The 448,372-nt window shown below is 37.9% G+C and overlaps 1 protein-coding gene across 1 annotated transcript; it reads right to left on the reverse strand.

Moving 5' to 3' along the window:
* Positions 1 to 40,065: 40,065 nt before the first annotated feature.
* brinp2 (bone morphogenetic protein/retinoic acid inducible neural-specific 2) lies at positions 40,066 to 368,853 on the reverse strand. Its single transcript, XM_039735489.1, has 8 exons — positions 367,803 to 368,853; positions 243,417 to 243,732; positions 215,249 to 215,439; positions 206,838 to 207,019; positions 191,441 to 191,546; positions 156,231 to 156,467; positions 75,838 to 76,060; positions 40,066 to 43,260 (listed from the first exon to the last, which is right to left on the reverse strand). Exons 2-8 carry the CDS (start codon positions 243,680 to 243,682, stop codon positions 42,144 to 42,146), a joined length of 2,322 nt encoding a protein of 773 aa, XP_039591423.1. The 5' UTR covers positions 243,683 to 243,732; positions 367,803 to 368,853; the 3' UTR covers positions 40,066 to 42,143.
* Between the last annotated feature and the right edge of the window lie 79,519 nt (positions 368,854 to 448,372).

Below are 448,372 nucleotides of genomic sequence, written 5' to 3' on the forward strand. Positions count from 1 at the left end.
ACCTCTCCCCATTCTCACCACATGTTATTATAGGGACGTCACTTAGAGTATTTTTACCCAGCTCCATCAATATCTGTCTTGGGAACTGCAGTGTCTCTGGGCCCTGCAATGAATAGTGCACACAGCAGAAAAGATCTTTGGTACCTCTCTGCACTCCATTATAGACATCTTTATTAAGTGCTGCACCTGCAAAGCGAACAGCATTGTGAAAGACCACATCAACCCCTCTCATGGGCCCAACTTCCAACTGTCAGAAGGTTCTGTAGTATCCAAAACTGCTGTGCCAGATTCTGCAACAACGTCTTCCACTTGACTTTGAACTCTGTGCTGCCATTCTACCATCAAGTACGTTTCTAATAGCTGATTTACAGTACATGCTGTACATTTGTTACACTTGTTATTACTGTTGTTATTTTATTATTGGTTGTTGTTATTATTTATTACTATTAATCTCAATTTTTTACTATCTTCTTATTTACCATTTATTTATGTATTAATTTATAGTAGTTTTCCTTGCTTGTCTTGTGTTTATGTATATGTTGCATTGCAGTCCTGGGGAATGTTATGTCATGCCACTTTATGCTATAATACTGACATACATTATGGTTTGTATAACAGTAAAGCCACTTGACTTGACTTGACTAATGTCACTTAATTCACAAAGTTTCTTTCACCATAACTCTTTGCTTTATTACTAGAAGGATTTATTGACTTATTCACATATGAAATCTTAAACAATATAATGAAGCCATCTGCTATTTCCTTTTCTGCATATTTTATCTTTCCTAACATACTTAACCATCTCCACAACCATTCTTACACTACTAAAACGTTGAAAGAACATCCTCAAGTCATTTAGCATTTTCCATGATATTGTGACGTGTCTTGCCATTGCATGGGCTATAGGAAAGGGAAGCAGTGTTGGGGTGGAGTCTTGGGGTAATCATGTTTGTAAGGGCTTGGGGCACCTCCCTAGAGAGAGATGAGTGACAGGGATCTGGGTTAATTAACGGGGCGTAATAAAAAGGGGAGGGGGTGGCCGGAAGTGGGAGTTGGAGGGGCTGGAGAGAAGGAGGAGCACACAGTATCAGGTGAAAAGAAGGGAAGTAAATGTTTTTAAGAGAGGTAGGTAGGACGAAGGTGATCAGTCTTTATTATTTTGGAGGTGTCTCTGTGACCCAGACAACGGGCGGCTGTAGGGCACCGTTTATATCGAGGCACATTGAATAAAAAGCCATTCGGCATTTGGAAGACTTCCCCGGACAAGCGGCTCCTGAGTGAGTTTATTCGATGGGACGTCACATTGGTGATCAGAAGTGGGATTTGGTTATTAGACAAACGGAGTCGCGACAGTGTGGAAATGAAACGAAGCAGCAGTCAAAGTCCGGGTGAGAGTGTATTTAAAGAAGCGTTCACGCCGCATATACGTTCGCCTAGGCAGTTAGCACTCATGGAGGAGGGGAGGTTTTCAGCCCGCGTGAGGCAAGAGGGCAACTTAGAGCCTCCTTCGGAGCAGTTTGCATTTATGAGGCTGAATGCTGTTGAGTCTGCAGCGCAACCCCATTTTATGGAAGACGCTCAATTTAATGCGAGGCCGGACGGAGCGATAGAAACGAAAGAATTGCAGCGCTTCCCGAGTGTGTTGGCGTGGACCAAATTTAAACAGCGCAGCATATTGAATAAAAAGCCAGTCGGCATTTGGAAGACTTCCCCGGACAAGCGGCTCCTGAGTGTGTTTATTCGACGGGACGTAACAATATTTAACCATTGTTGTCAAGCTTAAAATTTCTATGATTATTTTTAGTTATTTGTCACATACGCATTATACTTCCACTTTTTTGTTTGTTATTTCCTATTCAACCTCTTATTAATGCACTTTATAGTTCTTCTAAATTTCCCAGTTTTCAGAAAAGTTCTGATCTGATGAAGCCTGCATATAAACATCTCAGGTCAGTTTGACAAGAATGAAGAAATACAGGAAAGGTTTAGCTTATGAAGACTAGGATAGATAGATGGATAGATAGATAGATAGTTAGTGTAAGTGCCATGGAGGACAGACAGGCATCCCAGCTGGGTGAGAGAATGACTTCTTGCTTGGCCAGATGAATATAAGGAATGTACCACCAGAAGCCAGAGGCAAGGAACAGTTCTATCCTCCACATGACAGGCAGCAGTGGTCCTCTCATAGTATCACAGTTTGGAAACCTGCATGGGTGCTTGGGAGTTGGAGTCTGGAAGTACAGCCCTGTTGGGGTCTCAGGGTGTCATTAAAAGACACTGTCGGGAGTGTACCTTCCTGGTTTCCATGCGACCTGAAAGTGCCTCCAACCAGACATACCATGATACCAGTAGCATTCCTGAGTCCTGCTTAAAAAGAAGCCTGCCATTTCACCTTAGGACGTCAGAATTGGGAGTCCGTGGGCAGCCCTGTGTAAGATATAGTATATAATAAGATGAAAGATGCCTCCACAAACTTGTTAAGAAGGCAGGGTCAAAGTCTCAACAACATGATGTGCAAATAGTAAATTAAAAATAGAATAAAAATTTTAAAATTTATAATTAAAACACAAACAAACAAGACAAGACATGTCATTCAGTATGAGATTTTCAGTTCTTTGCAATAGTGGTTTTCATGTAGTTCTGTTTTGTAGAGGAGGTTGAGGCCGTGTGGAAGGTCCCACACTAACAGCTTGGGGTAAAACTCTCCTGCAGCCTCGCAGATTTGGCTTTGATGCTGCAATATCTTCTCTTGGATGGCAGAAGTGTGAAAAGTCCATGTGAGGGGTGTAAGGGTCCTGCACAATGTCGGGAGTGTCACCTTCCTGTATGTTTTGATGATGTGATTGGTGTTGTGCCATGCGACCTGAAAGTCAGTTTTACAACCAGCTTTGGAGGGATGATTGTGTTGAAGGCAGAGCTAAAGCCTCCAACCAGACATACCATGATACCAGTAGCATTCCTGAGTCCTGCTTCAAAAGAAGCCTGCCATTTCACCTTAGGACGTCAGAATTGGGAGTCCGTGGGCAACACTTGCCAGGAGGGCAGAGAGAAAAAAAATCCAACTTGTTTTGGGATTGTGTAATAATTGACTGTAAGATATGGTATATAATATGATGAAAGACGCCTCACGCCTGGACAAACTTGTTAAGAAGGCAGGCTCTATTGTAGGATTAAAGTTGGACAGTTTAACATCTGTGGCAGAGTTGCAAAGTTCACATTCTGGGAGAATTTTGGGAGAAATGACTTCAAGTTGGCATGATTGAAGTCTCCAGCAATAATGAAAATGCCTCGGGTGCGTCAGTTTGCTGATGATCTCGTAGAGTTCGGCAACTGTATTCCCTCGCAGGTAGAAAGGCCGACACCTTACTGATAAAACCTCTGTCAATCATGAATAATCCACTGCATCCACTTAACAGTGTCATTTCCAGGCAGAGGAGTAGCTTCAGTGACAGACTTTTGTCACTGTCCTGCTCCACTGACAGACTGAGGAGATCGTTCCTCCCCCACACTATGCGACTCTTCAATTCCACCCGGGGGAGTAAATGCTAACATTAATTTTATTTAATTTTTTTCATTTTTATTACTATTTAATTTAATATTGTTTCTTTGTATCAGTATACTGCTGCTGGATTATATGAATTTCCCCTTGGGATTAATAAAGTATCTATCTATCTATCTATCTATCTATCTATCTATCTATCTAATAAAAATTCATTTACTTGAACCAGGCACTGTGTCTGGGGTGTGGGTCTCAGTGGTGCCCTTTGCTGGTTATATTAAATAGATAGATACTTTATTTACTTGTCCCCAACAGGAAATTAAAACTTCACACTTTATACCAGTCAACACAAAGAGGATAGTATAGCCCTTCTTAGACACTACCAACAAGGTTTTTCAAAGAAGTATCAGGCGTGCTAATTGACAATATTCTTGACATAGTAAATTAGATACGGGGGTCTTCCCAGACTGTCATAAGACTGCTGTAGTTAAACCCCTGCTCTAGAAAAATAATCTTGACCCCTCTGCTTTTGAAAATTTTAGACCCATCTCTAACCTGCCCTTCTTAAGTAAAATTCTAGAGAAGGCAGTCATTATGCAGTTAAATGACCATCTCAATAAACATGCTATTCTTGATGAGTTTCAGTCAGGTTTCAGAACAAATCACAGCACAGAAACTGCACTCGTTAAAGTAGTAAATGACTTGCGGGTAAATGCAGACAGAGGCCATTTATCTGTTCTCATCCTCCTCGATCTGAGTGCCGCATTTGACACCATTGATCACAATATTCTTAGAAATCGCCTTAGTCAATGGGTGGGCCTCTCTGGCAGTGTCTTAAATTGGTTTGAATCCTACCTGGCAGGGAGAAAATTCTTTGTGAGTTGTGGTAATTACATCTCAAAGACACATGATATCCGATATGGTGTTCCACAAGGCTCTATCCTGGGTCCGCTGCTTTTCTCAATCTACATGCTTCCGTTAGGTCAGATTATCTCCGGCTACAACGTGAGCTACCACAGCTATGCTGATGACACACAGCTGTACTTATCAATAGCACCTGATGACTCCGACTCTCTCGATTCACTAACACAATGTCTTACTGGTATTTCTGAATGGATGAATAGTAATTTTCTCAAACTAAATAAAGAGAAAACTGAAATTTTAGCAATTGGCAATAATGGATTCAATGAGGTTATCAGAAATAAACTTGATGCATTAGAATTAAAAGTTAAGACGGAAGTAAAAAACTTAAAGGTAACTGTTAACTGTAATCTGAATTTTAAATGACATATTCATCAGACCACTAGGACATCATTTTTTCACTTAAGGAGCATAGCAAAAGTTAGACCTCTTATATCATTGAAATCATTGAAAGATGCTGAGAAATTAATTCACGCTTTTGTTTTCAGTTGACTAGATTACTGTAACGCACTCCTCTCAGGACTGCCCAAAAAAGACATAAATCGTTTGCAACTAGTGCAGAATGCAGCTGCTAGAATCCTAACTGGGAAAAGAAAATCCGAGCACATTTCTCCAGTTTTCATGTCACTACACTGGTTACCTGTGTTATTCAGAATTGACTTTAAAATTCTGCTTATGGTTTATAAAGTCTTAAATAATCTCGCCCCATTGTATATATCGGAATGTCTGACACCTTATATTCCAAATTGTAACCTTAGATCCTCAAATGAGTGTCTCTTTAGAATTCCAAGAACAAAACTTCTGATAGCTTTCACCCCAAGCATATAAGTCGCTCCATTATTTTTAGCCAAGCAATACGGTACAATCGCATTTGCTCAGACCCGACAGACCGGGATCAACAACTGCAGGAGCTCAGACAAGAGTTCATCAAACAAGGTTATACCCCCAAAACAACAGACACTCAAATACGAAGAGCTACTGCCATACCCAGAGAGAACCTTCTGGAATATAAAAACAAAGACAACAAGAACCGCATCCCCCTTGTTGTCACTTACAACCCACATCTTGAAACACTTCGAAAAACTATAAAAGAACTTCAGCCAATACTAAACAACGACCAAACCCTAAAAAATGTATTTCCTGAACCTCCCCTCCTGGCATACAGACAACCACCAAACCTTCAGCAACTAATTGTCCGAAGCTCCCTAAATGAACTAACAGAAAATGGCACATCTCCCTGCCTACAGAAAAGATGTAAAACGTGTGCCCACATCTACAATACAGACCGTATAATTATACCAAACTCCCGACTTGAACATCACATAAATGGATCATTTTCCTGCAGATCATCGAATGTTGTCTACCTAATTCTCTGCATGAAATGTCCTGACACTACACTCTATGTGGGAGAAACTGGACAAACACTCCGCCAGAGAATGAATTTACACAGATTCCACATTAAACATGGCAACACAGATATTCCTGTAGCGGCCCACTTTAACAGCCATGGACACTGTGAGAGGGACTTTAAAGTCACAGTGCTTATGGGCAACTTCAAAACGCAGCAAGAGAGAAAAGAATGGGAAGTTAAGCTCATGTTAAAATTTAATACATTACATTACAGTCCAAATTTAACATTCCAGCTACAAATTTCTTTCACTATCTTCAAATCAGGAACTTTGTTAAACAGAACCTTCTAGATTTTCCTCATCTTGCACCCTCATCCACGCTGGAAAAATTATTGCTCAATTTCAAGGAGTTAGACTCCATCTCTACAATATATAAAATCCTTTTACAATCCCTTCCTTTCAAAGATCCAAGAGGACACTGGGAAAATGACCTCTCAATTAATATATCAGAAAAGGAGTGGAAAGTAGCAATGCAGAGAATTCACTCAAGCTCCATATGCGCAAAGCATACAATTATACAACTCAAAATTATATATCGAGCACATCTGTCTCGACTAAAGCTCTCCAAAATGTTTCCAGGGCATGATCCAACCTGTGAACGTTGCAACCAAGCCCCAGCCTCACTGGGTCACATGTTCTGGGCCTGCAACAAATTAACATTATTCTGGACAAAAATTTTTAATTACCTCTCAGACAGCCTTGGACTCACAATCCCTCCTAACCCATTAACAGCTGTGTTTGGTGTTCTTCCAGAGGGGCTTAAAGTGGAGAAAGACAAACAAATTGTGATTGCATTTACTACACTGTTGGCACGCAGACTTATTCTGATAAACTGGAAGAACCCAAACTCTCCTCTTTTAAGTCAGTGGGAAACCGATGTGTTATACTATTTGAAATTGGAAAAAATCAAATACTCAGTTAGAGGATCTGTGCAGACTTTTTTCAAAACATGGCAGGATCTAATCAGTAATATTTTGAAATGAGTTTATAAAGCACAGAGAATTTGTTGATTTAGGTATTTTTTACAAGCCTTAAATTTTACACCGTTTGGCTTGCTCTCTCTCAAGGGTGGGGATCGATCTGTTCTTAGCATAATTCTTTTTTTTTGTAAAAACTTGATTGCTATGTATTGATTGTAATAAAATTAATAAATAAAAAAAAATAAAAAAAAAATAAATTTAATACATTACAGCATGGCTTGAACAGAGACAAGAGTTTTATAGCCAGATATGAAGACTGTTTGCTTCTCTCAGACTAACACAGACAACATGATTACAGATCTGCATTGTTTTGAAAAACTCATCACAAACTTCAAAAGACTTTGGTGGACAGTTATCTTATCTAAAGATCTTGACCATACATTGTTCTTCTATCTCCTGTTAAATTAATCTTAGCCTGAATGAACCTATTAAATTTTTACATTTAAGAGTTTTCATTTAAAAATTTACCATTGTTGTTTCTTGTCCTAGTGTGTGGATATAAAAACAGGAAACTTCAGTTTCTGTATTACATCTTGCCTGAAGAAGGGGCCTGAGTTGCCTCGAAAACTTGCATATTGTAATCTTTTTAGTTAGCCAATAAAAAGGTGTCATTTTGCTTGGCTTTTCTCTACATTCATAATGGCTAAGAACAAAACTTAAAAGAAGTGGTGAGGCGGCCTTCTTCTGCTATGCACCTAAAATCTGGAATAGCCTGCCAATAGGAATTCGCCAGGCTGATACAGTGGAGCACTTTAAAACACTGCCGAAAACGCATTACTTTAACATGGCCTTTTTATAACTTCAATTTAACTTAATCCTGATACTCTGTATGTTCAATTCATCATAATATCTATTCATAGTGGCTCTAAAATCCGTACTGACCCCAATTCTCTCTTCTGTTTATTTTTCCAGTTTCTTTGTGGTGGCGGCCTGCGCCACCACCACCTACTCAAAGCTTCATGATGCTCCAACAATGATGGATGGATTAAAAGCCAGAAGTCTATGTGACCATCATCATCAAGTCCTTCCATGAGAACCCTAGATACAAAGAGGACTGTTTCACTTATGTTAGGTAGATTGCCCAGAGGGGACTGGGTGGTCTCATGGTCTGGAATCCCTACAGATTTTATTTTTTTTCTCCAGCCTCTGGAGTTTTTTTTTTCTGTTCACCCTGGCCATCGGACCTTACTTATTCTATGTTAATTAATGTTGACTTATTTTTATTTTTTACTGTGTCTTCTATTTTTCTATTCTCCATTTTGTAAAGCACTTTGAGCTACATTTTTTTGTATGAAAATGTGCTATATAAATAAATGTTGTTGCAGTTGTTATTTGTTTAGCTAGAAGATACTAAGATATCTAGATAGATTAAAAGTCTGAGCCAAACATCTCATCATAAATACAAACGTTTTTGTATAAATACTACTGTTAATGATAGAGTTATGTGTTCTCATCATCTCTTTGGTAAATATACTGGCAAATGCAGGCTATGTTACATAGAAAAAAGAGCAGAGAAAATTTCTCTTACACTAATGCTTCTAAAGTTTAGGAAAAACTTGTCCAACATTGTATTTCATGCACATTTAAATCCACTGCACTGATACTCAACTATTTCAAAATGATTGCAGCCTCTTTACCTGTTTGACAAACTGTCCCTGAATCTACTAGTGGAAGTGTTAATTGCCCTGTTCTGTTCACCACAAAGTAACATAGACAGAAAAGTAACCATTCAGGATCCCTAAGCTATTTAATATTACTGTATGTTGTTCAAAGACAGTAAGTGTCCTGGACAGAAGCCAGTCGTGTGTTTTTCGCCACCCTCTTTAGTGCTTTGACGCCCTGAGCTTAGCAGGTGTACTGTATTACCTGGATGTTGTGCAGACGGTGAGTATGGCTCCATAGTGTCAAGATGTTTTGTTTACTTCCTGTGAGTTAAAAGTGACATTATTAGCAGCTATGAACAGATTTCTGAAGGATACTTCATATATTAAAAAATTTGTTTAAGAATAAAAATGGTAGCCAAGAAAGAATGCTATTATAATTAATACCTTATTAAAATAATTACAAGAATTGGCCTTGAGATGTATTGACAAAGCAAAGGGGACAGTTCTTTCTTCTACTCATGGGCATTGTTAGTGTTTTCTTAAGGTTTTTTATAAAGCTTTTGAGAAATAATTACAATTCGTTACAGCAAACTGTCAAATACATCTTGGCCCCCGTTGTCCTTTAGCTGTGCCAGTTCTTGTCATTCTGTCAGACTGCAGTTCTCCTATCGATTCAAAGATCTTTACAAGAGCTTTGAGTTCTTGCATGCCAATTTCTATATTTTTCTACATTGACCTTTGTTTTCTAAAGGTTTCTGCTGGAACAAACAGGCACGTCCACACTTTCAATAGCTCAGGCCTATTTTCTGTATTTTTAATGAATACTTTGAACCTTCTTTAAGCTCTTCACAGATAAAGATTAGGGGAAAAACTTAATTTGGTACACTTTTTACTTGATTGCAGAATATCACCCCTTCACACACAAATTTTGCACAACCTTATATAGATAATGAAAATCTGAAATGATTTAAGTCAAACTCACAGGGTTCATAAAATGGAGTCATGCATCTCATTCACACCTTTTGATGAAATATCTCATAGTACTTTATCATTTTCACTGCAGCAGCGATCAGAGTGTGCAATTAAAGTATGTCATTTCAGATCCTCAGCTTTAGGTTGGTATTCAGTGTAGTTTATTTTGAAACGTGGGCTGCTATTTTCTGTCAGTTGTGAGGAAAAATTTTCACTTTTGCCTCAAGTATAAGAATCAAAATTCTAACTTCTTTTGAAAGTTATTATGCATGAAATAGTTCCTGGATGAGCTTGAATTGACAACAGCTTAAGGATGACCTTTATAAAACTGAAAGATAATGGTAGCTAAAGAGAAGAAATGTTTAATTACTCTTAAATTTACAATGTCCAATGCAAAGTCGACACAATCCAACCCTGGAGAAGTCCATCACAAGAAAAACTTTCACTGGGTAGAGCTATAAGGCTATAAGCATAGATGGGAACCTTTATTACTTTATTTTCATTTCCATTTCCATGTATAGTACATACCCTTGGTTCTGTAGACAGCATTACTTTTGTGTATTTTGTTCTGCTAGGTGATCAGATGGAAACAAAGCATTTTATATCATGTATTACATAATCCAGAAGTGTCATTTACTATGTACTATATTATCCTTTAAATGTCCTTTGACATTGGATGTATCAGATTATATATTATTTCTTAGACTCTGCTGTCTCTGCAGTGATGAGGTTGATTTCTGTAATGAATCACCCAGAACGAGGAGTTTCTTCTCATATTGTGGACAGGACCCCTCAATTAAGCTAGGACCCTGTAACATCCAATTGAAGAGGATCCCCAGTAATGAAATTGTCCACTGGTCCTGCCATTCCACCCTAACACTATGTCCCTCACACAGATCATCAGACAAGATTTCCCCATTTTGCAGACTGATCCAACCACAAGAGCATTTGTTTCTAACACAAACCTCTTGCCGACAGCTCACTTCACACTTGAGTGCCATGATCCTTGCCAGCTACGTTCAGAGTTGCTATGTTAGTTTCATATATATTCCAAAAATACTTTTGTACCTGATCCCTCTGGTAAATTCAGTAATAAACTCAATCTAAAAAATTTTTTTTTACTGCATTTCATGAAGTACAGTGTCCAGCCATCCACATAGGTGAAACAGGGGGACAGCCAGTAGACCATATCAGGGAGCACGTTGAAACCATTAAAATCAAAAAAATTTGCAGGGCTTCAAAAACAAAAAAGAAGATACGCCCATTCTCACCCATTTTTCTAAGTCTTAATAACCTTTTAGCTATTTAATCTCTCCCTTCATCTTCACCAATGGCAGCTTTGTTCTCACATTTTTTTCTTTCATCTGCTTTGTTCACTCCATCCCTTCCTATATGTGTTACCTGCTTTTTTCCTCTTCAGTTACACAGCTGATACAGGCTATACATCCAAAATTTCATTTCTCTTACGTTTCTTTTGAAGTGTTGAAATATCCTTTAACTTTTTTCCTATATAAATTGGAAATATATATATTGTAGAAGTGGAAACCAATAGCAATAAAGGTACCCCCCTGGTGACCCCATATAACTGAAATTTTGGAAAAAAAAATTTAAAAAGTCACACTACAACTGCATAGGTGTCTTCTCCAGACATGAGTTCAAGATTGAACTGAACAAAGATGGCAGATCTTCTGTTAATTACAGTAATCCCTCCTCGATAGCAGGGATTGCATTCCAGACCCACGCGATAGGTGAAAATCCGCGAAATAGAAACCATATGTTTTTATGGTTATTTTTATATATTTTAAGCCCTTATAAACTCTCCCACACTCTTATAAACATTTATTGCACAATTATACAGCATAAACCCTTTGTATTCTCTTAGATATTAGGTAAGATTCATTGTAATTATGTATGTAAACACACTGTTTATATGCAGTAAAACCTAAATATTATTTTAAAGATATTGAGTGTCTCCGATATCACATATGTTACAGCCATTATGATGGACAGGCAACCAGCAATAAATACGTACAATGCAAGAAAAATTGTATACTGTAAATGTGTGTACAGTGACACTAAACATACATACATGTACTAAGTACTGTAAGTAGAAAATTAATTATGGTTACTCACCAACAATGACACAATGACTTGTCCAATAATGATGAGTTTAGTTTTACTGCACAACAAAGGAGAGCGTTACAGCTCTTCTAAAGGAGCCTCTTCAGGCAACTGTGTAGCACCGCCGTTGTTCTTCTTCCAGCAGTCTTCAATCCAAATCCCTAAAGCAGATTCCATCCAGTCTACTGCCTTATTACATCCACTTACAACTCGTTTTGCACCCTGGTTAAAAGGACACTGCGGCTGTAGATCTTATATTTTCCTTTCCTACTTTTTAAATAAAAAGATTTGTAGCCTCATTGATGCCGTAATGGCGTCCTACAGCGGTGTAGCTTTTCCCTTCCTTCAACATTTTCAAAATGTTTACCTTTTTGGCAATCATTAACATCTTCCTTTGGCGCTTGGGCATGGCCTCTGAAGCAGTAGCAGGAGCAGATCGTTTTGGAGCCATAATGAAGGGCTTGACTATGCACAAAGATAAACACAAAAGAGCACAAAAGTTAACTCTTTACACAGCGGAACACGTTGATGCTGAATGAGCGAGACTAGGCTTCCTGTTTAACGCCGCGGAATTGAATTCGGCGCTGCGTCACTGAGCCATTTAGCACACAGGAACTTAACTGCATGCTCTGATTGGTTAGCTTCTCAGCCATCCGCCAATAGCGTCCCTTGTATGAAATCAACTGGGCAAACCAACTAAAGAAGCATGTACAGGAAGTAAAAAGACCCATTGTCCACAGAACCCGCGAAGCATCGAAAAATCTGCGTTATATATTTTGATATGCTTACATATAAAATCCGCGATAGAGTGAAGCCGCAAAAGTTGAAGCACGATATAGCGAGGGATTGCTGTAGTTCTTTTCAGCAGGAAGAGGCGGGTCTAGGTAGGCGGACACTGGAAGTGACATCAGTGGTCTGCAGAGGGAGGAAGAGAAACGACAATAGCACAAAGCACCAACCCCTGGAGTGGTGAGAAATTAAAATCATCAGAGTCCTTAAGGTGTCCCCTATACACCCACGTGACTATATATAATGCAAAGAATACACAACATGTGTTTCGGCTCATCAGGTGTAATCACTTTTGCATCCCCTTATGGGGACTGAATCTTGGATGTCAGCGCCTAAGGCAAAGTCTCTTCACTACTGTGGCTGGTTCACTTATTTGGCAAGGTGAAGATTATTAGGTGGTTACCTACCAGATAACAGTTGTAATTGGTCGGCCTGTTGACAAACATCTGCCACATCCTCTCATTTGTGACAAGCAGCTCAGAGATATGTGATACAGTCTCTGCCAAATAATACAAAGACTACATGACACATGTTTATCCTATCTTCACCCTGCCAAATAAGCGAACCAGCTGACGAGACTGTGAATTTCCCCTTGTGTGAATTTCCCCTTGGGATTAATAAAGTATCTATATCTATCTATCTATCTATCTATCTATCTATCTATCTATCTATCTATCTATCTATCTATCTATCTATCTATCTATCAAGGGTTTCGCATCAGGCTCTGATGTCCGAGGTTCGATCCTTGTAACGGGATGCAAAAGTGTGTAGATGCGACGAGCCCCAGTAAGAGCAAGGCCAATCGTCAGGCCTGTGATAATCACAGAAGCGTCTCTCTACTATCTATTGCAGGCATGATACATACAAGGATTATCTTGAACCACCTCTCCTCAATAAAAGGAATCCTACCTGAAAGTCTATGTGGATTCTGCAAGGAGCAAGGAATGATTGATTTGGTATTTGCTGCCAGGCAGTTACAAGAGAAGTGTCAGGAACAGAAATCTGACCTGATCTGAACCTTCGTAGACTTGACTAAAAGCTTTTGACATAGTCAGTAGAGAGAGACTATGGCGGATCATGGCAAAGTGTGGCTGTCCAAATCAGTTTATCACTATGGTGTGCCAGTTCCATGATGGAATGCTAGGTAGTGTCCAGGACAATGGCTAGATATCTGTGCCTTTCCCTGGCACAAATGAAGTCAAACATGGATGTGTCCTGGGGCCTCATATATGAACTGTGCATATGCACAAAAATGTTGCGTACTCCCATTACCATGCTGAAATTGCGATGTATAAAACCTAAAATTAGCGTAAAGCCACACACATTTTCACTGCAGCTCAAACCCTGGTGTACGCAAGTTCTCCGCTCAGTTTTGAAAACTGGTGGCACCCAGCATCAAAGCAGTTCTTTTGTTCCAGTGTGGTTTCCCTTTATTTTTTAGATCCACATCCCTGAAGCGGCTTTATCATATACAATTAAATTAACCACATATTGTTTATTAGTTTATGGTATCTGATTGCAATTAACCTGTAACAATATAATGATGCACGGAACAGCCAAACTATTCCAAATACCAGAGCTGCTTTAGCATTGTTACTCTCACTGCACCTTCTTCTTCTACTTTCAGCTGCTCCCGTTAGGGGTTGCCACAGCGGATCATCTTTTTCCATATTACTCTCACTGCACCACTCGGAGTATTTATATCACTGTATCTGAGTGTGGAATCACAGCTCTACTGCAGCTGATCGGAAAGAGAATTATCGGTATACAGCATCAAGCACACACTGCCTCAGCCATGCTGCCTATTTGAACTGCTCTCATGCGACAAACGCTTCAGAGCCTTTCCAGTACTGACCTTGCGGTTCAGAAACAGTTTCATCCCAAGAACTATAAATGCACTCAATCAGTCCATCAAGTGCTCCTTGTAGAACTGCTTGTACTTATAAGTACAATTACCTCACTGTAAACTTGCGACACAGTTATAATATTGCACAACCTGAGCCACTTTATAAAGCGCGTATTTACATATGATGACAATATCATTTTTAAGATGAAATGCAGCAAAATATGTTTATTATATTATACAAATAAAACTTTAACTTCATTTAAATAATCTATATTGTTAATAATTAAACATATGATGACACGGTGCCGCAGCGATAGCAAGGAGCTGGCACTCCATTCACAGATTGTTCCTGCCTCGCGCTGTATTCTTGCTGGGGATGGCTCAACACTGGAAGGATACATGGATAGAATAGTTAAACAAAGATATTTCAATGTTTCTTAAAAGTTTTGAAGAATCGGCATTCTGAACTTACAGATGGCTTAACGCCTATTACAGAGCTGACTGTGTGGCGATTGTGTATTTGGAAAAAGAAAAGGAGGGACAGGAATTGGGGGTTAGTATGTTTGAAAGAGACAGTACTGCTGCAATAAATTAGTTCATCGAAGGTTGCGCACGGCGCAGCAAGCATCATGCCAGCTCATCACTATCACTGCGCCACCGTGTTCCCATGTTTAATACATGCTTTAATTCCTATCATCATGAAAATTATATCAAGTATACATCTCAGTATTTAAATTATTCAGAGAGCTGTAATATCATGAATGTAATGGATTCTGTGTCCTGTCGGAGGAAAAGAAAGCCCGTATAAGAAGCACATAGTGATTCATACACATTGAAGAACACATAAAAAACAAAGCATTTAACGTGCTACTTTAGTTATGATGGATTTGAGAAACTAGTAAATTAAACGATTTTAAGATGAAGTTTATGATGTTCTACTTTAATGACAAAATAAACTACGTGATTAAAGTGAAAATTTCAAGATTAAAGTTGATATTTTGAGCTTTTTTACCACTGTGTTCCAATTTTTTTTTCTTTTCTCTGTACCCTAATAAGCTTTCATATGACACTCAGACAGTGGGCTACGACTTGCCTTTTCACAGCGAATTTGATATCTGACAATTTCTTTTTTATTTCGGGCACTGTGTGACTTTATGAACTTGAATTTTCGAGTTTCTCCAACACTGTATGTCACTCGATTAACTTCCTTTTGTTGTTTATATCACTGTTTAAACCAACAAATAGTACGTTTTTTCTTGCCTCCACTTGGTATTTGCTGAAATTCTATTTCCCCCTGTGCTTTTGCCATTGCCTTTTTACAGAACACTGATCTTAAGGGGTATTTATATTGATTTGCATTTTCAAAGCGGCGTAATTCTGGGAGGAGTTTGGGGAGTGGCAGCAGGTGCATGCACGTGCATTACTTTTCACACTGACTGGGATTTATGGAGCGGAAGAACGTGGAAATTGGCAAACGCACAGATTTATACATCTAGATTGTTTTGTGCATACAAACATTTCTGCCCCTTTCCATACGCCATGTTTTAGTGTGAATTCTATGCACAGTGTTATGCATGAGGCCCCTGGTCCCTACATTATTTGCGATGGCCTACTCAAACTTTGGTCTCTTGATCAATATTATGAAGACAGTGGCCATGTTTCAGTCAGCCCCAGGAAAGCCATACACTGAGCCTGAACATCACAGTGTATGAGCAGAAACTAAACACAACTAAAAAGTTTACCTATCTTGGCAGCACTCTGTCCCGAAATATAGCCATTGATGATGAAAAAATAACATGAGCCTTGCAATGGCCAGTTACACCTTCGGCAGACAAAGTTGAATGAGTACAAGGCAATCATGCTTCTTATGCTTCTCTATGCCTGCAAAATGTGGACAATCTATGAGAGCCACTCTAGGAAAATGAACCACTTCCACACCACTTGCCTTAGGAAACTCCTGGCCATTAAGTGGCCAGATAGAATCCCTGACACCAAAGTCCTCCTTCTTGCAGGAGTGCCCAGAATTCATACCATCTTGATGAAGTCATAACTGCAATGGGCAGGTCATTTGGTTTACATGCCAGACAACTGGCTGCTCAAGAAACTATTCTGTGGTGAGCTCCAGCATAGAAATTGCTCCCAAGGAGGTCAAAAGAAACATTTCAAATACACTTTGAAGTATATTGTGTGGACGTTCAACATAGACCTAGTATCATGGGAACATCACACCGAGAACAATTTTTGATGGTGTGCCTCCTTTCTACAAAGGCGTTGCCACTTGTGAGGTCAGGAGAACACCAGCTGCCGAACAACGAAGACAGGCAAGGAAGGATCATACATAAGATTCCTGTTATGTTCCTAAAATTCCTTGCCCATATTGCCAGAGGGTGTAAATTGGCCTCACCAGCCACCTACATACCCACCCACATGTTCCAGCCCCCTAAGTCCAGTATATATATATTAATACATACACACACAGAACTGTGTAAAAGTTTTAGGTCAGCTAAGAATTCAGTTTTAACAATTTAGCATTAAGTGTTTATTTGCTTGTAAAATAATATATATATATATATATATATATATATATATATATATATATATATATATATATATATGTATATATAGTGACAAGTGTGGAGGGCATAGCAGCCACACAACCTGACATAGTCAGATGCAGGAGGCACATATAAAAACAGAAATGCTTTTCATTTTTCTTCACCTCTTGGGAAACACTTCCCCGTTTCCCACAGGCACAACACAGTCCCACTAAGCACAAGCACCACACAATATTTTTTCTTTTCTTTTTCTTCTCTCTCTTTTCTTTCTCCTCCACTCCTTGGCAAGATTTGTCTCCCTCCTCCCAGCTCCAGCTCCCCAAGTAGTGTCATCTGGCCCCTTTTGAATACCCCGGAAGTGCTCCAGATGCTTCATGATGTATTTCCGGCAGCACTTCTGAGTATGGTGGAAGAACCGCCCATAAGGGCTCAGTGGTTGCTGCAGCACCCCTTGGCAACATCCACGAATCCCAACAGGGCTGCACGAAACTCCAACTCTCATGGAGCCCTGCGGGAGTCCTAGGTACTGCTGCAACCAGAGGTGGCTGTCATCTAGCACTCTGTGGGAGGTAACGCTCTGGCCACGCTTGCTCCCCCAGACATCCTAGCGTGGAGGCATCCAAGCTGGGCAAAGACCCCAGCCGCCCACGACAATATATAATATATATATATATATATATATATATATATATATATATATATATATATATATATATATATGCAGGAGAAGTAGTGTGTTAAAGAAGTTATGAAAAAGAAAAGGAAATATTTTTAAAATAACGTAAGATGATTGTTAATGTAATTGTTTTGTCATTGATATGAGTGTTGTTGTCATATTTGTCTATATATATGTATCTATATATATATATATATATATATATATAGCAAAATACCCACGCTTGGCAACAGAGAAGTAAAAAGAAAAGGAAACATTTTAATAACAACGTAACATGATTGACAATGTAATTGTTTTGTCATTGTCATGAGTGTTGCTGGCATATATATATATACAGAGGGCGGCATGGTGGCGCAGTGGTAGCGCTGCTGCCTCGCAGTTAGGAGACCCGGGTTCGCTTCCCGGGTCCTCCCTGCGTGGAGTTTGCATGTTCTCCCCGTGTCTGCGTGGGTTTCCTCCCACAATCCAAAGACATGCAGGTAAGGTGGATTGCCGATTCTAAATTGGCCCTAGTGTGTGCTTGGTGTTTTTGTGTGTGTCCTGCGGTGGGTTGGCACCCTGCCCAGGATTGGTTCCTGCCTTGTGCCCTGTGTTGGCTGGGATTGGCTCCAGCAGACCCCCGTGACCCTTTATTCGGATTCAGCGGGTTGGAAAATGGATGGATGGATATATATACAGTTATATATATATACATATATATATTGTAAAAGGCGCTATGTAGTTTGGCACGTATGCCCGACCCGGCACGTGTACAAAACACACAGGCTTTATTGTTTTTCTTCACCCGTGGGCGCACGTCTTCCCTGTGACCCACAGGCAATACACAGTCCCAAAGCACAACACACAAACTATAATCAACCCTTTCTGGCACCACCACTCCTCCCAGGCAACCTCGTCCTCTACCTCCCGATTCTGGCCAAGAATGAAGGGCAGTTGGCCCGCTTTATAGCCCACCCGGCAGTGCTCCCGGTGCCTGACCAGCTGGTCTTAATTGCACCTCCGGGTGGGGCTGGCAAGTCGTCCAATGTGGCGGCTGGCTCTCCGCAGAACCCCCTAGCGGCCACCCCATCTCCCAACCAGGCTGTGGTGGACTCCATGTCCCATGGAGCCACGTGGGAGACTGAGGAAGGACCCATGGCCAGGGAGGCTGCCCCCAGGCGCCCCGGGGGAGGCATTGCACTGTCCATGGTGGCTCCCCCGGGACGTATGCAGCAGAGGCGTCCCGGCCGGGCATGGGACCCGGCTGTCCGTCACACTTCCCCTCCCTCAGATGAGGCTTGTGGGGTTCATCGGCCTGCCCCACGAGGGCCGGTCTTCTCCAGAATGGGGAGTTGGTATCCCTGGTTCCGCGGCTGCGCCCTGTGAATACACAATGAAAAGGTCTGGGGGTGTTGCCTTGACGTCCTTCTGGACAAGACCGCCAGACATGGCCACCGTGGCCACAGTTAAAACATAGCTGACCCCCTCCCGTACGGCCCCGGTGTGAGCGGAAGTAGGCAGGGAACCCGTGCCCCTTCGCCCCCTCCGAGGAGGGCCCGTGACGGTTCGGCTCCTCTGCAGTGCAGCCCTCCTGCGGCCCCAAGCCGTCAGGCATACACTGCGTCTTGTAAGGAGGTTCTGGTTTCCTCTTCCGGTTCCTCCTTTTTCTTTGGGACGCACTGGCGGTCTGAGTCCCCCTATGGGAAAAGGAGGGACCCCGCACTGCCTGCGTCCCTTTGGACTGCCGCAAGACCGGTGCTGGCGGTCGGGGCGGGGTTTTTTGGCAGCCGGTTTCCACCCGGTTTCCGTCCGCCCTGCTATCGGTCATCGCAGCAGCCTCTCATGTGGTGGGCGGGTCCGCCTGACAGGCAGTACTGATCAGCACAGCTGCCGATGTGTCCCGCCACCTTTTCTCTGCGGTACCGGCTTCACTTACCTGCACCGCTCTGTCCTGCCGGTGGGAGGCTGGCCACCCTCTGTCACGAAGCCATTCGGCCAGGGCTCCGCACGGGCTGCCGAGCTTCTTCTCCAACCCCTCCTTCGCTTCCTGCAGGACCTGAAACACCTTCAACAAGGACTGTAGGGCCAGGACAACGGATTGCACCTCCCCTACAGCCCAGGAAATGTTAATAGTGGCAGCCGGTGGTGGATTTGGGCTCTCCTTGTCGCCCCCCGCATGCCAACAAGACCCTGTGGATCCCCCATGGGCCCCTTCGGGTAGTCCGGAGGAGAAGGAAGGGAGTCCGTCATCCCCGCCTGCCGACCCTCCTCGTCGGGTGATTGACACACGCCCTCCCCTTACCTGTCTCTTGAAGCTGCTGGGAAGCTCGTCCGGGCTCTCCTCCCCCAGCCGCTGGATCAGGCCGAAAGGGAGACACTGCTCTGCCTCGCTCTCTTCCGAGCTGGAGCCGCCGTCACACCAAGGACACATGTCCCCCTGCCCGCATCGGGTGCTTCGCCCCTTGGCGTTTAGGAGGTAGAATGACCCACAAGCGAACACACATATCCGCGGCCCATCCAGTTTGGGCCCTTCACCTACCTGTGGCGGTGCCCGCCAGTTGGCCTCTGTTTCCGGCCGGATTTTTTCTTCCCCATTCGCGGGGCCTGCAGCAGCTCCTCGATGGCCTCGCTGAGCAGCGCGTTGCTCTCTTGTGCGCGCTGCGCGCTGAGCAGCGCGTGCCGGCTTGCGGTCCCTGCTGCATGTGCGCGCTTTGCCTTTTTTGTGCTGAGTCGAGCACGTGCCTCACGCTGTTGCGCTTTGCTATGCCGGGTCTTGCAAAAAATTTTAATGCAGGTTCCGGCCCAAATGGATGGACCGGGATCCTGCCGGCTACGCCAGTTGTAAAAGACGCTATATAGCACCCGACCCGGCACAGATCACGCAGAGGCACATGTACAAAATACACAGGCTTTATTGTTTTTCTTCACCCGTGGGCGCACGTCTTCCCTGTGACCCACAGGCCATACACAGTCCCAAAGCACAACACACAAACTATAATCAACCCTTTCTGGCACCACCACTCCTCCCAGGCAACCTCGTCCTCTACCTCCTGATTCTGGCGAAGAATGAAGGGAGGTTGGCCCACTTTATAGCCCACCTGGAAGTGCTCCCGGTGCCTGACCAGCTGGTCTTAATTGCACCTCCGGGTGGGGCTGGCAAGTTGTCCAATGTGGCGGCTGGCTCTCCACAGCACCCCCGAGCGGCCACCCCATCTCCCAACCGGGCTGTGGTGGACTCCATGTCCCATGGAGCCACGGGGGAGACTAAGGAAGGACCCATGGCCAAGGAGGCTGCCCCAGGTGCCCCGGGGGAGGCATTGTACTGTCCATGGTGGCTCCCCCGTTAAGCGTTGCAGCAGAGGCATCCTGGCTGGGCATGGGACCCGGCTGTCCATCACAATATATATATATATATATTGTCAGGGATGCCAGGGGCAACGACCAGGCCGGGACGCCGTGAAGGACCGGAAGAAGGTCAGAGCCCACCCTGGATCATGTGGGGGCCGCCTTCCTGGTTGCTCTGGGGGCCACGGGTACAGGGCTGGGAAGCTCCACCCTGTAGGGGCCAGTGGTCACTGCCAGGAGGCGCCCCAATGCCTTGGGGACCTGTTACCCCAGCACTTCCGCCACACCAGGAAGTGCTGGGGGGAAGATTTAGGACGGCACCCGGAGAGCTGCCAGGAGGACAGCCGGCACTTCCTCCACGCTCGGGCGTAAGCCGTAAGGAATGAGCCTTCCAAATTTCAGCCTTCTACCTACATGGGAAGTTGGAAAGTTCAATATGGCGGCTGACAGTGGCGTCATACCACCGAAATAAATATGTACATTGGTTTCGGTTAACGCAGGGAAGCCGCCTACCAAATTTCGTGAAGATGGGGCCATGAATAAGAAAGTTCAACATGGCGGACTTTGTTGACCGTTATGCGTAGAATTTTGAAATGAAACCTGCTTAACTTTTGTAAGTAAGCTGTAAGGAATGAGCCTGCGAAATTTCAGCCTTCTACCTACACGGGAATTTGGAGAATTAGTGACGTTTGGAAAATTTAATATGGCAGCCGACAGTGGCGTCATACCACCAAAATAAGTACATACATTGGTTTTGGTTAGCGCAGGGAAGCCACCTACCAAATTTCATGAAGATAGGGTCAGCCTTCTACCTACACGGGAAGCTGGAAAATTAGTGACGTTGGAAAGTTCAATATGGCGGCCGACAGTTGCGTCATACCATCGAAATAAGTACGTACATCGGTTTTGATTAGCACGGGGAAGCCGCCTACCAAATTTCGTGAAGATGGGGCCATAAATAAGAAAGTTCAACATGGCGGACGTTGTCGACCGTTATGACCGTTACGCATAGAATTTCGAAATAAAACGTGCTTAGGTAAGCACGTAAGTAAGTAAGTAAGTAAGTAAGCTGTAAGGAATAAGCCTGCCAAATTTCAGCCTTCTACCTACACGGGAAGTTGGAGAATTAGTGATGAGTCAGTCAGTCAGTCAGTCAGTGAGGGCTTTGCCTTTTATTAGTGTATATATATATATAGTGATTCCCGGGGAGAGCGAGGTCGACCTGAGTACCTTCTTCAGCCTCAGGGACCCTGTGAAGGACGGAAGCCTGGACAATCTCCCCAGCACAGTGGCTCCAGCGGAGGAGCAGAAAAGCCTTCCCTTGGTTGGTAAGGGGGTGGGAGACGCGCGCCGATTCCCTGTCGAGACAAGTGCCGAGACGGGGCCGGCGATTCTCCACTCCAAACCCAAGAGACACCCGGAGGAGCCCATGGGCGGGAGAAACTGACCAGTGTCAGGCTGCACGGGGTGTGGAGGCTATCGTCCTACCCCTGCAGTCCCTTTTTCAGGTGTTCCAGGCCCTGCAAGAGGCGAAGGAAGGGCTGGAGAAGAAGCTCGGCGCGCCGATTGGAGACATCCTGCAGTGGGTGAAGCGGCGCGGGGCTGATTCTTTCAGTCCGACCAACGCAGCAGCACAGGTAAGCGAGGCCTGTTCTGTGGAAGGTGGGGGGCGGAGGGCTGCGGGCGCTGTGACTTATACAGCTTGCCAGGCAACTCCGCCTCCTACAAGAGACGCGGCCACGGAGACTGATACGGAGGAGGTGAGTGAGGGGAGGCAGCTGAATGACAGCAGTTGTCAAACAACCCTCCCACAGCCACCTACGTCAGTCTCGCGGGTGGCCAAAGGGGTGCAGACGGCACGGGGTCCCCGTTTCTCCCATAAGGGGTCTCAGACCATCAGCGCACCCCAGAGGAAGAGGAGAACTCGTGAAAAGGCAGGGACTCCTAACAGTGCGCAGCGTGAGCCCGTTTGCTCAAAGGCAGTAAAGGGCTGCGCTGCGAAGGGGCGGAGACACAGAGAGCGCTCTGCTGAGCTGCCATCAAGGCAGGGATTCCCAGCCTGCTTCCACACCCACAGGGTTTGGAGTAAGGGGGAGCGGCGCTGTTACGAATGTGGCCGCTGTGGACATGGTTGGAAGGCCTGTTCCTGGTTGACGTCCAAAGGGCACGGATGTCGGGACAGCCCCTCCCGGTTTTCCAATTTCGTCTCCACAGGTCAGGTCCGAAAACCGGATGACGCCGTCTCCCCATCTTGGAGAAAACCAGCCCTCGCAGGATGTGTCGATAATCCCAATGGCTGTCATCAAAGAGGGGGGCACTGTGACAGGCGCCTGGCGTCCATGCCCAGTCGGGACGCCCCTGCACACTGTATTCAGGGGGAGCAGCCCTGGACAGTGCAATACCTCCCCCTGGACGCTAGATGGCCGCCCCCCTGGCCTGGTGAAGTGCCTCAGTTTCCCACAGGGCTCCCTGGGAATTGGAGTTGGGGCAGCCCTGTTGGGTCCCGCACGTACTGCCAGGGGGTGCAGCAGCTTCATCACACCTGGAAGTGCCACCAGATCTTGGTGATCAAACACCTGGAGCACTTCCAGGTGACCTATAAAAGGAGCCAGTGACCACCACTCATCGGCCAGAGTCGGGTGGAGGAAGACAAGGTTGCGAGGAAGGAGTGGTGGTGCCAGAGAAAAGAGTTTGTGTTTGTGATTTACTGGTGTTTGGGACTGTGTTGTGGCTGGGGTGTACGGGGAAGACGTGCCCTCCAGCTGAAGAAGAATAAAAAGCCTTTTATTTTACACGTGCCTCCCGTGTCCAATCTGTGTCGGGTCAGGCGCTATATAGTGCCGTTTACAATATATATATATACTGTTTTCAAAAGAAGTCACTGTTTACTATAGTATGGCCTTTCCGTTTTCAAATTAGTATGCCAAATGAAAGCAATTTTAGTTATGTAGACTGCTGTATAGTATTTTCAAGTAATCCTGTCAAGGTTAAATCAAGTCTATTACAAGATTTGACATTGGCTGCATTTTGTTCTTTTCCCTGTTCAACTAATGAGTGTTGTTGAGGTGGCCAATCGAGATTTGATTCAGATCCTCTATAATATAGAGTCTACAGTATATAGAGTCTACACCATTTCCTGAGATCTGACCAATCAAACAGAGGCTGCAAATGGCATGAATGTAGTTCTTGCCAAGTCTTCTTCTGCTACTATCCGTTTTTTGAACCAAAATTTTCAAAGTTGGACTTATCAGTCCATGTAATTTTTTTGCCAGTGGATTTTATAGTTTTTCAAAGTAATTTCTTCTGCTTGTTGAGTTAATTACACTGGAATTGTTTTTTTAGCTGCAACACATCCTACGAGTCTTCTTTATATGGATGAATTCTGCACTTTGGTGCCAAATGACTCTGCCAGAATGCTGTGTAAGCATTTTACCTTATTGTCTTCAGTTCCTTTAGGAAGTGACCTTTACATACTTATCTGCAGCAGCTTTTTGCTCTTCTGCTGGGTTTTCTGTTGTGCCCAGTTTCTTTATATTTCTTTAAGACTGCTTCAGCATAACACTTTGGGGTGCTTGTTGATTATGGCCTTGCCTTGTTGAGGCAAAACTACGATTTTATGTTGGTCAAACTATGTGTTAGCTTAGCCATTTGAAAACCTCGCCTTATGTAAAATTACCCTGCAATACAATCGTTTTTTGTTAAAATGCACCCTTAACTCACATGGTTTGGCTAATCACTTCATTAATATGAAATACTGTAAGTATGTTGATGAAATGTAAAGAAATACTGTATAGGAATAGCTTAGGTTTCTCGAAAAAACAACAATACTGTAAAATGTAAACAAAAACCAATGTAAAGAGCTCATGACACTTCTTTTGTTTTCTAAGTAAGTACAGTTCCTCTAGAAATGATAATGTATTTTATTACTTCTGGAGGCTCATCAACAGCAAAAAGAACTTTTCTATTTTTGTTTTTTAACATGAAAAAAGTTTACCAATGTAACTTTACTAAGTAGTGGACTTCAAAGGAAATTCAAAGTAAGAATATAAGAGCAGTGCATTCATGTGGATTTAAGTTTTGAGTACCTTAATTATTATTTTTGAATGAATTACTGTATTTTTTGCTTGTCAGTGTGGATCGGCATCTTGTGTTCTTATAGAAGTGGTTGTGTGACTAGGGTTGCCAGACTTCCCTTATGTATGGGACACGTCCCATATTTGATAATTTTGTCCCCTGTCCTGTACTGACCTTTCAGGGACACCCAAATGTCCCGTATTTAGTTAATTTTCAAATTCTGTAATAAAAATATATTTTTACTACCTTCTTACGGTACTTAATTGTAACTTTATAAGTACTTATACTTTCTTTGCTCAGATTCTCTTGATGAAAATAAGCCAAATGTAACAAGGAAATAAGTGTTTGCTGCCTGTTTGCAACTTGTTCAGTTACTATGGTTGGCTGGGGACGGTGACATGTACTTTTACCGTTTTGCTGTCCAGCCGCGCTGCTGTGCATTTCTGTATCAGCATTGCAACATACAGTGACTGTCAACAAAGTGTGTTGTTACTAATTGCCACGGTCCACTTTGTTTCTAACTGTCTGTATTAAATAATAATAATGTTTCTCTGTTGTCTGTATTAAATACATATTTTCCATTTTTTCACTTATATCTCTACTTTTATATAATATTTTGGTCTGGGTGTGTAGGGGGCATGCATAAATTTATATATATAATAATATAGAGAGAGATTTTAAGAGTGTCCCGTATTTCTAATTTTCTAATCTGGCAACCCTATGTGTGACCCAACAAAAAGCTAGATATAAACACTAAACTCTCCGTGTGATTGTTGGGCTTACATTCTGTAGCCTGCACTTCATGCTCAGCTGATGGCACTTCTTTAAATTTTTTTTCTTATTATTATTATGGTGCTCTTTGTCACATAATCGGTCTCTGTAATGACTTGACAGTAGATGCCTCTGCTCTTTTTTTCTTTCTACCATATTACTTTGTTTTGTGAACATTTTTATCAGAACATACTAGGTCATAAGCTTTGATTGGGACCAAGATCAAGGTTCTAGTGCCAGTAGTTGGTGAGTAATTGTGTGACAGACTGGCAGACCCTAACATTTTATGTATATTTCCTTGTATGGAAATTACCTTTAACTATTTTTGCTTTGCAGATGACACAGCCCTTCACTAACTCCCATATTGCATCATACTGCTGTCTCTTCACCAGGTAAATGACACACATACACCTGGCCATTTACATGATCCAAAAAAAAAATACATGATTCATCAGACCAGGCCACCTTCTTCCATTGCTCTTTGGCCCAGTTCACATTCCCATTGTAGGCGCTTTTGGCAGTGGACAGGAGTCAGCATTGGCACTCTGACCAGTCTGTGGCCACACAACCCCATACATACCAAGCTGCGATGCACTGTGTATTCTGATACTTTTCTCTCATGGCCAGCATTAAGTTTTTCAGCAGTTTGTGCTACAGCAGCTGCTTTATGGGATCAGACCTGGAGGGCCAGCCTTCACAACCATGCAAATTAATGAGCTTGGGTGCCAATGACTGCTTGTCCTTCCTTGGACCACTTTTGGTAGGTACTGACCACTGCATACCAGGAAAACCCCAAAAGACATGTGACCCGACATTTGCGCGATAGACATATGCGCGCCGACAAAATAGCGTTGATTAAAACACATCGTCAAAATCGCGGCGACAAAATCGCGAAAGTTTCATTAAATAAGAATTACTAGTTTAAAGCATATATAATAATGTTTATTTTAGAAGTCAATATTATGAGACGCGGCCATCAGCACAGCACGCAGATAGTCCTTAAGATCACGCCCTGCATATGTAGGAAGAATGGCAGCAAGGGCATCCCACTCTCTTGGCCTCTCTCGCAATTTTGTCGTGGCGATTTTGTCATGGCACATTTGTCGAAAACCAGTTAGCGGGTTTGTTGGCGCTCATTTGTCCGTCGTGGTTTTGTCGGGGCGCATATGTCTATCGCGCTTTTGTCGGTGAACCCAAAAGACATGCCATTTTGGAGATGTTCTGACCCAGTCATTTAGTCATCACAGTTTGGCTCCTCCTAACTCAGATCCTTAACCTTGACCATTTTTCTTGCTTCCAACACATCACCTTCAAGAACCGTCTGTTCACTTGCTGCCTAATATATGCCAACCCTTGATTAGTGCCATTGTAATGAGATCAGTAATGTTATTTTCTCTATCTTTGAATGGTTTTAATTTTGTGGCTGATCAGTATATACTGTATATGTCAGATAGTATGTGCCAAAATATCTGCCGAATAATGCAAAGAGTACAAGATACGTGTTTCGTCCTTATTGGGACTTATCAGGTGTATGCATTTTTGCATCCACGGTGCAATGTATATATATATATATATATATATATATACTCACACACACACACTTAATGGTCATAACCACTTTATTAGGTACACCTGTTCAACTGTTTGTTATCACAAATATTTAATCAGCCAATCACTTGCCAGCAAAATAATGCATTTAGGCATGTGGACATTGTCAAGACAACCTGCTGAAGTTCAAACCGAGTATCAGAATGGGGAAAAAAGGTGATTTAAGTGACTATGAACATATCATGGTTGTTGGTGCTAGAGGGGCTGGTGGGAAAATTTCAGAAACTGCTGATCTACTGGTATTTTCATGCACAACTATCTCTAGGGTTTACAAAGAATGGTCCAAAAAAGGGAAAATACCCAGTGAGTGGCAGTTCTCTGGGCAAAAGTGCCTTGTTGATGCCAGAGGTCAGAGGAGAATGGCCAGACATGTTCAAGCTGATAGAAAGACAACAGCAAGTCACATAACCACTCATTACAACCGAGGTATACAGAAGAGCATCTGAGAATGCACAAGTTGAACCTTGAAGCAGATGGACTACAGCAGCTGGAGACCACACAGGGGGCCAAACCTGTCAGCTAAGAACAGACAACTGAGGCTACAATTCACATGAGTTCACCAAAATTGGAAAAAGATTGAAAAAATGCCTAATCTGATGCTGAATTTGATGAGTCTCAATTTCTCAACTTCCAGCAGGACAACACGCAAGTGTCACAAAACTCAAGCCACCTCAAACTGGTTTCTTGACCATGACAATGAGTTCACTGTATTCAAATGGCCTCCACAGTCACCAGATCTCAATACAACATAGCTGTTTTGGGATGTGAAAGAATGCAAGATTTGCATCATGGATTTGCAGCCGACAACCCTGCAACAGCTGCGTGATGCTATCATGTCAATATGGACCAACAACCCTGAGGAATGTTTCTAGCACCTTGCTTAATCTATGCCACAAGAATTAGGGCAGTTGTGAAGGCCAAGGTGATACAACCTGGCATTAGCAAGGTGTACCTAATAAAGTGACTGGTAGTGTGTGTGTGTGTGTGTGTGTATATAAAAACATATAGTGTACTGTATATAAATAAAATATTCTGTATATATCGATAAGACACACTACTGGATATTTATATTAAAACGCTTCAACAAAAAAGCAGAAGAGCTTGATTTAAGCAACATGATACATTAAAGATAGCATTCTGACTACATAAATTTAAAAGCGCTATAGTTCAAAGTATTTTCTTTTTACATTTTTATGATTTAGGTTAAGCATTTACATTTTACTAAAGAAAACTTTTTTGTCCAAAATCAGCCTTGCAAAGATCGGTAAATATTATCTGTTATCTTGTGTTTAGTTTGACTACTGCTTTGATCTCCAGTCCTGAAACTTGAAGTCATTATAAATCTGTAACATTCAATGGATGGGATCCATCTAATGTATTTTTCTATTTACATCAACCTCTTTAAATAGAAGAATAATTTACACAAGATGTTTCATTTCATAAATGAAATGATTTAACTAGGCATTTTTCAGACTGATGTTCAAAAATGTGTTCTTATCATGTATGTTAAAGTCCCTAAAGGGAATTCTCTTGAGATTTACGTGAATAAATTAGAAAAGCTAATGCCAAGTTGTACTTCAGGCTCATCTTTAGATTGGAAAAATCTATGACTTCCACATAGATCAGATAATATACAATTACAGGTATCTTCTGCATTAAGAGAAAGTAAAAATTCATAGATTAGATTAGGTTGAGGTAATGCATTTCTGGCATTGATTCCGTTTACACTTCTACACACTATCACTTTATTAATTACCACATTTCCTTCCTTTGGAAACTTTATTCACTACAAAGTTAAAATAAATACAGGAAGAAATACAGGATGGCAGTGTTTACCTCATGAATTCAGGTCTTTGGTATTCAGTGTATACTGCTTTTGATCTAAACCCTCCAAAACTTTGTAATGGTAGCAGATTACAGATAAAAGCATTACATTAAAATCTGGCTGTAGCCACCATTTTTACAGGATGAGCTAAAGGGTGAACTTATTTTTAAACAAACAATTTTCATTATTCCTACAAATCATGCTTGAATTAAGAAGAAAATACAGTTTCCTCTAAAACTGTATTTTCAATGACCATCAACAAAAGCTAAGTCATCTGGAAAAGCAAGAATTGATCTACAGCAGGAATATTTTACTCATAAGCATATAGTATACAGTATGTAGCATATTCCAAAGTGAGGAGCTCCAGTGAATTAATATTAGCCCCTGGTAAATCAAAAACACAAACATATGGAAGAAAAAAAGAAAACATCAAATACATATACAGAAAAATACTCACATCTGATTAACCTGAGGCCCATTGTCTTAGGAAATTTCCTGGGTAACACAGCTAGTATCTTATAATTTTAAACACATGCAAGCCCTCTCTGCAGAGAGCTATATAAAATGTCTTGAAACAAGTTATATAACAACAGGCTTGCTATCAGGCTTGCTATATTCTTAAAATATGCTGTTCAACGTGTCAAAGGGGTTTAATCCAAGTATATTGACAGCCCTTGAGTATATTAACTGATTTTCTTTTGTACATTATACATAAAAACAAAATAAAAAAAATAAAAAGAGATTGTAAGTACAGTCAATTGTGAGTACTGGATCAATGTCTTCATTACCTTGAGGATGTTAATGGTGCAGAAATATCCTGAAGTGGAACCATTGCCTCTGGACTGAGAGGTGATTGCTGAATAATAAAAATGAAGCCAGACAAAGTACAGCCACTGAGAGATGACCTAAAACCTGCTGCATGACATTTTGTCTCTCGAGTGAGGTGTGAGAGCCTGGAAATTCAATGTACTGGAAGATGCAGGCAGTGGCCTGGTTTGCCCAACTTAGTGTGTTGACACTGATGCTCTCCAATGAATAAACAGACAGAGACCGAACATTATATATCATGGTTACTGTGTGGTTTATCAACACAAACCTACCTACTAAATGTTATTTTTATATAAATGTGCTACAGACCTAATAAGATCATACAGTTAGGTCCATAAATATTTGGACAGAGACAACTTTTTTCTAATTTTGGTTCTGTACATGACCACAATGAATTTTAAATGAAACAACTCAGATGTAGTTGAAATGCAGACTTTCAGCTTTAATTCAGTGGGTTGAGCAAAAAGATTGCATAAAAAATGTGAGAGAACTAAAGTATTTTTTTAACACAATCCCTTTATTTCAGGGGCTCAAAAGTAATTGGACAAATTAAATAACTGGAAATAAAATGTTCATTTCTAATACTTGGTTGAAAACTCTTTGCTGGCAATGACAGCCTGAAGTCTTGAACTCATGGACATCACCAGATGCTGGGTTTCCTCCTTTTTAATGCTCTGCCAGGCCTTTTACTGCAGTGGCTTTCAGTTGCTGTTTGTTTGTGGGCCTTTCTGTCAGAGGTTTAGTCTTCAACAAGTGAAAAGCATGCTCAGTTGGGTTAAGATCAGGTGACTGACTTGGCCATTCAAGAATTTTCCACTTCTTTGCTTTAATAAAATCCTTGGTTGCATGTTTTGGGTCATTGTCCATCTGTATCATGAAACGCCACCCAATCAATTTGACTGCATTTAGCTGGATTTGAGCAGACAGTATGTCTCTGAACACCTCAGAATTCATTCGGCTGCTTCTGTCCTGTGTCACATCATCAATAAACACTAATGTCCCAGTGGCACTGGCAGCCATGCACGCCCAAGCATTCACACTGCCTCCACCGTGTTTTACAGATGATGTTGTATGCTTTGGATAATGAGCTGTTCAACGCCTTCTCCATACTTTTTTCTTGCCATCATTCTGGTAAAGGTTGATCTTGGTTTCATCTGTCCAAAGAATGTTTTTCCAGAACTGTGCTGGCTTTTTTAGATGTTCTTTAGCAAAGTCCAATCTAGCCTTTCTATTCTTGAGGCTTATGAGTGGCTTGCACCTTGCAGTGCACCCTCTGTATTTACTTTCATGCAGTCTTCTCTTTATGGTAGACTTGGATATTGATATGCCTACCCCTGGAGAGTGTTGTTCACTTGGTTGGTTGTTGTGAAGGGCTTTCTCTTCACCAAGGAAATGATTCTGCGATCATCCACCACTGTTGTCTTCCGTGGACATCCAGGTCTTTTTGCTCACCAGTGCTTGTTTTCTTTCTCAGGATGTACCAAACTGTAGATTTTGCCACTCGTAATATTGTAGCAATTTCTCAGATGGGTTTTTTCTGTTTTCGCAGATTAAGGATGGCTTCTTTCACCTGCATGGAGAGCTCTTTTGACCGCATGTTGTCTGTTCACAGCAAAATCTTCCACATGCAAGCACCACACCTCAAATCAACTCCAGGCCTTTTATCTGCTTAACTGATAATGACATAACGACGGACTTGCCCACACCTGCCCATGAAATAGCCTTTGAGTCAATTGTCCAATTACTTTTGAGCCCCTGAAATGAAGGGATTGTGTTAAAAAAATGCTTTAGTTGCCTCACATTTTTATGCAATCGTTTTGTTCACCCCACTGAATTAAAGCTGAAAATCTGCACTTCAACTGCATCTGAGTTGTTCATTTAAAATTAATTGTGGTAATGTACAGAACCAAAATTAGAAAAAAGTTGTCTCTGTCCAAATATTTATGGACCTAACTGTATAGTGTTAAGTGGAAAAATTATGCCAATGTGAACTAGCAGAATAATTCTACAATGAAATGTTGCATATTGATTAGGAATGGCACTTTATTACTTTAATTAGTTGATGCTGCCTTGACAACAGAGTTAAAACCAGTCATTCTTCTATAATTCTGAAAATGTTTTTGACACAGTAACAACAAACTGACTATAGCAGTAGAGAATATTTTTTTTTTGCCTAATTTTAAACTTAGCTGTTGACTCAGTATGAATCTGTAATAACTGCCCAAAGACAGACAATCCAAAAAATTTAAAGTGAGGATCAGGAGAAAGAATGGAGTGAAAGGGCAAAGAAAAAGACCAGAAGAGAAAGAAGTCAAAGTCAAAAAGCAGAGCTTGCTTCTCCAATCAGTAATCAAAAACGAAAAGTATGTCAAGTAGCTATACTTTATTTCTAGATACAATATGGCCATTGAGATGACCTTTTAATTTTTTACCAATTGACCCCATTATGTTGGGACTCTAGATGACATGCCTCTAGCAACGAGGACTCACATTGTGACAATAGAATCCACAAAATGGCTTACAAAAAGATGTTAGATGAAAGTCAACTTCTTAATAATAATAATAATGATACATTTTATTTATATGAATGCTCTAATTAAGAAAAGATTGTTGCAGAAATTCCCTTAAATAGAAGCTAGGATCACCAAAGTACTCAGTCAGGAAATAGACATCCTTTATTTAACATTGTGCTCAATGGAGTCCACCTATTAAATTCACTTTGTAGACTGATTAAAATGTGAGAGCAATGATCTTCTGAGCATATGAAAGGTGATATATAAACTAAATGTATTTTTATTATATATATTAAATAAACTAGGACTACTTGCATAAGTATCTGTAATGGTTAGCATATTGCACCAATCAGCATTTAATAATTTGTACATTTTTATACAGTGTCATGCATATGAGCTTAGGGGACATACAATACCACTCCAAGCAGACAGAGGGCGTTGTCTCTGATCACATCTCCCATTTTACCTGTAGGTCTGAAGCTCGACCAGTGGAGGACATGTGACCCAGTTCTGTTTCTGACAACCAACCAACAGATAAACACTGAAGCCATAGGACGTCAGGGCTCAGACTGGAACCTATCGTTGAGGATGGCAGAGTACTCTCAAGTAATGACTGTGTTTATTTTAGGGTTAAAGCCATTTTTGCACATGTGCCATTTTCCTTCCCTCTTATTTTCATCAACTAATAAATGGGGTGACCGGCTGGTATCCCAATCCTTTTGTAGACTAATATTTTTTTTTCTTTTTGCACCTCAAAACCACTATACTTGCAGAAATGTAAAGATCCCTAAAATATTTATAAATATTTGGTCTTTGGCAAGCTGAGGGGACTGGGCTGTCTAATGGTCTGGAATCCCTACAGATTTTATTTTTTTCTCCAGCCGTCTGGAGTTTTTTTTGTTTTTTCTGTCCACCCTGGCCATTGGACCTTACTCTTATTCTATGTTAATTAATGTTGACTTATTTTATTTTCTTACTGTGTCTTTTATTTTTCTATTCTTCATTATGTAAAGCACTTTGAGCTACTTTTTGTATGAAAATGTGCTATATAAATAAATGTTGCTGTTGTTGTTCTTATTAATATGTAGCATTGCCACATAAAGTATATATTTTTCTTTTCTTCTTTTCTCTATGGAAAATCCCGTTGTCAAAAAAAAAAAAAAATACCGAAGATAGGCGGGTTAAATAGAGAAAACCGTTTGGGAGGTACGGGGTTGTTCTTTACAATTTCCAGGGGTTGCCATGGAAACTGATGCTCTATTTAAATAGAGGCGGGAAAAAAAATGCAAAAACAAAAAACTATAATTAATACACTTTTAAAATACCCCCACTTCCAATATACACTATGAACACAAAGCATGAAACTATAATTCCCAGGCTTTCCCCTCCGTCCTTTTGATTTAGTGTTTTTCTCTTTTTACTATTTCTCCATAGTCTAGTTCATCAGGCATGCCAATCCCAGAATAAAAAGATTTAACACTCACACTGTATTCGATCCTTTTCCTGGTATCCTCAGTGTATCCGGAAACTTCGAGGTGGCCACCCCAGACTGCAGTTGACTTGTGGTGCTCCCCGAAAACAAATCTTCGTCCTGGACTTAGAATGGTCATGTCCTTTCCCTCCTTCGCCATAAAACTTGGGCTGTCTTTTCTTTTTTTTTTGTTTTTTTTTCCTGCCTCTATTTAAATAGTGCATCAGTTTCCATGGCAACCCCCGGAAATTGTAAAGAACAACCCTGTAACAACCCTGTACCTCCCAAACGGTCTTCTCTATTTAACCTGCCCATCTTCCGTATATTTTTTTTTTTTTGACAACGGGATTTTCCATAGAGAAAAGAACAAAAGAAAAATATATTCTTTTTGTGGAAATGCTACATAATTCCCCACCCCCAGTCTCTCTCAGAGGGGGTCCAAAGTAGGGCTTGAGGTTGACCACATTTACTTTCTCTATTTTCTTTTCTGATTCTCTACCCTTTTGTATGTGGTAATTGTTGGGCCAGAGTTGTTTTATGATCAAAGCTGGTCCTGTCCACTTAGGCGCAAGCTTGGAGGAATATTTTTTACTGGCATCAGAGAGATAGTGAGCCCTAACCCAGACCAGATCACCTACCAAGTAGTGCACTTTACTACAGCGGGCATTGTAATACCTGGCATGTCTGGCTGTCGCCCTAACCAATCTCATCTAAACGTCCCTCCTAAATTGATCTAGAGTGGTAACTGTAGTATATTGAGGAGTTTCAGGTAAGGGAGCTGTTATTAAACGATCAAGTGGGCCCTTTACCTGTCGTCCTAAGGCTACCAAGGCAGACGTAGCACCAGTAGCCTCATGGCTCGCCGTATTAATGGCAAATCGCAATTCCGGGATCCATTTGTCCCAGTCTTGATGGCGGTCTACTACATAGGATGCCAACATGGTCTTTAATGTCCGATTTACTCTCTCTGTCAAATTAGTTTGAGGATGATAGGCCGTAGCCAGTTTCTACTTTACACCCCATGCCATACACAGTTTTTCCATTAACTCACTGGTGAACTGGGGACCTCTATCAGACACAATATATTTTGGCACACCCCAGCGGGTAAATATTTCAGGGTGCTGCAGACCTTCTGAGCTTTAGCATCTGTTAGAGCAAACAGCTCCACCCACTTTGAAAAAATAATCAACAACGACCATCAAGACTGTCTTCCAGGTGGAAGTAGAAGGTAAAGGTCCCATCAGGTCAACTCCCAACATCTCTCCAGGTTCAGACACCACGGTTGACTGTAACTCTCCAGGTGGTTTACCAGGTGGAGTTTTTATCATCTGACATGTCTGACATCTTTTCACATGGTCCCATACGTCCTTCCGCAAAGAAGGCCACCATGCCATTTCCAACACTCTTAACAGGGTTTTCAATCTACCCAGGTGTCCGCCAAAAGGGCTGTTATGATAGTATTGGAGGAACACAGGGGCATATTCTTGAGGGACCACAAGTTGTAGTTTATTCCCCCCAAATCTCATGGGCACTGCTCGATATAATAAACCTTGTAATTCCTCAAAATAAATGCGACCCAACCCTTGTTTGCTAGAGTCCTTCCGAAATTGCTGGCACATCTGACACATCTGTTGTGCTTTAGCCAAGTCTGGTAAGCTCAGGGGTAAATGCGTCCATTGACTTTGGGTCATGGCAAGACATATACTCGTAGATTCTGGAATCCGTGACAACACATTGGGAACCACGTTGCCACATCCTTTCCTGTAAAACACCTTGAAGGTGAAACCCTGGAGACGTAGAACCCATCTTGTCAACCGGGTGCATGTTTTGGGCTGATTGAATATCCAGGTCAGGGCATTGTGATTGGTATAGACCTCAAACTCAACTCCCTCCAAAAAATTTCTCCATTGCTCATACCACCGCCAAATACTAAAGAGCCGCCTTTAGTTGATCAACCACCTATTGGCATTCAGTGGTCCATTTCCAGGGCACATCTTTTTTCTTTAGATGGTTAAGGGGGGCCACTAGGTCAGCAAGGTGTGGAATGAACTTATGGTACCACCCTACCAATCCTAGGAACCGTTGCAAATTCTTGAGGTACACAGGCGTAGGGTAGTTCTGTATAGAAATGGTCTTTTCTGGGTCTACTTCAACTGCTTTTGCTGACACTATGTGGCCCAAAAAATGGAGATGAGGTTGAGCAAGGTGACATTTATTTACATTTAGAGTAAGCTGTGCCTGCTGGAGCCTCTAGAAGACAGTGTTCAAGTCCCTCAGGTGCTGTTCTAAAGTGGGGGAGTAGACAATAATATCATCAATGTAAACAAAACAGAGTTCACCTATTAGTGGGTGAACAATCCAACGCTTGGTGAATTCTGCTTCACAATGACAGGAAGAGCCGACATCGAAGGATCAAAAAGCGGCGTCGCTACACCACCACAAGCCAGTTATCCCTGTGGTAACTTTTCTGACACCTCCTGCTTGAAACCCAAAAAGCCAGAAGGATCGTGAGGCCCCGCTTTCACGGTCTGTACTCATACTGAAAATCAAGATCAAGCGAGCTTTTGCCCTTCTGCTCCACGGGAGGTTTCTGGCCTCCCTGAGCTCGCCTTAGGACACCTGCGTTACGGTGTGACAGGTGTACCGCCCCAGTCAAACTCCCCACCTGCCACTGTCCCCGGAGCGGGTCGCCGAGGTGGCTCAGACACTTGACGAAGCGAGAGCCCGTGGGCTCCCTCCCGCCTCACTGGGTGAGTGAAAAAGCGTGTGGGTTTTTTAATATCATTTTATTATTATAAATCACCTTTCGGCGCTGTAGGAAGGGGTTAAAGGCAGGGTAAGGTTGTCCTGCAATCTTCAATTAAACTTATTAAAGTGTAGCGGAAAAAATCGTTACAAATATGTTGGCTATATTACAGAAACGTTTTTTATATTCTAGTAGTAAATGACAAAATGTAGGCATAAACTATATAATGTATGAAGCCTGAAGTCCAAATATCAAAGAAATAGTTTCTGTTTTAACAATGTGTTTACACAGATTACTGTAGAAACGGAACAGACATGAAATGCGTGTGTTCCAAACAACGATCTATTATTTCCACTCTAAAACTCCACTTCACTCCCAGAAAATCAATCAAGGCATGAGCTGGGAGAAGTTTGTGCACGTTCTAAGTCGGTGGGGGGATGGAATAGCTGGCTACTTGCAGCTTTTCCTTTATCAGCACATTTAGATGAACAAAAGACGCTGGCGGAGAGGTGAGAACGGTTTTAAGAAACGATTTAAGGTGGGACGGATTTACGAGTTTTTTCGTAGGCTCTGGTAATTCTAGTGTTAAGCACAGGAAAAAAAATTAACATTTGCAAAAATCTGTAATTTAATAAACAACCAAGAAAAGTAAAATTGCAACAATGCACGTGCGTGCCTGTGTGTGTGTCTGTCTCTCTCGCGCCTGTGTGTGTGTGTGTCTCTCTCGTGCGCCTGTGTGTGCGTGTGTGTGTCTCTCTCGCGCATGCACCTGTGTGTGTCTCTCTCTCTGCACACATATGGAATGCACAGGAAGAGACTAAACACGTGCTGTGTGGCCCCGCGCATGCGCACTTCACCAGAAGACACACACACGGACACCAGGATGCACACAGGGTTTTATTAAAGAGAATATATATTCTACAGAAGACAGTAAAGAGTTAAATATCATATTTTCTCATCATCTAAATGGTGAATGTGTTGGCAAATGGAGCCTTTGTTGCACAAAAAAAAGAACAGAGAGAAAAATTCATGTATAAGCTAGTAAAAGAAAAGCATTTATACATAAAACAGTTCTCTTTTCTTTAATTAGTTCCTTTACTATGTGTATGGAATACATAAAACACTTGTTAGTTTTTTATAGGAGTTATAAATTAAAGAAGTGAGAATCTTTCACTTGTTATTCGATACTGTAACGGTGCTGACAAGCTGCATCAGAAGTATGAGCTTGCATTTTGTCACCAGCAGCAGTGGCGCCTTTAAAAACGGCAAGCCTGAAAGTCATAAACAAAATGCAGCACCTGCACCGAGTCTTTGTCCTGTACACGACTCTTTGAAATGGCTCACTATACCAAAAAGGACCATTTACCTTTTTCGTACAAGTTGGAATGCTGTTTGAGAAATTACAGGCTTGCCACTTTTATAGGTGCCCCTACCACTAGTGATGGAATGCCAGCTTATACTATTGGTAACTAATCCCTTGCTGATGTAAATTGTTAGTGTCATTAGAAGCATTCCATCTAGTGCGGCATCGGCTAGCTGTCCTTTTAAGGATGGTGAGACAACTAAAAGAGCCATGTAAAGAGCAAAACATCCATTCTGGTTCACTGATGCTACATTGGTATCTTAAATGGGATCCTTTTGCTCTTTATATACTGTAGCTCTTTTAGGTATCTTGCTACCCTTCAAAAGACAGCTTGCCATTGCTGCTCTAGAAAGAATGCCGTCTGTGACTTTGCAGGTTTGCCATTTTTATAGGCACCCCGCCAATGTTGATGGAATGTCTGCTCGTACAGTACTTCTGGAGACTTATCCTTGGATAATGCAATTCGTCAACATCGTTACATAGCCCCGCCCCCTGTACCACATGACAACACAGCACTTAACATCCCTAATGCACTACCTAAAAGGAAAGTGCTCAAGACTCCTGCCAATGTGCTTTTGTCACCGACTGCGCAAAGACCTTTCTACCATTTTGAATTGTTGTGTGCCACTTTCAGCACATGGAAGTGGTTGCTGCGAACAGTCACTTCGAAGGAAGGGCTATGTAATGGTGCTGACAAGTTGTATCAGCCAGGGATGAGTCACCAGAAGTAAGAGTGGAAGCCTGCAAAGTTGCAAATAGCACTCCATCTAGTGCAGCAATGGTGAGCAGACCTATTAAGAATAGCAGACCACCTAAAAGAGCCATGTAAAGGGCAATAGGATCTATTCTGGAACTCTGTGCCAGAATAAAATTAGCACATTTACATGCACCACAATCACCCAGTTATTCACAGAAACCTGGTTTCTAAAATGCCATGTAATCCCTTATTCAGGCTAGAGAAAGCAGGTTATTGGCCATTGAGAAACCTGGTTAACAAAGGTAGAGTTCCCTGCAAATAACCTATTTATGTGGCCATGTAAATCCTTAACTGGGTTATTGTTGAGGATTTTGAAGTCTGCGCATGTCCTGCAGATGTATTTGCTTTGCACACACTTTCAGAAGGCACGGGTAGAACTGCCTACAAAATACATTTCCAGAGGCAAATGTTCAGGCGATTGCATTATTCCTTCTCCTGGCTGAAATAATCTTTCTCAATATTTCAGAAATGGCTAAATTTATGTTGATGAGCTGAATGTACAGTGCTAAACTCCACAACACAATCTTGAAAGCAGTAGGGAAACTTGTTAAAAGTAACATACGTTACATAGTCCAATTAGGAGTCCCGGGTTCGCTTCCCGGGTCCCCCCTGCGTGGAGTTTGCATGTTCTCCCTGTGTCTACGTGGGTTTCCTCCGGGTGCTCCGGTTTCCTCCCACAGTCCAAAGACATGCAGGTTAGGTACACTGGCGACTCTAAATTGTCCCTAGTGTGTTTGGTATGCTTTGTGTGTATATCTGTGTGTGTGTGGGCACGCGCGCGTGCCCTGCGGTGGGCTGGCGCCTTGCCCGAGGTTTGTTTCCTGCGTTGGCTGGGATTGGCTCCAGCAGACCCCCATGACCCTGTAGTTAGGATATAGCTGGTTGGATAATGGATAGATGGATCTTCTTGAAGTAAAAATACCTGCCTTATTATTATTCCATCAGAACTGAGTGTGAGGCAAGAAACATATGTACCAAGTCCTTGCAGGTCTCAGTCAGCCAGGCAGAAAAGTGTGTGCTGTGTGCAGTTTGGTAACAGAAACCTATAAAAAAAAGCATCGGTTTGACAAAACATATTAATAAAGCAAAAGAAAATGACCACAGGCACTATGCTTATTTTCAAATCCATCGGGGCTGATGATGATGTTTAACTCTCTTCCATGCAGTTTTATGACTGCGGAGCGTTTTGACAAAACGGCAAAGGATTACTTGACGATATAAACACGAATTTTTAAGCAACCAGGGTTCCACCTTACTTACCTTAATATGGTTACGTGTGTGCATGTGTACCCACCTAAATGCCAGCCATTGTTGAACCCCAGATATTGGATTACCAAAATGCATGTGAAAATGTACCCAGGTTTGTGATTGCAAAATTAAGAAAGCATAATAAAAATACATTGAACTAATGAATTAGTTGATCTTTAAAACAAAAACGATTTATTGAATATGGGCAATAATTGAAAAAATTCCCCAGAGGTCAACAAAGTGTTGTAGTGCACTTGCAGACTCTGGTGCAAAGACCCACCAATTTTACTATTCAAATGACAGGATTTCAAAAACAAATTTTATAATCCAAGAATGTCTTTAATTACTTAATTGTCTAAGAAACATTGTAGATCTTTCATATTAATCACCTTTGAATGTTCATTATTTTATAGCATTGAGCACACTGTTTTAGTTCAATGAAAGTAACATTACATTGTACAAATGCAATGTAAAATGCTGCAAGGATGTCAAATGTAAGCAATGGTGAAGAAATATGGAATTTGCATTCTTTTCAGTTATTTAACAGTAAGTGATGCTATTTATAGATGATAAAATTTCTAAATAAAACATGACACTTCATGTATAAAAACCAAGGGATAATATTTCAAAATCTCTGATTATCATCTTTCTTTCTTACATTTTTTGTAACAGTATGTACAATATAAGGCAAAGTTTTACAAGCATAATTTTCATTTCAATTAGTTCAAAAAGCTGTTTTATGTGTCTGCTGTAAAAGCAGTCATCATGGTTACCTTGGTGGATGTCTTCCTCATGAAACAGGATTAATACAATACAGCCAATGCACACTGCTGAGCTTCAAAGAAACAGAGCTAAAAGTACTGCAGCAATATATGAGATGTTTAGATATTAGGAAGCCATTTAAATGGAATACATGCTCTACCTGCAAAAATCTGTACTGTACCCAGACCACTGATTTCCCAGATAATGCACATTAAGTTTAATAGTTGCGTATTGTACTATGTGGTTTAAGGTTATTAATCCATTTCTTTACAGTATACACATTAAAATAATTCTGCCAAGACACCCACACCTTAATTTAACCTTTCTGTATTTGTGTTTCTCATTTGCAAAAGCACTATGGTTCACACTATAGCAACAAACATTTCCCATAGGTTTATATACAGCAGGGCAGTGAATGGTGATGCATGTAATTTTATTTCATGTTGTATTATTTCAGAAAACAAAACCTGTGTGATTAATGTGTACCTAACATGAGACATCTTCTATTCATTTGGAGGGTATGCTGAACCACTAAGAGAAACAAACAGCCTTCTTCCTTCTTGCATTCCTCCAAGTGTATATACTATAGTGCTAGTTTCTTCATAATAATAGCATGGTGTAAATGTACTTTATATATAGTTATGACAAATTGACCTAATGGAGCTTTGCAGCACATTTAAGGTCAAAAATTTCATGTTAGACTTTGCATAATAACCTAATCATATGTCACTTATAAGATGAGCAGATATAAAATTGTTTAATATTACAAAATTTTAGTGACCAAAACGATTGCTATAGATAACCTGCAGAAAATTCCGTAACTTTAAAAAAAAAACAATAAAGGCAAACAGATGTCACACCAAAGATGACATTATCCTTGATAACCACGACAACTGCTAAATGCTCCATCATTACATTCTCACTACCAGAAATTAGACAGCATGGACATGAATGGTATTGACAGGCCAGTTTAACAGGATGCAGTGCTGGGCAAAAATTACAACAGGATTGAATGTTGCTTTTCAATATGGCCAAATGACTGCATAGTCCACCTAAAATAAAATCACATTTTTTACCAAAAAAAAAAACAAATTATACAAGGAAATATTTTTATTTATCATATTTGTCCTCAACTGCACAAACATTTGAAGTGAGCAAATATTGCCTTATATGTTTGAAATGGCATGTCCAACCCGATGCTTTAAAGCAACTCCAATGAATGCTTGTTGCCCAAAAAGCTGTGCTTCATAGACAACATCAAAACAAATTGTCATCTGCTCTGCAGATATTCAAGAGCTGTGTCAATGATGAGGAACTCAAACTCTCTCCCTATATAAAGTCTTATGAAAAGGCTTGTCAACACTCAGTTATCTACTTTGTGCAAATTGTTACTGCACATAGAAACTGCAAAACCACAAGGCCATTAATATACAGTACACGAGTCCTTCTCTTTTTTCAGACCACAAAGAAAGTGGCCAAAGCTAGCTACATAGCTGGTTCAGTTCTTGGTCGGGTGTATTTGGCAGCTTTGAGCTAAAGGCCTGGAGAGAGTCTCGTATTCTAACCACCTCACTAGTGGAGAGTTTCAGTCTGTGACGTAGTAAGCAGGAAAAGAGATCCAGGCGTTGGGAGCCGTAAGGCGACAGCCTGTTGACTCGTTCTCGCATCTCCAGCAACATGAGAAGAGCTGAGTCTTGAGAACCCTGAGTGTATGGGTAATCCAGTTGCATGATCAGGTCCCGGATTCCTTCTGGGTCAAAATGCATACTGTACCCAAACACTTTGAGACTGTTAATTTTCATGTATCCCAGATTAGCAGATCGGTCATCAAGATCTAAAGGCTCATAGAAAATGGTTTCATTGTTGTTAGGGTCATCTGATTTGATTCGGCTCCTTAGGTACATGTGAACAGTTTCAAAGAATGACTTCCATTTGGTCCCTAACATTAGAGTCCAGTTAGAGCACTGGAGTGAAGCATCCAGTTTAGTTCTTTCCCAGTCTGGGAAGCCCGGTTGGTTGACAGGCATGAACCAACTTTCTGAATGACTTCCTCCAAAAGGGTTCACATAAATTGCAGGCACTGGCTCCAAGGTGCTGTTTTTTGTAAAACACACCTGAAAGGAAATGCCTAGGAGCATATGGATCAAGTTGGATTTGTTTTTGTTGCTCTTCAGCGTAAGAAGCATACGTTTACGCCAGGATGGATCAAACCAGCTACCGAGACGGACATCATTGCTGATGTAAATGGCATGCACTTCCATTTTGCTGTCCAGGCGTTGCAAAAGATAACTCATTTCACCATCAGCCATGTCTGAATCAAAGCTGATATACTGATCTAAAGAATCAGCAATTTTTGGCTTGCAGGCTCCCTGAAATAACAGGTATCCTGGATTGCAGGCACCACAACGTGTGAGATTCTCTGGAGCACAAGAGGAACACGCTACTCCATCTGCCACCATGCATGGCACAAACCCTTGGCAGAGAGCTTGATCAAAAGGACATGTACAGCTGTGGGCCTCCTCAGAGAAGATTCCTGAAGTGCTGTGCTCACTGCAGTACAAGTAGGACTGGGCCTGATTCAGCCAAAAGTGTACAGGCCTAGGAAAAACAAGAACATAAAGAAATAAACACATATTGTAATTATTACCTCATAAAAATAATACTAGGCAATATCACATAATGGTGAATAAAAATTCATATGCTGAATAACACTTAACCAATCTGGCATGGAAACAGTTTTTTTTTTTTTATTGACTCAAGAGCAGGTAACAGCAACCTGTGGTTGAGAAACACTGTTTTATAACATCTACTCTTTTTCTTTCTTACATCACATTATGACATTAAAACAATTTTGGTGGGAACACACTATTCCACCCTATAAAGCTCGCCAGTTCTATCCATCTGATTTTTCCAAAATAATCAAGTTCAGTTTTGAAATTCCCCAAAGCTATTTAATATGCACTGAAATGTTAGTCTTCCAGCATGACAATACTGTGACAGTTGTCCAAAAGAAGATGTATAATGAATTAGCTCTGCCCTTCTCAACTTATAATACAGTATGATATTAGATAAAATTTCATTATTGTTCAGACTCATCAACCATTTATTGAATCTATTTAATCCAATTTTAGGACTGTGGGTATCTGAAATCTATTCCTGAATTATTTGGTGGATGGCAGAAACCAAACTCAAAACTGAGGCACAAGACACACTCACATCTAATTCTCCATACTCAGACTAGGAAATGTCAGACCTGCCAATGAACCTAAATGTGACAGAGTGATCTGTCACACTCTAGCTGCAGGACTCAGTTTAAACATGCTTAACTTCTCAATTAGTTTTCTTTTTTGTCCATATTATTTATTTTTGCTAGCACATCTTTCTGGTGTAACAGAGTCAGTAATAGGTCAGGAACAAATAGAAAAAAAAGCAATTCAATAATCTTATTATGTTATATTCAGTAATGTCTTAAAGTCTATTCTAAGATCAACTTGAAGCATTGTAATCAATCCTCCATGATTTTATTCATTTATTTCTGTTTGTGTTTGTCGCTTACTGTAGTAAGACGTTTGACAGTTCCTATTTTCAGGAAGGTTATCGGTCAGGGGATCTAACCAGAGCAAAACAAACCTTAATTGGCTTTATGATGCCTGTTTAAAATGTGAAAACATTCCTGAGCTCATGTGGGAATATGTTTTACCATTTTTCATTGGCAAAAGCAGTTAAAGTGTGTAACAAAGTGTATGTATTGTGATGGGATATTCAGGGTGCAGAGGGTTTGCCAGGCAGGGAAAAACAGCATGACACAGAACAAATTATATTTATATGTTTTTATGCTTATTTGATTTATTTTTCTTACTATCAATATAACAGTGATATTTTTCTGCCATTATTTTCACTTTTTTTAAGCCTAGGTACAGCCACGTAATTTGTGATAACAATGCTTGTTGCCAAGCACAAGTTTATTATATTGATATTTTAACAACACGGCAAGCATGTTTAAAAATGGCAGTGTTTCATGTCCAAACTATGAATTGTCATCATCAAAAAGTCTTTTCATTAGTGATAGTGAAAGCTGAAGGATTCTAATTTGATCTTCAGTATTATAACTTTTATTGTAACATTTTGTTTCCATCAACTATGAGTTCTGAATTTTGCATTACTGGGTAAGTTTATCACTTTTCTGATTGATTTCCCAGTATTAAGCCCTGTTTGATGGTCCAATCACTATTTTTATCTCCTGGTCCATTATTTTAACTTCTGATCCATGATACCTCATGATCATAACAAGGTCCCAGCAAGGCCTTTGATAAAGTGGAAAAGAGCACATGGTGGCACTGGTGACATCATCTACAAACCAAAGCAAAAAAAGGAGGCATGGCCAAGGGATAATACAAGATAGTCATTTAGAGAATGCTCCAGAAGTAATTACTCTGTGGACACCGAAGCAAGAAAGACATCACTGGGGACTGGCAGAAAGCCGGAAGAATTTTCCCAAACGCATAGAGGGTAACAACAGATTCCTACATGTAACGGTCATAGCCCTACTGAATATCAGGAGAGACGGTAATGTTGATCCACCAAATATGTCTATTAACTTATAGTAAACTGAAGCTCAAGAATGCAGAAGCACCTGGGGACGCCCAGAATACACTCAAGTAGGCCAGGCATCTCACCTGGTAGACTTGGAAAAAGATCATTATGTTAGGGTTAGAGTTGCCTATTTCCATATGGCTTACTTTATACTTTTCTGTTTTTCAGATGTTTTTATGTCTCCTATAAGTGTATTTGGATAATACATATTTTATCTCTCTGGCATTATCCAAAGAAGTTTTCAAAACCTTTATACCCTTTCTTTTCCTGAAACGTATTTATATTAGAAAAGTTTCAAATTCATTATTTCCCAAAATCATTTCCCTGCTTCTCAGTGCCAGTGGCCTACAAGCTTCTGAATGCCTGATGGAAATATTATTTTTTTTTGTTTTTCGTTATGTGTAAAGCCAGTTATGACCCATTTTACCTTATTAATTTATTGGTTGTAATGCAATTTTCTCAATTATTACACTTCTATCAGTGATGTTGTGACTAATGCCACACATGGAGAGAGAAAAATGTTAAAAGCTCTAGCCATAAAAAAAGCTAATAATATTTTCATTTTAACAATAAAAATAAAAGCAAAAGGTTCAAAAATATACTTAAATGAAACATACAAATATTTCAAAAACTCATTAAAACAAAAATAAAAGAATATTATTAAAAAATATCTGGATGGAGCAAGACAAAATTCAGAATCCAAAAAGCCAACACGGCAAAAATACAAAACACTGTATCAAAAACAAAAAGCTACCAATACAAAATTGTCAAAAGACTGCAAAACATTTCAAAAAAGCAATAAGAAACCTACACAAATGGAACTAATGCCATTATTCTGAAGGATTAGTTATCATCAAACACAATTAGGCAATTAACACAATTAACAAAACACCAATAAATCACAGAAAAACACCTGACTGAATAAGATTAATAATGATGGAATTCTTAACATAATCTAAAATAAACAAGAAAGAAAAAATAATTACAAAAACAAAATACAAAAAAAAAAACCAAAAACATAAAAATCAAGACTGCTATAATTCAGACAAAAATATTTTTTCTTCTGGTTTGTTTTAATTTGGTTTAAGGGTCATTTGACCTTTTCCAATGTTTCTGTCATCAAGAAATCTCCCAGTATGGGTATTTGTATAAGTTACTATTTCTGGACAAATGTTAATAATTATTATCGTCAAGTGTTTCTTTTACCATGACTATTTGTTATGCACGGGCACTGCCATTTGAGTGGTTGTTGCTAGAATATGGGCCTTGGTTTCTAAGCCACACCCTTCAAAGTGACCTCATGTGACATCATTGTCATGATGCATTAAAGCAGTAATTTCACAAATTCAGTCCTGGGGCACCAGTGGCTGATGGTTTTTGTCCCAAACTGTTTCTCAATCAGTCAGTCACTCTTACCTTTAACTGATCCCATTGTTTAATTAGCTGACCCATTTTTTCCTTTTATTTTGCATTTGGAAAAGAGGAGTAGTGTCAGATTTAAACTTACAAGAAATGATATTTGTGTCTTTAAATGCTTGCTTTGTTATTTTTTATTTACTTTTTCAGTGGAGTTTGCTTTCTTAATTGTATCTGAATAACAACAATTAATGATGAACAGAGCAGACACCAGCACAAAAGCAACTATTTCAGAGTTACCCACTTGTGTGCTTATTAGTCAAAAAATGTCTAAATAACCAGAACATTAAAACAAAATGTAAAAGGAAAAGAAAAAAGAATGGATTTCCTACCCAGCTAATAAATACTTTCCTGCTTCAGTCAGTAACAAATTAGCATAACCGGTTTGTAATATCTGGATGGATGCAAAACACAGAAAAATCAGGAAGGAATGGCTTGCTTAATTAAGGTAGGAGATTAAATGGGATAGGACAAAAACCTGCAGCCACAGGGAGTCATCGGGACTGAACCTGAGAAGCACGGCTACAAATGCTGGTGCTTACTGGCATTCAAGGTTGGTGTTAGTTAATGTCAATGCATTTGGTTCTTCTTAGTGAATTATGGCTTAAGAATTGCAAGAACCATTTAGATTACAAGTGTTTATTGTGTTTTAGTTTTGGCACCTGATTTTCTTAATCTCCTAGTTTTGACTTTGATCTCTTTGAGATTTATCCATATCTCAATCATTTTTTTCCTGATTATTTTTTGTAGCAGGGACGTTTGAGTTTTAAAAAAGCAGGTGGAACTTTGCCTATACTTTTCAGTCTGGTGATTAAAGGATTTTTTTTTTTATTTCTGCCTTTTTCCTCTGTGGCGGAACAAAAACCCACAGCAAAACAAGAACAGCTGAGAACGAAAGCTTCCTCAAGCTTTTCATCAATGGCTTCTCAACTACTTCGCATCCATCTCAACGTTCTAACCGTTTTTGAATATTACTACTCACTCATACATGCATGGTGAGGAAACACAATCTCCATTCCATGTGCATAATGCTTGTAAATTTCATGTACTTTAATAACTTTTACCCACAAACAAAAATGACAGAAACATCTTGAAAACCCTCATGTACAGTATCCATCCACTTTCTAATCCACATATCTGGCCCAGAGCTACTGGAAGCCTGTGTCTATATGGCAAAAACATATCAAAAACAGAGGTAGGACTTTTAAGGCAAAAAAGAAGAAATAAACAATATGTCCCCATATCATTCATAGTTTTATTCTTATTATTATTATCACTTGGGATAGGTGAGCTGCTTTGGTTTGCTTAGCTGTCAATTGAGAGTTTTTTGTGAGATTTTTCCTTTTTATAGATAACTAAGGGGTTCAACTCCTGCTCGCTACGCTCGCCCACCCCCCTTGCGTGCACTACACTGCAGCCACTTTGCGTCTCCACCGCTCGCGTTGTGAAGAGGGGGGCTACTCCGAAACACCCTCTTAAACAGTGATACAATTGGAAACAAATACAATTTTTTTTTACCTCATCTTTGCTCAATCAGCTGCTGCTGCCGTGCCATGTGATCTGCATCTTGTGCGGCACTTCAAACATTTAAAAGCCTGTACAGCAGCTGTCCTACTCTTTGTCTTTTATTTCTGGCCCCGGGCATGGTTAAATCTCTTGGCACAAAGTCTCGTCTCATGGGACGTGAGTTCCTCATATTTTTTAGTTTATAATTTAAAAACGGAATAAGAATCTGAAAATCTAACCACATCACATTAAAGTTGATACATTCTGAAAAGAATGATAACAAGCATACATATATAGGTTTTAAAATAAACCAATAAAAAACATGACATAAAAACGTTACATAAAATCGTTGCACTTTTAGGCTTAGGATTTTATATATATATAGAGTAGATTAATCAACTTTGTATTAAATTACCGTGCATTGAAGGAACTAAGCTATATTTTCCTATTTTAACAGCATGTCCACAATATTGATATTCATAACATACATATTGCACACACAGCACCAGTCTATTGAGTCAGCTACTATGCATAAGTTGAAAAACGTATAGTGATTTGTTTGTTAATATTTACTATTCTTCAAGGTGCTACATCTTAACCATATTAGACTCTTGGCTTCACTGCTACATAGATCTAAGTGCATGTGTTGACCAAATGATATGGCCATCTGTTTAATGTTTTGTGAATTTAACTGTTATTGTTTTTATAGGCATTATGCCTAGAATAAAAAGTGACAATAAAAAGTAGTTGCAGAGATAATGAACTTCATAAAGCTAGTTCTTTAAATTATGCTTTGTTTTATATTTATGTTGCTAATAAAATGGATGTCTTCCTATCATTTCCTGGAGGTGTTAACGGTATTAAGAGATATGAACTTAGTAGAAGTAAGAGATATGAATCTTTAGTAAGCTAAGGGCTTATGATTGGTTACAGCTTATGGTATTTAATTTGTGTATTAAATTAACGCTATGCTTATACAAAATGATAAAAAGACTGCTACAGCGAGAACTGGTTTTGTCAATATGTTGCTCTCCTTTGCTAAAAAACAAAGCCCTGCTCCTCTTGCTAAACAAAGAATGAATCTTGTTTGTTCTAAACTATAAGATATCAGTTTTGTTTTATGCACAATATTTCATATAATGCATGCATTATGATTTCACTCTTGTATACTGTAGGTATACAGAACATTACAAGGTAAATTATTTTTGAGGGAAATGTTTTCTACAAAGATGGAAAGACCTTGAAGAGAAAAACAAAGGAAAAGAAACGTAAGTTGACAGGTAGCTGGGTTTGAAATCAAAATGTCAGAAAAATGGAATATCCACACTCAATATATTAACAAAAAGTTGACAAGAAAAATTCATTGTTGCTAGAAAGGTCGTAACAGCCACTAGCACAAACAAGGATGACGGCCATAGTGAGCTGCAATCTTATATACCGGGGCATAGCTAGCATCACTTGTTGCAATATCTGGCTGCAATGTGGAATTGTTGTCAACAACAATAAGACATTCTAAATAGCTGCATCAGAGCAATAAGCTAAAAACAAAAACGGTGGCATAAAAACATTAAAAACATATTGATAAAAATTAATCAAAAAGCTCACAATAAAAGGTAAAAAAATAGGTGTAAATATTAAAGTTGTCCTTACCAGAAACCACAGAATAATAACAGAAATGATTGAATCCCGAAGGTTATCTGTTGCATAAACACGATCAGATAATGAATTAATACAAGAAGGCAAGTGAACATATTTTCGAAACAGAAAAAAATGCATTTTCTACAGTGATATTATACTTCCATTTCCAAAAACTAAATTAGTGTTGTTTGGAAAATCTCTTACATTTAATTGCTGTTTTTTTCCAGTTGGTGTATTGGCATACATTCTTTCTTGAGTGTATGTGATTGACTGTCGAATGAATTTACCTAACCCTTACTTTTGTTAACAGGCAGTTAGAATCACAGGATTCAACCCTGGAGAATATTGGGCATAAGTAATAATTGACTGAAGACAAAAAAAAAAGTGATTTATTTTTTGACAGCTTTTTCTCAAATCAAGTAAAATTTTAATATTACAGCCCTGTACTGCAACATTCTTCAGGAATGAAAGGCGGAGGATAAACTGAGAAGTGTGTAGCCGCTCAAATAAAAAAAAAACTGTGAAGCAGTTTTAGCAAATGCATTTGTACAAAGAAGTGACAGTCAGAAAATGTGAATTTATAATGACTATAAATTTCACTCCTTTATCCAATAATACCCTTTGCATTAATGTGGGGATTTTTAATAAGAAGCAGCAAATGAAAGTCTCTGTAGCTCTTGAAGGTGCTAGAAATACAAGACTGTATAATGTTATGGCCAAACAGAAAATGCAAGTTTAATACGCAGCATAAAAATGTGGTCATGTTCTCTAAAGTGGGATTTTAAAAGTGCCAAGATTATTTCATGATAAAGAAAATGAGACAAGAATAGACAGATGAAAGACATAATAACTCTGGCAATTTAAATCTAAAATGATTCAGGTAATAGCAACACACATGCTCCTTTCTATTAGCTACAATAGCAGCTTTTCACAGATCTGTCTGAGGGATCTTGCACAGCCAACGCTTTTTATTATTACCATTACCTCTGTGTCTTTTCAAATGTACAGGAGGTCTGGAAGTGGATGTAGATGAGAAAATATGTCTTCACAACAAACTAATTTGTCTCATTTGAAGAGAATTATATCCTTTCTGAGATTTACTGGTCCACAATATGTTTATGTTATATGACTGAGAAAATAAGTCACAGAAATGAAACACTACCATAGTACATTATCTTGTACACAGAATTTGCTGTGCTATTTAATACTAGAACTGCTATGCTTCTTTCCACACTATAACTGCTGTGGCTACACCAAGTGGCATCTGAATGTTTTTTTTTCTAACTAATGGTCCATCAGTACAGCACCTGGATAACACACTTCTTCTTGTGTACCCCAAAAATATACTAAGCCTAATACAGCTTGAGTAAATGTAATATATACATATATACATATATACATATATATATATATATATATATATATATATATATATATATATATATATATATATATATATTTCTTGTATAGTCCCAAAATCATACAAGGAAACTCTCAATGAGAGTTTAACAGTCTCTGTTTTTGACATAAAACATTGACGCTCTAAGAAAACAAGAAAAAAAAAGTAAAAAAAATGTGTAGGGAAAAAAATGGAAGACATCTTGGCTCTTGGGAAGGACAATTCGGAGAGATTTTCTTTTCCAGGTAGGATGGGTGTGCAATTGATATCAAAAAACACAACACACAAAACAGAATAGACAGTGAGGAAGCAGGACTTGTCATTTAGGTCTATAGCTTATTTGCCATGGAAAGTAATATACAAAATTGGCAACAATAACATTTTAACCCACTTACCATAACAAGTTTTTTCTCCCATTTTGTGACTTCTTTGTTTACCTGAATTTATTATTATTTACCTGTTTTGTGATCATGTATTTTCAAGTAATTTTGCGTTGTTTATTTACTGTTTGGTTTGCATGTATTTTGTATGGTTCTCTCATCTTCCTTGTGCTCTGTGGGTGGAGCCCCAAGAGGCAGGGCTCCCCTGAAGTTACTGCTCAAGGACCACCCTCAGTCTTTATATTCTGAGGTTGTTAGTGAATCTTTCAGTGGTTACCTGAAGTTCACAGAGTGTGTATCAAACTAAGTATTGATTTTTGCTTCTTTCTTATGGATTCTGTTTATTGGATTGAAATTTTTGACTGGTTTGCTTTGGATTGTCTTTTAGGGAAACCTCTTTTGCCTTATTTTGCATGTTTTGCATCCTTGAAAATATACATATGTTTATTTTTAAAGATTTTGTTTTTTCTTGTCCTTAGCCAGAGGTTTTTAAGGTTCCTCTCCCTATGAGGACATTTACAGTATGTGTATTCTGGATATGTTTTTGGGACATTAGTTATTTTAAGCTTTTGAAGCTCAAATCCCTTTGAGGCCTGCGTAGACCTAAAGCTGGTCAGCAGAGTATTGGTTGTCAGACCGCCTTAGCCAAGGTGTTTTCTGGGAAGGTTAGAGAGGGATCTGGCCTATTTTATTGGTCTTTTAGAAGACTCACACCATTTCCTCTATTAGAGGGTACTTGATTCATGACACACAGTCACAGATCATCTTTCTGTGGTAATCAAATGAGATCTTTCTCCAAATATATAGAGCTTTTAGTAAATATGTGTTATTTAAATAAGCAGCTGAGCAAAATGTGATGCCAAACTTGATGGGTTTGCTTAAAGTGTAAATGAGTGAAATTACATCAGCATCTTACTGGGTATAACTGGTCATCAACCATTATGTTCTGCCAATACTTACTGTAAATGTTATTGAACAATATTTAATGGAAAGTTCATGTTATAGATAATGGATTTTATAGTGTGTTACATAACCTTATAAATAGTTTTAAATATCTAAATTTAAAAATATGATGTATATAGTAAATTTACATGTTCCAATTTGTTTGTTATTAAGTGAATTTAATATGTACTGTATGTAAAGTAATGTCTCAGAGAACACACTTAATGGTTATTAGGAGAACATGAGAAGGACCTGCCCCAAAGAATCATAGGTGGGCGGATGTCTCGCGAGGCTTTGCCATGTTGCAAAAGGATTTCAAACTGAACCGTCTGAAGCTAAAACAAAGTGATTTAAAGACCTCTTTTCATGACAAGCGGCCAACGAGGTATTTTATTTGTAAAATGTCTTTTGTTTCATGTTTGCACTAAATGTTTTGTATTTCATCGTATGTGTATGAAAGTTACTGTGTATTCACTAAAGTATTTTGTACTGATTACTCACTATATAGTTCTCACGGCGTGCTGGCGTGACGGAGTGAATAACAAGAGCCCAAGCAATAAACGCCGCTTAAAAGGACCGACCTGTGTCTGTTTTGTTGTGAAGAGAGCTACAGTGAGAACTCGACTGCTCAATACGGGTAGGAGAAACGACGCGACGAGGATCCGATGCAGCAGATAAGCCGAGCCCATAACGCATTGTCCGCATAGTTATTATAAACAACGGTGATTAGACTGTGTTAAAGTGCAGATTTTTCAAGCCAAAACCAGTAGGAGCTCTACCACAATAGTAAAGTTAACTTGGTGTGAGAAGTGGTTTAGCTTGGAAACTGCAACTAAGGACTCAGATCTGTTAACCTTGCATTCTGTGGTTAATGTGGAGATAAATCCAATGTTTGCATTCATAGTCGCTATGTGTTATAAGGCTTAAAGAGCAAATAGTAGTAAAGTTAATGATTTTTTGTAAATATTGAAAAAAGGTACCCCATTACAAGTGAAAACTAAAGATTTCTAAGTAATTTTGAGTTTTATGAGAATTAATGTAGTTTAAAGAGCACCTTTAGTGAATTTAAAGGGTATAATACTGACGTGAAAACCTATTGTTATATAAAGGATAAGTTATTTAATGCATTTCTAACCATATTCCTGCTGGGATTAAGGTTTTACTTATATTTGTGCCAAGCAAATATAATTTTTCTTATTTTGTTTTGAAACTGAAGTTAATGTGAAGTTTAGAGAAGTTTAAATTCTGACAGTTATTTTGATGTAAATTTGATGTCTATACAGTGTATTTGGAAGATTCCTACACACATATGTGAACTTTCATGGCTGTTTAAACTAAGTCTACTGTAGCTTTCACTTACAATATTTGAGTTTAATATCTACATAGTTGTACTACCCTTATCTCAAGATGTCTAACATAAGTACTGAGACCTGCCGTAAGAATGTTAAACCATCTGCTGAAGCTACAGACACCGAATCTACAGAAGTAGAACAGCTACGAAGAAGTGAAAGAATGCGCACCCTAACAGAAAAAGGAAGAGAATTTCAAGGAGAAAGACTGAAGGGCATACAACGCCGATATAAAATCAACTATGAAAAGTGGAGGTGTCATGCAAGAATAGGCAAGGAATTATTAACTGATGATGCTTCTGAGGATGAATTAAACGAGCTTATTGAGAACATGAAACGGACCTGTTCTGATGTGAAGGTCATTTATGAAGAGTTGCGTCAAGTACAAACCCCTGAACCAAACCTGCGGCGCAGGGTTGATACATGCATATCACTCTCAGGATTCATTATTCAAAGGGCAGAGAGACAGCTTAAAGGGCATAAAGCAGATAAAGACGAAGAACCTTGGCCCGATGTTGGATCAATCTTAGACTCAACAGGTTCTGTATCTAGGCCACTGTCTCATCGATCAAGATGTAGTTCCAACCACTCAAGCATCCATTCAGTCAAAAGAATAGAGGCTGTGGCTGAAGCTGCTGCATCTCAGGAGGTCTTGGCTGTACTGGAAGAACAAGACAGGGAGGAAACAGAACTTCAAATGCTAGAGGCTGAAAATAAACAACGGCTAGCACAATTTGAATCAGAGAACTTAGCTAGACAACAAGCAATCAAAGATAAACACAGAAAGCTTGCACGCCTAGAAGAAGTAAAGAAGCTGAACGCTGCTAGAGCCCGAGTAAAGGTTTATAATGAAGTTGAAGAGAATGTTGATATGACTGACATGTTGTATGATGTGGAAGTAGTAGGAGAACTTCAAGTCCCTAACCCCACAATCCCTCCAGTCACAACCCAGGCTCTCAATGCATCAAGTCCCTCATTCATTCCTCAATCCCTTGGAGTTGCAAGTCAAGCCCCTTGTCTACCACTGTTACTTCAACCTCCTCCAGCCACAGTGTTCAGGCCCCAAGAGCAGAATAGCTTAGATCTGGTTAATGTGCTAGCAGAAGCTATAAGTGCTAATCGTCTTCCAACACCAGAGCCTGCAGTATTTACTGGAGACCCTTTGAAATTCAAAGACTGGCAACTATCTTTTGAAACATTAATAGAACGGAAAAACATTCCAAAGAATGAAAAACTTTATTACATAAGAAAGTATTTAGGTGGCACAGCAAAGAAAGCCGTAGAAGGATTTCTTCTATTGGGCACAGAAGAAGCATATGACTCGGCTTGGAAACTCTTAGAGAAACGTTTTGGAGACCCATTCATAATCGGGAAGTCCCTCAGAGACAAGCTGCATGCATGGCCAAAGATAAGCTCTAAAGATGCTTGTGAACTAAGAGAATTTGCAGACTTCCTCAAGAGCTGTGAGGCTGCAATGTCCCACATTAAGACACTGGAAGTCCTTAATGATTGCATTGAGAGTCAAAGGATTCTGCTGAAATTGCCAGATTGGTTGGTTTCCAGATGGAACCGTAAAGTGATGGAAGTCAGGCAAGTAAGGACTGTGTACCCACAATTCAAAGAGTTTGTTGACTTTTTATCAAAGGAAGCCGATCTAGCTTGTGATCCCATATCCTCAATACAAGCACTCAAGAGTGTGGAAAGTGAAAAACAAAGGCATCCACGAAATCAAATAATTCAAGCAAAGACTCTGACAACAAACACAACACAGAGCAGCATTCCATCATGTGTCTTCTGCAAAAGGGCAGGACATGTCCTAGGCAAGTGCAGGAGGTTTACTGAAAAAACAGTTCAAGATCGTGTCAAGTTTGTGCACACAGAGAAGCTTTGCTTTGGATGTTTGAAAACTGGTCATCACTCAAGAAGGTGTGATGACAAAAGCACATGTGAAAAATGTCAAAAGAGACATCCGACATGTTTGCATGACGACAAGTTTAAAGAACGTCAGAAGCCAATGCACCTAAATGGAAATGACATTTCAAAAGACGAGACAGACGCCACAGAAAAGACTGCAACAGCAACTACCAATAGAGTCATACAAGAGGGCCTATGCACACAAACGTCCTCTATCTTGCCAGTCTGGGTATCCTCTACCAAGCATCCAGATCAAGAAGTCCTTGTCTATGCACTCTTAGACACACAGAGTGATACAACTTTCATACTAGACGAAGTTGCCAAAGGCCTCAACACAAACAAAGAAAATGTCAGTTTGCGGCTATCCACAATGTCTGCCAAGTCAACAGTCATACCATGTCAGAAACTGACAGGTCTACAAGTGAGAGGATACAGCTTAAAGAAAAGAATTCTGCTACCACCTGTTTTCACACGAGAGTTCATTCCAGCAAACAGGTTACATATTCCAACTTCTCAAACAGCTCTAAAATGGCCTCATCTGGAGCAATTATCAGAAAGGATTCCACCACAGTTAGACTGCAAGTAGGCCTTTTCATTGGCTATAACTGTCAAAGAGCCCTTCTTCCAAGGGAGATCCTGTCTGGTGACGAGGATTATCCATATGCACAGCGAACTGATCTCGGCTGGAGCATTGTTGGTTGCTCAAATCCAGCAAGTGATGACAGCGATGCAATAGGAACAAGTCACAGAATCATGGTGCGACAAGTGACACCAGCTGTGCATTCATCAGTCCAGCTAAAGGAAGAAGTACACTTTGTGTGTAGAACTCAAGTCAAAGAGATAATTCCACTTGACATAATTAAAATCCTTGAGTCAGATTTCATAGATCACACTGCAGACGATAATCCAGTTTCTCAAGAAGACCTCCTCTTCTTGTCTAAAGTGAAAGCAGGAATAAGGCACAAGGAAGACGGCCACTATGAACTCCGCTACCTTTTAAGACAGACAAACCTAATCTTCCAAACAATAAACAGTGTGCAGTTCATAGGCTTCGCTCATTAGAGCGACGACTGAGGAAAAATGAACAATATTACAAGGACTATGTCAACTTCATGCATGACATCATAAACAGAGGAGACGCTGAGAAGGTGCCACAGCTTGAACTTGATAACCAACCAGCATGGTATATTCCACACCACGGTGTCTACCATCCCCACAAACCTGGGAAGATCCGTGTGTTTTCGACTGTTCGCACGCCCAAGAAACCTCTCTAAATGACCATCTCTTGACTGGTCCAGACCTGACTAACACATTAATTGGAGTCTTGTGTCGATTTAGAAAGGGTCCAATAGGCATAATGTGTGACATTGAAAAAATGTTTCACCAGTTCCATGTTGCAAAGGAACACCAAGACTATCTCAGGTTTCTCTGGTGGGACAAAGGTGATTTGGACTCCAAACCCTCGGTATACAGAATGAGGGTACATCTGTTTGGGGCAGCTTCATCCCCCGGCTGCTCTAACTTTGGACTTAAGCACCTGGCATCGAGGGTCATGGGAAGTTCAGTGAAGAAGCCATCAAGTTTATCCTAGGCTGCTTCTATGTGGATGATGGCCTAACTAGTGTAAAGACACCTGCTGAAGCTATACATCTGGTGGCAGAGTCCAGAGCTCTGTGCGAAACAGGAAATCTGCATCTGCACAAGTTTGTATCCAATGATAAAAGTGTGATTGCAGCAATACCAGTACAAGAACGTGCCCAAACCAAAGATTTAGACATGGCCCTAGCAGAACTCCGATCGAGCGAGCACTTGGAGTGCAGTGGTGCATCGAAACAGATGAATTCCAATTCAGGGTTGTAGTAAAAGAAAACCCACTGACAAGGAGAGGGGTTCTCTCAACTGTCGCCTCAGTCTATGATCCATTAGGGTTTGTGGCTCCAGTCATACTGATCGGCAAACAGATCCTTCAAACACTGTGCAGAGACAAGGTAGGCTGGGACGAACTTCTCCCGAACACATCTTGCCACAATGGGAGTCATGGCTCAAAGATCTGCCTCATTTGGCAGCTCTGAAGATTTCAAGGAGCTACCTTCCATCAAGCTTTGGTGAAGTCGTACTGTATGAGCTTCACAACTTTTCCGATGCAAGTTTCAAGGGGTATGGTGCATGCTCATATCTTAGAGCAATGAGTGAAACGGGACAGATCAGTTGTTCACTTGTCTTGGGGAAAGCAAGAGTGGCCCCTACCAAACTAACAACTATCCCAAGACTTGAGTTATCATCAGCTTTGACTTCAGTTCGCATTGGTGATGTCATCAAACGTGAGCTTGATATTAAAACCCTGCAAGAGTATTACTGGACTGACTCAAAGGTGGTCCTTGGCTATGTGAACAACGATGCTAAAAGGTTTCACACATTCGTAGCCAACCGGATCCAGCGAATAAGATCTAGCACAAAACCTGAACAATGGCGACACGTCCGCTCTGAAGACAACCCAGCTGATTACGCCTCAAGGGGAATGAGTGCAATTCAACTGAAAGAGTCCAACTGGCTGAAAGGACCCAACTTTCTCTGGCAGCAGAATCTCCCACATGAAGAGAGAATGGTGGGAGAAATAGAAGCAACTGATCCCGAGCTTCGCAGGGCATATGTTCAGGCAGTTAAGGCAAGAGAACTGAATTCAGTGGTGAACCGCTTTATTAAATTCTCTGACTGGTCTAGAGTAGTTAGAGCTGTTGCCAGGCTTAAAAGATTTGTCAGGGAGTTCAAGGGATTTCAGTCAAGAACGAATGAGTCAACTAACCTTGAAGAACGAAGAGAAGCAGAAATCTTCATCATCAAGATGGCACAAGAAGAAGCATTTGCTGAAGAAATAAAGAAGATTAAAGACCAGAAGGAAGACACATTGAACAAGCACAACAGGCTACGCCAGTTGAATGCCTTTTTGGACAAGAACAGTGTCCTCAGAGTGGGAGGACGGCTATCTCAATCAGCCTTACATCATGATGTAAAACATCCTGTGATACTTCCGAAGAAATCTCATATTACAGCCCTTCTCATCAAACATCATCATGAGCGCATACACCACCAAGGAAGAGGCATGACCATGAATGAGTTGCGTGCAAACGGAATATGGATCTTAGGATGTGGAAATGTGGTCTCCTCACACATTTACAAGTGTGTAAAATGTAGGAGATACAGAAGAACAACAGAGGTTCAACACATGGCTAATCTGCCTGAAGAGAGAACTGAAACATCCCCCCCTTTCACTTATTGTGGCCTTGATTGTTTTGGACCTTTCATTGTGAGGGAAGGAAGAAAAGAAGTAAAACGATACGGACTGTTATTCACTTGCTTATGTTCCAGAGCAGTGCACATTGAAATGCTTGACGACTTGACGACAGACGCATTCATAAATGCACTTCGAGCATTCATAGCTATCAGAGGACCTGTCGCCAATTGAGATGCGATAGGGGAACAAATTTTATTGGTGCTAGAATGGAGCTTTCTAAGTTGCTTGGAGGAATGAATCAAGATCGTCAAAGGGCACTTGGTTGTGAATTTGTGTTGAATGTTCCATCAGCTAGCCACATGGGTGGAGTCTGGGAGCCAGATTCGAACAATTCAAGCGTCCTGACTGCTATGCTTGACAAGTCAGCCAGCAGACTTGACACCACAACTTTGAGAACATTGCTCTACGAAACAATGGCAATAATCAACAGCAGACCACTCAGTGTTGAGCATCTTCATGATCCTACTGGCCCAGAACCCCTCACTCCCAACCATATTTTAACCATGAAATCATCAGTTATTCTTCCACCTCCTGGAGAGTTCTGCAAAGAAGATCTTTATCTGCACAAAAGGTGGAAAAGAGTGCAGTTTCTGGCCAATGAATTTTGGCAACGATGGAAACGAGAATACCTGCTAAATCTTCAACAACGACAGAAATGGCAGAAGACATCACGAAACTCACAAGTAGATGACATTGTAATTTTACAAGATGACAGTGCACCAAGAAATGAGTGGAAGCTCGCCAGGATTGTGGAAGCTCAACTCAGCACAGATGGCAAAGTACGAAAGGTGAAACTTCTACTTAGTGACACCACATTTAATAAAGGAGAACCACTCACTAGACCAGTTTATCTTGAAAGACCTATTCATAAAGTAGTTACCTTACTTGAGGCCAACTAAGTCACACATAAAAGTACACAGACTCACACACTTCTCTTATAGTTTTATTTTGAAGAAAATCTCTCAATTCAGGTCAATGAGTGATTTTGGTGGGAGTGTAAATGTTATTGAACAATATTTAATGGAAAGTTCATGTTATAGATAATGGATTTTATAGTGTGTTACATAACCTTATAAATAGTTTTAAATATCTAAATTTAAAAATATGATGTATATAGTAAATTTACATGTTCCAATTTGTTTGTTATTAAGTGAATTTAATATGTACTGTATGTAAAGTAATGTCTCGCGAGAACACACTTAATGGTTATTAGGAGAACATGAGAAGGACCTGCCCCAAAGAATCATAGGTGGGCGGATGTCTCTCGCGAGGCTTTGCCATGTTGCAAAAAGGATTTCAAACTGAACCATCTGAAGCTAAAACAAAGTGATTTAAAGACCTCTTTTCATGACAAGCGGCCAACGAGGTATTTTATTTGTAAAATGTCTTTTGTTTCATGTTTGCACTAAATGTTTTGTATTTCATCGTATGTGTATGAAAGTTACTGTGTATTCACTAAAGTATTTTGTACTGATTACTCACTATATAGTTCTCACGGCGTGCTGGCGTGACGGAGTGAGTAACAAGAGCCCAAGCAATAAACGCCCGTTTAAAAGGACCGACCTGTGTCTGTTTTGTTGTGAAGAGAGCTACACTTACAATTAATGTAGTTTTGCACAAAGTGTGCAAGGTGTCTGATATAGCAGCAAAGCTGTGAATATATGGAGTACATGGCAGTCATCAATTAGACATGGGGAAAGGAGAATTTGTGACATGCATCACTTGGTGGACAGAGCAAGCTGTGAGTGAAGAACACAGCACTGAAAGGCGGCTTACTCACATATTCACAGGCATTGTTAGCACACATCTGAGATTGTAGAGTGCTGAAGCAGAAAGAACCAATAGAAGGTGGAACTTGGTTTGTGAATGAGGCAATGCTTAGGAAAAAAGAAATCATATAATTTGAGTATGCATCTGTCGTCAAACCACTATGTGCGTATGTGATTCAATACGTGCAATGTAATTTAAACATGTGCCAGCACTTCAATATAGTCTTACTCAAATAATATGTCATATTTTTAACTAAAAGGGTCTTTCATGGCCAAGTCTTGTGTGCCATTGATCTTTCCAGCTTCGGCCATTGTGCATTCTTGGATGTATGTCAGGATCTTTATGTGCCATAAGTAAAGAAAGCCCACTGTTCATTCTGCATTTGCATACATTGTCTGGTCTGTTGTGATTTCAAAAATGTTGTAAGTGAGCTGCCTTACAATACTGTGCACTTCTCTCATGACTTGCTCCATCCATAATTTCCTGTCTCACATGTTCTCCTTTCACCATGTTAAATTGATGCCTGGCTATGTACTTCATATTCCAAGATGTGTGAACAACATTGTGATGCCATTTCAAGTGAGTTTATATAAATATCCAACCTAACTGAAACAATGTAAGCACTGACAGTTTTTCAGATTTGTTTATTTCACAAATTACTGAAACAATATGAGTAATTAAATGTAACATTTTTTTCTGTGATTATTTTCTAGTTGTCTACAGAAAAAAGGCAACAATTTGGGCAGCAATTTCAGTAAAGTTGATAACAGTGACATCCATTTCTAAGCTATATTGCTCTCTTTTATTTTCTTTGATATTTACATCTCCAGGCAGATTCCAGTTAGCCCAGTAATTCCCAATATGGGGCGCACGCCCCACTCATGGGCAATTAGATTTTTTAGGGGGCAATTCGAGAATTTAGGTACGTTAAACAATTTATAAAATGTAAAAACAGAAATTCACTGTTAAAAATGATAGAAAAAAATAAACAAATCATTTTTATTTTTTACAGAGACAATTATCTATACTAATAAAGGGCAAAGCCCTCACTGACTCACTCACTCACTCACTGACTCATCACTAATTCTCCAACTTCCCGTGTAGGTAGAAGGCTGAAATTTGGCAGGCTCATTCCTTACAGCTTCCTTACAAAAGCTGGGCAGGTTTCATTTTTGAAATTCTACACATAATGGTCATAACTAGAAGCTATTTTTCCCCATTTACTGTAATGGAGTTGAGCTCGAAAGCTCGAGTTTCATGTGACATCATCACGCCTCTCACATAATCACACATTACATAGAAAACCAGGAAGAGCTACAAAAAGCGTTGAAGAAAACATGCATTATATATTTAAGAAGGCAGCGAAACAATTAGAATCGAGCGAGTGACATATAAAACCATATTCAGTGGCTCACGTGAACTGACGCAGTGCGCAGACAAAAGCAGCAGTTCCAAAGAGTGCTGAACAAAAACCGAATTACACTGCTACGTTCAAATAGACAAACCACACGCCGTGGCGCAATAGTAGAACCTTTGCCTCTAGCGTCGACGTCCGAGGTTCGATTCCCGAGAGGGGATGCACTAAGTATGTACGCGCGCTTCTCGATTCCATTTACCATCGCATCCCCTTGGTTTGAGACGTATGAAAAAATATGCGGTTAACGCAGAAAGACAGATCACCAATTGAAGCTTCATGAATAATGGATACTTTATTTGCGATCAATGATTGTTTTGGTAAAGCCATACTCAGTGTATTCATTAGATGAACGGTAAAAAAGTAAGAGCGAGGGGAGGGTAACGTATTGAGGCATACAGGCAAAACCACAATAGCACGTGGGCTCGATGTACTGTAGTGCGCGGCAACTCGATCTGAATTGCGCGATCACATTCGAAAAAATATTTCTTTTCAAGTTCTATTTAGTCCATATGTGTCAAACTCAAGGCCCACGGGCCACATCCGGCCCGGCGTAATTATATTACGCCCGAGATCATTTTATATACTGTATTATTGTTATTAATGGCCCGGATATATGAAGCGCTGGTAACACAATAAACTACAGATCCCATAATGCAGCGCTTCAGCTGCCTTGCCGAACACTTACCGCATTAATCAAGTCTAGCTTATGATGCTGCAAGTTATTGCGAAGCTAGCCCACACGATGCCAAAGAGAAAAGGTGATTCTCAACATAGAGCCTTTAAAAACCGATGGGAGGCTGAGTATATGTTTACTGAACCCGTGTGTCTCATTTGTGGAGCTAATGTGGCTGTAATTACAGAATTTAATCTAAGATGGCACTATGAGACAAAACATCAAGATAACCTGAAAGACCTGAATGCAATGCACAAGATACAGAAAGCAGAAGAGTTAAAGAAGAATCTGACACTTCAGCAGACATTTTTACCCGTACAAAATCACAAAGTGATTTCAAGTGAAGCTACTTTTATGGGAGACAAAAATGCACCAGTGCAACTTGCCCCACTTTCCCTGTTGCCAAGTAATGTTGAACCAAGTCGGCACAACGGTGTTCCCAAATACGCACTTTGCTGATAAACTGAGGGCACTGAGTTCGCACAGCGCTTTGGTGACTTTGAAGAACAAAAAAAGAATTTTGAGTTGTTTCGCAACCCATTTGCCGTCGATGTGGAAACTGCACCTGTGCAGATTCAGATGGAGGTGATTGAGCTGCAGTGTAATGGCACACTGAAGGCAAAGTACGATACTGCACGGCCCGCACAGTTTATTCACTCCATTCCCGCACAACTGCCCCAGCTCCGTCTACATGCGGCTCGAACTTTGTGTATGTTTGGTACCACATATCTGTGTGAGAAGCTCTTCTCAGTGATAGACTAACAAAACAGCACACAGGAGTCGCCTCACTGATGAGCACCTGCAGTCCATCCTGAGAATCTCCACAACACAGAACCTCACACCAAACAGAAACGAACTTGTGGCCAAAAAAAGATGCCACGTGTCCAGCTCTGATAAAATGACATAAGAGCAAAGACAACTGAATGATTTTATTTGTTATTGCTGAAAAGAACAAATTTTATTTATATTTCCAGGTTTTCCACTTTCATATTTGAATTTGTATAATTTTGACAGGATATATTTTTATGGAGAGCAAAATCTTTTGGGATATTTAAAATTTAAGTTTATTTTTTACATAAAATTACATAAGAGTAAAGAAATTTGAATGTTTGTTCTTTTAACGTTTACTTTATTTCTAACTTGTATAATTTAGACAGGATATATTTTTATGGAGAGCAAAATATTATAAGTTATTTAAGGTTTGAGTTGATTTATTCCGAATAATATTCTGTCGACTAAATAAAAATTCCTTCTATTTAAAATTTAAATAGAACTTGAACAGAAATGATAGATTCATAATATCCACGCAGACTTGCACGTAAGAGCGGGAGTCATCCGTTTTAACAAGCAGCGAATTGCACTGATACGAAATAGCCTGCCCATTTAATTATTTAGGAATGGATAAATAAATTAAGGTTTTGTACAAATAATGTTTTCAATTTTTCTTCCTTCATGGATTCTGGCACCCCCAGCAACAGTTGCTCGCACCCCAAAGACTGTATATATGTATATATATATATATATATATATATATGTGTGTGTGTGTGTGTGTGTATGTATATATGTAGATATGTATGTATATATGTGTGTGTATATATATGTGTATATGTTTATATGTATATATGTATGGATATATATATATATGTTTATATACCATATATCATGTTATACAACTGAAGGATTAGTCCTCTTGTCATATAACCTAAGAATTAGTAAAAAAGAATTCTAAGTAGAAGAATTAGTAGTACTGGTATACTGTATAAACTAACAATTGGTTCTACTTATCACTGCTGCACACTGTGTTGATGTAGATAGTGAGAAATTAATAAAAGAAGAATTCTAAGTAATTCTAAGTAAAAAATTAGGAAGTAATTAGTATTGATAACATAACCTAAGAAGTAATCCTTTTGATGTAGATAGTGACAAGTCCACTATAACGTCTAGGTCCTTCTTATCTGATCTACTTTGAAGTTTCAAACCTTGTACTGTATATTCACATCCAACATTTTATCTTCCTCTGTGACTTCTTTTTTTTCAGCTGTTCCCGTTAGGGGTTGCCACAGCAGATCACCTTTTTCATTTTTACCTTCCTCTGTGTAATACTTTAAATTTACTTATGCTGATTTTATTTCTGTGACATTAGTAAATTCTAAATTCTGCCTTTGTCCATGTTGTAACAATTCCTCTGATTTTGGATTGTCTGCCCTGTCACCTAGGTTGACATCATAAGATCACATGTTTATTAAAAAGAACACTGATCGCTGAGTGACACCACTTTTAACATTGCGTAATTCTGAAAAAGTTCCTTTCATCAAAATACTAAGCGTCCTGTGTTTAAGATAATTTTGTACCTTGAACACTCACTTCTTTATATTTCATCAAAAGTATTTCATATGAGAACTTATCAAATTTTTTCTGAAAAACAACACAAACAGAGTAATATCATATTCACCTCTATGACTGTATGCTTCTGTGACATTCTTAAGTAAAACTAAGCATAGTTGTGTCTCTAAGACTAGTCTGAAATCTTCAAAGCCACCTCACATTGTGAAGTAAACCTGCTCCAAGGTGTCTTTGGTAAATGGGAATCCACATATGAAATTTTAAGAACAATGCCATAGGCTTAACTTTTAATGTTGTTAGGGCTCATGCTATATGAATATTTATTTTTTTCCCAGAACTTAGGGAAATTGTATAGAGCAACAACTATGTGAGAACACGGACAAAATAAGCAAGGACATACAAAACCAAATACAATAAAGGTGAGTGGTAAAAAAAAAAAAAAAAAAAGAAGAAAAGAAGAAGTAACACCTAGCCATAATCATAACAACTGTTTTGAAAATCCCTGGCTAATGGTCACAATTGTAAACCACAATGTCTGAGCACTAGGAGACTGATAGGCTCCTTTTTGATTACCTGAACACCTCCACTCATGTGACTGCTGCATATTTAATAGTAATTAACTAGCAATAAAGCAGTGTGGGAGGAGTCACTGCATATAAAATAAAGGACCATGAGCCAATGTTACAGTCTTTTGCTACCCTGCCGCTTACAGTTTCATTTAAACAACTGTTGTCTGTTTGTAGCAAGAACACCATTTTTGTTCTTTCTAATCCTCCTTTTTCCTATGTTCTTTTCCAAATATGACTTATTTGACAAACAGTGGGAATACATCCTATTGGAGAAACCTCTCCTTTTGAGGAGGACTAGGCTAAACACAATATAAAAACAAGACACAGGAATTAGGAATACAAGAGAGAGAACGAGGTGGAGACTGAAAAACAAAAAACATAAATAAGGGGTGGAAAAACATGCAAATATCCTTACAAAAATTTCATATTTTTTCAAAGCAGACTAGGCAAAAACAATGAAGGTTGATGAACAAGACTTGTTTTTTGTAACCTTATTTTCATATTACATTTTCTTTTCTTTACGTAGCATTCTGTAGCAGAAATAAACTGCAAAAAAGATTAAGGATACACATGAAGGAGGGATATCAGTCTTTGCACACAGCAGCTCCTAGGAAGAAGCAGTGTAATGGATAGGCATATATCTTGAGAACACAGGCTACCAGAAAGAAAGGGATAGTCAGACAAAACTAATTGTATAAATGCAAGGGCCTTTGAAAGATGCTCCTGAGACCTTTCCCTGCTCTTTGGTTAACACCAACCTGTCAGCTGAGGCAAGCTCTTGATTACTATATGCCAGCAACAATTGCTCTTTACTAAGCTGCTTTCAAACTGACAAGAAATTCAAAGCTACTCTTATCTGTGTCCAAATTCCAGACTTAAAAAGCATATATGTCTCTTGTTAAAGTGTATCTAATGGATAAAACGTGACATTCCTGATTTCACAATAAAGTAGGACCAAGATTTACTAGGTTGTTTTCAGTCCTGCGTCAACTTAGATGGGCATTTTTGAACTTAAAATGGAATCTAAACTATGTGTGAGAAGCTGTAAGCCCTAACAGTACAGAGAAAACAGACTGGAATTTTTCAGCAATACTGGTAAATGGTGCATGTTGATCAGTACTACAGTTAAATTGCTATTATAATTGATACAATTAGAGTGTAAAATGAGAGAACTGAGACAGTATTCTCAACTCTTGTACGTATTTGCAATATCTTGATGGCCTGACCTCGATAATAGAGTTTAAACGTTCAGGCCTTTAGGCTTTAACTTAATGGTCTCCAATAACACTCATTCTGTTTAACTTAATCCTTAATGCACCAGTCTAAATCCCAATACCTTCAAATGGTATTAATCTTTTACACTGTATGCATATGACAATTCTATCTAGAGATTTACACTGGCATATTATTTTATTCACCATATTTGCATTATAACATTATAGAAAGAAAGAGACTTAAATATTTTAGAAGACGTCACTGAGGCATTTCAATGAAAAAGAATACTTTGCATCAGCTCACAACAGAAATTCTAATAAGGTGTTTTGAATTAATGAATAATCTGTGTCAACACATTCCACCAACTAAATTTTCAAATTCTCTTCAGTTTCAAACAGCTTTGAATTTTCATCCCTGTTCCATATTCGGCTACAGCAATTCCTATAGCACTTGAATAAAATGTTAATAAGATAAAATATAAAATGATAAATGTGTACCTATTATAGAGATAAATAAACTCTGAACATTAAATATTATAGGGAAAAATAAACTCTGAAAATGATTTAAATAGAAATTTAAGAGAACTGTTGTGATGATAATTAGCTTAATGTGTTCAGTTACTTTTTTAACAAAAAATAAAAGTACCTAAAATGCTTACCTATTAACAAATCTCCACAGGCAGGCAAGACTTCAGTGCGTTCCATTGTACTACTACACTAATGGTACCAACATATTTTTTAAAAGAACCAGCACTGAAAATCATTATAATTTTAATGTCATTTTACTCAGTTCCTGTGTTTTGAGACATCTGGTGCACTGGTTTTCATCCTATTTAATAGGGGTGTGCGATATTGGAAAAAAAAAAATCTCGATATTTTCTGGGACTTTGACGATAATATAATGTAATGTACCAAGATAATGTAATGTATTATTTGAAATTATATTGAATTATATTTTTGTCATCTATAGCTTTACTTATCAGGTCTTTTTGTATTTTTAAACGTCATAATAAATAAGATCAATTTAACCTAAACTGCATTTTATAGAGGAACCCCAAATTACTCACCAATCACAATATGAAGCCTATGCCCAAAACAAGGTAGCCTCTTCCAGTTGTTAATCCGTAGTGCACTGAGAACGTTAGCCCCGCTGTCTGTTGTCATGCAAACCATGCAGTCTTCTCGCAGTGACCATGATGCCAGCGCATCTTTCAGACCTTGCGCAATGATGACGCCATTGTGATCTTCTGGGAAGTAGGATGTTTGCAAACAGAAGCTTTGCAGCTGCCAGTTTTTGTCAATGAAATGCACCGTCAGGGAACTTATGGCTCGGATGTTCTGCTTGACCATAAATCCGTTGTGGTGGCAAAATGTGAAACCTTTTGCAGTTTATGCATCAGAGTTTGGCGACACGAATCATACAACTTAGGCAGAGCTGTTTGACTGAAATATTTTCGGCCAGGCAGTATGTACCTTGGGTCTAAAGTATTCAAAAGTTGTTTAAAACCATCTCTCTCAACCACTTGAATTGGCACCATATCTTTTGCGATGTAATTGGTAACGGCGTTTGTTATGTCATGCCATCTGTTGCTTTTCTTGTTTTCTTTGCTGAGTGTGTTTTTGTGCTTGTACCTTGGTTACTTTAGACTTGTGCTGGACAGTTGACTCCTTAAGCTTTTCGTATTCTTCGTATTCTGTGCGGTGGTTAGTTCGCAAATGGTGAAACAAGTTAGTTGTCGAGCTGTCTTTAACGGCAACCGATTTACCATATAGTTTGCAGATCGCCGTCTTTTGAGCAACATCAGTCTTTTTAAAACCAAACCACTGCCATGCAAGTGAGAATGACCCCTGTCTGGCAATTAACTCTGACGACGTAGATGGCGAGGCTGTTTTATCATCTGGCGCTGGTTGTTCACTCATTTTGAGTCAGGGAGCGACGGTAACTTGCGGCTTGATGGACATGCACGCCTAAGCAACTCGCTTTGTGCACGCGCAGTGTTCTATACTGTTGCATTAGTGAATGCACTGTTTCTTTTTTTTGCAAAGCGAGTTACATACTCAATAATTTAATCTCGCACATCATTAAAACAGCAATTAAGATATAATCGTAAACGATGTATATCACACACGCCTACTATTTAACACTAGAATTACCAGAGCCTACGAGAAAGCTCGTAAAACCGGCCCACCTTAAATCCATTCTCACCTCTCCGTCAGTGTCTTTTGTCCTGTAAATTTATCGATAAGCTGCAAGCAGCCTGGTATCCCATCCCCCCGCCCACCACTGCAGTTCAATTCGCAAAGAAGTTTCTCAGTGCTCAGTGTTTATCTTCAAGTGAAGTGCTGGAGCTTTATAGGGTAAAATAGTACATCATCATTTGGAATACATACATTTCATGTTTGTTCAGTGTCATCAACAATCTATGTAAAAACGTAGTTAACACAGAAACGTTTTTCATGTTTTAGTAGTAATTGAAAAAATGTAGACATGAAATGTATAAGGCACTAACAAAAAAGAGAGACTTTGGTATATATGACATCTGTATTGTACATTTCGGAAAACGTTGTTGCACTAATGCAGCATTATATTCATTTGCATACCTTCATGTGGTTGTAGTTAGTGACAGAGTTTGGTTTTTTTTCTGATCTTGTTGCTGCATGTTGGTATTTCTTTTGAACTCCAGGAGATGCAGAGGACAGCATAGTACAGAGAGGTCAGTTCTGCACTATATACAATCATCACATTCAAATGTTCACAGTTCCCACACACACCCAAGAACCATCTTTACGACATGTGTATAAGGTGTGCAGCCTGAAGTCCAAATATCAAATAAACACTTTCACAAAAAGTACAAGTATAACAAAACAAGTGCGCTTTTATTCAAGAATATAACCAAAGAAAAAAGAAAGCAGCATAGGGTAGGCAGTTGATGTGACAGCTTGCATGGTGCAATGCTAAGAACTGCTGACTCCCAATCAAAGAGTTTTGGGTTCGATGCTGGCAACTTCTCCAGTTTACCATTTTGAGTAGAGAGCTGCTATTATTGTTAATATTATACAGTACAATAAAAACATAAATTTGATTTGGGTCTGTAACAACCGCTGTAAATTTATAGTGCTTGTGAAAGTTAGTGTTTTTTTATTCAGTTTTATTCTCTCGGTCGTGTTCGTACTCGTCCTGATCTGACACTGCAGTTTTCAAATAAAGACACACTATAACAGAGGAGAACTCAAATCAGAGAAAGAGATCAGAAGTCCTCCCCACAAGAAACGTCCAATCACATATAAGAACAACGCAGCTTCACCAGGCATAAAGGCGAAAGATGGCACCTTTGGAATACAGGGCAAAGTCCGGCGTCATCCTGCCAATCACCTGTCCTTCAAAGAAACAGCACGGATGTTACACGGCTTGTTAAACTTGTATCTTTTGTGAAAGTGCTTATTTGATATTTGGACTTCAGTCTTCACACATTATGCACTTCATGTCTACATTTTATTGTTAGTAATAAAACATGGAAGGAGTTTGTCTTTTAGGTATGTGTTCAACATTTCTGTCATCTTACACTTACACAGATCTTTGTGGACGTGGAGCACACGTGAAGTGCATGTGTTCCGAATAACAATATATTGTTTTAGCCTAGGTACCTGACTCACTGATAAACAAGGCTTCATTTGGGAGACGTTTTTGCAGTTTCTCCAGCAGTGGGGGGGATGGTATAGCAGGTTGCTTGCTGCTTGGGATTATCGAAACATTTACAAGACAAAAGACGCTGAATGGAGATGTGTGAGTGGATTTAAGGTGGGCCGGATTTACGAGTTTTCTCGTAAGCTTTGGTAATTCTAGTGTTAAACAGCAAAATGAATCATACAATTAGATGCTAGTATTAGAAGTAAGACTAAGTATCAGTTACAAACAAAATTATGATTTGATACTTGTGTGTAGTTGCTCAGATTTTGAATTTCAAAGAATCTTGTTATTCTGTGTCACACCGTACTAAAAGTCGTGTAACTAAAATGAGTGCCAAAGCATAGAGTTATTATTTTAATACTTGTTTATGTTTCTCTTTAAAATGTTGGCTCTCATACTTCAATAATGATTTGATAGTAAAAAAGGTGATCACATGAAGTTTTAAAAGTTTAAAAGACAAAAGACACCTTTGTTTACATCCATCATTCTCAGTCTTGCTGGAGTTAAGCGATGTTAAACGTCAAGGCTCCTTTCTTCACACCGTATAAATGTGTGCAGTCAATATGGGCTCTTTGGAAGTATCATGTTTTACTCCCAAAGCACAAATGTAGCATTTAGGTTTCCCTGGTATGGTGTGATAGGGATCTATGGTGAGGCATCTTTGCAGGCAGGTAAACATCTCGCAGGATCCTACAAAAGAGTAGCTCATTCAATAAAGACTTATGTCAGCAAAACTACAAATAACAAATTCAAATTTCAAAGCGCAACACATCTGAACTTTGGAAACAAACAGTAATATCTGACATGGCACTGCTCATAAAGTACAAGACTAAAACTATACATGATTATTTTAAAAAATTATGTGGCTTTGCATAAATATAACATTCTTAATCTCACTTAAATCGAATTTGTTTTGATGGTGTTAGAGCCTGTCCTGGCTGCTTCAGATATAGAATAGGGGTACCAGTTCATCACAATCAATAAAGTACTTACATGGCCAAGTTAGACTTACCAAAAAACCTAACATGAATGCCACTAGCGTGCAAAAGCAAAATACATGGACACCATCGGAATGAATGTTTCTACACATATAGTGATTTGGTACAGGATTTGAGTCTTTGAATCTGTGAAGCAATCGTGTTATCCACTGACACAGTGTTGACACAGTAAGCTTTATATATGAATAGTTGTTGTAAATATACTTAATGATAAAAAATTGCTTTAAATCAGCAAGATTTACATCTCTTAGAAAAAACTGAATCAGACTTGGTATACTTGAAGAAAGCTTAAAGCAGGGATTCATACTTGCAATCCTAGAGGACCCTAGTGGATGAAGGTTTTCGATTCAATCAATTTCTTAATTGGAACCCATTTTTTTTTACTGCAAAAGCAATATGATTTGTGTTAACTCACTTGTTACATTTCAGAACACTTAATTGCCTATTTTAGTTTTAACCGCTTCCTGTTTTCTTAACGAACTACGGTTAATAATGACACCACCAGCTCTCCGGCTAATCTGGTTCCATTTACAATTATGAATATGCCTCATGAAGTCTCTGTGTTAATAAAATGTTTAGAAATAAATGAGAGAGAAAAGGGGAGGATTGTTAAGTGCAAATCTGTTCTGGTCCTCAATACATATGGATAATGTTCTCAGAAAAGGAAACTCTAAAATGTAATTAAAATTGGTCTTGAATTAATGAAAGCACTCACAAACAATATACTGTAGTTAAGTACCAAATTTTATTATCAGCAAGGACTGTCTTCTAATTAGGAAACTGGTTGGTACAAAAATCTGATGCAACTGCGGCCTTCCAGGACTGTGAGTGAAGATCCATGGCTTAAAGCATCAGTGACAGTTATAGCAAAAAGACAGAATATGATATATTTAATATAAATAAGAGTGATGGGTATGACACAGCTCTGTGACTGTTATCTAAAAACACAATATTTTTTCTTGCCCTGGTACAGGTTTGTCAGGTTTTGTTGTCATGCTGCAATATATTGATCACTAAACAGGAACAGAGTAAGATACATCAGCTTAAAGTTTTAGAAGAACTTATAAGCAAAATTTTTACATATTTACAATCCTCAAACAAACTTTCTAAAATGTAATACGCTTACAAAGCTTTGGCCCTAGCGGCTCTGTGGTGAATATGTCTCCAGATTGAGAGGAAGGGGATCGAGTTCATGTCCATTAGTTTAAGCAATTATAATTCACACTAATCTACAATTTGGCTGATGGTCCATTCTCATAAATTTCACAAAATTGGTGCCGCCCGCTACTGCTGCTGGGATGGGTATTGACCTGTGCAGCATTGAAGTGGGTGTGATATTGGATGAAATTATGAATTTAAAATATAAAAATCTGTAGTATGTTTCTGGTCAGCAGCCATTCATGCCTTAAGTGAAATTACTTTTATTTTGATGGTGTTAGAGGGTCATACTTGGCTGCTACTCAAATATCTATACTTCTATTCAAACATCTATATCTGATATTCTGCAGATTATCTAGATGAGAACTGCCCTCTTCTCACCAATTAAAATAGTTTCACATCACCTTTAAGTCATTTTAAACTACCTTTATAACATTACCTATCACAAGCTCTGGGTGCTGTTCCTACAGATAATGTTCCTTTATAATTTCTTTGAGACATTAAAGTTGCTTTCACGGTGGTGGTCTCTTTATTTTATCATCAGCACTGGCTAATGGCCTCTGGAGCATCCTCAGGTTAAAGATTGTTAAAATATAAAAATTAGAGTAGGTCTTAGCCTAGAGGAAACTTTGAAGTTCTATTAGAATTAAAATCACTTATAACATTTAAATGCAGCACTAGTTGGGAAGGTACTAGTTCAGTGTCGTCAAGGATTAACATCATTAGAAACATTAAACTGCAGCATTAAAACCATGGCATTACAGCAAGGCAATCATGATTTTAATGACGCCTTACTGCATTCTTCAATCACTGAGACAGAGCCCATTAGTACCATTTATACTATCGTTTCTGTCAATTACTGAAAATGGAGTAGTCTGTTAGAGTCAAGGAAAAAATGCTGCAGGATGAGGTGCAAGGAATAGTGCTGAACAATAATAAATGAGCCCAATAACACCAAGACTCCTAAAAGCTCTAGAAAATAATCAATTCTTTACTTTTTTCCTTCTAATAGATTTAATCATCATCATGTTGTAAGCTTGGTTTTCACACATTGAATATTTTAACCAAATTCTTATACAAAGACTCTTCTAGTTTACTAGGTATGGTAGATTTTTAAACAAAATAAAAATGAACACGCTTTATTATAATGACAGCATGCAGGGCAGTTAGTGACTGACTGGGTGCAAACACTTGAAAGCAAACCCAGCCACCTTCACCAAGTATAGAAATAATTTGGGGCATATAAATATAGTGCATTGGAAAATATGTATCTTACAAGTAAAATCTTTACTAAATGTATGCACATACTGAAATGCACATTTTCTATGAATACTGGAATAAATTTACATGTGGATGAAAGCCATGAAAATGTGAAAAATGAATAACATAACTAGATATGACTTGTACGTATTCAGACTACAACATTCACCATATATCGGATTCTCTCAAGCATAAAATCACTGAGACTAAATTGTTTTGCAAAGACCACACTTTACAATTTTAAAAGTTATATGAAAGGCTGCCCGACTGGCAACAGACTCCCAGAGGCAAGCACTACATGGATGGCACAGGGCAGGAGAAAAGCCCTACAATAGACCTTCAGGTAAAATAGAGAAGCACACTGGACAAGCCATTCTAGTATGTTAATATGGTGAACAAAGGGCCACAAGTGGGCAGTATGGAATGTGCCTTTACTGGAGGCCCTTGAAGTATAACAGAATGGGGCACCAATTGAGAGACAGACTGAGATGCAGCATCAGTGATGCAAAAGCAATGTTTCCCAGGACACTAGAAGGATGTCTGACCTCCTGTCTAGGTGGAGAAAGAGACCACGTGGGTAGATAAATGGGTGAATGAACTCCTTCCTAAGAAATGTCAGCAAACAGAGCTGGAGAGTAGACTCAGACATTGGGAAGAAGATGCTCTAGCAGGCAGAAAGAAAGTATGAAAGCCACTCACCAGAAATTTTCTGTATTTTATCGCTATGCATTATTTTCTATTTAACAAATACTATCCAAGATGGAGATCACGAGAGCAAACGATCAGACACTTTTTCTTAAAGTATGTAACTCTTTCATTAACTATAGTGTTCACATAAAAAAGTGTCTATTTAATATGATGTTTTGCCAAAGACTTTTAATCTCTCCACATACTTTGGTACCTTTCATATCCATACAAGATATAGGGTGTAACATGGACTAAAGTATTCTCTTAATCTTGGTTTGCGCAAAAAGATATGTTTTACAGCTATTCTGTGCAAATAAATCTCAGCCTTTATAAACCCAAGCAACTGTATATTTGTTTGCATTTGCCATTATGAACTGAGCTGTTCATTACGGATCTGTTGTAATAAAGTATGTCCATTGGAACAATTTCAGTAGTGATCTCAGCTGTTAAAAGGACACTTCCCTACACCAGACAGGCAGACAAACGTTCACTGTAACAACAGGCATTCATGTTCTGTTGCCTCTCACAATGTCCATCCTTCTCCTGTGTAGTCATTCAATTAAAAACACATGTATTTTTGGACATTTTGACCTTTTTGGCGTTACTCTGGATACTGCCATTTGAGTAATGCCTCTTATGGAGGACACTATCAAAGTGATAACATTTTCTGACCAGAGACAGGTTAACAGATTTGATTATTGTCACAAATGGTGCCAAGGTGGGACTTTTTTGTTAAGAAATTCCTTGGAACCTAAAAAAACAGTAGAGATATTTTATGATTTTACTTGAAATTTGTTTCAATTATCAAACTTACCTTTGAAAGGAATAATAATACTGTATATACCTCATTACAAATGCAATGTATTTCTCATAATCATTAATGTTATATAATCATAAATTAACTACCAAAAATAATTAATTTTACTTTAAAATAACAAATTATCTGTCAAGAAAGAATTAAAATTTTACCTTTCCCTGGGAAGGTTAATCTTTGGCTGTTTAGGACAACGCTTGCTTAAAGCGAAGAGCTTTCGGACAATCTTTTTTGCTTTTCCAAGTAGAAGATTAGTAGCAGATTGCAGCTGTCCATATCGACGTTGCAAATTGGAGTCAGAAGTCCAGAGCTGCAATACTACCGATGTATTCAAAAAGTGGTCAGTTGGAAGTCTCTTCAAAAACATTTTGTAATCATCTAGGAGAAAACATCATAATAAAACAAAATAAATTCAGACAACCACACTTGCTTATTTTATGAAATATATAAATGATTAAAGAACTATAATAACATTTTCAGTGAAGCTGAACACATCCATTTAAAGGGTAACTTTTATATGACCTTGTATTTGGCTTAATCATAAGAGTGAAATGCTTAAGCCCTTCACCTATGCTTCTGCATGTGAGTTGATGGCTGCCGCTGAATTGTTCGGTTGTCGCTTTCAAGTGTACCGAAATGGCCAACTATTTTACACCTTTGGACAACCGCCAATGCCTCTTAAACATCTTAGATTTACAGGTGACGATTTCAGTAGTGGACACTTTGATGTTTATGAATGTTTAAACTCTTAAAAGCTGGATGCGAAGTTATCAATGAAGCCGGTTGTATGCTTACAATGCTTGACAGATGCCAAATGTCACTTCAACACAAGTACTGCAAATATTAACGTAATTGAAACAAACCATGAAACTCAAACTGATTATGACCGCAGCAATACAAGCTTTGAGATTTGAAACAAGATTACTGTTCACATGGCCAACTGTACGTTGCATGCTCAAGAGTAAGCTCAGCGCACAGCTTGGTCATATTACAACCAGAGGGCCAAACTGACAATGTGGTATACAAAGAGATCCTGAACAAATAATTACTGGCATATTTTCCTTCAGTTTAAAAAGGTTTAATTTTCTTCTTAATAAAAATTTTAAGGCAGTACTTCGCTGCTGCGAAGCGTGGGTATTTTGCTAGTCTAAATATATAACGCAGATTTTTCGCTGATTCGCGGGTTTCTGCGGACAATGGGTCTTTTTAATTCTGGTACATGCTTCCTCAGTTAGTTTTCCCAATTGATTTCATACAAGGGACGCTATTGGCAGATGGCTGAGAAGCTACCCAATCAGAGCACACAGTTAAGTTCCTGTGTGCTGATTGGATCAGCGACGGAGCGCCGAATTCGATTCTGCTGCGTTAACCATGAAGTCTCATCTCATTCAGCATCAACGTGTTTCGCTGTGTAAAGAGTTAACTTTTGTGCTCTTTTGTGTTTATCTTTGTGCATAGTCAAGCCCTTCGTTATGGCTCCAAAACGATCTGCTCCTGCTACTGCTTCAGTGGCCGTGCCCAAGCGCTAACGGAAGATGCTAACGATTGCCAAAAAGGTAAATGTTTTGGATATATTGAAGGAAGGGAACAGGTACACCGCTGCAGGACACCATTATGGCATCAATGAGTCCACGATTCTTTTTATTTAAAAAGGAGTAAAAGAATATAAGATCTACGGCTGCAGTGTCCTTTAGCCAGGTTGCAAAATGAGTTGTAAGTGGATGTAATAAGGCGGTAGTCCGGAGGGAATCTGCTTTAGGGATTTGGATTGAAGACTGCCGGAAGAAGAACAAAGGCAGTGCTACAGAATCACCTGAAGAGGCTCCTTTAGAAGAGCTGCAACGCTCTCCTTTGTTGTACAGTAAAATTAAACTCATCGTTATCGGACAAGTCATCGTGTCATTGTTGGTGAGTAACCATAATTAATTTTCTACATACAGCACTTATTACATGTACATAGTTTAGTGTCACTGTACACACATTTTACTGTATACAATTTTTCTTGCATTGTACGTATTTATTGCTGGTGGCCTGTCTGTTGTAATGGCTGTAACATATGTAATATGAGAGTTGCTCGGTATCTTTAAAATAATATTTAGATTTTACTGTATATAAACAGTGTGTTTACATACATAATTTCAACGAATCTTACCTAATATCAAAGAGAATACAAAGGGTTTATGCTGTATAACTGTGCGGGAAATGTTTATAATAGTGTGGGAGAGGTTATAAGGGCTTAAAATATATAACAATAACTATATGAACATATGGTTTTTACTTCGTGGATTTTCACCTTTCGCGGGGGGTTCTGGAACTCAACCCCCGCGATCTAGGAGGGATTACTGTATTTGACAGTAAACTATGCAACATTCCATGATCTGCTTCTCGCAACTGAAAGAGGGCCCCGTAGCAGATGTTTGCCAAATGGCAGAACAACCACATGCATTACCTGGTAGGTAACCACCCATACAATTAGGTTGGGACTCAGACTACAAATGCAAATGCAATGAATATATATATATATATATATATATATATATATATATATATATATATATATATATATATATATATATATATATACTGTATATATATATATATTTCATATTCTGATCGCTACACCTTAAAACACTCAAGCACAGTTAACACCAGTTAATGAAGATGTAACATTGGTGAAGGTACATAACTTTTTTAAATTGAATTTCGATTTTGTGATGATCCATACAGAACACCATGATCTATTACTAATTTCTGTGCAAGCTTTGATCGTGAAACATTAACTAATTTTGAGGTATGATTGACATTTCTGTCACAGGGGCACAGGTCATACTTTTCATAACATTTGAGTCATGGAGTAAACTATGTGTGGTCCTGTTTGGAGATTGGGAAGGAGGTGTACCTCACGAGTGGCTGGTTAGCATTGACTACTCCCATTGGCAAGAAGAATGAAGTCCTACCCTTGCCTCGCTGCTTTCGCTCTCAGATAATATTGGCAGTGATGTTGCATAAGAACACTGCCAATGATCAAGTGACCGCAAAACACTTGTCAAGTGTATGACTTGCGCTCAAAATGTAACTTACGCTTATAAAATGTCCTCAAAATGTACCTGCCGCCAACAAAATGTGTGGTACCTGGACACAGACTTTTCCCAGTAATCTAACTCCATAGACTTCATACCACCTAAAAAGAATCCAGGATGTCCAAAGATGTTAAAACATGATCTGTCATTTTCTACCCAATTGCCCATGTCTGAGACATTGTGAGACCCTAACACACTATCTGGAGATCACTGCCTTCCTCTATGAAGAAGCAGATTCACAATGTTTAGTCGTATGTCCCATAAGATAGCATTTCACACCTGAATGATTTCACACTATGAACCATTGCTGTTTGTGCTAGACAACATTAGAGTTTCATACAGTGCTAATCACCCTCATGTAAAGAGCCATTCTGTCCCAGTAAATTACTCTTTGTAATTGTTTTGGAATAATTTCTTATTAAATGATTCACCTTATTCTCTATGCTCTTCATGAAGAAAGGATGACTGTCCTAGCTGAAATGATTTTTGACTATATACTGTATATACGGTATTGTATCACTTTAGTTCCTGCAAAAATGAATCTATTACTCACATCTTACAAAGCATCAATACACTGATTACTCTTTTCTGTGCAGTGTGGCATATTAACAGAATGTGATACACTAGTAAAATTACTTATACTGAAATATGCAACATATATAGAATGAACATATAGAAATATGTCTCACTTAAGCCACCTCTGACCATTTCAAAACAGTTATTTTAGTAGGGTCCTATGTTGAAGTGAATAACCATTTCTATATACCCTGATCTGTACACATATGCACATATAGAGCTGTCCACTGATCTAATTGCAAACTTTTCAAGTGCAGGAAAAAGTTGATGTCCTCTGAGAAATTTGAAACACACAAATGTAGACAATGCATGTTATACACAGACAACGCTAAAGCCAGAAAAGAGGACACTCTCTGCTTCACCATGTTGCCCTATTATTATTATCTTTATTACTATTGCAAAGTAATAAAGTTTTATCCAAACCCAAATGCATGCTACAATGTACAGTGTTTTAGATTAAGTGATGACTATAATGTCCCTGTGTGAGCAAAAATGCATTCAACAATTAGCTGGCTTCCAGCTCTGGTTCCTCTGTATGTTTCCTGCAGCAACACTTTATTTTGTAAATCAGTGGATTTTAGTTATAATTATTAATGCAAGTATTAAAAATGGTAAAAGAATGCATTAACTAAATAAAAACTGAAAAAAGCATTTTGTGGACAGACTCTAATAATCACAGGGCACAACTTTTCCATTGAGAATCTAACAGGACAGCAAGTATCTGATCAGCTGAACAAATAATTTTCAGATGGCATCCTGCACTGAATATCTGGTGGAAATTGGAAGCAAAAAAAATATTCTTGTCAGTAATTGTGGGAATTGTCAGGTTTGGAACAAAAGAGCACCAAATGAATTAGCATAACTATCAGTTTCAGAGAACAGACACTATAAAGAAAATGAGATTCTATTTTTTGTGTAAGATAGTGACAGAATATATATAATGAGCACTTCTATGTCCAGATGCTATCAGTTATAATAGAAAGCTAGAATCCTTGCAGCCAACACAAGCCTGCCAAAATTCAAGTTATTATTAACTTTTATTAAACTCACTTTTACATTTAGTTCACAATTTTTTTATTTTTGCTTTTCTGCTAATTCATTAAAATGTGTCCTAATGGAGCTAAAGATAAATGAGTTAATATTAAGTATAAAACTTCAGTTAGTACAGAGAATTGTATACTATTAATACAATTATTTTTTGTGAAAGTTTATTTTTAAATATCATAGTATTAATTTTTGAAAGTCTAGAATGTTTAAACAACATATATTCCAAATAAAAAACTGGTACTCTCCATGCTGTTTACATATTCTCTTGTCACTGTGCTAGTCGAGTAAAGTCAGTCGAAAATCTTGTTTTATTTTTGACAACACAAGCACTAAGTTATATCTTTCATGTGGCTCTACTTTCCTAGTGCACGCTAACTGGGACAAAATAAGTTCAGCATAAAGAAAAAGAGAGTGGTTCAGCTGAAAATCAATAAGTAGAGCAATACAGCTGGTGTTAAAAATGTAGAAGGACAATGAAAATAACACTTTAGCATATCCAAAAATAATTTCAGTAAAGAACTAATTAAAATTCACGACTTGCAAAGGCATATATATTTATATATACAGTATATATAGATAGATATATATTAGGCCTGTTAATGCATTAAAGAATATTATCGCATCCAGGGCTGGCAACAAGGCGATAGCGTCAGGAAGTGGTCAGGGTGGCATTTTCATGTAAATTTTTTTCTTGTTTTTTACATCACAAAAAATAATACAAAAAAGTTAAGTGTGAACCTAAAGAATTACGTACACAACCAGTACCATATTTATATAGTACCTTTAAAAATTTGAGAAACAAAATTTTATGTAAATGTTTCAAATTACATGTTTCAAAATGCCTTGCCATGTGTCAGTATGTGGTACTAGTATTAATTTTCTTAATTTTACATACTCACATAGGTGCCGGATAATGGAAGGAATTGGGGTTTATGGTAGTCCTGTAGCAATACTAAAGAAAAGTAGCGAAGGTAAAAATTATGCTCTTTTTATTCATGTCATGTTTCAGTTTGAAGATCAAATCAATGCCATATCACATATGTACAAAATATGTTTTTTTGAGTGGCAGTAAAACCAAAATAAGTCTTTAGTATCTGTGTTTAATTTGCCTGTCTGCCAGGTAGCTTACAGTGCACATATATAATATATTGTGACGGATATCCGGGCGCCAGCAAGACCAAACCCCATACGAACACACAAGCACAGTCCTGAGTTCATAAATACCTCCAAAAATGTTACACAAGCACAAAACACAGTTTTTCTCTCCACAATACTTACTTCCTACTGCACTACCCTCCTGCACTCAAGCGTTGCTCCACTACCTCCCAGCTCCTACTCGCCTGGATAAGGAAGTGCAATCCCTTTTATTACAAACTTGGGAGTACTTCTGGTGCCACAGCAAATGCTCGATGGATGCACTTCAGGGTCACATGCCCTCTTGTGGCCCCCAGTGACTCCAGCAGGTCTGCACTGCCGAACTACATCTCCTGGCATGCCTTGCTGGTTTATTAGGGGACACCGACACCCAAAGCTGCAGCCATGTACGCATGCAGGGTGAATAAAAAGTTTCCAGCGATGTCTTTCTTTCCTAATGAGCTGTCTCTCTATCCCTTTTGGTCCTCCCGTCCAGGTAAGGAACCATCCCCTCGCCAGACCGGGATGTGCGCTGGAGGGTTGCTTTTCAGGCTCACCTAAGGTATGGGGTACCACTCTGGGATGAGAAAGGGCATCCCTTTTCCCCACAACCTTGAGAAACCGCCCCTTGAGGGTAACAAAGCCAAGGAAGTCCTGCTCCTTCCAGTTAGCCCAATAAAAAAGGAAGATACTCCTGGAAGGTGGAGTGTCATTTCAGAACAGATCACAATTGTTAATACGAAGGGAGGTAAGCAAAACTGGAGAGAGCGTCTATGAATGCATAATTTTCATTATTTTAAAAAGATTTTTGTTGGAATTAAACAGGGTTTTGCCCAGTTGACACCCCAGACATTTGGCCTTGTGCTGGCTCATTATTCACCCCACTACTATATATATATATATATATATATATATATATATATATATATATATATATATATATATATATATATATATATATATATATATATATATATATATATATATATATATATATACACATATGTGTGTGAATGTATCCACAATACTGCCATAATGACTAAACTAAAATAAAATTGATTAAAAATAATGACTGACATGGTGGCACAGTGGCTAGCCTTATGGATCCAGAATCCTAGGTGCAAATCCACACTTTGTTGTTTGTATGAAGTCTGAACCTTGTACTGTATCTATGTCTGAGTGACAGACAGTGTAGTTAGTGTCTGCACCTGCTTTCATAGGCATCCTTTTGTACATGACATATTTAGCAAGCAAATCCTTTTGGAACATATATTTTAACAAACAATTTAGAGCAGCAAAAGGAATGAAAAATTAAATGTGATCATCTACCATTAGTGTGGAAAAAACAACAAACAAAATTGCAGGATTTCCTGGAGAAATTTCATTAAAAATTAAAAAAACAAGGAAAACCTACAGCAAGGGGGGTTGGGAAATAATAACAGAAAAAACGTCAGCATCAGAAAATCTAGAATTAGACTGAAAAAGATAAAAAAAACAGGATTTGGTAGGAATTAGTGATGCATCACATTGAGTTTGCAACAAAACACTGTGCACTATGTTTTGGTCACCAAAAAAACAAAAGTAAAATAAATTGCATTCTATTAACTAAAGACAAAAGGCATTGAGTTTCTGTCTAGAAAACTTATGTGCATTAATTCTGCATGCATCTGCCAGTCAGTTAGTATTTAAATGAAAATCTCTAGTAGAAAAAAAAACTTAAAACACTGGCTGTATTTCCTGTCACATGTAAACATTTGTTACGCCACCAGATGTGTTCTGGTAGTACAACCGTATCAGTTACAATGACGATCCAGGCAGTCACAATCCTAAAGGCGCATCAAATACAGAAACGAAACTTAGACCTTCATGGTCTTTGGAATGTGCCCTCTCCTTAACTTCTTCTGTAGGAAGAAAAATTAAAGGTAGGTTACTTGGTAATGGTTTGGGGGGGCTGGGGGGGTGTGAGTGGTGGGAGGGAGTGTAATAAGTTTGTCTATAGAGAAAACACTGTGATGGTGTGTTTTAGTTTGGGAAGTATACAGCATTGTCACATTAAACAATAAAGACCCTCCAGTTCTCCACAGTGATATGAATAAGAGGCACAAACAGAACTGATTTGACTGGGGAGCGGCAGATTGCATGCATTAAGCAGCTATGGAGAAGAACAACGGTAAACGCTGATATATGAATGTGGCTTTAAAGAGTAATATTTTTTTACTGTGTACCCTAAAAAAACATAAATCCCCAAACAATCTGAATTTCATAACCTCAAAATTACAAAACATTTTTCCGTCAGTTTCACAAAACTGTATGCAAATCAAAACTTTCCTATTTCGCTCATCACTAGTGAGGTGGTTAATGAGAAAAATGGATTAATAAATGCATGTTTAGCTGTAAAAAGTTAAAGGCAACATCTGGAAGTTTCAGAAGAAACAGAAATCTAGTTTGCAGAAACAACACAAAATTACACAGGATGGGAATGTGTGTAGTATACAAACACAAGCGTATAAAGCAGAAAAAGAAAATCTACTGTTTTGATAAAAAAGACAATGTAGTGTTTAGGAGAAAAATAAAACATACTACATTCAGATAAATGCTTTAAAAAGAGCAGAAAATGAAATATAGTAAAAGAAGAACCAAGAATAGAATTTGATTCTTGTGTTTGGGTAAAGGCCTGAAGAGTGAAAGACAAACCTGATGTTTCAGATTGGATGTTTTAACTGTATAAAGGTTCAACAAAGACATGGTAACTACTGGCTGTGCTCATATGTGAACTGCAATGGACTCATCTGTTGGTAAGGATAGGATACTGTAGCTGCCTTGCACTAGTGTTGATTGCAGCCCATAAATAGAAAAGGCTGGGTCAAAAATGGATGGAATAAATATGTGATAGGTATGCATTATTTATACAATATGATAATGTCTGACATTTGATTAACTGACTAAGCTTTGGTGACAAGCATAATATTTGGCTCTGACTATGACAGAAATATTACCATTTGTCTCATACTCCTAAAGAGATGGGTATTGTGGCTTATAAGCATTCATACATTATTTATTACTATACATAACTTTTTAGTAAAAACTTTCTTAACTGCTTCTGTTTTAAGCAGGTGTCTAATTTCTGTATGAAGTGCTTGTGAATGTTAAGAAGCTACATATGTGAATGAATTAACATAAAAAATACATAGATTTTATTGCTTGGAGTTCATCTGGAACCTTTAACTGCCACAAAACTTTTTTTTTTTTTTAACAGAACTGGTTTATACCTTAACTGCAATAAAAAGACAAATGTAATTTAGTTATTCAGAATAACATTCTTAAAGAAAAAGCTTTTAAAAAACAACTCCCGTGGGTGAACTGAGACCTGCCAAAATCAGAAGCAATTTTTGCACTTTAAATCATACGGGCTCATCATCTCACTGCTCCTATTCAGATTTAGTGCATTTCAGACATTGGTTTTTAAAATATTAATGGATTTCTAAATCATTTTACACCAGATATAGGGTGACTTTAATCTTGCCAACATCTTATGATGTAGATGGCTAAATTCCTTCTTTGGGAATAATGGTATTGCTGCAGATATTTTCTTGATTCAATTTGTACTCCTATCAGAAAGATAGGAAATTATTAACAATTTTATAAACACATTTTTAAAGGCACAATCTTTACTGCAGGCATTTAATCAAACGATGCACTCGACATTTTTGACTTCAATAGACGGGTGGTGCTCTGAAATGGAAAACCATTCAATAATATACGGCCTGTTTGTTTGACGGATTGACTACATGTCACAAATATGAATTTATGACATGACTGATAATATGGAAATAGAAGACTGGCTGTGGTGACATTTTTCTGTATCAAATGTTAATTCACATACACTGTGGGATGAATATCTTTTAAAAAAGGTAGTATGCCAGCCATGTTTTTTTAATAATTGTATTATTTATGAAAACACTGATGTATGGTGTAAAATGCTTGCAGATAAAACAGGTATTGTTTACTTGTTTGGTAAAAATTGTAGAAGCTTGTTCTTTAAAAAGAGGTACCTAACAAGGACACCACATCACTTATAATAATGTATTGAAATTAAGAAGATGTGATTATCCACTAGACTACCCATTTTAGTAGTGATCCAACATAGATAGATAGATAGATAGGACACTATATAAAGTAGAGATAGATAGATAGATAGATAGATAGATAGATAGATAGATAGATAGATAGATAGATAGATAGATAGATAGATAGATAGATAGATAGATAGATAGATAGATAGATAGATAGATAGATAGATAGATAGATAGATAGATAGTGTCACACACGTATAGCAGGCACCAAAAGGGCTTGAATAACGCCAGCTCCGAGTCATGCCAGAGAGCACTGACTCTTTTTCTCCCTTTCCTGCAGACCATTCACAGCAGATTCCACCTGGTCCTCTTGACATCACTTCCAGGACCGAGCCTATGGAAGGAGAACTTGCTGGCTCCGGCCCCTGTGATGTGATCGAACCTATAGCTGAAGACCTTCATGAGACTGACCCCTTTGATCTCACTTCCTGTCTTCCCATTTAAAAACCTCCACCTTTTCCCTATTCCCTCACTTCTGTGTTGGACTCGGTTTTGAGCACATCAGTGCTGTATACAATTTTATGACTTTGCAACCAGGATACCAAATACATGGGAGGCTGCCCCAAAATTTATTATGACTCTGAGTCGAGTTTGTGACAATAGATAGATAGATAGATAGATAGATAGATAGATAGATAGATAGATAGATAGATAGATAGATAGATAGATACTTTGTTAATCCTAAAGGAAACTGCAGTTTCCAGAAGTAAAGCAGAGACAGACAGCAGATACCTTCCAAAGAAGAACATGTAAAATGGAATGAAGATTCCACAACAGCATAGCCATTTCCATAAAGCACTTTAATAATATGTTGTGTGGTAATACTGAGTAATCTTGCTTTTTTAACTTTTTAATGCAGTAACTTTTGCATATTATTAACACACAATTTAATTTTGCTCATTTGAAGGACTAATAACCCACCAAGTACATGGGAATGAGATATACGTTGAACTATTTTAAAATCAGAAATGTTACAAATAGAGAAGAATAACTCTTCTTCAGTCTAATAAAATAGAAGAATTCTTCAGTCTATACTGGCCTTATTAATACTATCATCTTCTAAAACTTTTTGCCTACACATATGCATTGAGTCTTTCTGACCATTTTAACAGGGTTTCATTCTATTATGTAAACTACAGTATGTTTAACATAACTTCTTTTCTGTGTCCTGTTTTTATAGGGGAAGGACTCCTAAGTATACTAAGTATATAATACAGTATATTGATCTTATAATAGTATCTATTTAGTTAACTTAAAATGCATTGTAATTCATTGTAGAGTTCTTTATCCAATAATAATGATATGAAATTTCAGCTTCAGTCTTCATTTCCTGGTGAGGGTTATGCCAGGTTAGACGAGGCAGGCCACCCTATTCTCAGCAACAATGTCCATCTTTTCCTAAGGAATTTCCAACAGTCCTCAAGGTCTGAATATGCCCTACTTATAAAAGATGCATTTTAACATTAAACTATTTTAAAAATTAAAAGTGGCGTATTTATCTCTTTTGCTATTCTTATAACTATAGAATGCTGCAAGAAGATTACATTTAAACTATCGCAGCAGTGGTTCACTGAAACCTTTATAAATTTAAAACAATATGCCTCTTTACATTATTATTGGAATAAAAGATTCAACAAAAGTTGTCCTGCAATGGGTAAAAATTCCTGTACTTTGAATACTTATTGCCATGTTTTCTTTCCACAGCATTACCACTTAATAAACTTCACACATATTACATTAGAAGTTTTTACAAACTTTTAAAATAGTGTAGCACTTTTGAATTTTTGCAGGATCAGCACACAGTTTGTCTTGGCCCTGATACAATTATGTAGTTTTCACCGCCAAGCAATGTTAAAAACAATTCTCAGGTGACAAATCTCACTTAGCAAGAACTGTTTAAGAGAAACATGCATTACTGGCTCCTAGACAGTTTTTTCCAGCCTTAATTTAGTAGGACAAATTACATAATCTTTTGTTTTTCACAGCTGAAAAAAACACGAATCTGTTCACAAACTTTACAAAAATGATCTAGTTCGTAATTTGCATTATGAATGTCAAAGATATAAAATGTTTTTTACATATGCTTAATAAATTTACTCTTCTCCTTGCAAATTGATGTGAGTAGTGATTATGCTGATTGTACACTTCAAACACTACTTTATTTTTCTGTGCATCTGCACATATTAAATCATATCATTTTTACTGTTAAAAGATCAGGCTTCCACATGCATAGTCTGATGCTATTCCACAAGACTCTTCTGGCTCACATTTTAAATCACATTTAACCATGTAAGTGAGAGTTAAATAATATGTCTATATTCTGCTATATAACATTAAACAGTCAGGTGGGATTCTTGTGGCTGGCAAGACACCCCATGGCAATTCAGAAGAAGTGTCAGTGATCAGTGGGCTGTAAAAATGTAGCAGACAGATGGTGATGATGGAGCCTGCCACTAGTCCCAGCTTCCCTTGCCATCGCCAAAGGACTGCAAAAACATTTTTTTAGTAGGAAACAGAAGGGCACAGGAACACAATTTTAAGCATATGCAATGTAAAGAAAAAAAGATTTCATCTAATTTATGTTCTTTTCAGTTTTTCTTTAAAATCTGCTATTACATGTTTAGAACTAATAGCATCATAATTTTGTTCAACTGCTGTTTTGTTCATGGTTAATTCTTTTCTTGTGCTCAGTGATGTCGGGGTAGATGGTGCTCCTTCCCCCCTACTGCAATGGATTAAGTGGGGTTGCAAAATGAATGATAGGGTAGCTGTTCTGTGAAATTTTAATAAGGTAAAATGCTTTTTTTCATAAGCAGGACATTAATATACACATTATAATGTTCACATGTCACTTACTGTAAAACACTGTGTCTTTCTTGTGTAAGAAGTCTTCTGTAGCTGACTTGACATTTTCATCATTGGCACTGCACTGTGTGTCCCAACAAGGTAGCCTGTCAGATTTGTGAGCAAATGGTATTCACGCCAGAAAGGGTGGTTGTGGGATCTCTTTGAATCTACAGTTTTGCAAAGCAGACTTTGTGATTCCTGCATTGTATGTGGGGGCATTATCATGAAGCTGAACAGACTGCTTATCCCAAATGAACAGTGTGGCGGACGGCTGGGGTTCCTACCCAGCTGGGACGCCTGGACGGACCACGAGAGGGACAATACCTGGTGTGCAGGTGGCCACGGGAACAGAGCTGGGAAGCTCATCCCTGTTGGGGCCCGTGGCCAGTGCCAAGGGGTGCCCGGAGGATTAAAGAACTCTGGAATACAGCACTTCCAGTTACACCTGGAGTGCTTCCAGGTGCTCATAAGGTATTTCCACCACTCCAGGAAGTGCCGTTGGGAGACTATCAGGAAGCACCTGGAGAACATTTGGGACACTATAAAAGGGGCCGCCTCACTCCTTCAGACAAGATAGAGTTGGCAGGAAGAAGATGGAGCTTGTGAAGAGGCGAGAGAAGAGAAAGAGAAGTATTTAGAGTGACTGAAGAGTTTGGGTTGTTTTAGGCATTGTGGTGCTGTTTATTATAATAAAGGCGTGTGTTTTGGCGTGTGTTTTGGGACATTCGGTGTCTGTCTGTCTGTATCCGAGGGCTGTCTTTTCACAACTGCCATAAATGCCAAGGCAAATCAGTTATATAACTGTTTTAAAGCATGTAGCCCAAATCATCTACTCCATCACCACCATAACAAACTGTGCATGGGATCGTGCCTGTGCTGCCTTGGACAAAGAATGTCTTCGGGGATGGTGAATTGCCATGCTTCTATTCTTTGGACTGTTTTTTGAACTCTTGGTCATACTAATGGGTCCAGGTTTTAACCTCTACCACTTCTTCTCCCAGTCTAGAAAAAATTAGAAATTCACATTGGATGCAATGATGCTTCATTTTAGGAGTCAGCATTTTATCCAACATGTCCAGACCTTGCTCATGCTTAAATGCTTATGAAGACTGGGTTTAACTGCCTATAAATAAATCTTGTATAGTCTGTAATCTCGCCCACTCTCATACCTTAATTCTCTATTATGATTTGACAACATTTTCTTTTGCCATCAGTGTCAAAAAGTTGGTCAGACCTTAAATGATCTTCGAGAGGTATCCTGACATGATGGAATTCTGCAGCTTAGCTCCTGACTGTAGCATATGAAGGGAAAAGTGTGACAGTTGATTTGTTGGTGTAAGAATTAGAAGCTATAAATGCTAGAAACTGGCAGTTCATATATTTCAGTGCACAGGAGCTGATCTTTTATCCCTTAAACGTTGCTATAGAATACCTATTTCAGTTTCAGGCTCAAAAAGTTTGATCAACTCTTTTATTATTATTATTATTATAAATATACTGTATACATATATAAACAACATTTCCACACACACAAAAGCTAGAACAACAAACACAAAAATTCATAACATAATGGCCATTGTCTCTAATGCGCTTAATAAGGATCATTGTAACCAGGAGAAAATTAAGTCTTGCAAGAACAATAGGAAATAATGTTTGCATTTTTTTTTCTTGTATAAAAGTGAAGGAAATGAATAAGGCCAGAGTCAGCAGATTGAGAACATGATTTCAATATAAAGAGAGATTTTAATATGTAATAAAATACTGTATGTCATTTTCCTGACAATAGAATCATTTCCAACTTACTAGCTGCAATATGAGGAAAAGCAAGGCAAAGAAAAAATAACCATAAACAGCAATACAAGTGTAAATATTCTAATATGTTAAGCAATTATTATATTGTTATTGCTATTAAAAATATTGGTCATTTACAACATATAACGTGGAAATTGTTAAAAGAAAACTTTACACAGAAAATAGCATTAAGCTTCATTTTTTGTTCTTATCTTTTTCATGACGGTGGGCTTCTGTGGGTGTATGTTGGCAATATTGTCTTTCCACATTGCAGTATTTGTTTTATGAGTATGAGCAAGGAATAGAAAAAGTTGATCATCATCAGATTTATTCTTATCTTTATGTAATGCAATTTATATTGTAATTAGATTGACATCTATGAATTTATATTAAAATATGTTTTTTTAATGATAGAGAATAAATATTATTAACAATGCTAATCTTGAGTAAAAATGTGTTTAGTTTGTAAAATAATTTTGACATAATACTTTAAGTTGCCTTCAGCGGCAGGGTAATTAAACATGATAAGTAGATCTGTACATTAAATGCATTAATTACCATTGTTACGGGGGTACCTTTATATGACAATTTTCCTGGAACAAAATGCCAAGAACATTTATGAAATTAGAAGGATTATTATACACAACATAAGCATAGCTACATAATTGCGCACAGAAAGCTCTTTTCCTCTCACCTATAAATTCTGTTGTTCTCGGCTGGACTACGTCTGTAAGAGATCAAGCCTTTGCCCAAATGTTATCTGGATTAAAAGCTCAAACAGCTTGAGGGATATCTTTAAATGATACATCCATGGTGGGCACTGCTGAAGTTAGGGACACACATAGCAAGTTTTTGGCCTTTTCTAAGGTAGCGCCTGGATCATCTACATTCATGAGGTCAAACAACCAAAAACATGTAAAGACTTTTGCCATTTTAATCCAGGAACAGGACCTTTTCTAAATCTCCTTGGGCTCTTTGGCTGTAGTTTACTAGAGTGGAGGAATTCTCCTGACCTTTTGCCTATTCTTTGCTTATTTTGCTTTGTTTACCTTCACCTTTCTGGCGCACAAATGTCTGGGTCAAGTAACACTCTTGTGTCTACCTGTTCTTATTGTAATTCTTCTTTACTTTAGTAAATAGAATAAGGCAAGCCTCTGGTACCTTCCACCTCACAGTGCAATTACAGCAGAATTAAAGAGGGTTCTCCTTGACAACCTTGTGTCAGAAGCAAACTCCTACATACTGTTTAGCTATCAAACAAATGTTCTCCAACTCCAGTGCTTTCAACCCTCACCATTACCATCATATGTTCTCCTAACAAAATACAGACCATACTGAGTTAGGTCCTATTTTGTTCCTACTTCCTGCTACTTTTCATTTTGCCAGCCCTGCACCCTATATCACCACATTAACATCACTATACTTTCCTAAACAATTTTCAATTATTCCGCTGAGTTGATTTTTTTATGTATCCCTTTTTATTCATGTATAAATCTTAAAGCTCCACCCATAGTTATTAATAGCTCCACAGTATTTGGTAAAATGACCACTTCTCACTACATATATCTACTCTATATATTTTAAATCCTAAGCCTAAAAGTGCAAAGATTTTGTCTTTATGTCAACTTTAAATCAGGCTTATTTTAAAACCTACATATATATGTTTGGTATCATTCTTTTCAGAATTTATCAAACTTTAATGTAATGTTGTTAGATTTTCAGATTCTGATTCTGTTTTTAAATTCTAAACTAAAAAAATATCAAGAACTAGCGTCTCACAGGACAGGACATTGTGCCAAGAGGTTTTAACCATGTCTGGGGCCAGACATAAAAGACAAAGAGTAGATGATAAAATATAATGTTGTAGAGACAAGGCAGTGAGACAAAAGGACAGCTGCTGCACAGATTTTTAAATGTTCAAAGCACCGCGGGAGATAAAGATCACGTGGCACAGCAGCAGTAGCAAACAGTGGCAGAGACACGAAGTGGCTGGCGTATAATGTAGGTCGGGGGGGTGTGGGTTGGCAAGAGAAGTGAGAAGGGGGCGAACCCCTTAGTGCTATTATAATAGTGGAGCTTGCCTTTTCTAAGAATGTAGTGTGATTCAATGGCTATCAAACTGGAGTTCAAGTCGTAAAGTTTCCAGTTAAATCTTCACATGTAACTCAATTTGTGAGTCTAAGCAAGTCAATACTTTTGTTCAAAAACACATTTTGTAAATAAGAGGTTATATTACATCATTGGTCTTACTGTCTTTGGTCTTACTGCATGTTTTGAACAAGATATCTTTTCAAAGCTCTAAGCCTAATGGATCAATCTTAATTGAAGTTCCTTAACAACCATAACTGAGGAGTAGTAGCTGATTAAGGAAGAGTCTACACAACAAGGAAAGTTTATTACTAAGCAGCTACTGTATCTCTGATAGCCTCTATGGCTTCTGCTACCTCTATTTGCTAGTAATGACAGCAAAAGTGGCAGGATATTGAACTGAACTGAAACACATCCAAAGATACATGCAAACACTCAAATCCTGGCTAACCAAATGGCATGAGTGCATATACAGTAAAACTGTAGCTAAAATTAAGCAAATGCTTTTTTGAGGGGGGGGGTATAATTAAGCAGTCTATTGGGGGCTACATCTCAGAAGGTTTACCATGGCTAATGAAAGAAAAGAGGAAAACAAGAGCAAGCACATCCACACTGATAGGAAAGATAGAAATGAACTTAAAGGCAAACATCCTCCATTGATAAGTGATATGGGAAAACTATCCTTTTGAAATTTTTGTTCTATAAGTCAAAAATTAGTTTGTGTTTCATTTTCAAACTTTCCACTTCACATCAGTGTGTGTGATGTCCCATTTCATTGAATAAACGATTGCAATGTCTCGCTCAGAAAATAATAATATATTACTCTTGCAAATATCACTTATTCCCACTAATGTGCCCTGACAGTTCAAGCAGCTGCAATGTTTATGTTGCTTTTATCAGAAGAATTTCAGTTATTTTTATGTAAAAAGGTAAAGCAACGAAATGAAGAAATCAGCCATATACTGCAGAATCACATAAAGCAACAAGAACTAGACTTACTTTTGCATAAAAATATTTATTTGTAAACTGGACTGTGATTTTGTAAAAGTTTTAATTTGTTTAGATATTTAAAATGTGTCATCATACATTTTAAATTAACCTGAGGCACTGCATACTAATCATGCAGACTGCTAATATGAAAAGCTGAGTGCCAGCTTATCACAACCAAATGCTAGGTTTTTACTTCTAGTGTTTAGTATTGAGTTAAATTTCACTTTGAGTATCATAGTTCTTTCTGCTTATCTCCCTGCAGGAAATATATTATAGCTGCAGAGAAACTGTATTCTTAATAAAAATGCTTCAATTTATACTGTATCTCTATAGTCCAAAAGACAACAAAAAGTGCTTTACAGTGAAATATTTATCAAGAACTTAAAAATTTTATCCAGTAGGACCTCCTCACATATCCCCCACAACATGTAGAACTACAGTAGCTGCAAGTCGATAGTTTGAAGGCTGCATTCCACCACAATGACTAGATTAGCCACTGGCTACTTTTTCTTAGTACTTTACTTCAAAGCCCTCTATTCTCTGAAATAAACAGGACTTGCTGAAGTACAAAATCCACTGCACAAGGAATCATTAACCTTTTAATAATATATTAAACCGCAAAAGAAAGAAAAATAACTCTTAGCACAACATATACACATTTCTTCCATGGCTAGTATTTCATTAGAGTTTAATTAGTAATATCTGTATGGTAATGTTTTGAAAATTACTAAGAGGTTTTGTGTAGTACTTTGTTATCAATGTGACATTATACAGAATTTTATTTTATGTATAAAATATTTATACCAATAGCATCAATCAACTTTCTTGCACCCTTCCTAGTTCCACTACTCTGGCCTGGCTAACTCTCTACCAGTTGAGCCTTTGCTACTCATATCCCAACTCCATGCTCATTGGACCAATGGCAGGGAATGGTATTTAAACCCCACTCTGAGGATAACCTGGAGCTACCATGGGATCACGTCTAGGGTGTGGAAAGCCTTTTGACAGTCCTGCTACCATCTTCCCAGGGCTCCTTGTAGCATTCCTAAAATCCTTATATTTCTGTAGTCATTTAATGGGCCAAGCACCCTTGGGTGCTACAAGTACTGCCCTCCATAACAGCACTAGAGCACCTCCTTTTCCATTTTCACATGGTAGGTTGCCATTTCTGTTGCGTTGGTCTTACATTAAAGATATATCTGATATATATGAAAGCATGAACACATATAGTATATATCATATATATATATATATTTATATATATAGTGACAGATTAGGGCCGTATCGCTCCCTTGAACCCCTGTCCAAGACTCCAGACACCAGGTAAAAGTAATCAACTTAATTTTTATGCCACAGTGCACAAAGCACCCTCTCCTCCACTATACTCATAAATAATAAACAATTACTAATCAATACAATCCTAAAACTTTATATTCATAAATACATCACAATAACAATAATACAATTCTCCAACTCCCAGATGCATTGCCACCCTTCCACCCAGCTCAGCTCGCTGTCTGGGAGCTCTCACAGTCCTTTTATTCTCCCTGACCCGGAAGTGTTCCCAATCCCCAGTCCACGTGATTCACTATCACTTCCGGGTCAGGCACAAGACCTTTTTCTTCACCCCGGAAGCACGTTGCTCTTCCTCTGAAGCACTTCCGGGTTATAGGGCACAAAGAAGTCTTCGGTCCTCCCCGCAGCTCCCTCTTGCGGCCCCTGTGGTACCCAGCAGGGCTGAGGATAAAAACTACAAAGTCCATGACTCCATGCTGGTCTTCGGGGCACCTCCATACTGCAAGGAGGGCTCCATCTGGCGGCTTGGGGGTATTGGCTGGGATGACAAGCCGGCCAAATACCACAGTACTTGTCCCCCAAAGGTCAGACTTGTGCCTGACCCGGAAGTGATAGTGAATCACATGGACTGGGGATGGGGAACACTTCCGGGTCAGGAAGAATAAAAGGACTGTGGGAGCTCGCAGACAGCAAGCTGAGCTGGGTGGAAGGGTGGCAATGCATCTGGGAGTTGGAGAATTGTATTATTGTTATTGTGATGTATTTATGAATATAGTGGAGGAGTGTGTGCTTTTTGCACTGTGGCAATTTAATAAAGTCATCGTTTGGACTTTTACCTGGTGTCTGGAGTCGTGGACAGGGGATCAAGGGAGCGATACAGCCCATATATATATATACAGTATAGTCATACACGTGCGCTTGGGAGGCAGTTAAAGGGCCTGAAAGAGAGTAATCCCACCCTAGGCCAGGGGGTGGCGGAGTGTGCCGACTCATTTTCTCACTTTCCTGCAGACAGTTCATGGGAAATCCCGCCTAGCCATGATGACCCCATATTCGGTTACAGCTCTTTTGATAATGTCACTTCCGGTTCCGGGGCCTTTGATGATGTCACTTCCGGTCCCGAACCCATGGAGGAAGACCCTTCCAGTTCCGGCACTTTTGATGACGTCACATCCGGGTTCACGCCTATGGAGGAAGATCCTTCCTCTGGCCCCGTTGATGACATCATTTCCTGTTTTGGCCTTTAACAACCAGAGAATCAGTTCTGTATTGGACTCTGCCTTGTGCACATCAGTGCGATAAACTCAAAACCCACTTCAAGCCAGGGAGAATATATGGGAGGCTGCCCTAAACCTTTTTTATGACTTTGTGGTCTCATATGCTAGAAAACGTTAGGGTCATTCTATTATTCATTTTTACAGCTATTCCATATTAAAACAAGGAGACAGACAAATCAGTGGGTCTGTGACAGCAGAGAGCCAGGACAACTTGGGAATATGCAATGCAGCACAAGGTTAAATTGGAAAACAACCTGTGGGCAGTTTACCACCATATACACTTTCTGATCATGGGTATACAGCAAACCTCTATCTTTGGGGAAAGAGTGAAACACCATCCTGTGCTCTTTGTTCTAGAAGAGGATCCCTTAAACATATTGTATTCTCAGCAGTTGCCCAAAGGCCCCTGCAGCAGACTGTTACCACTGGTGGTTCAACCAGGTACCCAAGAACAGTCCCTGACAGACAGTTACCATTGGTCATTGCAACCAGCAAACACCACCACCCAAAAAAGTTTATCTTCTTTGTCAGGGCTGGAAAAAAAGCTCACCCCACTACCAGAGCAACAGCAAGCCTCCTTACCTCAGCTGTAAACTTGTAGTTTAGGGGAGATTTCATTGATCAGCTAAGGTTTTCTGAACACACACTGCCATAACTACACTCTTTTCAGACATTGTCATCTTTTCAATTTCCACCAAAAATGTTAGAACTCACCATACCCTGGGAAGAGTGTATGGAGAAGTCATTTGAGAGAATGTTTGCCAGGTACCAGGGGCTGGTAGAGCAATATGTGAGAATAGATTAGAACACTCACTGTGAGCCAATATAGGTGGGCTGTTGGGGTTTTACAAGCCGGTAACTCTGTAAAATTTTGACCCTATTGGGTGTGGTGGCAAAGAGGAAAGCAATTAGTATAATCACTGATGCAAAAGAAAGAGTCACTAGATGGCTGTGGCTAAAGAGGAAGGCCCTGTGGTCAATTGGTGTTGGGATGAGGGGATCTGATGTTGAAAGACCTGAAACATCTGAGGACTCCAGTTTACATGACTTGAGGATGCGCCCCAGTACATCCATGAGATGCATTGAGTCAGTCAATAAGAAGTTTCATAAAAATGAGGGACAAAACCAGTTGTATTTGTTTTGAAACTTAACTTTAGAACTCTTTTTTAATATTTAATTATGGAAAAGTGTTTTTAAAATAATCGCAACATTACCCTCATAATTTTAATGAAAAAAAATGGTCTATTAGCTGATGAAGCATCTAAATTAGCTTTAAAAAAATCACATGTATAATTTTGCCATATTGGTCAGTAACTCATGATAGAAGGGACAGGCTACAGGATGTCAGTTTTCTAATTCCATTAAGGTTCAACATGAAACATTGTTAGGCATCTTCCCTGCAGCACTCTGAGAACGTAGTGGGAGTAAATGTTTGTATTTCATTTTGTTCCTGTAGAACAATATATCAGTGGAATTTGACTAGCTTTTTTACAGCTTCAAATGAGGTGACATTTATTGCAGATTAAATATAGAATTTGCAACAGATAGGACCTGATTTATGGAGTTATCTGAAGCACAAAAGGAGCTGTAAATCCCATTGGTATTGACTGTGAAGTAACCTTTTGGATTTAGATTTCCTGACAGTTAAATATTTTGAAGGTAATGATTTTGGAAACTGAAATAGCTTTCTAATATCTCCAATTTCCTTGAGAAATATAAATAGATATTTTTGTATTTCGCTGGAGAAAAATGTGTCAGGCCAGTAGGTCTATCCCAAATCTTTCAAACATAATGTATTACACTCCACTGGAAGAAGAAGAAGCTGAAAAACTATGAAATGATTTATATTTTGGTTAACTTTTATAAAAATCAGTATGTAATTTTTTTTTAACACAAAAAATCAGAGTCTTATTGTATAATACATTTTCAGAGAGGAGAATAGATAAATTAGAAAGAAGATTCTGGAGGAAAGGAAACTCTGACAGACACAAATATCTAATTTTTAGCTGTTGTAATTACTTGTGCCAGTATGGTTGCCTTCACTATGGTGACAAAAGAAATGAGAGACTTCTGAAATGAAAAACCTTAATGGGGTGTCATTCTTTGGGTTTTAGTGTCTAATGGTTTCATTGTGTATACCAGAATGATTTTTCTATGCATCTAAAAATATTGTACCTTGCCTGTTGGGCATTCTCTTATATATTACATACAAATTTAAAAAAAAAAAAAAGCTTAGTGGGTCATGTAACTTGGTCAAAGGTACAGGCTGATATAAAAGTCGAGTTTCAATATGCAGCTTTCTTGCTTTAAGTTCAACTTTTTTGACACAAAGGTACACTTTTTTCAGATGTTTTTGCGTTTCCTATAACCAAAGTGTTATGGTTCCAGTGATAATAAAGTGTTGCTGATCTTAGCTTCCTAAAGAAAAGAAGATTGCAGTGTTTTCAGACATTTTTAGAATCCTGCAAGAGCTCCCAGTTTCCCTAGTAAAAGACATAAAAAATGGACTAGTGTATAGTAGACAATTTAAATCAGCAAACAATGTTACATAAGCACTACTCCATTCACTCTTAAGGAATTAGGAAAGAAAAAAGAAAGCCAATCAAATATTGAAAGTTGATAAAGATAAAAATAGATTTACAGCTTAATTATAGTCACTTGACTAGAAATGAATCACATACTTCTGAATCAGAGAAAATCTAAATCGAGTAATTCTTGCTTGAATGTCATCATCTGTTAAACACTGATATAGTAAACCTTTTAAAATATTGGAAATCTATTATTCAGTCAGAAGAGAATATTTTATTATCACTTAATTTATACTGCCCTCACAAGAAGGGTGATGATGTGTCTCTATCTTCAGCACACTTCCTGCCCCCACCCTGAACTCACCCTTGGTGTCATTCAGACACAACATTTAATGAAGCAGTGATGAAATCTTGTTAATACAGCATTTATTGTGTTCTTGCCAGCCAAGCACGGCATATAAAAAGTTGTAATAAGCCACAGAATTTACTTCACCATACTTATGGCTGCAAAATATGCTCTTAGTCTTCCAAGACACTATAAACTAGTCCTAGAATGGGAGCATCAATGAAAATATTTTACTGCCACAACAGCATCGGCCATTTAGAACTTGATTAGGTAATACTAATAAAAGTGAAAGATCAATACAGCCACACAACATAAGAACAACAGTAATCATCATTCCCCTATGGAGCTAAAAAAAAACAATTTAATAAAAACACACTATGGCATGTTTATTAAATTACTGTGCAAGATTCAAAGGTCAACGGGTTTAGTTTTGGCATCTCACTGCTTGTGGATTAGTTATTTTATGAAATCTGGTAGTCAGCCTAATTTTGGTTATCGTAAGCCATTTACCTGAAAGAAGGAGAGTGAACACAGGGTGTTAGGGGTGTGACAAGCTGAAAAAGATCTTAGCAGCTTTACCGTTTCATTTTGGTGCACTCATGGTGTTTATGTAATAACCAGTGAATTTTAGAGCAAAGCGACAAACACCTCTGCAAACAAAATTTAATGGTGGAAACTCCTGAAACCAATTTTTGTAAATTAAATCTACATTACAACATTGGCGGCCTAATCCAGCACACAATACATATTTTTTTGGTTTCTAGTTTGGATCAATATATTGGTAATTAACAATTTAGCTGCAAAGTTTGGAAAACCTTTCCACTAAGCAAAATGTTTGTTTAAAATCTAACCAGATCAAAACCAGGAAAGCCACCACACTAAGACATATAAACCAGGAGAAGAATCCAGTGTGAAACCCAGCATAAATTAGAATGAAATCCAAAAGATATAAACACATAATTTACATTTCAAATTGAGTATTTCCTTGGAGTGTCAACATCCCAGATTAGCCTGCCATATAATGGAGCTGATTTCTTGTCAATCATTCCCACAGAATCATGCATTAAGCCAAAACGGTCTCCTTTCGTTTACGCCAGACACTGACAAGAGAGCTCTGTCTGCCACCTGCTTTTCTTTCATAACTTTCCCCCAATCAACCGAAACAGTACAAAAATCACACTTGAATGCTTCCAGATCCTGGCACCTCGTAAGAATGTGTCATGCAATGTCATTTGCAAATACATAAAGCAAGATAAAATACAGATACAAATCTATTAGGTTGGACAGCATTTTTTATAAGCTTAAAGCAAATAAAATCTGCAAGACTTGGGCAGATGAAAAGGCTAAAATTGAGAGTTAGTAGAAGAAATCAAGCTGTTTTGTGTGCAGTTGCTTCATGTGTTGGGAATCTTGCCATTATTACAATTGCCTTGCTATTCATTTTTCTTGTAAAACCAAGGAAATAACATGCTGTTCAAGAAACAGTATGGTACATTATACTCTTACCAGCAGTGAAAGGAAAATGCCACATAATGCTGGTAAAGCTCTGTAATTACACTTTCACACTAAAAGGTGGATGCAGTGCTGTAACCGGTCTGTTTTGCTGTAAGCAATGGAATAAATCTAGTCTCAAAAGTTGATATTTTCCTGACTGTTACTCCCGGTTTAAATCTGAAGACGTTTGTCTTTAACAGCAGCTCATCTGAAAAAGATTATGATTCTTTTCACATTGAAAACATACAATACTTACCACTTCAAAGTTACATCAGGAAATATTAAAACGTAAAAGAAAATGTTACATGGTTCAAATAATGTTATTTTATACACACATTATAATTCTTTTTTTAATGTTATGACATGTTATGAAAAACTTGACAGTAACATCTGTGGCACAGAGTCATAAATGCTGATATTTCAATTAGTGTGAAAAAGTATGATGAAGTAACGTGAATGTTGTTATGTTATTTTATTATGCAGCCTTGAAGGGTGTTATATTTCATTCATTTCATCGCAGACTTTTGCACCTGTCACAAGGGCTGCCAAAAAATAAAAGCAAATAATACTGGGTGCAGATTTGAGTTGTCTTCGCTGGTGATAACAAACAGTTAAATGGGTAAACTCTCAACTGGCACTGTAGGGTACTGTGTACCCCAAATAATTATCTCACGTCTGTGTCAGGAATGACTTGAACATGATCAGATTGTTTTTACTTTTAATTTTTTTTTTATCTGTTTACTAGCTTTAGGAGAGCTTATTTTTACAGGTCTAAACAACAATGCCATGACTTCCTTAACAGTACTCTTTTAAAAAAGAAAAATCAGTCAAAGTATGAGTCCATCGGATCCCAGCTCTACCGATTTCAACTTAACATTGCACATTAAAGGCCTAACAAGCATACAAATCATTGTTCAAGGCTTTTAAACTACTGGGTGCTCTCGGCCATGCGGTGAAATCAGCACTTATTAGATAAATACATGCAACAGCAGGCAACTGGGGGAGCCTGAGCTTATATTCAAGTTGGTAGCAATTTGACAAGTTTTATATATATATTATAAGTTTAAAGCACCTAATGGTTATCACCCGCTGTCTATCATTTTCCTGCTAAATGGTAGCTTGCATGGCTGTATTGTACGTAATAAGACATTTTGCTTTTATCACCCTAACAGCAATTGCATTTGGATAGCCCTCAATTTTACAAGGTTTTATGGTTTACATCCATCCAAGAGTGTTGATGCTGGTTACAACTGTCACGCAGCAGGAAAAAGAAAAGTATTATTCTATGTTTCATTATGTCAAGGTATACACAAGTGGCGTCAGTAAAATGAACATTTATGCTAAATATAATTACTGAAAGAAACATTGTTTGCAATACAAAAAAATTAGGAACAAGGATGTTCATCTTCCAAAACAGTGACTGGATGCAGAAGTGTTGTTCTTGGCAAAGTGTTGCTTTGATATTTTCTTAAGAAATATGAATACATAAATAATAATCTAATAAACTCTCCAATAGAGTGCATATTATTTTATTTGTATAAATACATGCCGCTCAAAATAAGAAATGTTATAAAACAGGTCCTAATAAAGAAATCTGACCTGAGGAGCTTTGAGGTATGAAGATGCAGTGCTGGCTGTCACAAAGTCTGCATATTAAGAGACTGTTAAATAACAATTTGAGCAGCTAAGCTGGTAGGTCTATCAAAATGAAAATAATATCACTTTCTCTATTGTGTTTTTACCTTCCTGTGAAATTTCTTGACTGGCATTATGGCATTTAGTAATATTAAGGTTATGTTTTATTTTTAAAATTGATACCCTAGAGCCAAAGATGCTTGCCTTGTGTTTATAAGGTAACAGGTACATTTCTCACAGTGACTAGTAAATGGCCGGCAATGCAAAAGTGTCCTTTTATTAATGCTCATGGATTGGATGATTGTAAGTCTGAAAATCGCTCTGAAAACAGGGGCTCTTGCTTTTGGTTCTATTAAATTGAAGTGAGCAAACCTCTTTCTCCTGAAAATATTCAATTATTAACCTTTATGTGAATTCAATTTGTGAATTTCCCCTTGGGATTAATAAAGTATCTATCTATCTATCTATCTATCTATCTATCTATCTATCTATCTATCTATCTATCTATCTATCTATCTATCTATCTATCTATCTATCTATCTATCTATCTATCTATCTATTGTGGACGCGGACCCGGACACACACAGACGGACATCCTAATTTCCACCACACACCGTTTATTTACAATATTTACAAGTCAATATACGTGCACACAAACCCCAGTGCCTCTTGCACCGTTCCCCCATTGTCCAGGCCTCACAGTCTTTGTGCCTTCCTGGCTGCCTCCAGTCCTCTCTCTCCAGCTCTCTTCCACCCGACTTCCGCTTCCGACTGAAGTGAGGCGGCCCCTTAAATAGGAACCCGGATGGGCTCCAGCTGCTTCCCGGCACTCCTCCGTAGCCATGCCCCAGTGTGGCGGAAGTGCTGGCTGCACACCCGAAAGCTGTCCAGGTGTCCCCTGTCGTCTTCCCCCCAGCACTTCCTGGTGTGGCGGAAGTGCTGGGCTCCAGGGATATTCAGGCACCGGGGCGCCACCTGGCGGTGGCCATGGGTCCCTACTGGGCTGGGCTTCCAAGCCCTTTACCCGAGGCCCCCAACACAACCAGGGCGGACGCCCCCTCGTGGTCTGGAGGAGGCACAAGCCCTTCTCCGGTTCTCCTGGGCGTCGATGCCACACTATCTATCTATCTATCTATCTATCTATCTATCTATCTATCTATTTATTTTTATTTTATCTATTTGCATCTGTTTTGACAGGAAGGAAACAAACAAATTAAAAGAAAATGAACACAGATATTATAGTTTGTCTAGCACAAAACAATAGCTGAAATCTGCCACTAGACCATAAATAATCTTTGCCCAGTGGAGATCTGCATGAATTTTGAAAAGTTCTTCTTGGATTTAAGTCATTTTTTTTTTTTTAATTGACAGTTTGGAAAATTAAACCAGATGGCAGACATTATGCATCATGGGCATTCTGGAGGAGCAAGAGGCAGAACACTTGACTGCATTCACTTATTGATTATTCATGAACCTGCTTGAAGAAAAATTTAATGAAAGTACTAAACTGGACATGCCTTACTGATCCCTTGCTCCGTTTTGATTTTTCATGACCCCTTTGTAAAAAATAAATCCCAACTTTCCACTAAAATGTAAATTACCTCATATTTAAATTAATTCACATGAAATTCCTATTTTTTGCTTTATTAATACATTTTGCCATTTTTTTTAATCTCTGTCATAGGGCCATAACTTCATGCCAGGAACAATTTAGTATTTAATTTATGATGTTTTCCTTTTGTTTTAATATATTAATAATTTATATTTCTTGTTCCAATGATTTTAGAGCTATTTTGGTCACTTATGACAATAGCATGGCTTCACTAGAAAAGACAGTAATGTGTGCAATGAAGTGTCGCAACATCAACACAATCAAAGAAATGACCTTTGAGAGAGTCCTAGCACTCTTAGCAACAACAACAATAAAGAAAAAACACTTAGTAAAAGAGGTTGTGTCTTTGAGTTATGCTTTATTTTGCGGTTTTAATTCTGGTATTATCTTAGCAGCATGGTATTCAGTGTTGCTCCTTTTTAATCTCCCACACAATTCTTCTACCTAAGGAAAGAAACTTACTAAAATATGTCAGCCACTTGCTACCTTAAGACCTCCCACTCATCTTACCAAACACATAAACCAGTAACACTCACCACAATTGGAAACAAGAGCAGGGAGGTGGTACGTTACATTGTAAATTATGCAAAGGAGGTCAATTACTAACCTACATTATTGCTCATACATTATCAAACATGAATCTGAGAAAGCTAAAGTGCCTTAGACTTTACAACGCATGGTCTTATTGCCAGACTATGGGAGGTACTGTATTTTGTGAAAAAAAGAAAATAAAAATTCAAATCATAAAACAAAAATGCAGACTCTGTTTTGCAAATTTCATTTTCAAAGTCTTCACACAAGAAGGCTGCAAAAATTCCAAATAAAACAAAATGACACCATTTGCAATTTTATTGTCAAAGACTATGTGCAAGAATGCTGCAATTTTTTTAAATAAAATGAAAGAACACCATTTACAATTTCATTTTCAGCCACAACAGCAATGAAGCTGCAAAAACGAAAAGTAAACGAGAAATAAGCACTGGCGCCACCTGCTGCTCATTGAATTTTCATTTTCCACTTTGCATTTTCATTTTCGCAACATACAAATAGTGTGGGTCAATGAGCGGGGGCTTCTCACATTGACTTCCCACATTTCTTTGTCCTGTGGGCTTCACAGTGAAACCGTCTGTCAAAGTCTGAAGACCACGCATAATTTTATTACAATATTTAACATGACAAAAATTAGTCTTTATTACTCACAATTTCTATTTATTTACACTCAAGTGGAAACAGGACACTTTGTATTTTTGTAATATTATATAATAAATGTAACCCTATACAGTTTTCACCACCTCCTCCTTCGTCCCATTCACTTGTAGTTGATTGATGATTCGATTTGACTCTTTATTGTTACAACTTTTTAAAATAAGGTAACATGGTAGTGCTTATTTTATTCACTGTGAAGACCTAATTTAATTTTCATTTAATTTATGCTTCTTTTATAAATTGGCAAAAGGCTTTACAACAAACTTAAAAACTCAACTCAAATAGTGGTTTTGCACTGAACTTGTACGAGCTTATTCCAATACAGGGTCACATAAACTCATAACTCTGTTTTAACATTTCGTTCTGCAAGTGAAAGACTTGGTAATGTACAAGATGTTTAAATATAATTTTCTATAAAATTCTGATTAGTCCTGTTATAATATACATGCAGGGCATTCACATGCAATATAGTTTAGATTTAGGCTGTTCTACAGTATTTAAGAAACAATATGATACCATTGCAAAGAAGGAAAAGATGTTGTGGCTTTTCTTTATCTTGGTTGTTAAGCTAACCACTTCATAAAAAATGACCTCATTCTGTACAAAAATTCTGCCAGCTATCAGCTGTAATTTACAAAAGTGGAATTGTTCACTTTTTATATCTGAATTAGGATAAGCTTGAATTTGTTACAAATGGCATAGTTTGCTCTTGTATTTCTTGTATAAAAATATAAAATATGATTTATCTCACAATCTGCGCAAACAGCCCCCATACCAGATTGTACAATGAAAGAAAAAAAAACTCCTTTAGTTTATGTTAGTTTATACATTTGAAACCTAAACACTTGACAATAACCTCACTCGTCTGAGCCATTTAGCACGTGCAGATCTTCATAACTGGAGTTCTTTTTTGTTTTTCTGTTAGTGTATTATTTTACATGGCCTTCTACAACTTAAGTGCAAGGTCCAAACTACATGGAAACTGGCATTAAATGATGTAAAATATAATTTCCAGCAATTTATATCACATAGAGAATCATTTTTTACAAAATTAACCAGCACCTATGACAATATTCTAGTGGGTGTAATTGGTATTTAAGACAAAATTTGTCAGTCCAAGAAAGTGTGCTGGTGGTAATACACTTTGGAAGATCCTATCTATCAATGTAGATGTCATTGGACGTCACTGTGACTGCTGAATATAGTAGATAATTTACTACAGCAGAGGCACTGGTGACTGAAAAGCATTGCTCAGCCAGTTTCTCAAAGACCAGCTGAATCATGGATTTAAAAGCTAATCTTCAACTGCACCTTTCACCTTTCTATTGATTCCATGCACACAGTTCATCAAAGGGTTGACTTCTACTATGAATTGTAATGACTTTAACAACAGAGAGTGTGTTTAATGTAAATGTATGTTACCTAATATTAGAAAAGAAGAATGTGAGTGTTAATAGTACTTCATGCTTCTGTTTCACTCCCTGTGTCACATCCACTCTGTTTTAACTTTAACTATGAACTGAAACTTTATAATACTGGAAAGATTCAGGTCTTGAAATGGACGGGAAATTTCTAGAAAAAAAGCAGGGGGAAATTACAAGCCAGAGGATATTTCTTCTATTAAAAGACTAAAAAAAAAACCAAAACATAACCTTGAAGAAAGTATTAATGAACACATACAGTAACTATCCATATACAACTTGTGACTGAATTTTTTTTAGTTGCCCTAAAATCATGGCTTTCAAATAATCAAATCTTTGTATTAATAGTGATTATGTGATTGTTAATCCGTCACAAACTTTGTAATCGTTGGGTATTACTGGACTCATATAAGGTCACTTACTAAAACTGTGTTATTTTTCTATCTCTGCAACATAGGTGAGAAAATCAGCATCAACAAAACAGACAAGGTGATCTTCTCTGTCTGTGCCATGTGCCAATACAGGTTAAGTGTGAAGAGATGACAAATTATAATGCATGGCTCTTACTCCGTCCTGTGGGATAGGCAGGACCTTTAGAGAATTGCCCATATATTATAAAGAGTATATGTATAAATATATTTAAATATTTGGCTACTTCAATGGGAAATGAAACAGTTTATTGCAGTTAACTTGGTATTGGTAGGGACCTGTAAGCATGGAGTTATGATTTGGAAATTTGATTTAGCCTCCAAAGAGGACACAAGTGCCAAGAAACAGCTTTAAAATAATATCAAAAGAATCAGATGGCAGTCTTCTGGTAAAAGGTGAATTGGATTCCTATAATATATTGTGTCAATTTTAAAGTAATAGAATGAAGAAAAAGTAATTAACAAACGTAACCTCCTGTTATTTTCTAATTCAGTATGTCAAAATATTGAAGAAAAGGGAAGCCTGTCTTTGCTTAATATTTTTTAATAATCAAGAGAAATACTAAAAATTTTGTTGTGATCAAGTAACCACAATATAAGCTTCATAGCATATAAACTTCACACTCTTTAGGAAAATAGAAACTGTTATCAAATTTGAGTCCAGAAATGCAAATGTTCAGTTGCCAAAGGCCTAAAGACACAAACAAGGACAGCCTGACAAATCTAGAGACAGTTGAGAAGCAATAGGGAGCAGCGTAGTAAATTTAAAAGTAAAACTTCACTATGTGTGATGTAACCATAAAACTATGTGTTCCTCAATGGATGATAATTTTATTACAAAATTTAAAAGTAAAAGAAATAATAGATCTCCTCTGTGGTGACAGGAAATAAACTACCAAAGAAATATTAGATTCATGATACGTGTAATAACAATAACATCAGTACCAACTGTGAGGCTTATAAGCACACAACAGCAATTGAAGAGAAAATAGAAAACCTTAAAAGTACTCAGAAAATAATAATGTTAATAATACAAAGTTCTAACATAAGAGATCATTTTTAGTAGCATGATAAAAGTAAAACAGAGGACAAAGTGTATAAAGAACACGAGGTAACTACAATAAAATTCAGGAACAGATTAGTATTGGGTGAAAGTTACTATAGATGGGAAGCCTAGACATTCATCACAGGGCCCATTCACATCCACATCTACATGGAGCAAATTTAGAAATGAAAATTAACCCAAAATGCAAATGTCAAAAACCTAGAAAACACCCACTTAATACAGGGAGAACACATGAACTCCACGCTGTCAAGGACTAGGTGTGGGATTAAAACCAAAAATAATGGATCCATGATAAACCAGCAGTAACCACCAAGGCATTGTGCCATGCAAATTAAAAAAAAAAAACGAAATAAGAGCAAATATATGTGTAGTTTTTAGACTTTTGTACTGTTGAATACATCAGTATCATGTTAGCAGCAATATGGAATGCCAGGAAAATATTAAAATACTGAATTAATTCTAGAGAGCACAGTGCAACAAGGATAAAAATGGCTGAAGGCAACTAAACTGTCAGGACTAAAGACCATTTAACTTACTTACTGATAAATATAACTTTAAATATAAGCCTTTAATGTGTATTTTCATACATACTGGAAGCTAACAATTATTGCCCTACTATGTGATCAAGGTTACTGAAGAAACTTCAGATCAGCTACTTTAACCTTTTTTACAAGAAAATCAAAGGGAATGATTAAATAAAAAACAGCTGTCCAGTGAGAGTGTGGCATTCAGTTTGGATACAGACAGGCGAGGCTGCGCTTATGAAATGCAGCAAAGAATTTTTCATTTGGCACACTATTGTATACTTTGACATTCAAAAATCTTACCACAAGAAGCTGGTTATAGCTATAGCCAGATTTTCAGGGCACAGAGTAAATGTAAATGTAAAATTCATCCTCTTACACCCTGAGGGCATCTTTCAGCAATGTCTGCCTGAGGTGGATTACACCAAAATAAAGCCTTATTATTCACAAAATAAAGGAAGGACATCCAATTATCATTAAAATCTGAGAGATGCCTTCTCAAATGTGATACAATTTGTGTCAAATTTAAACATTCTTTTACTTAGAAACTGCTGGTAAACTAGAAAAAAAAACATAGGCTCTCATTGTGATTTTCTCAAATTTTTGTTTTCTGGTCCAGTATACCTCATGTAAGTAATACCAGGTCAGTTTTTTTCACATCTGAGGTATTCCCAGACATGTCAACTGTACCTGTTTGAAGTTTCATGTTGATAACAAAAAGAAATAAATAGTCAATAACTAGGTGTGGGATAAAAATCTACAATAATGGATCCATGATAAACCAGCAGTAGCCACCAATGCATTGTGCCATGCAAATTAAAAAACAGCATTTACAGCTTACAACATTTTGCGCCATTAGCCCCTCCAACATCCAAAAGAATTCCAAGCAAGGATGCCCAAAATATAAATCATATAAAATATATATAATTTTTCACACACATACATACACAAACACACACAGATTTTAGTTTATTGGCTCTCAACTTTTTTCAAACATGGGCATGTTACTTGTCATTGGAAATGTCACAGTCTCAGCTATTCAATGGTATGGAGTTTGTAATGGTATGAACCAATGAGCCAGAGCTACCCTCCACTCCACAAACGTGAATTGGCATGTGCCAGTCATGGTGTCTCAAATCCTCTTCTTTCGAGGGTATCTTACGATCAATAAATAGTACAATAATGTGCTTGAGCTTGTTTTGATCAGTTGAATCTGCTGTAAATATATATAATATCTATCTTGTATATATTTTATATTGTTTTGTGAAGTAATATGTGAGAGCACATGAAAATTCAGATGAGCAGTGTGTAGGTTTAGCTTGCGTTTGCTCAGTCGGTGGGAGGGTTCAATGTATCAGTTGAAATCTATTTTTGTCAAGCCATTTTGATTGATTTATAACACTTGGGTATTCCTTATAGAGAATAATTACTATAATTTGTTTGTGACAATTTATTAAATACCCTACTTATGTTTTCATAGCAAACTAAAAATCACCTGCAAATACTGCACAATGTGACCACTGGGTTTGTGAAGTTGACACCCAGTGCTTGCAAACTTGATATTGCCTGTGTCAGTGCTGTAGTTCACCTTGTGTGATGTGGTGAAAACATTTTAAAAACATTTCTGAACCTACGCTCAGCCGAGCACCAGGCCATTTAGGATTTAAGTTACTGTGAGCACAGTAAAATCAATAAATCAACAAACTTTTATGAACTGGATAAGATCAAAAGTTAAGGATTGGTGCTGGATCTACTGTTCCCTTAATTTAAAATATTTTTACATTTTTCTTCAATTTGTAGTAAATACAGTTCAAGTTAGATTATTAGATAACTTATGGTCATCAAAATTAGCAAGGATGAATCTGGAAAAGTCCATTTTATACATACCTTATAAAAGCAGCATCATGTAGGATTGTACACATCACAAAAAATATATACACAGTTTTGTACCCTAGAACTTCGGAGCAGATCACTGCCCAAAAGGAATTAAAAGGCTAATGGAATACTGAATATTGGTACAAGTCACCTGAAGTTCTGATTAAGTTTAACAATACTCTGGAATCATGTGTACAGTTTTATTCTGTATAGTAAGAAAGTCATAAGAATGATAGAGAAAGTCCAAAGAAGCCCTGCTGCACTAGATATACTGCAAGACAGCATAATATGAGCTACTGTATACTAGAAGAAAGGAGTTGGACTTTTAATCTTTACTTTTGAAGCACATGTCACAAAGTAGGGTGTATCCCAAATATACCTTTGAAATCAGCTCTTCCAATAGAACACAAAGGCACAGAAGGGCACTGTTTAAGAGAAAAAAGTTCAATTTTTATAACTGAAATGATAATGTTGTGTATGGACCAAGGTGTGAAGTGGTGTATGTCAAAGTAGCAACTTAATTCTTCACATGGTATTATCTAGGCATTATTTTAGAAATGTCAGATCAGTTAGAAAACATAAGTTATACTTGGCTAAATATTTCTTGTCAGAATGCTTCATAGGTTCTTTAACCTTTTAACTTATTTATAAACCCCTTTTGGTGTATTTGAACAATTACAGTTTTGAAGGATTTCTGTCTTAGGTGGCCACTGTAGCCAAACAAAATTTAAATATTGTTAAACACAGAACAAAAAAAAACAAAAAAACACATCACTCTTGCTGGCTGCAAGAAATACTCCTCAAATTTAAAATTAAGATGTTGTGTCATGAGTATTTTTTACTTAATAAAAATTCTGAATAATTTATAAAATATTGATAAAATTAAGCCAGTAATTAACTTTTAAAATGTATACATTTTTGAGAAAATCTTTAACCTACAAGATTTAATATTTATTGATTTCCATTTTCTTCTCATTATTCTCCATTTATTGTGATTTTCCAGTTTTTCAAAGATCATAAAATATAAACATCTAAAAAGATACTATTGAAATTTTAAGAATTAATCTGATGCCCGGTGTTTTATTGTGACATATTACTGTCGGAAACTGAAGTGCATGAGATCCTATCTCTCTCTGGGTCATCTTTGTAAATGAGATCATTGATCTCAATAGACTTTTCCTGGTTAAATAAATACAACAGGCGCTGAAACTGAAATAACCTGAATGCATTCAACTGCTTTATTAAATTTTAAACACATCAGGACTTTCTCACTAAGGATGTTCGCACAGGGAGTGCTTCTTGCATTTTAAATGACTCCAAGCCCCAGCTACACTCCAGTTCTAAAACTAATATAATTTTAGCTCTGCCTGCATGTATGCAGTTTTTGAAAATCCCCATTGTTTGAATGGAAACTTTCAACTCTGTTGACTTCACTTGTTACATCCCCTCCAGATTTTTTTACCAGAAGTACTACAGAGATGAGACTGTTTTGATGACAAACAATGGCAAAAGAGTTGTTTATAATATCATGTATAATGCTAAATGAAAATCGTAAAATAGCTGTCTTCCTCTGACGTATACAGCATACAAATGAGACTACTCAGTAGTTCTGTGGATATCCCTTTTTAGCAAGGATGGATTACTATGCTCTTTAGTGCTTTTGGAATACTGGCCCAAAAAAATTTCCTTGCTACAATCTGAGCGATCTGAGATAGTCATTCTAATATAAGCTATTTCAAAAATGTAAATGTGTTTAATAAGCCTGTTTGTTCCTGAACCCATAGAGAAAAGGAAAATAGCTTAACATTGAGTATGTTCATTCAAAATATTTTACGTTACTACATTGTAAAGTTTACTGTGAGACGTTGTACACCTGACCATGAAAAAGCAAGTATAGCAAGTTAATGAATGAATGGGTGACTAGCTGGAAGGCAACAGATGAAATTTAGAGGCTCTGTATGGCCGGATTCATTTAAATGAACAGCACAAGCTCCTTTCAGGGAAAAGTTCTTCTAGTCTGGACTGACGGGAAACTAGAATGAACAGAGACATCAGGAATGAGTTGGTACAGATATTAAGTATTAAATAATCATATAAGGGCCAATCAGTTCATGAACTGAAAGAGAAGGTAAAAGTTAAAAAAAACTTGGAAGGCACAAGAAGCACACAAGAAAACTTTGAATGACTGAAGGTTAATTTGAAATTATTTGTTCACAATATGGTTCTATCTATCATGTATTTGCACATAAAGTGTACTTGCTGCATTGGGTGGCAACAGCTTTGACAAGGATTGGAATCAAGACGTGCTGCTACAGCCAATGTTACATTAGTCAACTTCTAGTCGTGAGGTATGTCAGATTTGCTGACTGCTTTTACTGATCTTGTTGCTGTGCCATGTCAATTTGAAGACAATAATGACTGAAAATTGCTGGCTATCTCACATTTAGTGATGGCTTGCCAGCCGTCTAGCACAGTCAAATATTTCTCCTTTTTCTGACAGTCAATGATGATGTTTGAAGGGTTACGGGGTATAGTGAATTCAGTCATAATCTCAGCCCCTTTCTTCTTTTCATTCTGTCATGCCACATAAAATATGAGACATCAGACAGACGATCTTCTGTTCTGTTTATGAGGTCCAAAGCCCCCATGATCCATATTCTTCATCTCAGCATTATACACATTTTACTCCGGACAACATTCATCGGTTGTCAGCTCTCATGCACACAAGCCCACTCCTATGACTAAAGACAAATTCAAACCTGTTTCATTTTATCTGAGTGAGTTGAGACTAATTGGAGTTGGCTGGACATGTTAAATTGAGAGACTAGCTTTGTGGTAGCACACCCCCAGCAGCCTCTGACTTGCCAGGATTACGTAAATGAAGGTTACAACTGAACATTACTGGAAATATCACATAATGTGACACATCCTTAAATCAACCAGCAGACAAACAGTTAAGCAAGCAGTGATCAGGATGTGGATCAAAAATCATCATCAGAAAACAGTGCGGGGAATGTCAGTAACCAAAAACAAAGAAGGATATATAACCAGAGCCAAGTTGTAATTCATATAATTGAAAAATATTTATAACCAGGAATTCAATAACAACAAAGAATGAACAGAAAGGTCTTTTGGGAGAATACACAATCTTGGACAATGGGAAATGCACAGCTTGACCTTTTACACCCCTTGAGCTGGTGATATCATGCACACTTCCAGTTGACCTTACCTAACAATGACATAGCAGCCGTCAACAAATTATTCTTAAAATGGTGATGTTCATCAGAAAAACAACATGGTGTCACTGAAAAATGTTATTTACTTTTAAATATATAAAATAAATCTATCAAATACAAAATCAGATGTCACTATGACACTCCTTGACCTCTAAGACCCCTAAACAAAGTCTCTATTTTTAGGTACCAAGGAGAAATTATAAAATTTCAAAAACAAATGCCCGATCATAACAAACAAATCATAATATGTTCTTCCTCATTATGTGTGAGGACATGTTTTCTTGTTTAAATTTCTTTTTTTGTGGATGTTGACAGTTTTTATCATTATGATGGTGGTATAATTTCAACATCATCTTAGGCTTTATTTTTCATGGGCATCACCACCATGTACTTGTCTTTCATGGCAGTGGCCATACCGTTTAAGGTTGCTAGTCACATTACATGGAGGTCTTCCTATATAAGACTCCTTAAATGTTGAATTCACATTAAAATCGACATCTTTCTTAGAGCTACAGTAATTAGCTGAATTTAAAAGAAAACTGTATTAAGACTTTTGGCTAATTTTTTTGACTTACAAATTCTAGTTGACAGTTTTGATTTTGTTTATTTGGTTGTGAACTGTTTTGTCTTGGTAGAGTAATATATTGCTCTACTTTCCCCTTTTGTATTATTAATAAGTAGCCTTTGTCAGAATGCCTCAAATCTCACAGACTTACTACTGTTTTTAAGGTATTACAGTATATAACTTCTCCCTACCTTCCCTCCTACATCTATAACTTCAGGCAATTAGGTGTAGTAAAAGACAAGCAGGAGTTAAGTTACAATTTAAACAATGTATTACTGACAATATTCATAAATTATAACAGTATGCAAAGTACATTTGAATATTGCCAACCATACAACCTGATTAAATGGTGATATGTAGTTTCAGGCAGCACACAGACTTGTTAGTTACTTAAAAATGTCTGTAGTTAAGGCCTCATTTGTGGTCAGCTTTCTTCAGAACAGGCCGCATGCCCGTTTCAATATGGCTGCTGAGCTGTGCTCTTTATTGTGTTGTCCTTTGAGTTCATCAGTTTGGTAAGAGAGAGAGATGCTCTTTCATCAGATGTTTGTAAGAGAGAGAGAGTGAGTAAAGCAAGCAAATTTAAAAATGTTCTGTCCAACCCCTAGAGCCAATAAGACGTCACGGTACTTAAAGGCTTCTGATACAAGCCAGTTCCAAACAGCCATACTTCAGACCAATGGGGGAATAGAACATCTTAACACCTGTCATCCCCCAAAACCATTTGTTGAGGTAAAGCTCGGCAGTTAGGCAGCCTGGCTTTGTGTGGGGGGATGAGGGACAGACTCTAGCAGAGAAACATTTGTTTCAAGCACTTTCCCCAACTCTGTCGCAAAATTCACTTTCCTGACTTAGTTTTGCCTAAGTTACAAAGAAAGACATACAAAATATTTATCAACTTATATGCAAAATCTCACATCACAACATGACCCTTGCCTATTAAAAGTCTTTTTTTAAATGTACCCCTTCATTAATGTATTTCCTGTCTTCTGCCTTCTGGTGGCTTCCCATCTGATCTCTGGATAGGTCATCACTGCTTAATGAACACCCTGTTGTAACAAACTTCAAAACAATACTAGACTTATGGCTCATTCTGCTCAAATAGATCTGTCCCAAAAATCCTGTATCATTTACAATTAAGCAAAATCAGGTTTGTGACCATTCTTAATGACTGCAAGTTCTTCTCCATATTTTTAATGTTTCATTTGTCTCTTTATTTGGATTTCTAATTAATTACATTAATGTGAACTTCATGCCCTTGGCAGAAATGGTAATTTGAAAATGACTGATGCATAGTACAGCTTGGTATAACTACAGGTAGTTACTGCACAATCAAAAAATAACAAAAAACTTTTTTTGATTTATATTACAATAAAGTGTGGAGTGAGATTGGAGTCAAATTATCCAGTAATGGATGAAAAGGCATATATCAACCCAAGATGAGGTGCTAGACCAGTGCAGTACAAGGAATCTTCTAGAATAATTAAAGCGAAGTGCAGGTGTGTAACTAGACGAGAGAATTCAGACACGAACTCTCTTCGATTTCAGATGCTACAAAAAAAACAGTGTCAATGTAATCAACACTCACAGTAATTAAAAACGTGCCAAGAATTTACCAGAAAATTAATTATAACAAAGCATATTATCAGCCCATTTCAGAGCACTGGGTGGCAAGAGCTATCCCAGGAGCATCAAAAGGAAGCCACGACCATCTCCACCATCTAGAGATCCACACACCCACATATAATTTAGAATTAGGGCTAATTTAGAATCGCAGTTTAATCAAGCATGAAAATATTGGGAATTTGGTGGAAAAAACTGGAATACCCAGAAAAAACACACTCAGACACAACAAGATGGTCAAACATCAAATAGGTAGCAACCAGGTAAGAATTTCGAAACAAGGATATTGGATTCAGGAGGCACTGTAAAGTTTTGGAAATTGTAATTTCTCTAAGTTATTTGAACAATGTAGAATTTGATAAATTGGAGTTAGTAACTGACTAATTTACCCTAACTTAAACTACTGAATTTTTATACAGAGGCCATTTAAAAACAAGATAACACAAATATTAGAAATGAAGGAAAATGTATACTTTGCAGAGAGCATTAATTCATATGCTGTGTACAATAAAATGTTATACAGTGATCCCTTGCTGTATCGCGCTTTGACTTTCGCGGTTTTGCTCTATCGCGGATTTTATATGTAAGCATATGTAAATGTATATTGCGGATTTTTCGCTGATTCGCGGATTTCTGCGGACAATGGGTCTTTTAATTTATGGTACATGCTTCCTCAGTTTGTTTGCCCAGTTGATTTCATACAAGGGACGCTATTGGCGGATGGCTTAAAAGCTACCCAATCAGAGCACGTATTACATATTAACTAAAACTCCTCAATGCTATAAGATATGCCTCCTGCGCGGTGCTCGATTGTTTGCTTGTCTCTGCCTCTATCTCACCTCTCTGACATTCTCTGCGCCTGACGGAGGGGGTGTGAGCAGAGGTGCTGTTTGCACAGAAGCTGTTTGCCTAGTGGATATAGACGCTCCTCTAAGAAATGCCGCTTTATCGAGGTGCGTCCAAAAGCACACTTATTGATTTTTTGATTGTTTGCTTTAATCTCGCGCTCTCTCTCTCTCTGACGTTCTCTGCGCTTGACGGAGGAGATGTCAGCAGAGGGGCTTTTTGCACAGAGGCTGTTTGCTTAGAAGATAGGGACGCTCCTGTAAAAAATGCTGAAAGGCTACCTTCGCATTGATCCCTTCATTGCCGCTGCTTTATCGCGGTGCTTGCATACTTAAAAGCGCAACAGCCCTATTGATTTTTCATTGTTTACTTTACTCTCTCTGACATTCTCCGCTCCTTACGCGCACTTTGAAGAGGAAGATATGTTTGCATTCTTTTAATTGTGAGAAAGAACTGTCATCTCTGTCTTGTCATGGGGCACAGTTTAAACTTTTGACTAAAGGGTGTTATTTCATGTCTAGAGGGCTCTAATAATGTTAAAAAACGTATTTAGAAGGTCGTAAACAGGTTTTCTATGCTCTAACTGCGAAAATATTAGATTTATAAATAAAGAATCCTACTTCGTGGAAATTCATTTATCTGTCTGGAGCGGATTAACGCGATAAACAAGGGTTTACTGTATAACTGTGCGGAGAATATTTATAAACAGTGTGGGAGAGTTTCTAAGGGCTTAAAATATATAAAAATAATCATACAAACATATGGTTTCTACTTGGATTTTCACCTATCGCGGGGGTCTGGAACGCAACCCCGCGATCGAGGAGGGATTACTGTATATATATATATATGTATATATATATAACTGCTCAAACAAATTAAAGGAACACTTTGAAAACACATCGGATCAATGGGAAAAAAAATCAGGCTGGATATCTATACTGGGTAATGTGTTAGGAATGAAAGAATGCCACATCGTTTGTTTTAAAGGAAAATTATCAACCTATAGAGGGCTGAATTCAAAGACACCTGGAAAATTAAAGTGAATAAATGATGCAGCAGGTTAGTCCATTTTACCAAAATTTCATTGCAGCAACTCAAAATCATACTAAGCAGTTTGTATGGTCCCCACGTGCTTCTATGCATGCCTGACAACGTCAGGGCATGCTCCTAATGAGACGACATATGGTGTCCTGGGGATCTTCTCTCAGATCTAGACCAGGGCATCACTGAGATCCTAGACAGTATAAAGTGCAACCTGGTGGTGTAGGATGGACCAAAACATGATGTCCCAGAGGTGTTCTATTGGATTTAGGTCAGCCAAGCATGGGGGCCAGTCAATGGTATCAATTCCTTCATCCTCCAGGATCTGCCTGCATACTGTCGCTACATGAGGCCGGACATTGTCATGCACCAGGACGAACCCAGAACCCACTGTATCAGCATAAAGTCTGACAATGGGTCCAAGGATTTCATCATGATACCTAATGGCAGACAAGGTGCCCTTATCTAGCTTGTAGAGGTCTGTGCATCGCTCCATGGATATGCCTCCCCAGACCATCCCTGATCCACCACCAAACCGATCATGCTGAACAGTGTTACAGGTAGCATAACATTTTCCACGGCTTCTCCAGACACTTTCACGTCTGTCACATGTGCTCAGGGTGAACCAGTTCTCATCTGTGAAAAGCACAGGGTGCCAGTGGTGGACCTGCCAATTCTGGTATTCTATGGCAAATGCCAATCGAGCTCCACGGTGCTGGGCAGTGAGCACATGGCCCACTAGAGGACGTCGGGCCCTCAGGCCACCCTCATGAAGTCTGTTTCTGATTGTTAAGTCAGAGACATTCACATCAGTGTCCTGCTGAAGGTCATTTTGTAGGGCTCTGGCAGCTGTCATCATGTTCCTCCTTGCCCAAAGGAGCAAATACCAGTCCTGCTGATGGGTTAAGGACCTTCTACAGCCCTGTCCAGCTCTCCTAGAGTAACTTCCTGTCTCCTGGAATCTCCACCATGCCCTTGAGACTGGGCTGGGAGAAACAACAATCCTTCTGGTAATGGTACGTATTGATGTGCCATCCTGGAGAAGATGGACTACCTGTGCAACCTCTGTATGGTCCAGGTATCGCCTCATGCTACCAGTAGTGAAACTTGACCATAGCCAAATGCAAAAATGGTTAAGAAACAGTCAGAAAAGATGAGGAGGGAAGAATGTCAGTGGCCTCCACATGTTAAACCATTCCTGTTTTGCTGGTTGTCTCATTGTTGCCCCTCTAGTGCATCTGTTGTTAATTTCATTAATACCAAAACAGCTGAAACTGATTAACAACCCTCTCTGCTACTTAACAGGCCAGATAAATATCCCATAAGTTTCATTGACTTGATGCTACACTCTGATTAAAAAGTGTTCCTTTAATTTTTTTGAGCAGTATATATACAGTGTATATATATATATATATATATATATATATATATATATATATATATATATATATATATATATATATATATATATATATATACATATATAGCTATTATATAAAAAACTTTTGGATCGCAACAACATCATCTTGGAGAGACACTTTGAAGTCCCATGAGACTTCTTGCACGTCACGCCCTACTTACAAACAATTTCTCGGAGACACTTTAACATCCCACGAGACAAGGAAGTGAGACAAAAGGACAGCTGCTGTACAGGCTTTTAAATGATCGTTGTGCAGTGTGACATGCAGATCAAGAAGCTCAGTAGCAGCTAGCAGCAAGCCAATAGCTGATCCGTCCTTAGCGTGTGTTCACCCCCCTCATCAAAATGCGAGCAGCAGAGACGTGAAGTGGCTAGCATGAAGCGCGCCCCCTGGGCTGGTGGTTGTGGTGTGTTCGAGTGAAGTGAGTAGGGGCCACAGTCCCCTAGTATATAATAAATCTTTACTCCTTTTCACTGGTGTCAAACATTTATCTGATTGGTGAGGAACAACTATGTCTGATGATGTGAAACACCTTATAGGTTGCTTTATTCCTTTATTGAGGCCTCTTTTAAGTTTTTCTAAAATCATTTCACAGTTTGATGTCAACGAGGCAGACGACATTTCACAAAATAACATTTTTAGCACTTTATATACAACCTTTATAATACTGTATGTCAAAAATAGTTTGTTTATTCCTGTTATTTACATATACATTTCACTGACTGTGCTAATTATTTATAGCACATCAGCTTATCTATAATTAAGGTACTAATATGGATTCCCCAGTTTAAAGATAAACACTAATATACAGTATGAGCTCTGCTCACTGAAGTAGAAAAATTGCTTAAAGTGCTGAAGGCAAAATAGAATTCCTGTATGTTATCTTTATACATACTATTTTATTTAAATACACTACAAATACTGTTTAACAAAAAAGACAACGGTTTCATTTTTCCATCAGTAGTACATTTGGAGTCTCCTGATGTTGTTTAACCTCTTCACCCAAATACAATATTGTAATAGATAATTTAGATTAGATTAGATAAACTTTATTAAGGGGAACTTTAACCCATTAATTTAACCCATAATGAGAAACAATAACAATACTAAGCACATTTTTACAGAATCCTCTCTTTTTAAAAAAGAGGTGTTGGGTAGAAAGCATGGGGATGAACAGGTGGTGCAAAAATGACAATATTAGTAGTTGTGGGATTATTTTAAAATGCTAACTAAACAATTTGAAATGAGATGTAATGAGTTAAAGACTGATTAAATTATTTTAAAAACTATAATTTCATTAGACTGATCAGCCCTATACATACTGTACAACATCCAAGAGTATAGCATCTTCTGCTTGAACAGAAAGGCAAAAAGATACTGATGTTGAACCCTAACTCTCTTTTTTCTGTAAAGGAGTTATTAAGGTCAAATAGACTAAAATTAAGAAATGTCTTGCAGGTCTTGTAATGTGTGTATAACATAACATTTACAGGCACTAAACCTCTAATTTCCTTTTAGAGTGGCTATGGTAGTTACAGCTATATGAAACAAATGATCATATGTAGAAACTGAATTCCTGTAACCAGATGTGTAGCCAGTAGAAGAAGAATGATGAATAAGCTAAAAATGTGTCATGCTTTCAGAAGAATAGTGAATGAGAAAATTTCATTTTATGGAGCCAGTAGTTAAACAAATTTAAAGAGAAGAATAATTGAACATTATTTTAGTCAGTTTTTGCTATGCCCAATATAAACAAAAAAAAATATCAGTCTCATTAATTGACAAAAAACTTCCACTACAGTCATCATATTTGAGCGGTTATATACTACTAAGTATTATTTTGGCTTCAAAAACCAAACAAGTAACACATTTGTGCTTTTGTACATTGTGTTTTTTCAATTTTAAGAATGCTTCTTTTGTGTTTAGTTTTGGTGTTACTGTGTGCTCATTAGGAGCTAGTGGGTTAGGCATATACTTACATTTATCTACATACTGTATAGCCAGGAAAACTAAGACGTTTCACAAAGGATTGTACATAAGGCCTTCAAACTGTTGCTTCATACTAAGACTAACGTTAAGGCCAGTTAACAGTTTGAGCACCATATGCTCTTTATTTATTTAGGCTATCTGTCAATGCTGAAATCTTGAATGACTTATTAAAATGTTTTGTACTTCACAAAGCATTTTTTACATGATGGTAGCTTAGGCTACAGATGTATGAAAAAGTGGTATTTAGATATATGACGATGGAGTGACTTTTCAAAAGACACATAGGAGGCAGGTAGCATAAGATAATTAAAGAATTACAATTAAGATTCAATCGATCAAATGGCACACTGACTCAATAGCAAAATACAAGAATCACTGCAATTTCTATACCTGAGAAAGAATACAGACACAGAAATATTTAATAATTTTATTTTGTTTGGAAACAGTATGAGGAGAGCAAGAATCAAGCAGCTCAAAATGACCAGCTGAAACCAAGTACAGTATATCAGAAAAATCAGCAGGTGAGAATGAAACTGGTATTACCAGCAAAAGAAAACGAAAAAGCAGGAGGTGAGAATTTTGTAGAGGATCTGATAAATAGGATTGTAAGCCATGATTGTCAAACAAGGGGTAAAAGTACACAGTGTGTCAAAGGGAGGAAAACAGACAAGTGTTGTGATGTTTTCTATTAACAGTAAGACGGGATGGAGTATTGGCCTAAATAGTTATTCTTAAAAATGTGGCCATCTAGAAACATGAATCTTATGAATAACTATGCAAGCAGCCAGGCAACTGAGAAGTTGGACAGTAGAAACAAGCAACAGAATTAAAGGAGACAATGTTATGATAGCAGGGTAAATTATATGGCACCTTACCATGACACCATTTTGTTATTCAGTGGGCACTACAATTTTGTGTTTATTTCTTTACAATGTTGCTAGGTGTGGACAACCAGACGTGTGCAGCATATGATGTCACAGTGCATTGGAATAAAGGTTAGCATTGTGGATTTTCTGTTTTTTTTATGTTTGTGAGTTTCTAAAATTATTCTCTTGGGCTTTCTTTGTTATTTGACTAATAGAATAGAATAACAGAATTTAGATTAATTATTTGGAATCATCTTGGCTCCAAATTAGTGTTTTGTTCTGGCTTTATCACTCTGATTTGATTTTCTGGTAATAAATGTAACCTTTTTTGGCTACATTTCTCCTCCTGGTTCCATCCTAGTTCTAACAGTCTGTGGTGAGGAAGATAATGACTGAGTAATAAGAATCTGAAAAGAAGAAATCTGCTGGTCAAGGTCAGGGTTTGCTCCTCCTTCACTTGACAAAGTGGTTAGAAGCACAAGGGAAAGCTCAGGGAAATGGATGAGAAAATCTTGATGTGTCAGAGCGCACTCTATTTTTTTTCTCAGCAAAAGGATAATATGCATTGTTGGCACACCAGAAATCCTTAGCAAGAGGACCACCCTGCTTAGTGAGGGCAAGTAGGAAACCAGGTAGCCCAATGTGTTTAAGTCTTGTGGCTCAGGGACCAAAGATAAAAGGAATGACTGGAGGTATCACCGGCAGTTCACCTCCAGCCACATAAATGAACCTTTCATGGGTATGAGAGACTAATATCCCCCTCAGTAAAGGGAGTTTAAAGCTGAGATGTGTAAGGTGAGAACTTAAAATGTTACCTAAAGCAAGAGAGCTGGAATACAGGTACTTGATTTTAAATTTATTGAGACTTTGAACTGATTTTGGAATATATTTCTTTGGAAATAAATTCCTTTTGTTCATAAAGGCCTGAAGATTGTGATCATCTTCTGATCAGTTGTGCATATCAGTTACAAAAATGCAGATGAGAATGAGTAGGGAGTAATTGAAGGACTACAGACATTGGAATAATAAAATGGTGTCATTCCAAACCAAGAGCACATAAATGAAAGTCGGACATGGGAGAAACACAGGTTTATAGATTTAGCTCCAAGATTTGAAATGTCAATTAGCATATCTTTAAGATGTGGGAAGAAACTAAAGAACTTGGAGTAAATGTGCAAACTCTACCCAGAGTGAGGCCAGGCCGGGATATTAAAGCTGTGAGCAATGCTCCACCATACCATTCATAATTAGTGATTCATAAAGGAAATGCAACATTGTCAACGCTAAAGAAGTTATACAGAAGCTTCTTTAGTAACAAATACATTTGGACAAGAAACCATTTCTAATGTACAGCAAGGCAGTTAATAGCAGGCAACCAATTATCCAGTGAAAGCAGTCTGGAAATATGGTCAAGTGTGAAGGTACTCAGGAAGCATTTATGATTATGATATGTAATAAACTTAAATTACATTATATAGAATAAAATTAACAATAAAAGTAAGAAGAAATAGCACTGTAGCACAGGGCTCTGCAAAGTCAATTCTGGAGGGCTTTACTAGCTGTAGGTTTTTGTTCCAATCTAGTCTATTAATGAGAAGTCAATTATTGCTGCAATATTTTTTTGCTTCATTTTAGTTGTCTCACTTGTTATGATTTCCCTACCCATAATTGCTTATTTTAATCTTTAACAGCCACACTCACTGTTTTTAATTACTTTTTATTAGCAAAATGGTGCAAATGGCAAAGGAACCAGCAAGTTCTCTATCTAGCTTGCTTTCATTTGCACTTCTGTGTATTAATCTGAACTATTTGGTTTAATAAAATAATTGGAAAGAAACTGAAACGTAAAAAGTGAAGGACTGTGAATTACTCATCCACTTCAGACTACAAATAATTTGGATGATATCCATGGAAATGAAAAAAACTATGATACGAAAATGATCTCACATGAAACAGTAAAAGCTTTAAAAGTAAACAAGACCTGTTATTGTCAAGGATTAGTTTCTAATTAAGTAATCAGTTTGAAATAAAAACCTGCAGACACTACAGCCTTCCAGAAAATAAAAAATATGGAAAACTGGTGAAGACAACTAGTGACAATTAATGAGCAAGGATTCCTGAAACCCCAAAAGAAGAAAATGAAAACATTAATGTCTGATCACAGGTCACGTAACATAACAGGACAAATTTGTATATTTCTTTATTAAAAACAAAAAAAAACAACAACAAACAAAAAACCTTGACATGCTTTGTTTAACATTATTCTATTTTAAACCAATACTTATTCAAATAAAACTACTGTAGATTAGTATATTTAATTGATGATTATTGTAATTGCAAATTTGATGTACACATGTAATAAATCAATGAGTTGTTCAATCGAGTTTTCAAAGTGATGTGACCACTGATTTCATGTTTAGCCCATTCTGTATATTAAGAAAAAATTAATGTATTTTTTTTATTTCAGTAGTGACAGTCATACAGTAGATACTATTCAGATATTACCTTGTGCCAGGTGCCTTACGGCAATGTAGTGACAATTATATTTAATATCTCAGTGACAATAAAGAAAAGCTTTTAGCTCACCATAAATCTCTGCACTCTCAGTAGGATATGTCAAGCATTTAATGTTCCTTGGTGTAAGAAATATTAGGAGCTATGGGCAATGGAGTTTTTGGAAATTATTTTATGCCATAAATTTTGTAATGCACAAACATATTTATGACCAGATCTTTGAGACAGCCATTATAATGAATCAAGAGCATTTTTTTTTCTTCTTTGAACAGATTTGCATTTAAATCTTTGCACATAGATAGCGATAACTATGTATATTTTCATTGAAAAACACAAAAGCTGTTACAGTATTTCATACAAAAACAATCCATGTGATAATGGAACGCTTTGAACAATGTCTAAAAACATTTCTGGTCCAACCGGAACCTATTACATGTTCTGTTTTAAAATTAGGGGTATCACTGTTATTATTTTAAGGAGTCATTGATATTAAGAAAATGTACTGAGTTATCAGATAGATCACCCACTTTATTGAATAAATTGAAAATACAAATGTTGTTTTTTTAATGAGTTGACTGTAAAATGTGGATCAGGATAAGCAGTGGCTGTCCCTTTTGGCAAATATAGACAGAATAAAAGGATTTTAATGCTGCTAAAATTTGAAAACCTGTCAAAAGAAAGCTCCAAAAAGACAAAGCAAACACAAAGAACATTTTATTACTCCATAGTTGCCTGAAGGCACAACATTTTACTCCCTAGAGCTAGTTATTTTACTCTTAAGCACTGACTTCCCAGCAAAACTCTTTCTTATTGTGCCTCCCCTAAGAAGAAATTTAGGAATGCAGTCTCAGCCACCTGTGACTCAATAAACAAATGTGTCACATTTAGTGGTAGGAGGAAAATAATTGAATCCTGGGATTAATAAAGAAGAAACGCTTAGCAAATCTGTATGATGTGAACAAATTCATGGAACTCTGCAACATTTACAACTAAACTCGTTAGAAATGGAAATGTCTGCTTAGTTTCTTGATGCATACACTATGCATGCTCTGTGAAGATTTTTTTTCAGTTTTATAATATACAGAAGAACACAAGAACAGAACTGTGATATTTCACCTGTAATAAAATGATATATTAAAAAAGTGACACTGTAACTTCTCTTGTTAAGTGAATGAGAAAAAGGCCACTTTTAATGTCTTTTCACATATATACTGCATATACTCTACTAGCATTACTGCAGCTAACATTAAAGTTGACCTTCTCATTCCAGATTTCAGACAGAGCACTTGATTTTTGCATTTTCTTCCGCTGCTTACTTTTGTGTTTGCTCTAGGATTCCAGTATGGTTCACTTCCACATTACCAAGACATGTTATATGCAACACTTGAATGGCAATTGTGAATCCATATGACCATGTGTCCTGTAACAGACCAGTGCCCTGTGAAGTGTTGTTTTTTGCTTCAGTTTCACTCTGGCCTTCTATGATGCCACACTGATAAACAGATAAACTTATTTTTTGCAGCTTCCAATGAACCTCACTTCAACTGCACTTTCTAGCTCACTGAGTTTTCAGTGTGAGAGGTAAAGTTGCTCTAGATGAAGCAGTCTGAGTTTTTTTTATTGACTTATGCACATTACCCATTCCCTAATAAACAGCTATACCATCTATTTTACATTTGTAATGTGTTGAGTTTATACTGTATAATAATGAAATTAATTAACATGCAAATAGAAAGACACCATACACATTATTCATTTCAAAAATATACAAGTTACACAGATCCAAAAACTCAAGTTCAATGAAATAAATGGTTTTCTATAAGATGATCTTGTTTTAATTCAGTATCATAGTTGGACATTATGTGAGGCACTATATTTATAGAAATATCAAAGAGACTGACACGCTGAAGTGAGCAATTCATCTTCTACAGTACTTTAATGTAATTTAGCTATGACTCCGTAATTAGGCCAAGCATAGTCTGGCTAGTGTTTACTTTCTGGCATTAGAAGTGACAAACATAGGGAGATATTTGTATATTTCGAGAATTGCATACACTACTCTACATCATAGCAGGAGCATGGACATTGCCTGGAACAGACTTTTAGATTCATATCGAGCGTACCTCCTGAATACTCTTGGTTGATCATCACTCAGATGGCAGTTTTTTGGATTTTACATTTTTTGTGTAATAATAAAATCTCTCTATTAAAAAAAAAAATCCTGGAGAGAAACACATGAGACTTTGTGCCAAGAGATTGACCCAGGACCGTCTCGCGATGACGTGGAACATGAGATTCTTGCAAGACAAGCCCTACTTACAATCAATATCAAATAAGCCAAGAGGCAGCAAAACATTCAGTCGTCTAAAGAATTTGAGCACACACAAATCCAGGGCTATCAGCACATATAAAGTGTATAAGGACAGTACGTTATAAATGAAAGGTCGACATCTAAGCGAAGAAGAAAGCAGTGCGGAGAAAAGAGACTCAAAAGTGTTGGAGAGAAAAAAGAGCAAAAAAGAAAAAGAATAATCTAGGTGCAAATTCAGAAAATAAGGAAAGTGATTATCAGCCCGGAACAAGTGGAATTGAAAAAAAGCACATCCAATCAGGCTCAGAATTAAAAGACAGAGAAAAAGACAAAGTAGAAAACATGCAGAGCAGGTTAGAGATTATGAAAGCAGTGGAATTCAAAAGGCTCAAAAAAAAACCCCCAAAAAAACGGTGAAATACACATGTGGAGAAAGTTAAAGGATATGAAAGTAGGAAAATTAGAAAATATAAAAAAAGAAAGTAAAGATCGCAGTAGCACAAACAAACTGCCTCATTTAACTATTCACCAGTCTAACTTTGGTTTTGCACAATAATCACTGCACTATTGCATCTTAACACTTAATTCTACTTTATTCACATAATTTTACTTATTTATTATGTTCTACTATACTGTTATCTTTCAATCTATGACTTTTTGTTAATCTAACTGATATTCTTCTAACTTTGTACAGTTTTTGATAAGTGGATCAAGATGTATTTCACTGCGTGTTGTCCTGTATAACTAGGCATGAGACAAATAAAGAATCTTGAGAATTTCAAAAACGGAGTTTACCTCACATGCATTTATTGGTTACTTTGTAAAAAAAATTAGTAACTGCTGATGATGTAGATCATTTTGTCTGTGCTGAAATTCTAAACAGAGAAACCTATCCTGAATTATGGTACAAAGTCATTAAACACATGTCTCACTGACCTCATTAAAAAGATTCAGCATATTGGGACTCGCAAGATTACAAATATTGTTTTTACAGAAGTTCTGAAATAAAAGTGAAACTAATGAAATAGCAACAATTCAAAGAAAAACAAAATCTTAAAAGTGTGTAGCCGGAAAACCAAACACGAGGGTTGGTGAGCGAAGCAAGCAGGGGGAGAAGCCCTCTAGTAATATAATACATAAAATAATAAAATCTGTGTGAGTTGTACTTTATATATGTCATATGTTGATGAATGCGAAGCATTTGGTACTGAAGGATACTGGTCACTCCAAACAACCCACCATAATGTTCTTAGCGCAGATGCCTACACTAAGAATTGCATCAGGAGTTAACTTGTCTACACATCAAATAGTGAGAGAACCAGTTCCATCTGATGGGATAACAACTATAACAACCACCACAGGTGACTAGACAATTAAAGCCTATTAGATAGATAGATGTGATCATCCCCTAAAAGACTCTTAAGAAAGACAACTCTTTCTCAAAGGATAAGTCAAGAGTTAAGAACAGTTGATTACACAATTCACCTGTTTTGATGGTTTTCTGACATTAGAATTTAGCCTATTACAGTGTTTGTCAACCTTTTCGCTGGAGTGGGACCCTGTGCAAATGGTTACCTTGCTCACAGAACCCTGTGCAATTATCCACCAGTATGTCCTATATCATGGGACTTTTTTGGCGGAACCCTTGGCTAGCACTCATGAAACCCTTGGGTTCTGTGGAACCCTGGGTGAAAAACACTGGCCTATTATATCAGCTTCACTTAAGAGGAGTCAGAGACTCACACCTCATTCCATCTGATAACTATTAATCTGCAAAAGCTTATTTAATTTTATCACAGTCTTTATTTCCAGTTTGTGCTACAGAACTGGTCCAGTAACTTGCCTGAGGCTACACATAATAACATAAAGAGACAAAACCCAATAGCCAACTTGAAAGATTTTAGGGATCCCACCCAGAACATGTCTGTGTTCTTAAAAATTACACACCATATACTGTATATTTGTAAATATATTATATATTATCTTCTGTTACTGTAAACGCCTGTTTCTTTGAGTTTTATATTAATAAATTGTTAATTACTATAAACCATGCCTAATCTTTAACTTTGCTATCAAGTGTCTTAATGCTGTAAAGGTATAACCCTTTTCTCCGTGGACAAATGTTGTGAACTCAACCTCTGAAGACCACAGACTGAATATTCATAATTGGTGAGTATTCTTTAAATAGTCAGGCTTTAAATTAAATATTACACACGTTACTTTAAGCTGTCTAGCCTCTAAGGTTTTTACTCTGAAACACACACTAAGGAGTTTTGCTTACTCTTTGAGGTTGCATGTGAACTATTATTCATGTAACACGCTGAGAATGCTACTTAGCCTCTGATGTTTTATTATACAATACATGCTAGTTAAACAGCACTTAACCTCTGAGGTTATATATAAAAGGTAAATATTAATCATTGTCATACAGTATTTCTTTCTAAGGGTTTAGAAATGATAGTAAGCCAATGCTAACTAAAATAATACAGTAACTTATAACTAATTATTAACTCACAGTAAATGTTATCTTTATTATTAATAAATTAGATTTAGATTAAGAGATCTTCACCCTTATTATTAGGTAAGTGGTGTGACAACTGTAGCTTAAGAGGCTGGTGAAATAAACAATTAAAATTATAACAATAAATGCATAAATTAATAGCCAACTGAAAAGACCTACAGTACAGCTGTTCATTTGAGGCTTTATCAACATATTAATGTAGCTTACTTAAAATAACTAAATTACTGTCAGTAAAAACGCTATGTCATATGAGCCTAGGTGGAAAAAACAGGCATGTAAAACTGTTAAACAAATGCATGAAAATGAATAAATGGAGCCATTCACTGGATCATCGCTAAAAGGTACTTAACAATATAAATGAATATGGGTGGAAACATATGGTTACAAACTATATAACAGTTACAGTCTGTTGCAAGTACATTTTTGAATAGTGAAGGGAAAAACATTGCAGAGACCTAAGCCAACCAAACCCACACCCAATCTCCAGCCACCATGTTAATAGGTAGACTATGAGTTGTGAATGGTCAGTTAAATGAAAAGACCACACAAGCACTATTTAACACTATAATTACCAATGTCAACGAAAAATTGTAATTGTAATCCCGGCCCACCGTAAATCCATTTGCACCTCTCCGTCAGTGTCATCAACAATCTATGTAAACACAACGTTAAAACAGAAACGTTTTTCATGTTTTAGTAATAATTGACAAAATGTAGACATGAAGTCCAAATATCAAATAAACACTTTCACAAAAGCTACAAGTATAACAAAACAAGTGCACTTTTATTTATTTTAAGAATATAACTGCAGAAAAAGAACTCGTGTTAGGGTGCGACATTGACACATCTGTAATACGACCGCTTTGGTGGTGTATCGGTAACTGCTGTCTTGTAATCACGACGCTTGTGGTTCGATCAAGCTCGCTTCCTGGTTCCTCCCTGTGTGGATAGCGCTTTGAGTACTGAGAAAAGCGCTATATAAATGTAATGAATTATTATTACTATTATAGTATAAAAACATACATTTGATTTTAGTTTGTAACAGCTTGTGTAAATTTATGGTACTTGTAAAGGTTAGCTTTTTTTGTTTTTTTTTTTATTCAGTTTTATTCTCTCTGTAATTTTCACGCTCATCCCGATTTGCAACTGCTGTTTTCAAATAAAGACATGCTATAGCAGAGGTGAACCCAGATGAGGATGAGGATTCTACATCAGAGAAAGAGAGCAGAAGCCCTCCCCGCAAGAAACATCCACTCACATATAAGAACAACGCAGCTGCACCAGGTGTAAACACAAAAGATGGCACTGTTTGGATGCAGCAACAGGTTGGGTGTCACCCTTCCAGTCAGTCTGCCCCACACCTGCACTTCAACAAAACAACATGGCTTACAGAGCTCGCCAAGGTATCATGCAAAGTCCTGTTTGTGATTATGTTTTGTCTTGTTTTGATCTTTATATGAAAATTATGTATATGTTACTTACATAAAAGCCAGATCGAATGTTATTTATCTATATTTATTTACTTATCTGTAGAGCTTCATCTGTTTAATTGACATGCTGACAAAGTGCATGTGTACTGAAGTGACTTTAGCTGCAGGTTGATGCTCCACGCAACTGTTGTTAGGTTTTGCCTTTGTCCAAAAACGGTTTCATAAGCTTTATGAGCTAAGTTAGTGATTTAAGGTGGGCTGGGATTATGAGTTTTGGTAATTCTAGTGCTACGAAACAACCGAGTTTAATGGTGAAGCTGAAAGTGTGTTGTTGAGCTGTATTTAGTAAGATGGCAATTCACTGTACATAAAGAATATGGAGAAGCTGGACAACAGGGTTCTTGTTTTATTCTGTGGCACTTCCTGAGTTCTTTACTTCCCAGTGATTGTGAGGTGAAAAGATAAAAATAGCTACAAAATAAATCCAATGTTGGATTTCCCTGCTGTTTGGGTTCTCATTCAGCTTAGCATGCTCTAGAGCTGTCAAGGGAGAAAAGAAATATAACTATTATTTTTGTACTTATTCTGTAACAATTTCTCAGCTATCTAGCAGTAAATTCTGAGTAAGATCAAACTGTCAGATTTCAAAATGCTTTTGTTTTGTTTTGTTTTTTTTCTTTTCTTAAACTTTGATTAAATTGCTGCTGTGTGTATAGTATAAAAAAATTTCATACATTTTTTCAAACATCGTGCTTATAAAATTTGTGGTTTACTTTTAAAATACTCTGAGGCTACTGTTCCCCACAAAAATCATTAAATGCAATAATGATTACTTGCTAACTAAAGCCTTATTTCTCACTTTTAACTGTTTGAAATTAAATTAGTATAATTTTATTTGTGTTGTTCAAAAAGGTTTGTAATGGTAACCTTTATTAATATTTCAACTAACAGAACATAAATAGAGATAGGAAAGTAGTGACTCTAAATAGACATTTCTTTATTGAAGTCAATTATAAATTACATGTATCATTATTAATAAAACTGTCATTTTTAATAGGTGCATACCTTAAGAGACTTACAAGGTAAACAGTAAAGGTAAAGGGTTCATTATTTGGATTGAGGAGCTCTGTTGCTGTCTACTTTGGCATGTATGGCTAACAGACTATCATCTTGCACTATATGACACATAATTAGCTAATCTGTTGATGAAAAATAAATCTAATTATTACATTTTCAAAAAGACCAGTACCTATAAATCGCAATGTAAACAGAACCTTATTTCAATTATTTAAATTACCTGTGTTATCATGTTCTTGAAAAATATAACTTATTATAATAAATTACTTTTTTGCTCCATGTATATTAATTCATAGTCTTGCCCAACATTATAAAGATGGGTGAAAGAAAAATTAGCACTTCTGCCTCATAAATCTACTGCCTTGGGTTTGAATCCCACATCCGGTCACTGTATGGATTTTACATATTTTCCTTTTGTCTTTGGAAATTCTTGTAAATACTTTGGGTTCCTGTAAGAGTTGAATTTGAACCCTGGTCCAATGTGCACCTAGCATGTGTTTGAGTCTCATATCTTTCTAAGCTTATGATGCTGTTATTTTATTATTCACAATGATAAATGCATTTTTTGTTATTTTTTATATAACACTTAAAAGGAAATGTTATATTTTAAGGTATAATGATTGCTCTATTGTAAAAGTAATGTTTCCTGTTGATGTACCCAGCTGGGTTACAAATTATACACCATGAGAATAACAGAATGAACATGCAAAATCTCACACATCTCTTAAAGTAAGAATAATAATAATACATTTATAAAGTCCCGTACACCCTAAGCTAATAGGACTTCCAAATCAACCTAGTGGACGGGGTTAATTGAGGTTATTTAAAGTATCAATGTTTGTCATGTCGCATTAGCAACTGGGTGTAACCAATCATGTTAAAATTTTTCTGATTATGTTCCCTTTTTGAGTAGTGATCAAATCAATGAATTGTATAAATATAGTGTAGACGATACTCTTTTGTTTACAACACTTGCTAATAAAATATGTTGTTGCCTCTTGCAAAATTTAGATAAAGAATAATGATTGACGCTTTCTTCTGCCTGTGTTTTATTGTTTAAACCGGGACTTTCTAGTGGGGGGTGTCCGTTAAAAATTTTCTTCCACATTCCTCCCATATTTCAAAGACATTTTTATTAGGTTTGTTGGGAACCTTAAACTGGCTGCACGAGACTAAGTTTCATTTTGTGCCCCCGTCCAGGGCTGTTCTGAAATGGAGCAAAATACTGCTAGGTAGCTCCAGTCATCATAAAAATGAAATAGATTTGAAAGTGTATGCACATGGCAAATATCAAAGAGCTTATTTTGACAGTCTTCATTTTTTTCAAATTACTTTTTTGTCTGTTGTTCACTTTTGTTTCTTTTTTCCTTTCCTATTTTTGACATCATTATGAAAAACACCAATATCCTTCCAAACTATCCATTTCCATTGTCATTCAGTCTATTCTTTTCTTTTTTTTTAATTTTTAGAGGATAATTCTCTATCTGTGACACACTTTTTGGATTGCTGCATTATTTTCATGTTAATATTAAAGCTGCTTTATATAAGTGCATCAAGAGCTGTATGTGAATGAACTAAGGCCTGACAACAATAAACAGGCAGCAGTACATAAGCATCTTTGCATTGTGTCATGAGAGGAGATTTTGTTCTTGTTCTCAAAAGCATTATTGGATTAACTTTAAAATCGAGCCAACATTCATTTCAATGAGACCTTGCATCCACAGAGTAATATTAAAAACAGCAGGAAAAAAGAAACATTTCCACAGGGACACTAAACGCCTTTTGATGGATGACATCCTTTAGTTCAACTGGCATTGTTAAACCGCAGCAGAACAGATGATGTGGTTGTGCTGTTTGTTCCTTTGTTGGATAATTCATTCATTTGGGGTCCAATTTGAGTAAGGAATCTGAAACTTTTATCTTGTATCCTCTGTAGTATATAGTAATAAGTCACAAATTTCAAATGTGCTTTTCATAATCCACAGAACATATTAGATGGACATTCAATAGACTATGCAACTTCTGACTGAAGTGAACCCACTTATTCACATCAAACAAACAAGTTAAGTGAATTCAAACCTGTCTAATTTCTCTCTGTGCAAGATAAGGAATCATTAAGTATATATTGCACTGAATTCATTCAGGTGTGATCTATCTAAACAAGCAAGCTCAATCATTTAAACTCACACTTTATTTTTAATGAAAATTTGAGCATTGTTTAAGATTGATGGGCCTTAACGTTTTCTGTGATTCACTGGGTTGATTATACTTTGAGCTTGACTGATTTTTATCGTTTGGTTATCAGAAGGTTTCTCAAGTTTAGTCCTGGGACACCACATTGGTGGTGAGTTTGTATTCCAACCGTTTTCACACGCAAATGGGTCAGCCTTACTTCAACGTAATTAATTAGCTTAATTTCTACTTAATTAATTAGCTATTTTCTACTTTTCAGAAAAATGTATTAGTATGATACAGTGGAACCTTGGATTGTGAGTAACATAGTTTGGGAGTGTTTTGCAAGACGAGCTAAAATTTTTAACAGATTTTGACTTGATAAACGAGCGATACGAGTAGTACGTATATGCTTTGTCTGCCAAGTGCCACATGATCACAACTGAGCTGATGGTTTTTCTCTCTCTCGCTGCGAGATTGTGGGTAATCGGCTTCCATTTTCCATTTGAGTCGGCATGCCTCACTCATATAGTCAACATCTGTAAGAGCGTATACTGTTTACTATAGCATGATGACCACGTGTGTGTGTTGTAACGTGTGAGTCCCTGTCTTGCACTCCAAAACACGAAGCTGAGTCTCTGTACTTTAGCGACACCACCTTAAATTCACCTTGAAACAGGAACAGCACGGTTATTTATTGTAGCGGGATCTGCCACTAACTATACACAGACACAGCAGTCAGGCAGGATCGGGGCCAAGTAATACTATGCCCTACGCATTTATAATGTTCCTGTATTACCCATTAACGGCAGGTGCTTATAGCATGTGCATGATCTGCTACAGCGCTTGGAGCCTGCGGTTGCTTCGGGATGCTCTTCTGTCTGTCGTCCCGTTGGGTGGAATCCCAAAGGTGTTTAGAAACTCACTCACACCAGCCATGATTCTTTTCAAAGGTAAAGTGCAGGTTAATTTGTTTTATTTTTACTTTATATTTTGTACTAGCAAAATACCCGCACTTTGCAGCGGAGAAGTACTGTGTTAAAGAAGTTATGAAAAAGAAAAGGAAACATTTTAAAAATAACATAACATGATTGTCAATGTAACTGTTTTGTGACTGTTATGAGTGTTGCTGTCATCAAGGATTTGATTATCATTGTTTCTTTCAATCAGGTTCGTATTTGGAGGACGTGTTGTGTTCAAGTTACATTCCGTGTTTGTCAACCGTTGTAAAGATAACAGCTTTCATTATATATACATATATATGTGTGTGTATATATACACATATATACATATATATATATATATATATATATATATATATATACAGATCTATATATCTACATATACATATACATATATATATATATATATATATACACACACATACACTCACCTAAAGGATTATTAGGAACACCATACTAATATGGTGTTTGACCCCCTTTCACCTTCAGAACTGCCTTAATTCTACGTGGCATTGATTCAACAAGGTGCTGAAAGCATTCTTTAGAAATGTTGGCCCATATTGATAGGATAGCATCTTGCAGTTGATGGAGATTTATGGGATGCACATCCAGGGCACGAAGCTCCCGTTCCACCACATCCCAAAGATGCTCTATTGGGTTGAGATCTGGTGACTGTGGGGGCTATTTTAGTACAGTGAACTCATTGTCATGTTCAAGAAACCAATTTGAAATGATTCAAGCTTTGTGACATGATGCATTATCCTGCTGGAAGTAGCCATCAGAGGATGGGTACATGGTGGTCATGAAGGGATGGAGATGCTCAAAAACAATGCTCAGGTAGTCCGTGGCATTTAAATGATGCCCAATTGGCACTAAGGGGCCTAAAGTGTGCCAAGAAAACATCCCCCACACCATTACACCACCACCACCAGCCTGCACAGTAGTAACAAGGCATGATGGATCCATGTTCTCATTCTGTTTATGCCAAATTCTGACTCTACCATTTGAATGTCTCAACAGAAATCGAGACTCATCAGACCAGGCAACATTTTTCCAGTCTTCAACTGTTCAATTTTGGTGAGCTCGTGCAAATTGTAGCCTCTTTTTCCTATTTGTAGTGGAGATGAGTGGTACCCGGTGGGGTCTTCTGCTGTTGTAGCCCATCCGCCTCAAGGCTGTGCGTGTTGTGGCTTCACAAATGCTTTGCTGCATACCTCGGTTGTAACGAGTGGTTATTTCAGTCAAAGTTGCTCTTCTATCAGCTTGAATCAGTTGGCCCATTCTCCTCTGACCTCTAGCATCAACAAGGCATTTTCGCCCACAGGACTGCCGCATACTGGATTTTTTTCTCCTTTGCACACCATTCTTTGTATACCCTAGAAATGGTTATGCTTGAAATTCCCAGTAACTGAGCAGATTGTGAAATACTCAGACCGGCCCGTCTGACACCAACAACCATGCCACATTCAAAATTGCTTAAATCACCTTTCTTTCCCATTCTGACATTCAGTTTGGAGCTCAGGAGATTGTCTTGACCAGGACCACACCCCTAAATGCATTGAAGCAACTGCTATGTGATTGGTTGATTAGATAATTGCCTTAATGAGAAATTGAACAGGTGTTCCTAATAATCCTTTAGGTGAGTGTATATACACATATATATATATATATACACACATATATATATATACATACACACACATTGAAGCTTCTCAGCTGTACTTGTGCTATCCCGTGCGATCTCGCGATGTCCATGGCTTTATTTAATGTTAGATCAGATACCCGTGCTTCGCAGCGGAGAAGTAGTGTGTCTGAGACATCACACACTGCATGCACAGGTTTACCTTTCCCTGTCCTGCAAAGTCAGTTCAAGTGAGTTGCTCGGAGTACATGCATCGAAGCTTCTCAGCTGTGCTTGTGCTATCCCGTGCGATCTTGCGATATCCACATCTTCATTTAATGTCAGCTCAGATACCAGCGCTTCGCAGCGGAGAAGTAGTGTGTCTGAGATATCACACACTGCATGCACGGGTTTACTTTTCCCAGTCCTGCAAAGTCAGTTCACGTGAGCCGCTCGGAGTACATGTGCTATTCTGTGCAATTTTGCGATGTCCACGGCTTTATTTAATGTTAGCTAAGACCCGGCACTTAAAACGTTCTCTCGCAGTTTTGCTGAGTTTGTGCTATATATATATATATATATAGAGGTGTGAAAAACTATTTGCCCCCTTCCTGATTTCTTATTCTTTTGCATGTTTGTCACACAAAATGTTTCTGATCATCAAACACATTTAACCATTAGTCAAATATAACACAAGTAAACACAAAATGCAGTTTTTAAATGATGGTTTTTATTATTTAGGAGAAAAAAAAATCCAAACCTACATGGCCCTGTGTGAAAAAGTAATTGCCCCCTGAACCTAATAACTGGTTGGGCCACCCTTAGCAGCAATAACTGCAATGAAGCATTTGCGATAACTTGCAATGAGTCTTTTACAGCGCTCTGGAGGAATTTTGGCCCACTCATCTTTGCAGAATTGTTGTAATTCAGCTTTATTTGAGGGTTTTCTAGCATGAGTCGCCTTTTTAAGGTCATGCCATAGCATCTCAATTGGATTCAGGTCAGGACTTTGACTAGGCCACTCCAAAGTCTTCATTTTGTTTTTCTTCAGCCATTCAGAGGTGGATTTGCTGGTGTGTTTTGGGTCATTGTCCTGTTGCAGCAGCCAAGATTGCTTCAGCTTGAGTTGATGAACAGATGGCCGGACATTCTCCTTCAGGATTTTTTGGTAGACAGTAGAATTCATGGTTCCATCTATCACAGCAAGCCTTTCAGGTCCTGAAGCAGCAAAACAACCCCAGACCATCATACTACCACCACCATATTTTACTGTTGGTATGATGTTCTTTTTCTGAAATGCTGTGTTCCTTTTACGCCAGATGTAACGGACATTTGCCTTCCAAAAAGTTCAACTTTTGTCTCATCAGTCCACAAGGTATTTTCCCAAAAGTCTTGGCAATCATTGAGATGTTTCTTAGCAAAATTGAGACGAGCCCTAATGTTCTTTTTGCTTAACAGTGGTTTGCGTCTTGGAAATCTTCCATGCAGGCAGTTTTTGCCCAGTCTCTTTCTTATGGTGGAGTCATGAACACTGACCTTAATTGAGGCAAGTGAGGCCTGCAGTTCTTTAGACATTGTCCTGGGGTCTTTTGTGACCTCTTCGTCTCTGCGCTCTTGGGGTAATTTTGGTCGGCCGGCCACTCCTGAGAAGGTTCACCACTGTTCCATGTTTTTGCCATTTCTGGATAATGGCTCTCACTGTGGTTTGCTGGAGTCCCAAAGCTTTAGAAATGGCTTTATAACCTTTACCAGACTGATAGATCTCAATTACTTCTGTTCTCATTTGTTCCTGAATTTCTTTGGATCTTGGCATGATGTCTAGCTTTTGAGGTGCTTTTGGTCTACTTCTCTGTGTCAGGCAGCTCCTATTTAAATGATTTCTTGATTGAAACAGGTGTGGCAGTAATCAGGCCTGGGGGTGGCTATGGAAATTAAACTCAGGTGTGATACACCACAGTTAGGTTATTTTTAACAAGGGGCAATTACTTTTTCACACAGGGCCATGTAGGTTTGGATTTTTTTTCTCTCTAAATAATAAAAACCATCATTTGAAAACTGCATTTTGTGTTTACTTGTGTTATATTTGACTAATGGTTAAATGTGTTTGATGATCAGAAACATTTTGTGTGACAAACATGCAAAAGAATAAGAAATCAGGAAGGGGGCAAATAGTTTTTCACCCCACTGTATATATATATATATATATATATATATATATTGTGGACGTGGTCTGGACACAGACAGGCAGACATGTTGCTCATCACCACCACACATTTATTTACAAACTATTATTTACAAGTCCTAGTGCACCCACGAACCCCAAACACAGTCCTGGCCACACAATGCCTTCCTCTTCTGGCCGCCTCCACTCTCTTTCCTGCTTTGTCCTGCTTCCATCCGACTCCAGCTTCGAATGATGGGAGACGGCCCCTTTTATCTCATCCCGGATGAGCTCCAGGTGTTTCCCGGCATTCCTCCCTGGACACGCCCCAGTGTGGCGAAATGCCGGCTGTTCTTCCGGAACCACTCCGGGTGTCCCTTCTCTTCTTCCCCCCAGCACTTCCTGGTGTGGCAGAAGTGCTGAGGTCCAGGGTCCCCAAGGCATTGGGGCGCCCCCTGGCGGTGACCACGGGTCCCTACAGGGTTGAGCTTCCAAACCCTCTACCCGTGGCCCCCAAAGCAACCAGGATGGCGGCACCCATGTGATCCAGGGTGGGCGTAGACCCACTTCCGGTCCCTCAAAGCGTCCCGGATGGGTCGTTGCCCCTGGCATCCCTGACAGTGCCCCACAGCCAGCGAAGACCACTCGGGAGGAGCGACACGTCCCGCAAGGGCAGCTTACCCTCGAAGCGGGTCCTACTCCTGGGCAGCCGAGGTCCGGCCCTGTTCTCCCAACAGGGATAGGGGCAGAGACGCCACCTGGACACCACCACTCGGTGTTCTCCTGTGCCTCGCACAGGCTGCGCTCCCCCCTCTTACCGGCACCCTGGTGCCCACTCCTTCGGCACCCCCTCCGAGGTTTTCGCGCCCTTTTGGTTGGAGTCACTCGCTCCCTCGCAGTCTCCTCCAGCCGTGGCGGCACCTGCCCGCCATCGAAGAGACCTTCCAGCAGACGGCCTGTCTCCAGACGGCAAGTCTCCAACGAAGTGGGTCCTACTGCTTGTCTGGGGTCTGGTCCTGCAACAGACAGAAAGAAAGGGGTGAAACCGCTGCCTGGACACCCTTCCCTGGCGTCCCTTTGTGCCACGCACTGGCAGCGTTCCCCCCTCCATCCGGCACCCTGGCACTTGCCTGTTCGGCACCCCCTCCGCGGGTTCCGTGTCCCTCCTGTCGTTGGAATAGACGGAACCGCCTAAACTCCTTTCCTCTCCGCTGACCTTAAGGGTTCCCTCTGCCCCCGCAGAGGGCGGCTAGCACCTGGACGTGTGCACCCAGCACCACATCCCATCCTATCGGAGGAACCGGCATTCACCCTCCGATTCCTCCTGTCGCTCTGGGACGCCCTGACGGTCTGAGTCTCCTTATTGAAAAGAAAGAGCCTTCTTCCCATCTGCATCTTTGTAGAGCGGCGCAAGACTGCTGCCGACCCGGGGTGGAGGGCGCTAGGACCTGGGGCACTCAACAGCCCGTGTCCTGCCAGCCCCTTCGCTGTCTCTCCCCTCACTGTGCGCGCAGCCCCCTGCGCCGCATCCACTGTCGGAGGACTGCTTACTTGTTGCTGGTCATTGGATTCACAGCCGTTTTCAGCAGACCCTCCTTCATGCTGTATGGGGACAGCTGAACTCACCTTCCCCGCCATACACCTCCGGCTGAAGAATCCAGCGTCACGCCGTCTGATTGCCTTCAACAGCTCTTCGAAAGATGCGACCGCCCTCATCTCCAGTAACCGCAACTCTGCCCGGGGTGCACGTAGCACCTGCGACACACGCTGCTCCGCGGGCTGAAGGCACGCCTCCAGCTCCGACAGAGCAGCCGGCAAAGACAGGAAGTTAACCGACGCAGAGCCAACCTGTCCGTCAGCCCCAAACGCCAGCAACTTCCTGTGGGCCTCTTCCACAGGCCCAATCGGGTCTACCCCGGCACGTGATGGACATTCCTTCGTCCTGCCTCTCTCCAGTCATCGGCGGGCACGTAAGACACACCATCCAATCTGCTTGTCAGGGGGAGGGACTTCTGGTCCGCGGCCATTTTGGCTCCTCTCCTGCGGCGGCGATGTGCATGCCGGCAGCTTCACTGTTTCTCGTGCCTCTCGAGCTGCAGCGGTTCCTTCTCCGCAGCTCCCGAAACTGCCATCGCGCTGTCGAAGCCCTGCAGACCAGCATGCGTCCGCCACTGACTCGGATTCGGGCAGCCCCTGCCTGAAAGATAGAAAACACGCCCGGCCCCCATAGGCCGGCTGCCGATAGGCAGGGAACTTACCTCCCGGGTTCCGTCTAACCGAGGAGACGTCCTCGGCATTGCCTCCCTAGACGCGATGCCGTCCCGGGCGCCTCTAGCAACGGCGCACCCGCAGGAGCCTGCTGCAGTCCTGCTCCACACGCCGTCGACCCGCCTCAGGGGAAAACGGCTCTCCTGCGGACCCCTGGCGGTCCGTGGGGTACTTTTACCCCTTGGGGTTGTGTGCACAACGCTCCCGCGGCACGTGGGTGGGGTCCTCTGCTGCACCGGGCCATTCACAACAAGATTTATAAATTCAAGTCCCCGTCTTGCACCAGACGGAGCATCCTGCCGACTACGCCAGATGTGGACGCGGCCCGGACACAGACAGGCGGACATGTTGTTTATTACCACCACACATTTATTTACAAACTATTATTTACAAGTACTAGTGCACACACGAACCCCAAACACAGTCCTGGCCACACAATGCCTTGCTCTTCGGGCCGCCTCCACTCTCTCTCCTGCTTTGTCCTGCTTCCACCTGACTCCAGCCTCGAATGAAGGGAGACGGCCCCTTTTATCTCATCCCGGATGAGCTCCAGGTGTTTCCCGGCATTCCTCCCTGGACACGCCCCAGTGTGGTGGAAATGCCGGCTGTTCTCCTGGAAGCTCTCCGGGTGTCCCTTCTCTTCTTCCCCCCAGCACTTTCTGGTGTGGCTGAAGTGCTGAGGTCCAGGGTCCCCAAGGCATTGGGGCGCCCCCTGGTGGTGACCACAGGTCCCTACAGGGTTGGGCTTCCAAACCCTCTACCCGTGGCCCCCAAAGCAACCAGGTGATCCAGGGTGGGCGTAGACCCTCTTCCAGTCCCTCAAGGCGTCCCGGCGGGGTCGTGGCCCATGGCATCCCTGACAATATATATATATATATATATATATATATATATATATATATATATATATATATATATATATATATATATATATATACACACATCGAAGCTTCTCAGCTGTGCTTCTGCTATCCCGTGCGATCTCGCGATCTCCACGGCTTTATTTTAACATCAACTCAGATACCCACGCTTCGCAGCGGAGAAGTAGTGCGTCTGAGACATCACACACTGCATGCACGGGTTTACCTTTCCCAGTCCTGCAAAGTCAGTTCACGTGAGCCGCACGGAGCACATGCATCGAAGCTTCTCAGCTGTGTTTGTGCTATCCCGTGCGATTTCGCGATGTCCACGGCTTTATTTAATGTTAGCTAAGACCCAACACTTATAAGTTTCTCTCGAAGTTTCGCTGAGTTTGTGCCAAACACCACCCTGACCATCTAATCTTCGTCTGAATATTTAGCGGCAGAGTGTTTCTATTGGGTTGCCACTGATGGACGGCCTTATATGGGCAGGCACTCAATTACGTGGGAGGCGTGACGATGAGGGACGGAACTCTGCCTCACACGGCAACCGAGCTGCAGGCTATGGCCGGTATATATGTACATAAGTAGGTTCCAGTTATGACCGTTACGCGTAGAATTTCGAAATGAAACCTGCCCAACTTTTCAATTCGCTTTAATATATGAGTGCTTTGGTTTGCGAGCACGTTTCCGGAACAAATTATGCTCGCAAATCGAGGTTCCACTGTGTTTGTATTTATTTTTGCCATAGATTTAAACTCATAACCTTCTTTTTACCATGTTCATTTTCTTTTACCTTCTGCTGGAGTGTTTCTCATTTAACTATATTTAGTTCCGACTGTTATGAGTTTCTCATCCAAAATCCAATCAGAAAGTGAATAGCTGCATCTCAGACACACATGTGCTCACACATAGCCTACACGTACACACAGAACTCTGGGTTATGTGGTAAGCTGTGAACAAATGAATGCCAGAGTGCAAACACATGAAGTGTAATATCTAGCTAAATAACTTGCCCATCTTGAACACAAGAATTGAAAGACCTAAATTCATAAGTTATGTGTCTTTTTCTATAACAAAGACAGGGATCTATCCAAACCATGAGATAGAATTCATATGTTACGTGCGTTTTAACACAGGTGAGATACTTGGTGTTTTTATAATTGTATGTTTTGTGTTGTTTGTTACTGTCTTTCAGCTGTGTATTACTTGTGGACTTGGATCCGGACACACACAGACGGACATTGTAAGTTCCATCACACACCGTTTATTTACACTATTTACAACAATAATGTCAGTGCACTTCCCAGTGCCTCCAGCACCGTTCCCCCAAATGTCCAGGCCTTACAGTCTTTGTGCCTCTTTCTTGGCCGCCTCCCGTCCTCTCTATAGCTCCGTCCTCTTCCATCCGACTACCCCTAGCAACTGAAGGGAGGCGGCCCCTTAAATAGGAACCCAGATGGGCTCCAGCTGCTTCCCGGCACTCCTCCGTAGACACGCCCCAGTGTGGCGGAAGTGCCGGCTGCGCACCCGGAAGCTGTCCGAGTGTCCCTGTCGTCTTCCCTCCAGCACTTCCTGGTGTGGCGGAAGTGCTGGGCTCCAGGGATATTCAGGCACCGGGGAGCCGCCTGGAGGTGGCCACGAGTCTCTACAGGGCTGGGCTTCCAAGCCCTTTACCCGAGGCCCCCAACACAACCAGGGCAGACGCCCCATCGCGGTCTGGAGGAGGCACAAGCCCTCCACATACTGCCACATACTATATACATATATAGTGTACATATATATTAATATATACTTCTTTTACCACTACAATGCATTTTTATTGCAATAAGAGTGTCTGGGTTATTTATGAAAATACGTTTATGGCCACATTCAAACCACAACAGAGGATGTGAAAGTGTTAATGTAAACTTTCACCAATTTGTGAACCTTGCTCATATTTTATACAGATCTCTTCATATTTCTTGTGCTCCAGCCAGAAAGTGAAACAGAGATCTTTCACTCATCCTACACTTAACTCAACATCCCTCTTGTTGATTGCTTTAATTAATTACCAGCAATGCTGAAGGTAATAGGCTGGATCCAGTTGTCATTGTCCATGTTGGAACAAATTACATGCATAAGGTTAGTCTGTCAGTTCTGTGATCCAAATTTAAAGAGTTAGGTGCCAGGCTGAGGAGCAGAATGGAAAAGGTAGTCTTTTCTGAAGTTCTACCTGTGCCACATGCCAGTCCAGGTAAGACTGACGAGATTAGGAGGCTTAACGAGTGGCTCAAATCCTGGTGTAAGATAGATGGGTATAGGTTAACGGGGAACTGGGACTTCTTTTGGATTCTTTCAGTATTTTAGTAGTAAAAGAACAGTCAAGGAGGAGGTGAAGTGAATCAGGAATAGTAAAGGGGAATTAAAAAATACAGACAGTGAAATAGCAGGTGCTCTAAAAAAACATTTTTCTGAGGTCTTCACAAGTGAGGAAGCAGATAACCTCCTAATGTTAAATGGGACTACTAAGGAGCTTCTGAGTGATTTAGAAATTGTAGAGGGAGAAATGCTGTTCAGATTAATTAGGCTAAAATCAAACAAATCTCCAGGACCAGATAATATTTACCCTCGAGTTCTTAAAGAGGTTAGCAAGTACATATATAAACCTTTGACAAATAATTTTAGGAAGTCACTGCATAAAAGGGAAATTCCGAAGGATTAGAAAATGATAAGTATTATCCCATTATATGAAAACGGCAGATCGAAGCAACTATAACCCAGTAAGTTTAATATGAATCACAGGAAAATTAATGGAAGGTATTATTAAAGATAAGATCAAGCAGTACACGGCAAGTACAGGTGTTTTTCTGAATAGTCGTGGGTTCAGAAGAGGGAGGTCATGTTTTACTAACATGTTGGAATTCTATGAGGAAGCAACACAGGTGTATGATCAAAGTGGAAAATATGATATTATTTATTTGGACTTTCAGAAAGCATTTAATAAGATGCCACATGAGAGGCTGAGCATCAAACTAAAAGAAGTGGGAGTTCAGGGTGATGTTTTTAGATGGTTGCAGAATTGGCTCAGACACAGAAAGCAGACAGTGATCATGTGAGGAATCTTATCGGAATTGGCTGATTTTAAGAGTGGTGTTGCACAGGGATCAGCACTAGGGCTGCTGTTGTTTTTATAATATATATAAATGATTTGGATAAGAATATAAGTAACAGGCTGGACAGGTTTGCAGATGATACCAAGGTAGGTGGATTGGCAGATAATCTGGAATCCATTAAATCTGAAAATTGAGAGTACACCTTACGAGAAGGATTTACAAGTCTTAATGGACTCTGCGCTATCAGCTTCCTGACAGTGTTCAGAAGCCATTAAGAAGGCTAACAGAATGTTAGGTTATATAGCACGGTGTGTAGAGTACAAGTCCAAGGAGGTTATGCTGAAACTTTATAATGCACTGGTGAGGCCTCATATAGAATACTGTGTGCAGTTTTGGTCTCCAGGCCTATCAAAGGACATAGCAGCACTAGAGAAAGTCCAGAGAAGAGCAATTAGGCTGATTCCAGGGCTACAGGGGAAGAATTATGAGGAAAGATTAAAAGAGCTGAGCCTATACAGGTTAAGCAAAAGAAGATTAACATGTGCCATGAATTAAGTGTTTAAAATTATGAAGGGAAATTAGTACAGTGGATCAAGACTGTTACTTTAAAATAAGTTAATCAAGAACAAGCTGACACTGTTGTAAACTTGTTAAGGGTAAATTTCATACAAACATTAGGAAGTTTTTTAATACGCAGAGAACCACAGACACTTGGAATACGTTACCAAGTAGTGTGGTAGGGACTTTCAAAACTAGACTTGATGTTTTTTCAGAAGAATAAAGTGGATAGGAGTGGCAAGCTTTGTTGGGTTGAATGGCCTGTTCTCGTCTAGAGTGTTCTAATGTTCAAATACTTATAATTAAAATAATTGACAATTGTAATTAAGTACACCCCATCCTACAGTCTTAGTACTCTGTTTTTGCCACCGGAAAACAAATGCCTATCAATCTAGAAAATACATACATAAATAATCCCTTTATTTATTTATTTATTTATTTTTGGAAGTCTGCTACATTCTCACACTCAGCACCAACAAGTTGTCAATACTCTTTATTCTCAATGGTCATGAACAGTACATTCAGCTGTGTTTTAAATCAAACTGCCTCAAGCAGATGACCTCCAGGAAGTCCCAAAGGACTTTCAAATGAGACAAGGATTCCTGCAGTAAGCTGATGTCTTTGATGAAAGTCATATTTCCCACTTTTGCATCACATGTTAACTTCAAACCTTACTTGAATAGCAAGAGAAATAGCATGTGGTTCTTTTAACGTGAGGTGTAGAACATCATTTCTGGTTAAGATGTCAATTTAATATGATTCAAAGGATACAAAAATCTCATGGGCCTTTCTGATTTGAGCTTTTAAACGCAGGTTGATTTCTGGTGGCAGACATTAGTATTGGATTTAGAACCACACATGAATGTAGTTCACACTGGAATTGAAAAGATATGACAGCAAGTAATATTTTCAATTTAGACTATTAAACCTCTGTTACATACACTATAGCATAGGGAGAATTGGGTCACTTTTAGCAGCAGAGTGAACATGACTTAAGAATTGCCAATCAACCTAACAGCATGTCTTTGAACACTACTGGAAAGCCTCAGAGCCTGGAAGAAACCCACACAAACATGAGGTCAACATGCAGGCTCAACGCAGAGGGCACACCTTAAGGGATTCAAATGAGGGTACAGACATTTGAAAGCATTAGCACTAACTGCAAATCTCTCCTTAAAAGATGTGTCACAAATATATTAAGTACACAGTTGTAAATAAAACTGCCTTTGACTTAATAATGGTATTAAAGAACAAATTTCAGAACTTGGCCAAGTAGTCAGCCATTTCACTGCTGTTCTAGTATAAAATAATACATTTATACAGTATTTGGAGAATTAGTGCAACTGCAATATCTTTATAATTTGCACAGTTTTTGGTGTGGTATAAATGTTAATTGCTATTATAAGTGTAAAGAAATGTTACTGGGGTTCCTTCATACCTACAGCAATACACCTTTATAATTCCTCACTTTGACTGTGCCTCTTCTTTTAACATTAGCCAAAGTCAGAATTTATTCTTCTTTTTTTGTAATTCTTGTATGTGTCTGTCTGTCTAGTGTTGATTTTATAAACAAAGTGTTACTATTATTGATGTTACAAATTTCTTTTTTCTATAGAGATAATAAACATAAGAATCATTACATCGATTTTCTAATTTCCGCATGTAATTGTGTTTGTAATATTAGTGCAACTGTTCTGTATTTTATTGTGACAGTTGTTTGTAATTCTTCATGTCATAAAGTGCAGGGTTAGTAGAACTTCATTTTTAGCTTGTAACTATACTAAGGCAACATACAAGCTTAAGACAAAGATTAAATATTTACATATGTGGAGCAAATTAAATGGTGCATAGTCAGGAGCTCAGCCAATAACCTTAGGGTTTAAAGTCCATTTTCTTAGCCACTAGTCCAAAGTCAAACTAATAACACAGCATTACCAAAATATTACATTATATCGGACCAAAGAGAACAGAAAAATTCCAGTATAATTGTACAAGTTCTATGTTAACGGATTAAAAATGAGATAAAATCTCTTAAAAGAGTCCCTACAAATCTACAAAATGCATTATTTTGCCTTCTAATATGATGGAATACATATACAATGACATAATATGTGCAATTCCATTTTAGGCTAACTGAAGTGGTGACACTAGCCTTTCCAAATATCTAAATCATGTATTCCCTAATAATTTGGCACAGCATTTTTATAGATGCCAATTTGATGTGAGAAGGGGGTTATTTCTTCTGTCTATAATTCGTGAGCAGGCTAATCAGATTATGAAAAGTTTTATTCACAACTGATTGTTCAGTTTCACTGTCAAGACTGCTATTGTCTACTGGATTTTATTTGGTTTAATGGTATTGTTTTTAATAAACAGGTAATACAAAACACACCTACATTAAACTGTAGAATAAATGAGAAGTACAAACTGTACACACAAAACAAAACAGTATCCTGAGGATTAGTGAAACAGCACAGTTAGGGAGTAAAAACACACTGGAAAGAAATAAGCAGGTCAATCCTTTGTGCAAATCATTATGCATGGCACAAAAGGCAACAGTAACAGCTTCTTTGACCTGATTACAATGAACTTGAGCATTCACTACACTTCTGTATAATGAGTTGCCACAGCCAACTCTATGCTGCTTGCGAAGAATTTGCAATTCTGCTATAAGAAATTTGGGCCAGCAATTTGCACATTGTTTAGAATATGCCATTTTAGCAAAAATCCAGAAAGACTGTTTGGCATTTACAAAGTACACATGGAAAGTCAGAAAGCAGAAGCAGTTGACCAAATCAAGCATACAGTACAAAACAATAAAGGATATCAGGTCTGTGCAGACATTAGAAGACGAACTGTTACTGAATATCAGAGGGGACAGTGTCACCGGTCTCTTCTATAATTCTCCCTTTCAGCTCAAAACATGTCCCTTTTCCTCTCGCTCTTTCATTTGAGCAATGAGCTGTTGTTCATTTAGTCCAACCTCAAGCTCAATAAGCTTCTGTGCCTGCAGCCCTTAGAATCCCAACCATATTTCTAGGTTCAGGAAATACCAAAAAAAATTAATGACTGAGGTTTTTATATATTTCCAGTAATTAATACACAACTGTTCAATACAATTTATCCGTCCATCCATTTTCCAATCGGTTCAGTACAAGTCAGGGTTGTATCAAAATGTGTGTGTTTTGAGGGGGTATCAAAAATTTTCCTTTTACAGTGTTGTGTGCAAGTGAAACCCACTAAGGGACAAAGGATGGATGAATGAGAATTTTGCACGAATGTACCCAATATTCAATCTGTCCAAAAATCTAAAACAAATACAAGAACAAAACAAAAAGTGCCTATCATTAAACCTTATTTGTGATTAATTTAGGTAGAAAAGTGTACTGGGTAAAAACTGTATATAGTGCCAATGCAATGTGATACTTACATATACTGTATTTGCTAACATGCACTGTAACTAATCTCATGAACAATTATAAAGAAGCATTTGAAATTTGAGAAAACAATATATATCTTGTATGTCAGGAGAGGAACTTTTCCTAGAACATGCAGACTGAATACACAACTGAATGAATGAAGGTCTAAATGAACCAAAAATAGCAAAAGATCACTCAAATTAGTTATTTATGGAAACACAAATATTTATGATTTTAATTGCATTGATTAAAATCAAAAAGCATTAAAGTATACAACCAAAAAGTAGGATATAACATTAAACTAGCCCTTTGAGATTTAATGTGTACGTGAATGTGCACATGTCCTGCACTGGACTAGGCCGTATCATGGGTTGCACACTTCGTCACATGCTGCGCTACTTGTTGGGTTATATTATCCTCCATTACAATAAATTTGGACTAGGTAGGCTTTAAAAATGAAGAATGAATCAATTAAAAGAAGAAATAAAACCCTACAGACACTTGAAATTTCAGTGTAAAGCACTCAAAAAATGAAAAAAACATACTGTAACTTTGCCCCAAGACATACTGTATAAAAGAGGCAGGCGTCCTTATTTCATAATCCTACCAGAATTACGGAACACCTTTAGAACTTTTAACACTGGCAGACCAGAACCTTTGTTGTTAAGAGATGTTCTAGCGCTCACCAAGGCTTTGAGAGAGTTACTCCAAGGTTATAAAGTACACTTTACTGAATAAACGCCATAATTTAAGAAGAGGAATGAATTTCCTAAGTGTAACAATGTTGAAAAATGATTTGGGTCATTATCAGTGATAATGTAAAGCTTTTAATGTAAAAAAAATCTAAGCTAAGACATGATTGTAATTGTCACAATTACTAGTAATGTTTTTATTAAGTAATCTATGTTGTTTTGTAAAAAATGAATGTATCGCACAAACTATCCTTTTTTGCACCCATTTTCTGTGTTTTTGTTTTCCTTTACAGAATTTTGGGGAACTGTAAACTATAGCAGCCGTGCCTGGCACAAAAGAAGAAAACACTACTAAACAAAACCACAGGCGGTACTCTTACAGTCATCAACTACTCTAACATGCATATCTCTGAGATACTGAAGGAAGCAGGAGTACACCAATGTACCCAGTATGCAGGCATGGACACTTAGAAGGAATCAAACCTTGATGCAGAAGAACTAACCACTACGTTACTGTGCTGCAGAAAAGAAATACTGAAAATCTCTGTTATGTATCTTACTGCACCTTTAATTAAATATACTGAGGAGCAAGTTGTGCTGTGATTAACTTTCAGCTAACATTGTGAGCATGCACTCCACTCACTTCTTTAAGATGAAATCTCAAGCTGTCTCCAAAAATGGTTCAGTATCATCTGTCCAGACAGAAAAGTATTTTACATTATAGAAAACAAAATTGATTTGTTTAATAAATAAAATAACATGCTAAACAACAATGGGTGGAGTGGTGGCTCTGAGGCTGGGGATCTGCACTGGCAATCGGAAGGTGGGCGGTTCAAATCCTGTAAAGACCAAAAGTGACTCTACTCCATTGGGCCCTTGATCAAGGCCCTTAACTTGCAATTGCTTTGTCCTGGGTATGATGTTAACCTGCATCCAGCCTGCAAGTAGACCCTCCAACCTGCAGGGAAAACATGGGGGTTGGTGGCAGAATTGGCACTCTAGCCACCATAGAAAACCTCACACTGTTCCATTCCATCTGAACTAGTGTGGTGCTGAGGTGTTACCCGTTGCTTGGCTGCACTTGGGTCCTATTCTGGGTTCCTGTGGTGGTTTGTAGTGTGGGATTTGTCTAAACAGCAATCATTATTTCTATATTTCAATTATGTATAAAATACAAAATAGACCTTGTAATTTTTCCTAATACAGTGGAACCTCGGTTCACGACCATAATTCATTCTAAAACTCTGGTCATAAACCGATTTGGTCGTGAACCAAAGTAATTTCCCCCATAGGATTGTATGTAAATACAATTAATCTGTTCCAGACTGTACGAACTGTATGTAAATATATTTTTTTAAAGATTTTAAAGCACAAACATGTTCAAAAACATTGAATAACACTGAGAAAACCTTGAACAACAGAGAAAACTAACACTGCAATAGTTCGCGCCATAGCACTACGAACCTCTCGCTAAAAACACTTTTTTTAATGAGTTTTATGCACAGGGAAAAAAATGAACATTTGAAAATACCGTAATTTAATAAACCACCAAGAAAAGCAACATTTCACGCTACGAACCAATCGCTGTAAACAGAAGTGAAGTGGTGGTTAACATCCAATAGAAAAAAGTCTTCATTAAATACAATAAGGTTAAAACAATGATTGGATCTGTCTCTTTAAAAACAAGCCTGGTGCATTCTTTAACTGCCTTCTCGGCCTTATGCGTCCAGCCGTCTCTCTCCGCGTGTGTGTCCCTCTCTCTCTTGCGCTGTCTCTCTCTCTCTCGCGCTGCTGTGCGTGTGTGTGTGTGTGTGTGTGTGTCTCTCTCACTTGCTCACTGCACAGGGAATGCACAGGGAGAGACTCAACACGTGCAGAAATAATCGGCGTGTGGTATAGCGGGTCCACAGCGCTCTCAGTAAGGGCCAGTTTTTAAATAAATAATCACCGCACTCGAGGCGGCTTAGCGAGGAGGCATTGGGCCATAGCAAGCCACGGGGCGATCTGCGGTGTGGGCGTTTCTCACAGTGTACAGGTGAGGGACTGCCCACATCCATGATTGTTCCCGTGGCTAATATGCTGCAGCTGCTATGGCCCCTCACAATATAAAAAAGGATAGATCAGAGATGGAAAGAAAAAAGAGAAGATGGAGGTTATAGCAGGAAGCGAGCAGGTCGGTGCAGCAGGAGCTGGCGAGCGCGCGAGCACTCATAGGCAGCTGAGCAGACAGCCTGGGTGTTAGGTCGACACCCAGGGCGTAGTCGTTGTTGTCGCTTCCGCTGAACAAGCATGTAGCGGGAGTGACCAAAGAAGGAGATGGGTGACTCCACATGGGGCCACGGATGGCAGCGGGAGTCAGGATTTGGGATGTCGTGTCCTCCACACGAGAGCCTTGGCCGTGTGAGGAATTCCCAGGTTGCGGTCTGGAGGGAGCGGAACCAAAGCCAGGGATCGGGACACCACCAGATCTGTAGTGGTGTGAAGGTCAGCTGCTAGTAGAGTGGCTCCCCTGTTGCGAAGCTTGGACAGGGAGAAGCAGGGGAGTCACCAGTTAAAAGAAGGCAGTGAACTTGTTGATTTTTTTAAAGACTGCTACTGTAAGAAACGTTTTAACCTCGTTTTTAAAGGATTGTTTTTCGTAGTGGTTTGAACCTCCACATTTTCTTAATGGATTATTTATTTATTTATTGAACACTTTGTTTTTGTTTGACTGTTTTTAAATAAAAGCACTTTTCACTTTTTACCATCCCCTTGCTCAGTTGTTATTGTCTCACTGTCTAGCTCATCGGTTACATTACCAATGGTGTTGGGTTCAAGGGCTCCCAAATATCAAATGGGAGCGTGGAGCCAGAACCCGCATCGTCACACGATGCACACGAACCAAAAAGGAAACTGGCTTTTTCGTATACCGAGTGTGTGGTTGTGAATAGATGCAAAAGTTTGGTGAACATTCTGGTCATAAACTGACTTGTACGTGTTCCGAGACGTTTGTGATCCGAGGTTCCACTGTATATGCATTCATCAGTGCAGTATTTGAAATAATATAAAGGACAAAAAACATTGGGATTACGTCTTCATTTACACAGGGGCAGACCTTCAAGGCAGTACACCATATCTGAATAGAAAAACAGCCCATTGCAGTGCAAAATTATTCAGGCAAAGGAACCCAATTTAGAGTCATTCATCAACTTTATACGTGTGTCTTAAAGATGTGAAAGAAAATATGGCATTTAGCTGCGTTCATTTTAATTATTAAACAGAAAACATTTCACCTTAAATGCACCCTCAGTACAGCTAAGTCTCAAACGCCTTCAAACAATTTTGTTCAATGTCAATGAGCAGTGTGCCATGCAGTGCACAAAGTGATTTTCCTTTGGCTTCTTCTATCATTTTTGCCAGCTTTTACCTCACAGTTCCCTAAATATAACTTGTGCATGACACCCAAAATAAGAACATGCATGTTTACTCAATACAATATCCATGAATCTGAGGAAGTTTTTTTTAGAAGTGGTCAGCAGGATACATTTGAACAATACCTTGACATGTGCAAAATAATGAACTGTCCGTTAATAAATAATTACATATTATTTTTAACATAACATTCACAAATCAGCTTAATCCAATTAAATTCCTGGAAAATATCAATATTGGATATAGAAAAGCTCTTATGTAAATGTAAAGCGCTGTTTACATTTCTAATTTACAACAGATGAGCAATACTTTTGATACATTAACAGTATGTAGGAAATATTGTTTAAACATAGGGACAAACAGAGACACTGTGGTGGGCTGGCGCCCTGCCCGGGGTTTGTTCCTGCCTTGTGGCCTGTGCTGGCTGGGATTGGCTCCAGCAGACCCCCGTGACCTTATGTTAGGATATAGCGGGTTGGATAATGACTGACTCACTGACAATCCATTTTTTAAAACTGTTTCCAATACTTTTTGTAAATTTGATTTGTTATTACTAATGATTTATGCTTATTCTGTCATGTAAATATGTGGACACAGTAAGGTAACTGTACGTTATGATGAGAATGCTATATTAAAATGCAGTAAGTTTAAGTGGTATTACACAGAATGCTACAAAATTTATAAGTATAACAGTTAAGATCCATTCATTTATACACTTTTGGATTTCATTATTCTGTAACAAAGTTATGCAGGGTCACAGCTTATTCGGGACACATCAGGAGTAAAGCAAGAATCAACCCTGGGTGAATGAAGGTCATTAACAGTTTGTAGGAAATATTGTTTAAAGATAGGGACAAACAGAGACACTGTGGTGGGCTGGCACCCTGACCGGGGTTTGTTCCTGCCTTGTGGCCTGTGCTAGCTGGGATTGGCTCCAGCAGACCCCCGTGACTTTATGTTAGGATATAGCGGGTTGGATAATGACTGACTGACTGACTGACAATCCATTTTTTAAAACTGTTTCCAATACTTATTGTGAATTTGATTTGTTTTTGTTAATGATTTACTTTAAGATGACTAAGTTCACACAGTCAAGTGGAGTTGTTTAACTTGGTACAGTATCTACTATTTTAAGTTAGTTATTATTGCCTATATCACTTACTTTAATACAGCTTTTGATCACATGTAATTTCCACACTGGATAGCAGCACTAACTGAACTAAAATTTTTCTCTTGTTTTTTTTTCCATAAGATGTGAGGAAGTTGGTATATAGAATCACAAGTAGATAAGATTATTTGTATTTTCTGTTATACAAAATGAGGTTCTGTATTTCATGCAAGGAAGAAATTCACCACATCTTGTAAATGTGACACTACTACTACTACATAAAGGATTGAATTCATTTGAAAAAGCATGGAAACCTTACTGTCTGATGTATAATGCTACTAAAATTCGGCCAAAGCTTTCAGCAGCTAAAACACACATGGAGATAAACACATTACCCCAACGTTATTCACTCAGATTATTTTCTAAAATTATGTAAATTAGCTTACTTTGTATGAGTTAGCACTTCCTAACGCATGATATTGTTCATGTAAAGTATAAAATGGACGCACTGCAATTGATCACACAAGTAGATGAAATGTTCAGGGTCAAAAAGAGTTTTTCATCTTCTTGTTTAACATCCAATCCCTTATTCATTGTGTCCATCTCTATATATAATCTTCATTTGGATCTTGATCTTTGTTTGTCCGCAAATGAATTAGAAGAAGAAGCACTAGATGGCAGTAGAGAGACAGCTAAAGCATAGGCATTGCATTAAGAATCTCCTCCAGGCTTATACTACTGAAGACTGTAGTACTCCAGTCACACCTCAAAACACAGACATTCAAACTAAACAAATTGTTGTGCTTTAAATTAACTAAAGAGATCTTCATTCAGATCTTGATCTTTGTTTGTCCTCGAATTCTACGCATGTATAGACCACCTTCCAGTTTAGTATTTTGTTGTTACTCATGGATGTCAACAATGTGCTGGAATAACGAAAGGGGTGGTGGACAGTGTTACGCTGATTAGCTCCTGAGGCCTGGTTAGAGAATGAGATCGCCGAAGATAACAGGTACGTGCCTACATAACATATGAATGAAAGAAAGACAGTGGGTAAAATGAATGACAACCTAACAGCACATTCCAGAAATTATTATTGTTATGTTGTAGCCGGAGAGTGCTGCGCGTCTCACAGTTGTACCGTGGCTTGCTCACATGTCAGTAAAGTGATCCCTATTTATGCTTTAAAGAGCCTGGATACCTACGTGTCCCCCTTTTATAACCATTGCTTCGTGTATATTGCCTTACTCTTTGGATTGCCACAAAGCAACCTGCAAGATTGGAGAAAGGTTGAGAAGACATCGTGAGAGGAAACGACAGCGTCGTGAAAACGAGACGGACTGTGAACAGACAGAAGCAGAAATGCTCCTACACCACCACATAATTACGATTCGGACAGTGATTCCGAGTAGGTTGTTCCTATCGAATCAATGTCTAAGGGTTTTCTTTTGTAATTTTGTTTCCCTTATAAAAAATCATAATGCTGTGCGACGAAGGGCCCAGTTCACGACTGGCAGCCGCATTTAAACAGGGAGCCCTTCACAGACAACTTTAACACGCGCACATGGCTAGTTGTCTATAATTCATTATAAAATTGCATTATATTTTGCAAAGAAACAGAAATGTTTTGTCCAATTAACTTTTTTACATGTATTGCCACAAAAGATGGAGGATATAGAGTGTAGAGAACTTCCCCTTTAAGTAGATGTTTAAATAAAGAATTGTCTCTATGCACATGGTTATTTTATTAAGCTTTAAATGGAAGCAGTACTTTTAAATACATTTAACTATACTTTTAAAATACAGTATGGTGAAAACTATAATTAAAAGGCAGAGCGCAATATTGTAAAACACAGTTTAACATCAAACAATACAACCAAGCATATTATTATTATTACAGCTAAACTGACAGTGGCCTTTACCCAGGGTCATTTGCAAGATCAGGATACATTACAATTGTTAACATACACATACTTGTCCAGTATATATTTTTTCAGGAATGGAGCACAGGCAGTTTAAGTGCCTTTCTCTCAGTCACATAGAAAGTTGTTAGAAGGAACTGAACTGGCAATCCTATTTTGTAAAGCCCACTCTCCTAAAGAATACTGTAGCCCATGCTACTGATACAAATAACTGCTGATTTAGAAAGCCCCTTCAACAATGGAAATACACACACGTGGAATTTCAAAACATAAAAGTTTCAAATTCTGCAAAAAGCTGTCGTATTCAGCCTTTCATTAATTTGTAATAAAATGATCATGGAAATGATAATCTGACATTAAGCACTAATGTTTTTATTCATTTTTCTCATATGCAAGACAACAATACCAAAACAGGTATATATGTGCACGTATTAACTACATGCACTAAAAATACAAAATACTCACCTGATTCCTCAAAGTCAGAGTTGAGGCTGGCCCAGGATAATTTACTCTTGTGCAGGCTCTCTTCCATGGCTTGGATATCTGTGGAGGGACAGTTGCAGTCTGGATATTTGTCACTGCACTGGCACCAGCAGTCATTGTTGCGACATAGGAGCTCGCCTTCAGAATTACAGGCCACGTAACTCAGAGCTGCTTTTACAAAACGAGCTCGTAGAAACTCGGGCAGTATATCCTGGAGTCCTGTGTTAAAAACGAAAAAGCAATTTCCTAAGATTTTACTTATTGCACTTTACTTTCACCCTTTTAGAAGGGGTCTTTTGTTGTAGTTACTTTGAGATAAACCATAACAAAAAATTTGTAATATTACTTTGAGACCGCCGAATGAAAGCCTTTTTAAGATAAAAATGTAAAAGTGCTGTTGTAAGAGCTTGATTGGCAAGAAAGCCTAAGGTGATTGTCAGCTTTTACTTTCTTATTTCATATGCTGAGAGTTATACATCAAATTACTGGAAAAAAGTGTTACAAAGAGGACTTATTAATACAGTACGTACATACTCTATGTAAAACACATTTCTTCTTATAAAAAAAAAGTTTCATAAGTCATTTGTTTTCCTGAACCAATACAGGGTGACAGAGTCAGAAACTATCATGTTAGCAATGGACACTAAGCTGATGCAGTTTGGAACAGTGGGGCAGTTTGTCACAGAGCCCATTCATACACACTCCCTTAATCACTCAATAGCATCAGCAATTAAACTAACATGTCCCTTGTTAGGATGTGACCAGAAACAAGAATATTAAAAAAATACCTACTGTATATGAATGCAAATAGTTCCTGCTAGCTCTACATTAAAGAAGTGGGAAAGAAATGATCATAATTGCAAGGATTTGTGTGCTGTTTTCTGTTTAAAGTTGTGCCTAAAACCTGATCCACAAAATCAGATCCAACCAAGAAAAATGGTCACCTACCAAAACATTAGCAGTCAGAGACCCTGATAGCTAAAATTCATCCATCCATCCATTTTCTAACCCGCTGAATCCGAATACAGGGTCACGGGGGTCTGCTGGAGCCAATCCCAGCCAACACAGGGCACAAGGCAGGAAGCTAAAATTCATCTCTTCAAAAATTAATTAATCAGTATATCATTCTTGCTGCTTTTCTCTCTTACAGATTTTACTCTCTCTAACTATAAATCTAACAGCCTCAATCACATTTACTTTTCTAGTGACCTACTTGACACAGAATTTTATATTGTAGCTACATTTCAATGGCTTATAACTTTCTAAGGAAAGAGTAGATAGAAGAAAAAGCTGACTTTCTACTTATTCTGTCATATAAATACGTGGATACAGTAAGGTAACTGTACATTATAATGAGGATACTATATTAAAACATGCAGTAAGTTTAAGTGGCACTACATAGTCAATAGTGACTCAGGCGCCACTGCAAGTGGCAGCCTTTCCAGCAGCTCCGCGTACGACTTTATTTTTCTACCTTTCTCTCTATTTTACTGATCACTCCTATTATTTTCCTTTATGTGGACTCATTCCCTGGACACTTTTTACTACTATGTGAATTTCCCCTTGGGATTAATAAAGAATCTATCTATCAGAATGCTACAAAATTTAGATATATGACAGTTAAGATCCATCCATTTATAAACTTTTGGATTTCATTGTTCTATAACAAAGTTGTGCAGGGTCACATCTTATTCTGGACACATCAGGTGCAAAGCAAAAATCAACTCTGGGTGAATGAAAGTCTGTCACAGTGCACATTTCTGACATTTCTGACACAGGACTATTTACACTCTCCATTCAACCCAACATATTTTTCTTAAGGAATGTGAGATGCAGTACACTTAGACGTAAGGGGGAATGTGCATAGACTACATGATTTTTGTCTTAGAATAGGAATTGCCGCAAATCAGCTTCTCTCACCGTCTTGATAACCCAATTCTCTGCCCTTCTTTTTTGGGATGTCAATACAGAATAATCTGAAAATAACAATACAGACTCCATCGTGGGGTATTTCAAAATGTTTATAGCTTCAGCCAACACATGTCATCTGTCTGCAGATCTTAAGAACCAGATGATGAAAGTGTGACTGAGTTCATATGTGCAGATATCTTCTTATATAATACACTACCGTGGCTGTCCGTTTGTCTGTCCAACATTTAAATCACCTGTAGCTCGCAAACTGTTTGACCTATTAACCTGAAATTTGGTACACATATACTACATGATGTCTACTATCCGCTTTCGCGGTGATGATTGACCTCCAAGGTAAAAGGTCAACCCAGGAAGGTCAAGATCAAAAATCAAATAACCTGTAGCCTAAAATTTGGTACACATATACTACGCTGAAACTCTGCAGCTTTATATTAAAAGCGAAGAGTTTTGGAATTATCACTCTTTTTATTTTTATTTTATTTCATTGTAGAATCAACTCTCGGCAGCGGCCAGCAGGGCGGCTGTGTGGCGCATGCGTGCGGGCACCGTTCTCATCCCTACCACCTTCGTCATCACTTCCCCTACCTCTTCATATTTTAAATCATTCTTGAGGCAGATTGAAGTGCCAGCTTAAGTGAAAAATTAAGGAAAACATACTAAGAAATTGCAACTCAAACACTGACTTAATCAGTTTTAATGTGAAAGAAGAGAAGAAGCAGGCCACTAGGGTGGAGAAAAGAAGAGCTGCTCAGGAAGCATCAATCTCTGAGCAAATGAATGCTAAACGTACAGAGAAAGAGAATGAAAACTATGAAGAGCGAACTCAGCATTTATGACAGGCCGACACTGAGCAAAAGAGAATCGCAACAGGAAATGAGACAGAGGAAGAGGCTAATCGACATTGACAATCAGTGGTCAAACATACCAGAATTGCAAAGGCAAATGAGACAGAACAAAACACCATCCACCGACGACAAAGAGAGGCTGATCGTGTGAGAATAGCTAGAACGTTCTCAGTCAAGTGTATTCACTGCATGTTATCATGCGATGCACTGTTACTAGTAATTTCAGAAGTACTGCCACTCAATAATGGGAACAACCTCAACTGGAGTCAATGTGTCTTTGTTTTAAGTGTCTTTATTTTAAATGTTTTAGTGAAATTCAAAGAAAAACAGTTCACACACAATAAACAAACAAACAAGTAAATAAAGGAGAAGAAATAATGCACACAAGCAAGAAAATCTTTTCGCTTATGGTGTTTCTGTTTTAGGTGTTCATATCTTATTTACATTTCTTTAAATTTCTATATATTATCACAGATATTCAAAAACTATATGCCTCTCTACCTTTCCATTTACAGACAATAATCTAATCTGAAAATTCATGTTTCTAACTGTCTGTTAGTCTAAGATTTTGTTTTCACACCAGAAATACAGAAAAGTATTAAGAATATTCCATTAACACTTTCATTTAGAGGGGATAAAACAGAATATTCTATTATCTATAAGTTACATTCTAATCAAACTAAGCAACACTTACGTGAATTTACCATTAACTTTCCAAGATTGACTCATACATTTCCAGCCCTCAATTTTTTATGGAGGTAACAGAGACAAGTACTATATACTGTATTACTTCAGTCACACTCATAAATGCTAAATATTGCTCACAAATACAACTTAACCACAAAGTAAATATTAATGATTTCTCACTTCATTTGTTTTCTGTTACTTGTAGCACACTAGGCTTATTCACTGGTCTGTCCAGTATGTTGTGTTTGGTTGAGACACAAATTCATCTGACAGCTCCTTTGGCCTCTGGTTGTGTCTCATCTTTCAAAGGCACATTTATGAAAATGTATACAGTTTTGATAGAAAAATAAATACATTGTCTTTCTCAGAATAAGAGTAGGAATCTCTGTACAGCTCTCAGATTTCATCAAGTTCTGTTCTGACTAAATAATGGAGATCTCAGCTTGCAGGTCTGTAAAATGTATATGTATTGCAGTATTGCAGAGTATGAAAAGCCTGACTTGTTTTTGATTCAAATTCTTCATCACAACTTCTACTATATGTGCCAAATGGGATATTTTGTTGTATGGTTAGAATAATATGAACATCAGGTAAACAAATGAAGTATTTATAGTTGAGGACTGAGATGGTGGGTAGCTTGAAAAGCATTGGGTGGCCGGAGCAGAAGCACTACAGCACTATCATAGTCAAAATGCCACATGGTTATCCCTGTAAGTGGCAAGCAGCTAACGCTTTAACCACTCTAAACAGGTAATATGATTTTATGAAGCTTTATGAATATATATATATATATATATATATATATATATATATATATATATATATATATATATATATATATATATATATATATATATATATTCACAGAAAAGGTTAAATTACAACAGGGGTGCCGAAAGTGATTAGCAAAGAAGGCTCTTGCGGGATTTTATGGAATTGGGCAAGCTGAGCATGTGGACTGTGACAATGATATCCCCATTATTTTAATTTCTATTTGCTTCCGTTTATATTCCTTTTGATTGCATCAATATGTATCTTTCTACTAGAAAAGGCGTCACTGACAATATCGCTGAAATTCAGCTGTTAAAGAATATAAGTCCCAGCAGATGTCTGGCGGAGAATTCAATTCTTTCTTTGATCCATCATTATACTCAGTCACTTTGATTAGAGACAGTGCTGAGAATAACTGCTCACTTGTGTAATTAACAACTGTTATGGTCAAGAAAAGAGGTCCCATTTCTAATATAAAAGCAAATGCAAGCTCTTTGGGGATTTGTGGTACATTTTAGTGTGAAAACACTGGAAATTCCCTTCAACACATTCATTTGATATGGCTCAGGAAAACAAGTACAGCTTGAAACATTTGATATTTGATTCTGAAAGTTCTGATATAAAAAGCAACATCTGTAAGTATTGTTTATACTTTTGGAAATTACCACACTAAATTATTCTTTCAAAAATTATAAAAATAAAGAAAGCTTAGGGTATACTGAGTTCTCACTAGCTTGTTGTATTTATCTGGTGGACAATTGGGCTCCTTCACAATATTTTGATTTAATAATAGCTTAATATGTCTCAGAGCTCTTGCCATTCATGTACACTGTTTGCAACCACAAGCCTGTAGGTTTTCACTCATGCAGTATATGATGTAACATATGCCATCATAAAAGATATTTCAAAAGCACAGAAAGAGAAAGGTGACTTTTGCTTGCTAGTAGTGGTTGAGACCAGCAAATATTCAGTACAGGAAAGTGTGACTTTGTTTCATTTTTAGGGCACTGTGTAGCTTGCTGCCTCACTGACTGGAAATTGTTTGCCTCTAGGTGAGTGCATGGCTTGACGTGAAACCTATCCACTTCATCTGGTGACAGGTAGTGTGTCTTTTTAACAGTTCATTACAGTGAGCAGAGCAAATGGCTGACTGATAGCTCTTTGCTTTTGTCTGGTCCCTTGTCTGTGAAGCTGCAACAAGTTTCTGTTGATGTGTCACCAGTGACATTAAGTGTATCAAGTTTGTGCAGTTTTCTGGCCCTCAGCTATCTAGTGTCTGTTCTCTACTGCCTAAGTGAATCCAAAGAGTCTCCAACCAATCAACGTCTTCCCTTTAACTTTTTTAGCCAATCTGAGCTGTGTGCCTCTCTTCTTCTAGTGGCATCCATTTATTTCTTCATGCTGTTTAATTTTGTCTTACAGTGGCTACATGTAATATGTAAAAACATATTATGGTTACAACTGTAGCTGGTCCCATATTTCACACAATTAAGATACAACATACTATTATGAATTCCTGATTCTGATTCATGCAGTGACTTCTAGTTGCTTTTTTTAAAATATGTAAACTCCGCTTTTATTTTCAGCAGTGTCTTTGTCTAACACTGTCAAACGAAAATACAAATGAAAACCTCAGAACTATTGCCTCATGTACAATGAGATGTTTGGTTAGTTCATCCCTACTCAAATATGTGCTAACAAGCATAAAATAGCACATAGCGTAAAAAAATAATGCTACATACCTCATGTACACAAAAATATTCTTACCTTTCTTGGGCTGCACCAGAGCTATGACCAGCATAATTTTTAGTATTTCACAAAAATTTAATGGAGCTAAAAAACGTCCAACAGCATAAATGTTAATGTCATGGAAATTTCACTTGTTCCTTCATCTCACAGTATATTTTTGTAGTTTCACATTAACTTGTTTTGAGGTCTGTAGTCTGAAATAATAAAAAAGGATTTCTCTGTAGGCCTATATCTAAAATAACTTTTCCATAATGCTGTGAATTAAACTATGGATTTGCTGATGTTATCTTATGGAGTACTGTACTTCAATTGTTTAGTTATATTTTTTCTTTTTGATTCTGTCTTTATGTATTTTGAGTATAATACATAAAGTACCATATGGGCATCAATACAGTTAAGAACATACAAAATCTTACAAATGAGATGAGACATCCAGTCCATCAAGCTTGTTTGTTTAATTAATAGCTAACCTGTCCCAATATCTCATCCAGATACTTCTTAAATGTTGTTTAAGGTTTCTGGATTTAATGACATGTCTTGGTAGTTTATTCCAGATTCCCACAACTCTTTGCTCAAAGAAGTACTTCCTGGTTTCAGTCTTCGATGCACTTCCCCTTAATTTCCACTGGTGTCCACTTAAGCTGAAAGAATTCTGCTGGATCTACTTTATCAATGCCTTTAAGGATTCCTGGATTAGGTCTCCACATAATCTCCTCTGCTTGAGGTTTAATTCTCTGAGTCTGTCAGAGTAGGACATGTCCTTAAGTCCTGGGATGCACTTGGTTGCTCTGTATAGCTTCAAGTGCTGTGATGTCCTTTTTGTGGCTTGGTGACCAGAACTTCACACAATACTGCAGATGCAATCTCACTAATGCATTATATATTCTAAGCAAAATGTTCCTCAATTTAAATTCAACAATTTTTATAATATAATCTAACATTTTATTTGCATTTTTAGACTCTTTTCAGAATTTGCTTCCTGTAGGACAGTGTCTAACATCTTACATTTATGATTGACTTTTCTCTTGCCTACATTTAGTGTGTTGTACTTTTCTAAATTAAACTGTATTTTCCAAATGTTTGACCAGTTCTGAATCTTAAGCAGAATAAAACTTTCCAGGTCATATTTGTTTAATATGCCTGGATATAGATTCTATTATAGGATAAAAAAATCGCACTTTCTGTTGATGATTAAGTACACTCAATATAAAAAGACAACCTTAAGGCACTATATAAGGCTAAAGCACAAGGTGAAACTGCTTGGTCAGCATGATTAAAAAAAAAGACAATGAAGGGCAAAGGAAAAAAATACCCAGTATCAGCCCATGTAATGTTCATCAATAATGTGTAGGTCAAAAATGACATTTGGCAGCTTTGCCAGTCAAGGCAACTTAAATTAAAATAGTATGTTTAAAAAAAAATACAGTTGCCATTATTTTTAGAAAGGTTTACTGAAACTGTAGAAAACAAAATTCTACCAAACGTAATAAAACAGGCTAGCTAGAAGAATAGAGAAAGTGCCTCCCTTGGTATTAGTATGAGATCAAACTAGATTTATTAAAGACAGATATTTAGTATCCTATCTTCTGCACCTGTTTATTGTAATATACTCACCTACAAAATCAGAATCTCCGGAAGTCTTACTATTTTTGAATGCAGAAAAGCCTCTATTGGAGTTGAATGGGGATAACTATTTACTGTATTGCACAAATTTGGATTTGACTCCAAAATACCTGCATTGATTAAATTACTTCATACTAGTCCAGAAGCCTGATTCTGCATTAATAATACAAACTTGAATGATTTCAAATTAGAATGCAGAACAAGACAGGGGTGTCTGTTATTACCAATGCTGTTTGTGATGGCTATTGAACTTCTAGCTATTTATCTCTGAAAGCAGTCAAAGATTAAATGGATCATAAGGGAAGGGCCTGAGCAGAAAATATCTCTTTATGCTGATTTTGTGGTGCCTTATATCGCAGACTTGCATTCATCTATACCATTAGCATTAGACTTGCTAGGATAATATATTAAGATCACTGGATTCAATATTAGTTTGAATAAAAGTATGCTTTTTTCTGTGAATTCTCTGGTGCATCAGACCAGCCTAGATAACTTTTTGGTGATTGCATCAGAATAATAATTACAAAGAAATATAAATATCTCTTTCAACACAAATTTGATAATATTTGTTTAATATTAATGTTTAATGTTACCTAGCAATGTTAATAGATGGTCCTCCCTACTTCTTACTTAATGTGGGAGAATCAATATTTAAAAAAAAAAAAAGAATATATTTCCAAAGCTGCTGTACCTATTATACTGTATACCTGTTATAGGCCTATATACTTCTTATATCTCTTTTAGAGAACCTTTTATATAAACGTCTATGCGTGAAAGTGTGTCTGTCTGTCTGTCTGGCCCAGAGGTGCGAGGTGGCTCAGAACTGCAAGGCTAGAGCATGAAGCTCAAAGAGTGGGCACAGTGGCCCGAAGTTAACGAGTCAGAAGAAAAATGAAGTATGAGGCTACAGCATGAAGCTGAAAGCGGCTATGTAGCCAAAGTGAAACTGCAGAAGAAAGACAAACGAGAGAAAAACTTTCTTAGACGCTGATAGAAAAGGGGATCGAGCAGGTCCACAAAATGAAACCACCGTTTCTAGGAGCCTGGGCTTTTTACAGCACAGGCTTACACAGCTAGTGTATACATATATATATATAGTTATATATATATATATATATATATATATATATATATATATATATATATATATATATATATATATATATATATATATATATATATATATATATATATATATATATATATATATATATATATATAGTGATGGAAGGATAGGCTGGTATCTTGGCTTGGTTTCCCGGCTAGGAAGCTCTCATAATAAACAAAGAACATTTGTGAATTGATGTACCCTTTCCTATTCAGAAAGATATAATGGATTGACAGGCAATGACTGCCTCCCTGGGCCATTTGTTCCCCCAGTTCTCTCTGGCACAGTTCCTGTTGGCCCAAGGCCATGTGCCCCACCCCCAGTTCACTGAGTGACAGCTTTCCTCTGGCATAGCTCCTGTTTAGACATTCACAGGGCTGCAAGTTACAGTTCTAGATGGCAGTGGTGAGGGTGGTGCTAAAAGGTGCTGTTAGGAAGAGGCTCCCCTCTGAGATGGAGTTTCCTTGTGACCCAGAAATGCTTCCTTATTACAGTGTTGGCACACCGAAATTAACACTGCTTTCAAGTTAAATGGAGTCCTCTGCCTCAAAATGTTTGCCTTGGCAGGAGTAGAGAAGAAACAAGAAAGAAAGAAAAAAGGAGTATTATTTTTTATTGAAGAGACCCTATGTAAGGTATTTCTTTAAATAAACCCTTGTCTGAATCTAACTTGTGTATCACATACTTGTGTCTGAGGTTTGGGGCACTGAGATGCCCTGTACAGGTCATAATATCCACAAATCCTTCAGCCACCTTAGTATTATGCTTACCTCCGGAAAAATGAGAAAAACACTTTTTTACATGTAACAGAAACATATTAATATCACAACATCAACATAACCACTGTTGGAAAGGTATTTTTAGAGTCCACTGCTGTACTGATGCAGATTTAGTACACATCCTTCATGTGATATTTTTTGAAACGGTCACCGATGCACAACCCCATGTTTCAATAGGGACAGCAGAAGTGTGTTTCTTTGCACACTTTTCTTATAGTATTTTTATGATGTTTGCACATGAGAGAGAATAAAGACAGTGCATGATAATCGATGTGTCTCTTATGTTATTGTAGGCTACCACAGCACAAGGCTTAGTGACCTGCAGACTTTCCCTGCCACAAACATTGACAGTCGCTGTATTGTAAACAGTTCTCATGGGGCTAACATCTTTCTTGTCTTTCTAATTGATCACAATAATCTTGATTTTTGCCATGCAGTTACTTTCCCATGGTGAACCTGGCAAATTCGGTCATGCAGAGTCATCAGTCTGATTTTCTGTGTCAACATCTGATAGCCAATTCCCGCTGTCATCACTATTGTTTGATTCAACTAATGGTTCATTTTCAGTTTGTTCTAAGATTGACTTTATAGCTTCTCATTTACAGACAATGGTGTTTTGTTTGAAGGCTCCACCCCACTCATGAATACTGATGGGTTAATTTAGAATGGCAAACACGTAGAAATATTCATGATTTTTTGAAGCATAATATTGTTTTAGCCAGTAGATGATAGCAGAATACTGTCCTGAAAGTTATTTGTACTGAACATTGTAAAGTGGAACGGAGGTTAAGAAGTTACACTTAGTTTTAAACATTCATCAGTTATCTAGAGATCAAAAAGCCATTTATAAAAATAGCGACAAGATCTAAAGCAGAAGGTGGCATGGTGCTACCAAACGTTGAGTGCTATTACTGGGTTAAAAATGATTCTAGAATAAAATATTGGAAATTACTAGAATTTCTTGATTCTGTACCTGCTTAGTTAGCAAAGGAAGGGAAATTTTGTTCTAAATCTTCTTTGTATGTGCTGCAGTCCAAGGTTCACAACTTATTAAAGATAATGAACCAATGTAAGTCATATTTTAAGGCAAAGAAGCCTGCATCTCCCGCCACTATAAATAATGATCACCTATTTCAGTCTTCTTTAACCTATGCAGTATTCATGGAAGACAATAGGGACTTAACATTTAGACAGCTCTATATTGATAATGTATTTAAATTTTTAAAAATATTAAATTCCAAATTTAATCATGCAGCAACACACCTTTTCTTCTAAATTCAAGTCTGAAGCTTCATTAAAAACAACCTACCCAACTTCCCTCCTCTTTCATTTACATCTATCCCTGAGGCGATACTGGCTAGTGCGGATGAAGATTCAGACAGACTCCATCAAAAAAGCTAGGAATTAACCCTCTTAATGACCTTAGGGAATGATGGGAAAGGAATCTCTGAATTAGACTTTCAGAGAAGGAATGGAATTTAGAAATTCATAAAGTACGCTGTAGTTCAGTATGTGCCAAACAAGCTTTAATTCAACAAAAAATTTTTCAGCAATTACACATATCCCATCTAAAATTGTCTAAAATGTATTCAGGGCAGGATCCAACCTGCATCACCAGGTCACATGTTTAAGTAATGCCCAATACAAAATACTAACGTTTTTGTATACTGTATATCCCAGACAGCCTTGCGATTAAAATCACCTCTAATTCCTTAAAAGCAATTTTTGGAGTAATATCTGATGGGAAAAAATTGTCCCATGGCAAATCTTATTTGGCTCTGCTTTAAGAATGCCAATCAACCCTCTAAAACTCAGTGGGAAAGTGATATTTTTGTTATCTAAAATTGGAAGAAAATTAAATATTCTGTAGGTTTATAGGGTCATTATTGTCAAGAGTACAGAATAAAATGAAAATCTTGCATGTGCTAATCACCATACCACACATTGCCAGTCTCTGGTACAATAATTAGTGGCTTACAAGGATCTGTTCAGAACTTTTTAAGATTACATTAATATAATCCTAAAGTAAACACACTGGGCCTGTACACACCTTTATTATTTCACTTGTTGTTTAATTCTATACAAAAAAAATTAGATGGGGCTCTCTAGATATTAATCTTAGTTTAGGTGGTGGCTGAATTTTGACAGTCTTGGATTTTTTTTTCAGAGCATACTATTGGTTTTGCCTCATGATATTCATTTGTTTGATTGTATTATGTTCCTGTGATAACATTTTGTTTCCAAAGGAAAGATAAAAAAAAAATAAAAAAAACCATAGGTTTTGCTTCAAAATGTCTTTATTAATTGAATCCCAACATCCCAGGAAAATATATTTGCAGGGTGAGTTGTTATTCACACAAGCAATAAAGATAATGAGGAAGATGTTGAAGTCTAATAATCATTTGATCATTATTTTATATTGTGGCTTTAAAAGAATGTAATCATTTTGTTCATCACATTAAAAACAGCTGAAGCAGTGAAGTATTATTCGGTGCACAATGACATGCGGCTTCGCTGCCAATTATTTTTCTCCATATGCTCTAACTGGCCACATATACTGTCAATGTCAGCTAAAAGCTGAGTTTTACTTTAGGACTATTTTCTTGGTTTTTAAGGGTGCTGTGTGCATACACTATTTTTTAACTCACACCCACACAATCACCTTTTATAGAACCTGTAATTATAAGGTAAACACATCTTCAGATTTACTTGATCCAGTTACAGGTTCAACAAAGCATCAGATATAAAGGCAGAGATCAGCCTTGATAAGTCCATTGCAAAGCTTAATAATGCACACCGTCATACCAGTCTTATCGTGGGTCAAATTATTGATGCCAGTAAAACTAGCATAGACATATGTCTTTCGGATGTGGGAATAACACAATTGAGGACAAGGGAGAATGTGCATATACTGTATCATCATATACAGTAACTGTAGAAGGATTTGAACCCAGACTCCTGAAAACGTGAAACAGTAGTGTTAACCACTGGGCCACCATGATGCAATACAAGTATAGTCAATAATGCACAAAAGATTTTAATTTCACTTTAAGAAATGTAAAACCAGAAATCTAACTGAATATTTAACCAGTTATAAAGCAGAAGTACACATTCAGAAGTATATGTAGACTTCTAGTATAATTTTGCAGTTTAACAACAAATTTTTAGATAGAAACTACAAACCTGAAAGCAAGTTTGACTGGAGGCTGGGTAGTTTAAGATAACATGAATTATTAACACATATCAAATATGATGTGTTAAAATGTTCTATGAAAACAAACAACACATTTAAAGAAAGTAGTTTGATCAGATTGTGTTATTTTAATACAGTATATTACATTTATACTGTATTTAACATTTATTTATAGTGAATAATTCACCAAATATGTGTTAAATTATAATACATTTAATTTAACTCTGCCAAGATATTTTAAAATATTAATTATTTATTAAGCCTTCTTAAATACAGTGTGAAGGGGTGTCTTTGGGGCATCTGTTTACAAGGGTAACAGCAGCACAAAAATGGCACTATGTACAAAAGAGTCCTACAAAAAACCTCCAATCCAGAAGCCAACCACAACGGCATAAGTAAACATCCTGTGCATGCCAATGTGGGAAAGAAGGGGCTGCTATGGACCTCTAGGTCTTAATGTGTGCTGTGTGCCCAGAAAGGCAGAAGGCATCTGCATAAGAGTGAAAGAGGATGAAATGCAATGCTTCTCCAGTATACTAGGCGGTAAGCAGCCCAGCAGTGGGCAATGATCACCATACAAATAAGATGTTATCATATCTGCTGTTTCTTAATTGTGAGAGGACACGTGGTCCATGAGGGAATATATGTCTGTGTCATCTCTCTAATAGACAGACAGTTGGAGATGATGGGGCACCTAGCCTTTTAATACCAATGTAAGGTTTAGGGTTGGAGTGAAACCAGATGCCACTGGAGGAAGTTCTAGTCTGGCACAAGTGGAAGGCTGCCACTGACCTCAGAAGTAACAGAAGGGCATTGTGAGAAGTAACAAGAAACCCATGGGCCTACTGAGTAGTGAGTTAAAAGAATCATGGGCAAACACTAAACTGGAACTACTTAAGCAATAAGGAATGAGTGAAAGATGGAGAAAATAAATTCTTTGCTGAGGCACTGTAGTATGATGTGGAGGAGCACAACCAGTAGACAGTTTAAACCTGTAAAGGTAGGCCCAAAGGGAATGTTTTTTAATTAATTAATAATTAGTTTATTTACTTTTTTTGTTCCTTTGCCTTTGTTTATTTGTACTTCATATTTTTTCAACTTTTTGTTCATACTCTACTATAGTATTACTTTTTAACAAAGGCAACATTTTTGGTTCATTGGTCTCCCTGATATTATTTCTAGGTGTGGCGAGCTGCCATGATGGGCCCCTATCTTTCTATTACAGAAACGATAATAATTAGTGCTAACTACAGAACAAATAAAAAAAAATCCTACTGTTTAACCATCCATCCATCCATCCATTTTCTAACCCGCTGGAACCAATCCAGGGCAGGGTGCCAATCCACCGCAGGACACACACAAACACACCCACACACCAAGCACACACTAGGGCCAATTTAGAATCGCCAATCCACCTAACCTGCATGTCTTTGGATTGTGGGAGGAAACCGGAGCGCCCTGAGGAAACCCACGCCCTACTGTTTAACCTCTGAACCTATATGTTCCAGAGTTGAAATTGACAAGTCTGAAAACTGAACCTCCGCAAAAATCATTGAATCTAAACTTCGGCGTGCAGACACGGGCACACAAAGCAAACACGCACAGTGCTGTTTAAATATTTAGGGTGTTTAATGTAAGGAACCCTCCTGTTATTTACCCAGTTCATACATAGTACACATAAATGTAATTTAAATTATGATACAGTATATAATGCACTCATGAGTAGTAATTTTAAACTGAATTATTTACTAGAAAGATAAAAAATAAATAAATAAAAAGGAAAAAGGAAAAGATGGGAAAACAAAACATACAGTATAAAATGAAAAGAAAACCTACTATATAGAGTAAGTGGACAGAAAACACAAAACCATGTATATAAAAAAGTAACTGTACTGTCTGTGTAATGTGTACCGCCAGGTTAAGTTCCATACTTCACAAATAGTGTGAAGCGGCACCCATAAATCTGTATTAACTGTTATAGGTGGCAGTTAAGATGGACAGATCTTGATTTAAATGTAGAGGCTGCGTCATCACAGTGCACCAGATGTAAAGCTAAAAACATATTTATGTTCTGACAAGCCTGTTGTTTTTGCAAATGTACATTCAATTGAATTCTTATGCTTTTTTCCCCACACCAACTGCTCATGATGGCAAAAGGAAACTACAAACTGTGCTGCTTGGAACACGGTTTTGAAGACATTCTGGCAAAATGAATTGTGAATTTCTGATTGAAATTTAGGCGATGCCTTTAACGTGAACTCATTTGCTGGCATGGTTTGTCCATTGCTCTTTAATGTGCCGACAGAAACCTCAGCGAATTGCTCCCCAGATAAAATGCCACATTTTACTCTTTTTGACAAACAGTGATCTTTATTTAGTTCATTTTTAATTTCCCTTATACAGAACATGCAATAAAATGTATAAACATATATTAAATACACCTTTAAAGAATTCATTATTGGGGACAAATGTGCCTGGACTGGGGGCTAATGGGTGCCCATGTTGCCATCCACGCTTTTACTGTAAATGGCCAAATCAAGCTTTATTTGCTGCTTACTGAAACAACTGAAACTAATTTCTCATTTCTTCCTTTCATTTTTTTCATTTTAAAACCTTTACATTCCAAGTGTAGGACACCTGTATTTACATTTAAATATTTCACTCAGGGAACAGTTTTCTATCATTTAAAAAGCAATGATTTAAACGTACATTTTCTTTATTCCTCATCTCTTATAATTGGATTTTAGTATTTTAGCCTGTACAGGTACCTTTCCTAGTGCAGAGAACACTAAACACAGCAAAGAGGACCTAAGAGAAACCACTGACATAATATATATATTGTGATGGATGGCCAGCCATTTATCCTGGCCAATACCCCCAAGCCGCCAGGTGGAGCCATCCTTACAGTATGGAGGTCCCCAGAAGACCAGCAGGGCATCATGGACAATGTAGTTTTTATGCACAGCCCTGCTGGATGCCATGGGGGTCACTAGGGGACGCTGCAGGGAGGAATAATGGATATTTTCCCTACACCCCTGAAGCACACTAGGACAAGTGGAATGACGTGCTTCCAGGGTGAAGAAAAGAACTTGTACCTGACCCGGAAGTGATTGAGAGTCACATGGACTGGGGATTAGGAACACTTCCGGGTCAGGAGATATAAAAGGACTGTGGGAACTCACAGACGGCGAGCTGAGCTGGGTGGAATGGTGGCAACGCGTCTGGGAGCTGGAGGATTGGTTTATTGTTAGTTATTGTGTAGTATATGAGTATAGTGGAAGTGTTAAACCCCAGTAACGGCATACTGCATGATAACATGCAGTGAATACACTTGACTTGAGCATTCCTAGTTTTCATCTTCTTTCTCTGTACGTTTAGCATTCGTTTGCACAGAGGTTGATGTGCTTGCTGCTTCCTGAGCAGCTCTTCTTTTCTCCACCCTAGCGGCCTGCTTCTTCTCTTCTTTCGTCGGCATCTTTTTGCATTAAAACCGATTAAGTCAGTATTTGTGTTGCAATTACTTAGTACGTTTTCCTTAATTTTTCACTTAAGCTGGCACTTAAGTCTTCAATCTGCCTCAAGAATGATTTAAGATATGAAGAGGTAGGGGAAGTGACAGCGAAGGTGGTAGGGAATGAGAATGCGCCCATACACATGCGCCGCATGGTTAGCCTGCTGCCTGCTGCCGAGAGTTGATTCTACAATAAAATAAAATATAAATAAAAAGAGGAATAACCTTGGAGGTCGATCGTCACCCTGAAAGCGGATAGTAGACGTCACATTGTATACATGTACCAAATTTCAGGTCAATAGTTCAAACGGTTTGTGAGCTACAGGTGATTTAAAATCCTGGACAGACAAACGGACAGCCGCAGTAGTGTATTATATAAGAAGATTTATATATATATATATATATATTGTGATGGACAGCCGGGTCCCATGCCTGGCCAGGATACCCCTGCTGCATATGTTCCGGGGGAGCCACCATGGACAGCTCAATACCTCCCCCGGGATGTTAGGTGGCAGTCTCCTTGGCCAATGTTCGTTTTCCACTCTCCCGCATGGCTTCTTGGGACATGGAGTCCTCCACAGCCTGGTTGGGAGATGGGGTGGCCGCTAGGGGGTGCTACCGAGACTCAAGAACCAGGCTGGACGAGTCATCAGCCCCACCCGGAGGTGCAATTGGGACCAGATGGTCAAGCACATGGAACACTTCCGGGTGGGGTATAAAATGGGCCATCCTCCACCACTAAAAGGCTAGAATCGGGAGGAAGAGGACGAGGTTACCTGAGAGGAGTGGTGGTGCAAGGCGAAGAGTTGTTGTGTTGGACTAAAGTGCTTTTGGGACTGTATTAGGCCTGTGGGACACGGGGAAGACGTGTGCCCACGGTTGAAGACTAAAATAAAAAGCCTGTGTGTTTTGTACACGTGCCTCTGCGTAGTCTGTGCGGGTTGGGCGCTATATAGCATCTTTTTCTATATATATATATATATATATATATATATATATATATATATATATATATATTGTAAAAGAGATAGGAGGAGACAGCAATAAGGTTTGGGGTTTTCTGGCCCCGTATATTGTCGGCACTCCACAATAAACTCAAAAATAAACGGTCAAAAAATATAAACAATACAGTTCATATACGCGACGCCTGGGAATGGCGTCGTTGCCATTTTAAAGAGGAGGAGCCGGAAGTGGAGGGATGCTGGGAAGGAGCCGTGAGGGATGATGGGATCGATGACATCAGGAAAGATGGGCGGAAGTAGACGTAGTGTCATCTCCAGACAGAGGAGTAGCTTCAGTGACAGACTTTTGTCACTGTCCTGTTCCACTGACAGACTAAAGAGATCGTTCCTCCCCCACACTATGCGACTCTTCAATTCCACCCGGGGGAGTAAATGCGAACATTAATTTTATTTGAATTCTTTTCATTTTTATTACTATTTAATTTAATATTGTTTCTTTGTATCAGTATACTGCTGCTAGATTATGGGAATTTCCCCTTGGGATTAATAAAGTATCTATCTATCTATCTATCTATCTATCTATCTATCTATCTATCAGAACTTCCTACTGTCCAATGCAATGCCGCAGGTTAACACTGCAACAAGCCAAACACAGAGTTTGTTAATCAAAGACAGGTGAGGCAGCACCAGGACACAAATAGAAAACCAACACACAGCACTTGATATACAGAACTGTTTCAGGAAATCACAACAAAAAATAAAAGTTCAGCCTACAACTCTATGGCACTAACAAGGCTTAAAATAATGCTTTTAATGCACATCTGAATTAATATCATGTTACCTAAACATTACACCTCAGATAAAGTAAAATTGCACCAAGGCTGATGCATGATATTTCTTAATTTAAAACATTCACATACAAATATATTGTTAGGTAAACATATTTATACCTTCTGATATTCTTGCTTTTTCACTTTCTCCTACATTTTTACAATTAATTATTGTTATATGTTATGTGTCTGTAACTATATTTTAGTTCTACCCTTATTAAACCAGATATGCATAGAATTATCATATTCTTCAATGAACAAGCAAACTTTTCTGTGTTTTCTTAACCAGTTTTTAGAATGCCACCACTACCTGATCAAAGTCCTGTGTGAATGAAAGAAATTACCCCAACCTTCCACAAGGCCCACTGCATCAAATCCTTTAAGAAGAAGCCTTAAAGAAAACAAGAAAGAACTACTTAAAAATATTTATGTTAAACAGAATGCCCAGTGGAGGCTGACAGCCTTTTTTCAGACCCCTGCACATTTTGTTTATTTCTCCAGCTTATCTAGATTTTTTTTTTCCTGTCCTGGGATCTGATCTTATTATCGGACTCACATTTTGAGACTTAATTAGCAATTCAATACTTAAGGACTCTATTTCTCATAATTATATATTTGTCTTATGTAAGTATGTATTATTTATTTTGCATTCTATTTATTTATCATTACTCTCATTTAATTTTAATTTTTTTTCTTTGAGCTTCAACCTTTGTATGAAAATTTGCTATAGAAATAAATGTTGTTAGAGGGTACATTACACGTTTCAGGAGCTTTGCTTTGATATTTTGGCTATTACTACCTGTTTTCGTATTGTGGCTTTTGGGTTTGGTATTTTTTTGTTATTCTAACTCCTCAAAAGGTGTTTAAAAAGTGATTTTGACTGTGATATTATTGTTGGTGCCAGATGTGCTGGTTTCTGCATCTCATAAACAGCTTGCTCTCCTGGGATTTTCAGAGACTACGATCTCAAGTTTACAGAGAATGGTAGAATAAACAAAGAACAGCCACTGTGCTACAATCCTGTGGGCGAAACAAATTGATAATGAGTAAGGTCTGAGGAGAATGACCAGACAAAGAGAAACTAACAAAAAAGGTCACTAACAGTAACAGCTCATTACAAAAGTTGTAAATACAAGAGCATCTCTGAATTGACAATGAATCAGATCCTGGAGTAAAGGGACTACAGAAGCAAAAGACCACATTGGGTTCCACTTCTTTCACCTAAAAATGGAAGATAAGGCTACATGTAATTGCAAAAAATGTATAACTGGAGCTGGAAAAATGTTGCCTGATGTGAATAATATTAATTTTATATCTGACATAGTGACATGAAGCAGCTGGGATTTGAATTTAATATAAACTGCATAAATCCAAGCACCCATTCTGACTTGTATCGGCTGTCCATGCTAGTTGTGATGCTGTAATTATGCAGGGAATGTTTTCTTGTCACACGTTAGGCCTCTAATACCAAGTAAGCATCACTTGAATGCCACAGCATACCTAATCATTTTTACTGACCATGTGTATCCCCTTATGGCTAAATTTATCCTTTTATCCAGCTTGATAATATGCCAGAAACATATTTCGCAAACATGAAAGAGATTTCAATTTACTCAAATAGTCTCCACATTCCCCAGATGTTAGTCCAAAAGGGCACTTATGGGCTGAGATGGAATGGGAGGTTCACTGCTTGAATATGTGGCTGAAAAACCTGCACCAAGGAGAACACAGATCAAAACCCCTTTAGGAATATTCAAAGAAGCTACTTAAATCCATGACTCAGAGTATTTGGGTGGTACTAGATAGCTAAAAAGTAGCCACTAAATGTATATATTGATCATTCTGGCTAGCTGATCTGGGGGCATATTTTTTACATATTATTTATTCTTCTTCATTTTATTTTAGTGAAGTTCCAGTTCTGTGGTATACATTTGCACATTTTTATATTCTGCCAAATTCATACAGCAATTAAAAGCCCTATATGTTGCAAGTAAAATTTTGCAATCATATTTCATTGAAGGCTTTGCTACTGAAGATAATACGAAATCACTAACCAATGTAAAACAATATGCAGCCATCCATTTCCTGAACCCAATTAATCCATTTTAGAGTTGTGCAAAGCCAGAATATTAACTATAAAAACATTTTACAACAGTTTGTAAGTATTCACCTCCAACCAACCGATCCCTGATACCCTGACAGCACTTGGTTCAACCATCTCTTGCATCCGTTAGTAGTCTGTTAGAATATGTCTCTATAATTTTTGCAATGTAAGGAGCAGGATTTGCTCATTCCTCCTTCCAAAATTGCTCAGGTTGTTCCATATTAGTTAAAGAGTGACGGTTGACATCAACTTTTAGGTTTTCACCATAAATATTCAATGGGTTTAACACTAGAATTACCAGAACCTACAAGAAAACTCGTAAATCCAGCCTACCTTAAATCTGTTCGAACCTCTCCGCCAGCGTCTTTTGTCCTGTAAATGTGCCGATTAAGACAAGCAGCTGGCTATTCCATCCCACACTGTTGCAGAACGTTCACTAAGTTTTCCCAGCTCATGCCTTGTTTGATTATCTGGGACTGAGTGAACTGCTGGAGTTTTAGAGTGGAAATAATAGATCTGCCACAGAAGCTATTGTAGCGTTCTTGATCCTTTTGTGAAAGTGTTTATTTGATCTTTGGAAATCAGGCTTCACACATTCTATAGTTTATGCCTACATTTTGTAACATTTATTACTAAAATATAAAAAAGTTTCTGTTTTAACAATGTGTTTACACAGATTACTGTAGAAACAGAACACACATGAAATGCATGAGTTCCAAATATATATACGATATAGTATATATAAAATGTGTGATTTTGCTTGACTTCTCACTCACTATACAACTCCAAGCAACTGACACGCAGGTAAACAGACTTGAGCTGAGAAAACTGTGCACTGGTGGGGGATGTGATAGCAGACTTCTTGCTGCTTGCTGCTTATCAACACATTTAAAGGACAAAAGACGCTGACAGAGAGGTGAGAAGAGATTTGAGGTGGGACGGATCTACGAGTTTTTTCATAGGCTCTGGTAATTCTAGTGTTAAGGTGGGGTCTCTGATTGTGCCTTGCAAGGGCATCCATTTTTTTTATTTTTAAGCCTCTCTATTATTGCTCTGGTAGTCTGCTTTGGGTCATTGTCTTGTTGAGAAACAAACTCCCTCCCAGATTTAGGCTTTCTGGCAAAGGGTAGTAAGTTCTCCTCCAGGATCTCTCTGTATTATGCAGAATTTATCTGAACCAAATGCCCATCCCTGTTGCTGTTCAAGCCAAAACATTTCATTGTAGTCACGTCAGATCACAAGACTGACATTTTGCAAACTTTTTACATACAACAACTTTCTTTTTTTCTTTTTAGCAATAACTCCTTCTTTCACACACAACCATAAAGCCTCTCTTTGTACAATGGCTTGGAGAGCAATGAACATCCTCACCAATTACCCTCACTGACTTCTGCAACTCAGAGTGACAACTGGTGTCATATTAGCAGATTAGATTGGCAGCCTGACCTAGGCAGTGTGGCTGTAGTTTAACATTTTTTCTACTTCCATTTAATGGACTGCACTGAGCTCTGAGGTATTTTCTGTGTCTTTGAGATTGTCTTGCACCCTTCCCCTGATCTGTGCTTCTCTTAAATTATATCCATGACTTGCTTTTAATGCTCTTTTGTCTTCATTTTGGATTGAATTGTGTGAAATCTTTGCCATACTATTGGACTGAAGCAAGACACTGGGAATTTATATGCAGAAATTAATTGCGAATAAGTGATGCGCCCTATTCCTACATAGGTGGAGATCATAATCAAATTGAGATGGTTGATAAGCTGGTAGTGCACTCCAACTGAGTAAATTTAGCGTTATATTTACAAAGAGTCTGAATACTTTTCGAAAAAATCTCACAATTTTGATGTTTCCTTTTATTTGATTTTGGTCATTCCAAAAAATTCTTACTTTAATATATTAAATGTTTATAATCAGAAGCAATAAAATGTGAAAACAATTTTTAGGGCAAAAGACATTTTCAAGGCACTGTACTTATATCCATAATCATTCATTCACCAAGTGCAAATTTAGAGTTGTGCTTTAAAGTAATCTGTCCTACGTTGGGATATAGGAAAAAGAAATAAAATAGAATACCTGGAGAATTCCAAATGCAGAAGTAGGGGAGAAAAAATCCAAACTCAAAACCGACAGTGATTAGGTTTATTTTTATATTAATTTTGCCAAATTGTTATTTAGTATGTTTCAAATTAAAATTTTTCCTCAGGAATTCCTTTGGGAATAAATATCATTAAAATCTTTAAATGGAAGAACATTTAGTTTGGATGTAACAGAAAGAAATACATAATACCTTTTCACTTTTAAATTGCATGAATATCCATACTTTGTAGGATCACATAGTTTCTGCACCCTTTCAATTAAGATTGCTTGAAATAGATCCATTGACTAATTTTTATACAGTTCCTGTTCGCTTCTAAAGTGTCTCAGAGAAATTGGTAGTTGAAGTGTGAATGGAAAAAAAAACAGTACATAAGAAGCAGCTTGAAAACAAAATGATTAAAGATACCACTATCTGATGTCATCGATCAAGCAGATGCCACTTACTTAAATGCTGTTGGTCAATGAGCGCTCTGGGCTGTGAATTACTCACAGAAACGTTTTCTACAACACAAAGCCACCCATTGCACATTTCTTTACATTTAACTGTAATTCATGCCATTAAAAATATGAATATCATTATTTGTGTTCTTACCATATGCTTAATGTATTCTGTGCTCTACATAAAACAATTGTTTTGTTATTCTAAGGGACAAGCAGGCATTTCAGAGCATCCCAGAACATAGATACAAAAGTCCAGAGATGACAAAAGAAGTAACCTAAAGGTTAGGTCTAAATACCAGTGCTCATTAGAAGGCACATAAGAAGTTGGAAGAAAAAGATAGGCTGATTGGGGGAAAAAGAAGATAGTGGAAAATCTATTAAATCTATTAAATCTTAAAAGATTACAAGAAGATGAGCAAAGTAGATAAAGCTAGTCAAGCAAAATCTTTATATGACACTTTGTGTTCTCCCTATAATCATCTGTCCTTTTTGTATTTGTTTTTTTAATTTTGAGAAGATAAAAGTATAGAATATCACCTAGTATTTCAGGCCACATATGCCTTAAAGATTTGGATTTATAATATTCTTTATTAACCACTCCAGTTAACACTTTGGAATTTTATTCATCTTTTCATTTCAAATGAAAAATCCTTTTGTGTACAGCAAAGATCACATTTTTAACTTCCCTGTTAAGGAAATTAGGGGATATAAACATAGAGATATAAACACACAATAGTACGTGAAACATCTCAGTTATATTTAGATACTGATAATTATTTTGAAATGCTGATTTCCAAGTCTATAATTCTTTGTCTAAAATAATGATCTTGAAGGCTGCCTTGCATAAAGACATCTGATAAGTAAATGATGATGACAGTGACAATAATAAAAACAAGAAAAACATGCTGGCAGAATCTCTGGCTATGGCCTCACTCCCATTTGAACAAATCTCACTATGATTATACTTGAATATTTGTTATTTTCTAATCTTTTTCTGGCATTTCCTTTGTTTTCAGCTTGGTTTGTTACCCCATAGAGTTTTCTTTTTTCCTTGAGCCTGATTTTTCACTTACTGGTAGACAAACTCATGCTCACCCTGTCTATGTTAATACTGTTACTTGCCTTTCCAGTGGCTTCCACAAACTCACGCCAACTAAATCATTCAGAAGATCAAAAAGAAAAAATCTATAAGCAAAAATGCTGCACAATAGACTCTTAACAGAATGCTACTTTTCAAGAGTAGCGTGGTTTTCCACATGTATTATGGCAGTTTAGATACAAACAATTGGAAATGAGATGTGCAAACATTTTAGAATAAATGATCTGCACATGCCATGATACGATTATTTTTAAACTGTGTTAATAATCAGAAATGAACACTAAAGGCCAGGTTTCTGCATTTTCTGACATCAACTCACAAATCTTTTCTTTAAATAAGTCAAAGTGACATTGTCAGAAGTGCACTATCATCCTACATAGGGCCGTCTTAACCCATGGACATGCTGGGCAGTTGCCCGGGAGCCCCACGAGCACAGGGGCCCCATGCTAATCTATGTGTGTTGCTATCAATAAATAAATACTATACTATACTAAACTGTAAATATTTGTTATGGTGTTACAACTGGACATTGGTATTCGCCTCCGATTTAGTATCATGGTCACCCCTACAACCTCATGTGCATGTATGCGTATGAATCTAACGCACTACATAACGTAAAAGCGTATATGATAATGTTACTTCAACTCAAATCTCTGCAAAGAAATTTCACAAATGTTTGTGTTGAACACTTGATTAATAATAAATAATCCATAGTAATTTCATTCTGCACCTTCCCATTAAGTACCATTTATATGTTGAAATTTTTGTGTTTTTCAAGGCTCATGTTAAATTGTTCAAACGTTTGTGTTGATTAATCTTTGCTGTACCTCATGTTTTTTAATGTTTAAACACTGATTTTGTTGGAAGTACCAATACAATAAATATATGTTTAATTTTTATCTACCATTTACATTTTTATTCCTGTGAGTGGTGCTGTAGGTAGAGGTTTTGTGGACATTCTCTTTACATGTGAGTATACTGTAAAAATTGTGTGTTTTAATATCATGTGAAAGAATATGTGAAGCTTTAGACAGCTAGGCAGTGCACAGTGTAAATCTTTAAAGCGGAACATGGTACATTTTGTAACCTTCCTCTATAATGTATATGTGTATCTTTCTAAACTTGCTTAAGTGAGCAATTATGTTACCAACTTTTATTAATCAAGTTATTTACTTTCCTTCTCAAAACACATTGTATGGGCTTGTAAACAATCTCACCTTTTATAGACAGAGGCCATGTTTTATAATATAATGGATCAAAATGTAATTTTGCCTGAGAAGGAGGGCATCTTATAAACTGGTGTGTCTTTTAACCAAAAAGACGATCGATAACAATCTCAAAATTAGATTCACCCATGCTTATTACAAGGATCTTACTTGTGGGTTAAAATTACAAGGCTCTCTGCCGACCTCTCTTTACCTAACCAAAGAGTGAAGTGTTTGTTTCATCTACAACTAGTGAAACAGGACAGTGAGGTGGGCCCTGACCGGCTCCCTACTCCTAATGTCAAACTTTCCCATTCCCTTGGCCCACAGCCCACTGTCTTGGATTAGTGTGAATATATCGCTCCTGCAAGCAAACTATGATTCTTAGAGCAATGAGAAAAGTTGTGAAACTTCCAGAATGTTCAAGCAAATTATAGAAAAGACCCAATCTAAATCCGTTAAGTAGTTCTCTCGTCCACTAGCTCACCTTTGCCCGCTGCATGTCTCTTGGATTTGCTCAAATAAATCAGTACCGCAAGCAAACTATGATTCATAGTGCAATGAGAGAAGACGCAAAATCAATCAAAATGTTCAAGCAAATTATTGAAAAAAACACGATCTAAATCTGTTAAGTCAGGGGTGGGCAAAGTCATTCCTGGAGGGCCGCAGTGGCTGCAGGTTTTTGTTCCAATCCAGTTGCTTCATAAGAAGCCCTTATTGCTCAAGTAACACTTCTGCTTCATTTTAGTTGTCTCACTCGTTTAGACTTTGAACCCTTATTGCTTATTTTAGTCTTAAATAGCTGTAGTCTTGGTTTTTAATCACCCCTTATTAGCAATCAGATACAAATGACAAAAGAAATTCAGCATTTCTCCATTAAGCTTGTTTCCATTTACACCTGTGTGTGTTTATCATGCACGATTTGGTTTAATTAAATACTTGGAAAGAAAATGAAGAGAAAAAAGTGAATGACTGAGAATTACTCATCTGTTTTAGACTTCAAATCATTTGGATGATATCCTTAGAAAGGAAAAAATATCTAGGATATGAGAATGACCTGACATGGCCGAGTTAAAGCACTAACGAGCCCTGAAATTAAATAATTGACAAGGATTTTTTTTAATTAAGCAACTGGGTTGGAACAAAAACCTGCAGCCACTGCGGCCCTCCAGGAATGACTTTTCCCACCACTGCGTTAAGTAGTTCTCTCGTGAAAAGCAGACAGACAGACAGACAGACAGACAGACTTTGGATTTTATATACTGTATATAGAGAGATATTCAAAATGAAAAAAAGTGTTGAAGGAATCATAAGACAGAATACAAGACAAACAAAGGTGTTGGCGCTTATCAGTGACTTCTTCTTCAACAGGCGTTGCACATGAATGTCAGGTGAGGTGACTCAACCACCTCTTAAGTAAAATAAATTACACTCCAACTACCATTGCCTCTTTATCCTGCCAATGGAACTTGGAGTCAGCTGTCCTCCCCTCACTAGACTCTTTATTTCACTAGCTAAAGGAGGAATTAAAAGCCTCCTAGAAATCATTTATAAGTTTAGAAATGACCTTGCTGGAATACAGACATAGTATGACAGATATTCCTTTAGTTGCCATTGGTGTCTGCTTTGGCCTTAAAGTACTCTTCTTCTCAGACGACATATTTTTAAATCAACTCAGCATCCTGGTAGTCTTAAGGCCTCAAGTCCAACCTTTCTGGCCTCTATCCTTCTCTCATATGAAGTCAACTTAGTTCATCCCTACATCAAAAAATCCCTTACTGCTTCCAAGCAACTTGAACTTCTCTTGGACTCTTGATATTCAAACAGGACCCCCATCTATCAGTTAAAACGTTTTGAATCATCTTGTCATATGCTGAATTACATGTACTCTACCATCTCCTAGTGTTCTTGAAAGAAAGTCTCCTGCATTCTCCTGGTTACTAAGGCCTCTTTCACTTATCTCTGCCTCTGAAACATTATATCTTAGGCACCATAGAAAATGAAAAGTGCTCGCTGCCTCCTAGCAGCTGTGATATCCTGTACTAGCATGTAGAACAGCTATGCTTTTTTTCTGTCGTGGTTTTCCTATCTGTTCAGAGGTTTGTTACATATTTTGTTGCCTTACTTTTCCTATGAAATACAGCATTTGTATTTTAAAATCTAAAACATGGACAAACAATTGACTGTGTATCTTAGGTTAGAATCAATACCATTAACACTCTCAAAAATCAAAAGATTCCATGCTATTCTTACAGATGAAAAAATATACTGTAAATCAATACTTCTTTATAAAGTAGAATTATTGACATGAGCTCACTTGTCTATGCCACCAGGTTTCACTCTGTTTTCTTTGACAGATAACCTAGCATCGCTGATGCTTTAGATACCTTGATGCTGATGCCTTGTCTTAGATCTGCAGTTGCGCTTGCTCTAAGAGTAAATTTCACACAGATGTAAGAAACCATTTCTCAAGAAAGAAAATTGTAAATACTGTTCAGCTATCCAACAAAGTACAGTAGTTGAAAAGAACACCTTGGGGGCCTTGAAATGGCAATGTGTTGTTTTAAAAACCTGAGATAAAAAGGAATTGGCAAGCTATGCAGAGTTATGTGATGAGAGGTTGTCAAAAACTTTCTTTTGTTATTTTTTTCAGTATTTTTTTACATGCAACAGCATTTCTGTCATGGATATTGTCATCATCATTATTATTATTTACACCCGCTTTATTCATCTTAAACAAATGATAAGATACTATTATTGCTCAGCTGTACACCAGATCAAAATAACCTATGATGACACAACATGAATTCTTGTAATTATTTAAGTCAAAAATATTACTGAAAATTCCGGCCTTAATTTTAAAATGAAGAAACAGAGTGTGTGCAGCAGTCTGGCAGTAACAAACTGTTCACAGACAAGAACAGCAGTGGGAGGTTCAAGCTTCATTTATTTATGGATTTGCTACAAAATCAGAAAAGAGGAAATCAGGCTTTCATTTTTTGTCCAGAAACAGACATTTCTAGCACAGATTTTGTGCTACAATGGTGAATCCACTAGCTGGCCTTATGTGAAAAGTGCCACCAAATTAGCAGAAGTGTCAGCATGAGTAAAATAGAGATGCTGATGTATGAGTAATGACAGTAAAAATTAATTAGGATAGCATTGGGACTGTACTTTCACTGGTAAAACAACCTGATAGTTATATGGCTGTGGAAGTTTAATGTTCTTTTTACTTAAATGTGCAATAGAGAGATGACTCTTGGACTTGGAGTCTGTGAAGGGCAAGTGGACCAGCAGGTGTCAGCACTTAAGGGCTTCATAGCTGGAAGGCTGGAAGAGAACCTGAGAGGAGTCATCTCAGAGACGAGGTGTAGTTGAGTCTCATTTCATTGAGGCTTATTGAAAGGACGAGGAGGAAAGGCCAGGGTCAAGAGGCTGAAAGTTAGAGGTAGGTGATGGGAGAATGTCTGGTACTTTGTGCTGCTTTAATAAGAATGTGGGACAGCCATCCTAAGATGACAAGGTGTCAAGACTTGTATAGGTAGGTTCAGTAAAACAGGATTTTTTTTAATTTAGCTTTTGATCATGTCTATTTTGTGTTCTCTTGTTAGTTTATACCCTGTTTATCACTTTATGTTTTGTTATACTTTTGTCCTCCTTGACATTAGTCTGGGAGTAAGCAGACATCATGAAGGCATCATCTCCTGTTATAATATTCTGTCTTTTCTGTGACAAATATGTGAATATTTAGAAAACTTACAGTACTTGAAAATACACTGGAAAACCAAATTAATTTTCACTGATTTGCAAATATTTTTCTCTAATTGGATATATTGATGAATTATTTCCCCAGTGAATGTTATTCTTTTACTTAATGCATAGTATGTATAGTACTTTGCCTAATTCTTCTATGCATATGTTTTAGAGCAAACAATCATCATTTTGGGATTTCAGGCACTGTTATTAAAACCTAGCAGTAATCTGCATAGTTATAAGTTTGTGTTCAGTTGGATTCAGTTGGATTGTGTTGACAGTACAGTGAAATCCTGAGAAAATCAATGCTGTGAGTGGCACTGTGTTTTCAGTACTTGTTCTAATACTATATCTTTTGCAAATTATCCTTTTTAAGGTATTTCTATGTTATTTCATTACTATCTAAGTGCATAACTTAAATGTCAGATGGGAGTAAAGGGAAATTAGACAAGAGTACCTGTTTCGCCAGTTAAACTGGAAATACAACAGATGGATGGCACCCATGACAAAATAAACTGGTTGGCACGTATTTTGTGAACAAAGCTTTTAGGCAGAGCTGACCATCTCTAGAGTTACTAGCCCATTATCTATGTGTAACATCATGAGGTCCAGAAGCCCATGTGGCCTTTTGATGTAAGTGATGGGCCATTCTTGAAAGGCAAGGGAGACAACAGAGACATAAGAGAGACTTCAACCACCTGGATTTGCGTCAGCCTGACTACTGAATCTAAAGGGCATCCAGGATGATGGCCCCTCCTGTGATGCTAATGTTTCCTTTGCTGGTAATCTTTAGTTTTACTATCAACATAGAAAGTATTATTTAAACTTTTCTGACTTTTATGCTAGGATGTTTTGGGTTTTTTTTTAAATAGGGCCTTACAGATTAGTTTTTATCTACTGATATCTATTATTTATTGCATTTAGTTTGTTTGTTGTTATTCTCTTTAAATGAATCCTGTTTTGCTTTAAAAATTCTACACATTATCTATTCATCTTGAATGATTTGATTAATAAAGTAGATACAGGGCACCTGGTGTGGGGAGATGCCATTTGCTTTCAGACAGGTTTAGCAGGATGAAGAGGAACATCCCCAACAGATGGCAGCATGCTGGGAGAACGGCATCATTGGTGGGTAAGTTGCACTGCCAAGTTCTTAGGTTTTCTTGGGGACCAAGGGTATGTCATCGTTTAAATCTAGGTTATATAAGGAGACGCCTGTGTGTTGTTCACGCTAAAGATAGTGACTCCCTGTGAGAAGTACTAAGGAGTGATAGGTTGTAATTGGTGCTTAAGTGGATGTGATCTCTGTGTCAGGGTCTTTTCATGTGTGATTGTGTTAAGCTTAGGATGTGAGAGTACGAACACCCACAACACACTTGGTGAATTCCACTAAGTCCATGATTCCACACCATATTCCTGTATATGCTGGCATCCTTTAGTTCATCGTCACACTTCTTATCTTATACTGCCATCTTCTTATTGCTGCCACTCTTTTTTGTTTGTGTTAACTTCCTTCTTAACTCTTACCACTGATTCAGTAAAAATACCGCAACCTATGTACTGTACTTAGTTTCACTGTGAGTTGCACAGCCTTTTTTCAGTGTTTTTTTAATAACACTATTTAACACAATACAAACACACTGCTATGTGAATTTCTTTATCGTATTTAAGTTTGAAAGTTGGAACCAGTACTTTGCTTCCAACGTTTACTTTACATTATATGGGAAAACCTGAAAACTGTCGATGGCCATCCTCTGTAAAAATTACTTCAGGCCTCATTGTGTGCTATATTGTATCCTGGCACAACCGTGCTATTGCACACAGAGCGCACTTCACCCACAGATAACAACAATGTTAGGCTAATAGACCACTGAAAATGTTTTAGCTCAGCTGCTTAAATTTCTTTCATGGCTACTCAGACGTAGGGCTATGATGGTGAGGGCTGGGGACTCCACATGAGGCATTATGAGGGCTAACAGCAAATTGAGCTACATCATAAAAGGATGCTCTCATTTAATGCTGGACAATCTTCAGTCAACTGTTAAAAACATTAAAAAATAAGTGTTTTTTGTTTCCCAAACATGTCTGGAGATGTTAGAGAATTGATGGATGGATGGATGGATAGAGGTTGAATTTATTGTGTCATCAATCGTCAATTGTAATCTATAGGCAAAAAATGTATGAAGTAGTAAAGGAAAATCCTTAGCAGTAACAGCAGACTTCCTTTTTAAATTAGCATATAGAAGATGGGATGATAGCTAAATGAAAAATCACAACTTCCAAAGAAAATTGCTAAATGAAAAATCACAACCTCCAAAGAAAATTAAAACGTAGGGCATATAATTAGTGTCAGTTTGGAGGAAAAGACATTTTTGCAGATGCCTCTTTGCTTTCTTTTCACTTTAATTTTGACATTAGCTGAATAAGGTTATTACTGATATTGAACAGTTTTGAAATATTTTGGGTGAAAATAAGAAAAAAAAACACAATTAAGAGAATATCTTGAAACAAAATAACTACATACATTTTATGCAGCAATAAAAATACATCCATCAGTAGTTAATAACATGGAAGTGAAATGTTTACTTGCATGCACAGTATAACAAATAAATTAATGTCAAAATTGACACAGGATATCTATGATTAAGATATATACTAGACATCTTTATTAAACCCACAAAAAGAAGGAATGTTGTTTGCTCAGTTGTCAGTTTATAAAAACTGAAACATCAAGCAAACTGGATTTTAAACATTCCTTGCACCACTTCACAAATCAGGCCATTGTATAGTTGGTTGCATTGAACATATAGCATGGCAAGGATACAGCTCTATTCTGTGGACATGAATTACTTGTTTACCATGCAATACTAAACAATACTCTACATTCACATAAATTAGTCCGTTCCAAACAGCAACTCACTTGATAGTATACAACTCACAATGTTGTAAACAACAAGTTATTCATTTGCTCTGATGTTCTATTAGATAATACATTTCATGGATGTGCCCCAGAAGGAAAAATAGAAGCAATATAAGCTTAAAAGAGTCAAATAATGTTAACGTACAAAATCCCATTTTATTAGATATGGGAAATATTCAAAATTATGAAGATAATTATAGAGAATGGGCAGCCTGAGTGGTTCATTTCATATTAAATAATCCAAGAAGCAATTAAAAATTCTACAGTTGCAAATATTAATTTGTCATATTATGAAATCAGGATATTCAAGATGAAAGACATATTTCATACAAAAAATAAGAAAGTGTGCTGACTTAAAGAGCAAAGCGTTCCAACTCCCAGCATTAAATATATTATTGATTGTCATTTAAGTGTCTAACACCTAAGCATCAAATTGAAACTGCCCAACGCTGATCAAGCCATGGAAATTGTCTGTATTAAAATATGAACAAGAAAAGCACTTTTTTCCATTGCTCCTTAAAATTATAGCCAGTTATGCACTGCTAATTGCAAAATTAAAAGAAATAAACATTTGAAATACATCAGTCTGCGTGTAATGAATGAATCTAATATACAAGTTTCATTTTTTGAATGGAATTACTGAAATAAATCAACAATGTCATGATATTCTAATTTTATGACAGGCACCTGTACGTGGTTAAGGGATGTTTTGTCAAAGGAAATCCAACTACACTTCCATTGTACATTCAAATAAGCAGTCAAAGCAAAAAGAAATAAAAAGTAAGCAAAGAGTACCAACAAGAGGAAGGCCCTGCCAAAACCAGAAATTGATTGCCATGTTGTAGTAAGCAACACTTTAAAGTAGGATAGGGGCAAACTAAAAATTAACTAAAATTGTTAAATCTAGGATGTCACAAAACAGTAAAGGTCAAAAACACACCAAAACTACAAGTTAAGGTTAGCACTATTTAGCTGTTATGTGACTTTACACCCCTGCTGTTTCCCTGAAACAGCATCTTAGTTGGCAGGTGCTGAATATTACATTTCTGGTAACCACAGGGGCCGTGTTTTCTTTCTGTGATTTAATTTTACCCAGTGATGACACATGGCGGTGTGGCTTAATTCATCCAAATGTGAGCACACGCAGTACTGGAAAGATCCCTGGGACAAACGTAATCTATTGAACATTGTCAAATTTCCCTTGCTTCAGGTCTTCTAGAATCTTTGTTTAGCTTTTATCCACTTGGTATTATTTCAAGTAAAATATATAGCTGTGTACACAAGACCACAATATACTGACATAAGCTGGGCGAAAAATTCATTTTTTGCATTTCAATCCCTAAATATTCTTAAAGGTTACATCAACAAAAAGACCAAAAGGATATACCATCTGGGGGAAAGTATTCACAAACGTTGCCATTGTTGTTTCATGAACTGTACAAAGAATTTGAATAAAATCACCATATGTTAAATATCTCAATTAGTTAACGTCAGTATGCTTAAACTGAAAGTTATGAAAACAAATAAGTAAAATTATAAGGAATTGTCATTTTAAAGCCGAATTTTTACATTATTTTTTAGCCTTTCCTATGCTGCAATATTTCAAACCACAAAAAGGGGATAAGTGTCAAATCAGCTTTTGCAAATGTGCTCAACTTCATGTCATAGCAAGAATGTTAATTGAATGGGAAAGATGAAAACGAGAAAACAAGCTGCATTCTTCTTTATCAAATTTTCTGGAAATGTGGCCCATGCTGCTTTACAGTCATCAGCCACCTGTACCATGGATCACAGAGGCATTTTGATGCCAACTACAGCAATTTATGTCCCAGGAGTTACTGACGGATTATCAAAGTTAAGGACTCTCGCCAGCACACAGCAATGGCATTCGTTTCCTCTCTTTTATTTCTATCAACAGCATATTTCTATGTGCAACCAGTGAGAATCATGAGTATTAGATCCAAACTTTTAATGAAATGAAAATACAACTTGGTTGTGTACGCCTGAATTTAAGACTAAGTACAGTAGAAATTCAATGACCCAGACTAAAATTGGGATCAAGGTTGGTTTGGTTAATCAAATTGTTTAGATATTCAAAAATACACGAGAATACACAGTTTATAAGAAAAAATGGTAATTATGCCTACAATTAAATTATTATATATAAGGTTATTAATAATAATATTATTTAAATATAAAGTACTTGTAATACATCAAAAAATTATTTAGAAAATAGTTTGTAAATGAAAAACAAAAGAAACAATACAGTGGATATAAAAAGTCTATACATATGTGCCAAAATCTCTGATTTTATGTAATAAATTAATTAAACCAAGATAAATCCTGACAGAACTTATTCCACCTTTATTACAAATGGAATCTATACAAAGAGGGTGAAAACAAATCAGAAACTGTTTAGAGAGAAAAAAAAATAATAATAATGCACAAATCTTTTTGGGTATGAGTCAATCAGTTTGGCACACCTAGTCTTGGCCATTTTTGCCCACTCCTTTTTGCAGAAAAATTACAGATCTGTCAAATTATGAGGGCATCTCCTGTGCTCGGCTCTCTTCAGGTCACCCCACAGATTTTCAATTGCATGAGATTGAAGTCTTACATCCTCTTTAACAGCAGTATTTTCACAGAACTGCACACACCATGCCATTGCAGCTTCAAACCATTATCACATACATTTTTCATCTCAGCTGCAAAATTTTCTCTCTGTGTGCCAAAGCCTGGGGGCATTAATTATGGCATTTATTGTGTATTTATTCTGGCAAGGTGGTGAAATAACACTTAGAGAGCAATATTTCTTGCTTTTAACTCCAGAAAACTTTAAACTCTACCCCCAACTTCCCACACAACATTTTAGGGAGTTTCATGTTTTTCATGTGTGGAATCTCATACAAAATGAATTTTTTCACTTTAACAATGAGAAACTGTATTTGATACAAAACTTTGTAGTTTCATTCATCACTAGCTATACTACATATACTTTTGGAAATAATAATGGGAAATTAACATATTAAATGAAAGAATTTCATACTTCTGCATAACAACCAACACACTTAAAGTACATTTTGAAATTTTATTAGGCAGTGGGGGGCCACTGTGGTTCATGTAAGTGATGGTTCAGATGATTGATAACTGATGTTCTACCTTTATATACAATATTAAAGGATTTTAATGGAAAATCAAGTATCTGTCACAGCAATTTTTTCCAGTTTTTTTGTTCAAATTGTATCGCTTATATTGTCTTTACACAAAGGGATTATTTTTCTCAACCTAAATTATTTCATGACTTTGAAGAATTAACAAAAAAATTACTTATTTGGAAAACTTGAATGTTTTGGTATCTTTTTAATGCTACACTCATTGCATTACCTCTTCTTCACATAATTTCACTTATAGTTGTATAATAGTTATTTGACATCATTCCATTTAGTGAGAGACTCATCTCCTACTGTATCTTGTTTATTGGAAAAGCGAACAAAAGGAAAAATTATACACAACTGAAAGTCATTGATAGAAACTGAGAAAGAAAGCAGGAAAAAAAAATCAGTGGAAATGCCTCATACTTTACCTCGTAAATGGATTTTATTTTCAGGGCTGTGCACCAGGACTGAACTGACAGAATCCAGGCTGTCGTAGTTGCTGCATCCTAATGGCCCAGTACGGGTTTCTGTTACCTAGGAAACAAAAGCAAATCATTTTGTAGTTGTTTCTTTCTTTATCATGTGCCATATCATGACAAGATCTCAAATTATATTTGACTTCAGTGTATCCAAATTATTATCTGCAAAACCCAAAAGTATAAAAATAAGTAAAGTAGTAATTAGTTGTTATTCCTTTAAATTATCTTGTATGATATTATATATTAGGCACACACACACACGCACAAACATGCATCATACAGACAATGGTAAGGCATAGAATTTGAACTCAGGATGGTGCTGGATTCATAAGGCAGCACCACTAACCTCTGTGCCTCTCTTATATGCATGTTGACAGACAGAGACTCTGAAATATAGACTATATTATATACTGTGTGTTTATGGGGTCACTTTCTGGCCTTTTGATTCTCCACCAAAGTTATTTCCTCTTCACTTTCCATCTTTCTCTTTCCTTCTCTCACTTCTGTCTCTTTCAATAGAGAGAAAGTCTTTGCTCCAAAACTCTGCTCCCAACTCCACTTTTATTGAGTTGCAGTAGATGCAATATGCCCTTGTCACATTACTTTGTCTTAATATGTATTTACAGTAACAGAGTGCCTCTTCTGAATGCGGTTATCACTGTTGTGTTTTAGCAGGAGAGGCAGACTAGTTTTGCATTAAGATATAGTTCCATTGCAGTGTACACCTCGGATATGCTATGAACTCTCTAGCTGCTCAACATATTTAAAGGCCTAGTATAACACTTTATTGTGCAATATTAAAACTAATATGCAATATACAAAATTCTATAATCAAGATGATAAACATATTTGCAAGTGGTTAAATGAAAAATTTACAAAATGTATAATTTCATAAAATCAACACAGTATTCATAGTTTCTGCCACTATATGCTAACGTCAAGTACAATATATTGTAGAAATAATCTATATTATATTTTATAAAATAAATTCAATGTAATAATGTTATACATTGACCTGTCCAAATTCAATTGCTTGATGAAAAAAAAAATGTTTTATCTGAATCCCTTGTGAACCTGACAAAGTAAGAAGATTTCTAAGGAGCAAGAGGTTCTAAGTAATGGCATCTTTTGACAATTATCAACCCCACTACCATAGTTATTGACCAATTAACAACTGTATAAAGGCAGAAGACTCCAAAAAGCAAAGTTAACATTTCATAATTCAAGAATGTATGAAGTATTAAATGAGTACATATAGTCTATACCCAAAGTTTGGTCAGTAAAGATTTTATTTAGGCAATAAGGTGCTATAGAAGCAATAGCAGCAGACATATTAGCTGCTGAGTGTGGCAAGAGGAGGCTCACTGAAATTCTGGATGAGTAGCTGAATTTTTACATGGAAAGACTCACTCTTAATTCCAACAAAATGTCAACCTCCTGCTCATAGTTTGCTTATAAAGAACAGGGGTCATTTCAATGCTGTTTGTTCCTGGTTTATAGCATCCCAATCACTAACCTGTTTAAACATTTAAGGATGCTAAGAGAGTGGAGTCTTCATTGCTGTACTGGGATAGGAAGGCCAAAGCAGAAAAAACTCTAAAACCCTAGACAGAGTGGCTGACTCCCTCTCAAACACAAACCACACTAAGGCCAATTTAAAGTCACCAATTAAACCCGTAAGCCTTGTCACACATGGCATCTGATTATCACTTTCTGCACTCTCTTAAGGTGTGTGATACCACTCCAAGATGAGAGTGATGATGTTGCTAACAGTATCATCTTTTTGTCCCTCTGTAGTACGAAGAAGATGCCCAATGTGGGCAGATTCTCCTCCCACAGCATCTCAAGACGTCCCACATCTTCCAGGTGGGACCCTATAAGACTGGAAGTCCCTGGAAGAAAGTGTCTCTGTTAGGATCTGACCCATCATATGAGCTCCTTAACGTTAACACACTCTAGAGAGCCTGTAAAAAGCTGAATTGACTGATGCTAACTAAATGCTATGTCTTATCAGATTCACAAGCCTGTGATCTCAATGATAATGAATATATTGATTTGGCAATGTCTATATGCAGGTCTCTATACCAGTAGGAAGAATACATCAAGAAGACATCAAGAAGTGGACATATCTTGATGAGATACATCTACCATTTATAGACTCTGAAGTTGATCTTTTAATAGAAGACAAATGTCTGTTTTCCATTGTGCCACCAAATGCTTATTTATGTTCTTTATTTTGGTGCATGGGCATTTTTGATATTGTATGAGGCTGTCTAGTGTTGGTCACCATAGACACCTTTTATATTAGAAACCTTGTTTTCTCCAGTGGCCTTCACTACAAACTGCTTAAGTAATATTCCAATTTAATAAATTGAGTCTTAAAAAGCCTTGTGTTAAAGTTTTTAAGGACTCATGGTTCTTTTTCGTTCAGTGTTCCCTAACCCTAAGAGCAATCAATGCCATGGCAGCTAGTACTTTTACTTGATAATACACCTAAGCATTATTGTGCAAATTAAGCAAAAGATCCATTTAGAATTAGTTTGGTTTAGTACTCGGTTTAGTACCCATGTGACTACTATGTTACAACCTTTCCTATATTCCTCTTTACATTTCTTACTTGTAAAAGACACAGTTTCCTAATGACCTTTTATGGTACTGCAGTACTTATTTACTTTTTCTCTGAACCTGAAGAGGGTGTCACAGTTATGAGAGTTACCTTGCCTAAAAAGTGGAGATCCAGCTCTTAATTATGAAACAACCGGTAGTTCTCAAGATGAAAGTCTTACGAGAGAATGATCCTGAAACAACTGTGACTCCAGGTTACAAACCAACTCAACTCACTGTGGTATTGTGTATCTGGGATATATAGAAGCAGATGATTCTCTGATCTACACTTTCTCCAGATAAAAAGGGTGCTATGGTCAGAATAATTTTAGATAGATAGATAGATAGATAGATAGATAGATAGATAGATAGATAGATAGATAGATAGATAGATAGATAGATAGATAGATAGATAGATAGATAGATAGATAGATAGATACTTTATTAATCTCAAGGGGAAATTCACATAAGTACGGTTTCTGCAGCGTTTTTAACCCTAATTTCACTAGGATCTCTAATTGGGGAATAAGCTCAAGGTAATGCAAGTAGATACAGTATATCTAGAGTTCTAGGTTCCACTGAACAGTATCATCTCCAGACAGAGGAGCAGCTTCAGCGACATACTGCTGTCACTGTCCTGCTCCACTGACAGACTGAGGAGTTCGTTCCTCCCCCACACTATGAGACTCTTCAGTTCCACCCGGGGGGGTAAATGTAAACATTATACAAAGTTATTGTCTGTCTGTTACACCTTCATTGTTATCACTCTTTAATTTAATATTGTTCTTTATGTATGCTGCTGCTGGAGTATGTGAATTTCCCCTTGGGATTAATAAAGTATCTATCTATCTATCTATCTATCTATCTATCTATCTATCTATCTATCTATCTATCTATCTATCTATCTATCTATCTATCTGACTGACCAGAAAGAGTTTGAAAGACTCCAGGACAATGTGTATGGGATGGTGTTCAGCAACACAGGGCAAACCAGGGAACTGTCTTGTCTCCATTTCTCTTCACTCTCTATATCACCAAAAGAACAAATTCAGTTTTGATCATCTACAAAAGCATGGATAAGTGGTAGAGAACTTTCCATGGTTGTGAGGAAGACCATCTACAGCTACAAAACTCAAAATTGGAGAAATCTGGTAAAGAGGATTGACAAGCTTTTTGGAGTGACTGGCCTGTTAATTTTTATAAAGTTAAATTTGTTTAAAACACACACATATACAAATGTGAGATACTGGAACAATGAGGTAATATGTGTTATTTTTCTTATATATTCTCAAATTGTGTATTCTAGGTAAAAAAATAAATTTGAGACTAAAGTACAAAATTATCACCTTAGTGCTTTGCAATATTTTACATATAACATCTCTCTATGTATATAAAATCCAACGTCTGTCTGTATGTCTGCCTGCTTTTCACGAGAGAACTACTTAATGGATTCAGAGCTGTTTTTTTTTCTAAAATTTGCTTGAACATTCCGGTTGATTTTGCGACTTCTCTCATCATGCTAAGAATTAGTTCATTTGCAGGAGCAATATATTTGCACTAATCTGAGACAGAGGCTGTGGGTCGAGGGGAGGGGGAAGCATGATATCACGAGTAGGGAGCCGGGCAGGGCCCTCCTTGCTGTCCTGTTTCACTTCTACGCGGGCGAAGCCGCGGAGGACAGCTAGTAAACAATAAAATATTGTGAGTCACATAACTTGTGTATGCAATAACTGCCCCAAACCAGCAACCCATATATATTTTTTCCACCTTATATACAGAATATATATTACAGCAGATGGCGCATCACACACATTTGCATATATAATTTATTACTTGAAATGTTTGTGATGTGCCACCTGTTGGAATGACAAGTGCAATGTATTTTATTACGACATTACGACATGCGTTGCAAAATACATTCCAATAGATGGTGCACTGCCAATTTTAACATTGAGGTCTGTGTCGATTACTTATATTTCACTGACAGAAAAGAAATGAAAAATGGCATTAAAATAAGTAAATTTTTACTGTACTGTACATTCATGAAAAAGCTTTGCCGATCAGAGGTACTTTTGCTAAATAATTTTATTTACACATTACCATCATATTTTACCTAATCCATACACACCTAAATTAAATGTACAAAAAATGGATTAATGTTCTAATCCTGGTTTTTATATCTCTCTTCCAAAGGTTTAGAGCACTTTATAATGGTTTTGCTGTGTTGATGTTTCTCAAACACATTTCCAAAACCATTTTCTCAACTTGCCTGATTTATTATTGTCCTCAACACAGTGTATGATCTTTGCAATATTCAGTCACATTATGTGTGTTTTTTCATCATAAAAAAGTTCACAATGTTCCCTTTAAAATATTAACTCACTAAATTATAAACTCAACATTTTTTGATACTGCATGAATGTACTTTATATAAACAAGTATAAATAATATATTTTTAAAGGAATCTAACAATGACCTCATATGTAATGATGCAAAACTTTAAAATATTTCTAACTTTATTATTTGTATGCAAAAGCATTCCATTATAATAAAAGATTTTCTCTGAAGAAGATTTAACTTAGAACCTAGTGACCCTTAATTATAGACTGTGATGATGACATGATAGTGGTTTGAAGCTGGCATTAATCCAGTTATCAATTCACTCTTACTAATGATTGTAATAATGGACAAATTAAGCTTCCAGCCAGCATTGCACATCACTTAAAGCTAGGCAAAGACACATTAAGTTCAGGGTAAAAACATTTACAGTACGATAAATGTGGAGGAACATCATAACTAATGCTAACCTGCCTCTTTGAGCCCTGCTAATAGTGTTTCTTGCTCATCCATCTGTAGTTTAATACAGCTACTGGCCTACCAAAGAAAATACTTTACTAATTTATAAAATAAATAATATTGTCAAATAAATGACCTATCTGTGTGAACTCTAAAGTCCCATCCAGTGTTGTTTCCTGACTTGTGCCAAATGCTGAAAAACAAATGAATGATGAACAAATGAATGAAGGAATAAATGTAATTTTCTGACCTATGTCTTAGTGAAAGCATGAATATGATTTTAGGACTGATTATGAAATTCATCTTAAACTAGTATTTGAAAATTACGAGTTGCATACATTAAACATACCACATAACCACTATTCCTTATGATCCCCTCATTCACTCTCACTCTCTCTTTCACTGTCATCCTGCATAACAAAATGATAATCAAGCAGGAAAATTATTTGGACATTAGTTCCAGTAGTACAAAACCATTAATTAATCAATGAGAAAAAAATAACATTATTTAGGCTGAATCAACATTCAGAGGGTAAGGTAGAACTGATTACTTCAGAAGCATAATAATGTGATTTGCATGTTAGGTGACATACATTTTAATGTAACTAAAGCTCAGTCAGTGGGATTATCCTGTTAAGACACACTAGTTGCTGGGGAAGAAGAACATGTTTACTCAATTCAATTTATTTTTGAATAACACTTTCACTGACTATAGGCTCATAGCAGTTGCAAACGTTTTCATCAATAATGCAATAATGACTGAAATAATAAAATCATACTGTATATCTGTATATCACAAGCACAAGTGCACACATTAGGTTGAGCAAAATTCTAAGTAAATCAATGTGATTAACATAAAAAAATCATGACAATTAAAGTCCATCAACATTATAACTGATGGAAACTCTAGTCAAAAGTGTTTTTTGGAATCCATGGTCAGTTTTTACAGACTTTTGTGTCTTTAAGACACAAAGACAGACACAATCACATTTCTGGTGACCTAGGCTAACTGTATGCCAACTCACTGCTGGGCATTCTACAATACATTATACGTTAGCAAATAAGTTTAAAGACAAAATCTACTGGCAAGTATGTTTTTTGGGCAGGAGTAGGAACTTCTCAGTATAATGGTAGAATCAAGTGCCACAGCAGGACACAAAGAAGAGTAACAGAATGGCTGAGAGCCAGTAACAATTGATAAAAATGTGTGTGTGTTTTGTGGAAATGAGTAATAAGCAGAGTTTGAATGTGAACAGCAAAGCAGCGGGGCCTGTTAGACTGAAGTAATGAGTCTGTAGTCTGGATTGCATGTCTGAGACCAATGGCTCATTTATATAAATAGATAGCTTTTGGATCCAGAAACTAAAATTTCAAACTCCCACTATTGATCTAGTAATTTCTGACATCTTTATTAAAGCATTATCGTGAGATCTTAGTCTAACCTGACAAGAAAGAACTAGTACTTTCAAAAAGTATAATCATATTCAAATTAATTCTGAAATCATAGCTCCTAAAATTTCTTCAAAAATTCAATATGTGTGCCTATCATAAGTATGGCTCACTCATATGGATCACCATATCATCAGCATAAACAGATACTCTTTGTTCAAGTCCTTCCCCAATGAACAGATAGTTCCATGTAACTCTATTAAAAGTGTTTCATTCATTCAGAAGCAATAAGACTTTTGAAAACTTGAATAGTGTACAAGTATATATTATACTAAATAACATTTGAATGTTTGGTAATAGATGAATACATTTAACACGCCCAATATTATCTTGAGAGGCTACAGATTAAAGCACTTTCTCATTCTTCTGCTAAAACATTCCCCAAAATCTTGATATTCTTGTTCATTTGGTATCTGATGTAGGATATACACTGTAAGAAGTTTTTACTCTTCTGTGTGAATAGTAATTGACATCTGGAACTATGCTTTTGGCAATACATTGTGAGACACAGGTCCGAACACCACCCGACAGACACTAACACTTTATAAAACACACATTTATTGAATAAAGTCCACACAACACACAGTGCTCCCGCACCAAGCACCGTTAACACGGGCCATCTTCCCAATGTCCTTGGACAGCCTTTCCTCTGCTCCCGGGAGCTTCGTCCTGCTCCCACTCCCAAATCTAGCTCTCGCATTGGAGTGAGGCAGCCCCTTTTATATCCACCTGGATGTGCTCCAAGTGCTTGACGATGCTCTTCCGGGCATCCCTGGAAGGTCCTTCCTGCACCTTCCCAGGTGTAGCGGAAGTGCAGTTTTCCCGGGCTTTACAGGGCGGCCACTGGCGGTGGCCATGGGCCTCTAAAGGTTTAAGCCTCCTGGCTCGGTCCCCATGGTCCCCTCCTTATCCAGGACGGTTTCCCCCTCGTGGCCCGGGGACGTACACACTGCCTCCCAGTCCTTCCAGGCATCCCAGCTAGGTCTGGCCCCCAGCCTCCTGCGAAAACATTAACTAATTTAATGGGTAGCATTTTTATTAAATTCTTCTGGATAGCCACATGAACCTGTAGCTTTCCCTCTTTTGTAACAAATTTATAGCATCTTGGATTTCAAGTGCCTTTGTTGTTTAGCCCATTTTTCTATTCACAATGCATTGAGCTGTGACATTTCTATTTGATCCAGTAATTATTTGACCTGTACCCTACCTGAACTCTGATGTATATACAGGCTTACTGTATTCATTAAAAATGTTAACTAATTTCTTTGTGCTTGCTACTTTTAGTTCTGACTATACTCATGATTAGAGTACTAGCTATGTTTCCTATAGAAGAAAAATAATAGAATAAATGTAAGAATATTTGATCTTTTTCCCTACCCGAACCCTCAGCGTTCCTCTTACACCTTTCTTTATTACCCTTACTTTTACACTTTATGACTACCACCAATGGAACTTGCCGTGAAAACATTATTCGTATTCTTGCTAATACTTCAAAATCAGGAAGTGAACTTCTTATTATGTCATCGTCCCTTTCACTGAGTTGCCAAAGCCACTTTGTTTGGAGGGACCAGACATGAATACACACACTCAGATACACAGACATTTTATTATACAGTAGATACTTTTTACTAGAAATGAACATAAGAGGAAATAAATTATGTGCTGCTCTGTAAGTATAAATTTAACAGATATTTATTAAATATTTGCATCACACTAAAACCATCCGCTCAACTGCATTATCCATACATAGCTCTCTGACACTATAATTTAATGGCAAAGCTCCAGATTTACTCTCCAGCATGGATCCAAAGCAGAGTACCGACAACTAACAAAAGGATATGAATTGGACTGTCTATGAAAGCTATGCAAGCATAAGTGGACTCCCGTTAACTAAATAATACTGTAAAGTACAGTTAAAAATCAAGTACTTCATGCTGTCTACAAATACATTTTCTTATTGTTGTTATTTTTAAATCTGAATCATTGCTCCAAAAACATTTAATAAACCAAAACACAATAAATGACTCTTTGATAAAGTACAGTCGACCCTTGACATACGACTGGCCTGACATGCGAAAAACTTGATTGACCAAAATTTTTGTTTTGATTTACGACCAACATCTTGCGTTACAACCCAAATGCGGTCACGTGTATCCACTTGTGCGATTGTAAACAAACAGCCGAGAGCGTTCATAAGTGTCAGTCGGAGCCAAGATACATGTGTTTGTGAACGTAATTTCGGTCAGTGCAGTGATTTATCTATATATATAATTCACTAAGACCATGGCAAGCAAGACGCATAATTGCTAAGGAAGGAAGAGAAGGTAACGAAGGTAAAGAAAGCGATTGTTAAGGGATGTTAGCTAGCGGGCTGGCGCAGCACATGATGATGTCATCAGGCTGAGTCAGCACCGCCTTGCTTTGGAGTGTATTATTACAGCAGTTCACAACATGGCCAGCTTTGAACTGAGTGCTTGACTATTGTCATTATTAACTTGAGAAACAGCGATCACAATCGAAACGAAGAAAGAAATTGTGCGGAAATATGAGAGTGTCGTTCGTGACCGATCTCGCTAATATGTACAGCATGTAGAAATCCACCATCTCGACAATTTTACAAAGAAAAGATTTGCATAAGGAGGCTCCTTCTAAACAATAACCACCTTCCGTTTCATTCTCCTCCTCCTCCCTTCCTGCAGCCCAAAGATGTCAAATTAAATGGTGAGTACAGTATGAAATTGTTGTTTCTGGTAGGCTAGGCACTTTTTATAACTTTTTGGTTAGTACATTAGAAAAATTATTGGTGTTTTGGTAAATTATGCGCATTATACAACCCTTTTTTATTATGAAGGTTAAGTAAGTGTTGCTGTGGGAGGTTTGGAGCGCATTATGGGTATTTCCATTATTTCTTATGGGAAAAATAGTCTTGACTTACAACCAACTTGAGTTGCAACCAGCCCTCGCGAACGAATTGAGTTCGTAAGTCAAAGGTCCACTGTAATTAAAATATTTTTAATGTTCTAACCTTCAAATCAGTTAACTAAGTCAGTGAATATTATGCCATGTGTACATTTTCTAACTTGTTCTTTAACTACTGAATTTATATAACTTGGAATTCTAATGTTCTCCAACTAAGCACCTTTTTATTTTCAGCTTCAACAGATCAAAAGGCATAAAGCTGAGTTCTGAGTACCAGTTCTGGGTTTAGACTGGTGACCTGGGCCAAGAGAGTAAATGTTGACTTCTTACACTACAGTCTAACTTTTCCTCACTATAAATGTTGCTGAATTTGTGCTGCTAACGATGGCCAATCACTACAGTGCAGAGTGTAAAACCTGCCTGTGAATCAGTAGAAAACTAATTATCTAAACAAATGGAGTCAATCCTAATTTTGGTTTGGCTAATGGCTGTCTCTTTCCCACCTTGGACATTCCAAACACATTTTTCTGACCACTAACTTTAATCTATCTATAAAATGCCATTTGAACCAGATTGTATTTTTGGTTTTATGCAGTAGATTCCTTTATTTTGTAGAAGCAGCAACTTGATGTTACTTAAGTAAGTTGTTATGTTACTTCACTCAAAAGCAACTGCTTATGAAATTACAGCAAATGTCATACTTTCAGTATTAGGTTAAAATTAACAGAAATAATATTTTAGTTAGTATCCATTACTTTTCTATGCCCATTCTAAGCGTCTGGATAGCCAGAGCTTATTTTAATAGTTTTGGAATTTTTTTGAAAATATTTCTTGATAACAATGTTATTATTATTTGATACCAGAAAACATCTGAATCAGCAAATACATTTCATTTTATTTTCAAGGTCAAACAGTCACTCTCCAAGAAACAACAAAACCCTGAAAATGAACACTACCCTAGCAATGCCTGACCATTTAAAACAGCAAATTATAATGAATGATCTATGCTCTTTGATTCACTTTGCCAGCCTACTGCTATCCCATTTAGGGTTGAGTACACTGGAGATTATCCTGAGAACTACAGCTGCAAGGCAAAGCTGTACCCTTAACAGCATGCCTGCCCTCAGTGGTATTTTTGTTGCCTTGAAGCAGAAAAAAGAAAGTACAGCACACCAATTAATCATTTTATATTACAGGAGCACAGATTTATTTTAATTATACATGTCTAAAACTGTAAGTCATACCACCATTAACTAAGGATTCCCACAGAGATTTTCAAGTATTAAATTGTGATACTTAATTTTCTGGTTCATGTTTTTCTTATACCTAAATCTGTCTTTTGCCTTTTCGTACCAGTTTTTACTTAAACACAGTAACCATACTTACTACAGCGGTTGTTAAAATGTGTTTTGATGCAGTTGTTAATTTTTATTATTTTATTAAATAAAGAAAAAAAAACTTTGTGATAAAGTTCTTAATGTAATTCACTTATTAAAACCTAATGTATTGAGTCTGCCATAGTGTTACAATTTCTTTTATTAATATTGGCATAATACACCATTGACAGTTAGTGGAAAATAGTTTGTTTTTAGGACTGGCAAAATTGTGGAGGTGGGCAAATTTTAAAATAAATTATATTTATCCTGCAATTATCTGACTGTTTTAATGTTCTTTGCATTTTCATATTCAGTTCCTTGTGTTGCCAACTGCAAATGTTTACCAAAGAAAAGTTACTGGAGAACACACACAGTAATTACGTGCATTTTAAATAAAAGAAGTCGTTACATACAGCATTCTGCTATTATGCCAGTCCTCCATGATTTCCTTGATTAGGATATATCATTTTTATTGTTCTTGAAAACTGGAAATTTTAAAAAAGAAAAATCTATTAATTACTCTGCACCTGCAAAATTGAATGTAACATATGTTTGTACTACTGTATGAACTGTGCTGTATGTAACCCACTTTTAGGAGCTGGTTTATATGAGTAATCCGGAATGTTCCCAGATGAAATGATCTTGGTGGCAATTTAGGATTATAGTACTAAGATCAAACCATTGTATAATTTTCTTACAGTATCATCTTCCTGTACTTTGTGGTAAGGATACAACCCAGGACAGTTTTGCAGATATGATGCTTTAGGTCTTTATATCATATGGATTTAGGTAAGTTAACCACTTCTCTGGAAATTAATACATGAGAAAGCAGTTATGTAAGCTTATATAAAATTGAAATGAGAGAGCTGATGTTATTTGCATATTGTTATTGTAAGCAAGCAATGTTTTCAACCTGTAGCTAGGTGTTTGAACTGATTAATTACCTGGGAAAGGTGCAGTTCCCCTGGTTAACACAAACATCGGTTTAGGAAGGGCGCTGCACTTGACCTGTGCGCAGAGGTTCAGAGCCCACTGGGCATAGAAGAAGGATTGTGCTGTGAGGTACAGATTCTACAGTGCACAAAGAAACTGATTGTCCCACAAACAGCAAGGACAGAGCAGGATTACAGTTTCCACTGTGTTGAAAGAGCTGCTTAGAGGTAACACCTATATTAGAGTGAAAGTGGATTACAGTTTATTCATACCCAAAGAGCCACTTTTGCTTTCATGTATCTTCAGACTGGAATTAAAAATGAAATTGTCACGTTTGGTGTTCCTTTTATACATTATATTATTTCCATTCCAAGTTCTTAGTTTATACTCTTTTTACGATAGCAGGGTTTTAACTAAAATTCATAGCTTAGTGGGGAACATATATCAACTGCTTTCCTCCTTTCACAGTCATTTATGTCAGGGTTGGTCAGTTTATATTAATAGTTATTATTCCTTTGGTAATTATTTAGTACTACTATCAATCCATGCCATTTTTAGATATCTTGAAGTAGAGTCAGCTCTATACTGAAAGAAACCTCCTAAAAACCCATTGTTTTAAAATTGATTTTTCATACCTACATTTTAGTTGTATGCCTATTAGTCTACACAGAATTATAATTTTCCTTAGGATTCTGCAATTCCCCACTTATCTGTACCATTCTCAGCTGTCTTTTCGGTTCTTTCTACCATGCTGACCACTGCGATTATGGATTGAATGGCAGCTGTCCCAGATGTCCATATGACCATCATCATCAAATTCTTCCATGTGAAGCCTGAAAACCATCAGGACTAATTTTAGAGCATCTTTGTTAGGTAGAAAACCCAGTGGGGCTCGGTGGTCTTTTGGCCTTGGAATCCCTACAGATTTTTTTTTCTCCAGCCTAATTGGAGTGCTTTTTATTTGTTTTTTTTAATCTCCTCTTGGCCATCCAACCATACCTTTTTCTTTGTTACATATTGTATAACCCATCCATCCATTATCCAACCTGCTATATCATAACCCAGGGTCACGGGGGTCTGCTGGAGCCAATCCCAGCCAACACAGGGCGTCAGGCAGGAACAAATCCTAGGTAGGGCGCCAGCCCACCACAGGACACACACACACACACACCCCCACACACCATGCACACACTAGGGACAATTTAGGATCGCCAATTCACCTAACCTACATGTTTTTGGACTGTGGGAGGAAACTGGAGCACCCGGAGGAAACCCAAACAGACATTGGGAGAACATGCAAACTCCACACAGGGAGGACCTGGGAAACGAACCCAAGTCTCCTTACTGCAAGGTGGTAGCAGTGCTACCACTGTGCTACCGTGCCACCCCATATTGTATAATATTATTGCCTAATCTTGTTTTTTATGTTTTATGTTAACTTATTTTTTATTTCATCTTGTAAACTCCTACAATATTTTGTCATCATTTAACTCAGTTGGAATCACCATTGATTTTACTGAATCAGCCCGTAATCTAGGAGTTATCTTTGATTCTAGGGTGTCATTTAAAAGAGATATTACACAGTTGTCCAAATCATATTTCTTCCATCTTAAAAATGTTGGGAAATGAAGGCGCTTTCTAAATAAACAGGATTCTGAGAAATTAATTCATGCATTTATTTCTAGTAGGATTGACTACTGCAATGCGGTGTTCACTGGATGTTCAAAAGGTTCTCTATACAGCCTCCAGGTAATCCAAAATGCTGCTGCAAGAATTATTACAAGAACAAGAAAGTATGAACACATAACTCCAGTTCTTAAATCCTTACACTGGCTGCCGGTTAAATTTAGGGCAGATTTTAAAACCCTCCTTTTAACATATAAAACATTAAATGGCCAAGGTCCGGCTAACTTGTCTGAACTTATCATGACTTACAAACCAGAGTGCACATTAAGATCTCAAGATGCCGGTCTGTTTATGATACCAAGGATTAATAAATTAACAGTGGGAGGTTGAGTTTTTAGTTACAGGGCCTCTAAACTGTGGAATGGTCTGCCTGATACTATAAGAGATGCCCCTTCGGTCTCAGCTTTTAAATCCCGGCTGAAGACTCACTACTTCAGTTTAACATATCCTGACTAGAGCTGCTGATTAACTGTACATACTGCATCTGTTGTTAGTTATTAGCACTAAAACATAAGCAACATATGATAGTTATAATTGTATACTAACCCTCGCCTATTCAGTTTCTCTTCTCGGTACTCAAATGTGGCACTTAGTGCCACGGCCCATCTGCCAAGTTGTTTTGCCTGCCTAAGGTAAAGTCATTCCAGATGGAGGACTGCAGGAATCGTGGGGTAGTGGAATTCTTTCACCGGATTGGCTGACCCAGTGCTATTTCAGCTGTGGAGTGGCCAAATGGGGGAGGCAGCTTGATGGCTGAGGTCTCCAGGATTCTAAACAAATCTAAATCATATTATGTGATATCATCTACTGTTACACTCTGCTCTGTACTTGTAAAATTCTTATTTTTATACTGTATTGAGGATTTGTTCTGTGTATTGTATTGTATTGACCCCCTTTTTTTACACCCACTGCACGCCCAACCTACCTGGAAAGGGGTCTCTTTTTTCCCAAGGTTTTTTCCCTACAAAGGTTTTTTTGGGGATTTTTTCCTTGTCTTTTTAGAGAGTCAAGGCTGGGGGGCTGTCAAGAGGCTGGGCCTGTTAAAGCCCATTATGGCATGTGATTTTGGGCTATACAAAAATAAATTTTATTGTATTGTATTGTATTATAAAGCACAATTAAAAGAATGCAAACGTATCTTCCTCTTCAAAGGAGTGGGCAAACCAACAGAGGAAGCATGTACCATAAATTAAAAGACCCATTGTCTGCAGAAATCCGCAAACCAGCAAAAATTCTGTGATATATATTTAGATATGCTTACATTTATAATCTGCGATGGAGTGAAGCCGCGATAGTTGAAGCGCGATATAGCGAGGGATCACTATATCTATCTATCTATGGCTTCTCAGTAAGATGTCAGTTATTATGTCTAGATTCCATGATACTCTAATATAACTTGAGAGTCTCCTTATATTTTTTCTAAAAAGGTAATGAATGTTTTGGGATTCCACCATAGCCTAATTTAAAAAGTTTAGAATTCTACCATATACTGTATTTAGAAATGATTCTGATTCCCTGTTGGTTTGACTTTTTACAAAGATAATGTAAAGGCTGAATGGAATATATAAAGAAACAAATATTACCTTAATAGCTGAGGTTGCTATCTGTAGATGATGAAGTTTTCGCAGAGTGCTTTCTCTGTCGATAAAATAGGAGGCTGCCAGCTGATGAAGGGTTTCCAAGGTAGTGGATGAACTGTTGTCTTTGTTGTCAGTCTTCTTGTTTAATTTTTGCTTGTCCAAAAATATAGTAAGAGATTCTTCGCCTAAAAGGAATAGGAAGTATTGCTTTTAACAGTATGAATAACAGTTTTCAATAAACTTCCCTGTGCATCAAATAATTTCACAAGGAAAGGTATCTTAATTTAAAAATGAAAAATAAGTAGCAGTAGTAGTAACAAATTGCAAATGGTATTCTGTTCTATATTTGATGAACTTAGAAGAATTCCATACATGAAGTGAATGGTAACAATCTTTTCAAAGCATTAAGCTCAGACAGATAGAAATGTTAGGCTTAAGAAAGTAGAGTTCTGTTTTCATAGATATGCTCAGTTCTACTATCTTAAAACAGATAAACATTGCAATTTATTCATAAAAAATTCCTTAACATTGCAGAAATTTTCAATACATTTTTGAAGAAAATCTATCTATTATAGGTACCAACTATTATCAGTTATTCTTGGGGAAACATCTGTTCAAAAAGCACAGTAGTGTTGTTTTTTTTCTTCATTGTTTCTACTGTTTTGTTGGTGCTTTTTGTTTGTTTGTTGCTTTCTTAGGTTTTTGCAGGCCATCCTTTGTCATCTAGTGCTCTCTGTGACTTAAGCATCTTTGATAATCATTAATGTTCCCACCCATGTGATCTGACTGCCACTGCACCCAGTACCTGGTGGGGAGCCCCTATGGTGGCATCAGGTGGCTTCTTGGAGCCATACCTGCTGAAATATGTGGCTTACCTGGCCAAAAGGCACACAACAGTGAACACCAATCCCAGGACCAAACCATTGTTAAGGCCAAGGTTTAACAAGATTTATCGCACACTATCATGAAATAATTTTGTTAAATTGCTCTTTTTTATTCCCTCTTCTTAGACCCACTTGTCATGGGTTGGCTCTCTCCAGAACACAATGCTTCTGATATCATAGCTTTAAGATCACTGAAGTACATGGCCTCGTCTATGCCAATGTCACAGTTCAAAACATTTTACACGGTTATGTGTGAACCTCACTTATTTACACTCTGGAAGTTTTAGGAACACAAATGCTGTTTCTTTGTTTTAACAAATTACAGTATTACTTTAACTCAACTAACTAACAGCAGACCTCAGAGGCAGCATTGCCTAAAATGGAACATAACCATATTAAATATGGGAAAAAAGAAACAAAAAGCAGATCTGGATTGGTAGACCTGATGTAAGTGGCATGGGTGCATGTGTGTCTATGAGAGTGCCCTACAATGAACTCACACCCAGTTAGTTTATTTATTGCCTTGTCCTCAATCCTATTGACATAGGCCTTGGCTTGCCAGGCCCCTGAATTGAATAAATGGGTTAGAAAATGGATGTATGGAAAATTAACTAAAAGACTGATCCTGAATAAATGCCAGCTGAGCAGCATAGTATGGCTAAAAACATAGTCATTTAATTTAGCATTACCATCTTTATATATATATATATATATATATATATATATATATATATATATATATATATATATATATATATATATATATATATATATATATATATATATATATATATATATCTGTGTTCTGTGGTATGTCTATTTCAAATTACAGACATTCTTTAGCATAAGAACCAGATGAAAACATCTTTGGGGTGCCCTCTAGTAGAAAAAAGTTTTTGCCAATCTTCCTTACTGTGTTTTATTGATCAATAGCAGTAGAGTGTTGTACCATGTTAGTCATAGACTGATGAAGTGGCCTTAGCTGCCTCGAAAGCTTGCATTTGTAATCTATTTAGTTAGCCAATAAAAGGTGTCATTTCACCCTACTTTCTCCTTTATTGATCAACTAGCAAAATACCCGAGTTTTGCAGCGGTGAAGTACTGCCTTAAAATTTTTATTAAGAAGAAAATTAAACCTTTTTAAACTGAGGGAAAATATACCAATAATTATTTGTTAAGGATCTCTTTGTATACCACATTGTCAGTTCAGCCCTCCGGTTGTAATATGACCAAGCTGTGCGCTGAGCTTACTCTTGAGCATGCAACGTACAGTTGGCCATGTGAACAGTAATCTTGTTTCAAATCTCACAACTTGGATTGCTGCTGTCATAATCGGTTTGAGTTTCATGGTTTGTTTCAATTACAACAGTATTTGTAGGACTTGTGTTGAAGAGACATTCGTCATCTTTCAAGTGTTGTAAGCATACAACCGGTTTCATCGATAATTTCGCATCCAACTTTTGAGAGTTTAAACATTCATAAACATCATAGTGTCCACTACTGAAATTGTCACATGTGAATCTAAGATGTTTAAGAGGCATTGGCGGTTGTTGAAATGTGTAAAATATTTGGCCATTTGGGTACACTTGAAAGCGACAACCGAACAATTCAGCGGCAGCCAGTCAGGCGGTGAGCCTGATATGGCTGTGTAATATGTAACAAAGAGAATGGAAAAGGCAGGTGCCATCTCCGGGCATGGAAACCACTCTGTAAGTGACAGTTCTTTGATTGATGGTGATCACCTCGATAGAAATTTTAATGGGGATACAGTTGGAACGATAAAGGAAATGGGTTCCTGAACAATGTAAATTAAGTCTAAAATACCTACACAATAACTATAATCATAATAAACGAACAATAAAACAGCGGAGAAGCTGTGGATTAAATAAAAAGGCTGTAGTTATCAGCAGGGAGACGTGAATCCCGTGGTGAAGCAAGGAAGGAAATATAGAGACCGGAGCGACGGACGGCCTTATATAGGCAGGCAACCAACAAAGTGGGAGGTGTGGGGATGGGGGACCCAACGCCGCCTCACACGGTGACCGAGCTGCAGGCTATGGACGTATATATGTACGTAAGTAGGATTCAGTTAGCGTTGGGAACCCACGTACCAAATTTCTTGAAGATGGGCCCATAAGTAACAAAGACCATTGGAAAGTTCAATATGGCAGCCGACAGTGGCGTCATACCACCAAAATAAGTACATACATCGGTTTCGGTTAGCGCAGGGAAGCCACCTACCGAATTTCGTGAAGATGGGGCCATAAATAAGAAAGTTCAACATGGCGAACGTTGTCGACCGTTATGACCGTTACGCATAGAATTTCGAAATGAAACCTGCCTAACTTTTGTAAGTAAGCTGTAAGGAATGAGCCTGCCAAATTTCAGCCTTCTACCTACACGGGAAGTTAGAGAATTAGTGATGAGTGAGTGAGTCAGTGAGTCGGTCAGTGAGTCAGTCAGTTAGTCAGTGAGGGCTTTGCCTTTTATTAGTATAGATACGAATAGTTAGTTTTCTACTAAAAATTATATTCTTTTGATGGGTTCAAGAAGAAATTCACATGCTATGGAGCTAGCCCAAATGAATTGTAGGATATAACCAAAACTTCAAATGCAGAATGTCTACATGTAATACTACTGAACCTCCGTTCTCAAGTAAATTATCGTTAATATATTTTAATATACAGTAATTCCTCGATATATCACGCTTCGACATTCGCGGCTTCACTCTATCGCGGATTTTAAATGTAAGCACACCTAAATATATATCACTGATTTTTCACTGGTTCACAGCTTTCTGTGGACAATGGGTCTTTTAATTTAGGTTACATGCTTCCTCAGTTTGTTTGCCCAGTTGATTTCATACAAGGGACGCTATTGGCGGATGGCTTAGAAGCTACCCAATCAGAGCATGTATTACATATTAACTAAAACTCCTCAATGATATAAGATATGCTTCCCGCGCGGTGCTTGATTGTTTGCTTGTCTCTGTCTCTCTCACTCTCTCTGCCTGATGGAGGGTGTGTGAGCAGAAGGGCTGTTTGCACAGAGGCTGTTTGCCTAGAAGATATGGACGCTCCTCTACAAAATGCCGCTTTATCGCGGTGCTTCTGCATACTTAAAAGCACGTATTGATTTTTTGATTGTTTGCTTTTCTTAGCGAGCGCTCTCTCTGACATTCTCTGCTCCTGAAGGCGCTCCTTTGAAGAGAAGATATGTTTGCATTCTTTTAATTGTGAGAAAGAACTGTCATCTCTGTCTTGTCATGGAGCACAGTTTAAACTTTTGACTAAAGGGTGTTATTTCATGTCTAGAGGGCTCTAATAATGTTAACAGTGTGGGAGAGTTTATAAGGGCTTAAAATATATAAAACTAGCAAAATACCCGCGCTTCGCAGCGGAGAAGTAGTGTGTTAAAGAAGTTATGAAAAAGAAAAGCAAACATTTTAAAACTAACGTAAGATGATTGTTAATGTAATTGTTTTGTTATTGATATGAGTGTTGTTTTTATATCTATCTATTTATATATATATATATTTATGTATATCTGTATATATATATATATATATATAGCAAAATACCTGCGATTGGCAGCGGAGAAGTAAAAAGAAAAGGAAACATTTTAATAATAACGTAACATGATTGACAATGTAATTGTTTTGTCATTGTCATGAGTGTTGCTGGCATATATATATATATATATATATATATATATATATATATATATGTATGTATATATATACACACACAGACACATATATAAACATATATATATATAAATATATATATATATATCTATACACATATATATACAGTTATATATATATACATATACACACATACATATATATACATATACATATATACACATACTGTATATACACACACATATATATACATACTGTATATACACATATACATATCTACATATATACTGTATATACACATATATATATACAAATCTACATATATATATCCACATATATATATATTAGGTGGGACTCGATTAAAAAATAATCCAATTAATTAGAGGCTGTGTAAGAATTAATCTTGATTAATCGTATGTAATCGCACGTAAATTTGCCCCAAATCGCAAATGTTTTTTTTTATTTAAAAGTGTTTTAGTGGGCGACAGAATCAAATAATAGACATGTACATGAATATTGTAAACTGAAGCTGTTTTAATTTCTGAAAAAAAGCCTTTAAACTGCATTTGAATTCAAAACAGAAACAAAAATATCATCCCTGGTTAAAATTGGGCAGACTTAAAAATAAAGTGGTAGTTTAAGTACTTTAAGTAGATTTTCAGAATAGTATTGTCTTTAAATAATAATAACCAAAATTTCAACATAAAGTGCAGTTTTTCTTCTTAAAAAAATAAGTCAGAAACATAAAAGGTAATTTGACCAACTTAATCTTTAAACTCTGAGTAACCTTAGCCAAAATTATTTTGTACATTAGGCTAAAACAGTGTGATCATTGAACATTTTGTAATTAGATGTATTTAGAATTACTAACGGTCACGGAAGTCCAATGATCCCCAGTAAGAGCCACAAAGTCCGCTTTCTGTAATGCATCTAATTTTGCTTGCTTTTCAGTGTGCACAAAACCATGCTTTTATCAAGGCTTCGCTCGGGTAGTCGAAATGATCAGTCGTAGGAACGCGCTTTATTCCGACTCTAACATTTTTGTAGCTGTGATGTGTGCATCAGTGTAATGGATGTACCAGGAAATCATGCATTGACAAAAGTTCCCGTTTGCTTGAAATTGAAAGTGTGATTAAATGCGTTATTTTTTTAACGCGTTATGGAGTACATGCATCGAAGCTTCTCAGCTGTGCTTGTGCTAATAAAGGGAAACATTTTAAAAATAACGTAACATGATTCTGCGTTAACCGAATATTTTTCATACGTCCCAAACCAAGGAGATGCGAAGGTAAAATGAATCGGGTAGCGTGCGTACATATTCAGTGCATCCCTCTCGGGAATCGAACCTCGAATGTCAGCATTAGAGGCGAAGACTCTACAATTGCGCCACAGCGTGTGGCTTGTCTATGCGAGAGTATGTACTGTAGATCGGGGTATATATATACATTTAAATATATACCTGCGTATCGCAGTGGAGAAGTAGAAGTTATGAAAAAGGGAACATTTTAAAAATAACGTAACATGATTGTCAATATACAGTAATTGTTTTGTGAGTGTTATTGAATGTTGCTGTCATCAAGGATTTGATTATCATTATTTGTTTCAATCAGGGTCGTATTTGTACGATGTGTTGTGTTCAAGTTACATTCCGTGTTTGTCAATCGTTGTAAAGATAAGAGGTTTCATTCATCGATTAGTTTCTTACTGCATCAATAAACAGCTCGTCTTCCTCTTTATCTGAGATGTGACAAACTGCTTGCACGGGTTTTTTTACACTGTCTTCCTTTAGCGGGACATTCACTTTTTCCACCGTGTGCTTTGTTTCCGCAGTAGCTACACTTATGAATATAATTCTATGTATCAGACGCTTAATATTTTTTTGCTGCCTTCTCAATTGTGTAATTCGGTTTTTGTTCAGCACTCTTTGGAACTGTTGCTTTTTGTCTGTGCACTGCGTCAGTTCACGTGAGCCGCTTGGTATTCTTGCATCGAAGGTTCCCAGCTGTGCTGGTGCCATCTCGTAATGTCAGCTAAGACCCGCACTTAAAAGTTTCTCTCGCAGTTTCGCTGAGTTTGTGCCAAACACCACCCTGACCATCTCATCTTCCTCTGCATAAGCACAGTCCTTCACACGTGAATATTTACCGGCAGTGTTTGTATTGGATTGCCGCTGATGGACGGCCTTATATGGGCAGGCACTAAATTACAAACGCTAGTGGCAGCCTGTCTATGAACTTAATTTAATATAAACTTACGGTTCACGCCGTGCTTTGTTTCCGCAGTAGCTGTACTTATGAATATGCTTGTATGCATCATTTGCTTCATAATGTTTTTCTGCCTTCTCAATTGTGAAATGGCGTTTTGTGCTCATCGCTGTTTGGAGTTCTTCCTTGTTCTCTACGTACTTACGTAGGAGGCGTGATGATGTCACACGAAACTCCGCCCCCCACGGCCATCTCCAACTCAACTCTATTACATTATATGTAGAAAAATAGGTTCCAGTTATGACCCTTACGCGTAGAATTTCGAAATGAAACCTGCCCAACTTTTGTAAGTAAGCTGTAAGGAATAAGCCTGCCAAATTTCAGCCTTCTACCTACACGGGAAGTTGGAGAATTAGTGATGAGTCAGTGAGTGAGTGAGTGAGGGCTTTGCCTTTTATTAGTATAGATAACCATACAAACATATGGTTGCTACTTCGAGGATTTTCACCTATCGCGGGGGGGTCTGGAACGCAACCCCCACGATCGAGGAGGGATTACTGTATAAACAGACATAATCTGCCTGCACTAGCTAATCTAGGGAGTCTTGTCTATTAATTCATAGTATACAGTATGGATTTTATTTAAAAGACCTGTGGGTGAGCTGAAACAAAGAATTAGATTAAACAAAAGACTATGAGGTTTTCCCACATATGTTAAATGTCGATCAACGTGAATTTCCATTGGCAAACAACAGTTCAAAATGGGACTTAACGCTATCTTAACACAGTTAATTAATTAAATGTATTAAATATAAAAATATAAATAGTAACAGGTAAAATTGGGAAAAATAATTTTATTACCATCAGCAACATGCTTAATCAAATAAAATTTATTCTGTATGATTTGTCTTGGAGGAGACAGTTAAGGAATATAGAAAATAAATGAATGTGGACATAAAGAGAACATGAAAACTCCACACAAACAGTAACTGTTTTGATTTGATTTGAAAATTCTAGCCCAGGTCTTTTGGAGGTGATCCACGGTACCAGACTATATCAGAAACACTGTTTTAAATATAAAATCAAAATAATATACTGATCTATCAGAAGGCTATATCTGAAAGCCCGTAAAGCTTAATAACAACACAATGATAGCTGGGTTAGTCTTCCAAAGCTTAAAGCTAGGGCTAAAATGGGAACGGCAATCTATGTGAAAGAAGCAAGGATTTTTAGGCAGTCATTGAAGTAAAGCCTTTTAAATCCTGATAGCCTAAGAAAACTGAAAAAAACACCAGAGTGGAACAGAAAGGAAATAAAAGCTTATAAAAATGATGAAAGATAAAATAAAACCTTCAGCTCCTATGTGGAGCAAAAGACAGAGTGAGGGACAATGAAGCATCCTGAATTTTAATGAAACTTCAAGCAACATATTTAATGTTTCACCATCATTATTTAAATACGGTTAACTCTGTACTTTAAATGAAGAGGGGTTTTCTTTAGATATTTTGCATTGTCTGTCCTTTGAATAATAAACAGAAAATTATTTCAGTTTAACACTGTTTTCACTAAACATTTGCTTAAATATTAAAAGTCGGACAAGATAAAAAGTATTTGTGCATACTATAATATTTAATCATACTTCGGTACACAAATAATAATAAAAAATGTTTTTATTCCTTACCCCCAAGAGTAGCAGACACAAGAAAATGAGTTCCATATTTCTTGATCAAGTTCTCATTGATCTGCTGCAAAGTGGGCCGCCGTCCCAGAAGCCTGAGATTGCGGATGAACTCTGGAGTGAGAGGTAGGGGGGCCTTGAAAAAATCTCTTCTTTCTGTAGCCAAGCTGTTCACTTTCCAATGACTGAATTCCCTACAGTAAGAGATAGCACAGTTTATTTGCTATTAGTTTCTATTTTTTGTTATGTAATCAATCTCCAAGAACTTGAACAAAAAATGATAAAATAAATAGAAGAAAAAACCTCCAGAAACTGAAGTGATGCATGTTATACAGTTAAATTCACAATGCCTCAATACCTATAGTTAAAAAAGGTCCTTGTATTAGATATATCATAGTCAACTAATACTGAACTTCTTGCTATACTGTATATGGAAATCAACAGGATTGTCTAAAGAGATCAATAAAAGTTTAGAAACCAGCGGTGTAACCTCTTGTTGGGTAATATCTCCAATTTTGTCAAAACAAAGAAAACATTCTTTTAAATCATATAAACAATTGTCAGCAAAACAAACACCTATTGTGATCTCTCGAATGACTAGTGAGGAAGAAAGCATAAACACAAATTTGTAAATGTTTACAAGACAGGACTGACCATGTTTAACAACTCAAATACTTAATTGACCATTGCTTTACTAATGTAGATCAAAGAAAATGGCCTTCTTAAAATGATATATGTGCTGTGTGGCTATCTGTCATCTTTAGGTTTGAGTCTGTCTTTAGCCACTAGTAACAATGAACACTTGTAGTTGAGCTTGGAGTGTTTGGATTAGCTTCTGGTCTTCTATCAGACATAATGGGTTAATTTACTGCATGGCAAAGGCATCTTCAAAAATAGCCATTCCCTTTGTAATATATAATTTAGTGTAGCTCCGCCACTTTGGGTTCTTTATGCGTTAAGACACATCATTTTATTCTGTTGTGAAGATGACTAACAGAAACAAAAAAATCCTGACATGTTAGCTGTAGATTCATGCAATTCTTACTGTTTTTTTTATATCCTTGAAATATAGCAGTGAATAAAGAGCATGTTATTATTATTATATTATGCAATTATGGTAATTGAAGCTATTATTTTTGTGGAGCACAGTAATCTGGAGTACTTTTATTGTTCTCAACAGTGTGAACAGTTAAAAAAATGTCTCTCTCTCCTTTTATCTTACATTACTAAACAAAACTGACATAAAAATGTCAAAAATTCTCCAAAGGAATTTCTTTTATTGTAAACATTTTTGAATATGGTCAAGTATACAGCCACAAAAAATGCTGAAAACTACAACACCAGAAAAGAAATCTCAGACTTGTAAAAAACCCTCTTGCTTTATTTTCAGTCAGGTCTGGTGTTTAAGTTAATTAGGACCCAGAACTAGCAGCTTGTCTAAAGCTAATAATGATGGATTAAGTTAATTAAAGATTTAAATACAAGCCAATGACACCTGAATCTCTGCAGGGTTTCTGTGTGCTTGTATCATAAGGAATTACCTTTATAATATACATAATTTCATTTTTATATACACCATCAGTTGCTTTGCTTAGCCATCATTTCTATTTTTAGTCAGCTGGCCTGGGAGGCTCACATATAACCGCAGGCTGTAGTAATCCTGTTACAATCTCATTATTAAAATGATTTCTTTTTAAAGACAGAGATGACTCGACAAAGATAACAAATATGAAAATGGACTCAGAACAAAATGCTTACTGGCCTCTCAGTAACTTTGCATCTGTTTTCTGCTAACATGCAGACTCTTATCTGCAAAGTAGAATATGCAAGAGTTACAATTCTACAAGTCTTCAGTTGTTCAGTAAAGCAGACATACCTCTTCATATTGTAAACCAAACAATGAGTTGTTATCTTTTTATAGCAATTTGTGTTAATAGCTCAGAGGTACACAATACAATACTTAATAGGGCGTGAACTGTAAAGAGGTACTCCTGCTATATTATGTCTTACTGTTATTTTCAGTTCAGTTAAATTTACTTTTACATGAGAAATGCAGTTGAATGAAAAAGCTCAGCATTCATGACCATGTACAGTACAGTACAGTAGTTAGGAAACAGCAGCAAAAAAGATGCAAATAAAACATTAAATTATGAAGCACCAACAGAATAACACTACGTTTTATTAGCAATCACTCATTTAAAATTTTCAATGGTGCTTTTCACAAAAAATATATAATTTTCTACATAAAAGTAAATGTTGGGGTGTTAAGTTTTAAATATCTAATGTGGCAGGTGGCCAGGAACCTTGCCCCACTGGCACGCCTGGATCAGGGAAGGACCAGGAAGAGAGCAATATCTTCCCAGGACGCAAGAAGGCAGCCCCCCTGATTTCCATCAAGGGTCACGGATACGGAGCTTGGAAGCTTAACCCCATGGGGACTGTGGCCCAACCAAGGGGCTGTGGATGGATCCTGAGCCCTGGAAGACAACACTTTCGCCACACCAGGAAGTGCTGCCAGAAGACCATCATCAATCACCTGGTGCACATCTGGGGCATGATAAAAGAGGCTGCCTCACTCCCTTCAAGCACCTGGAGTCGGGAGGAGGCAGACGGAGCTTGCAAATGAGGAGTGGAGGCCGAGGAGTTGTGAGTGCGTGGAACCAATTGTATATAATATATAGTATATACACCCATGTGTTTTTGAACTTTGGTGTCATGTCTGTCTGTGGCCGGGCTGTCTATTACACTAGTTAAAACTGAATTCATCCATATTCCATGAGCTTTGTATTGAGTATATTTTTTGTGTATACAGTATGTTAAAAATTAATAAGCAGTAAATAGTATACTACCTTAACCATCAAAAAAGTACACAACTATGATTTTGACCTGCTGGTATTTGTTGTTTATCTCTACTGTTAAATCCACAAATATGCTCTCACAACCAATGATGACAGCAGAGGGACCACCAGAAAAGGATTATCATCAGTGTTTTATCTTAACACTTTACAGTACTCTAAACAAACTGTCAACCGTAAGTATTATGAATAAAAATTTAATTAAGAAAAGCAATCATGCAGTATACAGCCTCAGAGAGTGAAGAATTCAGCACCTAGGACAGCAGTCATGTTAATTCAGTTCTAAAGGCTGCCCATAAACTAAAATTTATTTCCTTCTGCCTTGCAAGACAGGGACATTTTTCCATTGCATTGCTGGTGTTTCTATTTATAATAAACCGGGAAAACATTTCTTTACCATAAAACCTGCAAAAACATTTTTTTTTTCTAATTGTTGGTCTGTATTATTTCAAAGATTTATTTCACTGCATATACACTTGCTTAGAAAATTCAGAAAGCTGAGGCTGCCTTGGAGACAGGCTCACCAAACCTGGACAGTTGATGAATTTTGATTTCTACTGAGGCACACAGGTGGTAGGGTCAGTATTTGGCACCAGCAGCATGAATCCATTCACTCAGTCGGTCTTGTGTCAAGGGACCAGACTGGCAGCGATGATGTAATGGTGTGAGTGAATGTTTTCTGGCACACTTTGGGGCCATTACTGCCAACCAGTCATTGCCTGAATGGCACTGGTTTGAGTAATATTACTGACCATACTCATCCCTTCATAGCCATAATTTGCAGATCTTCTAATGGCGAGCACAACATTATAATGCACCATGTCACAAAGCAATAAGATCAGTGTTCTTCAGTAGCCTTCCCAGTCACCAGATCTGAACTCAATAGAAGACCCTTTGCATGAGATAGAATGAGAGATTTGCCACATAAATGTATAGCTAACAAATCTGCAAAAATCGTATGATGCAATCACGTCAACATCTTGTTTAATCCATGCCATGAAGAGGTTGTTTTGAATGACCCTACCTAGTGTTAGCATAATGTTCCTAATAATTTTTTTAATGAGTATATTATGAATTAGTAGAACAAACAGTATTGCATTTAAATTACTAAATCTGGCCAGCTATGTTCAGAAACTGCCTCTCCTGAAGAGGAAAATAGCAAAAGTAGTATTTCATCTTTAAACATAACTTTTAAAATATCTTTGAAAAGTAAAAAAAACAAAGTTAAACTGAAAAATGAACTCTAAAAGAAAACCACAGCATAAAGCAAGACTTTGATAACATAAACATTGAGATGGAAATAAAAAACATAGAAGTACACTTACAAGTTAAATGGTAAATACGGTAAAAATACAGAAGAAAATGAATTGCTTAAAAGAACAGTGGTAAAGCTTCATTTAAAAATGCTAAGAAATGTTACAATGATCTAAACATGATTCTTGCTTTGCATTTCACTTTTAAAAGTAACAAATACGTTATTTTCAAGGCTGGATCTATCGAGAGAAATACAGACTAACCTGTTTATTAATTATAAGACTTCCGTATAAGAGCCTGTAGTGCCTATGAATATGTGTTGCATTTCCTGCCATCTGGCTGTCTAAATGATGATACAGAGCTCTTTGGCCTATCCAAAAGCAATGTTTTTCTTTCTCTCAGTCTTTTGGTTTATTTCTAAGTCACATTAGCTGTATAACTATTCTGCTGAAATGCTGTCCACTGTTTGGGACTTAATCACTTGCCTAAAATACTCACCAAATACTTTCAGTTGAGGCTATGGCACTGAGTATCAGGATATAGACAGATGTTATCTGCAAAGTGATCCATATTAATCCATGGTAGAAGAAACAGACTACTGTCATCATAAATTTGAGAACACATGTATTTCTTTTTATCACAAGCCAGCCCAAAAACACCTATGCACATCTCAACACAGGCGGTGAAATACAAAACACATCAGCCTTTGAGGAACGCAACTTAAATCAGCTTTTAATGCTGTTTTACCTTGGACCATAAAAACAGGCATATGCACAAGGATACAAGGTTTGGTGAGGTGGATATCATTATCCACATCTTCAAACCATGGGTCCCTGTCACAACAAGAATCTGGTAAGTTCCTTGTCTGTTGCACCGTTTTCTTCCTTCAGCAGTGCCCAGTTGATGAAGTTTGGAGAAACTGTCCAAAGGCTGGATGACATATAACAAGACAGCTCTCAACTGCTAAATAACAAAGATACAATTGATGGCGGCAGCAGAACAATATAGCTTCTGGTTTTTGTCATCTTTCATTTGCTCAGTAAGTTATACAACTTAATTTCCCCATTGAAATGTGAAATTCTGGCAATTTCTATGCCTCACCTGTATTTTTGTTTTTTAATTTCCCTTTGAATTTTTACATTTCAAATTAGCCTTGTTCTACAGCTTGCATAGCATGTCATTTATTCAGTACAAGTTAAATATTTTAAATGTGTAATTATATGAAAGCGAAATCTATGTGTAAAATATGTACTATAAAAATTGCAGAGATTTTTCATTACCAATTAAAGAATACATTGCAGTGGAACATTATTAATTGATTTTCTGTAATCAACAAAAAGAAGTAAATCATGCTTTTACAGCAAGACACAGAACACACAATATTGTAAGTACAAGTAAAACACAGAGACACTATGAATTTGAGATGAATCATTATCATAGCCTAGCAACGATAAACCAGACGTGTGTGCTGCATGCATATGCACAAAGTGTGAAGTATTGCTAATCGGCTGAAAAATATTATAAACCACAGTGCTGGTACATGGCAAAATGACACAGAGAATTACAATAATAAGAAAATAATCATTAGCTTGGTTCTACACAAAATATACATTACAAGATATGAAACAGTACACTAAGATGTAAAACATGACATATTAATCCAATTTCAAACTTGTGCAATATGTGTGGAGACCATTTTTATCTTGTTGGTATCAATATTTTATATTATCAGTTATTATTTACAGTAGTCAAAAATGGCCTAACAGACAAAAGAATATAACAAACCGTTAAAGTAAATAAGTAAAAAAGTCTGAATTAACATAAGCCCAAACAAAATCCCTCCCAAATTTAGGATGTTAAAAAGACAACAAAAACAATTGTGTCATCTATTTGAAATATTAAAATGTGCACCTCAATTTAAATGTTTAATGTCTGATTGTAACAGAATTGTGTCATTTTATCAATCTCGAATAGAGGTCTACAGAGAGCTAGATCCCTAGTAAAGAATCAAAAATAACTTCATATTTGTAATTACTGACCTTGAAATATCTAAAATGATCCTCCACAATCTTATGTTTGAAATGTGTCATTTTTAACTTCCTGGGAGTGGCCAAGCAAACAAATAACAAAAATGTTATACTTGTGATCAGCTACCTCAAAATAACATAAATAGCATGCCTACTGTAAATTACTGATTCACATTTTTTTGAAGTTTTGAGAAAAGGAATAGCTTTGACCCCTCATATACTATTGGGGGTGAGCTCTTGAGGTCAAAGGATATGGCCAACACAGCTTCAAGTCCATTAGATTGTTTCTGCTTTAGATACCTATTGGTTTACTCTTCATCCTAAGAGTGTAATTTCTTGAACAAAGTATGGGTCAGAAATGTCTAATAAAATTAGGGTTCATCTGACCTAGAGGGAGACAAAGAGGAAGAAGCCAAAAAAGCTAGACATCAAGACTACTGGAATATCATATGTGAGATTTTTTTGTGAATCAGGTGGTGCTGGACAAAAAAAAAACTGAAGGGATTTCAAAATATTCCTCAGTAATTCTTATGAACCCAACAGTTTATTGCAATAACAGTGTCATTTGCATGAAATTTGTTTTAGTGAAACACATACAAGTAAAGTATCAATACAAATGTATAAAATAAAGTAATCATCATTCCAAAACAGTGCAAAAATAATGATCATTTAAATATACCTTATATAATCTCATTATATTGTAGACAGTTCTTAAGGTCAAGAAAGTAAGTTTATGCATATATAATTTAATACATTTTTATTCTTATAATTCAAAAGAATACACCAAGATAATATTAGGAATCAGTGGGATCACATAAGAAACCACTCTGAAAGACGAAACCACTATAGCAAAGGTTGTCAACTTTATTTGCTACAAGGATATGTTGGCTACGCATCGAGCTATAATCACTATCCACTGCAGTTCCAACTTGTCACAGAAACTTTTATACTGTACAAATAAGACACATTCTTTACTTTTAGATTACAAACTGAGTATCATTGATTGTGATTTAAGCTCTTATTTCCCTCAGTTTCATTTACTCTATTAAATAATGTAGTCAAATTTGTCATGTGCTGCTGTTGTTTTTCTTGGTGTTAGTCATTTTTAATGTAATGATGGTGACATCACTTTGTCACTATTTGTTTTGGTCAAGGATGCTACTATTTCATGTTTTGGGTCGTGGGTGCAGTTAATTTGTTTACTGGTCATGGTGCCAGCTACTGGTCATGGAGACTATTAAAGAAGGTGTCATGGAAGGTGAAGTATCCAAGTTTGGATACACGAACAAAAGAAAAACAAATGACAGTCTTTTGCTTAACCTAGTTAGGGGAAAGAAACCCAAGATAGTACTCTATTATGACTTTTGCTTGTATTTTTGAGCATGATTCTTGTTTTTGTGTATTTGGGCTCTGCGAATTGGCTTATTCTTTACTCTTTTGGTATCTCATCTACACGCTAGTCTAGAAAATAACTCATATAATATACTTCATGTATTGTTTTATATTTTCAAAGCCTATAATGCATGTTCTAGCTGCATGCAGGATAATAACACTTTAGTTCATGTTTGTTTAATGATTACTTTTTAAAATTCCTACTGAGTAGCATACCTATTATAAGAAAAGATAGGAGTAAAGGAGATGAACTCTACACCCATGAGATAATACTAAACTGAGTGGAATGGGATATGCCTGCAGCAGTGCTGGTCTTTTATACATGACTAAAACAAAGTTGGCATTTGGCTTCAGCTAAAACCTCAGAATGTAGGAGTAATATTGTGAATTTCCCCTTGGGATTAATAAAGTATCTATCTATCTATCTATCTATCTATCTATCTATCTATCTATCTATCTATCTATCTATCTATCTATCTATCTATCTATCTATCTATCACAGAGTACCTGGGAACAAACTTTATTTTAAGACTTATGGAAATGAATGCACCTTTTGCTGAGGGGAATTGCAACTTGTCAAACACAGCTTGTTAGGTGTACTTTTATTCAACTAGGACCAGGTAGAACAGTGTCTGATCAGATAATTCAAAGCTATGGTGCCAGCAAGGGATAATGCCAAATTTCTCCGCATTCCATAACACCATGAATGTCACCAGAAACCAAGAAGAGGGCCACTGACGTCCTGCAAGAAGGCACGTCATGCATCGACATTGCCAGACACAATGGCTTGTGCCACTCGGCTGTGCACTGACTGTAATGATTTGTTACATTTTTCCAGAGCTATAGAAATTTTTCTTTTGTGTTACTTCATGTTTTCCTAAAGTTCTGAATGCTATTCTTTCTGATCCACTTTCATTTTGTTCAGCTTCATTTAAAGACATGTTCAATTTTATCGTTACTTCAAGAAGCCATTTTGTAACCTTGCTGCTAAGATGCAGGTCTCCATTGCTAGGCCATGCACCCCCAGAAACATTCTAAAAGTCCTGACCATTCTTTGTTAGTGATCTCTGGCATACAATCTATGCATCTGTTTTCCTGACTTTGGTTTCTGACTTATGATTTGGCTCTGGATCAAAGATTTTGAGCCATACTTTGTGTTTTGACTTACATTTTCTTTCCTAGTCCATCCTATCTATCATTCCTCTGCTCTTTGTGATGGCAGAGCACTAAATGAAGTCAAGGTTAAGGTTTCAGCAGACTATCAGGACACATAATGTCTAAGTTTCATTGCCCTTGAGCAACCTCAATAAAGAAGGCCAGAGTGCTGGTATGCATGAGCTGCCATGATCAGACTTTTCTTTTAAATGTAATCCCATTCAGCACAGTTGCCCTGGATTGCAACCTCTGGAGATGTGACCCTTTGCCTGCCATTAGCCAGAACCTTTGTCAGGCCCTTCTGCAGGAATAAAGGTTCATTTGCTCTATGCAACAGAGGTGTCAAACTGTAGGGGTTCCAAGAGGAGGTCACACAAAATATAAAAGGAATTCAAGAAGATGTTGTTAATGTTCTCATTTGTTAGGATTTCCTCTTGCTTTTGGCTGTTTGTACTTTTTTGATTTCTTGTTATTCATAATTTATATTATTATATTATTCAATTTTATTTCTTTAACAAATTTTATCCCAAAAGGGAAGGTAGCATTTCTTATTTTATTGATGGACACTATATGGAAGGTACAGCTTTACAAAGCCAGGAATCTGCTGTTATGGATGTATAGCCAGGAAATATCAGTATCCTGACCTGGATGGGTGCTATTCCCTGCCTCAATTGGGAGACAAGAATAGTGGGATGTACATATGGGAACTGATTCTTGAGAGCAACTGTTGCCCCAGTATGCTAGATTGACAGTGTTCATCTGGTGTGGCTCTTGTTTGGACTCCCAGAGGACTAAATGAGAACTGTAGTTCAGGAGTGCAGGCCTCTTGGGTTCCTTGGGTGTTGCCAGAGGGTGTTGCCTGGAGGGAAGTCCCTTGTTTTATGGCTATAAAGCCTGGACAAGAAGGGTTGCTTAGGTATAGTTATCTGGCACTGGGTGTACTCCTGGACCCAGCATAAAATTGGCGGATTCCATCTTACTTGGGGAGTCAGAGTCAGGGGGAGCTGGATAAAACTTCCTGGAGAGGACGAGGTGGAAACAACAAGGACTGTGTGAAAGTATTGAGTTTATGGGATTATTTCTGTAAATGAAAGGTGTTTTGAATCCAAGACTCGTGTCTGCAAAGTTCTGTCTGAGGTTTGGGGGTCAGATATGCCCCTTCTAGGTCACAATATAGATGCACAAAGTGTTAAAGGTACTTTAGCATTTACTAGAATGGAGGAGAGGAAACTGAGAAACTTTAGAGGATGGCCGAGGTCTTTAATAATACCGTTTGCCTTTTTCCTTCAGCATGTTTTATATGTTCTGGACAAAAGGGATCTGTATGTCGGTAATATTCTGTGCTGCATTCTATTAAAATTGAAGTGAACGTGTTAATAATATATTGTCAAACTGAACGTTGAAATGGATGCCTTCTTTGAAATAGTGTGCGCAATCAATTCATTATATTCCTATAAATAAATTCAGTGCTTTTTTGTCTGTAAATTAAAGACCAATAAAGTGCATCCCTAAAACAAGTTACTAAACACCATAAGTAGATTTATTATTATTTTTTATTAAAAAAAAAAATTATTAAGCATAAAGTCAATAAATAAAGATGATATTATCGACAACTGGAGAAAGAAGAATTATCCTTATTTATAGGCTGACTACAACATCTAGAGATGCTGATGAAGTTAGCACAACCCTCAAAACAAATGGTTAATCGCTAACCAAATGGTGAGATGAGCCTAGTGCACATGCTGTATGAACTGTAATCCTTAGCAGGGAACATTTCCTTGGAGTGTATTGAGATAAAGAAGCCTGACAGACTGATTACATCAAAAAAGAAAATGACAGCATTTTATGAAAAGGATCATCACATTGTTCACAAGTATGCAGGCTGCTGTAATCAATGTGACATGATAGTTAAAAATAATACCAATCTGCCTTAAGGTAAAGTGACCCACTTAGCCATGCATTCCCATAAGGTTTCCAGTGATGAAGTAGCTTGTTAGAGGAGGTGAAATCCTAACAGATTCCAGTCTGCAAATGAATAATTAACTCAATAAAGACTCCAGTTTGCTGTGTTGTATGGTTTAGTGTGAACTTAGTTATTCAGCCTTGGTTCAGTTCCTGGGTGTGATCCATATGAAGATTAGATTAGTGAGCTTCCAGGCACAAATGACTTGGTCAAATACTGCTTAAAGGAAGAGAGCTGCCTTGAAATTGTTTCAATGACCACAATTGAAAAGCTCCTAAATCTGACATTACAACCAGCAAAGCAATAAAAAAAAAATCCAAATCCTTAGGATCCAGCAGCGCAATGAAAATAAAAATTCTAAATCCTTAGGGTAGGTGTCAGAAGTGAAGTATGATGGAGACAGTGGGTTTCATTTATCCTCAAGCCACCTTGACCGATACGAGGTACACCAATATAAAACAAAATCACAGTAATGTTATTGTTTTATCTTTTGTCTACCTTTTTCTAAATTATTAACATTGTACTGCTGATTGGCAGAGAGTAATGCATGTCCTATTGCATTATTGAAACCATCTTAAGAATGAAAATGCACAGAAGCACTCAATCAGTAAAAAAAAAGGATTTCAATCACCCTCAGGCTTTTATATAAGAGATGTGAATCATATATCATCTGGAGGAAAATTCTCAAAAAATTACATTTCTATATAACCTTCTACCTTGAAGTTCGACTTGTGAAAAATGAACGTGGCTTCATCTAGTACTTGGGAGTATAAAACAATCTATAAAGAGTTTCTTAAGTTGTTATCAGCATGTTTTATAATATGTACTTCATAATAAGTGAGATTAACAAAACTATTCCAGAGTCCATTTCCTTTTGAATTGTTGATGGGGGTGGACAGCTTTGGTTAACAATATAAAATAATGGAAAAGAAGTGTGCACAGGCAACCTTGAAAGTGTAAGAAATGATGTTCTGTGTTTTTCTCTCTACAGAGTCAGTGCCACTTTCCTTTCTCTCATGCTGCTCTCTACATGCTGATTTTTGGCTTTAGCATGCAGTGTGGATGCCAAATGTCAACTGCATGCTGTGGGCTGATGAAATGAGAAAGCCACAGATTTTAGACCAGTTGAAGCTTTAAGATGTTTAAAACGTAGATTTAAAAAGAAATACAATGAGAAAGATTGCATTCAGAATACATTTGTGTAAAAAGCTTACAATAAAACAAATAAGGGGAGACTGCACAAATGATTTCAACCCATTTTCATTCTCAGCAATTATAAATGACAACGCATACAGTTTTAGTGTTAAATATGGCATGGGGACCACATACATGTAGATGTGAGAAGGGTGTCATCTTCACTTCAGAATTAGTGGGCAGCAAATTGCCATAATTAGCTGCAAGCTAATAATCTTGCTAACTGGTTAAAAGGGCCTTTCTTTTATCCAAGGCAGTGCTCATAGAAACCTTTGTGGAGTAGCAAAGAAATTTATTGAAAAAAGAAAAAAAAAAACTTAATTAAAGGATCACTTGTTTATTATTGGGGATACAATTACTTGTTTACAAAGTAAAAACCTTTAGATGCAAAGCAGTCAGAACAATAAGAGATAAAAGAAGAGCAAGCTAAATTAATGTCATTTAAATAGATTGAATAGCTAGAATGTTGTAAAGGAGAAGCACAATGATTACTTTGTGTTTTGTTCAATGGAATGTTAAAGTCTAGCCTTCTCATTTAGATAAATAATAACTCAGATGATGTACTGGTGGACTATGAAGGTCATTAAAGTGGGGTATAACTTCTAGAGTTTAAATAGTTATGAATTAGCCACTGTTGTATTTGAAACTTTCTTTTCTAATAGATTTTATCGGCTTTATAGATTTCCAACTACAATGAAAATGGCTTTTCTAAAACATCCTTCAGTAGAAGTTTAATAATAAGAATGTATGATTAAAGCATATTGTTTCATGATTTGTTTTTGGCATGCATTTCAATATTTCATCTCAATAAGTGTAAGAGCCAATCTTAGAAAGTTAAAGTTTTGAGTTAAACTCATATTAATGTTTGCTTAATTTGAATAGAATATAAATTCCTTTCATAGTTATAACTTATAGTATAGTCTTTTCCCCCTATAAGTTAGCAAGAGATAGAACCTTCTTACTATAACTGAGTAACGGTGTGATAATAAGCTCAGTTTGTTTAGAACAGGTCCCAGTAAAGAGGGACTTGAAAGACCCATTTTAAGCTTAGAAATGGGATAAGCATACAGTTTTCTGACCGTTTTGAAATGGTTCAGAAATGTTAAGTAAGAAGTAACAATTTGAGATGTAACAAGATTAAGCTTAGAACTGAACTTTTCTTAACATTAATTTTTCCTTTTTTGTTATTTTAATTTTCCTTTTTGTGTGAACTGTTTTACTTCAAAACTTAACTACACTTTCAAAAATCAAGATATTTTGTCTGTGGAATCATTTCTGCGCGTCAGGCTTTTGTTGAATCCCATTTTTTGAGTTGAAGCTGCAGAACTTTGGTAATTTTGGGAAAACGCAGCTACAATAAGGTCAGTAAAGCTTATTTAAAATTAGGCCTGAAAAACAAAAAAATCAAGTCAATTGCAGAGGTCTTCACAATTACTTGTTACTATAGATGTATTTTAACATTGATGATAGTTATTGGTATCAACCTTTCAACATGAATGCATTTGATGATGTAAATCAGTTAAATTCATGTCAATTAAGTCATTTCACATGTTGCTCTCCTAACATGGAAATCTGGCTTGTTGAATTATGGTTATGGTTAGGGTTAGACATCACATTAAAAACACCACAGACAAGAGCTTGACGTCAAAGGAAACTTTACACAAACAAATAAATATGGTTGGAAACATAAAATATACATTATACAATATCAAATCATATTTATTACATATAAATATTAAACCATCATTAAGAGTAATTGTAACCAATGACTGGATATGGGAACCTAAGTTTTGTGGAACGAGCCCCGGACACAGACAGGTAGACATGTTGCAAAGCACCACCACATGTTTATTTACACTAATATTTACAAAGAACCAAAGTGCACTCAACCCACTTCACCCCAAAGTCCAGGCCTCACACTCTTGCCTTGCTTCTCTCTTCAGGCTGCCTCTTTGCCTCCTTACAGACCTTGTCCGTCTTTCACCCGACTCAAGTCATCACATGAAGGGAGGCGGCCCCTTTTATAAGCACCCGGATGTGCTCCAGGTGTGTTCTGGCAATCTCCCACCGACATGTCCCAGTGTGGCGGAAGTGCCAGCTGCATCCCCGGAAACACTCTGGGCGTCCCTGCTCTTCTTTCCCCCTGGCACTTCTAGGTGTGGCAGAAGTGCCGAGGTCCAGGGCTCCCAAGGCATCCTGGTGGTGACCATGGGCCCCTACAGGGTTGAGCTTCAAAGCCCTGTACCCGTGGCCACCAAAGGCACCAGGGTGGTCGCCCCCACATGGTCTGAGGGAGGTGTAAGCCCTCCTCCAGTCCTCCAAGGCGTCCCAGCCGGGTTGCCCCCCCAGCCAACAGTGTATAAAAATTAATATAATACTGTAAATTAGTTTTAATATGATGGTAAACTGAAAGCAGAGAGCTCTACACTATGTATAAACTGGGTATATCAGAAAATTTAGAGAAGGAAAGGTTCAGTTTCAGTAATTTAAAGTTTGGACATGTTGCAAGCACATTATTGTAAAGATGCTTTGAGGTTTTTATGTAGTTTTCTTGGATTTTTCTGTGCAAAACTTGTAGCCACTGAATGGGGTTGTCCATATCTTGCCATTCTTTACAACAGAATCATTTGCTGAATTCATTGGCAACATTATCTTCACCTTTGATAATCTACTAGATTTTGGGGGGAGTATTTTATGGTGCTCTGCTGCTTGCTCATGCATTTCAGTACATTCATCTTATACTCTGAAAACAACCTCAAGTATTTTTGTCCTCTCCTGGATCCACTATTTATGCATTAGAAGTTACATTCTACTGGAAAAATTCCCTTAATGCCTTTGGTAGAAACAATAATAAATTGTCAAAGACTATACTGTATACAGTACAATGCCATGGAGTACACTTCAAGAGTAATGCCAAAAAAAGTCTCAAGTTACCCAAATGCTGCATTTACTTACATTTAAACAAATTCAAATGAGGAATAAAAGAAAATAGTTCTCTTGAGGAACCAGCTCAAATCTTGCGGCCCTGGTTGCCCAGTTCTGTTAGTTGGTATAACTTCTAGAATTGCTACTTTCCAAACACTACAACACACTCTTCCTTATCAACTATCCTTCACGCTCTTTATTCTGCCAGATTGTGAACCTTATATCCCAGCATTCCTTTCCCCTTTAGCCTGTGTCTAGGGGGGTGTCTATAGCCATAGGGTGACTAAGCTAAAGCTTCCTCTTGTCAGAATCTAAAAGTCCAAAGTGCCTACTCATTCTCTTGGGTGGCAAGCTATCACTCTGCTATCACCTAATGATAGGGGTTTACACTATGCAGCTCTCCTGACTGTATTCTTTGGCTTCGGCAGCTGAAATATTGCAGATGTCTGCCTAGCATGTAACACTCTTTCTTTTCCTCTGGTTGTTTCAGAAATTTCAAAGTCCCAGTCATGCTGACAAGATCTCATGCTTCCTAGTGGTTCCTCACGTCTGTTCTCCTCAGCATGTGGAGGGACTTTTCTCTTCCCTGCACCATCCTGGCAACACCCTTTCAAGATATAATAATGATTTTATTGGATGAAGAATTAATTTAAACAGATATAATTTGGTTTACCCACTAGAGAAAATATTACAAAATAAATATTATGAAATAAAACAATTAATGATAATGATTTAAGAGCTCAACAGTGATCACCTATAATTCATGCACCTCACTGGTATTATTGTAATTCATTCCAAAGTGGACAGCTGGTGCATAATGAGATTATTTTTCAGCAGAGTGTATTTTAAAAATAAAATACACATAATTGTGCTTGTGGTTTTCACAGAAAGAAAAAAATATTTTAAATGACTGGGTATCTCCAAAGAAATATATCTATGGAAATCCATAGAAATAATGCTGTTTAATGCAGTTCTTATTCCTTTGCCAGTTGTCACACAAGCAACACAGGAACCCATGAAAATGTTAGCAAAAATTCCTTTCAAGTCGCAGATTGCTGCATGGTCAGATAAATTAACCTTTGCCTGGTTAGGTTCTGCTCACCTGCATGGCATTCAGTTTACCTCCACAGTTCTGTAGTGTGGACTACAATAATGCCAGCAAGGAACACAGCCAGGATTCAAGGAAATTGACTACTGAGTGACTTTGAATTGAAATGTGTTTACAGGTTAAAACAGGAAATACAAGGAAATTGAAAATACTTCCATATAAACATATATATCTGTGGTGGGCTGGCGCTCTGCCCAGGGTTTGTTTCCTGCCTTGTGCCCTGTGTTGGCTGGGACTGGCTCCAGCAGACCCCGGGACCCTGTAGTTAAGATATAGTGGGATGGATAATGGATATTAATATATATATATATAAATTTAAGAAAAATGCTCCTTGTACCCAAATGGTGAAACCTTCATGGTGTCCAAATCCTCGGTCCCATATACTCTGTACTGGATATTACTGGTGCTTAATAACCCTGAGTACACAGTAGGCAACTCCTACTGGAGTCACACATTTCATGTTCCCAGAATACTTCTTCTTAAATCCTTTCCTCCAAAAACTAAACTTTTTCTGTGTTCAATTTCCCGCAAAAAGTGTGTCTTTTTTATTTTGTGTCTGGCCTAAATTCTAATGTTTTCCTTTTTTTGCTCCTTTAAAATTGACAATTCACTTTTTTCATATTACATTAAACACTAGTTTTCCTTTTCTTTCAAAAAAATCCTAATACCCTGCACTAATTGCTCCACTGGGACATCATAACCCACGGTCAATCTTCCAAATTTCGACATTGCCACTCTAAGTTTTTTTGCAGTCTTTCTCACTTCTTCATTGCACAGACATGACATGTCTTTCATTTAGGATCTGTGCATGTTTTCTATTATATTGTTGCTGTTTTCCAATTTATTTTAACAAAATAATACTTAAGATATGCATCATCTTCCATCAACACCAGAAGAGTTTACATAAGAGTTCTTTTTTGGTCAGTACCTTAAATTAGATGGTGCCAGTGCTGCCATGTCCTAGTACAGACATGGCAGCTATTCTAACAGCAAACCAATTTGGTGTCCTTGATGAAATTAACATGCAATTTTAAGAGAACCAGAACAGAAATCAAACAAAGAAAACACTAAAAAAATGAAAACTACATTTCTAAGTTGATTAAGGGACAGGCATAATGGTCTTTGAGTTATGAAAGGCTATAGTAGATGAAATAGTGGCAATTAAAGATCAAGGAATTGTACTTATTCAGGAAGACCAGAATCATTCTTAAACCAGCGTTGAACAACAGGATATGAATGAAGATCTTGCTTCCTTAGTCAAATGGCTAATGATTTTGTTATAGGTTTGTTTTTCATTGCATCCTTTAAAATTGTAAAATTGAAAAATAACATCATTAGGGATAGAGCATAAAGCCTTATCCAGAGAATAATTTGTGCTTGGAGTGGAGAGGTGAGCAGTTGACATGGAGTCAGTAAGTAGGTAGTTCAGCCAGCTAGAATAAGGGGGTTAGTGGCAGATAACCTTGAGTTACCTACTTTGGAAGATGGCTTTGTGGGCAAAGTCTAGACCTGTTTAGGTAGGCCTATTGCAGTAAGAAGGGCTGCTATTTTATTATTTTTTTTGTTTATATATATTCTCCTGCTACCTTTATTCATCCCTTATGTTCTTTTCTTTTTATATAATAAACCATTTGATTATTACAAAGTAAGTTGTTTTTGGCCTTTATAAAGGAGGCATGCAGCGGTGCCCCTGTCACACTGTATATATTTTTTAAAAATGAAATATTTGAGAATTACTTCCTACATGATGGATTTGATCATGCTACACTGTAACAGAGAGACCCTGCTTTAATGAAAATGTAATGACTTTATAAAAGCTGAAAGGGCTGTTGTGCTCCTTCATTATATTACATCAGAATACATTTATTTCTAAAGAATGCTGAGCTGGTCTACCCACCTATCCTGTCTACAACTTGTTAATTCACCTACAGTCATAATATTTGAGGTTATTACTGGATATGATATCTGTGAAAAACACGTGTTTTACAGATGCATTTCTATGATTATACAATTTTCTTAAAACTTATTTTCTGCCTATGAAATAATATGAATATATGGAAATTATAGCTTCCCTCTGGCTAAAACATTTATTACTAGAATTTAATCCATGATGTTAAAGAGCCTGTGGTGGGTTGGCACCCTGCCCAGGATTGGTTCCTGCCTTGTGCCCTGTGTTGGCTGGGATTGGATCCAGCAGACCCCCGTGACCCTGTGTTCGGATTCAGCGGGTTGGAAAATGGATGGATGGATGTTAAAGAGCTTGCTATATGTGAAATTGTATATGTTTATACTGTAAATGTTAATCAAATTTAATACAGAGCAGAATTCCTATATTTAAATAGTAAATAACCCACTTCGTGACACTATAGTGTATTTAATGCAGCACTAGTTACCAACTTATCATATCAAAAACCATAGAAAGCTGGAAAAAATAAATAAATGTTGAAATAGGTATTGTATCCTTTTAAAAGATATTTAGATGACATAGTGGAACAACTTAGCTATTACCTTAGCTTACCAAACAAGCTTCATGGATTGAAAAGTCCCCTTTCATTGTAAAATTTGATGCTTTCAAACAGCACATATAAATTTGAAAAACAAAAATATATTTTTGATTGTACTTCCTGATATAAACCTTTAAGATATGCACTAAATTAAACAGAATGTATCAACCTTTTAATCTATAAAACACTGCCATAATGTAAAGTACACCATAAAATTAAGCCTTAATGTCAATTTGTCTAAATAGCAATCTCCCATTATCTTCCAGGATCCAAAATGCTTAGTAAGTCGTAACAAGCATTCATAGCAAGCATTACTGCGCAGCAGGTAACTATTTTTCCTTACAAAGGGAACCCTGAAGACATGATACAATAATCACCTCATTCCTACCAGCATGCCAGACATCATTATTCTGGCAAACTCTATTTCATTCCATCCTTCAGTATATTTTATCTGCAGTGCTTTTCCATATTCATCAATGGAATTGTGAGAAGTTTGAGCATGATAAGACAATTGCATATCTTGAACCAGTTGGGACTAGCATACATAGTAAGTACTGGCTTATGTTTAGCAGATTCAGAAACAAAAAAAGAACAGGGAAAAACCTCAAGAATAGGAAACTAAAGTAAGACAGGTAGACAAACAAAACACAAAATGGGAAATGCTTTACCAAAGAAACAAGAGCAACTCAACAAAAAGTTAGAAAATGTACACATGCTATAAAATTCAGGTGTATTCGATGACTTAGTTCAGTGATTTGAAAGTTGGACAATTTTACATTTTTTAACTTACTTCATCAGAGTCAGTTATTTTGCCACAATATGTCATAAATGAAAATAACAGCAAAAATATAATACAATTATACGCATTAGTGGGCAACATTAAAACAATATCATGTAGTTAAAACGTAGCTCAAAAAGGCCTGTGGTGTCTGAACAGCTTTCAAGTACAGTGTCCAATTCAGGTGACTGATTATTGTTCTGTTGTTACTTGCTGGTTATGGAGGGTCTCTGACTGAATGCAGTTCAAATACCTTAAACATAACTGTAGCCGCTTTTGCGTAAGGTGAAGTCAGGCACGGGTAAGACGCGTGTCGAAGAAATCTCTCAGTCCAAAAGTTCGTTTTAAAAATATTTAGTGAAAGGTAAAGGCAAATAATCCATACAAGAATAAAAAGAAAAATAGTTACACACAAAGAATAAAGGCAAAAAAAAGGGAAAATGTATCTTCTATAAACTTAGTTTTTCTTATGAAGCTTTGGTTACTTCTGTACTTAAAGGTTATTTATTTCTTCTTCTGTATGCTTTAAACATACGGTTCAAAACTTAGATCTTTTAATTTACGAGTTACTTTACACTCAAAAGACCCTTAGGCCGTTGGCACTTAGATATAAGCACAGTACGCACAGCGAGCATAAAAGAATTCTTTCAAGGACACGGTTAAAAAACCATTTGCCTCTATACCTTACACAAGGCAAGGCAAAACACTTTACTAAAGAATATTGTTTACTCAAAAACTGTTAAGAAATGACAGGAAAATACCAATTCAATTCTATTTAGGTGGGTTTTAGGAATCTCCCATATTTTATGCATTATCATCTAGTAAATATTCATACATTTTATAGAACTAGGAAAATGGCTCTTACAATAACATTTATGAAAATACCCAATCGAGGGTTAAATTCTCTGTTGCCATCTCAAGGTAAAATTGTTAGCTGCTTTGGTCAATGATGGAGAGCAGGTGTGGAACATCGCCAATAAATTATAGTGTCAGAGAAATAATAAATCATTATAATGTGTAGATAATGCAGCTGTGAGGTTGTTTGTATCGTAACATAAATACTGAGTACACATTTGTTTACTCTGTGATTACAAAGCAATGCTTGCAGAAATCCTTTCCTCTTACACTAATTTCTAGATAAATGCTTTTGGGTTTTCATGGTTAATTTACCTCAAGCAGCAGAAGAAGTGGGGTGGCATATAAGCAGCTGGTGAGCACGTGTGTGCTTCTTTTGCCATTTGAGCAACATGTATTAGACACCTGTTTTGGCATGAAGAGTGGTTTTCAGATGGGTAAAAGAGGACAAAATACAAAATATACAAGTTGAAGTAATCTTTCTCAAGATAAATCTGAAGCAGTAAGCTCCTCCATAATTTTAGTCACACAGAATGTTTCTCTGTTTTAAGATTTTTTTAACAAATTCAATAAATACTTTTCAATGGGAGATTCTGAAATTAAAAAAAAAATGTAATCCTACTAACTCTAAATGAAAATTGAACTGTCTGGGCCAGGGGTCCTCAATCCCAGTCCTGGAGAGCCGCAGTGGTTGCAGGTTTTTGTTCTGACCTGGTTGCTTAATTAGAAAGCAATTCTTGCCAATAAAGCACTAGCAAGCTATGAAATTAAATTAATTCTGCTATGTCAGGTCATTCTCATATCCTAGATTTTCTTTCCCTTTCTATCATCCAAATGATTTGAAGGCTAAAATGGACGAGTAATTCTCAGTCCTTCACTTTTTTCTCTTCATTTTTCTTCCAAGTATTTAATTAAACCCAATAGTGCAGATAAATACACACAGGTGTAAATGTAAATAAGCTAAATGGAGAAATGCTGCTCTCTCTTGTCATTTGCATGTTATTGATAATAAGGAGCAATTAAAATAGCTGTTTAAGACAAAATTATGCAATAAGGGCTCAAAATCACTAAAGTGAAGCAGAAGTGTTACTTTAGCAATAAGTGCTTTTTATTAAGCAACTGGGTTGGAGCAAAAACCTGCAGCCACTGTGGCTCTCCAGGACCATGATTGAGGACCCCTGGTCTGGGCAAATTTCCTTTAAGAATACGTGTGCCAAATTTGATGATAAACATCATTTATTTACCAGGAAAAATAAAAATTTCAGCAAATTTACAACACTGCAAGCCGAGTTGTTCTGTACAGACAGACAGATGGACATGGCAACTGCAGTATGTGCTCTTCTAAAAAAAAAAGCTTACAGGCCAAGACTACTGTTGCCATACAGAGATTCCAAATTTCTCTCCACATCTGTATAGTTTTTTCACCCATTTCTTAGAAGTGATGCGCATAAAACTGTTTAGTGAATTTAAAAAAAACACTGTGTGAGAGATAATTGGTGCAGCCATAAATGTGTACTGTTATGGACTGAAGTAAGATCCACTTTTGTTCCAGAACTGAGTTAATGCTGACCCTGAATTGAACCAAGCAGATTTGGAAAATGAATGATTTTCCATAAAATTCTACATATTATTTTAATTCAATAGCTGGATGAGACCCTGCTGGCAAATTACCAAATGAAAATAACTTAATTGAATAAAGCTAAACAGAGTACCAGGCCAATTCAAGCTTTAAAGCACCATTCCTGTATTTTATTCTTTGAGAACATCATTTATTTACCTGGATAAATAAGAAACTTATTATGTAAAAAAGACACCTTTTTATGATATACTTTTTATTTGAGAAATACGGAAAATTAAACTTATTAAAGCTGGTATAAAATATTATTTTACATCTAGTTTAGAAAATATGTTACAAAAAAAATAAATCACTTTGCATCCTTTACAATAAATCTTTCTGATTAGTATACACACACGTACAGTACAAGTTATATAGGGAACAATGATGGAGAGACATGCAGAGCTGCGGTTTTCTTTGGAATTAATATATTTTCCCAGTTATTACAAGGATCTGTGAAATTTTCTTGTGACCCTTTGCCTTTTTCCAGTCATGTGATGTTAATTTATTCTGATATCTCTTTTGCCATTTTCAAGCTGTGGCTGCCTCATTGCAATTCTACACTGCTGGTTTTTGCCAGTTTCTGTGTGTTTACATTTTTTTTAAACAGTTTATTGAATTTATTAAAACCAAATAACATTCCATAAAAGCAAATCAAGTTTTACAAAACTAGGTTTGAAACAATTGATTTGTATGTTTACATTTAAAAAGGCACAAACAATTAGTTGGTACTTTTCACTTAGAGAATGTAAACAGAGAAAAGTGATAGTGAGGTGTGAAGTTCCAAGTAAATTAAAACATTTCTTTTTTTTGGGCAGTGACAGTGCGAAGAGTATATTGTAACTATTTATTTAAATTGGTATGTAAGGATTATATTTGGGGATGAACTTCCTATTTTAAAAAATTTGAACACATTTGACTAACATTATACTACTCACATGCTCCCCTTTAATAAATAGAGTTACTATGAGGATTCATTTAATAGAAAGAAAGCTTTTGACTCTATTAAGAAAAGTCAGATTAATTTCTAAAACACCAACATTGCAAAAATGTAATATTTTCGTACATTTCAGTCATCTCAGTAACAAAAAAGCCAAAAAAAAAAAAAACCCATAAAATTGTCATGCTTATAGAGGGTTGCTCGCTTCCTCTGATCCATTTCACCCTGCTCACTTTCTGTTCCTTTTCTTTTTAGCCAATAAATAACTGAGATAATATTATTATTATTTTTTATTATTGTTACCAATCAAGACAAGAAAGGTGAGATTTCACAACAGTACATACTCACAAGCTGTGAGATACATAAATTTAACATCTTGACTTTTAGACACATGTGCAACAATTGGATGAATAAGGCTAACAGGCCAACTACAATAAACTGAAACAAGTGTGCTAGCCAAGAGTTCATCAAGTGGTTAGTATGCAGACAGCCTAAACTCGTGCTCCATCTTAAACTCCACTGCAAAGTCTCTCCCTCTCTCAATTAATGACTTGCAGCTGCACATTTAACTTGATTTAAAGAGACAAGGTATGTCTGTAAGTACACTTGTTTTTGGATCAGTGATAAATTGTTACATTGTAATTATATAAACTGTGGAATAACAATGACAACTGAGTAATTAACTATAGCGTTATTTTGTATTACACAGTAAGTCCGGAGTAATAACTCATAGTTACACTGTACTTATATAGGTAATTACGTAGTAGATACATTGTAATTATGGACACTTAATGTAAAGTGTTACCGTAAACATTAGTAGAATCTTATGTGATGCATAATTGTCTCTGCTTTAGCAACTCATGGGACGATGATGATCCACCATTCAGGATAACCTGGGTGCCTGCCCTGGTGTTGTACTGATTTTTCCTGTCCAACCCCCCAATCATCATGCCCTACTTCACATGTTTGTGTGTCGCCTGAGCCAACAGGTATTGTTAGGTAAATATGTATGTCTTTAGGTAAATATGTTAATGTGGGAATACATTATGGAGGAAACTAGCACCATCTTTTAATGCGTGCTGTGTTAATCAGTGTCCTGGCGATTTCTTAATTAGAGACACGGACTCTGCAGCTTTTTATTGAAGATAAATGGTGAAATGTTTGTTGATCCATATTTTTCTATTTCTTGAATTATGCAATATAAATATTTCTAGGCATCTCTTGTATTTTTCTGCAGCATTAACCTAAATGTATTTGATTTAGTATCAAGCTTTATTTCAGTCAAAATTTATATGTATAAAACATTGTTTTGGTATTTTTAATGGCATATGTATGCTTTTTCATGTTCATAAGAGTTTGTCTGATTCATGCAGAATTTATTTTTTAACATTACCTACCATACTAAGTCCTTTTAACTTGCTCACAAGGTGGTCAAAGTTAGTATGCAACTTTGCTCCACCTCTCCAAATCCAAAATGGACACTGTAACTGTTGTTAGTAATGATCCACTGTTAATTCACAGCTCTGAGGCACACTTAGTCTAGTTACCGTAAATATGTATTAAGACCAGACCAGCATGGTACAGTATCATCCCTAGCTCAGAGCACACTGAGTGGACCATTTGTTTAGACTTTCTGTCTTCCTTGGTTTAGGAGACTTAAATTTTTTTCTTTATTCAAATACTTAATTATTCCTTTTTGTGTTAATTGATTTGTTAAACCTTTCAGAGTTTTATTTTAATAAACTACATTTGTGTGACTAGCTATTTACTTAGTTGGGGCTCACAGTGTTTCCCATTCAACATAACAACAAATAGGATTGGTAAGAAAAAAACTGACAGTTGTTTGTGTTTTACCTGACAGTATAGCAAGTAGTTACTCTCCTAATGGTGTATCATTCTCAGTAACAATGTTACAATGTGTTTTTAATTTCATACACTTAGATTTTATAATCTAAGTCAAATAACTACATTTCTAAAAAGGAATATACTATGATAAACAAGTATAAAACAATTGCCTTTTAGTATTTCTGTAGCAAAGTTGCTGTGTCATTTAAAAAGAAGCAGATATCTTATCAACATTTTCCCACATTTTAAAGGCTAAGTCAAGCATTACATAATTGAACACTATAGTCTAAAGGTCAGAAAGTATGTAGTGCATTTAGGACAAACTATTTTACTTGTCCTCATGCCTTGACTAGTACAGAAGTTTAAAAATAGTCCACAAACACTAATCTTTCCAGCAAGCTGAGTTAATGAAATTAGTGGAGAGACCAAAAAAGAATACCTGATAGGTGCCAGTGTCATCCTGAAAAAGAGCTAAAAATGAAGACCTCATGGTCAACTCTGCTAATTTCATTGACTCTTGTAGTCTTATATAGGCCAGATATGAGATCCTGTCTATACCAAACTAGCGTCTAATAAGTATTAGCCAACCTCTGAGTACTAAAAAAATAAAATGAATTATAACTAAAAGATCCTTAAACAAAATGTAAAAAGGCACAACCAAACTGAATGGAAAGAAAAAGCAAATCAAATACTTTGAATACAAAATAGGAGGTTGGAAAATCGAGAGTACACCTTATGAGAAGGATTTAGGAGTCATAGTGGACTCTAAGCTATCGACTTTCAGACAGTTTTCAGAAGCCATTAAGAAGGCAAACAGAATGTTAGGTTATATAGCACGGTGTGTGGTGTACAAGTCCAAGGAGGTTACGCTCAAGCATTATAATGTACTAGTGAGGTTTCATCTGGAGTACTGTGTGCAGTTTTTCATAGCAGCACTAGAAAAGGTCCAGAGAAGAGCGACTAGGCTGATTCCAGGGCTGCAGGGAGTGAATTTGTATAGTGTGTTGAGACTGTTATTTTAAAATGAGTTCATCAAGAACACATGGACACCGTTGAAAACTTGATAAGGGTAAATTTCACACAAACATTAGGAAGTTTTTCTTTACATAAACTATGATAGACACTTAGAATAAACTACCAAGTAGTGTGGTAGACATTAGGGACTTTCAAAACTTGACTTGATGTTTTTTTGGAAGAAATATGTGGATAGGACTGGTGAGCTTTGTTGGGTTGAATGGCCTGTTCTCATCTAGATTGTTCTAATGTTTTAATGTTCAAAACAATGAAAGTTGCAGCAATAATAGCAAAGGCTAATACTTAAAAATCTTCAAAGAAATCTTATATAGCCATGTTGTTGCATCTACTTTGAACCGTATAGAGAATGGAAGATATTCAGTAAGCTAAAACAAAAACAGGGCAACAACTTGACTGAACAGTTGACACATCTGACACTTGTAATGTCACTTGGATAAAACTGTGTGATTCTGTTTCTCATTAATTTAAACTTAGAAAAGCATTTCAAATTTTAACATAAAGTGTGATTTAAAACGCTGTTGAGTATACAAGAGTAGTCTTTTAAAGTTCACAATCTCACATGTACGTTCAAAATGTCAGGGTGCTCTTGCTGTCACAGTACTACTTATTTATGTCCTTAATTTTCTTTTTAAATGTCTTTTTAATGTTGTCTTTATTTAAATTCAAATGTTTTCTATATGTATATCATGTTTGTTTATGTTCCATTCATACAGTATTATTTCATTATTATGCAATTTAATTTCTATGTATTGTCACATGTTCAGCTAAGTTCCTTTTGCTTTGTTGGCTGTTAACCCCAAGAGGCAAGGTCACCTGTCACTCTTCACGTGCAACCACCCCAAGTCCATTAAAGGCTGAGGAGAACGACAAGTCAAGTGCAGTTCATTTGGTCTGTTCTTGGTGTTGGTGAGTTTTCTTGTGGTTTTTTTTTTTGGAATACTATTGCTTATTTGATTTTCTGGATTTCTGACTTCTGCTCTGTTTTTGATCATGCTTATTAGTTCCCTTTTTTGGGACTGCTATCAGATTGCCATTTGTACCTTTTGCACTTGAAAGAGCATTTGGGAATTGCAGAGCCTTGTGAAAATAAATCTCCTATTTTTATAAAGATTCTTTGTCTGCCATTTACTACACAGGTAAATGTTTATAGTCAAGGCATTTGGTAATGTATTATGGGACTTATAGTTTAGTGACCAATTTCCAATTGTGTGGGCCTGCTTTCCCAGAAGCTAGCAAGTGATATTCAGGATGTGGCTGAATTAAGAATGCCTCTGCTGGGTGCAACAGCAAAGAGCCTGGCCTGCTAACCATCCATTGTAGAAGCCCCTAAGGATTTTGTAGTGGAGAGCTCTCTGCATCATAACACTTGCTTACACATTTTCCTTTGTTACTCTCTGAAAACTTCCACATTTTCATCTCTTGCTCCTCAGCATTTACTTTACAAAATTGTAAAAGCCCATTCAATCTGGCAGTTGTCCTTATCAATTAGTTTTATTAATTGACTGAACGTTTCCATTTATGTCAAATGCTTAAAAGGCTTTGTCCATTTTGGAAAGGATGAATTCTTGCTTTATGTGTCCTCGGAAAAGCACTAGATAATATCCATTAACCCAAGGTCCTAGTTAATTTCCACTTTGGAGGAGGTTACACTCCAGCATAAAGGACATTAATAAATGGCAGCATTGTCATACTAAAATCAAAACATTTTTATTATATAATATTTTTGGGAAACTTCTGTGAGTTAAAACAAAACACTAATTTATTTTTAGATATTTGTAAAATCAAACACTGGTAATTCCTTGTAATTTTCATACTGGGCATATAGCTATTGCATCAATTAATGTCATCAGTGAATTTAAATTTTACATAAAATACTTTGCTTCACATTGCAGTTTAAATTGGCCCGTCCTACTACTTAATGATTGTTTAAGTTTAGTGGGCTACACATCAATGCCTCCTTCCTCTATATTAAATTATATATTTGCTCTTTTGTTGGCTATGTGGAACATTTAACTAAGAGGATGTTCATTTAAGCCTCATTTCTGACTTATAGGGTGATCCTAAATAAACCCCTTTATCTCTCTGTTCTCCAATTTTAAAATATTCTTCTGTAGCTTGAAAATGTTAAGTGCTATAACTGCTGGATATACATCACTATATATCAATCTCTTGGCCTGCAAAGACATTTATATTTATATATTTTTCTGACACCTTTATTCAAAGCAACATGCAACATTCATGATACAATTGGTTACATTTCTTTTTGGTTTTCCAACCGAGCACAGGCAGGTTGTGCATAGTCACACAGTGTATGAGGTGGTTCCACAGGCATAGTCACACAGTGTCACTAGTGGGATTTGAACCCTCAGCCTCAAGGTTTGAAGTCCAAAGCCTTAATCACTACAACACACTGCATGCCTTTCCCATATTATCTTCAGTCTTCCCCACCATGAACTCAGCAGTGAAAAATCTTACATAAACATTGTTTTCAGAACCTGTGGCAGCCTAAAATATTTTTGCCAGAAAATAAAGTTTAGTTTAATGGGTTAGGACTGGTCTGTTTACTTGGCTCATCTTGTTTATACAGGCAGTGTATACTTTTTATAATACAGGTTATTGCCACAAACCAAATAAAGGTGCCTTCTCTACATTGTTTCAGGTTCTTTAGAACTTTATCAGTACCCACTGGAATCCATTTTGTTAGGCTCAAATGATAGTTAGCTCACCTGTAAATCTTGTATCTGGTGGTATATCCTTGTTGAAACCTCTCCTTGAAATCTGTATACTCCGGAGAGCGATGGAAAGGCCCTTTGTCAGACAAGAGCCAGTCAAGGCGCCCATTTAACCGGGTGCCAGATGGAGAAGCAGCATTATCATCTGTAGCTGTGGCAAGAACCAGTAACAAGCTGAGGTGGCCAAGCACTACCCAGTGCCATAACAGCATCAACAACATCCATCTAACAGCTTCTGCGCACTGCCAACTCAAAGCCATCCTGATCTCGAGCACCTGGGACCAGCATTCTTCTAGTAATCATTCAGGACCTACAAGACAAATTTAAAGAACAGCTGATTAGTGACAGAAGCTCTATGCAACTAAGAAGAAAGAAAAACAATAATGAAGAGGAAAAAAATATTTAAAAATATCTAGAAATTTATTAGCTTATGTTTGTAAGTGTCATGAAACTAAAATGCAGTAGTATTAATTTGGCAACCCAATCAACATATACTGAGATGAAATGCATTTCCTGCAGTCAAGAAATAAGATTTAGTTACACTCATGTTTATACAATAAGATAGATAATCGTACAAACATAACTACCTGGTCACAGCTAGACCTCAGACTATTGTGAATGTTTATGCAACAGAAGCTCCACATACAACACATGATACTTTGCTCCAGTCATAGCCTACAAATTATTTCTTCCTTATTTAACAATAGCAAACGTAGAAATTCTTTGAATGTGTGATGGCATTTTCACACTAATAGACCATTTACTTTGCGCTGAACCAGGAGATTATTTGTTTCTTTGTTTCTGTCACCAGTTAGTTCAGTTACTTTTCAGAGAAAACCTCTTTCAATCAAACCAGAAGTAACACCCCATGGACATGTCATGGATTTCTTTCATTGGGTAGAAGTGAATTTTTTTCATGGGAAAAATCATCCTGGAGGGTTCACAAGAGCTGCATATGTGTAATAGCAATGTGGTTTGTTTACCAAAACACAGCTCTGTGAGTAGAATGACAATTATCTGATAATTAGAAGAGGGCATAAACATGATGCGTTACTTCACATCCTACAGAAAGGACACATTTCATTTAGGCAACTATACAGATGACGGCAAGCTCTGTTGAGGGTATACAGTGCTGTGCTTCAATTTCATTTAGACAGTCAATGCATCAGATGAATTTAATTTCACTGTGTGATGTTGCATGTTTACTCTCCAGTAGCCTGCTATATGAACGTTGCCACTATTAAGTTTATCTAAAATCACACATCTACTGTCTTTAAATATGTGTTATTAATGTTCAGTTTGAAAAGTTTGATGAACATTTATTACATACTATCAAACTGAATGTGCCTCCAGTCTCCGCACCGTGCCCGAAGTGCATTCACATGGAGGGGACACCCATGGTGAAGATTAGGGTGTTTGATCATTAGACGCACAGCACATTCATTTCTCATCAACTCTGTATGTGTGTTGATGTTTTATGTGATCACATGTGAACTGAAACCTTTTTTTATTTAACTAGGGAGCTCCACCCCCTGCTCACTTCGCTCGCCCACCCCCAGGTTTTGTTTACCAAATATACAATTAAAAAAGATTGTTAGTTTCATGGCAATTGTTACAAATGCATTATTTTAACTTTTATTTTCAAACTTTTGTAAAAACAATACTTTATTTCCTGACCCGAGTGTGGTTACATCTCTTTCTCGCAGGACGTATAACGTTGCTTGCATTGTGAAGGAGGTGCGGCTGAATACACGCTAAGGAGATGCTGTCAGATCATCTGCTGTCTTTCTGCTGCTGGTGAGCTTCCTGTTCTGCTTGTCTCGCTGCCAGATCATTTCAAAGCCTGTCCAGCAGCTGTTCTTTAGCCACTTTGCATCTCTGTCGTTCACGTTGTGCAGGGGGTGGAGTGGGGGGGTCAACGAGGGTTAGTTTGGCTAAACGCACACTAAGGAGAAGCATTCTGATCATCAGCAGGCTTTTTGCTGCTGGTGAGCTGCGTGTTTTGTTTGTCTCTTGTCGTTGTTTTAAGAGCTGGGAGCACATGAAGGGTGTCCGCCAACAGCAATCCAACAACTGCTAGGTTAGATGTCCGTGGACTTGTTTTAAATGATGTCTTACTGCCTTGTCTCGCGTGACGTTGTAAACACAATACTTGTCCTTTATTTCCGGCCCCGGGCATCGTTAAATCTCTTTCTCAGGACGATATATGCTGTTCGCGTTGTCATCATTTCGGCTGAATGCATGCTAAGGAGGTGCCGTCGTGCTGCTATCAGTCTTCCGTGCTGTACTCCACCCTCCCTCAATCGGACCTAACAGTCACTTAAAACAAAAAAGGCTTCAACCTGGCTGGGACGCTACAATACTTTCAAATTTTACTGCTTTCATATTCTTTACCTTTCTCTGCATGTGTATCGCACCATCTTTTGTTTGAGCCTTTTGAATTCCACTGCATCTCTTATCTGCCCTTTTTCTTTCCAACGCTTTTGGGTCTCTTTTCTCCGCTCTGCTCTTTTTTCTTCTTTCGTTGACATTTCATCAAGAACACATTGTCCTTATATGCTTTACATGTGCTGAGAGCACATGATCTGTGTGTGCTATGTGCCTTTACACGACTGAGTGTTATTTGATAATATTTGCGTCTCACAGGTCTTTTAAGTGTCTTCTAAGAACTTCCGAGAAGATCACGTATCGTCGCCCTGCTTTTCCTTTCCAGGATTTTTTTTATAATAGAGAGATATGTGGATTTAATTGTATGACAGCATAAGATTACCAAATTACCTGCAAAAACAGTGCAGAGTAGCAACTACAGCTCATACAAATGTTTCCCATAATGAAAAAAATTTCCTTTTATGAGACCAGTCCTGTGTTTAATCACATATCTTACAAAAATTATTCCTTGGTTCGCTTGGTATTTCCAAAGGGTCTCAGTACATTTACTGTACATAGATAGATAAATAAATAGATAGAACTTTATTTGTCCTCAGGAGGAAACATGGCTTTTTACAGAAGCTCATTAAATAAATAAATACATAAATCGATAGATAGATAAATATACATAAATACAGCATATATACACACACTATGGTCTGAACACATACCAGAATGACTAAAAAGGAAGAAAATTAAAAAGAAAGAAAACTTCTGGCTTGGCAGTCACAGTCAAAGTGAGGCATTATGAAGGTGTATTGTTCTTGGTATAAAGGAGCCCCAGTAGCATTTTTTCACACAATTCTGCTGAATGATTCATTGGCTGAAAGTACTTAGTGTTAGTGTGCCAGAGAGAGGATGTGCAGCATTGGTTTAATTCCCTCTATAACTAACACCTATAGGGGTTCCAGAGTGCTTCCCATAACTGGCCCTGTCTTTCTAACGAGTTTGTTTTATTAGGGGGCCTTTCTTGAAGAGATCTGGTCTACACTAAAATGTGATTTGCATGTCTACATCTACAGAAACGAAGCAGGCTACAGGGGAAATCACTCCAGACTTGCGAAAAAAATGCTCCAGATGAGGTGCAAGGTGTGAAAACTCCTTAACTGTCTGTTATAAATATTTTGAAACTTAACAACAAATCATTTCAAAGAGAAATCTTACAACCAGAAACATATCACCCAGTAGTGATGTGTGCTGAAATTAAAGGCTTACCTTCAATGGCATTTGATCCTTTAAGTAGCTTAACCTTTCACCATGCTAAGTTAACTCCTTGCAGCTCCACTGTGTGCACCATTTACAACCCCACTAAACCAATGCTCGCCCTACAAAATGCCCTATATTTATTGTTAAATGGTTAAAATATAACTTTTTCTTAAACCGTTTGCTGCTGATTTTTTTTCTATTACTAAAAGAATTGTCCTGTTAATCAAATGCTTGGCAGTTTATTTTCAGTTATGCATTGGTTGGAATTCATAGCCACCATTTTGTTTCAAGAGAGTAGACACTAAACCATAGTACCGATTTTTATATTTGGTGAGACGAAGTGTAGCACAGTGGTTAATGTTACTTACTTACAAATCCAACAGCCTGAATTTAAATCATCCTTTTGGGCATTGTCCATGTGAAGTCTGCATATTCTAAAAAGGTCTGCATGGGTTTATCTCCGCATGTTTATATTTTTCTCCACCATTTCAAAGACCTATGTATTAAGTTAGTTGGAGATTCTATATTTGCCCTGTGTGGGTGTTTTTGTAATGGCACCCTAATGTGGACTGGTGCCCTTCACATGGTTTTTTCCTGCCTTGCTGTAATATATGACCAAATGGGTCAATAAACACCTTACAGCATGTATCAAGAAATAGGCTAGAGATATATTGGGGGAACAAACTAAACTAATGGAGAAGCAGAAGAGAAGTAGAAATATATACTTTGATAGAAGTAGATTGACACAAACAACATGTTTTTCTATAAAAACAACAGGCTCTATGGAAAGTAGTCCTGAAGAAGAAGTTACAAATGTCAATGACATAGTTACTGAACTAAAAGTCTTTTAGTCAAAACCATGGCTGAGAAAATCAGACTCCAGATGCATTTAAGTACAATAACTTCCAAGTGGAATATAGGTTATATCAAAAATGGATTGCTCATATCAGTCATCTACTCACTCACTAACATAAGGCATATAACGCATAATTTAGATGTATTTCTGTTACTTGAGTTCAATGCTTTTACTTGAGAGCCATACCATACAAAGAGAGTAAACAGAACGATGTAAGATCTTAATCAAAAATATTTTTCTAACTTCAAATTTCCTTCTCTTCATATTCCATGCTGGCTTATCTTGTTTTTGTTTTAACCAACTTTATTTTCAAGATTCATTTTAAGATAAACTGTAGTAGAGGGTGGAGAGGTAGTTCTGAGGTTAGGGATCTGCACCTCCAATTGGAAGGCTGCCAGTTCGAATCTCATAAATACCAGAAGTGACTCTACTCCTTTGGGCCCTTGAGCAAGTCCCTTAACCTGCAATTGCTTCACCCTGATTATGACATGAATCTGCATCCAGCCCTGCAAGCAGGTCCTCCAACTTACAGGGAAAACTTGAGGGTTGGTGGCACTCCAGCCAATGTAAAAACCTCACACTGTCCCAGTGTTGTGCTGAGTTGTCAGCTGCTGCACTCAGGTCCCAATCCCTGTGGTTCATCATGTGGTGAGTGCGGCAAGGTGCTATCAGCACACACTCCCAACCTCTTTCTCCTCTGTAGCAGATCTTTACTTCATAAAACCCAGCATTTCTCCAAGTTTGGGCGATACTTGCTATTTGTTTTGCAAGCCAAGCTAATACAGAAGGAATTGTGTGTCATTATTTAATGGGTGTTGTTAAAGTGCAATATTGAGAGAAAGTAATGATACAAATACTATCCTGTAGAACATGTATTTCCCTCAGGGGATTAAAAAGTGTCCAAAATAAAAGTAAAATCACAGTCATGTTTATAATAAAGGTTTCAAGCAGATGGCATATTAACTTAAAAATCTGAAGGTTAAAAATTCAGCCATAAACCAATACGCTATGGACTGCAGCTCCTTACAATGGATAACGAAACCTATAATAAGAACAGATGGCTCTTAACCCATTATCTTATTTCGACAAGTAATACAATGCTGTTTATTTACTCATTTAATTTTAAAGATTTTGTTTTTGTAAACATACTGTATAGCTTTTTTTGTGGCTATTACAGTTGACATGATCTTTTTATTACTTCAGCTCATGAGCATTAAACCCAGCCACAGGGGATGCACAAACCAGTGTGTTTCTTCATGCTGGTCCCAAGACCGGATAAATGGGGAGGGTTACATCAGGAAGGGCATCTGGTGTAAACTTTTGCCAGATCAAGATGTGGACAGCAATACAGATTTCCAGAAGCCCGGGATAACAACAGCCACCACCAGTACTGTTAGCCAATAGGGTGCTGTCGGAAATTGGGCTGCTAGAGGCCGAAGAAGGAGAAGAAGAGGGGGAGACGTACAGAGGCAGAGAGAGCCTGAGGAGTGGAGAAGAAGTGTACTGGTACTGATTTTTTAGAATAAGGGGGATGTGCAGAGCTGTTGCAACTACAGGGAGATAAAATTGATAAGACACAGCATTAAGTTATGAGAAAGACTAGTGGAAGCTAGACTAAGAAGGGAGGTGATAATTAGTGAGCAGCAGTATGGTTTCATCCGAGGAAAGTGCACTACAGATACAATGTTTCTCTGAGGGTGTTGATGGAGAAGTATAGAGAAGGCCAGAAGGAGTTGCATTGTGTCTTTGTGGACTTAGAGAAAGCATATGACAGGGTGCTCCAATAGAAGTTGTGGTATTGTATGAGGAAGTCGGGGGCGGCAGAGAAGTATGTAAGAGTTATACAGGATATGTGTGAGGGAAGTGTGACAGTGGTGAGGTCTGCGGTAGGAGTGACAGATGCATACAATGTGGAGGTGGGATTGTTTGCAATGGTGATGGACAAGTTGACAGACGAGATTAGACAGGAGTCCCCATGGACTATGATGTTTGCTGATGACACTGTGATCTGTAGCGATAGTAAGGAGCAGGTTGAGGAGACACTGGAGAGGTGGAGATATGCTCTGGAGAGGAAAGGAATGAAGTTCAGCAGGAACAAAACAGAATAAATGTGTGTAAAAGAGAGGCAGATCAGTAGAATGGTGAGGATGTAGGGAGCAGAGTTATAGAAGGTGGATGAGTATAAATACAGTACTTGGGATCAACAGTACAGAGTAATTGGGATTGTGGAAGAGAGGTAAAAAAGAGAGTGCAGACAGGGTGGAATGGGTGGAGAAGAGTGTCTGGAGTAATTTTTGAGAGATGGGTATTAGCAAGAGTGAAAGGGAAAGTCTACAGTACAGGACAGTAGTGAGACCAGCTAGGCTATATGGGTTAATGACGGTGGCACTGACCAAAAAACAGGAGCCAGAGCTGGGGGTGGCAAAGTCTGTTGTACAGAGGAGAGATGCGGAGTATATTGGGAAAAGAATGCTAAGAATAGAGCTGCAAAGCCAGAGAAAAAGAGGAAGGCCTAAGAGAAGGTTTATGGATGTCGTGAAAGAGGACGTGCAGATGATGGGTGTAATGGAGCAAGATGCAGAGGACAGAAAAATATGGAAGAAGATGATCCTATGTTGGCAACCACTAACGGGAGGATCTAAAAGAACAAGAAGCTCAAGGGCATTAATAACAAATAATTGATTCTGACAACCTGCGATTCAAAAACATAACAATAAAAAATAGTTTCTCATGTTTTATTGTTTCCTTTACTATGGTGAAATAGAATATAAATCTTTTTAAAAATGTTAACAGATAAGATAAATTAAAAACACACCGGGTACCAAGAGTTACATCTTCTTCATAATCACTTTCAATGTGCTTCTCTAAAAACGTCTCTCACATCCCTCTTTGAACCTGACATAGTCACATTCTTTCTGTGCAGCTCTTGGCATCGCCCTTCTTACATGCATGTGACACTCCTTCAGTCCAAACAGTCCATGTTTTATCCAATACTGGATATTCTTGCAGTATCGATGGCATAAGTAGAATCTCAAGGGCCATAGTGTAAAAAATATGAAATCAAATCAAATCTTATTCACAAATCACCACCATCAATGAAATAAGATTGAATATATATACTATACAAAAGGCAAGAATTTATAATTAACCTTTATGCAGTTGTGTGATTAATAATATCTTTAACACTTTCATTACAATGTCAAATAGGGAAGCCTGTTAATAATAAATAAAGCCTTGTGAAACAACAACTAAGCAGTCACCTTGTGTAACCCGGCTCTATGGGCCCAGTGCAACTAGTAGTGCCTATAGTTACTTCACTATGTAGAATCCATTTATACAAACTTTCTATTTATAATCATTTACAGTTTTTTCATATTGTGATGTCACACTCCACAATAGCTTCAGCAGTCATATATGTGTTTAAATGTATGAGTATGTAGACATGCCACGAAATAGGCACTCAGACTATACGTGTACATGACCTCAACAAGCAGTGTTACCCATTGACATTTATTAAAACTTTACCTATTCATAAAAAAAAAACAATATGGCCACAGGCTTCTCAAGATGTCAACAAAGAAAATAACTGTGCTGCTTACTGTGTTCTGAAACTACAAAGAAAAGAAAGAGGCGCAACTGGATGTGCAGATAGTTGTGAATGAGCAGACAATACTGTCTGTCTGTTTTACAGTGAGAACTAGTGGCACATATCACACTAGCCATTTAGTTCTTTGTTTGTTGCTATATGAATATTAGTTTTTTGAAATCAAAAAGATGAAAATGACCATGGCAGTGGCAGTATCTAATGTACAATGCACACTAATTGCAGTCGCAGCACAATGAATTTTGATGAAGGAGGAATTTTGATTGGCCTGTGAGGCTTCTCACACTATAAGAAATCATGCCAAAATATAACAAAGTATGCACAGCTTAAATCATGAATGTACTCAGTGAAAAAGATGGCTTAGCATAGCATCTTCAAATCTACTTAATCCAAATCAGTGTCGGTAGGGGCTAGAACTTGTCTTGCCAGCACTGAAAACAAGGCAGCTCAAGAAGTGACACTTGTCGATCTAAAGGTTAACTCAGACTCAGCCACTCTCACATTTTGGTCACTTTATCTGTTACGTTTTCACATGCTTCTATGGTTTGTGTGAGTTTTCTCCTGGTTTTCCAGTTGTCCTTTGTTTTATTGTGTTATGAGATTACCTATGACATGCTCAAAAGGTGCCAACTAACATCTTAGGTTCTTTTCCAAATGAGGTATAGGAAGAAACATCAAAACAAGCTATGTAACTGTTACTTGTAACTACCTGTCTCACTATGATGTACCCCTGAAAACCTCACCAATGGTATGTCTATGGCAGGCTGCTTGCATACTGGGACTGTCTTTACTTCAAGCCTTAATTTTAACCTAGTTTACCATCTGAAGTGGACGGCACAAAGGTTTCCCCTTGTGCTGTTAATGGACCACAATTAGACAAGGAATGAACAATCCAACCTCCCTGCAATGCTAGAAGCAGTCAGATAGAGACACTGGCTTTAAGCCACAAAATTATATTTATTTTCATCAAAACAATTAGCAGTAAATATAAGTGATGCATAGAATCATATAATCTGTGTTAAGTCTTTATGCAGTCCAATTAGCAAAGACAATATTTTATATTTGCAACCTAAAAATGAAAAGAAAAAGATTTCTTTCCAGTGACAGACCTCTTTGCAAAACCATCCATTTTCTCACCAAACAGCAACTAAAAACAGAGCTCTATGCAGAGTGCTAATTTTTTTTGTCAAACAGGAGCTGAGATAGAGAGAGACTCTTCTTCCTTCTTGCCCAAATGAGCACACACATGAAACAACTGGATTACTTGTTTTCATCTGTTTCAGAAGAGCGCTATGACATTGTACAATTTTCACAAAAAACATTAAAACTATGTACAGAAAATGTTACATACTCATTATCACTAGCCCAATCTAACTATGCAGAGCTCTCTGAATCTTGCTTCCCCTTTCAGCTTTCCCAGAGTATAGTGTGCTCCTGTTGGGCTTTAACAAATGCAGGCTAAGGCCTGACATCCATCAGCTGAAAAGCATCCTCTATATGTCCTCCTAGTAGATTCATACCTGGTGGCATGGATTATGGACTTACAGACATACCTCAGTATGTGCATCTTGGGAACTGCAGGTCTGACATTGTGGTCAGCAACACAGGAGCATTGCAAGGGACTGCACTTTCTCCAGTCTTATTAAGCCTATATACATCGGACTTCCAATACGACTCGGAGTCCTGCCACGTGCAAAAGTTTGCTGACGACACTGCTATTGTGGGCTGCATCAGTAGTGGGCAGGAGGAGGAGTATAGGAACCTATTCAAAGACTTTGTTAAATGGTGTGACTCAAACCACTTATACCTGAACACCAGCAAAACCAAGGAGCTGGTGGTGGATTTTAGAAGAACCAGGCCCCTCCTGGACCCTGTGATTATCAGAGGTGACTGTGTGCAGAGGGTGCAGACTTATACTGTAAATACCTGGGAATGCAGCTGGATGATAAATTGGAGTGGACTGCCAATACTGATGCTCTGTGCAAAAGAGGACAGAGCCGACTACTTCCTTAGAAGACTGGGGTCCTTCAACATTTGCAATAACATGCTGCAGATGTTCTATCAGACGGTTCTGGTGAGTGCCCTCTTCTATGCGGTGGTGTGCTGAGGAGGCAGCATAAAGAAGATGGACGCCTCACGCCTGGAAAAACTGGTGAGGAAGGCAGGCTCTATTTTAGGCACGGAGCTGGACAGTTTGACATCCGTGGCAGAGCGACGGGCACGGAGCAGGCTCCTGTCATTCATGGAGAATCCACTGCATCCACTAAAGAGTATCATCTCCAGACAGTGGAGCAGCTTCAGTGACAGACTGCTGCCACTGTCCTGCTCCACTGACAGACTGAGGAGATCGTTCCTCCCCCACACTATGCGACTCTTCAGTTCCACCCGGGCTTGGGGAGCTAAACATTAATATTATACAAAGTTATTGTCTGTTATACCTACATTTTTATCACTCTTTAATTTAATATTGTTTTTAATCAGTATGCTGCTGCTGGAGTATGTGAATTTCCCCTTGGGATTAATAAATTATCTATCTATCTATCTATCTATCTATCTATCTATCTATCTACATCCTGAAAATGTTGACAGGTGACTATAAATTAGCCCAGTATGGGTAAGTATGGGTGAGAGTGTGTTATCTTGCAATAGACAGGCACTCCATACTGTGTTGGTTTGTGCCAAGTGCCTGATGTTGCCAGGATTGGCAACATTCTCATTCCCACCACAATCTTGTAATGAGTTAATGATTCTAGGCATATTATCTATGAAATTAAACACCATATCCAACAGTTACAGATTTACACATGGACATCTCTACTCTGTTACCTTCACTTAGGCTTTTAAGGTACTTTCATGATAATAATAAAAAACAATAATACTAATACATTTCATTTATATAGCAGCTTTACCATGCTAAAAGTGCATGGTTGCTTTAAATGCATTTTAGCTAAAATGAAAAAGGTGATTATATACATTTGGTCACTGCTCACTTTGCCTCCTTGTGTGAAGCAAGCTGGCAGCACATGGGAAACTGGTAGAATTTGGAATGAGAAATACAGATGCCTCAGAGCCTATCCTGCTGTCTTTATAGAAGGCATCCTGACATCTGTGCTACAGGACAAGCCACCAGACAGATTACTGGATATTCAAGGGAGAAAGCCCAAAGAAAGAGGATCAACGGAAAGGCAAGAGGGCTGCCTCTTCTAGTTATGGAACCCCAAAGAAGTGTAAAGGGAGCTAGAGAATATGACAGGACGTTTGCCTGTGTTATCTGCAAGAGGCAGAACTCTACCTGTGAGGTTGCTCCAGGCTGATTATTATTTGCAAAAGATGACTCTGCTATTATTGACTCATTTTCAAGACTCATCTTTCATTAGGACAGTCATGCTCAGTAAGCTGGAGAGAGAGAGAGAGACTGACAAAGGAAGAGAACTCACACAGTTACAAAGTTTGTGGAATGAAAAAATGTAACCTGTCTGGACTTAAAAATCAATTTAATGACTTTGTGTCTTGGGTTGCCGGAAATTAATATATACAGAGGGAGAGTGCTTTAATCTTTGGCATAAACTTGTCTTGCTCATTGCCTGAAACCCCCATAAAAAGCATGGGCAGTTGCCAATCCGCCTGGAGTCCCGTACAGAGGCAATGGGGGTGGGAGGTGAATTTGCAGGAATTCAGACAGATGTGTAGAAGGTTATGCCCTGCTTAATTAAATACTGTGGAAGGTCCTTTTTAAGTAATCCTTTGGCGTGTGGTGGGTGCACTATCAACACATACTCCCAACCTTTCTCTCTCTCACTCTTTTAGCAAGAAACCTTGAATGTGAGGATTGCTGCTCACTTAAAAACTGTTTTCCTGATATGGAACCACAGTAGAGAAAGTGTTTGAATACTTTACATTGCATTTCCTTTGTATTTTATTACTATATATGCAGAGGATTTTCCACCTTCCAAGTGCACTTATCCACAGCAGAGTCACAGGGAAGCTGTAGCATATCCCAGCAAGCATTGGGCACAAGGCAGAAACAATCCCTGGACAGGACAACAGTCCATATCATGGTGAACACATACACATCAGAGACAGTTCAGCTTTGCCAATTTACCCAAACCCCCTATATATGTCTTTGGACCCTGAATATACCCACACAAAATGCACATTCCAATTAGGGAGCATTCGGGAGATGAACCCCATTCCCCACGTAGCAAAGCAGCAGCACCACTAACCCATCCTCAGAGGAGTTTCCTTTTTCCCTTTTTGATTTGATCAGTAACACAGCAATCAGGGTGCTAGACTATATGATCTTGTTATGTCTTAGGCTTTTAATTAAGTTTAAACTAAATATTACATACCCTATAGCTGTACCTCAAACAAGCCTAAGAACCTTGTAACAGTGTTTCTTGATTCTTTAACCAAAATTATTAAAGCATGCTTGTTTGATCATTAAATAGTCACAGGAGTACTATAGCTGAAAGAGCATTTATTGTTAAAGCCCAGGAATTAAAAAAAGGATGTCTACATATTGCTACATGTGGTGGAAATGAACCTTTAAAGCTGAAAGTTACAGACTTAATGATCTTATTTCACTCCTTGAAAGCCTTGCTTGTCAGCATGCCAGCCTTAAACAGTAACAGAAATGAAGCCAAAAAAAGAAATTCCATCACTATGATCATCTCATTCTGTAAATATGGAATGAACTTCCAGCAGCTTCTAGTACAATGCAGAAAATGAGTTTTGCCATTTGGCTCAACTTCTCTCATTTAAATCAAAAATAACCTGCCCTAAGGATTGACAGTAGAAAATTTAAATCTCTGTATGAAACTGAACTTAAAAACCTATGATAGGAGCTTTGGAGAAACAGCAAAGCAATGCCAACACAGATCTCACATTAGATCTGACAGTATATTATTATTCTCAATGTTATCCCACTTTTTCCTTTACTACGTGCTTAAAAAGTTGCCTAACTCTGACATACCAATGGCATGAGCAAAACCTGTGAAAACCAAATCTGTCAATCCATCTGCAAAGGTCAATTCAGAAATGCAAAGTGTCAGAGCCAATTGTGACAGTAGTGGACACAAGCCAAGAACCTGCCCTGGACGGGGCACCAATACATCACAATGCACACTCAATAACATAGCCAAATTCACTGTACTGAGATGCCAGTCAGCCTAACCTGTACATTTTCAGAATCCACATAGTCACAAGAAGAATGTGAAAACTTCACAGTGATGGCGATCAGAGTAGATTGTAAACTCAGCCATATGGAGCAGCATTTACCACGTCTGCCACCATTTCATCCTGTTCTGACAAGCCTACCAATGAAAGAAGGATTTGCCATGCACAGTTATTTAGCTGTAAAACAATGAGACATAAAATCATCTAAACTGATAGTTTGGACGACTTGATTACCAACAATAGGGGTCAATAGCCTGTGACTTTTAATATTCAATGTGTTTTTTAAACTTTTGACTTATGCTGCTTTATTTTATATACAATTTAGGTTTTGTGGAGCGTATCGCTCATGTTACAATCAGTACAATATTCCAAAAAGAATTTAAATTTTAATGATTTAAAGGGGGCGGCACGGTGGCGCAGTGGTAGCGCTGCTGCCTCGCAGTTAGAAGACCCGGGTTCGCTTCCCGGGTCCTCCCTGCGTGGAGTTTGCATGTTCTCCCCGTGTCTGCGTGGGTTTCCTCCGGGCACTCCGGTTTCCTCCCACAATCCAAAGACATGCAGGTTAGGTGGATTGGCAATTCTAAATTGGCCTTGGTGTGTTTGTGTGTGTCCTGCGGTGGGTTGGCACCCTGCCCAGGATTGGTTCCTGTGCCGTTGGCTGGTATTGGCTCCAGCAGACCCCCGTGACCCTGTATTCGGATTCAGCGGGTTGGAAAATGGATGGATGGATGATTTAAAGGTTAATACTATTTTAAATTATAAATATCTCACCTCAATCCATGTACTTTGAAATAAGTATCCTACTATCCTCAGGTAAAGCTCAATGCAACTGAAAGAAGTCTGAGGATTATTGAACTCACAAAAGAATCAACCAAGGAAAATGACTTTCCACATTATAAAGTCTCTCATGTCTTTCATAAATAAATATTAAGATATCGCATCATTTAAGGTCAAGATTACTAGGTCATAAATTTATTTGTTCTTATTCAAATCATTTTGACATCCTTCCAATTCAGATTCACTTGCCACTAGTGGAGATAGTCTTTAATTTCATAAAAAGATCCTACATTTAATATTCTTCACAGAAAAAAATCAAAAAGACCTTTAATATAACTGAGCATTCTCAAATCTGCTTAATCCAGTCAAGGGCCATGGGGGCCAGTTGGGAACTGTAGTGTCATGAGGAAAATCTGCACAGACATGGAAAGAATGCACAAACTCCACATGAACAATTGCTATAAACACTCTTCCTTATGTTAATTCTATTTTGATCATTATTTGTATAAGAGTGGGAAACTATCATGACAGCAAAGAATACAAGGCCAAAAGCCATCCCTAGCCAGAATGCCAATCCATTACATGGTACACATAATTTGTGGGAACATACATACACAAGAATACAAGGACAAGAAGTTCTTTCATTTAAAAAGCTTTTTATTCAAACTCTGCTCAACAGTTGGCTGAAGTACTGAATGGATATTATGAATATGAAAGTGAAAGAATATTTTCATGCTCAAATTAGGAAGATACAGATTGTGCTAAATGCTAAAAAGCAGTACAAGAGAGGTGAATAAAAGGTAGGGGCCAATAAAAACTTGGATCCAAGGCCAGTTGGCTCCACAAGCACATTATAAATACGTATGTGGGACCTGGCTATAAATATTTTTGAGTGCTTTTTTGTTTTATTTTGTATAGACTGTTATTCAGATCAATAGCTTTCATCAGGGCCATTTTTACATGGCATGATTTTATGGCCAGCTCAGATCTTGATAACAGTATGTTTCCTTGGAACACATATTACAGTACGTTCAAAGTAGCTTCTTACTGACACCTGCACATTAAACATGAAACTTTTTTCTCTGCCACTTAGCCAATTGTACTTAGATAACTGTTCCTATTTTTTATTTTAATTTATGACAATTGCAATTCTATTTGTATTGAATAACAGTTGTGTGCAGCAAGTCATGTACAAAAGTTGGCTAAAGTCACCTTGTAGCTCACTTTTTGATTTAATGTAATATACATTTTTCAAGAATTTCACAAACAAGAAAGCCAAAATCACCCAACATGAAAATTTTACTCTTTGGATAATTTAAACAAGAGAAAGAGATAAGACATTTACAGATAAACAAAATAAGAAAAGAACAAAAAGACAGCTGTTTATTAATTAAACAACACCATAATAAAGTTTAAACCAAAAGTTTAAAATCCAAAATAGTAGAATCAAAGGCCAATTATGTAATAATTTAAAAACCAAAGTATATGTGGCAGTAAGTGTCTTTCAATACCATTCAGGTAACTGTGATCGAAGTGAGCATAGTCTCTAAGGGTGTAAATTCAATTACAGACCTCATCTCAATAAAAAAAGGAATAAGGTAAAAGGATAAGGGCTTGAGGATATATTAAAAATGTAAAACAAACTAAAAATTCAAGCAAGAGAGTAGGAAAAAACAACAAATACCGACAAAAGATCACAGGAATCCTGACAGCAGGCGTGACTGGCAACTATAAGTGTGCCATACAATACATGTGCACAGTGCCACTCCCATTGGAGAAATTTCATATCTGACCACATCTTGCCTGAAGAAGGGGCCTGAGTTGCCTCAAAAGCTTGCACATTGTAATCTTTTCAGTTAGCCAATAAAAGGAGTAATTTTGCTTGACTTCTAAGTACATCCATAATGGCTAACACGGTACAACATCCTACTACTAGACTGGTACCTTCATTTGAGAGTTTCCTTGTCAAATGCAAGAAATCCTCTGTTACATTACCATTAACATTCAGTGTGGTAAACTGAAATAGTTTGTCCCAGATATAAAGTAAGTTTTGTTAAATATATTTTTCACCAGTTTTACAAATAACTTACTAAACAGTTACTCTGTTTGCCCTAGCCATGAAAATGGTTGTCAGATCCACAGAGATGGAATGCAGAGGCCCCAGGAGAAAATCAAGTACATGGCAAACAACCGATTAGGGCTTTCACGGATAATCTTACCATCACCACAACATCAGTCCCTGGTACAAGGTGGGTCCTCCAAAGCCTAGAGAAACTTATCAAATGGGCAAGGTTGAGCGTCAGACCAAGCAAGACTAGGTCACTTGTGCTGAAGAAGGGTCAGATTGTGGATAAGTTCCACTCTGCACTATCTAGCGACATCATACCATCCATCTCGGAGCAGTTGGTAAAGAGTCCGGAGAAAGTATTTGATACCAGCCTCCATTTCCATCAAAAAGACCACCAAAGACCTGGAAAAGTGGCTTATGAAGGTAGACAAATCAGGTCTACCAGGAAGATTTAGGGCCTGGTTCTACCAACATGCTATCCTGCCCAGGATACTTTTGCCGCTGCTGGTATAGGAGGTCTCTTTGACAACAGTCAAGTTGGTAGAGAAGAGAATTAGCAGCTACCTGCGGAGGTGGCTTGGTTTTCCACACAGCCTTAATTGTACACCACTTTATGACAGCAGTAACACCTTGCAGCTGCCCTTTAGTGGCCAGAAAAAGGAGTATATGGTGTTACGTACAAGAGCGGCACTCCTATATAGACACTCGAAAGACCCCGAAGTAGCCGCAGCAGGTATTAATGTGAGAACAGGGGGGAAGTGGAAGGCATTACAGATGGTAGAATCTCGGTTGAGGCAGAGGGAGCTGGTGGTGAATGTGGCCTCAGTCTGAGCTGGTCTTCAGTACTTCCACAGAATCCACGTTCACACAACCCAGGGCAAACAGAGACACAATCGTTTCCAGGAGGAAATTCAAGCAGGTGTGTATGGTCTGTCTGAAACATCAAGGAGCATGGACAAGGTGGGAATTAGTAGAGCAGTGGAAAGTAATGTAGGAAAACATTGTGCAAGCAGACTACTACCATGTCTGCTTTCTGATTCAGACTATGTATGACAGCCTATACAGTCCTGAGAACTTCCACGTCTGGGACAAGAGTAAGTCGCCATCTTGTGCTGTTTGCTCGGGTAGAGGATCTCTCGAGAACTTTCCCAGCAGCTGCCCAAGCACTTGTGGAAGGACATTGTCATTGGCAGCACAACCAAGTGCTGAGAGCAGTTGCAGAGACAGTAGCTACTGCCATAACCAACAAAACAAATGAACGAATGAACAAATGAAACGAATGAACAAAATCGAGAGTATCCACCACTACCTTGCTTTGCAATCCGCTCACACTACTCCTTCTGAATTCTTCCCATCTACTCACCCTTTTTCTTTCTTTCAACTTCCCTCCACCTTAGAAATATCAGATATAATCCTTCATTCTAAGTCATCCACCTGTCTGCTTGACCCCTTACCTACATCACTTGTCAAAGCCTGCCTTCCATCTCTGCTCCATATTATATCTGCTATTATCCATTCTTCTCTTTCAACTGGAATTGTTCCTGCTTCATTCAAAACTGCTGTAGTAACCCCAATTTTAAAAAAAATCGGCGCTGATCCATCTAATTTTAACAACCTGCGTCCGATCTCTAACCTACCTTTCTTATCCAAAATCCTAGAAAAAGTGGTAGCCAAACAGCTCCACTCTCACTTATCCCTGAATAACCTGTATGAACAATTCCAGTCTGGTTTCCGCCCACTCCATAGTACAGAAACTGCATTAATCAAAATAACTAACGATCTTCTCATGGCAGCAGACTCCGGCTTACTCTCTATCCTCATACTACTTGATTTGAGTGCGGCTTTTGACTCCATTTCTCATTCCATTCTTCTCAATAGACTATCCTCCATTGGTGTCACCCACAATGTCTATAACTGGTTCACATCCTACCTTTCTGGCCGCTCCCAATTCATACAGCTCAAATCATTTTCATCTCACTCTGTATCCGTTACATCAGGAGTACCTCAAGGCTCTGTCCTGGGCCCCATTCTGTTCACCATCTATCTCCTTCCTCTGGGCAATATTTTCAGGAAATATAATATCCATTTCCACTGTTATGCAGATGACACCCAGCTTTATTTTTCAACTTCACCCACAATCACCCTCCCACCTACCACCCTTACTGAATGTCTGGCCGAAATCAAAAACTGGTTTACATTTAATTTTCTTAAACTCAACAGTGATAAAACAGAGATCCTTCTTATTGGTACAAAATCCACATTATCCAAATCCCATAACTTCCCTATTATAATTGATAACTGTACTCTATCCCCCTCCTCTCAGGCCAAAAGTCTTGGTGTCATCTTGGATAATAACCTCTCCTTTCTTTCACACATCAATACTATTACACGATCTGCCTACTTCCACCTACGTAATATCAACCGTCTCCGCCCCTCTCACCCCTCACTCTGCTGCAGTTCTTGTTCATAGCCTTGTCACCTCTCGCCTTGACTATTGTAACTCTCTTCTTTTTGGTCTCCCTCAAAAAACTCTTCACAAACTTCAATTAGTCCAGAACTCAGCCGCCCGTATTATCACGAGATCTCCTTCTACTCACCACATCACTCCTGTTCTGCATCAACTTCACTGGCTCCCTGTCAAGTTCCGCATTGAGTTTAAAATCCTTCTGCTAACCTTTAAAGCTATTCATGATTTAGCCCCCCCATACCTGTCTAACCTTCTCCACATCGTCACCCCTTCCCGTACTCTTAGATCATCCTCCTCAATTAAATTGACTGTTCCTTCCGCTCGTCTTTCCACAATGGGGAACAGAGCTTTCGGTCGTTCTGCCCCCCGACTTTGGAATGCACTGCCTCCTGAGATTAGAAACATTAATTCATTCTCTCTGTTTAAGTCTTCAGTTAAAACTCATCTTTTTAAACTTGCCTTCTCTATGTAAACACTGTACTGTATTGTGTGTTGGGTGTTGTGTAAAGTGTACGGTGTCCTTGAGTGTTTGAAAGGCGCCTATAAATAAAATGTATTATTATTATTATTATTATAACCACCAGCAAACAACACTGACGTAAGCAGTCCATTACCTTCATTAAGGCAAGTGAGAAGTACAGCACGCAACCCAGATCTGCAGTGGGCCTCCTCAACTCATCTGCTGATTGGCATATGAGGGTAGACATGGGCAAGCATCTAAGGTTTCCGGAATGTTTCACCACAACACCGCTCCACCCAGAAATGGTAATTTTCTCTAACACCACTAAACAAGTGACCATGGTAGAATTCACTGTACCCTGGGAGGAGTGCATGGATGAAAAACAGGAAACGTGCAAAGTACCAGAAATGCAGGAATGCAGGGTTGGAAGAGTAGCTGTCACCCAATAGAGGTGGGATGTTAAGGCATCACAGGTCACGCTCTCTGTCGAGTAATGGCTAAATCAGGCATGGGAGAGTGGAAAAGAGTAGAGCCATCAAAGCCATTACAGAGGCTGCAGAGGGTGCCACTAGGTGTCTCAGGCAGAAGAGGGAGGCTCAATGGTGGATAGTTGCTGGGATGCAAGCTGGGGACTGACCACCCCCTGGGTGAGTCGCCTGGGCGAGGGTGTCTTATGTTGAAAGACCCGAAACACACAATGTACACAATGTATTTTAAAAAGTGCACTAATATAAGGGTTGCTTATGCTATAAAATAACCTTTTTCAATTTCATGTGTATTAATATTTTATTAACATCAAGTTGACTGTTTTTGTAAAGGAGATTTGTATCTGAAATAAAAAATTGTACTACATAATTTAAGCAATTGTTTTAAAGGAGTACTATAGCCAAACAATGACACAACAAATAGTGGCTGAAAAGATTAATTATTCAGACAGTAAATAGTCACATTCTTTGTCACAACTTGCCTGTTATAGTGTAAAACAATTCAATTTACAGTGCAGTGCAGAGACAAAGCAGAAAGCACTGCAAGCTCACAACTCTAGAGTTTTGGGTTTAAATCCTTGCCTGGTTGCTATATGTGGGGAACATCCACATTCTTCCACATTCAAATGGATCTTCTCAAGTTATTCCAGTTTCCTCTCATATAAAAAAAATATCTAAGGAGGGCTAATTTGTGAAATAAAAGATGACCCTTTCTGTTTGTATAAAAATGTTCCCTATGATGAGCTATTATCTCAAATTAGTGGGATTGGAAAATAAACTGGATGAGTCAACTCTTTTGAGGCTTAATTAATTTTTCATCATGGCTGTACGCCGATTTTATTTTTTCAGAAAAAAACACTTTTTGTGAACAAATGTCAAAATTCTTTATTATTACTCAAATTGGGGAAAGCATACAAGTAACATGTGCAAGAGTTCTTTGCACTTGACAATTTGGAAGCATATAATGCAAATCAAAACAACAAATTTTGTGCACTGCTAAGTCACACTCTTAATAATACATGTTGCACTGCGGATGCAGTTTTTCAGCAGCATTCACTTTGTTACTTTCTATTGAAAGCTCAAAATCTTCACCTTGAAGTGCAGTATCAAGTAATCAACAATACACAAAACATGAGAGTGACTGCTAATACTTGATGCCATACTGTGACTTTTCAGTACCTCTTAACGTCACTACTGATCAGTTGCATCCCTTCATAGATTTAATTTACCTGTCTGCAAGTTGACTTAACTAGCTGTGCTACCCATTTAAGATGGGCTGAAATCTAAGGAATAAATGTAGACTTCAGTGTTGACGTCTGCAGTGCACCATGCAATGCATATGTCTCTGTTATATGCCATTTGTTATGGGATTTGTAAAATCAGTGTTACTTTACCTATTGGACTTATAAATGCAATGCATTTTATTACTAAAAATGTATTTGATGAGCAATCTTTTGGAATGACACAGACATAGCAATCGGATAAACACACAGACAGACACAGAGACCCTTATTCTTTTATTAAGGTACATGATGCTTAATGTCATGTCCTCCGAGTCATAACATCTTAAACTGGATTTAATATATGTATGATAAAATACAACAAGGTATCAGGGCTTGATGCAGTACCACGTCTACTGTAAACACTGTAGTCATATTAATAAACGTCATTGAGTCAAACTTTCAACACATTATCGAGTCCATGTACACATGAGTTCACTATCAAACAACCATTTTAGGTTTCCATATTAAAGAGGACACTCATCCTCTTACTGTAGAAAGGCAAAGTAAAATACAATCATGTACAAATATTTCCTGTTCTGTATGTCTCCTAATGAGAAGTCAAGCAAAATGACACCTTTTATTGACTAGCTAAAAAGATTACAATATGCAAACTTTCGAGGCAACTCAGGCGCCTTCTTCAGGCAAGGTGTAATGTATGTATCCTATGTACACTTTTAGCTGCTAGCTTTATTTCTCATAGTAAGTGACCATTACAACTGTATTTGTAAGGTCAGTTCTCTTCTCTTGGACCTTTATTGTCCAAATAAAAAACAAATATTTGTTTAAAATGTACTTTCTTCCATCCATCCATTATCCAACCCGCTATATCCTAACTACAGGGTTGCGGGGATCTGCTGGAGCCAATCCCAGCCAACTTAGGGGGCAAGGCAGGAACAGATCCCTGGGCCGGGTGCCAGCCCATCACAGGGCACACACACGCACACACACCAAGCACACACACTAGGGACAATTTAGGATCGCCAATGCACCTAACCTGCATGTCTTTGGACTGTGGGAGGAAACCGGAGCACCCAGAGGACATGCAAACTCCACGCAGGGAGGACCCGGGAAGCAAACCCGGGTCTCCTAACTTCAAGGCAGCAGCGCTACTGCTGCGCCACCATGCTGCCCATGTACTTTCTTATTTGTATCAATTACTTTTTTTTAACAATGAACGGTAAACATGTACATATATTAAAATGCTGCACTCTAAGCCCAATCACACATCTACACAATAAAACACTGACTTACAAAATTTCTTTTAAAGTTTAGTGAACATGACAACATATTGTACATGTGTCTGTAGCCTGAAATGCAAATAGATATATGAATGTGATTTAAACATTGAACTACAGCTCCTGGGTTTCCTCAGTTCTCAAATCTTTCAAATATGATGCATTTATTTTAAGTTCACAATTTCATTTAGAAAACATAATTTGTTTGAAATGTTAGTTGTTTTTTTTCCTGTGTCACTAAAATAGCTGCTTCAAAAATTACCTCACAAGTATACAGCACGATTTGCTAAATCATTCATGCACATAAAAATCTGTATGCAAGAAAATATTGTCAATAAATATTAATGATACTGCCTCAGTTTGTCAAAGCCAAAGTTTGTTTAATATTCCGATGCTGTGCTTGCTACAATTAAGAAATGATTAATTGTTACATAGTTTTCCATCTATGCAAGATGAAAGTCAAAATGTAATGTAGTTATGCTTTCATGAAATGTGTTTATTTCATAAAATAAGGAAATTACATGGTGAAATTTACCAAGTCATTTCTGTTCTGTTTCTAATAAGAACACAATTGCATTTCACCAAGTTTGACTGCATTCACTTGAATTTGTCACCCATGATAACATTTAAGGAAAGATTTTCAGCAACCAAAGATTAATCATAAAGATTATAATATGTACAGTGTTGTGGTGTGCATGATTAATATTTGTGATAAAAACACATTTGTATGCATTTTTCACTGCCTGTTTAGGCTGCACTGTACAAAATTACGTTCATGGTTAAATTTGAATATTTTACTGCTTGTGTGCATCCAACTGACAATTTTAGAATAGGAAAGCAAATCTTGCAGAAATGTTGGGAAATCTATGTAGGACAAATGAAGCCATGACATGCTAAGCTATTTCTCCACAGGAAATGATCCCTTCAAGAGTAAAAAATAATAACTATGATCAGGGTGCATTGCGCAGCTGCATTTTAAAAAGGAACAAACTTATTCATAAATATTTTGATTGTATATTATGGTAGACAGAACTGTAAAGGTTAAATAGGTTCAAGAAAGCATGCCTTTGTGGCATGCAGATCCAATATCACAATATGTGTTGTTAATGTAAAGTAATGAATTAAAATCAAAACTAAACAAATCATATGCCAGTCTTTAGCTCCCTCATTTTAATAAATGCATCAGTATTTTGCCACAATCACATAAGAATTAAATCATCAGAAGCAATAAAACACATTGTGAATATTTTCTTACATTAACAAGGGTGTTACTCATAAGAGAAAATAAGTTGTGAATTTTTATTTGTCACATGGAAAGCCCTGTACAGTAAATCAAATACATTTTGCTTCAATTTTTCTCACTTTTATATCACCGACACAGGTTTTGCTTCACTGAGAGCCATCTTTTTATCACTTCAAGGACCACTGCAAGAAAGATGAGCCAAATCTAACTATATGAAGTTGATAAAATGTTCCACTGGGGCAACTGCCAGGATTCTGAGCATATGGGTAATTAAGACCCATCACTACCCCCTAAATTTCCCTAGTGCTTGATAATTAAGATACTAGCTATCTACAAGAAACAGTGTTGGCTAATATTCTCCCAGCTGTTGGCTAAATGCAGTCCCATTTTCTGACAAAGACTCTTCTAGTGCCAAGGAAAGATCCTCATAATTTCTAGCCATTGTTACAATCAATAAATAAATAAATAAATTCTTATCTAAATACAGCTCATTTTCTTGCACGGGTTACTAAAATCCAATCTGTTCAACAAATGCAGTCTACTGCTACTCTGTGGTAAAACAAAAAGGTCAGATGAAAGAGGTCAGTCCATATTAAAATTGTGACTGATGAAAGAGTTGGGTGGGGTGTTAAAACTGTACTGGGAAATTGTCTTCATAGTTTTATTTTCATATATTCATTTAGCTTTGCCATATTACTTGTTCCTTAAAACCATAAATTAATCAGTCTTTCTCCTTTAATAGTAGCTCTCATTGCTGAACGAAACTGTTATTTGTAAGGAAATACAAGAGTTGTCACATATGAATATTAAAGCCTAAAACAAAACATACAGATTCCAAGCCTGACTTGTTCCCATCAACCTTCACCTTCATTTAATAAATCTTCAGGTTGCAAATGTTACCTGAGTAGTTCTTAAAGTTCTTTTTCTGCATTAGCTTAAAATTGGTAAGGTGCATAGGAAGCCACTGACAATAGACAGGACACGAGAAAGTCAAAAGTGTGCATCCTGCTTTTTTATCATGTAAACGGGTTGACTGATTCTGGTTGTTATGATGGCACGGGCCCCTTTGAGGTTATAATGCTGGGCTCTCTTTTTGTTTTGTTTCAGCCAAGGTCACATTCAAGTTTGTTTTTTTTGTTTATTTAATCTTTTGTTATGTGTCAGCCTGATTTTATGTACAGTATACTGTATTATTGTTGTTTTTATTAATTTTTAATTATGTTATGTATTTTTACATAATTTCTGTTATGATTGTTAATTTATTTATGTTTTAGTACATTTATTTACTGTTTTCTTAAATGTGCCTCCATTCACATGTATCTTGTGGGTGGAGCCCCAGGGGGTGGGGCCACTTTTATTTTATAGCTCTGCCTTTCTCTGGAGGCCAGTAGTGCATTTACTTGGTGAAAAGTTTAAAGTGCGTGTTCATTCATTGAATTTTTCTTGTTTTGTAATCATTTTGCTATCTTTCTTGAATTTTGCTCTTGGATTGTGTTTTTGGACTTTATATTTGGATTGTCTTTTAAGGTATCTCCTTTTCGCTCTTTTGAGCATTTTTCTTATATTTTAGTCATGTAAATAAACACTCTCATTAATAAAGATTTCACCTTTGAACTGTTTCTTCAAGCTACAGTATTCAAATTTTCACCCTCTATGGAAGACATTTTTGATATTTCTGAAAGCTTTAATGTATATTTTAAACTCTAAAGACAGGTTTCTCCATTTATAGCCTAGTCAGGCTGAAACCTGCATGTTGTTGCTGCTTTATGTGTCACATTTAGAGGCCTGACAACCTTTTGTCATGTCTGTGTCTCCAAATCACAATGTTTATTTTTTAAATATCAGTGTATTGTTATTATCTATATTTTTGATTTTGTTCTTTCTCTGTATTATGCTGTAATGTTTAATTATTATATAACATTTTGTATTATAGTAATATTATAAGTTTATATAAATGGTGCATTCATGGTAGGAGAACATCTATCAGAAAGAATACTTTTACTGTTTAAATTTTGATTTGTATGATACAATTTGTTTTTGTAAGTAATAACAGCAGCTCTTGGAAAAAAATATATATAAACTCTATACAGCTGTTTCTGATACAGAAGGAGAACTGCATACATTATATACATTATGCAGCATCACATGCATGTGTAACATATCTTCTACTAGATCTTTATCTTAAATTGTGCCATTTTAAAATAGGTTGCCTTAACTTCCAAAGGTCTGTGAAAAGAAATGCATGACAATCTAAATTGACTTGGTCTGAGTTAGTGTGGGTATGAGCATTAGTTTGCTTTCTGATGTACTGGCATTCAATTTGGGGTTAGCTCCTGGCTTGTGGCCAGCTTCTCATAATCATGTAATAGAAAAGGCGAGTTCTAAAATTGGACTGTTGAAAGCTGATAACCCTTCCCACCAACTCCTAGATTCTTATTGTGCAAAATAATCCATTCTATAGAACGATAATAAAAAAGTTGCTGCACCTCAGCAAAACTGCATTACCAAATCATTCTCTATATACGAGACCTTTGTACGACTCATTATTTCTACAGTCACTCCATACTGGACTGGTTTTCTTAGAGCTTCTACAAAATGAGTTTGGCACAGACAGAGACAAACAATGCTATCACATACTGTATAGGCAGGGGGTGGGGATTTCAGTTTGTAGATGCATTGCAGGGATAGATGACGGTTTTCAGGGGAGGTTTTTCACTTGAAAGTGAGGAATATCCAGCCTTTACTCTTAGACTCACACAAAAAGAATGCATCAAGGTACTTCTATACAGAGCAGAGATTGTCAGGCCTTCTGTCATCATTCAAGACTTTTGAAGGCAAAGTTACATGCAAATAATAGAATATTACAATCAAAACGAATGCTCATTTTCCCTACGCAAAATGTTTAAGGACTGACAGGATGTTGCTTTATTTAGTCTTTATTTAGACCATTTCAAGCTATTATGACTTTAAGTACTCTTAAAAAATAAAATAAACATACTGTAAAAAATATATATATATTTAAATTATTACTTTATTTGAAATGACTGATTTATTGAATGAATAAAATGGTAATTAATACAGTTTTTACTCCACTGATCATTCTGTTTCTGTTGTAAGTGACAAACATTAAACACAATGCTCTCCATTATAGTACTGTATATTCCAACAATAGTAATTCGGCTTTTCAGTTCAATAATTATGAAAGTTGCAATTTGTTCTAAAAATATTTTTGTGAAACAAATAATGTGTTATAATGTTCAATGAACTATTCGAAGGGGGAATTTTTCGTACGCCGCTTAAATCATCCAAGATCAAATGCCTCATCTTGAAAGAGTTAATGCCGGTGAAACTCATCCAGGATAAGTCAGTTTTTCAAACACAGCGGTGTAGTAGATTAGTTTAGCTGGATCTAATCATCTGAGATGACTGAGTGCGCCCACGCTGAGTGAAAAGCCCATATATATATATTGAGTCTGGAAAACATGATCAGCAAGTCTTTGATAGGTTGCAACAAAATGACGAAAGAATGGGTGCATTTTTTTCACATAAGCTGTGTGTGTGTGTGTGTGTGTGTGTGTGTGTGTGTGTGTGTTACTCGAAGGATTTAAAGATTTAATATGTACAAGGGGTAACACTGCAAAAACAGCCCAAACCAGAAAAGACGGCTGGCAAAAGTGACCGACGAATTAAACACGTGTACATTGTACTTACTGAAAGCAGCGTTTCATTTCCTATGTGTCAGATTAATTATTATTTAATATGTCACAATTCCAGATCAAATGTGAGTACAAGGAGAACATGGGAACAGGTTAAAGTGAAGTACAAGAATATGCTTCAAACTGGTAAATGTTGGTATACAGTAAACCCTCGTTTATCACGGTTAATCCGTTCCAGACTCTACCGTGATAAATGAATTCTTTATTTATAAATTTATAAAGGATTCTTTAAATATAAATCTAATATTTTCGCAGTTAGAGCATAGAAAACCTGTTTACGACCTTCTAAATATGTTTTTAACATGAGCTCTCTAGACATGAAATAACACCCTTTAGTCAAAAGTTTAAACTGTGGTCCATGACAAGACAGAGATGACAGTTCCGTCCCACAATTAAAAGAATGCAAACATATCTTCCTCTTCAAAGGAGTGCGCGTCAGGAGCAGAGAATGTCAGAGAGAGAGAGACAGAGACAGAGACAGAGAGAGAGAGAAGCAAACAATCAAAAATCAATAGGGCTGTTCAGGCTTTTAAGTATGCAAAGCACTGCCAGGAAGCAGCTGCAAGGAAGGGAGCAATGTGAAGGTAGTCTTTCAGCATTTTTTAGAGGAGCATCCGTATCCTCTGGGCCAGTATCCGAACAGCCCCTCTGTTCACACCCCCTCCGTCAGGAGCAGAGAATGTCAGACAGAGTGAGAGAGAGAGAAAAAGCAAACAATCAAAAATCAATACGTGCTGTTTGGGCTTTCAAGTATGCGAAGAAACATGCGGGAAGCACATCGTATATCATTGAGGAGTTTTATTTAATATGTAATACATGCTCTGATTGGGTAGCTTCTCAGCCATTCGCCAATAGCGTTCCTTGTATGAAATCAATTGGGCAAACCAACTGAGAAAGCATGTACCATAAATTAAAAGACCCACTGTCAGCAGAAATCCGCGAACCAGTGAAAAATCCGTGACATATATTTAGATATGCTTACATTTAAAATCCGCGATGGAGTGAAGCTGCGAAAGTCGAAGCGAGATATAGCGAGGGATCACTGTATAACTATTTAAAAATTGTTCACATAAAGAATCATATATAATATAAATCTAATAAGAAGGCAGACAAGCAAAGAACAGGTGGAGGTTCACACGGTCTAGACCTAACCCCAAGAGAAGAGTTGGCTCTCCAGCAAAATGCCCATCGCCCTGTTTCTAATGGCATTCCAGGGGGAAGCTCCTCCTCAGAACCAGTGGCAAGATGCAGTGGTCACTTCATTTCAGGTAAAGGATGGTGATTGCACATATTTGTCCTCAATGTGTGCCATAGGTATGTTCCATATAGCCCTCTTTTTTGTTGGGTCAGTTGCAGGGAATGTCATATACCTAGAACCTGTGTCTGACCAACGAGATATTGATGAAGGTCAAATATTTAATGAAGTCACTGTCTGATTCATCAGAAGGAGAGGTACATTTTCCAAATAATGTTTGAACAAACTCAACTCTGATCAGTCCCATGTGCCCCAATCACATTTGGAAATCCTGGGTAATGAGAATGTTAGACTGGTTGTGAGATTCTTTATGGAACTGTGGGTGTTTTTGCCTGTGTACCTACAATGGCATGAAATGCCTCTTTTGTCTGCACATGCAGGTGTCCAGGAGACACTATGAAAACCCTGGCAAACTACACTTTTAGATAGATTTTACGCATTGCCTACAGTATGTAAAAAAAAAAGTGCCGCTTGCATAAAACCTCAAAGCAATGCATACTGTCTGTGTGGTTGTGAGAGCCCGACTTCGCCTAGTATGACTTCGAGTACAAGGTACTAATAAATCTTTGAGGTGCAATATTCTTCTCTGGCTAAAGTGGTATCTTTCAAAAAGAATTTCCTCCGGGAGCAATAAAAGATCTTGCCCAAAACCCTCTCTATATGAAATTCTCTTCTTATTATTTGCGCACCAATATCAATTGGTCGCTCATTCATGAATGGCGAAGCCATGACTGAATGAATTCCATGCACAGACACTGATTAAGTGTGTGGGCTAATCCTTGTTTACATACAGTAGAACAAATCTGATCCGAGCAGGTTTGAGGATTTAGATGTGCTGCTATGACAACACATCCAGCAAGAGTTTCGAAAAACCGAGAGATCCAGGATCATGCCAAATCGTCAACAATTACATCCGGTTAAACTAGTAATCCACATACGAAAAATACCCCCCTGATGGTCACCAGCCTTATATCAGTTACTGTTAGACTAGATTTTTGCTATTAGAGAGCCTTAGAGTACTGAGTTTACAAAATGAGAGAATATTTCCATGGTTAAGCAACTTATCTATAACACCAGCACGTGTCACAATGTGTAAACTGCTTGTAGAATTAATTCAATGACCCCACACCACATGGACTATAATTAATATTATCGTTATTATTATTATTACTATTATACTTTTGGCTGATGGTTTTAAACAAGACAACATACAATATCATTATTCCTTCCACTGCATTGCGCATGCATTTTTTACAGTTGGAGTACAAGCAGGTTAATTGACTTAGTTATAAACACATAGTGATCCAGAGGAGGGACTGGAGTGACAGTCTTGTAGTTTAATGTCCACTACCTAAGAGAGATGGAGTAGCCATCAAATACTGATTGGTCTAAATGAAGACTTTCCCAGCTAGCTAGACCTATAAACTCAATACATCCAATTTGCTTACTTGATTTGGATTAGGACATGACCAGAACAATGGGCTGAATGGCTTCCTAGCTCCTAAATTACTTTTGTTTTTCAATGATACTTTGTATTGGAATATCTTTACCTATTTCAATATTCACAAAGAACATGACAGGATATTCAGGCAAATGCTCACATTATAAGCATCAAGTGATAGTACAGCTACACAAAAAAGTATACATTTATTGAATAAGTATAAGATGCTTTGTGCGAGTGTGTTTGGATCCTGCTAGTTGAGTATGCAGCTCACACAAGTTATGTATTCAAATACTGCATGGAGTGACAGTGTCACATTGTGATAGAAACACAGTTGACTTCATTGTAGTTTGATTTGTTTTATTTCTAAAAGTTATTCATTTTTATTTTATTCTCAGAAGTGTTTTGTCTTTCTCCGTGTTGAAGGAAATTGGAACATGTGGAAGAAGGAAATTAGTTTTATATCAACAATAAACTGCTGGTTGTCTCCAGGAAATAAAGAGTTCCCTTTATCTTGTGAGAACAGTTTTACTTCAGGATAAGATGGGTTTTTTCCCAGGAATCCAGCTGTTGAAAGTCTTTCACAGCTCCACCAAATGGACTGTCAACCACTTTTGCGTCTTCTTAGATCATTGGGATTAATTTAAGAATTTCCAGGTCATGTATAATATCTTCTTAGACATGTTTGCTCTTGAATTAATGCTAAGATTATGATTCATTTTTGGGTTATTTTTAGAAAGGTATGTTTGTTTTATTATAACTCTAGAAAAACTATCATTAAGAATATTTATGAAACAAGCCCCAAGTATACTTTCTGAGGGAAAAAACTGTTAATTTTATGACATTCAAAGTGTTAGCCTATTTCCCCTCTCTTTGTAAGTCACTGGTGTAACTCTTCTGAAGGTTGTATAGCCACACATTGTCCCATTATGATGAGCTTTGACCTTTGACTTGTCTTAGGCTCTAATTGTATAAAAGGGATAGGTTTGGATTTAGAAGAAGAAGATAGATATTTCTGTCTTCCAAAATGCATGTGTGACATTTTGTAGTATTATTTATTTTCTGTTTTTAAAACTTTATTCTATTTCTGTACATATTATTAATTTTTAATTGTCTGATTATTTGACTGCTTCAATTGTAATTAATGCTTAAAAGGTAGAGCTTTTTTAGTATGGGTCCATACAGAAGTTCAGCCTTAGAAGTCTGAATATTCATATTTGGTGAGAATTCTTTAATAATTTATTCGAAAATCAAATATAACACTCATTAAATTAAGCTTCCTAGCCTTTTTTTTCTGAAACACTTGCTAGAGAATATCGCTTAGAATCGGGGACTGCACACAAAATATTACTTATGTAATACACACTAAGAGAGCTACTTAGCCCCTGAGGTTTTATTATAAAGCCCAAGTTAGTTAAATGGCGCTTAACCTCTGAGGATACATGTGAAATATAGACCATAGTCGTATTGCTTTCTTCAGGTATATAACCTAAAGCTTTGTAAATTAAAGTAAATAATTTAATATTGCAGTAACTTATACCTAAATTCATCTCATTAAGACAAAACTGGTCATTTAGACAAAAAAAAACAATAATTTGGAGTCAGATGAAAGGTTCATGCTCCTGCTCCGTTGTTAGTTAGGAGAAGTTAGAATTTAGTGAAACTGGGTGAGTTGAAACTTAACAACTGTCTATTATTATATTATTATATATTATATTATATTATATAATTATATTAATTATATAATATATAATTATATTATATATTATATTATTATTATTATAAACTGAGATGGGTGGTGCCATGCTTTGGTTTGGTTTGTGCCTGATACTGCCAAGATAGCTACCAGCCCCTGACAACTCTCTCCTTTACTTCCATTAATAGAAACACAAGAATAAAAGATGTTTGATTAAATATTTTATTTTTCACAGAACAAAACACAGGCTAAAAATAGCTTGAAAAAACTTTAAGGGAATCCCTATCATTGCCTGCATTTCTTGAATGCTACCACATTTTCAATATAAGTGATCTGCATTATGCCTTTACTACAAATAAGTACATAAATCTTGTGAAAAATGAATACATAACACAATAAAAATAGTTTTCCTAAAATGTGTATCCAGTATATATTTCTTACACTAAATATCAGTGTACACATAAACATTGCAAGTTGCAAGTACAGTATCAAGATGTTAACATTGGCATCAGTTCACTGTTGCTGTTATGGTAATATTTTAAGTAACAGCACTGTATAAAAACATATGGTTGGCTCTCTGTATCCATGGGTTCTGCACCCATGCATTTAACCAACTGTGGATCAAAAATATTAAAAAAGGAAATGATGAAGCAAAAGGATGAACTTGAACTTTCTGCACACCTAGCACTTAAATTAAAGTTATGCCTTCACCTAGCCTCCTGCCTTAGGAGTTAAATAAATAAAATATCTCATAGAAGTAAACTTACAGCTCCTGTATGGCAGCTAAGTGCTGAGCCAGCCCACTGCTCTTCAGTTTGCTAGCTCTTCTCACACAAAGCGCCATTTCTCTACTCTGTAGATTGATCAACCCCATTCTCCTGCAATTACCTCCTTTATAAAAGGTAAGCTCTTTATCACCTATCCTACCTCGGCTACTGAGCATTACCAATTGCCAATATAGGAGACGGTTACCATCTTCACAGTTCCGGCAGTACTGCAGGTCTTAAAAATAACACAGAAGACATGAACATACAGTATTCTGGAATATAAAGACACTCAAAGAAAGAAGACTAAACAATCAGTAATTAAAATGTTAAGCCTGTTTCTTTAAACAAAAGCAGTTCAGTTGTCTGACTGTAAGGCACCATGAGGACCTTGGCATCACATTGTGTGTTACAGTAAATAAATGGCTCCTAAAAAAGCAATTAAGAGGTTAAAGCAATCCCTCAAAGTCTAAGAGCCTAAAGTGCTATATCTCAACAGGAAAATAAAAATGTTATATCTTTTGAAAAGAAGCATATCAGATGATCAGATACCCCTCCTTGAACCGTTACCTTATCGTGGTGGAGGGGTTTGCGTGTCCCAATGATCCTAGGAGCTATGTTGTCCGGGTCTTTATGCCCCTGGTAGGGCCACCCAAGGCAAACTGGTCCTAGGTGAGGGATGAGACAAAGAGCGGTTCAACAAACCTCTGATGAAGAATAAAAACCTTGGACGACGTTTTCCCTTGCCCAGACGCGGGTCACCGGGGCCCCCTCTGGAGCCAGGCCTGGAGGTGGGGCTCGATGGCGAGCGCCTGGTGGCCGGGCCTGCACCCATGGGGCTCGGCCGGGCACAGCCCGAAGAGGTAACGTGGGTCCTCCTCCCCATGGGCTCACCACCTACGGGAGGGGCCAAGGAGGTTGGGTGCAGTGTGAGTTGGGTGGTGGCGGCGGGACCTTGGCGGTCTGATCCTCGGCTACAGAAACTGGCTCTTGGGACGTGGAATGTCACCTCTCTGAAGGGAAGGAGCCTGAGCTAGTGCGAGGTCGAGAGGTTCCGGCTAGATATAGTCGGACTCACCTCGACGCACAGCTTGGACTCTGGAACCAATCTCCTTGAGAGGGGCTGGACTCTCTACCACTCTGGAGTTGCCCGGTGAGAGGCCGAGCAGGTGTGGGCATATTTATTGCCCCCCGACTCGGAGCCTGTGCATTGGGGTTTACCCCGGTGGACGAGAGGGTGGCCTCCCTCCGCTTTCGGGTGGGGGGAAGGGTCCTGACTGTTGTTTGTGCGTATGCACCAACAGCAGTTTGGAGTATCCACCCTTTTTGGAGTCTCTGGAGGGGTTGCTAGAGGGCATACCTTCTGGGATTCCCTCGTTTTGCTGGGAGACTTCAATGCTCACGTGGGCAATGACAGTGAGACCTGGAAGGGCGTGATTGGGAGGAATGGCCCCCCCGATCTGAACCCGAGCGGTGTTTTGTTATTGGACTTCTGTGCTCGCCACGGATTGTCCATAACGAACACCATGTTCAAGCATAAGGGTGTTCATATGTGCACTTGGCACCAGGACACCCTAGGCCTCAGGTCGATGATCGACTTTGTGGTCGTGTCGCCGGACTTGCGGCCATATGTCTTGGACACTTGGTGAAGAGAGGGGGAGCTGTCAACTGATCACCACCTGGTGGTGAGTTGGCTTCGATGGTGGGGGAAGATGCCGGTCAGACCTGGTAGGCCCAAACGTGTTGTGAGGGTCTGCTGGGAACGGCTGGCAGAGTCCCCTGTCAGAAGTAGCTTCAACTCCCACCTCCGCAGAACTTCAACCACGCCCCGAGGGAGGTGGGGACATTGAGTCCAATGGGCCATGTTCCGTGCCTCTATTGTTGAGGCGGCTGACCGGAGCTGTGGCCGCAAGGTGGTCGGTGCCTGTCGGGCGGCAATCCCGAACCCGTTGGTGGACACCGGCGTGAGGGATGCCGTCAAGCTGAAGAAGGAGTCCTATAGGACTTTTTGTCCTGTGGGTCTCTGGAGGCAGCTGATAGGTACCGCAGGCCAAGCGAACGCAGCTTCGTTGTTGCTGAGGCAAAACTCGGGCATGGGAGGAGTTTGGAGGCCATGGAGAACGACTTTGGACGGCTTCGAGGAGATTCTGGTCCACCGTCCGCGTCTCAGGAGGGGAAGCAGTGCAGTGTCAACACCGTATATGGTGGGGATGGTGCGCTGCTGACCTCACTTCGACGTTAGGGTCGGTGGGAGGAGTACTTCAAGACCTCCTCAATCCCACTAACATGCCTTCCAATGAGGAAGCAGAGCCTGGGGACTCTGAGGTGGGCTCTCCCATCTCTGGGACTGAAGTCACCGAGGTGGTCAAAAACTCCTTGGTGGCAGGGCCCGGGGTGGATGAGATACGCCCGAGTTCCTTAAGGCTCTGGATGTTGTAGGACTGTCTTGGTTGACACGCCTCTGCAACATCGCATGGACATCGGGACAGTGCCTCTGGATTGGCAGACCGGGGTGGTGGTCCCCTCTTTAAAAGGGGACCGGAGGGTGTGTTCCAACTATAGAGGGATCACACTCCTCAGCCTCCCTGGAAAAGTCTATTCGGGGTTCTGGAGAGGAGGGTCCGTCGGATAGTCAACCTCGGATTCAGGAGGAACAGTGTGGTTTTCGTCCCTGGTCGCGAACAGTGGACCAGCTCTTCACCCTTAGCAGAGTCCTGGAGGGTGCATGGGAGTTTGCCCACCGTCTACATGTGTTTTGTGGACTTGGAAAAGGCATTCACCGTGTCCCTCGGGAATCCTGTGGGGGTGCTCGGGAGTATGGGGTACCGGACCCCTGATAAGAGCTGTTCGGTCTCTGTACAACCGTGTCAGAGCTTGGTCCGCATTGCCGCAGTAAGTCGAGCCCGCTTCCAGTGAGAGTTGGACTCGCCAGGGCTGCCCTTTGTCACCGATTCTGTTCATAACTTTTATGGACAGAATTTCTAGGCAGCCAGGGTGTTGAAGGGGTCCGGTTTGGTGGACTCAGGATTGGGTCACTGCTTTTGCAGATGATGTTGTCCTGTTTGCTTCATCAGGCCGTGATCTTCAGCTCTCTGGATCGGTTCGCAGCTGAGTGTGAAGCGGCTGGGATGAGAATCAGCACCTCCAAATCCAAGAGCATGGTCCTCAGCCGGAAAAGGGTGGAGTGCCCTCTCAGGGTTGGGGGAGAGATCCTGCCCCAAGTGGAGGAGTTCAAGTATCTCGGGGTCTTGTTCACGAGTGAGGGAAGAATGGAGCGTGAGATCGACAGGCGGATCGGTGCGGCATCCGCAGTGATGCGGCTCTGCATCGGTCTGTCGTGGTGAAAAGGAGCTGAGCCGTAAGGCAAAGCTCTCAATTTACCAGTCGATCTATGCTCCTACCCTCACCTATGGTCATGAGCTATGGGTAGTGACCAAAGAAGAGATCGCTAATACAAGCGGCTGAAATGAGTTTCCTCCGCAGGGTGTCTGGGCTTTCCCTTAAAGATAGGGTGAGAAGCTCAGTCATCCGGGAGGGGCTCAGAGTAGAGCCACTGCTCCTCCGCATCGAGAGGAGTCAGATGAGGTGGCTCGGGCATCTGATCAGGATGCCTCCTGGACGCCTCCCTGGTGAGGTGTTCCGGGCATGTCCAACCGGGAGGAGGCCCCGGAGAAGACCCAGGACACGCTGGAGGGACTATGTCTCCGGCTGGCCTGGGAACGCCTTTGGGATTCTCCCGAAGAGCTGGAAGAAGTGGCCGGGGAGAGTGAAGTATGGGCCTCTCTGGTTAAGCTGCTGCCCCCGCAAACCGACCTCGGATAAGCAGAAGAGGATGGATGGATGGATGGATGGCATATCAGATGCTGAAATCATTATTCCCTAAACAACAATAATAACAACTGTTTGCATTGCATTTAGATTGTATTACATTTTATAAGTAATCTAAAGACCATTTAAAGTATACAAAACTTTGCCATTTTATATAAGTAACATGAGCATCTGCAGATTTTGCTATCCATGGGGGTCCCAGAGCCAGTTCTTTGCATATCCGGAGGTCTAACTGTACATTATTTAGATCCTTATAGAGTTATCGATTTCTTTAGATTGTCAGTTCCATAGTATATTTCCGGTTAGCAGTTTATAATCAGTACATTTAGCATTCAGGGAAGAATACAAAACTGAGTAACTTTTTATAAAATATATAAACTTAATATTATGGTAACAAGTATGTCAAATTATTTCGAAAATGGCCACAACAAGTGACCAGACATTTGTAAAACTCCATATTAAATGGACTTAAACAAGAGCAGTTAACAAGTTAAATGAAGCAATTTTATCACTAACAATTGATAATCAGCAGTGCCATCTTTCAGTCATTTTGGCTAGCCGAGCATGTAACACAGTAGATTGCACAGTAGAAGGTTTTACTGTGAATTTTTCATATCTGCATGTCCTATTGCAACAGTTATTTGCACAGTATATGCTTCAATTTGCAGAATAATGAAATAAACAAAAATGCATTGTGAAAATATTCATACACTTTTTGAGACATCCTCTATGAGTGTGAACATTTTATATTTTACAGGTACTACAGGTACTGACTCAAGTTTCCCAGCAGTTTAAAAATATCATTATGCAGACTGAGAAAAGATAAATTACTTCTTAAATAAAGTTGTTTTTTTCCACTTGTACAGTAATAGCTAACTGCACTGAAAAATATTATAGAATACTAGATTTCCAGATTTAGCTTTACTACCTTTAAATGGAAGATGAAGACCACTTAAGACCATAAGCATGTCATTTAAAGATATCTTGAGATCTGTTTTAAAAAATGCAACTGTTTTTTAAATCGATGCACAAATGAACACTAATGGGGTTGGAAGACAGCATGCATGACTGAATGCATGAACACGTTATCACAACAGAGGGTAAGCCCCCATGTCTCTCCCCAGCTGTTTTGCAGGTGCCTATGAGACACTTCTTCTTCAGACTCAAGTATTAAGAAATGTCTATCAAACTGTATAGGGTATTTATGCCTTCGAAGGCATAGCACAATTAATGCCACATGCTTCAGCCCACATAGTGGTTTCCTAACTCAGTGCTAAATCAAATCATTAACCTGTTTCAGTCCCTGCATTTGAACACACCATAAAACAAACATGTCACAAACATTTGTTACCAAAAACAAACTTAAACTTACATCAGTCCCTCCATAAAATTATACTCAAATATGGAACAATGATTTGTTAGACATGTCAATTCTCAGATATATGAGGTAGAAAGTATTACGATCAGTATTTTCATTTGTGGGGCTAATCAGGTGTTTCATAACCTCTGGATAATGGTGACAAATAGTACCACAGATGTTACATGTTGTGTTCAAATATCAGTCAATCAATGTTTATTTCATTCAGCTACTTTGACAGAAAGCTGTCACAACAGTCTTTACAAAGTAATTAATTAGACTGGATTGTGACTTAAATCCAACAAACACAGCAGTTACACGGGGTGCAGTTCTCATTCTGAAGGATAGTGTTACATGACTTAAAATACCTTTCAAATACATTAGTTCTACAATGACATGCTGTAAGAAACTTATACTAATGTCACTTAAACTGGTGGTGAAAGTAAATTTTAAAGATGCAGAGGAAAGAGTCCTCCATTGCTGCAGCCCCTAGTGCATGTGTGCGAGTCTATATAGTAAGTGTTTGTCATCCAATTTCTCTGATTTTTGCATCTTTATGGCTATTTTAAGTTCTTTCCACACAAATTCAACACCTTATCACATCCCATTCTTATGTGACTCTAGTGACGAGCTGCTGCAGTATGTACTTTCTGGGGGCTGAGTGAATGAATTTTAGTCTGATTTCATTATCACCTCTTGGACAACCATTTTTTATTTTGTCTATCAAACATGCTGAGCTGGCTTTTCTCCTGCTTTATTTTGTCATGTATCTGTTCCACCCTGTTTCAGGGTTTGTAGCTGGGAATGATACATTTCATATTATCTGTGATTTTTATTATTTCCACAGGCATTTCTGAGGTTATGCATCAGTTATTTCTACATTTTCTATTACACACTGTCACTAGGTCCTAATTGGTTAGAAGGATTTTATGACACAGGGCCTTCTGTTGATCAGACATATTGTAGAACAGCACTGTATCTTCTGTGCATCGTGAAATTCAAAAACAGATCAATTGAGAAACAGATGGTAAACTGTGACTGGTACAGGAAATCCTTATTTCAAATAAATTTACAAGTAAGCAATAACCAATACAAAACATTGCACTAGACAGAGGTCCATCAGGTGTTTTCAATAACAACGCTGTCTTTAAATGTAGTCTGCAGTAAAGAATCCAACATGTAAGCAAACAGTCTGCCGAATAAACTGTTTCAGCAGTATTTGCAAAAGAAGCACAGAATTCTTTTTAAAATGTTATTTTTGTCTAGGGTATTAATATTCTGGAAAGGTGTGGTGGCACAGTGTTTAGTTCTGTTACCTCTGAAAAAATGAGTTCAAACCTCATGACGTTTGATTGCCTTGTCCCTGTGTTCCTTTCATGTATTAAAGCTATGAATATTAGGTGAGCTGGCAACTTCAGATTGGGTTAGTGTAGGTATATATGTGAATGTGCTCTGCAATGACTGGTTTCACGTCTAGAGTGTGATTTGTCCTTGTCCTTGATGCTGCTGGGATTCAAACCAGAAATGGCCAGATAGGTAGATGGATAGATCAACACAACAGCAGTAACATGATGCACAAGGAATGATATCTGTCAGAAACTGACAAATAAAGCAGCCCTGCAGTACCTGAAGCAGATGCAATACAAAGATGCTGTCCACATCACAATCTTTTAAAACTGTTCCATACAATTCAGATTTCAATGTCGTTGGCAGGTTTATGAAACTCATTCAGAATGTATGCATAACCTAATCATTAAATATATGAGATGGTACAGTTCAGTCTACAACCAAGGATATAAGCAAGCACGTGGACCATGTTTATCAGCAAGTATATTAAATGATTGTTTTAAAACATTACTGCTAAAGGAAAACTTGATAGTTACTACACCTTGATCCATTCATACATCCATGTTCTGAAAATGCTGAATTAAGATAAGGGTCATAACAAGACAGGGCCCACCTTGTCAGCATCGGCAGCAAGGTAGGAACCACTCATGGGTATGGTATCAGTCAGTCTAAGGGCATACTCATGATACATCCATATTCTCTCATAGTGGGCTAATTCAGAGGCACAAATCCTTGGAGTATTTCATAACAGAGAGAAAACTTCAGCACTCAGAGAAAATTATCCATGAAAAAGTTAGTTTTTATGTGTTGTTTATTTAATCTTTTTCTCATTATCTACTATTGGGACTTAGGTGACGATCAAATCACATTGTGTGTCAAATTAGTACAGTACTACAGAACATTGGCTCACAAACTGCAATTGTGCAGGAATTGAATAGTAATGATAAGATCTGGATACATATCCTAGAATAAGGTCATTAGTTGAGTCCCTCAGGGGTCTGTGTTAGGAGTAAATTTGCAGATGAGATCAAATCTAAAAATATGAGGAAGCAGTAAGGTCACTAATAAGTAAAAAAATAAAAAGAAATAAATAAACAAAACAAGAGCTCTTTTGAAAACTAAGCAAATGCTTGAAAAATGCATTTCAATATTCTGTAGAAGCCTACCTGGCTACCAAGGATTTGCCAAGGGAACAAGGGGCATAGGACTGGCACATGACAAGGGAACAGGCCAGACAGTTTTAATTTAAAAGAGAAACTCACACTGGTGACTGATGACAGTGTCTGTAAACAGAAGCATCCAAGGAATGCAGTGCTTTATTTGTTTAATTGTAAAGAGTAAAAGATAGGTCACGAAGAAATAGAAGAAAGCCAGACAAATATCCTGAGACACTCTCTTTACTTATGAAAGAGAGCTCATGGATGCATGAAGAACACAACATGTGGAAATAGAAGGTGAGTTACTGACTCAAGAAATGATTCCACAGATTGCCTCTGACGTAAGTCCCAGGTGTACCTTAAAGTCGTCTCCCTCCCAGTGGACCCCTGACATTAGAATAAGGTAGCAAGTTTGGCCAACAACTCAACTAATTTGGCACAGTACAAGAGACAGAAGGAGAGAGACGGAAAGAGAAAGGAGAGAGAAAGAGTATTTGGCACTTCAGGGCACAATGTTTGAGGAACTGAGTCATTTCACTGGATAACCAGGATCAGCAGGTAGCTAGGATATCCTTGTGTTTTCAGCTTTTTTTGAAACTGATTTTTCTCCTTTATGTGACCCTTTCTTAGTGTATTTTCATTAAATAAACCCACCACAATTTTTAGACATTTGCATTACTTACTTGTAGGTAGTGCTACACAAATAGGTACCAACCATTACAGTGTGCAAGTGCAAAGCTTATAATACAAATACCATAAACATATACAATAGGCTAGAATGAGATTCAAGAAATAAATTACAGAAAAAGAATTAAGAGGGTTTTTTGACTTAGCTCTTTGTGATCCTGAATTGGATCAAAATGTCAGACAGCGTTATGTTATGTTGACTCAGAATTGTCAACTTCAGGCAATGTATAGGAACAATTGAAAAAGCTAATAAAATGTTACTTTCTATAACCAGGACTGAATAATATAAATCAAAAGAGATTATAGTTAAAACTGACCATGCACCAGAGTGATAAAAGGCACTGCAGGTAACTACCCTATACAAGTCCAAGTATATACCAAGAAGTTATAAAAACAGCCTCTCTGCACTTTGGTCTGTTGTGTTTTTACAATTTAAGGCAACTTAATATCTTATGGTTTTACGAAAAACTACATGAAAATCTAATCATATTTCATTAAATTCTGAAAGACTGAACTGACCCAGCAAAGGAGTAAAATATTTTCTGGGAGAAATGTAGGAAACTAAAAGTAAAGAACATTCAAGACAAATGCCAGGAAACTATTTCTTTTGTTTCATTTCTCAGTCAATCTATATTAATGAAATCAACCCCGCTTTATACAGCTATAATCCTTGGTGAACACTATCATAAAAGGTTTTACACAAATGATGCCATTGCTACCATGCTTCTATTGCTGGGGCAATAGCTATTAAGATATTTGCTTTGAGTTACTCAGTGAAGTTATGAATGTTTTAGTTAATAAATAATAATCTTTTACAATTTATTACAAGTACATATATATGAAACCATAACTGAATGAATAAATAAACACAAGGATAAAGATTGAATGTAACTCAAGGGTTAACTAAGCATAACTTAAAGCTGAAAATGCAAGAAGTTCTCTGCCTCATGTTAAAGAAGCTACCACTGTAATTTTCCAAGGTTAGAATAATACATTTTATTTATATAGCGCCTTTCCTATGCTCAAGGTATTTACAGAATATAAGAAAGAACAGCAGGGTATACAGTATATAGCATTGTACAAACCAAATAAATAAATAAAGAAGATTACGACAGTGAATTCAAAGAAAAAAAAACAAATAGACAACACAATTGATGGTGTAGCACACACACATACAGGTTACATGAGCATCTTGACAGCGAGGTAAACTGAGAGAAGGGCAATAAAGTCAAGTAGAGCTAAAAGCCTTCCTGAATAGTTTTAAGTTGTTTTTTTTAAAGAATTTATGGAGTCAGCTGACCTGATTAATTTCGGTAGGTCATTCCAGAGTCTGGGCGCTATACAGCTGAAGGCCCTATTACCCATGGAGTGTAGATTAGTGTGGGGCACAACAAGATTGCCAGAACCAGAGGACCTTAGTGGGCAAGCAGGCACATAGTGATGGAGAAAGTCGGAGAAGGTAGGATTTTATATTCGATTCTGTAAGACACAGGGAGCCAGTGAAGACGGAGCAGGATGGGTGTGAGGTGCTCACTGCAGCTGAGTTTTGAATAAACTGGAGCTATGCTATAAGATTAGAAGTGGCACCTGCCAGTAGTGAGTTACAATAATCAATGCGGGATGTGATAAAAGCATGGACAAGTTTCTCAGCATTAGAAAAGGAGAGGAAGGAGCGAACACGGGATATGTTATGGAGGTGAAAGTAAGAAAGTTTCTTAATGTGATTTATGTGGGCGGAATAAGAAAGGGAGGAATCAAAAATGACACCAAGATTCTTTGCAGTAGAGACAGGTCTGATGAGATCGCCGTCAAGATGGACTGGGGAAGAGCTCATTTTATTAAGTTGAATTTTAGTCCCAATTTGCAGGAGTTCAGTTTTGTTGCAATTTAATTTTAGAGTTCTGCTCCATCCAGGTTTTAGTTTCACTAAGGCAGGTTGTGAGCTGAGAAAGCTCTGATGAAGTTCCACTTTTAACATTGAAGTAGAGTTGAGTATTATCTATATAAAAATGATAATTCAGTCATATGGCCAAGGGGAAGCATATAAATACAGAAGAGAAGAGGGCCGGGGACAGAGCCCTGTGGAACTCCTTGTGTGACTGGCACTGAGCTGGATCTGCGGTTGCCAAGACTAACAAACTCTTGCCTATCAGTCAGATAGGACATGAACCACTGGAGGGCAGTGCCAAAGATACCCAGCATGTTCTCCATTCTGGACAGTAGTAGAATGTCATGTCTGACAGTGTCAAATGCTGCACTGAGGTCTAATAGAATTAATACGCTGGTTTGTCGAGAGTCTGCTGCCATAATCAAATTATTGGTTACATGTAGCAGGGCAGTTTCACAGCTGTGCCGCGCCCTAAAACCAGACTGAAATGGTTCCATCAAGTTATTAGTGGTTAAGTAATTGGTGAGCTGGGAGGCTACAACACGCTCAAGAACTTTTGACAGGAAAGGTAAGTGGGAAATACGCCAGAAATTGTTAAGATTGTCAGCATCAAGACCAGACTTTTTTAACATTGGGGTTACAGAAGCGATTTTAAAAGTGAGCGACACAGAGCCAGTGTCAAGGGATGAGTTTATTATTGTTGTAACAATAATGAGAATGACGTAAATGAGTAGTGAACCTCTCTCCAGAAAGCAGAGATAAAATGATTTGAAAGCCCATACTCTCCTCCAAGGAAGCAGTGCTAAGATCAATAGGACAATCCGCTAAACACCCCTCTGAAAAAAACAAAAAAAGAGGTTGGTCTTGTCCGTTATGGGGGATGGACATTTAAAGCGGAGCTCCGTTTGCAAAGGCTTTATTTTTTCTCTTATTTCTTATTATCCCGAGGTATCCTGTATTTACCCAACCCGAGGAGTTTCTACTACAGTATATAAACATGACTAACAAGAAAGGGGGTCAGAAAGAAATGGAAAAGAAACCTAAAACTACAACCAAGTTTAGACAGACATCAAGCCCAAGTGCAAGGTACAGCCTTTCAGAGGCTAACCTGGAACAGGCAGGCGAAAGCACAGACTTCCCATGATTACCAAGATCCCACTCCACTGCAACATCTCCAGTCGAGCGGAAATGGGAGCGAAGTTGCAAGTGATGCAGGTCAAGATAGCTCGCCGATTCCAGAAGATCACTTGAAACTAGAGGTGGCCTTGCAGTCTGCGCATTTATCTACTCCTCGCGATCTGTAAGCATCAGCTGTAGCGGGGGTTGCCACTTCACCCACGGAGCATGAAAGCCAAAACAATTTGTCTGAACTGAAGGAAATGCTCAAGACAAACAAGAAGACAAACGAGAAGCTGTGGCTGGAGCTGCAAGAGATGTGGCAGGAATATAAAGACTTGGAAAATGTATATATAATCGTTTTAATGCAATCTTTGAAGATATACTGATAAAAATTGAGGAACACATCCAGGAAAATGTGTCTAAACTGAGAGAACTTACTGAGATAAAAAAACTGAGATAAAATCATTGACCATAAAAATATAAGGCACACATTTAGAGAATACTATAAATCCTGAGTTTAAAGAAGACAACACACAATCTAATGCATTTCTGGATGCATTACAGATACCACAAATAGATACTCTTAGTACAGAGGAATTGGATAAACCTCTGGCGCTATCAGAATTACTAGATGCTATAAAGCGGGAAAGCAGCAGGCCCTGATGGCTAGCCTGTAGAATTTTATAAGAAATTCGCCACTCTGCTAGCTCCACTCTTATTAGCAACTTTTACAGAATCTAGAGACAATCAAATTCTACCTCAAACTTTTCGCCAAGCATTAATCACCGTCTTTCCTAATCAAAATAAGGACACATTACAATGTGCATCATACTGACCAATTTCACTTCTGAATAATGATGTTAAGATACTCTCCAAAGTCCTAACTAGAAGGGTTGAGAAAGTGCTGCCTTCGGTAATATCACAAGATCAAACTGGATTTATTAAAGGCCGACACATAGCTTCCAATCTTTGACGCCTGTTTAATGTAATATAATCACCAGCAAAGTCAAACACCCCAGAGATAATATTACCGTAGGATGCAGAAAAAACTTTTGATATGATTGAATGGAAGTACCTTTCTACTACATTAGAGAAATTTGGGTTTGGCCCGAACATTTGTGCATGGATCAAACCACTGTATACCAATCCAAAAGCTTCAGTTTGTATTAACAACATTTGTTCAGACTACTTAAACTAGAACGTGGTACCAGACAAGGATGCCCCTTGTCACCACTACTATTTGCAATCGCCATTGAACCACTTCCAGGTCACTGTCGAAATGCTTATCAGATAAAGAGGATTATCAGAGAAGGACTTGAACCGAACATTTCTCTATATGCAGATGATATGGTACTGTATACTGTATATCAGATCCACAAAATACATTGCCTGCAGTCTTAACAGCACTCACAGAATTTGAAAAGATCTCTGGTCTCAGAATTAATTTGAATAAAAGTGTGCTCTTTCCAGTGAATTTTCAAGCATACAATATTAGATTGGTCACCTTCCTTTTTATCATTGTAGATAAGTTTAAATACCTAGGGGTAAATATCACAAGTAAACATAAAGCTCTTTATCAACAAAATTCGCCATCTGTATGGAAAAAATTAAGCAAGACTTGCACGGATGGTCAACCCTTCATCTCACTCTAGCTGGAAGAATTAACGTTGTTAAGATGAATATTCTTCCAAAGCTTCACCTTTTTTTCAAAACATTCCATCATACATCAATAAATAATTTTTTAAGCAATTAGATTCAAGCATAACCTCATTTATTTGGAACACAAAACATCCACGTATCCAAAGAGCGACCCTACAAAGACCAAAGGCAGAAGGTGGCATGGCTCTACCCAACTTTCAGTTTTATTACTGGGCAGCAAACATACAAGCTATAAAACCCAGGACTCAAATAGATGAACATACACAGGCTTGGTCAGCAATAGAAATAAAATCCTGCAGTATTTCTTTATATTCCCTGCTTTGTGCCCCAATAAGGGCAAGTTATCTCCAATATACTAATAACCCAATTGTGCTTCACTCACTCAGAATATGGGACCAATGTAGAAAGAATTTTTACATTGAGAATCTTTTATCTGTGGCACCTCTACATGAGAACCACCTTTTTCAACCCTCAACAAACATATGCAGTTTTTAATATCTGGAAAACATTTGGGATTAAATTGCTTAGAGATCTTTATATAGACAACATCTTTGCATTCTATGAACAATTACATTCCAAATGTAACTTTCCAGCAACACATTTCTTTCACTATCTTCAAATTAGAAACTTTGTTAAACAGAACCTGCCCGATTTCCCTCATCTCCCACCTTCCTCTGTGCTGGAAAAAATATTGCTCAGTCTCAAGGACTCAGACAGCATTTCTGCAAAATATAAAAATATGTTACAGTCCCTCCCTTTCAAAGATTCAAGAGGACAATGGGAAAAAGATCTCTCACTCAACATATCAGAAAAGGAGTGGAAGGTAGCAAAGCAGAAAATTCACTCGAGCACCATATGTGCAAAAACATACAATTATTCATCTCAGAATTGTATATCGAGCACATCTGTCTCGCTTAAAACTGTCCAAAATGTTTCCAGGGCAAGAGCCAACCTGTGAACGCTGAAGTCAAGTCCCAGCCTCACTGGGTCACATGTTTTGGGGCTGCACCAAATTAACATCATTCTGGACAAAAAATTTTAAGTGCCTTTCAGACAGCCTTGGTGTCACAATCTCTCCTAACCCATTAACAGCTGTGTTTGGTGTCCTTCCAAATGGGCTTAAAGCGGAGAACGACAAACAAACTGTGATTGCAATATGCAAGCTTTCAAGGCAACTCAGGCCCCTTCTTCAGGCAAGATGTAATACAGAAACTGGAGTTCCCTGTGTTTAAATACACTCTAGCACAAGAAACCACACTGGTAAATCTTTAAGTGAGAAATCTTAAATGTAAAAAAATGATAGATTCCTTCAGGCTAATGTTCATTTAACAAGAGAGAGAAGAACAATATATGGTCAAGATCTTTGGATAAGATAACTGCCCAACAAAGTCTTTTGAAGTTTGTAATGAATTTTTCAAAACAAAGTGGATCTGTAGACAGGTTGTCTGTGTCATTCTGAGAAATGCAAACAATTCCCATATCTGACCATAAAACTCTCGTCTTTATTCAAACCATGTTGTAATGTAAATTTTAACATGAGTTTAACTTCCCATTCTTTTCTCTCTTGCTGTGTTCTGAAGTTGCCCATAAGCTCTGTGACTTTAAAGTCCCTGTCACAGTGTCCATGTCTGTTGAAGTGGGCCGCTATAGGAACATCTGTGTTGCCACGTTTAATGTGGAACCTGTGTAAATGTATTATCTGGCGGAGTGTTTGTCCAGTTTCTCCCACATAGAGTGCAGTGTCAGGACATTTCATGCAGAGAATTAGGCAGACCACATTAGACGATCTGCAGGAAAATTATCCCTTTATGTGATGTTCTAGTCAGCAGTGTGGTATAACTATACAGTCTGTATTATACAGTAAATGTTAGCACACGTTTTACATCTTTTCTGCAGGCACGGAGATGTGCCATTTTCTGTTGTCATTTAGGAAGGTTCGGACAATTGATTGCTGAAGGTTTGGTGGTTGTCTGTATGCCAGGAAGCGAGGTTCAGGAAATAAATTTTTCAGTGTTTGGTCATTGTTTAGCATTGGCTGAAGTTCTTTTATAATTTTTCGAAGTGTTTCAAGATGTGGGTTGTAGGTGACAACAAGGGGGATGCGGGTCTTGTCTTTGTTTTTATAATTCAGAATGTTGTCTCTGGGTATGGCAGTAGCTCTTCTTATTTGAGTGTCTGTTGTTTTGGGGGTATTACCTAGCTCCTGCAGTTGTTTATCCCGGTATGAGATATCGTACATTCTTGAGGAAGAAGTAGCTAATTTCTATAGGATTCTTATGCTGTCTAGAAAAAAAATGTGCTAAATTATGCCTCATGCCAGTGGGTCTTCATTCCAGACTTTCTTCATGACTACTGATTGCTTGCACATGCTTACTTGGACTCACTTCCAGCCTAGACCATTAGGCTCCAGCTCCCCACAGTGACCCATGATGTCTGTGCACCGCCAAACATTTAACAACCTGAAAACAAACAAATTTCCATGCTAGCTGGCCTGTTCTTTTTCCTCTTTATGGGTCAATGTATTCCCTGTTTTTCTAGACTGGCACTGTGTGCTGTCTCCTATCAAGTAGGGGGTCTAAGTCTATTAACCAACCTTGAGTTAGTCTCCCTTTCTCTTTCTCTTACTCCTTCTATGTAAAAAAGGACAGAAATGTAATCTAATGGGTTGTCTTCCCTCTAGCATCTCAGAAGAATATAACATGCTTCCATCATCCGGTCTGCTAGTCTCCCTTTTTTATATACTTGACCATGCCTCTTGTACTTCTGAGGCATCATAACACCTCTAGCTGCCCAGTTTTCTACACTGGCATGTACAATGACCCCCCTTTTTAAAGTGAATTTCTTCTTCCCTGAAGAAAACATGCTTTATGGTGACTTTGAAAGATCATCTGTGTGTCAACTGCTTTAACAAGCTTCATATCGCATGGTAATAAAAAAATCTTTATATGTTCTTGTTTCTTTAATACAGCCTTTTGCTAAGTGCGATGCTTCGCTTTTTCAGCTTCATTTCTTTTTGTTATACCTGTTGCAGAGAGACTCCAGAACTGTTGCTGCAATTACAAGAATAAACAGTGCTTGGAAAAGAATTGATTTATTGCTTCATTTGTGCAAAATGGAGCCATGGTACATACATAGTAATCTTCACAAACATTGGAAAGTAGAGCTCAAATTGTTGTTCATGCTGTATACCTAACCAAATACAGAATATCAGCTTTTATTTCTGGGTATTTTAGCATATTATTAGATGTGTTAATACTTTATATCAGTGGTTCTGTAATACTAGGGTGTTGCACAATGTTAGCCATTATGGATGCAATGAGAAGTCAAGCAAAATGACACTTGTTATTGGATAACTGCAAAGATTATAATATGCAAGCTTTCGAGGCAGCTCAGGCCCTTCTTCATATTACAAAATAAATTTATGTAGCAGTAATACCATTAATGTTCAAATTATAATACAATTTTGCCTAAATGGTTGCATAATAAATATGGGTCGCCCCCCCCCACACGGCAGCATATCCCCAAATATCCCAAAGGCCTCACTACTGTTGGGACATTTGAACTGAACAAATTCTGATAGTTTTAAAGTCTCCCAAAAAGAAAGAAATAAATAAACATAGCAATAGGGATGGAAGGGCATTTTTGAGTAACAACATGATGTTCCTGAATATAATTATTCATCCCCAACATTTGAAGGGAGATCCTCAAGGTCCCCCATATTTGGCTGTAAACATTGTGAAGTGCCCCTAATTACCAAACATCACATTACAAAACAGAGAGTAATGTGTGTTACCCTGACCACAAATATGTACTGTATTCTTTATAGTCATAGTGGAAGAAAAATGAGGAATGCATCAGAGCTTTTATAAACTGTAATAGCTACAGTATTTGCGTTATAAATGTAATTTCAGTGACATATCATTATGTATTCTCTTTAACAGAACCTTCATGAAATAATTCAGCACCTAATTATCTACAAGCCAATGCAAATATTCATTGTTGCCCATTACAAGCAACATATAAACCACAAACATTTGTATTCTGAAATGTCTCAAGCATAAGAAAAGAGCAATTTGGGATTCCATCTAATTGTACCTAATGTCTTCATCTAACAGCAATTAAACAATAAGAAGAAATTAGTTAGCAGCTTTCAACTTCAAGGTGAATACTGAGCAATTAGGGAGGGTGCAAAGCAGTTTAGTCATTAGTTGATTCACATTAAAAAAAAAAAAAACACTTTTGCATTTGTTAAACGGATTATTAAAAAATATTAATGTAATGGCAGCCTCCCACATTTTTTTATAATCAAGCTAATACATGAAAGTGCATATTTTTAATGTGACACTAATCCTCACTACATTATAAAAGTATTGCACATTACTAACTATAAAACACTAAAGGTAACTCCATAAACTGATTGATTTTTATTTTATTTTGTCACTATTAGAATACTGTAGCAATAGAATAGTAAACATGGATTATAAATTTCTTGTAAAAATCTGTCCTAGTCTAGGAAACATTTAACTGTAGTGACTTTTGGCAGAAACATATTTTTAGAATAAACTATTAACACATAAGTAAACTGGGCAAATTTACATTTCCTTAAATTAAAATCAAGTCATTTACAATACCTCTTAAAACACATGTGCCAGCTAAATTAAATATTTTAGCGGTAGCTTTCTCATAAAACAGATTAGAAACATTGTTCCCTTGAGTCAATATCATGCTTGACAGTGTTTAGAAAAGTAAGCAAATGTGTTTCTAATTGCCTTTATTCTTGAATAACACATTAAGTGACAGATTTTTTTTTACATTTTCAGGCTAAGAGTCAAACCATTGATGGTTTTTACCAATTAAACATGAATGCAGAAAAAAAATGAAGCAAAAAATGTAATAAAACACTGTCGCACACCACACATGTATAATACTATACATTCAATTTTATACTAGTTTTTAAAAGTTCAGTCTAACAAATTCTGCTGTTATTAACAATGTTCAGATGTGCTGAAACTGCAATATTACACTCCTTGCAATGAAATAATTTAAAATCAAAATGTGCATTACTGAAATGGAACGAATATAATAATCGTAGCTCTGAATGAGCCAAGGCTTTGTGATGTATTCAGTCAGTATGAGTAGAACACCCCGGGGTCATGGGCCCACAAGCCACTTAGTTTCACATTGCAGCAAGCATAAGCATGGTGTGAACAGTTCCATGGTAATAGAAAGATGCTTTCAACTGATTATATGATTAAATAATGTTTTCCATCACAAAGCATCGTTTCCATTACCTAAACATAAAGATAATTTTTTATCATCTAGGATAGAAATTTTCTGAGTCAAAAAATCTCATTCCAAAACAGTTGATTCAAGAGATCATTCTTTTGTTGGATATGAATTAACTCATCTCAGTGATGCAAAGTTTTGTCTGCTGCGAATTCTTATCATAGGGGTCCCCACATAGAATGGAACTGATTCATAGTGCCTTTGCTGCTTTTTTTTTCTTTTCTCTTTTTCCTACTTTAATCTGCATAAGCTTCTAGAGACAAACTCCAGATTTCCCAATTAATGCTATATGATAGCAGGTATCCATAATTATAGAATTAAATGCATATAATTATATGCCTTTCAGATCCATTATTGTTTTTTGTCCACCATTCAAATGAATGCTATACATTTTCCAGGCACACACTTGTACTTAGAGCTTTTCACTGTAATTGTTTGGAATGCATTAATGATTGCCAGTGTTATCGAGACTACCTTTCAATTACAATTTTCCATTGCCCCACCCATGATAATCGGCCTGCTAACACATAATGACAGAAACATAAGAAATAAATGTAAATAGTATAAATAAAAAGGGAGTCCAACTAACATTGTGCACTGTCACCTGTGACAAACTTAGAGTCTAGTTGATTCTACTTTTAATGTTTAGCGCTTTTAAAATTTGCCTTTTTTTTGGATTCTGCCAACTTCTAGTATTCTTTGGATATTGTTGTCTGCCTGTGCTTTGACCTCATTCCTTTTTTACTGACCACATTTTCTACATTTAATATTCTAAATAAATATTTTGAAATTTGTTTTACTTGTCCTCTCATAACTCATGATATATACTTTCCGTTGAGCATGAAGAGGCCCAGCTCCATTCTGAAACTCCCACAGCTCAGCCCAGGCAGGTAGCAGTGGGCAGATTGCACAGCAATAGAATCTCAGTTTGAGCACCACCTGTATGGAGTGCATTGTTTTTCCTTAGGTGCACTGCATTTCCTCTGAAATCTCTGGTTTCCCTTCCACATCCCAACAACATACAGGTTAGGTTAGCTAGAAACTTGATTATGGAGATGCTTGAATAGGTAATGGTTTCGTAAGTCAAGGTATCAGACAAACCTACTTTGTGGTGCTGCAATCAAAGTGAAAAGAATGTGCACAAACAGCCATAGTTCTTGCAGTACAGTTATACATGTTGTTTAGGTAGCAGGGGCAGCAATAAAGTTACTATTATAAACATTTCCTGCAGTGTTGGCTATGTTTCTTCAGAAATGCTGCAATTAATGTCTGGAAGAGAAACATCTATTGAAAGACTTTACATCAATATTCATCACTCCCAAATTTACAACAATAGCTTGTTGAAATGAGACACATTTTCTTTAGAATAGGAACTGTACTGTATAAAGTCGATGAATTGACATATGGTTGAAAGTCACATGCATTTGCTGCAATATTATGTAGGGTTTGTACCTTACATATCATAAGTCGTTACTCCCTAAATTAAAAACAATACCCAATAATGGCACAATGTTATTCTATAGCCAGAAAGGTTCACAACAGCAACATCTTGATGTCTAATTTAGAAAACATTTTATTCTGCCTTATCCAATCTTAATCCTTTGCCGTAGCAAGCATACCTTTACCACCTTGGTTATATATTAATTTTGTTTAAAACTGCATTGGTCTTAATACATTTGGCTTGACAGTTTTATTATGTTTTGGGCATATATGATAAGTGTGCAATTTTATTTTAATACATTATTCTAAAAATAGGGAGATGCATGTACAATAAGTCGCTACCCACATTGTCATATGTGAGTTTGGGCTGAAAGTGTGCGAAAATTATCTTGAAAATCTAGGCTGAAAATGAATTTGAGTCTATTTAAACTAAATTCAGATATTTGTCTATGTATCAGCGTAGAAAAGCATCAACTTGTTTAATAAAATAAGTAAACAACTTGGAGAGTGGCATAATCAGTGCAGTGCTCTTCTACTGAATACTGAAAACTTAAAGTTGGAGGCAACACTAATGGAACAATTGCCATGGAATGAATATATATGAGGGACTATCAAAAAGTTTCCATACATTTTTTAACTGTATTTGTTAAGAATTTCAAAAACAAATTACATCACTTTTCTACATAGTTACCTTCCTTTGCGATGCAATTTTCCCAGCATCATACATACCAACTTTTTAATGCCCAATTACTATTCCTCCCAACTTCACCATTTCCAATGAAAATATAAAAATGTGGAAACATATATATATATATATATATATATATATATATATATATATATATATATATATATACTGTGCATCCTGAAAGTATTCAAAACGCATCACTTTTTCCACATTTTGTTATGTTACAGCCTTATTCCAAAACGGATTAAAATCATTTTTTTCCTCAGAATTCTACACACAACACCCCATAATGACAATGTGAAAAAAGTTTACTTGAGGTTTATGCAAATTTATTAAAAATAAAAAAATTGAGAAAGCACATGTATATAAGTATTCACAGCCTTTGCCATGAAGCTCCAAATTGAGCTCAGGTGCATCCTGTTTCCCCTGATCATCCTTGAGATGTTTCTGCAGATTAATTGCAGTCCATCTGTGGTTCATTCAGTTGATTGGACATGATTTGGAAAGGCACACACCTGTCTATATAAGGTCCCACAGTTGACAGTTCATGTCAGAGCACAAACCAAGCATGAAGTCAAAGGAATTGTCTCGAGACACAAATCTGGGGAAGTTTACAGAAAAATTTCTGCTGCTTTGAAGGTCCCAATGATCCATAAGTGGAAGAAGTTCAAAACCACCAGGACTCTACCTAGAGCTGGCTGGCCATCTAAACTGAACGATCTGGGGAGAAGGGCCTTAGTCAGGGAGGTGACCAAGAACCCGATGGTCACTCTGTCGGAGCTCCAGAGGTCCTCTGTGGAGAGAGGAGAACCTTCTCTGCAGCAACCTACCAATCAGGCCTGTATAGTAGAGTGGCCAGACGGAAGCCACTCCTTAGTTAAAGGCACATGGCAGCCTGTCTGGAGTTTGCCAAAAAGCACCTGAAGGACTCTCAGACCATGAGAAACAAAATTCTCTGGTCTGATGAGACAAAGATTGAACTCTTTGATGTGAATGCCAGGCGTCACGTTTGGCGGAAACCAGACACCGCTCATCACCAGGCCAATACCATCCCATCCCTACAGTGGAAGCATGGTGGTGGCAGCATCATGCTGTGGGGATGTTTTTCAGTGGCTGGAAATGGGAAAATAGTCAGGATAAAGGGAAAGATGACTGCAGCAATGTACAGAGACATCCTGGATGCAAACCTGCTCCAGAGCGCTCTTGACCTCAGACTGGGGTGACGGTTCATCTTTCAGCAGGACAACGACCCTAAGCACACAGCCAAGATATCAAAGGGGTGGCTTCAGGACAACTCTGTGAATGTCCTTGAGTGGCCCAGCCAGAGCCCAGACTTGAATCTGATTGAACATCTCTGGAGAGATCTTAAAATGGCTGTGCACCAACGCTTCCCATCCAACCTGATGGAGCTTGAAAGGTGCTGCAAAGAGGAATGGGCGAAACTGGCCAAGGATAGGTGTGCCAAGCTTGTGGCATCATATTCAAAAAGACTTGAGGCTGGAATTGCTGCCAAAGGTGCATCGACAAAGTATTGAGCAAAGGCTGTGAATACTGATATACATGTGATTTCTCAGTTTTTTTATTTTGAATAAATTTGCAAAAACCTCAAGTAAACCTTTTTCACGTTGTCATTATGGGGTGTTGTGTGTAGAATTCTGAGGAAAAAAATGAATTTAATCCATTGTAGAATAAGGCTGTAACATAACAAAATGTGGAAAAAGTGATGTGCTATGAATACTTTCCGGATGCACTGTATATATATAATATATATATATATATATATATATATATATATATATATATATATATATATATATATATATAGATATATATATAGATATATATTTATATATATATATATATAGATATATATATATAGATATATTGTCAGAAACTCCACACAGAGCCATAGCAAGGTTTGGTATCCCGGCTGCAAAGTCGCAAAAATGTTTATACAGCACTGATGTGCACAAAACTGAGTCTAAAACAGAACTGAGGGAATAAGGAAAAGGTGGAGGCTTTTAAAGGGGAAGACAGGAAGTGAAGTCAGAGGGGTCAGGCTTATAAGGGTCTTCAGCCATAGGCTCGAGCCCGGACGTGATATGAAACTGGCCAGAACCGACAAGGTCTTCCTCCATAGGCTCAAACGTGGAAGTGACGTCAACAGGGCCAGGTTGAATCTCCCGTGGATGGTCTGCAGGCCAGTGTTTTGTTTTTATCACAGGGGCAACCATTTTATGTATTATCTGATTGCCACAGTCATATTGTTGTTGGTACAAGAAGTTGTGATACATGACTTTATCAGGGGCCTCATGTATAAACGGTGCGTACGCACAGAAATGTTGTGTAAGAACTTTTCCACGTTCAAATCGTGGTGTATAAAACCTACACTTGGCATAAAGCCACGCACTTTTCCACGGTACCTCATACCTTGTTGTACGCAAGTTCTCCGCTCGGTTTTGCAGACTGGCAGCACCCAACGTCAAAGCAATGCTACTGTTCCTGTGTGGTTACTCCTTATTTTCCTGACGCGGCTTTATAAATACACTGAAACTAACCGCATATTGTTTATTAGTGTAATGTATCTGATTGTAATTAACTTGTAACAATATAATGGTCCAGGGAATAGCCATAATATTCCAAATACCATAACTGCTTTAGCGTTGTTATTTTCACTGAACCTTCTTCTTCTTCTTTCAGCTGCTCCCGTTCAGAGTTGCCACAATGGATTATCTTTTTCCATATTACTCTCACTGCGCCACTTGGAGTATTTATATCACTGTATCTGAGTGTGAATCACAGTAGCAGCTGATCGGAAAGAGAATTATCGGTGTACAGTATCAAGCACATGCTGCCTCAGCCACGGCAAAACGTTTTCAATAACGTGCTTTAACTCCTATCATCTATCATCTGTTTTTTCAGTCTTCAACCACAGACATACATTTTAGATTAATTGTTGACTCCAAGTTGGCCATGAGTGTGTATGCTGGTATGTGTGTGTAAATGTTACAATGGTACTAACAAACCTGCTGGGCTTGGATCTTGCTTTGCACAGCATTCTAACAAGATATATTGTAGCTACCCAAAACTCTAAACTGGAGTTAGTGGAGCTGAAAATTTGTTAGTTTAATATTTAACAGTGGATTTGCCATGTAAGAGAGAGTGTGAATATGAGTATTTATGAACATTTATGAAGGTATGGCACCATATTCAAATTGGTTATTGTCTTTCTTATAATGCTGCACATTATATGACTCTAAACTAGATTTAGCATATCTGATAAATGATTGATGGCTGAACTTTTTTTACTGTGTTTACATTTACACTAAGCTTGTCCGGCACTATGTGTTGCTCCTTAATCTACCTATCACTTTATGACAATTCCATTAATTATTAGTTAAAGTATATGATTACCTCAACATAATATGTGATATTTTAAAAATCATCCTTATTGGGTTCCAACCTTAATGAGCATTTCATGATTGTCCAGTTATTCTGCTGTTTCCCATTGTATTTATAAAGGTTGCTCATTCTTCAAGCCTGACCCACATTACACAACTGATATGTTATACTGAAAAAACAGTGCATATTAAAATTTCCTCTGCTATCCAAAGGTACAAGGTGCTCTTCAGTAAAAACAAGTAGCAGTGCTTTAAACAAAAGAAATTAAAAGTGAACTAATTTAGAAATCAATTGAGTATTTAATTTATTTTATTACACAGTTGAAATTTTCCAAGTAGATTCTGATTTTTCTGAAATTCTGTAACTGAAAAACGTACTGGTGTATCTCTACAGAGATATTCCTAGTATTGCTAAAAATATCAATGCCCTGAGTTATAAAGAATAACTTTGCATGGAATACCAATCATATAGTGTAAAACAGTCCTAAACTTCTTTCTCGCCTTGCTATACAGAAAGCAAAAAATCTATTTCATTTGAAAGAGCTTTACAAATCATTTTTAGAGCAAATTTACTTTAAAATCAGTCTGCATGAGCAGTGAGTCCTATACAGTAAGTCACTCTCTTACTATACATGCACTAGGAACTTAATTCTTCAGAACATGTACTTCTTGCAATCAATAAGCATTCAGCTGAAATGAGGCTGAAGTGTATTTTTACCCTGATTTAGGATAAGGAGAGTGTAGGTCAACAGGTATTGAATTTCCCTGTGGTGAGACAATTTATGATGAGTTCCATTCTTTCAAGAATCAAAATGAAAATGAGCATCATCAAGAAAGAGACAGGACTGCTTCATTTGTGTAGAATTAACTGCCAAAAGTCCTGAGGAGCAGTACAAACAGACACCACATTCATCTTCTGTGGGGTCATGAGAACTTGTAGTGGGGAAGCTTTTCATTATCACTCAGATTCATACATTGTGGAGTGTTTGCCAATGCCAGATGTGTGTTGTTAGCTTTGGTGTGGCAAACAGACACTGCAATTTTGGGGTCAAAAACAACACACTTTAATATTAGACCATTTTTATCTAAACATACACATTCAATTGTAAACGAGTGCCCATACACTGTTTGGATGCTTAGTGTTTAGAGACCCGCTTTCTCTTCTATCTTGGAATGACATATGGATTCATAAATGAAATGTGACAGATTTAAACAGCATTGACTGGCACATAAGAGTGCCACACACGTGCGATTAGGAGGAAGCTGAGTGGACCAAGTGGAGGTAATTATCCACCAAGCTAGAGGGTGGCGAGATGCGCTAAACCTTCTTCTGTAGACTCTGCAGGCCAAATACAGGAAAATCTGCCTGACTTAACAACAAGGTCACTTCCAGTTCTGGCAACAAGAGCAACATCACTTCTGGTTCCAGCACCAAGAATGACATCACTTCAAGTTCCACCACCAAGTAAGATGTCACTTCCATTTCTGGCCTCAGATGACATCACTTCCGCTTTCATCCTTCTCCACCATTAATTCAGTTCAGTCTGAAACTTGACCCATGCACATCAGCGTTTATTTCAAAACCCTTTTGCAGCCAGGGACAATATACGGGAGGCTGCCCCAAACTCATTCTTTTACAAAAAGTTTTATCAGTACATATTATTTATTTATTTATTTATTATATATATATATATATATATATATATATATATATATATATATATATATATATATATATATATATATATATATATATATATATATTTGTACCAAGAAATCCACAAAGGGAGAAGATGAATCACATATCTTAAAATGGTTTTAAAGTGGCGTTGTTACCTCTTTCAATGAAGATGTCCAGGAAATTGATGCACAGCTTCATTTTAATGCCAAAAGAGGATGATTGGTAGCAGAGACACGGAATGCAGTAGACAGTATACCATGCAGTGCATGAAGCCCGCTGTATATGTGGGACAAACATCTAAAACACTTGCAACATGTATACAAAAACAACACAATGTTCTCAGAAGGAAGGGCCCATGGTCTCCGATTTTTGCAAATAGAAGTTCAACCTAAAACATGTTTAACTGGGACACAATGCATGTAAAATTCAGGGCTAATACTAAAAGTGCCAGAGAGCTGGCTAAATTGTTGTTATCTACCAAAAACACAATTTAACAGACATCTGGACATAAACCCAGCATATGCAGGCTTAAAAAGAAGGACAATCACATAATAGATAAGACTTTACAACCAACACCCTCTAACTCCCTCCCTCACCTGTACCCCCCATCATTTGCTATATATTGCCTTTGACTTGTCCATGTCTAATCAATTTCCTCTGATGATGACTCCTGGTAGGGGTTGAAAGCTTTGGAATTAAAAACCATTTTAAGATACATGACTGATCTTCTCCCTTTATGAATTTCTAGCTACAAATATGTAAGCTGTATTAAAGACCAATGCTTCTATCTATCTATCTATCTATCTATCTATCTATCTATCTATCTATCTATCTATCTATCTATCTATCTAAAAAGATAAGTTAACATATTTTGCTTAACAGAAAGAAATGCATGGTTAAGGTTATCATTGCATTTAAGCAAATTATTATAGTACATCATGAGAAATAGAACCTCATATTGTTTTCTTTATATCCTAAGTCAACAGTAATTCACAAAAAAAACATATTTAAATGATATCACAACTTTGCATAATGTCTGGGTGACCTCTTGTCCAAGACTGATTCCACCCTTGTGACCAATGATGCTGTGATATGCCATGTTCTCTGTACTGAGAGACTCTGTGCTGGAATGCTGAGATTTAGAAAATAAATGTATAGAAAACTATTTTATATTTTTTATGATAGACAGGAATAATATAATAGGAGTAGAAAACAGTTTATTTTCATATTACATACATATAGGATGTGTTGTGGGAGTGGAAATGGTGTATATTTTTTAGAATTACATCGAAGTTTCTTTCAAGCCAAACCCAATTGGGTTAGAGTGATAAGCAATTAGTCTTGGACTTCCAGAGGCTTCTCTCAACCTGTGCATGTCAGGTTAACAACTGTGCACAAAGCCAGACAATACCAGAGGTGAGTTTTTTATGTTAGGGAATGCCAACATGATGGTAATACTTGGAGTTTTAAACATTGTGTGAGAGTTTGGATTTAGAACGATGTGAACAGTAAGCAACTACCAGCTACCAGACTGTTTCAAAGGTGGATTCTTACAAGACAGGCTAATGAACAAAGAATGTATTCTTTTATATAAACCAGGATCACAAAACAGAAAGAGCATACATGAGAGCATAAGGCAAAGAAGAATAACAGAAGAGAAGGCACTAGCCTAAAAACATGGAAAGTGTAAGAAGCCACAAGGGAATATGAGAAGACTGAGGTTTGCGGTAACCCAGGAATAATTGAAAAGTTAAATGTAAACTGCTAGCTTAAGTCAAACCATTCATTCATCAATTTTCTGAAACTGACTGTTCTGTTACAAGATTGTGGGAAACTAGGACTGATTTTGGAAGGTTTATATATAGAAGTCAACCCTGGGACTATCTTTATAAAGTTGACATTAACCTATGCATTCACTACTGGGCAAATTTAGATTTGACCTGAAATATTCAAAGAAAACCCATATGATCATGTAAAAACTATGCACCCAGACCTCATTTGAGTTTTGAAGTGAATGTAGGTATCAGAATGCGAGCGGCAGGTGCTAACTCCAATACCACACTGCCACAAATTAAATGTTAATTATAATGTATGTAATAGTTTCAGCTGTGTGTTGTCTCTTTTATTTTTATTTAGTATCTTAGATGTGTGATAGAATGCCCAGTGGGGCCTGGACAGACTTTTGGTTATGGAACCCAGGTGGTTTTTACTCCATTGGAGCCTTTTTTCCTCTACCAACTGAGAATCTGACCCTTAGTATAATTAGTTTATTTGATATTTTTTTTCTTTGTTTACACTTACTATCATTTGTAGAGCACTTTGAATTATATGTTGCTTTTGAAAGGTGCTATGTGAATAAATGTTGTCATTGTTGTATGCAGATGAGACACAGGCTAGACAAGAGAACTGCTCCTTGTTATATGCAGCAGCCGTACGGGTTAGAATAGGTATTGTGCATAACACCATATGATTTATTCATCTATTTAATTCTTGTGCTTTCTATGCCATAAATTGTGCATGATCTATAAAGAGGTCTATACCAAACAAGGCCTAAGCATTTTTACATTTTTTCACACTTCTACTTCTATGTATTCTTGCTGGCCCAAAAAGTTTGTATAGTGCTTCACAAGAAAACAGCGTTTTGACTGCTTAATTTCATCAATACTTACGGCAACTCATGACCTAAGTTAGAACCATTTTGTCTCGTGCAACAGTCTTTCAAAATTTAACTTGCACATTGTTAAACTTTTTTGGCCCATTTTAAGGAATCGAACAGATTTCATACCATAAACCTTGTTTTTTTTTTTTACTAATCAGCTAAGAAAATAAGAAACAGATGTGATACTGATGCAATAAAGTGAAAAAATCTATCAATGGTTTCATTTTTACAGTGCCGTTAAATTTGTCAACTTAAAAAAACTTATAAAATGCAGTGTGACCTAAATAATATATATTACGTGCATATTAAAAAATGTGATAATATGCTCATAAGATTATGGATACTAATTAACAACATTAATCAGTGATGAGACTATAACACTATTCAACATGTGAGCTTGTTAAAATGCAGTGATATTACTTCCTCCAATTTTCACACTTTGAAAATCTGCCCATAACGGTTCACAACAAGTCTTTGAAATTTCACAATTAATATCTTTTTAGACCTACTTTTTGACTTGCTGGCTAAGCTAATGGTCATTCATTCACCAATTGTCTTATACAGCTTTTCCTTTTCAGTGCTACACAAATCCACGGTCTTAGTATGTAGTCCAACTAGCCTTGAATGTGTTTGGGACGTGGGAAGAAACAGAAGTAGCCATGAAAACCCCACATAAACATGGGAAGAGCATGTAAAGTCAACACAGACATCTGCCAGGTCTCTAGAGCTGTAAGGCACCACTGGCAGGTATTGTGTTACAGTGTTGTGCAATTTAATAGTAAGCACTACCAAATAAAAAAACAAAAAAATGAACAAAGAAAACATATTTACCCAATTAAAGCTTTGTTCAAAAACCTGACTTAAGTAATTCATTTCTTTTAATTGCTATTTGTAAGTCATTATTAAGTGATATTAGTTGTGCTGTTTCCAACACACATGTCACCAGAAGATGGCATCACAATATTTTGATAAAGAAAAAGATATGTTCTTAAGACATTAAAAAACTTCAAATATTGCCATTACACATTAAAACGGTCATTCTTAGTCATTGGACTAAGACCTAATAATAGTGACGCTAACTGTGTGGCAAACAGAAGGTATTTTTTAGCCCAGCAAATTGGGTTAGTAACTTAGGCTGGTGACAAGGTGACAATGGGAGGGCAGTGAGCTGATTTAGTATTTGAGGATGAAGTCAACTGCCCAGGCTATTAAAATTCATCTTCATCTCAGCTAGATAAGTTATTTAGGAGTAAAATGTAGAGCAATGCAGTTGTACTGACAGAACAAGGGTTCTGATATACAGGTAGTTACACATGGACAATAATGGCAGAAGACGTGATATATGTAATTCAATTTCAGATTTCCAACAGTGTAGTTCTAAAATAAATGATATCAATGTAATGCAGAATACTTAGGAATCTGTAGTGCTTCAGTGACCATTTCAAGTAAGCTATTTTTCCTATTGTTCCTTGAATCGTGTTCTCTTATAAACACAGTATGGTCAAACATAATGCCATGCCACATTTTCTTGCTCATAGAATGTAAAGAGGTAAGTCTATATTACTTTCACATTTATGCACAAAATACTCAACAGATACTGCAAGTAGTGTAGGACAGTCTACAGCATGCTTGCAAGTTACTAAAGTTGTTATCAACCTATCATCCAGCTATCCATCCATCCATTATTAGACTCTGTTGTTTCTGTTCAGGGTTAGAGGCAGAAAACACTAAGCACAAGACAGTATCTAAATCTGAGCATGATATTAGGCATTACTAAGGAATATTCGGGCAGACATTTATAGGCTGCCAATGCAAGTGACCTATCATGTACGACATCGGCATAGCATAGGAAATAATAACAGAAGAAAAGCCATGCAGAAACATGACAGGCCACACAAACAGTGATCGGATTGAGATTGTAACTGTGAACTTTTGAGCTGTAAAGCAGTGGCACTAATCACTGTAGAAACATCCCAGCCTAAAATGGATTTTATTTGTGGAAGAGGCTTATATAGCATTAAACATCACTAAAACTTCTTTAAGGGCAACAAAACTAAATGCCATTTTACTTAATTCAGCTTAGTGAAATTCAAAGGAGCTCAGAAAACATTTCATGCGACAGTAGCAACTGCTTAGTGAAACCATAACTTTAAAAAGTTTGTCAAAATGACATAAACCAAATGAAATCTGTTAGAATGACCTGATTTGACAAAAGGCACAGCCAAACCTGAGCTGAAATGAAACAGTGAACTCATGGCCACCACAACACAGAAGCACTGAATGATTAAGTTGTAAAATGCACGTTGATTGGGCTTTTTGATCCTTTGAGGATGTAGAAAACAACATGAAGAACACTTTATTTTATGAGCCAAAATATGAATTTGCCATCAAGGTCCATAAACACTGACTCACAAAGCTCACATTAGAGCAAAAGATAAAGAAATACTGCATTCAATGCCAGTTTGCTTGATGTTCTTGATCTGAGCAACCTGAATAAAAAATAAGTTTTCTTTCCTTAAGCCATGGATAGGCAATTTGTGTGATAATTACCAGATGTGGCTTTGTGTTTGTTTGTTTATTTTTCCTGTAAATGTATAAAACAACAGAATTTATGAAAGAAATACTCTAAAAAGATAATAACATTTGAAGAGTAAAGACAGCTAAAGCAGAACATAAAGGATACTGTAATCAAAGTAAAAAAAAATATCTAGCTTAATGCCAACGGAGTACTTTATCTTGTTTATTAAAAGGACTAACAATGTTTTTCAGACAAATTATAATTAATCCCAGCAGCAATTTTAAAAACAAGATTTGGTTTAAAATATTCCATTTTGCTCGTCACCCCCAGAAGGGTCTTTGTTTGATGCAGGAGGTGTTTGTCATTAACAAGGGCAAAAGAAAATCGTTGCTTTCATCCTGGCTGTTTAATTAGCGCTCACAAAGCTGAAAATAGAGGGTGTGACAAAATTCGGTGTTAGCTTGTATTTCATACATTGTTTCAGAATCTTAATGGAAGACGCGTTTGTTCTGTGCTTCAGTCCAAACTGCATTCTAACATCTGGAATTTGTGAGTAATGAAAGCACTTCATTTTAAAGGTTGCAATGATTTTATTGTCAGCTTCTGTGGCAGACAAATTTTGAGATGTTGAACTGACCTGATAACTGTTCAGCTATTCAGAATGGGAGATTTCTGCCATTTCAAAGAAGTAAAGATCTGGGAAAATCAGTTAACATTAGCTGTGTAAGGCACATAACTTATCAAGTTTTAGTGGTTACTGTCTGATGCTTTATTTTTTTCCATATCATAAAGCTATAGTTCACTAAAAAGTTAATTGGGAACATTTTTCTATGCCCAGTTCAATCATTTAATTATCAACACATTTTCAGTGCTCATAATTTAGAAGCTGTCATGTTGCAGCGACTATAAAATAACTGTGTAGTAGCCGAGTCAAAGTTCCAATGTTTTGGTGTGTAAGGATTCTGTAGTCCAAAGTATCACTCATTCACTTATATATTAATTCTTTTTTCAAAAACTACTTACTCCAATTCAGTATTGCAGTGGGCATGAATCTATTCCAGCAGCACTGAGAACAGGAGCTGACCTTAGATATGGCACCCAGACTGCTGTAAAACACATCCACTCTTGTGTTTTTCCTTATGGATATGGGGATGATTTAGAGTCACAACTCAACTCAATATGCAGTCTTTGAGAAGTTTGAAAAAAATGGGAGTACATTAATAAAAAAGAGCCCTAAACTTACAAATCTGACACACTGTGGGTAACCACTATGCCACTTTGCTGTCTCAGTTTACATAGTGCGACTCATGAAGCACTATGCAATGGAGTAAAAGTACAATGAAGAACATCTGGTCATGATTTTTCTAAGACACAGTGAACAACTGCATACACACAATAATAGAAAATACTGATTTTTATAAGGCTTTCAGTCTCTACAAAAACAAATATGACATAATACATTCATCTGTTTTGGTTGAATGAGATGACAAGAGATTTCCAATGACATGGTTCCATAGCCAGTTAAGCTCCTTTTTTACAATTTTTAAAAGGTTTGGCATGTATTTTCTTTGGTTTTATTTTTGCTTAGTTTTCTGGCAATTTCACATTGTTTCCAGAGACCCAAGATGGCTGACATGTTATGAAGACACTGGCCATAGTAGGATGGGCATGGTCATATGGATAATGTGCAAAGTTAATGGGAGCATTGAATAATGGTCAGATTGTCAGCTCTTCTGATTGTTTTTGCTGTGAAGAATAAACAAATTTCACACATAAACTTTGGAGCTTTACTTGTTTATAGCACCAGATGATTCTGACTTTCTGGCCCCGCTGACCCAATATCTTACTTGTACTTCTGGATGAATGAGTAGTAATTTCTTCAAGCTAAATAAGAAAAAATCAGAAATCTTTGCTGTTTCCAAAAATGGAAATAGTGAAGGTCTTAGAAATAAACGTGATCCCTTATTATTAACAGTCGTGGCGAAAGTAGAGAATTTAGGTGTAACCGTGGACTCTGACCTTAACTTTAAATCATACATTGACGCTATTGATAGGACTGCATTTTTTCATTTAAGGAACAGTGCAAAAGTTAGACCTCTTATACCATTACAAGATACTGAGAAATTAATTTCCAGTTATGTTTTTAGTTGATTAGATTACTGTAATATGCACTCCTAATTGGGCTGTCTTGGAAAGAGACTAATAGATTGCAATTATTTCAGAATGCAACAAGAAGAATCTTAGCCAGAGAAAGAAAATTTGAGCACATCTCACCAGTCTTAGTATTGCTACATTGGTTACCTCTGTTCTTGGAGACTGACTTTAAAATCCTACTAATGGTATATAAAGCTTTAAATAATATATATTTTGGAGTATCTGCCCCGCTACATTCCAAGTCATAATCTTACATCTTCAAATAGTGGTCTGCTTATTATTCTAAGAGCTAAGCATAAAAGAAGCGGTGAGGTGGTATTTTGCTGTTATGCCCCAAATACTTAATCAATAAAGATATGCCAAGCTAACATCAAGCATATTAAACAGACATTTCAAATACTCCTAAAAACCCACTTTTTTAATTTGCCTTTTTCATAACTACATTTTAGCTGTACTCCTAATAGGTAATACATGCACAGAATAACACATTCCTCGTGGATTTGTATCATTATTAGCTGCTCCTTTTCTCTGCTTACTTTTCTGTTTTTTTCTGTGGTGGCATTTTTCACCACCATCGCCTGATCATCACTGTGTAGCCTCCTAAGATGCCTGATTGAAAGCTCAGAACGCAAACTATTCTTCTAGGACAAAGCCTAAAAAATTATATGAAACAACGCTGACACTGACGTTAGGTAGAATACCTAGTGGAGGCAGGAGGTCTTTTGGCCTTGGATCCCCTGCAAGTTTTTATTATTTTTCACCAGTTTATCAGGAGTTTGTAAAAGTTTTTCTGTCCTCCCTGGCCATCTGACCTTATCATCAGACTCATCTTTGCAGTCTTAAAAAAAAATCTTTATTTAAGGACTCTACTTTTCCATTCTTTATATATCTACTTTATTTAAGTGTGTATTGATTTTTTTATATTATTTATACAGTATTATTACTATGTAATTTTAATTTGTTGATGCTGGTCTTGTATTTGTGACTGAACTGTGTCTTACTTATAGTAATGTGATTTATAAGCTAAATAAAATGGTAATAAAATTTAGAAGCACTTTTTACTTCCACGCTGGTGCATTTTGCACAATATTTTCCTAGTATTTTTGAGTATATCTGTTTGTTTTTGGCAGGTAGCCTTAATTTTCTTATTAATGCCGTGGTGTTAATACCTGCCAGCCTCTGGCTTCCCATCAGCTCCTGTTTCTATGCAACACTTATTGCACTGGTCATGTGATGAAGGGCCAGGGGACATAAATTTGGGGAACTTGAAGCAGTGCAATGCTCAGACATTGCATTTAATAACCCTGCTGTTGACCTGCTGCTTGTTTTAAATACTGTTTTTGGATTCATTAAGTAATCTCTTTCTTTCTACTAGACATGACCTTCCACCTGTTGTTGGCGCAACCGTTTTCATTGCAAGCTTGATAAAAAAACATTTGTTTAATCAAAATGGCTGGCTCACCTGGATCTGCAATTTAATTTTAGTGAGTGGGGTCAGCTGCAATTTACAGAGTTTGGCATTGCGCAGATGATTCTTTATCTGATGATGGAGCTGGCACCAGGGAGGATTGCAGCACACTCTCTCCAACTTTTTGTGCAAAACCATGGAGAACTTGACAATATCCACTAAGGATTGCTTTAAACTGACAGAAGCCCATGCTTGCTTTGCAGTGTCCAGGTGGGAAGCAAGTACTTGCAAGCATGAACTAAAGGCTACCATTTCATTTTACTTTTTTTTTAACCTGCTTACTTATGAGTTTGCTTTTTTTTAATCAGTTTTCACAGAGCACTTTACAACTATTTTTCTATTTCAACATTATACGTGTTTAAACAACAGGAAACAGGAACTTTATATCATTTTAGGTATTTTGAGATTCATCTTAATACAGGAATTTTGACCCTTTATACCCAGAAGCCATGTTTTTGGTAAACGTGGTGTTCAGAAGCATATACTCACTGCTACTGAGACAATGTTCGAACCTGATGAGATTTTACTATGTGAAGGAAGTTGCTGATTTTTTTTTTTCTCCGCAGATGGGGCTACCTTTAGTCAAGAGGACCAGAGGCAATTTTTTAGATATTATTATTTATTATTTTACGCTTTCATTACATTTATTCACTTTGCATTCTTTGCTCAACCAAGCTGTTCCATGCAAGCAGACAGTACATAATAAAGTTATTTCTGCCATCTTGTTGCAATGGGGGTTTCAGCAATCATTTGTTTTGTGTAACTTTATCACAACATTGAGAGATACTCTTAAATAGGTTGCTTTCAAGCATCAGAAATGATCCACTACGTTGCTAAGGCTGCAAGGTAACTCAAGGCACTAAACCTAATTTCAGCCAATCAGCACTTTGGTTTCCACTGGAGGTTTGGAAGATTGCTAGTCATTAGCTCACAAATCATCTTCAATGGTAAAGGGAAAAGTTCTCAAGGGATGCCACGGAACTGCGCCAGTATCCGTCACTAGTGAAACCTGCATGGAGCACCTGAGCCGCAAAGAAGCCTTAGGGACAAAAGCTATAAATGTTCTTTCAGAGTCCCTGGTCTCTCTTTCTAAAGACATTTCTGCTGCTAGAATTGGTGGCAGAAATTCAATGACCAGGAAAAGAAAGGAACCACAGCTGATATACTGGCCAAACGTTCAGATACAGCAGCAATAGAATCTTATTATAATTTATTTTTTGTTTTTTGTATTTCATTAGGATGGCTTCAGATTAATGTCAGTATGCATTAACTACACCATTTTAAAGATGGCACCAGGCTTAAAAGCGCAGATTAATTTGTCCCATTTGTTTTAAAAAATGAAAAAATAAAAAAGATGACAAATAAAGTAAAACGGAACATGAGTACATTTCACTGATATGATTTTTCAGGAAATATAATTAAATATTAGTTTTTAACTAGAAAATGAATATTAGGTACTTTAAAGAACACAGCATTTTTGTACTGATATTTATGTAATAATGCATGTTTTTTATTGAGTGCATCATCTCTATTTTATCCCAGACTCAAAGGACAAAGAGCCGCAGTGGCAGACTCCGTGCCAAATTATTTTAGCAAGAAGTAAAAAAAAATCTACAGTTGTTTTGTGATCTCACTTATTGTATTGCTCCTGCATATTTATAGATAGGTTAATAAACTGAGAGCAAACAAGAAACATCCATCCATCCACTTTCCTAACTCACTTATCCAGAGCAGGGTCACAGGGAAGCTGGAGCCTATCCCAGCAGTTCCTTTTTACAGCTAAATAACTCAAAGACAAATCATATGATTATAGATCTCAACATTCACTAAAGGAGGCAGAGTGGACAAGGTGGATCACTACAAATATGTAGGGGCAATCATTGATAACAGGATAAACTTTGATCTGACACAGAATGAATTTGTAAGAAGGGGCAGACACAAATTTTATTTTTAAGGAAATTAAATTGTTTAGCAGCAAAATGATTGGTTTGCTATAGACCCATTTCATTGAGCTGTACTAAAGATGGTCAACTTAGTTCTGTCAGCCATCCTCATCCTCTTTTTCTTAAATTTTGGCTATTGCCATTAGATTTAGATTCCCATGGGTAAAGAGCAACAGATTTAAGAAATTGTTTACTCCTAGAGCAATAAGCATTTGAATTGTTACTTCTAGGGATGCTGTTAAAGTCTAAATTATTATTTTATGTACTGTGCAGTTATGATAACATTAGCTATCAGTTGTTGTGTCCTGGCTTATTTTCTTGTATGTGTAACAAGGCTTTATGTTTGTACTTTCCTGCTGCAAGCAAATTCCTTCTGTGATCTTCGTTGTACTAATCTTGAGTGTGTGCACTTATGATAACAGTAGTTGTCAGTTGTCTTGTCTTGGCTTATTTTCTTGTATCTGTGTAACAGTGCTTCATGTTTGTACTTTGCTGCTGCAGGCAAATTTCCCACTGGGATAATAACGTCCACCTAACCTAACTTATCTAATCCTAGTCATTTGGCACACAAACGTGAAGTAACCATATCAAATTGTATACTAATCACATATTGTTTACAGGAGGCATGATCTCCTATTCATTTTCAACTAAATTTTATACTATTTGAACCAGAGAATGTAAATTAGGAGATCGATCGGGTTCCTGATGGGTGATGCAATTGATATGGATTGGGTTTAAGGAGCCAGCTAAAGTATAACTTCTACAGAATGGGGTGGATATTTGCTTAGATGCTGTCCTTCACAGTGTGAGAGATGGCCGACAGTTTATCCCGGCCAACACATCCAGGCCGCTAGCATGGAAGTGCCGCGGATTCTCGCAGGGCATCGTGGGAGATGGAGTTCGACTTCACAGTCCTGCTGGTTGCCGTGGGTGCCATCGGGTGATGCTGCAGACAGACACAGGGATTTCTATTTTCTCTATAGCCCGGAAGTACTCCCAAGTCACAGGGACGGAAGAACAGAAGTGCTTCTGGGCTGAAGAAATGATGAATCTTCAACTGACCCAGAAGTGCTAGTGAATCACATGGACTGAAGGACAGGAGCACATCTGAGCCGGAGTTGGGAGGTAGATTGATGGTGTCTGGACGTGTGTCTGTGGGGTTTAGAGGAGCGACACCGCCCTCTAGTGTCACAACAGAAACCACAACCATATAAGGAAATAGAGCTTTGAACTTAAAAAAGAGCTACTGTAATATGTATATATTACGGTAATAAATTTTGAATTAAACGGGACATAGTTTGATGGGAAAGTAGGATATTATGCAAACAATCAAGCCAGTTCACACTCATAAAGGCCAGAGATTAGTATGGATCAACTGGAAGTGTATACCAGAGGAAAAAATAAGTATCTTCTAATTCACCGGATACAGAAGAGTATGTATTAGAATCCATACTCCTTAAATTTATTGTGGAGAATGCATCCTTGCCTCTTTATAATGCTTGTACCCAGATATGATTCCAAGTTACGATTATTTTGTATTGAAACTGGGAATATCTGGAAATGAATATTGGACCAGGCATTTGCTTTGTGTCTTGTACTTTTAACATAATGGCATAAAATTACCAATAACATGCTCCATATAGCCTTAGTCTGGGTGCAACCCTGATGGAGTCACTTAACCTGCCAATTGGAAAAAAAAATTCTCAAATCCATTTAGCCCTATTCCGGGTCATTGGAGCCAAAGTCTATGCTACCAGCAATAGACACAAAGCAAGAAGCCCCATTGGACAGGGTCCAATCACACCACACAAAACGGGGTTACAAGTTGGGGTCACCAGTTAACCTAGCACACATCTAGGTTATCCTGGGGGATTTGGACCAAAAACCAGAGTACCAACAAAAAATCCCACAGACACATAGGGAAAATGTGCAGTATTCACACGGACAGCAGCAGTACCACGTTCTCATGGGGCCTCACCTTTAAAATTTGTAAACCTGTAAAAAGTAATTGTATTACTGCTTAAAAGGTGCCTTGGGACTGTGTTTGCTATATAAAGCCAACGTAAAATAACTATTGTTTGCTTGATTTTTCATGATTGAGACTGTCATGGTTGTAACTACTTCATTACAAATTTGCTAATCCAGAGGTAAATGAATTTATTTCACCTAAATATTCAGGCAATCGTTTATCAATTCTCTTTCTGAGAAAGTTTCCTAAATGTTAAAAAGAAGTTCACATTTTAAAAATCTTCACTGATAAATTTTAAAGCTTGTCTAAAACTGAACATCCAAATATTAATTCAATTTCTGAGCTGTCTTTTTTTTCATCACATGGTTGTTAGAAGCCAGATCCAACAGTGAAAGAATAAGGTGCAAGGCAGGAATTAAAATCTGGATGGAACACGACAGCTCCATCTTGCTAGACTAAAATTGTAAAATTAAAGAAAAATACAACAGATGGGATTTCTTTTTATCAAGGAATACGAAGAGTCTAGTTGTGTCAATAATGGGTGGAAGCAGCACAGTGACTAGCGTTTCTGTGTCACAGCCCTTCCAACCTGAAATTATTTTTCTCTCAGTTACTATGCAAACTCTTAATGTTTTCTCCATGTTCTCTTGAGTGTCGATGAAGTAATCTGGTTTTCTCTTACATCTCAGTAGAGTATGTGTGAAGTAAACTGGTGATCCTAATGTAATAAAGATGTAAGCATGAGTGTGTCGTCCATGGACAAGGAAGGATGGGTTTTAATTTGCACCCAATGCAACCAACATAGGGTTCAGCCTCCTTTTACATAGAAACACAACAGACAACAGAATGCATTAAATGGCTTATAGTGACATGTTTAATAAATTATTAGTATCCATTTTCTACTTATGAATGGAGCACTAGTAACACCTTCCTAAAACAACTTAGTCCACCATTTCCCTAAAACATTTAATCATTTTCTTGATAAACTAAATCAACAAGGTTTTTGCAGTATTGCTTGGGGATGCTACCTCTTTCAACCTGCAACAGTTTGCCATTCTGAAGACAGATCTCCACTCCTAAGACTCTACATGTTGTCGCAGATAGGGGGCGCTATAGCTCCCTTGAACGGCTGTCCAAGTCTCCAGACACCAAGTAAAAGTCCAAAAGTTGACTTTATTTTCACAGTACAGTGCACAAAGCACCCTCTCTTCCACGATACTAATTCAATTCCACAATAATCACAATAATAAACACTTCTCCGACTCCCAGACGCATTGCCCTACTACCACCCAGCTCAGCTCGCTGTCTGGGAGCTGCCACAGTCCTTTTATATTCCCTGAAGTGTTCCAATCTCCAGTCCATGTGATCTCCTATCACTTTCGGGTCAGATAACAAGTGCCTTTCTTCACCCCGGAAGCACGTCATTCCCCTTGTCCATGTGACTCGAGGAGTAAGGCAAATAACCATCATTCCTCCCTGCGGCGTCTCCTAGTGGCCCCCATGGTATCCAGCAGGGCTGTGTATAAAAACTCCAATGTCCATGATGCCCTGCTGGTCTTCGGGGGACCTCCATACTGCAGGGAGGACTCCACCTGACGGCTCGGGGGTATTGGCCGGGATGAACGGCCGGCCATACACCACAACGTACACAAGAGGAATGAGTTTTAAAGGCAAAGAGACTGAAGTATTAAGCTGAATTCCTTTGAATTTTCATATCCCCAGTCACACGTGTGTGATTTGGAGGCAGCTAAAAGGCTTGAGTTACTGTAATACTATGTCAGACCAGAGGGTGGTGGAGTGTGCTGACTGTCTCTCACAGTCTCTTGCAGACCATTCCCAGGAAATCCCGCCAGGTTCTGGTGCCACTGATGCCGTCACATCCGGTTCTGGCGCCACTGATGACGTCACTTCCAGTCCAGGCGCCTAAGAAGATATCACTTCCGGCCCCAAAGACGTCACTTCCAGTTTCGGCATGGATGACATCATTTCCTCTTCTAGCCCTTAAAACCGCCATCTTACATCCACTTAATCGGTTCTTTTTTGGACTCTGTCTTATAAACAACTTACTTTTTCAAGCCTTTTGCAGCCAGGATCATATTATACAGGTGGCTGCCCCAAACCTTTGTGACTGTCTGGAGTCAATTTGTTACACCCCAAAAAATAGTATACAGAAAAACCACATTGCGTTTGCTGGAGTGAAGAAGTAATCTCAACCTTCTGCTGTCTCTTTTCTCTCCCATCCATTTAGCGAGTGGTACAGGACCATTTGTATTCACACTAATAGACTCAGAGACAGTTTTCATAAACAGGTTGTAAGACACATTGTATTTAACAAAATAGTTATTTAATATGAAGGATGCAAAAGATTGATTACATAACAAAATCAACTTCTTTCAATTTAAAAACACTTTTTGATATCATTAGAACATATTTTGAGCATTTATAGAGAGATGTGTGCCTAGATATCTAAGTGATTGTGTGTCTGTGGTAAAAATGTTTGTGGACAACAACAGCCAAAACACTCCTCAAATGTTCATAAAGTTTGGCATAAGCATTTAAGGACTTTAGTGAACTTTGAACTCAATCCAAAGCTTAAACCTTTCAAAGTTCAAAATTTAGAAATACAATACGTCACAACAGTTAAACTCTAATTACTTAGATATATTGATTAGAGTGTATGTTTTTAGTACATTAGCAGGATATCAATTTGTTAGTATATTTCCTACTTCATGTTTTGGGCTCAGAACTTTCACTTTATAAGCTGTGACTGTCAGTCTCAATAGCATCTTACCTGTTTGACATATTCGGAGGGTTTCTACTCCTTCTCTTCTAATTATTAACATTTTAAATTAAACAAACCATGAGTAAAAATCAATACAAATTCACATATTAACAGGTGAACTGATTCATTAATTTATTGTTCAAATTTAGGGAAAACAATTTAGGCCAATGGTTTTTCATATCAGTGCCATGCCAGTAAAACACATCTGTACTTGTTGCTCCCTCCATGAGGACCACATGCTATCAGCTAGAAACTCTGCATGTCTCACTGATATTACAACATGGACACCATTTCTAGTTCAACCTAGCAAAGATAGAACCTCTGTTAATCCCAGCTCGTCCATCTATATAGCACCCCATATTTGTTCAGCTTGGTTTGTTATCTGTATGTCATTATGCAACCTTGGGATGGTGATCATTAACCAGTTGTCTTTCATGGATCACGTTGCTACAATCTCTCAGTCCTGCAGATTCACTCTATACAAACATCTGCAAAATCAGAATTTATCTGATGGAGAATGGAGTGCAATTTCTGGTCCAGTCCTTAGTCTTGTCACTGGACTAATGTGTCTTTCTACTGGCAATAGTAAGCAAGCCCCTGTAGATGATTCAAAATGTAGTGGCACATCCGGTGTCCAGCCGAGCAGCCGAGGTGGGCATTTGTCACTCCTCTTTAAAGATTACTACTTTGGCTCCCTATAGCAGCACCTATCAACTTAAAATCCTTGATGCTGGCCTACAGAGTAGTCAGTGGGTCAGCACCTCTATACATGGTGAGGTCATACTTTTGAGGTGCAATGGTTCTTCTCAATGACACAGATTTATTGATGAATAGGTGTTTGGTGATGCCAATTCACTGTGACATCAAAAGTCAATCCAGACTCTTTTCATACATAACTCCTAGCTGGCGAAACCATCTGCCCAACTTCAATCGAACTTCTGACACCCTCAATATGTTTAGGAAGTGTTTGTAGAATCTGTTGTTCTATGAATTTCTGCCTAACTAATATTAACTGTTAAGTTTGTGTAAAGTAGGAATTTTTGTTCCTAGTTCTTCACTTGTGATGATAAATTTCATAACCTTATCTTGTAAAACATGTTCCCAAATGGTTCCCCTGTATTGATGTTTTTCTTAGTTTTGTTAAACCGTTTTGTATTTCGTTTTAGATAAATACATATGCTAAGCAAATAAATGTAAATTTCAAATTTTTTTTATAAATTCATACTGCATACTTTAATCATGCTATCAAATATGAATTCTGTGACATTATATCAAAAAATGCCTATTTACTAATCTTTTGGTAAAAATCTGAGATTTCCATAAAACTGTCCATCCTGAACAGAGCTGGCACATATCACTTATACAAAGTGATGTTGAAACATAAAGGTATTTTCAAGTTATTTAAAAGATTTAAGTAGTTGCCCAAGGTATAAAACATGTCAAACCAGCCAGGTCAGGTATTATTTAGTTTTTAATACTAGCAAGTATTTACACTTTTAACATATTTAAAAAGACAGCTGTACAGGCAACTTACTCTTAGCAATGTACAACAGCTCCCCAAAGATGTTAATCTAAAAAGAAAACGAAACAATAACTGTTGCATTTGGCACTTTAATTATTATTTATCACATTTTTACAACAAAATTTTTAGCCTCATAGATCTCTGCAGGGACCATGCAGCAGGTTAGTTACTGCCTGTTGTCTGTCACAAAGTGTTTAAAAGAGGTAACAACATTGTTGCTACAGTAACACAGGTTCACAGCTGCTATCTTTATCTTATACATTTCCGAGCTTTACTTTACCTATCTATCGACCTTCTTATAAACTAGCTTAAACATTTCATTAAGGGCACATGGGATCCACAGCCTACTTTTGCAATCTTAGATGCCTGTAGAATTTAATTCATAATTGACTTAACTGTGCTTGAGTTAGTTATGCACACAAACACATATTCATACTGGTACACACATACTTGTCATGTGCTTTAGTGTTTCCAGTTCAACCAGACAGCAAGTCTTTCAAGAATAACTAGAAGGTGTAAACCCCAAAAGGAAATCATAGAAGCAACAGTAGATTATGGAGATTCCTAAAAATGTTTTCTGCATTTTGGCAAAGTATTTGCTTTGTGGGACATACAATAAATTCATTTTAAGTATGTCTGTTAATGAGAATATTTTTTAAATTAGCCTAATCCAAGTTATAATACTGGAATACCGTGGACTGATATATAGCCATCATAACACGTATGCACTCAAGTTATAATTACAGATTTTGTTATACTGTAATTACACAAAAATATGGTCAAAGAGAGCATTCCTTCAGATTAATAATTAAGAAAAGAAATCTTTTGCAGCTTTTCACAGCTTTCCAGTACTTGTTAATTGCATTTTATAAAGGAAATACCTGGAGGAGTTCACTTTCCCTGCATGATAAGTGGCTGCAAGAGTGAATTCTCAGCGTGAGAAAAGACCACAGGAGTGTGGTGACTGTGTGTGGTAGAAGAGTTAAAAGACGTTGTTTTGTATGTGTTGTAAAAGACTGCAGGAGAACATTGTCTAAGTGTGATGAAAAAGCCTATGGGGCCGTGCTCCCTGTACATTTCCATGCAATGGTAAACATCGTCTTCAATAGTTACATCACCCACCTCTCATCCAGACCTGCCTCCACGAAATGAATTACAACAAAACACGATCACTAACAATGGAACCTGTTTTTAGGTTGTTTCCATGAGAGAGAAAAGAGCAAGTTGAAAAAAATCACAACATCATAAAGATGTCAGATGCAAATCTGTAACTCTAAAATGCATCATTTAACAGACAATAAAGGTGACGGATGGTTTTTATAGTGGATTTCTCTCTGTAATTGCTTCATTAATGAATTTCTTTTTCTAAAAAAGTTTGAAAATGTAAGAGTAGAACCCTGCACAAGTAAATAAAATAGGATTATGTCACAGGAGGGGGCCAGAGGGGGCTGGGCAGTCTCGTGGTCTGGGGCCCATGCAGGTTTTATTATTTTTGTTTTTTCTGTCCTCCCTGGCCATCAGACCTTACTTTTATTCTATGTTAATGAGTTTTGTCTTGTTTTTCTTATTTGTTTTGTCTTTCTTTTCTTTCTTCGTGATGTAAAGCACTTTGAGCTACATTATTTGTATGATAATGTGCTATATAAATAAATGTTGCTGTTGTTGTTGAACAAGATATGGCAAATTAAATATTCATAATAACTAATTTAGTATAGCTTATTTTAACTACATTGTATTTGTAATTACAGAGTAACATAGTGTGTTTGTGAGTGGAAGTAAATTTTTATAAGAATATATTAAATTATGCACCAATAATATCCAGAAATACACTATTTTAAAAGTTCATAAAACATTAATTATTTGTGTTGTATTTATATTAATAGACAACATGGTTTGGCAGCTAATATTGATGCTGCCTCATACATCCTATGTTTAGTTCCAGTGACCTTCACCTTTTCTGCATTATTTTTTTCTAGCTTCCTCCTACACTTCCAAGATATGCATGTTAGATTACTTCATGATTCTTCTCGTGGCTAATTGTACTGTTCTTCAGTTTATCTCCTACATGAAAAAAGAGTGTTTTAAGTTAGTTGGCAAGTCTGCATTGGGCAAATATGAGTAAATGTATGTGCCCCAGAGGGATAAATAATTAAAATAAATAAATTAATTATTGTGTACTATAAATAACATTATGTCTTACATGTGTTACACAAGTATTTTAGCATCTATTCTTTAGTAAATATCAGTGGGATAGAGTTGGGTCTAACACAGTCTCTAATGCATTTTCCCTTTTTTGCTCTAAGAAACCCATGAGAAGCTTTGACATCATATCTGTTCTGCTGCTGGAAGTCCTACCCTCTTCCACCCAGATCACTATTTAAATGCAACACAACCCAGAAGCTGACATTCATTCATAGACTTGCATTTGATGGAGCACCCTTAAGAGTGACTTACTAACAAGCCAGCTTTAAAAACACATTACCGCGAGAGTCCATTGTATGTAATTACAACTTGATTGAACAATTCATTAAATGGGGATTCCATCCCAGATCCCAACCCTCTGTTTCTATTACAATTGTTATAAATGTATAACAATAACATAATAATAAATAATTATTGCTCCAAATAAATAAACAACTAAATTGTTTTCATTCTAGGGATCTGCACTGGCAATCGGAAGGTTTCCGGTTCAAATCCCGTAAATGCCAAAAGGGACTCTGCTCTGTTGTGCCCTTGAGCAAGGCCCTTAACCTGCAATTGCTGAGTGCTTTGAGTAGTGAGAAAAGTGGTATATAAATGCAAAGAATTAGTGAGCCATTTTTGCTGCTGATTAACTGGTTTTGTCTTAGTATTAATTGACATTACTCAGACCCCTTAGTTGTTTCTTTTTCCTTAATGAGCAGCCAAACAATAATGAGAAACAAGCCACCACATGACCAGCTAACCTGAAAATAAAGAAAGGTCAAGGTCTCAGTCATGTTGGTCTGCTCAGGTCAGGAAAACATCTTGACAGTCTGCTGTGGCAGAACGGGAGAAGCAACAAATCATGATATTCAATAATGGCTTTAATTAACAGCAAGAATTGGCTTCTCATTAAGAAACTGGTTGGAGTGAAATTGGCTGGAGTTTGACATTCCAGTTTAGCTGGTTGTCTTTTGGCTCTGTTCACATCTAATTTCTGTTTGGCTGCCATTTAATGAAGAAATGAATCAACTCAGAGGACAGAATCCTTAAAAACAGGGCTAGTAAAATGAAGGAAAAGGAGTTAATTAGCAGTGAAAACTGGTCACTGATTAGGAAAAGGGTTAGAAGGAAAACCTGCAGCCACTGCGGCCCACCAGGACTGGAGTTGGACACGCTTGCTTTAAGTAATGCATCTGACAGGATGTCCATATTGTCTTGTGTCAGGGTATTTATAGCTCTGTCCAATTTTTGCCAGGGCATATTTTAACTTAAGTCTTCTAAGCATTTAATAGTTTGTTACCCATCTTGTTAATATTAGTTAACAATAACAAAACATAAATACAATCTTTATCAGCCAATAGCCCTACATCTATACTTAAATTTCTTTTTCCTGCTTAGTTTAGCTGAAACATTACAGGTTGAAACTCTTAGCTTTCCATATCATGAAAATACAAATGGTATAGTCCATTTTAAAATTTTAACTTCTATATCTAATAACCATTGTCATGCATGCGCGAGTAGGAGGACGCGGACGGATCTTAAACCGCTTCAAAAGACGTTCGCCGGTGAGGAGTGGCGGGGTACTAACCTTTCTCCTTTGTCTTCCACAAAAAGAGACGCTCCGCCATCATAGCCTGCCCGCAGTATGTCCACTTCCGCCCTTCCTCCACCATCTTTCCTGACGTCAGCAGTCCCATCCTCCCTCATGGTAAATTTGTGGAATTGTCTGCAATATACGGGGCCGGAAAACCCCAACCCTTTATACTGTCTATTGCTCTTTTTTTACAGTGGCGTAGTCGACAGGATTTAGAGCCCGAGAGAGATGACTGAAGGGCAAGACCTTAACACAGTGCTGCAGGGGATGAATACCCAGATCCTGGACCTGCAGCAGGCGCAAGCCGCAACCACCCGCGAGTTGGAGGAAACGAAGGCCAGGTTGGCAGAAGCCCGAAGGGTAAGACCCGATCCGCCTCGTCCAATGCCTCCACCTCTGGTGCCCATGACAGAGGCAGATGACATCGAGTCCAACCCGGAACGAGTGGCAGCGGTCCGAGTGGGCGTCCATTCTGACGCCTTACCTGAAGGGACCCGCGCAGCGGGCTTATTACGACCTCCCCGAGGAGGAGGCCACGAGTTATGACCTCCTAAAACAGGAGATCTTGGCACGCTACGGCATCATGCCGGGCAAGCAGGCGACCGAATGGCGGAGCTGGCAGTTTGACCCAGAGAAGCCGGCCCGTGCACAGGCCTTCGACTTCTTCCCAAGCCCGGAAGGTCATAGAGCAGGTGGCCTGTGAGGGCCTGGTAAACGCCTTGCCAAGATCCCTCGCCCAGCAGGTCTGGTGCCATCCTTATAAGGACATGCCAGGCCTCCTGGAAGTCCTGCAGCGTCAGCTTGCGGTCTACCAAGCTGGGGGGTCGGAAAGGCACACTCGTGGGAACCGACAGGGACGGGCGGCCACCCCCGAGCCCTCTCGACGCGCTGCGGAAGCACCGCAGAGGCCTAAGGAAAAGCTGGCCTCGCCGCACTGTTACAAGTGCGGCGAGACCGGCCATCTACTGCCGACCTGTCCCCTCAACACCCCAACGGAGCTGATGGACTGCACCTGGGCCACCGCTGAAAGGTACTGTGCTCAGTCTCACCCGCTGGCAAGTCCAAACACGGGAGTGGTGTTAGTAAACGGTCACTCGGTGGTGGCTGTATTTGATTTCGGCAGCAACATTACAATTGTCGCTCGCCGTTACGTATTGCCGCGACAGTGGCTTACGCAGCACTTGCAAGTCACTTGTGTGCATGGGGAGACCAAGTCTTACCGTTCCGCCCGCTGTTACATCACATGGAAGGGGCAAGTTTCCAACTTGATGGTCGCAGTGTTGCCCGATCCCCCTATCCAGTAACTTTGGGACAAGACTGGTCGCACAGGAAAAGCGGTAAGACGAACACTGCTCCCGGGGCCTCGCTAGATCTGGTTATGAGGGGGCGAGGCACCCTTCCCGCGGTCTCCACGTCATGCTCTGAGGCAAGCCAAAATGGCACAGGCACTTTGGGGGAAGTTTCTCAGGCGACGGACTCTGACCCGGAAGCATCCACCGGGGAAGGGACAAGCCAGGGAACACTTCCGCCAACCCACTCCCCAGACCCCCTGAGCAATTTGGACCACTAATTTCGGTCCACGCCTGCCTCGTTTAAAAGGGAGCAGTGGAATGACGATTCCCTGCGGTTTGCCTGGAATGCGATTGTTCTTCCAGGCAGCTCACAAGCTGACGGTTCCATGCCACGTGAGCCCTTCTTTGTGCTGGAAAATAATCTGTTGTATCGGGTGGCAACCCATGAGGGTGAGGTGCGGAAATTGTTGCTAGTGCCGCGTACCTTCCAGCGGGAGGTATGTGAACTATCTCACGCTCACCTCCTAGGCGCCCACCTCGGGGCCGAGAAGACATTGGAGAGAATCAAGCTCCGCTTTTACTGGCCCGGGATCAACGAGGAGGTCCAGCGCTTCTGTCAATCCTGTCCGGAATGTCAGATTCGCCAGATTCCTAGGAGGGACCGCGCTCCTCTCGTCCCAATACCCCTGATAGACATCCCGTTTGACCGAATAGGGGTGGACTTAGTAGGACCCCTGGAACCCTCGAACCATGGCCACAAGTAAATATTGGTCATGGTGGATTATGCAACCTGATACCCAGAGACGGTTCCCCTGTGCTCCGCTAACACCAAGAATATCGCACAGGAATTAGTCAACCTATTTTCGAGAGTGGGTATCCCCAAAGAAGTCCTCACGGACCAGGGTACTCCCTTCACCTCGGATACGTTCAGGGAGGTTGCCAAATTACTGAGAATAAAGCACCTGAAGACGTCTGTCTACCACCCCCAAACAGATGGGCTGGTAGAACGTTTTAACCAGACGCTTAAACAGATGCTCTGCAAGGTAGTCAGCGCCGATGGCAGGAATTGGGACCAGCTCCTACCGCTCGTGCTTTTTGCCTACCCCTTTTTGCGCGACAGGTTCGCTAAAATCAGGCCGCTCCTAAAGGACCACGTGACTCGTGTGCAGGCAGCGCAGGCCCGGTGTTACAACCGCAACTCCATCCTCCGGGAGTTCCACCCGGGGGATCGGGTGATGGTGCTCGTTCCTACCTCCCACTCCAAGTTGCTAGCTCACTGGCAGGGGCCATACAAGGTTAAGGAAAGAAAGGGGCTTGCCGACTATTTAGTTAAGCAACCTAATCGTCGACCGAGCGAGATGATCTACCATGTCAATTTGTTAAAACCCTGGAAGGACAGGGACGAGCCTCCCGACACCCATAGATCCCTCTCCCTTTTCGCTAGCACGTCTGCCCTTAACCTCGGTGACGAGCTGACACCCCTACAGCGGCGAGAGATAACCCAGGCTATCCACGCCATCCCCAAAGTAGTGAGCGAGTCACTGGGCCGGACCTCGCTGATTGCACACGATATAGTCACGGACCCCGGAGTGATCGTCCGGGAGAGGCCCTATAGACTCCCGGAGGCAAAACGCGCCGAAGTGGAACTGGAGGTGCAACGAATGTTGGATATGGACATTATCGAGGAAAGCCATAGCCCTTGGTCCAGCCCAATCGTCCTCGTTTCCAAGCCGGACGGCTCCTGGAGGTTCTGCAATGACTTTTGACGTCTAAACCAGGCCTCCAAGCTCGACGCCTACCCGGGTGCGGCTCGGTACTTGACAACTCTTGATATGACGAAAGGGTATTGGCAAATTCCCCTAATGGCATCTGCAAAAGAAAAGATGGCCTTTAGCACCCCTAGTGGACATTGGCAATACAAGGTCCTCCCATTTGGGCTGCACGGGGCCCCAGCGACCTTTCAGCGTCTGGTGGATAGAGTGCTGAAGCCCCACCAGTCCTATAGTGCCGTCTACCTGGATGACGTCGTCATCTATTCCGGCACCTGGGAGGAGCATCTATTGCAGGTCTCTGCTGTCCTCGCGACACGGGCTCAAGCCGGCCTTCCCATTAACCCCTGTAATTGTTTTTTTGGCTTAAAGGAGGCCAAGTATTTAGGCTACGTTGTGGGACTAGGACAGGTGAGACCCCAATGTTCCAAAGTCAAAGACATCCTGGAATGGCCCCGTCCGAATACCAAGAGACAGGTGCAGGCTTTCTTGGGGCTGGCAGGGTACTACTGCCGGTTCGTACCCTGTTTCTCCGAAAGGGCAGCACCCTTGACTAATCTCACAAAGAAAGGTGCCCCCCTGCATGTGGTATGGAACGACAATACGGAACACGCATTCAATGACCTGAAAAAGGCCCTAACGTCGGCACCTGTATTAGGGACCCTTGATTTTGGGTGGCCTTTTATCCTCCAGACCGACGCTTCGGACACAGGCCTGGGCGCCGTGTTGAGCCAAAGCGTCGATGGTGTCGAACACCCCGTGATGTACCTAAGCCGGAAACTGTTGGACCGAGAGGCCAGGTACGCGGCAGTGGAGAAGGAAGCCCTGGCCATTAAGTGGGCCGTGACTTATCTCCGGTACTACCTGTTGGGTCGAGAATTCACTCTGGTGACTGATCACGCTGCGCTTCAGTGGATGTCCCTCCACAAAGAGTCGAATCCGCGGGTCACCAGGTGGTTTCTGGACTTACAGCCCTATAAGTTTGCGGTCACTTATCGCCACGGTGGCCTTCACGCCAATGCCGATGCCCCCACGACCTCTCGGTTAGGTCCGCCCGACCTGACGGTCTTGGGCTAAGGGGGGGGTCGTGTCACGCATGCCGAGTAGGAGGCCGCGGACGGATCTTAAACCGCTTCGAAAGACGTTCGCCGGCGGGGAGTGGCGGGTACTAACCTTTCTCCTTTGTCTTCCAGAAAAAGAGACGCTCCGCCATCATAGCCTGCTCGCAGTACGTCCACTTCCGCCCTTCCTCCGCCATCTTTCCTGACGTCAGCAGTCCCATCCTTACTCACGGTTCCTTCCCAGCATTCCTCCACTTCCGGCCCCTCCTCTATAAAATGGCCGCCGACGCCTCTGAAAGGAGTCGCGCATATGAACTGTTTTGTTTATATTTTGACCTGTTCTTTTTTTGAAAATTTGTGGAATTGTCTGCAATATACGGGGCCGGAAAACCCCAACCCTTTATACTGTCTATTGCTCTTTTTTTACACCATATAAATATATATTTTTAATTATTAGTTCAAATTGTTAGTAAAATGAAATATGTGACATTTGGCAAAAGCAATTAGAGGAGTGTATTTTTAAGAAACAATATCAGATGCAAATGAATAACCTTAAAAAAAATAATAATTATAGTAAATGACAAAACCCTTACTGTTGTTTGAAATGAGAATTTCAAGAAAGATTTCAATTGTGGAAACAACCAGATAAACATTGAGGTGACGACTGTCATAGTCACCATGCCTTCAAACAACAGATGCTAATTGGTGAGCTCCATGCCCATAGGGATATTTAGCTGAGCCAAGACTTCATTATCATGTGTGGGAACCTGCATCTCTACGAGTCCTGCTAAAATAATAACGCTGACGCAGCCTGCAACAAGCTTGGATTATTCTGTGATGACTGGCACAACATTGTTGAGCCTTTTTTTTTTTTAATGCCACGATTCAATTTGAGGTGAAGTGAATCTGTCACTTCCTTGTCTGACTGACATAAGGGAGAAGCAGCCTTAATGATAGTCTACGACTTGTAAATATTTCACAGTTTCTGTCCTGTACCCATGACTTTAGAATATCTTTGCCAGTACTTTGCCTTTTGTTTTATGTTTAATTTTAATCTTAAAATTGCTGACATAAAATGTGAGTTTCTAAGGCTTCCTAAAAGCTCTATTCAGAATAATTATGCAAAAATATAGCTTATGATTTGCATTCCGATTTCTGACAAATTACTGTGTTCTAAGGTTACAATGACCAAATCGGGCAACAAAAAACATAAATTACATTTTACTTTATATTTTTATTACTTAAACACATTTTTTTGATAGGTAAAGCCAAATACCGTGTTCAGTTAGATAAAGAAAACTTAAACGGTTTACTCGTTGTTATACCCATTCTATCAATATTGCTTGTAAAAAAGCATGGGATATTACTTTGCTTGTATGTAGGGTTAGCTCTTTTATTAATCAAATTGTATGTGTTTCAATTCAGGGGAAAGCTACTGAAGAGACAGTGTTCAATAAACAAATGTATTGTTTAAGATGCACATCCTGCCAGCACACTCAAAATGCAGGCAGGTACAGTAAATTAAAAGCAGCATCCACCTTGCCCTTGTACACTGACAGACAGCATTGTGCATCTGACAGAAAAAGGGCTGTGAAGCACATACAAATGCAGCTTTTTAGCTCTGGTTTGACCTCATTCACAAGATAATCGAAGGCATACCCTTAGCACCTTTCTGTGTGAAATTTCTTTGAGGTTGCATTCACCAAAGGGAACATTTCTAAATAAAGCTTGTGTGCACTGCAGAGTGAAAGTTATCCTTTAATGTGCGGCTTAAGCCACTGGAACCTATAGTGAATTTAGTTGTAATCTTCCCATGACAAGCATCTTAAAAAGCACTCCACTCCTCTCAGTAGTTTCACAACAAACTGCTCAGACAGATTTTATTTATTTGTCTGATGCTGCTTCTTCCTAATTTGTCTGCTCTCTTTTTTAAAAAATGATTTGGTTCAGCGAGTACAGCGAGGTAGGTTGTCTGTCTGCTTGGCAAAGAGGTGCTCAGAAGTGAAAAAAGACATTTAGAAAGTATGAGGCAGCATCAAGGCTGACGACGGTGAATTTGATGAAACTGAGTATATTTACCAGAGGACAATCAGTCCAGAAAAGTCCAAAGAAAGGTCATCTGGTTATGGATAACTACGATTTTAGAAGTTCCTTAAATATGTTTTGAAATCAGGTCAAGATTAATGATGAGCACAGCAACCCACAGCTTGAAATGTACTGTATATTTGATCTTAAAAGGGAACCACCAGCAAACTAAAGTTTAACAGGCCCCAGGCCCCTTACAAGAATACAGAAGCACTGAGACTATCAGCTGACAACACTTTAAAACTTTCTGCAGCTTTGTGATGTTTGTGAAAATAACAGAAGTTATTCATGATAAGAACGTATTTGGAGAGCATTTGGACTATCCACCAGCCCTGACAGAGAGGAGCATTATACCAGGTATTGATCGGATCTCTTAAACATGTGTTCATTTTCTTTCAGTCTATACTTCTGTTTCACTTTTGATCATCCCTCCTTTGTTCAATGTGATGAAATACACATTCACAAATCAAAGCAATTTTCTGATTTTCCTTTCTTAATGGGTGTCATGCTGAATGCCCATCACAGAGTATATCATTTTTTTTTTTTAAAAATATTGTTTCAAGGTTTTAAATTGTACATTTAAACTTTTTCATATGATAAGAGAAAATGTTCATTAACCTTTGTAATCTACAATTTCACACTTGAATATTACCATCTGTCTCTGCTGTTACACAGCTGGCGGGGGGCATCATGTGATATCAACTGTGACATAATATCAGGTTTAAAAATCTTCACACACATACACACACACAAATACTTTGATTATAAAGACATCAGTATAATTACAAGAGTTCAGTAAGAAAAAAGATGTATCATAAAATAAACAACACCTACTGACAATACAGTTTCAGCTAAGGTTCTTACATCATGCTCCTCAGATGACATTTTGCTGTCTTATATAATTTACTGCATGAATACATGACCTGGCCTATATAAAGAATGACTCAACCTCTTGCAATTCATTTAAGGTAAAAAATAAATAAATAAATGCATGAAAGATAGTGAACTTAAAACAAACAAACATGGTGTTGGATGGGAAATAATTCAGGTCAATACCTTACTCAGCAAAATATCTAACAGTTTATTTTTTCATAGCATATACTCATAACCAATATATAATAGATGTACGAAATCTCTTTATTCATTGAACTTCATTCATTTTCAAGGTCTCTAGGAGTCAGGGCAGTAGCCTGCAGAAGACAAGAACCAACACTGAATGGGATGACAGTCCATCAAAAGGCATAAACATACCAACACTTACACTAAGTCACATCAGAGCAATGCACAGTTTCCAATAAAACCTAACACGCTCATCTTTAAGATACTGAAAAACTGTGGCAGTCAGAGAATACAGGGAAAGGACTTGTAAACTCAACAAAGGCTGACCAAACATGTAACTGAAACTACTGTACGTCCATGGAGTTTAGAGGCTGGAGAGCTACTCACCAAACCCACTTTGCTACCCCATGTAAGGTGACCAGAACAGACCCATTTTTTACACATTGTGTCCCATTTAATAATTGGAATATAGGCATCTACTAAAAGGGGGACTCCTCCTCCCACTCTTTGATTAAATATATAGCGAAGAACCAGAACAAAAATATAATATGGGGAACCCATTTTAGGATAATGAAAATCTGGTCAGTCTAGCTAGATGTGTAATCATGAAAATTTCTCTTCACTACCAGAAATGTTACCTACCATAAAAGTATCCATTCAAATGTATAAATAAATAAGAAAATAAATTGCACCAGAAAATGTTACAGACTTTCTTGAGACTCTCCATTCATCCGTTATCAAACTCATTTCATCCACGTCAGTAGCATTTAGATACAAGGCAGGGACCAACCATAGACAGGTTGCTATCTACTGGAGTTCATCATTTTTTATTAATAAAGTATTGAGAATTGGGATGCTCTCCTCCCTCTGCCTTCATCTGGAGGCCAGATCAAGCGATCCGGTTAATGGATCTTTGGGAGCTGTTGTTTGGAAAATGTGAAAATATTGTTTTCTCTTGCTATTTTGTACTTTTGTATTTTTGCTTTTGTAATTGAATTTTGATTGTTATTTTTCATATTCTTTGTGTGACTTGTCTCTTCAAGTCAATGATTTTTATGGTTGCCTTATTTTTTCAGGCATTTTTGTATTTTCTGGGACTGTTACAGTCTTTTTAAACTTTCTAAGCCTGTTGCCCATTTTTGGGGCCTGCTAGTCTGGAAGGCAGCATGTAATTTCTTGAGCTAAGCTGGTCTGAAGTAGGCCTGCTCTGGGCTGGCCAAGGAAGGTTCCTGGAATGCTTTGAGGAGTCCTCAAAGCCACTTTTGCCATGTTTGCGCTTCAGTTTCACAACACTGAAAAATTATGATGCAGCAATGTGAGCTCTTTTGTCCAAGATACAGACTCAAACAGATGAAGTGCTATTAGAAAGTTTCATTTTGGTTATTCTCATTTCGACTTACTTTAGTTTTCATCATGGTGTTTGGCTATGGTTGCTTATTAAGATTTTGGTGAACAACTCATCAGAGCTGTCTTAATAGTATTATAGGCCCCCGGGCAAAGCAGTGCACTAGCACCCCTACCTACATAACCACTCAATAAGTCACGACATACATAGATTAGCATGGGGCCCCTATGCTTGTGGGGCCCGTGGGCAACTACCCAGTATGCCCATGCAACTCATTACTATTCTTTCTTTACAAAGATGAAGCCCTATGGTTTAAAAAAAAAATCAGTATACAGAAAAGTTTACCCTTTGTTTCCAATTTTATTATTAGCTCTTAAGAAGTAATCATTTTGCTTTATTTATGAAAGAAACACACATATCCTTATTAGTTGCTTTTAACATCAAAGCAGTATTTTTGTAACATACATTGCTAGTAGTGAAACTGGGACAGTTGGTTTTGGAAATAGATCAGGTGATGGGCATCCAAGCTTCAGATTCTACAAGCTATTTCAAGCTCTCGAAACTAGCATAACACAAAGCAGTAGCTAGGGGCGGGTGGAAGGAGCATTTTTGGGGGTGGCATTATTGGCCAAAAGACTCAATTCGTGTGTAAGCAGCAGGGTTCGGAAAAATATCACTCATGAATGAAAAAAGTAAAATTCTCTGATTTTTATCCACAAATGCTTCAAAAAATAATTTTCAGACTGTACTTCTGTGACGGCATCAGACACAGCAGTTGAAATTGAGGCAATGAGGCAATAACAAAAATAAACATAAACATTACACCGATAATAATTTCTAGGAATATAAACAACTAATTTACAATTTATAATTTCTCGCCTAGTTGATGCTTATAAATAATTATATGTGAAAAATTATTGCTGTTTCTCTATATATGAATAAATCTATGCAAAATGTATCTTAATTTTTCTACTTACGTCATTTTAATTTTCTATTTAAATTGGTCAATATATTCAGATATGTTATAGGGTGGCAAATTGAAGCACCGCCCTGCCCCGAGTGGCAAGAACTCTACACCACTGACACAAGACTGAGTGATCACTATCTATCTATCTATCTATCTATCTATCTATCTATCTATCTATCTATCTATCTATCTATCTATCTATCACAACATTAAAGAGCATTTTAAAGCAGCTAGCATTTAAATATCTGCTTATCAATTAGTTTTTGTAATTTATGGTCACAAAGAGGCTTATACTATCAGAAGTAACTGCTGCGAGGATGGCTTAGCAATCAGATCTACCAGATAGTTAACAAAAAAAAGGAAGCTTAAAAAAATATAGTAAATGAGTGCCACAGTGAAAAAAATGTCAGTAAGATGAATCATCAGTTTCAGGATATGTTGTAGGAAACTGGAATACTTGGAGACAATAAAGTGAGTTTCAATGTATTGGTGCTATAAAACTGAATGGAGTGTGAAGAATGACTTTAGAACTATGAGTATAAGACAGGTTTGACTGCAGGGTTTTGAAAGTGCACTAAGTATTACTTCCAAATTTCTTCAGAAGTGAAGAGTAAATATATGCATACACGTAACTTTTCATGTGTGTCAACAATATTATGAACCATTAGGATTACTAGATATTTACTGGACCCAATGACCCAAAATGCAGGTCGTCTTTTGTAGACTGTCGGGGTATTGATCTCTACAACAAAAATAAAGTTCATTCTTCATTGACCAGTGCACTAAATTTGTAAACTGCATATCAGCAAATGATCTAATGGTTATAAAGGTTATATGTAGAATAATTATGGGTACAAGTTTAATTTTAAATTAGGTAGCCATACATCTGCAGTAAGTGCATTAACTGAATACATTTATCTTCACTTGGGCACTCACAGCATGTTTTAGCAACAATTGTAGTATCTACTTCTCAGTTTAGAACTGCAAACAAATAATAGCTGTACATAGACAGTTTAACTCATCTTTCAATACATAAGGGCCTTAATAAGAGAGTGCTATGAATATAACTAATTTCATTTCTGCATTATCCTGCCAAATTCCTAATAAGAAAACATTTATCAGCACCACAATGAAATAAGCAGAAGTTCTTATATCTGCAAATGGAAGTGAGTATTTGATAATAGAAGTGCTCTGATAAGCATTTCTAAAGGAAATCTCTCATGAAAACCACATAGCTCTTTAAAGATAAGTACAAACAACATTACCAAGGTGAGCGCACCACTCTTTAGTTCTACACCTGCCCTTTGGGGAAGAGTCAGCCCTGAAAAGCTGTTTGTCAGCAGTTACCATGCAGACATGTGATCAGCTGGAGTGTAGAAATTAATGGTGTCCCCCTTCAACTTACCCACCTTAGAGCCAAAGAAGGTGACCTTTTTGCAGTATGAAGCTGAAGTATAGGAACATTGATGAATCACTAAAGCGTACACATATCCCAAACATAGTGTTGCAGAGTAAATGAGCTACTGACTCGTGACCTCTCTTGAGAAACAGATTAACAATGTACAACCATAAAATGTGTGATCTTGAATCAATTTTATGTGGAGCAAAAAAGGGCCACTTAAAGGAATCCCTCAGTTTAGAGTTTACTTAGTTTAGAGTTAAGATCTACTGTATATGAATAAGTCACATCAGATCACTATAATAAAATAATACCCCCATTTATTTATTAAAGGTTGAAACAGAAGAAGGATAGACAAAAACACTATACAATGCTGATGGCTTGTCCTTTTTGGAAAGACATCACTTAAAATCTGACCCAGTCTCATCAAGCATTTCTTAACCACTGTCCTTCCACCTCTTGCTTCCATAACTCTGCACTCCTGGTAGTCATTCAACAGAGATAATGATGTGGCAATCAATCTTGTGACCCAGATACAGTAGGTCTGAGGGTACTCTGTGGTGCAAAAAAACTGGTGGTCCCGGCTGTCATAGCATAAGGCACAAATGCATATGGCGCAAATAAGCATGTTGGCTTCCAATGTACTGAATGCACTTTCCAGTGCTCATAATAACTGTTTCCACAAGCAAATAATTTAAATAATTTATCTGTAAATAGCTAAACAAATTTGGATTAATGATTCTTAGGGTGCTCAAGATTTTCCAGGAAGATTTAATATTACATTTAGGACAACAATACACAAGACTTGCTTATATGTAGAAAAAGCTAATAAAACAATGTGCCAAGGTTGGAAAATGTCATGACCAAGTCATGTAATATTTATTGATATTTTTGTGATTTTTAGTCCTTTGTTTGACTTATACAATTTCATGTATTAGGAATTTGTCATTTCTCTCATACCCCAACTTACTCTCCAGAGACACAGTGAATTTTTTGGGGGACAGATTGCAGATCCAGGTATTTGTACAGCACTATTGGAGCAATTGCAGTTTAAGGGCCTTGAGCAAGGACAAAATGAAGTAATATTCATTCTGTCACTGGCAGGATTCAAATCAGAACCTTCAAGTTAACTAGCCTGGATCCTTAATCTAGAGAGCCATCACTTCACCTTATTTTGATGCAAGTGAATGAATCACATACATACTGTGTGTCGTTTAGCTAGCCCAATAAGCTCTCACAGTCACAACAGTTGTTAGTGTACTAGCCAGGTTTGCTTTTAGAAGATATCTAGAAATTGAATGGGCTCTGAAATAATAAGCAGCTATTTCACTCTTTGCTTCACAATTCCTTCCATCTTACTAAATCAAAAATATTTTTAGCACAGGACGGAGTGTACTGAGACAGCATAGAGGCTGTGGACAGTACTGCCCATGCGGCAAAATTAACTTAGATAGACAGACAGACAGACAGATAGATAGACAGATGGATAGATAGTGTGGCAGATGACTGGGACCCTTGCCTACCCGGGACGTTTGAAGTGTGAAAGGACCGGGAGAAAAACAATACCTTCCCCAGGACACAAGAGGGCAGTCGCCCTGGTTGGCGTTAGGGCCACGGGAGCAGAGTTTAGAAGCTCAACCCTGTGGAGGCTAGTGGCTACCACCAGGGGGTATCTGGACAATCTCAGAACCCTGGACTGCAGCACTTTCGCCGCACCAGGACGCGCTGTAGGAAGATCGTCAGGGAGCACCTGGAGAGCACATCCAAGTGCAACATAAAAGGGGCTGCCTCACTCCATTTGAGAAGCCAGAGTTGGGAGGAAGAGGACAGAGCTTACGGGAGAGGAGTGGAGGTCAGCAGAAAAGAAAGGAGAAGAAAAGAAAGAAAAAGAACTGTGAGCATTTGATTGGTGATTTGTGCACTGTGTGTGTTGTGCAAAATGACTTTGGAGCAATAAATGTATGCTTTGGAACTTGTGAGTCTGCATCTCTGTCTGTGTCTGGACTGATCTTCCACAATAGATAGATAGATAGATAGATAGATAGATAGATAGATAGATAGATAGATAGATAGATAGATAGATAGATAGATAGATAGATGGTACTTTATTTGTCCCTGGGGGAATTTGGATTTTTTATAGAAGCTTAATTAATAAAAAATAAATATTACTTATACAGTATTATGACAAACAACAAATTCAGACTTGGCAATTTCAGTCACACTGAGGGCATTATATTGGCATACTGTAGATGGTAAAAAGGAGCCCCAGTAGCATTTCTTGATACACTTCTGCAGAATAGTTCACTAGCTAAAAGTACTCAGTGTTAGTGTGTTATACAGATGATCTGCACCAATGTTCATGGCACTTAGCTTTGTTTTCATTCTATCCTTCTTTAGAGATGTTACTGGCCCAGCACACCACAGCATATAACATCGGTGGTCTGGCCATCACAGAGTTGTATAATAATACAACTTTTGTGACTGGGAAAATACCCTGGAATACAGTATACCTTTAGATCATTTCTGATTTGTTTGTGGCTCTGCCTACCCTTTAGTTTCCACTTCTATAGTTCTGGTTACATCACCAATAGCTTTGTAATTTTGTACACTATGAAAAATACATTTGATTGTAAAACAACAGTAGTAGAGCAACTATAGGACTTGACGACATGTGTAGACCTTTTGAATAGCTTTCCCATTTCCCTTTTCCTAGGAGTGTTATGTTTAAACAACATCCACCCAAGAAATTACTAGGTAACCCCATTAAAGTCATATGATATGAATATATGTGTATGAAAGACATTATAGGCAAAATATTAATTTCTGAGAATGTGAGAAGAAAACTGGAATATCTAATAGAAAGATCATGCAAACATAGGGAGAATGTGGAAACTCCACAAAGACAATGGCCTAGTTCAGACTTTGGAGGTTGGACCCTGTATTTAGGAGTACAGCCTGATCTATAACTGTGACTGAGAACTGTGAATGCCAAAAATGGAAAGTATGATTAATTTGTTCTTTTTTACTTTTTTTTTTTTGCTCTGCCCTGATTGTGCAACGTCTGCAGATGTTAAAGAAATGTAAAGGTGAATACAAATTGGGGACATCAGCATGCAGGAACATGGTGCACTCTATTATAGTTCAGAGTCTGAAGCATGTTTTTGGTGCCCTGATTGCATATAAAGACGACACTGGATGTTTTTTATACTTCAGAAAAAAAAATCAATTAATCTCAAAATATTTCCTGTTTCACATTAAACCCATAATTAGGAGTCATTTACTTATTTTTCACTATTATAAATAACAATATTGAATGGTGATATGTGCTACTTTGAGCATGCACAGTAGTGTATTTACAACAGCCAAACAGCTTGGAAAAGAAAAAATCAAAGCCATTTTAAATGTTGTCTACCTGCAGAGCAACTTGGAGCACACCTTTGCCCTGATGACATTAAGTTATGTGTGAATATTTTTAAGACCCTAACACTTTTTAAAAATACCTCAGTGAAATATGAAGTAATGTTTACACATACACACTGAGGCATAATGAAAGACAGAATATCTTTGCTTCTTCTTAACAAGAATACATATTAAATATTCAAAAATGAGTCATTTATTATATTTAATGTTGGCAGGACTGGCTTTGGCTTCTTTCAGCATTGTAATGAAATTGCTTTAGAAAATGGATAAATGGAAAGCGATTTTTACAGATATTTGACTTCAATGATATTTGAACTTAATGGTAGCTTGTGTTCTTTAATTCACACATCTGCTACCCCAACATCTGTGTAAGAGGTCTGAGTAAAAACATAGTATAATCATTTTATTGTTCATTATGTATTATAGCAATACATAAGTTGTAAATGTTGAACATTTTCTACAGAATTATTAGTTATACAGTATATATTTCAGCTCACACTACTGTGTTAATCCTGTGGTAATACGTTTGATTACTAGCAGAAGTTTTTTTGGTCCTTGATCAATGTGGGTCAATATATAGGTCAGAAAAAGGCCAAAATTAAAGCAGAAATGAGGAATTAAATGCAGCCAGCACAAAAGTGGTAACGATTATGATCAAATAGTGGTGTATTCTTCTTTTAGTTTGTGTAATGGAAATTACATTCTTTTCACAGAGAACAATTGGTATGCAATGCAGGTGTGTAATTTGCCAGAATTGTCAGACACAATGGAATTAGTCACTCCACTGTGTCCCAATTGGAGGGAAGGTTTCAGAAGACCATCAGGACAGGTGACTATCTAAGATCTGATCTCATCTGTGAGTGATCACAAAAGAGCAGGACCAAAATATCAGACTGATCTATCTGGTAGATGGTTTTAGATCTCTCACTGCTGCTGAAACTGCTTAAAGATACAATAGCTGCATGAATTAGAGGACAGTGATGGTCGGTCTTCATGCACCTGGCCTTAGAGCAAGCTGACCTGTCAAAGACCCTGTGCTCACACCTTCTAGACATCTGACCCTACAGCAGGGCAGTGCCAAGCCACATAAACCTGCTGTGGTCACCACTGTTCATGGAAATTAATGTGTGCAAGTGTGGCCTCTGCCTGCCTTCTCTCTTGACCTTAATCCCTTTAGATTAAATTTCTTGTTCCCTGGATTTCAACATTCGGAGAAGTGACCCTCTCTCTGCTAATGGTGAGCAACTTCATCAGGACCTTCTGCAGGAATGGAATAACTTCCCTCAACTGTGGGTTCTGAAGCTCATTGTAAGTACCAGAGGTGCTAGGCAATGCCATTATACAGATGCATATCTAATTATGTGAAAGTGAAAAAATAATACCACCAAAAAGTGACCTACCAAGAAAGCCTCTAAAGGAACTCCTGACAAACATTTCACAGTCTTGATAATGCTGGTCAACTTTCAGCAAACTACCTTTCTTCTAACTATGTTATATAACTGTTTAAGAGAGAATTAGATAATGAGAATAACATGCTTTTGGACAGTCTGTTGAAACCATTAAAATCTAAAAAATGAATTTTTTACAAACATTTACTTATGGATAGACCTGTGAAAACTCTTTTAGTAAATGTTTTTACATTGCATTATGGTAGACAATATTATTCAATTTATTTAGGAAAAGACAAATTACAGTAAATCTTCCGACATGCTTTGCAACTTGTCCATTAAACAACACATAAACACCAAATTTAAATTCCCATGAAGTTATATAAAGTGCACCTCTGCATTTTTCAAATATTATTATTTACTCTATTCATGCACGTAAAAGTGTAGGCTTCAGAAGCTCACAAATGAAAATGAACACTCAAACACAAAAACTTGAAGCTTTGCTCAGTACCTCTGAGGAAGAACAACTGCTAATGAGTCAAAAGTAAACTAAGTTGCTGAATGCACAGACTATTTCTTTTCATTCTACCATTTTCAGGGGCTGATAACTGAGCCTATACTGAACATCTGACCATGAAAGAAATGCCAGTGTTACACCAGATTCAATGCAGGACCTATTAACCTACTCACATTTCTACATTGTGGAGAGAACAAATCAGAGTATATGTGGAAAGTATCCTCAGACATAAACCTTAAACACAGCTCCAATTAGAGAGCATTTGGGCTGGGAATTCCATCAAGGTCCTTGGAACAATGAAGCAGTGCTACCAAGTAAACCACTGTGCCATTTAAAACTGGAGTTCTGACCCGGTAGGGACGCCTAAATGGACCGGAAGGTCATAAAAATAGCTTCCGGGCCACAAGGGGGCAACCACACTGGAGCAAGAGAGGACCACGGGAAAGGAGAAAAAGGATTCTGGACTGTTTGGACCCGTGGCCACCGCCAGGGGGCATCTTAAGCCTCCTCGAACTTGGGAGAACATTACTTCCGGCACACTTGGCAAGATGGCGGAGGAACCTGCCAGGGACGCCCGGAGTGCTTCCGGGGCAAAGGGCAGCACTTCCGCCACAAAAGGAAGTGCTGCCAGGAGATGGTCATCAGCCACCTGGAGCACATCCGGGTGGCAATCTGGGAGCTAGAGTCGGGAAAGGGAGAAGGACGAAGCTCCCAGGAGGAGATTGGCGGCCAAGGACAGAGTAAGAAAAGAAGGATTATTGTGGTGATTGATTGCTGTGTGCATCGTGTGTTGTTCGGGACTTTATTCCTGTGTTTATTTATGGATGAATAAACATGTGGTTTTTATAAAGATGTGGTTTCCGACTGGTGGTGCCCGGGCAAGTCTCACAACAGTAATGGTAAATGTGTGGAAAATTGCTTTAAAACTTCTGATTTAGGAAACCTTTCAAACGTACTGAACATGTCTTATTACCATTGTGGCAGATAGAGGGCGCTCTCACTCCCTTGAACCCCTGTCCACGACTCCAAACACCAGGTAAAAGTCCAACAGTTGACTTTATTAATTCGCCACAGTGCACAAAGCACCCTCTCCTCCACAATACTCATATACTACACAATAAATCACAATAATACAATCCTCCAGCTCCCAGACGTGTTTCCACCCTTCCACCCAGCTCAGCTCGCCGTCTGGGAGCTCCCACAGTCCTTTAATATCTCCTGACCCGGAAGTGTTCCCAATCCCCAGTCCATGTGATTCTCAATCACTTCCGGGTCAGGTAAAAGCTCTTCTCTTCAACCTGGTAGCCCGTCGCTCTTCCTATGACGAACTTCCGGGTCATAGGGCACGAAGAAGTCCTCGGCCCTCCCTGCAGCTCCCTCTTGTGGCCCCCATGGCATCCAGCAGGGCTGTGCATAAAAACTACATTGTCCATGATGCCCTGCTGGTCTTCTGGGGACCTCCATGCTGCAAGGAGGGCTCCACCTGGTGGCTTGCGGGTATTGGCCGGGATAAACGGCCGGCCATCCTCCACACCATCTTAAGTAACTTATTTGGTTTATATGATGTTCTTTATGAAAACATGGTTAGGTAGTTTAGCTTAATTTAAATTTACTGTCATATGCAAAATATTCCAAAGAAATGTGATATGCAGAGTGACTACTGGTCATCAAATGTATAGTTGGTCCTCAGTGTATTTATCATACTGTATGCACATTCCTTATAATAATTTTACAGAAGTATAGGTCAAACATCCATTACAATGAATATCTTTACAACAAATTTTTTATTACAACGAAGTATTTTTACGATCCTGTCAGTTTCGCCACAAGACAGTCTATAAAAATCTTGTTACTACGAAATACATCAGCAGATACTTTCATTACAATGAAGTGCCTAAAACACCTTGAAATGCCTGAATGAATCATCCACAGAGCAGTCAAGAGAATTAATCATCCACAGAGCAGTTAGTTCTATGGTTGCAGCTTAGTTGTGCACAACAATACCGTAACAGAAACATTATAAATTCTTCCCTTTCTTTGAACTTTCCTCATACTGTTTTTTGCTGTGTTTGCTTTCTGTGGTTTTCAGTGATACCTTTTGCTTATTGTTCGTCAACATTTGAAAAACATCCCTTGGAATTTAACTCATTGTCACCCTCGTATAGAAATGACAGACACGAAAAAACGACAACAGTTCACATTAGAAAAAAAATTTTTTTGCGGCTCTCGATTATGGCAAAAACAAAAAAGACGTTGCCAGTGAATTCAGAATTTCGCCTTGTCATTCTCAACTTTCTTGAAAGACCAAGCAAACACAGAAGAAAAATCTCAGGGTGCAAACCTGGGGCCTCAGCACAAACGTATGCAAACTCCTCTCATCATTGGTAATTGGACCAATCCTCAGTGTTTTAAGTGTGTTACATTCTTTCCCTGCAATTATAAAGCAAACCAGCGAGTTTGGATGACTCAAGACATTTTGCGAAACTGGCTGTGACAACTTGAAAAGGATATTGTGAAGCGCAAGTCACTGTCTTACACCCCAAAAGATGAGGCTAAGTGTCAGTACTTTAGCAAAAACAGCTTTATTTAGCTTGAACCAGAAACAGCATGGTTATTTATTGTAGTGGGATCTGCCACTCTGCTATACACAGACACAGCAGTCAGGCAGCGTTGTGGCCAGGTTAGTGGCCAATTAATACTGTTCCCTGCATTATAATGTTCCTTGCATCACCTATTGACGACAGGTGCTTGACCGCGATCGGCTCAGATTTGCTTCTCCAACACTCCACTGCAGCACTGTGGCAATCACTGTGGCAATCACGCTTTGTGACGCACTTTGGAAAATCATCTCGTTGGGGGTTGAGGAGGGGTCTCAAAAGAGTTCAAAAACCTCAGTTCTGCTTCTGATTGATACTGTGTGGTTCACAGCATGCTTCTACATTTAGATAATGTTCAAGTTGAGTTCCTCCCACCCAATTATTCGGCAGTGCTTCAGCCATTGAATTTGGGCATCATTCACACCCTGAAAGTGTATTATCACAAAGAAATGCTGAGAAAAATTCTCGTCAGCATGACTTGCAGACAGGAGGAGATGAAAATTAACATGAAAGAAGCTATTGAAATGACTGCAAATGCCTGGACGCAAGTTAAAGAAAGTACTGTAGCAACAAATACAGAATCTTATTACTGCTAAATTTTCATTACAATGAAATATTTTTTAGGTCCTTAGCACTTCTTTATAATTGAATTTCACCTGTATCGGTATCATTTATGTACAGTATTGTATATCCATTAATGTGATTTGTTAATGAGAACTAAGTTCAACCTGCCACATTCTCTTTTTCTTTTCATGTTCTTGTACATTGAGCTACCTGTTTATTAGGTACACTCAATGCTTTCACACAAATTCTACATGCCAACATTCCTTAACATGATAGTGTTGTGCAGTGCTGTATAAACCAGGCACACCAGCAATTCTTGAACCTGTAAGTGTTTACTTAAGCATTAAAATGGGCAATACAAGTGAACTAAATGACTTTGAAAGTGGAATGATGGTTGGCACTAGGTGTGTCGTTTCTTTCTAACATCTGTTGTCATTTGTTATTCACACACAAGCATTTTTAAGGAATTACTGAGTATGGTGAGAAAAGTAAAGAAAACAGATTATCCTTGGATTCACAAGAAGAATGACAAAAATCATACAAGCAAACAAATGTGAGTTGTCAATAATATCAGAGAAAAACAAGAAAGTGCATTGCTCTGAAGAATCAAAAGTGGACAGTTAAAAAGTGGATGAATGCTGTTTGGTCACATGCATCATGCTAAAGGAAGAATTAGCACAAGCAACATGAGTCCAAGGAGCCATTCTATTTGGTGTTAACAGAACAGGCTCTTGGTGGCAGTGCGATGCTTTGGGGAATAGTTTCCTCATGCAGATTAGGATCTGTGAAATCCAGTGTCTAAATGGTAATATGTATCTAAAAACTGTTGTTGACCAAGTTCCTCCCTTCATGGCTACAGTTTATCCATACTCACATAGATATTTTCCATCATGTAACATGGTATCTATTTTCAAACTGAACAGGGAGTTTTCATTGCTTCCGTGTCATGCACAGCTCCCAAATCTCAACTCTATCAAGTACCTTTGGGATGAGATGGGAAAGGCTGTCATGCAGCCAGCCGCCTAACTATGCAATGCCATCATTTCCACATGGTACCACATTCCTTATCAAAGCATCTTGTAGAATCTATACCCAGATGAATTCATGCTATTTTCCAAGTCCAAAGGAGGCACAAAGCACTAATAAACAGGCATATCTAATAAACCCGCAAGTGTATGTTATGAATGCTGCTTTTAATATAAAAGATAAAACATGTATATTACAATTATGGGTCATCACATAGGTTCAATAGGCAACACTGTCATCTCCACTTGAATGTTGCTATTTCATTTTTGAATATTTCCTCATACATTCTAAATATATGATAGTTAGGTTGACAGGTAACTTTTAATTACCCTGCAGCACTCTCAGCATCTCAGCTAGAGTTTTCCAGAAGGCACATGGGAGTCAGCAGGAAGATGGTTCTATGGTCTGATGAGACTGAAATTGAACTTTATGGCCATCAGAATAAATACCATGTTTGGTAAAACCAAACAATATACATTTTCAAAAACAGACATTCCCCAGAAGTGAGGCATGACAGTGGCAGCATCATACTGTGGGGTTGTTTCTTCTTATCAAAATACAGGAAAATCCTGGAGGAAAACCTGATTAACTCTGTAAAAGTCTGTTAAAACCTGTATCTTTCAAGAAGATTTGTTCTCCAACAAGACAGTGATATAAACCTAAAGCCAAAACTAGACGGAAATGGCGTAATGTTCTAAAGTGGGCAGATCTCAGTTCAACTGTGGGTTGACAGCTGTTCACTCATGATCTACACACAGCCAGACAGAGCTTGAGTTTAAGCAAGAGTGCAAAGAAGAATGGGGAAATACTGAAAAGTCTAAACTCAAGGATCATGGATGTTAAAAGCACATCAACTCAATACTGACTTAAAGGAGGTGAATACTTATGTAGTCAGTTTTTTTGTCTTTTATGTTTGTAATTATTTTTATATCAATTTACAGAGATCAGTTTTCACTTTGACATTAAAGAGTTCTGTTGATTAGTGATAAAAAAAATTAATTCCACTGTGATTTAGTGTATATATTAACAGAAGGCAGGGATGGGCTGATTTCCTGAATGGGATGAATGGACTCTTGCTTGCCTGGAAAGTTCATATAAAGAATGGACTGTAATTGGATGGAAGAGGAAGGATGTGGGGGCCTGCCAATCAGGATTATAAACACCTTCAATGTACTAGGTGGCACCATCCCTTTACTGGTCCATCCATGTATATACCTGCGAGAAAATCTGGGAATTATAGCCCCATTGGGCAGTCTTGCTGTGTGCCACCCATGGTAGATGCCGAGTGTAAATGTTCCTATTTTGAGGGTCTTTTACCTGACCTGGATATGCGGTAGTTGAAGTTGGGAGAGATGGAGGACAGTACTCATATGGGGGAAGTGGAGGACCAGAAAAAAAGAAAAGAATGGAGAAGGGATTGTAATGTTTATTGTTGGCGGAAGAAACCTGTGTAAGGGATTTTCTTGTAAAATATATATTGATTTGAATGTGAGACTGTCGCAGTGTGGCTATGTCTGGAATTTGGCATATATATATATATTTATATATATATATACAGTATATATATATATATATATATATATATATATATATATATATATATATATATATATATATATATATATATATATATATATATATATATATATATATATATGGAGGGTGGCCAGGTCCCATGCCCGGCTGGGACACCCCTTCAACACTGGATCCAGGGGAGAAGCCATGGGATGCATTCTATATCTCCCAGAACGCGTGGTGACAGCCCTCCTGGGTTACATCAGGGCCACAGGTGTGGGACTTCAGGAATCAGAGGAGCTGCATGGCTTAACGAGCCTCTGTGGGCTGGAATGCAGCCACACCCGGAAGTGCAGCCTAATTGGACCAATTACCACCTGGAGCACTTCGGGGAGGGCTACAAAAAGAGCCTGCAGCCACTACTCAAGGGCCAGAGTCGGATAGAGCAGGACAAGGTTGCTTGGGAGGAGGAGGAGGAGGAGGAGGAGGAGAAAGAGGAGGAGGAGGAGAAAGAGGAGGAGGAGGAGGAGAAGGAGGAGGAGAAAGAGGAGGAGGAGGAGGAGTGGGAGTGGTGGTGGTGCCAAGGAGAGAAAAGTGCTTGTTGTACTGGTGTGATTAGTGTTAGGACTGTGTATTACCCGTGGGTCACGGGGAAGACATGTGCCTACAGGGGAAGAAAATAAATAGTTTATTTTATTGTATACGTGCCTCCATGTCAATCTGTGTCGGGTCAGGCGCTATATAGCATGAAGCTTACAATATATGTGTGTGTGTGTGTTTGTCTGTCTGACCAGCCTGGAAGTGAGAGATGGAGTCGGGGTAAGGGCTCCACCTCCAAAGAAACAGAAACTCGCTTAGCCGCTAATACACAAGCGAGGCCAGCATGTCGGCAAAACAAAACCTCCAAAGAAAGAGTCATTCGCTTAGCCACTAATACAGATGTGAGGCGAGCATGTCGGCAAAATGGTATCCCTTTTTGTTTTTCTCCCGCTGCTGATGCACAAGTGAGGAGAGCACGTCGGCAAAACAAAACCTGAGAAGAAAGACAAAGTCTCTTAGCCACTAATATACAAGTGATGTGAGCACGTTGGCAAAATGAATCCTCCTAGGAGAGAGATGCCCAGAGTAGTTCCTTTCAATTACCTCACATCTCTACATTTCAATTTTTTTTCTGATGATTCACAGGATTACACGGTTAGTATATATATATATATATATATATATAAGGACAGGACATTTAATGTGGGGGAACAATGAATATTAGTTGGCCTGTGATGACCTTACTTCTTGCCAGCTGTGCTTTGCAAAGTTTCTCAGCCAAAGCTCTGTACTCTATTTCAGTCAGTTGGACATCACCTGTCAGAAGCTTTGGCAGCAGTGCAACGTACAAATTCTCTATGCACAAAATTCACCCTTATTTAAGTTTTCTTTTCAAAGTCAAAAGATATCATAGAAATGTTTGTGGCTCTTGCACTATGTAGATACACAAAAATATCTAAATCTTAAGAAAATAGCATCTGCTGTATCTACTTTCTAGACACTACCAGTACTAAATAGATTTATCTTCACAGTCCATGCACAAAGTTCCACATTAAAAGGGTTCAGTTCAGGCAGAGAAAGAAAGGGAATTAAATTTAAACTTAAGAACGACCTGCATTTGCATGTTATCCCATGCCCTAGAAAAGCCATTCAAATTAAAAGGAGGTTCTAGTGCTTTCCTGCCAGCTGGAGGGGGATATTCACATTAAATAAAGCCTGACTTATCAAAAGAAATTGTTTTGTTCAAATGCACATTAATACAGTAAAAACATTTCAGAGGAAAGTTGGACGTGTATTCTTACAGACATGCTCTGATGTGAACTTCAACAAGAATTGAGGATAATTAAAATCAAGCTGTTCTTGTTTTTTACAGGCCTCTGTTTCATTCCATCTGAAAAATCAGTTTCAATATATCTCTTTACCATTTTATCTTCTGTTCTCAGAAGTTTATAAAAATGTTAATCTATTCTCTGCTGTACACACTTTATTAATATAAGGATAATGCTCATTAGACAAAAGAATTAGAATGGCAATTGCAAAATAAAGAATTGTTGTTATTATTAAAGGTGAGTGAACAGAGGACGCCATAAAGTGGACCCAGTCTCTGTAACTGAACTTTCAGCTTAAATAAATTTGTATACTGGTATACTGTATATCCTTATTTCTCTACTTAATATGGTGTAATAGTCATCTCTAGTGACTCATAGCTCCAAAACACTGATTAAAATCCAAGACTTTTGAATGTATTAATTCTTTGCAGAGTACGCATGTTCTCTCTTTGTCTGTGTGGATTACCTCCAGGTACTTATCCTTCCATTTCTCACAGTATAGTTATCCATCAACAGTTGTTGTATACTAAGTGGCTGACATGAGGAACTCATCCAGAGATGGCTCCCACCTGGAAATGTCCACCGTTTCTCTGCAATCTTGAACAAAGCAGGTATCAAAAATGGAGGGGTGCATTTATTCCTCCAATGAAGAAATATTTACTCATACTTCAATGAACTGCTATTTTACTGCTATTAAAGCATCTGCCCAAAGAGGACAGCATAGGCATTGAAAACAAAAGAGAATTAGTCATTTTTGTTTAAAATACATTGTTACTTGCACTGGTGTCTAACAATTTTAACTAAAACCAGTTTAGGGATTACCTTTTAAAAAGAAAGGTGTTTTTAAAATGAAAAGAAAATTAACAGAGAGCATAAATGATACCAGCATAGTAAAATCTGAACTATGTTGTCTCCTCAATTTTCTATATGTCTTTATCCCAGCAAGGATGGTAAAAGGACATTAATACCCATTGTTCTAAATTTCAAGGCTTATTTCTAAGTATAAATAATGAAAGCAGAAACCAAGCAACATAATATACAAATATGTGAAGACATTTTAGCAAAGACAAGTGTTTTGAAAATGGAAATAAAATAAAAAGAGAGCATAAATGACACCAGTATAGTAAAATCTGTTGTCTCCTCATCTTTCCATATGTCTTTATCCCGGCAAGGATGGTAAAAGGACATTAAATGATGAAAGCAGAAAGCAAGCAACAAAATATACAAATATGTGAAGACATTTTAGCCATTTTTAGAATGAAAATAGCTGGGAGGTAGCTAGAACTTGTAACCCCCTGCCATAAAGTGAAATATTTTCCATTCATATCTAAAATAATTTTCATGTTTTTTTCCAACCACATCCTAAAGATGTGCACATTAGATTAATTGGAGCTGCTCAGTTGTCTCCATGTAAGTATGAGTATGCGTGAGGTGGTTGCCCTTGTTGATGGACTGATGACCTGTCCGTGGCTATATCTGGTCTTCAACCCAGCCCTACCAGAGTTGTTCAAGTTGACAGAAAGGATATGGTAACTCAGAGAATCACTCTGTACAACTGTGCTGAGAGACTAGCATCTCAGAATGTACATGTTAAGCCTTGAGGCAGATGGGCTACAACAGCAGAACAATGTCAGGTTGCACTTCTGTCAGCCAAGAACAGAAAGCTGCGGCTGCAGTGGGCACAGGGTCACCAAACCTGGACAGCTGAAAACTGGAAAAACAAAGTCTGGTCTGATGAATCTAGATTTCTACTGAGTCACACAGAGAGTAGGGTCAGTATTTGGCACCAACAGCATGAACACATACACCCCAATAAATCCTGTATCCAATCAATAAAGTTCTATCTATCTATCTATCTATCTATCTATCTATCTATCTATCTATCTATCTATCTATCCTCAATAGCTGCCCTGACTGACTGACTGATAATAAATGGCTTTAGTAAAAAAGCAATTATCCATCTATGCATCCATGATTGTTTAAAAGCATAGTTCAGTATGAACATAATACATAATGAATAATGTAAATAAATGTGGATATCTTTATGTAAAAAGCAATTTTTCCTTTACATAACACATGTCATGACTGACACCCCCCACTGCTTAAAAATACATATACAGTAGATCCCAATACCTTCTTATATTTTAAGCCCTCCATCTTTTTAAACTGAGCAAAGTTTTCAAAGAATTGCAGGATAACACACTGCATAAGAAAGACAAGTGGACAATATGGATAACATTCTGTATAAAATGAACAATTCTTGAACATTGAAATATATCAGCAATACTTTTACGTTCATTTTTAACATTATACAGTTTTTTACTATCTATATATCTATCTAACTCAACAGGACTATCTCAACACTATCCAGTGCAACTCAACAACCATCATTACATGGAGCAATAGTCCACTGTAAGACATACTCAAGTACACATCCACACCAAGCCACTTTAGAGGTATAACTAATGTTACATGCAATAATACATAACATGTATTATTATTATTATGTGCAAATGGAAATATGTATATGATTAAAATCAGTTAGCAGAAAATTCAAACAGACAGGTTAAAAGCCTAGGAGTTGACCTTAGGTCCCAGAAGCTGACACAGTCCAAATACACACGGAACTGCATAAGCAACAATAATCAAGTGAAACAGTCTATTTGAATACTTTAGAGTAACAACACAAAAAGCTGTATCCAGTCAAATGACTGTCTAAAATTGTGTAATTAGTCAGTTAGAGTTCAATGAATGAACTGGAAATGTCACTGATACCTGTGCAGATGTTTGTGATGTACGACTTGCTTTCAGAGCAGCTGCAGGTCATTACACTATTGGGTGATAGATCACTCATTGCAGCTGAATTCCAAAAGGTCAGCAAGGTACTCATCACAACACAAATTGCAAAAGCCACGTTTTCATGCACTATGCTTACAAGGTAGCAGTAGGATAACTGCTTTGCCTGCAAAAGGGATGCTGCACTCTTGGAAGACATTACCAAACTTTAATATAATCAGTGCTTGTAATGGGTTCAGTTCCCACACATTCTATAACATAAAGAATAAGTCCAAAATCCAGGGCCCTGAAAGGTAAATTGATACAAGTCATTTCAAAGAATATGATGTGGTCTGTAAGTACAGTACGGTGGATTAATTGTAGAGCAGGGGTGTCTAACTCTGGTTCTGGTGAGCCACAGTGACTGCAGGTTTTCATTTTCCTAACCCTTTTCCTAATCAGCAAGCAGTTTTCACTGCTAAATAACTCCTTTTCCCTTCATTTTAATAGCTCTGTTTTTAAGGATTCAATCCTCTGAATTGATTCGTTTCTTCATTAAATGTCAGCCAAACAGAAGTGAGATGTGAAACGAGCCAACAGGTGAACATCAAACTCCAGACAAGTTCATTCCAACTAGTTTCTTAATGAGAAGCCAATTCTTGCTGTTAATTAAAGCCGTTATTGGATATCGTGACTTGTTGCTACACTCATTCTGCGACAGCAGACTGTTAATTTTCTGTTTTTTCTAAGAGCAGACCAACATAACCGAGACCTTCACCTTTCGTTATTTTCAGGTTAGCTGGTCTAGTGATGGCTTGTTTTGTGTTTCATTATTGTTTGGCTGCTCATCAAAGAAAAAGAAACAACTAAGGGGTCTGAGTCACGTCAATTAAAACTAAGGCAAAACCAGTTAGTCAACAGCAAAAATGGCTCACTAATTAAGAAGATGGTTAGAATAAAAACCTGCAGCCAGTGCGGCCCATGAGGACAGGAATCAGACACCCCTGTTGTAGAGTGTCATTTTAGTTAGCGGTTGGGACAAGGTAGTGTTAAAAAACAGTTTTGCCAGATCTTATTTATTTTTTACAGCATCATTTACTCAATCAGTAAGAGCAGCACTTCCGCCACACTGGGGAGTGCTGCTGGAAGTTCATCATCAGGCACCTGGAGCACATCCGGGGCATTATAAAAGGGGCCGCCTCACTCCATTTGGTGAGCTGGAGTGGAGTGGAGTGGAGTGGAGTGGAGTGGAGTGGAGTGGAGTGGAGTGGAGTGGAGTGGAGTGGAGTGGAGTGGAGTGGTGGAGTGGAGTGGAGTAAACAGTTCTGTAGTAAACAGTTGTGTAAATAGTGTAATAAATGTGTGTGTGTGTTTGGACAATGCGGTGTCGGGTCTGACTGTGGCCGGGCTAGCTCTTACACCAGATTATCCTGTAATGCAAGGTATGCTGTAATAAATCTTAGCCTCACCAATTTACTCTCAGGGCAGTCTGAACAAACCCAATTTCAAATCATAAATATTAAACATGTTCAATATTTATGACTCCAAATCCTGTAGTATGGGGGAAAAAGATCAAGTTTTCATTTGCAATGCATCTTGATGCCATGTGTGAAAGATCAAATAGTCAAAGACAAATGAGTGGAAGGACTTAAATAAACATGATGGAGAAGAAGGGAGTTGGATTTTTGTGTTTTCATTGAACTTGACTGACATTTCCCATGTTTGGAGTCAAGTTTTTCTGTGATCCCATGTTCATGCTCTAATGTGTAATTTTTTTGTGGACATAATCTTCTAGGGTGTGTACCATTCAATAACTGAAGACCTATAAGATGACAAAAAAACTTAAAATCTAGTATAATGTGTATGGGGGTCACTCATATTTTCAAAATTGATAAAATGTAAAAAAAATCTTCTAGCCTGCTTTAGGCATAAGAAGTGCAATCAGTGTTCTCATTTATTAGACAGCCAAGTTGTTAAATACTAAATAACTATAGGCCTATTTCAAATTTACCATTTCTCTCTAAAATACTAGAAAAAGTAGTCGCCAGTCAGCTTCAGTCACACCTTACGCATTACAATTTATTTGAGAAATTCCAGTCTGGCTTTCGCACTGGTCATAGTACAGAAACGGCACTAACACGGGTTGTAAATGACATTCTGATATCCTCTGATGAAGAAAATTCCACTGTAATTATGTTGTCGTCATTTAACTCAGTTGGAATCCCAATTAATTTTACTGAATCAGCCCGTAATCTAGGAGTTATCTTTGACTCTAGCATGTCATTTAAAGCACATATTACAAAGTCGTCCAAAACATGCTTTTTCCATCTTAAAAATGTTAGGAAATTAAGGCGCTTTCTAAATAAACAGGATTGTGAGAAATTAATTCATGCATTTATCTCTAGTAGGATTGACTACTGCAATGCGGTGTTCACTGACTGTTCAAACTGTTTTTTATACAGCCTCCAGTTAATCCAAAATGCGGCTGCAAGAATTATTACAAGAACAAGAAAATATGAACACATAACTCCAGTTCTTAAATCTTTACACTGGCTCCCAGTTAAGTTCAGGGCAGATTTCAAAATCCTCCTTTTAACATATAAAGCATTAAATGGCCAAGGTCCGGCTTACTTGTCTGAACTTATCATGACTTATAAACCTGAGCGCACATTAAGATCTCAAGATGCCGGTCTGCTTAGGATTCCAAGGATTAATAAAATAACAGTGGGAGGTCGAGCTTTTAGTTACAGGGCCCCTAAACTGTGGAATAATCTTCCTGCTTCCATAAGAGATGCCCCTTCAGTCTCAGCCTTTAAATCCCGACTGAAGACTCACTACTTCAGTTTAGCATATTCTGACTAGAGCTGCTGATGAACTGTACATACTGCATCTCTGTTGTTAGTTATTAGCACTAAAACATAAGTAACATGATAATTATATTTGAATACTAACCCTCACCTATTCTGTTTCTGTTCTCGGTACCAAAATGTGGCAATTGGTGCCACGGCCCACCTGCCAAGTTGTTTGCCTGCCTATGGTAAAGTCATCCCTGATGGAGGATCATAGGAATCATGGGAAAGAGGGGTCCTTTCATCGGAGCAACGTTTCAGCCGTGGCATGGCCAAATGGGGAGGCAGCTAGATGGATGAGGTCTCCAGAACTCTTAAAATATCCAAACCTAATTATGTCATATCATCTACTGTTAAACCGTACTTCTAAAATTTTTATTATTATGCTGTCTTAAGGAATTGTTCTGTTCTGTATATTGTATTGTATTGACCCCCTACTTTTGACACCCACTGCACGCCCAACCTACCTGGAAAGGGGTCTCTCTTTGAACTGCCTTTCCCGAGGTTTCTTCCATTTTTCCCTACAAGGTTTTTATCGGGAGTTTTTCCTTGTCTTCTCAGAGAGTCAAGGCTGGGGGGCTGTCAAAAGGCAGGGCCTGTTAAAGCCCATTGCGGCACTTCCTGTGTGATATTGGGCTATACAAAAATAAACTATTGTTTGCTCCAAGACAAACATATTGATGATTTACCCATCCATCCATCCATTTTCTGTTCCTGTTTATGCATTCATGGGCTGATAATTTAATGAAAATTTAAATGCCTGAAATTATAGCAATGATTAGATGGAGGTTTGAATATCGCAACGAACAAATACAAGTGCCTGCAGGTTTGAAAACTCCAGGCTACAATAGTTTGCCTAGAGTTCTAACTGTATAACCAAAATGTCTAATTAATATTTATCAAGTTACAGTATTTAGTAATGTTTTGAAACATCTGATCTGGCTTTTAAGATCTACTCTGTTATCTACATCCAAGTTTTCATCCAGTACACAGTCTACACCATTTCCTGCCATTTAATGATGCTCTACCTTTACTGTAGTTGTTATTCAGATTCAAGTTTGTAGTCATGTGATCAAAGAACAACAAAATTATCATTTACATGTCAGCCATAGATGAATTACAGTAGTTTAGATACACAATATGTCAGGTATTATATTGTTATCAGCTGCTGAGTGGTAACAGAGGAACAAAAATTCAGAGAGGCATAATGACTCATGATTCATATTGTTTTTGGACAATTATGAAGTTAAATAAATTGGCATCAGGTCTGATGTCAAGGTTATTTCCAATATGCTAGGCCAACATGAAGACACATTAAGTATATGCAACAAAAGCAAGACTGCTCACTGAACAGCAGACGGTTTACAGAGCAAAATGTCATTGTGTGGCCATTTTTCACCATGAATGCAAGGAACAACAAAACAGAAGTATGCAAAACTTGTTCTGTTTGGCTGCAGTAAGGTAAAACATCGAACACAAGATTAATTATAGCGTGAAACCACTTACATGAGTATGCTGCCTATCTGAAAGCTAAAAATAAATGGATCTACATATGCTTGTGCTGCAGCTTATGCTACATTGTGAGCTGAACTGCAATACAATACATTCAGCCAAAAATACGATCAAATAAATCCTCTTATAGGTGGAGCTACAATACACCATTTGTCTAAGACAACTAGAATAATACATTGAAATAATTATAGTGTATCTATTATTTGATTTGTTTCTGAAATAAAGCTACTTATAAAAGGTCAAAAATGTTTAAGAAAAAATGTTTACCTCATGTAATTACTTTGCACTCATTGAAGTCATAGATTAATACAATAACTTGTTTGTAATTTGCATATAAATACAGTACACAAAAATGATAGGAAAAAAATGCTTTTAATATCAGAATCAGAAGATATGACATGTGAAAGATCTACTTCCAGTATCGGTACAGAATTTCTGCATCTATACATATTTAGACAGGAGAATGACACATCAAACAAATAAAAATCTAATACTAGACAATGAGTACAACTCCAAACAGTATATTCAACAACTGATAAAACACTTAATAAGTAGCACTAACTATAAGCATGTTATTATAAAGGACTCTTTTCTAGAATCAGGAGTTAAACTACACTATAAGCCATTCTGCACTATGTCTGCCAAGAAAGTTGTCAAACAAATCTTTCCTACTCAACCAGCTTTTATATGTGTTAATATACCACGATGCAGTGGGCAGCCCTGATAAGTCATTTTACTTTTGTGTCACCTTCAAGAAAATTCACCTTTGTCAGCCATGTGGCAAACATAATGCCTTCTGTAATGGAACTTGCAATTACTGTGTATAAGGTGAACTAGTGTGTGTAACAGCATCAGACTACCTTTCCAAGAGGTGAAAGCATTCCCAAGGAAACCTGCAATATAACTGTGGGGAAAAGGCCCAGCCATGAAACTGATTATGCAAATTTAGAAAATAAATCACTGGCCAATGTCTAGCCTGGCTTCTGAAACAACTCTTGTGAGGGAAGTTAAGTGTTTACTTTTTGAACCTGAGAAAGCTATGGATGATAGCATTAGCCATGCTGGATTATTCACAACAGGACAAGACACATTGTGTTTACTGTATGGAAAAGTTCAGGTTTCTAAACCGAGGACCGCAAACAAATGTTAGCAATAGGTGACTATACATCTTCTTCAGGATAGAAAGTCACAATAAGTTATAGAAATAAAAGGAAAGATTTCATGCTAATCTGAGCAATCAGCAAGTGTTCTTAGAAAAGACTGGGACAGTCCACTATTGTTAAGGAAGACATAAATGGAACCTTCTTGATTTGACCTGCAACAACTGTCCACTTCCAAAAACCGACCCTCTTATCAGTCTAGTTCTACCTGGGATGTGAACAGTTGAGGCCAACAACTACCATATTTGTACAGTAAAAAATCAAATTTTTAGGCAGATTGATAGAAAGACAAAAGTCAGTAGGAGGAAATGTTTTTAGGCTAAACAATACTGTTTGACATTTATAAGCCAGTAAGAAAAATCATCAATGAGTCAATTTTTAGACCAAGTGAACCAATCCAATTATGTTAAATATTTGTAAATAATTGTAACATAGTTTTGAAAAATAACCTCAATGTTTTCTATAATTTTTTTCCGAAAATTGACAGTGCAGAATTTTTTCTTTAGCATTTTACTGCTAATCTCACTCCATCCTATATTTCATAATGCCTGTCACCTTACACTCCAAATCGTAATCTTAGATCTTCAAATGAGTGTCTGCTTATAATTCCAAGAGCTAAACTTAAAAGAAGTGATAAGGCAGCCTTCTGCTGTTATGCACCTAAAATCTGGAATAGCTTACTGATAGAAATTCACCAGGCTAATATAGTGGAGCACTTTAAAAAAATGCTAAAAACCCATTACTTTAACATGGCTTTCTCATAGCTTCCTTAAACTACAGTATATGTGCATTGAATTATCATTTTTCTTCATGGCTCTCCAATCTCTACTAATCCCTACTATTCTATGCTGTTCTTTTTCCAGTTTTCTGTGGTGGCGATCTGCGCCACCACCACCTGATCAAGGTGCCAGTTTGTCCTTATACTGATGGATTGAAGGCCAGATGTCCACATGACCATCACCATCAAATTCTTTCAAGTGATGCCTGAAAACCATGAGGACTGATTTAGATCATTGATGTTTGGTAGAATGCTAAGATTTGCATTGGGTGTGTAGGATTAGAAATGAGGACATTAGAGGGTCAGCTCAGGTTGGCCAGTTGGGAGACAAAGTCAGAGAGACGACATTGCATTGGTTTGGACATGTGCAGAGGAGAAACGCTGAGTATATTGGGAAAAGGATGCTAAGAACAGAACTGCCAGGGAAGATGAAAAGAGTAAGGCCTAAGAGAAGGTTGATGGATTTGGTGAGAGATGGCATGCAGGTGATGGGTGTAACAGAACAAGATCCAGAGGACAGAAAGATATGGAAGAAGATGATCCACTGTGGCAACCCCTAATGGAAGCAGCCAAAAGAAGAAGAAGAAGTATGTTAGGTAGAATGCCTAGTGGGGGCTAGGCGGTCTCTTGGCCTTGGAACCCTTGCGGGTTTTGTTTTTTCTCCAGCCCATCTGGAGTTTTTTTTTCTGTTCTCCTTGCCATCTTACCTTACTTCATTCTTTGTTACTTAGTATTGCCTAATCTTATTTTTGTTTCATATAAACTTTTCTTTCTTCATCTTTTGTATGAAAATGTGCTACATAAACAATTGTTGCTGTTGTTATTGTTTAGAGGGTCTCTTATCCAAACAGATCTAAAAGGAAAATGTTCTAAACTACTACTTAATATTCAGCTGAAAAAGGGCAAATGTTATTTTTATGAAATGTAGTGGGAATCTGGATGAAAAAGAAGTGGGTAGATTAAATGTGAGACGCTCATTTGAACAATTTTGTATTTTAATGTAAATCAGTAATTCTGCAGCACTTTAATTGCTGTTGTTTGGCGTAATGTTACAATGGTTATCACAGCTACCTCTCAGCTCCAGGAAACTTAGCTTTAATTCTGTCTGTGTGATATGTGTATGTTCTCCTTACGTCTGCTTCAGTTTCTCCCCAAGATTCTTAGCTTCCCTTCCACTTGCCAAAGCCAAGTATGTTTGCATGACTAGCAAATCAAATTCTCAGAGAAAAACTAACAGTGAAAAGGTAATTTGGACTAAGGGGTTCATAAAATGGGTGGATGGATGAAACTAATGAGTTTTTTTGTCAAATTTAAACAGAAGCTTTGAAAAAAATCAACTTACCAAATTATACAGAGTTGTCAGTATACTGGAAAAGTGACTTTCTGATAGAATAACTTAGCTTAGGAACCTCTATTAGTTTGGAGTACCACACTGATGAACTTTGTTGGTGTTTTAACATAAGTAAATGCTCATGGCTTCTTAGTAATTGATAATGTTGTGGTTCTCACTGATGTGGTTCTTGTCACACAAAGCATAACATTAACCAAACCCAGATACTGTAGGAGAAAATTAATACAATAAATGGAGGTTACCCTGATAATGTTCCAAAAAAATATGTAATCTCATTCAGTCATAGATTATTTTACCACATTAATACATTGATCAAACAGGGTATTATATAACTTGCACGTTTCAAAGAAAATAGAATATTCATCCACAAGTCAATAATTATAAGAGTGGCGAGCCCACAAAGACTACAATAAATTGATGTTACACTCACAATGTGAGAAAGAAATGATTTAATCACATTCAGTCATTTATTATTTACCACATAAATACATCCATCTAATGGTGTATTATAAACCCTGCATGTTTCACAGATAATTGAATAGTTATCCACATGTCTATCCTGTGAGCCAATAATTATAAGTGTGACCAGCCCACAAAGAACTTTATTCCTGACTTGCTGCCATCCAATTTAATGTTAAATAAAATCTATCTGGAATATCCCTGCATCTAACCACTTTAAATTAAAGGAATTTTCAAATGTTTTTAAAAGTTTCTCAGACATTGAAATACAAACTAAATATCTGCAACAATCTCAAAACATACCAAAAAAAAAACAAAGAATGAAATGCCCCAGGTGTCAATCTGGAGATCCAAGCTATATTATATAGTCAAAACTGGTTAAATTTACAAAGCACAGGAGCAAAGCATATGTTTTCAGAAATAAATGCATTCAGTCTGCAGGCTTCTTGATTTCATTTATATACAGCATTGTGATTCATCAAAAAATGTGTAACATGTACTACAGAGTTCTTTAAAAAATCACTTTTTAATTTAACAGATGTCAACAAACATCATTGAACAGGTCTTTCCTGAGACCGCAGGCTTTCTATGCTATTTATTTTTTATTTTTTGCTGTATAATACATGCTCTGTAGCACTTCACCCCTCAACTAGTAGCTAGCTGCCTTCTGTTTTCTTCCAGCTGAATTAGTAACTTATCTGTGCAGCATTTTCAAAGGGCAGGGTACAATGCCAAGGAAAAGTATTCATCTCCTTGAAAGTTTTCACATTTTATTGTTAGACACTGTGCATTTAATTAGTCTTTTTTGAAACTGTTCTGCAGAAAAAAGACTTTCAATGTCAAACTAATAATAGATTTCTGCAAAGAGGTCTAAATTAATTACAAATACAAAACACAAAATAATTGATCTCATAAGTGTTCGCCCCTTTAATATGACACACTTAAATCATCACTGGTGCAGCCAATTTTATTTTAGAAGTCACATAATTAGTTTAATGGAGATCAACTGTCTCTACTCTGGAAGGTCCAACGTATGGTGTGAGTCAGTATTGGTGTCTAATCTACACATTGAAGACAAAACAACATAACAGGCATCTCTGTAAAAAGGTGAGTGAAAAGCACACAAGGAAATATCCAAGTCACTGAATATCTCTGGGAGTCGAGTTACATCAGCCATGAAGAAATGGAATGAACATAGCGCAGCTGTAAATCTATCTTGAGTAGGCCATCCAGAAAAACCGAGTAATTGTGCACAAAGAAGACCACCAAGAGATTCTGAGGACTCTAAAGGCGTTACAAGCTGCAGAGACTGTCATTGGAAAGACTGCACCGTTTAAATATAATTTTTTTAAGAACCTTTTTAGACATATTGCTCTACGAATGGAAGCAGAAAGGAACTGGGATTACTGCTCTTCTGATTCATTTTATTGACCTTGTCTTTGCTCTTGTGTCGTCTGGACAGTGTTTAATATTTGATGACACAAAATTACTTCTTTCTTTTTTTTTTACTTGTACAAAAACACTGTTGTTTCATCATATTTACTTTGTGTCTCTATTCTCTCACTTGCTGGTTCACACAGTTATGACTCCAGATGCCCAGGGATTAGGTATGTGTCAAGGTTCAATGGCACGGGGCATCGTATAGGCTTTAACCTTTTGTTGAAAATGAAAAAGCAACTCCGAATTTTGTAACAGACACCACAAAAATGTGGACAAGACATATAAAACACAAATGAGAACTAAAGCCAAAGAAATCTGTGGAGTCATACCAGTGGGTGAACTAGATTATTCTATATTTTAGGTTAAGGAATAGTGGTTCCCATTATATTACTTGATTAGAATACTTGTATGAAAACTCATTGTGTCTCCAGAACAGCAAATGTGGGTGTACAGTGAGCTCTCACCATTTAACAAATTTAAAGCATGACCCCAGGGAATACCAGCAGGCAGTATTATGCGGTGGCCACAGGTGTTCTACAAAGATCAATTAGCTTAATCATTACTGCCTACATTTTGAAGAGGATATTTTCCACTATCCAACGGGAGTGGCCTGGTTTACCAATCTCTTGTCAATGTATGTACCAGCATACTACCTGGCATTTCTCATTTACTAAAGCATTATCCATCTGTCTGACAGATAACCTGTGCTTTTTCACAAAATGTACAAGTATTTGTTGAGAAGTTATTATCTGTATATTTAGCACATGCATGATTATTATGCATACATCAAAATGTACAATACAAGTATTTGTTTACAAGTTATTATCTATATATTTAGCACATACATAATTATTATGCAGAAATCTACTTCTGTGATGATTTCCACGCAGTGAGTGACTGTTGCCAAGTGCTGGATAATATATATATCTGCATCCCCCCTCATCAAATACTTCTTGCTCAAAGCTAAAAGTGAACACTTTTTAATGCCAGCTGGGCAATTTCCTCGATTCAAATAACCTGGCAAATTTTCATTTACATTAGTAAAATTCATAAGGACCATAATGTAGGTACTAATCAATGTTTCTGATGAGCCTTTCTTGTACACATATGAAAATGATTGCATGTAGATGTGCCCTTTACAAAACAATCATATTCTGTTGTAATACACCTTCCTCAGGCAAACTAATATTTGATGTCTGTAAAATACTGTGGCTCATAAAACATGTGCTTTGCAAAGAGTATCTGGATTTTCTTGTCACTCCTCATTCAATTAAAAATTTCAAAATACAAAAATACTTTTCTGACATAGGTAAAGCAATACCTCTTGATTTATTCAGTACTTTTCTCACCAGCTACTGTACTTTTCACTCTATGTATTATTTAATATGACCTCCGCTCATCTGCTGCCATCATAATCATAGAAAATAAAAGCAAATGGAAGCCATATGCTAGGATTGTGACCCACTGCTGAGCAAAACAATCCAGCTGGGAGACACATTTTACTGTAACTAGGATATGAATCACTTCTTTTGAGTTAGATATTATTTCTCAGTCTGCAAAAATTTAGTAAGTTGTTGTATTCTTCAGTTTCAGCATTTCTATAAAAAATATTAACTAGCCTACAACTATTACAAAAAGTACCTAAGAAAGCTCTAACTCTTGTTAAAGGCCATGAACCTATCATTTCTCAAATAGCATGACTACGCTGGCTTCCAGTTCATTTCACAAATATGGCTAGATGCAGATATTCACTAGGAACAGCTTTAAATGAAAAAGTGTATCATACAATGTCAGTTCCACCTTCTATCAGCTCTTTTATTTTATAAACCCAGAACTGTCCTTGATTGTTTGCTCATCTTTGTTTAAATGTGACCTTCAGACTGGTTAAATGACCAGGTTTTTCCTGAATTCACTGAATTTCCTGAATCAAGATTTAAAGATTAAATTTCACTTCAGGCTTCTAATATTACTGTATATATATATACAGTATTTTGTGACGTGTGAGTCTGTGTCTTGCACCAGCTTTATTCAACAGAAAACAGGAACAGCAAGGTTATTTATTGTAGTGTGATCTACCACTCTCCTATACACAGGCACAGCAAACAGGCAGGGTTGGAGCCAGTGGCCAAGTTATAATGTTCCCAGCATCACCCATCGGGCGACCGGAGCTTCGGAGCTTTGCATGTGGCAGCAGTCAGCTTGTAGTTGTTTCTGTGGAGCTGGTAATCTGCGGTTACCTCAGTGACAGAGAAACAACGCTCAACAGACGCGGCAGTAGCGCTTTTTCGTGTCGTCCCGCTGGGGAGGGTCTCAAAAGAGTTTGAAAGTCTTACTATATATATATATATACACACTATATATATATATATATATATATATATATATATATATATATATATATATACATTTTGGTGGTTACCTACCAGGTAATGCTTGTGGTTGATCGGTCAGTGGGCAGATATTTGCCACACCCTCTCAGTTGTGAGAAGCAGATCATAGACATGATATATAGTACCTGCCAAATAATACAAACAGTACACAACACGTTTCACCCTACTTGGGGCTCAACAGATGTAAGCACTTTTGCTTCCCCTTGCGGGGATCGAACCTCGGACATCAGCACCTGAGACAAAGCCTTAAATGTTGCATAACAGCGGCTGGTACGCTTAATTGACAGAGTGTGGATCGGTGTTTTACATGCATAGGTCTGATCACAATCTGATATTTGGGTGGTTACCTACCAGGCAACGCTTGCTATAGTCTTCAGAGACTTCTTCAGGGCTCTGGAAAGGTAAGCAATACCATCCCAATTTAATAGTGGGCACCAGCGTTAATGCATTCTTCCAGAAGCTTCGGGACTGGAACAGCAATTATCTCATTTCCACTTTCTCCACCAAATCTCTCCCTTTCCAGACTCACTATATGAAAGCACCATGACTACCAGAAATCAGCATTCATTCCAAACCTAGAGACTGACCTGACCTGTAAGTGCTCTCTACCCTTAACTTTGGCAGCTTTGGGTGTGACTAATTTTTTGCCTTAAACAGGGATGTCGGCTGAACCCCCAACACTTAAAGTTGAACCTGTTTCTCATTTAATAACACACACACAAACACACATATACACTACAGGCCAAAAGTTTGAGCACACCTCCTCAATCAATGTATTTTCTTTATTTTCATGACCATTTACATTGGTAGATTCTCACTGAAGGCATCAAAACTATGAATGAACACATGTGGAGTTATGTACTGTACTTAACAAAAAAAAGTGAAATAACTGAAAACATGTTTTATATTCTAGTTTCTTCAAAATAGCCACCCTTTGACCAAGAAGGAGAGTGATGGAGTGCTGTAAATGGTCATGAAAATAAAGAAAACACATTGAATGAGGAGGTGTGTCCAAACTTTTGGCCTGTACTATATATATATATTCTCTATATAAATATATATTGTGACGGGCAGCCTCGGCCATTAACTGACTGGGGATGCCAGCAGGATGGAAGGACAGGGTGCGAGAGCATTCCCTGGGACGCTAGAGGGCAGCCCTCCTGGGTGGGTCTGGCACCACGGAATACCCAGGGCATGCCAGGACTTGGAATTTGGTACAGCCCTGTTGGGTTCCATGGGGCACACCAGGGAAAGCTGTAGAGCCCTACAATGGACTTCCACGACATCTTGGAGCAGTTCCAGGTAATACTAATGAGCCACTCCCAGGAACAGAATAAAAGGAGCCACCTCACTCCAATCAAGGAGCCAGAGTCGGGAGGAAGAAGGAAGAAGCTTGGGAGGGAGGAGTGGAGGCGGAAGGACTGTGAATTGGAAAAGAAGGACTGTGAATTGTCTATGTACTGTGCTGTGCTCTGGGGAGCAAAGAAAAACGCTTTCCCAGTCTTGAAAAAAGTGTGTTATGTGCTGACACTCGTGTCTCTGCCTGTCTGTGTCATGTTAGGGCAGCTGTACGCACCCCGGTGATTCACAATATATAATACACATGTGATACACATATGCTACAGTTTCAACAATATATTTTGTTTGAGTTTTTTTACACTCTGCTTTTTCTGGCTATACCGTGTTTGTGATCTGCAGGCTTTTAATAAGTGATAAAAGAACAAATTGAATTCACCATTCAACTGTTTTATTAATCTGTTTGATTTGTCATTAAGGTATTATTTGTATTTGCTTACTTTTGTGCACTCCATGATATTAACTAATTCCCACTATATTCTATTACAAAAACAGCATTTAAAGCTGTTTGTGAACTAGGTACAAAACTAAAAGTTAATAATTGCTCTAAAAGAAAATATAAGGAAAAGTACATTGTGATAATGGATCTTAGAGATCCCAGGGTGTACAATCATCTCTATACTCTTTTTTCTTTCTACTGTATACAGTTCTTTTCATTTCAAACTCCATGCTGATTTAACACAATCCCTTTTACTTCATGCTTTGTGGGAGTATGCATTTATGAACAATGCTTTACAAAATAAATCGCTAATTGAAACAGAGTACATTCTTCAAGGTTTTAAATAAAGAAAGGGAGGTGAGAGCATTTTTCCCACACATAATATGATTATATATAATATTTGTGTGGAAACAGGGTTTATTACAAGCTCAATTCCCTACCTCTGTACTTTTTTGTGCATTCAAATATGACAGTTGCATTTAGGGTATGCTCAGCCGAGTATAAATCCTTGCTATATTTTCCATTTTCCTTCGGTTTTGATCTTGTCAACTGTGAAAATCTCATCCTGAACTCAAGATTTGCATTGACAGCAAAAGAAGACAAAATAAATAAAAATAAATTCTCGGAAGTGAAACAAATCAGATAAGATTGCCCATTTAAACAGTTCTTTACAAGTGTGTCCTGAAACAGGCAGAGGCACTAACATGTCCACCCTTTACATTCATACACAAAATGTATGAAAGATTTTGTATTTGTTGAACTGAATACACTCATAAGGGAACAATATACATACATTTTAGACTAAAATTCTACTGAATTGTCCAAAACGTGAAGGGAAGCCTTCAAAAACTCAACACTAAAAGTAAAAAGGAAAGACAAATCTAAAACCAATTCAAAAAAATTTTCAAAAATATCAAAAAGGAATACATTTGAATAACAACAAAGAAACAAAGTTCAAATTCCAAGATTTAAAAACAAAATTTGAATGTTTCAAAATGCAAATTAAAGTTGCAAAGAAACGTATATACTGAGATTAACAAGCCAATGATACCAAAAGGAACATTAAAAAAAACATGAACAAAACAGCAAGGCAAAACTCCTGTAAAAAACCTGTAGATCCAAAATTAATGGTCGCAAGACAGGCAAACAAAATCAAAGATAATAAAAGCAGAAAAATGCAAAACAAAGATTACTGCAACTTCTTCTAGGCAGTAGTAACAGGTGCTTAATATAATCCATGATATAAGAACTAAAATAACATAATTAACTAAGTCCAAAAGAAAATTAACTGAACTAATAAAAGAAACAGAAAGACAATTAAAAATGATAAAATAATTAACAAAAACAAAATTTGAATGAGAACAAAAATATGACAAAGGCAAACAAACAGAACTCCTTGATGGGGCCCACTGCGTACCATAACATACATATTCTCTTCCGTTAAGACCCTGCTCTTATCCTCTCACTAGTATGCCTTTGCCTCAACTTTCTACCTGACATTAGACACAAGGTGCTGTCTACCTTGATGTAGCTTTAACCCACACTACAGGACGTTCAGGCCTAACCCCCAGAATAACTTCCCAGATCTGGAGTTTTCCTATTGGAGCTACAGCAATACCAGTTTAGGATTGTCTCTTGTGACCTATTGGGTTCCTACATGTCTGAGAATTTCTAAGGCCAAAGGAGTCAGATGAGGTGGCTCGGGCATCTGATCAGGATGCCTCCTGGACGCCTCCCTGGTGAGGTGTTCCGGGCACGTCCAACCAGGAGGAGCCCCCGGGGAAGACCCAGGACATGCTGGAGGGACTATATCTCCTGGCTGGCCTGGGAACGCCTTGGGATTCTCCCGGAAGAGCTGGAAGAGTGGCCGGGGAGAGGGAGGTCTGGGCCTCTCTGCTTTAGCTGCTGCCCCTGCGACCCGACCCCGGATAAGCGGAAGAAGATGGATGGATGGATGGATGGAAGGAAGCTCCCTAATTACCTGCCTACAAGTACAAAATGGTTCCTCATTTCCTTATCTTCCTACAGGATGTCTTGTGTTAGCCAGTAAGCCTCCAGACAACATTCCATGAATTAATTCTCTCTCTCTGTAAAGAGCAGAGCACTCCTGGCATTAGGCCTATAGTGTCCTTGGTGAATGGTTCAAGCTTCCATCCATGCTGTTGTCCACTCTGTTCTGCAGTGCTACCCAACCTCTTTTCCTTTAGGAATACCATGTTTAATATTTAAACAAGACATTATTTTATTGATGGCAGCATGTAGCAACACTGGTAGATTTTACCGGGTCATGGTCCAGTTCCCTGGGTTTGAATCTCACACACCCCAACTTGCATTTTTCTCCCGATGTTTACATTGGTTTTCCTTCAACATCCCACAAGATGTTCATGGCCCTGTGTGGGTGTGTAGGTCCTGAAATGGACTGTTGGCTTGTCCAGGACTGTTTCCTGCATCGGACCAAGTGCTGCCAGGATAAACTCTCCGTTCCCATGACCATGAATTGGATCAAGCACTTAAAAATTCTATGTCATGTTATGTTATTTGTTCATTGAATGCCACCATGACAAACTTTTAAAAGAACTTTACTTACTGAACAATGGAACATAGTGAGAAGTCAAGCAAAATGACACCTTTTATTGGTTAACTAAAAAGATTACAGTATGCAAGCTTTCACGGCAACGCAGGCCCCTTCTTCAGGCAAGATGTAAGAAGGGGCCTGGGTTGCCCTGAAAGCTTGTATATTGTAATCTTTTTAGTTAGCCAATAAAAGGTAGTTATTTTGCTTGACTTCTCACTACATTCATAATGGCTAACACGGTACAACACCCTAGTACTATGAACAAAGGAACAAAACAGGTGCACTATGTACAAATAATCTGTTACGGAGTGACATAGTCTCCAGGGTTGGTTGTTCCTGAGTTGTGTCCCATGCTGCCAGGGCAGGTTCTGGTCTGCAAAACCATGAACTGGATAAGCAGGTGAAAAAGTGGATGTACAAACAGCAACACCCTTCAGTGCACCAAGATGGAAATTCTCCAAAACATTCTCATTAATTTGAATATTATTTATTAAAATACACACGGCAATTCTACTGGAAGTCATAAGAGCAAAGAGTTCTGAAGAATGCATTTAAACTTTCTTGTAACAATTTACAAACATCTTATTGAATAATATAAAGAACTTTTAGTTTTTAACTAACCATAGAAGTAATGGGGATTCAATCATTTTATTTAATCTGAAATGGTCTTTTATGTTCGTCCAACAGACAACATCAAGGGATAAAAGCATAAAAACAATTGACAGGGATGAGTTAAATTTAACACAATATAATTTCCAGAAATGTGTGAAGAAACATAATTGCAATATTTCTATAATGTGGTGGTGATACAGAAAAATAAAGATAGATTGCAACCTTATGTGATTCACTCCAAGATCTAAGCAAAATGTACATAATACTATGTAAATGAGAAAATGCTATTGTATTTTACAATTAAATTGAGATTTAAAGCCTTCGTTTTATAAGGTGTTACATTTTCATATCTTGCACAAAAAAATCAAATCTCTTTGCTCGTCACTGGAATGTTTACCACTAGAGGCTGCCCTCAGCAATAACAGAAGGAGCAAGCACAACGGACTCACAGAGGCATAAGGAACTGATCTCACTTTAGAAACAGTAAAGCAGGAAAAAGCAATGACTGAGTCAAGAGGGGATTTAAATTTTAAAATGAACAAAAATACATGAAAAGGGATTCCGCTTGTTATGATTGTAGTTTTCTGAATGCCTATTTGTTAGTAGTGTATACTTTATGAGTGTATAATATTTATTTAATCACTTAAATAAACAGCTTCAACAACATACCTAAGATTGCTTTGTAACTGCTGTACCCTGTTTAAAGTTTAAATCAAAAAAACACTGGCAATTAACTATACACAAAGATACAGGATGTCAATCTCATACTGCATGCATTAAATCAAAACAAAAAAAAATGCACATATAGATGTAAACCATCTTTTTGGTATGTCCAAAAATGTGAGAAAATGAGCAGAACTTTAAAATGTTCTTGTCTTGAGGTAAAGAATTGTGGTTACACACCATACGTGATACTCGACAACAATTTGCCTCAAAAATCATTTTCCATTACTTTTCAGTTATCATAAATACGCATATACAGAGATATTGTATTCAGTTTCATGAAACTAGAAAGAACAAAAAATCCAAAGCAGCAAGCAGCTTTGGCATTTCTTAGACTATAATATCATACTTATTGTTGCCACTCAAAAAGATAATTATAGATCCCTGAATAATTACAGGCATATGTAGAAGGAAACAAAGTGCAGAACTACAGAAACCAGAGTGGGCTGGCATATTAAATGTGCTTCCTTTTCAGAAGATCTTGAGCATGTCAGATACAATAACACATTTTATATTTATGCACTGCTTGTTCTGTGGATTTTTGTAACATTGACATCAATTGCAATTAAGACTGAAAGCACTTACTTAACTCTTAAGTGCAGGTGAAATTTTGAGTGTGAGAGGAATAATGGTGCTCAATGTATTTATGAGCCTGTGCATTTTTGTGTGGGTGCAGGTATACAGTAAATATGTTCCAGATTTTCAATTAATTGTACTGTATCTGTCGGTGAATGAGTAAATGTGGGCATACAAAGATTTTTACATTAATTTTCATATTTTTTTGTTTTTGTTTTCCCTTAATTTGCATATACATGTTTTTTTCAGACAAAAATAATTTTAATCTTACTTGCCTTGTGTACTTGTATTGATATATTTAAAATTATTTCAAATGTACGGTATGCAGAGTCAAATGAGAAATTATTTTAATCTAACAATGATTGATTCAGGCTCCAAGTATATTATCCATATGTGGGTGTACATGCATATGCACGTAGGTGTCCGAGACTGTATTTCATTTGTATGTGTGTATTCAACCATAATTGCCCCTTTGGGATCGCTTTCTTTTAATCCTGACAGGCAAGGGCATCTTCAGATGAAAGTCTGCTGAATATAAGAGCCTCTGTTCTACAGGTCTGATATTCTTTTGTAACTCTTGCAGGCAAACAGCCAAGCCTTGAAATGAGAAGGGTATAACGCCACGAGTGGTCTCTTTTATTTATTTATTTATTTATTTTCCGGCTACTTGAATTGCATGAATCCCCCCCAGGAAATATCCAGTTTTTTTTGGTTAGGCTCCGCTCTTGTGCAAGAAACCCAAACTGAATATGCATGATGACGTTTAAAAATAATTGCCTCGTTTTTATGTGAACCTTAAACGGTTTTATCTCCCGCAGTCGAAAACAAGCAATGAACACCAAACAACGTGTCAACGCATAAACCGTTAAAACGCATTTTCGTGTTTATTACCATATTGGCGGAGTCTTGAAACGTGAACAACCAGCTACAGCAACCACAACTGTAATTTACAGCAAAGAAAGACTTGAATGCAATTAAAACTATCCACATCAAGAAAGAAACACGAGAATTTAGGCATACTTACAAGCCCCTGGTTGGCACACTTTCTAGATCTTTTTTTCACTTCAGTGTGGAAAATTCATACTTTTGTTTTCTCAGTAATGAGGGATAATTCCCATAGAAGTCGGGTTCAATTGAATTGCAAAAAAAGTTTACAGTAACGCACAAAGAGTAAAAGCATATATAATGTTAGTTTAGTTAATTACAGCTTTATATGTGTATATGTAACGGTTCCATAGAATTCCATACTTTCAGGTTAAAACACGCGTAAGGTCTGCAAGGGCTTCATAAAAACTGCCCACCCCCGCAATGGTGTCTTTTTAGTTTCCAATGAAACTCTGGGAGATTTGATGAGGAATGGGCGCGGACTCAGATAAGGGTCCATCAGGTAAAACAGCACCCAAGGACTAACACCAAATCATAGGCTTCTCTCTGAAAGATGCTGAATGTCTGTGAGGTTGACCGCACTGTTGGAATGCGGGGGCTTCTTGGTGCATCCTCACGCGCAGAACTGCGCCGGCCACCGTCACAATACTTCCAGCAACAGACAGGAACACTTTACCATGCGCGCCTGAGCATCTCTGTTCCCGAGTGGACTGTCCAACTATATCCTTTATAAGAGAAACGGAAAAATTGGTGCAAGATCTGACTTAAATGCAAATATCGATCCTTTATATGCATCGTGTGCACAGGGCTCAAGTGTTTTGTGGAAAATAATACTTTCAAAGTACTGATCCTTTAAAGAGGAAGTATTCTCATCAGGCTTGCGTCCACGTAACTTTCTTTATTTCTTAAAAAAATCAATTTTCAGAAATTCCTTTATTTAAACGGCCACTTCGAACGTCCGTCCAGCGATTTCTCTTCTGTCGTCCTGAAATCGCGCTCTTCGCAGTAAAGTGCCTGACAGGCGCAGCCCCCGTGGAGTTTCAGTGCTGTGCAAAGCTGCCCCCTTCCGCGCGATGACCGCAGAAACACCGCTTCGCAGTGTCTTCTCAGAAAGAGAGCCGCTTTCTTTTCTACAGTCACCCCCCTTCAAACGGACACCTTGAAGTCACGCCCATTGTCACCAAGCCGATTCTCTATTGGCTGACAGCTGAAAAGAGGTGTGCCTGACGGCAGGCAATGGAGGATATCAGTAGGGGTGGGGTGTGCGTCCGTGGTGCTGAGGCTGCAGACAGAAGAGACATAAAAATGAAAGAGGCTGGATATGCTTATGTGCGATGGGCGATCTGTCTCTTGAGGTCAATCGAACTTTTCATTTCGAAAAAAGGCCAAAAGTGTGAAATAAACGGGAAAAGGCAAATATAAAATAAACAAACGAGTCGGATTGGGTTTCCTAAATGTATATGTATTGTTTATACCTATGGATAAGTTGACAACCAAAGTAAGATTTTGATCGGTTTAATTTTGCTTAATACATCGCATACAGAATATTAATGTATTGTTTCCTGCTTTCCAAATGTGTGAACATTTACGGGTTGTCTTTTTGTATGCATATATACACTTAATACTGTTCAGTACTATTATCGTGCTTCATTGTAAAGCGCACTCAGATGGTGTAGGCTGTTAATGGCGCTATATAAAATAAAGATTAATTGGTTAATTCATTTGTGTCTAAAATCTAAAACAACTTCTTACCCAGGACATTGTTTTGCTCTTTTAGGATGTGACATTTGCTATTTATTATTTTAGTATATGGAAGTAACTATACAGTATGGTAAAATAGGATCTCGATATATTATTGAGTAATTGCTTACAATAACTTTGTTTAATTTGTTAAATAACTTGTCTTAATTAAACTGGGGAATTAGATGTTGGATGTATTTAATTCGGCAAGTCATTTGACTGTTTAAGTTGTAAATTCTTATGCTTTCTCCCCCATTCAAGTGATTTCTAATGATGCCAACATTGAGTCTTCTTTAACTATACACATATCCAGTTACTCATTTTTTTCAGATGCATGAATCCAATCTGCTATGCATGTTCAGAGCCCAGCCACTGTCGGAGTGTATTTTGCTTGTTCTCCCATTGTGTACATCGTTTTCCTCCAGGTTCTATGGCATCCCCATTATATCTCAAAGATATGAATGTCATTGATTAACTGGACGATTTTAAATTGGCCCTTAACAAATGATTGTGTGCTACAATGGTCTGGCTCCCATCCAAGGTTGATTATTGTCTTGCACCAGATGCTGCTCTAATAGCCTTAAGCTCCCACAGCCTATAATTGAATTAAGCACCTTTGATATATAGATGAATGGATGAAATTCAATTGATTGTTGTACTGACAAAACAGAACATTCTTAGATGAGATGTTAAATTTGTTCTTCAAGTATTTTTTTTTTTTTTGTAATTTGACTGTATTGATCATTCCAGGTATTATGTTTTGCTAGATAGTTGATTTCTTTGTAATAAAATGCAATTTATATATTAATACATCTTTCATTTCTGTATATAGTAGTTACTTGTAGAACAGGATTCATAAAGTTGCATTCTGTATGATCATCAGCATTCTTAGCATCTTTTTTGTGAATTATTTAAAAAAAAAAAAAAAAGCATATTGGAGAAGCAGGAACAGACAAAATTAACCTCTAGACAGGATGCCATTTGTTTGCAGGACAAATTAGAACTTGGGTTGTCTGTTAGCCTAGCATCAGGTCTTTAGACAGCTAGAAGAAAATTGAGTATCCAGAGAAAATCCACTGAAATGTGGCAAAACATGCATTTCCCACATAGAGGGTATGCCAGCTAGTATTCAGCAATAGGGTCCAAGCATTAAGATGCACCAACACCCAACCTTCTAATGGTTATATGTAAATCAGTGTTCCGAATTAGAAAAATCTGTAACCAACCTTAAAAGTAAAGGACAGAAAAATATCCAAATCAAGTATTGGACGGATGAATATAGTAGATGAAAAGGTCAAACAGCCAAACTGGGAGATACCTAAGGTCTCAGCAGTACTTAAATCAGATAAGACTGTGCAAGTCTTAATAACATACTAAGTTTGGAAAATATTAAAATAATTGCAGTTAAAATGTTTAAAAATGTGGAATAACTAAGAAAAGAAAGAAAGGTAACAAAATTAGAATACTGATATAAAAAGTGAACAGTTATCTCAAGAATTTCAGATTCTGTGCCAAATCAAAAGAAGTTACTGAACAAAAGATGACCGTGTTGATACAGGATTGTAGGGAAAAGCAAAAAGCTGAAGATCATTTTGAAGCAGACATTATGCTAATGTAGCAAAGCAGTGAATAGGCAATATTTGAAAGAGAATTTCTGCATCTTGAATCAAAAAATGTGCAATAGGAAAAATATTGTAATGTTTCAAGAGTGTCGGCAATTTTAAATTTCAAAAAGCCATTATACAAAAGTGCCATAGATTTGAGTTTACTTTTGTACTGAACAACAGTAATCCCTTGTGAAATCCATAAAATGTATATTTAAGAAAGCTATTTCAGGCCTATTTCTGTTTTCAAAAATGACACTCTTGACATTCATCACTCCACCAAACCTGCAGAGTATTAATATAAAATAAGGTCAAGTTTGTTTTGCATGTTTATGTTTTAGTTTGTCAGAAAGGTAAAACTACAGTATAGCAAAAACCCTTCTCCGTGCACGAGATAGAAATCTCTAAGCCTTGTGTATTTAATTAGGGTAAAAGTATGTAAACATGCTGGCAACAGGGAGTTGTAAAATGATATTGTTACCTTTAACATCTTTTTAATTCTCTTCATAAGATTCAAAGATATATTTAAGACGGACTGTAATGAGATGCTCACTTTTAACTATTACATGCAAGCTGCTTTCTCTAGAACAGGGGTGGGTAGACTCACCATTGGAACTCCACAGAACCTGTTGGTTTTCATCAAAACTCACAAAACTATCAATACAATGGTAATTTCTAATTTGGGATTAACCGTTTTTTTCTGTTGCAGTAATTTTACAAAATTCTATACTTCTTCACTAGACTCAGATTAAAAGCTAGAGTTGAGCTTTTTGGAGTGACATGTTCCGGCTGTTACTGTCTTATTTCTGTTCAAGCAGTATTCATTAAAAAAATAAACATAAAAACAAGCATTAATACAATTGTGTATTTGCGTTTATGTGTGTTCAACTCTTTCTGTTCATCATCCAGCATGTGCAATGGCAGGGCAAACAAGCTATCAGACATCTTCACTAATACGTTGCTTTGAGTATGTGTGTGTGTATATATGTCTGTGACTCCACGTGTGCACACATGAATATTTAAATAAATTATGTATTTCAAAAACTACTCATGCAAAAATTTTGCAAATCAGTAGACCTTGTCTCATAAAATTAACTTCTCTCAATGTTTTCAAGATTGCATTATCAAAATCTAAACTTAACTCAGTAGTGAACTGTTGACCCCATCACCATTCTTCCATTTACTCGCAAGTAAAACTGCAATAATCTATTATAGCACGACTGCCTGTCATTATCTCACTATTAAAATGAGTTGATTTGATCATTGACTTTACTGAAATTAAAAGCTCAGTGTACCAATTTGTTATTGTGTAAAGGAAAGCACAATCATCAATTGGGACAATTTATATTTATTTGGAAAGTGAATGAATAAAAAATGGTAGTTGCAGTAATAAAACAATGGTCAGTGAAGAGGTAAAGTGAATTTAAACATAACAGTGAAATTAGTGAATGGTCTACTTTTGTAGAATTCTGAAATGTTCACACTTGAAGAAATCAATAACTTTCCCATAGTGGCTAGAATGATTTGGAAATTATAGGGAGACAAATCCTGCTTAGATTCAAAAGGCTGACATCAAAGAATTTGCCTGGAAAAGATAACAATTATCTGAGAGTACATTTACTCATACTTTTCAAAAATCAGTGCACACTAGAGAAATTCCTGCAGATTAGAAGCTAACAATTTTTTTGCAGTATATACAAAGTGATCAAGCCTATCTAAGTAAATATAAGCCAGTAATCTTAACATGCATCACAGACAAATTAATGGAATGGATTGTTAACAAAAGGCAAGCGTGACATGGCAAGAACAGGTATATTAGTGAGTAGTCAGTATGAGTTTAGATAGGGGAGATTGTGTTTTACTAATATGCTCAAACTGTATGAGAAATCAACAAAAGCATGTAATTTGATCAGAGAGGTACATATATTATTTATTTTGATCTTCAGAAAGCTTTTGATAAGGTCCCACATGAAAGGCTTGTGATCAAACTAAATGCAATTCAAGGCACATTTCATAAATGTGCACAAAATGGACTTTAACACTGTGGAAGCAAAACATTATGTTGTTAGGAACTTTTTCAGAATTACATGAGGTTAAAGGTGATATCCTACAGGAATCAGTGCTGGGGCCACTGCTCTTTTGTAATATATAATAATAATAATACTAATAATAATAGTAATAATAATAATAAGTTACATTTATAAAGCACCTTTCACAAACCAAAGGTCGCTTTACATACACAATAAAAAAAAAAATTACACAGAAGACAAAAGTTTGTAGAAGAGGAAAGTTTTCAGTTAAGATTTAAAAGTGCAGAAAGAGGAGTAATCTCCGAGAGACTGAGAAAGATAGTTCCAGAGTTGAGGGGCCATAACACTGAAGGACCTGCCTCCCAGGGTGGAGAGTCTGATGCGTGGGACAGTAAGGAGATGACTGCTCAAGCACCAGAGAGAGCGACAAAGGGTGTAAGGAGCTTGGAGCTGAGTGAGGCAGAGAGGGGCAAGGTTATGTAGGTGAGAAGCAGAATCTTGAATTTAATTCTTGATGGAACTGGTAACCACTGAAGCTGGGAGAGAACAGGGGAGATATGAGCAAAACGCTTTGTGTGGCTGAGGATTCTGGCTGCGGAGTTCTGAATATACTGTAGCTTCTGTATAGATTTTGCAGGGAGACCAATGAAGAGGGAATTACAGTAATCCATACGAGACACTATAAGATAATGAACCAGAGTTTGAGCTTCATTAAAGGACAGAAATGGACGTAGGTGGGCAATGTTACGGAGATGATAGAATGAAATGTTGGAAAGAGACCTAATGTGTAGCTCAAAGTTAAGTGATGAATCAAACAAAACGCCAAAAGTTCTGACAACAAGAGTAGGTTTGACAAGTGTACCATCAATAGAAACAGAGAAATTGGATGCCTTAGAAAGTTGGGATTTTGGACCTACCATCCATCCATCAATTATCCAACCCGCTATATCCTAACTACAGGGTCACAGGGGTCTGCTGGAGCAAATCCCAGCCAACACAGGGCGCAAGGCAGGAAACAAACCCCGGGCAGGACGCCTACCAGTAACACTTCAGTTTTATTGGCATTAAGTTTGAGAAAGTTATTTTCCATCCATAGCTTAAGATCAGTGATGCAGTCAGTGAGTATGCTGGGAGATGAATCTGTAGGGGAGTCTGTACTAAGATATAACTGTATATTGTCTGCATAACAGTGGAAGTTAAGGCCATGTCTGTGAATAATCTGACCCAAAGGAAGAATATAAAGTAGAAAACGTAATGACCCAAGTGTTATATACATGATCTCAAAAGTATATAAATGCTCTCAATTAGAATTTAAGAAAATATAAGCTGGTTAAGTTTGAAGATGATAATAAATGGTAGAAAAGCATGTCAGATAATTTAGGATCAGTGGAAGTCACAACCAGCTGGACACTGACAGAATTCATGGACTTTTATAAGTTTGTGGCAGAATAAACTTTATTTAAGCAATTGTAAAGTGTGAAACATAGCGAAGGAAAAATGTTAGTTTTGAATACAGAATAAGACTATGAAACATGAGAGTACACACAAGTAGTGGACTCTTCACTTTCTTCATTCAGACAGTCTACAGAAGCAATTAAGAAGGCTAACAGGATGTTTAGTTACTGTATATAACCTTATGTGTAGTACAAGTCAATGGAGGTTATACTTACAATTTATAATGTACTCATGATGGCTCAACTGGAATACTGTGTGTTCTTTTGGTCTCAGTATCATAACAAGTTAGAAAATGTGTGTATAGCGTAACATTCAGGTGTTTTTGGAGGCTTGTGTAAGCACTGTGGTCCTCAATAGACTGAGTTCAGTAGGTAGGCTCTTGGACCTTCTCAATCCATTGCAGGGTTGAGGGGACCAAAGACTGTCTCACCAGAAAAGGCTGAAAACAGGTCAGGATAGGACACACACATACACATACATGCACACGTACACATACACACACATGATCACACATCCCATGTTCACATACAATAACAATTTGCAATTGCCAATAACTTAAATTAAAAAAAAATAATTTTAAATAATACTTTCTTTGCTTGAACATGTCTGACCGTTGTCATTTTCATGAAGTTGGACTTGCAAAGGTATTTAGTTGTGACCAATGCTAGGAAATAATAGAAGCAAGAAGCAGACTTTAAGACAGTGACTGACCATTATAGATATCAGATGAGTGCAGCGCTCTGATGGTAAATTATAGGGTGACCATATTTTCACGTTTCACACCAGGACACTTGTGTAGCATGTATGCCCATGCATAAAGCCCAGCCTCAGGTGTTCACTACCTGTTTTATCTCATCATCATCATCATCGAAGAATCCGGGCAGGAAAAAAAAAACACTTTCACAAATGAACGCATATGATTTCTCACAGTGGTTGAAGTGGAAACAAATAAATGGCAGTACTGCCTGATTTTGTCTTTTTCTTACAATGTTCTTCAAACATAACAAAAGTTCTTAATCAAGCTTTCCCTGTCAGTGTTTTGACCTCACTATTATATGTAGGCTATATTACATCGAACTGGGAGCTGGGGTATGGGGGTCCCCGCCTTGGAGTTTCGTACTTGCTGTTCTACATATATTGTGAGAATACTTGTTTTGGTGGAGCAATGCCTGTTAAGACATGTTGATATTGTTCAGTTCTGGATGCATAGCTAGAAATCAGGAATGTCACTGTCACCTGGACATCAGGCCTTCCTAGTAAATTATAGTGATGGTGAAATAAGAAATCATTATAATCTGCAGATAATGGGTCTGTGAGGTTGGTTTAGGGAAAAGTAAATTGTACGAACTAAATGTTTATTTGCTCTGTGCACATCAGCTTACATACTACACAACCCTTTGCTCTTCTGGCATGCATTTTATATTTTTACAGTTATAAAGATTTTTTTAACTTTCCTGTATTGACATAAAGCAGTGGGAGGAGGAAGATGCATACAGAGGTTTCAGCACATGCCAAACTGGAATTGCCAACAGAGGGTTACAATCCCATGCACACACAATCAGCCAACAGGCTAAGGGGATTTTCCTCCACTTGTAATTATTTGCAGTCAGAAGTGTCTATCAGAGGTTAAAAACAGGAGAATCTATAGAATATACAAGTTAGGATAATCTCCATAAAGTTAAAATTGAAACAGTAAACTATTTCTTTGCTGAAGTCACACGGAACATTTTTACATTTTAAGAAATACAAGTTTTCAATTTTTCTAATGCTTTTCAATTGGAGATTTAAGGATTTTAAAATTCTGCTGAACTCTATCTGCTCAAAATACCTCAACAAAAATTGAACTGTCATGGCAAATGTCCTTGAAGGAAAAGAGTGCCACGTTTCAACAACATTGATTCACCTGGGGCCCCCTTGTTTCATGTGGAAAGACAGACAGACAGACAGAAAAACATTGCTATTGCAATAGGTGCGTCATAGATTATATGTAAATGCACCTAAAAAAGATATGGCATCTCCATGTGGTAACTAGGCTGATTTAGCAGTGCAAGGCATGAGCTATGAGGAAAGACTGAAGGAGATGAACCTCTCCAATTTAGGCAAATTGAAATAAAGCAATTACATGATGCAAGTATAGAAAATTAGGCAGGGAATTAGTACAAAGGATACCGTTACTTTAAAATTATGCATTTAGTAAGAACATGGGGACATAGATGAAAACTTGTTAAAGGCATATTATGAGAGCCTTTATTATGAGAGCCACCTGGCCAGCTGACGAATCCTCCATTACAGCTAGGATGCAAGTCCATTCATTATGTTCATCACAATATCAATATAATGAAAGTATGCATTGTTCCTGCTTGATGTAAAAGTTCATGTTCCTTAAGATTCCGTATTGCAGGTTTTTTTCTCTTTATACAGTGTGAAAGGATCAGACTCGATACACTTAAAAAGGTTTGGTGCAGCCACCTGTATATTATCCCTGGCTGCAATGGGTTTGTGCTAAGGCAGAAGTGTCTTCGATGGAGTCCAGACATGAACTGACTGAAGTTTGAGAAGATGGCGGTTTTAGCTGAAAAGACTGAAAGTGACATAGGGGAACCGGAAGTGACCTTCTTCTGACATGGTCGTAGGCACCAGAATAGGAAGGGGTGTAAGCCTAGGTGCCAAAACCAGAAGAAACGTCGTCCTAGGTGCTGGGACTGGACGTGACACCGTCCTAGGCACTGTAACTGAAAATAACACTGTCCTAGGCACCGGAACTGGAAGTGAAATCTTCAACGATGAGTCACTCAGGTTTTCCTGTGGCTGGTCTGCAGAGATGACAGGAGAAGGTTTAGTGCTCCCTGCCACCCCTTGGCCTGGTGTGGATTTACTTTCAACTGGTCCATACAACTTCCTCCTTCTCGCATGTGTGTGTCAACAGTTTACTACAAATGAGAGATATCATTCAGAAATATAGTGTTAATTTTCATAAAATATTGTCATTGCACTCAAGTATTATCTATAATACAATGGTATTTCTTGCATTCTCTTACCACATCCAGAAGGTACTCATTCAATTAACCTAGAGCAGTAGTTCCCAAACTCACTCCTGGGGACCCACTGTGGCTGCAGCTTTTTGTTCCAACTAAATTCACAATCACTGATAACAATTGGTAATAATTAATCTCATTTGATTAACTGTTTTTTTTTCATCTTTTATTCTGCATTCAGAAAAGCACAGCAGCATGATTTTTACATTTATAAGACCTTTAGAAATATTTCTGTTTTTTCTTTAGATTTTAAATGCTTAACTCTTTTTTCTTGCTTTCCTATTATTTTGTCCCTTTCTGTGTTGCTGGCTCCCTTTATTGTAGTCTAATCATGACAGTTAAAAACAAGAAGAACAGGCACCCGTGCAAACCACACTGAATGCTAAAAGGCTACAACTAGTTCAGCACCACACCCATTAGGACAGTAAATAATTTAACTAAATAACCAGAAATTCCAGAAAAGAAGAAATAAAAGCAGGATTAAAATATTACTAACAACTATATTATCCCTGTATAACTGCTTAGCATATTTTCAGAAAAATATTCCAAGCTTAGTTTTGTAATTTCTACATTGACTCCAAAACCCAGAAACTGTGAATTATGACCTTACATAATTAGGCTAGAAGTTCAATTAAAAACAGAAGTTGGTTGGAACGAAAACATGCAGCCACAGCAGGTCTACACGACTGAGTTTGGGAATCACTGGCCTTGAATACCTATATTAGATCAATTGGCTATTTATGCTGTACAAATACTTTGAGTTAGCTAAAAGCATGACACGTATCATGTATGTCTGTGACACTTACAGTGAGATCCTGCGTGAAAGACAATGTGATTAAAGACGATCACATTATTCAACAATAATTAAGGCATTTTCCTGCTGCCAGCTGTTAAAGGTCAGCAAGGTCTTGACTTTTTCTATTTTAAGGACCGTGGCCCCCAAGGTGGTTTTTAATTCTTTCTGCAGAAACTACATCAGTTTTTTGCTTTCCTCTCCATTACCTCCAACTGTCCATTCATTCATTCGTCTATCTATTTGCTGATTAGCAGCAAGAGTTCAAGACATGTTGTACAGAGTGAACAGCTGGCAGTCACAAGCAGACTTGTTCACACCTCCAGACACTCCCATGCACAGGTAATTTAGAGAGTTCAGTGACACTAACATGCACATCTTTGACTTGTGGAAAGAGAACAGTGGATCTGGAGGACCCAGCAGGACATAAGGAGAATTTGCAGACCACAGAAAGAAACAATTCTTCCTGGAGCTGTGAAGGATTTATGCAAACAACCACATCTAAATGGCCAAATCTTTCTATATCCTTTTTTCAGCTTAGTTTTCCTTTCTTTAATTCCCTAGGAATACTGAATACAAAGGGTATTAAAATCAATGGATTTATTTATAACTATTTATTTGCATAGATAAATGTCTACTATACAAATGTAAACAAAGGTTGCATGCTGTTTTATATATATATATATATATATATATATATATATATATATATATATATATATATATATATATATATTGTGCCTCCTCAAGACCGCGAGGGGGCGTCCGTCCTGGTTATGTTGGGGGCCTCGGGTAAAGAGCTTGGAAGCCCAGCCCTGTAGGGACCCATGGCCACCGCCTGGCAGCGCCCCAGTGCCTGAATATCCCGGGAACCCAGCACTTCCTGGTGTGGGGAAGACGACAGGGGACACCCGGACAGCTTCCGGATGCGCAGCTGGCACTTCCGCCACACCGGGGCGTGGCTATGGAGGAATGCCGGGAAGCAGCTGGAGCCCATCCGGGTTCTTATTTAAGGGGCCACCTCCCTCCAGTCATCGGCAGAAGTCGGGTGGAAGAGGACGGAGCTGGAGGGAGGACTAGAGGCGGCCAGGAGAAAGGCAGTGGAACTGTGTGGCCTGGACATTGGGGGAATCGGTGCTGGAGGCACTGGGGTTTGTGAGTGCACGAACATTGTAAATATTGTAAATAAATGGGTGTGTTGGGTGAGAAACCATTGTCCGTCTGTCTGTGTCCGGCCAGCGTCCACTATATATATATATATATATATATTTTTATATATGTATATATACAGGTATATATATATATTGTAAAAGATGCAATAGCAAGCAGCATAAAGGTTTAGGGTTTTCCGGCCCCGTATATTGTAACTGCTCCACAACAAAAAAGTCTGGTCAAAATACAAAAACAAAAACAGGTTCATATGCATGACGCCATTCTGAGGCATCGGCGGGCATTTTATAGGGGAGGAGCCGGAAGTGGAGGAATGCTGGGAAGGAACCGTGAGCGAGGATGGGACTGCTGACGTCAGGAAAGATGGCAGAGGAAGGGCGGAAATAGACGTACTGCGGGAAGGCTTATGATGGCGGAGCGTCTCTTTTCCTGGAAGACATTAAAGGAGAAAGGTTAGTACCCCGCCACTCCCTGCCGGCGAACGTCTTTCGAAGCGGTTTAAGGTATGTCCGCGGTCTCCTATTCGCGTGTGCGTGACAATATATATGTATATATATATATATATATATAGTGGCGGATGTGCAATATATATGTATATATATATATGTATATATATATATATATATATATATATTGGCGGATGGCTGGGGGCCATGCCCAGCTGGGATGCCTGGAAGAACTTGGAGAGGGACTATACCTCTTCTGAGCCATGAGATGGCAGCCACCCTGGTTGGTATGTGGGCCATGGGAACAGAGCATAGAAGCTCAACCCTATTGGGGCTTGTGGTCACCACAGGGGGGCCCCCACAGGATGGTGGGGCCCTGGACGTGCTGATGGAAGGAATTCCAGGGACACCCGGAGATCGTCAAGGGGCACCTGAAACACATCCGGGTGCTTATAAAAGAGGCTGCCTTTCTCCACTAGCCAGCCGGAGTCGGGAGGAGGAGGACAGTGCTTGTGGGGAGAGGAGTAGAGGCGGTAGAAGGATTTGGAGAAAGAGAAAGAAAGAAGGGACTGAGTTTGGCTGATTAAGGCATTGTGTACAATAAACGTGTGTGTTTTTGGACATTCAGTGTATGTCTGCCTGTGTCTGGGGGCTGTCTTACCACAATATATATATATATGTGTGTGTGTGTGTGTATGTGTATACACATCTTAGCATGCACACATCTTCTCAGCAGAATATTGGAAAAGAATACTTTAGATTGTATATAATATAATGTAGGCACTATCTGTACTAATTTTATAGTACTATTCATGTAAATTGCTAGGAGCCAAATTTCAACAAGCAATATCTATATAATAAAACTGACAGAATGTTATGAAGAACTCTTTAGTTTCTCTCTTAAAATGTGTTCATATTACTAATGGGTCCAGGTAAGCATTTAGGCAGTGAAGACTATAATTTTCTGCATCATATTTCAAAGGCTCAACTAAAAAACAGACTGCACAATTTTAGTATAATTAGCAGCATTGGTGCATTTTACTAATTTAACATTTTATGCTTTTTTGCTGGCAGTCAGCATGCGTGCTTTTCAATTTGGTTGGAAAAAAATACAGCGGTTAACCTTGATATCTGACTGTCAGAGTATAGTAAAGACAGAATGAGTGCTTCCACTTGCTTCTATTACAAAGGGTAGTTTCCTGGCTGGGATGAAACCTCAGACAGATTGTTCTGTCTGGTAAATAGCATTTCTATCAGTCAGACTGATCACATGTAATGTAGTGGGAGAATTATACAGAAAAACCTGCTGGAGATATTTCTTTTCAGTGGCTGCTGTAGCTTTTATTTGTGCAATGCTGAAGTGGACTAGGGGGCTCAGTATGTGTGTGTTAGAGTGGGAATAGACAGCCCATTAGTGAGTCAGAACAGTAATATACTGATTTCACAAATGTACTGTAGGTCCTAAACCCAGGTTGCGGTAATTCTGGTCATAAGCATCTGTCCAGTTCTCATTATTTATAGCTTTTTAACAAAGAAGAGGGTTTTTTTGGCAACTGGGCATAGGCTCAGCTTAACTACCATAGGATTCAATTTTTTCTTTTAGTGTTTTACAACTTACATTGGATACTCCTACGTGGATCTCAGAAAGAAAAATATTTAGAAATTGCTGCCTTTTAAATTTCTTTTTAAGTAAATGATTTTTATGTCATACAGTATCTATGAATACCTTAAATGTAAAAGATTGCCAACTATTAACAAAATCATGATTTATTAAATAATTAATAAAATGGCAAGATTTTCATGGTGCTATGTAAGGTGTGCCTAAAGTTTTAGTGAACTAAAACTAATTTCAGTGGGCATTGGCCACCATTTTGCCCACTGACAAAGAATTGATGGACATCACTGCATATAAGCGTATTTGACTGTATTTTACCAGACGTTTCCTGTCACTCCTGTTTTGGTGCATTCATCCATTTCTTTTGATATTGTTATTTGTGTCCTTCTTACATCAGTCTCTTAGTCATTGCCTTCCACTGCTAATGTGCAATTTGTCATAGCCTTCCTCAGTTATTCCTTGCTGGCAAATTAGCCCAGTCTTTGTAACTAAGATGAGGGGAGGACTTGTCTTGGGATTTATAACCAGGGCTGGCATATGAAATAATGCAGCCTGAGGAAAGTCCATTTATGCTTCCCTTCAGCCATCAAGCCCAGCACCCCCAAAACCCCACAGATTAATTTTTACTTAGCCATGAGAGGATACACTTAATTTACATACTGTCCATTAAGTATGCAGTACATTCTCTGAACAATGATCAAAAAATAAATGTTTACTTTCATAAAAACTATAAAACAATGAAAGAAAATTACCTTTAAAACAACAAAACATAAGAAATTGCATTTGGACGAATAACCATAGTAGTAGGGTGTTGTCCATGTTAGCCTTCATGGATGCAATGAGAAGTTAAGCAAAATGATACCTTTTATTGGTTTACTGAACAGATTAAAATATGCAAGCTTTCGGGGCAGCTCAGGCCTCTTCTCCTTTTAAGGGAAGTGAAGGATGTGAAATGATAAGTATAATGTTATAATAAAATGATGATTTAACAGCATTATAAATTACAAAAAGTGTACAGGTCTTTGCAAAAACATGCAGTTCAACATTCTGTACAGGAAAACATTATAAGGAATGACCAAGGAAAAAGGTTTGTGATGGTGCGTCACCAACATTCAGCTCCTCTTCAAACGTCCTGCTCCTCCCCATTCTGCAGAACCTCAAAATATGCATGGACCATTTTGATTCCTGGATGTCTGCAGTATGTAGAGCTGCTGTGAATTGCTTTATTCCAAATTTGAAACTTAAAAAAATATTTTTCACCATTTTTAAAGGTAGAAAATAAATAAAGCATTGTGTGTGTGTGTGTGTAATTCTTAAGGTTCACACCTAACTTTTTTGCATTGTAATTTTGTAATGTTAAAAAAAAAAGTGAAATAAAATTTTTGCCACCCTGACTAAAGTCCCACCTGCAGCAATCACCTCACCCAATGTGCCGATATATCATAAAAACTAGTTGCAAATACATCAAAAATAATAATCTATTTTGAATTAGTTAATTAATTCTTCTCACCAGAGTGTCCTTTGTTTTTTAATCTTTTAAGAATTAATTTAAGATTTGCAATGTGTGTGACGAGGATGGAAAGGATTAGGAATGAGTACATTAGAGGGTCAGCTCAGGTTGGATGGTTTGCAGACAAGTCAGAGAGGAGAAATTGTGTTGGTTTGGACATGTGCAGAGGAGAGATGCTGGGTATATTGGGAGAAGGATGCTAAGGACAGAGCTGCCAGGCAAGAGGAAAAAAGGAAGGCCTAAGAGTAGGTTTATGGATGTGGTAAGAGAGGACATGCAGGTGATGGTGAAACAGAGCAAGATGCAGAAGACAGGAAGATATGGAACAAGATGACCTGCTGTGTCAACCCCTAATGGGAGCATCCGAAAGAAGAAGTAGAAAATGTAAGAATTAATTTAACAAATGTTGACCCCCCCTCCAGCTATTACAGACTTGGGTAATATTCAATAATTAATTCTTTGTTTATTCTTTCTATTTGTATTTTTATATTCTGAATTTTCCCTGGAGTTGGAGCATATACGTGTATTAAAACTCATGGGCTGCAAGCAAGGAATCATTTTGTATATTACAGTACATCCTAGTGGACTTTAGTTTTAGATTAAAGGTATTATTATTTTTCTTCAACTAAAATAAACAGATGAAGAAAAATGTTATTTGAATCAAACTTTAACCACAATTAAAATTATATAAAATTAACTTAAATTACAACTTTGATTCAACCTAGTTAAAGAGGTTTCAGCAAATGACTAAATACATTTAGTATGCTCTGTGCAGAGCCGACTATACTTCCTTAGAAGACTGGCGTCCTTCAACATAAGATGCTGCAGATTTTCTATCAAACGGTTGCGGCGAGTGCCCTCTTCTACGCGATGGTGTGCTGGGGAGGCAGCATAAAGAAAAAGGATGCCTCACGCCTGGACAAACTGATGAGGAAGGCAGGCTCTATTGTAGGCATGGAGCTGGACAGTTTGACATCCGTGGCAGAGCGACGGGCACTGAGCAGGCTCCTGTCATTCATGGAGAATCCACTGCATCCACTGAATAGCATCATCTCCAGACAGAGGAGCGGCTTCAGCGACAGACTACTGTCACTGTCCTGCTCCACTGACTCCATTGTCTGTTTTGCCTGCATTTTTATCACTCTTTAATTTAATATTGTTTTTTATCAGTATGCTGCTGCTGGAGTATGTGAATTTCCCCTTGGGATTAATAACGTATCTATCTATCTATCTATCTATCTAACAAATTTCAGCATTTCTTAATGAACTTGTAAAAAGGCAGGCAGAATAAGTTACTATATAAATGTAACTCCAAAGAATTTACATGACAGCTTCTTCTACAATATTTTGAATAAATTGAGGAACACTCTTTGAGACGGTGGGCAACTTGTGCTGAAATCTTGAGCAAAACAAAGCCCTGCAACCATAGCAACGATAACAGACAAAACAAATGTTAATTTTGCTTTATTTATTCTGTAATTACAAAAAACAACATATGTTTGTTAGTGGCAATAAAACAGTCTTCAGAGTTCATATGTAAACAGATCAAGACACTGATGGCAAGTTTGGAGGAGACTTGAAGAAAGTTTGGGGAATGAAGTGTTTACCCATACACTAGATCTTAAATAGAAATCTGTCCATTTATGTTACTGTTATTTAAGTGATTTTAATATATGGAGCTTTGGATAGTCATGTTGAGCAAATGAGATTGTGACACAGCTGGTGCTCAAGATCTATAGTTTTTGACTTTTGCAGATTTCATCCAATCTGTGAAAAGAACTTGGTGCAGAAGATGCCCTTATAAATAGCTGACTTAACAGGTTAAGAAATTCATGTACATTTGTTGAGACAGTCAACGCAAAGCTAGCTACCATAGAAGGTGCATTAGTAACATACTCTGCTCACAGATAAGATATTAAGTGAGGTAATGTACTCCAGAAATCAGCTTCAGGATTGGGATGCATTACCAACTGCATTTGAGCATCTCTTACCTTAAGTGTCCCTCAAGAAATATGTTTTAGTTTTCCTTGAGATGTCCTCACACCTTATCATGATCAACAGGAAACATTGACCTGTACTTAATATGTTCCATTTGTCAGGATTAGAAGATATTGTTCCTGGTGCTACAACTCAGATAAACAAGTAAGTGTCCAATTTTTTAAACAATGGGATATGGCAATTGAGTGGTTAAAATGAGGCATAAACTTAGCCATAAAGTAGTGAAATTATGGTTGCTGATCACTTTATTCAGTCCCTTCCAGTTTGTCCCACCATGCACATACAAATACTTAAGTGGAATAACACTAAAGAAGGCTCAGAACTTAGAACTTGTAGACCATCATCTTAATTTGTGTAGTGCAGTCGTTACATAATTTCATTGTTAAAGGCACAGTTGCTGATTCACAATTTTAATGCACTGTGCAACTGACTTAGTCCTAATGCTTGCCATTGATAGAAAAATATACATAAGCAGTTGAATCTGATTGCAAATTCAATCTGATACTTCAGATGGTGTTCACAATGAAAGGATGTTATAAAATACCAGATATGTAAGCCTGTGCTGTAAAACGCCCAGGGTCCTAGAAACTATTTAAATCATCAGAAAAAAAACTGAAATATAGAGATGTCAGGTAATTGAAAGGAACTACTCTGGGCATCTCTCTGCTAGGAGGATTCGTTTTCCCGATGTGCTCGCAACGCTTGTGTATTAGCGGCGGGAGAAAAAGTAAAAGGGATACAGTTTTGCTGATGTTAGCAGCTAAGAAACTTTGTCTTTCTTCTGAGGTTTTATTTTGCTGACATGCTGGCCCTACTTGTGTTATTAGCAGCTAAGCGAATTTTCTGTTTACCCCTTACCCCGACTCCACCGCTCACTTCCAGGCCGGACAGACACACACACTTCCACGTGTCGACGCTTATATATAAGATGCATTGTTTGCTTTTTCTTGTCCTGCATAACTTTCTGCAGAGCAGGACTGCACCAAAGAAATAAAATAGTAGTATCTAACGAAGACAATCCTCCACATCCCAGCAGATTATTACTTTTTTGACAGTTCCAAAAAAAGCAGCCAGAAACACCAATGAAACCATCACTGGCAGAAAGAGTATGAGCTGATGGATTGTTCTTAAACAAAGACCAATCCAAATTTGTAGCTTTCTAGTTGTCCTCACATTTTTACCCTTACTGTAGTTGTGAAACAGCAATAAAAAAAGATACAAAAATAATAGCAAAAATTGGCAATTGAGGTTTTGCTATAATTGTGGTATCCCTCTTATTAATCTTGCAACAAATATAAAAGCTCCAAAGTATTAAATGTCCTGTATTCATGGCACTACAGAAGAAACACAACTATAATGAGTGTGTTTAGGTCCATGGTCATGAACAGTTTTAAATAAATAAATATGAAACTCTAGGGGTTTGAAAAGGTTTGGTTTTGCATGGTAGCATGGTGAAATGCCTTCTGGAAGCTGATGGGGTCATCGGTTGATCATGTATTCAGGTGCAGATGCCTGCGGTTCACCTAATTACCTCTTTAATTACCTCTTTAGTTCTCAGAATCGGCAATCAGCACACCTGAATCCCTAGCAGTATATAGGAAGTCCAAACAGGAAAGAATGAAAGAGAAGGAAAAGATGCAGGATCTTTGCAAACCTAGTGCTATAGAATGAAAACAGGCGGTCTGCTTTGGATCCAACACAAGTGCGTGGCTGACGCTTGAGGGTCTGAGTCACTCGTGCTGTCTGAACAAGAAGTAAGTACAACCCACTGCTCTGAGTGGGCTTTCACCTTCTGGCAGAGGATGGGGGATGGAGTAGTGCTCTGGGGGTCCCTGCAGTCTCAGACGGATGACTACGATGGAGACATGTAGGACTCTGGACACCCCAATGACGACCAAATAAGGTGGCTGGGATTAAGGTGCTGGAGAGAGTTTACTGCACCTGTCAGTGGACATCTCCTCAGGTTGACGATCCCATATGGTGAACTGAATTGGTATCAGATTAAGAACAAACACCAAGACAAGATATGGTTTCAAAAGACAATTAACCTCCAATTTAGCATCTGTTTTTATTGTGATTAATTTTTTTTGTTGTTTTTGGAAAGGTGATTGCATTGCACTTTGTTCGTTCTGAGTCTCTTTATTGTTAATCAAAGCACTTACTCTTGACTGTTGAGTACCATCATTTACACAGCTCTTCCCAGTTATGTTATCCATGGTTTCATGTTCAAGGACCTTGTGGCAGCTGGAGCTAACCTGGACTGTCACAAGCACTCATAACTCTCACCTGTAAGGACACAATGGGGAGTCTGTGGTTTCAGTGATTCAGAATTCCTCTTATATAGCGATACTCGTCAAAACTGATATGAATTTATTAGCAAGGTATAGAATCCCATAAAGTTCACAACCTGAAATAAATGACAACATTCCAATACAGTCTAACTCATGCAACGTGGAGACAAGTGCTAGAAAACCCATCACGCACATTAGAGAAGTACAGGTCAGAAGAGATAGTTCTTTAGTACAGAGTGGTATATTACTGGAGAACACACAAGATACAAACTTCAAAAATGAGTTTAGGGTTCCCTGCTTTCTAGAAAACAGATGCAATTTACCTGGTGTGTTTTTGTAAGAATTCATTAAATGTGAAAATATTATTTTCGAGGATGAAACTAAGTTTTTTTTTTAAAGTAGACAATTATCATCGAATCTCTGATGTATGTTTAACATAATATATTAATTGCCTGTATTAGAGTCCCCTGTAGTCTTGTTACCAGATGCAGAACACTGCTAATTTGCGACATTAAAGATTGTTTTTCCAATATACCTGCATGGAATGAGCTGCTATACACCAAGGAAATTATATAAATTCTGAATTCAGTCCAGGTCCACATGTAATAATTCTACTGATTCTAGTTTAATGATATGGCTGATTCTAGTTATGATTTATTGACATTGACACCTGCAAGCATTATGGGATGCACTTACTGGTGAATAGAAGTTATATTATTATTGAAGAGAAATAAACAGGGATATCCAGCATTTTTGCACCACCTGTGCTGAATGTCAACTGTCCAACATCTGAAATGTTTCACTAGTACAGTTAGTGCACTTACCATTAATCATTAATTAAACTCGTGGGAGCCGAAGAGGCCGATGCCTCAGTGCATACTGCCACTTTCTTTGTGAGCGCATTGTTCTGCAGGACCACTCACAAAATCTGCACTTTGCCACAAACATATACTTGTTAATATTGATTTTTCAACCCAATATCCTGAAGACATTCTACTTTAAACTGCTAATCCTAAGGCAACTGAAAAATAATCTACAGGGCTGATCACTAGAATGGAAATTCTGTACAAATTTCTTACAAAATGCTGAACACTTTTTATTTCAGATATATATTTTAGACAGCCAGATTGCTGCAAATTAAACATCTGAAGTCATGTATTTAGTTTCCTCAATTCAATTACTTGTTAGAATGTTTAAACCAAAGCTTGCAACAAAACTTTGAAAAATGTATTTCAATAGAAAGGAAAGACTGGAATATTATTTTCCATTTTGTTTTATTTGTATTTTAGGAAGTATATAAAGAATCTAGTGATTTTCTCCCTTTCAAGTTGTTTTAGGGGAGACAGACTGCAGTCCTGGTGCTTCTTGTCTTGCTATATGATTACAAGACATGGACGCTATCCAGTGACCTGAGATGAAGACTGGACTTCTTCAGTACGGAGAATCCTTGTGTACTGCTGGTTTGACTTTGTGTGGAATGAGCAGTTGCTCATGGAGTCCCGAATGAGGCACATTATCTGCATTATGAGAAAGCGTCAGTTACAGCACTACGGCCATATGGCGAGATTCCCTGAAGGTGATGCAGTTCACAGAATCCTCATTACTGAGGACCAGAGTGGCTGGACCAGGCCAAGGGGACACCCACGTAACACCTGGCTTTGGCAGATAGGAGGTCTTTTCTGGTCGTTTGGATTGGACTGAGTGTCTGCCTAAGGGGGGACCAACCAGGATCCCAAGCTGTTTTGTCGTGTGGTGGGTGTGGCAACGGACTGCACCAGTGCATGCTCTCCAACCTGACCTGACTGGAAGAATTGTGGACTTTGTTTGGGAATTGCAGAGTAAAAATCAGAAACTTTAATTTAAAATTCTGAGTATGTGATATGTCTTAAATGTTTTGTGTGGTTGCATCGCCTTGTGAAGAAGCTCATGGATGTTGGCCATGGAATTCAGATGAACCTTTATAACCAAAGTACTGTAGAGCATGAATTTAAGCTAGGGGGTCAAGTCCTGATTTGGTTCCTACTTCTCATTATGCATTTTTTACTCACTGGGTTATCCATCTGTAATGAATAACAATATATATGTATTACAGAACAAACATACAATGTTAACCTATTTTAATCTTGGGTTCCCAGGAACACTGCACATGAAACAACAAAAGGTTTAAATGGGAGAGTATTTGTTGTTCTCATACTTGAATTTAGATCCAGATTGAACCTTACTACCAAAGGTATTGTGTTCATTTGGCAGCGGTTGAAGAATGGTTGAGCTGTATTCTGTAGAGATTTCACTATATTTTATATTGTGGCTGTTCACGTTTATGTTCCATGTGATGACTTCATGTGAGTATGCTTGTTTGTCTATGCTCGTTTTGTTGTATTTCCTTTACTCAAATTTATTTTCTGTACTCTTTTATTGTGCATTAAGCTGCTGTATAAGGCTTGATAATAAAAGAAAACGGTAAGAGTGACACAAATATAAGAAGCAGATTGACCATGGCTAGAAATGCAATGCAGGTACTTAGAAACATCTGGAGAAGCTGGGACATCAGAGTGGCAATGAAAGTTAGACTTTTACAAACATTTATAATGCCGATTGCAATGTGTGGATGTGAAGGATGGATGTTAAGTAAGGATGACCAATGGTTGTCAGAAACTTTGTGGTGCTATCAGACACTATTGAGGGTTTCTAGAAAGGAACTTAAAGGACAGAGTTTGTCAAACACTGCTCTAAATATTACTCTGCTTATGAGAATATAAGCACGTATGATCTGCATAAACTTGGCCTCCTAAGGTTTGGTTTAGTCCCTTAGATACACCTTTTGAATTCTCCCTAAATGCTATTTTCACTACCTCATTAAGAGCTACCACAAATAAAACTGGAGAAAGAGAACAGGATTATACATCACTACTTGCTTATGTACCATTTAAATGGACTGTGAAACTGTTCTTCCTCTTTAGCATCCTTTGTTTGTGCATAACGCTAAATAATAATTTTTCTTGCCATAGCTTTAAATCTGGTAGGAATAATTTATTCAGATACAGGATCCTATTCTAACAAACTTCAACTTGTTATCATCTTAACCAAGCATACTAGCATTTATTTAAAAAGTTTGTTGTTTCTATGTGTTGTCTGCATATTTTTGCTTCACATCTTTTGGTATTATTGTGTTTCAGGACTAGAAAATAAGAGTGAATAGTTGCTGTGGAATTTCTTTGCTTAAAGAAAGAATAAGAACATTTTATTTGAACTCTCATATGATGAATTAATGGACACCACTGTGTAACTGTGTATGAGCTCAGCACAGCATATATGTTACATGATTATCAAAATTAAGAAAGGAGACAGATTAGGCAGATTCGTATACATTTTGCTTATTATATCTTAATAATATGCTTTCATTCCAGTTACTGCTTTAATGCAGAACAAATCTTGGCAATTTAAAAGATGACAATGGATTTTCTCTGAAGTACTGTATTTAAGTGTGATTTAATTAGTATGAGAATTTAAAAATGCGCATGGAAATTGCAGTGATACTCTATAACTTTAATTCTAATTAACGATACAGAAACATGCCTCCTACATTCAACATTCAACATCTAATTTTATTGCCTTTTCCACAATCATAGTGACAACCACGTAGACTACTCAGAAACATGCACATGCAAACTGTTTGTGATTTTGTGTTTTATCTTCTCATATTATATGCACAGATAAGTGGCATTTATTTGTTTGTAAAGCTGAATGTACCATGTTCATGTCAATGATCAGAAAATATGAAATTAAATCTTACAGGTTTTCTTCTAATTATTGTTCAGAAATTCTGTACATCTCAATATAATTTGTTCCTTAGTCAGTTTAGACTACCTGTTGCCACTACTTAGGAAACTAGCTGACAGCTCAGGAGTATCTCAGCCAAGCTTCACTCTATCATGCCCACTGTGCTGGAAGCCTGTAACTGGCCTACAAAGTGCTACATTCAGTTTTCGTATGGTGTGGATGCATAAACATATAACATGACATGTTGTTTCCAACATAAAAAGGAAAAATTAAATCAGCATCTCTTTTCCTAATATACTCCACCTAGTGAGAAAGAAGCTGCTTTTCGTTAACCGTAAGTAGTGAGATTCTATTAACATGCAAGTCATCATTATTGTCAAGATCAGGCTGATAATCGTCAGAACTGTTCTGACATACTGTATTATACTACATATAAGGCATCTCCAATTACAGATGCCATTCGCAGATTAAAATCAGATAGCATAGATGTGTTTTTTTCTTCCTCTCATTACTGAATATCAATCTGCTTCTTCTTCAGTGTTTTGACCTTTGGTTTTATTTCAGGCATGGTGTGGCTGGTGCTCATGGCATTTACAGCAACAGTAACATTTTGTTATTCAACTTATTTGCACTTGTTGCACACACCTATGCTTAGTCCATCAAACAAAAGGTTTTTGTGTGCCAGTAATTTAAAGACTACAACTTTTATCTTGCACAGCTGGATGTGTAATGTGGCTGCAATACCAGCCAATGAAGGTCTGCAGCATCGTGTTTGCATATCTATGAGGTTAACTAACATAGCTTATGTAAGGTTGTTTCAGGATGGAAATGGGAAGCTTTTGAGGCATGATAAGGAACACACTTTTACAAGATGACTATGGTTTATAAAGAGTAAATTGTGTAGAAATGTGCATACTCCAGGTTTTATAACTATGATTTCTTTTGATGTACGCATATTTTCACAATCAAAATCACACGTAAATGAGGTCCCTGTGGCTGTGAGGCCAACTTACTGTCTACATTTTATTAAAAAAACAATTTCTAGACTTAATATACTTGTCATATATAAACGTCTATGCGTGGAAGTCTGTGTGTGTGTCTGTCCTGCCTGGAAGTGAGAGGTGGAGTCAGGGTAAGGCTCCACATCCGAGGATACGCAAGCAAGGCCAGCACATTAACACAACTAAACATCCGAAGAGAGAGTCACTAGCCTATCAGCTATTACAGAAGCGTGGCAAGCACATGGGCAAAACAATGTTCCTTTTACTTTTCCTCCCTCCGTTAATATGTGAGGGATGCAAGCACGTTGGCAAAACGAAACACCCTAGGAGAGAGATGCCCAGAGTAGTTCCTTTCAATTACCTGACATCTCTACATTTCATTTTTTTTCTGACTATTTCAATAGTTTTTAGTACCCCATGCTTTTTACAGTATGGGCTTACACAGCTAGTGTAAAAATAATTTAAAAACACTATGAAGTATTTTAAAGTCAGGACTACCAGGTATTGGATTTTAATACACAAAAAAAAGTTCCCAGTTCAGTTCCCATCTCTAGCTCACTGCTCTTGACCTATCTGGTCTCTAACATAGATAAGCGATTATGATGTAGTACTGTGCTTATAATGTGCTATTGGATAAAGCTACAGTAAGGTGGTACATAAAGTGAGAGTTTTTTCTTTGTTGGACTGATCATTGATATGCTGATCCAAGTGGGGACAAGGATGTGATTCACAATCAGGCCCCAGCCTGTGTGGAATTTATATATTCTCTCCATTTCCAAGGGGCTTTTCTCTGGGTAATAAGGACCCCTTATTAGCAAAAAATAAGTCAGATTCATTGGAACTACTACACTGGATGGACTATGGCCAAGTATGAGTATGCACAAGGACCTTATAATGAGTTAAACAGTTTGTAAAGGGATGGATGAATGTATGTATGATTGTTCATTACATCACAGAATACCACAGTTTTTTACAATTGCTTTGGCACATTTCATGAAACATTCTTAACATTCTCACTACTTTAAGTGAATTTTACACATCAGTTCATACAATACGCCAAACACAATAGTTAACAAAAAGCTGGCACTCACACAAAATATCCATAAACTAAAAATCAAAATGTTGTACTTAAGTAAACATCATGCAGAATTTAACAATGTCCACTGGAAATATTCACTGGACTTCTTGTTGCTCACGTCTGTTTGGCCACATATTTTCATCCATTTCGCACGTTATAGTTTCTCTTGCAATGCAACATGGGAAAATATTTTTGAATGGCACACCGCCCCTTACAACTCTGTGCTGTTATGTTCTCAAAAGCTGCTGCACCTAGCAAAGGACATTTGGTCATGAGGCCAATGGTCATATACTTTCCATCTCCACATTGAAAAGAACTCCTTGATTGGATTCAAGGATGGAGAATAGGATGGGAGGAACACCATTTGTATCCTTGAGTGAGCACTGACCCTTCGTGGATAGTATTGGTTTTGTGAAAGCTAACATTGTCCCTCATAATTACATAATTTGTCAAGTCTTTTCTCACCAAACCACTCTCATTTTCTGTGATGACATTTGTGTGCAGAATTTCAAGGAAGATAAGCAGTTGTTGAGTGTTGTAAGGCCCAAGAATGGCTCTATGGGTGACCACTGTAAGCTGGAGGGGTGATCGCACGCCAAGAGGACAAAGATGCCCCTGGGAATACCCCTGAAACACAGACTACCCTCACATTGCTCCTTACCTTCTCACTTGCGCTATAACGCGTAATACAAGCCTCACGCGATACTCCGCTAACTTAAAAGCCTTGCGAAGCGCCTGTCGGTTTTGGAATTGATTGTTTGCTTTTATCTCTCTCTCTCTGCTCCTATATTAACTGTCATCTCTGACTTGTCATGGAGCACGTTTAAGCTCATGTGTTTGCAGTGTTTGAATAAAAATCCTTCTTGTTTCTACGACCTACTGTGTCTCTGTGCAAATCTGTGACCCAAGTGTGACAAGTGGTACCAGAAGTGGGGAGGGTGTAAGCTGGAGGGGTGATCGCACCCCAAGAGGACAAAGACACCCCTGGGAATACCCCTGAAACACAGACTACCCTCACATTGCTCCTTACCTTCTCACTTGCGCTATAATGCGTAATACAAGCCTCACGCGATACTCCGCTAACTTAGGGTGCTTTCACACCTACAGCATTTGGTGCGCACCAAACGTGTTTGGTCCCTTGGTTCGGTTCGTTTGCGTTGATGTGAATGCAATCTCGGTACTTTGGTGTGCACCAAATCAATCGATCTGAGACCTGCCTGAAGGGGTGGTCTCGGACTGCTTTATCCGCTCTACTTTGGTACGGTTCGTCTGGTGTGAAAGCAACCAAACCAAATCTGACGAAATGGTATAGTTTAATGCACTTTGGGTATAAGAGATACGGGGTTTTGGGTAAAATTCTTTTCATTTCCTGTTGACTCCATTAAGTTTTTCAAGCTATCAACTCGCGATGAAATCAAACCGTGGAGAAACGTGGAGTGCCGAAGAAATTAAGTGCCTCATAGATATATGGTCGGATGAGCATATCCAAAAGCAACTATCCACGACACATAAAAACAGCTGCATTTAGATAATCATTTAAATTAAAAGTCATAGACTACCTGATTGACAAAGGAATCTTTGGTACAGTTATAGACTTTATCTCGCCAAATATTAATTCTCAAAACATTGTTATAGTAGCCTAGGTAATGTCATGCAATGTCACTATGCAATTTGGAGAAATGTATAGATAATATAGACAATATCACATTTGAATGTGTAACATGACAAGACTTGCCATTTGTATGACAATTTCATAACAAGCCTATGCCTCTCTGTATTCACATTAAAGACGAAAAATGTGTGGCTGGGCTGTTTTGATAGGCCAATGGATTACCTGATGGATCTGCAGGAAGATCGCCGGCTAATAACAAAATGATCATTTAGGAGGAGGGCACGTCTCTTCTCCCTGAAGTGGCGCGCAATGCGCCGTCGGCGAGATGAATAAACCAGGAAGCTGGTTTGGAGTCGCAGCCGTGAATCGTGTTCGAAATTAATTATCTGAAAATAATGATTTGCACGTACAATGTAGTGTGCGAGGACCAGCGCCATGAGTGCAAAGCAAAGCTGTTCCTCCATGATTATTGAAAGTGGCGCTATTTTCTGAAAATAGTCTGTTTCCGGTGCCGATGGGCTTCGCAGTCTATTTTGGTTCGTTGAGAACTCGGCATATGTGAAAGCAAACCGTACCCACGTCTGTTTACTACATTGTAACATTTTTTTGACTGGTGCGGACTAAAGCAATCGAACTATAGGTGTGAAAGCACCCTTAAAAGCCTTGCGAAGCGCCAGTTGGTTTTTGGAATTGATTATTTGCTTTTATCTCTCTCTCTCTCTCTCTGCTCCTAGCGGAACTGTCATCTCTGACTTGTCATGGAGCACGTTTAAGCTCATGTGTTTGCAGTGTTTGAATAAAAATCCTTCTTGTTTCTACGACCTCCTGTGTCTCTGTGCAAATCTGTGACCCAAGCGTGACCAGTGGTACCAGAAGTGGGGAAACTGTTTTAAAAAAGGTAAAACCGGTCTCTAGTTTTGTCGGCACCGAGGTGCCCCCCCAAGATGTGTGAATGTGCCAGATGCAAAACAGTTTCCCTATGTGCTTCAGGTACCACTGTGACTCAAGCGTAACAAGTGGTACCAACCTCAAACGAATAGTTTAACTGAGCGATTTAACAAAACATTGCAACAGATGATCAGGCGAGTTGCTCAAAATGATACCACAACCTGGAACACTGTTCTACCTTTTGTTTTGTACGCGGTGCAAGAATCACCACAGGCGTCCACTGGCTTGAGTCCCTTTGAGTTGCTATTCGGCAGGCGGCCGCGAAGCATCCTGGATGTGGTACGTGAGGAATTGATAGGGAACGAGAGAGCAGCTCAAGGTCCAAGCTTTGCAGATTGAATAATTTCGTTGCAAGACAGAATTTCTATGCTTTCCTCTATTGCTGTGGAACACCAACAACGAGAACAGGAAACTCAGAAGTGTCTTTACGATAGGCGCAGTAAGCTCCGTGAATTCAAACCTGGCGATCATGTTTTGTTTCTGTTTCCCTCGGATCCACACAAATTCTTAGCTAAATGGCAGGGCCCCGCCATTATTCTCTGATATGGCTGCACACTTTGTAATATTTCCTCCTCACTGGCCTAGGACATCTACCATTGCTAACTGACTTATTACATTTCGGTCATGTCTTCTGCTCCTGATTAAGTTAAAACCATCTTCATCCAAAAACAAACTTGTGAGGGATTTCACTTGATTCCACTTCCATTACTATCTGCCACCAATAATAAATAAAATGATTAGTGGAAATATAAATCATACAGCAACATAAAAATTGTATCTTTCCATATTCTCTATACAGTAGTAGCCCCAGTACAGCCTGTAGTAAAGATATGGTGTTCCAGGAATGTACATTGTCTAATATAATACTGTGAAGTACATATCTGTTCTTCCACTTGAACATAGTGGTATTGCAGCTCCTTAACTCTTTCATGGTTCCTTTCTAAAGGTACCCTGTTCAGTTGTTTTATTGTAAATTGATGTCTGTTCAACACTCTACTTATTATAGGAAGCATGACAGAATTAATATTTCAAAAGATGACATTATCTTCTATAATGGCACTCTGGATTTTCTGAAGTCTAATTGAATTATAAGAAATCTCCATGTTACATACTGAATACTTCTTCTTCTGCTCTACTTCCATCAGCTTGAGGCAGACACTCCATCCTGCATTATACAGTTAAGAATGTATTTACTTACTTTCTTGTAAAATGATTGCAGTAAATGTGCAACATTGAAGCAACAATATAAGTGTATGTGATTACACATCTGTTTTCTCTCTGAAATGGTTGAATGATTGAGGACATCAGGCAGTACTCATCCAGCCTCTGCCATTGTAAGGCCATAGTTGATCTCATGGTCCACAATTGTTTCCCTCATTTCATTTGGGAGAAATTGATGACCTTGCCTCTTCCTCTGTCATGTTGTTTTCCCCTCACCCTAGCTCCACTAAGCATTCTTATTCCCCTTCCTCTTCTTCTTCTTCCATGATCAGTCTGTTGTTCCTGTCCACAATTTTCCTGCACTGGTCCTTGCATTGTAACAGCTCTGTTAGAGTCCTGCTGCACACTGTGAATGTTTTCCAATTTATAGTGTAGTTCATGAAGTACACCTGTGAAGCTGGTTGCATACCCAACCCAATTGGTTGATCCATGATACGACACACCCCCTTCATAACTGGAGTTCATCATTTACTGTGCCTGATGTTGCAATATCACATACCACAAACAATATCACATCACTACAGTGTTTGCAATATTTTCGTGACTTATTAAATTTTGTTGAATTATTTTGTATGTACTGGCTTAAACAATGTTTGCAAAGTTTTGCTAGTGAGACTAATTCACTGGAAACATATAGGATTCATTTTGATCAACAATACTTGAGCAACTCAGCGTTATGCCAAATGATGATAATTGTACAATACCATTTGCATATACTTACTAAACCTATTGAAATTTGTAGAAGAAAAACCATTCAATTATGTGCAAATGACAGAATAGTGTGGAAGTAAGATGAACTGTTTTGCAAACATTAATTGTCAATTGAGACATGTGCCAAAGCAGTTGTAAAAAACTGTAATAAAAATGTTAAAAGTGAATGGAAAAAGTATTGCTGATATATTTGAATATTCAAGAACTGTGCATTTTAAACAATATATTATCTACCCTGTCCACTTGTATTTCTTATGCTGTGTGTTATCCTTTAATTCTTTGAAAACTTTGCTCAACTTGAAAGACAGAGTGCTTAAAATATAAGAAAGTATTGTGGTCTGTATGTATTTTTAAACAGTGGGGATGTGTCAGCCATGACAGTTATTATGTAAAGGAAAGATTGCTGTTTCATAATGTTATCCAAATTTATTTTACTGAAACCCTAAGTAGATACATTATTCATTATATATTATGTTCATACTGAAGTATACTATTAAATGATGATTTGATTACTAAAACAATCCTGGTTGTATAGATGGATAATTGCTTTTTTACTAAATCAATTTATTATGAGTCAGGGCAGCTATAGATAGATAGATAGATAGATAGATAGATAGATAGATAGATAGATAGATAGATAGATAGATAGATAGATAGATAGATAGATAGATAGATAGATAGATTTTGTTTATTTTTTATTTATATAGAAAGTAAGACCATCATAAAATGACATTTTCAATCTGAATAAATTCAGTTAATAGAGAGAAATCTTCAACAAATGTTTGCTTAGTGTCCAAGTGTGCCTCCCCAAGCTTATTACAAATTATTCTTTCTGTCTAAATAGACAATTAATCAAATAAAACAGTTGATTTTGTTATAGTGGTATGGTTTAGCTTTTTACCATTTAGGTCAAGACAACCCACTTTTCCAAGGGTGGTATTATCTGCTACATTTAAATGCTTTGACAAATTGCTATTTGAGGGGGCTGGACCATATTTCCTTAAAATGAAACTCTCTTCAGTTTGCATTTCCTTCCTAAATATTTTCCTCTTCAATTAATATGCCTGTGGAGGCACTGTACTGCAAATTTACATGAAATTTAATTTTTTTTGTTATGTCTGAAAGGATGCTTTGAGAGACACGGTCGAATGCCTTCTCCAAATCCACAATTGGACTGCTTGGCCAAACTCCCATGCCCCCTCCAGGATCCTGGCCAGGGTATAGAGCTGGTCCAGTGTTCCACAGCCTGGATGGAATCCGCATTGTTCCTCTTGAATCTGAGGTTCGACCATCGTCCAAACTCTCTTCCCCAGCACCCCTGAATAGACCTTACCTGGGAGGCTGAGGAGTGTGATCCCCCTATAGTTGAAGCACATCCTCCGGTCACCCTTCTTAAAAAAGGGGACCACCACCCCGGTTTGCCAATCCAGAGGCACTGCCCCTGATGTCCATGTGATGTTGCAGATCAATCAGGACAGCCTTACAACATCCAGAGCCTCTGAGCTTTTTAACTGCCTCGATGACCTCAGCTCCTTTTATGGACGGACGCCCCCGGTGTCTCCCAGCTCTGCTTCCTCTAAGGAAGACATGCTGGTGGGAGTGAGAAGATCCTCGGAGTATTCCTTCCACTGGTCAATAACATCTGCAGTTGAAGTTAGCAGGGCCCCATCTCCATTGTACACGGTGTTGGTGGAGTACCGCTTTCTCCTCCTGAGGTGCCTGACGATTTGCCAGAACCTTCTTGGTGCTGACCGAAAGTCATTTTCCATGGCTTCCCCAAACCCCTCCCATGCCCAAGTTTTTCCTCTGCAACAGCTGATGCTGCCAAATGCTTGGCCCACCGGTACCCCTCAGCTGCCTCTGAAATCCCACTGGTCAACCAGACCCGATAAGACTGTTTCTTCAGCTTGATGACCTCTTGAACCTTAGGTGTCCATCACCGGGTTCCTGGATTGCCGCCATGAGAGGCACCAACAACCTTGTGGACACAGCTCCATTCTGCTGCTTCAACAATGGAGGTTCGGAACATGGCCCATTCAGACTCAATGTCCTTTGCCTCCCTCAGAATGAGGTTGAAGTTCTGCCGGAGGTGGCATTTAAAGATCTTTCTGACCGGTTTCTCCGCCCGACGTTCCAGCAGTCTCTCATTATATGTTTGGGTCTGCCTGGTCTGTCCGGCAGCCTCTTCCGCCATCTGATCCAACTTACCACCAGGTGGTGATCATTTGACAGTTCAGCCCCACTCTTGACCCGAGTGTCCAAGACATAAGGTCGCAGATCCGATGACATGTTTACAAAGTCGATCATCGAGCTGCAACATTGGGCATCCTGGTGCCAAGTGCACTTATGGACACACACCCTTATGTTCGAACATGGTGTTCGTTATGGACAATCCATGGCCAGCACAGAAGTCCAACAACTGAACACCACTCGAGTTTAAATCAGGGAGGTCATTCCTTCCAGTCACACCTCTCCAGGTTTCACTGTCATTGCCAATGTGAGCGTTTAAGTCTCCCAGCAGGACGATAGAGTCCCCAGGAGCTGCGCCTCGCAGCGCCTCTTCCAGGGACTCCAAGAAGGCAGGGTACTCTGAACTGTTGTTCGGAGCATAAGCGCAAACAACAGTCAGAATCCTTCCCCCAAGTCGAAGGCATAGGGAAACAACCCTCTCATCCAACAGGGAGAATCCCAACGTGCAGGCCTCGAGCCTGGGGGCCATAAGCAAGCCCACCCCTTCCCGACGCCTCTCACCCAGAGCAACTCCAGAGTGGAACAAAGTCCAGCCTCTCTTAAGTGGAATGGTTCCAGTGCCCAGACCGTGCATAGAAGTGAGCCCGACTATATTTAGCCGGTACCTTTCAACCTCTCGCACCAGTTCAGGCTACTTCCCCGCCAGAGAGGTAACATTCCATGTCCCAAGAGCCTGTTTCGGCAACTGAGGGTCAGAACGCCAGAGTTCCTGCCTTCGGCTACCACCCATATCGCATTGCACTGGACAGCTATGGCGTCTCTTGCAGATGTTGGGCCCACAAGAGAGCGGAACCAAGTTGCTCCTTCGGGCTGAGCCCGGCTGGGTCCCGTGGTCAAAGGTCCAGCCATTAGGCATTCGCCAGTGAGCCCCTCCCCCGGTCCTGGCTCCAGGGTGGGACCCCAGGTACCCTTTCCCGGGCAAGGGAAAAGCTGATCCTTGGTTTAACTCAATATGGGGTCTCAGGATCGAGTTAGTCTGGATCTTCATCTCAGACCTGTTTACCTTGAGAAGCCCTATCAGGAGCATGTAGCTCCCGACAACAAAGCTCCGAGGATCACTAGACAGCACAAGCCCTTCCGCAAGGCCTCTATCCAAGAAGGGCATTTCAGATGTGTGGGATGTGCTCCAAGAGTACAGGGTACAAGGCTCGTTGTTACGAGCCATTCAGTCCCTGTACAGGAGGAGCAGGAGCTTGGTCCACATTGCCGGTAATAAGTCAGACTCATTTTCTGTTGAGGTTGGACTCCGCCAAGGCTGTCCTTTGTCACCGATTCTGTTCATAAGTTATATGGACAGAATTTCTAGGCGCAGCCAAGGAGCGGAGGGGGTCTTGTTCGGTGACCTCAGAATCTCGTCTCTGAATTTGCGGATAATGTGGTTCTGTTGGCTTCATCGGACATTGACCTCCAGCTCTCACTGGAGTGGTTCACAGCCAAGTGTGAAGTGGCAGGGATGAGAGTCAGCACCTCTAAATCTGGTTCTCAGCCACAAAAGGGTGGAATGCTCTCTCCAGGTTGGGAACACATTACTGCCTTAAGTGGACGAGTTCAAGCATCTCGGCGTCTTGTTCACAAGTGAGGGAAGAATGGAGCAAGAGGTTGACAGACGGATTGGTGTAGCATCCGCAGTAATGCGGGCTCTGCAACGGTCCGTCATGGTGAAGAGAGAGCTGAGCCAAAAGGGGAGGCTGTCGATTTATCAGTCAATCTACATTCCTACCCTCACCTATGGCCACGAGCTTTGGCTAGTGACCGAAAGAGCAAGATCACAGATACAAGCAGTCGAAACAAGTTTCCTCCGCAGGGTGGCTGGACTTTCCCTTAGAGATAAGGTGAGGAGTTCGGTTATCCGGGAAAGACTCGGAATGGAGTCACTGCTCCTCTGCATTGAGAGAAGTCAGTTGAGGTGGTTCGGGCATCTGGTTAGGATGGCCCCTGGACACCTCCCTGGGGGGGTGTTCCGGGCATGCCCCACTGGGAGAAGGCCACGGAGCAGACCCAGGACACGCTGGAGGGATTATATCTCCCGGCTGACCTTGGAACGCCTCGGGGTCCTACCAGAGGAGCTGGAGGAGGTGGCCGGGGAGAAGGAGGTCTGGGCTTCCCTGTTTGAGCTGCTGCCCCCGTGACCCAACCTCAGATAAGTGGTGGATAATGGATGGATGGATGTCTGAAATGTTTTTGTTTTTCTTTTATTGGTAGCTCATTGTTTCAGTTACTTGATGAACCACTATACTTGTTTAATTAGATCATCTACAATCCAATATTTATGTATTTTTTAATTGTCAAAATATAACTTTGTGCTCTTGCTTTTCTTGCTAATGTTCTAATTTCTGGCAATATTTATATGGAAATATAGATCCAGATACAACAAAATCATAAGTGACATTAACTGATCACATGGGCAGATTTAGTAGAAAGCACAAGATGGGGTTAATTTATTAAAATATACAAAATAATAATTGAATTGTTGAGTTGAATATTTTTTGTTATTTTCAATACATTGCTCATTGTAAAGGTGTACAGAACATGATATCTGATTAAATAAAATAATGAAAAATTACATTGGAGGCAAATCTACTTCACCCAATATAGACACATGAGGCAGAGACCAAACATTTAGTGAACAGGTGTCCATTGCAGGGAACACAAATGCATGCTCTTATGATTACTGATACCAGGAAAATTTGGCCAAAGAGCATACAGGGGCTTGTTTATGGAAACAAGGGGTAAGACTATGGGTGATACACTCTCTTTATCTTCTTCCTTCAACTCAATATAGGTGGAGGTCACTCCTAAAGAGACATGTTATAACTTCTGCTCCCGACTTTTCCAGGCTAACAGTATAAAAAGACCACCACCTCCAGAAAATGATGTTCATTGAGAACAATCTATTGAAGACTGCAGAAACTCTTCTTCAGAACTGATGTCTGGACTAACATAATCCTTATGCTAAACTTTGACCATTGTACCTCTTTATTGTGACCTACCTTTTCCTTTGCCTCTTGCAATTAAAAGTGGCATCACAGCTAGAACCTATCGTCACGACTGTAATTTTGTGTTACATGATCCAACCATTGGATGAGCATGATTAATCCTATTTCAGGGTCATAGAAACTAAAACCTATCCTGCAACACTGGGCACAAGACAGAAGGTAGTTGGAATGCCAATTTAATTACAAACACATTCTTGAACACAACGGTTTAGAATCTCCAAATCAAATTAAACCAAATACCCTTGAAACAGTAGAGAAGACTAGAGAACCCAAAGAAAACTCATGCAGCCACGTGAAGAATGTAAAAACATATTACCAGGTTGGAAAGTGAACAATGGCCACAAAGATATGGGGCAGCAGCTCTTACCACTGTGTCACAGTGCCACCATATTTTTATTAAGTTAATAACACTTTCAATTAAATGCTCCTTTAGTGGCAAAAACACCACATAACTCAACTTGAAAATGGGTATTCTATGTAATTTGGTGTTTAAGTATTTATACTGGGAATTTTCTTGAAAATTGAAAGAGCTGAATAATTCAACCATTTCTTTCCCATAATGTGTATGTCATTTATTCTTGCTACAATCTAACTCTTACATTTAATGTTCAAAACTGTCACATTTTTCAATATCTCACTCTGCTGCATGTAAGTAAGAAACGTACCCTGTAGTTACCGCTGATCCAAACTTATCTTTCAGCAAGGATTACATTGCCATAGAATTACTGCCACTAACTGCTAAGTTTCAATGTACATCAAATTCTTAAAATTGATGCATACTTCAAACTCTTTTTATTACTTTAACCTAAGGGAATATACTTTATATAAACATTTGTTTCTCTTAAAATTTTCTTACGTGAAAGATTGACACGTCTCCTCTTGCTGCTGTGCTTACCACTGACAGACCATTTATTTTGATATTTTAACAACATGTTTACAGATTGAAACCAGTGTGACAGTACAGGTCTATAACTTAATCCATGGGAAATTTACCCATTGATAGACAGCCAGATAGATATATACATAGAGAGATACAGAATTTGAGTATTTCTGAGAAAATTCTTTTCTGTTAGATTTTTGATTTTACAAAGAAACTTTTGCACAACACCCCATACGTGTTCAGTATTTAGGATCTTTCTCAAAGATATCAGTGTTCCTCAAAATAACACATTCACTCCATACTGTAGGGGCAGCTTGTGGTTTAACTTCATTTATTGACTTTGGTTCCTTACATACTACTGCATATTACTTGTACTATTTATAGTGCAATGACAAAAAATATTTTAAACATCTACACTTTTTCATACTATTTACTCCAAATTCTGAATCTAAAATGGACTAAATAAGGATATTTATTCACTGACAAATCAAATGAAAAATTCCAAAAACAGTGAACAATTTACACAAATCATCAGATTAATAAATGGTTCATCCTCTTTCTAACTGGGAGCCCATATTTGTTCAAAGTACAATGTTATTTCAATAGGAACACAGTATTTGTCACTGCACCCAATCTCTGTGGGAAATTAGTTTTAGAACTGTTCACACTTAAAATATCTTCCCCTCCAATGCTGAACTGTGGTCTACATTTCTAAGGTTTTGTATTAGATATTATATGGAATGTTTTCATAAGCCCACAGACATTCACATATATTTGAGGCATCCTGTTGCAGTGTCTGCATTCTCTAGTGAGGAGTCTTTAAACATACCCCAGTTTATAAAATCAAAGTAGTCTTGCAGATTTTCCTCTGTTTGTTTAGTCCAGGACTTACCACTTTCATTGTCTGCTCGTCACGTTTCAGTTTCTTCTTGTAAGGTGACTGGGCCATCTGAGGTAGGAGAACAGCAGAACACTGTAGGTGTCTTTTATCAGAGTCTAGCAGTGATCCTGAGTGTTAGTAGGGGCATGTGACATGCTGGTGATATTTAGCTTGGACATTTTTTAAATTTGCTTTGTTGAAGTCCCCAGTAACAACAAATAATCGTTCAGAATGTAAATGCTCTTATTAATAATGTTCTTGTTGGTTTGTGCAGGAAAAATAAAAACATTAGAGGACTCCCTTGGAAGATAAATAGATGACACTTTACTAACTAATATGCTTGATCAGATAAGGATACAATTTTAACATTTGTACATCACACATTGTTCACCATAAAACACACACCTCGTCCTTTGCCTTTACCTTTTTAGTTCAATCTGATCCCCATGAATGACAGTAAACCGTTCTGGCTGTACTGCAGCATCTGGTGTCTCAGCAGTTAGCCATGTCTCCGAGAAACAAACAACACCCCATTTTCTGATGTCTCTTAATGTAGCCCATCTTGTCTGTACATTAACTATTTGATCATCCAGAGACTGCATGTTGGCCAGAAAGTCTGTGCAGGAGGCTGGTTACCGTAATGTTTTGCTCTCATTTAGATTCTCCCTGTTTCCTGATTAAGGTATAGTAAGTTGTATTCTCTAGGAATGGCTGGTGGAAGAAGCTCTGTATTTCTTAGTCTAAAAGTCGAATTCTGAATATAAACTTTGAAATTTAAAAGGGGTTGATTTAAATTAATAATTATTACTGATGCATAATCAACAAAGACAAAAAAACTACATGTACGAAAAACAGAAATGTCTACAAGAAGTAACCCCCAACACGTTGACCACTGTCCGGTGCCACACATGATGATGATGTCACACATCATGTTAACGTAGAGAAAGTCACATAATGGCAACCTTTTAGCAACCACATGGCAAATAATGGATAAGCAAAAACTAGACAAAAAAACTTTAAATGGGAGTTGTTTTACTTTTATTTAGCAAAAACATTTGCCAATGGTGGAGTCATTTAAGATTTCTTAAAGTAGGCAAAATACTAGTAAATGCAAATTTGTTGATACGTCAAGTATCTATCTATCTATCTATCTATCTATCTATCTATCTATCTATCTATCTAATTCTTACAATAAGGAACACAAGCTTAAACTTCATCATATAAAAACTTTCCACTTGCTTAGATTTGATAATTTGCAGTGCATTGCATAACATGCCCACTGCCAAAAGGTGACATCATAAAAATGGTATCTTAAACGGCAAAATAAGTTTGAAAATGAATGAATGACATCACCATCATAAAGAAGGCGAATGACTGAAAATGTTCATGTTGTTGCAGGAAATGGGGAAATCTAGCGATATCAGAGCCATTTTCCACATGAAGTTACTTTATAAAGAGTAGCAAAGAATAACACCTGCTAAAAAAGTTTCCATATTCTTGCATATTAAGTGTTACCAAAATGTAACCTATATATATTATAGGTATATGGCAAAAAGCATGTTAGTCTAAACCAGAGGTTTTGGGCCTTTATATTAAGCAGTATATGTGGGGTGCAAATCAATCCTTACACAGTAGACAAGCCACGCTATTCTTTCTTTAAAGTGTGGTGATGGTGCTGGTGACATGACATGAGGATACTTTTCACTATCCGATGTGAAGAAAGGACAAAAAGATCACATAGCTGATTAAATCTGAGCCATGCTGCCTGTAAAACTGAAAATGAGAGAAAGATCTGTGTTTCCTTCAGACAATAATGCACCAGACTAGCTCAACCGTGGCTTAAAATAGAGAAAACAGATGTACTTAAAGCATTGAAATGAAGGACATCTTTGAGCACCTAGTCCAAGTTCTGACCTCAACACCATTGGCAATCGGTGGCTAGAAGACATTTTCTTCTATGGCTGTTTCCCAAATAACTTCGGACAGATAGGTACATTTTACAAGAGAGATATATTGCCCCTTTATGATGCGCCAAAGTGTTAGAGACATAGTCAAAAACTTACTGGATACTATAGATTTCTGAGGTGGTTCAAAAGGTACTGACACAAAGTACTGAGTAATTTAGAAAAAGAACATAGTTTTCATGTTTCCTATATTTTACTAATATTATATTAAGTCTCTCTTATAACTGTATACTTACACTGTCATTGTCACCATGCAAAGTCAGATCACATGTACACTAAAAGAGTTTCTACATTTTATAACAACATCCATGAAACTTACAACTTTGTAGATAACAAGTGCTCATGCAGCTAAACAGGTAGTCCAACAGCGGAGGACCAGGGGCAGAAGAGCTGGCATTCTGGTTCAATTCAGGAAGCCACTGCCTGGAATATGTCTGTCTAACGTGATCACTGTCAAATGAAATTAATGTGCTACAACTGTTGATACACACTAAAATGGACTTTTCTTTTTTATCTGCTCTGTGCTTTATTGAATGACTTTATTCCAAACTCTGCATTGGACTTACCAAAATTCACCCAGCAGATCGTATTATCTAAGTTTGCAACAAAACAAAGAGAGCATGTTTCTACATCAATCAAAGTAGGTATAACAGTGTGACAGTTCTTTTTCAATCATGCTCTCCCAACCAGAAACTGCTTTTTGCAAACTGTAAACTGTTTAATTTACTATGCACATTTCCTCAGTAATTCTAGGTGGTGTTTATATTTGCTCTTGAACCAATGCTCACAAAGTGCAGTAGACACTCATTGATGTAATAACTGAGATTGAAAAAGACATCCTGAACTCACATACCATTATTTTGGGTGATATTAACCATGTCAGTTTTAACCAAGTGCTTCATAAACATCAACAGCAAATAAAATGCCCTACCAGAAATGGAAATATTCAGGCGCAATGCAACTATTAAAGATGTTTCTCATGCCTTCTCCCATATCCCCTTTGGTAAATCTGACCATTCTATGATTTTCCTTATTCCTGCTTATAACCAAAAGTTGAAAATTGCAAAGACAGTGAAAAGAACAGTTAAACTATGGACTAGTGAGGCAATAGAGAAAGCTTCAGTACTGCTTACTGTATAGACTTGAGCGCCTTCAAAACTGCTACCTCCAAACCTACAATAATACACAATTACTGTAACTTCATATGTTAGTTTTTGTGAAAATGTTTTCATTCCATCAAAAACAATTGTGAAGTTTAGTATGATAAGACTTGATTCACCCCAGAGCTCAGATGACTGCACCAGGAGAACGAGTGTGCTTTTAGATCTGGCACTTGAGCAGAATACAAGAAAGGCAAGTATATGTTGGAGAAAGGGATCAAAGCTGCAAAAAGCAAATAATCAGATAAGCTGCAGGAACAACTGTCTGCAAATAACAGCGCATCAGTCTGTTTAGTAACCATAAACAAGTCACTAACTACAAGAAGAGCAAATTGTTCTGCTAATCCCAGTCTGGCTAATCAGTTCAATCAGTTTTATGGTTGCAATGAAAGACAACTGAATGTAAATCTACCTGATGTTCTCACTGTTACTAGTGTGCACTCCTCTTCTTCTTATCTTCTCCCTCCTGTCATCATTGCAAAGGACATCTGCAGCTTTTTCAAAATGCAAAATATTAAAAAAGCCGTAGGACCAGACCTTATTTCCCCTTCCATGCTCAGGCACCGTGCAGCAGACCAGTTGTCTACAGTATTTTCAACCAATCTCTGCATCTGTACACTGTTTCTTACTGCTTCAAGACCTCCACTATCATTCCATTAAAAAAAAAAATCAAAGGTTGCATGCCTAAATGACTACAGGCCGGTAGCTTTAACCTCTGTGGTAATGAAAACTTTTGAACATCTGATTCTGAATTACCTCAAGAATGGTAGACTTCTTGGACCCATTTCAGTTTTCATACAGAGCCAACAGGTCTTTGGATGATGCAGTGAATTTAGGTCTGAGCTTTATTTACCAACTCCTTGATAAGCCAGGAGCATATACTGTATGAGGGTCTTGTTTGTGGACTTTAGCTCTGCTTTCAATGCAATAATCTCAGAGCTCATAGATAAGAAACTCACCCCATTCAACTGGCCAACTTCAGTCTGCCTTTGGATCACAGACTGTCTTACAGATAGGAAACAGTATGTGTGGTTGGGCACACGTATATCTGACCCATTAGCCTTTAGTACTGGTGAATGGCAGGGGTGTGTTCTTTCCCCACTACTCTTCTCATTTCATACAATTGACTGTACCTCTGGCAATTCACCTGTCAAACTTCCTAAATTTGCAGAAGACATCACTCTAATTGGCCTCATTTCAAACAGTAATATACGGACAAGATTTAGGAAATCAGACATTGTGGTTCAGCCATAATAATATGGACCTTAATGTTCAAAACACTCTGGAAATGACCATAGATTTCAAGAAATGGGCACCTGCTCACCTACCACTTGCCATAAATGGCTCAGCCAATGGGATGACAGAATCATTTAAGTTTTTTGGCACTGTGCTATCACAAAGCCTTAAGTGGGACAATAATATCACATGCATTATTACGAAAGCTCATCAGAGAATGTTCTTTTTGTGTCAGCTGAGGAAATTCCTTCTCCCTCAAGCACTATTGGTCCAGTTTTACAGAGCTATCACTGAGACCATTTTGCCCTCATCCACAACTGTCTGGTTTGGTGCTGCCTCTGTTCAGGGTAAGGACAATCTGTGGCACATCTTTAAAGCCTGTGAAAGGATCATAGGCTGTAATTTACCACTCAATGAAGTCTGAGTTGCAGTGTAAGGAAGCGGACGCAAAGATCATTGCTGATCCGACTCACCAAGGACATTACCTGTTCCACGTGCAGTGAATGTTAAAACAAAGCATTACCCAAGAAGTTATTTTCCACGTGCAGTTATTCTGACTATTCTGACTGAGCTTCTTCTCAGTATCTATTTATACCTGCACACTGGATTGCCTGGACATTTTAGTCCTGCTATCTCTTTATACTTTTGTATTGCCCTTGTATGATACAGTAAATAATATTTGACCATTTTATATTTTTATTTTATTTCATTTATATCTTCTATTTACCTTTTGCATTCTGTGTTGTCCTTGTATGCTGCACGTTAGTGTACCTGACCAATAAAGTGAATTCTGATTCTGGAAAATACTCCTTAATTATCTGCCAAGTTCAGTGTGACTAAGCATTAATACTATCCAGTGGAATTACTATGTAGCTCAAGATATCCAATACACTTGTATATTCTTTCTTTATAGATTATCCATTATATTGTGAAATGATTAACTCTAAATTCCTTTGAAATTACTTTCTGCCATTTTCCAGAGAGTTAGCATCAACATTATTTCTTTGGAGGGAATTCAGAAACTTTATTGATCATGGCTTGATGTGTGACTACTTAACTGTTAGTCTTTACTTGAAAAGTTGAGACAAATGCTACACATGTTAAATCAATGAATGCACTGGTTCAATTAAACAGTATACTATATGTCATGGGGCGGCACAGTGGTAGCACTACTGCCTCTCAGTACAGAGACCTGGGTTCACTTCCCGGGCCCTCACTGCATGGAGTTTGCATGTTCTCCCCGTGTCTGCGTGGGTATTCCTCCAGGTGCTTCTGTTTCCTCCCACAGTCCGAAGACTTGCAGGTTAGGTGCATTGGCGATCCTAAATTGTGCTTGGTGTGTGATTGTGTGTGTGCCCTGCAGTGGGCTGGCACACTGCCAGAGATTTGTTCCTGCCTTGCACCCTGTGTTGGCTGGGATTGAATCCAGCAGACCCCTGTGACCCTGTGTTAGGATATAGCGGGTTGGACAATGACTGACTGTATGTATGTCATATGTGTTCTCATATAGAAAAAACAAAAATGTTTATATTAAACAAGGATATTATACTGTGATTAAAAAAATGTAAGTACTATATATTTTACATGTATATGCAAAATCCTCTGTGTGTGCTGAATTTCTTAAGCAATAATTAAAGTATTTTATTCTGCTGTTGTGCTTTCTATGTGCTGGATACTCAGAAGGTGCAATTATGGTGTATTAATAGGCAGTAGATCCCTTTGAATATTAATTAAAAAACATGAATATATCAGAAATTCCCAGGAATCTTAATTACAGAGTATGAAGACACTCTAAAGCCTTTGTGATCTGTTCTCCAGCAAACAATAATAACTAATTTACCAAGGGTGACAAAGCAACAGAAGGTCTAACCACTCCAGTCTTTTTCTTGACAAATAAGACCAATGGTTCCATTAAAAGAATATAATGTACTATAAAATTTAAGAAACTTTAAATTTGCATTTTTTTAGTATGTCAAATGCATGGAATATACATTTTTTTATTATGCATAGGTGTGAACTACCAATGATTATTCCTGCTACTCATAAAACGCACATTTTTTCCCGAAAATTAGCATTACAAAATCAAGTGCGCGTCATACACAAGGAAATGTAATTCTGTAATGTTTACTTCTTCTGCTTGGGCTCGCTCGCTTGCTCTCTCTCTCGCTCTCTTGCTCGCACACTCACGCTCTCTCTCTCACTTGCTCGTGCACTCACGCTCTCTCTCTATCTCTCACTTGCTTGCGCTCTCGCGCTCTCTCTCTAAACGCTTACTATACAATCACAACGCATACACGAGGATTTCCCCGATTTTCTTTGTAAAAATTAGGGTGCGCGTCTTACACGAGGGCACGTGGTACACGAGTAAATACGGTACAATATTTTACTAAGACACTCTCTGCTGCTGCCGCTAACATCATGCACATGCATGCTACTGAAAGCTATTGAGGAAGCGATTCCACAGTGTAAGTGTCAAGCAGGTTTATCTAGCATCCAGACTGGGATGAGTATGGGACCCTTACCCAGATGGGAGGACAAGATAAGGGGGTAGTGGGGGAAAGTTCCTAATTTTGTATATTTTTAAACCCCTCCCACTAGATAGCAGCATACCAGGACCGCGGTAACTATGTGGTACTCTGTATGGCATGATGGGAGTTCCAGTACTGAGAGTCAGCCCTGAAGTGTCATATGGAATTCACCAGAGGGTGCTGTAGAGATTTAAGATCCCCACTTTTTGGGACTTCTGCTGTGCTTCCTTCGGGCTATTCCTTGGCACCAGAAGTACTCCCGAGTTTGACATCTGGGGAATCAGAGTCGGGTGGAAGTAAGACAAGACTCTCTGGAGGGAAGAGACGGATGGATGAAAGAAAGAAGAATATTGTTTACACTTGTGCTTGTATGACCCGGGAGAAACCCTTTGTGAGGTATTTTCTATAATTAAAGTCTCTGTTTGAACCTGTGACTGTCTGTGTGTCAGTTGTTTCCAGGGTTTGGAGCTCAGTGACACCCCCTGTCTGTCACAGCCGGCACATAGTTTGCAATCAAGTGACAAGGACTGAAGAGATGTAAATATACATTCATCTTTAATCAGGTTGAAGATTAGGAAGTTTAGTCCAGATTTTTTAACACAGAGTGGTAGCACAGAAGTGTCATTTAAACATAACACTTGCAGGGTCTGCAATGACATCTCCATTTCTCCCCATGGATTTTTGGAATTGTGTGGTATCAGTGAGTGTGCTTAACTGCATATTATGGCCAGATTTAACACTGAAGACTGGAAATGTGTTAGTGATACGACTCAATTAAAAGAATACTTTTAGTCCTTCATGTGCTGTGAAGTCAATACCTGCTTCCTATTTTTCATATCCAAGTCTCCAATGATTTATGGTATGCACACTAGCTGCTGGGCACCTAAGCCAAATTATTTAAAAACATCAATATTCAAATAACTACATTAGAACTGAACTGATGCTGTATTTATATGTTTTTGTTCCTGGATTGCATGAAGCACACTCTTTTTTGAACGGCTGTATGATAGTGCTTACAAAGGACCAGCATACTTCTATCATGTCTGCATTTTGCTTTACACATAGGACTCAGTTTCTGTAATCCTCAACTGGTCATATTCAATATGCTCCTTCGTAAATGCAGGATTAAATGCAGTATTTAATAACCTTTTGTAATAGGTATACATTCCTTCCCCAGCAGGCAGTGTCTTTGCGAAATAATGCAATACGGTACTTCTGCAAAATAAGACAATTCTTGTGTGTGTGAAATTACAGGAAATAGTAATCTAACTCTATTCAGTGAAAAAAGAATTCACAGAAATAGTCATGATTATTTAAAATAAAATTTGTGCAACATTTCAGTGTTTATAACATACTATGTGGGTTATTTTAATGCTTACTTGCACTACTATCTAATTTATTTATATGTCAATTTGTTAAAAATAGATAATTTTTTTAATAAGAAAGTGGATCATATACCTATTTAACATCTACTGTAAGTCAAGTGACCCTTGTAAACAAAACACTTCTGCCCTCCATCCTCTGTTTGTAACACTTCTTGCAACTCACACACCAACCCAAACGTTCTCAAAAAACTACAGAACAAGATTACTCATATTTTCTGCTCTTGGCATTTTGAAACATAGGAAGGAACAAATTACCAATACACAATTTTTAATATGTATGGGTTATCTGGCAGTGATGAACTTAGTACATGGCATTCAAGAGACCGGCTTCTAATTTCCTGTTTCAAAGGGCAATAGTAAAAGACATGGCCTCATCCTGCCTTCAAAGGGTAAATTGATACATTTCTTACACATTTAAATTGAATTTGAAATGTGCCTTTTGGAGAGGAAATAAAAATTATTAAAAATCTACGCAACAGCTAAAAAAATGGTTTGAGTTATTTGTACACAGAGCAAGTAAACTCCTATTTGTACTTTTAACAGTGTATTGAAACTTGTTAAAGACATTAACTGACAATATCAATCCTTGTGTGTGTTTTTAATTATTTATTTATTTAATGTTTCTTCATGTTTTGCTTTCTTTACTTTGTGTGTTTGTGTTGTTTTGTATTTTTTTCTTCACACTTGTAACTTTCCAGGCATCTTGTATATAAACGTTTACGCGTGGAAGTATATTTTTCCGTCCAGACTAGAAGTAAGAGGTGGAGTTGAGGTAAGGGCTCCGCCTCCGAGGAAACAGAAAACTCGCTTAGCCGCTAATAACACAAGTGAGGCCAGCACATCTGGGGGGTATTTTTCTTATGTGGATTACTCATTTAGCCGGATGTAATTGTTGAAGATTTGGCATGATCCTGGATCTATCAGTTTTTTGAAACTGTTGCTGGATGTGTTGTCATATCAGCACATCCAAATCCTGAAACCTGCTTTGAGCAGGTTTGTTCTATGTAAACAAGGATTAGCTCACACACTTATTCAGTTTCCGTGCATGGAATTCATTCAGTCATGGCTTCACCGTTCATGAATGAGCAACCAATTGATATCGGTGCACAAATTATAAGAAGAGAATTTCATATAGAGGGTTTTGTGTGATCGGCAAGATCCTTTATTGCTCACGGAGGAAATTCTTTTCGAAAGATACTGCTTTAGCCAAGGGGCAACATTGTACCTCAAAGATTTATTAGCACTTTATATTCGAAGCCAAACTAGGCGAAGTCGGGCTCTCACAACCACAAAGACAGTATGCATTGCTTTGAGGTTTTTTGCAAGCTGCACTTTTTTATATACTGTAGTTTCACCGGCATTAACTCATCCAAGATGAGGCATCTGATCTCGGATGATTTAAGCGACGTACAGAAAATACTCCCCAGCAAAATGAAACCTCAAAAGAAAAACAAAGTCGCTTAGCCGCTAATATCGGCAAAACAGTATCCCTTTTACTTTTCCTCCCACCACTAACACACAAGTGAGGTGGGCATGTCAGCGAAATGAAACCTCTGAAGGAACACAGACAATGTCGCATAGCTGCCAATGCACTAGTGATTCGAGCACCTCCGCAAAATGAATCCTCCTAGGAGAGAGATGCCAGGAATAGTTCCTTTCAATTAACTAACATCTCTACATTTCATTTTTTTTTCTGATGATATCAATAGTTTCTAGGACCCCAGGACCCCAGGCTTTTTACAGCACAGGCTTACACAGCTAGTATTATATAATGACTTACAGAAACTGTAACTAATCTGTACAATACAAAGTAATGTCTATTGGAATAAAACTACCCAGCAAAGCTAAATATTTTCTTTTAAAGCCGATCATGAAAAATTAATAATTTAAAGGATATCTGTAGTCCCAGTTGGAGCCCAAGAAACCAAATACAATCACAACAGAAATTGAACATCAAAACATAATTCTGCATACAAAATTTGAATTAAAGAAATCAGTATTGAATGGTCCATACAGTACTTCCATGTACATTGACGTATACTTTAATGATACCACAGGAAATATAATTTCTTCATTGGGAAATGCAAATATTATTTCATTTTTTTATCAACGTTACTGAGGTAGGTTAATATTTAACATTTTGAAAAGTATTTGTAAATTGTCATTTTACATTTAATTGCTGATTTAAAGAAACAAGCAGATTTCTAAAAGTAAAGCTTTGTACTCTTCTCCCCCAGAGTTTTAGGAAAGTGATTATTGATAAGAAGAGCAACTAGACTGAGGAGGGGCATTTTTGTTTTGTTTTTTTCTCCAGTCCTCTGGAGGTTTTTTTTGTTTGTTTGTTTGATGTTCTTGTTTTTTCGGACCTTACTTTATTCTTTGTTACTTAGTATTACCTAATCAATTTTTATATTTTTTGTCCTTTCTTTATCTTGTAAAGCACTTTGACCTACATCATTTGTATGAAAATGTGCTATACAAATAAATGTTGTTGTTGGTGTTGTAAATGTCTTTACAAAGGTGTTTTGCTATAACTTTCTCAGAGGCATTGTTTTAAGCACTCCTTCCCCTTCCAGGAAGATAGCTTGGAGGAAAAAAAGATTTTGAATTTATGAGCCTGGCAAATGTGGCAAAGGAAGGCCACAAAAGAAGAAAGTTGTAAAAAGTCAGATGATGAGCTGTCAAAGGAGAGATTAGACTAGATGATAATGTGAAGAGAGCTGATCAGACAGAATTGAGTGTAACTACAAGTTTATGTGCTGCTCGAAAGTACATATCTGGCACTATCAGGTTGTATGGTTTGTAATGTGATTTGCTTTTGTTTATGGCACTAGCTATAATATTTAAATATTAAAACTTACTATCTATGATACATGAATTAATGTGTACCTTTCTGTCCTTATAGGGCTGGTACTTATTTTAAATGCCTGGGGATACAGATTGGGTTGGGGATTAACTACACTACCTGACAGGGTGGTAAGAGTTTGCTATTTGAGGCATTCTGTTAAGGTCCACATGATAAAGAGTATACAGAGGAATAGGGTCACACTAGGAGCCTGCCATGACAAAACAGTGATACAGAACAATAAAATGACTAAGTCCAAGATCATACAGGGAGTGAGGAAAACTGATGCTCATCTTATTTTTAAGCTCCTTCTATAGGTAAATTTCACAACATGGCCAAATGACCTTCTCCAACAGTAACAATAAAATATGCCCTTTCACCTCTCTAGCCTAATGCAACATCTGAGCAACTTTCTTTGTATTTCAAGTCATGTTTATTCATGGCTCTTCCTGGTAAATTAATTGAGAATAAAACCACTTGTGAAATGAGTTATGCATTCATAAATGTTAACTGCTTCATTAAGTTCACAAAATCTTAAGCTATATACAGTAGTGATGCAGTGTAGAGCTATAGTCACCAGCAAAGAGAGCGTGTTATGATGTACTTCTTTCATTACAACTTCTTGCAGTCCACTCATTTATGACAAAGTTCTGCTTGGAAACTATGCTGCAAAGTCATTAAGGAGACATGAAATCCATCACCTCACGAGTTTCGTAATTTTATAGTCTGATTTACACCCTTGGAAGTAATGAGGTTCAGCATATAACATACTTGCTGTCTCAAAGTTGCGGAGTATGAAATCAGCCAAATAGAGCTGCACAACAACACAACTGGTGTATGAATATGCAGAGCTTGGAAGGTTTTCAAAATGGCAGGAAAACTGAAAATGTAATATAATTAGTAGTTTAACAACCAATAATTCCAGCTGTGTATAGGCAGTGTTACATGCGGCTGGTATAGCGGCTCTAGTAGGAGAGGACAGCAGCCCTGGTTGCTATTGGGGTCATGGGAACCGAGCTGGGAAGCTCAACTCTATAGGGGCCCGTGGCCACCGCTAGGGAGCTGGTTCTCTCCTACCAGAGGTGCTATATAGGCATCCCGGCTGGGTATGGCACCCACCTGCCCGTGACAGTACCCTTCCCTCAGCTGAGACCCGTAGGGCACAGTGGCCAGTTTCAAACCACCACTCTTCACTGGCAACCTCGTCCTCTTCCTCTTGAGTGGTGGTTGCTGGCACATTTAATAGCCCACCCAGGAATGCTCCAGGTGCTTGATCACCTGCCTCTGATTGCACTTCCGGGCGGGGCTATAGAGTTGTCCAGGCAGGATCAGGGAAACCATTCAGCACCCCTGGCGGCAACCCCAGATCCCAACAGTGCTGTGGAGAACTCCCATTAAGCCCTGCAGGAAACTGAAGCACCATGTCAGCCAGGGAGGCTGTCACCAAGCGTCGGGAGAGATACTGAGATGCCCATGGTTGCTCCTCTGGAACATATGTAGAAGCAGCAGCTATACTTAAATATATACAGGAATTGTGCCCTCAACACCCCACCACACCCCCACCCACAAGGCGATGCTCAACAACAAAAACTTTGTTAACAACAAGTTGAAAATTTCATGGACATTTCAAATTGTAGGTACTGCCCAATAGAATTAGTGTTATTATTAGTAGTAATGTAGTTACAGTACATTGAAATTCTTACTGCCTTTGAATGCATCACTAAAACTGCTTAACAAAATTTTGAGTAGATTTTGAACCTGGTCTAGATATTAGAAAGTGTTGTTAAGCCTTACTTAAAGGATTATCAACTCCAATTGCTACTTGATAAGCATATTGGTTTGGACCAATGAGTAGTGTAACCTCTGAGTAACTATGCTTTGATGCATAACACATTTCACTGAAAGTGCACAGCAGCAGCTGGGGCAGATCATTAATACATGTGGTTCTATTTTTCATTGGTAATGATCTTTTTCCCGCATTGTCTATAAGTTTTTATGAAAGTGGCCAATCCATATTCTTAACAGTTTACTCCTGATTCTCTTTGGGCTATGAGCCTTCCCTGGTGTTATACATTTAAATTGTATCTATCCACAGGTAGAGTTATTTCAATATCTGCTGCAGCTCTAATCTCTTTTGCTTTGTGGATGGCTTCTGACTGACGTTTAAAATGAAATCACTGGTATCAAACCTGCAATTGAAAGAATTCAGATCACTTGTGAAAATAATTTATATAAATAAGACCGACCAAGATGAGAATATCAAGAGAAAAGATATAAAGACCATTTGATTGAAAATACAAATATATATATATATATATATATATATATATATATATATATATATATATATATATATATATATATATATATATATATATACATTCATTTTTTTGGGTATTTTCAATGTAAACAATTTATCTTGTTTGATTTTTACATTTTTGAATGCTATTCATTTACAGTGAATACATCTGCAATATATTAATGTACTGCTGAAAAAAGACATATATTTTCTTAACTGTTTCTAGCAATCTTACTTCCTGGATAAATAAAATTACTACAGTTCTTGTTTTCAGTTTTGCTAGTTGAAGTAGCCACTGGATATAATAGGCTCTAAATACTGATCCTAGTCTTGACTCAAACCAAATGGTCAGACCAAATTAAACCATAGTTAGATATGACATAATATGCTGCAGTCTGGTTGGCTAAAGAATAAACAAATTCTTCCTGTGCAAGTACATACAACCAATCAGAATTTCACACATAATGCACAGTACTATGGAAAGCACCTACAGTTCTAATCATAAAATTAGTATACAACACATGTGAAATCAGAAATGTTTGATAATGATTCAAATGATATTCTACATAGCAGAAGTGAAACTACATACTCCATTCAGCTGCCCTGGTCAAAACCTAGAAGCAATAAAGTAACCAGGGGCCTCATGTATAAATGGTGCATACGCACAGAAATGTTGCATAAGAATGTTTCCACGTTCAAATCGCGATGTATGAAACCTAAACTTGGCGTAAAGCTATGCACATTTCTACGGATTTTGCAGACTGGTGGCACCCAGCGTCAATGCAGTGCTACTGTTCCTGTGTGGTTTATCTTTCTTCCTTAGATCCACATTCCTGACGCAGCTTTATAAATACACTGAAACTAACCGTTAATTGTTTATTAGTGTAATGCATCTGATTGTAATTGACCTGTAACAATATAATGATCCAGGGAATAGCCATAGTATTCCAAATACCATAATTGCTTTAGCATTGTTACTATCACTGCACTGTCTTTTTCCTCTTTCAGCTGCTTCCGGTTGCCACAGCGGATCATCTTTTTCCATATAACTCATACTGCACCACTCAGAGTATTTATATCACTGTATCTGAGTGAGGAATCACAGCAGCGGCTGATCGGTAAAAGAATTATCGGGATACAGTATCAAGCACACGCTGCCTCAGCTACGGCAAAATGCTTCAGAGACTTTCCTGTACGGACCTCGCGGTTCAGAAACAGTTTCATCCCAAGAACTTTAAACACAGTCAATCAGTCCATCTACTGCTCCTTGTAGAACTGTTTTGTACTAATAAGTACAATCACCTCACTGTAAACTTGCACTACAGTTTTAATATTGCACAACCTGCGCCACTTTATAAAGCACGTATTTACATATGATGACGATATTATTTTTAAGATGAAATGCAGGAAAATATGTTGATTATATTATACAGATAAAATTTTAACTTCATTTAAATAATCTAAATTGTTAATAATTAAACATGTGATAACACTGTGTTGCAGCACTAGCAAGGAGCTGGTGCTCCATTTATGGATTGTTCCTGACTTGTGCTGTATTCTTGCTTGGGCCGGAGCGACACTGGAAGGAAAGATGGATAGAATAATTAAACATGTACTACGAAGATATTTCAATGTTCCTTAAAAGTTTTGAAGAATCAGCGTTCTAAGCTTACAGATGGCTTGACAGAGCTGATTGTGTGGCAATTAGGTATTTGGAGAAAGAAGAGTAAGGACAGAAATTGGAGGTTAGTATATTTGAAAGAGACAGTACTGCTGCAATAATTTCATCCAAGGTCGCGCACAATCACTGTGCCACCATGTCCCCATGTTTAATAACATGCTTTAACTCCTATCATAACAAAGAAGATATCACATATACATCTCAGTATTTTAATTATTCAGAGAGCTGTAATATTACAAATGTAATGGATTCTGTGTCCTGTCAGAGGAAGATAAAGTGCGGAAGCACGTAATGATTCACACACATAGAGCACATAGAAGATCAAATACAAAACAAACCATTTAACGTGCTACTTTAGTTACGATGGGATTTGAGAAACTAGTAAATGAAACGATTTTAAGATGAATTTTATGATGTTCTACTTTAATGACAAAATAAACTACATTATTAAAGTGGAAATTTCGAGATTAAAGTTGACATTTCGTGCTTTTTTCCCCACTGTGTGCCTATTTTGTTTTCTGTACCCTTATAAGCTTTCATATGGCACTCAGACAGTGGGCTACGACTCGCCTTTTCAATGTGACTTTGATATATGAGAACTTTTTTATTTTGGGCACTATGCGACTTTGTGAACTTGAGCTTTCCAGTTTCTCCGACACTCTGTCACTCGATCAATTTCCTTTTGATGATTATGCCACTGTTTAAACAAACAAATAGTATGTTTTTCTTTGCCTCCACTTGGTATTCGCTGAAATTCTTATAATTTCCCCATGCTTTTGCCATTGATTTTTCACTGAAGGCTGAGCTTAAGGGCTATTAATATTGATTTACATATTCAAAGAGGCGTAATAAGTTGGGACGGGACAGCAGGCGCGTGCACGTGCATTACTTTTCACGCTGATCAGGATTTATGTAGCGGAAGAACTTGGAGGTTCCTGGATCTGGATTTTTATGTGCGTACGCACATTCTCACTTTTGTGCTTACGCCATGTTATAGTGTGGCACGCATGGCATTATACATGAGGCCCCAGGTACTTTGACTCAGTGTCTGATGTTAACTATGGAAAGTGACATCTGCAAAGTTTGTTTCAATGGTTAGAATGTTAACTAGTCTAAATGTTTTAAGTGACCAGAGACAAAAGACTGAAGTCCACCGAAAATAATCTGAATACACATAATGGAATGAGTGAAGTTCCAAAATTGGTTGCCACTTAAGCTTGCTACTTAGTCAATTTTCAGTCCAGTGAGCTCTAGTGGCACTGCGGTGAATCAGTCAACCAATACAGCTTTTGAGAAGTGGTGGTATGGGATGCTTTGGACCACTTGAGCCCTTTTCTTCAAAAAGTGGTCCTTTTAAAAGGGACACAATATGCAGTCACCAATGGGAAAAGTGTGTCACTTTCACAGAGTATTTAATATTAAATATAATGCAAAATTGCGTTTTCTGTATTTGAGTAACAGTGAGGTAGCAGGATATCTGAAAATCTTTTTTTTTCAAATTGCTCGCCATTTTTTAACTTGTTGGACACATGGTCTATAGTGCCTTTATATCGCTATAAAGCATTCCCTTGATACTCCAAGGAAATGGTTTGTTAGTTAATGCCACCTACTCTATGGTTTATGAGGAGGTTTAATATTTAATAATGCTGACATGCAAAAGGTAAGACCACATTCTTTCTTTTGCCTTTATGCATACTGATCTTGAATTCATGAATTTGACACTTCCATATCTATACCAGGGTGTCTACAGTCTCATTCAGTTCATTGTTTTCAAAGCTGACTATCTTGCAACTCTTATTCAAAGTGGTTAAGTACTTATACAGGGTGGTTCAGATCTAATTATGCAGATCCAGATCATCTGGATGACTTTGATTTATGCGGTGACGATTACAGTTTGGCTCAAAGACAATTCTTCATGTCATCAGTTCATACACTTCTTGATGGTCCGGGATTTTTTGGGTGATTTTCTATGTAATAAACTTAGTAAGTTATAGCGTTATGAAAATTGCATAATTTGATCTGGATCACCCTATACTGTATGTTTAGAAACTGTGTTGTCTGTTTAAGATTATGTTTTGGATGTATTGCTGTTATTTTTTTCCTTAATATTTACATTTACCTTTGAGTCTTGGTGTCACTATGTTGTTGTTTAGTGAATAGTTTTTCTTAACTGGTAATGCCTTCTTATGTACAGTGGCATCCACCATGTTGTCGTTATCAGAGCCATCTGTTGTTGTTCATGTGGCTCACAGAAAATGTGACTTGCACTGTCAATACACAATCTTTATTTAAAATGATGCTGTATATGAGTTAGATGACTTTTCTTTGTTTGTTTGGATGTTATGGATTGCCTTTGGAAAGTGTTAGAAGTGTTAGATAAAAATAATAAATTAGTGAGTGGTATTGTGGTAATTAGATTAGATTAGATAAACATTATTAATCTGTTGTTGCTGTCTGCATAAGGAAGAGTATACAGAAGAGGTTGGAATAGAAGAAGTTGGATAGTCAGTGAGATGAAGAAAGTAGACAGGAGTACAAGGAGACAAGGTGAAGAGAGGGGTGGCAATGGCTAAAGATAAGATGTATGCTGAGTTGTATGAGAGGTTGGATACTAAGAACGGAGAAAAGGACCTGTACCGATTGTCTAGATCGAAGGACTGAGCTGAGAAAGATGTGTAGCAGATTAGGCTGATAAAGGATAAAGATGGAAACGTACTCACAAGCGAGGAGAGGGTGTTGAGTAGATGGAAACAGTTCTTTGAGAGGTTGATGAATGAAGAGAATGACAGAGAGAGAAGGATGAATAATGTGGAGATAGTGAATCAGGAAATGCAACGGATTAGCAAGGAGGAATTAATGACAGCAATGAAGAGGATGAAGAATGGAAAGGCCATTGGCATAGATGACATACCTTTGGAAGCATGGAGGTATCTAAGAGAAATGACAGTGGAGTTCTTAGCCATATTCTTTAATGCAAGCTTGGAAAGTGATAGGATGCCTGAGGAGTGGAGAAGAAGTTTACTGGTACCAATTCTTAAGAATAAGGGGGATGTGCAGATCTATAGTAACTACAGAGGGATAAAATTGATCAGCCACAGCATGAAGTTATGGGAAAGAGTAGAGGAAGATAGGTTAAGAAGGGAGGTGATGATTAGTAAGCAGCAGTATGGTTTCATATTGGGAAAGAGCACTACTGATATTATGTTTGCTCTGAGGCTGTTGATGGAGAAGTATAAAAAAGGACAGAAGGAGTTGCATTGTGTCTTTGGTGGCTTAGAGAAAGCATATGACAGGGATCCTATAAAGGAGTTGTGGTATTGTATGAGGAAGTCAGGAATGGCAGAGAAGTATGTAAGAATGGTACAGGATATGTACGAGGGAAGTGTGACAGTGGTGAGGTCTGCAGTAGGAGTGACAGATGCATTCAAGGTGGAGGTGGAATTACATCAGGGATCGGCTCTGAGCCCTTTCTTATTTGCAATGGTGATGGACAAGTTGACAGACAAGATTAGATAGGAGTCCCCATGTAGTATGATGCTTGAGGATGACATTGTGATCTTTTGCAAGAATAGGGAGCAGGTTGAGGAGACCCTGGAGAACTGGAGATATGCTATAGAGTGGAGAGGAATGAAGTTCAATAGGACCAAAACAGAATACATGTGTATAAATAAGAGGGAGGTCAGAGGAATGGTAAGGAACAAAAGAAAAAATATATTTTGAAAAAGTAAATATCAAGGAAATAAGGAAGGGGCAAATCCTTTTTCACAGCAGTTGTAAGTACTGGTTCTCTATTTTTGTCTGGTTCTTGATCCTCCTCCTGACACCTTGCAAATTTTAATTAAACCGAAGGGGGTGAAATACACACATTATATCAGTTGAGGAACCTCATTTGGAGTTTCAATCACAATGTTATACATACATTAGATCGGTGGAGAGGGAGGGGAGTCCCCCATGGAGTTTCAGTCAGAATTTTATTCAAACATTTAATCAGACAACAATGCAGAGCAGGGGGTAGTTATCCTTAAAGTTCAATGCAGGAGATGCCAGTACGCAGCCATTTACTGCAGGCGCATTTCAGGCCCCTATAATGCTGTAATTGTATCTTCTGTGTTACTGTTGCCATGATTTTTGTCAATTTTATACTCTCATTTAAATAAAATTGTATTAAAGTGGTGTCATAATCCTGCATCCTGTGTCTGAAACCCATTCTCAGTGGAGCCTGCATGTATTCACATTGTCTGCATTATATTCTTTAAGATAATTTGGTTTTTTTTTCTCCTGCATATCAAATAAATTTGTTATAGGTGCACTGACAATTCAAAATTGTTTTCATATGGCTAAGTGCATGAGTGGGCCCTGTGATGGACTGCTAACCTTTTCCACAGTAGCACCTTGTTTTATACCTGATGCTGCTTGGATAGGTTCCAGCCTCCCACAAGCCTAATATGGATTAAGCTGGTCAGAGAAGGTTGCATTTTTGTTTGTTTTGAAAAGCATCTTTTAATAATGTTTGTGTGAAAAGATAAACATAATTTTTCCATGGGTAGCAGGATAACATACACTGCAAAAAATCTATATTCAAAAACTAGACAAAAACACTTTAAATGGGATGTTGTTTTGTTCCGGGCACGTCCAACTGGGAGGAGGCCCCGGGGAAGACCCAGGACATGCTGGAGTAACTATGTCTTCCAGCTGGCCTGGGAATGCCTCGGGATTCCCCCGGAAGAGCTAGAAGAAGTGGCCGGGGAGAGGGAAGTCTGGGCATCTCTGCTCAAGCTGCTGCCCCCACGACCCAACCTCGGATAAGCGGAAGAGGATGGATGGATGGATGGAGGGATAGAGGGATGGATGTTGTTTTCTTTTTATTTAGCAAAAAACTCTGCCAAACGGGTAGGCAAAATTTACTTGACGAGATTTCTTAAAGCAAGCTAATAATCGTAAAAAAAGTCAACAATTCTTTCAATAAGGAATAATATAATAATATAAATATTCACTTGCTTAGATTTCATTTTTTTTGTAGTGTAATGTTTAGTGATGCTACCTAAGTCAAGTCAAGTCAAGTTGGGGAGCATGCACTGCTACAGTGCATTACCGCACCCACTACATGACGGAAACAACTCGGGATACCGGTTTGCAACCCCCCAGGCAGACACACGGTCTAGTCCCACCTTCCGGAAATGACCCTCTATCTGCCGCAGCCAGGTGTTACGTGGCTGACCCCTTGGCCTGGTCCAATCACTCGGGTCCCCAACAATTAGGATCTTACAAGCTGGATCACTCTCGGGGAAACGGGCCACATGGCCGTAGTGCCGTAACTGAAGCTCCCTCACATTGCAGGTAATGTGCCTCATTTGGGACTCCATTAGCAACTGCTCATTCCACACATAGTCAAACCAATGAAACCCAAGGATTTTCCGGAAAGACACAGTACCAAAGGAGTCCAGTCTTCATCTTAGTTCACTGGACAGCATCCATGTTTGCAACCATATAGCAAGACAGGAAGCACCAGGACTCTAAAGACTTAGACCTTTGTCCTTTTGCATAGATATCCGGAGCGCCACACAACCCTTTCCAGCGACCTCATGACCCCCCCATGCTCTCTCAATCCGTCTACTGACTTCATAGAAAGAGTCACCAGAGACATGTATGTCACTGCCAAGGTAAGTAAACCTCTCGACAAGGTCAACACTTTCTCTGCAAACAGACACACTGCTGATGGCTGTGCCCAAGAAGTCAGGCCTGGATCTTGGTTTTTATCCAGGACACTCGCAAGCCCAGACATTCAGACTCCTTGCTCAATCTCTCGAGCGCACTGATCAGAGCCTCCATTGACTCCGCGAAGATCACTGCATCGTCAGCAAAGTCAAGATCTGTGAATCTTTCTTCACCAACAGATGCCCCACAGCCGCTAGACCCCGCTGCCTCACAGCTCTAGAAACAAAGGTTCAAATGTTCACTATTAATGTGGAGTTTACATTCTCTCACCTTTGAGTGTCCTGTCCCATTCTTTACATGTGTATGGTAGGTAAATTGGTCACTCTAAACTGGATGAGTGTGGGTATGTAGACAGCTGGACACTGTAATGGACTGGAGCCTAATACAGTGCTGATTAATGCTTTCAAATCAATTTGCTAGGGTATGCTTAGACACCCTGTAATGGACTAGGCAGTTTTAGACGGTGGACAGATAACCTTTTTAAAGCACATTACACATATAAGGCATTTTATGGAAAGAAAAGAAGCATTATCTATAATAAAGGTAGAGGAGCAAGAAAGCTGTCCAAAAATGTAAAAATAAATGCAAGAATGCTCATTAGATATTGTCACTAGGTGTTAATGGACTTCTACAATTTGCATAACATTGACAAACCACATTCAAATGCAAATGTTAAGCTTTCTGGGCCACATTTATTTTCAGTTTAGAACGTCCTTTGACAGTTCATCTATATTTTGCCCTGCATTTAGCCACACAAAGCCTTTACGTTCCTTGTCTGCTATTTCAGCAGAAAGGCAGCTGTAGACTCTCCATTGGTTGATTCGAAATAGATTAACTTATGAGTATTTGATGCAGGTGATTAATTCATTTTTAACTGGGCCTCTGCTGTCACAAACACATTTGTAGTTTGTGGTTTGTCATGTATAGTAAATGTTAATATGTGTTATTACTGTCAATTCTTAAAAAACTTTTTCATTAAAGTTTCCCTCTGTAAAAGTTTAAATGTTTAAATCACATGTAGAAACTATAATCCAAGGATATTTTTTGTTATTTATAAATATTTCTGAGCCAAACAGAACACAACAACATTCTCACACAGACTTAATCCAGTTTAAGACCCGAATGGAGCATCATTTATGATCTTGTAAAGTACTTCTGCCTGTATTATGTCCATTATGAATGTTTAAGGGCTGCATGAGGTTAACAGGCCAAGGGCAGAGTGGTTAACTGTTTTGTTTCAAAGTACCAGAGGCCCACGTTTGATTCCCAGCTTAGCCAATGCCTTTAACATTCTAAAGACATCAGGTCAGGGTAACTGGCATCTCTAAATTATCCCAGAATGAGTGAATGTGAGTGTCTACATGAATGTGCCCTTTAATCTATTGGTGTCCTGTCCTATGTTAGTTCTTATCTTGTACCTAATGGTGTTGGGAATTGTTCAGGCTTCCTGCAGCTATATATTAAAAGAAGCAGGGTTAAAAATGAAAGAAAGTGTGTGTTTCCAAATTATGATGATCTACTTGGCTTCTACTAGGTCACCTTGCTTACATCTGACCACCCTGTTCATACAAAATGTGTTATATACTTGTGTGTCATACATCGTAAAGCTGAAATAAAACTGTGCAAGAGTTGCTAAAAAACCCAGAGCTGCAAATATTTAAGCCAGATGTCTAATTGCTGACTTACCTACAGTGCTCCCCATGTACGGGTTATTTTGCCAGGAATTAATTTTTCTGCCTAATGATTTACCTTATGCAAGTAACATAGGCTAAAAAAAGTATGAGAGTTTTATTCTATGTCTAGGGGTGATTAGAAATGTGGTATTACTAGAATAAAAAACAATCCTATAATAGATATATCCTACCATTTCAATTTAAAAGTAATTAATTCTTTGATTTAGTGACAAATCTAATTTGATTTCACCTGAACAAACTAAATATAATCCTTAAAACCCAGTACAGGTAATCCCCAGGTTACGGACATCCGACCTACGACTTACGAATGGAGCCACAGCTGTGACGCATGCGCCTCAGTAGCTGCCACTCCATCATCTTCGGCCTGGGGACGCTGCAAGCGGTGGGTGGACGGAGGCTGGAGGGGGGTGATTTCGCTGCTTACGCAGTGTAGTGTCCCTCAGGAGGCTCCTGGTGGCAAGCGGTTTCACTGCCCACCCACCACACACAGCTGCCCTGTTCGTTCTTGGTGGGCGGCTGGTAATGCTGCAAACGGTGACCCGGTTGTGGCTGAACGGAGGCCATTGAGGGTGAACGGGGTGGTGGGGGATAGCATTGTAGTGTGGCTCGGATGGCTGCCTGTTGTATGGGGGCGGTGGCCGCACCGTGTTCATTCTTGGTGGGCGAATGCTACAGGCAGCATACTGTAGTGGATGTGACTGTGAGATGGGCTGGTGATGAACCGCTCCCATTCATTTTCAATAGCAAGCCTGCTTGTACTGTTACGTACATAGTAGGAAGTTGTCTCTTGTCAGTACACCAGACGTGGTGACGAGAGGTGCCTTCCTGCTGTGATAGCGTGCACAGTGCTGTGCAGAAGAGCTCATCTTAACCTTTTGTCTTCACCCTTCAACAATGTCTCTGAAACACAAATCTGATGCCATCACCATTGAAAATAAAGTAGAAATAATAAAGAGGTCAGAGAGAGATGAAACTCCATCATTCATTGGCAGAGCACTTGGTTACAGATGGTCAACAATAGCATTTATTAAAATAATGTAACTGTTCCGATTTACATACAAATTCAAGTTAAGCACAAACCTACAGTCCCTGTCTCGTACGTAACCCGGGGACTGCCTTTACTCCTTAAATAGAGAACCCTGGCTTTATTTTATGCTGTATAGTGCCTTATATTTTATTGTTATGCAATGGTCAATCAAAGTGAATTTAATTTGGCTTTTTTGATTAAGATCAACAGAAAAAGACTCTTTAATGTCAAAGATAAAACAGATCTCTGCAAAGTGGTGTTAATTAATTACAAATTTAAAACAAAAAAATAATTGATCACATAATTATTTTCCCCTTTCAAGTCAGTTCACCTTTGGTAACCATGACAGTCTTGACTCAGTGTGCACATATCTCTATAAGCTTTGTACATCTGGACAAAAGGTTGCATGGAGATTCTCAATTGGATGGAGATCTGGACTCTGACTTGGCCACTCACTCCGGGACACTAACATTGTTGTTTTTTTTACCACTCCTATGTCTTGGAGTTGTTGTGTTGCTGAACTACAAATATTCTCCCAAGGTGCAGGTTTCTGGCAGAATGCATCAAGTTTTTTTCCATTATTTCCCTGTATTTTGCATAAAGATCTTACCCTTTATGTTCATAAGCCTTCTAGGGCCTACTGCAGAGAAGCACTCCCACAGCATGATGCTGCCACCAGACGCTTCACTGTGGAGATGCTGTGTTTCTGATAATTTGGCATTTTAGGCTTATAACAGAGATTAATAGGCTGGCCAAAAAGCTCAATTTTGGTTTCTAAACAGAACAAGAACCTTCATCCAGCAGATTTTAGAGTCTCCCATGAGCCTCCTGGTCAACTTTAGCCCAAATGTCATGTATATGTTTTAACAGTGGCTTTGTATTTGCCACTCTTCAATGAAGTTATGACTGATGAAGTACCCAGACAACAGTTATTGTATGCACAGTCTTTCCAGTGTCAGACACTCTAGGTTTCTTGGTTGCCTCCCTCATTAGTCCTTTTTTTGCCTGATTGCTCAGTTTTTGTAAAAGGTCTGCTCTGGGCAGATTTACATTTGTGCAATCCTCTTTCCATTGTTTAATTATTCTTTTAATTAAACTAAAAGGGATATTCAGTTATTTGGATAATTTTTTGTCTCCTTCCTTAGAATTGTGCTTTTCAATTACCTTTTCACAGAGTTGCTTGGAGTGTTCTTTTGTCTTCATTGTGCAGGTTAGACCAAAATACTAATGAATGACAAGCTGGACCATCCACATACAGGGGCATTTATATTGCAATCATTTTCAACCTCAGACAGATGATCTCCATTGAACTAACTCTGTGACTTCAAAAACCAATTGGCCACACCAGTGATGGTTTATGTGTGTCATATGAAAGGGGGTGAAAACATATGGGATCAATCATCTTGTGTTTTATTTTTGTAATTAATGTGGACCACTCCATAGAGATCTATTTTCACTTTGGCATTAAAGAGTCTCTTTACACTGAACTGTATCGAAAGAATCAAATTAAATTTGAAAACCTTCAAGGGGTGAAGGGCCTTTTATAGAGACTGTATTCTTAAGAGTTACAGTTTCTCAAGAGTTCAATATGATATTCAAGCTTTATTTCATGGTTTGCATTTAATTAAGTTTCATCTCTTAAAAAATCCATACTTAATTTTTCAGTAACCTATTTCTCTTTCTTATTTTTATACAGCATAACTGAGTTAAAATTTAATCAAGAAAAGACAAACTATTCAATAATAGAAGTTCTGTAGTTGTGGAGGTTAGTTTGTCTTATTATTTTCATTTCAAACTAAACTAATTTCATCATAATAATCATGTGTGCAGTTTTTTCTGACCAGGGTTGTGGTGAGTCAGAGTTTAGGCTCACAGTAACCAGGCTTTGATGAGATTTCAAATAATCTCAGAGCACACAATTACAGCTCCTAAACATACACCCATTTACAGCCAATATAGAATTGTCATTCAGCCTAGTAAAAGCATTTTTTGTACTACAGGGACTAGAAAACTCAAAAGAAACCCATGCTGAGAACAAACTGCAAAGACAGAATCTCGATTTGAAGCAAAACTACATCTAAGACCACCAAGGTGACAATGCTCTAAAATGATATTATCCATTTGTCCATCAACTTAATGAAATTGATAATCCGATTATCTTATAATATATTATAACACTCTCCAAACCATACATGTGACCCAGTTCAGGGACAAGAGGGACAGAGTGTGTTACCGCAATATTAGGTGTGATGCAGGAACTAGCTATGGAAAGGGTGATATTTTATTGTGGAGCCCACAAATACACATCCACATTAATGACAACACAAGACCAGTTTAGGATCATAAATTAATATGCACATCTTTGGGTTGTTGGGGGAAAATCAAAATACTTGGAGTAAAATTCATGCAGACCTACGAGGTTCATACATACTAAATGTAGACAATAATCAGGCAGAGGAATATTAAACCCACAACACCTGAACTGTGAGACAAAAAGATTTTTTTTAATTCATTTTAATCCAATTTTCTGTCATTATATCTTACAGCACAATGAAAAGTATCTGTTGCTAGTCATAGTGGTGCAGAAACAGCAAATATCCAGATATATCACAGTACACAATAGAATAAGTGCAATAGACACAAATTACTATATGTAGCAATAACAATTAACAAATACTATAGAATTTGTAAAGGTATGTATCAGATGGACCCTTACCCTGCCAGGATGCCTCTATAGTGGAAGGACTGGGGGAGAGAACATATCTGGGGCATTACCTACCCCGGAGTGATAGATGTCAGCCTTCCTGGGTTTGCAGCGGTGCCTCCGACTCCCACAGGGCTCCTTGGAAGTTAGAGTTTGGAACAGGACTGTTGGGTTCCATGGGCACTGCCAGGGGGCAATACAGGAATGGCCAGTAGAAGATCACTGGACACCTGTAGCATTTCAGGGTGCCTTGTAAAATGAGCCAGTTGCCACTAGTCCTGGAGCTAGAATTGAGAGGTGGAGGACAAAGCTTTGCAGCATGAGTGGAGGCAGAAGAAGGAGAGAGAGATGACGTGTGTTCTCATGTTTATTGTGTTGTTCAAGTGGGAAACAAGGGTAAGCGTTTCCCACAAAGAAAAAATAAAACCGTGTGTGTTGGACTTGTGTCCTGATTCTGCCTGTGTCAGGTTTAAGCAGCAAGAGCACCCTCTGCAAGCCACTAGTATCAAATAAGAATTATACAGAACTCATAACACACACAGAACCAAGCTATAGAACAGAATGGCCAGTAACATTGAATTGGTGGTCACTGGTCATGCTCATATTATCTTAATAAATTCCTGGTAACAGTCAACCAGTTGACCATCTAATCGTCCAAAGGTCAAAGTGTTTTTGTGAGGATTTCAGAATGGTTTGTTGCTGGTGTGATTTCTGTGGGCATTTCTTGTCATTCATGTTTTATATGAATCTGAGTTTGTCTCTGATGATGAAGTGGACCCATTTAACTATCTTGCAGGGCTTTGCAGTTTGCTCTGTTGCAGCTGCAATGTCAGGCTGTGACACAGTTAGTCAGTTTATTCTCCACTTTGATTCTGTTGATGTTAAGACCTGGTGGGTACAGTTTGACTTTATTCAGCCTTCTATAAATGGTGCTGTGGAACATAAGTAAGAAGTTAGGTGATGTCGAGGGACCATGTGAATTCCACAGTGATACTGATCCCTAAAAACTTCTTCAGAGTTGACAAAATTAAAAAAAATAAAAATAATAATTATATTGTATTATTGTAACATTGCTAGGAGAGCTGGTGCACATAGGTGCACTTACATCTTGTAATTTGTGTCAATACAAGTGCTGGAAAATGGAAGGATGGATGATGAATAGGTGGAATAATGCATGGAGGACCATTTGGGATATTGATAATGACTTTTTCATTTTTCTATGCAATGCTAGATGCATTCTTTACATAGACCTTTTGGTATTGTTTGTGTGCCAGCCATATTGCTACTTTTTTTAAGAATTTGCCCATTCACATTCCCCTCATAACTATTGCTAGTCTCAAAATAGAGGACCATTTGCCTACATTAAGTGTGGAAGCTTTAGTACTAATCGGATTGCTTTTGCTAATTGAAAAATTAGGGATCTGTCTATCTGGTGCATTACTCTCAATATTCAATTGCTTCTCTCACCAAATAATTGCTTGCTTTTTATAGTAATTTTTATCTTTTTCTAGTGAAACTTTATTATCTCTGTCTTATGATCAGATGAACGGCCTCTGTGTATGCATTTTAAAAATCATCCTAATAAAACATTGCTATATATTACATGTATAAGTATTACCAAACCTTAACACTTTGCGATCACTAGTAATTACAGCTTTATTTCCAGAGATTCAGAAATCAAGTGACCAAAAGAAAATGAAAATATTTTAAGTAGCATTTGCAAAAATAATCACTCAAGCATTTGTGATGAATTGACAGAGTTACTATAATTTCATTGTTATAAGTGACCCATTTCCAGTGTAGCTATCATTTTGGTCACTTCAGTGTGTGCCATTCACCAGGAAATAATGCTATGAATTAAATTGAGGTCACTGTTTAAGCGGTTCACAAAAGAATAGTTGTCACCTTGCTAGTTCATTTAAACGTTTCACTTGATAATTATATTCTCTAGTTTGGCTCAATTCTGCCATGTTTAATATGTCAGGTTTTTCTGACTGCTATGAAAAACATCATGATGAAGGATTAAAGAGCTTGTAATTAATAATACTCAAGGCAAGGAAAATATCTTACCTGCACAGTGTAAATGATTTAAACAGCCATACTACACTAACAACACATAACTCCTTTAAAATATTAGAAAGTTTGAAAATTACTGAAACCTGTTTTAGGGCTAAAAATAATACTTTGTGAATCATTTCTCCCTTTTGTATGAACCTTGAAGGCTCCTTATTATCATATGAATTAATATGGTTAGGCAATTTTTCATTTATCACTTTTTTACCGATGTGTGTACTAAGAACAGTCTGTTTTGGAAAAGTAAAGCTAGCTATTTTAAGCTTTCAGTTTTTAATGAAGCCAATATTCAAATGTCAGTCTTTCAAAACAATACAATTTTCAAAGCTTTGCTTCTGAAAGAGATTTGTTTTTGTTTTGTTTTAGTTTCGGTTTTTAATGAAGCTGACTTTCAAATGTCAATCTTCAAAAATCTTTCTCAGTCTAAAGCACAAAGCCAGGGAAAGTATATTATTTATTTCCTTCTTTCTATTAATCTGATTAAGTTATACTGAAGTTAAAAGATGCCATGAAAAACAAGACAAGCTGAAGTTTCTTGTCTGTGCTGTAATTAAGATTACTCTTACAAAATAACTAAATGACCTATAAAATGAGCATTTAGGTCAACACTTTAATGTCAGGTTGAATGAAGTGAAATTCTATGCATTCAGCTGGATAAGGACAGTTTGGAAATGGGGACAACGGGGAGGAGTCCAGGTGGAGACAAAACACCATGGCAACTGACCTCTTCTGCCAGCATTGTTCTACTGAATGATCAGTTATTAAATAATGCAGCATAACAAACAGCAATCAAACAAGACTATCTTTGCAAAGGGAGGACAGAAGCTGCCATTTTCTATTTTTTAGAAACACAGATTGCTGCTGGGAAACCAGATGCTGCAATGCAGGTACAGAAGTTGTTTTTTTAATTTATGGACTACTTGTCAGGTAAAGGCAGAGGAAGTGTGTTTTGTAAAAAAAACAATGTATTTTTGTTTTTTTTCTAGTAAAATCATCTCAAAATCTGCTTACCTGATATGAAATATTTAATAACCAAGTGTTGCACATTTATCTTCTGAAAGTGTGCATTAAACAAGAGCTTTGGTAAATTGTGTTGCCACCAAACTCTAACTTCTCTAAATGATTCTTGACATTCCCTCCAGTAACTCAGTTTCATTCTACAGTGCAAATATAGCGGCATGCAAAAGTTTGGGTATTCTTGTTTAACATGTCTATTATTGTAAATAGTTAAGTGAGCAGAAGATAAACTGATCACCAAAAGGCATAAAGTTAAACACATTTCTTTAATATTAATATTAATTATTATTAATATCATTCACAGGTACAAAATACCAAAAAAAAATGAAAAGCATCAGAAGCAAAAGTTTTGGGCACCTGATATGGTCAGTACTTAGTAACGCCGACCTTTGACAAGTATCACAGCTTGTAAATGCTTTTTGCAGCCAGCTAAGAGTTTCTCGATTCTTACTCGGGGTATTTTCGCCCATTTGGCCTTGCAAAAGGTTTCTGCTTTTGCAAGATTCTTGATCCGTCTTGCATGCACTGCTCTTTTGAGACCTATGCAAAGATTTTCAATGATGTTTAGGTCGGGGGACTATGAGGGCCAAAAAAACCATCAGCTTGCACCTCTTGAGGTATACAATTGTAGACTTTGAGGTCTGTTTCAAATCATTATCTTGTTGTAGGACCCATCCTCTTTTTAAGTTCAACTTTTTTACAGATGGTGTGATGTTTGCTTCCAGAATTTGCTGGTATTTATTTGAATCCATTCTTCCCTCTGCCAATGACATGTTCCCTGTGCAACTGGATGCAGCAAAACCCAAAAGCATGATCGATCCACCTTAATGCTTAATAGTTGGAAAGGTGTTCTTTGCCTAGAATTCAGCACACTTTTTTCTCCAAACATACCTTTGCGCATGATGGCCAGAAAGTTCTATTTTGACTTCATCAGTCCACAGGACTTGTTTTCAAAATGCATCACGCTTGTTTAGACGCTCATTTACAAACTTCAAGCACTGAACTTTGTGGCTAGGATGCAGGAAAGGTTTTCTTCTCCTGACTCATGAGGTTCATATTTGTTCAGGTGTCGGTGCACAGTAGAACAGGACACCGCCAATCCAGGGTCTGCTAAATCTTCCTGAAAGTCCTTTGCAGTCAAACAGGGTTTGTATTTTCCTTTCTAGCAATCCAACAAGAAGTTCTTTCAAAAGCTTTTCTTGGTCTTCCATACCTCAACTTGACCTCCACCGTTCCTGTTAACTGCCCTTTCTTAATAACATTATGAAATAAGGAAACAACTACCTGAAAACACTTTGCTGTCTTTTTGTAGCCTTCTCTTACTTTGTGAGCATCAATTATTTTATTTTTTTAATAGAGCTTACAGGAGCCCCTGGCTGCAGATTGTTCAAAAAGGTTTGAGGAGTCAGAGAATTTATAGACCTTTGTGGTTTACATCAACTGGGGTTTGCTAATGATGACTGTGAACAAGCCACAGCCCTAACAAGCTAATTAAGGTCTGAGACACTGGTAAAAGTTATATGAGATCTCAAAAACCTTGGGGTGTCCAAACCTTTGCATGGAGCTCCTTTCCTTTTTTAACTGTACAATTGTACAAAACAAAAAAAAAATACTGAAAAGAAATGTGTCATCTTTAACTTTATGTCCTTTGGTGATCAGTTCATCTTCTGCTTATTTAACTACTCACTGTAGCAGACATTTTAAGCAAGGGTGCTCAAATTTTAGCATGCCACTATATATGCCATTACTTTAGTAAGATTGTTATTAAAGATGCTGGCATAAATGAGTGAAGGTAGGTGAATGACAATGCTCTTGGGTTGATAGGCATTTGTCTAAGACTAGTCCCACTTGCCTGCCAAATCATGCTATGTCAAGCTATGTCACCTACCTTGGAAAACTTTGTAATGATTCCACTCTTGCTAGAATGTCAATTAAACGATTTGCATTGATGTGCGTTCGCCAGACTTCAGCAGCTTTTCTCTTTAGCAAAGAGTGCCATTCGGTAGGAGAGCTCAGATGCTAATTGGATATCACTTACAAGGTGACTGGACAATTCAAGTGTCTCTAGGCATAGGTCTCTAATAAACTTGTACTGAAAAGAGACACTTTAACACTAACAGGCACGTGTGAAGCAACAAATTGGATTTCAGCACTTTGTACAGGGTGGCACCTACCAACTGGGAAGTAGCAGGTAATACTGATTAAATGTAATTAACATAGCAGTGAGTGCGAAAACCTGAACATCCTTTTCAGATAAAATGGTACTTGGTGACAACTGTATTGTCACACCAACCAGAAAGAGAAACAAATGCAGTCAGTTATTTCTGAATCAGGAGACAAAAAGTTTAAAATGTTTCAACAAAGAACAATAATCATTAGAGCAGCAAAGTTATAAGGATGAATTAGCAGTTCAACATAAGGAAAGTTTTTAGAAGAACTTAGTTTTTCAAATAAATAGTGAAAATTGTTCTTGATTAGTAATTTTTTTACATTGTCCTAGAGTTTATTCTAACCTGTTTAAGTAAAGCATAATAATGAATGTCTTATTAACAGAGCTAACTTAATACTTCTCTGTTTCTGCAGTTAGTCTAAGCCAGACTTGTATTAGCTCTGAAACTTTCTGTGCACTGAGAATGCTAGTTTGGTATTGGATGAGTATTCATTCATTTAATAATTCTGTAAATTACAAATTACTTTTTTAATTAGGACGTTTAGAATGGTTATTATGGAATAATGGTACAGTGCAACAACACGTGGAAGGAAAGACTACTGTCAATAGAAATTGCCATCTGTTCTTAACCAGGGAGTTGTTCTTAAGTACCTTGCCAAATGAAACATGTAATGAAAATAAAAATGAAAGTGGACATTTCAGTTCCACTTTTAAACAAACATCTGCATACAATCCTCCTCTTTTAATAGTCTTTGGGCAGACATTACTTTTAGTATTCAATGCCTTCAGTGAAACCTACTGATAGTATTGTGAAAGATGAGGTAATATTTGAAGAATTTGGTGAGTCAACATAGAAAATGTGTTTCACTGAAGTATATTAATGTTATGACAGCTTTTTTAAAAGTTTTACAAACTTTATCAATAGACTCCTTTACAAAGCCTGTGCATTACTGATTATTGCTTAACTTTATCAATTTACTCAGCTGTGCTGAGTGTACATCAGCAGACAAAACAAAAGCATCTGTAGAAAGATCAAATGTTATAGGACATATAATTGTTTTTAATATCCTGTTATTATTTTTCCCTTCTTTAAAAGATGCAACGTTTGACTGAAGTTGTTTTTTTGAGTTGTTGTTGGCAGAGACAAGTGCCTGTTTCTGAATTTTATAGAATACCATTTTGTTTTAATTTAGTATTATAGTCTCATCTTTCATACATATATAGGGCTGTGGAAACTAATACGAGACAATCACAGTCAAGCTATAAGCCCCTGTCGCTGATGCGTGATGCCCTGGCCGTGACTAAGCCCATTTACTGTGTCTGTGTATAGGAGAGTGGCAGATCTCACTACAATAAATAACCATGCTGTTCCTGTTTCAAGTTGAATAAAACTGGTGTCGCTAAAGTACTGAGAGTCAGCCTCATTTTAGGGGCACAAGACAGCCACTCTCACGTCACAACTTTGAAGAGTGCTTTCGAAATAATACATTTTTGGTGATTTAAAAATACTGTTTCAGTGTGGATAGAGGGCCAAAATGATCAAAAACAGATGCAAATTCAAATGTATCTGTGTTAGTGCAGATGAGGTGATAGTCTAATTTAACAGTGACAAACCATTGTTAAAATATTTTCAACATAATATGTAAGTATTATAAGTAAAATAATCTCAATAACAATTAAAATACAGGTATACTTTGACAAAATGTACGATTTGATGCTATAATGATATTTCTTATTTACTTCTATGAATTTATTAAACTGCCTTTTACTAGGAAACTAGAGCTTTTATAGAGCAGTGGGCACAAAACAAGAACCATTCATGAATGTGATTCTAGAAAAGGCACATTATCATACAATGAAATAATTTAGAATCAGCTCTGAGTCCACTTTAGGCAGGTGAAAGAAAAACAGATCATCTACAAAAAAACCACACTGACACAGAACAAATGTGAACAGTAACACATTGAGTATTCAGAACCATTAAGCATTGGTTTAGCATTAATACCACAAGAAATGTGCTTATATCAACCATGATGCACTGTTCAATGTATCAGTGTATCATGTAATTCCACTGCATCAAAATGTTTAAAATATAGCTAGTGAATTTACATGTAGTGTAGTCCAATTTATGCTCACATGACAATCGTTTACAAAATATATCTTTTCTGGGTTTTCTGCTGTTCCCTCACATATAGAAATAAAACTAGAAGCTAATCAGTCAACCAGCTTCAATTTGAAATATTATTCATGGAGTTATGTGATGTCATTTTCTAACATGATTAATCTGGATTACAGAGGGGTGTGAACACAAACCAACACACCAAACATACACTAGGGACAAATTTACCCAACTTGCATGTCTTTGGATTGTAGGAGAAAACTGGAGCACCAGGAGGAAACACCAATGCAGACACAAGGCGAGCATGCAAACTCCACGCACGGAAGACCCAGGATGCAAACCCTGGTCTCCTTGCTGCAAGGCAGCACCACTACCACTGTGCCACCATGCCGCCATACTCATTTAATGTTTTCATTTTAATCAGAACAAATAAACACAGTGTTGGTGCATCAGAATAGTATGAGCATGGATTCTCTTCAAAATGATTGCTGTAGTTTTATTCCTCTAGTTCAGAAATTCTTAAACTCTTTCCTGGATTCAACTGTTGCCATATTTTTTTCGTTTAAAATCAAATGAAGAGCTCCAAAAAAATATTCCTTGATGTAAACTAACCTCTTTGTTTTTTTAATTAGAAAGTGTCTTTTTACTTTCATTTTGCCAGTAAATATTGACAAATGTGTCATCCATAATACCTTTAAAAAAATAATGTAAACATCAGTGATTTGTTGGCATAAACTTCAATACATGGAAATCGTTTTTACTCTGCTCAAGCTTTTCTTTCTTTATTTTAATTAAGATTCTTGTTAAGGGTTTACACCCTCAAGGTTTCAGAATAGGTTCTGTTTACAGTACAGTGCAGAACAGGTGCACAGAACAAGGTTTCTTTTAAGTTGAGTTTCTGAATCAGTTGCATCTGCTTGCTCTTCACCAAGGGACTGCATTCAAAAAAGTATGCCAGGACAATCATAAAGAGTACGGGAATAAAAATCCATTTGTGTTTGTGAAATACATTAGGAGTTTGCTAAACCACTTCAAAAAGGGAAATCATCTCTACTGGGTATTTTCTAGAATCAGGCAATCAATGTAAATCAAGGCAAGCTGCAAGTTTAATTAAAATGAAAGTCCAGTTAATTGGTAGAAATTAGCCTCTGATTAAGAAATTGTTTGGGGAAAAGAAAAAAAGAAAAACAAGCTAAAGGTGTCAACCAGGTCTACATTTGAGAAATATTTAAAAAAAAATTTTTTAAGAAATTGAACTTTTTGATATTAAGGTACTGTTTATAATAAAGTAAAATATGTACTTGCTAAATTTAGAGGGAAAGTAGAACAATATAAACACATTTTAAATATAAACTGTAAATGCCTTGTAATGAATAGAATATTTTTATTTTAAAAATAATATTTTTTTTATTTCATAAAATAATTAGGCTCCAAAAATATTAAATGCCTGGAATGAGAATGATCATTTGGACAGATCTCTGCATATGTTACCCGCTCTTAATTAAAGTTTCTGTATGGCCCATTATTATACGTTTTCATTGAATCACATAACCAAAAAAAAAAAAACTCTTAATCAAAGAATAAAATCCTACTTTATTATGGTTGTTGAAGTGTTATTTGTACAGTGAGGTTATGGAATAAAATTTACTCCATAATTCATCATTTTTTTTTAAACTTGCTCATCCTCATTCTCGCACACAGAAATTATTGTGGCAGTGTGTGTGTTTTTTTCCAATACTTCAAACACATGTTGTAAAACTAAACAACATCTCTAAAATCACATCCAACTATAGCTATTTCTGATTGTATTTGGGATGACACTATCCAGGATGGATGCCAGAAAATGGGATAGCCTTTGGCTCCTACTGCATGTATTTATTTGCTAGCCTGCTTGCTTCATATTTTTGAACTTATTGAAAAATTAGTCTAACACTTGTGATAAACATACTCGAACATAAATACAAATCCATTAACTCGCCTATGAACCGCTGAGAAAGAAACCTACTTTTATGAAACACATCAAAGAAAATGAAAACAGGTTACTAAATTAAAATTCTGTAAAACAACTCCTATTACTTATTGGAAAGCAGAAATATCCTTTCAAGGGTCATTCTTAATGCAAGCAGGATGGGCTGGGGATGATCAGCAAAATGTGAAATTAAGAAAAATAGGATCAATAAATGACAGGAATTATGAGCTTAAAAGAGTGTAATGAATACTTGTAGAGACAGTAGCTGCCCATTAACAGGTTTTCGCTTCCACTGTGCAAGAAAAGCACATTTCATTTCTCAATTTTTTATTCAACATCTCCATGCCCCTATTTGGCCACCAGATTTCCCAGCACAACCTTATTTTCCAAGCCAAAGCACGATTATATTAAGCTCTGCGCAAGTATTGGCATCATTCTAAATTATTTCCAAGCTTTGTGGCCTTGTTCAAAAATCTAGTAGGAAAGACAGTACATTGCTACAACAAACTATTCATTGTTTTCCAATGTTGTTTTCAGATTTACATGTGGCAGTAAACTTGAAGTGTACATGCATGGCCCTTGCCTTGTGAAACTGTATATAATTCAACCCATTTTTTTGTTATTAAGTGCTCTTCCTCTTATGAGCTCAGCATGCTACAGTATATAATCTTACAATGCAAATATAAAAGTGAAATATTTGGGCTTTTAACATTTATATTTAATATTCAATAAATATGAGGGCTGGGAATTGATTACAACATTTAATTAATTGCATAATTGTATGGCATTAATTGCTATTAAAAGCATCTAACATTAAAACATGCAAACATACAATAAATAAGTAAATCATGAGATAAATATACACTGAATCACAAAATGAACACAATCCACTCAAAGAAATTTTTAAAAACGTAATGGCATAGTTTAAACTTAAACAATAACCTTAAAACCTGAACATCTAACAAAAAAAAATATTACTTGAGCAAGTACAACCTGAATTTGAATGCCTTGCTAAAAGGCAAGTTGAAAAGAAGACAATAAGAAAATGAGGCCGATGTTTAATTAACTATTATATTGGAATAGCATATGAGACACAGATGTGTCAAAGTAAAATTAAACGATCGAAACAACTGTAGACTTTGAATGCACTGCTGAAGATGGATTAAACTGAAAGAATAAGCAACTCTTAAATTGCCATTTATTAAAACTTTTGTTAAAACTCTGCAAATACTATCCTCAATTGTTCATCACCATCAATGACTTGATAATTATATTCTAAGCATGTGTTTTTCAACTGGTGCACCATGAGTGCTACCCAGGTGTGCCATGGAAATAACAGTGTAGTGCCCCTGGATCCAGACCTGAGGGAGACATGCTCTTCAAGTGATCAAGACCTGTCTGAGGAGGATGGGACTGCCAGGAGAAGCAGACAGAAAAAGCAGCTCTGTGATTGCCATTTTGTAGACACAGTGAACACTTTAGCTGTGTCAGGGATCCATCTCCTTGGGTACATGTTCCCCAGCAACTCTCGCAGAGCCAAAGGGACAGTGGGCATATGAGTTGCCCCAACACTCTAACTCTCTCCTTTGGTCTTATTACAATATATGTATATACTATATACTCTCCCTCTCTCTCTGTATATATATATATATATATATATATATATATATATATATATATATATATATATATATATTTATATATATATATATATCTATATCTATATATATATATATATATATATATATATATATATATATACAGTGGTACCTCGGTATACGTCTGCTTTGGAATAAGTCCAACTTGGTATACGTCCTGTTTAGAGGCGAAATATTTTGCTTGGTATACGACCTTTGTTTGGAATTCGACTCGTGTGCTAGAACAACACGTGTGGTATACCGGACGCGCGTCTTCAAAAAAAAAGGGCCAAGTTTTAACCTGTACAGCAATCCCTCGCTATATCTTGCTTCGACTTTCGCAGCTTCACTTTATCGTGGATTTTATATGAAAGCATAACTAACTTTTGTGTTTATCTTTGTGCATAGTCAAGCCCTTCATTATGGCTCCAAAACGATCTGCTACTGCTTCAGGGGCCGTGCCCAAGTGCAAACGGAAAATGTTAATAATTGCCGAAAAGGTAAACGTTTTGAATTTGTTGAAGGCTACGATTCTTTTTATTTAAAAAGTAGGAAAGGAATACAGTAATTCCTCGCTATATCGCGCTTCGACTTTCGCGGCTTCACTCGAACGCGGATTTTATATGTAAGCATAACTAAATATATAACGCGGATTTTTCGCTGCTTCAGCTGGTTCTGCGGACAATGTGTCTTTTTATTTCCTGTAAATGCTTCCTCAGTTGGTTTGCCCAGTTGATTTCATACAAGGGACGCTATTGGCGGATGACTGAGAAGCTAACCAATCAGAGCACTCAGTTAAGTTCTCCTGACTGAGAAGCTAACCAATCAGAGCACGCAGTTAAGTTCATGTGTGCTGAATGCAGTGTTAACCAGAAAGTCTCGTCTCGCTCATTCAGCATCAATGTGTTTCATTGTGTAAAGAGTTAACTTTTGTGCTCTTTTGTGTTTATCTTTGTGCATAGTCAAGCCCTTCATTATGGCTCTAAAACGATCTGTCCTGCTTCAGGGGCCATGCCCAAGTGCCAACGGAAGATGTTAACGATTGCCAAAAAGGTAAACGTTTTGGATATGCTGAAGGAATGGAAAAGCTACACCGCTGTAGGACGCCATTACGGCATCAATGAGGCTATGATTCTTTTTATTTAAAAAGGTAGGAAAGGAATATAAGATCTACAGCTGCAGTGTCCTTTTAACCCGGGTGCAAAACGAGTTGTAAGTGGATGTAATAAGGCAGTAGTCTGGATGGAATCTGCTTTAGGGATTTGGATTGAAGACTGCCAGAAGAAGAACAACAGTGGTGCTACACAATCGCCTGAAGTGGCTCCTTTAGTAGAGCTGTAACGCTCTCCTTTGTTGTGCAGTAAAATTAAACTCATCGTTATCGGACAAGTCATCGTGTTATTGTTGGTGAGTAACCATAATTAATTTTCTACTTACAGTACTTAGTACATGTACGTACGTTTAGTGTCTCTGTACACACATTTACTGTATACTATTTTTCTTGCATTGTACGCATTTATTGCTGGTGGCCTGTCTATCGTAATGGCTGTAACATATGTGATATCGGAGACACTCGATATCTTTAAAATAATACATGTATAAGATCTACGGCCTCAGTGTCCTTTTAACCAGGGTGCAAAATGAGTTGTAAATGGATGTAATAAGGCAGTAGTCTGGATGGAATCTGCTTTAGGGATTTGGATTGAAGACTGCCAGAAGAAGAACAACGGCAGTGCTTCACAATCGCCTGAAGAGGCTCCTTTGGAAGAGCTGTAACTCTCTCTTTTGTTGTGCAGTAAAATTAAATTCATTGTTATCGGACAAGTCATTTTCATTTATTTCATCTAATGGCTTTTTTATTTATGTATTTTAGTATTAAGCAGTGTTTAAATTATTTTATACAACCCCATCAATGTATAATATGCCAATAACAATAGGATTTTGTTTTCATGGGAACGAATTAATCATTTTCCCATTATTTCTTATGGGAAAAATTTGTTTGGTATAAGTCCTGTTTGGTATAAGTCCAAGGATCTGGAACGGATTAAGGACGTATACCAAGGTACCACTGTATATATATATATACTGTATATATATATATATATATATACTGTATATATATATATGCAGTATATACGAGGGGAAGTCAAAAAGTAAAGGGATTTTTAAAATTTCTCTTTTCAGAGTTTGGTAACACTGCTCGTATCCAGTGCTGAATGAGTGTAGTCGCCAACACTTCTATACAACGTGTAACTCTTATTCCCCCGTTATTCGTTGGAGTGTAGCAGACCGTTAAACATGACAGCTCCATTGTCGATCTGCACCAAGGAGGAAATAAGGGCAGTGATTTGCTTTTTGTTTGCGGAAGGTGTTAAACCTGCGGGCATTATTCGTCGAATGCAAGCACAGTATGGTGACAACTGTTTATCGCGAAGCAAGATCTACGAATGGATAGAAAGCTTCAAACAGCGAAACTGTGAACAGTGAGAACTTCCATTAAAGGAAGCGCTAAGGGGAAGAAGATTTGCAAGTGATGAAGAAGTCATTGATGCGATGCAAAATTGGTTGCAGATGCAACCGAAAAACTTTTTTTTCCGACGGAAACAAAAAACTTGTGAAACGTTGGGAAAAGTGCATTGAAGTCCAGGGAGGTTATGTAGAAAAATAAGGTATGTTTCACATTTCTATCATTAGAATAAATGCCCCTTTTCTCAAATGTCCCTTTACTTTTTGACTTCCCCTCGTATATTGCCACACACGTGCGAGTAGGAGGCAGCTAAAGGGTCTGAGTAAGTATAATCAAACATCTGACCGGGGGCGGCGGAGTGTGCTGACTGTCTTTCTTAGTTCCCTACAGACCTTTCCCAGGAAATTCTGGAAGGTTCCAGCGCCTCAGAAGATGTCTCTTCCGAAGCCAGCCCCTTTGATGACGTCACTTCCGAAGCCGGCCCCTTTGATGATGTCACTTTAGGTTCTGGCCCCTTTCATGACATCAGTTCCTCTCCAGACCTTTAAAGCCTCCATCTTGGGCTACTATAGCCTGTTCTGTTGTGGACTCTGTTCTATGCACATCATGCTCCCAAATATAAACTTTTGCATTGGAAAAAACAATATACGGGTGGCTGACTTTGGTGTATTCTTATCACTATATATATATGTCCTTCAGTAAGTATGCAAAAATTATCACTCAGGTTCCCTTTACCTAATATTTAATTTTCATTAAAAACCTTAAAACAGAGGGAAACATTTACAATAATAGAGGGAACTGGGAAGGTAGTTGGTTTTTCGTGGTAATGTACATTTACAGTATAAACAGGGTTCATCAAACAGATTTGATTCAGGGACAGAAAATACGAGCAAGGCCAGGTCAGGTACAACTTCTCCTTTCAGTCATCTCCTTGAACAAAAAACATTTAAACAGGCAGAATCCCTCATTCATTCCTGGTCACTCATCCAATCACTCACTCATTCACATGCCGCACATGTTAGTTCAATTCATATCTATGACATTTATATCTATACAAAATAAAGAGTCATAAAGTATATGTTGTACTTAATACATTTTAATGTATTAATCATTCATTTAAAATCATATTCTTTTTCATGAAAATCCTTATTGATTGTATCCAGTCACACAGGTTTTGATGATTCGCTAGGAAGCAACATTTAAAAGTCTGAGAGTGCAGTAATATTTTGGTTGAAATGGAGCTACTCAATTCGAATCTTTCAAACTGCTCATTTTTCCTATTGAAGTAAATCTATTCATTTTGCCATTTCCTCTGGTAAAATATATATAAAAAAGAGATTTGTTTCCAGCACAGACCATGAAGGACAACATGAGAGAGTACTATCTTCAGACTTATGAATTTTATTAACATATTGTTCAAGTTGTATGTTTTGTCACTCAGTCAGTCATTGCCCAACCCACTATATCCTAACACAGGGTCACAGAGGTCTACTGGAGCCAATCCCAGCCAACACAGGGTGCAAGGCAGGAACAAATCCTCGGGCAGGGCGCCAGCCCAACACAGGGCAATAGTATGTTTACAATTTTCTCTAAGATTTAGGACCAAAGGTACATTAAATATTGCTGTATAATTCTTAAAAACATTTGGATGTCTGTCGTCCTTTAATAAATCAGTGTCTAATAATGGCTGTTTTTGAATGATTTGTTCATTGTGTTCACTATTGATAGTGCAACTACTGCAAGTACATTTTTTAATAATCTGGATGGAATTGAGTGTAAAGAGGACAGGTATTAGATTTCATTTTGGAAATTGAGCAAAAATTTCTTGCTTGCTCTGTCATTGGTTTAAATTCACTCATATGGGTGGTTAAAGGGGAGATATGACATGACAATATACAGTGAGATTGGAAAGCTGATTGATCAATCAATAATGTAATCTAATTTATTAGTAGAGAAATTCACAAAGTTATTGCTACTAATGTTAAACAGAATTGTATGTGTTATTTCTGATATATAATTTGCCCACTTATGTATTAGTTTGAATTAAAGTCAAGGGTTATTAATATTTCATTTATTAAGTCTTGAAAAAGAATCAGAACATGTATTATTCAGCACTTTTTATAAAGTATAATGTCTTCAAGTTCATGAACACTGACATAATTGCAACTTTGTTGATTTCCATTGCTCTAATTTATTGCTTCCTAATTCCCACTTAACTGTGATGAACATCTTTAGGTGCATTTTCCAAAAAAAAAAAATCCTATCTGCCCATGTGAAACACCTTGGATCTCAGTGGACAGATTTTGTTGTCATTTGGAACAATAATTTTTTAAGGAAATATGTCAGGAAAGTTTATTTTTTGATATTTCCAATAGAGCTCGCTGTTCAAAAATTTTAAACATGAACAATTTCCTTTTAAAAAGAATTATCAAATTTTCAAAATGGTCTATCATAAAACAAAGAAACTTTCTCTGTGACCTTAATTACTATTTCATTTTCAGTTTACATTGGGTGAATTTATTTCAACTTGTACTGTATTTTTTCATCTTTTACACATCCATAGCTGCTTCAGACAGCAAAACAAATACTCCATACAAATTACTGACACAGCAGCAAAGTCTCAAGTGTGGCTGGGAAGTCAGCGTCACATCAGCTGCTCTATAGGGCCCATGGGAGGACTTCAACATAGACTTGAACTCTCCATTAGGTGCTACATTTAAAAATGTTATATTTAAGAAATAACAATTACAGTTAGCGATAGACACTCCCCATCCATCAATTAACAACAGTACTGTATTTCATGTAATTTGGTCACTTGAGTTGGAATCTGGTGTCTATAAAGCAATTTCATTCACCAAAAGCCTATTTGGTTTTGGTTTTTAACCACATGATATTGTGAAGTGCTATTAAAAAACAGGCATTTTGTGTACTCTGTTGACTCATGTCATTATGTTCTATTGTCATTGTTATTTTGAAATATGATCTATTTTTCCAAAGATGTTTAATAAAAATATTTCTGTCTGAAACAGTAAGGAAAAAAAAACTTGAAATACTACAAATTTTGTAACAGTTAACTAACACCCAAATGCACCTCAATGTTAAACCATGTATACATCTTTAACTTGTTTCACTTTGAACACCTTTACTTTCAGAAGAAGAGCTTTATCTATTGCCTCTTTCATATATGAGAGTAAATGTTTGACAGCTAATGTACATGATTCATTGTTTAAAATTTCAGTACCATTTTAATTTAGGTACTGCAAAAATGCATTTAATATTCCCTTACTCTTATGTTACCAGACCTTAACAAAGAGTTCTTTGGGTCTTCATTACATTTACAGTTCATAAAATTAACAAAGAAAAGTGTTTATTTATCCATGCAATGTGACCTATTAACATCTGGTAACCTACTGGCATGGTCTGAGGTGACTGATCTGAAACACATTTCTCTTGATACAGCAAAATACAGTGGAGCACTTTAAAAAACGGCTGATAACCCTTTATTTTAATATGGCTTTCTTATAGATTCATTTTAGTGTAACCCTATTCCGTATATTCATTGAATTCTCATTTTTTTATAGCTCCGCAATCCGTATTAACCCCTACATTCTCTGTTGTTCTTTTTTCAGTTTTCTGTGGTGACAATCTGTGCCACCACCACCTGATCAAGGAACCATGCAGTCCCTTCATTGATGGATTGAAGGCCAGAGGTCCACATGATCATCATCTTCTAATTCTTTCACGTGAAGCCTAAAAACAATGAGGACTGATTTTGATCATTCATGTTAGGTAAATGCCGAGTGTGGGCTGGGAAATATTCATATTAAGAAGTAATTTTAGCATCAGGTCAATATGCCACACTGCACAGAGATGAATAACCAATGTACTGATATAATATATTGATATAAGTGTTATGAAGACCAAAATAAGCCTTTGTTAAGGTCTGGTAACATAAGAGTGAGTATTAAATGCATT

This window comes from Polypterus senegalus, chromosome 14 (genome assembly GCF_016835505.1).
Source record: "Polypterus senegalus isolate Bchr_013 chromosome 14, ASM1683550v1, whole genome shotgun sequence".
Taxonomy (NCBI): Eukaryota; Metazoa; Chordata; class Cladistia; order Polypteriformes; family Polypteridae; genus Polypterus; species Polypterus senegalus.

What these genes read in the sequence shown, in the direction of transcription:
- brinp2 (XM_039735489.1), bottom strand. Translation starts at nt 243,682, where the DNA reads ATGGCTTTGAGTTGGCAGTGCGCAGAAGCTGTTAGATGGATGTTGTTG. An exon ending in ACCAGATACAAGATTTACAG is followed by an intron (nt 215,440 to 243,416) that starts GTGAGCTAACTA and finishes CTCTTACTGTAG; the next exon opens with GGAATTCAGTCATTGGAAAG. An exon ending in AAATAAAATCCATTTACGAG is followed by an intron (nt 156,468 to 191,440) that starts GTAAAGTATGAG and finishes TTTTTAACACAG; the next exon opens with GACTCCAGGATATACTGCCC.